This window comes from Balaenoptera ricei, chromosome 19 (assembly GCF_028023285.1).
Source record: "Balaenoptera ricei isolate mBalRic1 chromosome 19, mBalRic1.hap2, whole genome shotgun sequence".
NCBI classification, from domain to species: domain Eukaryota; kingdom Metazoa; phylum Chordata; class Mammalia; order Artiodactyla; family Balaenopteridae; genus Balaenoptera; species Balaenoptera ricei.
Window position 1 is genome coordinate 12,750,808 of NC_082657.1, and position 493,537 is coordinate 13,244,344.

The following is a 493,537-nucleotide window of genomic DNA, read 5'->3' on the forward strand; positions in this document are numbered from 1 at the left end:
ATCTTCGTTTCTGTGCGAGGGCTTTCTCTAGTTGTGGCAAGCGGGGGCCACTCTTCATCGCGGTGCGCGGGCCTCTCACTATCGCGGCCTCTCTTGTTGCGGAGCACAGGCTCCAGACGCGCAGGCTCAGTAGTTGTGGCTCACGGGCCCAGTTGCTCCGCGGCATGTGGGATCCTCCCAGACCAGGGCTCTAACCCGTGTCCCCTGCATTGGCAGGCGGATTCTCAACCACTGCGCCACCACGGAAGCCCAGTGCGTTTGGTTTTTATGTTTCTGTATTTTTTCTTTTTTTCTAATGGGAGGAGAAAAGCAGTAATCGGAGGTGGTGGAAGCCCTGAAGTTATCTAAGATTTCAAAGCACAGGGTTAGGTAGGAGACCTGGGCTCCAGTCCTGCTCTCTGGCTTGGGGGTCTTCCTCTCTTGGAGAGGCAGTTTCCTCATCTGTAAGGTGGGTGCTGTGGGGACCCAGTGAGTAAGGAAGGGTGCCCAGGAAGCTCTCAGTGATAGCAGTGCTTAGTCTGACCTGCCCTTCCTTCTTTATTCTCAGCCCCCCAGGCTGAGCCATCTCCTTATATCCTCTCCTCCCTCGCCCTCACAGCCAACGTGACTGCATCCTGTGGTTTCTACTTTCCTGGGACTGGAATTCACCCCCTCCTCCAGCCCAGAGTCCACAGGGCCTGTCCCATCTGGGTGCTTGCCTGGCCTCCAGCCTTCCCTTGGGTCACCTGGGCCCACTCAGCACCCTCCCCCCACACCCCCCAGCTTCCTAAATGTCACCACACCCTCTGGTGTGTCCCTGGATATCACAGAGACCTGCCAAGTGCCTCCATTCCCTATACAAGATTATTTCCCATAATAGGAAATGAAATAAACAATATTAATGGCCAGAAAAGAGATGCAAAGGCTGAACTGTTCTCGAACCTCATATATATATAATCATGCCAATAAAAAAGAATTTAAAAATAAATATTACAGTACAAAAAAGAAAAAAAAAGTAGCACTGCTATTTATTCAAAGTTTATTGAAAGATTCAAAGTTGGAACTTGGATCCTTTGGTTACAGTCTGATGTAATAACACTTCATGTAAATAATTGTGTTTTTTTCTTCTTGAGGAGAGAGAGATTGGGAGGGAGGAAGAGAGACAGGGAGGGAGAGAGAAAGAGACACAGAGGGAAACCAAGAGAGAGCGTGCATGCAAGCAGGTTGCATTTCCAGTGGCTACTTTACAGGGAGTCTCAGTGCTGAGTCCCGCCCTCCAAACATTGGGCCCTGAGCACTTGGGGGGCACGCTGCAAAGCGACCCCCCCCATCAGTACTAAGGGCAAGGGTATCGCAGGAGCATTACTTCCCGCTGCCTGGATGGGATTCAGAAATCCCATCCCTCCCTTTCCCTTTACAAGACCCCCTCCGCATACATCCCCTCCCCGGCCTTGTGCCCTGGCCCCGGCCCGCTCGCTGCCTGAGTTCTGAGTGGGAAGATGTGCTTAGTAAGCTGAAGAAAGGAACTGAGGCGGCGGGGCAGGGTGTGCGGGTATAAAAGCACATTGTGTTGGGAGAGAGGGGCCTGAGGGCTGGAAATGTCTTGTTTCTTAAGTTGGGTGGTGGGAACACGGAGGTTCATTCCATTTTGTTTTCGTTTGTTTTGTTTCTTTAAGCTGTTTATTGAAGTCGACGCGCATGCAAAACAGTACAGACCGTAAGTGTTCAGCAGGGTGAATTTCCGCCAGTTGAACGCACCTCGGTCACCAGCTCCCAGACCAAGAAACAGTTTGGCTCCTTTCAGCGCATCTGCCCTCCCATCAGGGTCACCCTCATTCTGACTTCTGACGGCATAGACTGTTTTTTCCTGTCCTGAATTTGATGTAAATAGAATCAGAATATATATTATCTCGAGTATCTGGCTTTTTCCACTCAACGCGGTGTGAGACTCATTCTTGTAATCGCGTGTAGTCATAGGTTGTTCTCACTGCGGATCCCGCTGTGTGGCTGTACCCGGTTTATTTATCCGTTCTCCATTGGTGGCGAGGGAGTGAGCCAAGTGGAAAGAGTCTCCCAGGCAGAGGGAACACCCAGTGCAAAGGTCCTGAGGTGAGAACATGTCTGGTGTTTTAGAGAAACAATGAGGAGATCCATGTGCCTGGAGAGGACTAAGCGGGGAGGAGAAGGGGGGGACGAAACCAGAGGCAGATGGTGCAGAGTCGTATGGGCTACAGAGGGGGCGCCGGCTTTTACTCTGAGTGAGATGGAGCAGGGGAGGGACTGGACCTGACCTGGGTGTTCAGAGTCCCTCTAGCTGCTTGAGAAAGGGACTCGGGGGGGGCAGGGGTGGGAGCAGGAAGCCTGGGGGTCGTCGGAAGTGTTTAGGCTCAGAATACACTTTTTCTCTGTGTGATTAGTGATATATTTTATTCACTCCAACCATCTTACTGTGTGATTTTATTGTCCCCATTTTTTTCTATGCTTCCCCCCCACCCTCATTAAGGCTTCTTTGAAGTGACTGCGTTTTTCGTTTGTTTGTTTCGTCTTGTGTTTTCTCACTCTTCCTTTTCCCTCCACTAATTTGGAATCTAGGCACCATTTCTATTCTTTCAGTAGTAATCCTTGAAATTTTATCATGCACACTGTAAAAAATCAGATCTGAAATTTAATTAAAAGTTTAATCTTCAGGGCTTCCCTGGTGGCGCAGTGGTTGAGAATCTGCCTGCCAATGCGGGGGATGCGGGTTCGAGCCCTGGTCTGGGAAGATCCCACGTGCCAAGGAGCAGCTGGGCCCGTGAGCCACAACTACTGAGCCTGCGTGTCTGGAGCCTGTGCTCCGCAACAAGAGAGGCCGCGATAGTGAGAGGCCCGTGCACCGCGATGAAGAGTGGCCCCCGCCTGCCACAACTAGAGAAAGCCCTCACACAGGAACGAAGACCCAACACAGCCATACATACATACATACATACATACATACATAAAAAGAATGTAAGCAGACAAGAATATCATTAAAAAAAAAAAAAAGTTTAATCTTCAGACCAAACGCTACCTGGATCATAGAGCACTTTATCTCCCCAGTTCTACTTATATTGATATTGTTGTCCAGAATTTTAGATCTCAAAAAAAAATTTTTTAAGCTTTCTTTTTTTGGAGATAAATTCAAATTTACACAAATTTGCAAGACTAAGAATAGCATAAAGAACATTCATATACTTTTTACTTGCGTTCATTTCTTGTTAACATTTTTACCCTCTTTAACATTTGCTCTGGGGACTTCCTGGTGGTCCAGTGTTTAAGACTCCACGCTCCCAGTGCAGGGGGCATGGGTTCAATCTCTGGTCAGGGAACTAGATGCCGCAACTAAGACCCGGCGCAGCCAAATAAATAAATAAACAAGTATTTAAAAAAGAATTTGCTCTGTTATGTTTGTGGGGAGAAGGGGAGTTGTATAATTTGAAGCTAAGATACATACACATGGCCTTCTACTCCTAAATAGTTCAGTGTGCATTTTCTAAGAATATAGATATTCTTTTACATAACCACAGTACAATGACTAACGTTCATAAATTTAACATTAATATGCAAAAGTTTCCTACTCTACTATTTGTATTCCAGTTTTGTCATTGACCCAATAATGTTCTAATTTATAGCATAACTTTTCCTCCAATACAGGACAAGAGGATATATTGTACAACACAGGGAATACAGCCTATATTTTATAATAACTATAAATGGAGTAGAGCCTTTTAAAATTGTGAATCACTATATTGTACCTCTGTAACATATAATATTGTACGCAAGTATACTTCGCTTAAAAAATACAGGACAGGACATCTTTTATAGGTAGAGTTGACAGAATTTGCTGATAGATTTGATGTAGGATGTAAAGGAAAATATCAACTTCCTGAAACATTTTGGGGATCCACTGGACCCAGAGGCACAGATGATATACGTCAGAACAGTCTCTCTGTTCATCTCCCAGCCCTGTTTTCCCTTGTGTTGGCTTCACTTTCAGACTAGCTCTTCCCTCAGGGGAGCCCCCAGTGCTCCAGGCCTAAGCCCTTCCAGTACGGCGAGCCTACGAGTGCCCTCCCCAAAAATCCCTCAATGGTTCCAGGACTGACTCCCATTGGTCCGACTTCAGGGACACGCCCAATCCTGAACCAACTGCAAAGGCCAAGGGGAGGGATTCACTCATTGGCCAGGCCTGAGTCTTCTGGTGGGATCAGCCGTGTGGACTCCGAGGGAAGAAGGCAGTATTCCCAAAGAGAGAGAATGAATGCTGGGCATATAAAGAAGCACCCAGTAAGGACCTGCATTCTTCATTCCTGGGGGCAGTGGTTCTCAAATCCTGGCCCCCAGATCAGCAGCAGCTCTTGGGAATTTATTTGAAATACAAAGTCTAGGTCCCTACTCCAGACTTACTGGGAGTGGAGCCCAGCAATCTGCCTTTTAACAAGCCCTCCAGGTGATTCTGGTGCCCTTGTCTTAGGATAAAAGCTGAGTCGCTACCACAAAGACACTTCAAAATACGATGACTTAAGTAAAAAAGTTTATTCTCACATAATACTCTCTCACATAATACCCACAGGTGAAATGATCCAGGCTGGCAACGTGGTGATCCAGGGACCCAGGTTCTTTCCACTCTAACACACAGCTGTTTGAAGCAATCCCAAACCATCATATTACTTCGCTTCATGATTATTTTTGAACTGTTCAGAAAATGAACTCCGGAGACAAATTGCCTAGGTTCAATCCAGGCTCTGACACTTAGTAGTTGTGTGATCTTGGGTGAGTAGTTTCCTTACCTCTCCGTGCTTCAAATGAGGAAAATGCAAATGTAACAGAACCCATTTCATAGGGCTGATGTGAGGATTAAATGAGGTGATATGTATAAAGCAGCACAGTGCCTGGCACATAGGATGCACTATTTATGTATTAGCTACGATGATGATGATGATGATGATGATGGTGGTGGTGGTGGTGGTGAAGAAGAAGAAGAAAATGACGTTGACGGCGACGATGATGACTGCAGTCAGCAGACAAAAGGCTGGAACCGGAGGTCGGTGCTCGCTGATGACTGTATAAGCATCAGCCACTAGGGGGCGCGGGCGGCTTGGGACGCGCTTGCTCCGTGACCGTCAGGGGGCGCTGCGGCGCTTGTCTGGCGAGAGTGGTGACAGTCTGGACTATTTCCCTCCGGACATTCCAGAGGAGAACGCGCTGGTCCCGGCACGTGCCAAGGACCACCACAGCGCCGGGGCTAGAGGTTAGTGAGGAGGATGTAGGCAGGAAAAAGCTAGCTCTTTGGCTCACCCTCCAGTCCCGGCGCGGGGTGAGAGGGAAGTTTTGGGCTCTCAAAACCCCACCCCACACCCAGGATACTGAAATTCCAACTCAAAGTTTTCCAGCACTGTTGGCTATCCCAGTCCCCATTCCTGGGACATTTATACAGCAAGATGGTTGTGGAGGGTAATGGGATAACTACTGGCTGCCCAGGCACAGGCCCTTGAGGGAATGGGAGTATTTGGGAATTGCCTACAACGTTCGTGTGCTTTTCTTCTGTGAATGTCCAGCGCTTTCAACAGATTCTCAAAGGAATCTTTTTTTTTTTTTTTTTTTTTACTTATTTACTTACGGCTGTGTTAGGTCTTCGTTTCTGTGCGAGGGCTCTCTCTAGTTGTGGCAGGCGGGGGCCACTCTTCTTCGCGGTGCGCGGGCCTCTCACTATCGCGGCCTCTCTTGTTGCGGAGCACAGGCTCCAGACGCGCAGGCTCAGTAATTGTGGCTCACGGGCCCCGTTGCTCCGCGGCATGTGGGATCTTCCCAGACCAGGGCTCGAACCCGTGACCCCTGCATTGGCAGGCAGACTCTCAACCACTGCGCCACCAGGGAAGCCCTCAAAGGGATCTTTGAACAGAGACTGTTCAGAACTCTATCTCTTCCTCCAGGAAGCCTTCCCTGATGTTCTCTCAGACTGGCTCAGGTGCCTCCTCTGGAAACCCAAAGCCTCTGATCTTCCCTATCCCAGCCCCGACCCCTCTCCTGTGCCTCTCCCATCCCAGCACAAATGGTCATGTCTGGCAATGCATCTTTGTCCCTCACTGGAGCTCCATGAAGGCAGGGACCAGGGATTTCTTGGGCACTAAAAATGTCACCAGCATTGTCCAACACAAGGGCTGACATACAAAAGAAAGGGGAGGGGGCATTTAAAGGATATTTGCCTTCCTTACCTGTAGGCCTTTGCTGATGCTGTTCCCTCCACCTGGAACACCCTCTTCCACTGCTTCATCTGGCTCATTTCCCCATATTGTTCAGGTCTCAGCTCAGACATCTTCTCCAAGAGCCCTCCCTAGCTCCTACTTCTTAAGGCTGGGCTAAAGTTTGTGTTCTCAACACTCGCTTATTACAAAGCAGATATTATATAGAAAATATTTGTTGAATGAATGAATGACAGGTCAGTGTTTGGGCCAGGGTCCCTGTATCAGCTGAAGGGTCACTTCTTGACTCCCTTTGTAGAGTTTTTCTTTTTAACCGCTTCATTGAGCTACAATTCACATACCATACAACTCACCCATTTATTACTATTTTTTTAATTGGGGTATAGTTGTTTTACAATGTTGTGTTAGTTTCTACTGTACAGCAAAGTGGAGTTCCCTGTGCTATACAGCAGGTTCTTATTAGTTATCCATTTTATACATATTAGTGTATATATGTCAATCCCGATCTCCCAATTCATCCCACCACCACCCCCCACTTTCCCCCCTTGGTGTCCATACATTTGTTCTCTACAACTCACCCATTTAAAGTGTACGATTCAGTGGGTTTTAGTACAAAGTTGTGCAACAATTTTCCCTTTGTGGAGCTTTGAGCCTCTCACAGGCTGACACCCCTCCCTGCCAAGGTCCCTGTGCTAAGTGTTTCTCACTGTCCCATTGAAGGGGAAAGAGTCTGGCCCCCAGGTGAGGAAGATCAGGTGATGAACAAGATCTAGCCATCTGCCCTCACCATCTGACCAACCACAGAGCTCGGCATTTCCAGGAAGTCCTCGGGTTATGATAACAATCACTGAGCACTTGCCAGATGCCAGGTGAAGTTCGAAGCACTTGACATACAGAATGATTCATGTAATCGCCACCAGCACTCCTGTACAGTAGACACTATTGGTATGATCCTCCATGTGGCACCAGTGGGAAATCAACCCTTCCTGAAGCTCATGAGGGGTCAGGTCAAGAAGGAGCCCCTGTTCCCCATTTATACAACTTGAGCTGAACCTGGAAGATTAAAATTGATATCTCATGGACCAGACCCACAGGGTGGTTATAAAAAATATTATTATTTAAAATGGGGACATTTCCCTCTCTTTTCCATCCAGTCCTTAAGCAGAATGTCCCTGGTTGCGTATCCTCACCTTTGTACTTTGATTTTCTTATCCTGCACCTGCTTCCCTCTAGCATCACTCACCTGAGCCCTGAAGCATTTGAGTGTGAGAACCTAACACTAACAGGTGGGTGAAGAATGACTCAGGTACAGTCTTTTGTATTGGTCTTTTTTTTTCCAGTGCCAATGGGCTCCCCCACTCCTGACTGTCCCCTGTCCTCTGAGCCTATGCCCATCCAGGCTTTTTGTTCTTTTTGGGAGGAGGAGACCTTTGGACTCCCCGCATGGTCAGGAAGAAGGCAGCGGCCACTGGGGAGGAGGTCCGTGCTGGGCTCTTTACCAGCACACACACAGTTCATCCCCGCCTCCACATGTCCTTGCACAGGCCACCCACCAGGACTGCCACTCCCTGCTCTGCCACAGCCAAATCCCAGCTGGAGGCCCAGGTCTGGATGCACCCCTCCAGTGACTCCTGCTCCCACCTCCTCCCCATGGCCCACTTGTACCAGAAAAGCTCTAAACTTCTTGGGGGGGGGGGGAAATTCCCTGGTGGCGCAGTGGTTAAGACTCTGCGCTCCCAATGCAGGGGGCCCAGGTTCGATCCCTGGTCAGGGAACTAGATCCCACATGCATGCTGCAACTAGGAGTTTGCATGCCACAACTAAGGAGCCAGCGAGCTGCAATTAAGGAGCCTGCCTGCCTCAACTAAGACCCGGTGCAACCAAATAAATAAATTAACACTAATAAATAAATAAACTTCTTTGGGAAACAGAGGAAATCTGGAGTTCCCTGAGCAAAGAGGGAGAGCCCTGAGCAGGGGCTGAGGCTACCCCATGCCACCCATTCCTGGGGCCTCACACAGGGGGAAGTGGGGGCTACAGACAGGATCTACTGAAAGGGTCAGGAGTATTAAAAATCCAGAGGTAAGACCTCTCTCGAGATCAGAGAGAGAATGTAACAGGGAGATAGGGAAAGAGAAAGACACAGCAACGGAGACCAAAAGCCAAAGACACGGAGAATTAGGCAGAGAAAACAAGCAGAAAGACAAGAGACAGAAGACAGAGACAAAGAAACAGACATAGGAGAAAAGCAAAGACCAAGGGAGGCAGAGATAGACCAAGGGACAGAGGCACGGGAATGAAGAAGTAGGGACGGCGAAAGGATGTAATTTAGTAGCTCAAAGAACAAACTCTAGAGCCAAAGTTTGAGAAACATTAGGCAGACAGAGACAGAAGATACAAAATAGGTGTTTTTTAATTGAACATTTTTATAAAAAGGAGCGGTAATATGAAGGGGACCATGGGCTAAGCCCGGGCCCGCGGCGTCTGTAGGAAGGGTACTCCTCCTCCCCGTCTGTCCCATCGACCATCCTCTCCTCCGGGTCCGGCATCCCTGTGCGCATGCGCGCAAGCAGGAGGGAGGGCGTGTGCAGCAGGGACTCCGCGTGCGCAGGCGCGGAGTGGGCGCTCCAGGGCTGCTGGGGCTCAGGCCCGGGGCCTGGCCGGCGTGCAGTGGTGCGGCTCGTGCGAGGGTGCGAATCCTGGGCGGCAGATGCAGCGGAACGAGCCATCCGTGTTGACGCAGCGCGCGTTGACGCAGAGCTGGGCGGCCGCCTCGGCCTCGTCACACTCGTTGATGTCTGGGGAGGGGGGCGATACCAGGAGCGCTGTTCAGAGCTGGGGACCCAGGAGCCCACCTCCCTGGCCCCTGAGGCTCCTGGTGCAGAGGGGTGTGGATGCTGAGCCTCCCGCTGGAGTGGAATCCAGCCACTACCACCTGTTGGCTGTGTGAGCCTGGGCAGGTAACTTAACCTCTCTGTGCCTCAGCTCTGTTTTCTGTGAGATGAGTGTGGTAGCCCCTAGGACACTATGTTTTTGTTAGAAAAACAATACTAATGATGATATCAACAACAATAAGTGCTTACTCTGTGCCAGACATTGTTTTAAGCATATTACATGTATTAACTTTATCCTCCCAATAACCCTGTGAGGTAGGTACTGTGCAAACTGAGGCCTAGCGTGGGGAAGCCCCTTACCCCATGTCACACAAAAAGCCCACACTCTGCCCAGGGGGTTCGCAGACCAGCTCACAGAGACCCTGAGTGCCCAGCCCCCTACTATTTCTTGGCTGTGAGACTTTGAGGAACTCAGTTCTCTTCTCTGAGCTTTACACATAGGCCTCACTGTCATTGTAAATTGATGTTCACGACTCTATGAAATGGGTTCTACGACTATACTCATTTTTCAGATAAGAAAAACTGACCAAGGGACAGTGACCTGTCCGGGGTCACACAGCAAGCTGCTGGACTGAGCCCGAGGTCTGTCCAACTCCCCCAGAGTCCCTGATTGTAACCGCTCTGCTTTACTACTGCCTAAACTAGGCAGATATAATTCCTATTCGATGGGAAGACTGAAAGCTCTTCAAAGAGGTCAAGCAAACTGCCCAAGGAAGCCCTGGGAGTTCTTAGAAATCACGCCTGCAGGATCCTATCCTTCCATCCTGCTTCAAGCTCAGCCACGGTGCTGTGGTCAAGCTCTGCTTTCCTCCCAGCCTGACCTGTCCTTCAGGCAAGCCCCATCCCTGAGCAAAAATTACTTCCTGCTCCCCACTGGAGCTGGCCGGTCTCTTTGACGTCCCTGATTACCCACCCCTAGTAAAGGCTTCCACCCTCTCTTGTACCCAACCTCCATGCTGGCCCCGGCCCAACCCTCACCGACGCAGGCCATGCGGGTCATGTCCAGGCGGTAGCCGTCGAAGCAGTCGCAGGTGAAGCCCTCGGGGACACGCACACATCGGCCGTGGGCGCAGCCGTCCAGGATCCCGCACTCCTCCGCCTCCAGCCCTTCGTAGGGCCCAGCCTGGGCGCCTGCGGAGAGTGCGGGGACTCCGGGGTTCGGGTGGGGCCGCGCCCCAGGTTCGGTGGGTCCCCTTCTAAAACTGCCCATCCCGCTCCAGGGCTCTGGGGGGCGCTGTGAGGCCAGGATGTTTACGTCGCTCTGCTCTCTCTAGCTTTCCTTCTGTCCTCATCGCTTTCTAGGTAGGTCTACAGGGATATCTCTGTTCCTCTTCATCCCTGCTCTCTGTCGCTCTCTCCGACAGTATCTCCGTTTTCCCATCTCTCTGAGCCTGTCTCTCCCCCGGCTTCTCTTCGTTTCTGTCTCTGTCTCTCCTCCTCCCCCCGCCTTTCCTCCCTTCCCCATCTCCATCTCTCTGCACACCTGGCTTCTCATCTTAGTCCCCATCACTCGGGGCACAGTACTCACCAGCATAGCTTCCACCTTCAGGCGACTCCTCAGGCTCTGAGACGGAGCCACGGGTGTCGCGGGACCGATAGCGCCAGCGGGAGCCGGGCCCCGGTGGAGCAGGAGCCTCGGATTCACCGTAGGGGCCACCATCGTCCTCGAAGTCGGGCATGTCGAAGGGTGGCGTCCCGTAGGGGGCCTCCCGGCGCGCGAAGGGCCCAGGTGGCGGTGGGTAGGGGTCATAGGGTAGGACGGGTGGCAGGTACAACTCAGGCCCATACGGAAGGCCCTGGTAAGGTGAACCTAGGTCTGGGCCATACTCGTAGGGGAGTCCAAAGCCACCTGGCCGCGGGGGTCCATAGGCGGGGGGGCGCAGCACATTGCACAGGGCCTCAAAGTCATCTGCGAACAGGAGCCAAGCCTAACAATCAGCCCTTGCTTCCTCGGCACGCGTCATTCATGTCCCCCCTCGGGGAAGAGAAGCCCGAAGGAGAAGGTGGGGAGGGCCGTGGGCTGAGGCATTAGAGGGGCTTCAAAGGAGGAGACTGGGATTGCAGGCTTGGGATCAGGAGTACTGAGGACTGCAGCTAGAAATCAGGGTCCAAGTGCTGGAATTTGGGGGCCCATGAGATCTGGGGCTAGGGGCCTACAAAAATGGGATGGAGGTGTTTTAGGGACCAGGACTGGGAAGTACCAGGGGCCTGACGGGTCAGGATGCATGGGAGGGGATCTGAACCATGGGACCTGGAAGTCAGAGGAGCAAGGGCCTAGGACTGGCACTGGTTTCCCAAGGGCTGAGAATTGGGAGACTCAGGGCTTTTTAGAGCCAAGGCATGGAGATCTCTGGAGCTGTGTGTTGGCTTCTGAGGCACCTGGATGTGGGTATCCAAGCCACTGGGACTTGGAGGTTTGCGAGCTATGACCAGAGTCTGTGAGCCAGGATGGCAGGATCTGAGCAGCTGGTATTGGAGGTCTAAAGGTCCAGGATTTGGGGGAGGGGTCTCATGGGCTGTCTTGGGCTTCTAGAGACCAGGAGTTGAAGGTCTGAGAGATCAGACCTTAGGACCTTTTGGGACTGGAGCTATGAGACCTGCTGAGTCAGGCTTTGGGGTTTCTGTGGTTGAGGCTTGGAGGTCTTTGGGTTATGACTTGGGGTCTAAGATTTAGGAATGCACTGGGACATAGGGGTCTGAGGGACCAAGTTTTGGGAGACCTTGGGGTCTAAGACTAGGAGTCTGAGGACCTGGATTTGGAGCCTGAGGGGCAGAGTCTCGGAGTGTGGCCCAGGCAGGTGGCAGTACCTGAGTCCTGCGCTGGGCAGAGGGCACAGTCCATGCCCCAGGCCTCGCCATAGAGGCAGCAGCACTCTGTGTAGGTGGCCTGGCGATCCAGCCGAGGGCGACTGCACACGAGGTCAGCCCCCACTTCCTGCCAGCACACTCCCAGATTGTCGTCTGAGGGCAGAGACAGCATGCATCAAGGCGGGAAGACACTCAAGTCCTCCCAAATGCTCAATCTCCTCCCTACTGGAGCAGCCCAGCCATCCTCTGCCTGTCACCAAATCCTCCTCAGCAGCTGTGATCTGACTCCTAGAAGTCCTCTGAGGTAACTCCAGATGAGTATGGGGCTTGGTCTGGCACAAGGCTATCATATAGGAGGGTGATAGGGTCTGAGAGGAGGATTCTATCCAAGACTGGCTGCTGCAGGGCTCTGTGACCCCAGGGCAGTTGCTTTTCCTCTCTGAGCATTGTTGAATAAAGTCTCAGGATGTGGGAGGACGTTGTAGGAAAAGGAATTGGGAGGAGAAGAGACTTTGGGTCAGTGGGCAAAAAGAGAGAGAGGACCCAAAGAAATAAACACAAACACATCGAAAGAGTCAGAGACTCAAAGAAACACAGGAAAGCAAAGATGCAGAGAGAAACAGACCTAAAAGCAAAGACAGAGGCAGAGAGTGTCAGAAATTCAGAGAAAGGCCTAAAGACAAACCCACAGAGAGGTGCAAAGAGACAGAGACCCACAGGGAAATAATAGCACACTTTTAGCACTTAGTAAGACCAGGTCCCATTCTGTTCTTAAAAATAAAATTCCTCAGAGCCACCCTATAAAGTAGGGGCTATTGCCAATCCACACAATGTGCAGAAAGGAAGTTGGGATCCAAGAGGCGATAAGGAACGTGCACGTGTACGCAGGGCCAGTAAGTGGCAGGGAGGCTCCTCTACAACCTTCGCCTTTAACCAGGCCCGCTGGCCTCTTGTTCCGAGAGTCAAACACCGAGACCGGAAGCTAAATGGGGCGTGAAGGGGCGCGGCCCGGGTGCGGGGCGTGAGGCTGAGTGGGGGTAATGAGGGGCTGGACTGCGTGGGAGAGACTGGGGCGGGGCTAACCGGCGGGGCGGGGCGGGGGAGGGGTTACCGAGGCTCTGGCTCTCGTTGGAGACGCAGCGGCGCCCCGAGCCGTCCAGCACAAGTGGGGGCTCGCACGTGCAGTGATAAGAGCCTATGGTATTGACGCAGCTGCCGCCCTCACAGGCCGGCTCCTCGTCCGCGCACTCGTCGTTATCTAGGGAGGCACGGAGGAAGTGATCAAGAAGCAGCCCTCTCCCCTTTCCCATTTCCCCGGTGCATTGACGGTGGGATAGATGGAGTCTAGACTCCAGGAAGGACTTCCTGCTGGTGCTGGTCACATTCCAGAGAGGCGCTGGAGTGGCCAAGGCTTGGGGAGAGTCCCAGGCGGGGGTGTGAGTGCCGGTGGAGGTGTGGTTCCTACCGATGCACTCCAGGCGCTGGGCATGATAGTAGTAGCCATTGCTGCAATAACATGAGTAGCCTGGGGCCGTGTTCACGCACACGCCGCTCTTGCACACCTGGTCTCGGAAGAGCTGGCACTCGTCCACGTCTGCGGGAAGGATGGTCAGAGGCACACCCCCCCACCAAGAGAGACGGGGGGATGGGGGGAGGCAGGCCAGGTTGTGGGGTGGGCTGGATGGGGGGTGGTGTAGCTGCGGGGTGTGATCAGGGAAGAGAAAGAGATGGCAAGAGAGACCCAGAGGGAGAGATACAGAAGATAAGGGTGGGAGGGGGAGAGACAGAGATAAAGAAAACAGAGATGGTGTGAGACAGAGCTGGACCTGGGGGCTGAGGGTGGGCGGGCCTTACCTCTCCGGAGGCTCGGGTCTCCGCTGGGCGCCAGGTAGCCCCGGCCGTGGGGGCACAATGACTGGTACTCAGCTGCACACAGAGACAAGGCTGAGCCCAGACACCCGTGCCCCAGCCCCTGCCTTGGGCCTGCCTGTGCCCACTTGCCTCAGTGCCCACCCTTCACTGCCCAAGTCTTCAGCCCCTGTGCCTGTTTGTATCCACCTCTCAGACTCGCGCCCACCTGGCTGGCAGCTCACTCTTGCCCATGCAATACCAGCACCTCGCTCCCTTGTCCAAATGTGGCCCTTTGTCCCAGTCCCACGTCCACCTATTGCTACCCAAACCCTCGGCCCTGTGTCCACCCAGCGGCCCATGCCCACCTGTCTCGGTGCTTGGGCACTGCTGGATGCGGCAGCCGCTGCCCCAGCCCTCACCCACAGTGCAGCAGCACTCCTGCCACGTCACGTTCCGAGCCAGGATGTTGTCACATGCATCCGGAGCTGCCGTGTCAAAGTAGCACTCCCGGCGCCCGCTGCCCACAGGGCCCTGCCTAGGTGGGCTGGGCCGGCGGGACGGGGGTGGTGGGAGCCTGGCTGGCAGACTGGGGCTGGCGGGTACGTGGGGCTGCGGGCCCGGGAACGTGCCTGAGGAGAGAGTGTGGGCTGAGCCTCCAGCCCCTGTGTTATGGATGGGGAAACTGAGGCCCCCATGTGGCAGAACCGACTCCACACCTCTCAGCATCTGTCATCATCTCTCTCCCATTCTCACCTCCTCTAATTTCTGTACCTCTTGCCTCCCCATCTCACTCTCCCAAGCGTCCGGCCCATCATCCAAGCTGCAATTCAGGTAGGAGAAGAGGGGATTTCCCTGGCCTCTTGGAGGCCTCCCTGGGGCTTCACATCCAACGTGTCCCAATCTGGTCTCAGAATCTTCATACCCAAATCTAGACCTAGGCCTGGACACCTCTCCCTGACCCAGACAGCCCCACAGCCTGTCCACTTTGGCCTCTTGAGCCCCTCTCCCACCTGCCCTCTCCTCCCCTCCCATGGCCCTTGCCTTGGTCCAGCCCTGCCCTCTCTGCTCAGGTCCCAGCCCCACTCCAATCCACCTTCACATGGCAGCCAGAGGAAGTTCCAAAATCTGATCATACCCCTCTCCCGCTCAAAACCTTTCCATGGTGCCAGAGTGCCCTCAAGAAAAGTCCAACCTCCTGACCATGGTAATAAGTCAGGGTGGTCTGGTGCCTGACTCCTTCTGTAGCCTCACTTCTCCCCACCCCTTCCCTTGCTCTGTAGAGCATGTCACCCTGAACTTATTTCAGTCCCTCAAACATGTCAGGTCCTCTCTTGCCTTGCCAGGCCTTTGCCCTTGCTGTATCCTCTGCCCAGAATGCCCTCCCTCATCCACTTGGCTTGGCTTATTTCTACTCATCCTACTACTCTCAGTTCAGACATCCCCTCCTACAGGAAGCCCTCCCTAACTCTCCTTCAAGGCTGGGGAGGCACCTCTTCTGGATTCCCACCATGCCCTAGCCTTTCCCATCATAGGCTTGTTTGCTCTGGCCTGTGCCTCGTCCATCCCAGTCCTGATTCCTCTGGGTTGTTACCGTCAGGTTATATTGCTATCTGCCCCCACTGGATTGTGAGCCCCTTGAAGACAGGGTGGTCTCTCCTGGTCACTGCTGTGTCCTCAGGGCCCAGAAAAGGGCCTAAACTCAGTGAACATCTGCTGAATGAAGGAATCTGGTAAAGTCAGAACCAGGATCTACTTCTCCTGACACTGAGTCCCACACCCAGGTTAACTCATGTGTTCTGAAGGTTTCTGTTGTTTAAAACAACAGCATCTAACTGATGGCAGCTGTCCACATCAGGAATGGTTAGATCCCATTATATTTTTGCGGGGCCGGCAGCCGTCAGTTAAGTAGACATTGATCTCAGTCTCACCAGCAGACGTCCGAGGGGGAACACAGCGCCCAGTCATGGGGTCAAACTCCTCAGGGCTGTTGGGGCAGACACAGAGGAAGGAGCCTTCCACATTCTCACACAGGGCAGCTCCACACACACCCTGTAGCGTTTCACATTCATTCACATCTGTGAACAGGAGACAACAGGGAAGAGGGAGTCAATGGTTGTAAACTTCTGGAATTCCATAAGTCTAAAAGTCTGGGCTTTGAGTATGAGTATTTTAATGGCCCAGATCCCATCATCTGCTTATCTTCTGGTGACAAACCCTGAATTTCCCTTGGGAGCGCTCTGCTCCTCCAACCTATGTTTTGAGCAGGCCAAGCAGATTGCTGCATTTCTCTGATTCAGAGACAGGCAGTGACCAAGCTGGGCCGATCAAAGCCAGTCCTGGGACTCTTTCTAGAAATACGGAGGAAGAGCCTCCCTCTGTAGCCAGGGATGTCAAGCTAAGGATGTCAACCAGAGGTGCTAGGGCCACTTTTGTCATTGTGAAAAGAGAATCGGCCTGAAAATAAATGCATTAGAGGATAGCAGAGCTGGGAGACAGCTAGCCTTGTTACAATTCCTGGATCCACGTATGCCTGAAGTTCAAATATTTCCCAGAACTTCAGTTTAATGCCCTTTAAACAAATGAAGCCTGTTGTGTTTGCATTTGTCAAAACTAAGTGAATGTATAATTAAGACTCATGCATTGCACCGTATGTAAATTGAACCTCAAATAAAAATATCCGTAAACACAAATTGAACTCTGGTTAATGACATGCATTATGCACAGAAGAATTTGGGGGGAAGTATATTGAAGCCTGCAATTTAATTTTAAAATTCTATCCAAAATATTTTGTGGATTAATGGAAAGATATGTGAGGAAACAAGCATAACCAAATGATAATAATAGAATATAGATCATGGGTATGCTGATGTTCATTCTACAGGCCTTTTAACTTTCTGTATGTTTAGAAATTTTCCTTGGGATTTCCCTGGCGGTCCGTGGGATTTCCATGGCGCTTTCACTGCCGTGGCCCGGGTTCAATCCCTGGTCAGGAACTAAGATCCCACAAGCCGCGGGGCACGGCAAAAAAAAAAAAAAAAAACCAAAAAATTCCTAGTAAAATGTTGGGAAAAAAGTAAAGGATGCTTATGTACAATTAAGATTAGTGCAGTTTTGGAACTTCCCTGGCAGTCCAGCAGCGGTTAAGACTCTGCGCTTCCACCGCAGGGGGTGCGGGTTTGATCCCTGGTCGGGAACTAAGATCCCGCATGCCGAGCAGTGCGGCCAAAAAAAAAAAAAATTAGTGCACTTTTACTACTTTATGCATGCATTTTTAAAGCATGCCCCAGATAAAATCTGGATAAATAGGGGTTCCTGAGTGACATGAAGATGATCTTATATTCCAAGGTCTAAATTCCATACCCCTAAAGTTTACATGCATTCAGATCTATGGAGAGAAGCAGGGCCTGACAACCTCTTCCCCACCCTCTGGCCCCGCCCACCCCCTGGAGCCCCGTACCCACGCAGTGACGCCCGTCCCGCGCCCCCTCGTAGCCCTGGTCACAGAGGCACTGGAAGGAACCAGGCAGGTTCTGGCACATGGCATGGGCCCCGCAGAAGGACCGGTTCCGGCATTCGTCCACATCTGCAACCACCAGACAGTCAGGCCATTGCTAGACCTTCTATCCCCTCCACATCTCACCCATTGCCCCAGGGACACCCACCCTGGCATCCGCCCCCTGGCGTGGGCTGGTAGCCAGGGTCACAGGCCGGTGTGCAGCGGTAGGAGCCAGGGGTATTCTCACAGCGCTGGGCTCCACAAATCCCTGGGCCATATTCCTGGCACTCATCCATGTCTGCAAAAGAGTGGGGAGGGGATGGGGGAAGGAGAGGGGAGTCACAGGCCTGGATTCACAGGTTCCTGGTGCTGCTTCCCGTTCCCATGACTGAGAAGTCTCTGACTCTGGTACTCTAGGAGTCTGAGCTTCGAAAAATCAACAAGCAAGCATTGATACCTCTTAAGGCCTCGTTACCATTTCTCAAATAGCCTAAACATGGTCCCGCCTCAGGGCCTTTGCACTTGCTGTTCCCTCTGTCAGGAACACTCTTCCCTCAGCCATCTGCGTGGCTCCCTCCCTTGCTTCACTCCAGGGTCTAGGTCAAGCCCTCCTAGCGCCCCTACCCCTACTGCCCTGTCACCTCTGTCCATGTATCCTGCTTTACTTTCCTTCTTAAACTTCTTATATCCATGTAGTTATTGGTATGCCAACTGTCACCTCCCTAGAATGCAAACTCCACGTCGGCAAGGATTTGTGCCTGCCTTGTTCCTCATTGTATCCCCAGGGTGTAGAACGGTGCCTGATACACAGTAGGTGCCCCCAAATTGTTTGCTGAATGAATCGAGTTCATATTTACATATTTATTGTCTGTCTCTCCCCCTAGAACGTCAGCTCCGTGAGGACAGGGATTCTGTTTGACTCATTGCCTGTTCTACTGCCAGTGTTGCACACAGTAGGTGCTTAATGACTTCTTGTGGAATTAATGAATGCGGTCCCATGAAACTAGGTTTCCACGAATCGGGGGTCTGGCAACCCAAGAGCCCAAGGCAGTCCGCAGTCATTTCATCTGTTCCACAAAATGCTGACCCACACACCATCCCGCCCCCCCCCCCCGCCCCCAACTCTGGGCTGCTTCTGGAAGCGAGGCTTGGCCTGTTTCCTGACAGGAGTGTCTTCCCCTATCCTCCTGCCTCCTCTCTACAAAAAAATATAAAGACACGCTGGTGGCTTGTTTCCACCACGATTAGGAGAGAGTTAAGTACATTGGTTGGGAGCCCTTTCCCTCCCCTCCCCCCAAGTCCGTGAGGCCTGGAGCCGGCTTCTGCGACACTTCGTGGGGTGGGGCAGTGGTCTCACCGTCACAGGTGCCCTCAGGGCCTGCGTGGTAGCCAGGGTCGCAGTCGCGGACACAGCGGTAGGAGCCGGGGGAATTCTCACAGCGCTGGGACCCGCACAAGGCCGGGCCCCGCTCCCGACATTCGTCCACGTCTGAGGGGGGGGAGGCAGGGCAGTCAGATGGGGGAGGAAGGGAGGGAAAGGAAAAAAGGTGGGGGAGTCAAGGAGGGGAGAGGAGAGTCAGAAGAGGGAGGCGGGAGTCGCAGGAAAGGGAAAGAGAGAAAGCAGCAGAGGAGAGGCAGAGGGGGGAGACAAATGGGGGAGACCAGGAGGCAGAGGGGAGAGGGACCAGGCAGAGGCGAGGCCTCTCACCGAGGCAGGAGGCGAGGTCTGGGCCAGCGCGGTGTCCTGGAGGACAGACGCACTCGAAAGAGCCGTCGGTGTTGGTACAGATGCCGCTCTGGCAGAGGTCCTCCTCGCTGCATTCGTCCACGTCTGCGGGACAGTGTCGGAAACCGCAGGCGGATCTCCTTCTTTGCTTAACATTCCAAGCCACGCCCCTCCACCGCCCTTTCCCCGCCCCTCCAGCTCCAAGACCTTAACGCCTTCCCCACCTGCCTTAGGCTCCTCCCTTCCCTGCAAGCCCCACCTCTCCGCCGGGTTTGGCTCCATCCTTTCCATTCACTGCCCAATTTATCCAGACTCCGCCCTTTCCCCTTTCGTCTCCCAACTTCGCCCCTCCCTTTCCCCACCCTTTCCCGATCCAGGCCCAGCCTGGGTACGGACCGAGGCAAGAAGCTCCGCGAGGTCCGGGCCGGTAACCGGGAGCACAAGTACAGGCAAAGGAGCCGTCGGTGTTGAGGCACTCGCCGTTGGGGAAGCAAAAGTCGCCCTCCAGGCACTCGTTCACGTCTAGGGTACCCAGAGATAGGGCTGCGGGGTTACCAGACCCGCCCCCGAGACCCAAGCCCCGCCTACAAAGGAGCAACCCTGTCCCCCAAGCCACACCCCGATGGCCGGTTTCTAAATTCCACCTGCAGTCCCTTAGTCCAGCTCCCACCTCCCCACCAGGCTTTACCCAGGAAGCCAAGTCCCACTCCCAGGCTGTCCAGCCTTTTCCCCGCCCAGCCCACCTGCGCAGGGCCCGGGCCGACCAGGTGGTGCCCGGTAGCCTGGCGCGCAGGTGCAGCGGAAGGAGCCTTCAGTGTTAGTGCAGTGGCCGTGGGGGCCGCAGGAGGCGCCCGAACGGCATTCGTCCACATCTGTGGGAATGGGGATTTCAGAAGGGGTTCTGTCTAGGAACACACTGATGGATCCCCTTGGGGGAGAGGGGTCTGAAGAAGGTGATGGGAAGTGTCTTGGGTTGGATATGAGGTGAAGGCTTCATGGCAGAAGTGGGTAGGGGAGACTGGGGTTGGGGGTCCTTGAGTCTGGGTTTCTGGGAACTCCCTATGCCAGGATCCTGGGGTCAGGTGAAGGGACTCTGGACTGAGACAGGGGTCAGACATTAATTAGGGTAAGGGGTCAGGTATTATAAACCAGGATAATTAGGTGGCATTCTGGTCAGGGGCCAGAGTCTCTAGTCAGGGGTCAGGGTCCAGGATCATGGACACAATCAAGCCCCAGGGAAGGTGCTCTGAGAAGGGGCAGGGGCGGTGAAAGAGGCAGGATCAAGCATCACACAGAGTCACGGGTTGTAGTCAGGGTTGTGGTCAGTAGTTATGTTTCGGTCAAATGTCACAGTCAAGTTTAGGGGTCACAGGTCACATATAGGGTCAGAGGACAGGCAGCATCAGGGGGGTCACAACTGCTATCAGGGCTGAGGTCAGGGGTTATCAGCAGGGTTCATGGTTAAGGTCAAATGTCACAGTCAAGGTGAGGGTTCATTGGTCACAGAGTCAGAAGTCACACTCAGGGCCAAGGGTCGTGGTCCAAATCAGGAACTGCAGTCTGATCAGGGGTTCATAGTCTAGGTCAAGAATTGCAGTCAGGCTCTGGGGGTTGTGGTCCAGGTAAGGGGACTGAGATCCAGGTTAGAAGGTTGTAGGCCAGGTCAGGGGTCATGATCTGGGTCAGGAGGCATGAGGCAGGTCCAAGGTCACACCCAGGGCCTGATCTCACCAGTACATCGGCCATGGTGCAGGTGGTGACCAGCAGGACAGGCCCTGCACTGGAAGGAGCCAGGTGAGTTCACACACTCCTGCCCAGGACATGCCAGGTGGTTCTCACACTCATCCACATCTGGGGAGCAGAGGAGAGGGTGGCTTTGGAGGAGTGGCCCAACGCCCCCCTCACCCATCCACACTCCTCCCTCCCTCCCCGGCCTCACCCTCGCACTCAGAGCCGGCAGCACTGGGTTGGAAGCCCGTGGGGCAGACGCACTGGAAGCTGCCTTCTGTGTTCTCACACCGGCCATAGGTGCAGGGCGGGGGGCTACGGGCACACTCATCCACATCTGGGGCAGAGGAGACCAGTGGGGCTGAGGAAGGGGCCTGGACCCATTGCCATCACCACCCACCCCAACATTCTACTCTGGAGGAAGCGTCCTGGACTTTGTTCAGGCTGCTTCCTCCTCCCAGAAGGACAGACCCTTTCGTTGTTTCCCCATTAATGGTCTCTCCAGCTGCCAGGATGCGGCTAAGGCACCACCTCCTGCATGTTGCCTTCCCTGACTCAGAGTTGTCCCTTCCTCAGGGTTCCAAGAAGCACAAGAGTATCATCCAAAAAATGAGGAGGAATGGAGAGCACCCTCATATTTGGAGAAAGGGGAGAAGACGCTGGAGCCAGACCCTCGCCACCCCCTCAATACCTCCAGGCCTCTGTCCCTGTCCTCCTTCACTGAGCCTCATTGCTCTGCCTCTCTGTCTCCCAAACCTGTCTCCAGTCCCTACAGCAGATGGGGGTGAAGTGGCTTTGGACTCAGCACCCTCACCTTGGCAGGGGGCCCCCGGCCCACGGGAGCGGAAGCCAGCAGGGCAGGCACAGTGAAAGGAGCCTGCTGTGTTGTCACAACGGCCTGGCCCACAGGGTGGTGGCTCCTGGGCACACTCATCCACATCCTCTTCACACGCTGAGCCCCGGAAGCCAGCCGGGCACACACAGTGGAAAGAACCAGGCAGGTTCTCACAGACCCCTCGGCCACACAGGCCGGGGCTCTGGATGCATTCATCCACATCTGCTCAGAGCAAGGGACCCAGGTCATACCTCCTTTATGCCCCTTCCGCCCCCCCCCCCATGCTCTATTCTACCTCCCTGACTTCCGTCGCTCTGACCTTCCACCCTCCATCATCCTGCCACCCTGTCCTCATGGTTCTGCTCTCCACCTTCCATCACTCTGCCACCTTATCCGTCATCATTCTAACTCCATCCTCCAGCCCTCTACTTCCTCAGTCCATATTAAGCTGCTTGTCTGCTTCCTAGAACTCTGTCTTTCTAGTCCATATCAGTGGGCCTCCTTAAACTCTGTCCTCCATAACTCTACCCCTTCCCCCATTAATGACGTCTCCATCCCCCATCCCTCTGCTTCTCCATCCTCCATGACTCAGCCTTTCTGTTTTCCAACACTTGGCCTCTCCATCCCCAACAGGCTGCATGTCTGGTTCTCAGAGCCTGGCCTCTTTCTCCCATCAATCAGCCTCCCTCTGCCTCATTGGCTGGGTATCTCCATCCCTCACCACTGCCGCTCTACCCTTCCCCCTACATGCCCAATCCCTCACCCTGGCAGCTGGCTCCGTGGGGCGCAGCCTGGTACCCAGCGGGGCACACGCACAGGAAGCTGCCTGGCGTGTTCTCGCAGCGCCCACGGTCACAGGGTGGCGGCACGCGGTGGCACTCGTCCACGTCTGCGGGCACAAACCGCGTGGCTGGGACTGGGGCAGACACTCCGCCTCCTCGCCTCCCCCAGAAGGCCTGGGGAGGCGGGGAGGCGGGGAAGCGGGGACGGCAGGGGCGGAGTCAAGCTTCGGCCAGGGCCAGGCCGAGGCAGGAGCCAGGGGCGGTAGAGGGGCTCGGAGGGGCTAGGTTTAAGGCTAAGGCGGAGCTTCAGTGGGGAGGACAGAACAAGAGTTGGGGACCCAGCTTGGGCAGAGGCAGAGAGGGGAACCGTGAGGGGGGCAATTTGGGGAGGGCAGGGCCTGGGGAGGGCAAGGGCGGGAAGAACGGCTTTGGGGACCGAACAAAGGGAAGGCAGGAGCGAGGGAAGGGGTGGTTTGGGGACGGGGCACTGGTGTGGCAGGGTGGAAATCAGGAGTCATGGTGAGGAGATAGGTTGCAGCAGTTGTGGGACAGGGGAGGGGCCTTGGAGAGGGCAGGAGCTAGTCTGGAATATTGAAGGGGCGGGGCCAAGGGAGGGGCGGAGCCGGGACCCAGTCAAGGAGAGAGGCCGGACAGTATAGTACGGCAGGGACCGGCCCCGACGGGAAGGGCCGGCTGCGCCGGAAAGAGGCAGTGGTGGGGCCGAAGTGAGAGCGGGAGCTGGTCTGGAGACGGGGTCAGGGGCCAGGCCAAGGCAGTAGTTGGCCTGAAGGGACGTGGGGAAGGGTGCGAGGGCGGGAACTGCTCCAGAGGGAGAGCTGGAGCGAGACCCCAGCTGGGGTGGGGCCTGGATTTCTCACCCAGACACTCCGCACCCCGCGGGCCAGCTCGGAAGCCCGGCCCGCACACGCAACGGAAGCTGCCTGGCGTGTTCTCGCAGCGCCCGGGAGCACAAGGCGTGGGAATGCGGCGACATTCGTCCACGTCTGAGGGTACGGAGGGGTCTGGTCAGGAGGTGACAGGGTAGAGCCGCCCGCCCCGCCTCCCTCCTCCCCCTCGGCCTGGCTCACCAATGCAGCGCATGCCCTGCGGGCTGAGCCGGAAACCGGAGTCGCACGCGCAGGTGTAGCCACTGGGCCGGGGAATGCAGCGTCCCGGGCCACAGACCTGGGGATTGCGTTGACACTCGCCTGCAGAGGGACCTGCGGGGGTCCAGTGAGCCAGGGTTCCCCCATCTATGAATCTTCTGTCCCTTTCATCCCAGTACAATTCCCTCAGATCCTCTGCTTAAAACATCCTCCTGGATGTTCCCCCTCAAGCCCAGTCTTCCCCCTCTGATGTCCCTCTCCTTTATCATGGGACATTCCCATCAGATCCTCTGCCTGAATCCTCCCATAATGCCACTCCAAAGTCTTCATTTTTTAATATTTTGCTCCCCAGTCTTCTGCCTGAGATATGTTCTTAGTGTCCTCCGTGAAAAATAATTATTTGTCTCACGTTAACTGAGCATTTACTATGTGCCAGATACTTCAGAGGCAGCTTGCTGAATCCTCACAATGATCCGCATTTTATAGATGAAGAAACTGAGCCTCAGGGAGGTTAAACTGACCTTCCCAATTGACACAGAACTTGCACCCAGGCTCGCCTGACTCCAGCTCCTGATGTAACCACCACCCCACCCTTCAAACCTTTATCTTTTCCCACCCATTCCTTAACTCCTCTGGCTGTAACATCCTTATTTGTTCTATTGTAGAATCTTCACTTTGGAGCCCCCCACCCCCCACCCGGAACTCCTGCCTGTAATACCCACATCAATGCCGCTGACTCCCTCTACCGCACCTGATTCAGGGATCTCCGGACCAGTCCAGGCAGGGGTGCTGGGCAGGGGAAGCTCAGGGCCCGGACGGGGCTCTGGCCGGGGTTCTAGCCGTGTCTCAGGCCGGGGTTCTGGGCGATGAGTGGGCAGAAAGCCTGGTAAAGAAGGGCTATCAACAGTGGAGACCTGGGTTTGGGTGTCCCTACTCATCTCCCCTTGGAGACAACACTCCCTCCTCCAGAAACCGGCTCACCCTCCTCCAGAAACCAGCTCACCTGTGCGTGGCCGAGAGGTGGAGGATGGGGCACGGGGCTGGCTGAGGGACACTCGGGGTGGTTCCTGGCCCAGGGGTCTGGTGTTGTAGCGGAGGTCGGAGGCCGAGTAATGGTAGCCAGGGCCAGCTGGGCAGATCTCCCGAAAACCCTCTGGACACAGGAAAGGGAAGAAGATGGGCAGAGAGAGGGCAAGAGAGTAGGGGGGAATGAGAGGGAAAGGGGGTGAAGTAGAGAGAAAAGGGGGGGCTAGGGTCTGGCCTTGACCGTGAGTAGGGCTTAGCCTGGGAGTGTGTTAGGGGTTTGGGTTGGATGCTGAAATGGGGTCTAAGAGTGACTGGGGGGACCTGGGGTCTGGGAGCATCTGGGGGGAGTGTAGTCTAAGGGAATTAGACCTAGGGATGTTCTGGCATGAGGGTAGGGTGGACATGGGACCAGCTTCAGGCCCCAGTGGCCAAAGAATGGGACATCTCAGAGGCTAAAGGTGGGACCAAGGATGTTTTTCCCTCTTTGGGAGGATGGCAGGGACCGGAGTTGAGGGCAGGGTCTGGTTTGGTGTCTACAGGGACGGGGTTGAAGGCCAGGAAACAGTCAGGTCCATTGTGGGGTCTGGTTTCATGAAGAAGCAAGATTGCCTGGGAGGTGTCTCCGGGAGGGGCGTGTCTGGGGCGGGGCCCAAGGCGGAACCTAGGTTGAAGGCAGTGTCTCAGAAGCTGGGGAGGTGGCCAGAGCCTGGGGACAAGGTTGGGCAGGCAGCCTATCTCAAGGGCTAGGGGAGGTCGAGGCTGGGGGTGACACTCGGCAGACACAGCCTAACTTCAAGGTCATGTGCAAGCCAGGGTGGAGTCCATTCTGAAGATAGGCTGTCTCAGATGCTGGGTGCGTGGCCAAGGCTAGGGCCCAACCTGGTTGGAGGGGCTGGGGGCAGAGCCTAGAATGGGGGCTGTTTGTGTCAAGTCTAGAGAAAGGCGGGCAGGAGGCGCTCACCTGAGCCAAAGGGTGGGCAGAGCTGGCAACCCCGGCCCCAGGCTTTGCCTACGCGGCTGCAGCAGCAGATCTGTTTGGTGATGTTGCGTAGAATGGGCAGCGAGCAGCCGCCGTCGCGGAGCACGCGGAAGCAGGGTCCCTTGGCCTCTGAGATCACGTGTTGGGCTGGGGGTGGGGGAGGAAATTCTTCAGGGCGGGGTTGGGAGTGTAGTGGGACTAGGGGATCTGGGAGGTAGGGGAATGGTCCCAGGGAGGGTTTGGTGGGTGTGAGGGGCATTTGGGAAAGCTCTGAGAGAGTCTGAGGAAGAGTTGAGGGGTCTGGGAGGTCTGAAAATGGTTTGGGGCTTGAGGAGAGAGTGAGAGAATCTGGGAAGGATCTCAGGATCTGAAGAAGGTCTGGTGGTCGAGAGACAGGAGGAAATTTGGGGGCTTGAGAGGAGCTGATGAAAGTCTGGGGATCCTAATCCAAAAGGTTTGAGGGGTTCTTAGAGGAGCAGAAGAAGGTTCAGGGAGTCTGAGGGTGAATGAGAGTCTGAGACGTTCTGAGGGGGATCTAAGAATGACTGGGGGGACCTGGGGTCTGGGAGCATCTGGAGGGAGTGTGGTCTAAGGGAATTAGACCCAGGGATGTTCTGGCATGAGGGTAGGGTGGACATGGGACCAACTTCAGGCCCCAGCGACTCACAGATGCAGCTGCTGCGGGACGAGTCAAGCAGAAAGCCGTCGGGGCACACGCAGGTGTATCCGCCATGCGTGTTCGCACACTCCCCGTGCTGGCAACGCCCCCCAGTCTCGCATTCATCCACATCTGCGAGGGAGGGGGTTGTTCCAGTGGCGTCAGGGGCAAGCTCCCTGCCAGCCCCGTCCCAAGCTCCTCCCACGCCTGCCCCAGCTCACCTTCGCAGGACCCATTAACCCTTTCAAAGCCAGCTGGACACGGTCCATCTGGGACGCCCACTTGGTCGGAGTTTCCTGTAGAGAGAGGAGAGGGTTGGTCCGGGGCGCGCGGAGCGAGATGGAGTGGGCGGGGACGAAAATGGGGTGGGAAGAACTAAAAGGTGTTGAGTGTGGTTTGAGTGCAAGGTCAGCCTTAGGTTGGCGATCTGCATGAGTAGGCCTATGGCACAAAGGCCGAGTGAGAACAGGGTAGCCAAAGTCAGAAAGTGGGGTGGGTGGTCCCAGACGGTATGGATAGGTCTAGACTGGAAATGATCCCCACAACGGGTAGGCATGGCTAGAATTTGTGTAAGGGTATATCTATGGGCAGAGTACGAGAAGCAGCGGGGTTCTCACTCCTCCCCAGCTCCGAGCACCTCGGGGACATCCTGGGGCTTACCCAGGAGCTCCGAGCACGACTGACAGTCGTGAACGCCCCAGGCCAAGCCGGCCCCTCTGCAGCAGACCTCCTGCGTCCGGAGCCCGGGCAGCGGGGACGCACACTGTGGGGAAGTGTAGGGTGAGCGCGCCCCCGCGCGGTGGCACGCTCCGGGCCCCTCCCAACCGGCCTCCTCTCACTTCGCCTCCGCGCAGCTCCCGAAAGCAGTAACCGAAGCCCGAGGCGTCCGAGTAGCCGTCCTCGCGCGGCGCGCTCTGTGCCAGCACCGTGTAGGGCGCTGCCGCCTCCGCGCGAGCCGCCGCCGCCGCCCGCGCCACTGCCTCGGCGTCCGCCTCCTCCCAAGGGCCGGACACACGCTCCACCTGGTGCACCACCACCGACGCCTCCTGCGGGTGCTCTACGTGGACGCTCACCATAGACGCCACGCCTGGAGAGAGGCACGGCGGGGCAAAGTGGGAGTAGGAATGGGGGAAAGGGCGCGCTGGAGAAGGGTACTTAAGAGAAGGTAGGAAAGATGGGAGTCAGAGGAACGGCGAGGTGGTGGACAGAGGGGGCGGAGGGGACTCCGGCCGCACTTTCCTCACCATGCTCATCGTCACGGTGGTTGGCCAGTGGCATGGTGTACACAGAGCGGGTGAAGCCTGGCATGGCCGGGGCCGGGGGTCGGGCGCCCGATGAGTGCAACTGGCAGAACTTGCCAGCGAAGTCCGGGGGACAGAGGCAGCGGTCAGGCTTCACGCACACACCTCCGTTGTGACAGATCAAGGGACACAGGACTAGGGGGAGAGCGAGGACACTCAGGGCCGGCAACCCTCCTTGTAGCCCCCCTGGGACGAGCGCACTCAAACGAGCTCAGTCCCTAACGTTGTAACTACACCCTCAAAGGTATCACTCAATTCAAAGTTGTTCCGCCATGAGCTGTCTTGAGTCATCTCCCCCCTAACCCTGGCCACTTGCATTGGCTGGGTCCAGTTGTACAGCCCTTGATGGTATAGCTCCGCCCACTGGGTCCACTCACCACGCCCTCCAGCTCCTTCTTCACTTTCATTTCACCCCGCCCTCCCTCTCGAGTCCCACTTTCTGGCCGAGTGCATGGCGTACCAGCCCCGCCCAGACAGCGTTGTACCCGCCCGTAGGCTCAGCCCCGCCCACTCTAGCTCTTGCCTTCGCATTTAGCGCCGCCCTTCTCTTACTGTTCAGCCCCTCAGGCCCAGCGCTGGTCACTTCCATTGACGAAACCCACATTTTGCCACTCCCTGGCACTACCCCTTGCTCGCAACTCCGTCTCCTTACCATTCTAGGCACGCTCACACCCCGTCCGGCAGGGTCCACTACGTTCAAGCTCCGCCCACAGGCTGTGCGGTTTCCCCCCCTCCCCTTCTACGCACCCTGCCCACATCACCTTCTTCTACCCGAGGGATTGTAAACCCCGCCTATCAAGGCGTCTAACCTGCTGCCTTTAGCCCCACCCACCTTCCTTTCCTCAAGTTAATTTGCCCTGGCTCAGTCGCTCACGCTCCTCTCACCCCACCTCCCGGCTATCTGGACGTCCTAGCCACCCCCCGCCCCCCGCGCTTTGTCTCCTCCCACCTCCCCTTGGCTCCGGCTCTCCAGTTCTAGGTCTGACTTCCCGCCTCCAGTAGCCCCGGGGCGGGGCCAGCGGGAACGCGCCTGCTCTCCCCTAGGCGCGCCCTCGCTGGGCCTCAGGCCATCTCTGGGCGGGGCACTACCAGCTGTGCGGCGGGGTAAACAAAGAGGGGTGCGGCGGGGGCAGGGCGGCGGCTCCTCATTCCGGACCCTTGGGGAGCCCCGGGCCCGCTGAGCCAAAGGAGGCCGGACGTATCCTGCGAGGGCACCCCCTCCCTTTCTCCCCAGGGGCTGCCGAGAACAGCTGGAGACAGCTGTGCGGAGGGCAGGAAGGGGGCAGGAGGCCGGGGCCGTCCAGGAAGGCGTGTCTGGGATCCTGAGCCACACACTGGAGAGAGGAAAGCATAGAGGGAGCCCCCTCAGTTTATAAGGGTAAAGAGACTGCACTCCTGGGAGGAGATTAGTTAGAAGGCAGCACTCTGGGGTTCAAAGACCACTGGAGGTTTCTGGAACAGAAAGGGAGCCTATCCCAGAGGAAACGGAGGCACCCTTCAACAGAAGGAATCCCTTAAGTCCTTTTGGGGAGAGTTACCTAAAAACAGGACTCTAGTGTCTTCTAGGGAATGGCCAATTGGAGGGTGCTGAGAACAAGGTTTAGATGGAGAAGTGGGATTCTTGGGAGTCCCCAGCCCAAGAGAGCCTCAATTGTCTGGGAGGACTGTAAGATACTGTGGAATCCCCCCTCCCCTCTCAGCTAAGGGATTAGGTACCCAAGTCGTTTTGATTGATGGCTGCTTGGGGGGAACACAGTATCTGTAGTCCTCTTGGGAGGATCACTGATCAAGACCAACTCTGGGTTTCTCTGAAGACAGATGGATCAGCAGTTCCCGGGGAGGGAGTCAGCTGGAAGGGAAGGACTTGGATAGACAGGAATCGGGGATCACTTGGAAACAGAAGAAAATAGGAGCCTTTTGTGGGAAGAAAATTCGGCTAGGGAGCAGAGTTATCACTGTATAGAATCTGTAATCCAGGGTTTCCCTGGATGTGGGGAGGAATAGCTGAGGGACAAAACTAGAGTTCTCTGGTGAGGGGCACAGTCTGGGGAGATTACATCAGAAGAATGTGAGGGAATTTCACTGGAGGGGCTGGTCTCCGGAGTCTGTTGATAGCGGTGCAGAGGGGCTTAGGGCGTGAGGGCAGAGACTCTGGGCTCCCCTAGTTAGAGGAGTCAGGCCAGGACTCCAGGGTGCTCTAATAGGAGCCCTTAATTAAGTGGCAGGCCTAGGAGAGGCTTAACTAGGAATCAAGATTCCAAAATAGGAAGGGTCTCTGTTGGGGGTTGCGGGTGGTAATCCAGCTAAGTCTGGGGGCATTTCCTAACCTCCAAAGACACTTGTCTGTCTTCTATCATCCAGAATGTAGGCCCCCCGCCCAGCACCCTGAGGGCCTCCACACCAAGGGCGGGCCGCTAGATGGGCACAGGCAACTCCATGTCCCACACCCTTGGAGGGATGAGGGGCTGAGGACATCGAGGTCCTCCTGAGGTCAGCCCCCTTCACAGACCCCTCCTTGTGCCTCCAGGGGCTTGGCACCCGCCTGGGCAAGGCTCCTGGCACAGGCCCGTTGAGGCTGGGCCGGGAGGGAGTGAGGGAAGGAGGGAGGAAGGGGAGGAGAGAGGGAGTGGCAGCGGGCGGGGGCTCAGGCGGGAGATGAGCTCACGCCGGCCAGGGCTGGGTTGGCTGGGGGCCAGGCTGGGCGAGTTCTCCGGCGCCAGGGGCCCCCACTCCCCACTCCAGAGGGCCTCCGGGGCTGGGGGCAGGTAGGCCCAGACCCTGAGAGCCCACCCACCACCATACCCTGGGGCCAACAGGTGGCCCACCCCCCCACCAAGGGCTCTCCATATCTAGGGGAGCCTGGTGTGCACACGCCTCCTGTCCCCTCTGCCCCCAGGGGGCGCCTTTTCCCCTAGGCCTCCAGCCTGGATTGCTCTTCCACGTGCGACCCTTGCAACTCAGGGTCCTGCAGAGACCCTCCTTCTACGAACTCTTTCCCTCTCAGCTCTCAGGATCAACTTTCCACACCCCAATCCCCCTCCTCACAGGCACTCCCATCCTAGACTTTCCTAATCCCTCCCACCCAAAGAAGCAGAAAGTGGAAAACCCCCCATGGCCCTGGATTTCTCCCTTGGACTCTGGGGACCCCTTACTCACAGTCACAGAATTCGGACCCCTTTCCCCCAAGACCCCAAGCCCCTCAATTCTGGTATTCCCCACGTTGACTCAAAGGCACAGAAGTCAGCCCCCAATCCCCTCATATGCGACATCACAGGTCCCTGAGAACCCTCATTGCTTGCGAAATCAAGACCCTCAGGACCCAACCCCAAAAGCCAGGAATTTGAGGCTCTCTTCCTTAAATAAGCCAGGGATTCCCCAGCACTACTGCGCAAGGAATCTGGGCTCCCGCGCCCTGGGGACTGTCTCCCCCATCCCCGGGGATCCTCCTCCACCCGGGGAAGCCCTCCCTCGGGACCACCACCCCGCACTCACAGGCGCGGAAGCCGGGGCCCCCCGGGGCCGCCCCGCCGGGCGCGCCGCTGTCCACGCTGGTGGCGTTGCGGGGCGCGCAGGTCGGGGTGCAGCGGGGGCCGGTGGGCCCATGGACGCAGCTCAGGCCGCACACGGCCGGGGTGAAGCGCACGCGGAGGCGCTCTCGGGGCCGACCCAGCCCGGGCTGCGGCCGGAGCAGCGCCAGCAGCACCAATAGCGACACCCAGAGCAGCCGCGCGCCGCCCGCCATGGCTGCAGCGCCGCGCTCCGCCGCGCCGCCGCCCCAGCCCGCCCGAGGGGCCCGGCCGCGCCCGCCCGCCCGCGGGGGAGGGCGGCCGCGCCCCCGCTCAGGCCCCCCCCTCCCCACCACTCCCTCCCCGGCGGCCGCGCGGGGGCGCGTGGGGCCGGGCGCGCAGCCAGAGGCGCGCAGGCTGGGCGCTAGACTCGCAGGGGGGAGGGGGGCGCCCCCTCTGCCCCCGACTCGCACCAACAAGTGAATGGGGCCCGCAGGGGAGCGGCGGGGAAGGGAACAGGTGGGGGCGGGCCCGTTTCCCCCCCAGACAGGGCTGAATCCATAAAGAGGAAAGAGTAGTGGGGGCCGCACTTGGGGAGGAGGCTAAAGGCTGTCTCTGCCTTAGTCACAGAAAAAGGAGCTTCATCTGGGTAGGCGGCTGCCATGGCACATCTGGGCAGCCAGGTGGCACATCTGGGGGAGAGGAGAAGGGTCGGTGCACCTGGGCACATGAAGGAATTGGGGGTTTGGATGGTGGGCAGAACGCTGGAGGGGCACATTTGAGGACGCAGTCACATCTAACCAGGACCCTCACACCTGGTAGAAGTCAGAATGGATTAGGGGAAACGGTGGATTGAGACTGTGGGCGGGGGTCTTCACATCTGGCCGGAGGCCCACATCTGGAAGACTTTAGGGAGGAGGGGACACATCTGGGCTGAAGGCCACAGCAGGAGGGGGACTTTTGAGGGTGGTTGAGACTAGGGGGTGTGCTAGCCCCGGGGGCGAGAGCCGGAGCGGGAGGAAGGCAGGAGGACGGTCGGGAAAGTAGTGGGAGGCCTTTGGCCCCTAGCCGCCCCGCAGTTTTGGGCATTCGGTAACCAGGCAGGCGCCAACCGGCACAATCGCTTTTGTTGTCTGGGCTAGTTCGGCCGCTTTCTCTGCCGGGACAGCGCCCCCCTCTTCGGCCGGCAGTGGGGAGCCCGGACGCTTGGCTTCCCGGCCCCACCCCCGCGGGTCAGCGCCTCTGGCCAGCGTCTGCTCCTGTCCCGGACTCACCTCTCGCTGCCGGACGCCGGGGTCCCTAGAGGGGGCTGCGTCCTGGGGAGGGGTGCTGAGCTACAATGGGGGGCGGCTAGGCGGCAGCTGGACCGTGGGAACCAGACGGCTTTATCTGGCCCGGAACCCCCCGCCCCCCGGCGGAGGAAGGGCGGATGTTCTTACCCCGGGACTGGCCGGCAGGGGCGCGCTGTGGGGGCCTCCTTCTCAGCAATGCCCGGGCCCCCGGCCCGCGGAGCCGCCGTCGCCTCAGCAGAGCTCGGGCTTCCTGCAGCCTGGGTGGGAGGGGGCAGAGAAGGAGCTGTCACCGCGGTTCGGCTGACCCCCCCCTCCCCTCCCCGCAACTGGAAGAGACTTCCCACACCAGGAGGTCTCCCAGTGGAGGCTCTGCGACCCCCACCCATCTCTTTATGGGGACCAGGCCTTGAACATTCGTTGGAGGCTTGGAAGAAACAAAGTCAGTGGGAGAAACAGAGATGAGGAAGGGAGAGAGGGAAGAGAGACACAGAGGCAAAGAGACAGGTAACTATGAGAGAAAGAGACAGACAGAAAGAACAAATAGAGAGAGAGGAACATGGAGACAGAGATAGAGAGATAGAAACGGAAAGACCCAGAGACAGCGATTGGCGAGAAAAGGAGAAACAGAAACAGAGACACAAGTTGATAGAAACAGAGAGCAAGGGAGAGGAGACCCAGGGAGCAGAGAGAAAGATGTGCCAGAAATGGTGGCAGAGTTGGGAGCATCTAGTAGGGGAGGGTTGCACACTCACGTCAGTGGCTGCCAGTTAAGGGACACCTGTTTCCTCCTCACGCTGGGGCTGGGGCTTGACAGCCCTGGGGGCACTGGAGTCAGGCACCACTGAGGGCCTGCACACTTTTCAGGCCGACAGCTCTGGACCCTGCAGGAGGCTTCAGAGACAGCCAGGGACTAAGTGGAAAAGGAGGCGACTGAGTTCCTCTCTCATCCAGCTCTCCAGCTGGGATGAGGGGTGAGGAAGGGAGCCCCCAGCTCCTCTGCTCCTACCACCTTTCCCCTCCTACCTATACCTTGCCTACAAGAACCCACCTCTGAAGCAGCGGCTCCTCCTGGGCGATCGGCCTGGGCAGCAGCGACAAGCAGCAACACTATAAATAGAGGGATGGAAGTCACTCAGGGCCCTAGCACTGTAGAACTCCCCAAAGGAAGGCAATGAGGGATAGGGGAGGGAAAGCCAAGATAAGGTTTGAAGGTGCTCGAGATTGATGTGTGACCAATCTGAGGCACTGTGCTCGATGCCTCAGTTTCCCCATCTGTACAATAGGAGGCAAACGGGTTTAAGCTCTCCAGGGATGAAGGTCACAGCAACCTCACGTTTATTTTTCTTCTGAAGTGTTTGAGGTAAGGTATTATTGGAAAAGACATTTAAAAGTCTTTTAAAAATGATTTTTTTTAAAAAATGATTTAAAAAAAAACAAAAGACTTAAAGAGGATTTCTAAGCGCACTTCCAAGCCCGATCTGGGAATCTAGAACCCCGCCCTCCCCGCACTTCCCTGTCCTGGACTCAGCCGTCATCCCGCGGTTGGCCGGCAGATGGCGCCACTCCACAGGCCTCAACGGCTGGGGAGGGAGGTCCGCCTTTGACTATGGGTCCAGCAGGGTGCAGAGGTGGAGGGGGATACAGGAGCCACAGCCCAGTACTGGGAATCCCGAGGCCTGAGTTCTAGCCCCTTCCTGCCCTTCCACGTTGTGTGTCCTGGAGCCAGAGTCTCCTGGTCTATGGGTCTCAGTTTCCCGCCTGACCAGGAGGAAGGAGTCGTTCTTGGAGGAATCTCCGCGCCGGGAGGGTCTCAGATTCTGGCTGGCGGAGCCCTCAGCTTGGGCGCAAGTGCGTCGCAACCAAGGGGCCCCCCAGACAAATCCATTATCCCCAGGCTAAGGGGGACGAGGGACGAGGCCGCGCGGGCCGGCCGGGAGAGAGGGGCAGCGGGGGGATGCTGTGAAGGGGACGTCGGGCGTATGGACTCTTTTTAGATGGGTGGGGCCCAGTAGGGGAGGAGGCCGCCCGGGTGGGAGCCTTCCGACCCCCGATCCTGCAGTCATCCCTCCCGCCTTTTCTCCGGGTTAACCCCTTCCCAGCCCCGCCCCCGGCGCGGCTCGGGTTACTAAACGCATTCGCAGAGACCGAGGCGGGAGCTGAGCCCGGGGCCTTTGTAACGGAGCGCTGGGCCGCAGGGCGGGGGTGGGGGTGGGGGGTGGGGGGGTACTGGGCAGACTGTTTCCTTCGATCTCGTCACCCGTAGACAGGAAGAGTGGCTATAACCCCCTAAATCTATAGGAAATTCTGGATTTCTTGCCGCGAAATCACTGGTACCTCATTCAAGCTTGGAATCCGCTTATTCTAGGAAACTAAAGCACCCCCCCAACCCTCATGAAATCTGAGGGCCCCCCATCTCCGCACACATTTCCACAAGCCCCTCCACCATCAACCCAAAACTCCACGTCTTCCTCACTCATTAGGAAAACGTCTCTTAATTAGTTCAGGCCTCCCCGCTCCCCAGATAACCAGGACATGTCAACTCCCCCTTAAAGTGCCCTGATAACCTCCCATACTCTTCCTCCTTAAGCACCCAGTTAGTTTGGGGGACCCCATCCCAGCTCGGCCCCACCCATCTATCATCTTAGGAGAACTCAAAGCCCCATCCCCATATAAACTGGGACCCTTCTCCAAACAAACTCTAGAATTCCCTGGAGCCACATCCGTCTCTACCACACGGGAGGGGAATCCCTCCCCTCAAAATCTCAGTACACCTCGGATTCTAACCCCTACAAAATAGAGGGCCCTAATAAATTCAAGAGCTCTGGTTCTTCATCCTTATCACGAAGCAGTGGGTTCATATTTCCCTAAATCCGAAAGTCCTGGTCTTCCTAGACCTCCAGACTTATTGGGTAGAGGCGGCACAAGGACGAGGGGGCCGCAGCGGGGCTTACCCGGCCGGGCGGCCCGGGATCACCGCAACCTCGACGGCCTGGATGGGGCTGGGGCCGGCGGCGGAGGCGGCGGCGGCGGCGGCTGCAAGGAGAGCCAGCAGCAGCACCAGCAGGAGGGGGCGGCGGCCGCTGGGGCCAGGCAGCCGCATCGTGTCCGGCGTGGAGTCGCGCTCCAGGCGGCCAGTCTGTCCAGCGGGTCAGTCTTGGCGCGGCCCCGCCTCCCGCCCCCGCCCGAGGCCGACTCATTTTCTCCACAGTCGCAGTCTCAGGCTGCGAACTTCCCTCCAATCAGAGCCCGGTTCCGCCAGGGGGCGCTGCCCGCGCGACCAATCAGGAGGCGAGAGGGGAGGGGTTAAATAGACAGGTGCCGGGCATGGGGCTCGGGGACCAGGAATTTTCAGTGCTGTCGGGGGTACTGGCTCAGTGAACCCTGTTATAAAGGAGAGGCCTCAAGTGTGGAGTTGCTGGGACTCCTCCCAGTCGATGCGCAGGCGGTGGGCAGACTCCCCTAAGCTAGATTCCCACTGGAAGACCTCATCCCTCCGCCCACAGTCCTGGGAGAAGTCCATCAGAATTTGCTCCTCGACTGGCGTAAATTCTGGAAGACCCCACAGGTGCCCACTTCTCACGTGAGAGACTTGGGATTCTGGGGGCAGAACGCCAATCCTAATCCTGCACTGAGCTCCAGGTCCGGCCCCTCTGAGAATCCCAGGCCCACTCTGGACCTTCCCAAAGGATTTGCCCCTTCTCAAAGCCCTGTGTTTCAGGGGTTCCAGGCTCAGCAAACAATAGCTTGTTCCTCAGAAGGCTGTAGCCTCTGCCCCTCGGAGGACCTGGGCTCCGCCCCTGACCCACAGACTCCACTCCCACAGGGCTCCCGGCTCTGCTCTCCTATTTGCACCCCTCTTCACCGCCACCCCTAGTGGGTACAACAGTCCCCTCCCTGCCTGAATATTTAAAGGCTCCCAAGAGCACCCCTCCCACTCCCAGAATTGCAGACTTTCTCCTTAAAGAATTCCAGTCCCCTCTCTTCCTAGGGACCTCTACCATTAGGAGCCCCAAGCCACAAGTGGCCTTAGTCCCCACCCGCACCCGCTTTAGTGGGTTCTAGGCTCCAAGCCCTGCTCACAACCTTCCAACTCAGAGGGTCTCAAGCCCAGCCCCGCCCTTTCATTATAAATTCAAGGCCCCACCCTCTTTCCTCAGAGTTACAAACCTCGCCTCTCTGCTCCCAAAGGCATCAGAGCTTCAGAGCCTGCTCCCTAGCTGCCCCCTTCTCCTCTGAGTTTCAGGCCACACCCTTTCCCACAAGAACTGGGCCAAGGCCCCACACTTAGGATCCCAAACCCTACCCCTTTCACGTTTGTGCCCCATCCGGGGACCCCGTCTCTCAAAGCAGTTTGATTCTTAAGGTTCCCAGTTCTGTAGCCTTAGCCCCGCCCCGAGTAGATCCCAGCCTCCGCCCACACAGGGAACTAGGCCTGACCATACGGCTGACCCCAGACTAAGAACAGCAATCAATTCAGCTTCGACTTCATCCCCAACTCCTGCTCCTTCTTCCAAGGGATGTGCAAGGAGGACAGGGGACCCCCTTCACCCTCCCGCCTTACCTTGAGGCACACGGGCTGATTCACACAGTCACACTCACACCCGCTACCGTCACCTACAGCAATCCATGCCTACACCCAAAACTGACACCCAGAAGTCTGGGCCCACCCACCGTCCAGGGACACACAGCCCCTTGGAGCAATAACGACGGCACTCAGGCCCCACTCAGGGGCATTTGTGAGTTGTCCCAGCTCAGTGATGGAGTGCCTGGCTCTGCCCACTGAATATGCCCTGTGTCCCCGTCTTCATGTAGCTCCCGCGATCCCTGCTAACGTGACCCTGCAGGACAGTGTGTCCCTGCCCCCGTTGCCCCCCTCCCCGTCTCCTACCCTGTGGCTGGAGCATTTGCTGGGGGCGCTGCCGAAATTTCTCCCTTCTGCTTGGGATCCAGGGCATCTTCAATGCTCGTTGCTAGGCAACAGCCTCTGGCTCACCACTGCAACTTCCGGGGATGGCGTTGGCTTCCCCTCCCCCCCAGAATTTGGAGTTCCCAGCTCCCAATCCCCCCCTATCAGTGCCACTATCTTCCAGGGTTGTTTCTATGTCTCTCCTGGATCCTGACCTGATCTTGACCCTTCAGAATCCCTCAGAGTTCTAGAGCCTTGGCCTTCCAGAAGCTTCCTCCATTGTATGTGTTCACACACGGGGTTTTATCCTGGTATTAAAAAAACAAACAAATCTTTTTAGTGTTCTTGATTTTCTGACATTCTCTTCCTCAGTTCTAGAATCACTAGCATCCCAGAAACACAAGTGTTCTGGATTCCCTGGCATGGAAAAAAAATGATCTCAATAATCTAGCTCTGTGAGCATTACAAAATACCCCCATATTCTAGATCACAGACATTCCAGAACACTCATGTTTTAGAATCACTCACATTTTAGGCCTCCCACTCATGTTCTAGATTCTCTGGCAATCCAGAACCCCTTGACATTATGGATTTCTTAGAATGCAAACAAATCCTCTAGTGATCTAGAAGGGAAGGGCTGGCATTCCAGAATATGCCTATGCTCTAGATTTCCTAGTAATCCAGATTCCTTTCTGTTTCCTATAATTATCAGCATTCCAGAGTGCCTGGCTTGCAAAACATTCCTACTGGTGTAGATTCATAGGCATTCTAGAAAACTCCTCTGTTCTAGAATCATTGACTTTCCAGGTCCCTTTTCAGAAACTTCTACAGTCTGGATTCTTTGATATGCAGGGAGGAAGCCTAATACTGCTCATCCACTAGCACTCTAGAATATTCCTGTGTTCTACATTTCCTAACATTCTAGACCCCACTCCCCCATGTTACAGAAGTTCTGGCATTCCAGAAACTCTGGAATTCCAGGATTAGCATATTCTAAAATCCCTTGTTCTTAGTTGGCCCACTTTCTCTTCTATTCATTGACCCAAGGAAAAGATGCAGAAAACTTCCCTGAGGAGTTGACATAGGTAGGTATTAACTGGGGAAAAACCTCAAGGATGTCAGGCTGGGGTGAGCTGATCCTGTCCTACATACCCTCCCTGGTGTGGGCAAGAGAGGGGTGAAAGACTGGGCAGCCAGGGATATGGGCAAAGTGTTTGCAGTGGTGAGGTTTGGGGTACAAATGTCACCTAGCCGACATCTGTGTTTCTGCCAATCTGTACCTATTCATCCCTGTTTGTGGTAATAGTACCCTGAGTCACCTTTCAGGAACTCTTCCTCCACTCTGTCAACATGGGGCTGACCTCACTGCCTGCCTCGTGAGGGCACATGATCCCTGGAAGAACACAGTGGTTGGTTCAGGAATGGCCATCTGATTCAGTTTAAGTCAATGAGAATCAGTCCTGTGATTCTGCTGCTGCTAGAGAGAAAAATGTTGCTAAGGAGCTACCTGGAGTCATCTTGGCACAGAGGGGGGAAAACCTGACTGAGAATGATCCCAGAGGAGAGCAAAGCCAAAAGATGGAAAGATATTCTGGATGAGTGTTTGAGCCCTGGATCCAGCCATGCCTGAAATCAGAGTGTAAACCAATTCCCCTTCTTTACTTAAACCAGGAGAGACAGATGTTCCTGAATCTACAGCCAGGGACCTGGTTGGGCACCACGCCTCTCTTACCCTTTCCCTAGGGGTGCCCAAACCCTCTCAGAACGTGACCAAGGTGTTGGCAGTGAGAACTTTATTAGGGAAGGGTGACTTTGGCTCCAGAAAAGGGAGATGATGGGGGCCTAGTAACACTAACCATTCCAAGGAGGCCCTGGCCCTGAACCCAGGGCTGTGACAGGAAGCGGGGCAGGCACCTGAGTCCCCCAGGGCCTGGGTATCTCAAGGCACCATGGCAGCCGTGGTCAGAAGGAAGTTTCAGTGAGCTTCATCTTGGGGGGTGCAAGGGGAGCCCCGAGACCCGCGGAGGGCCGGGGGGCTGGTGTCGGTGGCCGCCGGGGCTCCGGCCCGCTCCGCACCAGTTCCTGGCAGCGTTCCACGAAGCTGCCTCCCCAGCGGCGCCGGGCCTCAGCCTGGGGGGGGCTCGGGCTCCCACGGCGGCTGGACAGAGAGGCGCTGCTGAAGGCTGAGTGGAGACTGAGGGGTGATGAGGGTCAGTGCAGGTCATCAGGGTGCAGCTGGGTCCCCCCTGCCCCCTGGCCACCGTGTTCTGCCCTCCGCCCCATTGCTCAGAAGGGGAAGTGGAGTCACGCCTACCTGGTGAGAGAGGTCCGGGGCGAGGGGCTGGGGGGAGCGCCCCTCAAGGAAGCCAGCGGGGCTAGTTCGCACTGCTCCAGCTGTTCCAGCAGCTCTTCCTCTGTCAGGCCCCCTGCTGGGGGGGGGCAGGGAAGCAGGGTCAGGGGCAAGACAAGGGCACAGGCCAAGAGACAAAGGTCATGTGCAAGGACTGAGGTCGGGATAGGAGGAAAGATGCAGAGGTCAACGGACAGGGGTCAGAAGCTAAGAAAGAGAGGTTAAAAAGCAAGGGCGAGGAGGGGATGGGGGGCAGGGAAAGGGGCCAGAGGGCAAGGGCTTCGCCTCCTCGTGGCGAAGGAGGTTGTGGAGAGGGCTCAGGGTGAGTCTGTGGGGCTTGGGACGGGACTGCAGCGGGGAGTACCAGGCGCCTGGCCGAGGCCGTCCATGGCGGTGGTCAGGTCCCACAGGGCCAAGCTGCCGTTGGCCTGGCCAGTGAGGAGGTAGCGCCGCGGCCGGGAGCCCAGCCTCCGGGAGCCCTCGCACTCGAGCACCGTGAAGGCGGTGGTGGGCGAGCCGTCCACGGAGCGCACGGAGCACACCCTGAGAGGGGAGGGGCAGGGGTCACCTTGGCCACACCAGGGCCTGGCCTGGTCCCTCGTCTCATCTTTATGCCCCTCCCAGGCCTCAGTCCCCACCGTCCTTGTGGTTTCAGTTCCTGCTTCTCGGATGAGCACCCAAGCCTCTCCATCCCTCCCAAATCTACTGTCTTGGGTTCCAGCCCTGTGGGGACCAGGAGCCTCCTGGACGTCCCCAGCCCCACACACCCACCATGGGGCTCAAATGGGATTCTCCCCCAAACATGTTGCCCTCCCTGTTCCTGTCTCCGGGAGGGCCCAAGACTCATCCTGGGTGCCTCCCTCACTTCCCAGCATTCCCCATGGCCGGCCCCCTCCTCCCCTCCCCATCTGGCCCTGATCAAGCCCTGCCCTCTCCGGCCAGGCATCTGTCCCAGCCTCCTCCCTGGGCTCGTGGCCTCCTCTCCAACCTCCAGACCATCCCCCTGAGAGCGGCCATGGCGCCCCAGGACACTCAGGACAGTCTCAGCGCTTCCATACGATTGGCAAGGCTCCACCCCTCTGCAGCCCCATTTCCCACCTCTTGGCGCTCCAGCCCCCAGAGACCGCGTGCACGTCCCTGGTTAGCCTCTCTGGCTGTTCCAGCCTTTGCACATGCTGCCCCTTCAGCCAGGCACAGACTTTCCCCTCCCTCCTTTCTTCTGCTCGTTCCTATTTATCCTCAAGGTCTCTGCTCTGAGTCCCCTCTTCAACAGGCCCCCTTCCCAGGCTGGAGCAAGCACCGCCTCTGGGCTCCCACAGCTTCCCGTCCCTCCCCCATCCTGGCCCTGGCCCCCCAGCCTGTGCACACACCCCCAGCCCCCAGCCCGGCCCTGACTACACTGGGCGATCTCTGCTTGCGGTCCGGCAGGGGCACCTGGGATTGTTCCAGCTTCACTCCCATCCACACATGTCACACCTTTGATACCCCAAACTCCAAACCTAGGACCAGGCTTGTGTTCCTTCCCCGCCTCTGCTCCTGCGGTGCCCCTTGGCTGGGATGCCCTTCTAACCTCCCTGGCATCTTCCCTTCTCCTCTGACCACCCTCCCCGTTTGACGGGATGGTCCTCACCGCTGACCAGTGGAGGAAAGACGCACGAAGAGCTGGCTGGCATTCGGTGCCACCTTCTGAATGAACACTTGCTGGTCATCCCGCTCGCCGTAGGGGCCTGGGCCAGGTAGAGGGGGGCAGTCAGGGCCAGCTGGGGTCCCTGTGACCTCCAGATCCCAAGACTCTGCCCCCTTCCCCACTGATGAACCTCCCCACCAGGACCAGGTCCCCATCCCCAGGTGGCTAGAGTTGGGCGAGGTCAGAGAGGGTTGGGGGTCAGCAACAGTCAGTGGAGTTCAGGCACATCAGGGGCAGGGGGCGGATCCTGGGTCAGCAGGAATCAATGGGGGTAACAGAATTCAACTGGGATGGCTGGGAGTAATTGGCGGTCAATAGGGGTCAGGTGGTGATGGGTGGAGGTCAAGCCCATCAGCTGGGTGGGTCGAGAGAGGTCTACAGGGGTCAGGAAAGGGATCAGTGGAGGCCAGTGGAGGTCAGGCAGGGTCCGTGCGGTGGGGGACCCGGGGCTAGGAGGCACCAATGTCATTGCCAGCACTGCAGCCGCCATGCCCGTCGGCCGATTCCAGCGCCAGGATCTTGAATGAAGCGAGCGGGGTGGAGCCAGGCTGGGTGGAAATCATGCCACGGAAGCGAGTCACAGACCACGTCCGCACGTGGTTGCTGTCGGCACAGACTGAGGAGCCAGGGGGCAGCAGCAGGTCAGGCCCGGCCGTGGCATCACCACTGCCCGACCTTCCTGAGCCCCGGGATGACCTCCTCTCAAAGGTGTCAGGATTCAGGCCCCTCTGAATTCTTCCCTTTCGGAGAATTCTTCTCTTCCCCAGAACTCCAAATAGTTAACAACCCTGTTGGCTCCGCCTCCAAATCATTCCAGGGCCTGATCTCACTTTTCCCAGTCCACTGCTCCCACCCCACCCCTACCCTGGTCCCGTCCATCTCATCTCCTGCCTGGACCATTGCAGCAGCCTCCTCCTTGGCCTTCCTGCTCCCATCCTGTCCCCACACGCAGTCAGAGGGACCCTGTGAACACCTGTGTCAGGTCACAGCCCTCCTCTGCCGTGAGACCTCCCGCGGCGCCATCTCATTCAGGGTTAAGGACAAAGTCTTCTCCATGGGTTACAAGGTCCCACTGACCTACCCCATCACCCCCCACCCCCTTCCTCACCCACTCCACTCTGGGCCCAGTGGGGCCCTGCTCTCCCTTAGACACACCAAACATCCTCCCACCTCAGAGCCTTCGCAATGCCTGTTCCCTCTGCCTGGAATGCTTGACCCCGCTGATCTGCACTGCTCATTTCTGTTCAGCGCTCCTTCCTCAGGAAGACCTTCCTGAACCATGCACTCTCCAGTGATCCTGGCACTCTCTTGGCCTCTCACACAGCTTTGTTTTTATTCATGGCCCCCATCCCCATTGCCAGATAGTGATTTATATTTTTATTGATTTATTGTCTGCTGCCCCTGCTAGAGCATCAGCTCCACGAGGGTAGGGACTTGGCCTGTCTTATCACTGTATCCCCCGTGCCTGGCAATTGCTAAATTGATTAATTTTCCCCTCTCCCTGGCAAATCCACTCTCCCCCAGACTGGTCCCCTTCACGGAATTCTCCAGAGGCCACTCCCCACACAGTCTCTCCCCAGTGGAAACCCTCATCCACCTGGCTTCGTGCTCACAGCTAAGCCATCCCTCCTGCAGGGAGATGGGCACGCGGGGCAGCCGGGTGAGGCTCACCTGAGATGAGGTGCTTCTCTGACAGCATGATCTTGGTGACGGGGCTGCGGTGCACGGTGAAGGTCTGAAAGAGCTGAGGCCCCGAGCCCACGGTCTCGGGATGCTGCACGATGACACGCACGCCCCCTGAGCTGGTGCCGTAGGCAATCTCGATCCAGTTCCCACTGTCACCTGGTGAGGGCCCGAGGAGGAAGAGGGTCACAGAGAGACAGAAACCAAGGCAGAGAGAAGAGGCAACAGACAAAGAACAGTTGCAGAGTCAGAAAGTAAAGGGAGAGGGAGAGATGGAGAGAACAAGGTGGCGAGATGTGGGAAACGGAAGAATGGGAGACAGAGGGACATGGCAGAGAAACCAGAGACAGAAATTAAGACAGAGAGAGAGACAGATTGACATATGTACACTAGTATGTATAAAATAGATAACTAATAAGAACGTGCTATACAAAAAAATAAATTAAAATTTTAAAAAAGAGAGAGACAGAGCTGAGAAGAGGGGGAAGAGAGATAGAAAAATAGAGAAACAGGGAACCAAGAAACAAATCACAGGGAGGGATACAGAGACAGAGACTGACAGAGAGAGAGAGATGGAATTCGAGAGAAAGACAGAGAAACATAGAAAGGGACATATAAACAAACAGGCCCGGGTTCAGTCTCTCCAGGGAACTAAGATCCCCCAAGCCACATGGTGGGGTCAAACAAACAAACAAAACCAGACAGACAGCAAGACAAGAAAATGAAACTCGACCCAGCGTGCCTGAGGGACTCCCCAACCTTGCCAAATTTCCACAGGGGAAAGGTATGTTGTAACGTCACAAACTTAATGGACCATCTTAAGGAATGTGGGTAAAATGTGGTTTTAATATCTTATGCAGGAGTTAGAAGCAATGGATTCAGGTTATGAATAGCAACATGAATGGATATTTAACCTAGGGCAGGATGGACAAAAGTAAGATATATAAACTGAGTTATATACCTCATACCATTTATGCAAATTCAAAAACATGTCCATAATATCCATTTTGTAAGGACACATACAAATGAAAATATAAATGCTGAACATGACAGAATAGTGGCACGTGGTGAGGAGGGGGATGGGGAGGAAAGGAGTAAATCAATGAAATAAGAAAGGGGCCTTAGGAATTCCCTGGCAGTCCAGTGGTTGGGGCTCCGCGCTCTCACTGCCAAGGGCCTGGGCTCGATCCCTGGTCAGGGAACTAAGATCCCACAAGCCACATGGTGTGGCCAAATAAATAAATAAATACAGTTTTAAAAAAGAAAGGGGCCTTATGTGATGACATGCTGTGAAGTTAAGTTTATTATTAGTTTACTCCTACTAGAAAAAAATGCACTGTGACCCCTACCTCACACCATACACAAAAGTTAATTTGAAATGGAACAGAAACCTACGTGTAAAAGCTAAAACTGCAAAGCTTCTAGAAGAAAACATAGGGAAAAATCTTCACAACCTGGGGGTAGGGTAAGAGATCTTAAGCTCCAAAAAAGCACTAACCATTAAAAAAAATTAATCGTTACCCAAAGTGAAAAAAGTCAGACACAAAAAGCCACATACTGCATGATTCCGTTTACATTAAATGTCTAGAACAGGCAAATCCATAGAGACAGAAAGTGGATTAGAGGTGTCCAGGGGCTGTCAGGAGGGAGGACTGGGGTGTGATTGTTAATAAGCATGGGGTTTCTTTTCGGGGTGATAAAAACGTCCCGGAATTAGATAGTGGTGATGGTGGCACAACTTTGTGAATCTACTAAAATTACTCAGTTGTGAATTTTATGGTATGGGAATTATATCTCAGTAAAAACAAACAAAAAAACTATTTTTCTGCATTTGCAATCAAGAAAGGAAAACACAAAGATTGTCTCAAGTGAGAGAACTCGGCTTCATCCACTGTAAGACATGCATCCTCTTTTTGTTTGACTGTTTATGTTTTTTTGATTTTGTTTGTTTTGGGTTTTTGTTTGTTTGTTTGTTTGTCTTTTGGGGGGGGTTTGGCCACGATACACAGCTTATGGGATTTTAGTTTCCGACTAGGAATAGAACCTGGGCCCTCGGCAGTGAGAACTCAGAGTCCTAACCACTGGACCACCAAGGAATTCCCAAGACATGCATCCTCTTTGTTTTAGGAGTGTGCAAGCATCACGCCCTAATCACAGATATGGGAAAGAAACACCAAGATCAACTACTAGAGGTCAATTCTGCCCCTGGTGAAGAGGCCCGCCGTGGCTGAGCACCTAGAACAGTGCTTATATGTAAGTGGTGCTCAGTAACTGTTTGTTGAATGACTGTATGAGTTGAATCTGTCTCCCTCTCCATAAATCTCACTGGGTCATGCTACACAAGTGATGGGGAGACAGCTGCGGGCTGGGGCCGGGGCTGGCTGCTGACGGCAGGGCGGAGAGCTGAGCTATAGCTTACTGGTCTTTGGGGTGAGGTAGACGCTCAGGGCTGTGACTCCATCCTCCGCCGGGTCCCGGTAGAGCTCGCTGACAAGGAGGTCATTGTCCTTCATGCGCAGGGGGAATTTCTGCACATCTGGGGTGGACAGGGAGGATAGAGTGCGTTTGTTCAAGGTACCCCAGCCTTTCCCCTCCTCTCCCACCCTCAGGGGAGGCTCTCAGGCAGCTGGGGTGCCGGCTGCTGCTCACCCACGTAGTAGATGGAGCCGTTGTTGCAGCCCAGGAGGAGGAAGGAGCCTGCAGCATCGTAACTGGTGATGGGCTGCACCTCCTGGACCTGGGGGTGGAGCGGGGTGGACTGTGGCCATGGTGCCATCCCTTCCTCTGCCTCTGCAGTGCCCCTCTGCCTCTGCAGTGCCCCTCCTGGCATGCCCATGCCTCCCTGCTCCAGCACCCCCCCTCCAGTTTCTAGGCCCACTCCTCCCCAGCCTTGCCTGCTCCAGGCCTGCATCACCGGCGTCTGTCTCTGAATGGCTCTTGGTTGGCGCTTCTGTCTCGTGGCCTCTCCTTGACTCTGTATTTCTGACACTTCTTTATTCATCTCCATCTTTCTCTCTGTGTCCCTTCATCTACTACGGTCATTTAGCCCTGGTTTCTCTCCATCCACCCTCTTTCTGTCTCTCTGGCACCTCTGACCTCCTGTTTCTATTTGTCTGTTTCTCTCCATCTCTGTTTCTTTCTCTCTCCTTTCTCTGTTTGTCTGTCTCTCTCACCCAAACACTCACACTTTAGAAAACAACGCTGTGGGTGTATTTTTTGTTTTACATGTTGGACAGAGCTTGGGGCGAGTGCAGAGAGAATGACGGACGTTTGCACGTCTGTCTCTGGGTTTCCGCCTCCTCAACCATCTCCCCTCACCCGGTCTCCCACCCAGTGTCTGGAGAATCCTCTCTTCCTTTCCAAACCCACCGTCCTTCATGTCAGCCACGAAGGCCTCCTGGATCCTCCTTTGGCCTCTATCATACCCCATCCTACCCCACCACTGGATCTGGCCCACTGCTGGGTTCCCTGGTTCTCTCCAGGTCGGGTGGGGCAGAAAGGAACCCCTCCCTGGGTCTGACTGGTCTGGACACCCGAGAAAGAAGCAGCAGGCTGGCCAGTGCCCTGACCTGCCAGTGCTTGGTGACGGCGTTCCACACCCCAATGCGCCCTGTGTGGCTTGTGGCAATGAGCTGGTTCCCGACGAAGAATAAGGCCTCCACGGGCACGCCCAGATGGAAGACTCCTGCACAGGGTGAGGAAGGCTGAACCAGGGCCCCCTTTCACGGGGGAGGAGAGGGGTGGCAGGAAGAACTCCAAGTGCCAGAGGATTCAACTTGGTCATAGAATCTTTACAGGCTAGAGGATTCTAGCAGGAATTACAGAGGATTACAACGGGCCAGATTCCTGCCGGGGTGTGGGACTCTAATAGGGTGTGGAATTCTAACACAGCTAAGATTTTCAACAAAGGCAAAAAACTCTATGGGCAGCAGAGGATTCTCACGAGGATTACGATTTGTTAGGGAACAGATTAGTCTAAGGAGTCAGATTTCTAATGGGAACAGATTCTAACAGGTCTGGGATTTTACTGGCATGGAGAATTCTACCAAAGCAAAGAGATCTAACAGGGCAGTGAATTCTGACGGAGGAGAGAACTGTATGTGGGTGGAGTTTTCTACCAGACCAAGGAATGCTAACAGGATACGGAATTCTAAAGGGCTGGAGCATCCTAATAACGCAAAGAGAATTGTGGCACGTGGGCTGTTTTAACAGGCCACAAGCTGGAGTAGAATTCTAAAGCGCAAAAGGGTTCTGGAAAAAGCCGGGTGCCATACCTATCTCAGAGCCGCCACCTTCTGCCTGCAGAGCCCACAGCAGGATCTCGCTGCCCGTGGCTGCTGCCACCATCTTGTCATGCTCACCCAGGGCCCCACTGAGCACCCGGGTTGTGAGTGCCAGTCGCTCAATGGGCCAGTCCAGGCGGGGACTGGAGAACACCAGCTGCCAGCCAGAGGCTTCCTTCAGCCTGTAAGATTGAGGGACATCATGAACCCTCACCCTGAGCCCTCCCCATCAACAGGGCTTAAGGTGTCCTCCCACCGCCCTCCCTGAGCACCTATAGCAGACAAGAAACTGGGTATAGGCCACGGCGATCCAGTTGTGGTGTCCACACACCAGGCGCACCATTCCCGGCTCCTCTGGTAGCCCTTGGGGGGAAAGGCAGGGATCAGGGCAGGGTCACAGGGGCCCACTGGCTGCCCCAATCTCCCAAGAGACAGAAATGTACCTGATGGGGAGGGAGGTACTTTCTCATCTAGCATTCGGCCCAGCAGCCCTGCATTGCCCAGGTTGGGGGGCATCGTGTTGCTCCGTCGAACAGGGGCTGGGCGTCCCCCTGCTTGCTGGGGCCCCACCAGGCTGTGCCTGTTCCGCCGCTTCACCGGGAACACTGTGGCAGGGAGAAGGGGCAGAGTGACAATCATTGTAATAATTGTAATAATTGTCACCTAGCAGGCACTTAAAGTGTGCCAGATACTGATTTTGCCATGTGAGTAGCATCGTCTCCTAGAGAAAAGATTTTTGGTGGTGCAGGGACATGGCGTTAAATGAGACTGAATCACACAGCGAGCTGCTCCCTTTTCAGTTCCTTTGAGCCCATCAGAAAGAAAGAATCAGTTTGGGGCTGCCACGATATTGATACCTCTTCAATATTTGGCAATCTTTCCTTTTAAGAAATGGAAGCCTGTCCCATTGGCAGACAACAGCATCTACCCAGAGTTTAATTACACTGTTATGTTTGGGGTTTATTTCACGTCTACTTATTTATGGCATGAAGGTAGTGACAAAAAGCTTCTATTTAAAACAATTAAAAAAAAAAAACCAGGGTCAAACTAAGTTAAGAGAACAATACGTCTTCATATTTGGCAAACTTCATGAAGGTAGTAGGTCTTGACTGAGGTTAGGGAAATAAAGCCATAAACTGAATTTCCCCACTCTGTTCCTTCTACCTATCAGCAAAGCCTAGTAGAGTACAGTTCCCAATAACCACTGGTGCATATTTTCCATGGCCAGTGGGCTGGCTGCTCCATGGACATTACAGTCAATAACTCTCCTTTAATATTTCTCCCCTCCATGCAAAGGACACCAGTTCTCCCTAAGCCTCCCTACAAGGAAATCAAACCTGGACTACAACTCCCATTGGGCTCTAGGGTAAGCTTCTGAGCCTCAGGGGGACTAGCCTGGCCCATTGCCTCGTTGGAAATGCTGTTTCTTACTTCCTTTCCAAGCATCAGTCCAAGCAGCCGATATAGAACTACAACTCCCATAGTGTCTCAGGGCCCACAGCTCAGGCACCCAAGAGCTGCAGCCTTATGGGAAATGTAGTCTTTAGTCCCCCCTCCATTCCTTAGTAGTTCCCACCTGGTGGAGGCAGGTAACCATTGAAGAGGACGTTTCCGCAAGAAGATCGATCCAACTCTTCCCGAAGCTGCAGACGACGAACTAAGACGGAAGGACTCAAAGGCTGGGACTTGGAGAACACTGAGGCAGATCCCTTTCCCCCTCCCCCATCTCTTTCTCCACAGAATATCACCACCCTCCTGAGACCCAGGACCAAACCCAGTGCTCTCAGCTCTAACCCAACCTTCTTTCAGGAGAGAGGGGAAAGGGGGAGCATCATTAGAGAGCTGGTTTTCTATGGGATGAGGATGCTAAAGGGGGCCCCACTTACCCAGAGGAGTGAGCCCATAGAACTGGGCTTCGTGGAGGAGGCTGGAACCGTGGACACCCCTGGGTAGTAGAATTGACTAAGGGTCAGGGTCTGGGGAGTGGGAGTGGACAGAGAATTCTGAGGACGAAGTTTTCAAAACTGCACAGAGAATCTCAAGAGGTAGAAAATTTTGATGGGATCAAGATTCTAAAGGAGCAATGATCTGGGCGGTGAAAATGTGTGTGTGTGTGTGTGTGTGCTTTGTGGTGGAGAATTCTAAGGACGCATAATTTAAATATGATCAAGGAGCTTAAGTGAACATTCTGAAGGGAAGAAGAGACTTCGGGGGGGGGGTGAAGACGGTGGGGGACTCCCCTTTATCTTCCATGCCAACCTGGGGTCCAACTCTTTGGTGCGCAGGAAGTTGAGGATAGGGGCGAAGACGGTGGGGTCCCTGTCGATGAAGATCTGCGGGGAAGGGAGGCAGAGGATAGGTAGGGCAAAGAGCGGGGCTGAGTGGGGATCCTGTCCCTCCTCCTACCGGCCGCCCCATATCAGCTCTTGCTCTACTCACGGCTCCGGTCTCATCTTTCAGTGTTGAGATGCGTCCGCTCAGAAGACTGCAGGGAGGGGACGCAGAGCAGGTGTCACGGGCCGGGGTGTGTGTGTGAGGGGGAGATTAGGTCTCCCCATACCCTCTCCTCCCGCCCCCCCCACCCCAAACTCGCTCTCCCAATCACCTGGAGAAGAAGGAGTCTGGGATCCAGGTGAGAGTCTGGCGAGAGGTACTAAATCTGTGCGGGGACCGTGAGCGGACGCGAGATGATGGAGGGAGGATGAGGAATGCGGCCCCCAATCTCAACCCGGTGAGTTCCCTTTCCTCCCCCAGCACCCATCCAGGCTCCCGCGCCTCCAGCAGGGGGCGGAGCAATCCTTGATGGACAGGAATTCCCCCGGGAGAGGCGGGTACTCCCACCCCGTTCCCCGCTCCCGAGAGTAGCGCCTCAGGAAACTCCTATGCTCACCTCTTGCCTCCCACGTTCAGATGAATCACCTCCCCGGGAGGTCCCCGACCTGGGACCCCGTCTGCTGCAGGGGCCGCGGCTGCCATGGCCCCCGGGTTAGCCGGCTGGCCTGCACCCGCTTCCGGGTGTGCATCCCGCCCCGCCCCCACCGGGTGCTCATTGGGCAGGAGACTCCCGGAGCCACCGGCGATTGGGTAAAGCGCTCACCCGTCGCAGTTAATTTCTCCGCCTCCTTAAAGGGTCCCGCCTTTCCTGTCCTGGACGGGGCGGACCGAACGGCTCCCTTGGGGAAGTTTAGTTACCACGGATAGCAAAACGTTCCTCCATCCCTCTGGGGTTCCCGATTTAGGAATTGCATATAGGTGATTCGTCGGGGACACGTGTTTAGACCTCGAAATTAGTCCACACCAAGAGGGACATCTAAATGTTCTCCGCAAGACAGTTTCTTCCCCTCGCCCCACCCAGTCCTCCTGGGCGCAGCCCATGAAACGCGAACAAACCAGCACAGACCGTCAAAGCCAAAGGATTTATTATAGGTATACAGAGTGCGCGCCTGCCACACGCCCCCACACCCCTGGGTCCCAGCGGCTTCTCCAGGTGGCCATGGGCGCTGCCCACAACCCGGTTCCCCCACTCCCCAGGAAAGTGCTCCAGCCAGAAGCATGCAGGGGGAGGGCTTCCCCTCGCCCCTCCCCTCCCGAAGTGGCATTTACAGCTGGAGGGGGGAGGAGAGAGGAAGACAGTTTTGAGCTTTGACGCCCCTCCCATTAAAAGCCTTCGCGGATGCGGGGCGGGGGGAGGAGGAGGTCGACGTTTTGCAAAAATAAACTAAGTCAGGAATTAACCGCATGGCTCTGAGACGGCGGAGTGCGGGGGCTAGGGCCCCTTCACTCCCCCTTCCCAGACAGAGATCAAGGCAGCATTGGAAGTGAGGTAAAGGCCGGGAGGGGGGCGTCCCCTCCCCACCCCCTAGCACCCTGGATGGTCCAGGGGACCTCACCAGCGCCCCCATGCCCATCCCTAGGGCGGGAATTATCGCCCCTACCACCCCAGCTTCTTGGGGCTGGATCTGGGCATCCGGGCAGGGAGCTTGGCTCAACTGGCCCCTTACCCGCCCCCCCCTGCAACAAGCTCAGTTATTGCATAAAAATAATGGAGCCCCAGCACCTGGGGTGGAGGTGGCGAGCGGGAAGGGGCCGAGATATGGCTATAGGGGCAGCAATCCCCCCACCACTTCTTGGGGTGCAGGAGAAGTCCCCTCCTTTCCAGTGCCGGTCAGGGCGCGTCCGCAGTGTTGGTGGGACTAGAGCCCCCCGCCCCTGCGGAAGAGAAAGTGTCTTTGTGCCCACAGTGCGGGGAGGAGGGGCGGGGAGGTGAGTCAGGCCCTGCGGGTGGGAAGTCACTTCCGGCGCCCGCTGGCCCTGCGCTCCCCCGCCTCCCGCTTGGGATTGCCCTCGTCTGTGGACGACGTGGTGGGTTGTGTCTGGCCCCAGCGGGCGATCTCGGCGTGTTCCCCCACCGAGGCGGCCACAGCCTCCAGCCAGCCGTTCATCTCCTCCTGGAGAGAGAAACAGGACACAGTCTATATTTGGAAGAGAGGAGACTGATGAATCTAGAATCAGACTGCCCACTCTGAACCTGTTTCCTCATCTATTAAATGGATAATAATAACAGTAACAGTAATGATGATGATGATGATGATGTAAATAGTTACATAGCACTTATTTTGTGCCTAGCTCTGTTCTAAGCACTTTTGTGGATTAATTCACTTAATCCTATGCATTTGGATTATATCTAACTCCCACTATAAACAACAAGAAGCAATAATATCAGCAGACACAAAGCACTGTAATTTTACGGGCCCTGTAAGTGCTCTACCTGTATCAACTTATTTAATTCTCACAATAATCCTATGATGGAAAACTATTTTTATCTCCATTTTAAAGATAAGTAAAAGAGGCATGGAGGGAATGAAGGCCTACTTCATAGCCTCTTGTGATGATGAATGAGGTAACAAGTGTTACTATTTTCAGCATCTCTTCAAACCACCTCCATGCCTGCTCCTCCTCCCCTGACCTCTCTCCTTAGCCCCAGTCCCAAGGTCCACTCACATTCTTGTCTCTCACCCACCTCCTCCTCCCCTCCCCACAGGCCTGCCCTAGTCCAGCCTTGTGCTCTCCCACTTGGGTTCCTGCCCTGGCCACCTCCTGTACTCCACACCTCCGCTCTGGCCCTCTCCAATCTACCCTGCACATGGTAGCCAAACGGATCTTTCTTATGCATCACTGTAACCCTCCCTTGCTCAAAACTCTGCCATGGCCCCCTAGGGCCCTTAGAATAAACTCCAGCCTCCTCCAAATGACCCATGGTGTCCTTAAAGATCCAGCCTCTGGGAACCCTTCTGAGAACTTTCCTCCTTGAACTCTCCTCCAGCACAGTTAACCCTTTGCGATTCTGTACTTCTGGTTCTTTGCACTTGTAGTTCATCTTTTTTTTTTTTTTTTTTTTTTAAGCTAACTCCCTCCCAACTTTCCAGTTTCATCTCAGAGGCCAAGGCAAGGAGGTTGGATGTTGTCCTGGGGCCTCCAGGCCAGCCCCTGATCTTCCACCTCCCCCCAGCTAGATTAGGAACTTCTTCTGGTTTCTCATTGCCCATGGGCTTTCCCATTTCAGCCCTGGTAACTCTGGCTTGTGCTTCTCCTCTTCACAGCCCCATCACTCTGGGCCAGGAGTCAGCCAGCTAGGTGGTTCATGAGGTCGAATAGGGGAGAGAAAGGAACAGATCTCACCTCATCTTTAGCCTGGAGCAAAAACTCACTGCCGTCCTGGGTTCTGTGGGAGAGGACACAGGATCTGGGGGCTCTGAGGCAGAGCCCCAGCCCACCCAACCACCAACCGTCCTCCAGGGAAGCAGGGCATTGCTGGGAGGGGGAAGGTGGGTCCTGGACCCTCCCTCTTGCCCATTGAGGGGGTCTCACTGGAGCTTGAAGACGTGCTTCTTTTTCTTGTAGTCACTAGCCACCTCGCTGGTGGCCTTGTGCAGGCTGAGCAGTGGCTCCCCGCCATGTGTGCCCCCCGATGCTGGGCCCTTGGCGTCCTTGTAGAAGCCCAGCTCCCCCTTGCTGAGCACGCAGTACAGGCTCACCCACGACCTGGGGTGACGACATGGGGCTCAAGGCAGAGTCGCAGCACTCTGCCTGAGTACTCTTCATTAATACCCTTCATGGGCTGAATGTGCTTGAGCCTTCCTCCCTCTGGACCTTTGCCCTAGTTGGGCCATACACCTGGAGTGCTCTTCCTTATGGCAGTTGCTGAGCTGAGAGGAGGGTCTAGGTCTCTGGGTACCAAGCCTTTGTCCAGGCTGGCCCCTGCTGGGGTTGGCCTTCCTTATCCCCTCCCACACTGAGTTTCCTGAAGGCAACACTTAAGCTGTCTCCTCCACAGGCCTCTGCTTGGGCATGTTCCTCGCCACTCCTCCAACACCCCCACCCCGAACCCCGAATCCCCTGAAGGGAGATCTATTGGTCTACTGTCTGGAGTGAGGAATTCTTGTCTCCCCATTCAGCGGAAGCCCCAACCGAGGAGGAAGTCTCCCACGATCAAAATACATCCAGGTGCCCCTGTTTATTCCCACCTTGGTCTCAGCACAAGGAGGAAAGACTACCTCCACAGGCAAAACCTCAATCTGTTCTGCCCAACTCCTTCTGCTTGTTCAACGCTTCCCTTATGGGCTCCACCTCTCCCCAGATTCTGCCTCTCAGTTGGACAAAAAAGAGTTGGACAATCCGGAGCTGGACTCCAAGAGTAGACACATCACTGTTAGGCCCCCAACTGGAAACCTATATGAGGTGCCCCCCACCCCTCAGCCCTCAGTTTGGGATCCGCCCCTTATCAGGCCCTTCCTCAATTTGAAATTGAAATAAATGAACCCACCCCACTCACTGGTTGAAGGACCTCTCCAGGCTCCACCTCACGAGCCTTGAGAATCCTCTAGACTAGACCCCACATCGTTTGCTATTAGCTCTAGTTAACTCTTGGGTTGGTTGCTATGAGATTGGGTAGTAATAACTTTTTCTTCAGGTCCCGCCCCCATCTAAGCTCCACCCACTCACCCATTGGACGCACTAACCTTAAGCCCCGCTCCTCCGGTTCACTGATTGATTCTTTGAAGTTAAGGCCCCCTTTTCAGGCCTCGCCTACCCCGCCACGGGTTGGGCGCCCTAAAGTTTAGCCCCACCCCGCCTCTTCAGACCCACTTATTCATTCATTTGGCCCAGAGCTTGGGACCCGCCTTCCAAAGCCCCGCCCACACGCTCACCGGTTGGACGACTTGCGGTTAGCGTCGAGCTCGCGCTTGCGCAGCAGGAAGCCCTCGTGCTGCACTGTATGAGTGGGCGGTGGCGGAGGTGCGGGGGCGGAGCTGCCCTGGGCCGGGGCGGACCGCGAGCGCCGGCTTCCCCCGCCCTCACCACCCTCTCGGGGCCGCGGCCGCCGTCGCGGCTTGGGCCGGTCACGCGCCCGCGGCCGGTCCGGCCGAGGTGTCCGCTCTGGCGGCTCAAGCCCGTTGGGCAGGCGGCCGGGGGGAAGCTCGCGAGGCTGAGGCAGCGACGGCTGTGTGAAGGGAGGGGGAAGAGGGGTGCTGTCCATAGTGGGGTGTGGGAGCTATCTGTCTGGGGGAACTCACAGGTCTGGGGGTCCCATCTGTCTGCAGGGCAATCTGTCTTGAAGGCGAGTATGGGAGGATCTCAGGGTTGGAGGCCCAACTCTTAAGGGCTCCCCCGGTCTTGGGAGTGGGTCTGTCAGGACTCCTACATTTGGAATCCCTCTCGAACTTTGGGGGAAGGGAGTTAGACCTATGGACGTAGGGGGTGCAGGCAGGTAGATGTCCTAGCATATTTGTAGGAGGAATCTGGGGCCTCCTGTGTGTGTACGGCTGTCAGTAAGGAAATTTGAGACCCCCACTGGGCTAGAGAAAAAGTCCAGGACAGATGTGGAAAGAGTCTGGAGTCTACTTCTGTGTGTGTGTGTGTGTGTGTGTGGAGGGCGGTAGGAGTCTCTTAGGTCGGTGGCCTCATCTTTCTAAGGGAGAAAATTTGTTTGTGGGAGGCATCTGGGGGCCCTCTCCATCCCCTGAGAGCCTCTGCAGGGTTCAGATAGGGGGGCAGGGCCAGGCACTGGTGTTTCTGGGATTCTGACTCCGGTTCTGAGGAGAGGGGCCCCCATACCCCCACCCATACCGAGGCTCAGCTTACCCCAACAGGGAGCCCTGGGCCTGCCTCTTTCTCCTGCAGCTGCTCCACAATGTCAGCCAGGGTGGCCTTCCTGGGGGTGGGGGGGTGGGCACAGAAAGACCCAATGGAACTGGGATGCCTTCTCCCAGAGACCAGCCTGGCTGGCTAGAGGAGCCTCAACCTCTTAGCCTGAGATGCCAGGTCCCTGTCCGCTTCTGCAGCTGCCTGTCTCAGATGTCTGCCTTACACACCACAGGTGCTCAGCACATGTCTGCCAAATGGAAGATGGAACCTCTCTCCCCTCTTGAGTTTTAAGCAACACAAAGACCAAAATGCAAACTGGTGCCTTCAAGCCTTTGAACGTACTGTTGCCTTTTTCCACCCACCCCCTAAGCTTTCAAGCTCCCTGGACTTCGCCCATCCCAGCACTGATCATTCTGGGTCACACTCTCTGGTGACAAGTCTGTTTCCCCCACTGGACTGTGAGCCCCATGAAAGCAGGGCTGGAGCTGATTGGGTCATTGCTCTCCCCAGCACATACCACACACAGAGTGGGCACTCAGCCAATGTTCACGAAATACAAAATTAAAAGGGGTCAGGAAGTCATTGTCACTGAAACGTATTTGACCAAAGGCCTCTTTCTGGGGACACAGCTGGTTGAAGTGATGTGCACAACACACTCAGGATTCTGAAAGGCCTGGGTTCCAGTCATGCTTCACCCAAGCTGAGTGACTTGCCCTCTGTGAGCCTCAGTTGCTCCATCCATAAAATGGATATGATTACGGCACCCAGTTTATAAGGCTGAGAGAGACTGTGATAAAGGGTTTTAACTCCAATCAGGGAGGTGATGGTTCCACCATTAGCCCAGTGGAGAAACTGAGATTCAGAGAGGATAAAATCCCTGCCCAGGGTCATCCAGGGGATTTGATGCAGGGGTCAGAAACTCAGTAGCAGAGAACCTGCACCTGGAGGAAGCCACTGTCACTGTGGGGTAGTGGGAACGACTCCCAACCTCTTCCAGCCTCAGTTTACATCTCTGCAGAACGGGTGCCACAAATGTATCTCCCTCCCTAGGCAGTTCTGAGCCCGGAAGCCCTCTCCGCTGGGCCTGTGCGGCTCCAGGAGCCCTCCGTGTCCCCCTTCCTCCACTCCCTGGGCACATGGGGCCTCACCCCTTGGCCAGGTCTCCTCTGGTGGGCATCTCCTGTTCGCTGGACTCCTGCCGCTCCAACCGCCGCTCCCGCCGCTCGCGCCGCCTCTCCATCTGCTCGTAGCGGCCCAGGGTAAGGCTGTGTGCCACCTCATGCTCCGTTGACTCCGGCCGCTCTGGCCGCCGCCTCCGCGCAGCCTCCTCAGGTTGCTCGGCCGATTCCTGCCGCTCCTGCCGCCGCCTCCTGGGCAGCTCCTCCGCGTGATCAGCGGACTCCTGACGCTCTGGCCGCGGCCGGACCTGCTCCGCTGCCGCGGGGGCCCCAGGGGTCTCCGCGGCGTCCTCTGGTGCAGCCGGCAGGGCCGTGGGCTCCACCCTCCCCGGGACCTCCGGCAGCCGGTCGATGCGCGGCTGGAGGCGCTCCGGCTTGAGCTCCTGGCGCACGTACCCCACCCGGGTCCGCACCTCGGCCGAGAGCGTGTCCGAGGCCCGGCGGGCCAGGGGCTCCAAGCCCCTCTCATAGCCCCCTGGTCGCAGCAGGGGCGCAGCCTTGGCCGCCAGTTCCGTAGGGTCTCCAAAGAACTTGCGCCCCAGTAGTGGGGTGGGTGGCTGCTTGCTCTGTTCTGCCTTGAGTTTCTCGACCTGGGGACAGAGGGGCCAGGCTCAGGTGGAAAGGCGGGGTGGGGGCGGGGCCTGGGAAGGTGGCTCTGGGACATCTGCCTCACCACCTAGTTTATTAGTTATTAGTGAAAAAGCAAGGTTGTCCAGGCCTGTCTCTGCCAGGAGCTTAATTCCTATCTTCTCCGGCAAACACCTAGTGTTCTTTTAAGAATTGGCTAAATCATCACTTTCTCTAGGTGCCTTTCTGCCCCCCCCCACTGCCTCCTTCCTTCAAGACCTTAATACTTTTAATTACAATGGTCTCTTCTCATCATTCTTCAAGTCTCAGATCAGACACCCCCAGGCCAAGACAAGTGTTTCTGGGCTCTCATGTCCCCCTGTGCTTCCCCCATCCTAGCCCTGGACTGTCGCTGGTGACAGGTGACAGGTCTGTCCCCTCCCCCCTTCAATCCTCTCCCCCCACCCCCGTACCCCCCAGGACTGGGAGCCCAATGAGGGTGTGTCTCGGCTCTCACTCAACACAGCGCTGAGCCCGTGTGTTTGTCTCATACAGAGAGATGGGTGTGGAGCCATGGGAGGGGCGCTGGGGCAGGAAATGGGGTGCTGACCGTGGTCAGGCGCCGTAGAGAGCTGAACCTTTCTTCCCAGGCTGCAGCCGCTTTGCGGAAGGCCTCGTGTCGCCGGATAAGCTGCTCTACCTCGTCCACGCTGCTCCCCAGCTCCCGGCTCTGCAGGAGCGGCTCCTGGGCCGTCAGCCAGGCATCAGCCACCACCGCCTCCTGGGCGAACTGGTGCACTTCCAGCACTGAGGAGAGACATTTGGGGTAAGGGTGCTGGGGGCACCTGTGGGCCCTTCACGGGGGCAGTGGCTATTTTTTCTGGCCTTCCACACCCCCTCTGGCTTCCCAGCCCTGACCACTCTGGGCTCTGCAGGAAGGAGAGAGGCGGGGGCTATTTCTGAGGGCACCAGCTTCTCCCCTAGGTTTCTGCCATCAGGGAGTCAATGATAGGGCAGCGCCCTTGTCCACCCTCCCAGGCCTTCATGTTTGCTGCTGAGGACCCATGGGGTGTGCAAAGCATGACTGTCACCCTCTGGGCTTTTCCTGACACGCTGGGGCACATCCCTGTGCCCTTGAGCCACGTGTGTCTGGGGCCCCACTCACTCTGCTGCAGCCACTCCCAATGGCGGTCCCACTTGTCCGACACCTCCTCCTTCCTGGTTCCCAGCTTGTCCAGCTGTGCCTGGATCTGGGAGTGGCGGGTGGGTAGGGAGAGGCATCAGGGGTGGCTCCCACCCCGATGGGCACAGATGGCAGAGGGAGACCCCTGCTCCCCTCCCACCTCGTCAGCCACGGCACTCTTGTTGAGCAGCAGAGAGCGCCCCAGCTCCTGGCAGGCTGTCAGCTCGGGCATCCGTGCCTCCAGCTCAGTCTTCAGGCCCTGGTGGTAGTTCATGAGCACTTCCACCGATGACACGTCCCTACAGTGGGCGGTGGGTAGGAATCCGAGCCATGGGCCGCCTCCCTCGACCTCCCCCACCCCTCCGCATACTCAGCTCCTGATGAGCCCAAATCCCTGAGGCTGGGATTCCACACCACCTCGGGACACCCCCCTCCCATGATCAAGTTCTGAAGGGCCAATCTTCTTCACTGATTCAATGATTCCAACTTTCCCAAAGGGCTAAAATGTCCCTCTTTGGTGATTCTAACCTAGAATTTCAAGATCCAATTTTTCTAATTTTCTAAAGCTATACTTCTGAAGCTTCCACTAGCCAATGATTCTAACCTAAGTCTGTGCTGTCCCGTATGGTAACCACTAGACATGTGTGGCAGTTGAGCACTTGAAATGTGGCTGGTCTGACTTGAGATGTGTTAAAGTGTAAAGTAGACACCATATTTTGAAGATTTAGTATAAAGAAGAAGGTAAAATTATCTCAATAATTTTAATATTGACTACATGTTGAAGTAACAATATTTGGGGTATAATGGGTTAAATAAAATGAATTACTAAAATTAATTTTCACTTGCTTCTCTTTACTTTTTTTAATGTGGTTACAAGAAAATTTTAAGTTATATATGTGGCTCACATTTGTGGCCTGCATTGTGTAACTATTGGACAGTGCCGTTCTAAGCTGTTATATGGCCAAAGCAAAATTCCAAATTTCAGAAGGTTCTGTCAGTCAACAAGCATAGCTTGATAAGACTTAATATGGGGCTTCCCTGGTGGCGCAGTGGTTGAGAATCTGCCTGCCAATGCAGGGGACACGGGTTCGAGCCCTGGTCTGGGAAGATCCCACATGCCACGGAGCAACTAAGCCCGTGCGCCACAACTACTGAGCCTGCGCTCCAGAACCCACGCTCCGCAACAAGAGAAGCCACCACAATGAGAAGCCTGCACACTGCAACGAAGAGTAGCCCCCGCTCACTGCAACTAGAGAAAGCCCGCATACAGTAACGAAGACCCAATGCAGCCAAAAATAAAATAAATAAAATAAATTAAAAAAAAAAAAAAAAAAGACTTAATATGTCCAGGGACTTCTCTGGTCATCCAGTGGTTAGGACTCCACGCTTTCACTGCAGAGGGCCTGGGTTCGATCCCTGGATAGGGAACTAGGATCCCACAAGCCACACCGTGCAGCAAAAAAAAAAAAAAAAAAAAAGACTTAATATGTCCAAATTTATTTCTGATGGTCCCACACTGTAATGATTCCTACCTAAGACTTAGTATGCCTAGAACAATCTCCCTGATTCTCCCCTATCTCCCAAATGTACCCTCCCCGAAATTGTCTACCTCAGTAAATTCACCCATCATTCATCCGTGACTCCTCTTTTTCCCTCAGCCCCTTAAGCTAATCCATCAGTCAAGACTGGACATTTATAACTTGAAAACATACTCTGTGAAATGATATGAAATCTGAGATTTGTTTTAAAATAACTCCGTCAAGGGTGGAGGGGACGTGGGGGAGTGGAGTGTATAGATGAAGATGGGCCAGGTGTTCACTGTACACACGTGGGTTCCCTATGTGTTACCGCTACATCTGTGTAGAGGTGAAATTTTCCATAATAAAAAGATTTTTTCGATTCCTAAACTCAATCACGCCGCCTCATTTCTTCAACGGCCACACTGGGCCAAGCCAACATCACCTCTCACCTGGATGATGGCAGCAGCCTCCTGACTGGCCTACCTGCTTCCACCCTGGCTCTCCACAATCTATTTGCCACAGGTACCTGGAGTGATCTTTCTCAAATGTGTATCATATCACACCACTCCCCTGCCCTAAGCTCTCCCATGGCTCCCATCTCACTCCAAGCAAAGGGAAACTCCTCACCATGCCCTATTGCCCCTCTAACGTCATTTCCTACCATTCCCCACTCTCCCCCCTCACTCCATCCAGCCACAAGGACCACCTAGCCTTTGCTGAAACATGTCTAACGACAGCCTACTTCAGGGCCTTTGCACTTGCTGATCCCTCCACCTGGAAAACCCTTCCCCCCAAAACTTTACCCAACTCACGATCACTTCACTCAGGTCCCCTTACCTTGCTCTATTTTTCTTTTATGACTCGCTGAAATAACATTACGTGTTTGTTTATTTACTTATCTGTTGCCTGCTTCCTCCCTCAGAATGTAAGCTGCATCAGGGCAGGGGCTGGACCTTGCTCACCATCTGGCATACAGTAGGCATCAATAAATATTTGCTGAGTAAACGAATGCAGGCTCAAGGCCCTACAGTTCACGAAAACAATGTTATGTATCCACCACTCTCCAGGCCCTTGTTTTCCTGGACACACTGCTGGGCTAACATTTCCCAGCCTCCCTGGCAGATAGGTTGGGACCACTGAGCCAACAGAACGTGAGTGCAGGTTTAATCCCTGAAAGCTCCCGTGGTATCCGCCCGCTCTCTTTTTCTCATCTGTAGCTGGATGCAGAAGGTCCAGCAAATCACCCCAGGGCTCCCAATCACCGTGGGACAGGCTTCTGCTGGATACTTACATCGAACCGTTATGTGAGCAATAAATCAGTGCCTACTAGCTTAAGCCCCCAGTACACCTCCCTGTCCCTATCTTGCGTCAGCCCATCCCATGCTGCGACACCTCCACAAAGGCAGGAGGACGCACTGTGCTCTGGGCCCCAGTGCCAGGCCTGACAAGGGGTCTTAAAACACAAGAAGCATGTAGAAGAGTGCATGGTAGGTAGAGGTGCCGCACAGGTATTGGCTATTGTGATTTTTTTACGGGAAGGGGACAGCTGATGGGCTGGGGGTGGCTGCCCGAAGGCAGGTAAGAAGCCCGAGGTGGGATGAGGGGCACCTGGGCTTGTCAGCTGCCCCAATCTGGCCGGCGATGCCATCCATCCAGGAGAGCAGGTCACGGGCCTGGCTGTGGAATCGCAGGGCGTCGGCCGTGGAGCTCACGTGCAGGCGGGCGTCCTCGCAGGCTGCCAGCAGCTCCTTCCAGCCCAGCAGCACCTCCTGCTCCCGGCTGGCGATGGCCTCCGCGTACTCGCCCGCGTACACCGTCCGCAGCTGGGCTGCCCCCTCCTGGAGCTGCCGTACCTGAGGGGCATGCCAGGTCGAGCACCAGCCCTCCACGGGGTCCAGGCTCCACCCTCCCTTTCCCACATCTGCTGGCTGGGTGCAGAGCCTAAAGAAGTAAGGAGCCTGCACCCTTGAGATTCCAACTGGGTTTCATTCCTATCCGCTGCCTGATTTCTTTTTGACTTTCCCACTTTCTGACTTCTTTTAGACCCACTACCATATTTCTCTCATGTCTGCTGCCTGATGTTTCTTTGACTTACCTGCATTCTGACTTCTTTTACGCCTACCATCAGGTTTCTTTCAGTCTACTGTCTGATTTCTTTTAGTCTGAGAGCTCTATTTCTATTGGGTCTGCCACCTCATTTTTTCAGGCCCACCTCTATCTTGTTTCTTTCAGGAAACCCTTCCTCCACCCTGACATCTATTAGACATGCTGTCCAATATTTTCCACTCAATTTTTCCAGACCCACTCCCTCCTACCCAATTTCCTTCAGAATCGCTATTCAATTACTATCAGGTCTCCTGCCCAATTTCCACTGGTTCTGCTGTGTGAGTTAGACCCACTGCCCACTCTCCATGAGCTCAACCACCTGATTTCTTTTGGAGGGACCACCATACTTGTATCAGATCCACCATGTAATCACTATCAGTCTCTCTGCCGGATTTCTAACAGTCTTCTGTACGATGCATATAAAATAATTGTCCAATTTCTACCTTCCATTAGACCTGCAACCCAATTTCCTTCAGTTCTACTGCTTGAGTCCTATTAGGCCCACAGCTTCATTTCCATCTGATTTCTCAGATCCACCTCCTAATTCCTATCAGACCCACTGCCTGATTCCTATTAGCTTGGATTTCCATTCATTAAATCCAAACCCACCAAATTTCTTCGAGGAAAATGTGATTTCTATCAGAGACCTGCTGCCTAATTTCTATCTGCCCCACAGCCAAATTTCTCTCAACGCCCTCCCAATTCCTTTTAGACTCTCCATCTGGATTTGAGTAACAGTTTCTAGGAGAACCCCTGCCCAGTCTCCACTGGAAACGCTGTCTAATTTCTATCAGGCATGCTATACCACTTTTCTTCTGTCACTGTCTGAGTCTATGCGGCATGCCATCAGTCCATTTTCTACCTGCCGCATCATGTGATTTCTCCCTGTTCCATGGTCTGTTTTCTATCTATCCCACCATCTAATTTCAGTATGGTCCACAGCCTGATTTTTGCCTGCTCTGCTGCCCCCATCCCTTGGTCACACCGTCCAGGCCCTCCCACCTGCCCCTCCTGGCCGCCAGCTCCCCACCTGGGACACGAGGAGCTGCAGGTCATGTTCAAAGGCGCGCAGGGTCCGCTGCATGGAGCTGGCGCTGGGCCTCGGCTCAGGCGGGGAGGTCAGGCGAGGCAGTCGCCTCCGCTTCTCCTCGATCTGTCCTTGAAGCTCTCGGGCATCGCTGAAGAACTTATGCAGCTCCCGAGAGGCGGCCAGCAGCTGGGCCCGGGTGCCCATCAGCTCCAGAAGCTCGGCCCAGGCCTCGTTCAGCCCGTCCTTCCACTCAGCCATGGTGGCCGCCGCTGTGTGGCCGCCCTCGATCAGCTCGTCCACCATCTGGTTCACTGCCGCCAGCCGCTCCCGCCCTGCCGTGCCGGTCTCACTGGCGAACTCCGAGAATTTCTCCTGCAGCACCTGCCACCAGGAAATGGGGGGGCCCAGTGTGGGCAAAGGTGCTGTCCACGCCAGCCCCCTCCAACCCCCCATCTTGTGGCGGGTGAGAATAATAACAACACTAATGATGACAATCAGAACAAAAAATATCCGACACTTAGCACTCATTCTGTAGCGATAATAGTAACAACAATAATAAAAATAAGATGATAAGAATAATAACACTGTGTTAGGCCCTGTATGTGCTCAGTACTGTCCTAAGGGCTTTACGTTATATTAATCCATCTGTGTCTCAACAGAGCCATGAGGTGGTGCTATTACAATTCTCCTATTATGGATGGGGAAACTGAGGCCCAGAGAACCTTAGTAGCAGACACAGTGGCCACTGGCTCACTGTTCATTCCTGATGCTGCTCACCGTGACGTGCTCAAAGTCCTGGCCGAGCTCAGGCGAGCCAGCTACCACCTCCTTCTCTGCGATCCAGTGCTCGAGCTCGTCCACCTGGCGGCTGAGCTGGTACAGCCAGTACTGCTGCTCCAGGCCCACCCGGCGTTCCTCGCCCAGCTCCTTGAGTGCCACGTACAGGCGGTCCACCTGAGACTGCCGCCGGCTGATCTGCTCGCTGCTGGGGGACAGGGAGGGGCAGGGATGGAGCCCCCTGAGACTTCCAGGACAGAGCTCTGACCCCGTGCCACCCCCCGCTCAGGGCAGAGCTGTGCAACCCTTCAGGCAGGCCACCCTTCAGGCAGGGTTGAGTCCCGTCAGACTCCTTCAGGCGGGACTCTCTTCTGCAAGCCTTGGATGCAGCCAACCCAGCACTTGCATCTCAGCGCTCAGGGAAAACTCTGCCTTCCTAAGCTTGATAAGCTCATCAGCCCCTCTCACCCCCTCCCAGCCTTCCAGTCTGTGGTCCCACACCTGGCCCCTCCAGCGACCTGAGTGGGACTCCAGATCCCCTACTTGGGTCCCCAGCCAACCCACCTCACCTCCAGTCCCAGTCTCCAGGCTCAGGCGGACAGAGGTCTAGCTCTGTGCCTCTGTCTCAGATCTCAGCCCTCGGCCCAGCCTCCTAGATGTGGGCCCTGCACTTAAACTCAGGGAGGCCATGTGACCCGCTGTCCAAGAGGTCTCAGGCCACGCCCAATCACAGTGCTCCAGGCTTTTCTGTCCTAGGGAGAGGACCCTTCTCTGTCCTGAGCTCTTACTTCTCCCCTCAGACCTAGACATCACCCCCCTCCCCTACACTTAAATCTCAGTGCTCCCGGCCCCACCCCCTCCAACATCCCTGCACAGCACTCCTCTCTTCCCGGCCCCCAGCCACTCGCCAAAATCCGAAAGCACCAGCCCGGGCAATGAGGGACCCCTCCCACCCCAATGTCCAATCCTGGCCTTGCCCCAGTTTCCAACAGCGAAGCTCCAGATCCTGCTGGACCGTTCCCTAAGAACCGGCCCGGCCCCCGCGTGGCCCCGATCCCCCGCCCGCCCACCTGTCCGGGTGCCCCATCTCCAGCAGCGCCCGGCACTGGCGCGACAGCTGCGCGATGCTTTCCTCGTAGTTCTCCACGCCCTGCTCCAGCTGCAGGTGCTTCTTGAGCAGCTGCAGGGTGCTCTGTTCGTCCTGGGGGCACACGGCGCCCGCGATGAGGCGGCAGGGGCCGGCCCCGGGCTCCAGCGCCCCCAGGCCCCCCCGCACCCCCAGCCCGGGCGCACCTTGCCCTTGTCCTCACTCATCATGAGCAGCTCCTGCTCGCCCAGCCACGCCTCCACCTCGGCCACGTCGAAGTAATACTGCTCCACTTGGAAGGCGGCGTCCAGCACCTGCTGCCGCCGCTCGGCCGCCTCCCGGAGTCCGGCCCAGGCGCTCTGCAGCTGCTCTTGGCCGCGGCGCACGGCCTCAGCCTCGGGGCTGCGCAGCGATGCCAGGGCGCCCGCGCGCTCCAGCACCTCCTCCAGGCGCGTCCCGTGCGCCTGGATCTCCCGCCGCAGGCCCTGGGGGTGGGAGTGGAGAGGAGCGTTCAGAGGGCGCCTCCACGACTGGCGCCGCCCAGGAGAGGATAACAAACAGCCGCAGATGGCCCACCACGTGCCGGGCACCACTTAAGCATTTTGCGGTTCCTCGCTCACTCATCCCCCCCCACGTTGCATGTGGGAAAACAGGCACGGAGAGGTGAAGTACGTTGCCAGAGAACAAGCAGCTAGTAAGGGGGTGACAGGATTTGAACACAGGAGGCTCGATCCAGAGACTCTGCTCTCAAACAAGATGCCCGATGATAACAAGATTACCCCCCTAATGCTTTCAACACAGGCCTAAACACAGGTATCATTTACATGCGTATCATTTACATACAGTGAAGTGCACAAATCTTAGGGGTACAGCTCAACACATTTTTACACATTATACACCTGTGTACCCAGATCAGGATACAGAATTCTTCCATCACCCCCAGAAGGTTCTCTCCACCAGCTCTGTAATTGCTGAGTACTTTAGTTAACCTCTCCTATGCCTCGGTTACCCCAACTGGTAAATGGAGTTAATAATAATAGCCAACACCAAGTGCCTGCCAGACACTTTGCTAAGTAAGGGCTTTGCATAATGTAGCCACTCTTTTTTTTTTTTTTTTTTTCCCCTGCCACACCGCACGGCATGCAGGGTCTTAGTTCCCCACTAGGGGGCGAACCTGTGCCTCCCGCGGTGGAAGCGCAGAGCCCTGGTCACTGCATTGCCAGGGAATTCCCTGCAGCCACTCATTTACTCCTCACTCCAACGCCAGGAGCCAGACATCATTATCATTCTCATTTTACAGATGAGGAAACTGAGGCACAGGGAGGTTGAGGAACTTGCTGAAGGCACACGGCTAGCGGTGGCCCCCTAATATCTCCCTTGTGGGGCTGCTGTACTGTGGAGCCCTTAGAACTGTGTCCGGCATGCAGTAGGTGCTCAGTCAACATCAGTGGCTATTATTTGTTTAACGGCCCCCGTGTAGCCAGCACTCTCTCACACACGCAGCTGAGCTCCCCCAGTTTTAAGCATTAAGTGCACTTGATCAGTTTCCTCAACTGTGAAAACGAGGGGCCCATTTTGTTTGTTCCCAACACCGTTGACAGCCAGGAGTATTTTCATCAAGATAGAAAAACAAAAATCAAAGAAAAACTCCAGCCTCTTAAAGAATTCCACCAAGTGCAGCATAATCACGAATCTTTCCAAAATAATTTCTGTACTCACCTTCCCACCATCCTTCAATGCCCTATTCTCCCAACTTAGATTTTTTTAAAAATAAAAGGTGGTAATGACAATACCTACCTCACAGGGTTATCGTGGAGATTAAATTAAATAACTGATATAACCCCCTAGGACAGTACTTGGCACATAGTAAGTCTTTAATCAATGTATTATTATTATTGTTATCATTATTATTATTATTTTTTGGCCGTGCCGCGTGGCATTCGGGATATTAGTTCCCCCGACCAGGGATCGAACCTGTGCGTGCCCCTACAGTGGAAGCGTAGAGTCTTTTTTTGGGGGGGATGGGAGTTGTTTTTTTTTTTAACATCTTTATTGGAGTATAATTGCTTTACAATGGTGTGTTAGTTTCTGCTGTATAACAAAATGAATCAGCTATATGTATACATATATTCCCATATCCCTTCCCTCTTGAAGCGTAGAGTCTTAACCACTGGACCACCAGGGAGGTCCCATCACTGTATTATTATTATCCCTCTTATATATGTCTTACTTCGGGCATTGGTGAAAGAGCAGCTTTGATCAAAGGGTTCCTCTGCAATTGGGTTCCTCTGCAAAAAGGTTCCCTAAGCAATTGGAGAACCACGGCTCTAGACCAAGTCTCTACTTATTTAGATGTGGAAATTGAGTCTCAGAGAGGTAAATAAAGGTCCAGAGATATTTAGCGGCTCAGAAGCCCCCCACTGTGCTCGGTGTAGGTGTCAGCCCTCCGATTATCTCTGTCCTCTCTCCCTATAGGTGTCTGCGGTTCTTGTTGGTTTGTTTTCTTTTTCGTGGCCCAATAGCCAGTGTCCTTACTTCTAGTCACAGGACCCTAATTTTCTTTTTTTTTTTTTTTGACCCTAATTTTCATTTGGAGAATCCCCTTGTCTCCATCTCAGCCCAGATAAAGTTAAGGCTGACCCCACCTACAGGTTCCAAGGGTGAGTCCTTAGTCCAGACCAGGCCATTCAGAGCTGTCTAAATCCCTGGCCACCATGATTAGTTCAGCGTGGACATGTGATTCAAGTTGAGCCCAAAAGAGTTATTCCTGGGACTACTGCTGAAATTATTGAGAGAGAAAAATTCTCTTCAGTTTTACTGGTGGGATATAAACTTGAATCTGCTGGAGTTCTTTTACCAGCAGGAGAGGAGAGCTGGCCTGAGAACAAAGCTAACAGGAAAAAAATATATATGGAAATGAGAGATTCATGACATCTTGGAAGCACCTGCTGCATCTATCTGCGGTCCACAGTCTCCTCAATTACAAGAGCCTATAAATTCCCCTCTTTGGCTTTAACCACCTTGAGCTGTTTTCTATCATTCGTATCCAAATGTGTCCTAACCCACTCCCTTGCCGTGGCTCTGCTCACCTGGTTCTTTTTGATGTACTGCTGGACCTCCTGCAAACCACTGCCTCGCTCTGTCTGCATGGCCAGTGGCAGCCGCTCCTGGACCCATGCCTGGAGAGGAATCAGGGAGCAGGTCAAGGGAAGGACACAGGGAGCAGGGCAAGGACCCCTCCCTCCCAACTAAACTGTAAGCATCCAAGCCCTCCCAGCATCCAAGGCCCTTCCTCACCTAAAAGTCTGCTCATGTCTTCAGCGTCCTCTGGACATGTTCTGTCTTGCTCTCTGCACTCGAGCCAGGCTCATGCTTACCTCTGGCCTTTGCACAGGCAGGTCTTGCTTTCTGGAATTCCCTTCCCACTCCCTCAGCAGGCTCCCTCATATGCACTCTTCCTTCACGTCTCAGCTCAGACATCCCCTCCTCCAGGAAGCTCTCCCTGACTTTGGAACTTGGCTAGATGCCTCCTCCCGGCTTTCACAGCCCCCTGCTTCCCCCATCACATTCCTAACCACACTGGGTTGTCACTGACTTAGGACAAGTCTGTTTTCCCCTTTGGACTCTGAGTCATCTGTGGGCAGGAACAGGGTCTGCCTCGGTCACTCCTGTGACCTAGCATCATGTAAGCACAGGGTTGGGCCCAGAATGATCAAGTGAATGAGCAAATTAGTGAATGACTGAATGAGGAAATGAATGGATGAGTGACAAGTGAGTAAGTGAATAATAAGTAAATGAGTGAAAGAAGGAATAAAGGATGAGTGGATGAATAAATCAATAACTTCATGAATAAATCAATGAGTGATTGAAAGTGTTAATGAAATTTGAAAGAGTGAAGGAATGAGTGAATAAGTGAAAACGTTAAGGACTGAATGACTGAGTGAGTCTATCTGCTTATTAGTGGATAGGTCCCTCAGCCATCTCCACCCTTGAACCCTCCTAAGTCCCATGGCCCCGCCCCCATCCCAGTCTCCACCCCCTCTGCCCACTGGCCCGCCTCTGGCCTCATGCCCCGCCCCACCCTCGCACACCCCTCCTCTTATCCTGGCCCCGCCCCAGATCCCCGAGCGGATCCTCACCAGCTCATCCTCGATGTCGTGCGCCACCTGGTGCAGCTCCTTGGAGGCGAGCAGCAGGCGGCGGCGCTCCTGCAGCGGCTCGAGCAGACGCACCAGGCGCTCGCCCACCGCGTTCTGCCGCTCGCCCACCAGCTCCTTGCTCGCCGGCTCCAGCGGCAGCGCCGCCGTCTGCGCCTGCAACTCTCCCACCTCGCGGTACCACTCCTCCACTTGAGACTCCATCGACTGTAGGGACAAGGGTAGGGTCAGCAGGCCCCACCCTCCCTCCTGATCCCGCTGTGGCTCTCCAGGACCTTTATGGTGACAGCCAAACCTCTGGTCGAGGCCCACTATTCCACTCTCCCCTGGCCCAATTCCTTCCAGAAGCGCTGCCCTCCTCTCTGATCCTGCAAGCCACTAAGCTAGTTCCTGTCTCAAGGCCTCTGCCGTAACTATTCCCCTCTGTCAGGCATGCTCTTCCCAGTCAATCAGATTTCAGCTCAGCTGTTACCTTTTCAAAGAGTCTTTCCTGACCCCCTGGACTAAAGTGGCCCATTTAGTTCTCAGAAAAACCCTTCGAGGTTGGTGGTATCCCTATGATACAGAGGAGGAAACTGAGGCCCAGAAAAGTTAGGTAATTTGTCCAAAGAGTCAACCTTTCCAAATATCAAAAATAAATACAAAGCTATAATGGTTGATGTGCCACAGGGATAGACAGAAAGGGCAAAAGCAGACCCAAATACACAGGAGAATTCATACAGTTTATAGATGCCATTTCCAACCTCCGAGGAAAGGATGGGTTATTCAATGAATGGTCAGGGGCCAAGTCGCTGACCAATTTAGCTGGATCCCTTTCTCACTCTTTATGCTGAAAATAATTCCAGATGGATTAAAGACTTAAGTGGAATAAGTAAATCCATAAGGCATACTAAGAAAACCGGGGCAAATGCTTTTATAATCTTGGGATGGAGAAAATCTTTCCAAGCACATAAACCGTAAAGGGGAAGATTTATAAATTTGGCCACAAAAAATACTTTCGTTTAAAAAAAATACTTTTGCTACAACCAAAATTTCTAGATTTAGTTAAAGGCAAGTGACAAGGTGGAAAAATAGTGTGTGTTAGAGCAAGGCACTAGTTTCTTTAACAGTAAAAGAATTCCCTTTTATCCTGCTTCCTTTGTCTCTGCAGCACTTAACCACCATCGGATAACTGTCTTTACTTGTGAGGCCTTTTTTTATTGGTCTCCTGCTTCTGGAATGTGAGCTTCATGAGGGCAGAGGCTGTGTCAATTCACCTCTGTATTCCCAAGTGCCTAGAACAGTGTCCAGCATGTAATAGGCCTTCAATTGCGGTTTGTTCAATGCACAAATGAATGACATCAGCAAAGAGAGATTGCCCAAAAGAGAAATGGGCATTAGATGTGAACAGGCAACACAAAGAAGAAAAAATAAGCGCACGAAAAGATTCCCAGTCTCACTAATCAGCAGGATAATACAGATTAAAACAAGGTATCCTTTTCTATTCATCAGATTGGCAAAAATTTAAAAGATCAATAATATCTAGTGTTGGCAAAGATACAGGGAGATGGGCACACTCAGCCATTGTCAGTGGTGGTGTAAATTAGTAGAGCCTTTCTGGAAGGCAGTTTGGCAGGTCCTATTAAAATGCAATATGTGTCAAAATGCTTTGATCCAGCACTGGCACTTGCACTTCTAGGAATGTATTTAAAGAAACACGGGCACAGGGACTTCCCTGGTGGCGCAGTGGTTAAGAATCCGCCTGCCAATGCAGGGGACACGGGTTCGAGCCCTTGTCCAGGAAGATCCCACATGCTGTGGAGCAACTAAGCCTGTGCGCCACAACTACTGAGCCTGCGCTCTGGAGCCCGCGAGCCACAACGACTGAGCCCGCATGCCACAACTACTGAAGCCCGCGCGCCTAGAGCCCATGCTCCGCAACAAGAGAAGCCACCGCAATGAGAAGCCCGCACACCTCAATGAAGAGTGGTCCCCACTCGCTGCAACTAGAGAAAGCCCGTGCACAGCAACGAAGACCCTACGCAGCCAAAAATAAAATAAATAAAATAAATAATAAAACTTAATTAATAAAAAAAAGAAACACTGGCACATATGCACAAAGATATTTGTCCGAGGATGTTCATCATAGCAGAGATGTTTGTCCAAAGATCTCATCATAGCAGAGCTTATAACGGGGAAAAAAAAAATGGAAACAACCTCGATGCTCATCAAGAGTGAAACGGTTAAACAAATCCACATCAGTGTTGAATAATACCCAAGGTTTACTGTTAAGAGGAAAAAAATTTTAGAACATACTTATGAATAGATATTTGTAGTGGATTACACATGCATAAAAATTCCCTGGAATAAACAAGAAATTAATAACAGATGGTACCTATTGAGGAGATGAGAATTTAGTGAATGGGGACAGGGATGAAGGAGAGACTTTTCACATAGGATTTTTTATATAGTTTTTGGTGTCTGAACCATGATATTTATTTATTCAAGAATTTAAATTAAGCATGAAATACAAAGAAAATAAAACCATCAGTAATCCATATAGGTACATCTATTAACACATAGAAAGAGATCTAGAAGGATGCACACCAAATAATAGTTGAAGTTCCCTTTGGAGTGTGGGATCCGGAGGCATGTTGAAGTGCTACTTTATGTTTTACCGAAGATTTCTAGGTTAGTAGGATCTTTTACCAAAAAAAAATTGTATGTATTGTGTGATTCTAAACAGATGGGGGAAATCTAGAAAAGAAAACAAAATAATGAAATTAAGTGGTAACAGATTACAGCAAAAGACTGCAACCCAAAGCTGGAAACTTAAGAACCAAATCAAGACTTTTGTTGGAAGGTTCTGTACTGCAGAGGGGTTGGTTTTGCCTGCCTAACATCCGTCCCTTCCTTTGCAGCAACTGAAAACCCGCTCTCAGGTCCTGAACTTCTTGAGGAACTAATAAAACCTAGAGGGCCAAGGTGGCCACATGATCTAAACCTGGCCAATCAGAACACAGGGTCAGGGATGGTCATATTACCTAAGCTGGGCCAATGAAAACTATTCCGGCTTCCTAAGGGGCTGATGAAACCAAGCGGCCCAATAATGGCCATGTGATTCAGGCCTGGTCAATGAGAACGCTGAATCACCCTGGCCACAAGGATTGGGTAAGAGAAGGTATGTAACCTAAGTCAGCCAATGAAAACTCTTCCCACTTTTGCTGGAAAGGTGTGTGAGCTCAAAAGGGGTGGGATGGGGAGGGTGGGAGGGAGGGAGATGCAAGAGGGAAGAGATATGGGAACATATTGTATATGTATAATTGATTAACTTTGTTATAAAGCAGAAGCTAACACACCATTGTAAGGCAATTATACTTCAATAAAGATGTTTAAAAAAAAAAAAAAAAAAAAAGGGGTGGTCTCCTTCTCATTGTATTCCTAAAGGTAGAAGAACACAGACCGGGGATACTGGAGACAATTTTGCCGCCGAGAGGCAACAGGCTCCCCAGTGACGAGGCCAACACAGAGAAAAGCAGGTGCAGAAACAAAGACAGAGAGATTCCTGAGAACGGAATTTGAGGAACTGATGCAGCCATGCCCCAATCTCATACCCCCTGGATCTTCCAGCTATGTGAGCCGACACTGTCCCCTTTTAGCCTAAGTCCTATGAACTGCACCCCAAAGAATCCCAGCTGATACAGTTCACAATCTGTAGGAATCATAAAAATGGGTAAAAATCAAACCTTATAACAAGTCAAAACCATGTACAATGGAAAAAATTTTAAAGGCACAATTATAAGTGGCAGAAATCAAAGAAAAATGAAATAGGCATCCCCAAAAGTTTTTCGCTAAGAAAAACATTGTAGTGATGTGTAGAAAAATAAAAATGCATTAGAATTCAGGAAACTTTCAAATATAGTCTGAAATATGAAGGTTGTAAGTTCCACTTCCCCATGAAATGAAAACTCCTCTACCACCTCTCCAGCAAGTGGTCGTGTGACCTGAGATGGAATAATTCCAGGGGCTGCCACTTTTCTACTTCTACAAAAATGCCACATATTTTGAACACCCATTTAATGTGTATTCTTTCCTGCAAACATGGGCTAAGGATACAGAAGTACAATGGTCCTTAAACACATGAAAAGATGTTCAGCCTCCTTCAATGTTTAGGAAAATGCAAATTCAAATAACTACAAAACAGAATCTTTCACTTCTCAGATTAGCAGAGATGAAAAAGCTTGCTAATACCTAATGATGGTAACCATGTGGGGAGGTGGATGGGTATCACATTGCAGGTGTGTCCACTGCCTTTTCAGGAGAACACTTGGCAATATTTATCAAAAAGTTTAATGCATACACCTTTTGGTCCCAAAATTTTACTTTGAGGATTATTTTCTACAGAAATATTTGCACACAGGCTCAAATACATATGGACAGGGATGTCTGTTGTGGCATTATTTATACTAGCAGAAGATTGGGAACAGCCCGAAGGTTTCTCAAAGGCTGGTTAATGACATTGTCAAACTACCCCTGGAATACCATGCAACAGTTTAAAAGGACAGACTATATCCTAGATTTTTGTGACAAGGAAGGATGCCTAGGGTGTTTTGTCAAGTGAAAAGGCAAGCTTCACTATAGTCTGTATGTCACGTGTATGTGTGTGGGTATGCATAGTATATTTCTAGAAGGATAGAGGAGAAACAGTTGAGAGCAGTTACATCCCTGCGGAGTGGGGCTTGCATGTGGAGGCGGAAGGAAGGCTTTTCACTTTTCACATCATACCCTTCTGTTTGAACTTCTTGCCATAACAGCAATAATGGGTAACACATTGCTCTAAGCTCTAAGCACTTGACAAGAATGAATTAGTTTAATCCTCACAACAGCATATGAGGTCAGGGAAGATGGGGATGTTTGTATTGTTCACAACTGGAGCCCAGCTCCTGGCTCCATGCCTGGCACAGAGTAAGTCTCCATAAATGTTTGTTGATTTTGTTTGTTGGATTGGTCACCATGCTCTTCTGCTTCTCTTGGTATTAAAGGTTAGCATTTTAAAAAAAAGTAAACTAGCTTTAAACGTTAAAACCAAAGGAACAACATGGATGATTCTTGAAAACATTAAGTGAAAGAAGCCAGACACAAAGGACAATATATTGTACGATTCCATTTATACGAAATGTCCAAAATAGGCAAATCTGTAGAGACAGAAAGTAGACTAGTAGAGGGAACTAATGGGTGCGGGGTTTCTCTTTGGGGTGATGCAAGTGTTCTGGAATTAGATAGTGGTGAGAGTCACTCGACTTTGTAAATACACTAAAAATCACTGAATTGTACTCTTTAAGAGTGTGTATTTTGGGAATTCCCTGGTGGTCCAGTGTTAGAACTCCGTGCTCTCACTGCTGAGGCCCTGGGTTCAATCCCCGGTCGGGGAACTAACATCCCCCAAGCCGCGCAGCACAGCCAAAAAAAATAAAAAATAAAAAAAATTTAAAAAGACATTAAAGGTAAAAACCAAAACAAACAAACAAAAACCAGAAGAGCCTACTTCCAAAAGAGCTGCAGGCGCTCTGCTGCATGGTGACACACAAGCCCTGACCCCCACATCAACCTGATTCCTACTCGGATCCACCTGCTGTTCTTCCCATATTCCAGCTGGGGAGACTGAGGCTCAGAGACGATCAATGCCTGGTCCAGAGTAAAAACTGCCAGAACCAGAATTTGAACCCAGGACCACGTGACCACGAAACCCTAGTGGCCCTCAGTCACTCTGCTTCTCTGTAATTGGGGATGACGCGGCTCAGAAAGGTGGGGTCACTTGTCCTCAGTCACACAGTAGGAGAACGAGTGTTCAAACCCTGGACTGTGTAGCTCCTGACTCTGGGCCATGATGAGCTAGATGAAGAAATGTGGGGCAAAGAATGAAAAGGGGCGAAGAGGGTGTTTTCTCGGCCAGAGAAAAGAGCCTGGCTTAGGGTGGGAGGTAGTCTTTACGGACTCAGCTCAGCGGCTGCAAAGACTCCAAGTGCATCTTCCCCTGACTGGTCCCCCTTAGATGGCAGGAGACCAGCTCCCCGCTTCCCTCCCCAAGCAAGAGCCCATGGCTGAGCCAGGCCAGCTGGTCAGACGCCTGGGGACTGGGAAAGCAGGGGTTTGGGACTCTACCATCTGGCCCCTCAGCCGGGAAAGACAGTTGGAGGAGGCCCTGAAGGAGGACTCTGGGTCACATGGCCTAGACCTGGGAGGCGGGGTTCCAGGAAGGCTGCTGCAGCAGCTGGGGTGGGGGACAAGGGGAAGGACACGACGAGGACACAGGGATGAGGAGAGATCAAGGGAGGGGGGCAGAGATGGAGAACTGAAATGAAAAGAGACAGAGAGAAGAGAGTGAGAGAGTAAGACAGAGAGAGATTAAGAGACAGAGACAGAGAGACAGAGAAACAGGTGAGAAAGAGAGAGAAAAAAACTAAGAGAAACAGAGACACAGAGGAACTGAGGGAGCACGACTGGGAGGCAGGCCCAGAGTGAGGCAGAGGGGGGAGGGAGCACTCTCACAGCTACACCCCCTCAGACCCCGAGCCAGCACCTCCCGCAGCCCAGCCTGGCCCTGGTGCCCTGAGGGGTAGGGCAGCCAGGAGATGTGCCCGGCTGGACCGACCCCGTCCCTCCTGCATATGCCCAGTGCCTGGGATCTCAGGCAGGCCCCAGGGAACAGCAGGGCCTTGGGAGGCCGCTCCCCTCCCCAGTGGCAGCTCCTGAGGCCCAGCTGGACTCCATATGGGGGCCTTGGCCCACTGAGTCACTCCCCACCTCGGGCTCCCTCTGCTGGGGAAAGGGGCCAGGAGTCCTATGCTGGGCCTACCCATCGCTGCATGACCCCCCCAACCCAGGCTCTCATCCGCCCTGGGCCTCAGTCTCTCCCTTAAACAATGGGGACCTCACCTCCTGGTCCCCAGGGCTTGGTGGGCCTAACCCCCTCCATGTGGAGGGAAGAGCCGGCTCTGCACTTGGCTAGGGCAGGAGGCCCCAAACCTTCCCTCTGAAACCTAAGTGGCCAAAAAGGGAGACAAGGATGCTCAAGGTCACCAGTTCCCCCCAAAATGCAAATGCAAAGACCACAGTGAGATACGCTGCCTATTCACCAGACTGGGAAAAAAATCTAAAAAGTCTGCCAACACCAAGTGTTGGCAAGTATGTGTAGAAACAGGAGCTCTCATTTGCTGCTGGGGCGAGAGCATTAAATGGCATCAGGACTCAGGCGAGCAATCTGTCACAACCAGGTGAGCTATAAACTGACAGTTCTAACTTTCGGCACTATATTACTGTCTCATATAGCACCTCCCCCCGCCCCGCCAAATACATTTTTTAAAAGCTACATGGATGGGGGGAAGTGCCAAACTGGAATATAATCAGAAACAAATGAAACAGCTATTTCACATAAATAACATAATCTATGGAAGGCAGAGAAATAACCCAACTTTTGAACACAGTATAGTGACGATGTGCCCTCTGGCGGAAGACAATTAAAAATTTAAAACCTGTAAGCAAGAACTGTCTCTTGGTTAGATTTGCTGGGTCAGCAATTCTGAAACTACATCATGCAGTATGTCTTGTAATCTTTACAATGTTCGTATGAAATCACTACGGTTATTATGTCCACTTGACTGAAGAAGAAACTGACACACAAAAAGAGACATATTTCCAAGTTAGCCAGTTGGTAAGTCACAGAGCTGGGCTTGACCCCAGGCAGCCAGGCTCCAGCATCCATGGCCTTGACCTTGGCATGTACTGCCACCCAGAGTCCCGCTGTCACCAAATGGCTTAGCATTAGGGTCCTTCCCTTTGCACAGAGGAGGTGCCTGAGGCTCAGACCAGAGGCAAAGCCACGTGCCTAACATCACACACCTAGTAAGTGGCAGAGCTCTGATTCAAACCCACACCTGCTGAGTCCTGAGTCTGTGCTTTTATTCACTGCAATAAACTGCTGAGGAAGAGTTAGTAATCATCGTTAAGACAATGAATAATCCTAGTAATAGCTGCTGCTGTGCTGGAGGTCTCCATTTGCCCCTCTTGACCCACAGTCTAAGCTTCTCCATCCTGCTCTGTGCCCCGGGGTCGGCGGGGGCGGAGTGGGGTGGGCTGACCTGTATGGACCGCAGCAACTGGCTCCCCTGCCTTCTGGCTTCCAGGTGGGCTGGGCTCAGGATTGGCTATATAATTTGCAGGGCCCAGTGCAAAATGAAAATGCAGGTCCCTTGATTCAAATGTTAAGAATTTCAAAACAGGACAGGGACTTCCCTGGCGGTCCAGTGGTTAAGAATCCACGCTTCCACTGCAGGGAGCACGGGTTCTATCCCTGGTCGGGGAACTAAGATCCTGCATGCTCCGCGGCACGGCCAAAAGAATTTCAAAACAGGAGAGCAGAGCACAAAACCGAGTGTGGGGTCCCGTGGGACTGCACCCATGAAGTACGTCCTGTGAACTAAGGGGAGCGGACCTATCATTTCCCGGCTCCTCCCCGCAGCAGCGGCCATTCTTGCCTAAGGGTCCCCGCTCCTTCCAGGCGACTCTGCACCCCCCTGTCCTCCCCCACCCCCCTCACCCCTGCCCGGAAGTGAAGCTCCCTGCAATTGGCCCCAAGGCTTCCCCATTCCCTGCTCACACCTTTGTCAAGACTCTCGACAGGCCCTCTTCAAATCGTCCTCAGTGGAGCATGCCTTCTGTTTCCTTGTTGGGACCCTGACAGTCACAGATCCCCATTTGCTGGGAACTCACCACATCCCAGCGCACACCTTCACCTGGCCCTGGGATGCCCGCGCTGAGGCAGTCCTACTTAAGAAGGGACGACAGAGGTTCAGAGAGGGACTACACTTGCGCCCTGGCTGGGATTTGAACCCAGGTCTGTCTGCCACCCCTTAGGGCTTTCATCACTTGGCCCCTGGCTGCTACTACTCCTTGCCCCCTCCTCTGTCTGACCATCCAGGCCACCACTTTTTTCTGCCGATATTCCAGGTGATCCCTCAGAGCAGACCTGGGACCGAGTCATCCCTGTGTGACCACTGTCTGCCCAGCTAACGCAGTGTGGACCTCAGGCAGTGATGGATTTTTCAGAGGCCAGTGAGAGGGTCATGTTCCCCACTATGGTCTGGGAGTATCGAGGGAGGAGGGTGGATGGGAACTAAATGTAGTCCTGAATGGCCACTTGGTGGCTGTGTGGCTTTGGGAGAGCCAGGACTCTTTCTGTGCCGTGGTGTCCTCACATGTCCAGTGAGGATAAACCACAGCACTTCCCTCGTAGGGCTGCTGGGGAGGAGGGACAGGTTATCAGTGGCTGGCACAGAACACAGATCAGCGGTTCTCAAAGTGTGGTCCGGGCACTCCTGGGGATTCCCAAGATCTTTTCAAGGGGTCTGCACGGTTACAACATGGTTTAAAAAAAACACTAAGCTGTTATTTGCCTTCATCCCTCTCATTCTCTTCCAGGTGCACAGCAGGGTTTTACAAGGACCGTATGACCAGTGCTATTGCAAGAGACACTGAATGCAGAAGCAGAGGTGAGAAGCCAGTGCTCTTTTTTTTTTTTGGCCACACCGGGTGGCATGCAGGATCTTAGTTCCCCGACCAGGGATCGAACCTGTGCCAACCACTGGACCGTAGGGGAATTCCCTCCAGTGCTCTTTCAAGCCAGGCATGAAAGGGAGCTGCAACGTTGAAAACGATGCCAATCTTCTGCCTACATTTTTTTGTTGTTTTGGAAAATATAGTTATTCTTCATAAAAGAATGCTTTGGGGTTCATATGTGATTGATTTATTGTTGTTGTTTTAAAACAAATCAATCGTTTAAATATGTCTCAGTTTTCATTTTTAATATAGTAAATATTAAACATGCAAACAAGCTCTTTGGGATCTCAGTGATTTGTAAGAGGTAAAGGGATCCTGGAGACAGGGCAGTTGAGAACCGCTGGGGTACAGAAAGCAATGATGTTCGTGACATCCTATTCAGATCTGTTGCTCTCTGCGTCTTTGCCCGTCTCCCGCACCAGAATGTGAGCCCCACGGGGGCCATAAGTTTTTGTCAGTTTTGCTTACTGCTGTATTCCAGAAAAGTGCCTAGCGTGTTGACATAGGTGCTCAATAAAGATTTGCTGCATAGATAACTGAATAAATACTAATTAGTGTCATGTGCTTTTATTATCAGTCGACTTTTTTTTTTTTTTTGCCAGGCACTATGTCAAGCACTTTAGAAGCATAACTATGCAGGAGTGGTGAAGAGTTGAGGGACCTGGATTTGAATCCAAGCTCTGCCACTGGCTACCCTGGGCCATTAGTTCACATCCCAGAGCCTCAGGCATTATTCCTGGGATGTAAAGGCAGGAGTTGTCACACCTTGGGAGGTGAGACGCAACTCCTACATTCGCACCTCCAGTCAGCGCATCAAACAGTTAAGATACCAAGCACCACAGGCTGCCAGGCTAGGAGCAGAGATAAAGCAGACACTGTGTCTGTTCTCTAAGAGCCGCTGTTTTGTAATGGAGACACTGGCTAGCTGTGTGTCCTTGGGCCAAGCGCTCTACCTTCCATGCCTCAGTTTCCCCGTTGGTCAAATGGGGGATAATAACAGTACCAGTCTCTTAGGGTTGCTGGGAGGAGTCAGTGAGAGCTCGGCACAGAGGCTGGTGGGGGAAGCACTCCATGAATGCCGTTATTTTATTCATTTATTTATTTTGGCCGCCCGAGTGGCATGGGGATCTTAGTTCCCCCACCAGGGATCGAACCCGTGCCCCCTGCACTGGGAGTGCCGAGTCTTAACCATGGAACCGCCAGGGAAGTCCCATGAATGCTGTTATTATTCTTTGCAAAGCCAGCCCCCTACCTCTGGGCCTTGGTTTCTCCATCCAGGAAACAGGTGTCAGGGTCCTGGAAAACCCTCAGTGTGCTTGTTATCTACCTACTGCTTTTTGGCTCTAAATCTTTCCTCCCCCTTTGTACCCCCTGCCCTAGGGGTGCTGGGTGCTTCCAACAGTGGCTACTAGCTGGACTGCCTCAGTATTCCCTTTCTGTTTCCAGCTCTTCTAACACATTTGAAATAAACCCCTATCTTAAAATCCCCTCTGTTTGAAATACCTCAAGTGGGATCTGACCCTGACTCTGGCCCCACTGTGTTTAGAAAGCCCCCGTCTGTGTCAGCCAGGCCGTACCTGCAGCTTCTTGAGCTGGCTGTTGACAGTGGCCAGGTCCCCACCAGGGTCCACATCTTGCAGCTGGCTTTCCATGTGAAGGAGCTTCCTGTCCAGCTCAGCGAAGCTCTGCACCAGCTGGTCGGCCTTGCTGGCCTCAAAGAGCTGCCTCGCCTTGGCCTGGGTGGTGCTCTCCAGCTCCGCCCAGCACTGCCGGATCTCACCCAGCTTCTTCCGCACCGAGGCTGCCAGCTCTGGTTTCTCCTGCATCAGTTGCTGGCCCTCCTGCCCCAGACGATGGGAGGCAGGAAATGAGGGGGAGGGAGTGGATGGTGGGGAGGGACAGAGAAATATGGGGGCAGCAGAACATAGGGAGAGATGAGGAGAGAGAGACAGAATCAAGGAGTTGGAGACACACAGAGAGACAGAGACATGAGGGGTGGTTGCAGAGAAAGCACCAAGCATGGGAAGAGAGACGAGGAGAGACAGACAGATAGACAGAGGTGTGGGGAGGGAGACAGACAACACAGAGGCATGAGAAGGAGACAGAGAGAGACAGATAGCCATAGAGTGATGGATACAGAGACGTGCACAAAGTTAGAACATGGGAAGAGGACCATAAGACAGAGAAGGGGAGCGAGAGACAGAGATGGAAGAAAGAGACAGAGAGAGAGAGAGGCAGAGAGAACAAACCTCCATTAAACTCAAAGTCAAGGAGAGTGGCTTTGCCACGTGCCACCATTATGGGGCATCGGTGGCCATTTAATGGTTTAAGACCCACCTGGGTGCCTCTGTTTGAGTGAAAAGAGTGGGGGGATCCAGGGCAGCAGGTCTAGGGGCAGTTTAGGATGTTGATGCTTAGAGCAAAAGTCTGCCTGGGTCCCTCCAAGCTGAAGTCAAGCTCCAATATATGTTGGCCTAGAGCCACATATATCATATTACATATTAAAAATAACAATACCATAGCAACTACAGCTCCTAGGTGCCTGGCCTTGTGTTAAGCACTTTATGTACTCAAGAGTCTATATTTATTATTTCCTAATTTTAAAGCAGAGCATAAACAACAAGGTCCAATTGTATAGCACATCGAACTATATTCAAAATCTTGTAATAAACCATATGAAAAATAATATATATATATATGTATATGTATGTATATATGTATATACATATATATAACTGAATCACTTTGCTGTATACCAGAAGCTAACACAACGTTGTAAATCAACTATACTTCAATAAAAAATTTTAAATTAAAAATTAAAAATAAAGCAGAGCAAACTGAGGCTCAAAGAAGTTAACACAATTCCCCCAAGGCCCCAGAGCTGGTAACAGGCATAGACAGAATGAGAACCCAAGGTTGTAGGAACCCAATGTTCACTTTAACCCCAGCTTCCCAGGGCTGCCCCAACCTGACTACCTGACTTTCTATTTTAAATGCTCCAAATGGTGTGGAAGGAAGCCTGGTGGGGGAGATTATAAGAAGGGGTGAAATATTTAACAACCATTCAGAAGAGATGTTGGCCGTTTTATAGACAGGCAAACTGAGGCTCAAAGAGGTTACATGAATTACTCAAGGCCACAAAACTAGGAGCAGATGTGGAAATTATCTGAACCAGTTCAGGGGTATGAGAAGAGCAGGCTGGCAGTGGAGGGTGAAGGAGGTGAGACATGGGTTCCCTGGAGGCCCCTGGCCCCTGGCATGGGCAGCGGGTCCTTCTGCATACTCACCCTCTCAATCTTCTCCAGCCACTCCTTATTCTGAGCCAGCTCTGCCATGAACGCCTGATGCCGGAGCCATCTCTTATGCAGCTTGTGGCCGTCTTCCCGCGTGCTGTCTCGCGCCATCAGCATCTTCTCATGGATCCAGCCATCCAGCTGTGCAGGACGGGGGAGGGGCTCAGCCAATTCCCCACAACCTGCCATAGCCCCCCCCATCCCCTCCACAACGTCCCAGGTTCAGGGCCTAGGCTTCTAGGACTGGGGAGGGAGAGAAGGGTGGGATGGAAAAAGCTGTGCAAGTGAGGCCTTTATGGCAGGGGTGTGCAGCTTAAGCCCTTTCCTAGGGAGTAGGGGATGGATGAAAGGGTCCCCAGAATGCATCATCTCTTAGCCCTCTGTCCTCAGGGCAGCCCTTCTCAACTCCTCATAAGCCCTAAGCCCCAAGGTAGGGTTCCTGGGCCAGTCTTCCCACTCATAGCCAAATCAGCCCTCCAAAACAAGCCCTCCAACCTAGTTTAGCTCACTTCCAATTCAGTATTGCACCCCTCACCCCCAGCAATCCTTAGACCCTTCAATTCAGTCTTAGCCACCTCCAATAATGACCAATTCAAGATCTCCAACCCATTCCCAAAGGTATCAGGTGAAGCCCCCATATCTAGTCCCAGACCCCCAATATGGCCAGATGAACCCCTAAAAAACCTCCCAACTAGTGCCAAGTCTAGTTCCCTCCAAACCATCCCTCCAATGTGGGGTAGACCCATCCCCTGCAACCCAGATCCAGCCTCCTTAATGAGCCCACAGGACTCCCCAAATCCAGCCTTGAGGATCCAGCCCAAGACCACAGTTCGCCAAAACCATGATGCATTCTGGCCCCCAACCAAAGCCAACCCCCCAAATGCAAGCATCAGGGCCACCTTCTGGCTCCCCAAATGAGTCTATCCCAAATGAGTTGCTACAAATCTAGCATCAGACTCTCCAGCATGGACGAGATAGAACCTCCGTAGCCAACCCCCCCTCCCAAACTAAAGCCAGTTCTAGTGCCCCCACTCACCAACAAAACCAGTCATCCCAAATGCAAGCAACAGGAGTGGGCCCCTTTCACTACCCTCAGCAGGACCAGTCACAGGGCTGCTTTCTGAGACACCCCTCCCTCCCAATGAGGGACAACCTCAAGCAGGAACCTCCCCACTCATGACCAAACCTGGCACCTGGGCAGTTTGCTCCTCCCCTTTCTCCTCCCCCTTCAGTCACAAGATCCTCCTCCTCCCTCTTGGAAAAAAAAACAACAAAAAACCACGGACTCTGGCTTACAGTCATAGCCAAGGACAAATTCACAGTCGACCAAACCCCACTCCATGTCCCCTGAGCATGTGCTCCCCAGAGGTCCAGGACAGCGTCATACTCCCTCATACACACACAGACACACACATGAGCCAAGTCAAATGCTGAATCCCCCAGTGCTATCAGATTCCCGACAAGCAGGGAAGAGTTTGCCAATGGCAGCCACAGCTCATAGGGAAAGCAAAGCCCCTGAAGGAGAGGTACTCTGTCATCAAGGTAAAAGCCCCCCAAAAGTGACTGACCCCCATCACTGAGGGCAAAGCCAGAGTCCCCAACAACCCAGGGGAAAAGCTCCCAAATGTCAGAGCCCTCCAAACCCAGAGCAAGTCCAAGACCCTCATCGCCCAAGGCAGACCCCCGCAAAAATGATTCGCCCCCATCATCTAAGGCTAACACAGATTCTGCAAGAACCAGGGAAGAATCTCTCCAAAGGTTAAGAGTCCCCCAACCCCAGGGAAAATCTCAGATGCCCCATTACCCAGAGCAGAGGCCCCTAGAGAGGCTGGGACCCCCTTAACCCCCAGGGCAAATCCACACTACCCCAGGAGTAGCCTTAGAAGTCCTTCCTTTCCGCTACTCTCCCTTGGGACCCGGCCCCTCAGTCCGGCCCGCAGCAGCACCGCGGACAGCTCCCGGCATCCGGGCCCCTCCCCAGGGCTGGGGTCCCTGCGCCTTACCGACCCGCCCCCGCGCCGCCGGCGCCCCTCCCTCCCGCGGCGGGTGGGCGAGCACGCGCCCAAGCCCCCTCCCCCGCCCGCCTCGGCGGGGGTGCGCGTCAGCCCCCTCCCCTGGGCGCCCCCGAGACCTGAAGTGGCGGAGGCGTTGGCGGGCGGTCCCTGCAGCGGGCGGGCGGGCTCTCGCCCCTCTACCGCGACGGCGGCGGCAGCGGTGGTGACGGCTGAGTCTCCGGCGGACACGCGCCCCATCCCCCGCCACCGCGCAGCGGCAGCGCGCCCGCCCGCGCGCGCCCCCTGCCTGCCTACGTGCCCGCCTCTCTGCCGGGTCCCAGATGCGCGTAGAGGAGAAATCATCACCCTCTCTAAAGCATGGGGAGGGGGGGGTGTTCCTGCGCCATCTCAGATGATTGCTGCTTGGTCCAGAACAATCTAAAGAGAGGGGGAAGGGGCTCCTGGGCCAAATCAAACGGGGGGGGGGGAGAGGGGGTAGGCTGGGGCCTGGGCTACCTCAGCTATGTGAGGGGGTGAGGTGGGGTGGGAAGAGGCTCAGATTCCTGGCTACCTCAGCTCTGCAGGGGTGAAAAATATGGGAGGGAGCCGGAAATATCTCTTATAAGACTTCAGTCCAGAATAATCTCCAGTGGGAAGAAGGGGGACAGGGGGTTCTTGAACTCATCTCTAGTGGGCTCGAGTCCCAGACCCATCTCTAATGGACTTGAGTTGGGAGGGGGAATATGGAAGCCCTTATCCATTTAATGTGTGGGGAGAACATGGGGGTTCACCATGGGGGGAATCAAATCATCTTTAATTGGGGAGATTCGGACCTGGTTCCTGAACCATCTTTGGTTGGGGGAAACTTAAGTACTGTATCATCGCGGAGGGGGTACTAATTATCCTGAGTCAGGTAGATAGATGAGACCAGGACCATCTCTGTTTGGGATTAGGAAAATGTTTACTGGGCCATCTCTCATGGGGCCATCTCTTATGTGGTCAGGGTCCAGAATAGTTTCTATGGAATGCAGGGTAAGGAGAGAAAGGCAGCGTATCTCCTGAGCTGTCTCTAATGGAGAACGGGACCTGGACCACCTCTGATTTGGGGCGATCCTAACGGTTGTGTAGCTCATCTCTAAAGGGGCAGAGCTTGATTCCTGGACACTGTTAAAGGGGCGAAGGCTTGGTCGGGGACTGTCTCTGACCGAAGCTGCGCTCTGGGCTTCTGGTCCACCCACGGCTCCCCCCATCCCTCTCCTGTCTCCCGTCCCTCTCTCCCCAGCAGAGAGCTTCTCACGAATCTCCGGCGGGGAAAGGTGAGATCAGCGCGCGTCTCCGCGGGACCTGTGGGCGCGGACGCGCGCCGTTGCCAGGGGCGCCCAAGGCCCCTCCCTCCTTCCCCAGCGCGTGGGTGGAGGAGACTTGAGGAGCATGCGCACTGAAGCCAGGATCCGCACGCCTCCTGGCGGCGCGAGGTGAACATCGCTCCGCGACCCATTTAGACGGGGCGTCTCCTCCCCCACTGCGCCTCAGTCCTGGAGCACTTCCCTGCCTAAGAAAGAAGTTCCTGTGCCCCAGCACAGCTGGAGTTCCTACCTCGTGGCAGTCTCGGAGGAAGTGCTGCAGCCCAAGTTGGTCGTGTAGCTTCTGCATCCATTGCTGGGCCCGTAGTTGGTTTTCTTGGCTCCTGGGGGTGGGGAGATAGGAATTGGGGGAAGCCTGTGTCTGGGGGCGCTGGCAGTAAGGCTGTGAGGGCGTCAGGCTTGGCAGGGCTAGGAACCTGGGGCATATGTACGAGCGAGGAAGAGGAGAGAGCAAGGTAGGGATGGGAGTAAAGGCAAAGAAACATCAGTGGGGGCAGAGCCAGGGACAGAGCTGGGGGAGGAAGAGAGAGGAGGGAGGGAGAGGAAGGCGGGGGAGAGAAAGAATGGGAGAGAGAGGGACAGAGACAGACAGATATCTGAAAAGAAAGAAATACCCTTAGAGAGACACAATCCCATAGAGAGAGATAACAGACCTACAGTGTAGGAGATACCGAGAGAGATAAAAACTTAGAGAATGAGAGACACCTAGGGAGAAAGAGAGATCAGGAGGGAGAGATAGATTGATGGGGGGGGGTATGCAAAGGCTTAGAGAGATAAACAGGAACACATACAGGTACAGGACCAGAGACAAAGAGAAACAAAGACTTCAAGAGGGAATGATTGACAGAGACTTGGACGAGAGACAGACAAAGAAAGAGACCCAGAGACAGAGAAAATAGGAAAACACAAGGAAAGAAATGAAGCAAGGGTAGTGCCAGAGACAGAGAGAGAGATAGACAGAGAGGAGAGCAGTAGACAGGAAGCAGAGGGAAGGAAAGTGACAGAGAGGGTCCAGGGAGGGACAGCCCAAAAAGGGACAGGAAGAGAAGTGGCCAGATGCCCCCAGTAAAAGACACAGCCAGACAGACAGAAGGCTGCAACAGAGCTGGAGAGAGGGATGAGAGCAGGGCATGGATAGATGCAGCTGGAGCCACACGGAGGCAAGGAGGGGCAGGCCCTTGGCCTAAGTGAACTGGCCGGGCTGGACCCCAGCCCCGCCACCCCGGAGCCAGCAAGCACCGCAGCCCCAGGCAGTCTGGCCTCCTGCCCACAGTGCAGGGCAAAGTGCCCAAGAGGCCTGGTGGAGAGGGCTGAGGGGGTCCCTCTTTGCTGTGCCTTGAACAAGCAACTCCCAGCTCAGGGCCTTGGCATTGGCTGTTTCCTCTGCCTGGAATGGTCTTCCCCCCAAAGTGTACTCAAATGTCACGTTCTTAGCGAGACCCCTCCTGATCATTCCCCAACACTTTCTCGCTTTCTTTCCTTCTTTAACTTTCTCCTTTGCACTTAACACTATCTAACACACTGTATATGTTACATATTTCTCTTGTCTGTCTCCCCCCCAGGATGTCATTCCATGAGGGCAGGAATTTTTTGTCTGTTTTGCTCACACCTGTATCCCCAATGCCTAGAAAAAGGAGCTGGCACACAGTAGGTGCTCAACACATATTTTATGAATGAAAGAAAGCAAGAGAGACAGAGAGGCAGAAAGAAAGAGGGAGGGCAGAAATAAAAGTAAAATATCCGAGAGAGAGAGAGAGAGAGAGAGAGAGGCAGAAGAAAAGACAGAGAGATGCAGATATAGGTAGACAAAACAAGGAGAGAGAGACAAGGAAATAGAGATACATAGTTGTACAGGGAGATGGAGGCAAAGAGATGGAGTGTGTGGGAGAAAGTTACAGAGAGAACCAAGGGCAGAGCTGGATGGAAGGGCCAGAGACAAGCAAAATATGTACTCCCTCCTGCCAAGACTCAGCTCAGGAACCAGGAAATAGGAAATGCCTCTGAAATTGAACCAGTCTCAATCCCTCCAGGCCTTCACCAGCCAACTTGTCAAGCATCAGTCCTAGGGATGAGGAAAATCCCTTGTTTCCGGGAGGGTGAGAAAAGAGCTGTGACCTCTGGCAAGTCTGTTCCCCTCTCTGAGCCTCATGTGCCGAATGCAGACAAGATGCAAGAGCGCCCTGCACGCAGGGCTGGGCCAGGTTCCAGGCGAGGTGAGGCTCGTGGAGAGAGAAGTGACTTGCTCTGAATCTACAGGCTGAGAGGCAGAGCTGGGACTAGGACCTGGCCCTGTTTGACCCCAGGGCTCCCACGGCCCTCTGCATCTCTCCCATCCTGGCCCTGACCATTCTGGGCCATGCCTGTCAGACAGCACGCGAGCTCTATGAGGGCAGGAATCGTGTTCTGTCCTGGTCACCGCTGCGCGCCCAGCATTGCCCCACACAGGGCCTGGAACACAGCATGGACTCAGTACTTGCTTAATTGGCTGAAGAATAAATGAATAGGGACTTCCCTGGTGGTCCAGTGGCTAAGACTCTGTGCTCCCAATGCAGGGGGCCCGGGTTCGACCCCTGGTCAGGGAACTAGACCCCGCATGCTGCAACTAAAGATCCCACATGCCGCAACTAAAGATCCCGCATGCCGCAACTAAAGATCCCGCATGCCGCAACTAAAGATCCCGCACGCGGCAACGAAGCTCTCACGTGCTGCAACTACGACCCGGCGCAGCCAAATAAATAAATATTTTTAAAAAGAATAAATGAATAAACAATAGAATGAAAGGAGCCATTAATGACTGCAAAGGAATGAAGGCATGACTCAGAAGGAACAGCCCTCCAGGCCCCTCCTCCTCCTCATTCTGCAGAGCCCGGCAGAGAGCAGACACTCAAGAAATGCTGGGTAAAAGAAGGAAGGGGCCAGGCCTGGAGCGGAGGACCCTAGATCATGAATTTGCATCCTCAGGATGAGAATCTCCATAAAAGTTATCCTTTAGGAAACTCCAACCTTGTCCCAAATGAATTTAGGGAAAAAAAGACGCCGGAGACCGAAAAGACAAGGGGCTGGGGCCTCGGGGCTGTGGATGGTGGTGGAGGGACTGGGTATGATTTCCATCAGGAGACAGAGGCTAGAGCAGCACTGGGCTCTCTTCCTGCCTCGCTCAGGCCAGAGAGGAGAAAGCTGGGGTCACCAGGACGGGCAGAAACAGCAACAATGACGGACAGAAAGAAGTGGGCCTGGGCTTCCTTGGTGGTGCAGTGGTTGAGAATCTGCCTGCCAATGCAGGGGACACGGGTTCGAGCCCTGGTCTGGGAAGATCCCACATGCCACGGAGCAACTGGGCCTGTGAGCCACAACTACTGAGCCTGCGCGTCTGGAGCCTGTGCTCCGCAACAAGAGAGGCCGCGACAGTGAGAGGCCCGCGCACTGCGATGAAGAGTGGCCCCCACTCGCTGCAACTAGAGAAAGCCCTCGCACAGAAACGAAGACCCAACACAGCCAAAAATAAATAAATTTTTTAAAAAAAGAAGTGGGCCTGAAGGAAATCCTATAAAGGACTCTGCTTGAGGGCTGGGTTGTTTGTTTTTTTTTTGCGACAGGGAGGGGCTGCTGTTTTGTTCAGGGCTTAGAATAGTGCCTGGCACACAGCAGATGTTAACATTTTAACAACCAGTCCGGCTATCCCAGGCTGAGGGCAGGCTTGGGAGAGAAACTTTTCATTGTATATCCTTTTGCAGCTTTTGGGTTATCAACCATAAGTTACCTTTTCACAGATCATCAGTTTAAATAGAATCTAAAGCAATATGGAATTAAATAGAAATCAAAGACACAGAGAGGGAATTCCCTGGAAGTCCAGTGGTTAGGGCTCCACGCTTCCATTGCAGGGGGCATGGGTTCGATCTCTGGTCGGGAAACTAAGATCCCGCAAGCAGCGTGGCATGGCCAAGAAAAAAAAAAAGAGAGAGACAGAAGAGCAGAAATGTGATGGAAAGAAAGGGAATTCTGGCCTCCTCGCCCCTCCCCTGTGCCGAGATCCCACCCCCTGTGCCCCTGGGGTCTGAGGGACCTACTTCTCCAGCAGCAGAGTCACGGCCTCCTGGGCCTGCTCCCCGTAGGCGTTGCCCTGTCTCAGCAGGCTCTCAGCAGCCTGCACGGCCACCTGCATCTTCTGCTGGTTCAGCTCCATCGTGGTGAGAAAATCCCGGTGCCGTTTCAGTGCCTCCTCCACCGACTCCACGGTGCCCGGCAGGTCCAGACCCGACAGTGCCATCTCCTGGGAATGGGGGAGGGGTGATGCTCCGTTTAGCCCTGCTTCATTCCAGGACCAGGGAGAGGCTGCCAGCCTGCCTTGCCACCACTTTCCTCTCCCTTGCTCACTGTGTTCTAGCATTGAACACGCCAGGCATGGTCCCACTTCAGATCCTTTTCCCATGCTGGTCCCTCCAGATAGCCCCACGGCTGGCTCTTTCACTTTCTTCAGGTCTCTGACCATCTGTCAAAAATAACATCCTCCTCCCCCAGCCATATCCCTTTATCCTGCTTTATTATTTTTCATAGCATATACCTGACATGATATTATATATGCTATTACTTGTTTATCATCTCCTCCCCCACATATACACACATACACACTAGAATGCCAGCCACACGAGGGTGGGATTTTGTGTTTTGTTTCCTCTGTGCTCAGCCGCAGAATATTGCCTGGCACAGAGGAGGCACTCAGTAAATATTTGGTTAATTGATGAAGACTGACCTGGGTCCTGTGTGACTTCAAGGAAGTTCTTTCCCTCTCTGGGGTTAGTTTTCTAACTGGTAAAATGGGTGGATCAGAAAGGATCTCTCAAGGCCACCTCAGCTCCATTGTTTAGTAACCTCATGATTCCAGGGGCCCTGTTTGTTTCTCCAGATAATCCTCTAACTGGGTCAGCTTTCTCTAGATAACCAGCACAGGTAGTCATGCTTTCTAAAATGATCCCTAGGGACTTCCCTGGTGGTCCAGTGGTAAAGAATCCACCTTGCAATGCAGGGGACGCAGGTTCGATCCCTGCTCAAGGAACTGGGATCCCACATGCCATGGGGCAACTAAGCCCGCATGCCACAACTTCTGAGCTCGCGCGCCTCAACTAGAGAGACCGTGTGCTGCAAACTACAGAGCCCACGCGCTCTGGAACCCGCGCACCACAACTAGAGAGAAGCCCATGCCACAATGAAAAATCCTGCATCCCGCGGGCCGCAACTAAGACCTGATGCAGCCAAATAAATAAATAAAATGATCCCTAAAAGCTGGTACCTACTCTTGGACAATCTGAAAACTGGGTGTTCCATCTTGTCCAAATCCTCAAATTTGGTTCCCATCCCAGAAAGATCCCCCAAATGGATCAGCTGTTCCCAGATAACCATGGCACTTGATTCCTCAAGCCATAAAGGCAGTTACCCTCTCCAGAGAATCTGCAAATTGCCATTCCCAATAAGAAGATAATCTGCTAATTTAAGTCCCCAGAACCACTTAATCCACCATCATTTACTGACCCTAATAATCTCTCAGCCTGAATTCCCTCTACCATAGTCTTCATCCTCTGTTTTCCACCCCAAGATCTTCTTTAAACCCCATTAACCATCACCAATCAACCTCATACTCTTATTTCCTTCCAGACAATCCACAGACCCAAGAAGCCGCTCCAATGAACACCCAAATGCATTACTTAGAATAGTCCACAAACTGTTAGTCACCTAAACTAAGACGCCACCCCACACATCGTAATCCTCAAATTCTGTTACACACCCACCCACACATGTTCACACCGGATGCTCCACAAACCCAGCCATCCGTATCAGATACCTGCCACACACACACACACACACACACACACACACACTCCGCCGCTGACAGCAGATAAGCCACGAAGCCAGTGGTCCCCGCAGACACACTCCTCCACACATTTCCCTGTCCCCGAAATCCCCCGCGGCCTCAGACCCCCACCCGCGTCAACCCCGAAGCGGGCACCTGGTTGCGCAGCACCGCCCGCGCCTGGCGTAGGTCGCGTAGAAAGAGCTGGTAGATGTGCGCCTGGACCAGCGCCTCCCTGCGCGCCTCCCACAAGCCGAGCAGCTTGTGCCAGCCAAGTTCGAGGTGCGGCAGCCACTCGTCGAGTGCCAGGCCCGGGCCCAGCTCGGTGCCGTCGCCCGCCAGCAGTGCCTCGCTGGCCGCCACGATGCGCGCGAAGTCCTCCTCGCGCTGGTCCACTTCCTCCTTGAGGGCGGCGTGGCGCGCCAGCAGCGCGTCCGCCTCTTCCAGGCTGCCGGGCAGGGGCCCCTCGCCGCCGCCCGCCGTCTCCTGGGCGCGCACCAGCCAGTCCAGGAAAGCGTCCAGGTCGTGCAGGAAGCGCTGTAGGCGCCCGGCCGCCGCCACCGCCTCGCCACAGGCCTGAGCCGCGCTAGCCAACGCGCCCCACTCGGCGCCCAGTTCCTCGGCACCCTGATGCAGCCGGGCAGCCTGAGCCGGGAAGCGCACAGCCAGCAGGGCCGCCTCCTCCTGGAGGGCCGCCTGGCGCGGCTCTAGCGCTTGCAGAGCAGCCTCCAGGCCGCTGATGCGCCACTGCAAGGCGCCGCCCGCGCGGGGCGCGCTCTCCACAGCCCTCCGCTTCTCGCGCACCTGGGCGCGCACCTCCGCTACCTCCAGCAGGTGGTTCTCCACCAGCAGCACCGCGTTCACCTCCTCCTTGCGTTGTTCCGCCAGCTCCACGATGCGGTTCCACCTGCCCAGGGGAAGCAGGGCGGCTTAAGGAGGACGGAGACCCCTCTTGGGTGTGGAGGGCCCATCGACCCTAGGTAGAACCCAGCCACTGTGTGACCTTGGAATGTCACCTTATCTCACCGAGCCCCAGTTTCTGTCTGTGTAAAATGGACTCTACCGGGTACATTTGCTTAGAACAGCGGTTCTCAAAATGTAATCTGAGCAAGGGCAAAATTATCTTCATCAAAATGCTAAGATGCTATTTGCCTTTTCACTTTCATTCTGTCCCGAGTGTACAGTGGAGTTTTCCAGAGGCTGCAGGACAAAGACTGACTGCAGAAGCAGACCTGAGAACTCAGCTGCCTTCTCTTAAGCCAGACATTAAACAGATGTGCAAAAACGCAGAACAACGCCATCCTTCTCGCTACATTTTTTTTGTTTTGAAAGGTTTTTTTTCATTAAAACATGTTAGCTATGTTTATTATTGTTATTTTTAACGACGTAATATTTTTAAATTACTCAGTGTTAATTTCTAATATAGTCAATACTGATAGATATAACCCACTAAAACAAGCTCTTTGGGGTCCTTAATAGTTTTTAAGAGTGCAAAGTGTTCTGAAACCAAAGAGTGTGGGAACTGCTGGCTTATGACATCAGATAATACGTTGGATGCAATGAATAGTTACTGAGCGTGTACTATAAGCCAGGTGCTAAGGCAAACCTGTTTTATTCCAAAATAAATAAATGGGGAAAATTACGCATTGCCCTGTGCCTTCAGGCAAGTGATGATATTTCTCTGGGCCTCAGTCCCCTTTCATAGGCAGTGTATGGTCCAGTTTATAAGTACAGAATCCGAGCCAGACTGCCTGGCTGTGTCAGGCTCAAAGTCAAATCTGAGCTATGTACCCTTTGGTTAGTAACTTTCTCTGTGCCTCAGTTTCCCCACCAGTAAAATGGACATAGCACAGTACCTACCTCATAGGGGTGTTGTGAGAGTCAAATGAGTTATGGTTTGTGAAGTGCTTAAAACAGAACCTGTTAGCTACTATTATTGAATGGGGATAATAGTCCCCACTATTGATCTGGGGACTTGATATGGTCCCGAAGACCATATCAGGGCCTTTGCCTTGGCTGTGCTCCCTGCCTGGAATGCTCTGTACCCTCCCTCCCCTCCCCCATATGTACTCTTCCTGTGGCTGGATCCTTCTCGTTCCCCCCACCCCTTTTTTTTAAGCTCTGCCCTCACCATCCTGAAATCCTTTTCTCAGTCAGCCCCCAGGGAAGTGGCCCCAAAGCAGGCTGCCCTCCCTTCTCAGGGAAGCTGAAGGAAAAGGGCTTCCCCCAGGTCCACCCGAGCCCCCCGGGTCCCTCACCTGGAGGACCCACCTGATGGGGGGACCTTCCTTGGCTGCCTTCTCATCCCCTTTGAGGGCCCAGCTCAAAATGTTATGGCTGACCACAAGATCTAAAATCACCCCCAAGCTCCAGTTATGCCCTACCAGGTCACTCTATTTCCTGCATAAATCCTTAAAACTCTCTAAATATCTTGTTCACATATTAGTCTATTTGTGAACTCTCTGTCACCTCTAGAATGGACACACCACAAGGGCAGAAATTAAGACTCTGAAATCAGAAGGACTCAAGTTCAAGTTCTGCTCTGGCCAGATTTGCCACGTGAACTTGGGCAAATCATTTCCATCTCTGATCCTGTTTCCTTATTTGGAGAATGGGGATAATTATGTCCACTTCATTGGGTGTTTAATGAGTTCATGTGGCTAAAGCACGTAGCACATCATCTCACTAAATGCCGTAAATCACTATTGCTGTCATTATCTTTTTAGGTCCTGGTGCCCTGGGATTGTTGAGTCTACAGAGACTTGGAAATCACTGGATATTGGGATCTTCCAGCACAGCAGTTAAGGGCACAATCTTTGGAGTCAGACAATTCCAGGCTTGATCCCCATAACTTGCCATGTGACCTCAGGCCACCTTCACCTCTCTGAGCCCCCATTTCCTCCTCTCTCACATGGGTAATTTACACCCCACAGAATTGCTGGGAAGACTGAATATATATATATGATCAAGAGCCCCAGTTCTGGATTCAGGCAGAACTGGGTTTGACTCCTACTTACTAGACTGAGTAAGCTTGAATAAGGATTTCACCTCTCTGGATCTGTGTCTTTATCCATGAACCCTACCTTGCAAGAACTACTGGCAGTGTTCGAGCGGGAAAGATTTAATTTGTTGCTATTCTTAAAGAGTTCTGAATTCTGGAAACTTTACTATGGAAATTGGGATATTGGGAGATAAAACAAAAGTGCTTGGAAAATTTCCTGGCAGATAGTGGATACTCAATAAATCATTTCTGAACAAGTAAATTAATACCCCATTGAAATGTATTGTGTCCTCATTTTACCACATCACCACTAGCACTGGGTATTTTAATTTTTTTCAAGATTTTGCTAATTTACTAGATGGCCCTTATCTCAGGGATTTGAAAGTGCACGTTCTTGACTTCTACAGTTGGTGAATGAGGAAAAGAATGATGGGAAGAACTGGTGTGGGATACCTAGAAGAACTTCCAGCCCCAGGCCTCACCTACCTGCTGTTGAGGTGGTCCTGGCAGGAGCGCACCTCCTCTGAGCTGGGGTGGCCTCCTTCCACCAGTTCCTGAACTGTGTGGTTCACATCCAGGACACGGTCCATCAGACTGTTCATCTCCTGGTCCAGACTCTCAAATCTGCGGAAGAAGGATGGACGTGCTCAGAGAGGCCTGGACCCTGGGGACCTGTTCACTGGCTTTTGGGAAGCTGCCTTCCCCTGGTTCTTCTCCTAACTCTCCAACCTCACCTCCTCAGGCTCCTTTGCTGGCTCCTCTTCTTCTACCTGCCACTTAAATGTTAGATTCCTCAGGGCTCTGTCCTGGGCCCTCTGAGCTTTCCCTCACATCCTGCCTGGCCCATCTCACACACTCCCACAGTCCTTGCCCCTGAACCCATCACTCACACATCTGTCTCCAGCTTCAACCTCATTCCTTTTGAACCTGTCTCCAACATTAAAGCCTGCTGTGCATCTCCTCCAGGGTCCTCACTAGCTTCAACATCTCCCCCAATTTGTTCTTCCTCTGGGTCTCCATCTCACGGACAGCCCCCACCCCCATTCCCTGGGCTCTGTTTTGGACAAACACTCCCCCCAAGCCTGTCTGCCCCCATGGCCTGTCTACTTGGGCTCCAGCCCTGGTCCAGTCCTGTCCTCTCCTACCTGAATCCTCACCCCAGCTGCCTCTCTGGGCTCCCAGCCACCATTCTCACCCCCTCCAACCTACGCTCCACATGGCAACCAGGGAAATCTGTTTTAAGCTGGCCATGGTCCTCCCTTGTTTAAAACAACGCCCAAGGCTGTGGCTTGGGTAACTGTGGGCACAGTAACAGCGGGGACCAGGCCTGTGTTTCCAGCAATGCTCAGCCCAAGACCTGGAGCAGGGCAGGAGCTCAGTAAGTACCCACTGAATGAGTAGATGGATGAACATGCTGGGAGAGAGAGGTGCAGAGGGTTCATCCACTATGTTAACAACCCATTTCTAAATCTGCCAACAGACAAATCAGTATCTAATGTGTCACATGGTGGTAACTGCTATGAAGAAATGTGAAGTGGGGTGAGGGAAGAGAAAGTGACAAGGGTCAGAACAATTTTATAGCTAGGGAGGTAACATCTATGCAAGGGCAGTGGGAGTCCCAGGGAGAGGGGTCAGGCTGGGACACCCCTTGGGGAGCTCAGGTTAATTTCGTGCCAGGTGACTATAAGCCTCCTAGTAATAATAGCAGCCGCTCATGGAACGCTCCCCGGACCCAGGCATTTGCTAAGTAGTTTGCACATACTAAGTCATTTATTGTTCTCCAGTAGCCTGTGAGCTTGGGACTAATATTCCCATTTTACTGGAACCCCCGGTTCCAGGTGAGTGGACATGGGAACTGTTGAACCAAGGAAGGCGAGACTGTGTGCGGGAGGAAGCGGACCGGGGAATCCCACCAGGGCGCGCTCACCTGTGCTGCACCACCTCGACGTCGTCGAGTGAATCGGGCACACGCATGGCGAGCAGCCACTGCTCCTTCTCACCGATCCACAGCTCGCACGCGTGCACCTCGCCGAACATGCGGTAGACAGCGAGGGCATCCCGCAGCCACTGGCGCCGCAGAGCAGCCACCTCGGTCACCTCGGAGAACAGCTGCTCGGCCTCCACCACGCGCACCTGCAATGCCACCACCAGTGGCCCGGCGCCGCTGGCGCCCCCCAGTGTCGCCAGCTGACGCCGCAGGCCGCCCACGGGCCCGCGATGCGCCTCCACCTCCCCGGTGAGCGCGCGGTGCTGGCGGGCCAGGCGGCGGCTGGATGCTTCGTCGTGGCCGAAGTCGCCCGCGGCTGCTAGGCGGTAGGCGTCGCGGAGCCAGTCCAGGAGCCCGTCGAGGTCAGCACCGAACTGGTGCAGCGCCCGCGCCTCCTGCAGCCGCCGCTCGCGCCGCGCCACCGCCTCTTCCAGCCGCTGCCAGCGCCGCCGCGCGCTCGCCGCGCGCTCCGCCAGGCCCGCCAGGTGCACCGTCTCGGCGCCCGGGCCCACGGCGCCACCGGCCGCGGCCAGCTCCTCGCCGCGCCGCAGGGCCTGCTGCAGCAGCGCCCGCCGCCCGCCCACCTCGCCCTGCAGGATCTTGTGCTGAGCCAGGAGGCGCGCGGTGCTGTACAGGTCGTGGGCGCCGCCCGCCGCGCCCGCCGCGCCGCCGCCGCCGCCGCCCGCCGCCTCTAGGAGGCGCTCCTTGTCGCGGGCCCAGCTCTCGGCCTCCTCCAGCTCCTGCAGCAGCGCCCACAGGCTGCGCGAGGCCTCCAGTTCCGCGCGCCGCCCAGCCGCCCGCTCCTGCAGCTCCGCCAGACAGCCGTGCACGTGGTTCACGCGGTTGCAGATGACCTGCGGATCGCAGGGCTGGTAACCTGGACCAGAAAAAGGGACAGATCCCGGGTTGGGCACGGGCCAGGGGGCGTCCAAGAGAGGGTGGTACAAGGCTACCTGCCTAGTCCTTGGCCCGACTTCATCAGATGCCAGGTTACACCTCCCCTCCTCCAGGCAGCTTTCTCTGACACCCCAAATCTGGAGCAGGCACCTTCTCTGGCTCTCCCAGGCTTCTCTGCTTCCCATCCCAGCCCGGACCACTCTGCCTGTGACTCCTTCACCCAGCTCTGAACTCTCTGGGCCGTCACTGACAGTCTGTCTCCCCTACTAGACTGGGAGCCCTGTAAGGACAGGGCCAGGGACTGTCTCCAGCACACCATGTCCCCACCACTGCCCAGCACAGGGTGGAGCCCAGAGCAGTCACCTACTGAAAACGGTGACTTACTGATTGAATGATGAATGGAAACAGAGATTCAGAGAATCCTACAATGTGTATATTTTAGTGTAAATATACAGTGTTTTCCCTTCAAAAATGGACCAGATGAAACTTCTCTACTCTTAAGCTATGCTTCTGGGTTCCCTCTCTCATCCTCTGTCACCTTATCTATTAACCCAGTGATGACCTAAACTCCTTTTTTGTCTTCAAATATTTCACCTTCCTCCTGGACCTCTGGTTTGTGACTGAGAACTGTGAGATTAACTTAATGGGTTGCAGCCAGCATTTCTTTAATGAAATGGAATAGAATGAACAGAAAATATCAGAGGTAAGGGGAAGCATTGTTTTATAAAGACTTTGTGTCTCTGTGTGTCTGTGTGTGTGTGTGTGTCTGCACGTGTGCCTGTGAACTCTGGGTCATGAGGTAAATGTATTTCTTACTGGGTCAAAACAGTATGAGAGACACTGCCCTAGATGGCCTGTGGGATTTCTGCATTTCTGGACATTCACTGAAATTGACCCAAATACGGAGGCATCCAACTGAATAATAAACATCAACAGCATCCATGTATCTGGCCCTTACTCTGACACACTGTCATTTAATTCTCACAACCATTCTACGAGGCCAGTATCCTCCTTAGCCCCATCTTGCAGATGAAGAAACTCACACCCAGGGAGGGAAGCTACTTGCCCAGGATCAGCTAAGAAGTAGTCGAGCAGGACGCCACACTCTGGACCACTTATCAGACAGCGCTGCCTCCCGTCACCATGACAACACACACCCCACACTAGCGTCTTTGCTGTTTCCACGGTGCTGCTGGCGCATTGTCACCAGGCACCGAGACCTCACAAGGAAAAGACCAAGGGAGCTTCCTTGACAAACATCTGTAAGAATGAGGATGAAGAGTGAAGATGAAGGAGAGGGTCCCGACAGTGTCTCGTGGGGTCATGAGGTTGGTGATGGGCTGAGCTAGGATGGGAATGTCTGCACTGGGGCTTGGAAGGAGACCTCAACATCTGCTCTTAGGACATGACCCAGTCCATGAGGGTGAGAAACCCCTGACCATCCTGCAAGCTGGACAGCCTCTTCCTTTCCTAACAATGCTCCAGGATTCCCAAGGGCCATGGCTCCAGATAAAGGAGTGAGACAGACCAGCCTCCAAACCCTCTCTCTGATCAGCTCTGCGGCTCTGGGCCTCAGTGTCCTCATCGGTGAGAAAGAAAAAAGCAGCCCTGATGCTGTCAGCACTCATACACGGTTGCACAGGATACAACATCAGACAGGACCACTCTGCAACAGGGATGGAGCGGGACGAAGACAAGACCGTTCCACAGTCACGTCTGAGAGCACCCAAAACAAAGTCACTGTGCAAACCACAAAAACGGCCACCCCCCTGCCCGCCCCCTCACCTGGCCAAGGTGAACCACTCCTGCCAATCCTGTTCCTCCCACTACCTGGATAAAAATGATTAAGATGCGCAATCATCTAATTACCCCCACTTCCTGACAGCATCCAATCTGCAGCAAAACCCACTATGTTAAATCATCCCAAATCACCTAACACAAACCCACATCCTATAACAAGCCCCTCTTAACATCCTCTTACTAAGATGCCCCATGGTTCCCCTCGTGTGTGCAAAGAACCAAAAAACCCAGCTTGGTTTGACTACAGCAGGGTTCCCGGTGGTCTTTGGCTGGAGGGCGTTGACATCAGTAAAATGAGAACGTTTTTAGAGCCAGTCTGGGTTTTGCCTATCAGCATCCATGTCCCTGCTTCTGCTAATGGCACCCCAACCCCCTCCTTCTCAGTTCATGTCTTTGGAGGGAGCTGACCCCACTCTTGGCTCTGGGAGGGCATGTCACATAGATGTGGCCAATTAGATCACTGGATAGCCTGGGGCCATAATGCTTGGCTGAGTGATGGGAACGGGACCCACAGTGGGCTAATGAAAACTTTCCTTGGACCTTTTGCCAGAATATTGAGAGAAAGGAGCCTGTCTCTTGCTGGGTCTGCGAAGCTGCTGGATGATCCCAGATTTACACCACAAGGGGAGGGACAGCCCAATAGTGACACAAACATAAGGACTGGAGTCAGAGACAGATGGAGTCTTAAAAGCATCACTGAACTATCCCTGGATCCAGCCATACCTGAAGCAAAACTCATCCTTTCCTGCACATTTAGTTACATCAGCCAGTACATTCCCCTTTCCTCCTTAAGTGAATTGAATTGAGTTTCTATCACTTGATGCTAAACAGGCCTTGACAATAATTACCTTACCCAGTCTTTTTATGGTATTCACTGAGATCAGCTGTGAAAGGCTTAGCACATAACAAGTGCTCAAGAAACGTGAACTATTACTGCAGAATCTCAAAGCAGGAAGAAGTCATGTGGTCCAACCTCTCACTCAAGGCACTAATTTCCCATGTGATATCCCTGATGGAGTGTGATCCTAGTTGGTGCTTGGATGCCTCCAAAGATGGGGAGCTCACTCCCTCATTCTGTCTCTCAGGAGACATTCTGCTTCTATTAGCACCAGCCCTGAAAGTCTCCACCCCAATCCCCAAGCTCAGACTCACCCTGAAGCTGGGAGAAACGCAGGGCAGCAGCATTGAGCGCCTCCACGCGCTCACTCTGGGCCGAGATGTCCCCCTCCAGCAGTCCATGCTTCTGCAACAGGTCCTCTGCCTCCACCAGGTGCTGCCCACACTCCCGGGACAGCAGCTGAGCCTACAAGTAGGGGCAGCCCTGAGTATATTTTTGGCATTGGCCCTTAGGCCACTCCCCCCCCCCATCGCCCATGCCAGCCCTCTGCTTCTCTACTCCATCACTGGAACTCTGATCTGTCTCAGTCTCCGTGTGTCTGTCATCATCTCTCTCCATCTCTGTCTCTCTGGATGTTCCATCTCTCATCGTCTCCACAATTCTGGGCTCTGTCTATGTCATCGTGTCTCCCTCTCTATGCCTTCATCTCCCCCTTCTTCTGTCTCTCTTTGCCTTCCCCCCTTTCTCATTTACACTTCTGTCTCCATCTCGACCTCTATCTCTTTCTTTCCATGTCTCTCTCTCTTCTTAAAAAAAATATTGGGACTTCCCTGGTGGTCCAGTGATAAAGAATCCACCTTCCAATGCAGGGGACGCAGGTTTGATCCCTGGTCAGGGAACTAAGATCCTACATGCCGCGGGGCAACTAAGCCCGCACCACAACTACTGAGCTCACACATCTCAACTAGAGAGCCTGCGTGCCACAAAACTACAGAGCCCACACACCACAACTACAGAGCCCATGCGCCCTGAAGCCTGTGCGCCACAACTAGAGAAGAGAAAACCCTCATGCCACAACTAGAGAGAAGCCCGAGCGCCGCAACGAAAGATCCGGCATGCCTCAACTAAGACCCGACGCAGCCAAAAATAATTAATTAATCTTTAAAAAAATATTTATTTATTTATTTGGCTGTGCTGGGTCTTAGGTGTGGCATGCGGGATCTTCCGTTGCAGCATGTGGGATCTAGTTCCCTGACCAGGGATCGAACCTGGGCCCCCTGCATTGGGAGCATGGAGTCTTACCTACTGGACGCCAGGGAAGTCCCTCCATGTCTCTCTTCGTGTCTGTATCTCTCTCTCTCTCTCTTTGCTTCCATCCTTCTTATCTCCATCTTGCTCTGTATCTGTCTATCTATCTCCAGTAGGTCTCTCTCTTTCTCACATGGATTCCATCTTCCTATGTTGTCTTTCTCTGTAGCCATTTAGATTTCTGCTGCTACCTTTGGGTCTGCTTCTCCAGCCCTCTCTCTTTCTTTCTCTGATTTCTCTTTCAAACTGTCGTGATCTTCCTCTGACTTCATCTCTCTGTCTCTGTCTGTCCCTGACTCACTCTGTCTCCATATTACTGTGTATTTTTATCTATTTCTCCAGATATTTTTCTCTCTTTCTCACACTTTCTTTTTCTGCCTCTCTGTCTCTCTCTGTATCTTTCACTCTTTCTTTCTGCCCCCCTTTCTCTTTACCTCTTTCTGTCTCTCTCCCCTTCCCTCTCCATCTCTGACAGCTCTTTCCATGTGTATACCCTCTCCTCCCCTCCTGGCAGGCCACGCCCATCACTGGCCCCCGATCTGGCCCCTACCTGCATCTCCTCCATCCAGTCCACCATGTACACCATCTCCTGGAAGACTTTCTGCAGGGCCAGGTTCTGCTCAAGCCGTGTCCGCCGGGCACCTACCAGCCCAGTCAGCAGGGCCCACTGCCGCAGGACACTGTCACGCTGGGCTGCCACTCGGCGGGCATCATAGTAGCCTTCAATCGCCAATGCCTGGGCCAGCTCTGCCACGCCCTGCACCCGCTCCTCATAGGCTGCAATGTCTGCCTCAATCGCTTCATGCTTCTTCATGGCTGCCTCCACTGCTGGCAGCTCATACCCAAAGTTGTCCTGGGGCAGGGCAGGCCACAGACACTCATCCACGTTGCCTCAGCAGTCAACCTGTTACCTTGAGCCTGTGTGACCCTGGAAACTCCCCCACCGGCTCCTGTTACTCTGGAGACCAGTCCCATCCTTCTCTGTTACCCTGGAGACCAGCCCCACCACCTCAAGTTACCCTGGAGACCAGCTCCACCCTTCCCTGTTACCCTGGAGACAAGCCCCACCATCCCCAGTTACCCTGGAGACCAGCTCCACCATCCACAGTTACCCTGGAGACCAGCTCCACCCTTCCCTGTTACATCTCTAACCCTAAACTTGTTACCCAGGAAATAGGCCCCATCCTTCCATTTCCTTAGAGACTAGGGACCAGGCCTACCATATCCTGTTACTTAGGAGACCAATTCTATCCTCCTGAGTTACCCTGGACACCAGATAACAACCTCCTTTGTCACTTAAGAGATAATTAAATACTCTCCCTATTCTGTCCTCTCTAGTTACCCTGGAGACCAGTCTCACCCTCCTATTACCCTGGAGAGCAGGCCCACACCCCTCCCCCGCCAAACACTTAGGAAACCAATTCTCCCCTCCCACCTTCATTTGTCACCTAGGAGACTAATCCAACACTTCTCTGTTGCTTAGGAGATCAAGTCTCTCTGGTCCCAGGGCCATCAGCGCCACCCTCCCTCCCTTTCCCCCGGAGCCAAGCCCTACGCCCTGTACCTGGGAGACCAGGCGCTGGTTCTCATTCAGCCAGCTCTCCCGCATAGCCACCTTGTGGTCAAACCTCTGGGCTAGTAGTTCCAGCTTCTCCTGCCGGATCAGCTCAGCCCGTAGGGCGGCCTCCCGCTCATGTTCTGCCTTCTCCAGCTGTCCCCATGCCTAAGGAGGCAGGAGGAGGCAGTCAGATTCCAACAACTGCCCACAGTTTAATGGTCCTGGCTTCTCTATTTGAGGTCACTCCTAGCACTTATGGCACCTTTGTGCAGATTGGAAGAAAATGTTGCTTCCTCGGGACCCTTTACTGATGGAAAACCCATCAGAATGAATATCCAGTCCATGATGTCTGCAATGTGAATGGCTCCCTTGAGCAGTGCACAACCTACACAACTTCACAGAGCAACCCTTCCTCTCCCCTACATCCTCAGCCTCACCTTGTCAATATCCCAGATGCCACAGCCCTCCCGGGGCACGTAGAGGCGACGGTTGCTGGCACGCAATTTGCTCTGGATGCTGAAGAGCAGCACCTCCAGGTTCCCCTTCTCCTGAAACCTGAAGGGGCCTGAGCTCAGGAGCCCTGCCTCCACACCTCCACCTGCTACCCTCCCTCCTGAGCTGGGCCTCACTTGACGGGCTTCTCCAGTGTGCAATAGGCTGTGAAAGCCTGAAGCTGCTGCTGCACCCCACTCAATGAGTTGGCAAACTTCTGGTTGCTGATGAGGCCCACGGTGCGGTGGATCCAGGCCAGCAGCTCGGCTGCCAGCTCCTCGTAGCGCTCAATGATCTTCCCCACCTCCAACACCTGGTCCAGGACCTGACCCGGCAAAGGAAGGTGGGGTCAGCCTCATCCCAGATATGCCCCCATATGGTTCCCAGGCTCCCACCCTCCCCATTCCTTGGCTCCTCTTACCTTCCCAATTCGCTTCCCCTCCACAGCCAGAGCCTTCATCTTAGAGAAGTAATGGTAGAAAGAGACCACATAGGTGATGATGGACTTCTCATCCGGAGCCTCCATGTTGACATCTGATGATTAAAGGAGAGTGAGGGAGCATGATGATGAGCGCTCTGACAGAGAGACTGAAGGTATTAAGTGGTGGGAGGGAGAACTCACTCTTACTTGCTGTGTGACCTTGGGCAAGATAACTAACCTCTCTGTTCCTCAGTTTTTGAATCTGCCCAGTGGGCATCTACTTCATGGGATTAAATAGTGCCTGACACGTATAAACCACCATAGAGAAATTATCTATAATGATTTCTTTTTTTTTTTTTTTTTTTTTTTGGCTGCTTTGGGTCTTCATTGCTGTGCACAGGCTTTTCTCTATTTGCAGTCAGCAGGTTTTTTTCTCATTAAGGTGGCTTCTCTTGTTGCGGAGCATGGGCTCTAGGTGCGTGGGCTTCAGTAGTTGCAGCTCATGGGCTCAGTAGTTGTGGTGCACGGGCTTAGTTGCTCCACAGCATGTGGGATCTTCCCAGACCAGGGCTCAAACCCATGTCCCCTGCACTGGCAAGCGGATTCTTTTTTTTTTTTTTTAATTAATTAACTAATTTATTTATTTGTGGCTGTGTTGGGTCTTCGTTTCTGTGCGAGGGCTTTCTCTAGTTGGGGCAAGTGGGGGCCACTCTTCATCGCGGTGCGCGGGCCTCTCACTACCGCAGCCTCTGTTGTTGCGGAGAACAGGCTCCAGACGCTCAGGCTCAGTAATTGTGGTTCACGGGCCTAGTTGCTCCGCCGCATGTGGGATCTTCCCAGACCAGGGCTCGAACCCATGTCCCCTGCATTGGCAGGCAGATTCTCAACCACTGCGCCACCAGGGAAGCCCTGGCAAGTGGATTCTTTTTTTTTTTTTTTTTTTTTAATGCATTTTTTTTGGTTAAGAATTAATTAATTAATTTATTTACTTTTTTGGCTGTGTTGGGTCTTCGTTTCTGTGCTAGGGCTTCCTCTAGTTGTGGCAAGCGGGGGCCACTCTTCATCGCGGTGCGCGGGCCTCTCACTATCGCGGCCTCTCTTGTTGCGGAGCACAGGCTCCAGACGCGCAGGCTCAGTAGTTGTGGCTCACGGGCCTAATTGCTCCGCGGCATGTGGGATCCTCCCAGACCAGGGCTCGAACCCGTGTCCCCTGCATTGGCAGGCAGATTCTCAACCACTGCACCACCAGGGAAGCCCGGCAAGTGGATTCTTAACCACCGTGCCACCAGGGACGTCCCTCTATAATGATTTCTGGAACACACTATTCTACCTTCTACCTCAGGGCCTTTGCACATGCTGTTCTGTCTGAAACACTGTTCCTTTTCTTCATGCCAAACTCCCACTCATCCTTCAGGGCTCCACTCGACTTAAGTTTACTCAAATAAGCCTTCTGTTCATCCTGTCTAGAGATGGTCTCCTCCTATTATTCTTCCCCATAACATGTTATCATTTCCTCCTAGAACGAATCACAATTTATAATTACATATTCCCTTATGTGATTATGTTCTTACCTAGAGTTTGAGCTCCATGAGGACAAGGACTATGCTTGTCTTTTGCCACTGTTCCTTCCATGCCCAACACACAGTAGGAGCTCAATAAATACATACACTAAGTGTATGAATGGTATGTGAAGTTTGAGGTCAAGGACACAGGCTTTGGAGGCAGCCTGAGCTTGAATCCCAGCTCAACCACTTACTCATTGAATAGCCTTATAAAATAGACCTAACTTCTTTGAGCTCAGTTTCCCCATTGTTACAGTAAGGATAGTCACAATGCCAGCCACCTAGAAACACTATCAGTATTAGAGAGAATAACCTGGCACAGAGGAGAAACTCAGTAAATCCTGATTATCATTTTAATTTACTCATTGAATGCACAGCATTATACTTTGCCCTTATTCTTCCTCATCTCATGAAACTGACATCCAATAAACACCTACTATGTGTCAGGCACTGTAAGAGGCAAGGTAGAGGAATGATTCAGACCATGAATTCTGGAATCAGGAAGTCCTGTTTACTGGGTTTTCAGTGTGACGCTGGGCTACTGACTTCACATCTCTGAGCCTTTGTTTCCATCACTTTATAACAGGATTGATGACCTCTATCCAACCAGGTCAGTGTGAGGATGAAAGGGAACAGTGCTGATACAATTCCCAGCCATGTGCTTGGCACATGGTAGATGCTCAGAAAAAGGGAGCAACCCTTATTCCAGATATGGGGGATTGGTGGGGTATGATTATGGCCATTATTCCAGAGATGGGGGGTTGGTATTGGGTGAGATCATGGACTGGAAATGAGGTTGAAGTCAGGAGTGGGGTTGGGAATAAACTGAAAATGGGAAAGGGGTTGGGGATGAGGACAGAGTTGTGGATGGGGACAGACAAAGGGATGGGCTGGGGACGGGGAGGGGGGTGGGCATAGGAATAGGACAGTGCTGCAGGTTGGGCTGGGGATGGTGTTGGCTTCAGGGATGGGGCCGGGGTTAGGAAGAGAGGGGAGTTGGGTTTGGTGGGGAGGTGATTAAGGATGGGGTTGGGGAAGGGGGGTTAAGCTGAACATAGGAATGGAGATGGGGTTGGGTTTGAGGTAGAGATAGAGAAAGTGGAAGATGTGGGGATGGGAAGGAGGTGGGATTGGAGATGAGGAAGGGGAGGGAGATGGGAGGGAGCTGGAATTTGAAATGGCCTTGGGGTTTAGGATGATATTGCAGCCAGATGGGGTTGAGTTTGGGGGGTTGGGAGTCCCCCAAGAGGAAATGTGGGCTGGGGCCATGCAGGGCTCACCCTCAGGGTCCAGCAGACGTGCCAGCCCCAGGTGCTGCTCAGCCGTGCGGAAAGCTCTCTGCAGGTTGTAGTTGGCGTTGGACTTGGTGAGTTTGCTGAAGTCCACGAGATCGGGCCTGGGCAGGGGCACAGAGAGGGCAGGCAGCAGGCAGGCTCCAAAGCCAGTGGGCAAATGGATGAAAAGACATCCTTGTCTGAGTCCCACCCAGGGCGAGGGCAGGAGGAGCACGACCCGGCCAGTGGGAAAGCTGTGTGTGCTGGTGCATGTCTGTACAGCACTTAGCTGTGGGTGTGAGCGCTGCATGAGGGCACATGTACATCTGACTTCATGACGCACACGTGTCTACGTGGGTGCGTCTCTGTATAGTATTATGTAGTGCTTGGAAGTAGAGGTCTGGAGCCAGCGCTGCTGACCCAAGCCCTAGCTTGGCCATTTCCTGGCTGTCTCTCTGGCTGAGTTACTGCATCGCTTTGTGCCTCAGTTTCCTCGTTTGTAAAATGGGTAGAATAATAGCATCTGCCTCATAGGGTCACTGAATATTAATGACTTATTGGAAAGCACTTAGACCAATGCTGGTACACCCAGTAAATGGTCCCCTTGTTAGCAGGACCCTGGTTACAGCTTGCAGGTTTCTGGGTATGTAGGTGGGGCTGGGTCTCCCCATATGTGCATGAGTGTGTACATATGGGTTCTGGCTTCCCTCACACTAGAGCAAGTCCCTCCCAGTGTCTAGGCCTCAGTTTCCCCAATCTGTCACATGGTCAATCATGATGTGGGTGTAATTTGTCTGGGTACCCTTCCTCAGCCAGCTCAGCGCCGGGCCCTGAAGTATGAATAGGTGGGTTCACAGGGAGCCAGATGGAGGCCTGGGAGCTCACCATGAGGAAGGACTTTCTGATGGGAGGAGATGCTGTGCACACGCCAGAGTGGACCATCCCGGGGGAGTGAGCTGCCCACCCTGTGGGCATGCAAGCAGCAGGCAGAGGTAGAAGCCATATATGTGCATGAGTCTGTTCCTGTGTGCACACATCTGTGCAAGGGCACACGTGTTTCCATGTGTGCAGAGGGTATGTGGCCCGGACAGGGGTCTGTGTGTGCATCTGTAAGTGTGTGTGTTAGAGCATGTGTGTGAACGGAAATGTGTATGTGTGCAGAGAGGTGAAGGGGGTGGGTCCTGTGTCTGTGTGTGTCATCTATATACATCCGGGTACAGGTGTGTACTTGAGGGATGGGGGCGGGGGTAGGGTGCAGGGCAGGGCTGCCCCAGGCCAAGTGGTACCTGTGCCGGTGAATGAGGGCATTGAAGGCCAAGCCGTCCCGCCAGCTGGTGGTAAAATTCTGGATGTTTACCTCAGGGTAACTGGCAGCGTGGAAGGGAGAGACAGAGGCAGAGATGGAGAGAGTCAGGAGGAAAGAGGCAGGAAGGGAGAGACAGACAAACAGAGATGGATTGATGGATGGTTGGATAGATAGATAGATAGACAGATAGATAGGAGATAGATAGATGATAAAAGATAGATGATAGGTAGGTAGATAGAAGGGTAGATAGATATAGATGATATATAAGTAGATAAGGAAGAAAGAAAGAAAGGAAAAAAAGAAAGAAAGAAAGAGAGAGAAAGAGAAAGAAAGGAAGGAAGGAAGGAAGGAAGGAAGGAAGGAAGGAAGGAAGGAAAGGAAGGAAGGAAGGAGGAAGGAAGGAAGGAAGGGAGGGGAAAGAAAGAAAGACAGAAAGAAGGAAGGAAGGAAAGAAAGAAACAAAGAGCCAGGAAGATGGAAAAAGAAAGAGAGAGGGAGGGAGAGGGAAGGGGACAGGAGAGGAGCAAGAAAGAGAGAGAGGCCGAGGGAATAAGGGAGAGAAGGAAAGAAGGAGAAAAGAGGAACGGACAGAGAGAGAGAGCAAGATACAGACAGAGATGGGGAAAGAAAGGAGTGGGGAGAGAGATATAGGAGGGGAGAGAGGAGGGAGGGAGAGATTGGAACAAGGAAAAGCAGACATAGAGGTAAACACAGACACACGGAAGAACAGATAGCATTGCAAGACAGATAGAGAGCCCCAGGAGGATAAGAGTCAGAGAAAGCCCAGTCTGCATCCATACCTGCCCCTCCCACCTTCCTCCCAGGGCTGCTCTCCAGAGGGCACTTCAGTTTCAGGTCAGGCCTCTCCCAGCAGGGGGACCAGGGACATGCCCGGTGGTGTCTGTGAGCCCCTCTTCCCAACCCCACTGAAGGTACCAGGACCCTGAGCTGCCTGAGCCCTGGTGTGTGCCCCCCTAGGCTAAGGGGTGGCTGCTTTCAGGGGTGGGGGGGCGGGGGAAAGCTTGGGAATAGGGTCGGGGGTCCACCCAGGTGCACATGAGGCCTTTTGAGGTGCAGGACGAGATGGGGGGAGAGAAGGGAGCAGGATGGGGACAGCCCACCACCTTCCGGCATTGTTCCCTGAGGAGTCCGAGTTCTAAATTTGAACCTGGCCTTCCGGATTGTTATACAGTTTTATTCATCAAGGTCGGAAGAGTTTGCTACCAGTTTGTTAATTTCAGATGTAACTTTTGATGCTGAGGATTTGGGCTGCCCCTTGCGCTCCTGTCCCAGAGGGAAGCCCAGAGGTTAGGCTTACCTGGCCTCCTGGGGGTTGGGGAGCTTACCCAGCTGTCTTCATCTGACACCACAAGAGCAGCGCGTCCTTGGCCGAACGAGTCTCTCTGTTGTCCTCAGTCTCAATTCTGATGACTTGAATCTGTGAGGATACAAAACATGGCTGTTGGGGTCTGGAGGGCTTGAGCCTGGGAGTGGCAGAGGAGATGGGAGAGGCAGCTTCAGGCTGAGGGTGGGAGCACCTTCTCTCCCCTTCCCCTACCCTTATGGCATGTCCACTCCTCCCTCCTCCCAGAGTCTTTCCTACCTGGCCCCCTCTTCACCTCCCTATGGTCACACGGTGGTCCAGCTCCAGTCTCTTCCTTGGGCTCCCAGCTCCCAATTTTGGCCATGACCCCCAACCCAGAGGGATCCTTCTAAATCTGATTATGCCCCTCCTCTTGATAAAACTCTCTAATTTCTCCCCATCTCAGACAGAGTAAGATCAAGTTGCTAATCACAGATCACCAAGGCCCTGCCGACCCTTCTGAGCTCAACTCCTCCCTGTCTCCCCCCTGCCTCCTAGTCTCTAGCCATACTGGTCTTTCTGTACCTGCAACATGCCAAGCTCATTCCCACCCCAGGGCCTTTGCATCTGCTGTGCCCCCTGCCTGGAATGCTTTCTCCTTTCATCTTCATTCAGCCATCAGCTTCTCAGAGATCCCTTCTCTGGTCACCAAGGCTAAAATCGCAACACCATCAACTGGATATTTTAGATCGTTTTTACTGCTTTATCATAATCTATTCTTTTCTCATAGCTCTTTTTACTTCTCTGCCTAGAATTGATCCTTTTCCCATACATGTCTTGTTTGCACATTGACGTGTTTATTTATTATCTGTCTAAACCCCCCGCCCATGTCTTGCTCCATAAAACAGAAAATTTGTCTATTTTGTTTCTGAACTGGAGCAAGGTTGCCTGGATTCCAGTTCCAACTCCACTACCTAGCTGTGTGATCTTGAGCATATTACTTCACGTCCCTCGGCTTCAGTTACCTCACTGGTAAAATGGAATAATGAATAGTACCTAATTTATGGAGTTGCTGTGCATATTAAATGCCAAGTGCTTAGAAGAGAGTAAAAACTATGTAAACGAGGATCATAATGATGGTGGTGATAACGATTTTTAAAAACAGGGTTCCTGGAACATATTAGGAATATTTTTGGAATGATTGATTGAGTGGGTGAGGGACACCCTCCTAAGGCCCCACCCCGGGGGGTGGGCTAGGCTGGGGTCACTTGGAGATCACCTGGAAGCGGAGGATGATGGTCCAGACCAGCCCGAGGGTCAGTCGGTGGTTCCCGTCCACGATGTCATGTGAGCCCACGTTCTCCAGGTGCACACGCTGCTCCTTCAGGAACTGCAGTGCCTTGTCTACATTTTCCAGTGAGTGGATCCTCATGCGACCACGCGTGGGCCTTGGCTAGGGCGGCAGGGGCATTAGGAAATCCGGCACCTGGTCAAGAGCACTGTGCCCTCGACCCCACTCCTTCCAAAGAAGGCCACCCCCATAACTACGCTCCCCAACCCCATGTCCAAGTCCAGGCCACGCCCCTTCGGTCTTATCAAAGACCCAGGACCTAATCCTTCTAAAGAAGGCCTGCCCTGTTCATAGCCAGAACCTTTCAAGTCACGTCCTTTCAGGGCTTTTTCAAGTTCCTGGCCTAGCCCCTTGAACTTAAGCTCCACCTCCAAACTGATAGCCACACCTTTTATTATGAAGCTCCGCCCTCTGCCTGTAGCCATACTCCCTCCCCTTCCGTTGGATCTCTGCCCCAGGCCACCAATGTTTCGCCACTAGTTCCACCCCTCTCTTCCTCCTTTTCAGGTCCCTGTCTAGAGCCACGCCCATTCCTATCAAGCCCCGCCCCACCCCAGGACTCTTCGCTTTTTTTATAGCTCTATTCCTTCCAAGGATGTTTGTTCCTATTCTATAGCCATGCCCCTCACGACTTCCTGAGCTTCAGGCTCTGGTTCTTTAATCAATCTCTAGCTCCATCAGAACCCCACCCTTTGCGATGAAGTCCTGTCCAAGCCCAGAAATACAACTGCAACGCATACAACAAGCCACACCCATACAAGAGTTCCGTCTCGTCCCCCAGACTCCCGCGACCTAGGCCTCACCCTTCCCATGACAACCACACCCTCAACCAAAGACCCTCTACAACAGAGTTCTACCCCTGTTTTATAGCCATGCCTCCTACTGCCGCATACCCAGGCCAGTCCCTTCTAATAAAGCTCCTCCCTTTTCCAATAGCCCCTCCCCTTCCAGCGGAGCCCCACTCAAGCCCAGAGTCCCGAAGGGCGGCCCTCTCTGACGGAATCCCGTCTCTGTTCCAAGCCACACCCCCAGGCTGCTCACAACCAAGCTCCATCCCTGGGCCATAGCCCCGCCCACCCAAGTGAGGTGCCTTTTACCCACCCAGCCTTTCTAGGTCGCTCCATCCACGCGTTAGCCAGGCCTGCAGTCGTCCAGCCCGAGACGCTAGGGCCGCCCCCTTTACCCAGCCCTTCAGGCCCCCTCACCAGCTGCTCCCCGGACAGCACTTCCAGGAGCCGCGTGAGCACGAAGCCATCCCTGAGGTCCGCATAGAGGTCCCCGATGTGGCAGCCAACGCGAGCGAGGTGCGAGTTCACCCACTTGGTGAAGGTTTTCTTCTGCACGGTCTCCCGCTCATCTGAAGGACAGGCCCTGATGAGCCCTCGTCTCCTCCAGGAACTCCCCCTTCCAGCTTCACCCCAGCCCTCCACCGCCCAGCCAAATCCTGCTCAGGCCCAGCTCCCTGCAACTATCAGGTCTTTGGGCAGGCGGCTCCTCATACCTGGGACGCCCTCCCCCCCCCCACCCAATGCCCACCTGGAGACCGCTTCTCTGTTCTTTAAAATTTTCCTGAGATGTCACTTCCACAGGAAAGCTACCCTGTTTCTTACCCTAGTCAGCGCTGTTCATTCGTTCAGGAAATATCTGAGCACCCACTATGTGCCCCACACTGTCTAGGCTCTGAATACGAGGCAGAGCTCAGTTTAGTGGGGACACATAATACGCTAGGGAGCCACAGAGGGTTAAGGAGGGAGAAGGACAGGATGAGAGTTGGGTCTCAGGAATATCTCTGGCTTCTGTGGGAAGGGTGCATCAGAGAGAGCAAGAAAAGCAGCCCAGAGCCCAGGAAGGAAGAGGCTGGACCAGGGCAGAAGCTGAGGGGATGGGAGAAGGGGGCATACTGGAGAGTTACTTAGAGATGAAAAAGTAAGAGTCAGCCACTGACAGGCTGCGGGGAATGAAGAGGAAGGAATATGCTAGACTGAATGTTCCTTGAGAGCAGGAACCACATCTCCCCCTCTGTAGTAGCTGGACTACCAGTTTCCCACATCCCTGGGGCAAGAAGTAGGCAGAGATTACTTAAGCGGGGTGGGGAGGGGGAATGTGTACAACTTCCGCCTTGCTTGCTTACAAAGAAATTGTTTGGGACCTCTCTTCCTCTTCCCGTTTGTTTTTGTTTTTTTGGTGGCGTTCAGGATCTTAGTTCCCCAACCAGGGATGGAACCCATGCCCCTGCAGTGGAAGCGCAGAGTCCTAACCACTGGACTGCCAGGCAGGGAATTCTCGCCCCATTTTCTTTTTTCTTTAATAACAGTTTTAGGGACTTCCCTGGTGGTGCAGTGGTTAAGAATCCGCCTGCCAATGCAGGAGACACGGGTTCGCTCCCTGGTCCGGGAAGATCCCACATGCCGCGGAGCTACTAAGCCCGTGCGCCACAACTACTGAGCCCGCGTGCCTAGAGCCCGTGCTCTGCAACAAGAGAAGCCACCACAATGAGAAGCCTGTGCACCACAACGAAGAGTAGCCCCCGCTCATTGTAACTAAAAAAAGCCCATGTGCAGCAACGAAGCTCCAAAGCAGCCAAAAATAATTAATTAATTAAAAATAACAGTTTTATTATGAGCTACATTCCCATACTATAAAATTCACCCTTTTAAGGTGTAAATTCAGTGGTTTTTAGTATATTCACAGAGTTGTGCAGCCATCACCTCTATCTAGTAACATTTTTATCACCCCAAAAAGAAACCCTGTACCCATTAGAAGTCACTCCCCATTCTCCCGTCTCCTAACCCTAGGCAACCATTCATCTATTTTCTGTATCTAAGGATTTACCTATTCTGGATACTTCACATAAATGGAATCATGCAGGCCTTTTGTGTCTGGTTTCTTTCACTCAGCATAATGTTTTCAAGGTCCGTCCACGTTGTGGCATGTATCAGTACTTTATTCCTTTTACAGTCAAGTAATATTCCATTGTATGGATATACTACATTTTACTTATCTATCCATCAGCTGATGGACATTTGGGTTGTTTCCACTTTTTGGTGATTATGAACAATACTGCTATGAACAATCAGGTACAAGTTTTTGTGTAGACACGTGTTTTCAGTTATCTTGAGTATCAACCTGGGAGCGGAATGGCTGGGTCATCTGGTAACTCTATGCTTAACCTTTTGAGGAGATGCCAGACTGTTTTCCAAAGCAGCTGAACCATTTTACGTTCCCACCAGCAATGTACAAGGGTTCCAATTTCCCCACATCCTCGCCACCACTTGTTATTTTCCTTTTTTATTTTATTTTTTAAAATTACGGTCAACCCAGTGGGTGTGAAGTAGTTTCTCAATGTGATTTTTTTCCCCCAGGTTCATAATTTATTGTACAAATTGAGTATCACATGATAAGCTGACATTAGTTTCTCCAGGCGTGAGAACTTATGAGATGAGGTACAGTTTAGAATCCATTTATGTGGCTTTCACAGCTGGAGTTTTTTTGGACCTTAACTTGAAGTATAAGACTATCCAAGCAATGCCTCTATACGTGGCCAGTACACAATTCATTCTCCCTGTGAGAGTATAAGAGTTGAAATATTTTTTGATACCAGTGAAATGGAATTGGGTGTCAGTTTCTGGACCTGCCACGATTTCAGCCTTCTAAAAGGCACAAACCGCCAGCCTGTCTCAAGGTGGTTTCGATTTGCACTTCCTTAACGATGAATGATTTTGAGTATCTTTCACATGCTTATTGGCCATTTGTATTGCTTCCTTGGTGAAATGATCTATGCAAATCATTTGCCCACTTTTTATTTTATTTTATTTATTTATTTAATTTATTTATTTTTGGCTGTGTTGGGTCTTCGTTGCTGCGCACGGGCTTTCTCTAGTTGCGGCGAGCGGGGGCTACTCTTCGTTGGGGTGCGGGGGCTTCTCACTGCAGTGGCTTCTCTTGTTGCGGAGCACGGGCTCTAGGCACGTGGGCTCAGTAGTTGTGGCTTGTGGGCTCTAGAGCACAGGCTCAGTAGTTGTGGCGCACAGGCTTAGTTGCTCCACGGCACGTGGGATCTTCCCGGACCAGGGCTCGAACCCGTGCCCCCTGCATTGGCAGGCGGATTCTTAACCACTGCGCCACCAGGGAAGCCCTGCCTGGCCTTCCTCACTCTTTCCCTGACTCCCACAGCTTGAACACCAAGGTCCACAGACCATGGGATGGAAGAAGGAACTGGGAACCCATACTAACTGCTTGGAGCAGAGCCTCCTCGCCAATGAGGCTGCTCATGTAGGGACTATCCAGGGGAGAGAAGTAAGCTTCTATCTCCTTTAACCCACTGTATTGTTGGGTCTCTTGTTACAGCAGCTTAGCCTGTACAGACACTGTTTGCATTTCATCACTAAATAATTTAGCAGTCGCACTTTTAAGTTTCCCTTGAGTGCAGAAATCATGATTTATATTGCCAGTTTATTTCCATTTTTACCCACTTGAAATCTCCCAATAACTTTTATTTCCTACCATTAACCATTTGTAACATTATCAACTACTGCATTTGACTCTGGCAGTAGAAAATACACATTGCTAAAAAACACACACTGACTGACCTGTATTTTTTTGTGCTTCAAGTTGGATCTTGAGTGTTTGCCTCTAATTTGAAAGTGAATATGCAGAAACGAACAGTAAATCCAAATGGCAATCTTGTTTGCCTAAGTGTGGGTTTTGTGCTGTTTGGATAGGATGGGGGACCTGTGTGAACACATCGATCACACACGAGGAAGTGATGACAGAAAAGATGCTGAACTGGGTATTTGGTGATTCTGCCTTCCAAAGGCGATGCCCATAGCAGATTGTGGTCCATGCTGAGGGCCAAGGGGAACTTGAGTGCATCCCCAGCGTGGTGCAGAATGAGGGCAACTGGATTCAGCCCTGCTTTTACTGATGACCAGCTATGTGACTTCAAAAGCACATCCCTCCTCTTTGGGCCTCCATTTTCCCATTTCCAAAATGAGGGTTTAGGACTAGATCAGGATTTCTTCAGTGGGTCTGGGGGACCCTGGGTGTTTGGGAACTCATGCTTGGAAGACAAGGACCCAGGAGAATATTTTTAATTTTGTAACTTCATTTCAATGATCCTCAGAGAAAATTAATAGAAACATGTCCTGGACTCTCTGGAAGGTGACTTTACAGAGGACTATGCTGTGAGACTTGGGGGTCTGTGATTACAATCTCATTAGCATGAAGCTGGGGTCCAGAACTGAAATGCCCACCAGGGCCAGGCAGGCTCCACATGACAGAACGAGGCCCTCCTAAAAGGGGGCAGCGGCCACGTGGCCCTGGTGTCTGGAGTCTCACAGGAATGAAGGCCCAGTGTTGCCATATCACATGATAGCCCATGAGGTGCCAAAAATCTGGAGATAAAAATCTCCCTGTTTTTAAATGTTGGCAACTGATTTACGTTTTTATAAAACACAGTGGGGCTGAAAACCAAATGTGTCCCAGAGTGCCACTTCTGACCTAAGTCGACATTGAATGTTTACTGTGTTGGTGAGTGTGTGTGGCTACCTCACTGGGTGTCTTCCGCCTGCCCCTCAGGTGCCTTCTCCCCTCTTCTGCACCTACTCTGAGCCCAGGGAGGCTGGCTGGCGTGAACTATATGAATGGGCTCCCTGGCCCTTAAAGGCCTCAGACTTTTGGTTGGGTTTCGCTAGCAGGAGATGAGAGGAGAGAGAAAGGGCTGAGGGACTTGTTCCCTCCCTGCCTGACCAGCTTCCCCAGGACCTGGTGCCTCTCCCTACATCCCCCACTCCTCCTGGGGATGCCTCTCTCCCTTCTCACCACTCCCTGCCCTGCCTCAGTCCCTGGGGGTGGGGAGGAATCTCCACACCTCTCTAAATAGTCCCTTCATTAAACTCTCCTCAATTTTACCCCTTTGAGGGGGCCATCTGCTTCCTCCTGGCCCTCTAGCTGGCACACATACCTCTGGGTTGTCAAGACTCCAAGGCAAATAACAATCGTCCTACCTCTGCCATTGTGCTCATATTATTTTGCCATTTACATATTCTTCCCCACTGTGGTAGTCACCAATCACAACTGAAATGCATTTTCTTAGAATTACACTTTAATTTTTCATATCTTTAATACATTGAGGTTTTCATAGAGCAGGAACTAACTACTCCCTTATCTACTACTGGTTGCAGAGAAAGGATAGAGAGAGACAATATGTAAATGATATGTTGGCTATTAGTCTGGGAGAAGTTAGGAAACCGGAGACACTAAGTATCGGTGGAAATGTGAGGACATCATAACCCTCATGCCTGCTGGTGGGGCAGCCATTCGGAAGGCAATCTGAGTCAAATTAGATTAGTGCAGAGCGGCCATGAGCCAGCAATTCTTTCCCTATGTATATGTCCTGTAAGCTTTTCCACGCTGGTTTATAAAGAGCGTGTATGACGATGTTCAGTGTACTGCTATTGGGGGGGAGGAGGCAGGGACAGGCTGGGGGTTGGGGAGAGCCTGGTTGTCCATTATTGGGACAGTGGAATATGGCGAGTGCACACCTTCAGCTCCATGCAGCGGTTAGAAGCCAGAGCAGAGGTGCACAGAGCCACATGGATGAGTCTTGAGGCTATAAGGCATAGCGCTGAATGAGAACATAATGCAAAAAATGCAATCGAGACTATGATAAAACATGCATCGATTAGCAATACCTGCATGTACAAACCCACACGTAGAGGGCTCCCAGATTTATGACAAAGTGAAATTGCAGTTCAGTAGGAAAAGGAAAGTCTTTTCCATAAATGGAGCTGAGTCAACTGGACATCCATGTGGGGGAAAAAGAGAACCTTGACCCACACTGTACACAATAATAAATATACTACATACCATTTGGCTTATAAATCTAAATGTGAAAGGAATACAATAAGGCTTTCAGAAGAAAACATCAAAGAATATCTCCATGACCTTGGAGTAGGCAAAGATTTCTTACACAAGACACAGAATTTTAGCCGTACAGGAAATAATGATTAAATAATTATCAAATTAGACTACCTTTAAATTAAGAAATACTGTTCATCAAAAGGCAACGTTAAGAGAATGAAAAGGCAAGCCACACAGTGGGAGAAAATATTCACAACACATATATCAGACAAAGGACTTGTAGCCAGAATATATAAGAACACCTGCAAAACAATTAGAAAAAGGCAGGAAAATTAATAGGAAAATGGGCAAAAGACTTGAATGGGCACTTCACAGGAGGATATCCAAATAGTCAGTAAATATATGAAGAGGAGGGGCTTCCCTGGTGGCGCAGTGGTTGAGAGTCTGCCTGCCAATGCAGGGGACACGGGTTCGAGCCCTGGTCTGGGAAGATCCCACATGCCGCGGAGCAACTGGGCCCGTGAGCCACAACTGCTGAGCCTGCGCGTCTGGAGCCTGTGCTCCGCAACAGGAGAGGCCGCGATGGTGAGAGGCCCGCGCACCGCGATGAAGAGTGGCCCCCGCTCTCTGCAACTAGAGAAAGCCCTCGCACACAGAAACGAAGACCCAACACAGCTAAAAATAAATAAATAAATTTATAAAAAAAAAAAAAAAAAAAAAAAAATATATATATATATATGAAGAGGAGCTCCACTTCATTAGTTGTTTTTAGTCATCAGGAAAATGCAAATTAAAACCACAATAGAATGCACACCCATTAGAATGGCTAAAATTACAAAGACTGACCACACCAAGGGTTGGATGTACAGCAACTGAATCATTCATACACTGCTGGTGGGAATGTACAATGATACAAACTGGAAGTTTCTACTAAAGTTAGATATACACATACCTTATGACCCAACAATTTCACTCCTGGGTGGGTATAAGCCTCAAAAATGAGTGCTTATGTCTCTCAAAACATATATATTTAGAGCAGCCATAATCTGTAATAGTTTGTGATACTACAAATCACTAGTTTGTAATAGTCTAGTTTGTGACATCCCCAAATTAGAAGCAAACCAAATGCTCATCAACAGGTGAACGGATAAACCATGGCATTTTCACACTGGAATACTATACAGCAATGAAAAGGAACAACCTACACGTACAGGTAGACGTGGGTGAATCTCATGAGCAGCGTGTTGAGTGAATGAACCCAAACACAGAAGGGTACCCACTGCATGGTTCCATTTATACAAAGTTCAAATGCTAGCAAAATGAATGTACACTGTTAGAAGCTAGGACAGTGTTTACTCCCGGGATGATACAAAGGCAGCCTGAGAGGGGCTTCTCTGGGGCTGTCAGATTCTGTTTCCTGATCTGGTTACAAGGGGGTGCTCATTGTAGAAATGCTGGACACACAATATATCTGCCTTTCTGTGTCATGTAATACTTTTTAGAGTTAAAAAAACATGGATACATGCACACTAATTAGCAACCCATGTGTTGCGAAGAAAAAGATTTGCGTTAAAACAATCAGAATGATTGCCTATAGGAGAGAAGGCATTGGTGTGAGATATGGGACTAAAAGAGAATAAAGGAGTAGATCAAGAGGAAAGGGGCTTCCAACATTGTGAAGCAACTATAGTCCAATTAAAAAAAAAAAAAAGAGGAAAGGGGCCTCCACACAAACTGTGGAGCATGGGACTTCCCTGGTGGTCCAGCCGTTAAGACTCCGTGCTCCCAATGCAAGGGGCTGGGTTCAATTCCTGGTCAGGAACTAGATCCCGCGTGACACAACTAAAAAGATCCTGCAGGCTACAACTAAGACGCAGTGCAGCCAAATACATAAATAAATATTTAACAGAAAAAAAAAAACTGTGGAGCATGATTATGGGAACTCTCTGTAATGAATGGGACCCAGACAATTTTTAAAAATATCTTCATGCAGGGACTTCCTGGCGGTCCAGTGGTTAAGACTCCACGATTCCACTGCAGGGGGCATGGGTTCGATCCCTAGTGGGGGAATTAAGATCCCGCATGCCGCACAGTGCGGCCAAAAAAAAAAAAAAACCACCTTCATGCAAAAACATATTACGGAGGACTCTGCTCAAGGGTTCGGCCTTAGTGTGAATAGAGAAAAACCATGAGAGAAGTGGGCAAAGGGATGCAAAAGAAAATGCACCCTAGCTGTCTACGTCATGTTAGCATCTTGACCAGCAGGATAGCAGCACCTCGAAGTCACTGTTAAGCTGAAGTTACTGGTTTTGTGGTTTGGGTCTGGAATCCAACATAATGTGTTTTAGTTGTAGAGAACCATAGGCATAAGAGATGTAAACAGAGTTGTGTGTTTTTGTGCATTTAAGAAAACCATATTTCAATGATAACACTTATATGTGGAATCTAAAATACAACACAAATGAATTTATCTATGAAACAGAAACCGACTCGCAGATATAGAGAACAGACTTGTGGTTGCCAAGGAGGAGGGGGGTGGGGGAGGGAAGGACTGGGAGTTTGGGATTAGCAGATGCAAACTATTTTATCTAGAATGGATAAACAACAAGGTCCTACTGCCTAGCACATGGAACTACAATATATTCAATATCCCGTAACAAACCATAAGGGAACAGAAAACCATAGTTCTAATAATTTAAGTAGACACAGGGAGTATATGAGAATTTTTTTTTTTTCTTAGAGGGGTCCCTACATTTCTCTGGACTCGATGCTGTCTGAGGTGTCCAGGGCTGGTGCTCTCTGAATCAGTGGTTCTAAGAGTTGAGGAGTCCTTGATCCTTACGTTACCACATCCCACCTCTGCTTAAAATCTCACCATAGCTCCAGGTGCCCTCACACTCTTTGGAATGGCCTACAAGGCCCCTCAAGATCTGGCGGCCACTGGCTCCTTGCCTGCCATCATTTACTCACCACTTCACTCCAGCCACTCTCAACTTCTAGAGGTCTTGACTATGCTGTTCCCTCTCTCTGGAATATTCTTCCACTCTCTTCCCCAGGCTTCACTCCTGTTTGTCCATTAGGGCTCAGCTCAGCCATCTCTTCCTCCAGAAAGCCCTCTGATTCTCTAGACTGGATCAGGCCCCTCATCTGGTCTCCTACAGCCCTGAACTTGCACGTCTGGCCTCTGCCTGTGCCTCCCCCATCTCGGCCCTGATCCCAGTGGGTCATCATTTTGGGCTGGATCTAACTTTCCCACAGGACTGGGAGCCCTGGAGGAGCAGGACCAGGGTTGCCTCAGTCACCACTATGTCTCTCCTATTGTCCAGGACAGGCCAGGCGCAGAGCAGTCACTGACTAAATATTTTGTGGATGAAATAATAAATTCTAGAATTCTAAGTGGATATGTTCCCAAGTTTTTTAATCTATGAGTCTAAAAATACAATTTTGGGACTTCCCTGGTGGTCCAGTGGTTAAGACTCCACACTTCCAAGGCGGGGGTGGCGCAGGTTTGATCCCTGGTTGGGGAACTAAGATCCCACATGCCGTGCATCACGGCCAAGAAAAGAATAAACAATAAAAATTTTTTTAAAAATACAATTTTGGGCTTCCCTGGTGGTGCAGTGGTTAAGAATCCGCCTGCCAGTGCAGGGGACACAGGTTTGAGCCCTGGTCCGGGAAGATCCCACATGTCGCAGAGCAACTAAGCCCATGAGCCACAACAACTGAGCCTGCGCTCTAGAGCCTGTGTGCTGCAACTACTGAGCCTGAGTGCTGCAACTACTGAAGCCCACGTGCCTAGAGCACGTGCTCCGCAACAAGAGAAGACCCCACAATGAGAAGCCCGCGCACCGCAACGAAGAGTAGCCCCTGCTTGCCGCAACTAGAGAAAGCCCATGCGCAGCAACAAAGACCCAGTGCAGCCAAAAATAAATAAATAAATAAATTTATAGAAAAAAAAATTTAAAGTTTCCACGAGTATATGTTTATATTCTTCTAGGTGTCTAAACCAGAGGAAGCTAGCCATCCATGGGTTGAATCTGGTTCAGACTTTGTGCACTTACAGTTTCTTGTTTTTTGGTTTTTGGTTTTTTTGATTGGGAAATTGCAGATAAACATCAGAGCTAGCAGCTCTGGGCCTGCATTTCCCCATTGTTAGAGCAGGTGACTAGGGCGACCACAGCCCCCAGGCCACTCACTCGTGTATGTCACCTGCTTTCCCAGAGGCCCTTGAGTTTAACAACCTGCTCGACATCTTATAAGTTTCCAAGAATCTTAATATTGAAGATCCCATGATTGTCAAATGCTGAGTTACTAAAATTCTGAGATTCTAAGGGAACTCATTCTGACTTTCGGATTTTAAGATTTCATGACTCTTGACAATATATATTTTATGTGTATAACACCCCATGTTTCTGAGATATTAACATTCCAAGGGTCATCGTGCTAAGGGTCTAATGTTTTAAAGGCTTATGATTATGGAGTTACATGTCTCTGAAGGGTCTTCGTTCATAAAACTTTAATGTTGATGATTAAACACTTCTGAGGTTCTAAAGCCCCATGAATACAAAGTCCTAAAGTTCAAGGGCCTACAGTTCCAAAGGTCTAAGGTCCTAAGATTCTATAACTAGACAGTTCTCTGGTCTTTGCTTATATTGTCCTAAAACAACCAAGTATGGTGACCAACCATTGAAATTGTCCCAAGACTGAGGGTTTCAGTGCGAAAAACATGAACGTGTGGTTATTCTCTCTTAAAGTGCTCAGGGTCCACGTTTCTAATCTGAGATCCTATAGGTTTAGGATTATAAAGCCCTAAGGATCTATGTGCATTAGAGTTTAAGTTTCTGATGTTCTAAGACCCTAGGAGCCAACGATTAAAATGTCTTAAGATCTGTGATTATAAAGTTCTGTTTACACGAGTCTCCACTTCTAAAGGTCTTGGGTTCAAAGAATCTCTGGGTATGACATTCCAAGGTCCTGAGATGCGAGGTTTCAGCATTTCGGGATTCTAAGGAAGTCCGCTTAGAAAGTCCCACGTTTCTGGGATTGTACTGATACGTTTCTAAGTTTCTATGGCTGCACTGCTCTATACAGCAGCCACAGCCACGTGTGGCTATTGAAATTTAAATTAATTAAAACTAAATCAAATTAAAAATTCAATCCCTCAAATAGCACTGGCCACATTTCAAGTGCTCACAGCCACAAGTATCAGTGGTTAGTATATTGGACATCACAGATACAGAACATTTTCCCATCATCATGGAAAGTTCTATTGGACAGTGCTGGTCTAAAGATTCAAGGTCCAAATGTCTGTAACTCTCTTCCCAACCTCCAGGCCATCAGGGTACAAAGACACCACCCCAGCAGCTTCCTCCCTTCCTTCCCTCCCACCCTCGCACCCCAGCCCTCCTCCAGGTACCTGCCAAGGCCTTGATCCGAGAGCACTCAAAGAGTGAGGCAGCCGCGGTGGAGGCGGCTGGTTGCTCTCGCTCCCAGCCCCGATCTGGGCTCTCCCAGCGAGCTGCAGGGTTGTTATTGTTAGGGGCTGGCGGCCCCTCCATGTTATCCACTTCCCCTGGTACCTGCGCCATCGGGGAAGCTGAGGCCTGGGGATGAGGAGAGGAAGGTTAGGGCTAGAAACAGGGCCTGAGTTCAGAGGTCCCATTTCTAACAGCACCTGGCTGTGAGTCCTGTTCCCTTTCACCTTCAATTTCTCTGTCTTTAGAAGGGACATGATAATAATGACAATAATATTCACCCTGACCACATCATAGGGCTGTGGTCAAGCACCAAGTTTAGTGCAGGGTAGGGGCTCGGCAAACTGTCACTGTTGGGACTTCCCTGGCCATCCAGTGGTTAAGACTCAGCGCTTCCACTGCAAGGGTCACAGGTTCGATCCCTGGTTGAGGACCTAAGATCCCACATGACACAGAGATCCCGCATGCCGTGCGGCAAAAAAAAAAAATCGTCACTGTTATTATTGTTAGAAAGATAGCATTGTTATCAATAGAACTCTATAAGGCAGTAATAACAATAATTCACATTTATTGAGCAGTTGCACTGTGCTCAGTACTTTATATGCATTATCTTATTTAATTCCCACAAATTTAAATCTGTAAAGAAAGGTACTATTAAGCCTATTTTACAGAGGAGGAAGCTGAGGCACAGAGGGGTTAATTCACTTGCCCAAGGTCACTCAGCTAGTGAGTAACCAGGATTCAAATGTAGTCACTGTGATCAAATAACTGCATTTATGGCCTCAGTTCTTCATCCTTATAGCCACACCCTTTGCCATATAACTCTTCAGTGTTCTCCCACTCTGGGGATGGGAGGAATGGAAGAGGAGGGTGGGGGGACATGCCTTACCCCTTGACTCTGGGTTTGGCCACATGACTTGCTTTAACCAACAGTATTAGGTAGAAGTGCTGGTGAGTTCTGAGCCCAGGACTCAGGAGACATTGCATGTTTTTGCTTGTGTTTGACTGTGGCCATGAGAAAAACACTACTAGGCTAGTCCAGGTCCGAGGCCCTCATCACAGCGAAGGTCAGCTAGAGCAACCAACAGTCAACATCCCCCTACCCATCCTAACTGGTGAATAAGCTCATATAAGCCCAGCCTAAGTCGCTGACCTCAGACTGACTTGAGGCTAAAAAAATGCTTAGTGTTTTAAGACACTGAGTTTGGGGTGGTTTCTTATGCAGCATTATTGTGGCAACAGCTAACTGACATACTGTCTGACTCCAGAGCTATGTTCTAGAACACTGCCAGATTGTAAATATGAAATTTAAGGGTGTGGGAGACATTAGATACATCTCCTCCACCCTCTGGAACCCCAGGCCTGATTCTAAGACTAAGAAAGGAGGGAGTTGGGAGGAGATCAGTGTCCCCATTCTTAAAATATTCCGACAGTTGCCAACTCACCAGATTTTAGGAAGGCAGGGTCTAGGTCTTGGTCAGTGTAGTGGAGACTGTCCCTTTCAACAGACACTCAAAAATCCATTATTATTTTTCCCTTCTTCCACGGAAAGCTGTAAGTGGGCACCTGTGTGACCTTGGCTGAGTCACTTACCCTCTCTGGGGCTCAGTTTGTTCATCTGTAAAGTGGTAATGATAATGGTACCCATTTCCTAGGGGTGTTTGAAGATGACAGGATTAATAATGCAGGGAACATGGTATCTAGTACACAGCAAGCCCTCAATACATGGGCCTTGCTATTATTATTCATCCTCCAGTCACATATCTTAGCAAATAAAAGTGCCTGTGCTGGAGTCTGACAGAAATGAGTTCAAGTCCTGCTTTATTCTTGCTGTATCTTTAAACCCGATTACCTTTGACTTGGCTTCTCTGTGCCTCAGTTTCCCTCCCTGTGAAACGGTGAGCACAAGTGTTTCCTCAATGGAGGATACTTGGAGATGGAGAGCCACTTAGCACTTCGTGAATCTCTCAGGCAGTCTGGCGGTGGAACAGCCCTGGCCATTACGTGATTCAACGGGAGAAGGAAGGGAGAAGGTGGTGGCGGAGGTGGAAGGGGGTGTCCTGCAGACTCCAGGAAAGGTTGGCCGGGCGAGGCTGGGGATGGCACCTGAGATAGGATGCTTTAACCCTTCCAAGGCCGCGCCTCTGTCTCCCTGCAGTCTAGTCACCGTTCCCAAGGAGAGGGGCCTGGGAAGGACAAGGCTTGGATGAAAGACCCACGCATGGCGCGGAGGCTGGACTGGGTTGAGGGATGGGAGCTGATTCTGCCCTCGACGCTCCGCCTCCCCCAGCCGGGGGGACCCTCGGGGCTCAGGCCATGCCCAAGGCGCGCGGGGGAGGGATGCTAGGGCAGGTGGGAAGATGCTGGAGGGAGGGGCTATCCATCCCCAAGCCGCTCACCTGGGCCCGCGGCCGCCGGTGCCGCTGTCCCCGCTGCTGACCGTGCCCGACCGCCCTCCCTGTCGGCGTCCACGGCCCGGTCTGGCAGTCTCTGCTCGGCCCCACCGGCCCAGCCGCTCGGCCAGATCCGCATGCGCCGCGGCCGCCGGCGCGCCTCCTCCCGCTCGCGCGGCCGCCGCGCTCGGCGCGCCCCCGGGACCCCCTCCCGCCCGCGGTCCCCCGCCAAGCCCGGCCGCCTGCAGCGCCGGCCCACGCGCGGTCACACACCCGGCCACGGTGTGTGATACACAGCTGCAGGGGCCCGAGATAGCGTCACACACAGTCCACACTCTCACGGGGTCACACAGTCCCACACTGCCACACACACACACGGGGTCACCTACAGCGTCACAGACATTATCCACATCCACACACTCGCACTGCCACTCCCTCACATGGGGTCACACAGGGTCAAATATTCAAACCGTCTCACGCAGTCATAAGCTCACACGACGTCCCGCCCTGGAACAGGGCCCGACAGCGTCACACACTGTAAAACACTCAAATACTGTCACCACCATTCACGCGGTGTCATACACAAGCACACATATGCCACACACTGTTGCACACCTCCATGAGGTCACAAAGAGTGTCATATACTCACACATCACACACAGCTTCACTATCACACAGCATCACACACTTTTACACACTCAAACTTGTTACACCCCTTACACACTCACATGGGGGTCATACATCCTGCACTGTCACCCACTTACACATCACACAGTCACAGGTCACAAATAGCACCACAACAACAGTCAACACCCACAGTCACACTCAAATGATGGCACGTTGTCACACAACTTACATGACACACGCAGTGTCACACACTGTCTAACAGAGTCACACACTCCCATATAACACAACTCACACATGTCCCACACTCACACCATATCCCCCAGCGGCATGGATGCATACAGCATCACAGACTGACACACTGTCACCCAGTGTCACCACAAGGTCTCAGTCTCATCAATGTCCTCCACACGTGGTGTCTCATACTGTAATACGGTGTTTTACGCAGAGAATGGCACATGGTATCACCCACAATCATGCTCTCCCTTGGCGTTATTCACAGTCACACAGGGCCACACGGGCACATAGACACGCAGTTACACAGTGTCACACCCACACACCCACACTGTCCTCCCTCACTTTTTCCCCTTGTAGCCTAGAGGAGGCCTTGGGGCGTAGTGTGAGTCCCAGATCAGCCTAAGGAGACAGTTGTGGGTGTGGCCCGCGCTCGCCCCGCCCCGCCCTGGGAGTTTAGAGCTCGGAGGCGGGGCACTGGGTTCACCGCCGTAGACCGCCAGATACGGCCACGCCTCCCAGTCTAAGTGGCGGACTGGAAGGCAGTGCTGGGCCGCAGGCGTAGGCGAGCCGACTCCCGCCCCGCCCACCCCGTTCTTAACTAGAGGCGTGGCCTTATGGCCCCGCCCCTCGGCCGGAGTCTGGGGCAGGAGGCTGGCTGAGGCGTGGCCCTCTGAGCGGCCCCGCCCCGTCTCTCCCGCTAGGAAAGGACGGAGAGGGAGGCCTAGCAGCCTGTCGGTTCCCGCGTGTCCTGCGACTCCGCGGCCTCGCACCCTCACGACCCCGCAGCATGACCGTCAAGAAGATTGCCATCTTCGGCGCCACCGGCAGGACCGGGCTCACCACCCTGGCGCAGGCGGTGCAAGCAGGCATGAGCTGGGGCGGGCAGGTGGTGTCACGGGGTGCACAGACGGAACTTTGGGAAGTGGCATCATGGGGTCGGACCGAGGCTGGTTGGGGCCATCAGTGCCTTAGTGTGTGAGGACCTAGGGGGGCAAAACAGGTGGCCACGGGGGGCAGAAACGGGGGACGCTGTGAGGTCCAATTTTATGTGAGCCCAAGGAACAGGTATTGGCCCTAGGAGGCTGGGGGACTGTAGTGACAGGTTTAAATCCAGTGCTCTGACGAAATGTAGTTGTTATTGTGGTGCTGGTGGTTGCACACCCAGCAAGGGCTTAACTAAGCCAGGCATTGGGCTGGCCTCCCAGCACTGTCCTCTCTTAGCACGTGTTAAATCCGCACAGCACTCATGTCGGCGGGAACTAGTATCACCTCATTTGGCAGGAGAGAAAACTGAGGCCCACTGAATGATCTGCCCAATGTCACATAGCTGGAAAGTGGCAGTGCTGGAATTTGTACCCAGTGCTTGTTCTTTGTTTGTTTTTATTGAGACCACCAATGGGTCTTTTTTTCCCCCCCCACATTTTATTTATTTATTTACTTTTGGTTGGCTGCGTTGGGTCTTCGTTGCTGCGCGCGGGCTTTCTCTAGTTTCAGAGAGCGGGGCTACTCTTCGTCATGGTGCGCGAGCTTCTCATTGAGGTGGCTTCTCTTGTTGCGTAGCATGGGCTCTAGGCGTGCGAGCTTCAGTAGTTGCAGCACGTGGGCTCAATAGTTGTGGCTTGTGGGCTGTAGAGTGCAGGCTCAGTAGTTGTGGCGCACGGGCTTAGTTGCTCCGCCGCATGTGGGATCCTCCCAGACCAGGGCTCGAACCCGTGTCCCCTGCATTGGCAGGCAGATTCTTAACCACTGCGCCACCAGGGAAGTCCCACCGGTGCTTGCTCTTAACTGCTAAAAGTCCACCGGCTCTTGGTTTGGGCACCAAGGCTTAAAGTTGAAAAGGCTGAGGGATGGGTTGCTGTGAACACCTAGTGGAAAGAAGATCACGGAGACAGGGGTGAAGACTTGAGCACACGGGTCCCGGGAAAGTCAATGAGCGCTGAAAATTTGCAGTTGCCCCAGGAAAGGGGGCAAGAAAGGGGATCAGTATCATGCAGCAGTACCCTGCCCCCACCGTCCAGACTTCACCAGCCCCCATGGGAGCCTGACACTTCCAGATATAGCGCCCCACCCTTGCTGCCCTTGGTGACTCTGAAGATATTGACTATCTGGTTGCCCCAAAAGGGTGGAGGCCGCCAGGATCCCACTCTCAGCCGTCTCCTAGCCCAGCTCTGCCTTCAAGGGACTCTGCCTGAAAGTTCCCCATTCGGCCCACTGCTCTCCCCCTCCCTGGGAAGACCTAGTGAGGATCTTGGCTTGTAGGGACAGGAGAAACGAATTTACTGGTAAACATTTCCTGGGTAGGAAGTAAGAGGGAGAAGTTGAGAGTTGCTGAGTCACCCTGAGGAGCTGGATTCCCATGTGACTACCTTTCTCTCAGTCCTGGTCCCAGCTGGTCACAGCTGGGACTGCACCTGTGGGTGTGGAGCGTTGAGGCCTAGGGGAGTCCCCGGCTTCTCACTGTGGCTCTGACAGCTCTCTTCAGAGCCACAGTGAACCTGAGCCTCGCTGTTGCCATCAGAAAAAGGAAGGGCTTGAATGAGCTCGGCTTTTCTTTACCTCAGTGATTCTGTAGGACTGAGTCCTGACAGGCACAGACTCTGGTGCCTGTGTGTCTGCATTCCAAACCCCAGCTCTGCCACTTAACAACTGTGTGGTCAAGTGCCTTGTCATCTGTGTACCTAGATATCTGTAAAGTGAGGATGAAACTAGTAGAACTCGACCTGGGGTTCTTGTGATGATTAAATGAGATATTACAATATATGGAAAATGCTTAGAACTGTGTCCAGCATACAGCTGGTGCTCAATAGCACTCCTTGGCTGAGAGAACTCAGATTATAGCTGTGTGATCCTGGCCCAATTACCTAAAATTGCCTTAGTTTCCCCATCCTCAAAATGGGCATATAATACAACCTACTTTGTGGGGTTGTTGCAATCTGGGGCTTTTCAAACTGTGGGTCATAATGAGTTCTGAAATATATTTAATTGGTCACAACAGTGTCAGAATGTATCACATGTTAAATATTGGTTTTATGAAACTTTCATTTCAATTATATATGTATGGGTTTGTGTATACTGGGTTTGGAAGTGAAATCTATATTGTATGGAGGGTTGAGATCAAAAAAGCTTAAAAGGGGCATGATCTCTACAACTGACTCTCACATCGTTAGGAAAAAACTTTATACACATATATAATTATACATGTTATGTGTATATTTTATATATACACAGAGAGAAAGATAAAGCAAATATGAGAATCTAGGTCTTGCAACCTTCCTATAGGTCTGAATTTATTTCAAAATTAAAAATTAACAGAAAAAGATAAATAAAGTAAGGGATTTGTTAAACAAAAAAAAGAAAGAAAAGAAAGAAAGAAAAAGAAATGTTTATAAATAACCTACAAATGCTCTCGTTCTTTGTAAAGGGCAAAATTTGTGAATTCTAACACTATAGTTTGGTGAGGTAGCCACTAGCCACATGTTGCTATTAAAATTTAAATGTGGGTTGTGTTAAAATTTTTGGAAAAAAACGTCATTCATCTGCAGAAAGAGCTTAGCACAGCACTTGGCACATAGGAGGCTCTCTCTTTTTTTTTTTTTGGCTGTGCCGCACAGCCTGTGAGATCTTAGTTCCCCGACCAGGGATTGAACCCCATGGGCCCTCAGCAGTGAGACTGTGGAATCCTAACCACTGGACTGCCAGGGAATTCCCTAGGAGGCCCTCAATAAATGTCACTAATCACCAATAATGTACCATTAACAGGCACTCTTGTGCTGGGCCTGTGTCAGAGCTCTCACTGTCCGTGAGAACGTTTCTCCTCCAAAATACCCACGATTTACTAGGGTCCGTTTTAACTAATACAGTGGTAATTAACCAGTGCCTGCGGTGGCATCATGAAAGCTCCCATTGCTCCCCGATGTGTGTGAGGGCAGCACAGGTGTTATTCCCTTATGAAAGGTGGTCACACAGGATGGGGATGCTGGGATTGTGATTTTCACTTTAGAGAGGAGACTGAGGGCCAGTCAGGGAAGGTGTTTCCTGCGGTTCCTCAGCCGGTAAGAGGTGGAGCTCGGACTTCCCTTGCGGTCCAGTGGTTAAGACTCCGCACTTCCACTGCATGGGGCACAGGTTCGATCCCTGGTCAGGGAACTAAGATCCCACATGCCCGGCTCGGCCAAAAATAAAAGAGGTGGAGCCAGAGTTCGAACCCAGGTCCGTGAGACAGTATATCATGTGCTTTTGTGTTGATATAAAAGTCAGGGAGATGGTGGCGAATATGTCACAGTCCCTGGACCCACAGGGCCCTTGCTTGATTCCAGGTCAGCATAAGTAGGGCCATGACAGAGGAAGCACAATTGGCTGGGGGTTTTGGGGAAAGAGGGTAAGGGTGCTCCAGGCAGAGGGGCACGTGCAAAGGCCAGGAGACAGGAAACAGCATGATGCATTTGAGGAACTGAAAGAAGTTCAGTGTGTGAAAAGGGCCATGGCTCCAGCACAGGTGAGAGAGGAGAGGCCATATCCTGGGGGGCCTTGAAGTCTGTCATAAGGAACATGGCTATCTCAGGGCACTGGGGGGGTCGGGGGAGGGATCTGAGCCAAGGGCACTTTGATATAACAGTGGAAAGCTCTACCTGGCTACCATGTGAAATATGGGTTGGAGGGGTTGAGAGAGGCCAGGAGCCCAGGGAATACTAGACCAGGATGGGAAAAAAAATTGTGAGTTGGTGAAAAGGTATAGTAACAACCAACACCCACATAGTGCTTTTTCCTGTGCCAGACGCTCTTCTAATCTTTTCATTTGTTTTCGTTTTGCATTTTTTAAATAGCAGCTTTTTTAAGATATCATTCACATACCATACAATTCACCCATTTAAAGTATACAGTTCAGTGGTTTTTAGCATATTCACAGACTCGTGCAAACCTCACCACAATCAGTTTAGAACATTTTCATCACCACCAAAAGAAACCCTTAGAAGTCACTCCCCATTTTCCTGCTCAGCCCCTTCCCCAGCCCTAGGCAACCACTCACCTGCTTTTTGTTTATATGGATTTGCCTGTTCTGAACCTTTCCTATAAATGGAATCATACACTATGTGGCTCTTTATGACTGGCTTCCTTCACTTAGCAAAAAAATTGTTTTTTCAAAGTTCATCCATATCGTAGCATGTGTATCATTTCTTTTTATTGTTGAATACCATTACATTGTTTAGATATACCACATTTTATTTACCCATTCAGTTGATGGAAATTTGGGTTGTTTCCACTTTTTGGCTATGATGAGTAATGGCTCTATGAACATCCACGTATGAGTTTTGTGTGAACAGATGTTTTCATTTCTCTTTGGCATATACTTAGGAGTGGAATTGCTGGGTCATGTGGTAACAATATGTTTAACCTTCTGAGGAACTGCCAGATTATCTTCCAAAGCAGGTGTATCATTCAACATTCCCATCAGCAGTGTATGAGGGTTCCTGTCTCCCCACATGCACATCAACATTTATTATGTCTTTTTGATTATGGCCATCCTAGTGGGTATGAAATGGGATCTTGCTGTGGTTTTGATTTGCGTTTCCCTGATGGCTAATGATATTGAGTATCTTTTCATGTTTTTATTGGCCATTTGTATAACCTAATGTCTATTCAGATCTTTTGCCCAGCTTTTATTTGTTTTTTTTTAATTAAATTAATTAATTAATTAATTTAGGCTGTGCTGGGTCTTAGTTGCAGCATGCAGGATCTTCGTTGAGGCATGCAGGATCTTTATTTATTTATTTTTTTGGTTGCGGCACGTGGGATCTTTTAGTTGCAGCATGCGGACTTCTTAGTTGCAACATGCGAACTCTTAGTTGCAGCTTGCGGGATCTAGTTCCCAGATCAAGGATTGAACCCGGGCCCCCTGCATTGGGAGTGTGGAGTCTTACCCACTGGACCACCAGGGAAGTCCTTGCCCAGCTTTTAATATTCATCTTTTATTATCAAGTTGTAGGTGTTCTTTATATATTCTAAATACAAGTCTCTTATCAGATATATGATTTGCAAAATTTTTCTCCCATTTTGTGAGTTGTCTTTTCACTTTCTTTTTTTTTTTTTTCCACAGAAAGTGGTTTATTGCTTTTAGAACAAAATAAGATGCTCTCAGAACTTTTTTTAGTGAAGAAAATACTTTTAAAACTTTAAACCTTTTTAGAACTTTTCTAAAACACTTTTTGTCAGCTGATAAAGTAGGCACTTCAATATAGAAAACCCTCCAGAAGCAAGTGCCTGGGCTGGATGGCACAGCTCACAACTGTGTGGTCCCGAGCTGTCCCACTGGACGCGGCCGCCTGCTCAGAAGCGGGGCTTGCGCTTGCGGCCGGTGTACTGGGTGTCAGGTTGGACCTCCTTGCCCTGCCGCCGGCGGCGCTCCTTCTTCTCCAGCACCCACTCTCGGCTCTTCCTCACCACCCCCCGCCTCGCCATCCTGTATGGGACCCTGCCTGTGGGGCAGGCAGGGGCCGAGCTACTTTTGGGGCTCACAAGAGCCGATCCAAGGAAAGCAGGCCCTAGTCTGGCTGAGGCCAGCACGCTTGGTATAGACCAAGTTGGGGCTCCCAGCAACTACTGGTATCTGAGGCAGGAAAACAAGGCTGCCCCGCTTGTGGCAGCCCTGACAATGATCCTCAAGGGGTGATCTTGGCCTCCAATCCTGGCTGAGGAGAAAAGGGACCTCCCACAGCTCTATGGGAGAGAGGCCGTTCACTTTCTTGATAGTGTCCTTGGAAGCACAAAAATTTTTAATTTTGATGATGTCCAGTGTATCTATTTTTTCTTCTGTTGCGTGTGCTTTTGGTGTCATAGCTAGGAAACCATTGCCTAATCCAAAGACGCAAAGATTTATGCCTATGTTTTCTTTTAAGATTTTTTTTAATTAATTTATTTTATTCTATTTATTTTGGGCTGTGTTGGGTCTTCGTTGCTGCACGTGGGCTTTCTCTAGTTGCAGCGAGCAGGGGCTACTCTTCGTTGAGGTGCACAGGCTTCTCATTGCGGTGGCTTCTCTTGTTACAGAGCACGAGCTTTAGGCGCGCAGGCTTCAGTGGTTGTGTCTCACAGGCTCTAGAGCACAAGCTCAGTAGTTGTGGCACATGGGCTTAGTTGCTCCTCGGCATGTGGGATCTTCCCGGACCAGGGCTCGAACCCGTGTCCCCTGCATTGGCAGGCGGATTCTTAACCACTGTACCACCAGGGAAGCCCTCTTCTAAGATTTTTATAGTTTTAGCACTTACATTTAGGTCTTTGATCACTTTGAGTTAATTTTTTTATATGGTGTGAGGTAATAGGGATCCAACTTCATTCTTTTACATATGGATATCAAGTTGTCCCCGCATCATTTGTTGAAAAGACTGTACTTGCCCCATTGAATCGTCTTGGCACCCTTGTCAAAAATCAACCAACTGGGCTTCCCTGGTGGCGCAGTGGTTGAGAGTCTGCCTGCCAATGCAGGGAACACAGGTTCGAGCCCTGGTCTGGGAGGATCCCACATGCCGCGGAGCAACTAGGTCCGTGAGCCACAATTACTGAGCCTGCGCGTCTGGAGCCTGTGCTCCGCAACAAGAGAGGCCGCGACAGTGAGAGGCCCACGCACCGTGATGAAGAGTGGCCCCCGCTTGCCGCAACTAGAGAAAGCCCTCGCACAGAAACGAAGACCCAACACAGCCAAAACTAAATAAATAAATAAAAATTTTTTTAAAAAATCAACCAACTACATTAAACTTTTAGAAATATTATTTAGGGAGTTCGCTGGTGGTCTCTAGTGGTTAGGACTCGGCGTTTTCACTGTTGTGGCCCTGGGTTCAATACCTGGTCAGGGAACTAAGTTCCTGCAAGCTGTGTGGCGCGGCCAAAATAAAAAAGAAATGTTATTTAAACCCACAATAACCCTATAAGGTAGAGACTATTATTAGTGTCATTTTACAAATGAAGGCCCTAAGGCCCAGACAGGTTAAGTGATTTGCCCAGTGTCACAGCTAGCTAGTGGTAGGGCCAGACAGAATTCAAACCCAGGGTTGCTTTGAGGATTAAATAAGCTAATAAATGTAAGGAATTTGGCACCTGGCATATAGTGAGTGCTCTCTAAATATTATGTATCATTATTATCATTATCACTGCCCCAGAGTGTACAAATTTCTAATCATTTGTTTTTTACATATATGATGACAGCTATCAAGAGAAATGTAACAGGGGCGTTCCCTGGCAGTCCAGTGGTTAGGACTCCGTGCTTTCATTGCCAAGGGCCTGGGTTCAATCCCTGGTCAGGGAACTAAGATCCCGCAAGCTGTGTGACGCAGCCGAAAAAAAAAGGGAGAGAGAGAGAGAGAGAAATGGAACAATTTTGTTGTTTTCCCTTTTCCTTTATCACTTTCAGAATAATGGATTCATCCTTTGATAGGTACCAATGATGACCAATGAAGTTTCTTAGTATCATTATGAACTCACAGATTTTTGTATATTTGATGTACTTCAATTCTTTGCCATCAGTATTCTTCTGGACAAATCATATTGCCCCCTATTTGCCTTGTGGGAACCCCTTCAAGTGGCTTCTGTGTCCTCTTGACATCACCCCATCATTTTTTAAACACCACCTTACCAGCTGGAGGTACAAGATAAGATGTTCCAGGCTCATCTTGTCCTCTCCCTGGCGTGGCCCAGCAAGCAGCCATTTCTTCAACGAGCTCTGGCTCATTTTTCATGAGAATGCTATTTAGAGGCTGTCTTCATCAGCTCAGGCCACTATAACAAAATGCCATAGACCGGGTTGCTTACACAACAGACATTTCTCACAGTTCTAGAGAGCGGAGAGTTCAAGATCAAGGTACTAACAGGTTTGGTTTCTGATGAGGGCCCTCTTCCTGGCTTGCAGATGGCCGCCTTCTTGCTGTGTTCTCACATGGTAGAGAGAGAGAGAGCAAGCCTTGGTCTTCCTCTTCTTATAAGGACACTAATTCCATTATGGGGACCCTACCCTCATGACCTCATCTAATCTAATTACCTCCCAAAGGGTCCATCTCCAAATACCATCACATTGGGGGTTAGGGCTTCAGCATGTGAATTCAGCATATGACACAAGCATTCAGTACATAACAGAGACTACAACTACTAATTTTATTTTTTTTGCAATACACATAAACATTGATATATTTTGCCATTATTTAAAACAAAGGAAGAAATATGTTGGTTGTAAACTTTAAAAGGGAGGGTATGTGTCAGAAAGGGGACACAGAGTTACAGAGTTATCCAAAATTCTTTTGGGAGGTGACATGCCAAAGTGATGTTCAAACTGTTTAGTAACCACTAAGACAGGACCCAGCCCTTCAGAAGTAAGACCTGGGGAACCAAATCCAATGATGGACAACCTTTGGGCAGCTCATGTCCTTCTCTGTACCTCAGCTTGCTCCAGGACCATGGATGGGGGGCATAGACCAGTGTGATGCCAGGCATTAACCCTTTAGTTGCCGGAGGGTGGAGAAGTCGCAGGAGTGGGGAGTGAAGGGAAGAAGAGACCCTTGGAGGCATCAGAGCAGGTTATTTATGAACCGACATCAAGGTATCACCTTATTTTAACAACCAGCTGGATATCAACTGTGGGTATGCCAGCAAAAATGTTTGAAGACCATTGTCTCAGAACAGGGGACCTGCAGGATGGATTTGGGAGTTCATGGCACCCTCCAGAACCCAGCCCCTGGAGGCGGGGAGTGCCAGCCCACAAGCCGACTGACCTGCCTCTCTGCCCCTCTTTGCAGGCTATGAGGTGACAGTGCTGGTGCGGGACACCTCCAGGCTGCCCTCAGAGGGGCCCCAGCCGGCCCACGTGATAGTGGGTGACGTTCGGCAGGCGGCCGATGTGGACAAGACTGTGGCAGGGCAGGACGCCGTCATCGTGCTGCTGGGCACCGGCAATGACCTCAGTACTGGGCCCCCCTTCTGCCCTCGGCCCACCCCTGCACCTCGGCCCCCAGCGCCACCCCCGCCCCCAGCCCCACCCCTGCCACCGCCGCCGCCGCCACCCACCAGTGACAGCCACTCTCTGTCTCCTCTAAGGTCCTACCACAGTGATGTCCGAGGGTGCCCAGAACATTGTGGTGGCCATGAAGGCCCACGGCGTGGACAAGGTCGTGGCCTGTACCTCGGGTGGGTGGCGGGGTCATAGGGGTGGGGCTGAAGAGTGGGGGGTACATACTGGACAGGCAGCCCAGGGGCTCCTACAAGGTGGCATTAGAGCCACTCCAAGTTACTGTGTATTTATTGAGCACCACCTGAGTGCCTGAACCTTGCTGGATGAGGCCAGAGACACAATACAGCCCTGGGCCCTGTGCTCATGGTTCTCACAAGTAGGAGGGACGTGGCAACAGAGCCATCATCAAACAGTGACCAGTCAGGGCCGGGGTTGGGGGAAGCACAGGCAGAGAGGTCAAGGCCAGGATTCGGGGGGAGCATGGGCAGGGGGATCAGGGCCGGGATAGGGGAAGCCTGGAGGACTCTGGGGGCCCAGAGGGGTGCCTGACTCATCCTGAAAAGGGGTCAGGGAGAAGGCCGCATAGAGGAAATAACAGAGCCGTGTATACACAGGCCAGGTCTTTACCCTCACAGAGCTCCCAATTTATGAGGAGATGGTATTAAACGAATGGTTGCCCGGAATAATCTGAAAGGAAGGCTGCGGAGTGTGTAACAGGAGCAGTTAATGCCAACAGCATTTATTGAGCTCTTATCGTGTGCTCGGCACCATCTGAGTGCCTTACCGATGAATGCCACTTAATCCTCTCAAAACTCCTTTGAGTAGTACTTATATTCACAGTGGAACATAGTAGGTGCTCAGTGAATAGTAGCTGTTCTTATTGCTTCCTAGCTAAGGCAGTGGAGGCACAGAGAGGCCCATCACCTTACCCGAGATCACACAGCCTGTGGCTGGCAGAGCTGGGGTGTGGAACCGGACTGTCTCCATGGTCCACACTCCTCACCTTTGTTCCATCACACATTGTCTCCCGGGGAAGGGAAGGGACATGAGGGAGCAGTGGGAGGATAAGGGGACTCCAGGCAGAGAGGTCAGCATTTGCAAAGGCTGCGAGGTGGGAGGGAGTGTGGCTGCAGCAGAGCGAGTGAAGGGGAGAGTGTTGGGTGGTGAGGTCAGGTGGGGCCTCGTGGACCTGATGGGGCCTTTGCTTTTACCCTGAGTAAGATAGGGTCACAGATGAGTCTGACCCCTCTGGCTGTGCCGGGGGAACAGAATGTGGGGGGCAGGGGCAGGGAGACCAGGGAGGAGGCTGCTGCCGTGGTCTAGGCAGGAGGTAACAGTGGATAGGAGCAGGCGGGGTGAGAAGCCTGGAGAAACTGGAGGGCAGTAGTGAGCCCCCTGTAGGGGTTGGTCCTGGCAGGAGACCTGCAGGCTATGGGCCTGGCCAGGCTGTCCTCAAGCCTTGGCTGATCCTGCCCTGTGTCCCCCCAGCCTTCCTCCTGTGGGACCCGTCCAAGGTGCCCCCAAGACTGCAGGATGTGACTGATGACCATATCCGGATGCACAAGATACTGCAGGAGTCGGGCCTGAAGTACGTGGCTGTGATGCCACCACACATAGGTGAGTGGGTGGGGACCCAGCTGCAGGGTTACCACCAGCCTGCCCCCTCCTGTCCTCTGTCGACATTCACTGGGCCTTCCCTGGCCAGTTGAAAATTGCAAACCTTCCTCCCACAATTTCCATCCTCTTTCCTGCTTGATTTGTATCTCCTTTCTAACATACTTTCCAATTATCTCTGTTGTACAAACTAACCAAAATTTTAAAACGTAAAACAAAAGCCCTCATTTGTGATGACTCTCTCAGTACTGGGAGCTGTCTAGGCTCTGGGGGCACTTCTTGCTGAGGTCTCGCATGCCGTTGCTCAGTAGCTGGCAATAGAATCGTGTGGAAGGAAGCCTCACGACAAGGCTCGTGGTAGGTGCAGACTGTCTGTCCCTGGAACACCTGCACGCCGCCTTTCCTAGCGTCCGATCTCTCAGGGCTGCTTCCGCTGTCTTCTCTTTATTAGAAGCAAGTTATGGGACTTCCCTGGTGGTCCACTGGTTAAGACTCCATGCTCCCAATGCAGGGGGCCCGGGTTCGATCCCTGGTCAGGGAACTAGATCCCACATGCATGCCGCAACTAAAAAGATCCCGCATCCCGCAGCTAAGTCCCGGTGCAGCCAAATAAAATAAATACATAAATACATAAATAAATAAATATTAAAAAAAAAAAAGAAGTAAGTTATACTGGGGCTGCCCTACGTTCAAGGGACAGGGACTTATGCTTCACATCGTCTCTTTCTTTCTTTTTTTAAAATTATTATTTATTTATTTATTTGGCTGTGTTGGGTCTTCGTTTCTGTGCGAGGGCTTCCCCTAGCTGCGGCAAGCGGGGCCACTCTTCATCACAGTGCGCGGGCCTCTCACTATCATGGCCTCTCTTGTTGCGGAGCGCAGGCTCAGTAGTTGTGGCTCACGGGCCCAGTTGCTCTGCGGCATGTGGGATCTTCCCAGACCAGGGCTCGAACCCGTGTCCCCTGCATTAGCAGGCAGATTCTCAACCACTGCGCCACCAGGAAAGCCCTCTTTCTTTCTTTCTTTTTTTAAACCCATTTATATATTCATTTATTTGGCCACACCATGCAACATGCAGGATCTTAGTTCCCTGATCAGGGATTGAACCCATGCCCCCTGCTGTGGAAACGTGGAGTCCTAACCACTGGACCACCAGGGAAGTCCCTCGTCTCTTTCTTTATCTTACTTAGCGCGTGTCTCCCACACTAGAATTTTGAAGTCTGAAGTTTTGTTTGAAGCACAGATTTTGTCTTGTTTTGATTACAGCTGTGTTCCTAGTGCCTAGAACAGGGCTTGGCATGTAGTAGGTGCTCAGTAAATATATGTCCCATGAGCTAATACCGGGGAAGATGCCTCACCTCCAGGTGGTGCTGTGGAGGGAACCACACCCTCTTTTCCCCTCCCAGGTCTGGAATCCACATTGAGAGAGAGTCAGATCGAGGGAGAGATGCATTTACAAATGTCTCTTGCATAGGAAGTGTGTGCCTGACCATGATTACAACTACCAATGATGTAGTCTCTGCTCTCATGAGGCTTACGTTTCTAGCGGGGGAGACAAACAAAATAGATGATCTGTATTACTGTTGGGTCGTGCTACGCTGAATGAAGAAACCATAAAGTTCAGTGAAGGAACTTCCCTGGTGGCGCAGTGGTTAAGAATCCGCCTGCCAATGCAGGGGACATGGGTTCGATCCCTGGTCTGGGAAGATCCCACATGCCGCGGACCAGCCACGGAACAACTAAGCCCCTGTGCCACAACTGCTGAGCCCGTGCGCCACAACTACTGAAGCCCGCACGCCTAGAGCCTGTGCTCTGCAACAAGAGAAGACACCACAATGAGAAGCCCACTCGCCACAACTAGAGAAAGCCCGTGTGCAGCAACAAAGACCCAACGCAGCCAAAAAACAAAACAAAACAAAAACTCGGTGAAGAGAGTAAGCCTCAGCTATAAGCAGAGGCTCTCTAAGGAGATGGCTCTTCCCCCAGATACTCACCTGATTCCCCACCTCAGGGGACTACATTCAATGTCCTGGACTAAACCGTAATGGAAAAGAATATTAGAAAAGAATGTGTATATATATATATATATATATATATATATATATATATTTAAAAAAAAAAAAACAGACACCAGGCCTGTTATGTTTCGTGCTATGAAAAAACATTAAAAAAAAAAAATGATTGTTCCAGGTTAAAGGTGACATGGCGACTGAACTGGATCCTGATTTTGAGGGGAGGGGGAGGTCGGAAGATATTTTTTGGCAGTTGGGGAAATCTGAATATGGGGTGGATTCTAAATGATGTCTCTTGCATAGGAAGTGTGTGCCTGGCCACGATTCCCCTCAGGGGGAATCAGGTGAGTGTCTGGGGGAAGGGAGGACATTCTGGGATGAGGGAACCGCAGTGCAGATGCCCGAGCCAGGCACTTGTATCCCCTTCACATTTGCCTGCCTGCTGGACGAGCACTTCTGCTGTGCCCTCTGCCTTCTGCTTGGAGAAAGACGAGCCCTGCACACCTTATAGAGGTTCAAGTAAGCTCAATGTTGAGGTTCAATTCAGGATTCTCGTTGAGACGAGAATCCTGAGCTCTGAATCAGTGGTGAAGCGGCATGGCGGAGAAGCCGGGCAAAGTCTCAGCCCCAGCACTTTGTGGACTTAAGGCCCGTGGCCTCTGAGCCTCAGTTTCCTCATCTGTAAACAGGGTTCATGATATTACTTCTTGACCTCCCAGGTTTGAAGTGAATATCCAGAGAGAGCATGCCTAAAAATTATTTAACACAAAGTTGGGTTTTTTTAGTTCTTCTTTTTTTTAATATTTATTTATTTTCTTTATTTATCTTCCTTATTTTTTTTTTGGCTTTGTCGGGTCTTAGTTGCGGCACACGGGATCTTTGTTGAGGCATGTGGGATCTTTTTCGTTCTGGCGCGCGGTCTGCTTGGGCTGCTCTCTAGTTGTGGCCTGCGGGTTTTTTCTCTTCTCTAGTTGTGGCGCGCAGGCTCCGGGGTGCGTGGGCTCTGTAGTTTGCAGCACGCCGGCTCTCTCGTTGAGGCGCGAGAGCTCAGTAGTTGTGGCGCACGGGCTTAGTTGCGCTGCGGCATGTGGGATCTTAGTTCCCTGACCAGGGATGGAACTCATGTCCCCTGCATTGGAAGGCGGATTCTTTACCACTGGACCACGAGGGAAGTCCCAGTCCTTTTTTTGTACGTGTGTGAAAACTTTGAAACCTCCAGAAAAGTTAAAGAAATTAAAGGTTTGTGAGTACCCGTAAACCCTTCATCTAGGTTCACTTGTTAACATTTCGGCCTTTTTGCTTTCCCTATCTATCTATCTGTCTGTCTATCTATCTATCTATCTATCTATCTATCTATCTATCTATGCATGCATCTAATGTGTATGTGTATATATGTGAATACATATGTAGTGTATATATATTTTTTAAATAAGTGTGTATTTATATATATTTCTTTTTTTCTTTCTTTCTTTTTTTTGGCTGAACCATTTGAAAGTAGGTTGCAGACATCGGCACACTCTACTCCTAGAACCTCTTGATAGGCATCTTCCAAGAAGAAATATTTGAATATGAACCACAGTACTGTTATCGCACCAAGGGAATTGACATTAACTCTACCACATCATTTAGTATCCAGCCCATATTCAAATTTCCCCAACTGCCAAAAAATATCTTCCAACCTCCCCCTCCCCTCAAAATCAGGATCCAGTCCAGGATCGTGTGTTGTGTTTAGTCGCTGTGTCATATTTAACCTGGAACAATCCTCCATATCCTTTTTTTTTTTTTTTAATGTTTTTCATAACATGAAACATAACAGGCCTGGTGTTTTTTTGGGTTTGTTTTAACATATATATACAGTCTTTCTAATATTCTTTTCCATTATGGTTTATCCCAGGACATTGACTTTAGTCCCTGTGCTATACAGTAGGACTTTGTTATCCCAGGTGTCTTTTAAAATATCCCACGTTCTGGATTTCTGTAGTTATTTTCTTACAGACTCAGATTAAAAATTTTTGGCAGGATTGCCATATGGTTGAGGGTGTGTGTTTCTTATTGCACATGATTCCAGGTTGTCTCTGCGCTGGTATGCTGCATTTGATCCCTAAGTTAAGTTGGTCACTGTCAGAATGCAGGCGCTAGATGCCCTGGTAACAGCCAGGTCATGGTGGGGGAGGGCAAGGGGGGCACAGAGCAAATGTAGCCTTTGCCACTGCGAAGTCACCCTTTGCAACCATGGGACATAACTTCCTCTCTCCAAGACTCAATTTGCCCACTTGTAAAATAGAATTAATAATAGTCCCTAGCCCATTCTCTGCTTTATTTCTCACTATCTAACATATTGTCTGTTTTACTTTCTTATCTTATTAGTTGCCTTTTCCTAGTGACTGTCTGCATGCTGAGGGCAGGGATTCATATCTGTTTTGTCCCTTTCAGGGTGCCCAGCACCTGACATATAATAAGTCATCAATGAGAATTTGGCGAATGGGACTTCCCTGGTAGTACAGTGGTTAAGACTCCGCGCTTCCACTGCAGGGGGCGAGGGTTTGATCCCTGGTCAGGGAAGTTCTGCATGCTGCGCCAAAAGAAAAAAAACTCACTTAGTGAGTGAATGAAGTAGAGGGTACAGATTAGTGCCCTGCATGTGGGAAGGGTTTCATACATTGTTGGCTCTTATACCATCTTATACCATCTGGGCTGGGCACACTGTAGACACCCTGGGATGATCATTGAAGTGATCATATGTTGGTTGCAGGAGGGGAAAGGACATCTGATTTACCCAGTGCCTTTGTCTTTACCTTGCAGGAGACCAACCGCTGACTGGGGCCTACTCAGTGACCCTGGATGGACGAGGGCCCTCGAGGGTCATCTCCAAACACGACCTGGGCCACTTCATGCTGCGCTGCCTCACCACCGATGAGTACAATGGGCACAACACCTACCCCTCCCACCAGTACGACTAGGGCTCTGGCCCCGTCCAGGAGGACAGCATCCCAGGAAATAGAGAACAAAGGAAGGGAGCAATAAATCTTGAGCCAAGAGCTTCGAGTTTTTTTAGAGTACCCATCTCTGTGACTCTTTCCCTCTCTGGCTCTATCTGGATGTCTCAGTGTCTCTGTCTGCCTCTGTGTGAGATTTTCTGGGTATTCATTCATTCATTTCCTCGCTTGGTCCTGTGCTGGGGACCCAGTGGTGACTGTGAGGACCCAGTGGTGACCCTGCCTTCACAGATCTCACAGTCCAGTGGGGAAGACAGCCCTGCCCCTGTCAGTGACAACACAGAGTGGCCAGGACTCTGACAGAGGAAGTACAGAAGGCTGAGGGACCCAGCTTGAGGAGTGAACAGGGTTCTGTGGAAGAGGGGCTGTCCCACCTGAAACCTGGTTTAGTGAGAACGAGCCAGGAGAAGGTTCTAAGGAGTGATAGCATTCTGGGCAGAAGATACCACATGAGCAAAGGCCAGGAGGCTGGAGAGCACAGGGCCCCTTTGAAGAACTAAAATCTATCCCCTACAGATAATAACACTTTGCTCAGAGGAGAGAAGCAATCAGCCCCAAGAGGCTGTTCGAAGGACACTAAACTGTCCAGGGTCATTGTAGAAAGTTTAAGCTTTAGTCTAAGGTGTTATGCAAGGAGTGGAGCAGGGGAGAGGTGGGGAGAGGACACAGTCAGGTTTGTGTTTTGTAAAGCTTCCCTTGGCTACTGTGTGAAGGTGGGTCAGAGGATCAAAGGGTGGAGGCTGGGAACCCAGGGGGTGCCCAGAGGCAGAGAAGGGAGAGTGGGCGGGAGGGAGCCTGAGTGGACAGTTCGTTGGGGAGGGGAGGGAGGCATCCAGAAGGAAGCCTAGGGCTATATCCTGGAGATGGGGTTTTACGGGGGGCACCCTGAGAAGGAAACCCTGGAGGAGCAAGTCTGAGGGGGGGAAGGGGAAGAATTGCCCCTTCCTCATCATGTCCCACTTTGGAATTTACCTTTGTTCCCTAGAGACACCTTTCCCAGGCCTGAGCAAGCCAGTGCTCAGTGCCCTCCATACCCCCCCGCCCCCCCCCAAATCCATTCCAATCATGTACTGCTTCTGCAAACAGCTGGATGACTTGGTTAACACATTCCAACCGATGAGAACTGGTCTGAGGAGCCTTAAACCTTCCTTCCCAGGGGTGGCCTGGAGAAAACTGCCTCCTCCGCCCCTTGGTGACAACTTGTCGTGGAGGTGAGGCAATGCTGGTTCAGGCTTTCAGGGCACTAGCACTGTTTTATTTCTGCCCTCTTTATTTCTTTCTGTCACATTGTCTGGGCATTTAACACACTTACACTGGGTGCCTGCTTTGTGTCCAGCCCTGTGCTAGGTGATGCTGTGGACCAAGCAGTGGGTGACTGAGATAACCTTGGTACATGTCCTCAGGGGGCCCACAGTCCAGACAGAGACAGCCCGGGGCCAAGATGGGGGAGGCAGGGGCAGAGGAGTCAAGGCCAAGATAGGGGAAGCACAGGACACCATGGGAGTCCAGAATGGGTCCTAACCCATCCTGGAGCCTCAGGGAGGGCTTCTGAGAGGAGGAATCCTTTGAGATGGGTTCTGATGAGAATTCTGGGAATTGAGGGTGTATTTTCAGGATGGGGAAGCAAATTTAAAGATCCAGAGGCCCTTTATTTTTCTCATTTTTGACAACTTGCTTTGTACCTGGGATTGTTGTAAACACTGGGGATAAGGCAGGAAGGAAAACAGAATCTCTGTGTTCATGGTGGTGGAGAGCACTTGAAGCCATTTTAGAAAACCTGAAAGTCAATCGGTATGGCAGGATTGCAGGGAGCAAGGAGGAGTGTGCATCAGGCCAGACCTGAAGGGCTTTGAGGCAAAAATATGAGTTTGGACTTTGTCCTCAGGACAGTGGGGAGCCATGAACCAGTTTCCAGCAGCAGGGGTTGCCACTCTGAGAGGAAGGATGGGGCGTCGAGAGGATGTATGAGGCACCACCAGAGGACACGCTGCGGAAAAGTCCTTATAAGAAGAAGGCCGCGGGGTAAAGTGGGGGGGGCAGAAGAACAGGGGCGGTGAAGGGGCGGGGTTGCGATCGCCCAGGCAACATAGGCCGCACCAAACTATTGGCTGGTCTTCAATGCGTCATCCTCCTCCGCCCCGCAGCGTCCGCCTTCGGAACCCAGGGGGCGCGGCCCCAGCGAGAGGCTCAGTCCCGCCCGTCCGGAAAACGGGTTGGAGTGACGAGTGCCAGCCACTCTTGCTCCGCGACGCGGTCCAAGCTAGTAGAAAGAGATCGTAGCAATAATGACGATCTCGGAGCGAGGATAGTAACTGAGTTGAAAGAAACAGCGTTGATATCCCCTCCACTCTAGAGACGTGGCCCCGCCTCCCAGCTAGTTGCAATCCTTTAAATGGTCCGCGGAGCAAGGGAGGGGAGGACCAGTGGGGCGTCTCCTGGCGACGGCCTGGTGGCCCCGCCCAACTAATCCGCGCCCCGCGGCGGGCAGCACTCCAGCCAATCGTGGCTCGCGGCTTGGCTCCCGGGCTGAGCTGGGTGGGCCTGAGGCCAGACTGAGAGGCCCCGGGGAGGTGAGCGAGGGCCTTACCCAGCACTGGAGGGTCGCAAAGCCGCGGGCGTTCCCGGAGGTGGTCATTGCGAACCTGGTAGCTGAGGTGAGGTGTGGCTGCCTGGCTTGGGATCTGCCTTGGGTTGGGAGAGGTGGAGGCGCGCCTCCGAGAGTTGCGGAGGCGGGGTACTGGCGGGAGTAGGGGGCGCAGCTTAAGGAGAAGGTTAGGGACCGGAGTTTCGAGATCCTGGACGGAAGGCGAAGTTTTGGTGGCAGGATCTTCAAGTGAAGGGAGTTTGAAGCTGGGACATGGGGTGTTTGGAGAAGCAAGAAAAGTAGAGAAGGAACTTTTGGGGTAGGAAATCTGAAGATTAGGACAATTCGGGCCTCCGGGACGGGTTGAATTCGGGGTTCTAGTGTTCAGGAAAAGGTGTGAGGGGTTGGGCTGGGATCCCAGGCATTTGGAGAAGCGCGAGAACTAGGGGCAAGGACTCTTGGTCTCCAAGACGCCGTGTCGGAGAGGGGGTGCTGGGGAGAGTTCCCTGTCAGGTATTGGAGCCAGAGGGGGAGAATGGAGGTGAAGTCGAGAAGCGTTTGAAAGACGGGAGAACAGGGGAAGTGGACGGGAGAAGGTCTCAAAATTGAGATACCTAGTGTCCCCAGCGGAGTGCGTCGTAGAGCATTTGTAAATCTTTGAGCATTATGTTGGGGTCTGGGTCTCTGAACCCGAGAGCAGTTTGAGGGGAAAATCCAGGACCTTCTGCGGTCCGAAGAAAAGCAGTTTCAGAGCCAGAGTCTGGAGTGGGGGAGGGGTGTTCCGGGCTTGGAGCTCAGACCCTCCACCCTGGAGGCGGTGGAGGGCGGGGCTCGGCCGGCGCCCGGCCGCTGGACGTCCGGGTTCCCTTCCCCCACGTACTGCGGGCCCCTCTGCGCATGCCCTGGGGGAGGGCGGGGAAGGTTAGTCCCTGCGGCGTGCGTAGCCCTCCGGGAATTGTAGTGCGTGCTCAACGTCAGTGCGTGTACCTGGCGGCTGTTGGCCCACATTTCCCAGAAGCCTCTGGGCCAAATTGGGGCGTGTCCGAATGCTGAAAGGAGACTCCGTAAAGGGGCGGGGCCTGTAAGGGCCGACGTCTGGTTGGATGGGCCGGTAGGGGCGGGGCTTGGCTTGAGTCGAGTTTTAGCAAGTTTTCCTGCGGGGCGACCCCTGGGAGAATCTGAAGGCACCCTCGAGGGCATGAGGAGGCTCCTTCACTGTCATTGGGCGCGCTCCCAAGTCAGTTAGCGAGAGGGCATGGACAGAAACATCTTACCTGTGAAAGAAGAGAGTCCATAGATAAGTGCCCTTATAGGGCTCCAGGTGGCTGGAATATAGTAGGCACTCAAATAAAATATCGAATGAATAAATGGCAACTAACTCTTGTTCATTAAGTGTGTAATTTCACATTACTTCCCAAGATCACACAGCTGAGCAGTGTGAAAGGCAGAATTCAAACCCAGGATTCTCTGCTTTGAGGCCAGGTCTCTGTACTCAACCCCTGTCTTGTGTATGTCACATTTGAAGAAGGTTATTGTGGAAAGAACAGCTTTAAGATTTAGGGGGACTTGAGTTAGTATCCTCATCTTGCAGATGAGGAAGTTGAGTCTCAAGGAGGTAGATTCACTATTTGAGCCCACATGGGCAAGTAAGTGGGATTCAAACCCAGCTGTTTAAGTCCAGATTTTCTTTTTTTTTTTTGATGTGGATCATTTTTAAAGTCCTTACTGAATTTGTTACAATATTGCTTCTGTTTTATGGTTTTCTTTTTTTTTTTCTATTTTTTGGTCGCAAGGCATGTGGGGTCTTAGCTCCCCAACCAGGGACCGAACCTGCACCCCCTGCATTGGAAGGCGAAGTCTTACCTACTGGACCGCCAGGGAAGCCCCCCAGATCTTGTTTTCTTTTCTTTTCTTTTTTTAAATTAATTTATTTATTTTTGGCTGCGTTGAGTCTTCGTTGCTGTGCACAGGCTTTCTCTAGTTGTGACAAGCAGGGGCTACTCTTTGTTGTGGTACACGTTTCTCACTGCGGTGGCTTCTCTTGTTGCGGAGCACAGGCTCTGGGCCCATGGGCTTCATTAGTTGTGGCACGCAGGCTCAGTAGTTGTGGCTCACGGGCTCTAGAGCGCAGGCTCAGTAGTTGTGGCGCACGGGCTTAGTTGCTCCGTGGCATGTCGGATCTTCCTGGACCAGGGCTCGAACCCGTGTCCCCTGCATTGGCAGGTGGATTCTTAACCACTGTGCCACGAGGGAAGTTCCAGATCTTGTTTTCTTAATCATATACATTTACTCTCCTCCTTAGCCTTGTGGGATTCATGCTATCTCCATTTTATAGATGCAGAAACTGAAGTTTGGATCATTACAAATCAACAACAACCATACAGGAGATTCAGGGTTTGAACTAGCCCTGGTGTGTCTAACTTGCCCCTCTTCTCTCCACAGGGCATCATGGTAGGAGGCTTGAAGAGGAAACACTCAGATCTGGAGGAGGAAGAGGAGGATGAGAAGTGGGACTGGGGTCCAGCAGGCCTGCGGAGCTACCAGCAAGCCCTGCTCCGTATCTCCCTAGACAAAGTCCAGCGAAGCCTGGGCCCCCGAGCACCCAGCCTTCGCAGGCATGTCCTCATCCACAATACCCTCCAGCAGCTCCAAGCTGCGCTTTGCCTGACTCCTGCACCTGCCCTGCCCCCAGAGCCCCTCTTCCTGGGCGAGGAGGACTTCTCCCTGTCGGCCACCATCGGCTCTATTCTCAGGGAGCTGGAGACCTCCATGGATGAGACTGAGCCCCCTCAGAATCCAGTGGCTCCCCCGGGCCCCCAGAATGAAGTGCTGCCCCAGCCCGATCCAGTCTTCTTAGAAGCTCTGAGCTCCCGGTACCTGGGGGACTCTGGCCTGGATGACTTCTTCCTGGACATTGACACATCTGCAGTGGAGAAGGAGCCTTCACTGGCCCCACCAGAGCCTCCTCACAACCTTTTCTGTGCCCCAGGGTCCTGGGAGTGGAATGAACTAGATCACATCATGGAAATCATTCTGGGATCCTAAAACTTTGATGGGGGGTGCCTCTTCCTCGTCGCAGCCTTGGTGGGCTGAATCCCTGGATGCAACTGTGTGTGTGTGTGTGTGTGTGTGTGTGTGTGTGTGTGTGTGTGTGTGTGTGTGTGTTTTGATGGGGGCTCTAAGCAGTGGCTGTGGCCTCCTTCCTCCCATTTCAGGGTTCCAGATTGTCTCGCATGTATGTGTGTGTCTAGTTATCGCAACCTTCTGTGAAGGTGGGTCTTCCTGAATTAATTTATCTGTTCCAAATGCCTTAATGAGACTCTGTTTCTGGGAGTCTGATTTCCCACTTCCACATTTCTTCTGCCTTTCCCTCCAGTTCCTACTCCCCTTGTGTCCACTGGGGCCTCAGGGAAGATAGTTTGGGCCTGTCAAAGGATGACAGGGATGTGCGCCTGATTGCTATGGAAACCCAGCCTCTGCCTCTTGCACCTCCAGGTAGTGGGAGGGGCTGGCCTCCTCCCCACAGGCTGAACCCCACCTCCTTCACAGGACCGCAATCCAAGCAGCCTCCTGATTCATGACCAGGCCGGACCACGTGCAATAGGGTGGAAACCAAACTGCTCCATGCCACATTATTTAAAAGAAAGGCGGGTTTTGTGGTGGTTTTTTGTTTCTGTTTTTGTTTTTTGATTGTTTGTAATGATTTTTTTTTTTTTAATAAAAGTACTTTGGAAGGAGTGGTGTTGCCTAAAGTTTCTAAACTTCAGTGGGTTAGTGGGAGGGACCTGCTAATTTCCCTAGACTCCTGTACCCCTTCCCTGTCAAAGGTGGGGCAGGTATATTATTAAACATAACATTTATTGAATGCTTTTTAAGAGCACTGTTCTACCTACTTTATTTGAATTAAGTCATCTAATCCTCATGATTATACAGAAATAGATACTGTTACCACGTTTTACATAGGAGGAGCTTACGGTTCAGAGAGGCCAAGTCACTTGCTCAGGGTCACACAGCCAGGAAGAATGAGGACCAAGGAGCTAGAACTCAAATTCAGTCTACCTCCAGAGCCTTCTTAACAATTGTATTTGTTGCTTCTTGGTAGATTTAGATTCCCCAGACACATGGGTGGACACAGGAGAGAGAAACTGGGTCACATGAATTACATGTCAAATGATAGAGCCCTCTGGCATGTAAAAGTCAGCCCTTTCATTGCATGAAATGTGCTGGTGAGGCCCAGAGGAGAAAGAAAATGCCCAAAGACCCCCAGTACTAACAGCAGATCTTTCTAGAAAACTGTTGGCTAGGAAGCAGAGTAAAGTTAATGGTTCTAATGATTTATTTAAGAGGTGCAAGCCCAGGCTGGTGAGAGTGAGGGGGAAAAAAGGGAGGCCAGGGAAGATGTGTTGAGATACATTGCTGCAGGGACTTCCCTGGCAGTCCAGGGGTTAAGACTCCATGCTTCCAATGCAAGGGGTGCAGCCAAAAAAAAAAAAAGATATATTGCTGCACTGGCTAGGCCTCCACAAAGACCTTTGAAGACATGGCAGCAGGTAAGGTTACACAGCACTTAGGGACTTTTCTAGAAGGGTTGCAAGGAGGAACTGCACCTGGGTGTAATACACAGGGAAAGGAGGGGGATTTTGCCTTTGTTTTCTGGCTCAAAGCCAGATTCTCACCCTGAGAGGGGCATTGCATCTAAGTCTGTAAACAGCTGGGTAAGTAACAGGTGGGTGCCAATCCGGAGAAAGAGGAGGTGGTCAAGGGATCTCAAGAAGGTACATGGGGTCCACACTGATATGTGGATGCCCAGTGGATCGTGTCTAACTCCTAGTTAAAACTTTTAGTGACTTCTCACACTCAGAATAAAACCCCAACCCCTGCAAGGCCTGACAATCTTGCTTCTAACTTCCCCAGTTTAATCTCCCATTCTCCCCTCCCTCACAACTCCAGGTGGCCCCAGGGCTTTTGCACTTGCTGTTAACAGCACAGAGGACACTTCCTCCATAGTTTCACCAATCTAAATGTCCCCTTGTCAGAGAGGTCTTCCCTGCCCTTCCTAGTTCAACATGACCAGGTGCACCCCCAACCCAGCCCACTTCCCATTGTTTGATTTTCTTAGTAGCACCTATCCAATCTCAAGTTATTTATGACCCATTTATGCTTAGGCTCCTGGTCTGTTGGAGAAATCTCTCAGAGAGAGGGGTCATGTTGTAGTGCATAGAACTATGCTTGGCACAGATAAGCACTCAAATTTTTGTTGCTGTTGTTGTTGAGAAGGCGAACTCCCAACTTTGCAATGGCCAAGCCTCCCCACCTCTCTCAACTCATCTCCCCCACACCATTCTCTGCTGTTCTTCAAACACACCATGTCCCACCCTCAAGACCTGGAGTAACACCTGCCTCACTGAGCGATCATGCCAAGTGTGTAAGAGGGCGTCTGATGCACACCAAGTATTCCAATATTGCTCAAATTTACTGAGTGCCTACTGTGGACCTGGCATTCTTCCAGGCACATGAACAAAACAGAGTTCCCGCTCTCATAAAGCATCATGGTGGGAGAAGGCTGAAAAATACACGAGTGTGTACTGTTTACTGAAATAAACAGTAAAATGTAGTCTGTCCAGGGGTGATAACTGCTGTGGAGAGAAAGCAGGAGAGTGATGGGGGTGCTGCTGTTTAGATGGGATGGCCAGAGAAGGCCTCACTGACAAGATGACATTTGAGAAAGACCCGAAGGAGGTGAGAAGTGAGCCATGTAAATCCGTGGGGAAACAATCCTGGTGGCAGGAACACCGTGCAAAGGCCCTGTGGTCAGAGCATGAGTGGAGTGTTTGAAGGACCATTTGGAGGTCTGTGTGGCTGGAGTAGAGGGAGCAAGGGGGAGAGTACTAGGAGATGAGATGAGAAAGAGTTGAGGGGGGCAAATCATGTAGAATCTTGTGGGAGTCCCGTAGGGAATATTTGAGCTTTACCCTGAACCCTGAGTGAGATGGAAGGCATGGGATGGCATTGAGCAGTGGAGGAAGGAGATCTGACTCACTTTTACATGGACTCTCTTTGCCCTAAAGATACAGGAGTGAAGAGGAATCATGGAGCTTGTTAGGACCACAGTGAGTCCAGAATGAGGAGCACCCCAACTTTCCAGATCATCACACTGAGGCTCAGAGAGGCCCAGCTCCAGCCGTCAAGAAACTGGCAAGATAAGTGGAAAGGCTGGCCCTGCAGAGGGAACCGGGTCCCTGAGGGCAGAGTCCGCGTTCCCCAAGCTGCCCTCCGCCCTCCGGCCCCGCGGTGGGGGATGGGCCTCGGCCACCTCGGTCCCTCCCACCTGCCCACTCTCCGCCCCGAGCTGGGTGCCCGGGAGCCCCGCCGGCGCCTCCTCTCTCCCCAGGGGCCAGGTGGGGCGGCCGGCTGGGGGCGGGGCGCTCCCCCGAACCCCCCTCCCTCCCCAGCTGGCGGAGGCTCCGCCCCAGGGCTGCCTGGCCAGTGGCTTCGCTTCTGGTTTCATTTCCCAAGGCCCGGGCTCTCTCCTTTTCCCTCCCCCGAGCCCTTTGAATTCCTGGCTCCTTTTCCACTTTCTGGTCTCAGCTCCAATGTCACCTCCTCAGGGAGACTCTCCCGGACCACCCTGGCTGCAGGCACCTCTCTCCCGGCCTCTCTATTACCCCGTCCTATTTGTATTCTCCAAGTCAACTGAACAGAAGCAGAAAGTATCTTCCTCATTTATTCATCTTTCAGGGTCTTCTCATCCCACTCAGAATGAAAAACAAAGGTCCAAAGAGTGCTCTCAGCAGCGGTCCCCAACCTTTTTGGCACCAGGGACCGGTTTCGTGGAAGACAATTTTTCCACAGACGTGCATGTGTGTGTGTAGGAATGGTTCAGGCGGTAATGCAAGCGATGGGGAGCGATGGGGAGCGATGGCGAGCGGCAGATGAAGCTTCTGTTGCTCGCTCTCCCGCCGCTCACCTCCTGCTGTGCGGCCCGGTCCCTAACAGGCGGGGGACCAGTACCGGTCCGCGGCCTGTAAGTTGGGGACCCCTGCTCTAAAGGGCCTGAAAACTTCTCTGACCTCTTCCCTGGCAGCAGAGACAGCACCTCTCAGCCCAGGGCCTTTGCACTGGCCCTTTCTTCTGGCTGCAACACTCTTCTTCCAGAGCTTTACTACCTCTCCCACTTCATCAAGTCTCTACTCGATGTCACCTCTTCGGAGACCCCTCCGCCACCACTGGCTGCCTGTCCAAACTGCACACCCTTTCATTACTCTCGTCCTGCTCTGCTTTTCCTTTTCACTTGTCACCTTCTAAGATACTAAGTAATTGCTTTATTAAGTTTATTATTGTCCACCTCCTCACATCAGGGATTTTTGTTTATAATTTTACTGCCATATCTTCAGTGCCTAGAACAGTGCCTGGCACACAATTTATTTGTTTTCGTATTTCTTTTTCCACCCCATCCATCCCCTCATCCATGAGAAGAGAGGCTCTGTGAGGCGATTCCAGAGCTGTAGCCCCATTGTCTACAAAAGTGCCCACAACATAGTAGGTGCTCAATAAACACATGTTAATCAAACTCCTCAGACTCCTGTGAGCTCTTCTTCCCTTTATGACCTGGAAAGAGCCACTTGGAGACTCTGAGTCTCCTTTTTCCCAGGCCAAAAAGATAGGTTGCGAGGGAAATTATGTGAATTTGCCTAGCAGATTAGCATTTTACCCTCTCTTTATTATGAAAAATTTCAAGCACAGAGAAATGATAGAAAAAGAAAAAAAGTATGTCTTCTGAGCACTTGAATACCCTCCCACCTAGATTTAATTTTCAACATTTTAAGTTTCCTTTACCTGTAGATGTGTATGTACATTTTTTGCTGAACCATTGGAGAGTAAATTGCTGACATCTTGACATTCTACCCCTAATTAATAGCTCAGCAGACATCTCTTGAGAGTAAGGACACTTGTCTACAAACCACAATCCTTTTTCACATCTAAGAGAATTAAGAATTCCCTAATATCATCTAATATTCAGTCTATATTCAAATTTTCCCAGTTTTCTCAAGAATGTCTTTTATAGAAGTTTTTACGCCCAAATCAAAACCAGAATCTAATGCAGGTTCACATGCCTATTTGGTTGTAATAAAGAAATTATATAGTATCTTTTATTCTGAAACTTCCTCCCCCTCAACCCCACCAATCCCTTCTTGTGATTTCTTGAAATTGAATTTTTGGTAGAACAACCCAGTTGTGCTGTAGATGTCCCATATTCTGTTTTTGTCTGATTGTGTTTGTGTTTAATTTTGTACATGCGAATTCGACTCTTGCAGAAACCCTATGTGGCAGGTACTCTAGCTGAGTTTTTTTTTTTTTTAATCTCCTTGTATAATTATATTTATTTATTTATTTATTTATTTATTTATTTATTTATGGCTGCGTTGGGTCTTCGTTTCTGTGCGAGGGCTTTCTCCAGTTGCGGCAAGCTGGGGCCACTCTTCATCGCAGTGCGCTGGCCTCTCACTATCGAGGCCTCTCTTGTTGGCGGAGCACAGGCTCCAGACGCGCAGGCTCAGTAGTTGTGGCTCACGGGCCTAGTTGCTCCGCGGCATGTGGGATCTTCCCAGACCAGGGCTCGAACCTGTGTCCCCTGCATTGGCAGGCAGATTCTCAACCACTGCGCCACCAGGGAAGCCCTATATTTAAACTTTTTTTTTTTTTTTTTTGTCTGTGCCCCACAGCATGCGGGATCTTAATTCCCTGACCAGGGATTGAACCCGTGCCCCCTGCAATGGAAGCGTGGAGTCTTAACCACTGGACCACCAGGGAAGTCCCTGTTTGTGTTTGTCACTCTCTGTTCCCTATATAAGCTGGAGGTTGGGTCTAGACACCTGATGAGACTCAGTTTATGAAATTTAACAGGGAGACTCCACAAGGAATGTTGTGTACTTCCTAACGCATCACATCAGGTGACACTGCTGTGGATACAAAGTTTCATTACATGGTTAAGGTGTTGAGCATCACACCTCCACAACATAAAAGGATATTTCCCCCTTTGCAGTTAGCAAGGAATCTGTGGGATGATTCCTTGGAAGCTGTCAAGATCCTGTTCCCCACTAAACTTTTACCCTAAGGGGTGAGCATCCATTGATAACGGTTGCCTGAATCAACCAGTCTAGTTAGCATTTTTTAAACTTAATTAATTTATTTTTATTTTTGGCTGCCTTGGGTCTTTGTTGATGCGCGCGGGCTTTTCTCTAGTTGCAGCGAGCGGGGGCTACTCTTTGTTGCGGTGTGCGGGCTTCTCATTGGGTGGCTTCTCTTGTTGCGGAGCACATGCTCTAGGCACGCGGGCTTCAGTAGTTGTGGCACTCGGGCTCAGTAGTTGTGGCTCGTGGGCTCAGTAGTTGTGGCTCGCGGGCTTAGTTGCTCCACGGCACGTGGGATCTTCCCGGACCAGGGCTCGAACCCGAGTCCCCTGAATTGGCAGGCGGATTCTTAACCACTGTGCCACCAGGGAAGCCCTAGTTAGCATTTTTGATATCTTACTTTGGTCAGGAGTTTTATTCACGAACAGTTCTTCCCATAGGAGGAGTTAGCAAATGAGCTACTTGAAGAAGGTTAAGTCCCATTGTCGGTTTATCCGACAAGTATTAAACTCCTGCCTACTTGCGCCCCACCCTGAATGTCTCACTTGAACTAAGCACCTGTGCTATTACCACAACAGCTATTAATACTGAAAAAAAGGACACGTTACACACCACTCTGAGCATTTTGCAGGAATTGTTTATTTAATCCTCAAAACAATCCTCTGAGCCAGACGCTATTTCTCTCATTTTAAAAGTGAGGAAACTGAGACCCTCCTAAGGGACTAAAGCACTTGCCCAAAGTCAAACAGCTACTTAGGGAATGGAGCCCAGGGTGGGATTCCAGTGGCATCCCACCCTCACCCTCCCACTCCAGCCTGTAACCACGATTGAATACAACTACCCAGCATTTCCTGATATAGTGCTCTTATAGGTACTACCTTATTTTAATTTTCCTAACTCTCAAGAGGTAGGCAAGAAGACCCCCATTTAACAGACTTTGTAGGCTCAGAGACCAAGGTCACACACCGAGTGAGTGTGAGTCCGAATTTGAACCCAGGCCTAGCTAGCCTAGAGTGTAGATCCCTGTTGGGGCTGGGTGCGAAAGAAGCTCAGTTACTGGGTTTGGCAGGTGCGTGGGCAGGTGTGAGGGGCCCGCACCTTAGGAGACAAAAGTCCCAACCCACCACTGTCCCACAGGGCAAAGAGCCACCCTACCTTCCCCCCTCCCCTCACGCAGCTACCCGAACATGCGCCCTGAAGCCAACTTCCTCCCTCTTCGAACCTGCCCCCTACGGGCTCCGCCCATCACCGTCTAGGACCAATCCCTGGATGAAGGGCGGGGTTGCCACGGGAGTGGGCGGTAGCTAAGGGGAGTCAGTAGCCTGGAGTCGTGAGCCGGAGTCAGAACTGCGTCTCTCAACTCAGGCGCCGGTTGCTGAAGGGGAGCAGGCGAGCAATGCTGCCGCCAGCGCTTCCTGATTGGCTGCGGGTGGCTCCCTCTTCGTTCTGATTGGCAGCTGTTGAGCTGGGTATGTAAATGAAGGGAAGAGGCCTGGGAAAGAAGGGGTACTGGCCGCGGGGTCCCTTGGCAGGTTCGATCCCCGGGTCCGGCAGGTGCGCGCCAGGGCTGCCCGGGATCGAGACTCACGGGCCTCTCTGTGCCGCCCGCCCCGGCCAGGCCGGGTGAATCACGCCGCAGCCCGGGAAGGGGGCGGAGGCGCCGGCTCCCTGGCTCCGGCTGCGTGACTCACCCGCCCCCGCCGCCGCCGCTTCGGGAGGAGTAGCCTCCACTGCCTTCCGGAAACGAGCGGAGGCCGAGAGGGCAGAACAGCTCTCCGGGGATCCCGGCACGCAAGGTCCCGGGTGGCAAGCAGGAAAGACCGCGTCCCGCGGGGCAGCGTAAAGGGTCCCGGGGTATGGGGAACCGGAATACCCGGGGGAAAGCCGGCCTAGTGCCGCTAGGGGGCGCCGGGACCGGGGGGGGGCGGAGTCGGGGGTGGGGGCTGAATTCCTGCGGTTCCGGATGCTCGGGTCTGCTGGGAAGGAGGCGAGGACCCAGTTTTGAGTAGTGTGAGGGGTCACTCTTAAAGTTCTGCTGGGCAAGGATCTGGGTACTGTACCTGCAGGGTGCCTGGCTTAAAAAAGCAGGTTGGCTCAGGGGCACCCACCCCGGGGAAAGTGTGTCCTCAAACTTCTCTCCGTGAACCCCGTGCCCATCAGGATTTTCCGGCAAGCTCTGTCCACTCTGTCTCCCAAATAAATCCTGAATCGACCAACTTCCTTCCATGTCCACTACCGCCTTATACTCCCAAGTCACCATCTTTGCCGACCCCAAAGAGTGCAGTAGCCTTCGAATGGATCTCAGGGCCACCCTCCCCGCCGCCCCCCCGCCCCTCTCCGTCCCCCCACCCCTTCCTCTTAGCAGCCAAGGGGATCTTCTGGAAACTTAATCAGTCCACAACACCACTCTCCCTGCTCAAAACCCTTCAATGACTTCCCACCACACTCACAATAAAAATCCAAGCTCCTTGCCTCTGCCTACTCTCGGACCCCCTCTTCCCCAGCCCTCAGCCCCTGTCTCTCTGTGCACTGACCACAGAGTCTTTTTTCAGTTCAAACTCATCCAGCCTCTAGGTCTTTCTTTGCCTTTGTTGTTCTTTATTCCCAGAATGCCTTCCCCCTGGTTCTTCCATGGCTGATTCCTTCTCATACTTGAGGGCTCATTTCAGTTGTCACCTCCTCAGGGGAGCCTTCCTTGACCACTCTCCAGAAACTTTTAGTCTCTTCCTAGCACCATCTGTACATTTCCTGTATTTGTCTATTTATCTATTGTCTGATAGTATTAGTAGACAATAAATATTTGATTAAACCATGTAAAACAATTGCTTTTGTGGGTAAAAAAAAAAAAGGTTGAATATTGGACATTTCACATGGTTCATTGAAGAAATAAATAATAATAGTTATTATTAATAGTACTTATTCACAGGAGTAATTGCTATGTACCAGGCACTGTTCTAAGTGCTTTTTGTATCTCATTTATTCCTTAAAACAACTCTAGGAAATAGATACAATTATCATTCGTGTCTTAAAGTTTCCCTAAGAAAGCCTAGGCTCAGAGAGGTTAAGTGATTTGCCCAAGATCACACGGACAGCAGTGGTACGAACTTCACATTGGCTGTCCATAAGTGAATGACTCTTCCCTCCCCACAGATGATGCTGAGCAAGGGCCTGAAGCGAAAGCGGGAGGAGGAGGAGGAGGAGAAAGAAGCCCTGGCAGTCGACACCTGGTGGCTGGATCCTGGCCACCCAGCAGTGGCACAGGCACCCCCAGCCGTGGCCTCCAGTTCCCTCTTTGACCTTTCAGTGCTCAAGCTGCACCACAGCCTGCGGCAGAGTGAACCGGACCTGCGGCACCTGGTGCTCGTAGTGAACACACTGCGGCGAATTCAGGCGTCCATGGCACCCACAGCTGCCCTGCCACCTGTGCCCAGCCCGCCTACAGCCCCAGGCATAGCTGACAACCTGCTGGCCAGCTCTGATGCCGCCCTCTCAGCCTCCATGGCCAGCCTTCTGGAGGACCTCAGCCATATTGAGGGCCTGAGCCAGGCTCCCCAGCCCCTGGTAGATGAGGGGCCACCAGGCCGCCCCACTGGGGGAGCCCCACCCAGCTTGGGTGCCTTGGACCTGCTCAGCCCAGCCACTGGATGTCTGCTGGACGATGGGCTTGAGGGCCTGTTTGAGGACATTGACACATCCATGTATGACAGTGAACTTTGGGCACCAGCCTCTGAGGGCCACAAATCTAGCCCTGAGGATGGGCCAGGCAAGGAGGAAGCTCCAGAGCTGGACGAGGCCGAACTGGACTACCTCATGGATGTGCTGGTGGGCACACAGGCACTGGAGCGGCCACCAGGGCCAGGGCGCTGACTCCCTCCAGAGCTGGGATGTTGATCTGGTGTCCAAACTGAGCCTGGTGGCTGGACCAACTCTCCTTTGAAAGACACAGCTGGCTTCCCTAGAGAGGGGCTTTGGAGAGAAAGAATCCAGTCCTGGGCAACTTAACCTCCGTCCTCTGGTCTCTGGCTGATGGGGGGAGTCTGGAATTGGCCCTTGTGATGAAATGACAGGGCCTAGTGGCTGGAATGTGATTGGGCCAGGCCCAGTGCTGAATCCCTGGAGGCACAGCTTGGTATACTCTTTCCCTGATGTGGGAAAAGACCCCAACCAGTTTTTTTGAAATTAAAGCCAGTCGTGGGAAGTCTCAAGTCTGTGTATTGCTTTATTTCTGGGCTAAGGCGAGGGTGATAAAATAACCTCTAACATTTATTGAGCCATGGACACCCAGCACAGTTCTAAGTACTTGACATGTGTTAACTGATTTAATCCTCATAACAAGATGGGCATATTATTAGCCCCATTTTACAGTTGAGAAAACTGAGGCTCCAAGAAGTCATCACTTGAGGAGATAGGTTTCAAACTTTACTGCTTTTTGGTCTGAGAAGCAGACCAGTTAGGTCTGGTAACTGGCCCTCTGGAAAACTCCTGGAACATATTCAGCCAGGTCTCCCTGATATGGCCGTGTGTGTACATGGTGGTGGAGGAGGAGCCCCGGGCCACTGTTTGAAAATGAAATCTAGTCCTTGCCTGGAGTCTACCTGTGTGTCTTGCGGGCTGGGGTGGGGGCAGATGGGAGCTTTCAGAATGAGCCAGAAATAAAAGCACAAAGCTAAAGGCTGGATGGAGCCTGTCCTTGGAGCGCTGAGAGCCAGCTCTCCAGGAAAACACTGAAAGAAAGGGAGACTCCAGCAAGTTTTAAATAAAATCCACTCTGGGTCTCAAATCTCTCTTTGGGCAAGGGATAAGGCAGCTTGGAAGCTGATTCCGAAATAAAGTCACCAAGTGTGGTGGCTTGACAGAACGGCAGGCGATCCTGCTTTCCTTCTAGAAGAAACTCGGGCCCCAGCGAGCTGGGGCCACCTGCCCGACAGCCTGTGTGGTAGGGTTGGCCTGAGCGCCGGGTGTCTGCACCGCCCCCGCCGTCCAGCCGCATTCCTGGCCCCGCTGGGAGGGGCCGCACACTCAGAGGCCTGGCACGGGACCCAGGCAGCGTCCTTCCTGGCGGCCGTGGGGGCAGGGCAGCGCCCGGGGTACGGGACGGGGGGAGGGGCACGATGAAAGCTGCATCGGGGGAGGGTGGAGGTGGGTTGGGGGGAGGGGCAGAGGGTCGGACGGTGACCTGAGGGGCTGGCTGCACTTCGAATGCGGGAAGCCCCGGCTAAGGGACACTAAAATCGTGGGGCCCGGGTGCCTCCACTCTGGCCGGAAGCTTCAGGGAGGCTGAAGCTGGGGTGGAAACGGGGGGGTGGGGTAGGGAGGGGGGACAGGGGAGGGGAGAGAGGCAGGCAGCTTCGGCCGGCCGCTCTGGCCTGGAAGGGGCGGGCAGAGTGGAGCTTCCTGGAGGAGCGGAGGAAGTCGTGCCCATTTCTGGAAGTGGATGGGATGGCCCCGGGTGGGGAGTGGAAATGGCCCGAAGGGAGTTGGTGCCCAGGCTGAGGGTCTTCCGGGTGCCTGACTCCAACACCTGGTGACTCCAGCCCCTGGGCAATGGGACTCAAACACGGTTTTAACCCAGACCCAGACCTTGGGAGTTTAGGCTGAGCTCAGCAATGCCCCCTGGTGCCCAGTCTGGGGGTCTGTCCTGCCACTGCCTTAGATTCCCTGGAGACCTGACCAGTGGTCAAGGAGTCCCCAGTGCAGGGTCAGCAATGCGTTCTGTTTACAACACCCTGAGGACCTATTTCTGATGTCTCTGGGTGCCAAACTGGGGGATAATCTGTGATACCTACTTCTTTTTTTTTTTTTTTTGTCTGCGTGTTGGGTCTTCCTTGCGGCCCACAGGCTTTCTTTAGTTGCGGCGAGCGGGGGCTACTCGTCATCGGGGTGCGCAGGCTTCTCATTGCGGTGGCTTCTCTTGTTGCAGAGCACAGGCTCTAGGCGCGTGGGCTTCAGTAGTTGTGGCTTGAGGGCTCTAGAGCGCAGGCTCAGTAGTGGTGGCACATGGGCTTAGTTGCTCTGTGGCATGTGGGATCTTCCCAGACCAGGGCTCTATCCTGTGTCCCCTGCATTGGCAGGAGGATTCTTAACCACTTGCGGCACCAGGGAAGTCCCTGTGATACCTATTGATGCAGACAGCCTACCCATCTGTCAACGATGGTCCCATCTGCCCCTGTGCCTGTTTGGCAAGCGTTGCTCCCCTCTCGGCAGAGTCTCTGTGTACAGTTTCTCCGGTTGTGCATTGCACATAGGCTCCATATTTAAGGGACTACCACACGTCTCACACACCATGCATTTACATATTTATTAAGGCAGTTTCTCAGCAGATGGAGGTCAAGTGCCTTGGGGAAGGGGTGTGCCTTTTGCACAAAAGCAGCATATGGGCTAGATTAGCCCTGGTCCCATCTCCCTGGTGCCCTCGGTTTATGACAGCTTGTGCCTGAAGACCTGCCCTACTCTCCCCATGTCTGATCCCTGGACAATTGTGCAGCTCCCTGGCTCTGGTGTGCCCCTCCGCCCTCAGGCTCAACCCCAGGAGGCCACGCTACCTCGGCCAGCAGATTCCAGGGCCCACACCATTCCTAATGGAGCCGCCAGCCCTGGAGCTGGGGCTGCTTTCCACAGAGCCTCTGTGTGCTCCCACCACAACACTCCCCAGGCCAGCTCCCCTACATGGGCATTCATAGGGACCCCCATCACACACATACTCTTCTTTCATCCAGCACCTGGGAGAGCTGTCCTTGGCCTCCTTCTCCCTCCCTCATTCAGCAAAGATTTATGGGTACCTACCCTACTGTGTGCCTGGCCCTATGTAAAAGGCAAATCTGACCACATCTCTCCCCGGCTCTGGGCTCCTCAGAATGTATCCCAGTCCTCGGGGGGATCTGAACCCTGTACCGTCCAAGGCTCACCTTCTGCCCCTGTCCCATTCACTCATTCAATGAGTATTTACTGGACACCTACGGTTTGCGGTCCCAGTGTAGAGATCTAACGATGCTTAGTCAATGATGATGATGATGATGATTATTTTGGCTGCATTGGGTCTTCGTTGCTGCACGTGGGCTTTCTCTAGTTGCGGCGAGCAGGGGCTACTCTTCGTTGAGGTGCACGGGCTCCTCATTGCGGTGGCTTCTCTTGTTGCGGAGCACAGGCTCTAGGCACACAGGCTTCAGTAGTTGCAGCACATGGTCTCAGTAGTTGCGGCACGTGGGCCCGAGAGCACGCGGGCTTCAGTATTTGCAGCATGCAGGCTCAGTAGTTGTGGCTCACGGGCTCTAGAGCGCAGGCTCAGTAGTTGTGGTGCATGGGCTCAGTTGCCCTACGGCATGTGGGATCTTCCCAAACCAGGGATCAAACCCGTGTCCCCTGCCTTGGCAGGCAGACTCTTAACCACTGTGCCACCAGGGAAGTCCAGTCAATGATTATTGACTCAGTAAGCCATACTGTGTTGAAAGCCAGGCCACCTGTGTTTGAACTTCTGCTTTGCCGTTCTGTGGCTGTGTGACCCTAGGCAAGGTTCTCAACTTCTCTGGGCCTCAGGGTCCTCATCTGTAAGCTGGGACAGTAAGAGTACCTACCTCAAAGGGCTGTTGTTCTGAGGGGAGAGTGTTCTAGGCAGAGGGATGTGCAAGGGTTAGGGAGTGAGGGACCCTACAATCTTTTCAGGAATCTGTAAGCTGCTGGGTTTGATTGGAAACAGGGGGAAAGTGGTAAGGTAAGTGATGGAGCTGGAGGGGTTGGCAGGAACCAGGGCACACAAGGCCCTGGATGGGGGAACTTTACTCTGAAGGTACTAGGGTAAAGGAATCTGGAAGTAAATGGATCTCTCTGGCTGCCATTGGTGGGAGGTGAGACTGGGGGCCAGGAGTCCAGAGGGGAGGGAGGCCACGGAGGGACAGAGAAGCCTTGGAGAGGAGAGGGGAGGGGAGGGGAGAGATGCTGGAGAAGACAGGCTGTGGGGGTGATGAGCTGCAATAGAGGAGGGGCCTAGGATGAGACCCAGGGCTCTAGCCAGGGGACTTGGGGATGGTGGCGCCACCCTGGGATGGTGACCCGGAGGGGGAGCAGGTCTGGGGTTGACACTGAGGCCAGAGAGGGACACAGTGGGTGCAGGGGTCTGTGAGGACATCCAGGGGCAGGCATCCAGGCGGCTGGGCCCCTGGGACTGGAGCTCGGTAGAGAGGGCAGGGGGCGGGAGCAGGCATAAAGGACGGGGGTGAGGAAGACAGCAGTTTCCCTGGGCTGCACTGGGTAGGACCTGGCTCCTGCTTGGCTCAGACTGGGTGGGGAGAGGGTGGTCCCTGAGGAGAGCCTTCCACCTCCTTCCTCAGCTCTGCAGGATGTCCTGTGTTTATGGAGGTGGCCTTGCCCGGAACTGGGACACTGGTGCCACCCCTTAAATTCAACTTCCCTTGGCCACACCCCCTTGGGTGAGGAAAAGCAAGAGACAGAGAGAGACAGAGAAAGAGAGACACAGAGAGACACGGAGAGAGATAAGGAATGAGGACAGAGACATAGAGGGACACATTGAGAGACAGAGACACAGAGAGAGAGACATATCTTTCACCACAAAAAACTCAGAGCAAACTGGGAAAGGAGGCTCCCTTCACCTGCTAAAGGGCAGCTACAAAAAACATACAGCTAATATCATACTTCATGGCAAAAGACTGTGCTTGTCCCCTAAGATTGGCAACAAACAAGGATATCTGCCCTCTGAGACCCAGAGAGGGACAGGATAGCCTGTACCAGCTTCCTTGTCTATCTGACCCTGAGCAGCAAGGGGTGAATTTTCTTCCCAGCTCTAGCCTGGTCTGTCATCAGATTGTTTCCACCCTCCACGCTTTGACCCTCCTGTTGGTACCCAGGGCCCTCAGAACAAAGTCGCAGCCCCTCCTCGTGGCCCTGCTGGCCCTCCCCTCATCTTCCCCTCACTCTCACGTTCACCAGTTTCTCAAAGGGACCCTTTGCACGGGCTGTTTCCTCTACCTGAAACCCACTCTCATTTATCCACCACCCACAGCTTGGCATGAACTCCTATGTATCCTTCAGGTGCCAGCTCAAATGTTACCTCCTCCAAGAAGCCCTCCATGCCATTTCTGATAGTATCAGAGTGCCAGACCCCTCTTACAGACCTGGATCCTTTTCTCAGAGCACTTAGCTCAGAGTGTGTAATTATATACTCATTTCGTTAGTCACTTCTTTAGTGTCTGCCCCCCTTGGACTGTGAGTCCTGTGAGGGCACAGTCACAGTCACTGCTGTGTCCCCAGCACCGCCCAGCCCAGGGATGGATGGATACAGAGGAGCTGTCTGCAAATAGCTGGTGAATAAGTGTATAAATGAGAAGGAGATGCAAAGGAAGGGGCATGTGTGGCTCTAGAGACACAGCCATGAACAAGGACACAGTTCTCAGCTCCTGGAAATTTCCTATGCGCTGAGCTCCATCTGGATTCAGATCCTTTGCACAGGCTGTTCCGTCTGCCCATGAAACTGTTCCACTCCCTCTTCTCTCTCTCCCTCTTTTTTGTTTGTTTGTTTGTTTTGTTTTGTTTTGTTTTGTTTGCCAAGCTGTGTGGCTTGCAGGATCCGAGTTCCCTGACCAGGGATCAAACCCATGCCTCCTGCAATGGAAGCACAGAGTCCTAACCACTGGACCGCCAGGGAATTTCCACACTCCCTCTTCTCTTGCCTAGATCCTTTGGGTCATTCAAGTCTCAGCTCACATGTCCCCTCCTACAGGAAGCCTTCCCTGATCTCCCTTCCTAGGGTGAAGTAGGTACCTTTCCTGGGCTACCCCAGCAAGGCTCTGACCTCTCTGCCTGCAATTCCCCCATCCCAACCCTGGCCACTCTGGGTCTGTCTCCCTGTTGGACTGTGAACTCTGTGAAAGCAGGCCCAGGCTATCTTGGTCACACTGTGTCCCCAGCACCATCCAGCATGGGGCTGGGCACAAGACCAGGTGCTCATTGACTGTTTGCTGACTTTGGATAAAGGACTGCTCCCTCTCTCCCCACTGGTGCTTTGCCTGTGGTCCTCCTCCCTCCTTCTGGAAAACTCTTCCCTAGCCTTTTACCTGGCTCCCTCCTCCTCAACCCTCCAGTTTGACTCCAGGAATCCTATCCTGAGCCTGCCCCCCGTGGTGAATTTAGGTCTGTCAGTGTCCCCAGTGCCCAGCAAAGGGCCTGTCACCAAGGGCTTGTGAATGTTTGTTGAATGAATAAATGAACAGAAGAATGTTTGAATGAATCAATGAATGAGAGAGGGAGAGAGAGAGAGAGAGCGCGCACCTGCAATGGAGGAAGGGTCTCCTCGGGCCCATCAGCAGCCCTGACCACACTGTTCCTTCCGCGCTTCCCGGGAGGAGTGTTCTGGCTGGGCTCCGCCACACCCCAACCCTTGGTGGCTGCCAGGCCTGGAAGGCATTTCCCGGAGGTCAGCACATTCCTGCCTTCCCCGGTGGCTGAGAGTGGGCAGGGGGCATTTCGGAGAGAGGGGAGGAGGGCCCTAGCATTCTGGGTTCCTGCCAACCAGTTCCTAGTCCCCCGTGCCCTCGTGCCCTCGGGAGTGGGCCCCAACTGCTCAGTGTGGGGAGGGGGATGAATTCGCAGAGGGGCCCGCTGAGCCGATGTGAAGGGTGAGGGTGCCGACGGGGCTGAGGGCCTGGTGGCCGTGCCTGGCTGGACAATGGGGCCGAAGCTGCTGACGTGCATTTTGGGGGTAATCCCCAGCCTCTTCCCAGCCCCAGCCCCAGGCCCGGGCTCAGAAAGCCGGGAGCATCCGAGGCAGCGGCCGGGTGGGTGTGAGGGGCATGTGGGGGTACTTGTGCTCCCTGTGCCGCCCCCCGGGGCCTGGTGAGTCAGGGCAGGCTGGGGGCCGGGGGTCAGGGGATCAGGGTGAGGCCTAGTGGCCTTGGTTTGGGAGTTGGGCAGGTCTGGGTTCAAATCCTGGTGCTACCTATTACCTGCTGTGGGTGACCTTGGTGTCATTCCCCTCTCTGAGCCTCCTTGTCTGTTTTATGAAGGGGACAGACGTGTGTTGCAGGGTCTTTGGGGTCCGGCAGAACTGGGGTTGGACCCCAGCTCCACCACCCCCTAGCTGTGTAGCTAAAAATTGGGCATAATCTATCTTGCGTCCTTGATTCCAGGAGCCGAGCTTTGGGTGCCCAGCACAGTATTTAGTACATGATAGGTGCCCCCTGAAATGGCAACTCCATTAAACAGAGAAGTGGGGCCCCCCTGGCCCCAGTCTCACTCAGGCCAAAAGTCCCCTGACAAGTCTAGCTGGTCCCCTGATTTGTGTGAAGAATATAAAATATGTATAAGTAGCATTCACTCCGGGCCCGGCACTTATTAAAGTTTTTAGTCTCTCTTAACTCATTTTATCTTCACAAGAAACCCATAAGGTGGGCACTTTTACTATCCCTGTTTTAGAGATGGAGAAACTGAGGCCCAGAAAGATGCTGCGACTTGCCGAAGTTCACACAGCCAGGACATGGCTGAGCTGGGATTTGAACCCAAATTGACCAGGAGAGGGAGTAGAAGGAGTTTAATCTAGGGGCCCCAGGGACCAGCGGGGCCATGCCTGGGTGTGGAAGCCAGGGAATAGTGCTGGTGAGGGGCTGAGTCTCCAAGTGGCACTAGCAACGTGCAAATCCCAGGAGCGGGGCTCATGGTGGAGGTCTCAGCCCAGGCAAGGGAACAGCACTGGGCTGTCTCGGCTTCTCTTCTGTGGTTCCCACCCCCTTGCGGGTGGACGTAGCTGGGAGATGGGGATGTTTGTTTGCCTACCACCCACCCCCTGGTGATGTCATACCTCGGCAGCCAATGGCTGGGGTCTCCCCCTCCTCCCCCTCCCCATTCCTTTTCCCCCCCAGCTTGGGGCTGGGGCTGAGCAGACGGACCAGGAGCTCTCGAGGTGTCTGGAGGCCCAGTGGTAAGAGACCGGCCCGCCAGTTCCCTTCCTGGCCAGGCTGGGAAGCCGTGGGAATGAGACCCAGGATCTTGGGAGGTGCTGGGAGGGTGTCTGGGGCCCAGGAGGCTGCGTGGTATAGGAGTTAAAGGTACAGACCTTGGAACCAGACCCTGGGTTTAAATCCCCGTGTTCTCTTCTTTCTAGCTGTGTCGTCTTGGGCGAGATATTTCATTCTCTGTGCCTCTGCTTTCCCATCTCTAAAATGGGCTGAGGGAGGCTACCTCCCAGGGCTGACATGAGAGTAAATGAGTTGCTGCTTATAAAGAGCTGGGGCAGGATGCTGAGGGTGGGACAGGATTTTTTGTCCCTGGAATAGAGTGCTGGGGAGGCAAGGCTGATCTTGTTGGTTGGAGGCTGGTGCCCGAGCTGCATTTTGTCCCTCACCCAAAGCTCCTCTTTGGTAGGGGAGAAAGTGGGGCCACTGTGAGCAAAGGCTGGATATGAGACACTTTGAGATGCACAGACACACTTGCTGTCAGAGACTAGTTTATGTTCCTTGAGCACTTACTATATTCTCTGAATATTCTAAGCACCTACTGTTGTCTCACAATTCCTCAAAGCCACTCTTATCGGCTCCATTTTACAGATGAAGAAACTGAGGCCCTGAGAGGTGAAATACCTTGCCCAAGTATTCAAACCTGAGGAGTGCTGGAGCAGGCCCTAACGGAGGCAGCTGGAAGCCACTGCCAGAATGCCTCTCCCCCCCACATCACTAGATGGCCTCAGACAACACCTAGGGGTCCGGATGAGTCAGGTCTACCCCCCACTCCCATTGCAAGGGCACCAGATCCCTCTGGTGGTTGGGGTGGCTGAGGCTCTGAGAGGGGAGAATTCCTAGACGAGGTTGGCGCCAGCCATGGTTGGGGGAGGAGGGTACACTGAGGCAAATCTGGGGGATTCCTCAGCAGGCCCAGCTCGGCTGAGGGGCCCAGGGTACAAATGACAACCCCTCACCCCAGCCACCCTGAAGGGCATGAATGACATCTTAAATGGGCATCTAAGTTGTGATTTCCCCAGGGAGGTGTTTTCAGGAGTTAATGAGCCCAGGCAGGGAAGGATCTTTGCACATAGTAAGTGCTCAAGAAATGGGGACTCTCAGAATTCTGGAAGCTCAGGAATGTACTAGGGCAGCGTCACAGGAATCGCTCAAGAAGTGGGCTGTTGGCCTCTGGAGGGTCCTGCCTGGCCTTGATTCTCCAGGGAATCCCCATTAGATCTTCCCCTAACACAAGTCAGCCCCCCCAACCCCACCTCCCTAGCCCTCCTTCCCCTGCCTAGTGGGACAGGCAGATCTGGGAACAGAGAGTGCCCGGGGTTGGGCACTTCCAAAGCTGCTTCCTTCCGAAGCTGCTCCCACCCCATCCCACCCCAGGAGCTGGGTACGTGGCTCAGGAAGGGCACAGCTGGGCTAAATATAACCTGGGCTGGGCAGCTGTCCCGGGCAGGGATGAAGAAGCAGGGCACTCTCTCTTGCCCTCACCCTGGCTGAGCTTCCTGTGCCAGCCTCTGGGTGTGACCTTCTCTGGCCTGTCCTGGAGCAGGGAGCTTGCAGCCTAGGGGATCCTCCCCTCCTCTCCACCACCTCCTACAAGTAGCAGGCTTCTCTCACCCCCAGCTCAGGACAGACACTACGTTATATCGGGGAGTCAGAGTTAGCATTTCAGACCTGGGTTCAAGTCCCAACTCCCTCACAGTGATATCCTGGCTCTCTTTTTTTTTTTTTGGCCAGGCCACGCGGCATGTGGGATCTTAGTTCCCTGACGAGGGATCGAATCCGGGCCCCCTGCAGTGGAAGCACGGAGTCCTAACCACTGGACCGCCAGGGAATTCCCTGTGATATCCTGTTTCTTAACCCTCATTTACTCATCAGTAAAATGGGGTACCATGAGGCCATGTCTATAAAGTGTCTGCCTGGCTCAGGGTTGGCACCAACGAGGTCCCTCTAAAAATGCCTGTTCCTGGCACCCTTGATGCCCTCTGCCCAGCCCAACTCCTGCCTCAGCTGTTTTGCTGCTTGGGCCTCCTCCAGTGCTCAGAGCCACCAACGCAAGTGAAGGTGCAGCGTTGGGGTCAAGGGCACAGGTCCTAGCTGTGTGACCCCAGACAGGTCACTTGCCCTCTCTGAGCCTCAGTTTTCAACCCTAAAATAGCCATCATGTCCAGAGTGATTTCGAGGCCTAAGGGTGCCAGCATAAGGCCCAGTTCAGAGGAAATAATCCAGATGTGGGAGCCAACCACTACTTGGAGGGGCTGGGGGCTCACAGGGGAGACCAGGACCCCTAGGAGAGCCAGAGAGGAGCCTGCTGACACCGTGGGGGGGGGTAACCAGTGAAGTGGGTACAGCTGGAGCATTGAGGGGGTCCCTGTGTCCTCTATCCTGGCCAGTGGTGGGCTATGAAGGGCCATTGTGCAGCTGGGGGTGGGTGGGCAGGGGCGGAATGTGACCGGGCACAGCAGATGGGCCATTGTTTGAGGGAATGTGCCGCGTGAGGCCTGACCTTTCCCTGTGGAGTGGGGGTTGGTGGGTTGGCATGTCAGCTGGGGGCTGGGAGGACAAGGCCAGAGTCGGGGGCTCAGAGGAGGGAGACAGGATCCATCCCCTTTTCCCCAGAAGGGCCTGTTGGGGAGGCTGCACGCAAACCCCGGATCTACCTCCTTCTCGCTGTGCTGTGTGACCTTGAGCGAGGTCCTTGGCCTCTCTCAGGGCTTAGGGTTTTCTCTCTCTCTTTTTTTTTTTAAACTATTTTTTATTGGAGTATAGTTGATTTACAATGTTGTGGGGTTAGGGTTTTCTGCGGTGAGGTGGAAAGTGAAGGTCTCAGCACAGGACTGGCAAAGAGTAACCACGCAATGCCCATTACTTATTATCCGTATGAGCAGCTGGGGCTTTCAGACAAGTTCAAGTCCTGGCTGGGTCATTTGTGACCCAGGAAAGTGACTTTCCTTCTCCCAGCCTCAGGTGTCTTCTTTGTAACAAGCTCAGTAATTGTATTGACCTCACAGGGGTGTTCTGAAATCCACATGCAATGACCCCTGTGGGATATTCGACACAAGATCAAGACCACAGGAAGTTCTTAGTGATAATCATAGCAAGTGCTTATGAAGTGCACACCATGTGCCTGGCACTGTATATTTACAAACACATTTGACCCTCCTAACAGCCCTGGGAGGTAGGTGCCCTCATTCTCCCCATTTTATAGATGAGGAGACTGAGGCACAGAGAGGTGAGGTGATTTGCCTACAGGGAGTACATGGCAGTGGATATAATGATTTTACAGTGAATTTGGCCCCCTCAGTCAGCTGAGGTGGTTGGTGTAGGGGCTCTGCTGTCAGAAAGGCCTAGGAGTCAGTTCTAGCTATACTGCCTGCCATGTCACCTTGGATAAAGGTCTTCCGAGCCTTAGTGCCCCCACCTGCACTATGGGGATAGAGTACCCTTTTTTTTTTTTTTTTTTTTGCCACACCACTCAGGATGCAGGATCTTAGTTCCCTGACCAGTGATCAAACCTGTGCCCTGTGCAGTGGAAGCGCGGAGTCCTAACCACTAGACTGCCAGGGAATTCCTGGGGATAGAGTACTGACAGAGTGTGGGACGGGTCAGACACTCAGGAAGCAATCAGTGGGGTTAGCTGATAGTAATGCTCACGTTATTCTTCTTAGAGCCCCGGACCCAGGAGGCCCAAGGAGCTGGAGGTGACCCTGAGGTGAGCACTGGCTGGTGCCACATGCCCCTCCCTGCCCCTCCCTCGCCTGTCTGGAGCCTCATGACCTGGTCTCTCCCTGGCAGGCAGCGAGACCCCAGAGGAAGGGCGCGAGCCCCGCAGACGACTGTGCACCACCCCAGGCTGGGCTCCTGTCAGGAGGGGGTGCTTGTTCCCAGGCAGTGGTAAGAGGACAGCTGGGATGGGGGGGGGCCCTTCTCCCCTTCTCATACCCACCTTGACCTCTCCCTTTAAGCCCAGCCTTCTCCTCTCATCCTCTCCTGGCCTCAAGCCTCCATCCCTGCCCCTGGAGGCTCAGAGGCAGCTGCTCCATGCAGAACTGAAACTGGTCCTGCAGCAGAAGGGAGAGAGGAAGCAGGAGCCTGGGGCCCAGGTGACTCCCAGCAGCGCCATGGAGGCCAGGAGCCGGAGTGTTGAGGTGAGCACCCAACACATCCTGCAAGGGGGACTTGTGGGGCCTTGGTGGGAGGCACGGACTAGGGTAGCAAGGAGACACTTCCTGGCTTCTCTGTGCCTCAGTCTCCCCATCTGTGAAATGGAGATAGCTGCAGGGCCTATTTTATGGGTCACTGTGAAGGAAAAAAAAATTAACATTTGTAATGTGCTTAACACAGTACCTGGCACAGACTAAGATTCAAAGAAGCTAATTCATTGAGCATAATGGAATTATATTAACAATAATAAGCTTAAAAAAATAGAGTTGAAACCCTTCATCAGAAGAGGCAGGATGGTGTAGGGGTTAAAGACACGGGCTGTGGACCCATGGGCTTACATCCCAACCCTACCACTTCAGCTGTACAGCCCTGAACAGATGACCTGAACTTTCTAACCCTCAGTTTCCCCATCGGTGAAATGGGGCAATGGTCCCCACCTCAGAGGGTGCTGAGGACTCACACTTGTGTCATTTGCCCAGGGCCTGGTACCTAGGAAGCCTCCTCGAAAGTTAACGGCTTTCGCTGTCATGGAGACAGAGCACTAGCACTGACTGCATCCCATTGGATGCCAGGCACAGAGTGGGTCTCCTTTTACAGGAGCCAAGCTGAGGCCGAGGGGTGGCAGGCAGGGAGTAAAGTGCACGGAGGCCACTGCCTACAGGACAGCTTATGGGCTCTGAGGTCACAGACCTGAGGTTGAGGCCCCACTGCTTAACTTGCTGTGTGGCATTAGGCAGTCACTTCACTTCTCTGGACCTCTGCGTCCTACTCTGTGACTGCCCAAGCTGCGGGGAGGATGAAAGGAGATGCCACACATAAAATGCTTAGCCCAGGGCCTAAGGGTGGTGGTGATGGTCATGCTTTCCCCTGCTGCCTCTACCACAACTCTTCCTACCCCTTCTCACCATGCTCCGCCCAGCTCTCCAGTCCCCGGGCCACTGCTGTGGAGCATCTGGCCAGACCTGCTTTCCCCTCTCCAAGCCCTGGGCTCAACCGCAGTCTGTACCAGCCTCGATGCACTACCCACTACAGCAACCCCTCACATCTCTGTTGCTTCAGGTCTCAGCTCACAGTCAGAGACTCCTTCCAGTACACCCATGTTACCCAACTTTACAGTAGGGAAATGGGTCCAGAGAGGGCAAAGCCCCCCGCCCCGCCGAGACACACAGCAGATTGGGTTCCTGGATGGTTGTGGAACTGAGGCCTTTCACTGTTTCTTCTGGGAAGCCCGGGTGCGGATCCCACAGTGCACTGCTGGGCCAGGGCCAGGTCAGCACCATTTACAGTAAATACCAGGAATACCACGTCTGCCAGCCCACCACTCATTACCCACGCACCCTTCTTCACTGGATTCCCTCTCCAATGGGCGTTATGCAGGGCTTGGGGTCATAGGGCACAGTCACACACATCAAGCCTTCAAGGCGGCCAGTCCCACCTGCACCCCTCCATACCGCACCACTATGGGTCGGCCCTTTCTTCGGGACCCCATCCTCCATCCCATCCTTGTTCTGCTGTTATTAAAGCCCCTCCCCATAGTTCAAACCCGTCCACAGACTATGGGTCCCCTCCGCACCTCCACGGTTACACTCTAGCCGCACCCGTCTATCTTTCGCCGCTCCTCTCAGGCAACCGTCCTCTATCCGCAAATGCTCCAACCCTAGCCCCGCCCCGAACTGGCCACGCCCCTTGGGGCGGGGGGAGGCACAGCCCCGCCCTCATATCAAGCCCGCCTCTCAGTCACCACTCAGGTTCCTCTGGCTTCCCCACCCCGCCCCTCCTCTACAACACCGCCCCGTGCCCCGCCTCTCCCGACAGCGGAATTTGGGGCTCCACCAGGCCTGTGAGCCTCGAGAGCCGTTGAACCCTTTCGCGGGGTCTCACTGAGCGAGCGGCCCTCGTGCTCACTTAAAGGGGAGATGCTGGAGAGGGTGGGCCCGCACAACCTGCCTGAGCCCCGCCGAGGCGCCAGTGCCCTGAGGACCTGGTTAGGAGCCGCTTTTAAGCTCAATGGCGGGCTCTGGGCGAGGTCCCGCCCTAGCGCCCCATGGCGACCCCTCGCCGCCCTCCGCAGGAGCTGAGACGGGCGGAGTTGGTGGAGATCATCGTGGAGACGGAGGCGCAGACCGGGGTCAGCGGCATCAACGTAGCCGGCGGCGGCAAGGAGGGAATCTTCGTCCGCGAGCTGCGTGAGGACTCACCTGCGGCCAGGAGCCTCAGCCTGCAGGAAGGTGAGCGGGGCGGGGGCATGAGGCGGGGCTTTCCTGCGGGGGCGGGGTTGGGAAACTGCCCTGGGTACCGGGACCAGGAGGCGGGGTTAAGGGCTAGGGGCGGGGCTTTGTGTTACCTATCGGCTTTGCGGTTGATCCGAGCAGGAGCTCTGGAGGTTCATTGTCTCGGTTCGACTCCGAGATGTGCAGTTTACTATCTTGTGATCTTTCTGTGCCTCGGTTTTCTCACCTCTAAAATGGGACTAGTTCTAGTACTTATCTCATAGGGTTATTATGTGGATTAATTGAGTCAGTATTTGAAAACACAGCACGTAGCTAAGTGGCACATGGTAAGCACTAAGTAAGTGCTAGTTATTGTTTTGTTGTTGAGGCTGAAGAAAAGAGGCGGAGTTAACAACTTGGAGGGAGTGGGGAGGGGAGCTTAGTAAGGGATATTTTAGGTAACATGGCTGAGGCTGATGCGATTTATTCATGCAACAACTATTTACTAAGTACCTTCTATTTCCACATATTATTCTGGGTGCTTGGGCTACTGCAGTGAACAAAACAGATAACACTCTCTGCACTTATGGAGCTTACGTTCTAGTGAGGAGAGACATATTTAAGCAAAATATGTAAAATACACAGTAAATTAGAAGGCAATATATGCTTACGCATGCCAGGATGGAAGCTGCATCTTTAAAAATTAATTAATTAATTAATTAATGGCTGCGTTGGGTCTTCATTGCTGCTCCCGGGCTTTCTCTAGTTGCGGCGATTGGGGGCTGCTCTTCGTAGTGGTGGGCGGGCTTCTCATTGCAGTGGCTTCTCTTGTTGCGGAGCACAGGCTCTAGGCGCGTGGGCTTCAGTAGTTGTGGCACACGGGCTTCAGTAGTTGTGGCGCGTGGGCTCAGTAGTTGTGGCTCACGGACTCTAGAGCGCAGGCTCAGTAGTTGTGGCGCACGGGCTTAGTTGCTCCGCGGCATGTGGGATCTTCCCGGACCAGGGCTCGAACCCGTGTCCCCTGCATTGGCAGGTGGATTCTTAACCACTGTGCCACCGGGGAAGTCCCGGAAGCTGCATTTTTAAATAGGGTGAGCCAGGAAGAGCAGAAAGGCCTGAAGAAGGTAAGGGAATGAGCTATGTGGCCATCTGGAGGAGCATTCCAGGCAGAGAGAACAGCCAGTGCAAATGCCCCAAGATGGGAGCGTGCCTGGCTTGTTGGAGGAACAGCAAGGAAGCCAGGGTGGATGGAGTAGAGTTAATGAAGAGTAGAGTAAGAGATGAGGCCAGAGAGGTAAGAGAAAGGGTAGTTTTTAGAGGGCTTTATAGGCCATGGGGAAGACTTTGACTTTTAATCTGGAAGGTTTGTTAGTGAAGAAAGAACATGAATTGACTGTGTTGAAATGCTGTGTTAGCGGTAGACTGGTGGTGATGGGGGGCAGGATGGGGAGCAGGAAAAGAGGCTACTGTGATTATCCAGGTAAGAGATTGGTGATGCTTGGGGCCAAAAGAGTGTTATTGGAGATGAAGAGAAGGGTTTGGATTCTGGATATCATTTGGGTCTCAAGCAGGGGTTCAAGCAGATGAAGTCTGGGACTTGACCATTGGACTTAACTGCACAGAGATCACTGCATGGCATCTTGAGAGGAGCAGTTCAAGGCTCTGGGAAGCGGGTGTCAAAAGTGTAATCGGAGAGGTGGAAATAATGCAGCTAGACAACTCAATGAATTTTGCCGTCAAGGTGAAGAGCCCTCAGGACTGGATATGGGGTGGGTTGGAAAGAGAGGGATCAAGGATGTGTCCAGGGATTCTCGACCTGAGAATGGAGTTGGTAGTCCCACAAATGGGGAACACTGGGGCTGGAGCTTGTTTGCAGGAAAACCAGGAATATAGTTTGGATCTGTCAGATGAGAGGTGGACCCCAAGGTGGAGATGTGGAGGGATAGTTGGATATTTGAGTCTAGAATGGAGGGGGGAGTGCTGGGCTGGAGAGATACACTTGGGAGTCAGCATATTTATGATCTTTAAACTCCTGAATCTGGATGAGCTTCCCAAAGGGATGAGTGTAGCATGTAGATGGAGCAGAGGAGAGGTCCAAGGCCTGAGCTCTGGGACTGTGTGTCTTTAAGAGGTCTGGGAGATGGGGAGGAACCATCCCAGGAGGCTGAGAAGGAACCTCGAGGGAGGTTCCAGAGGGTGTGGCACCCTGGAAGCCAAGCCAAGCAAGTAGATGAAGGAGAGGAGAGTGAAGCTGGGTCTCAAGCAGGAGTTCAAGCAGATGAAGTCTGGGACTTGACCGTTGGACTTAACTACACAGAGGTCACTTCATGGGACCGTGAGAGGAGCAGTTCAAGGCTCTGGGAGGGGGGATGTAAAAAGTGTAACTGGAGAACTAGAAATAATGCAGCTAGACAACTCAATGAATTTTGCCATCAAGGTGAACAGATAAATGGGGCAGGAGCTCCAGAAGGAGTGAGGTCAAGACAACCTTTCTTATGGGAGAAAGAATGGTATGTTGTATGCTGATGGGAATAATGTAGACGAGAAGGACAAATTGATAATGTGGGGAGAGAGGGAAGAATTGCTGGAGTGTGTCCCTGAAAAGGTGGTGGAGGGATTGACCAGAGCTAGGAGTGGGGATGGTTTATCCCTACCTAGAACAGGTGGAGAGTAGAGAAAATCGCCACAGGATCAGGGGGGTGAATAATGGGGCGGGAGCTTCTGGAAGTTCTCTTCTGATTCTGTTCTCTCAGTAAAAGAAGCAAAGTTAGTGTCTGAAGTGTGCGGATGGGGGAGGGGAGTAGAAAGGGGAGTGGTGTGACCTGAATGGGCTTGGATTTGCTCAGTGAGGGAGACGGTGCTAAGGCCGAGGCCGTGGCTTTGTCCTTAAGTGTCAGAACCTCAAACCAGGAGGAACTTTGCGTCTCAATCTTGTGCTCGGGTATAGGCGGGACCAAAAATTTGGGAGGTGCCTCGCTGCACAGGCTCCAGAGGAGTGGGCGGAACCAGGCCTGGGCGGAGCCGAGAGATGCCCACGCCCCGCCCACCTCCACCTGGCCTGCAGGGGACCAGCTGCTGAGCGCCCGAGTGTTCTTCGAGAACTTCAAGTACGAGGACGCACTACGCCTGCTGCAATGCGCCGAGCCTTACAAGGTCTCCTTCTGCCTGAAGCGCACTGTGCCCACCGGGGACCTGGCGCTGCGGCCTGGGACCGTGGCCGGCTACGAGATCAAGGGCCCGCGGGCCAAGGTGGCCAAGCTGGTACGCGTGCTTAGCCCGGTTACGGCCCTGGACTGCCCCAGCGATCCTGTCTCTGCGCCGTGAGCCCCACTGCCCCACACTGGTGGGCCAGCCTTGCCCTCTGTCTCGTCACTAACCCAGCGCTAATCCCATCCACTGCCTCCTGTTCTCTGCCCCTAAACTCCTCCCTGGGGAGGGGGACCCACCCATCCCAAACCAGGACCCTCACCCACCTCGTCAGGGGTCCTGAACCAGGGCGCTCTGGACCAGAGAGGCCAGGTTCAAGCCTGAGGGCAGCTCATTTACTGCTGAGTGACCCTTGACAAGTTTCTTTCCCTCCTTGGGCCTCAGTTTCCCCATCACTAGAGTGAGGGTTTGGGGGAAAATCCTGGATGAGGAGCCAGAAGTCTTGGGTCACAGTTTGTACACTCCTGTTGATTCACTGTAAGATTCTAAATGAAAGTCTTTGCCTTCCGGGGCAGTAAGAGTGAAATGACAGGCAGGAAGTGGGGATGGTGTTTTGGGGACAAGATGCTCAATCCAGCACATCCCCAGCCTGGTAAAATAACCACATGGGGCTCCCCCTGTCCACCCCAGGCCTCCCACTGTCCCACCGCCTCCTGCCTCTCTCCTCTCTCCCCAGAACATCCAGAGTCTGTCCCCTGTGAAGAAGAAGAAGATGGTGGTGCCCGGGGCCCTGGGGGTCCCTGCAGACCTGGCCCCTGTTGACGTCGAATTCTCCTTTCCCAAGTTCTCCCGTCTGCGTCGAGGCCTCAAAGCCGAGGCTGTCAAAGGTCCTGTCCCAGCTGCCCCCACCCGCCGGCGCCTCCAGCTGCCTCGGCTACGTGTCCGAGAAGTGGCCGAAGAGGCCCAGGTAGCCCGACTGGCCGCTGCCGCTCCTCCCCCCAGGAAGGCCAAAGCAGAGGCCGAGGTGGCTGCAGGAGCCCGATTCACAGCTCCCCAGGTGGAGCTGGTTGGGCCTCGGCTGCCGGGTGCTGAGGTGGGTGTCCCCCAGGTCGCAGCCCCCAAGGGGCCGGGGGAGGCGGCCCCTGCGGCAGAGGTAGTCAGCGGCTTTGCCCTCCACTTGCCAGCCCTTGGGCTGGGAGCCCCAGCTGCACCTGCTGTGGAGCCTGCGGCTGGAGGGATCCAGGTCCCCCAAGTGGAGCTGCCCACCTTGCCCTCGCTACCCACTCTGCCCACACTTCCCTGCCTGGAGACCCGGGAAGGGGCTGCGGCAGTGATGGTGCCCACCCTGGACGTGGCAGCGCCTACAGTGGAGGTGGACCTGGCCTTGCCTGGTGCAGAGGTGGAGGCCCGAGCAGAGGCGCCTGAGGTGGCCCTGAAGATGCCCCGCCTCAGTTTCCCCCGCTTTGGGGCTCGAGCAAAGGAAGTTGCTGAGGCCAAGGTGGCCAAGGGCAGCCCTGAGGCCAGGGTGAAGGGGCCCAAACTTCGAATGCCCACCTTTGGGCTTTCTCTCCTGGAGCCCCGGCCCGCTGTCCCTGAAGCCGTTGAGAGCAAGCTGAAGCTGCCCACCATCAAGATGCCCTCCTTTGGCATCGGGGTCTCGCCGCCTGAGGTCAAGGTGCCCAAGGGGCCTGAGGTGAAGCTCCCCAAGGCCACAGAAGTCAAGGTCCCCAAAATGCCCGAGGCAGGCCTTCCAGATGTGCGACTCCCAGAGGTGGAGCTCCCCAAAGTGTCAGAGATGAAACTCCCAAAGGTGCCGGAGATGGCTGTGCCAGAGGTGAGGCTTCCAGAGGTGCAGCTGCCGAAGGTCCCTGAGGTGAAACTCCCGAAGGTGCCCGAGATGGCCGTGCCAGAAGTGCAGCTCCCAGAAGTGCAGCTCCCGAAAGTCCCAGAGCTGAAGCTGCCAAAGGTACCCGAGATGAAATGCCCCGAAATGAAACTCCCAAAGGTGCCTGAGATGGCTGTGCCAGAGGTGCGACTCCCAGAGGTACAGCTGCCAAAAGTCTCGGAGATGAAACTCCCCAAGTTGCCTGAGATGGTCGTGCCGGACGTGCACCTCCCGGAAGTGCAGCTGCCAAAAGTCTCAGAGATGAAAGTCCCCGACGTGAAACTCCCTGAGATGAAGCTCCCAAAGGTGCCCGAGATGGCTGTGCCAGAGGTGCGACTCCCAGAGGTAGAGCTGCCAAAAGTCTCGGAGATAAAACTCCCCAAGTTGCCTGAGATAGTCGTGCCGGACGTGCACCTCCCGGAAGTGCAGCTGCCAAAGGTGTCGGAGATGCGGCTGCCAGAAGTGGAGGCGCCAAAGGTCCCAGATGTGCATCTGCCGAAGGCACCTGAGGTGAAGCTGCCCAAGGCTCCAGAGGTGCAGCTAAAAGCTGCCAGGGCAGAGGAAGCAGAGGGGGTAGAATTTGGCTTCAAGATGTCCAAGATGACCATGCCCAAGCTAGGGAGGGCAGAGTCCCCATCTCGAGGCAAGCCAGGTGAGGCTGGTGCTGAGGTCTTGGGGAAGCTGGTGACGCTTCCCTGTCTGAAGCCAGAGATGGGCAGCGAGGCTCGTGTGGGTGTCCCCTCTCTCACACTGCCCTCAGTGGAACTAGACCTGCCCGGGGCCTTCGGCCTGGAGGGGCAGGTCCCAGCAGCCGACGTGGGCAAGGTGGAGCAGTCAGAAGCCCCTGGGGTGGTAGCAGGGGTCGGGGAAATGGCCTTCTGGTTGCCCTCTGTTGAGATCATCACGCCACAGCTGCCCACAGTGGAGGTTGAGGAAGGGCAAGCAGAGGTGACGGAGGTGAAAGTCAAGCCTTCCTCCAAGTTCTCCCTGCCCAAGTTTGGACTCTCGGGGCCAAAGGTGACCAAGGCAGAGGCTGAGGGGGCTGGACGAGCCGCCAAGCTAAAGGTGTCCAAGTTTGCCATCTCACTCCCCAAGGCTCGGGTGGGCACCGAGGCGGAGGCCAGAGGGACGGGGGAGGCAGGCCTGCTGCCCGCCCTCGATCTGTCCATCCCACAGCTCAGCCTGGATTCCCATCTGCCCACAGGCAAGGTGGAGGTGGCAGGGACTGATGCCAAGCTCAAGGGGCCCAGGTTCGGCCTGCCCAAGTTTGGGGTCAGAGGCCGGGACAGCGAGGCGGGAGAACTAGTGCCAGGGGCGGCTGAGTTGGAGGGCAAGAGCAGGGGTTGGGATGCGAGGGTGAAGATGCCCAAGCTGAAGATGCCCTCCTTTGGGCTGGCTCGAGGGAAGGAAGCAGAAATCCAAGGGGGGCGAGTCAGCCCCGGGGAAAAGCCAGAGTCCACGGCTGTGCAGCTTAAGATCCCTGAGGTGGAACTGGTTACTCTCGGGGCCCAGGAGGAAGGGCAAATGTCCGCAACCAGACAGGTGGGCACTGAGGGCCAGGACGGGGGGCCGAGGGGGCCGCTATGCATCTCCCTGCCCCAGGTGGAGCTGCCCAGCTTTGGGGAGGCTGGCCTGGGTGTCACCCCCGGGCAGCAGGCCAAGAGTGCATCTCCTCCAGCAGAGAGCACACCAGGCTATAGGATCCAGGTGCCTCAGGTGGCCTTGTCTCTACCTGGAGCCCAGGTGGTGGGTGAGGGTGTCTTCAAGACGCCCGCTGTGACAGTGCCCCAGCTTGAGCTGGACGTGGGGCTGAGCCGAGAGGTGCAGGTGCGTGAGGCAGCCACGGGTGAGGGCGGGCTGAGGCTGAAGATGCCCACGCTGGGGGCTAGAGATGCGGCGGGGGGTGAGGGGCCTAGGGACCAGCCCCCAGGGGCCGAGCGCACCTTCCACCTCTCGCTGCCTGACGTGGAGCTCTCCCCGCCCGCTGTGGGCAGCCATGCCGAATACCAGGTGTCCGAGGGCGAGGGGGATGCCGGCCACAAGCTCAAGGTGCGGCTGCCCCGGTTCGGCCTGGCACGGGCCAAGGAGGGGGCTGAGGAGGCCGAGAAGGCCAAGAACCCAAAACTCAGGCTGCCCCGCGTGGGCTTCAGCCAGAGCGAGGCGGCCGGTGGGGAAGGCTCCCCCAGCCCCGAGGAGGAGGAGGAGGAGGGCTGCGGGGAAGGGGCCTCCGGGCGCCGAGGCCGCGTCCGAGTCCGCTTGCCCCGTGTGGGCCTGACTACCCCTTCCAAGGCCTCTCGGGGGCAGGAGGGCGAGGCGGCCCCCAAGTCACCTGGAGGGGAGAAGTCACCCAAGTTCCGCTTCCCCCGGGTGTCCCTAAGCCCCAAGGCCCAGGAGGAAGGTGGATTCCGAGTCCGGCTGCCCAACGTGGGGTTTTCGGAGACGGGGCCTCCAGGCCCCGCGAGGATGGAGGGGGCTCAGGCTGCCGTCATCTGAAACCCCTCAGCAGAGGGAGACGCCCATCCCCCTCCTCGTTTTGTGTGTGAGATAACTAGCACTAACCCTCAGAGGGCTGGGAGGCGGGCGACTGACCGGGTCAGGGCCGGGGAGTCCGTGCCTGGCTCTTTGGCAGGAGTGCCCGTGTCTTGCCAAGCCATGTGAATAAAATAATCCAGAGGTAGCTTTGTGTCAGGTCTCCTCTGTGTGTGTTTGTAGAGGTTGGGGGTGGGGGGCGGGTGCAGAGAAAGGAGTCCCTTGAGGATGGCCTGAAGGGATCCTTTGTGCAGTGAGACAGGCCACCCCTGGTCTGAGGAGAGTCTGGGAGGCCTTGGGGTGGGCCTGGTGGGAGGGGGCTGTCCTAGCCCTTCAGAATTCCCAGGGGCCTCTGAGCTGGGGAAGTTCTCCAGCAGAACCCAGCTGCGGGACCCCTCTGCGGGAGACTCTGCCTGTGCTGCGGGACCCACTCCTGCCAGGACAACCCCAGGGCCTCCACCCCAGGCACCCGGCTGCCCTCTTAGGACTAAGTCCCAGGGTCCTCAGCCCCAACTGGGGCTGGGCCTCAGCCTCCAGGGACCCATCTCCACTCAGGATCCAGGTCCCTTAGCCCCCTCCAGGGTCCCCAGGCTCCCCCATTTCTCTCTGAGATGCCCTAGACAAGCTGTCCAGTCCCAAATCTCCCCCTGGTGCCACTATAGCCACCCCTCCACTCTCTTCACATCTCCGCCCTCCCATTCTAGAGGAAGAAGGGCTGTGCCCTTGAGTTGTCCCAAACTTCCCACTTACTCCAGTACCTTCTTCCTTCAAGCCGACCCCGCCTTGGGTCACTACCCATCACATGCTTCCTCTTCATCCACACCAAACATGGCAGGAGTTACCTACATTCCTGGTGCACACCCCTTGCCCAGGCCCCCAGCATTTGGGGTCTTCCTCCTGCCACAGCTGACCTGTCAGTGTCCTCAGTGGCCTGTCCGTGGTCACGCTCAGGGCCTCTTCTGTCTCCTGTGTCCTGACTTCTCAGGGCTCCTTCCTCCTTCCTGAGGGCTCTCTTCTCTCTCTCTCCCGCACTCCTCCTCTCTCTCCTCCTGTCCCTTGGGCCCTCAGGGCTCCTCCCAGGCCCTCATCCATCCCCACACCCTCCCTGGGCCATGTCGCCCTCCACTCCTCACCTCTGTGCTGATAATTCCCAAAATCTCTCCTGGGTCCACACGGGCCTCCAGTGCACGTCTGCATCTCTGCACACCCCCCTGACGTCTCCTGGACACTAGGAGGTTGTGTCCAGTGGTTCAGAGCTTGACTCAAGAGCCAGACTGCTCAGGGTCAAAGCCTGCCTCTGGCACCCACCTGGGTGACCTTAGGCATTTTAAAAATTTCTTTTGGCGTCTATTTTCTCTTCCATAAAATAGAGGTATTGAGATGTGTATTGTAAGGATCAGATAAGGCTTCTAAAGCACTCAGAACGGGGAATTCCCTGGTGGTGGTCCAGGGATTTAGGACTCTGTGCTCTCACTGCCGAGGGCCCGGATTCAATCCTGGTCCGGGAACTAAGATCCCACAAGCCGCGTGGCCAAAATAAATAAATAAAAATTAAAAAAAAACAAACCGAACAACACTCAATACCCTTTTAAATGTTTTAATGTTAAATTTCCTAACATCCTCTCCCCCAAACTGGTCCCGGTCCATGTTCCTGCCTCAGGGACCATCCCATCCCTATCAAGGCCAGAGCCCTGCACGGCTCCCTCCTTTCCCCCAACCTGGCCTCCTGTGTGTCTCATCCATCTGCCTCTTCCCCTGCCTCCCCAACCTCTCCCACCTGGGCCCTGCTGCAGGCTGGGGCCCTCCACGCTTGCCCCCTCCAATCCACTCTTCTTCACACAGTAGCTTTCTGACACTCAGATCTGACCCTGGGGAGTTCCCTGGTGGCCTAGTGGTTAGGATTCGGCACTGTCACTACTGTGGCCCGGGTTGGATCCCTGGTCAGGGAACTGAGAACCTGCAAGCCGCGCGGCGCAGCTAAAATTTAAATAAATAAATAAATAAATAAATAAATAAATAAATAAAATCTGAACCTGCCCTTCCTTGTTCAAAGTCCTTCTGTGGTTCCCCAGTGCCCTCAGGACAAAGTCCAGACTCCTTAGCCTGGCATTCAAGACCCTTTGCAACCTGGCCCCCCTTTAGCCACGCCTCCCCCAGGGCAGCCACAGGCAGGGGCAGGTGTTTTCTGAACACAGACACACACACAAATCCCCTAGCTCGGGAAGCCTGCCGTTCCTCACCTCTGTTTAGGAATGTCCCATTCCTCTATGCCCGAGGCCCACGATCAGACTGCCCTCTCCGTCGACCCTTCTCCTGTCCAGCCCCTCCAGGGTTCCGCCACTGGATGGGGGAGGGGGCATTACCTGCCACCCCACCCCCCATTCCAGCCAGGGGCTCAGGTCTCCAACAACAGAACCAGAGCCACTCGGCAACGCTGGAACCCATTCAGGGGGCCCTGGGGCCCCTCATCCCAAGCCAGGAGGGCTTCGGGGGAGGTGTGCACCCCCTGGCAGACTTGCCCTGCGGCCCAGGGGTCTGGGGGTTGTCAGGGAGGTGGGGGTGAACCTCGCAGGGTGAGGCACAAGTGCAGTTCTCTTTCCCCCACTGGGGGGGACCTCGGGGCCAGCGTCGGGGCGGGAGGCCTTGGAAGCAGAGCCCGTGGGGCAGAGGTGGTGGCAGGGCAGTGTCTGGTGGCAGAGGCACCATGGCCACCATCCAGTCGGAGACTGACTGCTATGACATCATCGAGGTGCTGGGCAAGGGCACCTTCGGGGAGGTGGCCAAGGGCTGGCGGCGAAGCACGGGCGAGATGGTGGCCATCAAGATCCTGAAGAACGATGCTTACCGCAACCGAATCATCAAGAACGAGCTGAAGCTGCTGCGTTGCATGAGGGGCCTGGACCCGGAGGAGGCGCACGTCATCCGCTTCCTCGAGTTCTTCCACGACGCCCTCAAGTTCTACCTGGTCTTTGAGCTGCTGGAGCAAAACCTTTTCGAATTCCAGAAGGAGAACAACTTTGCGCCCCTTCCCGCCCGCCACATCCGCACGGTCACCCTGCAGGTGCTCAGAGCCCTGGCCCGGCTCAAGGAGCTAGCCATCATCCACGCCGATCTCAAGCCTGAGAACATCATGCTGGTGGACCAGACTCGCTGCCCCTTCAGGGTCAAGGTGAGCGTGGCCATCCAGCCCTGGACGCTCTCCTGAGGCTGAGGTTCCCCTTGTCCTACCTCCCAACCCTGAGGTCTCTCCCTCCCTGGCCATGATGGCTGTCCCCCACCTCCTGGCTCTGAAATCCCCGTCTCAGTTAGCTCAGTTCCTCTGGCCCAGTCCTGTCCCTGTGGGACTGACATTCTAGTGGGGGAGATAAGAGTCGCCAAGGTAAATGAGTAAAATATGGTATATGAGTGAGAAGGAGACAAGATAAAGTAGGGAGGAGGAGGAGGTGGGGTGGTGATGAGTAAAACTTTAGACTCTGTGGTCAGGGAGGCCTCCCTGAGAAGGTCATATTTGAGGGAAGTCTTGAAGGAGGGAGGGAGCTGTGTTGACATCTGGGAGAAAGTATCAGTGCAAAGGCCCTGAGGTAGGAGTGGGCCAAGTATATGTATTTGAGGAGCATTGAGGAAGCCAGTGTGGCTGAAACGGAGTGACTGAGGGGAAGAGGGAGGAAATAAGATCAGGGAGGTGACGGGGCCAGGTCGTACAGGGACTTGTGGGCCACAGAGGGGACTTGGGTTTTATTCTGTGTAAGGTGGAGCCATAGGAGGCTCCTGGGCAGAGGAGGGCTGTGATTGGACGCAGGTGTTCACGGGCTCCCTCTGGCTGCAGGTGGGGGAAAGACTGAGGGGACAGGAGCAGGAAGACAGTGAGGGGTGACTGCCCCAGTCCAGGTGGGAGATGTGGGTGGGACTAGAATCAGGGTAGTGGGAGGAGGAGATGTGGGTGGGTTTGGGGTAGATTTTTTTTTTTTTTTCTTTTTTTTTGGCCACCACGCGAGGCTTGCAGGATCTTAGTTCCCTGACCAGGGATTGAACCTTGGCCTCGTCAGTGAAAGTGCTGAGTCCTAACCACTGGACCGCCAGGGAATTCCCTTCCGGGTAGATTTTAAAACAGGACTTGCTGGTAAATCTTATGCGAAGTGTGAGAGAGGAAGAGAGGGCTTGAGGGAGGAGGAAAGCCTGTTGGCCTGAGCGACTGGAAGGATGGCAGCAGCATTCTTCATCATGAGTTTGTTCATCAACAAACATTTTCTGAATGCCTGCTCTGGGCCTGACCCTGTGCTGGGCACACAGGCACCTCCTCTGCGCTGTCACAGGTCCCTGGATTCCCCCATCCCGGCTCTGACCCCTCTGTCTGCTTATGGGTTACTGTCTGGTGATGGTTCTGAACTAGGAGCATCGTGAGGGCGGAGCCAGGGGCATTTTGGTCACCACCGTGTCCTCGGCATCTCCCAGCACAGAGCCTTCGTGGAGTCAGTGCTAAATGAATGTCAGAGACACAGGGAGATACAGAGACAGGAAAAGGCAGATCATTCTGTCCCAACAGATGGAGGGATAGAGACCCAAGGAAGGAAAGTTTTCCACAAACATAGCAGGAGACAGACAGGACAGAGCCACAACACCTGGCCAGCGTTGGCACCCCTACCGCATTTGTGGAGTGAATGAATGAATCCCACGAACGTTGACTGAATGATCAGGGTCAGACAAGCTCTCTGGGATTCAGGCCTCAGCCATCTGTGTTCAGAGTCCAGATTAATAACCATTTCGTCATACTGCTTTCTGCAAATAGAAGGTGAGGGATAGCTGAATGAAAAGCAGAGAAACTCAGGGAGGGAAACTGAGGGAGGGACTAAGATAGAGTCACAGAGATTCAGAGTGAAAAATGGCAGATCGCTCCAGAGGCATCGGGAGAGACAAGGGCTTTCAGTCATTCACAGTGTTAGTTCAACAGGTGTTCATCAAGCACCTGTATGAACCAGGGGCCCGTGTGGGGTGTTAATGTTTGATGGTGAAGACAGAAGAGGACCTGGGTGTCAGGGAGGTGTCCTTCTAGTTGGACGACCCAGAGATGGGGACAGAGAGAGACACTGAGAGTTGAGGGACACAGACAAGTGACGAAGAGGCAAAGAAAGAAAAGAGAGATACCAACAAGAGACAGAAAGAAAGAGAATGACAGGAATAAAAAGCCCACTCATTCATTCATTCTTTACTGAGCCCCTACTGTGTGCCAGGCACTGTTCTAGGGATCTAGGGATGCAGCAGTGAACAGACAAAATCCCTGCCCTTGTGGGACTGATATCCTAGTTGGGTAGAGAGACAATGAACTCCACACAAAAGTAAAAATATGTAGTACGTGAAATGGTGTTAAGAGCTATGGAGAAAAGCAGAGGGCTAGGGAGGTGGAGAGGAAGGGAGGGGTGTGCTGTTTTTAATAGGATGGTCAGCAGAGGCCTCCCTGAGAAGGTGACATTTGAGTAAAGACTTGAGGTGAGAGAGGGGAGCCGTGTGGACATCCGGAGGAAGAGCATTCCAGGCAGAGGGAACAGCCAGTGCCAAGCCCCTGAACTGGGAATGTGTCCGGCTGGTTCAAGGAATAGCGAGAGTATGGTGTGGCTGCAGCTGGGTGAGTGAGGGGGAAGGTGGGAGGAGGTGTGGGCAGAGAGGGGACCGGGCAGATTGTTGGAGCCTTGTGGGCCAGGGTGAAGACTTTGGCTTTTATCACAGGATGTGGTAAAGCTACAGGAAGATTCTGAGCAGGAGAGGGACGTGATCTGACTTAGGTGGTCACAGGGTCCCTCGGGCTGCATGTGGGAAGCAGACTGGAGGGAGAAGGAGGAACAGGGAGACCAGCAAGGAGGCCCTTACATTAGTCTAGACAGGGGATGAGGAGGACAGGACCAGGGTGGGGCTGTGGCTGGGATGCAGAGTGGGCAGAACAGAAGGTGTTCTGCTGGGGCTGCCCTTCTGTGAGAAGGTGGACGTGTGGTCCCTGGGCTGCGTCATGGCTGAGCTGCACCTGGGCTGGCCCCTCTACCCAGCCAGCAAGATTTGCTGATGGACAAGGCATGGGGTGAGAGAGAAAGAGACAGGTCTTTACTCTCATGGACATAAGTTCTAGTGGAGAGAAACAGACAGAGAGATGAGTACGCAAACCAGAGACAAAGGCTGGAGGAGACAGATAGGGACATAAACAAGAGATCAAGATTCACAGATGTAAAAAAAAAAAAAAAAAAAAAAAAAAAAAAAGATTCACAGATGTAGCGACAGTCAGATGGCAGATGCAGAAAGACACTGGCAAGAGACGCCGGGGAGGCCCAGATCGATCGGCTGTCCCGGCCCACTTGCCTCCCTCCCTCCGCTCAGGTGATCGACTTCGGCTCGGCCAGCATATTCAGCGAGGTGCGCTATGTGAAGGAGCCGTATATCCAGTCTCGCTTCTACCGGGCCCCCGAGATTCTGCTGGGGCTGCCCTTCTGTGAGAAGGTGGATGTGTGGTCCCTGGGCTGCGTCATGGCTGAGCTGCACCTGGGCTGGCCCCTCTACCCAGGCAACAACGAGTACGACCAGGTGCGCTACATCTGTGAGACCCAGGGCCTGCCCAAGCCCCACGTGCTGCACGCCGCCTGTAAGGCCCACCACTTCTTCAAGCGCAACCTTCACCCCGACGCCACCAACCCCTGGCAGCTGAAGTCCTCGGCTGACTACCTGGCTGAGACCAAGGTAGGGGGGCAGGTGGGGCGAGGGCCGTCAGCGTGGCAGCTGCCACGTCAAGAAAAAAATCTAGGTTAGATCTCAGAGAGGACTGGCAGCTTGAGGGCCAGCTGCGGGGGTTGTCACAGCCAGAGGGATCCGAGGGACACCCCAGGTGGGACTGGAAGCCAGGGCAGCCTGTCTGCCGCCTCTGTGGCTGCGGTCATCAGACTCGTGTGGCAAGAGTCTGGCTGAGACAGCAGAAAGGCCTGGAAGTTTGGGCCAGTCGTGGGAGCTGTCACAGCGAGAGAGGGGTCTGAGCGAGACCAAAGGTGGGACCGAAAGTATATGGCAGACCCCTCTGATGACTCCTGAGCTGGTCGTGGTTTAAAGAATTTGGCAAGAATGGTCTGGGCTTGACTCCTGGGAGGCCTGAGGGCTGGGATCAGGTGTGGGGTTCAGCTGTGGCAGCAAGAGGGATCTGGATTTGACTCCAAGCAGGACTAGAGGTTTAGGGCAGCCCTTCTGCTAGCTGCTGGTAGGGGCTGGACCCATGGCTTGGGGAAGGCTGGAGGGCTGGGGCGAGGTGTGAAACTTGGGTCAGTGAGATCCCTGGGTTAGACAAGAGGAGGACCAGAGATCACAGTCAGCTGTCCTTCCTGCAGCAGTAGGAGGGGTCTGGATTAGACTAGAGGGGTTCTGGTGTTCGTGAGCAGGTGTGCTCCCCCCCCCCCCCGCCCCAGATGCAAGAGAGCTCCAAGTCAGATCGTGGGCAGAACTGGAAGTCAGGGTTCCTGTGGGTGGACTTCATAGCCACGAGAGAGCTCTGGGCCAGACCGGAGGGCCCACCGGAAGCTGGGGGGTCATGTGTGGGTTCCACAGCAGAAGTGCCTGGGGCCCAAGCCCTGGACTCGATGTCAACCCCTGCCCCGCCCTGTGTCCCACCAGGTGCACCCACTGGAGCGCCGCAAGTACACGCTCAAGTCACTGGACCAGATTGAGACGGTGAACGGCGGCGGGGCAGCCCGTCGGCTGACCTTCCCCGACCGCGAGGCGCTGGCGGAGCACGCCGACCTCAAGAGCATGGTGGAGCTGATCAAGCGCATGCTGACGTGGGAGTCGCACGAACGCATCAGCCCCAGCGCCGCCCTGCGCCACCCCTTCGTGTCCATGCAGCAGCTGCGCAGCGCCCATGAGACCACCCGCTACTACCAGCTCTCGCTGCACGGCTGCCGCCTCTCCCTGCAGGTGGAGGGCAAGACACCTGTGTCTGTTGTGGCTGCCGTGGAAGACGGGCCCCCCTACCACGGTCCGGCCGAGGAGGAGGAGACCGTGAGTCTGGGCAGCGGGCCTTTATTCCGGGAGGAGAAGGCACCGGCCATGCAAAAGGCCATCGATCAGCTGGACGACTTGAGTCTGCAGGAGGCGGGGCGTGGGCTGTGGGGCGAGACCCGCACTGGCGTCGTCCCCGACGTGCTGGCCCCACTCAAGGCCCCTGCCGCTGGCCGCTGGGTGCCCGACTCCGGCCCCGAGCCCATCCTGGCCTTCTACGGCAGCCGCCTGGCAGGCCGCCACAAGGCCCGCAAGCCCCCCGCAGGCTCCAAGTCCAACTCCAACTTCAGCAACCTCATCCGGCTGAGCCAGGCCTCGCCCGAGGAAGACGCCCCGTGCAGGGGCGGCGGCTGGGCGGAAGGAGAGTGGCGAGGGGCCTCTGTGGAGCTGCCTGCCATCCCGCAGCGGGACGGGGATGGGCCGGACATCAAGGACATGACCGTGGATGCTGAGGTGACCCAGGGGGCAGCTAGGATGCAGGCGGTTCTGGGATCAGGGCCTCCCCAGAGCTCTAGGATCGGGGCATAGTGACGCAACCTTGCCTTCCGTACATTTGCATGGCCCACGGCTGGCTCAGGGTCCAGCACACACTACTAGCCCACCCTCAGGATGTGACAAGGCTCAGCAAACACTAATACACCCGTACGATGTGATGAAGCTCAGCAAACACTAACCCATGTCGAGGCTGTGTAAAAACTCAGAACACAGTAATCCACATACGGGAAGTGACAGAGGCCCCGTACTCCGAACAAGGCCGTGGGACAGCTCAGCCACCCCCAGGAAGATGTGACAGAGCCTCAGCAAACACACCTTCAGGACACATTAAGGTCTCAGCACACAGCGTTTAAGCCTCCAAAATGGGATGAGGGTTCAGGATGTACAAAATCGTCCTCAGGAATTGACAAGGATGCAGTTGGGATCACAAGGGGTCCATGAGGGGCAGGATGGTTGTTCCGGGGTGGGGTGGGGGGGGCGCTTCTTGGCTGATGCCCATCTCTTCTCCCCAACAGAGGCCAGGCCCTGACTTCTTCGACCTCAGCAGCTGTCCTGGGGAATGGCTGGGTCAGCCAGACTGGACCCTGGAGGGCGTCGGGGGGCCACAGGCTCAGGGGCTCCCACCACGCCACACCCACCCGCATGGTCCACCCCGGGCCACCAGCTTTCTGCAGCATGTCGGCGGGCACCACTGATGGTGACCCCACCCTGCCCATCACTGGGTGAAGCGCTAGCGGGGCTGGCATCCCCTCCTCAGAGCTATCCCCTGAACCGACAAACTATTCTTACAGAAAGATAATTATCCAGAAATTCCCCATTCCCCCCCCACCCCCCGCTCACGGCACATGCCTGCACACACACCCTGAACACAGGAGGGTTTTGGGGTCTGGCCCGTGGCCCCCTCGGCCAGAGGGACACAGGAAGGGGCCTGCACCCCACTGGCCCTGAGCACACCCTCGGCCCTGCTGTCTCTGTTTATTTCAATAAAGCACTGTTCAGCAGTACTGCCTCATGCCTGTCCTCCCTGCCTGAGGCCTAGACTGGCACTGGGGTGGGGTTCGGGGGGGCACCCAGGCCCTGCTCTCTAATGCTGCACCCAGTCAGCCATTGGCTCAGGCTGGAGGCTGTGCTTGGCACACTGACCCATCCCTTAAATATGCTCAGTGCCTGGCACGCAAGAATCCACCCTCAGAACATTCTCGGTGCTCAGCAGATGCCAATCTGAGCTTGCCAGATGCCAGGTTCTCAGTGTCTGTTGACCTGTCTTTGCCACGCGTGACAGGCTTGGCATGCACTCATCCATGCTTGGGACATGCGAAGTGTGAGTTCACTCAGCAGGTGTATGCAAATTCACGCCGGGTACATGCGCTCGTGTCCAGACGTGCAAGTCCACCCGCGGGCCGTGGCAGTGGCTCAGCGCGCGCTCGTCTGGCTGGGGACACGCCGAGTGTGCAGCACGCGCTGCGCCACGCTGGCTACATGAGGCTCGGGTCATGCCAGCCCACAAGGTGACACGCGCATGCTCAGCACACACTAGCTCACGTGCATTGTGCGCCGAGGGCTCAGCGCACGCCAGCCCACGCTGGTCACCCACTGAGGGCTCAGCACGTACCAGCCGTGTGCCGAGCGTCCAGTACACACCAGACCACACTGGTCACATGCTGAGGGCTCAGCATGCGTGAAGGTGTCCCCACCAGAGGCCCATGCCAGCTGTCCCCTACCCGGCACCCCACCTCACACCACTCAGTCAGGCACAGGCTGTACACACAAGTTATTTACTTCTTATTATGACCTCAGGCCCTCTTTGCCCTGGAAAGTGGGGTGGGCCAGGGGGCCAGGCCCAGCATGCACCCCTACTTCTTCGGGGGCTGATCCCTCCCCCAGCTTGGCTGGGTCCTCTGCGGCCACAGCATCAGGCTGGCGGGGGCGGAGGTAGAAGCGGGAGAGCAGGGGGGGAGCCTGTGGGAGCCACAATGGGGCAGACAGAAGCAGGGGCGCGGGGACAGGGATCGAGACCCGGAACACCCGGGCCCGCGGGGGCCTCGCAGGCCTGGCCTGTCCGCTGGACCGGGCCTCAGAGCAGGCGACAGGCGTTGCCCACGCTGTCGGCTGAGGTGTCAAGGTCATGGCTGTAAGGGGAGTCCCAGTCCCTCAGGAAAACGGCCTCCAGCTGGCTCCGCAGGCCGCCCCGCCCGTTCTGCGTCACCAGCAGCGAGGTGCCCGCCGTCTCGGTGAAGTAGCTGCCGGACCAGTTGGAGGTTCCTACAGGGAGCGGGGGTCCAGAGAGTCAGGGCCCGTGGTGCTGCCTGAACCCACTTCCGTCCCCCCACCCCGGCGGCGCTCAGGACACTCACCGATGTAGGTGGCACGTTCAGTCACCATGTACTTGTTGTGGTTGACGCGGGTGTAAGGGACTCGGGCCTGGGTCTCGTCCGCAGGGACCACAAAGAGTTTCTGAGAGGGAGAGGAGATGCGGGGTTGGGTTAGAGAAGCCCCAGGGTCTGGGGTGGGGAGTGGAACCAGGTCCGCGGGACTGGGGACTCAGCTGCTTCCCTCGTGGGCCTGGGGGCCAGAATGGGTACTCGGTAAACGCCGGCTGAAAGGGAGGACCCCGTCGCCTCATATGCCACCTGTGCCCTCTAGAATGACTCCTATTCATCCCTTAGGTCTTACCTCAGATGTCCCCTTTTCCAGAAAGTCTTCCGCGACCCCTCAGGCTGCGGCAGGAGCTTCTGCTGGGCTCCCCCATCCCAGCCCTAATCCCTCTGCCCGTGCCCGTGATTCTGGCCCACTCTGGGTCGTCCCTGTCAGAAGACAGGTGAGCGCCACGATTGCTGTGTCCCCGGTACTGCCCTGCACAGGGGCTGACGGGTAGGTCTGGGGTAGGCGCTTACCACCTGGATGTCAAAGTGGGTGTGGTTGTCACGCAGGGCGGCCAGGGAGAGCAGGAAGGCCCGCATGGATGGCTCAGAGTGCCCCCAGCAGCTGACCAGCAGGCGCACCTTGACGCCCCGCTCATAGGCAGCCCGCCGCAGCCCGTCGTCAATGGCAGGCCAGAACCTTGGGGAGGGGGGTGCAGGATGCGGAGGGAGGCCTCACTTCAGCTTTAGGGAGCCAGGCCTGGGTCCCGCTGCAGCTTCTGAGAAGCCCCAAGCCCCCACCCCATCTCTAGCTCCAAGCCCTGCCCCCCCCCCACCAATCTTCTCATTGTCTTGTCTGCTGCCCCCAGACTACCTGCTCTGAGCCCCCAGAGTCCAGTCATCCCCCCTTCCTATCCCAGATCTCAAACCCCAACCCTGCCGCCCCAGACCTGAATACCCTTAGTCCCACCTCCCAAGCCCGTCATCCCATATCCAGCCCACACTCCCGGCCTCCTACCTGCAGAAATCCCACATCCCGCACCCTCTGCCTTAAGTCTCCAGTCCCCCGTCTCCACACCACCCCCCGAATATTCTCATCCTCTTCTCTGTCCCCTTCTCCTTGTCTTGAGCATCCAGACCCACTCTCCCTGTCACCTCTGTCTCTCCCCATGGCGTCCCCTCCCTCTGTCCCCTGGCCTTGGCCCCGTGCCTGCTTTCTGGGCCCCATCGCTCTCTCTCCTGTCTCCTCTTCCACTCGCGGTGGCTCCCTTCCCCAATCCCTGTCCACGCGCCCAGCGGTACCTGTGCGGGTGGGAGAACTCCATGGTGGGCAGGTAGTTCATGACCGCGATGTAGACGAAACTCCGGGCATTGTCCACCACGTTGAGCAGGGCTTTCAAGTCTGGGGTGCGGCCACTTGGACACAGTGGTGGGGGTGCACTCTGGGGGACGAGGGGGACAGTCAAGACGCATGTCCTTCACAGTGGACCCCTGCTACAGACAGCTTGTCACGAGCCAGGTCCTGAGGGTCTCACTAATGCTCAGCCTCCATGAAGGGGAGGGATAATTACCACGTCCTTTTTTGCAGGTGAGCAAACGGAGGCTCAGAGAGGGTGAGTGATTTGCCTAAGGTCACACAGCTGATAAATGGAGCCAGGGTTTGAACCGAGGCTGTCTGGTTCCAGAACTTATGCTCTAACCCAGTGGTTCTCGACATGAGGTCCCTGGTCAGGCAGCAACAGCATCACCTGGAAGCTTGTTAGAAATGCAAAGTCTTGGGCCTCACTGCCCAGGGCACACAGAATCAAGGTGCTGGGGTGGAGCCCAGGAATCTGGGTTTCAACAAGCCCTTCTGGTGATTCTAATGCATGCTCAAGTTTGAGGACCTCTGCTCTAATCAATTTTGTCCCTGACTTACAGTCCATCCTGATGGCACTCATGTGCCCAGCCACACCAGGCCCTTCACCCAGCTCTCTCCATCCTCACAACAGGTGAGCAAACTCGAGCTCTGAAAGGGGCAGTGGTAACGGGGGAACCATTAATGTCCCGTGGGAGGTCACTGGAGTAAAGGACCCCAATGAATCGTATCCCTCCATCCATGCCTTAGTGTGGCCCTCCAGGATGACACTGGGCTTGGCCAGGTGACTTGCTCGGGGGGACCCACGTTGGCCACCCCAACTAGTGAAAATATCAACAGCTAAAAACAGCGGTGCCTTGTCCAGAGTGCCAAGGGCAATAGTGGCTGCTGTCCCATAGAACTTCCCACATTGATGGAAATGCTCTCTATCTGCACTGTCCAGTATGGCAACCGCTTGCTGTGTGTGGCTGCTGAGCACTTGAAATGTGGCTAGTGTGACTGAGGAACTGAGTTTTTAACTGTAGTTCATTTTAATTGATTAAAAATGCGACATGCAGCTAGCTATACTGGACAGGTCACCCAGGGCTCGGCCTGCATGGACCCAGCCGTGCCTCCTCACTAGCCCGAAGAGGTGGTAAATATTGCAATACTTATTTTCTACGTGAAACCAAGGCCTAGGGAGGTTGGGACACAGCCCAGGCCCCTGAGTGAGCAGAAATGACAGCCAGTGGTCAGGAACCCCCATCCCTACCAAATCACTGGGCAGGGCTTGATGGGGGCCGAGAGAAGGCATGTGGCCGGGGTGTGACGGGCCCCTCTTCCCTCGGACTCACTGCCAGGTAGGCCAGAGCAGGGGTTCCATTGAGGCAGATTTCCATTGGTGTCTCTTGATTGTAGCGGGTGTCATAAAGCCGGGGCCAGGTTGACGGGATGGAACTGCCCGCCTGGCCCAGGTACCAGTAGGCCTCGAAGATCTTGGTCAGGTCTCGAGCTAGGCAGCTGCAGTTGTACATGACCACGCCCAGCTCCTTGACCTGTGGCAGGGCAATGCTGAGCCCGGGGGTGGTGGCCTGGTGCCCACAGATGACATGGACACCTGCAGCCCCTCCCCCTGCCCCCCCAAGTCCCCCTTCCTGTCCCTTGCCCTTCTATCTCCCCCTCTCTCTGCCCCTGTCTCCCTTCTTTCTGCCCCTTAACCGCGCCCCCCCACTTCCCCCAGCTAAAGTCCTGGGATGGATATGATCTTGACTCAAGACTAAAATCTTAAGTTTTGGTGAAAATCAGTTATTCCAAAGCTCCAGGTTTCCTGAACCTTTGCGTACACTGTTGCTTCTACCCTCTGCTGAGCTCCTACTCAGTCTTAGGTCTCAGCTGACAGTTTCCTCCTCCAGGAATCCTGCCTTGACTGCCCAGCCTGTGTCAGGCATTCCTTGAGGCTCCCAGGGTCCCTTGGGCCTCCTTCATCACCTTCTCTGGGGACAAACCTGCCTCCCCATTGGACTGGGAGGGCAGGCACAGGGGATGTCTCAGAGACAGCTGTGTCTTCAGCGTCTCCCTGCGGAGCTGGTGAGATTAGGGGTTTGGAAAATATTTGTTGAGCAAATGATCACTGCCTAAGCTGTACCCTTTTCCTGTCCTGTGCCAATTCCTACAGCTCCTCCAGTTATCAGATTAGTTTTCACCTCTTTTGGGAGACTTTCCTTGGTACCCCGGGTTGGGTTGCCCATCCTGGCCCTGACCCCTCCACTTGTGCTCCCCCCTCGCCACCATCTCAGACTTGACCCTTCTGGGCTGACACTGTCTGGGGACAGGCCCGTCTCCACCCTGGACCGGGAGTTCCAAGAGGTCCACCACATTCCCAGCATCAGAACAGGGCTGGGCTTAGAGCAGGCACGCAGAGAGTGAATCATGAAGGTCAAATGGGTGGACAGGGCCTGGAATGTCCTGTAGATGCCATCGGGGATCAGAGGGGCCTCCCTGAGCAGAGCGAGGGTGGTGGAGGGCTGGATATGGGGGTGTTAGGTAGGAGGTGGGACGGAAGCCATTGCAGAGACTGGAAGAGAGGACTCTGGGGTTGAGGTGGGGCACAGTTGGAGGCCAGGTGCCCTGTGGGGCAGGGAGCGGCCTAGAAGCGCGGTGGGCAGGGTGCAGGCAGACCTGGGTCAGGGAACGCCAGTCCATGTTGGCACTGCCGAGGTAGAAGTGGGTCTGGTCTACCACCCAGAACTTGGTGTGCAGGACGCCATGGGTCAGCTTCTGCATGTCCACCATGCGGACCTGGGCACCTGGACGGACACGGGTGGTGGTCAGGGGCTGGCTTGGGCAGCCCCAGGCCCAGCCCACCCCCAGCTGCCCCCTAGCTCACCGCTTTGCAGCAGGGCCTGCAGATCTGCCTGGGGCTGGGGCCCACTTGGCTTGCTCACGGCAATGCGGACCTTCACACCTCGGGGTGCCAGGGTCTGTAGCTGCCGGAGGACCTCCTCGCCCTGGGGGGAGGGGAGAGCCTCTGAGGGGCTGGATCAGCCAACTCTCCAACCCCACGCAGCACCCCCCATGGAGTTGTTTTGAGATTAGGCTTTTAGATCTGATCAGGCTTTACATTAGCCGGTACACTCAGGGAAGGCTTTACACAGGTTAAGATGTTAAAACCTTTATCTGTTTTATTTTATTGATTTTTTTGCCACACTGTGCGGCATGTGGGATCCTAGTTCCCCGACCAGGGATTAAACCCGTGCCCCCCGCAGTGGAAGTGCAGAGTCTTAACCACTGGACCACCTAGGAAGCCCCAGAGTCTTAACCACTGGACCACCTAGGAAGCCCCAGAGTCTTAACCACTGGACCACCTAGGAAGCCCCAGAGTCTTAACCACTGGACCACCTAGGAAGCCCCAGAGTCTTAACCACTGGACCACCTAGGAAGCCCCAGAGTCTTAACCACTGGACCACCTAGGAAGCCCCAGAGTCTTAACCACTGGACCACCTAGGAAGCCCCAGAGTCTTAACCACTGGACCACCTAGGAAGCCCCAGAGTCTTAACCACTGGACCACCTAGGAAGCCCCAGAGTCTTAACCACTGGACCACCTAGGAAGCCCCAGAGTCTTAACCACTGGACCACCTAGGAAGCCCCAGAGTCTTAACCACTGGACCACCTAGGAAGCCCCAGAGTCTTAACCACTGGACCACCTAGGAAGCCCCAGAGTCTTAACCACTGGACCACCTAGGAAGCCCCAGAGTCTTAACCACTGGACCACCTAGGAAGCCCCAGAGTCTTAACCACTGGACCACCTAGGAAGCCCCAGAGTCTTAACCACTGGACCACCTAGGAAGCCCCAGAGTCTTAACCACTGGACCACCTAGGAAGCCCCAGAGTCTTAACCACTGGACCACCTAGGAAGCCCCAGAGTCTTAACCACTGGACCACCTAGGAAGCCCCAGAGTCTTAACCACTGGACCACCTAGGAAGCCCCAGAGTCTTAACCACTGGACCACCTAGGAAGCCCCAGAGTCTTAACCACTGGACCACCTAGGAAGCCCCAGAGTCTTAACCACTGGACCACCTAGGAAGCCCCAGAGTCTTAACCACTGGACCACCTAGGAAGCCCCAGAGTCTTAACCACTGGACCACCTAGGAAGCCCCAGAGTCTTAACCACTGGACCACCTAGGAAGCCCCAGAGTCTTAACCACTGGACCACCTAGGAAGCCCCAGAGTCTTAACCACTGGACCACCTAGGAAGCCCCAGAGTCTTAACCACTGGACCACCTAGGAAGCCCCAGAGTCTTAACCACTGGACCACCTAGGAAGCCCCAGAGTCTTAACCACTGGACCACCTAGGAAGCCCCAGAGTCTTAACCACTGGACCACCTAGGAAGCCCCAGAGTCTTAACCACTGGACCACCTAGGAAGCCCCAGAGTCTTAACCACTGGACCACCTAGGAAGCCCCAGAGTCTTAACCACTGGACCACCTAGGAAGCCCCAGAGTCTTAACCACTGGACCACCTAGGAAGCCCCAGAGTCTTAACCACTGGACCACCTAGGAAGCCCCAGAGTCTTAACCACTGGACCACCTAGGAAGCCCCAGAGTCTTAACCACTGGACCACCTAGGAAGCCCCAGAGTCTTAACCACTGGACCACCTAGGAAGCCCCAGAGTCTTAACCACTGGACCACCTAGGAAGCCCCAGAGTCTTAACCACTGGACCACCTAGGAAGCCCCAGAGTCTTAACCACTGGACCACCTAGGAAGCCCCAGAGTCTTAACCACTGGACCACCTAGGAAGCCCCAGAGTCTTAACCACTGGACCACCTAGGAAGCCCCTTTATCTGTTTTAATAATTGGCGCTCTGAGCCCTGCTAGGGCCTCCCTGCCACTCCTGCCCTTCACAGGACCTTCCCAAGATCCTGACTTGGAAGTATCAATGCCCGTCACAGAAGGCACCTCTGGGCACCTTGCAGGATGTTGGGGGCACAGTGCAGGCTTGGGATCTGGGAAGGTTTGGGTGAGGCTTGATGATGCCAATAACATTAATAGCAACAGCCATTGATTCCCTGGTTTCTACTGTGAGCCAGGCCCTTTCTAAGCCCCTTTACATGTGAACTCACTGACTTCTCACCACTCTCACTGATGAGGCAAATCTGAGTATATCCCAAGGTGCAGATGGGGAAACTGAGCATTGGAGAAATCAATGGGGAAGCAGGATTTGAACTCAGATGGTCTGCCTCCTTTATGCTTTGAACCATTCCAGTAGGAACCAGCAGGGCGTGGGAGCTCATGACTTTTTTTTTTTTTTTGGCTTGGGGGATCTTAGTTCTCCAACCAGGGATTGAACCCGCGCCCTCGGCAGTGAAAGCGCAGAGTCCTAACCACTGGACCGCCAGGGAATTTCCAGCTCATATCATTTTTAACTGTCGTATATTTTTTCAGGCAGTGCTTAATAAACGTCACAATTTTAATACATTTTAAGCCTACCTCTGACAAAGAGTGGCAGCAGGGAAAGGGGAAAAAAGGGACAAACTCACCATGTCTTTCAATGAAGGGCTTATCCACCTAGGCTGTTCCTTGTCAAATCTTGAAGTTTTATGTTTTCTAAGTTTGTCTGCAGACCCTAACAAGGCTATCAGAGCAAATGCTTATAAAGGGCTGATTCTGTCGGGCATTGTGCTATAATTGGCAGGGATTAGCCCGTTTCATCCTCACAAGAGGGGAGTGCTAGATATTGCCCCATTCTACAGATCAGGAAACTGAAGACCGAGAGGTAAGGTGACCTGCCCAAGGTCACACAGCTGGGAAGTGGCAGCCTGGCTTGAGGCTGGGCTGGTACTCACTCCATGTTTCCATTTCTTTGTGTGACAGGGTCGGGGCAGCTTGTGGGTGAGTGATATCTGCCAGCCTAATCCCTCGTAACCAAACCCATACCCTGACATTCAGAGGCCTCCAGATGACTCTGACAAAATGCCCCCAGTCCAGAGGGCCATGTGAAGACAGTTGCTTCCAAACACCTGTGTCCAACCCTCTGTGTGAGACATGTCCACCTGCCTCCCGGGCTATAGGGAAACCCCTTCCATCCACCTCCCCAATGCCTCCCCCCGCCGCCCCCCGCTGCCAGCCAGGTCCCAGGTTGCCAGGTACCTGCTGAGCAGAGGGCTCCTGAGTGTGGGTGTCATTGTTGGTGAGGGTCCAGTAGAAGGAGGCAATGTCCAGGCTGCTGTGGGCACCGGCGAGCAGGCCCAGCCACGCCTGGCTGGTGGAGGGGTTGCTCGTGGAGGCATTGGGGAAGTCCAGGCCCTCGGGAATGCTCTCCACCAGCACTGCTCTGGGGGGTGGGGGGAGGCAGAATCAGCCATGGGGGGCTGGAATGTGAGTGCTCACTTGTCTGCCCACGGAGGATGGAAGACTATGTGTATTTGTGTCTGTACTCATGATTCTCTGTGTGTCTGCATTTGTCTGTCTAGAGGTGTGGAAGGAAGGTTGTGCATGTGGATGTCTGTGTGTGTGTGTGTGTGTCTGTCCACAGATGTGGATGGAAGACGCCATGTGTGTCTGTTCACAGACAGACAGAAGATGATGCTGTGGCTGCCATGGCAACAGTGTGGGGGAAGGTGGCGGGCATGGAGGGAAGAACCGTGACGGTCCACTTGGGAGTCGGCGATCACCTTATTCTGTCTCGACCACTGTCTCGACCAGGCCCTGCTTAGTGCGTGTTGAAGTGTCCCTGGCCTGGCAGGGCCCCTCCCCCCACCATCCGAGGCGCCCACGCCCCCCTCCACTTACTCGCAAGGGTCATAGCAGGGGGCTGGGCGCTGGTTGGGCCCAAAGAGATGCAAGTCGCCGTATTCCCATAGAAACAGCTGAGTCATCAGGGCACCGAAGCCCACAACCGCCAGGATGAGGACCAGCAGGACCCAACGGGCTTTCTGTGGGGAGGAGGAGGCGATCAGCCAGCCCAAGGAGGGCAGCCCAGGCCATGGCTGAGACAGAGTGAGGGTGGCGGTGGGCTCCTACCTTTTCTGCAGCTTTCCATGCCTCGATCTCGTTCATGGGTAGTTCGCTGGTGGGCTCCTCAGCAGGCACCTTCAGCTGGGGGACAGGGATGATGGTGGGTGGGGGGGTGACAGGGCAGCTCAGTGGGGCCCCCACCCTCTGCTGGGTCCAGCCCTCCCCACTGGGTCTCCCATCCACCTACCTCCTGGTACATCAGTTTAGGCTTCATCTTGCTGGCAGCCAGGGGTTATACAGATTCCAGCGGGAAAGTGGGTGTGTCAGGGTCTCCAAACTGCGGGGAACAAAAGCTGGCACTGTGTGGGGTGTTCTAGGCTTTTGGGGGACATCACAGAAAGCAGATCAGCCTCGGGCTCACGGGACTCACTGGGTCGCCTTGTCTGTGATCACGGGGGCCCCTGGCACTGCGCCTGTCACCCCTAAAGGAGGAAGCTGACTGCTGGTCAGTTGGGATTTCGAAATCCCTCAAGGTCCAGCTCCTCTGCTTTCCTCCTGTCCCTCTGCGGTGCCCTCCCTGCCCCCCTTTAGTGCCCACCATGCCCCCCCCAAGCGCCCACCCTGCCCCTCATCAGCACCCACACTGCTCCCCATTAGCGCTTTCCCTTCTCTGAGCTCTAACCTATACATTCCCAAAATGACAGCTCCGGATTGAGTCAGCGGAGCCCTAAATCTTTGTGCTTGGCTTCTCCCAGCCCTGGGATTACCCAGAAGTCATTTTCCAGGTGGCTCCTTTGCCCTCACCCTCAGGTAACCACTAGACAGCTCAGGCCGGGAGCCCAGGACCATCGCGGCCTCACCGCCAGACCCCAGCCCATCCCCGCAACCATCCACCCCTACCCTACCCCAGAGGGGCCTCGGCCTTACTCGGCAGGCGGCTGCTGCTACCTCCACGGGGCCCCAGCTTCTGCCCCCACAGGCTGAGCAGGGGCGGGAGGAAGGAGGGGGCGGGGCCCGAGGGGGCTCCGCCCACTGCAGCGGGGAGTCTGCGCAGTGAGCGCGCCGGTCCGGGCTCACCGCAGGGAGAAGGGGGGCCTGGCAGCCCAGTCCAGCCAACCTGACGGGGGTGGAGGGAGAGTACATGGCTGAGCGATCGGCTTTGCTACGGTCCACCCTAGAGCCCCCATGTGGGGTAGGGAGGCCACAGGTAAAGAGAAAAAAGTCCCCCACATCTTTTCTCGTCTGCAAACCATGTGAATTTTTGTACCATGGGCATATATTACCTGGTCAAAAATAAATACATAAATAAGGTTGACTTTAAAAATTATAAAGTGAAATGGAATGATCAAGGCTGAATAACATGATTTAGGGACGTAGCGATGAAATCAGCTTAGAAGACACAGCCCACGCTAAGGGAGGGGAAGAGCGGTAGGGGGGAAGGGGATGGTGGGTTTTCCCTTGGACTGTGGATTGCAGTCAGTGTTCGTTAAAAAAAAAAAAAAAAAAAAAAAGTCAACTGATATTTTGATAAGGATTTTAAAAATCTTGTCTCTTAAATCCAGGCTCTGGCTGGAGGGGTAAGCAGGGTTTCCCACATACCATCTCATATCTCCGAAGCAGGATTTAAGGCCACAGATGGAGAAATAAATTGGAGGTCCCCCTCCCCGCCCACCTTTCTCAATGAAAGAGGGGCAGGACCCCCTTCCCCACATCCAGGCAGGAAGTCAACAAATGCAGAGGATTATTACTGAGGGAAGCAACAGCGTTGGAAGTGGTTGCCTTGACAGCGGGATTTGGGGGTGGGTCAGGATTGCTTTTTATCGTCCGCCTATTTTCTTTTTTAAAATTGTGAAATATGAGCGACTTACAGAAAAGAAGAGAAAACATCTCTGTGCAGGTTAAAAAATAATTATAAAGCCTACACAGGTGTTGCCGCCTCCCAGGTTTTGTCACGTTTTTAAAAATTCATGCGCACGCATTAATGTGTTTTAAAAAAAGAAGAAAAAAGGAAGGACATTCCAAAAGGGAGGCAGGTTCTCTCCTCACCGCAATATCCTGCCTAGATCTGAAAGGATAATTTGGAAGCCCCTTTCCCCCCAACGTCTGATCCCAGACTGTCATTGTCAAGGGCGGAAGAGCACAGCTAGATCCCCTCCTATCATTGCAGCGAGCGAGCCAAACGGGGATGGGTCAAATGGATCCAGCAAGAAATGGTAACAGATCAAGGTTATTTGGAACTCCAGAGGTCACCAAGAGAAGCAGAAGATAACTGTCTTGGATGTGGCTGACCGCAGGGTTGGAGGGTGGGGGGAGGGGGAGGCATGGGGCGGGAAACAAGTTTGCCTTTTATTTATTTATTTGTGAAGGGCCTTGGTGAGAAATGTTTTATTTAAGAATATGGGGTTGGAACAGCAGGTGATGTGAAATTAGGGAAGCTAAGATAAACAAAAACAAAACTGGGCAGAGGTAGGACGTGGAGCTGTGAGGGACGTCACTCTGCAAGGTGAGCCAGGGGAAGTGGGATGGCCGGTAATAAATCAAAAATAGGAAGAAAATAGACGGCATTTCATTCAGTTTGTTAGCGACCTTTTGGCTTTCAAATTGTGCCGTGATGACAGGTCTGTAATGATGGGTTTAATTTTGACTTGTTATATTTTTATCAAAGCAATACACCTAAGGTATCAATATTTAAAAAGAAAACTAGTCCTGAAGAGGTGGTGTAGATTGGGTTAGATTGGCGAGGCAGTTAACACTGTGGCTTCCAGAGCCAGGTGCCTGATCTTAATATGAGCCTCAGTGTGTACGTGACTGACTTCAGAGGAGTGACAGTGCATCTGTGCCCTAGTTTCCCCATCTGCAAAATGGGCACAGCAAGAACAGCACCTACTTTTTACAAGGCTGTTCATTAATTTTGCACACATTTATTGAGTACCTGTGCACCAGGTATTGTTTTAGGCACTGGGGCTATCACTGTGGACAAAACAGAGGTGAGGAAAGACAGACAAAAAAACAGTATTAAATTAAATTATATGTTAGAAGGTAATAAGTGCTATGGAGACTCAGGGAAGAGGGACAGGGGTGGGGCCGGGGTCGGGATTGCTTGCAATTTGCAGAGAAGGGGATACCTGAGGGAAGAAAACTTCAAGGAGAGGAGGAATGGGGCTACTGGACATCTTGGGGAAGAGTGTTCTAAGCAGAGGGAACAGCCAGTGCAAAGGCCGTGAGGCAGGAGTGTGCCTGGTGTGGATAGGGAAGAGCAAGGAGGCCGGTGTGTCTCTAGTGGAATGGCCTGTGGGAAGAGGGAGAGGAGGTAAGTCTGAGGTCACAGGACCAGATCATGCTGGGCTACCTGGACTGTGGCAAGAAGGATGGGGCCACAGGTAGGTTCTGAGCAGAGGAGGGAACATGATCTCCTTTGGGGGTTGTGGTGGGTTGAATGGGGGCCTCAACATAGATATGTCAGATGTGGTCATCACTCCTGGAACTTGTGAATGTGACCTTATTTGGAAAAAGGGTCTTTGTAGATGTAATTAAGTCAATGATTTAAAGATGAGATTATTCTGGATTATCTGGGTGGGTCCTAAACCAAAGGGCAAGTATCTCTAAAAGAGACAGAAAAGAGACACGACCAGGGAGGCAGCGATTGGAGTGATGGGCTGCAAACCCAGGTACACCTGGAGCCACCGGAATCTGGGGGAGGCAGGGAACAGAATCTCTCCTAGAGGCTCTGGAGAGAGCACGGCCCTGCTGACACCTTGATTTTGGACTTCTGGTCTCCAGAACTGTGAGAGAATAAATTTCTGCTGTTTTAAGCCACGCAGTTTGTGGTCATGTGTTATAGCAGCCCCAGGAAACGAATACAGGTGTTTACAGGCTCCCTCTGGCTGTGTGGGGAACTGACTGGGGTGGGCGTGTGATTTGGGGGAACACTGAGGAGGAGCAAGTTTGGGAATAAATTTTTTTTTAAATATCAAAAATAAATAAATAATGTGTGTTTTTTGAACATGTAAAATTTGAGATGTCTAAAATCTGAGTGGCTCCTTCGAACTAAAGGAATTCATATATATCAAGTGCATAGAATGGGCATGCAAGAGGTTCTCAATAAATATGATTGTCTCAAGGGTCCTAACAGCCAAAAAGAAAAGAAAAAAGGCATGATTCCCTCCGCCTCCGTCCTCCCCACCCTCGGCCAGGCAAGATGCCTGCTTTTTACTGTGGGCCTTTACTATTTTAAAAAATGCACATAGGCCTTCCATGGAAATTAAATTATGAGGCTCAGGCTCCTAGCTGCGGGGGCCCTTCCCCAACATCCCAGTCTCCGAAAGAGGACTGTGGCCTCAGCTGGACAGGTATCCAGCATCCTCAATCCCCAGATCCCTAGGGGGAGCAGGGCAGGGTGAAACTGAAGCAGGATATGGACAGCCGGGCCGACACAGCCAGGCCGGCAAGTGCTGGCCTTCTCAGCTCATCTCAATTCCAGGGTTCCCAGGAACCTAGAACTCACCCTGGGGCTCCAGTGCAATGTCCAGGCTGGTCCTCATGCCCTGCTTCCTCGCTGGTGTAGGGGGCACCTCCACCAGCAGGTGTGCCCCCTCCCAGTGAAACAGGAGGGAAGGGGGCAGGGCACAATCTTTAAAAGAATGACACAGTCGTTGAGGATACAGCATAAACTGGTTAGAACCAACCAGGTCCAAGGTGGCGGAAGATTTGACTTCCAGGAGACTTTGAGCCTCATTTTATACATTAGCACAGGGGTCCCCAACACCCTCGCCAGGGACCGCTAGCAGGCCACGGCCTGTTAGGAACCAGGTCGCACAGCAGGAGGTGATTGGTGGGCGAGTGAGCGAAGCTTCATCCGCCGCTGCCCATCGCTCTGCCGGAACCACCCCACCCCCACCACGCTCGTGGAAAAATTGTCTTCCACGAAACCGGTCCCTGGTGCCAAAAAGGCTGGGGACCGCTGCATTAGCATCTGCTAAATGACACAACCATAGGTGCCATGACAGTTCCAAGGTGACCATAAAAGACCAAAAAGGGGGCGGTGGCCCAATTCCTGGAAATCTCCTCCCCTTCCCCAAGACAGTTGGAATAATCCTCCCACTCATTAGCCAGGGAAATTACCCAGCCCATAAAAACTAACTACCCCATATTTCCGGACCTCTCGCCTTCTGAGATGGCCCACACTCTATGGAGTGTGTTTTTCCCAGGGCCGTTCTTGCCTTTTGAGATGAACCACATTCCGTTTATGGAATGTGTATCTCTCTAAATAAATCCACTTTTTACCTATCACTTTGTCTCTCACTGAATTCTTTCTGCGCTGAGACATAAAGAACCTAAGCTTCATTAAGTCCTGAGACCAGGTGTGCGGTTTCAATGAAAAGAACGTGGGTTCAAATCCCACTCTGGGTTTTGGCTGGGTTCGAGTCCCAGCCTGTGGGACTGAGTTGTGCAGTTTCACCAGCCCACAGAATATCTCCCTGTTCCCTTGGCTTGTGCCCTGCCTGACTTGGGTTGTGAACCACAGGGCACAGAAAAGGAGGAAGCAAAAACCACCTGGCTTTTGAGACACGTGCTGGGTCATAGCTCCCTGAACACCCATGAGGGTCGGGGTGGGAGACTTGATCCCTCTTCCATAGCAGCGTTTTGGGTTGGAGGGGCCAGGGTTCAGATCCCACCCCTGTCACTTTCTTATTCAGTGACATCGGGCACGGGGCTTTAACCTCTCTGAGCCCTGCTGGCCTCATTCATAAAAAGGGGATCACTTTATACCCATCTGGGGAGTGGTGGCTGGGGGATCTCTGAATGGTTTAAGGGGGTGCGTCTTGCAGTCCCAAACCCCTGGGTTCAGATCTCAGCTCTGTGTGTTACTGGGAGAAGAGGCTCCCTTCTCTGAGCCTCACCTGCATTCTCAGAACAATGGGCAGACTAATACACCAGCCTCACGTTTGCTGGGCAGTCAGTGAAACCACCCATAGCAGGCAGGTAGCACAGATACAAGCTGGCTGCTTAGCTGTGTCCCCTAGTACCCTGGGCACACTTTTATCATAGATAAACTTATATGTGTCCCTTAAAAAGCTAAGTCTATGTCCGATTTATTTCTCTACCCACCGTGTGCCCAGCACGTTGTAACCACTCAATAAATGTTTATTGAAAACAGAAGAAAAGAAGCAGTAGAATGGAAACCCTGGAGAAAAGACTTTCTTAGATGTCTCTCTAGATCTAGTGACACTCAGTGTATACACAGTGTGTAAGTAGCTCGTGTTCTAAGCCCAGAGCAATAGGGTAGGTGCAGATAATGGCACCTCAGCCTGAGGGTAAAATTCAAGGTCACTTCAAGGTTGATTCAAGCCGTCTGAAAGTGCAAAGAAGGGTGTGGGGCCAGTTAGCTGCTGAAGCCCACGTGAAGCACTGGACAGGCCACACCTCAGGAAACATTCACTAACCTATGGACCTTCCATACGGTTCAAAACAGAACTGTTCTTGGGTTTAAAGGAGCCGATTTTCATTCTATTGTGCAGACCCCTTCGGACTGACTGCACAATTGTCTGTGGTCAAGTCTACAGAAAACAGAACAGAGCACTGGTTTTGTAAACTTTTTTTTTTGTTTTGTTTTCAGCAGTAGACCTTTTATTTCAAAGGACCCCCTAGAAGGTGCCCCTTCTAGGGAGAGAAGATGCTCAGTCTGAAAAACAATTAAATAAGTAAAAAAATACACACACAACCCCCTGTCCCCCAGCACCCCATCATGAATGGCGACTGGAACTCAAAAATCTAAGCTGTCCCATCCGTACTCAAACCCCCTCTGTGGCTCCCCATTGCCTCCAGGACCAAGTGCAACCATCTTACGATGTCCTCTTGGGCCCTACATGGACGGCCCCTGTGGACCTTCCCCACCATTACAGCTTCAGTCCCCCTTTCTGACTCCAAAGCTGTCTCCGATTCCCACCTCCTCCCTGAATTTCAGCTCTGGAAGTCCCATGGCCTCCTAGACACCTCCACCCAGGTGTCCCTAAGCCCCATACACCCACCATGTCTCCAACTGTCCTTAGGATCTCTCCCCAACCTGCTCCTCCCCCGGGTCCCCCTTCCAAGGACAGCTGTTCTACCCATCCTTCAGGTCTCAGCCTGTGTGCTACCTTCTCCAGAAAGCCCTGACTCCCCCAGAGTCCTGGGCCTTGTCCTGGACTGCCCACAACTTATCCACTTGGCCTCCCAAGCGTGTCTCCCACCCACCCCTTTTCTCTCCCCTCCATGGCGCCGAACTGGCCTCTCCCACTTGGGTCCCCACTCCAGCCACATCCCGTGGCTCCCGGCCTCCACTCAACCCTTCCAATTCCCCCTCCACCTGAGTCTGACTTGTCCCCCCTCTGCTCAAAACCTCTCTGTGGCCCCCCAGTATCCGCAGGATAGTCTCAGCTCCTCACTGTGGCTCCCAAAGCCCTGAATGATCTCCCCTTAATAACTTCTTGGGCTTATTCTCTTACCATCCCTGATGCCCTAGTCATATTTAATATTTTTCAGTTCCTCGAACTGAAACCACACTTTTACCACCAAACCTGCCCACAGCTTCTCCTCCTGCCTAGCATACCTTTTTCTCCACTTCATGTTGCTTATTCCTATCAGCTCGTGTACCACTTCCTCCAGGAAGCCCTCCCTGACCCCCTGTCTGGTCCAGGCATCCTCTTTGGGATTTGACTGTCCCCTGGGCTTCTCTATCCCAGCCCAGATCCCTCTGCCTGTGTTTCCCCCAACCTGGCCCTGACCACTCTGGGCTGTCACTACCTGATGATGGATCTGTTTCTCCCACTGGACTGCAAAACCCGTGAGGGCAGGGCCAGGCTGGCTCAGTCACTGCTGTGTCCCCAGTATCACCCAGCACAGGGACGGTACATGGCAGATGCTCAGTGGCCAGTTCATCCATCTATTCATTCAATGAGTATTTATTTAATGAGTACTGCTGACAAGCCCTATCTAGAAATTGGAGATACAGCACAGAAAAACAGAAAAAAAAAAAAAAAAAAAAGTCCCTAGGAAGGAAGAAATTCTTTTGAGGGAGTAAGACAGTAGATTAAATGAGCGAAACATACAGTTGGCGCCTTGGAGAAAAATAAAACAATGAAAATGGTTGATGTCTCAGTTCAAAAAGAACAACACAACACATCTGGGGCAAAGAAGCATTATTATCCCTGTTTTTCAGATGAGGAGGTAGGGCTCAGGGAAATCACTGCCCAGGTCACACGGCGTTGCTCTGTCGGCCAAGAATTTGAACCCAGAGCTCAGTTCTGTTCCAGGACACTACACTGTCAAACCAATTCCCAAACACAGAATAAGGCAGAATGTCTTTTCCTTGCCACCCTCAGGGAGGTCGGAGCCTGTGAAAGGATAGGATGTGGGAGAGCGGGGCTCCTTACATCCTTATTGAACCAGGCACTGCTCAAAACACTTTATATATTCAATTCTAACAGCAGTGGTTTTTTTAGCCCCGCTTAACAGATAAGGGAACAAAAGACCTAGAAAGGTTAAGTCACTGGCACAAAGGGACACAGCCAGGAAGCAGTGGAGCCAGAATTTGAGCCCAAGCTGCCTCAGGGTCCCGGGTGTAGACAGCTGCCTCTCCTGCTGTGTAACATCTGTAGATCTGTGACTCCCTCCGTCCCTCCCCAGTAGACTCTCAAAACCCCTACCAACATCCCTCCCCCACCCCACCCCACCCCAAATCTTTGAGAGGGACATTTGAAGCTTTCTCCAAATACAAAGGATATGTGAGTGCAGCTTTAAGAAGAGGAGTCTGGCTGTCCTTCCAACCAGGCTGCTCTTGCCAATCCATCCTTGGTAGAAGTTCTCCAGCTCCTGCTGCTTCTTCATGTCACGTCATGTCACATCAGATCACAACCCTCCTCTCCTCCACATCCTCCCATGGCTCCCACCTCACTCAGAGTAAAGCCAGAGTCTTCTCCATGGCCCGTGAGACCCCAGATGATCTGCCCCCATCACACCGCTGACTTCATCCCCCATCCCTCTCCTCCCTCACTGGTCTCCTTGCTATTCCTTAAATATCCCATGCATGCTCCTACCTCAGGGCCTTCGCATTTGCTGTTCTCTCTGCCTACAATGCCGCTCTTCCCCCAGAAAGCCATGTCACTCTCTCCCCTCTTCAAGTCTTTGTTCAAATGTCACCAGATCACCCTACTTAAAACTATAATCTTTGCATCCCCCAACTCCCTCCTAACACATCATATAATCTACTTACCTGTTTGTGTACTGTCTCTTACCCCTGCTAGAATGTAAACTCCATGAGGCCAAGGATCTCTGTTTTGTTCACTGATGTGTCCCCAGTGCCTAGCACAATGCTGAGCATGTAGAACATGCTTAATAAATATTTATTGAACGAATTAACTTGCATTTTCATTCCCATGTTGCAGATGTAGCAACTGAGGCACAGGGACCTTAAGCCAGCTGCCCAAGGTCATGCAGCTATTTAAGTACTAAATGCTAGAACCAAGATTGGAACCAGGGTGTTCCAGTCCCCAGGCACACATTGTAATGACTGCCCTACACGGCCATGCTAAGGCAAGCTGAGTGACGAAGACACTTACCTTTCCACCTGGGGATTCAGGGTTGCTGAGGTTTGACAAAGGTGTGGTGAGACCTGCCTCATCTCTCTGCACCCCCAATTCTATAAGTCAAGGGAAGGTTGGGTCTAAGCTATCTAGAGTCTTCCCCCCACCAAGCGCTCCTCGACTCTTGCCATTGGCTAAGTGCTCTCAATTTGGGGGTGGGAAATCAGTCACTCCAACAAGGTAAGGAGATAGGGATTAAGTATTTACATGAGCAAGGTTCGTGATGGCTGATGGGTCACCCCCTCAGGTGTGGTGATGTGGCAGAGGTGAGGACAGCATAGAGATCATGATGTGGGACAGCAGGGGTTGGCTGCTGTGGCAGAGAGTGTCAGGATACAGGGAGTGGTGACGACACCACGGTAGTGATGAGGGCAGCTGGGGGGAGGGGGAGAGCGACAATGAGGAGGGGATGAAGGTGACTGGATGAGGGTGAGGGTGAGATGATTAATCATATTAGCTCAAACTGCCACATCAAGCTGGGCATGTCACAAGAATAAACTAGCAGGATCCTCACAATCATCCCTGACGTAGGTGTCCTTGTGTGCGTTTCACAGATGAGGAAGCTGAGACTGCAAACGTGTGATTAGGTGGTCAAGGTTACCCAGATGTTTAGTGGTGGGGCCAGGATAATGGGCTCTAGTACCCGGTATGTGAGAGGGGACACGGGGAAATAACGGAGACATGAAGGGAAGAGAAACAACTGTAAGGCAGGGTAGGTCCTTATGGGGACAACTAGAAGCATTAGGCACAGGCAGTGACTGTCAGAGGAGCAAAGGTGACGGGGAGGGATGGAGACATAAAGGACGAGGAAGACATAAGGGAAGCGTGAGCGCAACTTAAGGAGATGGAGACAGGAGGCGTGCGAAGGTGACACGGGGGTATGATGACGATTTATGAGAAGGACTTCGTAAAGGAGTAATAGCAACAAAAGAGGGGTGCAGGCGATATGAGAAGGCGACACGACTTAAAGGGGGGTGACTGCGACATTTGGTGGCCATGGGGACTTAAAGGGAACGAAATCTTGTTAAGGGGGCTGACGGCGACATAAGGAGGGTGATGGCGACATAAGCGGAGTGGTAACGATTTAAGCGGGATGCAACATAAGGGGAGGAATGGGGACACAAAGGGACAGAGGACGGCATAAGAGGAGAGATGTATTACAGACGAAGGACGACACGAGGAGGGCAGCCGAGACGCCGCGCCCCCAGATCGCATATTACCTGCACTCCACGTCTCCCACTCCGGGACTCAGCCCCGCACGCACCTTCTAGGCTGGAGCCCCGCCCGACCGCCCCCGCCGCGCGCAGGCGCACTCCTGCTAGACTGCGGGCCGGCGGGGGCCAGGCAATTGCCTTTCTCATTGGCCGCGCTCCTCGCTAGCGTGGGGAGGGGGAAGCGCCTGGGAGACTGCGGGTGGTCACGTGACGGTTGCCGCTGTGCTCTCGCTGGTGGCTACCCGGAGGGCTAGAGCGGCCGCGGGCCGGTAAGTCCGGCTTCCGGCGGCGAGGACGGTGCTTCCGGGGCGGGCAGCCGGGCCGAAGGAGGAGGGTCTGACAATTGGCGCCGCCGGGTGGGAGGGCGGGCGGCGCGAGTGGGTGCGGGCCCAGAGGGCCAGGTGAGGCGCGGGCCGTGGGTGGTGGGACTGGGTTGGATGAGGTGGGGATGAATGGCGCCCGGGGTTCCGGACTCAGTCCTGGCGCCGCTGTGCGGCTCGGCTCTTGACAAGCTACTTCTTTCTCTGAACCTCAGTTTCCTCCTCTGTAGAATGGGGATCAGAATCTGGCTATGGCATCCTCTTTATAGGTTGGAGTGAGAAGTCAGCTCGTGCATGTCGGAGCCCCTAGCTCAGCGCCTGGCACACTGCTCACTTGGTTGCTATACTGTTATTGTTTGTATTGTTGATGATGTTTGTACTTGGTGTGGAAGATCTGGGTGTGGGAGCGTGGAATTGGGAGCCAACAGATTTCAGTTCAAGTCCTAGCTACACTTTGTGGTAGTGGACCTGTGCCTTCACCTGTCTGAACCTCGTTTTCCTCGTCTATACAACGAAGGCTAATAGCGCCAATATCATAGAGTCATTGTGAGGATGCTGATGAAATGTGCGTGTAAACTCCTTAGCATAGGACCTGACAGTATAGAGCAGGAGCTCAATAGATTGGGACTATAATTAAAATGATTCTGAGAGTCATTGGTGTAGATGGGACTTGCAAGGAAGTAGAGAGGAGAAAGGAAACCCAGAGACGGCGATAGGAAAAACTTGGAATCTGGAGCTGGGCAAATCGACATCCTGCCACTTACTATTTGATAAATTTTGCCAAATCCCTTAGTATTACGTTTTCCTTTTTCTTTAAAACTGATGCATTTTCCTCCAGTCAGTTCATTTGAGAAAGAAAATTTGTATTGCTTTCTTAATGGAAAACTAGCATTGCTGGCCGTGAGAAGAAGGAAAACTTAACCAGAACTCCAATGGAAGCAGAACGGTCTATTAAATTGTAGACAGAAACGGAAAGAATTGAAAAGGGAATAACTTGTACTATTGTGGTTCTATGTTGTCAGATCCCATGGACCCTGTTAAGTTATACTCTGTTCTCAGCTCACACTTTGCATATGACTGACATCAGCTCAGTGACTGTCCTACCCTTTTCCTGACTCACTTAAGATTTATTTAATGCACATGTACAAAACCTGCTGAAATTGTTCTAAGGGCTTGGCGTTTATAAACTCTTTTAACCCTGCTAAGCACTTTAAGAATAGATATGCTTATCCTTCTTTCTTTCTTTTTTTTTTTTTTTAAGGATGACAGGTTTTTTTTTTTTTAACTTTGGGTTTATTTATTTAATTTATTTATTTATTTATGGCTGTGTTGGGTCTTCGTTTCTGTGCGAGGGCTTTCTCTAGTTGCGGCGAGCGGTGGCCACTCTTCATCGCGGTGCGCGGGCCTCTCACTATCGCGGCCTCTCTTGTTGCGGAGCACAGGCTCCAGACGCGCAGGCTCAGTAATTGTGGCTCACGGGCCTAGTTGCTCCGCGGCATGTGGGATCTTCCCAGACCAGGGCTCGAACCCGTGTCCCCTGCATTGGCAGGCAGATTCTCAACCACTGCGCCACCAGGGAAGCCCTCTTTCTTTTTTTAATTGAAATATAGTTGATGTACAATAACTCCTATCATTCTTATTTTATAGTTGAAGGGAGTGAGATCCAGAAAGGTTAAGCCACTTGCCCCAGAGTCAGGGTTAGGAAGTGGTAAAATCGAGATTTGGAGCCAAGCCTTCTAAGGGCTTAGGATGGAGAGTCTGGTGCATGGTGATTACTTGAATTTTGGGAGCTGTCATTTTTCTATTATTGTTAATGTTATATAATCTTCACTGTTCAGAAAGTCAGTGCTGGAGATGGGCTTTTAATGGTGGAGAGAGGACATTGAGTCTAGCAGGGGATTCTGCAGTTATAGTGGGAGGATACCAGTACTTAGAGCTTCCTAGTAAGTGTTAACTGAAACTTTGCACAGACAGACCACAGTGCCTGGCTCATAGTAATCCCTTGACCAGTGTTAATCATAGCCACTGACTGACTTGGGTTCAAACCCTGGCCCTGTAGTTACTTGCTGTGTGACCTCGGACCTGCCACTCTAATCTGTAACTTGGAGATCATTTTTACTTTTTACCGCGGGTGGTTGTGAGGAGTCACTGACATGTGAACATATTCAGTGCCTGGCACGTAAACATTCAGCAGGAGCTACTCCATGGACATTGGAGTCAGGGAGAACTTGTTTTTGAATCCTAGTAAAGTGCGTGCTAGATGTGGCATTTGGCAAATGACTGCCCCACAATGAGTCGGTTTTTTCATTGATTAAAATGGGGCTAATTATAGTCCTCACTCATGAGGAGGTTGTGAGGCATCAGCGTGATGCCTGGCATTGGTCCTGGTGCATAGTTAGTGCTTGGTATGTGAAATGCTGTTGTTCTGTCTGACTTAACTGAAGCCTCTCCATGCCTTGCTCTTTGAGAGATGTTGGTTGTATTGTCTTTGTCCAGTGGTAAAATCCCGAAGGGAAAAGGGATCTTAGGAGCCAAGTACAGGGTGAAGTGATGTCCGTGGTCATGTTCATCATCCTACTTGGGAGTAGAGGAGAGACCCTCACATCTGGGGACTTTGGGAAGGCTTCACAAAGCAGGTGACAGCCAAGCAGAGTGATGGAGAGCTTGCCAGGAGGACAGGAGGAGCAAACATTCCAGGCACAGGTGACATTCTGTGTGGAAAGTGGGTGGCAGGCAAAGCACTTGGGTGTTAGAGGGAAAGCTGGGGTGGGAGGCTGGGGGAATAAGAAGAACCAGCACTTCTAGTGTAGGTACTTAGTATACACCAGGCACTCTTGAGCTCTTTGTACATAGAAACTCATCTAGCCCCACAGCAGTCCTCTAAGGCAAGTAATGTTTGTACCATCCCGGTTTACAGATGGGGACACTGAAGCCCGACTGGTGAAGTCACTTGCCAAGGTCACACAGCTAGTAAGTGGTAGAGCCAGATTTGAATCCTGCAAGTCTGGTTCCAGAGTCCTTACTCTTGTACCATCTCTGTGATACCATCAAAATGGGGTGGGGGGGCGGGAACGGGCAGATTGTATGTGATGGTAAACAGAAAGGTGCTGGACAGTGGGCCTTCTGCACCCTGTAGAGGAGGTGGAGGAGGGGTGGGTGAAAAGGATCAGAACTGGGGGCTGGCATGGGTAGAGGGGAGCAGCGTGAGGGGAGAGGGCAGGGACTGAGAAGAGGAGGCGGGCCAGGTGGGAAGTTTGGGCCAGGGCAGCATGGGACAGGTGGTCCTGGAGTCAGGTAGTAGCGAAGCATCAGGTGAGGAAATGATTTCTGTTAGTTCTCTTTCAACACCGCTGTTCATGTGGAGGAGGAAGTCTCCGTTGGGGCTAATATGTCTTTAACACCTTTCTGGCACCTGCTGATGTTACTCAAGCGAAAACTGGTTTTCCATTTCTGCTCTGGGACCCCCTCCTGACTGGTGCCCCACCTCTCTGCCCTGGCCGCTCTCACTTGCCTCCTTGCTCCCTCCCCTGTTCCTGCTGCCCCACGGACATGCCAGATGGGCTCCTGGCTCAGGGCACTGGACTTGCTGTACCTTCTCCTGGAACACTCTTCCTCTGTAAAACTGCATGGCTCACTCCTCCACCTCCTTCAGGTCTCTAAATGTCACTTTAGAGAGCTCTTCTCTGACCACCCATTTAGAATTGCAAGCCCTCCCTTCCCGGGCCCTCTGTGTTTTCTCCATAACGCTAAAGGCTTTCTGACACGTGATATTGTCAACTGGTTTGCTTGTTTACTCTCTGTCTCCCTGTTTCCCATGTCCCCACCTAGATGCCAAGCTCTGGAGTTTGTTTGTTTGTTTTTTGCTGCGCCTTGCGGTATGTGGGATCTTAGTTCCCCGACCAGGGATCGAACCTGTGCCCCCTGCAGTGGAAGCGTGGAGTCTTAACCACTGGACCGCCGGGGAAGTCCTCAAGCTCTGGTTTTTGTTAACGTCAGTATTCCTGGCTCCTAGAACAGTGCCTCACACACAGTAGGTTCTCAGGAAGGAGTTTTTGAATGGGTGAATGAATGGGTATTTATGGTTAAGGTCTTGGGCAGGGGGTGTCTTTTTTTCTGTCCCTCTCTTATTCCAGCCAGAAACTTGTGAGGTGTGTGGGAATGGAGATGTGGACATTTGCTGCCCCTGGGCCTTATCCGAGGCAGGAGTGATAGTTGTGGTGACAGCTCTGCCCCAGGCTGACTTCCTGCCAGCTGCTCCAGGCTATTCCTGGGCTGTGAGCCCCCAGCCCAGGAACTCTCCTCTGGCAGGCAGACAGGCAGCGAGAGAGGGACGGACACTTAGCCGGCGGCGACTCATGGGTGCTCTCCCCTTGTTCTCTCTTGCAGGCTCCAGGGAGCAGAGTGAAGGCGAGGGAGACAATGGTCTCTGTAACTATGGGTGAGTCTTCTCTCTGGGGCCCCCTCTCCCCTCTGCCCTTTCTGAGGTGTGACTTTGGTGGGGGGAGCAGGCTGGGGGAGGGAAGGCTGGTCACTGGCAGGAACAGCTGTGCTCCGGGGAACGTGGAGGGAGGGCCAGGGCCTGCTCAGGGCCTGTCCACCTCCGCTCTGTATCTTGGCCTGCTGACAACGTATTTTGGCCATAAAGAACTTGGGTCCTGAAGTCCAGCAGATTTCTCATATGACCTCTCAGAGCCTCGATTTTCTCACCTGTAAAATGGAGATAGTAACATCCTGGGATGTTGTAAGGATTAGGAGGTTATTGCATGTAAAATCTTGGGCATAGTTCTCAGCAAATGTTAGCTGTTATTATTCTCATGAGCTTTATCACCACATTCTCTTCGAACTCTGTACTTGGGGATTGCCAAAGCACAGAGATTATTAGCTGGTAGCTTTAAAATTTTTGGAGATTTGTATGTATAGAAAAGTACATAAAACATATTTGTGTGGTCATAAGAGCAATTAAAAAGCAAACATCTGAGTGCATCCTTTATGATTCTATTTATATAAAGCACAGAAGCAGGCAAAATCCATCTATGCTGCTAGAAAGTGTTGATTGCCCTTGCGAGGCAGAGAGAAGTGACTGCCTAGGGAATGTGAGGTGGGGGATGCTTCTGGAATGTTGGAAATGTTTTATTTCTTGATCTGGGTACTGGTTACATGGGTATGTTGGTTTATGAAAATGTATCGACTTGTGTGTACTTTTATGGGTGAAAATGATAGTTCAATAAAAAGGTTTTAAAAAAAGCACCCCCCCCCCAACCGTCCAGGTCAAGAACTGGAATATTGCCTGCCCCCCTGAGGGCTCCCAACCCAATCACACACCCCCTCCCTCCTCCAGATGGAATAAACCACTATCTTGTCTTTGTGATAATCTCTCCTTACCTTTCTTATAGTTGTACCACTAATGAAAACGTTCCTATAGACTTGGTTTTGAACTTACGTGAATGCAGTCATGCCATGAGTCCTTCTGCACCTGGCTTCTGTTGCTCCGCGCCGTGTCTGAGACTCGTCTCTGGCGCTGTGTGTAGTTGCAGTTCCTTGCTTTGCATTCTGCTCCGTAGTGTTTACTGTGTGAGCAGCCACCATTTGTTGGTCGATGCTATTGTCAGTGGATGTTGCGTTGTTTCTGGGTTGCAGACAAGCTGCTGTGAATCTTCTAGTGCACGTCTCCTGGTGCGTACAGCAAGCCACACCTCTGAGTCCAAGACACACATGGTGGCCCATATTAATATTTCTGAAATGGGGGTGCGTCTTACAGCTGGTGCTTGTGATCGTTTAATTGGCAGCGTATTTTCCTCCTTAGTAGGACGCGAAATGATGGTGAGGGCCAGACGGGAGGACTTCTGCAGTTCCTTGACGTTGCTTCAGGCAGCTAGCTACCCCCAACCTACGTGGTGTTCTTCCTCCCCTTAATAACAGCTTAATTGAGAGGCAGGTCACATTTCATACAATTCACTGAAGCGTACGATTCAATGGTCTTTATAGTCTGTGTTCGCAGACTTATGCAACCGTCGCCGCAATCAATTTCAAAATATTTTCATCACTCCCCCCAAAACCCGAATACCCATTAGCAATCACTCCCCCCTCCCCACTGCTCTCCCACCCCAGTCCCTGGCAACCACTAATCTACTTTCTGTCCCTACAGATCTCTACAGCTTTACCTCTTCTGGACATTTCACATAAATGGAACTATTGTGTGGTAGTTTTTGATACTCAGACAAAGGTGCCTGCTTTTGGCTAAGGGAACCCAGGGCCCCATGCCTGGACAGGTGGACAGTGCCTGTGAAAAGCAGAAAAAGGTCCCCCTTTCCTCTGGGCTGCTGGAGGATGTCCTGAGGGCATGAGCTCCTCACTTGCCTCAGGCCCTGGGAGACTGGCCTGTGGCTGGCTGGGCAGGGGCCTCTTCGGGAGGGGATGCGCCTGAGCCCCCTACGCCCCACCCATGCAGTGTCTCGTCCAGAGTGTGTCTCTTTCCCTGCTCTGAGCCTCAGTTGTCTATCTGCAAAATGGGCATAGTAACACCAAATTTCTTCTTATCTAAAATAGCATGGATTGTTGAATGTACTGTTATGTACCCTGAGAAAGATTTTTTTAAAATGTTGCCAATTAAATTGTGGCACACCATCAATTGTGAGGTAAATCCTATTTTCAGAGATATTAAAATGTGAAAAAAAAGTTCTCCTTGGAACCCGTGATCTTCTCTAACACCTGGCCTGAGAGGTCAGGGTCAGTTTGAAGGTCACACCCAAGAGGCCAAGAAAGAACTTTGGAAGCAGTAAAGCTACATGGATGGGGTCTGCCTGGTCTTGGCTCCATGTGTAGCGGTGGCATCATCGTCACCATTATCCCCTTCATCATCATCATCATCATCATGATGGCTGCAATGGGTTGAGGACATCCTCTGGGCCACATGCCATTTAGAGCCCTTTTTGTGGACTTTCTCTTTAGTCTGCACAATGACCAAGGACGTCAGTGCTGTAATCACTAGAATGTCAGCTCCATGAGGAAAGGGACTCTGTCTTGTGCCCTGCGGTATCCCCAGTGCCCAGAGGAGGACCTGGTGTATGCCACGTGCTCAGTACATACTTGTTGAATGTATTACCCCAGAGGGCACCGAAGCACCAAGCGTTACCTTGCCCAGAGTCCCTCAGCCGGGACATGGCAGAGCCAGGATTTGAACCCATGCTCCAAACAAAGCCTATGCTTTGGCCTCACTCTGAGGCCGGGCTGCTTCTTTGTGTGTGTGTAGAGGGGGGTTGCTTCTGACACCCAGGGGTCAGCTCTGCAACCCTTCTTTCCATCCACCTATGAATCCTGTCACCCTCTGGGCCCGCACCTGCTGATGGGGGACCTGGGTGGAGAACCCAGAGTCCTGGCTCCCCCAAACCAGTCATTGGCCAAGCATGGGGGGGGTGATTGCTGCGGCTCACGCTCCAGAGCAGGGTAGAGCTGCAAGGAGAAGGGCAGTATGGAAGCACAGGGGCTCGGGGAGTCTGCTTCTTGTTAGCAGGGTGGCCTGGGGCGAGTCCCCCGACCTCTCCCTGCCTCAGTTTCCTCACTGGCAAAATGGGGGCGTCAATGCTGCTTAACTCACAGGGCTGTCAGGCCGGCTTAGTTCCGTCATATATGCAGAGCTCTCAGGCCCAGGGCCTGGCATTTGATAAGCATTTAATGTGTGGGAGCTGCTGCTGTCGTGGTTTTGCTGCTGCTCTTCTCTAAGGAGAGTGACTTGAATAATGAGCCCTGTCCACGCCCCCTCCCCCCAGCCACTTCCGAGTGGATCCAATTCTTTAAGGAAGCCGGCATTCCTCCGGGACCTGCTGTCAATTACGCAGTGATGTTTGTGGATAATAGGTAAGGCTGCCCAGGGGACAGGGCTGAACTTGGGGAAAGGAGGGGAGTCAGGGGGCTGGCTGGCCCACCCACCCTGGCCCACTGGTGGCCTCCCTGCTGACCCTCCCCTGCAGGATCCAGAAGAGCATGCTGCTGGATCTCAACAAGGAAATCATGAATGAGCTGGGCGTGACTGTGGTGGGCGACATCATTGCCATCCTCAAGCATGCCAAGGTGGTGCACCGCCAGGTGGGTGCTCCGCTCGACCCCTCTGTCCCTGGATTTAGGGTGGGGTAGAGGGGCAGTGGCAGAGCCGACTGGAGGCTTGGAAGTAAAGGTAGGCAGACTGGATTCCAAGGCTGGTTCCACTGTTTGCTGTGTGACATCGGGCATGTTGCCTAACCTCTCTGAACCTTACTTTCTCCACCTGTAGGATGTACGTAGGCAAACCAGTTTTGCAGGAGGGTTGTGAGTACTAAGTTATATAAAGCCCTAGGACAGTGTAAACAGCAGGCCGCAGTAGGGGCTCGCTACAAGTATTGTTATTACTAGTTCTCATCTTCCTCATGATAGTTATCCTTACCAGGACTCTTCCTCTGTCCCCAGAACAGGAGCTTTCTATGTGGGACCCAGTTGGTGGCTCGGCCAACAACATGGTGGTTCCATTCTTGGCCCTTCTGCTTACAGTGACCTTGGACTAGTGATTTCACCTCCCCGAGTCTCTGCAACAGGCTTTTCACACAGCCCTGCTGCATGGGGTCGCTGTGGCCATCTACCAGAGAGTGTATGTGGCCCCAAGTGCCAGGCCTGGAGTGAAGAGCTTGTTTAGTTATGATAGTTAGCACTTACCAAGCACTCGCCGTGGCCTGCCAGGCCCTGTCTTCATCCTCTACGCATATGAGCTCACTTACTCCTCCCTCCACTTGACTGAGAAGGAAGCTTGCTTCAGAGCTGCGCTCTCCAGCACTGCACTTTACCGAGTGATGGCTGCTGGGGTTATTCTTGTCAATTTTACTAGCTTCCTCCATCCCAGGGACAGACCTTCGTCTGTCCACCATCCAGGACAAGACCCCGCAGCGAGGGCTTTCTCAAGCCAGGGATGTTAGCTGAGTTATCACGGAGGTCACTGAGCAAAATGATTTCTTTAAACTTTTAAATTTGAGACCAATTTTAGATTTATAGAAAAGTTCCGACAGTAGTACAGAAAGTTTCTGTACTTCCTTTACCCAGCTTCCCTTAATGTTAACATCTTCCATAGCCATGGTCCATTTGTCAAAACTAAGAAATGGACATTAGTAGTATGCTATTGTTAACTAAATTATAGACTATTTGGATTTCATTAGTTTTTCCACTAATGTCCTTTTTCTGTTCCAGGATACCACATGGCATTTACTTCTCACGTCTCCTTAGTCTCTTTTGATTTGGGACAGTTTCCTAGTCTTCCCAGGTTTTTGATGACCTTCACAGTTTTGGAGAGTACTGGTCAGGTGTTCTGTAGCATGTCCCTCAGTTTGGGTTTGTCTGATGCTTCATTATGATTAGGAGGGAAATGTTTTGAAACCTCTAACAGTTCAGGCTCTGATGCCCCGAGTTTTGCTCAGATATCTGGGTTCCCTCTTCCGCCAGCTCATGCCCCTGTCCCCATGGTAACCGGGCACCTGTTTTCTTTACAGGACATGTGCAAAGCTGCCACTGAGTCGGTGCCCTGCAGCCCCAGCCCCCTTCCAGGCGAGATTCGCCGAGGCGCCTCTAGCGGTGAGTCCCATGTGTTCAGGCCTCCTTTCCTTCATTCTTACACTCCGACAGTGAAGGGGACACACCTGGAGTTTGCAGCGGTGGAAGCAAAGCCATCCGAGGCTCTCGTCTCTTAGGTAGTGAGTGGCTGTATATACAATGGATTTTCGTTTGTGGTCGTTCCATTCTACACAGCCACTGTGAACACCGAGTCAGTGAATACTGAATCACTTCTCCCAGGGGAATACGGGGTCACCACATTTTCATCATCTGACCAATACACAACCTTATTTATGTGTGTTTCTGTTCCAAGACACCTTATTTAATATATGGTGTTGATTCATAAACATTGAACTCACAGCCCACAGCACTAAAACTCATGCCTGAACGAAGCTTATTGAACGCACGTATTTTTTCCGTAAGGCACATCCCAGCCTTCTTGAACTTGGGACACTAGACAGCACCTTATCACCATGCTTGGGGGACATTTTAAACAGCAAAATCACTAACAAAAAGCACAAAGATGTGAAAATAGCACTAAGGAGACCGTAAATAGACTGTGGCACTAAATAGACTTGTTTACTAAGTGAGAGCTGCAACAGGAAGGCAGAGCGTCGCCTTGTTTGACCTCAGTTGGGAACGTGTGTTGGGTGACTCAAGTTTTTTGCCTCTCTGTGCGTGTCTGTGAACGACCACAGAGCACCACGAGTATTGGTTTTGAGGTTACGAATAAATTTGTGAACAGGTGAATTTACAAAATGGAATCTGAATGGTAAGAATCAACTGTATTTATACTTCTGTTTTTTTCAGCAGTGTGACACTTAAAAAATTTAACATACGTATTAATTAGCTTTCGCTGCTTAACAAGCCACCACAAAACTGGCTTAAACACAGACTTTTTAAAAAAAATTTTTATTGAAATATAGTTGATTTACAATGTTGTGTTAGTTTCAGGTATACAGCAAAGTGATTCAGTTATACACACACACACACACACACACACACTCACACACACTCACACACATATATATCTTAGTTCCCTGACCAGGGCTCGAACCCATGCCCCCTGCAGTGGAATGAAAGCTCGGAGTCCTAACCACTGGACCGCCAGGGAATTCCCTATATATATATTTTTTTTCCAGATTCTTTTCCATTATAGGTTATTATAAAATAGTGAATATAGTTCCCTGTGTTACACAGTAGGTCCTTGTTGGTTATCTACTCCATATATAGTAGTGTGTATATTTGAATCCCAAACTCCTAAATTATCCACCCTCCCCCTTTCCCCTTTGGTAACTATAAGTTTGTTTTCTGTGTCTGTGAGTCTATTTCTGTTTTGTAAATAAGTTCATTTGTATCATTTTTTTAAGTCTGTCTGACTTGCTTCACTTAGTATGATAATCTCTAGGTCCATCCATGTTGCTGCAAACACAGACTTTTATTTCTCACGATTCTGTGACTTGGCTGGTCACTTCCGCTCTGGGCCAGCTCAGCTGATCTCAGTGGTCACTTGGCAGCTCCTAGATCTCTTGATCTAGGATGGCCTCCCTCACACATCTGATGGTTGGCTTGGTGTCATCTGGGCCAAAAGAGATGACTTGGCCCCATGTCTCTCATTATCCAGCAGGCTAGCCCAGGCTCATCTACACCATGGTGATTGTAGGGTTCCCAAAAGCAGCATAAGAAGGCAGGACCCAATGTGCAAAGCACCTCTTAAGTCTCTGCTTGTGTAACATTTGCTTCTGTCCCATTGGCCAAAGCCAGTCACATGGCTAAGCCCAGCATCAGTGTGGTCAGGGCCCACCCAAAGGCATGGACGAAGGGAGGTTGAACAAATTGGGTTCGTTTCTGCAATGGTCTCCCTCAACTGACATACAGAAAAGGGTTCCGATGACAAAGGGGCAGCTGAACGGCTTTCCACAAATGGAGCACGCGTGTAGCCTGCAGCCTCCACATCCAGAAACAGAAAAGATGACTGGCGTCACTCACCCCTCTCAAGGGTTTCCACTGCCCTGATTTCTAACAGCTTAGGTTAGTTTTGCCAGTCTTTCAAACCTATATAAATGTAATCAGGTAGTATGTACTTCTTATGCCATTCTGAGTATCTTAAATAGTTTAAAATAAGTTTAAAAAATTAAAACAAAAATACTGATGGAGAAAATAGGCAGTTAAAAGAGCAGGGGAAACAGGCACAGATGGAAGAGGGTGGAGAAGAGTACCCCAAAACATTCCAGTCACTTGTGTACACTTTGTAATGTTGAACACGTGTGTCCGCACTGGGAGGAACAAAGAACAGTTCTTTGTACTCTGGCATCTGACTGCAGCTCAGCTTCAGTCGCTCACAGACAGAGCTGTTTTCCCTCCACCCAGGTGATGCTTACCTGGCGTGATAGAACATCATATCCCTTATAAGCAAGACCTTGCCCTCTGTGGCCATTGCAAGAGGCAGGCCCTCTCAACTGCTGATGTTTTGTAGCAGAAAATCCCGATCGTGTTGCATTTGGCCTGTCAGAGTGCTGTGAGCGGAGGCTCTGGGCGCAGATGCCACACAGACACTCATCAGAAAGCCACCCCTGGGAATTCCCTGGCGGTCCAATGGTTAGGACTCGGTGATTTCACTGCTGGGGCCCGGGCGAGGCCAAAAAAAAAAGAAAGAAAGCCACCCCTATCGGGCTGAAGAAATGTCTTGGGAAGATCACGGGAGGGTGTATGCCAGATCATCAACAGCAGTGAGCAGGCCTGAGAACCGCCCATCTCTTCCTGGGTGGTGGGGAGGGAGAAGGTCTCGTTGGGAAGGGCCAATCCCAGGACTTCTGGGTGCCAGCAGTGCTCCAGTTCCTGACCTGGGTGGTGGGTATATGGGAATTGACGTTAAACGATCTGTGTAGGTTTGATGTATTTTTCTGTATGCTGTAGTTATAATTTAAAAAATAACCAAGCAATATGGAATTATAATCAGGTGTTGAGGGTCATTATGGGGGACTTCAGGAGGCTTTGAGAGACAGCACATGGCAGAAAGAGAGAAGGCTTTTTTGGGGGTAGGTAGGACAAAATACCAAAGTCTGAAAGCCATTGTGGGGCCTGCTGAGCAAGTGGTAGTAGCGTGAAGGTTCCCCCTCTCCCCTCCCTGCAGGCCTTCCCCAAGAGCTCAGCAAACCCGCACCCTGAAGCTAGCAGCAGCTGCACCTGGCGACACAATCCGTCTCCTCCCCCCGCTGGAGTTGGCCCTCCAGTCTGCTCGCTGTAGCCCACCTTGCACCCTGGGACATCCCTTCTCCTGCCCCACAGAATACAGGGGTGCCAGAGACTGCTTCCCACCCCTGAGGGAGGTCACCTCTTTTCTTGCCCCAGCCCAACTGGAGCCAGACCCACATTGCCCAGGGCCCTGGCTGAGTGACCCCACTCCCCGAGTCCCAGTTTCCTCATCTATAAAATTGGTTTACAGTGGAGCCTGTCTAGTACGGGTGTTGGGAGGTTCGGTGACCATGTTCATCTTTTCAGTAGATGTTTATTGAAGACCTGTGAAGTGCCAGAAACTGTGGTTGGCACTGGGGACACAGCGATAAACAGACAGTGTCTCCTCGTGGGCCTTGCAGTCTTGTGGGAGAGTCTACCAGTAAACAAATAAATGTAATTTTAATGTCAAGCAGTAGTAAGGGCAGGGAAGTATTCTCTGAGGAGATGCCGTCTGAGAGGAGACCTGAATGCAAAGACAGAGCAAGCCCATTGCTACTGGGGGAGCTGCACGCCAGACCTATGAACAGCAAGTGCCCTGAGTGGGCGTGTACTTGCTGAGCGAGGAAGATCCTGGAGGCCAGCGTGGTGGAGGGAGAGGGGAGGGAAGAGCTCAGTGCAGGGCTGGGTAACTGATAGGTGAAGTGTGCTAGGAACCCATCTGGTCTGGGGCCTCAGGAAAGGCCCCCAGGGCGGGGAGGGGCGGGCTGGTTCCTGGGAAGACAGGCCCACCCCAAGCATGCTCGTCTTGACAGTGCAGCCACAGGGTGCCTCTGGCTGCCCTTTCCCCGTGGGGTCCCAAGGTTGCCTTCCCCATCCTGACCCCCTTCCCAGGGCCCCGTCCCACTGGACTCTCCTCTTTCCTCCTGGCAGCCGCCTCCCGGATGATCACCAACAGCCTGAACCGAGACTCCCCACCCGGCACTCCCCCCAGGCGGCCGGACACCAGCACTTCCAAGATCTCTGTCACCGTGTCCAACAAGATGGCAGCAAAGAGTGCCAAGGCCGCTGGTGAGGGGACTCGGGCAGGTGGTGGGAGGAGCTGGAGGTGAATGTGGGTTGGCAGACGGTATTTTGGGGGACATGTTCCCAACGTTGCAGGGTGCTTTGGAGGCCACAAGGTGTCCAGAGTGTTCAGACTTGGTCAGACCACTGCACCTCTGTGGGCTTCACTGTAGAAGGGGGCTGGTGACACCCTCCCCAGAGGATGGTTGGAAGCACTTGAGATGGTGTCTTTAAGCGTCGTGGGTGCACCGCAGTTCTCACGCGGTGGCTGTTTCAGTCTTTTTGTACTTTTTATTTTATTGTGGTAAGAACACTTAACGTGAGCTCTACCCTCTTCACGAAATTTTAAGTGTACAGTACAGTGTTGTTGACTATGGGTGGTTCAGTCTTTTTTAACAGATGGTCACTGAGCCCCGCAGTGGTGCCCGGCCCTGTGCTTGATGCCTGGGGTCAAAGGTAAAGAAGCTACCTTTCCTCTTAGCGGCCAGAGGGATCCTTTAAAACCTTCAATCTGATCCTTTCACACCCTTGTCTAGAACTCTCCAGGGCTTCCCATTGTTCCACTAATAAAGTCGTCTTCCCCCATGGCCTTACTGGGCCCTGCGACACGTGGATTCACATCTCGCTTGCTGCCTCGGTTCCCCTCCAGGCTCCTTCCCGTCGTGGGGCCTTTGCCCTGATGTTCCCTTCTCCTGGACCTTCTTCCTCCACAGACTTTTCCATGCTTGGCCGCTGTTCCTCTTCCAGGTCTCAGCTGGTAAGCTGGGAATGGGACTCTGGCCTTTGGGCTTCCAGGCCCTCCTTCTGTCCATCACGCTCTCCTGCCTTTGTTGGACCCGTCCCCACAGCAGTGATCTTGGCCCAAGAGGAAGCTGAGGCCCAGGGTGGGGGCTTGGCTGTCCTGGCCCCCAGCCTCGTCAGCCCCGTCCGCCTCCATCGCACGTGCTCCCTTTTGGCCACGTGTCTGCGAGTGCCTCGTCCTCCTTCTCATCTTTCAATTTGTGTGCCATGAGCAAGAAAGTTAAAGTTCACTTCTAAAGTATTGAAAAGATGGGGAGCCTGGGAGGGACTGGCTCTCTTCCCCTCAACACATTTGAGGAGAGTCTTTCTTTTAAATTGAGGTGTAATTTACTTATGCACGATGCACAAATTGTAAGTATATACCTTGATTAATTTTTAAAAAGTGATTACACCTGTGAAAGCACCACCTAGATGGCTTTTCCACCACCCAGCAGTTTCCCCATCTGAGGGGATTCTGGCTGGGCTGGGAGGTGAGCCTGCTGGGGGACAGAGGGACAGAGCCACAGAGAGCCTGGGAGGCCCGCCACAGCCTTCTGCAACCCCCCTGTGCCCAGACCCCTGAGTTTCCCGGTGGTTCAGCCAGTGGCCTTGGGGGTGGCTGGGAGGATAAGGGATTCCAGTCACGCGAACACATGGCGATAAAGGGCACGTGTGTGCCCCTACCCCAGGAGAACATTCCATCCCAGAAGATGCTCACCACCCCCTCCTCCCCCAGCAGCCCTGGCCCGCCGGGAGGAGGAGAGTTTGACTGGTGCCACCAAGCGGCGCCGGGTCACGGCCGAGATGGAGGGGAAGTACATTATCAACATGCCCAAAGGTACCACCCCCCGGACCCGGAAGATCCTGGAGCAGCAGCAGGCAGCGAAAGGTACTGGCCCCAGTGGGGAGTGGGGGGCACAGGCCGTGTTTCCCTTTTGCTGCGTCTTGCAGTGTTGGTCACGTCCTACAGGCATTGGCCCAGAAGCAGGCTCTGATGGGGTCCAGGGGGCCTTGGACCAAGGGGATAGTGATGGTGACCATAGTAGAGGGGGACGCATCACTGCCTCTGTCCTCTTGTCCTGCAGTTAGCGTAGCAGGGCTCCTCGGTGCCTCAGCTGGCTCCTCTTCCCTGAGGGACCATGGCACGGATTCAGTGCTAGCCTGCCTGTCAAGTTAGTGACCGTGCCTGGCTGAGGGCAGGTGCCCAAAACAGTAGGAACCGTCGTGATGAGCCAGAGGTGTCTGGTTGAGATTCAGTCCATAGCTGGGGTTTGTATCTGGTGATACAGAGATGGTCTTCCTTACAGTGTTCCATTTAGAATATTGTAAACGTTCTCATGGAAAAACATCCAGCGGATGCAGAAGCATGTACAGTAAAAACAAACTCTCCCCTCACTCCCATATCCCACACGTATTGTTAACCTTTCCAGACCAACATCTATGAACGTAAATGCATCTGTTTGTACATTTACACATATCTAGGCATTTTTTTCTTTTTAAGCACAAATAGCATTATCCTATATGTATTGTTCTATAACTTTTTTATTGAAGATCTTTTCATCTTCTTCATTCTTTTTAATGGTCGTTTAATATTTTCATAGTACTTCTATATTGTAATCTAGTAAGCATTCGCCTGTTAATGGCTCTTTAGGCTGTTATTTAGGGAGAGCATTACCATTCATCAGATTCTCTGAGAGGCCCATGGCCCAAAAAAGAGGGAAAGGAAGCAGAAGGGATTAAGAACTCTTCCCGCACATACACTTCATGAATTGGTACTAAGGTGTGAGGACCGGACGTGTCCATTTTAGTTGATCCTTCCCACATTTGACACTAGCCAGAAGTGTGTGGGTTGAGGTCAGCGTTAGCCGACAACAAAGACGTAGAACCTAACTGGGCCCAGTCGGTGCCTGCTTGGACCAGAGCTGCCTGGGGTCTGGGCTGGCTGTGTTGACCCCTGCCTGTCTGCACGGCGCTCAGCCAGGCCTGGGCCCACGGCGGCCGCCCCGCAGGCGCTGGCTCACAGCCTCACTTCCCTCCCAGGTCTCCACAGGACGTCTGTGTTTGATCGCCTTGGCGACGAGACCAAGGCAGACACCACGACGGGGAATAAGGTGAGTTGGAAATGGGGGCGCCACTGGGGACTCTCAAATTCTTGTCTTCCCTGGGTGTTGTTCCTGGCATTTCCCACATACATCTCACCCTGTCTCACCCACCTCTCCAGGCCCAGTGCCCTTCTCTGCACTGGTGGCTTCCCTGTCCGTCTTCTATCCCGACCTCTCTCCCGATTTCCAGCCCCGGGGGTCTGGCAACTCATGGACGCCGCCCTCGGACCCCTCCCACCACCACGTCCCCAAATTGTCCTCAGCATCTTCCCGCAAAGCAAATCCTCCCCTGGGCCCTGTCTCGGGTGCCCCACCGTCCCCACTCCAGGCCGTCTTGAGTCTGATGGGGCCATCTGTCCCCACCTGTCAGCCACCTGTCCCTGCCTGCGTAGGGCAGTGGCCTCCTAGCTGGTCTCTGCACAGCTCCTGTGAACCCCTCCAGCCCTTCTCCCACAGCGGCAGCACGTGCTGCCCCCAGGACAGGCCCTCCCCGCTCGCCCTTGGGAAACCCTTCAGAGGCTTTTCACCACACGCTCAGGCGCAGCCCGCGCTTCTTCCTCCGCCTGCAGCCCCGCAGGCCTGACCACGGCATGTGCTTGGGAGACGCAGCCGGAGCCCATCGCCTGGCACAAATCCGTCTCTGCCACCGCCTGGCTGCGTGGCCTTGACCGTGTCACCTAAGCCCTTTGCACCTCAGTTTCCTCCTCCGTATAGTACCTCACAGTGTGGTCGTGAGGACTAAGTGAGGTATAGCTGTGTGGCGCGGGGGCTGTCTGGTGCAGTGGTGAGCATCTTTATTTTATTTATTTATTTTTAAATTTTTATTTTATTATTTTTGGCTGCGTTGGGTCTTCGTTGTTGCGCGTGGGCTTTCTCTAGTTGCGGCGAGCAGGGGCTACTCTTTGTGGCAGTGCGCGGGCTTCTCACTGCGGTGGCTTCTCGTTGCCGAGCGTGGGCTCTAGGCGCGCGGGCTTCAGTAGTTGTGGCACAGGGGCTCAGTAGTTGTGACTCGCGGGCTCTAGAGCGCAGGCTCAGTAGCTGTGGCGCACAGGCTTAGTTTGTCCGCGGCATGTGGGATGTTCCCGGACCAGGGCTCGAACCCGTGTCCCCTGTGTTGGCCCGCGGATTCCTAACCACTGCGCCACCAGGGAAGCCATGGTGAGCGTCTTTAAATGGCACGTTTGAGTAACTCTGGTGGAGCTCTCCAGCTGCCTTTTCTTCCTTGCTCACCAGGGCTCACCCACTCTGGCTTTTTCTCACTTCCTAAATCTTATCATGAGTGTGATAATAACACTCAGGATCATGTGGCTTGAAGATGCAGCCACGGAAAGAGCTTCGCACGTAGTGAGTGTGCTGTAAATATGATTCTTATTCCTGTCTTGGGGACTTAGACGGCACTCTTTACTCTCTTAGACGTTGATGCCTTAGAGAAGGCTGTCCTGAACTCCGAGAGGAGATGAGGCCTCCCTGTCCCCTGCTCTCCAGCGCTCCCCTCTCCTCCCAAGAGCACTAATTAAGGCTCATGGGATCTTAATTCCCAGGGATTGAACCTGGGCCCTCGGCAGTGAGAGCGCGGAGTCCTAACCACTGAACCTCCAGGGAATTCCCTGTCGTAATTAGAGAATTACTTGTGCTACAGCCGATGCTGGGTCTGTCTTCCCCACTGGAGTGTGAGCCCCCTGAGAGCAGGACCAGGCCTGTCCTGGTCACCACTGGGTCCCCAGCACTGCCCAACACAGGGCCAGGTATCGACCTGGGACTCAGAGAATGTCTGTGGAGCGAATAACCAAATTTGCCTTTTCTTCACTTTCACCTGTAGACCTTTGCAAATGGTCTTCCCTTTCGCCTCCCCTCCCTCTCCCTCTTTATCCGACTCACTTCCACTCGGCTTTCAGATCTCATCTCTGATGTCCCTCTCCAGGGAGCCTTCCCCGAACTTCGGGCAGGGAGGGGGCCTCTCCTGGGCTCCTCCAGCCCCCTGGGCTTGCCCTCTCATGACTCTGATCACTGTCTAGTGTGTCACTGATGGGTGTTTGTCCTGACCGTGAGCCCCATGAGGCAGCTCTCTGTGAATGCATGTTGAGTGACTGAGTGACTCACTTGTCCTGTCTGTCCTCTGACCTCCACAGCCCACAGGAGTCTTCAGCCGCCTGGGGGCCACCCCAGAGATGGATGAGGATCTGGCTTGGGACAGTGACCACGACAGCAGCAGCTCTGTCCTGCAGTATGCCGGCGTCCTGAAGAAGCTAGGCCGGGCCCCAGCCAAAGCCAGTCCCCAGCCCGCACCAACTGTCAAAGCCAAGGCCACCAGCTCGGCGGCAACGGCTACCGCCCCAACGCTGCGGCGCCTGGCTTTTTCCTCACGACCTGGGCTCGAGAGGAAGCCAGAGTCCCTATCCAAAGTCAGCATCATCCAGAGACTGGGCAAGGCTGCCCTTGTGCCGGAGGCCCAGGACAGCCAGGTCACGAGCACCAAGAGTAAGTCCTCGGCTGAGGTCAAGGTCACCATTAAGAGGACTCTGGTGGGGCCCCGGGGGAGCAGCTCGAGCGAGGGCCTTGGTGCCCAGATGGACCACGCGGGCACTGTGAGCGTGTTCAAAAGACTGGGCCGCAGGACCTTCTAGCCCAAGGGCGGGGCGCAGGCCCCTCTCCAGACTCCAGGCTCCATCAGAGTCTTCAGCGAGGGCGCGCTCACCCCTCCCTGCCGGCTGCTGGATGACACTGCTTGTCTCCCTCGGGCGTTCTGCCAGCCTGAGCTCTCTGGGGATTCACCCGGTCTTTCTGAGTCTGAGATGGTCATTGTGGCCCGGCCTTGCCGCTCTGGGACTTTCCCTTCTCTCCCGTCCTCTGTTCTCTCCTCTCTGACCGTGGCCTTGGCAGGACCCACTTTTCTACCTCTCCAAGTGCCAAGTGCCCTTTTTCTGTCCTCCATCCCCCATCCTCCCTCTCAGCAACATCTGCTGCCTCAAACCCCGGCTCCGGGCCTCCCTGTCCCCCAGGGTGGGTGTCGTCTGAAGGGGCTCCCGTATCATACCCCCACCCCCCCTGACTGCCTCGCTTCCCTCCCTCCTCTGCCCCCTCCCCCCCGATGCTTTGACTTCTCTCTCTCCGTCTCTTCACTCTGTTCATTTCTTTTCTGTTTTCTGTCCCTGTGGCAAGGCCCGACTGTCCGCTGCGTCCTGCCTGACCCTCCTGCACCTCCGGCCTCCCAGCGGCCCCCTCGTCGGCGGCGGTGGCGTCGAGCCTGTAGAGACTGTTAGCCGCTGTCACTCCTAGGCTGGAGGGACCTCCCCAGACCCCAGGCTGCAGCTGGGGCACCTGCCTGGGCATCTTTTTCCCTGAAAGTCGGTGGCGGGTGGCGGGTAAGGGGCACTAAGAAGGGAAGCCAGCACCGAGAGAAGAAAACAGCTATTTTAATATATTTTTGTGACTTTCAGACTGTTTCCCTCCCCTCCTTCAGGGTGAGTCGCAGGACTGTTTTTCACATGAAGCACAGTGTGGGCGGGGCACCCATGAAGTGTTGGGCCTCGTCTCTGAGGGTCAAGCTCCCCACATACATAGGTAGGCCATGTTTTTGCTGCAGGCCCTGAGGTGAAGGGAGTCACGGTCATGGTCATCATCTAGTTGGGCCTCCTCCTCCCCTCGGCAACCCGCAGGGCTTCTGTCCCTCTGCCCTCCCCTTCCACAGATTTCCCCTGTTTCTGCCGCTCTGCCTGTGGCTGGCTTTCCAGACTGCAGGCTTCATTTGTGTGGGTGCCTTGACCGTTCCCCTCCTCACCACTGCATAGCACCTACTCTGTGCCAGGCCTGTTCTAGGAGCTGGGGATCCATCCATGAGCAAGGCAGACAAGTCTCTTCCCGCGTGGCTGACTTCTCTAGCCGGGGAGACAGGCGGTAGAGTAATCAGTAAATCACAATTTGCCATTTGAACCATTTTTAAGTGTACTGTTCAGGGGGTGCCCAAAGACTTGGAAGGGTGACTGCAAGTGACCAGGGCCTCTTTAGATGTTTGGGGCAAGAAGGCCTTCCGGAGGAGGTGAGCTGTGGGGTGGTCTATGTGCAGTTCAGGAGGAGAGCGTTGAGGCAGACGAAGCAGCCAGGGCCACAGCTCCGAGGGGGGACAGAGAACACGGACAGCACCAGCGTGGCTGGCAGGCGAGTGAGGGGCCGGAGGAATTCGGACATCCTCCCAAGAGCGCTGAGGAGTTTGGGAGGGTCTAAAGCAGGCAAGTGATGATCGGAGTTGCCTTTTACGAAGATCGCTTGGGCCACTGTGAGGAGGACAAGTCGCTGGGAGGGCAGGGCGGAGGCGGGGAGGCAGCGTGGGGAGAGATGGTGGGTGGGGAGGAGGAAGTGGGTGGACCTTGGGTGCGCTTCGGAAGGGGCATCGGGATTCTCCACACGGGTGGATTGGAAACTGGGGCAAGGAGAGGGGCTGGATCACACCTAGATGGAGGACTTGAGCATCTAGAGGAAGGTGCTGTTGGTGGAGCCGGCTGGGGCGGGAGGGCGCTCAGCTGTCAGGGGTTGACTGAGAGGTGAGCAGGCTGCTGGGGCAGCAGCTCGGGGGGTGCTCAGAGTACAGCCGTGTTCAAAGCCGAGGGCCTGGCGATACCAGCTGGAAAAGGGTAGAGAGAGAGGAGGGGACCCAGAAGGGAGTTGGGGCCCTTTTCCCATGTAGAGAACAGGATCTGATAAGGAGATTACCAAGGAGTGGGCAAGGGGTTTGGAGGAGAACTAACTGCAGGTAAAGCTGAGATTAGACCTCATCCATTTTTTTTTTTCATTGTTATAAAATATACATAACACAGAATTTACCGTTTGAACCGTTTTTAAGCGTACTGTTCAGTGGCATTAAGTACATTCATATTGTTGTATAACCATCACCATCATCCATCTCCAGACCTGTTTTTGTCTTCGTAAGTGATCATCCACTTATTTTTAGGTTTTTAGTAACGTCATTTGGGAAGGCTACTGTGTGTCAGGCGGCGTCCCAAGCACTGGGCCTGCGGTGTGAGGGGCCGGACTTCAGTATGAGGGGCAGTGGTAGAGTGGTAGAGGGAGGACCCATAGACCCCTCTCCTGGGGAGGGCCCAGGCCAGACCCTCGTGGACCTTCTGGACCTCAGAAGGACGGCAGAGGATGGCAATGTCAAGATTCCAGAGACCGTCCTTTTGTGTCAGGGCCACAAGGAGGCGCTCACACATATACACAGGTTTCTTGCTGATCTTCAACTCCTTTTTTTACCCCCCCCTCCCCCCAGTAATTTCCCTGAGTTCCACTTCATGGATAATTTTAGCAACTGCCAGGGTTAACTGGAAGAGTTCCAGTTACTAAATTTAAGAGCACGGGGTAATTTCTTGATGTGTAATAGGAACTGAAATGATATAAAAGCATGTATAGCTCACTTCTCATGAAAAGCTGATGAGGTTAGTCGAGTCACTCTTGCCTCCTTCGAGAGGCGCAGAAGGGAACGAACTGCTGAAGGCCTCACCAGCTGGGAAGCGGCAGCACTGGGCTTGCCACCAGGGAGGTGACCAGGAGCCTCGCCCTTTAGCCCCTGCCCTGTGCTGCCTCAACCGCAGATTTGAGACAAGGCCCTTTTGGAGAGGGGAGGGTGGGGTCATAGGAGAGTGGTTTTGGATTTGCTATAGTTGTCTGTGCGTACATGTTACCCCGTCCCCACCAACTTACCCTAGGGAGCATTTGCAGCTCTGGGAGGCCTCGGGCCTTGAGGGTCATGCCCATCCTGCCACCGGCTGCCAGACAGGGTGGAGCCGGACACCTCCTCGGCCTCCTAGTCGCTCCAGAGTGCCAGTGTCCCACTCATTTGATTTGGCGATTCCCCCAAACCAGCCCCAACAGCTGTGGCCCACAAGGGTGCGTTATTTTTTCTCTGGTTCTGTGAAACGTATTTGAGCATAATACATACACAGGGTGCAAAATGCCAAGATACGAAGGGCTTCACGGTGAAAAGTCTCTTCCCAAGTCTCCTAGCTCCCCAGTCCGCTCCTCAGAGGCCACTAGTGTTACCAATGTCTTGGATAAGCCTTCCAGAGATGTGTGTGCGTGCGTGTGCACACATACACACATACATTCACGCATACATACAAGAGGAACACACAGTGCACACAGACAAGCACACACGCACGTTAACGGCCTAGCTTACTTACCCAGTCCTTTTTGGAAGGGAATTCAGGTTGTTTCCAGTTCCTTGTTATTACAAGTAGTGCTGCAATGGAGAAAGGTGGGGTCAATTCAGGGGTGAATTTGAAGAACTCCAATCATATCACTTTAGTGCAAACACTGTTATTGGGTCACTCACAGATCTGAATGAGGTTCTCCCCCAAGATTATTGGCACTCTTCAGATGATTTACTTATATCACCCCATTCCAAAAAGGAATTAAGAGCAGTTGGAGTCTTCTAATTGGAGACCGCTGGAGGAAGTGGATCAGGGGATGCTAAGAGCTAATATGGACCACCACCTAGGAAGTACAAAATACGTGCTTTGCTAAGTTGATAGGGCTTAAGAGATGCTTTGTGCACTGGGGCCTGCCCTCTTATGCTGCTTTTGGGAACCATGCAACCACCACTGTGTAGAAGAGCCTGGGCTAGCCTGCTGGATAATGAGAGACATGTGGTGTGGCCAAAAAAAAAAAAAAAAAAAAGTAATCTTAATATGGAACCCCAATATATAAAACATGCTTAAAACAGAAAAGCAGTAATTTATTAGCATACATTTAAATGTTCATTTTGCATTAATTCATGCAAACAACACAAAATTCAAAGGTACAAAAGGATATATACAATAAGACTGTTTTGTGCCCTACTGGGCAAAAGACTAGCAAAAAAAAAAGTCTCAAGTGTTGGGGAAGGTTTGGAGTAATAGGAGTGTATATAATGCTGTTGGAATGTAAGTTGGTATCAACCATTTTGGAAAATAGTTTGATAGGTTGTAGTGTAATTGAAGATGACATATTCTCCAACCCAGTAACTACCCTTCTGGAGAAGCTTACACGTGCACACAGGACATGTATCAGAATGTTCATAAGATCACTGTTGTAATGCCATAAAAAACTTGGAAACAACCCAAATATCCATCTGCTGGAGAATGGGCAGATTGTGACATAGAGGTTCTAATTATCTAATGCGTAATGAATCACCTCAATGCTTAGTGGCTCAGGTCAATAATCAGTATCTCTTATGGCTCTGGGTGCTGACTTGCTCAATTAGACTGTTATAACTTGGGCGCTCTCACGCGCTTGCTGTAAGATCTTGGCTGGGGCTGGCGTCCTCTTGAAAGCTTCCCCAGTCGTCTGGTGGTTAACCAATACTGGCGCTTAGATAAAACCTGAGTGTGGGCTATCAGCCAGAATGCCTACATGTGGCCTCTCCACGTGGCCTGGGCTTCCTTACAACATGGCAGCTGGGTTCAAAGAGCAAGCTTCTCAAGGGAGTCAGGGAAAACTGTACTGCCTTTTCTAACCTAGCATTGGAAGTCACTCACATTGCTTCACTTCTGCCATAGTCACACTAGCCCACCTAGATTCAAGAGGACCATGGGCCCTACCTCTCAGTGACAGGAATGTCAGTGTCTCATTGTAAGAAGAGCATATGGGATGAGAGATCACGTTGTGGCCATCTTGGAAAACTATATAGGGTTGGCCCAAAAGTTCGTTCGGGTTTCTGTAAGAGGGCAAGGACAACCCCGAACGAACTTTTTGGCCAGCCCAGTACATCAATACTGGATGTATTACATTATGTATTGGATGTGGAATATTACACTTCAATGAAAATGAACTAAAGTTGTACATATCAATATGAATAAAGCAAAACATTGGGTGATAAAAGCAGATGACAGAAGAATATGTGTAGTTTTAAAATATGCAAAATAGGGAGTTCCCTGGTGGCCTACTGGTTAGGATTTTGGGCTTTCACTGCCATGGCCCAGGTTCAGTCCCTGGTCGGGGAACTGAGATCCTGCAAGCCACGCGGCCAGTGACAACAACAAAAAAAGCAAAATAATGCATATTGGTTACAGATACTTAAGAGTGTAATGAAATTATAAAATGCATGGGAATGATAAACTCCAAATGTAGGACAGTGGATCACTTCAGGGGTGGGATGGGATGTGATTGGAGAGGTGCACATGGGGTTCAACTGTATGGTAGTGGTTTTTAAAGTTGGGTGATGGGCACACAGATGTTCATTGTGTTCAAAGTTTTAATACTTTCTTGGTTTAATACTTTCTATTACCAATTAAAAAAAAACAATTCTCTCTCCTACTCTAGATGCCTCAGTTGTCCAGTTCCCCTCTCCAGGAGCAATCAGTGTTACTGGGGTTTTATGTGTCCTTCCAGAAACATTTCATTTAAAAACATAACTATATTTTCTTACTCAGATGGTAGAATATATGATAGTTTTACACTTTGCTTTTTTTACTTAATATATATCCTGGAGATCATTTCATATCAATTCACCCATTTAAAATGCACACTTCAAAAAAAAAGAAAAATGCACACTTCAGTGGCTTTTGGTTATTCACAGAGTCGTGTCCATCACCACAAGTTTAGAATATTTTCATTATCCTCAAAAGAAACACCCACACTCCTTAAGCATCAATCCCCAAGTCCTCCCATACTCTACCCCACCCCCCGCTCCAAGCCCTTGGCAACCACTAGTTTACTTTCTGTCTGTATAGATTTGCCTCTTCTGGACATTTCATATAAATGGAATCATACAATATGTGGCCTTTTGTGTCTGGTTTCTTCCACTTCCACAGGGTTCATCCATGTTGTAGCATGTGGCAGTACTTCATTTCCTTTTGTTGATGAGTAATATTGCATTGTGTGGACATTGGGTTGTTTCCACTTTTTGGGTACTATGAATACTGCTATGAACATTCATGTACAAATTTTGTGTAGACGTATGTTTTCAATTCTCTTGGGTATATACCTAGGAGTAGAATTGTTGGATCATAAGTTAATTCTATTTTTAATCATTTCAGGAACTGCTGGACTGTTTTTCAAAGTGGCTATACCATTTTACTTTCCCACCAGTAGTGTATGAGGGTTCCAATTTCTCCATATCCTTGCCAACACTTAATTATCTGTCTTGTGATTATTGCCATCCTAGTGGGTTTGGAATGATATCTTATTATTGTGGTTTTGATTTGCACTTCCCTGATGGCTAATAATTGTAAACATCTTTTTAAAAAATTAATTAATTAATTAATTTTTGGCTGCACTGAGTCTTTGTTGCTGTGTGTGGGCTTTCTCTAGTTGCAGTGAGCGGGGGCTACTCTTTGTTGTGGTGCGCAGCCTTCTCATTGCAGTGGCTTCTCTTGTTGCGGAGCATGGACTCTAGGCACGCCGGCTTCAGTAGTTGTGGCACAGAGACTCAGTAGTTGTGGCTCGCGGGCTCTAGAGCGCAGGCTCAGTAATTGTGGCGCACGGGCTTAGTTGCTCCGCGGCATGTGGGATCTTCCCGGACCAGGGCTCGCACCCGTGTCCCCTGCACTGGCAGGCGGATTCTTATCCACTGCACCACCAGGGAAGTCCTTAAACATCTTTCAATGTCCTTATTGGAAAGAGCTTCCTTTTAAACTAACTGCATAGTATTCCCTTGTGTGGATGTACCTTTGAACCAGTCCCTTATTGTGGGCATTTAGGTGGTTTCTAAGTCTTTTTCTATCACAAACAGCGCCTCTTGTGTATACCATCGTTTGCTTATGTGTGAACATATCCATAGGGTAAATATCTAGGAGCTAAACTGCAGAGGCAAAGGGAATGCTCCTGTTTTATAAGTTTGAACGTATGCCATTTGTGTATTTAAAAGTAAATATTGAGAATAATCAGATTTGTTTAAGGAACATTCTAATTTTTCCTCCAGTGTTGACGGCTAGCAGGTTCACATCAGAATAAGCAGCCATTTTATTTCCCTATTTTATTTTGGCTAAACCTTGCATAATTCAAGACTGACTTTTACATAGACTTGAATGTCAGGTTGAGGCAGGGGTTCAGAGCACATAAACCTACATTCATTGTTCCAAAGTTTTCCCCTAGAGCTGCCTTTTCTGCTCCCTCATATTTAATGCAGTGCTTGTTCCTAAATAACCAACATAGCATATCCTGGTGATCATTTGGCCTTCTTGATGGTCTATTATGGTTAAGAGCTTGAGCTGTTATGATTAAGAGCAGCTGTGTGATCTTGGGCAAGTTACTCAACCTCTCTGTGCCTTAGTTACCTCCTCACTAAGATGGGAGTAATAGTAGCATCCACCTCACAGGATGATTATGAGGATTAAATGAGTCAATTCATGTGAAGGGCTTAAACAGTGCCTGGCACAGTGTGGTCATCTAATCTGTCTGAAATTGATGATTTTCAGGGAAGATTTTCCATACCAGCATTAGCATCACCACTTAAAGAACCCTTTAGTGACATTCTCACTGGCTACAAAAAAGAGCTTTTGGGGTAACTCTTTATTTTAATATAATTATAAACTTACAGCAAAGTAGCAAGGATAGTACAAGAGATTCCTGTGTACTCTTCAGCCGGATTTGCCAACTGTTTGCTCCATTTGTCTTATCATTCTCTCTTCTCCCCTCCCTGTCTCCATAAGCGCGTCTCACACACACACATACACACACACACACACACACACACGTTGTGTTTTTGAACCATTTGAGAGTTCAGTTGAACATGATGTCCCTTTACCTCGCAATACTTCAGTGTTTATTTCCTAAGAACAAGAACAATTTTTTTCATAAGCACAGTACAACCATCAAAACCAAGAAATTTAATGAGTATACAATACTCTTATCTAAACCCCAGTTCATATTCCAATTTCATCAATTGTCCCAATAAAATTCATTATTGCTATTTTTATCCCCGGCTCAGAATCCAATTCCAATCATGTGTTGCGTTTAGGTGTTATGTCAGAGTTTCCTTTTAAACAGTGAATGTTTCCATAACAACACAAAGGTCCAACTTTCTCCAGGAAGGCCTGATGCCTGCAAGTCAGCTGGGTTCCAGCCGGGATGGTCAGCTCACGTGGCGCCATCTTGTGGTAACAGCACAAATAGAGTTTATAAATCGTCTTCTGGGGCAGCTGTGAAGTGATTTGAGCTAAAAAGAAATTAGGTGATATTCATATCATCTCATTTTTTCTCAATAATGTGGGAAACTATGTTTTAAATATTTTTCGGTCTTTCCTGGTGGCGCAGTGGATAAGAATCCGCCTGCCAATGCAGGGGACACGGGTTCAAGCCCTGGTCTGGGAAGATCCCACATGCTCCGGAGCGCCTAAGCCCGTGCGCCACAACTACTGAGCCTGCGCTCTAGAGCCCGTGAGCCACAACCACTGAGCCCACGTGCCACAACTACTGAAGCCCGCGCGCCTAGAGCCCGTGCTCCGCACAAGAGAAGCCACCGCAGTGAGAAGCCTGCGCACCACAACGAAGAGTAGCCCCCGCTCGCCGCAACTAGAGAAAGCCTGTGCGCAGCAATGAAGACCCAACACAGCCAAAAATAAATAAAATTAAATCTTAAAAAAAAAATTCTCAATTCAAATAATCCACATACCTTAACAGCATAAAATGAGATTTTGCTGTATCTCAAATCTGGACTCAAGCAGGTGAATTCCAGTGCTGTGGGTAAAAACATGGGCTTGGCCTGAGACATCTTTGGGAATGGATCTGGGTGCCACATTCTGGCTATGTGATATTTTGCAGGAGACTTCCCCTCTCTGGGCCTATATTTACTTCTGCAAAATAGGCCTTACAGAGACTTCTACCTGCAGGAACATATTCAGGTCATGGATATAGTGACCAGCACTGTGCCTGATATGTGGGAATTCTTCAATAAAGGTTAAGAGATTATTATTTGTTCAACTTTTTGTGAGTAGACAAGTTCAGACCTGAAGTAAAATTCACCCCGGTACAGAGCTTTAACTTTCCTAATCAAAACCACATTCAGTCAACAAATATTTATTGATCCCCAAGTCCCAACTGTGTGTTAGGCATTGTTCTAGACGCTGGGAATACAGCCCAAGACAAGTCTTTGCCCTCATGGGCAAATTTATGTTCTGGTTTTGGGGGAAGACAGCTACAAAATTAAAAAAATTCTTTAGTGTTAAGCGCTAGGTAGAGAATTCAAATATGCTGAAAAGAAGTGACAGTATGGCTCTTTTGGATTTGGGGTGACCAGGGAAAGCCTCTCTATAGAGATGAGATTTGAACTGAGTTCTGAAAGACAAGGAGTCAGTCATGCAAAGATCAGGATCAGGGAGATGACCAGTCCAGGCAAAAGGAACAGCAAGTGCAAAGGCACTGAGGTAGGAACAAGCTTGTCTTTTTGGTGGGGCAGAGAAGAGTTTAGTGTGTCTAGGATATGGTGGTCAAGGGTGAGAGTAGCTTGAGATGAAGTTAGTAAGATAGGGGCAGCTCACATAGGTCCCTGAAGACCATGGTGAGGCCTTTAGCTTTTTTTTAAAATAAATTTATTTATTTTATTTTATTTATTTTTGGCTGTGTTGGTTGCTGTGCGCGGGCTTTCTCTAGTTGTGGCGAGTGGGGGCTACCCTTCGTTGCGGTGCGTGGGCTTCTCATTGCAGTGGCTTCTCTTGTTGCAGAACACGGGCTCTAGGTGCGCGGGCTTCAGTAGCTGCGGCACATGGGCTCAGTAGTTGTGGCTTGCGGGCTCTAGAGCACAGGCTCAGTAGTTGTGGCACATGGGCTTAGTTGCTCCACGGCATGTGGGATCTTCCCGGACCAGGGATTGAACCCATGCCCCCTGCATTGGCAGGCAGATTCTTAACCACTGCACCATCAGGGAAGTCCCAGGCCTTTAGCTTTTATTTCATGCAGGATGAGAAGCCATCTACATGTTCAGAGCAGATCGATAAGGTGTCCAGTCTTAAGAGTAGAAAAAGTTTTATCCCAAGGTTTGCACTAAAGCACATTTAGCCTCACCTTACACGTTTTGGAAATCTGCGATGTGTTAAAAAGTTGAATGTGCATGGTGCATGGTATCTTCTATTAGAATTTTTGAACGATAAAACATATTATAAAAAGGAAATTGGAACCAACGTTTACAGAATCCCTTATCTGTACTACTGCCAAACACTTAAAATGACTCTAAAAGGATCTTTCCAACACAGTAGCATCTAGGGTGGGGCTTAGTAACTTCTGGCTGCGGCATCAAAGATATTATTTCAACATTTCTGTATAGTGTGGGAAACTCTTTTAAATAAAAACTTTTTTTTTTTTTAACAGTTCCAGTCTTCTTCGGGAATCTGATCAATGCTATGGACTTTCTCCCTTGAAAATGCTCTGCTTAGGATGAAGAAAGGGGGAAATCTGAGTATTCCTGCTTGTATCTCCTGATCACCCATGTAGCAGGGAGGGTCCCCCCCCAGAGCCACTGCCAGGGATAGACCCCCCCAGACTTTGTCGGGTGGAGTGGAAGTCTCCCCATCTGGGGCTACCAGGAGGTTCTTTATGGCTGGCCCAGGCAGCTTGCCCCATCACCATTGGAGCCCAATCTTTGAGAAGGGTTGAAATGAACTCTAGGGGCTTATTCCCACTCCCTGGGGACAGAAGGGGACTTTGAGGAGATGCCCTCTCCATCCCTCAGGGCAGGATTCTTCATCATCTTTTTTGAATCAAGTGGCCTTTGAGCAGACTAAAGATGAGAAGCTTTGGGCCCTTCTCCCCAGAAAAGTGCCTGTGCAGTCCATATTTATAGTCATAGGCGGGAAGTTCACAGAATAGATTAGAGGGTAGAGAACAATTTGGGGTTTTAGGAAATTTTCTCCTCAATCACCCTTGATGTGGAAATTGAGAGACTGAGACCCCCAAACAATAATTAAGTGGTTTGCCAAAGCAACACAAGGGACAGAAGTAGGGCTATTACTTTCCATTTTCCGGCATGGTATGAGTTCAAAGCACAGGCTCTTCTATCAGATTACCTGGGTTCAAATCCCGCCTCCACCCCTAACTTGTCCTGGGACCCTGAGCAAGCCCGTTAACATACTGTCCCACTTAACCTCCAAGATTGTGTTGACAGCAACAGGATAACATTGGTGAGATTGTGTCAGGAACAGAACCTGGCCTGTAATAATTGCTAAATGAATTCTATTGCTACTGTTTTGCAATGAGGAAAGGCAGGCTCAGAGAAATGGTGTTATTTTGACGAGGACACAAGAGAGGCATGATTAGAACTAGGGCCCATCTATTTCCAAAGCCAGTAAGTGTTGTTCGCTCCCAGACTAGTGTTTTTCAAACTGCAAGGCACGACCCATTAATGGGTCAGAAAATCAGATCAGCGGAGTCTCAAACAGCACTGAAAAAAAAAAGTTAAATATCAGAGTGCATCATACATAGGGTAAATAGCATTTGGTTGCACTTTTGTTTTTTCTTGGCTGCACCTCACAGCTTGTGGGATCTTAGTTCCCCAACCAGGGACTGAACCCAGGCCCTCAGCAGTGAGAGCATAGAGTCCTAACCACTGGACTGCCAGGGAGTTCCCTTTGGTGACACTTTTGTTTCACAGGATTGTAAGTATACATCTGTGTGTTCTTGGTCTTTTTTTTTTTTTTTTTTGATTGCGCCATGGCTTGTGGGATCTTAGTTCCCCAACCAGGGATTGAACCCGGTCCCTCGGCAGTGAAAGTGCCCAGTCCTAATTGCTGGGCCACCAGGGAATTCCTACTAGGTCTTAAAATAGTTTGAAAGCCATTACCCTTTACTACTACTGCCCCTACAAGTTCAGACACAAGCACACGGAAGCTTTCAGTGAGATCTCTGTGTCTTGTAATCCATCCTGTTTCCCAGGAGGGGCAGGGATTCGAGCTAGCCCAGGAAGACTTAGAGGTAGGGGAATGGGCTATGAGCTGTACATCCTGGAGTGGAGTAAATCGAGTAGGCCAGAGTAACCTTGAGTCTAGATTAGAGCAGAAGGGCTACTTTTTGAAACAAATATTCCTCGAGAGCCCACTCTGTGCCAGGACCTTTGCTGGTTAGTGTTAGGTACACAGCGATGACTAAGATAGTCCTGGACTCTTCCCTCTTGGGGCTCACTGTGCAGTGGAGGAGACAGATCTGTTACCAGGCAGTGAGAGGCTAAAATGGTCAGGGTTGTAGCGGGGGAGGCTCTGGTCAGAGTGTTAAGGGGGAAGACCAGGAATTAGGAACACAGAGCAAAGAGTTCCCAGCTGGAGACCCACCAGCAGAGGGCTAGTTCCAGCAGTAGGTTTACCTCTGGGGAAACTACCACCCCTGAGTAGGACTTTGCCTGAGACACTCTCGCAGACTTAGGTGGACCCAGGGTTCTTCAACTCCCAGCCAGGCCTTCTGTGTGGCATTACTGGAACCCAAATTCATAAAGTAGGAAGCCCCACCCAGCCCATGAGAGAACAAGGACTGGGATCCGGATGTCTCACAGCTGTCTACTACACTAGCTAATACACGGGCCAGGATCTGTGCAAAGCTCTTTTTTTTCCCCCCCCCAGGGCTATTTTAAGGCCTTTGTAGGCCCAAGTTACCCCGTAAAAAAGTTATATCCCATATTTAATTGCATATATATATCATGAGCAGATAGGATTAATATTTTGGAGTTATAGCATGTCTAATTGACTTACACCGTTCTGGTTACATAAAATAGCCCAACAGCCCAGGGGCGCAGCTATGATTGTTTCCATTTTGCAGATGTAGCTACTGAGGCACAGAAAATGGTAAAGCCTTCTGCCCACAGTCACCAGTAAGGAAATGCAAAGCTGGGTTTGTGTGGCTTCATAGCCTGTGCTCAACCATGAGAGGAAATACTGAAAAGGAAACCCTTCCTAACGCCTGCTCCAAGGCTCTTTTAGAGCCTCCAAACCTGAACTAAAGGCGAGAGCGGAGTAAAACCAGATCAAAGCGCATGTAAATAAGGACCAGGGGCTGCCGGGAAATATCATCGCGGCTAGCCTCCGGGGAAAGCGGGAGTCAGAGTCTTACTGAGCCTGCGCAATCTTCTTCTTTTTTTTTTTTTTCCCGTCCGGCGCCTGCGCGAGGCACATCCCTTGCCCACACCGGCTCAAGCTTGCCTAATGTACGCAGGCGCCCTTCTCTGAGTCGGCCACCGCCCCTTCCTTGCGCTTGCGCTCTAGCGCTCTTCGAGTCCCTCTCTCCTTCTCTCGCGTCAGTTCCTGTTTGTGGCGGGAGAAGGCGGTATTTCCGTCCAGAGGGTGGGAGGGGGCGGTAAGCGGGGGCTGGGGGGAGGGGGCGGGGGGGCCGCGCCGCGCGAGCCGTTGGGCCTGGCTACGCTAAGGCGTTGCTGCTGGTGCTGCCGCCGCCGCCGCCAGGAAACACAAGGAGCGGAATCAAGCGTAGCGTGGCGATGGGCAGGAGTAGAACCCCGCCAGAGAGGCTGGGCGGCCGCCGGTGACAGGTGAGTGCGCCAGCGCGTGTCCCCAAGCGTCCCCCCCCGCGATGGTCGCGTCCGGACCCCCGCAAAGCCGCGCTGGGCCGTACCACCGGTGCCCACTGGGCGGGGACCGTAGTCCTTGAGCCCCCCCTTCCGGGATTGAGTTGGGGAGGCTGCGCGGGGGCGGTTGGACTAGCCCCGAGGGGGCGGGGGCGGCGGGCTGAACCACTGAAGCTGCAGGGGGCGCATATCAAAGTGTGGGGACCGAACCACTGAAGGGCTGGAGGCGCAGACCCCTGCGTGCTGGGCTGGGGTTGAGCCAGTGGGCTGGGAGGGGGGAGCCCGCCTGGTGTGCGAGGGCTAAGCCTTTGAGGGGGCGCGTCTTAGCAAGTGTAGGGGGCTGTGGAAATAGTTCCTAGAGTGTGCTTAGAGAGGTAGGGGCTTCTGGGGAGGGAGCTGTACCTAGTGTGGCCCGGGTAGCGCCCTTTGGGTTGTACCACTGAGGTCCTGGGGGGAGCCATCCTTAGAACGTAGAGCCGCGATGTGATGTTTATAATTTTGAGGGACCGCGCTGGGCGGGGGCACGGGCCCGAGTGGGTGTTCAGGGGAGTACTTTGGGAGCGCTGTAATGCCGAGCGATGAGGAGGGGGTTCTGCCTCCTGTGTTTGGTGGGTGGAGCTTGGGGGTTTACGCTGACCTGGAGGGGGAATCACCCTTTATTGAACTTCTTATTGACTTTGGGGGGAACTGGATGGTCAGTGGGACTGCTGTCTACCCTAGAACCTTTTCATGTTATTAAACCTTATTTTAAGGTGTGTTGGGACACCTCTGTGGCAAATTCTTCCCATGGTTTTGGCTGGGGCGTGGGGGGGAGACGTCTTAGAAGCCGCTTGTTTTCTGAGCTTTCGGCTCCATATTAGGGAGGGGAGGGGGTATGGAGCTTGGATTTGAGGATCTGTGTCCCTGGACCTGCTTAAGACTTGGGAGGAAGGAGTGCTTTGAGGGACACTTCTCCCCGAGGGGAGGGTGGCTGGGACATTTTTATCCTTGGAATTCTGAGCACCCCTTTCCTCTCATTTGGAAGGCACTGGGGCTCAGCAAGAGGCCTGGGTGTAATTAGGTCTTCCATGGTCTGCCCTTGAACCTTGTTTACTCTTCCTCTGTCAGAGAAGCATCAGAAGCTCTGGCCTGAGAGTGGTTGGTGGTGGGTGCCAAGGGGCCAGGCACCACCCCAGGCCCCTCCATCCTGGCCATGAGGCCAGACACATGTTTGTGTCTCCTTGGTCCAGACGCCCATCATGTTTACGCTCCCCACCAGGCGATAACAGTTGGCTTCACCGTTAGGCGGCAATGAGGCTGAGTGCTGTTTTCCCAGCTGTTCCTCTCTGCGTAGGCCAAGGGGACTTGGTGGCGGTGCCCCTGCCCCACACTGACCCAGGAAGGAAGGCTGCTCCGAAGGACTTGGGGCGGCCAAATCCCCCACGAATCTGGTTTCTCACTGTGGTTGCTGGGTGGGAGCTTGGCTCCTCAGGCCAGCCTGTGACCTTGGCTTGCTCCGTAACCTTTGTCCTGGGTCTGGAGTTCCCAGAGGGCTGGCCATAATCCCTGATTGACCCAGCTAATGTGGGCTGGTGATGTGGTCAAAGGGGGCAGACAGTCGCTCTGGTCCACATCATCAGCTTCCAAGCTAACTGGCTTCCATGGGTTGTGGTTGCTGGAGAGAACAGTCCTTGAGTCTCTGTGAGGCCACGGTGGCTCTGTAGAATTTCTCTGCACCAGGGGTTCTTTCTCTGATCTGCCAGCTTTTAGAGGGTTTGCCTGATGGGATTAACAGCAGTAGTAAAAACAATAATCTTGAGACCAATGGCTGATATTTATTGAGTGCATTCTGTGCGCCATACACTGTTCAGAATGCTTCATGTGGATTAACTTGCAGAATTCCCTCAGCCTAGAGCTTTGTGTACTGTTGTCATGATCTCCATTTTAGAAGGGGAAACTGAGGCACAGAGTGGCAGATCATTTCCAGAGCTAGTGAATTTTATTGAACATTCACCCTATGTCAGGCATGTGACAGGCCTTTTACACACATGACCTCATTTTTATTTATTTTATTTATTTATTTATTTATTTATTTTTGGTTTCATTGGGTCTTCGTTGCTACGCACTGGCTTTCTCTAGTTGCGGCAAGCGGGGGCTACTCTTTGTTGTGGCACGTGGGCTTCTCATTGCGGTGGTTTCTCTTGTTGAGGAGCATGGGCTCTAGGTGTGCGGGCTTCGGTAGTTGTGGCACGCAGTCTCAATGGTTGTGGCTCGCGGGCTCTAGAATGCAGGCTCAGTAGTTGTGGCGCACGGGATTAGTTGCTCCGAGGCATGTGGGATCTTCCCAGACCAGGGCTTGAACCCATGTCCCCTGCATTGGCAGGCGGATTCTTAACCACTGCGCCACCAGGGAAGTACCCCATGACCTCATTTAAATCTCAAAACACACCCATGGGGTAGGTATGGTTACGCCTGTTTTATAGACTCCTATGAGTTAGGTAGCTGTGTGATACCCATTTTACAGATGAGGAAACCAAGACACTTGCTATGAAGTGAAATGATTCGCCCGACATCTCAAAGTTGGAAGTGGTAGAGCTGGGATGTGAACCCCTGGCCTGGTTTGGCCTCAGGTAAACTGCTTGTCAACAGGTAACTGGAACAGTGGTTTAGTTGAATCCAGGGGTGGATATGGTGTTTCTGTCCATTTTTCAGAGTCAGAAATTGGGGCTCAGAGGAGGAATTGCTTCGTTCTAGGTCTGTCAGACGCTTGGGGGCCAGACTGGGGTTTGAATGAATTCTTTGTTCATGGTCCCAAAGCTGGAGAGGGTCTCTGTCACCTCAGAGCTCCTGCCCTAGACCCTGCCAGCTGCACCCTTGGGCATTTCCTTCCCCTCACCCTTGGAACCTAGGGCTGCCATGAGCACCTCTGCCGGCAGCCAGTCTAGCAGTTTCTGGGCTTGCTGATAAAACTTGTTCCCTCCTCAGAGTTGAGCCAGGGCATCTTTTAACCTGGGGCAGAATGTCTGTTGGGAGCCGGGAGGAAACAGCAGGAGAGACATGTAGGGGGTGACACAGCTACCAGGGGACCCATGTTTGAGGTCCCTGCACAAGGATGGTGTAGTGGGCATGTGTGCAAGTTCTGGTGCTTTCACGTTCTAGTTGTGTGACCTGGGGCCACAGTGTTCACCTCCGTGCAATGGGCTCAGAATGACATCCCCCTCAGGCTTTCATGAGGATTAAATGAAGGAATCCAAGAGAAGCTCCTAGAACGGTGCCTGGCACTGAATAAATGCTCCGGTGGCAGTCTGAGGGCATCGATCCTAACCCACCACTCCCACCCTCAGTCCTCTCAGGCATCATCCTGGAATCCAGCCCCCCAGCCTGGCCCAGCCAGAATCCAGGAGTCTGCTGTCCTGGTTTCTAAACTCTGTAAAGAGCTGTACTGAAGTGCTTCAGTGCTTCAAATCCAGCCCTACCATTTGCTGCCTGTGTGACTCTGAGCAGGTTCTCAATTCTTCTGAGCTCATTTCATCATTTGTGTCATGGGATGATGATAATTCCCTCCTGATAGGTTGTTCTGAAGGTTAAACGGGTTAATTTCTGGAGAGCACTTATAACTGTGCAGGTGTAACAGTAAGCCTGCAGTAAACGTTTCCTGTTATCACTATTTAAGAAGCTTGGCACAGGGTGAGCCCTCAGGATATCTTAACAATTGTAATTCTTATTACTTCCGCTAGGATTTTGAAGGCCCTTCCCAGGTTACAGAGCCTTGTCAGGTAACACCAGGAGGAAGGCAGGACTGAAATTAGCATCTCCATTTTCCAGGTGAGGAAACAAGAGGTTCTGGAGGCTTGAGGGGTGGGGCAAATGCAGCCCCCAGGTCCCCGCCCTCTCCTACACAGTTGCTGCCCGGAGCCCCTCCTCCGAGGTCGAAATTCTAGCTCCTTTCCAGATGTCATACTCTGCTAAACCCTTTTCCTACTTGTGCTTTTATTGACTCTCCACCATAGCTCCCAGGAGTGGTGGTAGCGGCCTTGACCTGGGTGAGAACAGTCCTTTTGAAGGCCGAGAGGCAGAAGGGTGGTCTCCACCAGGGAGGGTAGCAGCAGTGCTTGTGGGAGTCGGGGCCAGACCTCTCACAGCCTCGTGGGCCTGGCAGGAAGTGTGGCTTTGATCCCGAAGGCATTGCAGAGCTGAGGAAAGGTTTTCATTCATCCGTCACCATTTATTGAACACCTGTTCTGTGCCTGGCATTGCTTCAGGTGCTGGGGATACAGCGGGGCACTTAACAAAGGCCCTACCCCCATGGAGCTGAGGGAGACAAACCCTAAACCTGCTGAATAAACAAGGGGCAGGTTAAAGGGGGGTGCTTGGCAATTAAAATCAGGTGCGATGGGCTGTCAGCAAGGCCTCTGAGCTGATCTCAGATTGACAAGGTGACCTGAGAAGGAACAGCCTTGGGGTGTGGGGGGAACCACAGTGAAAAAAGTGCAGGGAGGACTGAGCTCAGTGGGGTGCAGGGACAGGCTGTACAGAGGCCCGTGTGGCCCTGCAGGGTGAGGCGAGGCGCGGCTGGGCGGCAGGCCAGGGGCTGAGGGCAGGCAGGGTCGCTCAGAGCCTTGTAGACCATCCTGAGGAGCAGCTTGGTCAGATTCAGGGTTTTAGAATATGCCTTTTGCCATATGAGAGGTTCTCAGGCTTCTGCCTGGGGTGGGGGTAGATTTTAGAGCCGGGCAGGGAGTTTCACTTGCCTCCCACTTCCCTCTTGAGTAGAATCTCTGCCGTAGAAAGAGCGAAGGCCTTTTTGGTTGCCTCCCTCCTCTGTGGTTTTCACACCGTGTTTCCCAGGGTCCATGGCTTTTCCCTTTAGGGACAGATGGGGGAGGCTCAGTGGGCTAATTTTCTGCCCACCCCTCCTCAACCAAACAGCTAATATCAGATAACAGCACAGAACAACAGTAATAACCTGCTAAAAACTGTACTTGCTGATTCTGCCTTCCACTCAGCTTATGGCCTGAGGGCCTGCAACATTCCTGGCACTGCTCTAGAACTTGGAAGACTGGGCCTTATGGGCCTACCTTCTACTGGAGGCAAGTACCCAGCAAACAAACTAATAATAGGACATCAGGTTGTGATGAACATTTCAAAGGCCAAATGAATGGGGGACAGGGGAAAGAGAGAGTGGGGACGTTATGTTTTAGCTGGAATGATCAGGGAGGGCCTCCCTGGGGAGGTGACCTGTAGGTAGGACTGGTGTGCAGTGAAGAGCCATGGGAGACTTGAGTGAAAACCCCTCAGACCGAGGAGGAATCAGCTGTGGTTCCCACCTCCCAGGGGTGAGAAATGAGGCCTGGAGAGCCTTGGTAATCTGTGCAGGGTCCCCCAACACTGACAGGCTTTGTATTTGGGCAGAGTGGCTCCAGAGTCCCCCCAGCCCAGGAAGGTGCTCAGTAACCATGGACTTCTAATCCCACACCTGAGCCTGGAACTTAAGGCTTAGCGCAGTAAGCAGGAGCCTGGGGCTGTCCCAGGCTCAATCTGGAGTATCTTCCCGGAAGGAGCAGAGCCCCTCAGAGCAAACATCCTTGGGCCTCCAGAAATCCCTTGGGATGGGGGGGATGGAAAGGAGTATTTTTCTCAGTTGATCTCCAGGCCTCTGGGGGACCCAGGGACACCCCTCCCTGGGCCTCTCTGCAACTTCCCAAGAGCTCTCAGTGGAAGGCTCTCAACCACCAGGCCTCTGGGCTGCACGGTGGGGTGGTTCCGTGGCAGGCTCTTCTGGACAACCAGCCAAGCAGCAAGAGGCCCAGCTTGGGGAGACAGCCCTGGGAGCGGGACCAGGAGGGAGGGAGGGAGGGAGGGAGGGAACAGGGGTGGGAGGGGTGGTGGAGTGGGAGCTCAGCCTGGCCCCTTGAGGGCAGGACCTGCTGCCAACTCGGCACCCACGTCAGGTCCCGGCTGTCCTGGGTGCGGGAACAAGGGACAGCAAGCCAGGGCTGGCCGAGGAGAGACTACATGTCAGAGGTTCCTGCAGGAAGTTCCTCAGGCCCAGCTGTCCTGCCCAGGAAGCTCTTCCACAGATGTTGTTTCTAAGGGTGAGGCCAGAAATCCAAGGCTGCCTTGGTTTGCCACCTTGTGGGCCCTTTCCAAACGGGCTGGGGTGGCTGCCGCTCCTTTGCCCCCCTCCCCAGGCCTCTGCAGCCTGGTTTCAAGGTGTTCATCCTCTGTGTAGTGGTCCGGGCTGGGGGCAGCCAACCTGGGTGTGAACCCTGCTCCTGGCTCCTGTCTTGGTTGCCATGCAACGGTGGGGGCCTGATTTCATCCCTCGGAGATGCATTTTGCTCAGCTGACGGCACATCCCTGCCGAGAGGGGCTGTAGGGAGGATTCAGGGAGCTAACGTGTCAGAAAGTACGTGGCATGGGGCCTCCAGAGAAGGTGCTCAGTGGATCTGAGCTGCTGTTGCTGGAGGTTGTCGGGCTGAGCACCTGAGAGCAGAGAAGGGGCTCTGGATGTGGCCAGCCTGGGCTTATTGGTTGGCAGGGAAGGAGTGGCAGGCCAATTAGCTGAGGTTCCCACTGGGGAGGGCACCGGACAGGAATATTCATCACGCCCATCGCCGAGCAGGGGCTCGGCCAGACGCTGTGAGCACTCCGGGCGTGCTCTTTCAGACACACGGCAAGTCTGCCCTGAGGTAGGCAGCAGTCACCCCATTTTGTGGAGAGGAAATTGAGGTGCAGAGCGCTGCATAGAATGCCCGTGTTTTGCTGAGAGCTGGCAGAGTGGGCTCTCTGTGCCAGGCACTGCTCCAGGGCTTTACATGCCTGCTTCCCACCACGACCTGGGAGCTCGGTGCAGCTCTTCTCCCCAGATGAAGACCCGGGAGGTCATTGGATTTACCCAAAGTTAAAGTTTTAATAGGTGACAGACATGAAATTTGAACCCAGCTCTGTCTGGGGTCAAGTCTGCCTTTTTAAGACTGGCTCTTCTGTCTCTGACCAATGCCATGGCCACTCTTTCTGGGATTGTTACTGCTGTTCTTTTTTGCTTTCTCTTCTTCTAGACAGAGCTGGCACAAGGTAAGCCTCAGTTGTCCTGGAAATGAGTGAGTTAGATCCACTTGGTGCCTGCTTGGGAGAGGGGTTGCGGCTGCCTCTCATGCCCGTGGAGCCCTGACCTTGGCCAGCTCCATCCTTCCCCAGAGGCCAGGGGGAAGGGATGAGGGTGGAAGGCACTGATTCCTGAATGGCTTCTGGAGCCAGCTTTGGCTGTTTCTGGTCATTTGTATATTCCATTCTCTCACCAGATAATTTACTGAGTACCTACTTTGTGCCACGTATAGTTCTGGACATCAGGGAGCAGCACCTAGTCTAGAGGAGGACGCCACGAGGTAATGTTTGCCTTACTGGTGCTCCAAGGAAGGGAACAGAGATCTAAGCTGGCCATGGTGGGGGGGGGGCGGGGTGCGTTGGGGAAGTCTCCTGAGGTGAGGCATTCAGGAACTGGGCCAGGCAGGGTAGAGTCTGGGTAAAGGCCCTGAGGTGGGAGGTACCTTGATGTGGTGGTGCTACTGAGAGTAGGCCACTTGCTGGAGCTGGGGGAGAGGGAGGGAGCGGAGGGTGGCAGGACCCAGGTTGTTCGGGCAGGTCTGGGGTCCCCTAGGGCCGTGCTTCTCAAACTGGTGTCCAGAGACCTAGGTGGGGGGTGGCCGGTTAGGGTGTTGAGCATGTGTTTTGGGGTGGTGTCTGCGAGTTGTCTGCTTTCTTTCTAGCTGTGTGTTTCCATTTATATGATATTTTTTTAAAAGTTAATGTGGGCATGTCATGAATCATCTGGATAATTCCTTTTAACCAGCTAGTGACAGTATTAACATAGCTGCCACTTCCATAGCTCTGGCTAACTGAGGCTCAGGCTGGCCCTTGACTTTGGAATTCACCTTTATGTAATTGCTGCTCGTCTTCCAAAGCGCCGGCCTCACCCCCAACTGTGCTGGAAGCACGTTTCATTGGGTCCCCACGATGACCCTGGGTTGTCAAAAAAGGCATCTTTTGAAATAACATAATAAACGCTTGGTCTGGTTGGTATTAAGACCAAATGTTACAGAGCGAGGATGCTGACCTTCAGAGAAGCGTCCCTTGCAGCCTGGAAGTGGAAGTCAGGATTTGAGTCCAGCAGGACTGCAGGTGTGGGTTTGGGCCTCGGAGCCCTGTTCCAGCTCTCTGGGGTGAGCAGGTCAGGGTCGTGGCTCGGGAGTGATGGTGTAGTGTGGGAGCATCTCCTCGGCAGGCCGGGATGATCCAGCCCTCGGGCCTGCGAGCATCCGTGGTACTTGGCTCACCCTCACCCCCGCCCCTGCCTTCAGGCTCCTGCTGCCTCATTAAGAGAGCTTCTATAGAGCTACACCTCCAGTGTGCTAGCCACTAGCCATGTGTGGCTATTTAAATTTTAAGTAATTAAAATTAAAGTGAAAATTTAGTTCTTTAGTTGGACTAGCCCCAGTAGCCACATTTCCATCATTACAGGAAATTCTGTTGTCTAGATCAGCCATGTCCTGCACTCACCCGCTGTTATGGTCTTGAGCACACAATTTATTCTCTCTGGGTCTCTGTTTCCTCTTCCAAAGAATGGGGATAGTAATAATATCTACCTCACAGGGTGGCTGTGAGGATTATTAATATGAATCCAGGCCTGGCACGTTGTGAGCACTCAGTAAATATTAGCCCTGGTTAGGACCCTGCCTGTTTGCTCCAAGGTGCCCTAGGGATGACGTGGGGTCTCACACCACCAGGCCCTGCCTCAGGGCGCGGCTGGGGAGGCAGGCGGAGGATGGCGGTGCGGAGCCGCTCCCGTGAGGGAGGAACCCCTCAGCCAGACGGAAGGGGCCATGTGTGTGTGTGTCTGTGTGTGTGTGTGTGTGTGTGTGTGTGTGTGTGTGTGTCGGGCGGCCCTGTTCTTCTGCAGGGCATTGAGGATGGTAAGGGAGGGCGGGCTGGGGTGTGGGAGGGGCTCGGTTTCTTGGGAGTGAGGGTGGAGGGAGGTGGAAGAGGCTCAGGCTGGGATGCCGTGATCCAGTCTCCTCCGCTGTGTCCTAGCTGTCCAGCCTTCCTGTCCTCAGTTTTCCCCATCTGTGAAGTATGGGTCCTTGTGGTCCCCAAGTGAGCCAGGTGGTGGGAGTGTCAGGCCAGTGCACAGGGCTTCTTCTGGGCACAATTCCTGGAGGAGAAGGCTGGGATACAGCTCCCGCCTCACTGGGGCCAGGGGATTCCATACACTGCATCCTCTTCAAGCTGACACTTGCCATCTCTCTCCAAGAAATAGCCACAGCCCTTTGTTGGTTTTTTGTTTTTTGTTTTGGTTTTTGTTTTTGTTTTGGCTGCACCGCGAGGCTTGCAGGATCTTAGTTCCCCGACCAGGGACCCGGGCCCTGGCAGTGAGAGTGCCGAGTTCTAACCACTGGACCTCCAGGGAATCCTAGCCACGGCCCTTATAGTGGCCTCCCAGGCCCTGCCCAGCCAGGTCCCCGGCTTCCTCTGTAGCCACACGTGCCTTGCTCCCCTCCACCACCTCTTGTGTCTCACGCAGGCCACACCTTGGTGCTGCTCTTCCTTGGCCTGGACCATTCTCCCCCAGGTCTCCACATGGCTGCCTCATCTCTTTCAGGTTTGTGCTCAGATTTCACTGTCTCAGTGAGCCCTGCTCTGACCACCGTTTATAAAATTGGAAACCCTTGCCCACTTCCCACACAGCTAGTTCTCTATATGCTGCTTTTCTCCATAACGTTTGTCAGTTCTGGTGTACTGTATAACTTATCTGTTTATTTAAATTATTTGTTTTAATGCCTGTCCAACCCCCCCCCCCCCCCGCCCCAATAAAGTCCCCCAGGAGAGGGAGTTCTGTTTTGGTCACTGCTGACTCTCTGGTGACCAGAGCAGTGCTGACACAGCAAGGGTGCCATATTTGTGGAATGAGTGAATGCAGGTTTTTTTGTTTCCCCTCCACTTGGCAGAACTCTGAGCTCAAAAGCTGTGGTTCTGTTTGCCACCCCCACTCTGAATTGATGAAAGCTCTGGGCCTGGCCCTGGCTGGGTGGGGCTGGGGACACAGTGCAGACCAGGACAGGCCCTGTCTCTGCCTCATGGAGCTCTGAGTCTGGTGTGGGAGGCGCCATTACCCAGATAATTAATTATACGAGTGACTGAGCACGGTAGAGGTGGTAAGTGCTGTGAGGGGACAGGAAAACCGAGCTCTGAAGGTCTGTGACTCGTGAGGCAGGGGGCAGTCAGGGCAGGCTTCCCTGAGGAAACAAGGATTTGGCAGGTGAAGATGGGTGGGGGACTAGCATGTGCAAAGGCCCTGGGGTGAGGGAGAGAGAGAGAGAGAGCAAGGAGTAAAGGGGAAAGTGGAGGGGCAGGGAGAGCATGCTGACCAATGAGGCTGGAGAACAGGCAGGGGCCACCTCAAGTGGTCCTTTGTGGCCTCCATAAGGGCCTGTGACGTGATCCCGGAGCAGAGCTGTTTTTGGAGGGTCCCTCTAGCTGCTACGTGGTGCTCTCGAGTGTTACGGTCTGTGGCCAGGCAGACTCAAACATTTGACATGATTTCTGTGGGTGCTGAAAGGCGGGCAGAGCGGGGCAGTGTGGGGCTGGTGGCAGGGAGGAGAAGGAAGTCTGCTCTGGTGCTTATTCTTGTCCCAGTATTGTTTGCAGCCCACCCACGTCTTCAGCCTGCCTCCAGTCTTACCTGCTCCAAGTAGACAGATGGGGCAGTTGTGGGGAGCATGTAGTGCTCAGGAGAAGAAAAAGTGTCTTCAATACTGCCTTCTTACCAAAGAGGCAGTGTAGGTAAAAATTCACATTACAGAAGCGTGTCATGTAGGAAGTGATGGTCCCCATGTCTCCACCTGCTGGGGAAATGCTAACACCTGATAGGTGTTGAGCAGTCGTCGTATTGGGCTCTGTTTGAAGGCCTTTATGTGGATAAACTGATTTAATCCTCACAGCAGCCTTGGACCTTTGCTCCACAGCAAGTGGCGGAGCTGAGGTTGAAATGCATTTGGTTCCCGAGACCACCTTCACTCCTGCTCCCATTATTCTGCCTCTGTTGGCTCTTTGGCACAGTTCCTTCTCTGCACATGACATTTAACATATACCTCGTGCCCTCCCGTGGAAGACACTGTTCCCCGTAAGATCCACTGTTGATCACATAACCGCTTTTCTGAAAAGGATGCTGCAGATGAAGTTTATATGTGGTTTGTGAGATGCACGTCAATCTCAGTATTGTCAGCCTGTGAAAAAATAAGCATATCGGAATTGAGGCGATGTGGTGCATACACATTTGTGCTTCAGAAAGGGATCAGGCCGATGTTCTGTTGTGCCGTGAGCACACTGAACGCTGACAGGCAGTGTCAGCATGTCATGTTGAGGTTGGTTCTTGCGCATGGCACGCCTGCATCGTGTTCTGTCTGGTGGGTGGACCTTCACCGAGGGTTGGGTGCTTTGCTGGGCTCTTCCCACACATGAGCCTGCGATGGAGGCACTGCTGTCATCCCCATTGCATTGAGGAGAAAACTGAGACTTGGGGAGGCTATAAAGTTGACGGGCAGGGACGTGAATCCAGGTGTGCCTTAACTCCACAGGCCACTTGGGCCCGTGTGGTCCCAGCCCAGCTCCATACTTCCTGATCAGGTGATGGGGCAAGTTATTTCACCCCTGTGACTTAGTTTCTTCATAAAAATGGAGATGATAATAAGAGTGCCCTGGGAATTCCCTGGCAGTCCAGTGGTTAGGACTCTGCGCTTTCACTGCCTGGGGCCTTGGTTCAATCCCTGGTTGGGGAACCAAGATCCTGCAATCCGTGTGGCGCAGCCAAGAAAAAAGAAAAAGAAAAAGTTTAAATATAATTATACGAAGAGATTAAAAAAGAACCAGAACTGTCAGCTAAAGAGTGCCTGCCGCATAGGGTTTCTGCGAGAGTTGAATTCTCATGTACAAAGCACTTAGGTGTGCCTGGCGTGTGCCAGGTGCTGCGTAGGCATTGCCTCTTTCGTACTGGCATCATATTAACCGTTGTGACGATACCAGACCCTTGTTGTGGGCATTTAGGTTGCTTCCTGGGTTTCACTCTTCCAGCAACAGTATTCTCAGAACAGCGGTTCTCACCAAGGGGATGGCCTTGCCCCCAAGGGACATCTGGTCATGGCTGAAGACATTTTTGATGGTCAGAACTCCGAGGGAGGTTGAGCTGTTGGTTTTAGCAAGTAGAGACCAGGAATGCTGCTAAAACCTCTTACAGTTTGCAGAACAGCCCCATGACCAGAATTACCTAAATGTCACTAGTACCGAGGTTGAGCAACCCCGCCTGAGAACCTGTGTGCACCTGCATAAGCGTTTTCTGCAAGAGTAATTGCTCCAAGGACTTGTGCGTTTTCCACTTTTTCAGTTTTGCTAAAGTGCCCTCACAAAACGCGGGTCCAGTTCACAGAGCTGCAGGTGGCGAATGAGGGAATCGTTTCGCTTGCCCTGTGCGCCTTTCCTCCCACATTCCCACGGGCAGACGCTGCCTGTCGAACCACAGGTTCCTATTGTCTTTGAATTTCTCTCCTGAGCAAGTCCTCCTGGGACTTGTAGGTGCAGCGCAGATTACAGAGCAGGTGACAGAGGCTCCTGGGGGGTCAGGGTGTCAGGGCGGAGCCCCACCCCATTGTCTGCAGCCCCAGGAGATGCAGAGCCTCTGCCTCCCCCTCCTGCCTCCTTATCCCATCTGTGCTGTCTGGCATGGAAAGCAGGTCAGGGAGAGGGGGCGAGAGAAAAAGGACTTGACGAGGGGCAAGGAAAGGAATTTAACTTATTTTGAACGTGTTCTGGGCACAGAGCTTCACTCTTACCCATGTTCATTCCACAGATAGTTATTAAGTGCCCACTGTGGACCTAGCACCACGCAAGGTTCTGAGGATCTGAACGTGAGGATCGGGTCCTGCAGTGCCCGAGCAGGCCAGGCCCTGCCCTTACCCTGCCCTGACATCACAGTGGAGAGAGGTCGACAGTAAGCTTGTAAACAAGTAAACATGTACAGTCGAGCCGGTGATGATGAGCGCTTTACTTTCATCAAGGATAACGGGAGGTCCTCTTGACCACGGAGGGTATGGAGGCTTCGCGAAGAAAGAGACATGTGAGCTGAGGCTGAAGAAAGTGGGGCAGGGCCCCACGGAGACTTGGAGAAGACAGTTCTGACTGAGGGGGCAGCATGTGCAAGGGCCCCGAGGTAGGGGGCCCAGGTGTGTTGGAGGCACCGGTGCCATGGAGGGTTCAGAGTGGTGAAGGGGGGAGATGATGCAGAATAGGGTCCTGGGCTCCTGAAAGGACTTTGGCTTCTTTTACTCTGGGTGAGATGGGGACTTGGGAGGGTTTGAGCAGAGGAGGGGGTTTCCTCTGACTCGGGTGGTCACAGGGTCCCAGATTGTAGGAGGGGCGACGACAGGAGCCCTGGAGCTCACTCATCTGGGCCACACAACCCCTCTAGTAGCGGGAACCACAGTGACCTTAATTTTACAGATGAGAAAAGAGGTTTGGAAGGACCTTTTCCAGGACCCAGTCCCTTCCCAAGGCTGCCAGCTAGGACAAGGCAGTCAGTCATCTGAGGGCCTCTCTCCCCCTGGCCCTGTGTCATCCTGTAAATCACCTCTAATGGACGTGACTCCAGCAAGGTGAGATGAAGCTTCTGAGGGAGCTACAGTTTGGAAACCATTGAGAAATAAGACCTCCGAGGCAGATAGAAATAAAAAGTTCTAAAATTAGGGACTTCCCTGTCGGTCTAGTGGTGAAGACTCTGTGCTTCCAGTGCAGGGGGGAGAGGTTCGATCCACGGTCGGGGAACTAAGATTCCGCATGCTGCATGGCACAGCCAAAATAAAAGTCCTAAAATTAAAAAAAAAAATTTACTAGAGTGTTTAAGACATACACTAGAATAAGTCAGTGATATCCATGTACTTAGCAGATATTTAAAACATCAAACCTTGCCCTTGCCCCTTAGGGACCCGTCTCCAGTTACCTCTCCTTTCCCTGCTCAGAGCTGACCACTGTGGGTGGTGATTTTCATTCCCTTTCAGCTTTCTTCTGTGTTAAACATACCAACACTCCAGCCCTGCCCCTCTGGGGTGCACGTCCCTCCTCCGGCCGGATCATTGTACAGATTGGAGCACTAAGGCCAATGAGGGTGTCGCTTGCAGCCGCACAGCCAAGAAGCAGCAAAGCCTGGGGCTGAAATCCAGAGCCTGCGGACCCCAGATTCCTCTTCCTTATTCATTGGTGACTGGCCTTGAGGTGAAAATCCAGGCAAGCCAGCCTTGGGGTTGGGGGGAGCCCCAGAAGCCAGGAGGCCCGATTTTCGTTCCCCTATATCTTCTGGGCTCCCAAACCCAGGTTCTTTTTTATTGTGACTTCGTCATAAAATACAGAAAAATATGTTCAACGTATTTTATACAGTACAGTATAACGAATAACTGTAAAGCTGTGATTCTCTGTAATCACAATAGAACATTGTCAGCTCCCAGAAACCTCCCTCCTCGGTTACTCCCAAATGTAACAACTCTCCTGACTTTTGGATATTTGCTTCCTTGATCTTCTGCACAGTTTTACAAGTGAGAAACAAATGGTGTCATGTTGCCTGTTCTGAACTTGCTGTCCGTGGACTCATACTTGATGTGTCATTTTGCATCTGGCTTCTTTCACTCCGTGTAAAGTTGTTACGCTTCATCCCTGTTGTAGGTATCAGTAGTTCCGTCCCTGTGTGGTGGTGTGCTCTATGAATTTACCTTAGTTTGTTTATCCATTCTCCTGTGCATGGATACCTGGTCTGTTTCCAGTTTTGAGGTTACCGTGAATGTTGCTGCTGTGAACATTCTAGTACATGTCATTTGGTAAACAAATGCGCTCATTTCTCTTAGAGGGCTGTGGAATTGCTGGGTCACCGGGTAGGCATATGTTGAGTTTTAATTGTTATTGCCAAACAGTTTTCCATAGTGGTTGAACCATTTTATACTCCCACCAGTACCGATTCCTTTACATTTTTGACAACGCTTGGAGTTGTCAGTTTTTAAAATTTTAGCCATCCTGGTGGGTGGTTTCAATTTGCATTTCCCCATAACTAATGAAATTGTGTGCGTTCCTTCACTGTGTGAGTGTCCTCTCCTTTGAGGTGCCCTTGCTCTTTTCACCTTGCCTCCCAGGTGGCTCACCTCTAACTGACAGCTGTAGCTCCTGCCCAGACCCTCAGCGATTGAAGCCCAGACACCCTACGGAGCAGTGGGTGGGGTGGGGCCATGCAGGCACTCCCCTGCTGTGCTGATGCCCGGCTTCCAGAGGCAGGTCTGGGTGTCCTCCATCGGGAGCTCCCCAGGGAGCAGGCCATCTTCTTGGCTGCGGTGGTGATGGTGTTTCGTCACTGCAGGACTGCGTCACAGATACCTCAGCGGAGGCGCCACCCTCAGTGGGAGGATGGGCAGGATCCAGGCAGGATGCAGGGGATCTTTCAGTTCCTCCCCCGCCCTCGCCCTAGCTGCTGCTTGCTGGCTTTTTAGTCGCTGAAGTGAGAATGTAAAAAGTGGCTCTGGTGGGCCGAGCTGCAGCCAGGGCCTCCACCACTCCTCAGCTGGGAGACCCAAGGTAAACACTTCCCCTCTCTCAGCCTCTGCCCTGCCCTGGGCATGGTCATGGCCCTCTGGTGGGGTGGTTGGGAGTGATCAGGAGAGGCTCTGGAGGAGCGCCCTCACGCTCAAGGCCACCCAGCTGGCATTGGCTCCTGGACTCTGCAACCCTGACCACTCTCGGCCACACCCGGCTGCCTTCACCTCTCTCTGATCTTGGCAGCCACGTGTTTGGGTGTTCACTGGGGGCCAGGCAGTGGGCTGAGCCTCTGCACACAGTGGGTGCTTTCGTGCTACTGACAGCCCTGGTGCTGCTGAATCACAGAGGCTCCGAGAGGTGAAGTTGCTGGGCTGGGGAGGGTGGGGAGGGGAGGGGAGGGGAGAGCTGAGATTGGACACGAGGCCCCTGTCCTTTACTTCCACATCCACCCTTCCTTTGGACTCTGGGTTCTCCATCCCAGCCCTATTTGGGAACCCAGCCCTATTTGGGAACCCAGCCCTATTTGGGAACCCAGCCGTATTCTGAACTGAGCTTGTACCAGGGGAAGGTGCAGTGTTGGCCCCAGTGTTGGAGAGGAATTCCCTAACTCCCCACCACGCCTGCCTCCAGGCCCTAAGTGTGCTCTCTGCCCTGGCTCCTTACCCTGTGCCAGCCACATTCCCCAAGCTCCTTCCCAAGCTTCCTCAGGGGCTTTGCACTTGCTCTTCCCCTGCCTGAAATTTGCTCCCTACACGTTGGGTCACCTGTCCCTCATACAGCGTGGCTAACACAGCACCCATTCCCTGCCCTCCTTTCCCCTGTTCACTTTTCTTTGCTGCCACCTGACGTTGTGGCCTGTGTACTGTCTGCCTCCCCCACTGGAATGTGAGCTTCCTGAAGGCAGGGGCTGTGTCTTAGTGACTCTCTGTCTGGAACCCAGGACAGAGTCTGGAGCTTAGGACATGTTCAGAAAAAGATTGGTGGCGTGAATAGATTCTGGAATTGTTTCTGAGGCTGTCTCTTGTCCTGGGCTGGGGATCTTTTGGGGAGACTTGGGTTCATTCACTGTGCATTCAACAGAGAGCCAGACACCGGGCTGGTGCGCTGAATTAGTGTTTAGAGGTGTGGGGAGAGTTGACCAGGAGGTGCATGGAGAGGACCCAGTCCAGCCTCTGAGGTCAGGAAGGCTTCCTGGAGGAGGCACTGGTTCAGCTGAGACCTTAAGGAAGAGGGGGAACTCACAGAAGGCGTTGGGGATAGAGGCCAGAGGGAAGGGCCTGAGTGCCAGAAGCCTGGCAGAGAGTGAGGGCGGGGGAGGAGGGGCTGGGGAGGTGGGTATTGCCTGGTGTGGTAATCATTGTCACGGTCATTAGCCTTTCTTGAGGGCTTTCTAGGTGCCTTTCTGCTTATGCCGGGCCTTCTTGTGGTGGAAAGGACCTTGTTCTGTGTTCTGAGCACACTGGAGAGCCACGGAAGGGTTTTGAACAGAGAGGGACAGGGTCAGATTTAGGATGGAGTACAGGGGTTGAGAGCACAGGCTGGGAACCCAGGGAGAAAGCCAGGGCGGGAGGGGAGGTGGGGAGGGGAGGTGGGGTGGGAGAGGATCAGGAAGCCGTGGATGGCAGAGAGGACTGCGGGCGGAGCAGGGGTGGGGGGCAGCAGAGGCCAGGGCCTGAGGGGCCTGGAATCCCAAGCTGAGGAGCCTGGCTCTTTCCTGAGGCCTGTGGGAAGCCACGGGTCAGATTTGAGGGTCCCTGTAGGTGCTGAGGGAGACAGATGGGAGGATGGGAGGCCAGGGAAGAGGTGGGGTGAGTCCTCGTGGGAGAGGACAGCGCTGGACCTGAGCCGCGTTGTAGGGAGGCTGGGGTAGAAACCCTGGTCACATTAAGACTGAAGCACAGACTGGTGGATGTTTTGGAGCGAAGATCTGGCGGTCCTGGGTGTGTTCGGTCTGTGGGTGTGAGCCCCGGAGGTGCCAGCCGTACCTGCTGGGGGAGGGAGCCCCTGCTGGACCCTGTCTTTGCAGCTCAGAGTCCAGAACGTGATTTCTCCCCCGCTGTTTACTTCCCTGACACTGTCCATCTTGTCTTCCTCCCACTTACCTCCCTTCCCTCTGCCTGGGGCCTGGGCAGCCTGCCACCGTCACATGCCAGGCAGTAGTGTGTCCAACCCACCAGCTCCCCTGGGGCACGAGAGAAAGCTGATGCCCGCGGTGTCCCCAGAGCCAGCTGCCACTTCTCTGGGGGCCACCGTAGCTCCTGACCTGCTGTCCGCAAATAACCCCAGGCCAGGAAAGACGAAAGGCGCCTTGAGCTCCATGGCCCCTGTCCAGGCCTGTGGCTCCAGGTAGGGGCCCAGCTGGTGGCTGCCTTCCCCCCTTTCTCCCCTCTGCCCTGGGAACCTGAGACGAAGCAGCGGCCTCGGCGTCCGTCAGTCTGTTGGCTGCTGCTCCCTGAGGACGGAAGCAGAGGTCTCTGGGAGGGGACCAGGGCCTCGGTCAAGCCCCCAGGACTGGCTTCTGGGCCCCAGATAAGTGTACACGCAGTAGGTTCCTTTCTTGTTGAAGATGCGGAGCACTGAGACCTTTCTTTCCTCTGTCATCTGCTGGGGACAAGGAGGGAACTGAGGCTGGGAGAGTGATATGAGGTGGCCTGGTGCCGGGGTGGGGGTGGTACTTGGTTCGCTAAAGGTGGCAGGTTGGTGGTTCCTTGGTTTGGAAAGGAGAGAATGAGAGAGCGAGAGCGAGAGCGAGAGAGAGAGCGAGAGAGAGCGAGAGAGAGAGAGAGAGAGAGAGAGAGAGAGTGTGTGTGTGTGTGTGTGTGTGTGTGTGTGTGTGTGTGTGTGTGTGTGTGTTTGGGGCTGGCAGGCAGATACTGGTGGCTTTGAGCACTCCCTCAGGTGCCCAGGGCCGTCTGATTCAGCCCAGGTGACCTCAGCGCTGGGGCATGGGAGTGACGCAGGGGGCGGGGCTGCAGCTCCTCGCCTGCCTCCCGCCCCGCCCCGCCTCGCCAGGAGTGCCGGTGGGTGGAGGGGCTGCCTCTGGTCAGCACGGGTGTCCTGAGTGTCCGGGCACAGGCCAGGGAGCTCTGCTCCTTCCAGAGTGGGCTCTGAGGGCAAGCTCGTGTCCTTTCCCCCAAAGACTGGGCTCCCTGGGGACATGGCCACCTCCTCCCCCTCAGCCTGGGCCCCAGGGCAGGTCTCGGCCCACCCGCCCTGGCTCCACCCTGTCCGAGCAGCCCGAGGGGCCTCAGAGGCGGGCTGTCCCGAGGGAAGGCGCTGAGGCCCAATCCCCCTCCCACTCTGACAGGCTCCTCTCTTGTCTTGCAGACTGTGCTCTGTCCACCGCACCTCCTGCATGTCCTGCTGCCGTGAGCTGTCCCGAGCTAGGTGACAGCCTGTCACGCTGCCACCATGAACGAGGTGTCTGTCATCAAAGAAGGCTGGCTCCACAAGCGCGGTAAGGGGCTGCTTTTGCCCACGGGATTGCGTGTCTCCCCCTTCCGCCCTGGCTCTCCTGGCAGCTGTGCCCTGAGAGGCAGAGGTACAGGGTCTTTACCACCTGAGGAGCCAGCATTCCAAGCCCTGTCTGCCTCCCTCCCTGCCCCTGGCCACTAGCTCATTGCCAGCCCATTTCATGGGATCTTTGAAAGTAGTCTGGACAGAGGGACTGTGGCTGTGCCTGGGCCTGAGCCTCCAGGCCTAGCTGGACCTCCTGCATGAGCCTCCAGGCCAGGCCTCAAGTTCTGCCTCTGCATTAGTGATCCTGTTTGTAGCCTCATTTTATAGATGAAGAAACTGAGGCTCAGAGAGGGTCAGTCACTTAACTGAAGTAACACGGTGAGATGATATTCAGCATTTATTCATTCAGCAAATACTCGTGGAGTGTGTGGTATGCCGGGCTGGCCACCCCAGGCTCTGGGGACACTGTGGTGCCCTCATGGAGTTTGTGATCCACTGGGGGACGGGGACAAACAATAAACAGACGTGATGTCAGGTGGTGATAAGTGCCGTTGTGAAAAATAGGAGCTGTGAGGGGGAACGGGCTGGAGGAAGATGGGCTTCAGTGCAAGCAGCTCGAGGAGGGGACAGTGAACAGAGGCCTGGAGGCGGTGAGGGAGCGAGCCACACGGATAGACAGGCAGGGGTGTTGCAGGGCATGAGACTGTGCCTGGACCGGAGAGTTGACCAGTGTGGCTGGCGCAGAGCGAGCGAGGGCGAGCTGGAGGAGGTGGGCAGAGTGGTGGTGCAGCATCAGACCGTCGGCCCTCGATGACATGGAAAGGGCTTTAACTCTCCAGGCGTTCAGAAGCCCAGGATGTTGTGAGCCAGCACGTGACCCGATCTGGTTGTGCTGGTGGGCAGCTGAGAAATGAAGTCATTTACAAAGAGACTAAGAGACTAGACCCTTAGGCCCCAGGCCCCTGCCCCAGAACCAGCGCACTTAACGCCCGCGCTGCCGTGTGCAGGGGCAGCTAGGAAGAGGCACGTGCTGAGAGTCAGCTTGTCCAGGCGCCCAGGAGCGAAGGAGGCAGACTGTCCTGGCTTCCGCGGACCTTCCCCTGCGGAGGGGGACGCCAGACCTGGGGGTAGCCACTCTGTGCGCTTTCATTCACTTAGCAGACATCTGTTGAGCAGCTCCTGTGTTCCAGGCACTGTTCTAGGTGCTGGAGACACAGCAGTGAACCAGATGAGCCAAAAGTCCCCATCCTTTTGTTGATGTCTTACACTGGGGGGGAGAACCCATGGCACCTGAGTAGACAGGTGTGTCCAGTGGGTGGTGAGTGCCACGGAGGAAAGCCGAACAATGTGAGGAGGAGGAGGGGTGTGAGGGGGAGTTATCCCAAACGGGGTGGTCAGCGAGGGCCTCACTGAGAAGGGGGGGGTTTGAATAAAGATCTGAAAGGAGGCAAGGGAGTGAGCCCCACAGTTAACTGGGGCAAGGGCGAAGGGGACAGCCCATGAGTCCACAAAGGGGAGTGGGCCAGGCATGTTTAAAGGGGGCGAGGAGGCTGGTGGGGCTGGCCCTGCAGAAACTGGGAGAGGTGCCCGCCCATCCTGCCCTGTCACAGCCCGCAGACATGGAGCAGTGATGAGGGACGGAGGTGGCTCCCCAGGCCAGGCCTCCCCCATCAGACTGAGCAGGGGAGAGTCCTTTCCTGCTGCCCTTTCCAGGCAGGGTGGTACTCAAGACACCTTGGCCTACCCACCCAGATTGGGCCCTGAGTTTGGGGCTGTTGATGCGGCTTTCTGAACCTTGGCAGGTGTCAACCCTGGCTCTGCCACTTCCTCTCAGTGTGACTGGGTAAGCTATGTCATCTCTCTGAGCCTTGGTTTCACATCTGTAAAATGGGTCAACAACCCAGGCCTCTGAGATTGTCAGCTTCATGAGGGCAGGGATTTTATCTGGCTTGTTCACTGAGATGTCCCCAGTGCCCTAGAAAAGTGCTTGGCGTGCAGTAGGCACTCAATAACTGTTGAATGAACGTTTGGGATTGTGTGTGTGGATAGTGCGAGTGTGTTAGGGTGTGCCAGGGTCTCAGGCTCCTGAGTTTCCGTGGCCCTTGGCTCACTAGGCTGGGGTGGCAGAGCCCTGAAGGTGGCCCGAGAACTGTGGCCGGGGCAGGGCTTTGTCTCTGGCATTAATGCTGATGGCATTAAGTGGATCTCAGCCCCTCCTAGGCCTTCAGTGTCTCCACTTACCTGCATGGACCCAGACAAGCTGCTGAGATGACCACCTGCCTTGGGTTTGTACCATACCTACACACACGCGTGCGTGTCACTCCTGGGTCTCTCCAGTGCCTGTCATTCTGAGCAGCAGCTGGCAGAGGTGGGTAAGGCGAAGTGGGCCCTGCAGCTGTTTGGACATCCCCGCTACCCCACCCCACCCCACCCCTGGTGGTTGAAATAACAGCAGCTCCGGCTTACTGTGTGCCCACTCTGCCGGGCCTGGGGCTCTGCTCTAGGCAGACCCAGTTTTGTCGCATTTCCATTACTGCCCCGTCAGGTGGGCACCGTCTCACAGACCAGGAAGCTGAAGCTCGGCAGGAAGACTGACTTGCCCAAGGTTTCAGCAAGGAGGTGGTAGTGCTGAGGTTCAGGCTCCAACTCCTGAGCCAGCTCCTGGCTCACATGCCGCCTCTTGCTCAGCAAGGTCCACTCAAGGAATGGGTCCCTTATGCCATGTGCGGGTGTCCTTTCTGACACAGCCTCAGCATACTCTCTGCCAGGCCCCAGCAGGCCAGGCCTCGTCTGCCAATTTAGAGGCAGACAGCGTAGTGGTCAAGAACATGGACTCTGGACAGAGCAAACCTGGGTTCCAATCCCAGCTCTCCCGGTCAACAACTGTGAGCCTCAGGCAAGTAATGAAACCTCTTTGTGCCTCAGTTTCCTCATTTGTAAAATGGGATTGTTGTGAGGATATTTTTCCTTCTAGGTTTCTTTTTTTTCTTAGCTTGTTATCGATATATAAAGCACCACAGGTAAGTGCCTGGATTATAAGCCTACCCCCAAACCTGTGTCCAGGTCAAGAAATAGAGTCAGTCAGTCCCCAGAAGCCCCTGTGCCTCTCCCAACCTCCAATAGAGTAGATGAATTTTTCTAGTTTTGTTTTTCTTTCTAAAACTGAGGTAAAATTTACATAACACTGAATTAACTGTTTTAAAGTGCACAATTCAGTGGCCTTTAGTACATTCACAGTGTTGTGTAACTACTACCACTGTCTAGTTCCCAAACATTTTCATCTGCCTGAAAGAAAGCCCTGTACTCGTTAAGTAGTCAGTTCTCATTCCCCCTCCTCCCAGCCCCTGGAAGCCACCAATTTGTTTTCCGTTTTTATGGATTTACTTATTTTGGACATTTCATATAAATGAATCATACAATATGTGGCCACAAAAGTCTGGTTTCTTTCACTTAGCATAACTTTTTAAAAAAAAAATAAATTTATTTATTTTTTAATTTTTGGCCGTATTGGGTCTTCACTGCTGCACACAGGCTTTCTCTAGTTGCGGCAAGCGGGGGCTACTCTTTGTTGCGGTGCGCGGGCTTCTCATAGCGGTGGCTTCTCTTGTTGTGGAGCACGGGCTCTAGGTGCGCGGACTTCAGTAGTTGCGGCACGCGGGCTCAGTAGTTGTGGCTCACAAGCTCTAGAGCACAGGCTCAGTAGTCGTGGCACACGGGCTTAGTTGCTCCACAGCATGTGGGATCTTCCTGGACCAGGGCTCGAACGCGTGTCCCCTGCATTGGCAGGCAGATTCTCAACCACTGCGCCACCAGGGAAGCCCCTAGCATAATGTTTTTGAGGTTCATCCATGCTGTAGCACATATCAGTACTTCATTCCTTTTTTTTTTTTTAATTTATTTATTTATTTTGGGCTGCGTTGGGTCTTTGTTGCTGCTCGCGGGCTTTCTCTAGTTGCGGTGAGCGGGGGCTACTCTTCGTTGCAGTGCGCGGGCTTCTCATTGCGGTGGCTTCTCTTGTTGGGGAGCATGGGCTCTAGGTGCACGGGCTTCAGTAGTTGTGGCACGCGGGCTCAGTAGTTGTGGCTCGCAGGCTCTAGAGCGCAGGCTCAGTAGTTGTGGTGCACGGGCTTAGTTGCTCCATGGCATGTGGGATCTTCCCGGACCAGGGCTCGAACCCGTGTCCACTGCATTGGCAGGCGGATTCTTAACCACTGCGCCACCAGGGAAGTCCCTTCATTCCTTTTTATAGCCAAACAATATTCCATTGTATGAATATACCACATTTTGTTTATCTGTAGGTCTGTTGATGGACATCTGAGGTATTTCTGCCTTTTGGCTATTGTGAATAGTGCTGCTATGAACATTTGTATACAAGGATTTGAGTACTTGTTTTCAATTTTGGGGGTGGGTATACACCTAGGAGTGGAATTGCTGGGACGTATATATCCATTAGGTTATATTATTTATAATCTATTATATATAGTTAGATAATGTAGGTAAGAAATGTATAAAATCTGGGTCATACATTCTGTATGTGTAATCTACAGCGTATTCTGTATTTAACTTTTTGAGGAAGCGCCAAGCTTCCACAGGGTTGCACCATTTTACATTCCCACCAGCAGTGCACAGGGTTTCAATTTCTCCACGTCCTCACCCACACCTGTTCTTTTTCTTTTAGTTTTTTTGTTTCTGTTTTTGTTTTTTTAATAAAAGCCATCCTGGTGGGTATTAAGTGGTATTTCGTTTTGATTTGCATTTCCCTAATGACTGATGATGTTGAGCATCTTTTTATATGCTTGTTGGCCGTTTGTATATCTTTGGTGAGATGTCTGTTTAAGTTCTTCACCCTTTTTTTTCTTTTAAGATTTGGGTAAATTATTTTTATTTTTATGCCTATTCATATCTTGTTGTATCGATTATGTTATATATGTATTTTAAGATTTAAATCTTCAAAAGTGTCAATACTGATTTTTGGCATATAGTTCATAGTTTTATACAATCAAGTCTATCAAGTTTTTTTGCTCTTTAATTTTTTTTTTTTACATCTTTATTGGAGTATAACCGTTTTACAATGTTGTGTTAGTTTCTGCTGTATAACAAAGTGAATCAGCTATATGTATACATATATCCTCGTATCCCCTCCCTCTTGAGCCTCCCTCCCACCCTCCCTATCCCACCCCTCTAGGTGGACACAAAGCACGGAGCTGATCTCCCTGTGCTATGCGGCTGCTTCCCACTAGCTATCTATTTTACGTTTGGTAGTGCATATATGTCATTGCTACTCTCTCACTTCATCCCAGCTTACCCTTCCCCCCACCTTCACCCATTTTTTTAATCAGACTGTGTTTTTGTTGCTTAGTTGTAAGAGTTCTTTATATATTCTGGATACTAGACTCTTATCAGGTATATGATTTGCAAATATTTTCACCCATTCTGTTTGGTTGTCTTTTTATTTTCTTGGTAACATCCTTTGCACAAAAGTTTTTTATTTCAATGAGTCCACTTGATCTGTTTTTTTCCTTTGTTGTCATATCTAAGAATCTGTTGCCAAGTCCAGTGTCACGAAGATTTACCCCAGTGTATTTTTCTAAGAGTTTTATAGTTTTAGCTCTTATATTTAGGTAGATCCACTTTGAGTTAATTTTTTTATATGCTATATGGTATAGGGTTCCAACTCTTTTCTTTTGTATGTGGGTATACAGTTGTCCCAGCATCATTTGTTGAAGAGACTGGTCTTCCCCCGTGGAATGGTCTTGGTATTGTTGTTGAAAATCAGTTGCCCATAAGTATGTAGGTTTATTTTTTGACTCTCAGTTCTACTCCATTGGTCTATATGTTTATCTTTATACCACACTGATTTGATTATTGTAGCTTTGTAGTAAGTTTTGAAATCAGGAAGTATGAGTCCTTTTACTTTGTTCTTCTTTTTCAACATTGCTTTGCCTGTTTGGAACCCCTTGCCACATGAATTTGAATTCCATGTAAGTTTGAGGGTTGACTGTTCCTCAACAGCAAAAAAGGCTATTGGAATTTTGACAGGGAATGTGTTGAATCTGTAGATGGCTTTGGATAGTATTGTAATCTTAACATCAAGTCTTCCAATCCATGAACACAGGATCTTTGCATTTATTTAGGTCTTTAATTTCTTTCAGCAGTGTTTGTAGTTTTTAGTGTATAAATCTTTGCCTCCTTGTGCTGTTGTAAGTGGAATTGTTTTCTTAATTTCCTTTTTGGATTATTCATTGCTGGTGTATAGAAACAATTTGTTTTTGTGTGTTGCTCTTGCTGAATTTGTTAGCTCTAGTAATTGTTTTGTGGATTATTTGTGATTTTCTGTATATAAGATCATGTTGTCTGCAAATGAGATACTTTTACTTATTCCTTTTCAAGCTGGATACTTTTTATCTTTTTCTTTTTCTCTGGCTAGAACTTCCATTACAGTGTTTGATAGCAGTGGTGAAAGTGGACATCTTTGTCTTGTTCCTGATCTTAGGGGAAAGTTTTCATCCTTTCATCATTGAGTATGTTGTTAACTTGTGGGTTTTTCATAGATGTCCTTTATCCTGTGGAAGAAATTCCCTTCTCTTCCTAGCTTACTGAGTATTTTTATCATGAAAGAGCATTGGATTTTGTCGAACGCTTTTTCTGTGTCAATCTGGATGACCTTGTGTTTTTTACTCTTCATGATATATACTGCATTGATTGATTTTCATGTATTTGAACCACCCTGGCTGTCCTGGGATAAAACTCACTTGGTCATGGTATATAGTCCTTTTTATTGTGCTGTTGAATTTGGGGTTTTGCTAGTTTCTGAACCTTACATACATGGAATCATTTAGTATCTAATTTGAAAGAATTTAACAAGTTAAAACCTATAAGATAGTCAGGACAGTGCTTGGCAGGCACAAAGTACCACTATATAGTACTATCTGATCATCGTCATCAATTAACGGATATCCTCATAAGAGGAAACAAAGACATAGAGAAGTGAGGTAACTTATTGGAGCCCACCCTGCCATCCTGCCTCTCCATGTGCTATGTGAGTGAAGGGCCTGGCACACTCTTTGCTTGCCCAGTGGACTGATGATAAAGAGCATTTATTGATTTATTGGTGTGCTGGGCCCTAGCTAGGCTGGGTGCTTTATGTGTGCTTTATATTTGCTATCTCATTTTATTTTTTTTAGCAACTTGAGATATAATTCACATACCATACAATTCAGCCATATAAAGTGTACAGTTCAGTGGCTTTTAGGGTATTTAGAGTTGTGCATCCATCACCACAGTCGATTTCAGAACATTCTCACTACCCTAAAAAGGACTCCCCCTTGGCCATCACCCTCCAATCTACCCCCAGACTCGCCCCCTCCTCAGCCGTAGGCAACCAGTAATCAACTTTTCATCTCTGTAAGTTTCCCTATCCTGGACATTTTATGTAAATGAAATCATATAATTTGTGATCCTTCGTGACAGGCTTCTTTCACTTAGCATAAGGTATGATTCATCAACCTTGTAGCATGTATTAATACTTCATTTCCTTTTTTTTTGTTCTTTTGGCCGCATTGCACGACATGAGGGATCTTAGTTCCCCAATCAGGGATCAAACCCGTGCTCCCTGCACTGGAAGTATGGAGTCCTAACCACTGGACCACCAGGGAATTCCCAATATTTCATTTCTTTTTATGACTAATATTAATATTCCATCATACGGATATGTCACGTTTTGTTTATCCATTCATTAGTTGATGAACTTTTGAGTTTCCACTCTTTTTGTTCTTTTAAGATTTATTATTTATTTATTTATTTATTTTATTTATTATTTTTGGCTGCGTCGGGTCTTAGCTGCAACTGCAGCACACAGGATCTTCGTTGAGGCATGTGGGATCTTTCGTTGAGGCATGTGGGATCTTTTGTTGCAGCACACGGGCTCTTGCGATGCGGTGCTGGGCTTCTCTCTAGTTGTGGCATGCGGGTTTTCTCTTCTCTAGTTGTGGTGCACGGGCTCCAGGGCGCATGGGCTCTGTAGTTTGTGACACGCAGGCTCTCTAGTTGAGACGCCCGAGCTCAGTAGTTGTGGCATGTGGGCTTAGTTGCCCCGCGGCATGTGGGATCTTAGTTCCCCAACCAGGGATCGAACCCGCGTCCCCTGCACTATAAGGTGTATTCTTTACCACTGGACCACCAGGGAAGTCCCTCCACCCTTTACTATAATGAATAATGTTGCTGTGGACATTTATGTTTTTTGTGTGGATATATGTTTCACCATCTTATTTTAGTCCATAGCAGCCCTCTGAGGAGTGGGGTCCTTATAGTGTGCACCTGTATGTATGTGTGTACAGGGTGCCTGGATATTCACGGTTAGAAAAAATGGAAGGGGTCAAGGAGCATTCGGAGGGCACAGCAACAGTTATACCCCGCCTGGCACAGTGTTTTGACATTTGATCCACCTGCACAGCTGTACTGGTGAACACCCGCCCATGGGATTTGGCCTTACAGGGCCACAGGGCATGTGTGTTTGGAAGCCTGGGCCTCCCCTGGGACTGGGCCACGCGCTGGCAAGGATGGCTCGCTGCTGGACACACGCTGAGGCAGCTGGTGCCCTGAGGCCCTGCGGCAGGCGCCTTCCTGCCAGGCATGACCTCTGGATCACTGGGCCCAGCCCAGTGCCCAGCCTGCATTAGCAGGGGCCGCCTCGAGGGTTTCTCCGGGAGAAGCACCTTCCTGCCCACCCTCCTGTCCATCCTCCTCCCACTGTGGTGCCCGCTGTGAGGCGCTGCCACGCTGGGCTGGCTGCCCTGACCTGTCTCCCCCCCCACCCTGCCTTCGTACAGGTGAGTACATCAAGACCTGGCGGCCCCGGTACTTCCTGCTGAAGAGCGACGGCTCCTTCATTGGATATAAGGAGCGGCCCGAGGCCCCTGACCAGACCCTGCCCCCCTTAAACAACTTCTCTGTCGCAGGTGCGTCTCAGGGACTCAGAGAACGGCTGGCAGGTCTTGGGGACACGTGGGGCTTGATCGTTCTTGGGCTGTGGGCCTGTCTGGGGCCTGTTTGCCCTCAGATCTATTTCCCACCCTTTCCCTGCTCCACCTCTGTGTTACTGGGCCTGGGGCGTGTACTGGTCAGCAGTGGAGAACGGGAAGAAGAGAGAAGCTGGGGCATTTTCTGGCCTTCTGTCCCCTCTGTGGTACCCGAAGTGGTGCCTTCTTGCCAGACACTGACCAGTGAAAGCTTGGCCGGTGCAAAGCCCTTGCCTGGGCCTCACAGAACCTGCCCTCAACCCACTGCCACCTTCCTTCCCCGCTGACCTGATTGGTCACCACATCCTTGTCCCACCTCCTTAGAACATTTCAAAGACACTCACCTCCACTGCCACCTCGTAGCCCAGACCACTGTCCTCTCCCCACTAGCTCCCTGCTCTAGCCTCTTCCCCAGCCTCGCCTCTCGAGACCACCCCACCTGCTTGCTCTGGAATCCAGCCCCACGCCCCTCTCTGTCCTGCTTAAAGCCTTGTCCTGGTGGCTTTCCTGTGTGCTGGTGACCCCCACGTGGCTGTTCCCAGCCCTGGCTTCCCTCCTGAACTCTCCCCACCTGTGCCAAGGAGCTTCCTGCACGTTTCTCCCTGGGATACCCACCGTGGGATACCTACCATGTCCCAAACTGGCCTTTGAGTCTCCTCTCCTTCCCCAACCTTCTCGTACTCCCCATCTCCTTCTCTGGGAGGGCCCTGTTGCCCCCTCATCCTCAGGCCAGAGGCCAGGGCATCGTCCCAGATGCCTCTCCGTACCTCCTCTGTGGCCCATCTACCTGCCTTTCCCTCCCCTCCCCTGCCCCACTCTGGTGTAGCCCCAGCCTCCTGGGCTCCCGGCCTCCATTCTCTCTCACCCTCTACACGGCAGCCAGAGGGATCTGTCTAAATCTGTTCATGTCCCTTCCCTATTTAAAGCCTTCCATGGCTGCCTGCTGCCCTCAAGACAAAGTCCAGATTCCTCGCCATGCCCCCTGAGCCCCGCAGGCTGGCCTCTGCTCACCTCTCCAGCCTGTCTCTCACTTCTCCCCGCCTCACACGGCATTGGCTCTTCCCTAAGTAAGCTGGGCCCTCTCTCACCTCTAGGCTTCTGTACACGACACACCCTTCTGCCTTCAGGGCCCAGTGCAGAGATGCCTCTTCCTCAGGGAAAGCCTCCTGAGCCCCTGGACTGGGTTGGCTGCCTCTTGGGCTCCCCACCCCAGTCAGCCCTGACCACTGAGCCATCACTGGAAGGTCTGTCTCCCTCCACCTGCGCACACTGGGCCTTGAGCCCTGCGGGGCAAGGCCAGGGCTGTCTCGGTCACTAAAGTGTCGTAGGACTGGCACACGTGAGGTGGCTTGGGGAATGTGGGGTGCAGACTGGCAGGGCTGTCCCTTTACCCTCCCTGCTCACATCCCTCTTCTGCAGAATGCCAGCTGATGAAGACCGAGAGACCGCGGCCCAACACCTTTGTCATACGCTGCCTGCAGTGGACCACAGTCATCGAGAGGACCTTCCATGTAGACTCTCCGGATGAGAGGCAAGTCTGGGCCTCTGTGTGGCGGCCCTTTGAGAGGGGCCAGGCTCTGTGTGAGGAGAAGGGGCGCAGATGGACAGATTGCCCTGAGCCCCTCCTTAGGAGTTTCCCATCTCAGCCCTTTTGCCAGCTAGGACGTGCAGGGCTTCTCAGCCCTCAGACTCCCACCCACACCGCCCCGTGTCCTCAGACTGGGGGCTGCATTGGAATCGCGGGGGGGCTTGTTAACAGTGAGGAGCTCTGGGCCACTTCGGGACCTCTGATTGGAGATCTGCAGAGGGTCAGGGAGCCGCATTCTTAATGAGCATCTCCATTGATTTTGAGGCAGGTGGTCCAGAGACAGTTTTTTAAAAGATCAATTTAATAATCAGAAGAGATACAGATTCACCTAGTTGAGAACTCAAACAGCAGAAGGAGGTGTCTAGTGAAAGCTTCACTCTCACTGCAGCCCCCCGTCCCCGACCCGCAAGTTAACTGCTGTTCTTATGTGTCCTGTAAGAGCTTGCTCACTGTGAACGCGGACGAGCTCACTCAGATAGGACTTCGGTGCCCTGCTCCCCTTGTTTTTTCTTTTTACACAAAAGGTGGCATTGTACCCAAACTGTTCTGAACTTGCTTTTTATTTAATGTATGTTGGGGACTCTCTCTGCTTCAGTATATATAGAGTTGCTGCTGCTGCATTTTTTTTTTTAACAGCTGCACGTCTGTGTCCCCGAGTTTGTTTAGCAGTTCTTTATTCATGGTGACAGGGGTTGTTTCAGCCTTTTGGGCTCATTAGAATAATGAGATAATTATAATTAGATAAGCAATAATTAGATAAGCAGTACCTTGTGCTTATCTTGTTCGACATACTTGTAGTTAAATCTGTAAGATGAATTCTTAGATGTGGGATTGCTGGGTCACAGGGGAATATGCATTTGTAATTTTGAGAAATGCTTCTTTTAGGCCATGTCTAAGAGTGTCCTCACAGCCTTGTGTTTTCAAACGCTTGGATTTTTACCAAACGTTTGGTGAGTTTGAGTGTCCTTTCGTGTGTTCAGGGGCCATGTGAGTTTCCCTTTCTGAACTGTCTGTTGATATCCTTTGTCTGTTTTTCTTTTGGGTACTTGGTCTTTTGCTTATTCATTTCTGAAAGCTCTTTATAAGAGAGCTTAGATCTTTGTAATGAGTGGCAAATATTTTTCCCTCACTTTGTCCCTTTGGCCTTCACTTTGAGAAATATTCCTTTAGCTTGTCTGTGGGGTGAGGATTCAGCTGATCCTCTGGAAAACCCTAAAACAGTGCCGTCCAAGAGAAGTTTCTGCCATGATAGAAATGTTCAATAGCTGTGGTGTCCAAGAGGGTAGCCACTACTCACATATGCCTGTTGAGCATTTGAAATGTGAAATGCGGCTAATGAGACTGAAAATGGAATTTTGTATTTTATTTAATTATCTTAAATTTTTAAATAGCCCCATATGGCTAGTGGCTACCTTTATGGACAGTGCATTTCTAGAGCATACACAAAACAGTATCATAAGACATATTACTGTAATCTATACTGTAATTGTCATTGCAAAGCTTCCCAAGATTAAAAATATAGCTGCCCCACCATGGGGAACAGGATGACCATCTCAGGCCCGCTGAGGTGTTACTCAGGTGAAAACTGGGTACAGAAGCATGGACTGCCAGTAAAAGCAAATTGAGACCGGTAGGTGCATAGGGTCTAGGTGTTGGGCTGAGTTTTGAGGAGTGGGTAGGAGTTGGCCATGGAGACAGGAAGAAGAAGGTGGCTTCAGGAAAAGGGACCAGCATGTGAAAGGCCTGGAGGCGAGGCAGCTTGTTTGTCATTCCAGAGACAAGAGGGTTAAGCATCACTAAAGAATCAAGGGCCAGGGGTCTTGGAAGAGGGGAAGCGGAGGCCTTGAAGCTGGCAAGCTCAGCTGGCGCCTGGACTCCAGATGGAGGTCCCCACAGGGCTTGGCAAGCAGTGAGTCAGTTGGGGTTCGTCACAGCGTTGCTAAAAGATTCAGGGGGACGATAAACAGGAAGCCCTTGACTCAGCAGTACCTGGCACACACTTCGCAAGCCTGGAGAAGGAGCAGTGGGGAGCTGGCAAAACGTTTTAGTAGGCAAGAGACCTGCTGTAGTTTCCATTATAGGAAGATGCCGTGCTCTCTGGCGTGGGGAAGAATCCCTTTACTAAGACTGTGCGGGCTAGAGAGCCCCCAGCTTCCTTCTTCTCTTTGTACCTGCCACTGCCACTGGAAAGAAATCTGATAGGATTGCTCTGAGACCAAACCCCAGATTGCTGACCTTAACCCCAGGGAAGGTGTGAGCCAGAAACCCGGAAGAGGGAGGCTGCTCTGCTCATGGCTCTCCTCACTGCCCTGCCCGGGCCTGAGCCTGGGGAGGGGCGGGGGCGGGGTGAGGACCGACAGGGGCCACGCTGCTGACTGGTGGTTGCCTGGGTGCTGCAGCGGCCTGCGCGCTTCCTCCCCCAGGCGGCTCTCCCCAGGGCACCTAGAGCGATTCCCCTACTCCCTGCCCCGCCTTGTTGTTTCAGGTGGACAGAACAGTTGAAAGAACAGTATCGTAAATGAGCCGCTAGATACCCTGCACCTAGGTTCAGCAATTCAACATCTGCCATGTTTGCCTCATCTGGCTGTGTTTTATGCTGCATCTTGAATTTCTGTTCGTCCTTTGTGACGCGTTTCTCCTTAATACATCAGCAGGTATCTCCTAAGAATAAGGACTTTCTTCTACAGAATCCTGGTGCCCTTATCATACCTGAGACGATCATTGATAATATGTATTTACTAACATCCTCTCTAGATCTGTGCCGTAGTTGAATTTCCCCAGTTGTCCTCAAAATGTTGTTTTTCAGACCAGGATTTGAAAAACCAAGGTACATGTTGTCTCTGGCCTAGTTTAATCTAGTTCAGCCTTTGTCTTTCTTCCCCGACCATGACATTAATTTTTTTTGACAAGCCAGACTAGTTGTCTTGTAGGATGTCCCATACTCTGGATGTGTCTTATTTTTGCTTTTTGGCACTGTTTTCTTTGTTCCTCCGTGCCTGTATTTCCTGTAAACCAGAAATAAGGTCTGAAGCAAGGTTGGCAAACTATGGCCTGGCCTCGTTTTCTTTTTTTTTTTTAACTAATTAATTAATTTATTTTTGGCTGCATTGGGTCTTTGTTGCTGCGCACGGGCTTTCTCTAGTTGTGGCGAGCGGGGGCTACTCTTCATTGCGGTGTGTGGGCTTCTCATTGCGGTGGCTTCTCTTGTTGTGGAGCATGGGCTCTAGGTGCGCGGGCTTCAGTAGTTGTGGCACGTGGGCTCAGGAGTTGTGGCTTGTGGGCTTTAGAGCGCAGGCTCAGTAGTTGTGGCACACGGGCTTAGTTGCTCCACGGCATGTGGGATCTTCCCGGACCAGGGCTCGAACCCATGTCCCCTGCATTGGCAGGCAGATTCTTAACCACTGTGCCACCAGGGAAGTCCCTGGCCTCCTATTTTTATAAGTAAAGTTTTATTGGAACATACCACACCTATTTATTTACCAATTATCTATGACTGTTTTTGCTGTCCTGTGGCAGAATTGAGTAGTGACCAAGCTGTGACAGGGACTGTGTGATCTGCAAGGCCTAAAATATTTATTATTTGGCCCTTTCCAGGAGAAGTTTGCAGACCCTTGGTCTTGGCAGGTATACTTAATAGTGCATCACATTAGTGTGATCTTTTTAATGTAAATCTTATCTTGTAATTTCTCTGTTTAGAACTCTTAGTGGCTTTTAGTTCCACTTGGAGTAAACTCCAAAGTCGATGCTCTATTCTACAGAGTCCTACATGATCTGGCCTCCTCTCCAGAATCATTTCCTACCACCAATTCCGTCAACTTCAGCCACCCTGGTCTCCATGCTGTTCCTTAAACATGCCAAGCACACTTCCTACCTCAGGACCTTTGCACTTGCTGTTTCCTTTGCTTAGAATCCTCTTCCCCCAGATATCATTACAGTTCTCTTTCTAACTTTGTGAGGTCTCTGCTCAAATGCCACCTTCTCAGAGTGTCCTGCTCTGCCTTCCATGACTGTTACCTTTACCCTGCTTTATTTTTCTTCATAGCATCTATCCTACCTGGTGTGACATTTTCTTTTTTCTTCTTTTTTTTTCGGCCACGCAGTACAGCTTGCGGGATCCTAGTTCCCCAACCAGGGATTGAGCCCGTGCCCTGCAGGGGCCTGCAGTAGAAGCGCGGAGTCCTAACCACTGGACCACCAGGGAATTCCTGACATTTCCTATTTATTTATTTGTGCCGGGAATATAACTAGGTGTTCAGTAAATGTTTGTTGAATGAATAAAAGAATAATTAGAACTAATGCTCTGTTGAGCCAGACCTTACTCTAACGTCTTTACATGTATTAACTCATTTATTCTCACAACATTTCTAGGAGGGAGTTCCTCACCTGCTAAAGAGGCATAATGATGGTGAAGCCGAGGCACAGAGAGTTACAGAATAAAAGAAGAAGATCTGAAGGGCCTGGGTTTTCCCTACCAGGCAGGGCTGGACCTGGGTCAGCCAAGTCAGCCCATCTGAGAGTGTCTGAACAGAGGGAGACCCCAGATGCCCTCCAGCTGTGAACACCCCTCTGGTTCAGAGGAGGGCCCTTGTTAGGGAGAGAGGTCCCCCTCTGCCATTAGACCAGCAGTCAGCTGTTATTTCTGAGGCTGTGACGAGGACAGGCCTGTGCACTAAGGACAGCTCGGCCACCCCCAGTTCACCGAGCTTCCCTCCAGGGTGCAGTTCGTTCTGCTCAGCAGGGTAGCCCAGGGCTGGGGCCCAGGGTCTGGAGTCAGACCAGCCACTGTGCCGCTTCCTCAGTGGGGCTCAGTTCCCTGGCTGTCGTGAGGAACGCAGAGGATGTGGATGTGGATGCGCCTGGCCTGGGCGCCCCGTGGAATCGCGCTTGTTGGTGCCTTTTTCTCCTCCGTCTCCTGTGCCCACAGCTCCTTCCGCCTCGGTCCTGCCGTAGCCTCCTCGTGCTTCCTGTCTCGGCTCCCAGTCCGTACCCCACGCAGCTGCCACCTGCTTACAGCCGACATCAGATCCTGTCACCCCCCTGATAAACCCTTCCAGGACTTCCTGTGATGTTAAGGATCAAGACGTAAATCCCTCACACAGTGGCTCGTGGAGCCGGGTGTGGCCGGTCCTCCCTCCTACCCTCATCCCTTCCATTCCTCTCTCTCTGTTGGCTCCAGACATGCTGGCACCTGCTGTGCCTTCCACAGACACCCCAGGCTCCCTCCTCGGGCCCTTGGCCACGCTGGTCACTCTGCCTGTATTCTTTTCCCTCTTGGCACTTCGCAGGCCTACCTCCTTCCCTCCATTTCATTTATTTCACAGCTAAGTCCCTGTTCTTGGCACTGGGGATGTCCCACATTCCAGGGGCGTCTTCCAGATCCCGGCTTACATGCCACCTCCTCAGAGCGGCCTTCCCTGACCGCCCTCTGAGAAGGGGCTTCCTCTCCAGCCCCTGCCTTGGAGCCTTGACATACTTGTCTTCTCCCTTAGGCCTGGAGCTCCAGTGGGGCTTGTTCCCTGCTGCACCCTCAGCACCCAGAACAAGGCCTGGCACGTAGAAGACACTCGGGAGGGATTTGCAGGCTGGCTGGGTGAATTCTCATAACCCCTTGAGGTGTTTACTCTGTGCCTGGCACTGTCTTGAGTGCTTTGTATCGTGTGCTCCCTCACACGACCCTCTGGTCCCCGCTCCACGTGTCAGCCCACTGAGGCACCGGAAGGTCAAGTGGCCTGCCCGGTGTTGCCTCCGGGAAGGGGCAGGACTCCCGACAGGCGGCTTTCCTTCGCCCGCTTCTGGGCTTCTCGGCACGGTGGCCCTTATTCCCTGAGCCTTCCCGCGAGTTTGCCCTGCTTGATCCTCCGGGGCCTGGTGGGCCTGGTCTGGGAGGAAGCTGCAGCTCATCAGGGCGGGCAGTGTGGTGCCGGGGCCGGGGGGAGCCCAGGCAGGGGGCTCAACTCCGCTGCCTCGTAGCCTCGTGACCTCTGCAGGTGACTCCACCTCCATGCGCCTCAGTTTCCTCATCAGAAGCACGGCCCCTCCCCCTCCAGCCCCCTTGAGGAGCATGGAATGCGGTGGTCTGCCTTATTTTTCTCCGCGTGTCCCTCGGGGCAGGAGGCTCTTTCCCCTGGGGGCTCTCCTTTGAGGGGTGGAAGGCATGTTAGCCCCGGCCCTGGGTAGGAGCTCCCCTCTGCCCCAGACACCATGTTGCAAACCCTTGAGGAGTATCCTGGACGGAGGCCCTTGCTTTTTCTCTGAAATTCTGAGTGCTGCAACCTTGACACCTCGGTCCAGTTGGAACAGGATCGGGAGCTTGTCGGGCAGCAGGAGAGTTACCCCCGACCAGCCTCCTGCATCTCCGTGGGTTCTGGCTCCAGATGGGATGGGTCCAGGTCTCACCAGTGTCTTTAGCCCCATTCTTGAGTCAAGCACTTTCTCTGGGTGCAGGCTTTGCACACAGCAGCTCGCTAGCGTCTCAGTGCCCCCAGTGTACCAAGGAGGGGGCGAGCTGGGAGGCCTGGGCTTGCCCAGGTGGCAGAGTTGCTGTTTGAGCCCCAGCTCTGCTGCCCAGAGAGGCCCCACACAGCTGCTTCCGGTGCTCCCTCCCGCGGTGTGGAAGCTCCAGTCTCTCGTTCATTCAGGTCCTGTTGATGGACTGCGTTCTCCCTGACAAACAAAGATGATAGCACACTACATATCTTGGTCTGCAAGTTGCTTTTTTTATGTGACAGTCCCTCGAGATCTCTATATGTGAAGTATATACGTATTTTTTTCTTTTTAGTATATTCAGTGTGTCTTAGGAGATCGGTGATTTTTTTTTTTTCCGTCCACGGTCATATACCCAAAGTCAACATTTTAAAATTTCTAAGAGGACAGTTATGATCGGATAAAGCCACGGGATATGCTCCTCCTACCCCTATTTTTTTAAAAAACAGGAATATTAACATAGGGATAGGGATTTGTACTGTTACTTGTTCCAAAGAGGGCATGGGTAAAACGCGTTGAGAAATGCCAACCTGAGGCAGTGGGTCAAGGAGGGAAGAGGCTCGCGCTGCTGTGCCTGGGTGTGCGCTGGGCTTGGGGCCGCTCGGGGTTTGGGTTGCCAGTCATTCCCCAGATACTTACTGAGTACCCGCCGGGGTGCTGGCTCACACCATGTATGAACAGACCAAATCCCTGGCCTCGTGCGGGGGTGTGGACATATGTGGCTTGTGGGGCCCGCAGATTCTGCTCAGGCTTGGGGAGGGCTGGTGTGCCAGCACCTGATACTTGTGCTCGTGGTACACATGCATCTGTCTTAGGAAGCGTGATCTCACGTGAGTGACGCCACTTGGACAGGCGGAGCTTCTAGGTGTGAACTGGGACCCATCAGCTTGGTTGCTGCTTTGCTCAGCGAGGCACGGAGCTCAGCCAGAACTGTGCACGTGGCTTTTATAGACATAAGCAAAATCCATAGGGGGTTCAACAAATAAATGGGCTCAGCCACCTACAATTGTGTGGTGGGTCCAAAATAATGGGGAGGCGTGGACAATTTAGTATCGTTCAGCAGCTTCATATTGTTTTCTTTTTGGTGTGTGGTCTTTTTTACTTATTTCTCCTAGATGCATTTTCCCTCTCTACAGAAAGAACTTTTGCAAGTATCAAAATTCTTTCCCAGCAAGTTCTAGATCATGAGTGACAGAAGTAGCGTATTGTTCTTAAACCCGTCTGCCTTCTGCTGGGACCTGCTTCCGTGTCCACCGCCTTCCCCCCCGTCCCTGCCCCACCAGGAGGTCCCTGACCTGTCCTCCCAGCAGACGGCCACCTCCAGGGGGTCATGTCGGTCAGCTCTTGCCTGAAGATCTCCAGCTCTTTTGGCTAATGAATGCCTCCTCCTGCCCTTGATTCTCTTTTGCAAAACACTGGTCACTTGTGCACATGAGCTTGTCATTCGTTCTCAGGGACTCAGAGGAGCACTGTCTCTCTCTCGTTCAAGGTTCAGGGTGGCGGCTTATTTTCAAGGGGCTGTGAAGAAAGGCCGTCTCCCCTCTAGTCACGTAATTGCTGCCGGACTTCAGGTGGCCCTCAGGTCCGGCCCCTTCTGGGACACAGATGGTCTCTGTCCTTGTTCTGCTGTTGCCCTGTCCCGCCCACCACAGCCAGAGGGTCTGTCAGATTTCAGTCTGGTCCCCCCCAGCTCCACTAGGCCAGACACATCTCAACAAAATGCCCGAAGGTGCTTGGGCATTTGCTCGTCGGTCGTGGGGCGTGGGGCTCGGCCTTCCCTGCCCCGAGGCACAGGCGCCCCAGGACTCTCAGCTCCCGGGATGTGTCCCCACACAGGGAGGAGTGGATGCAGGCCATCCAGATGGTCGCCAACAGCCTCAAGCAGCGGGGCCCGGGGGAGGATCCCATGGACTACAAGTGTGGCTCCCCCAGCGACCCCTCTGCAGCCGAGGAGATGGAAGTGGCAGTTAGCAAGGCGCGGGCCAAGGTGGTAAGTGCTGGGAAGGCAGGTGGCCAGCGATTGGGGCCTGCCCGTCAGTGAGCACCCCTCTCCCTCTCAAGCCTGGCCCTGCCGCCCTTGATTTCCATACCGAGCGCACGGGCCCAGCCAGGACACTTCCTGACTGCCCTGTAGACTGGGTGATTTCAGGTTGTAGATGCCCCGGTGCTGCTCTGGGCCCACAGGGTGAGGGGCAGCCTTATCCCGGGGGGTCGTGAAGACCCGTCTGCCCCCACATCAGAACCCTAGGCTCAGCCGAATGGTGGGAGAGCCTTGGTCTGAAGGCCACTTCAGAACAAACAGTTGCTGCCCGGAGCCTCCCTTCCTGCTCCTGCCTGAGCATTTTGGCAACAGTGTCCTTTGATTTTTTCCCTTTTCTTTGTTAAAATTTCTTCCCATGGGCCACGTGCCAAGCACTGACTGTCCGACTCTCTCCCCATCCCGGGCAGACCATGAATGACTTCGACTATCTCAAGCTCCTGGGCAAGGGCACCTTTGGCAAAGTCATCCTGGTGCGGGAGAAGGCCAGCGGCCGCTACTACGCCATGAAGATCCTGCGGAAGGAGGTTATCATCGCTAAGGTGGGCCCTCCCAGGGCTGCTGCGGGCTGGCCGCTGTGGGGGACACAGTTCGGAGCCCGACGGTGGTCAGGAGCACGCGCTGGGCGGGACGCTTCCCGGGTCTGCTGCTGTGTCCCCCAACCCAGACCCATTGCTCAGTCCTGTGAGTCCCCCGAGAAGGGGAGCCTGAGGCCCAGAGAGTGGGGCCCTGCCTGCTGAGTCCCCCACCCTCTGGGCACCGGGAAGTGTGGCTGGGTCCTCACCCAGCAGGTGCTGTCAGGCCTGAAGGAAGCCCCTGTGGCGGCAGAGGGCCTGTGGGGAGGCCACAAGGGTGGGGCTTGGCTCAGGGTGTCTCAGGAGGAGGCTGGGCCAGGAATGGAGTTCTATTCCTTTTTTTCCTTATTTAAAGTTTTTAAAATAGGAAATTCCTAACATACATAAAATTTTTTAAAGAAAAATAAATATAATGGACTCCCATTTAGCAGTCATCAGCTTCAACATTAACATTTGGCCAGTCTTGTTTTATTACCTTTGCACTGCTCGTTGTTTGTTCTGGAGTACTTTAAGGCATGTCCTAGACATCACAGGTTTTCAGCCATACCTACTTAGATGTGTATTTTTAACAGATGATGATTTTAAAGACTATAATCATGGTACTGTGATCATATCCAACAGAATTAACAATCCCTGGTGTCATCGGTCCACGGCAGGCTTTCTCAGCCTCAGCACTGACATTTGGACCAGACCATTCTCTGCTGTGGGGCAGTCTTGTGCACTGTGGGACATGTAGCAGCACCCCTGGCCTCTACCAGGGCACCCCTCCACCCCGAGTTGTGACAGTCAAAAATGTTCCTTGACATTACTGCCGATGTTATTACATTATCCCCTGGAGACAGACTCGCCCCGTGGAGAGCCAGTGTCTGGGCACTGCAGCTCCCTGGGCTACTGCCGTGCACTCAGATACCAAACTCAAGCCCATGTTAGAGTCCTGGGAGCGGGGGGCCTGTGATGCTGTGCTGGGCCCGCCCCCTGAGTTTCTGATTCATGGGTCCGAGGAGGGGGCCCGATAATTTGCATTTTTCCAAGTTCCCAGGCGACGCTGATGCTGCCAGCGTGGGGACCACACATGGAGAACCGCTGCTTACAGCCTAGAGTCCTGATTAGATCCAGGTCCTTCAGGAACGTTTATAGGTGGTGATTGCCGTGGCCTGTGGCATCACCTTAGGGGTCTCAAAATGTCTGCTCGCCCCCCCACCAAGGATGTCAGAATTGACCGTGGGTTCAGGTGGTGATAGCCGGATCCTCCCTTGTGAAGTAACCGTCAGCTTCTCGCCTTATGGTTCTGAGAGCGAGCCACGGAGTGTGCTTGCCTGGGCCTGGTGTTTCATCAGGGCTTGTGAATGGAAGCATTCTGCTCCTGCCGTTCTGTCTGTGTATTGACTAGGAATGGAACTGGATATCACCAAGATGTTGCTCCCCCATCTCTCAAGTGGGGCGGGGGGGGTGTGGCCGACGTGGTGGTGCCCTCCAGCCCCTCACCCAGCCTCTTGTCTGCAGGATGAAGTCGCCCACACGGTCACCGAGAGCCGGGTCCTCCAGAACACCAGGCACCCGTTCCTCACTGTGAGTAGCACTCTTGTCCCAGGCAGGGCCTCGCCTGCCTGTGGGGCCTCCGGGCTGGCCCCCTAGGACAGAGCCCAGGGAAAGAGCCTGACCCCTGCCACTGTGAAGAACAGACTTGGTGTTGGCCAGATGGCTGGGGCACGGTGTTGTGGGCTCTCTGGGTAGCCTGAACCAAGACACCAGGGGTGGCAGCTTCTTCACAGATGGTGCCTTCATGTCAACACCTCAGCCGATTGATGATACCAGGTTATAAGATGGCCCCAGGAGAGCATGGCTGCTGTCTTTATGGGTTAGAGGCGCTTTGTCCAGCTGGTCGGAGTGGGAACGTTATTTTTTTATGTTTTAAGAGGTAATCCTAGGAGCAGATGTATTATTATTGTGCTGCCTATCAACTTAGGCTGAGCAGACACCTCTTTGGCTACAGTCTCCATCAAGGCCAGCAGCCATCAGTTGAATGGACCAGGTTGAAGATGGCTTACAGGTTGTTTCTCTAGCTCACTTGCTGGCCAGGTGTCCTACTGAGCCAAAGCACTTGTTCAAATGAAATCTTACGAGGTTCTTCAGTGTAGAAGACAGGGAGCAGTAGAGTTGTTGTGAGCAGGGGGTCACCTAAGGGTCCTCTTAGGAACTCTCTGTAGCGCTCCTTAGAACGCAGTTTGAGAACTACTTGTTTGTCGGCAGATCGCTTTTCCAGCCTGTTTTGGGGGTTGGCTCCCAAGCCATTGCCAACTCCCAGCCAGCAAACCTCGTGTGTATGTGTGTGTGTGTGTGTGTGTGTGTGTGTAGGTTTAACCCATTTGACTGTAACATGGGAGGAGGAGAGATGTGAAACAGCTCTGGTTGCTCAGAACATAGTTTCTCCCCTGGCTGTGCCTCTTGGAGGCCTAGTTGAAGGCAGAAGACAGGATCGTTGAGCACAGTAACCCTTTCCCTACTGTCAGGGCATGAGCTCACTCATACGCCACAAAAGGTGAAGCTGAGATCTGAACCCTGGCCGCCTGATTCCCACGGCCTGAGCCAGGGTGGGGGGTGTATGTGCAGAATCAGCAGCGCCCCTGCCTCCCAGGGCCGAGCGGAGAGCCCTCCTTCTTCCCACTTCCTATCCCGCCTTCCTTCCCCACAGGCGCTGAAGTACGCCTTCCAGACCCACGACCGCCTGTGCTTCGTGATGGAGTATGCCAATGGTGGCGAGGTGAGCTGCGGCTGCCCCCAGGCTGCCTTTCTGGGTGTGGGGGGCAGAGGGAGACTTAGTGGGTGTCATCTTGTTCCATCCGCCCCCCTCCCCTTGAGGCAGGCATCACCATTTCTGTCGTGCAGGAGGGGAAACAGGCTCAGAGCAGTTAAGTGACTTGTCCAAGTTCCCACAGCTAGTGAGTTGGTAGGCAGGATGCAAACTGAGGTCCAGAAAGCTGTGCAGAGGGCTGTGTGGGTGGTTGGCCAACAGCGCTACAAGGACGTTCTTAAAGGCCACAGAGATAGCGTCTGTGGGTCAGGACCCCCACTCTTCTGCTGTCAGCGTGGTCTCCTGATGAGAGCCCTCAGCCACTTGCCGTCGCTCACCCGTCACCCGCTGCTCGTCCCTCACACCCTTCTCTCTCCACGCAGGGGTCGCTCACTGGCTTCACCTCTCCCACTTGGTCTCACAGCTTGTCACTTGCTCCTGAGTCGTGGTCCTCTGCTTCCTGGCTGTCGCTCCTCGTTCGCCTCCCCCCTCCTGCCTCCCGCCTCACTCCACTCAGCGCCTGGTGTCTATCCTTCGCTCTTTATCCCTTGCTCTTTTTTTCTTTCTCTTTTCTTTTCTTTTTTTTTTTTTTTTTTTTGGCTCACGTGAGTTCTTCTCTACTCACCACCCCTCACTTGGGCTTTCTTGCCATCACTCGCCGGTTCGTGGGGCAGGCGTCACCTCGTCACTGGGCTGGGTGCCGGGGCCGCACACGGTCCCCTCCTCCCCGCCCCTGGGCCGGGGTCTCACCTCCCCTGCCTCCTCTGCTGGCAGCTGTTCTTCCACCTGTCCCGGGAACGCGTCTTCACGGAGGAGCGGGCCCGCTTCTATGGCGCGGAGATCGTGTCAGCCCTGGAGTACCTGCACTCGCGGGATGTGGTGTACCGGGACATCAAGGTGAGCGCGCAGGCCGCGCACCGGCCTTCTGCCCGTCTGCTGAGCGTCCCCCTCCATGGAGGGTCTGTCTGTCTTGTTCTTCTCGGAGCTGAGCCTCCCACCCAGGCCCAAGGTGGTGGTTCCACAGCAGGTGGCCCTGCGTGGGGCCCTTCCAGGCTTCCTGCTGTGCGGCCAGAGGGTGTCGGTTGGTCCAAGCGCTTTAGAAGGTGGCCCAGCCGAGCCCACCAACGCCAGACACACGTGTCCCCTGTGAGACAGTCATCCTGCCCTAGGAGCATGCGCGGGAACAGGTGCCTGTGTCCATCTCAACGTGGACGCACACGCTCCTAGCAGCACTGTGTACACTGACCCCCAACTGGAAGCAACCCGAGTGTCCGTTGTCGGAAAGTGGGTAAAACACATGGAGGTGTATCCATGGAACTCTGCACGGCAGTTCAAGGGGACAAACTACAGCCACACATGATAGCCTGGGCGGGTCTCACGGGCTGAGGCTGAGGGCAAAGCCAGACAGATGAGGTGAATCTGTATCGTTTACAGTGTGTATATAGGTGGAAAAAATGTTTAAAAAGCAGAGAAGTAAAGCTCTTTCTGTGTTGGAGGAGGTGGTGGGTAATAACAGGGAAGGGGCACGTGGGGGCTTCTGAGGGGGTGGTCTTTATTGACCTGGTGGAGGTTACGCAGAGGCCCTCTAAAGTGCCCATTTGTGTTAAGTTTAGGAAAAAAGAGGAGAAAGAAAGATAATGTTCCTTACGTCCAAAGTGTGACAGCCGCAGCCCGCAGCAGGGGAAGCGGTTTGGGCAGGACCTGGCTCCTGTCTCGCCCTGCCCTGCTGTTTACCAGCTCCCTGGGGGCAGGGGGCGCTGGGGAGGTGCCGGGTCTGGCCTCCCCCTGAGCCTCGGAGGGCCTAACCTTGTGCTGGGGTGTGACCTCTGGTCCCCCCTGGAGCCCCTGGCACAGCTGCCACTACCCCAGGCCACAGCCTCCTCCAGGGAAGGGCAGGGGTGTGTGGAGTTTCAGGGGTGGCAGGAAACTCTGAGATACGTTGTGTCCCTGACACATTGGCTTTTCCTACAGCTGGAAAACCTCATGCTGGACAAAGACGGCCACATCAAGATCACTGACTTCGGCCTGTGCAAAGAGGGCATCAGTGACGGGGCCACCATGAAAACCTTCTGTGGGACCCCTGAATACCTGGCGCCCGAGGTGTCTGGGGCCGGAGGGCCCAGGGGCGTGTGAGGCCGAGGGAGGAGGGGGCCCTCAGCCCTGTGTGCTTCCCCCGCCCAGGCCCTCTGAGGGCAGGGCGCCATTTCCTTCGGTGGCCCTCCCAGCCCCGGGCAGGGCCGTGTCCCCCTCGGGCCCCTCCCAGCGCCTCGGCCCCGGGGGCGTGGGCCGGGCCCCTCACTGCGCCTCCCCGCGCAGGTGCTGGAGGACAACGACTACGGCCGGGCGGTGGACTGGTGGGGGCTGGGCGTGGTCACGTACGAGATGATGTGCGGCCGCCTGCCCTTCTACAACCAGGACCACGAGCGCCTCTTCGAGCTCATCCTCATGGAGGAGATCCGCTTCCCGCGCACGCTCAGCCCGGAGGCCAAGTCCCTGCTTGCTGGGCTGCTTAAGAAGGACCCCAAGCAGAGGTGAGGGCTGGCGTCTGCCCCGCCCAGCCCAGTGTCACCTGCTGCCACGTCCCTCGGCCTGGAGGGGGCAGCGTCCACAGGTGCCTCGCCCGTGGGGTGCTTGGTGTGTGTGGATCGTCCCCACAGCTGGCACTTAGGGAGCGCTCCCTTGGCTAGGCCTGTCCTTAGCCCTCTGGCCTCCCTGCCTTGTTTCATGGGGACACTGAGGAACAGGGTGGCCCTGTACCCAGCCTAGGGTGGCAGAGCCAGGATGTGAAGCGGCCGTCTGCCAAGCCCACCCTCTCAGCTCGCAGGATGTGACCCTGGGCACAGGAGCTCCCTCCTGAGCCTCGGATTCCTCCTCTGTGAGGTGGCGGTCTGTGGCGGGACAGAATCATTAAAGGTCGTTCAGGGCCTGCAGGTCCAGGCCTGCACCGACAGCCCGTCTCCCCGGCCCCGGCTGCCCCGGGAGGCGGGTGCTGATGGCCGTCTCTGCCCAGGCTCGGCGGGGGGCCCAGTGATGCCAAGGAGGTCATGGAGCACAGGTTCTTCCTCAGTATCAACTGGCAGGACGTGGTGCAGAAGAAGGTGAGCACCACTGCCTGCCTGCTGCCCGCAGAAGCCCGGCCGCTCCCGGGCGACCTTGGCTGAGGCCTCCGCTTCTCAGGCACCTGAGCCTGGACTCATCTCCTCCACAGCTCCTGCCACCCTTCAAACCTCAGGTCACATCTGAGGTTGACACAAGGTACTTTGACGACGAGTTCACCGCCCAGTCCATCACAATCACACCCCCGGACCGCTGTGAGTGTCTGAGGCCCCCTCTCCCCGCGGGCCTGGCTGGGCGGTGGAGGGGTGGGGTCTGCTCTTGGCCCAGTTCTCCAGGAGGAAGCTCACAGGTCCCCCTCCGTGCCTGGGCATTTTACCCTGCAGTATGTTCGCCAGGGCTTTCGCCGTTGGCCCACCGGTGGACCTGGTGAGGGTCACCAGGAGCCATTGGCCGCAGCACTTGGGGGAGAGGTCTGGGCAGGAGACGCTTGAGGAGTCATCAGTGCCCACAGTTGTCTCCCAAGTTGCTCAGGTCTTTGGGGCTGGATGGGTTCGGTGATCCTGTAGCTGTTTGAGTTCTTACTGTCACCTGCCCAGTGCTGGAGACACAGCAGTGACGAGACAGCCCTGGGCCCTGCCCTCAGGGAGCTCAGAGTCCAGGTGGGCTGACAGCCCACAGTGATCAGGCCTGTGGTATTAGAAGTACGGGGTCTGGAGAAGCTCAGAGGAAATGGCTGACTTGGCCTGTGAGTCAGGGCTTCCTGGAGAAAGAGACATGGCAGCTGAGACTCGCTCTTGGCAGAAGGAGTGGCATGTGGGACTCCCAGAAATGGGAGCACTGCAGAGGTCAGAATAGATGGGGGAAGGGCGAGGGCATCAGGGCCAGAGCAGGAGGATCTTGGGGGTCACTGGAGGAGTACGGACGTGTTGCACGGGGAGCCATGGAAGGGTCTTGGGCAGAGGAGGGAAGGGTTGCATCAGGGCTTTAGCAAGTACCCCCTCCTCGGCTGCATGTGGAGGGGAGGATTGTTGGGGGTAGGAGTGGCGCCCAGGGCAGGGGCTGGGCCACAGAGGTCTGGGCTGGACCCCAGTGTGGCCTGGGGCAGAGGAGCTGGGGGGAGCTTGGGAGGCTGAGTGAGCAGGCTGTGGGGCCCGTGGGCCAGGGCTCTGGCCTGGGGTGGAGCTGTGGCCGAGAGGCTGGGTCTGCGAGGAAGCCCCTGAGCCTCGGTCCGGTGGTCCCCGTTCTCGTTCTCGGGGACAGCGCGCCAGCTGGGGCTTGCACTGTGGTCTGGCTGCAGCCCTTCCTGGGGCTGGGTGGGGTGCCCGGGCCCTCTGCAGGCCGGTTCTCCCCAATCCACCTCCACCGACCCCGCAGATGACAGCCTGGGCTCACTCGAACTGGACCAGCGGACCCACTTCCCCCAGTTCTCCTATTCGGCCAGCATCCGAGAGTGAGCGGAGCGAGCAGCGCTGCCCGCCGCCGCCGCCGCTGCCACCACGGGACGCACGCGCGGCTGCCATCGCCACCGGGGGGCTTTTTTTAAAACTTTTTATTTTGCCTTTTTTGTTTGTGTCCCCATCCCTCACCTCCTGACCCCCATTTCCAGTTTTTTCTTCAGCCCTCTGCCAAACTCACCTCAGCGGTCCTAGTGGCCCTGCCTACAGGATCCTGTCCTGCCCTCACCTTTGTGCCCAGGCCAGGATTTGGGAGACTCTCCACTGCCTGCCCCAGGACCAGGCCTTTGGGCAGTTGGAGAGATGCCGGTTTTTAATCAACATAAAGCCCCAGTGAGGGGCGAAGCATGGAGCCGTGGGGCCTACCTGAATTTCTGGCTGGGGCGCCCACAGGCAGCCCTGCCTCTGGGTTGCTGCTTCTGTCAGAGGCTGCCTTCTGGTGGGCCGCCCGGTGGACAGCGCCCTGGTGCTGCCTTCCTTGCCCTGTCGTTAGGCTCGGAGTGGCCTGGCGTGGGGCAATCCAGCCCCCTTCTCCCATGGGGGCGGAAAAGCAATAATGTCCAGGGGTCGGGGGTGCGGGAGTAGGCGAGGGCCTTTGGAAGCCGCATGCAGGACTGGGGGTTCAGGGCTCCCTCGTGGGGAGGGGGCCTGCTCTACCCTGTGGGGAACCGGGAGGGGGCCCAGGGGATGGGCGCTGCCTCCTGGCCCTGTCTTCCCCCATCCCCTAAGCTGCTCTCCTGACCCTGGGGATGAGGCAGGAGGAGCATTTGGGGGCTGGCTTCCCCACCCAACAGCCCCGTGCCTTACCAGGGCTTCCTTCAGCCGGCCTTACCTCCTGCTGGAGCCCGGGCCTGGCCCCAGCCCCTTCTGAGGATGGGGGCCGGGATGTCCCCCTTCTCTCTGCCTGGGGCGGAGGGGCGCCAGCCTCGGCTGTTACACATCTCGCACCGAGACAGTATTGGGCCCGGTGGACTTGGGTCGAAGAGGGGGTGGGGCTGGGTGTCTGGTACGAACGGAGGTAGGGGCCTCTGCGAAGGGAGGCTCCAGGCCACCTCACTCCTTCCCGCTCTCCGGGCCCCACGTTCTGCAGCCTTAAGGTGAACGTGTCAGTGCTCTGGGCACTCAACGTGCGTGCCTCAGGCTGTGTGTGTCTGCGGGCGTGCCTGTGCATCTGGGATGCAGATGCACGTGGGGTGTGTGTGTGTGCACGTGTGTTGGGTATGTGTGTGCGAGGGCAAGCGAGTCCGGCCTCGAGTGTGCGTGGTGTGTGTGGGCTCGGGCCCCGCCCCTGGCTCAGGCACTTCAACCCGAGGGGGAGGGGGTGCTAGCCTAGCAGGGGATCCACACCTGAGGTCCACTTGTTGCCCTGTCCCCCCTGCCCTGTTCCCCCCAGCATCTCTGGGGTTTGGGATTTAGTTTCTGTGGTTTTGATCACCCCAGCCCACCTTCTGTAGGTAGGTCACAGACATTCTGGGGCGGGGTGGGGGGGTTGGTTTGGGTGGGTGGGTTCTGACTTTTCCTGTCTGTGTGTGTTTGTCGTTCACCTGACAGTTCTCCCTCCTCCCCACCGGCCTGTCCCCATCCCTCGTGTTTGTACGGTACAAGCAATAAAGACACTCATTTCAGCCTGGGGTCCACCACCCTGGGCCTTTCCTTGCTTCCAGAGTCTGGCCCCGGGCATCAGCTGCCTCCTGCTCCCGTCCTTCTGGTCACGGGGCCTGTTGAGCCACGAGGAGGGGGTGAGGTGTGCTCAAGCTCAGGGTGGAGGGTGGGGACCGCTGGGGGGGAAGCTGCCGAAGAGTTGGGGGAAGGCGCCAGGGCGGGGGGTACAGTGGACAGAGACCATTGCAGTCCCTCGGAAGCTGCTTAGGCAGAAAGAGGTGGGGTGGAGAGATGGGGGTGGAAGGGGTGCGAGGTGTCACTGGGCCCTAGAGTGGGCGTGGGAGGGAGAGGACTCATTTCCTGTGGCCCTTGAGCCCTGGAAGGGGGCACTGCCTGCTCGCCCCATCTTACCTATGGCCCCCAATTCTGACACACAACCCTTGGCGGATCAGTGGGATGTGTGGTGGCAGTCGGCTGGGAGCACCTCGGGTTGGGTTACAGCCTTCACAGCTCTGGGACCCCTCTGGCACCTGTCCCTTTAATCCTGGAGTTACCATGCTTGAGTCACTCCTCTCAGACCCCAGGGCCAGGGCTGCCCTTGCGGAGCCCTGGCACAGGTGAATTTAATGTCAGATTTTGCCCGAAGGTGTAGGCCTTTACACACACGGAGCCTTTGAGATTGTAAATGGGGGTAGAGGAAAAGTCAGATGCTACAACCAAGACTCAAGGAATATTTTTTGTTTTCTAACTTCATATGGACTTTATTATGAATTGAGTTACAAAAGTATGTCCTGGTGGTCATATGATAAACGTCAGAGAGGCTTATAAAGAAAAGCCTTTTAAAAGCAACTATACTCCAATAAAAATTAATGAAAAAAGAAAAGCCTTTTACTCTTCCCTCTTGTCCAGCCCCTGGAGGTGCCTGGTGCTAGAGTTCCTCGTCCCACCACACTGTCACTCAGACCTTCGTGTGGGTCCAGCCCCGCATCTACCTCAGCCAGTTAGTGGTGTCTTAACAGCCTGCGGAGGCCTCCCCCGGGTTCCTCAGTTGCTGCCCTCAGTTGAATGTGTATCCGTAGATGTAGTGGTGCTTCTTATTTCGGTAGGAGAACTTTTCCCAAATAGGGAGTTTTAGAGGGGAGTGTTTTAATAAATTTTACCAATTGGGGAAATTAAATTTTGAATAGATCTGTCTTTTGTCACGTGCATTTAGACAGTTTCACGAGTTTTGTGAAAGGAGGAGGAGGAAACTCAAAACCACCCCCAGGCCTTGAGCGGTCATTCTGGTCCTCATGTTACCCCTGTGCCATGTTACACAGTGCCATGAAAGGCTGTCCCTCTGTCTGCATAACTCTTTCCTCCCAGCTGAGGTCGTCAAGCTGCTGGGCTCTGTACTGCTGCATCTTACCCCTCCCCCCTCCTGCCGGCATATGTACATCAGTAGGCTTGCTGGGTCGTTGGTAGAAACGAGATCCTCCTCTCTGAGCCACTTTTCTGCATTTGGGGGACTCCTCGTGGACACTTGTCATGCCTCCAGCTGCTTCACGAGCTTTCTCTGCTTTCTTGGGTTGGATGTGCCTCAACTGATTCAGCTGCCCCCCGTCGACAAGAATTTAGTTGGTTTCCAGTTTGTTTGCTGCTACCAGCAGTACTGTAATAAACCTTTGACAGTGTAACAATCCATCTTATCGCGCTTGTGCTTTCTAAATTTTTGTGGCCTACATTCTAGAGTTGCTGTATCTTAATACATGCCAGATAGCTTTCCCCAAAAGTGTAGCGATTCACATATTTTTAATTTTGAAATAATTGCAGACTCGTTGAAAACTTTGAAACTTTAAAAAAGAGTACCACAGTGATTCTAGGACTGGAGCAGAAAATGTACAAGATGAACCCGAGCATCTTGTGCCCGAAAATAAGGACCTACTAGAACCAAACCAAACCGTCACTGACGGGGCATTGAAGGGACACAGGAGCCAATGGGAAAGAGCCACCAGTGGCCACAGCTGAAAGCAATTTGAGCAACAATAATTAGCATAGTATTGGGTTTTACCCAAGGGGTAAAATAAATGAGTCTGTGCTGATATAAATGACAAATGGTGAGAACAGACATATCTCTACAGAATTCCAGATAATATCTGTAAATAGTCTGCCTTCAAAGAGGGGAAACATGGCCCCCACTCCTTTGGTATGGACTGCAAAGTGACTTGCTTCCAAAGAGTACAGTATGGAAAGGGGGGAAGGCAACTGTTAGTGGAGAAAGTGGAGCTGCATCAGGCAGGTGGTCAAGGTCAACGTCAAGTGGTGAAGCGTGTCGGCAATGTGTACCTCCTATAGGAGGCGATTAGATGATACTTTACCTCTGGGGTCTTTCTGAAACACTCTCAGTCTAATAAAGAGAAAACACGCATCAGGAAGAGTCCAGCTGAGGGATGTTCTGCACAAGACCCGACCACTGGTTCTCAGAACTGTCAAGGTTGTTCAAAACAAGGAGAGCCTGAGAAGCTGTCACAGCCAAGAGAAGCCTTAGGAAACATGAAGACTAAATGTAATGTGTCCTGAATGGGGTCCTGGGACAGAGAAGACATTAGGTAAAAAGTCAGGAAATCTGAATAGTGCGTGGACTTGAATAATAGTATGTCCCTATTGGTTCATTAAATTGTGACAAGACCACACTAAAGTGTTAATAGGGGAAACTGGGTCTGGGTATGTGGGAACTCTGTCCTCTCTGCAACTTTCCATAAATCTCCAAAATTTATTTTTAAAAAGTACGAAAAATTTTCATCTACCCTTCACGCAGGTTCTCCGTGATATCCTACACTGACTTTATCCACCACCACCCCCCCCCCCGATATTTATGTATCTGTCCCAAAACAAGAACATTCTCTTACATAATCAAGGTCCAATTATCAAGGTCAGGAAGTTAATATTGATACAATGCTTTTCTCTTGGACCTTGATCAGATTTTACTAATAGTCACATTAATGTCCCCGAATACGAAAGAAAAGTCCTGGCTAATGATTCAGTCCAGGCTCACACGTTGTATTCAGTTGTCTGGTTTGAAGCTTACAGGGCCGTTATTTTGCAGAATGCTCCTCAATCAGAGTTTGTTGCCTGATGTTTCCTTGTGGTTATATGTAAGCTATTTTTGAAAGGAATTCCCCGAAATGAGATGCCCCTATCAGTGCATCCTATCAGGAGGCACATGAGGTGATCTGTCCTTTTCCTGGTGATGACTTGGATTCCTTGGTTAAGGTGGCGTCTGTCAGATTTCTCCTCTGTAAAGTTACTACTTTCCCTTTGTAGTTATTTCGTACAGGCATATCTCATTTTATTGTGCTTTGCTTTATTGCACTTGGCAGATAACTGCATGTTTTACAAATTGAAGGTTTGTGGCAACCCTGTATTGTCAGATGATGGTTAGCGTGTTTTTTGTTTTTCTTTTGTTGTTTTGTGTGTGTGTGTGATTTTTTTTCAATAAAGCATTTTAAAATTAAGGTATGCACATTGTTTCTTTAGACATAATACTATTGCACACTTAATAGACTACAGTATAGTGTACACAACTTTTATACGCACTGGGAAACCAAAAAAAATTGTGTGACTCACTTTATTGTGATATTTGCTTTATGGGGGTGGTCTAGAACCAAACCTGCACTGTCTCTGAGGTCTGCCTGTACTGTGTAGAGATACTCTGAGCATATGAATATCCAGGTTCTCATCAGGGGTTCAGGCAAAGGGAACAGCAAGTGCAAAGGTCCTGAGGCAGGCAGGTGTCTGATGTGTTTGGGAAACATAAAGAAGACAGAGTATTTCAAAAGGACTGAGGAATGGTGAGAGTAGAAGGAAATGAGTTTAGAGAGGTAACAATGTGCCAAAAGGACCTTGTGCTGAAGGTAAGGAGTTTGTTTTATTTTAAGTATGACAGAAAGCCAGTGGTCCGGGATCTCACACTCTTCTCTGCTCACTTTTCCAGCTTCACTGACCTCTCAATGCCTGAAAATAGCAAGCTCTCCTACCTCAGGGCCTTTGCTCATGCTGTTCACTCCACCTGGAATATTCTCACCTCTCTTTGCGTTTCTGGCTCCTCCTCTAACAGGTTTCAGTTTCAACATCACCTCCTCAAAGAGGCCCTTCCAGATGATTTAAAAATTACATACAGCCTGTTCACTCATTCATTCAACAAATGTTTGAGTACCGACTATGTGCCAAGCCCTGTTCTAGGCACTGAGAATACAGCAATGAAAAACAAACAAAAAATTAGATAAGCCCTACCCTCATGGGGTTCACATTCTAGTCAGGAGGGAGACAATAAATAAAGCAGTAAGTGCTAAGAAGAGAATAAGTGCATAGAAAGAATGGGAACAGGAAATGCTTAGGATGGCACTTTTTATGGAGAAGGTAACATCTGAGTAAACACTTTACAGGAAATGAAGGATCTCTGACGGAAGAGGTTCCACGCAGAGGGAATAGCCAGTGTAAAGGCCCTGAGGTAGGACTGTGCCTGGTGTGGGTGAGGATGAGCCAGGAGGCCAGTGTGATGGGAGAGGAATGAGTGAGGGGGATAGGAGATGAGCTCAAAGGTGTGTTTGGGATGGGAAGATAATATAGTGCCACTTGGACTTTCAACTTGAGGGATATGGGAGCCACAATGTTCTGAAGAGAGGCAGAGTGTGATCTGACTTATTAGGTGTCACAGGATCATTTCCAGCTGCATGTGGGTAGCAGACTGTAGAGGATGGGTTCAGGGAGAGCAGTGAAGAGGCCGCTGCACTAGTCCAGACCGATCGCTGGTGACTTGTGCGGGTCATCTCCACAGTAGGCTGTGGGCTTGGTAAAGGCAGCGACCACAGCTGGTTTGCTCATCCCTGAATACCCCCTACAGGGGACAGAGGCCCTCTATTAATATTTGTTATGTGATTTTATAGCTCTCATGCCTTGAGCTTTTACTGTATTAATCCCTGTGCTGGACACTTAACAAACCATCTTACAAATTCCTCAGGACAACTCTGTCGGCTAAGTTTTGAAACCCTTACTTTATAGCTGAGGAGAGTGCGACTCAGAGGGCCTGCGTCTGGTCATATAGTAAGTAGCAGGAAGAGGATTTGATCCAGCTGTCTGACCTAGAAGGTTTGGAGGGTGCAGAGCGAGCCCACGTAGCATTCGCCATTGCCTGTGCGCCTGCCCAGGTGAAGCGTGCTCAGTGCGCATGCGCCCAGGCGCATTTAAAGCGCCCACCGCGGGTCCTCAGCGCCAGCGGGAAGAGGCGGGAGCTCGGCTTGGCCCTTGACTCCAGCCTGAAGGATGCTGGTGAGATACAGGAGCCAGGTTCCCACCTCCTGGCTTGGGCCTTTCTCCAGACCCTGACCCCACCCCCTCTCCCTTGCAGAGTCCAACTGACCCCCTCGATGCCAAGCCTCGGAGCACCCCAGTCCCCGACGGTGTCCCCGCGGGAAGGAGGGTCTCCCCAGGATGCCCGGAGAGGCCCCCTGGGCCGTGCGCGCCGCCGGGGCTGGAGGAGGCTCTGAGCTCGCTGGGGCTGGAGGGAGAACGTGAGTACGCCGGGGATATCTTCGCCGAAGTCATGGTGAGTGGGACCGGGGCGGGACACTCGTGGACCAGCGGGCTTTGGGCAACTCTGGCGCCGCCCACATCCCTGGAGGGCAGCAGAGGCTGTCGGGTTAGAGGAAGCCAAAGCTGACTCGCTTGCCCAACGCCCACTCAGCAAGCATTCCCTAACTCCCACCTCGCCAGCCTCTCACCTCACTTCCCACCCGACTTTGCAGCTTTTACACCACTGCCACCCACAACTTGGCTTTTTTCTCGCACTGTTACCTGTGTGGTTTCCACTGCCGGGAATGCCCTTTCCCATCTTCCCCAGGCTGTCTGCAGCCCCTCCTTTGGTATTGCATAACCTCTCGTACTTGTCCCTCACATTTACTCACTTACCAACTATTTAGCGAGTTATTAACAAATGTTTCTGAGCACGTTCTAGGCACTGGGGACGCTGTGATGGACAACATGAGATAGTCTGTCCTCACTGTGGGGAGACAAACAAATGCGGGCGATAATTTCAGAAGGGCCACAAAAACCAAACACAGGCCACGGTGGTCCACAGTTACCTGTCTGAGACAGGCACTGCCAGAAGAAATACCGAAGGGATGTGTTTATGTAACAAACATCTTGTGAGCATCTCTCCTGGGTCAGGGTCTCTGTTAGGAACCAAGACACAGCTGTGATCTGAACAGAAATCCCTGCCCTCGTGGTGCCAGCAGTCTAGTGGGGCAAAAAGACAAAACATTCAAGGAAACACAGGGTATCTCCAGACTGAAATACTATGAAGAAAATAAAGCAATGAGATAGAGATGATGGGGTGCAAGGAAAAGTATAGAAAAAGTCAGGGAAATTTTAGCTGAGACTGGAATGACCGAGAAGTCAGCAATACAAGGAGTGGGGAATGACCATTTCAGCTGGAGGGAATGGCCGGTACGTAAGTGCAAAGGTCCTGAGGTAGGAATGAGCTTGGCATAGTCTAGGGCCAAAAGAACGCTGGAGTAGTGGAGTGTGGGTTGTGAGGGGAGAGAGGGAAGAGGTGATGTTGGAGCAGGGCCTGAGAGAGTCTGAGAGCAATTGGGATTTTTCTCCTAAGGGTACTGAAAGCCAAGGAAGGGTTTTAAGCAGGGGAGTTCCTTGGTCAGATTTATAGTTTAGAAAGACCCTCTGGGTGCTCTGAGGAGGATGGGTTGAGGCTTGGTGACTAAGATTGGAGTCTGGGAACCCAGGAGGAGATGCTCAGGAAGTCCTGTGGCCATGGGGGCTAGACTGGAGAGATGGAAAGTGAGGCATCCAGGGTTCTAGATGGGGACACGGAAGAGCATATTCGGAGGGGACGTCGGAGGCCAGTTTGTGTGTGGCACTCATGACATCCAACTGGTGCGAGGAGATTGCTGCACCCAGGGCTGGAGCCCGGGAGAGAAGCCGAGGCGCAGGTGAGGAGAGTGAGGCCGTTCCTGCCCGACCCCAGGTGTGCCGCGCGCTGCCCCGGAGGGCCCTGCCCCGCGCCGTGACCCCGGAGATGCGCGCGCTAGTGGTGGACTGGCTAGTGCAGGTTCACGTACGTAATGGGGAGGGAGAAAGGGCTGGGCCTGCGTAGCATCCTAGAACCGTGGTGATCACCTGCGCCTCTCCCCAGGAGTACCTGGGCCTGGCGGGGGACACGCTCTACCTGGCCGTGCACCTGCTCGATTCCTACCTAGGCGCGGGCCGAGTGCGCCTACACCGCCTGCAGCTGCTGGGCGTGGCCTGCCTGTTCGTGGCGTGCAAAATGGAAGAGTGCGTGCTTCCAGAGGTACTCCCGGGGCGGGGCTTGGGAGGGTGGAGCCCTTCCTCGCCGCATCACAGATTAAACGCCTACTGTGTGCCAAGCGAGCACTTTACCTACTCTTGGAATCCCAGCATGTCTGTCTGTGGTAGAGGCTACCAGTGTGTCCCTTTAACAGAGGAAGAGACTGAGGCCCAGAGAGAGGAAGACATTTGCCCAAAGGCAAGCATTTGGGACTTGAACTCAGTCTTGAGTAGTTATAGTAGTTTGAGTAGTTAACATGCATAAACTCAGTGCCTTATCAGAACTGCCTGGTGAGGTAGGGAGTAACATCTCCGTTTTATGGATGAAGAAACTGAATCTCAGAGAGCTTCAGTGGATGTCCATGTCACACAGAGAGTAAATGGTAGGGTTTGAGCTCGGGAACGCAAGTCTATCTGACTCTGAAGCCTCTGCTTCCCACGATTTCCAGACAACAAATCAATGGCCCCATTTTACAGACCAGGAAACTGAGGTCCAGAACAGGGACTGAACCGATCCCAGGAGCTCAAGGGCAGGGAGTAACGAGCCGGGGTTCAAGATTCCTCCACCTCTTTCCCCCCAATTCCCAGCCCGCCTCCCTCTGCCTCCTGGGCGATGGCTCCTTCTCGCGGGCCGAGCTTCTGTGCGCGGAGCGCCGCATCCTGAGCCGCTTGGATTTCCGGCTGCACCACCCGGGCCCGCTACTTTGCCTCGGGCTGCTTGCTGCGCTGGCCCGGAGCGGCCCACAGGTGCGCGGGGCAGGGGCGTGACCTGCGCGGCTAGGGGCGTGGCCTGCGCGGGAAGGGGCGTGGCTTGATTGCTCCCCGCCACAATGGCAGGTGTTGCTACTTGCCACTTACTTCCTGGAGCTGTCTCTGCTGGAGGCCGAGGCAGCAGGATGGGAGCCGGGTCGCCGTGCCGCTGCAGCGCTGAGCCTGGCACACCGGGTGCTCCACGGGGCGGGTTCCGGGCCCGAGCCGGCGCTTTACAGGTATGGCCGCGGCGGAGGGTCTCTGTGGCTTCAGGGCCTACCTTCTTGGTCGCCGTCTTTACTGTCTCAGAGAATGTGAGACAATTAGGTGTGTGTGCGTGGGGGCTGGGGGCTGGGGGCTGGGGTGGGGCTAGACTTGTTTGCTGGGTGCGAGAGAGAATGGGGTGTCTGCCTCGTCTGGGGGGTCCCATTTGCTTTTCTCTGGGGGTGTCTGAGAGACTGGGGTGTTTGTTCAGATGTGGGGGCCCTTAACCTTGCCCCAAGGTGAAAAATAGGATCTCCTCAGGCCCAGAAGATGCTCAAACTGCGTTCCAGGGTTGAGAAGGAGAGGTCTGCCAGCCTCGAGTCCCTTAGCTCCCTTCCTGGCCACGAATTGGTGTCCCTTTAGCTGCTGGAGTCCCTCATCTCCTTGTTAACCGTGCCACCGCGGGGCAGGGTGAATCATCTTTTCCTTCAGCCCGTGCCCTAGGGTAGAGCTGGATGTCTGTCTGCCCATCCTCAGCCCCAGTCCTTCCCTCTTCGCGTGTCCTGGCTCTCCCATAGCCGCGCTCTGAGGGAAGAATAGGGGGTCTGCCCCTCCTCGGCGCCCTCCAGTCACTCTAGATGATGGACCGCGTGTCCGACCTCGAGAGAACTCCTGAGAAGTCCTCGGGGACCCAAGTCAGCTCGTCTTCTCAGCCTCGAGCCCCAAGCTCCGAGGACAGGTCGTCTCCTACTCCCCGCTACCCCTGCCCCATCTCTGTTTCTCCGTCTCTCCGCCGCAGCCGGGCGGAGCTGGGCCCGGTCGAGCCGTGCATGGTCCGCGCCGCGCTCCGAGGCCCTGCGCCCGGCCTCGCCGCCATCTTCCTCAAGTACGCACGGCCCCAACGCCAGGGCACCAGCCTCGCCGCCGCCCGCCTGCTCCGCCACCCCCCGGCCGGGCCTCCCTGAGCCCCGAGACCCCAGCAAAAAAAGACTCTCTTTGTGCGTCTGTCTCCCACTTCAATAAAAGAGTTTTTTATTCCGAGCGCTCTCTATCCTCAGTGGTCGAATTCTGGCCCCTCTCTCGCTTTTGATTGGTCACTTCCCGGGCCTCTCACCCACCTGATTGGATGTTCTCACCAAGTCCCTTAATGGCTGCTGGGAGACGCGATGAGACTTCTGGACTTCGCCGCCAGGGGGCACTGGCGGGCTTCCGCAAGCGCCGCTGAGCGGGACAAAACGGGGATCCCTAACGCAAACGCTTGCGGGAGTTAGATAGGGATGCTGAGAGAAAAATCGCAATGCAAGCGAAGGAAACTCGGTCTTCGGGTTGGGGAGAAGCTAGGAGCAATGGCGACTGTGAGAAACTGAGAATGCCTGTCCTAGTCATGAGGAATGCTAGCTACCTTGATGTTGCCAGATTTTCAGATTTTGTTCACGAAGGAAGCTGAAAATCTGTGATTCCATAAATATCTCTGCTCTTCTAATGCTGGCAACTAATTCAATATTTTTAACGGTTGCACAAATCTAACACATCACATATACTGACCTGTGAGGGTCATCAGTTTGTGATAGTATGGGCCTTTGATAGCAAGAGTTTGTTAAATGCGATCTGATTTACTTAACCTCTGAAGTGCCACAGTGTCAGGAGGTATAATACAGTACCGACCTCTTGGTGGTGTGATGAGGACGTGAGTTAACATAAACCTAAAGCTTTAGGACCGTGTCTGGCACTTAGTAGGTGTTGCGAATGTGCTAGCATTGCATCCTAGCAGGATTGTGAGGTACAGTTGTCCCGTTTCTACCGAGCCCCTAGCACCTAGCCATTTGGTAGGTGCTCAGAAAATAATTGTTATGAATCAGTGGATTTCCAAGCTTTTAATTAAAACAAAAACATGCCCGAGGTGCAGAAAGGTGACCAATGCTGTTCTGGAATCCAATCTCGGGAATGTTAGACCCTTAACCAAGCCTGGGTTTGGAGGTGCAGAGAGGAGGAAGTTTTCACCACTGAGGTGTTCAAGTTTGGAGGATCGGGGATCAGGGAGAGACTCAGCAAACTACAATAAAATATAGAAGAAGATGCTGCAGTTGGGATGAAAGGTGTCATGTTCAGGTTTGGGCCTGTTGGGTGGGAACTGCCATGGGACCTCTGGGGGAAGGATGTGCAGTGGGAAGGGGAGGGGACAGTGGAAATGCAGGCTTGGTGCTTGGGAATGAGACTCCAGCTAGGGTCTCGGGTGTGTGTGTGGGGGGGTAATGGTGCTAATACATAGTTACTCATTTATTCAACGACTATACGTGGATGCCGACTCAGAGTCAGGCACTTACCATCACATATCTCACAGTCTCATGGACGATAAGAAACACTGGCTGTTATTTGCCCGTTACTGTACCAGGCCCTGCACTTTACCTGCATAATATAATTCAGTTCCTACAGCTACTCTGAAGTAAGCTCACTTGTTACCTCCCTGTTACACAGAAGGAAGGTGGAGGAAGACCAAGGAGCTTGGCCAAGGTCCCACCACTGAGTAAGCGGCTAAGGAGTGTTGAAGGACAATCATTCACCCTCAGTTTTTCTCTCGAAAGCCTTTCATGTATTTCCTTCTCTACACTCTTATTTTTTATTTTATTTTATTTTATTTATTTATTTATTTATTTTTGGCTGTGTTGGGTCTTCGGTTCGTGCGAGGGCTTTCTCCAGTTACGGCAAGTGGGGGCCACTCTTCATCGCGGTGCGGGGACCGCTCTTCATCGCGTTGCGCGGGCCTTTCACCATCGCGGCCCCTCCCGTTGCGGGGCACAGGCTCCAGACGCGCAGGCTCAGCAGTTGTGGCTCACGGGCCCAGCCGCTCCGCGGCATGTGGGATCTTCCCAGACCAGGGCTCGAACCCGTGTCCCCTGCATTAGCAGGCAGATTCTCAACCACTGCGCCACCAGGGAAGCCCTCTACACTCTTATTATTGTGATCCTCACTCTGGGCTGTCACTTGACTGTTTTCCCACTGGTTTTCCTACCCAGACAGTGAGCTCGATAAGGGCAAGAAGCAGATCTCTCTTGTTCATCGAGTTCTCCCCTCCTCCAGGAAGTCTTCACTCACCACCTCAGCCTATGCTGGGTACCTCCTCTGGGCCGTCAGAGCCTGTTGTGCTTCCCGCGTCCCAGCCCCGACCCCCCTGCCTGTACTTCCCAGGCTAGCCCACTCTGGGCTGCCACTGTCTGGTCATTGGTCTGTCTCCCCACTTCCCTAGGGACCCAGTGAGGGTAGAATCTGAGGCTCTCTCAGTCCCTGCTATGTCCCTGCATCACCCAGCCCCAAAGTTGGGCACAGAAAGATATCAGTGAATATTTGTTTGTTGCACAGATAAATGAATGGGTTCCAAAGTTGCTGTCATAGTCCCATGTTACTGATGAGGATACAGAGTTCCAGGTAATTCAGGTGATTTATCTAAGTCATACAACTAGTGAGAAAATAAGCAGGTATTTGAATCTGGGCAGCTTGAGTCCATAGCCTGTGTTCTTATCCAATATGCCAAATGCCTAGCGGTCTGAAAACCAGCCTTCCACGAGGTTGTTATCTTCCTGCTCTTTCTCCCAGACTTGTTCTTTCCTTCTAGAAAGGTTTAGGAGCTTTGGGCATGGGAGAGGAGAGCAAGCAGGAGGGTTGGGAGGGTAAGGGGAGTGGGAAGAAGGGATTTGAAGGAGAGAGTGGGGAAGTCTTGAGGGGTTTCTCTAGACCCATAGGGGGCAGCCGGAGTCGGGTACCGGAGGTGCGGGGGCGGAGAAAGAATGGGGACCAGCCCCGCGGGGGGGCGATGCGGTAGCTGCAGCGGCGGCCGCAGGAGTTTCCCACAATGCAGCGCGGCGCGCTGTCCCCGGTGCTGATGCTCAGCGCTGCCCCAGAGCCTCCGCCGCGCCCGCCTCCCGCCCTTTCCCCGCCGGGCCCCAGCCCCCGCCATGGGTCGGCTCGGTCCAGTCCTGCCCCAGAGCCGTCGGGGGGCCTGGGTGCGGCTCTCGACAGCAGCCTGCGGGCCGCCGTGGCGTTTAAGGCGGAGGGTCAGCGCTGCTACCGAGAGAAGAAGTTCCGGGAAGCCATCGGCAAGTATCATAGGGCACTGCTGCAACTGAAGGCGGCGCAGGGGGCCCGCCCTGGAGGCCTGCCCGCCCCCGCCCCCGCCCCCGCCCCCGCCCCCGCCCCCGGGCCCGCCACCAGCCAAGGGCCAGCCCACCTCAGCGAGGAGCAGCGGCGCCTGGTGGAGAGCACGGAGGTGGAATGTTACGACTCTCTCACTGGTACGGGGCCGTCGGGGAGCGCAGAGGGTGCATATGTGAGAGGGGTGGGACGTGAGAGGCAGTAGTCAAGCCTTGGGGGGGCTGGAGGCTTCAAGGGGCTAGGGCTGGGGTCTGTGGTGGGAGACCTCAGAACTTGATCAGGAAGAGGGGTTGGGAGTCTAGGGGACCACAGGGAATGGGAGGAGCTGGGATGCAGGAAATGGGCTTTGGGCTGCGACCTGCGAACCTCAGGTGAGAAAAACCTACCTTGCATGAGCCATTCAAGGACCCATCCCTCACCTCTGAGATCACCCTTTGTACTCTCCCCTACAGACACCTCCCAGCTAAGCACCTGTGAGCCCCTGTCTGTGTTTTTCGCGCCCTCTAGCGGCGGTGCAGATTGATTCTGTCTTGATTGGTCAGAAGCTTGGCGGCCCCCGGTGGCCTGAGCAATCCCTTAGGCCGGGTTCAGCCGTGGGAAAGGGAAGGGGTCCTCCGCAGCCTGAAGGCCAGGCTCCTCGCGGTCTGGTGAGGCCTGGGGTGTCGACAGGCTCTGCGAGTGTCGGTCGTGGTGCCCCCGCAGCCTGCCTGCTGCAGTCGGAGCTGGTGAACTACGAGCGGGTGCGCGAGTACTGTCTCAAGGTGCTGGAGAAGCAGCAGGGCAACTTCAAGGCGACCTACCGCGCCGGTATTGCCTTCTACCACCTGGGCGACTATGCACGCGCTTTGTGCTACCTGCAGGAGGCCCGCAGCCGGGAACCCACAGGTGAGGGGGCGGGGAGGGAGCAGGGAAAGGGGCTAGAGAGGAGCAAACAAGGGCAGGAGGATCAGGGCAGAGCTGCTTCAATGAATGCTGTACCCCTTACCTCACGTCCGGCCTCCACCCATCTACTCCTTGCACACCCCCTCATCCACTCACCTGCCGTTCGTTCGTGTCCACTCACCCATCGTTCCTCTGGCATTCACCCAACCACCTCTCATCTGTTCCATCACGAGCCCATCCTGCTGCTTCCTATTCACCTACTCAGCCACTTCCCTGGCCACTCACAACCCCCTCCCCCATCTCCATTTCCCCCTCCCCCTGAATTAATTCATCTACTCACTCACTAACCTGTTCACACACTCACCTATTGATTCACCTGTTTCCTGGCAGTGCCAGGAGATTGGCAAGGGGCAGGGTTGGCAGAGCTGGAGGCTTGTTCCTTGCCCTGTGGGATGTCATAGGGTGTGTGTGCGGTGGGGTGGCGGCAGACAAAATACTCAGTTCTGTGTGAAGAGCCACTGAAGAGGGAGCACAGCAGGTGCCTGACACAGGGTGTGGGAGCAGGGGCACGATGCGTTTTCCTGCTGAGCACTTTGGAGAGAACAGGATTCTTACAGATGTCACTGGAGGGTAAGAAGTATGACAGGAGTCTCTGAGAAGAGGCATGCCTGGCAGAGGGCACAGCAGATGCAGAAGTGTGGACGTGTGACACGCCCTGCTCTGCTTGCTCGGTTGCGGCTTTTGGAGAAGGGCTCTGGCTCTACCAGCCGTGGTGGTGGTGGTGGGGGGCCGCCGAAGGCCGGGGACCATGAAGTGTGAGCCGACGTGGTGCAGATGTCACCTGCTGCCCCAGGACACGCAGATAATGCCCTACCCACCTCCCCTGCAGACACCAACGTCCTGCGCTACATCCAGCTGACTCAGCTGAAGATGAACCGTTGCAGCCTCCAGCGGGAAGACAGTGGGGCTGGGGCTGCGTCCCGGGGTGTTACTGGCTGAGGCCAACCCGGGGGGACTGTCCCTACCCCCACTGCCCCCCACCTCACCATGTAACTTCCCCTGACTCATGTGTTTGCTGGTAAAGCACTTGTCGCTGGTGACCATAACCTCTCCGTGTGGTATTCTTGCGGGGGCCTGGGCGGGGACATGGGCCTGGCCTTCAACCCCTGGACCTCGGAGATCCAGAGAGGCCTGGGAGCACTGGGGAGGGGGGGTTCCACTGGGGATGATCTAGGATCAGGGCCCGGCACAGGGAAAGACACACAGCCAAGCGTGGTAGGGGGCAGGGGTTACCTTTAATGCTGCATTTTGTGCCGAATCCCCCTTGATGCCCTGTCCCTGAGTATCCCTGCCCACCCTCCCCCCCACCGCAGGGCAGGCACAGGGCCCCCCCCCCGGGATACAAAGGAATAAATTAATTGCCCTCCCTCCCCCCCTTCCCCAATAAATAGAGTGAGTATCCTGCCCAGGGCCTCCCCTGCCTTGTGGCACGGTGGGCTGGGGCGGGGCCTGGGGCGCTACATTCATGGCTGCCCAGGCGGGCGGTGGTGGGCAGGCCTCAGCAGGAGCCGTGGGCCCCGCACAGGGGCACTGTGCTGTCCTGGCTCTGCCCCTCCATATCCATGTCAAGCAGCGTGGGCTGCATGCTGGGGGGCCCGGGGCTCTCCGGAGTGTCCGGCCTGCTGGGAGGAGAGATGCTGAGTGTCTGGCCAAAGGAGACCAGTTTCCAGGGGTCCAGGCGGGGACGGCTGGCGGCTGGCCGGGGTCGTGGGGCGAAGGTCAGGGTGGTGGGGCGGCCAGGGAACTCGGGGGGCCGACGGCGGGTGGGAAACAGGCCCTGGGGGTCGGGCAGGCGGGGAAAGTCCAGAGGATCTCGAGGGCCTGGTAAGAGAGGATCAGATGAGGTGAGTGGCGTGGGCCAGAGGGTGGTGTTTAAAAGCCAGGAGCATTTACATGAAAATTGGAATTTGACTTCTCTTGAAAAATCTGCTGATTTTTTTGGGCCCACTTTCCAGCAGGGTTTGGACCTTTACCTAGCCACCGCCCCCCCCCACCAATTGCTCACTCATCTGGGTGCAACTCTGGGCACAGTCCTTTATCTTTCAGAGCCCATTTCCTTGCTGCTACTCTAGACAAAGCCCTCATCCCTCGCACCTCTCTGACACTGGGCCAGGTTCACAGAGACCCACAGAGACTCCTCAGGCATGTTGCTGTCTGTGAATGGGGATGACAGCACCTTGCTACATAGGTGAGGATTAAATAAAATGATAACAGTAATTGTAGAACAAGTAGCACAGTGCCTGGTAGGAAGCCCTTAGCTCCTATCTGTTCTAATCATCTTTGTGAGTTAGTAAACTTTATAGAACAGGGCACGGCACATGGGTGTTAGCTCTAGTAATTGTTGCCATTAATGTCACCTGCCTGGCCCCTTGTAGGCATTAGAGTTTGCCACCCCTACTTCATCCTGCATCTCAATTACCCAGGGACTCACAATGCCTCACAAAGCAGTGGGGGTCAGGGGGACACAGGCCCTTCCTCCCCATGCTAAGCAGGAGGAGGATGCCTTAGCACCCAGGGGGTCGTCGCTGGGCTGGGACATAGGTCTTTGGCGGGGGCACGGGAGATGGGCCTTTTTCTGCGCCCTGGGCGCGTGGAGCCTCACTCACCAGGGCCAGGGCCGGTGGGCTCGGGCGCCCCCCGCTGCCCCAGCGCCCCGTCTGACGGCGTCCTCCGGTGCCCGCGGCTCACAGCGTGCGCGGCCGTGACGTGGGTGGGCGTGAGTGACTGGCGGGGGTCCTTCTTGAAGCTCTCCAGCTCCAGGTCCACCAGGGGGTTGGTGCTGGGCGCGGGCGCGGGTGGGGAGGGCGGCGGGGAGGGCGCGGCCGGCGCGGCCTCGTCGCTGTCGGAGCGCAGCAGCGAACGCGTGGAGTTGCAGTCGGACACGGACGACAGCGACACGAGGGTGGCCGAGGGCGCCAGGCCCGGGCCGGGGGCCGCGTCATCGCGGCGGCTCGGGGAGCGCCCGGGTGGGCTGAGGCCCCGCGGGAAGCGGCCGCCGCGGGGGAAGAAGAGGCCATCGAGCCAGCTCCGCTGCTCCTCGCCGTTGGCCGAGCGCACCTCGGCCACGTCGGCGCCCAGGCCCACGGCGCCCAGCAGCGTGGCGCAGCCCAGCAGCGCGAGCTCGCAGCGCCGCCGGGAGCCGTGCCCGGGCCGGGCGGGCGGCGTTGGCTCCCACGGCGCCCGCGCCCCGGGGGAGGGCTGGCTGGGCAGCGGCACCGTGAGGTAGGACGGGGTGGTGTAGGGCGAGGGGGGCACGCTGCTGCCTCCGTCCGCCTCCGCGAACTCCTCTGCAACCGGGAGAGGGCCGTCACTGGACTCGACTCACTTAACTCTAGGCGCCTGGCCCCTCGGCCCGCCCCCCTCGGATCTGGAGGCAAGGGGTTGCCCCGATGAAATGACCCCTCCAACAAGAGCACCAAGGCCCACTAAGCGTGGTTCCCAACTATTTCTCCCCTCAAACCCCCTCCTCCTGGGAACGATCCCCACACCCCAGGGACCGGCTGCTCCCATTCCAGGTATGTGTCCTACCCTCCGGCCCAGTGAAATTCGGCTCCCTCCTTGCAGCCCTGGGGCATGGTCACCCCTTGGTCTTGGGTTACGGTCCCCTTTGCCAGGGAATATTCCTTCCCCCTCCCTTTTAAAGGCGCCCTCACCCTCTTACCCATCTCATTGAGGCTAGCAAAGCCTGGGGTGATGGGAGTGTGTTTGGGGGATTTGCCCAGGTTGGGGGCACTTGACGACCACTGTTTGCTTCCTTCTCCCAGGGCCTTCAGCCTGCAGGGGTCACCAAAGATGGGGGGTTATAGGCCTCCTGGCTGCCAAGGGCCTGGGGAGGAGGCCCAGGGTGTGGGATGGGCTCCACGTAGCCAATACCTCTCCTCTCCTCCAGCCCGCTCCTTCTGCAGCGTGGAGCTGGGCCCCCAGGTCCGGCCCTTCTTCTTGCCCCCAACCAATTCTTCCTTCTTTGGGGGTCCACTGTTGCGGCCCCACGTCCCACTGCCACCACTGCTGCTGCCACTGCTGCTACCTCCACCACCATCCACAGGAGTCACTGGGCCGAGAGAAGCCACTTGGTTAGTGGGTCTCAGTCTGTCCCTGCTGAGCTCCCAGCCTTACTCTCCCCCCCTTGTTCCCACCCTCCACCTGGAAGCCCAAGGGAGCTTGGGCTCTAACCCCAGTCATGACCCTTCCCTGCTCTGCATCCTTCCACAGCTCCCCACTGCTGTCAGGACGACGTCCCGGCTCCCTCAGTTTCATCACCCGTCACTTCTCACAGCCTAACCCTTCAGCCATCCATTCATTCCCAAAGGTTTACTAGCACCTGCTATGCGCCAAGCCCTGTGGCAGGTGCTGAGAGGACAGCAGTGGTCAAAGCAGACAAAAGTCCCTGCCCTGGGGACTTCCCTGGTGGTCCAGTGGCTAAGACTCCGCACTCCCACTGCAGAGGGCCCGGGTTCAATCCCTTGTCAGGGAACTAGAGCCCACAAGCTGCAACTAAAGATCCCACACGGGGCAACAAGGATCCTGCATACCACAACTAAGACCTGGTGCAGCCAGATAAATAAATAAATCTTAAAAAAAAAAAAAATGTCCCTGCCCTGAGGAGTTTACATTTTAGTGGGTGAGGACAGACAGTCAACAAGAGTCACACTAGGTACATCATCTGGGTAGGGGGCTAGAAGGTGATAAGCGCTGTGGGAAATATAAAGCAGGTAAGGGGTTTGGGGAGTTAGGGAAGGTCTCATGTGTGAGAAAGAGAAATCTGAGCAAAGACTTGAAGGAGGTGAGGGAGTGAGTCAAGTTGATACAAGGGAGAGGAGCCTTTCAGGCAGAGGGAACAGCAGATGCTGAGGCCCTGTGGAGTGTTCTGGAACAGACTTGTTCCCTGCAGAGTCAGTTGCTCTCTCTCCTCTGTTCCCATCACACGTTGAACGTACCCCGATACTAGTACTGACTACCACTGTTTGGTCATTATTTGTCTTTGCGTCCCCCCAGGAGAATGACCTCTGGGGCCTGGTACAAAGCAGGTGCCTAAACAGAAGTGTGTGTAGGGGGTGGTGTGTGGGGCGAGGCCAGGGGTGAATGATGGGGCAGAACAGACTGGGGAGCCGGCCGGGTATACTTCAACTCATCAGCAAACCCTGACAGCTGTACCTCTGCCATGTAGCTGACTCACCATCTCCCCTCTTCAAGGACCCCGCCCTGGCCCAGCCCCCTCGTCTCACTTGTCTCCCACCTTTACTCCTGCTCTCCTCCAATCCCTACTCCTCACGGTGGCCAGAGGGAAAAGGTTAATTTTACCACATCACTGCCTTGCTCACAGCCCTCCAGAGACATCCCCGTCTCATTTAAAATAAAATCCAGATTCCTTATCCCGGCTCTTAAGGCCCAGTGTGATCCTCCCCTGTTGAACCCTTGACCATAAGCCTAGTGCTCTCTCTCCCGTTCATCCTACTCCAGCCAAGGTGACCTTCCCAGCTGATAAACACACCATGCTTGTTCCTGCCTCTGGGCCTTCGTCTTTGCTGTTCCCTCTGCCAGGGACACTGTTCCTTCAGATCTCTGCATGTGTCACTCCTCCTTACCATGCAGGTCCCTGCTCAAACCTCGGCTTCTCTGACAGGCCTTCCTTGTGACTTAAAAACAGCAACTCTCCTGTTTTACTCCCTTCCCTGATTTCCTTTATAGCGCTTATCACTACAGGAAATTATCCTGCTCACCAGCTTGTTTACTTGTTGTCTGTTTCCCCTCATGAGAATGAGGGAGGGGACCCTGCCCACCTGGTCCCCTGATGTTGCTCTGGCTTGGTACAAGGTATGTGCTCAGAGAAGTCTGTTCGCTGACTGACTGCTCAGGGCCTTGGGAGATACTCACGGCGAATGGCCCTCAGCCGGGGGATGATGCTGGGGCTCGCGGGCGGGCTGACCCCATCTGAGCCTTTCCGTTTGTCCAGGGTTGGAGAGGCCTGGACCGTGATCTTATGTTCAAAGCCTGCGAAAAGAAAGACTTCCCTAAGCACACGGTTGCATGGGTAGCCAAAGAGAAGGTCCCTTTGTAGAAGGAGAGAAGGAATGCCACCGTTTTGTATTCCTTCATGCAGTGGTTCTCAAAGTGTGTTCCCAGACCAGCAGCGTCAGCGTCAAGTGGAAACCTCTTGGAAACGCAGATTCTTGGGCCCTCCCTTAATCAGGAACTGTGGGGGTGAGGGGCAGCAATCTAACTGCGGTGTACAAGTCCCCCAGTTTCCTCTGATGCACACTCGGGTCTGAGAGCCACTGCCCTGAGGATCTAGGCCTGAGTGTCCAATATGGTGGTCATTAGCCACGCACGGCAAGTGGGCGCTTGAAATGTGGCTTGTGCAACTGAGGAACTGGAGAGTTCTACCTTTATTTAATTGTAAGTAATTTGAGTTTACCTTTCAAAACAGACACTCAGTTCAGTCATCGGAAACATTTAAGCATGTTTGGAACAACTTTGGTATGTGAATCTGCTTTTTCAACTGTACATTTTATGAAATCTAAATAGAGGTCAAGATTTTTTGATGAAAATTTAGAGCCAATTTAGACTTAGCCAATTTAGAGCCAATTTTTTGATGAAAATTTAGAGCCATCTCAATTTAGAGATTGAGATGCACTGTAAATATAAAATACACACTGGATTTCAAAGATTTAGTGTGAAAAAAAGAAGGTAAAATATCTCATTAACAATTTTTCTTGTACTGACTACATGTGAAACTACAACATTTTGGGTATATTTGGCTAAACAAAATATATTAATGTTAATTTCACCTGTTTTTTTCCCCCTTTTTCATATGGCTACTAGAAAATGTAAAATTACACATGTGGCTTGCATTATATTTCTGTTGGCTGGTGCTATTCTAGGCACTGCTTTAGGGCTTGTAACATCTCTTGTAACAAAGAGAGAGAAATCAGTATGATGTGCCTTCTGATGTTACCTAGGAAGCAACATTAAAAAAAAAAAAAAAAATCAAACCTGAACTTGAAACTGAGTAAGCCCTGAGATCCAACTATTAGGTTGAGCCATGTGAAACTTCTGTTTCTGTAGGTCAAAAATGGCTGAACATCAGCAATTTCACATGGTTTAACCTAATACCAATTTATAGGAAATTCAGGGGACAGAGGGACGTGTTAAAAGATACCAGGGAGATGCAAGCAGCAAAATCAGACTGTGGGAAATGCTACAGGATAAACGATGCAGTTCCTCGACAAATTATTGGCAAAGAGGAAAAAGAGGCAGATTAAAAGACATTAAACAAATAGCTGGGAGATAAAACTATAAGGAAAAGTAAGGAAGTGATTGCCCTAAAAGTCAAGACAGGGGTTACTCTTAGGGAGCGGCAGGGGGATGTGTTTGGACAGGGCGTGTGGAAAAGGAAGAGATAACCCCCGGGTTGGGGATGCTCTCAGCGGCCTCTCGGGGACGCTCGGGGGACGTGGGCGGGTACCGGAGGGCAGGCTGATGTGGCTGCTGCCTTCTCGCAGCTTGAGCAGGCGGCTGCGCTTGAAGTTGCCCTTGCGTTTGCGGACCCTGGGCTTCTCCTGGCTCAGCTGGCACATGAGCAGGTGCAGCTCCCGCTCCACGATGTCCATCTCGCGCTCGGCCAGCTCCTGCTCGCGCCGCCGCAGCTGCTCTTCCTGGAACCGCTGCTCCTGCGCCGCCCGCAGCAGCTCCTCCTCGCGGCTACGGAGCTCCTGGAGAGGGGATGAGGGGCTTGGGGCTAGGAGCTTAGCTACTCTGCCCCTGGGGATGGCTCCAGGGCTGCGGGGTCTGGTTGGTGTCCTGCTCAGGGCTGTCCTGCTGTGGGGCAAATTGGGGGCACAATCCAACTTACACTTCACTAGCCAGGCTGGGTGCCAGGGCAGGGGACTGTGTTAGCTCAAAGAAAGGGGTGGCTTTTCTTTTTTCCTTCCTCTTTGATTTTTAATTTTTTAAGTCTTCAATTTGGAAAACATCCACAAAAGGAGAGAAAGTGCACCCCGTGTACCCATCATCCAACTTCAACAATTTTCTATACTTTGCAAATCTTTTTTCATGTATCACCTTCCTTCTCTCCTCTCTCCCCATTTTTGCTGTAGGATTTTAAAGCCAATCCCAGACCTCATGCAGTGTCACTTGTAAGTACTTCAGTGCAGGGTGCCTTTTTTTAAATCAACCTTCCAACAGGAGGCTGTCTTTTCCTAATATGCAAAAAAGGCTCCCTTGGCCCTGCATGGACTCAAAGACCCCTGGGCTCAGGGGAAGGGACTCTGCCCCATCCAAGGCATCAGAACTCAGGGATCTTGCTCCATCCCTCCCACCTTGCCTCCTGCCTTCACCTTCTCCTTGGTCCGGAGGTCATCGAACATGTGTTGAATCTCCAGCTTCCAGTCTTCCTGCAGTGAGTGGAAAGACTCCAGAGGCATCTGGAACAGGGCTGACTGTTCGATGACTTCAAGTTGCTTCAAGATGCTGCCAAAATCTGGCCGCCCGTGGGGGTCTGGGTCCCAGCATTCTGGGGTGGGGGTGGAGAGGACAGCAGTGGGAGTGGAAATGTCAGTGGCCATGCTCTGGGGCATCAGCCTGCTCAGTGGAGGCAGGACTTTAAGGGACTGTGGACAAACAGCTCCCATGGAGCCGAGGGGAAGGAATTCAAAGCCAAATTCCTGGCAATGTTTCACTTGGTGAAACGCTGGGGAGAGAAACTCAGGGACCTGTTCCCTGACTGGTGGTAGAATCAAGGATCAGGGAGGAATCCCAGGGCCAGTGAGTCCTAACAGGTTGCCCTCAGGAGCTGCGGGCCTAGCCAGAACACAGGTCTGGGGGCCATGGAGCCAACTGTGGGGGAGACTGTTCATGGTCCCATGGTTCCAGCCCCTTGTCCCTCACTCCTGGGCCCAAAGGTATGGGTGGGTGTGAAAGAGTGAGGTCTGGGCCTGAGGGCCCCTGCCACCCCTAGCTGAGCCTACCCTCTCCACGGGGCCCTGGCTCACCCTCCAGTAGGCGGGCAAAGGGCTCGGGGCATGTGGAGGGAATGGGCAGAGTCAGCTTGTTCATAGCCACACCATATGCCACGGCCAAGGCGTCGATTTCACGGTAGGGGACCTCACCCGTCAGCAGCTCCCAGAGCAGAACTCCGAAGCTGCAGGTGGGGGAGAGGGAGGGGTGATGCCACAGCCCACCCTAATCCTCACCTACACCCCAGCCCTGCCTCCAGTCCCATGGTGGGCCTTCCTCCCCCCAGCAGCCAGCCCTGGCCAATGAGGCTGCAACAACCTGATTTGACCTCCATCGGCCTGATCTGGTGGGGTTGGTTCTCTGATGTCTCTCCTTTGCTCTGCCTCTCTTCCCTCTCTTCTGCCTGAAAACCTTCAGTGGGTTCCCCATGCCCACTGAGCAAATCCACCCTTCTTAGCCCTGATCTTGATGACCCCTGCAGCCTCGCCTCTAAACACTCTCAGCCCCGTACCACCCCCAGCTTCATCTTGCAGCCACGCTGAACAGTTGAACAAACGCTGTTCTTCCTAACCTCTGGCCTTTGCACATGCTGTTCCCTTGGTTGAGAACACCCTTTCCTTTGCCTAACGGTCCTTTAAGTCACAACTCAGGTGCCCCCTCTACCAGGAAGCCTTCCTTGATTCCACAGCCTCCAAAGCTGGGTTGGAGGCCCCTTCACTATGTTTCCATAGAACCCTCTGCACTTACCTCTAAAAACAAGTTAACACTATTTAATATTTATAAAGCACTTACTCCAGGCCAGCACTGCTCGAGGCCTCACAACAGTCCTGTAAGGCAGAAGGCACTGGTATGACCCTCATTTTATCCAATGAGCAGGTGCAGGCAGAGAGAGGTTTAGTTGTTTGCTTCAAGTCACACTGCTCGTAAGTGATGGAGCCACACTGAGACTTAGGTCTGTCTGATGCCCACGACAGCGTCCTTAATGGCTACATAATTCCAGAGCATGCATCACTGTGCTACAATCACCTGCGTGTCCATCTTCCCCAGTAAACTGTTCTCCTTCTGGATCCTGATCACTGTTTCATGCAGTGCCCAACACGTAGTAGATCCCCGTGCTCCCCCGTTGCATGCATTCATTCAACATACACTTATTAAATGTCTGCTGTGTGCCAGGCATCGTTCCAGGTACGGGAATAAGATAGACACCACCCCTGCCCTCACGCAGCTGACAGCTTCCCCTCCTCTCTCAGTGACAGCACTGGTAAATTTGAGCTGGGCAAATGCTGCCTGAAATAATCTTCCATCCTCCTTTGCATCTAAGTGTGCCCATATGGCAACGGTTCTGGCCAGTGGGATATAGAAGAGTGTGTAGGGTGCAACTAACTTCCAGGAAGTGTCCTTAAAGGGAAGGGGTTCCCTTTCCTCTTTTCTCCTTCCTCCTGGTTGGAATATAGACATAAAATCTGGAGCTCAAGCAGCAATGTTGGACCATGAAGTGGACTTGGGAATGGAGGCTATACAAGGTGGAGAAAAGTAACAGTGGCTTGTAACTGGAGGGGGCCAGACCCTCCCCTCACAACCTCTGCCATGTCTCTGGAAACCTGTGGGGATGTTTTGATTGTCACAATGACTGGGGAGTGCTACTGACATTTGGTGGCTGGGAATCATGGATACTTAACATCCTGAAAGGTACAGGACAGTACGACACAAGGAACAATTATCCTGCCCAGTGTCAGTGACACCACAGTAAAAAACCCTAACATAGGACTCAATCCCTAATGCTGGGGTTTCTATATCATGTAAAAGTCATGGGCTTTTACATGAGAGCAAAAACATTAGTCTTGTTTTTATTTTGGGTTTTCTGTTCCTTGCCACTGAAATATGCCTTCTATAAATGTTTGGGACCATAAATGAATGCCTTACGTGAAGCAAGACTAAACTTCCCCCCAAAGGGCTGCACTGCTCTAGTTGAGAATTCCTGTCTTATTTGTCTGCCCCAATACCATGACTTCGCGGCTTGGTCCATCTGGAGCCTAGCCAGGGACTGATCTGTGTTTGGCTTCCCACCGCAAGTAGAAGGTTGAGTTTCTGCTGTCACCGGGTCTCGCAGGCAATGAACAGCCTTCTCATTGGCCTCCTGCCCCAACTCCTGTCCCCTACACTCCATCAGGCGAGGGAGCTTTTCTGATGTTAAATCAGATCATGTCATTCACAAATGCCTCTAATGGCTTTCCAGTGCACTTAGAATAAACCTGGATCTGCTCCCTCACCTGCAAGGCCCTCCGGCTCTCCCCTCTCCATCATTTCCTACTACTTTCCTCCTTGCCTGCTCTGCTCCAGCCACATGTTCCTTTCTGGAACATACCATGCTCGTTCTCACCTCAGTTTCTCCTTCGTGGAAGCTGTGCCCTCTTCCTGGGAAGCCTCTTCTCCTAAACTTTGCATGACTGGCTCCTGCTTGTCATCCAGAACTCAGCTCAAGTACCACTTCTCAGAAGAGCCTTTCCCAAAGTCATCTCCAGCCCTCAGAGTGCTTTTCAATCAACCTCCTAGCTCGTAACACTGTCTAGTACTTTTCTGGTGGATTAATTTACAACCTTTTAAAAATTATTTTTACAATTTCAACTTAAAAACAGCCTTTTTAGCTTCTGAGGTATGTATTATTCCCGTGGGCAGGAAATGGGTCTGTTTTTATATACTGCTGTATCCCTAGCTCCCAGTGCAGTTGGATGGATGAATGAATGAATGAATGGTTACCTTCAAAGGTCTCAATTTCCTGTTTGATGAGTGGGGGCGGTGTAATGGATGGTGTCTGAGGGGTCTTTGGTGCTGACCACCTATCTTTACACTTTTGGAATTTTCAAACGTAATCCAAGTCCTCCTCAGCTGCCACTTCTGCTAGCAGAGCAGCCACCTGCTTTTGTGCTTGTCTGATGGTCTGACCTTGCTGGCGGGCCCCTTTGCCAGACTCGGATCCCCGCTGCAGTGGCAGACCGTCCCTCCCACTCTGCCGTTTCCCCCTTCCTCCCTCCTCCCTTCCCAGGAGGCCTCCCCTGTCCCACCGTCAGCACCTCCAGACGTCACTGCTTTTGGAGAAGAGGGAGAGACGGATAACCTCCGGAGCCATCCAGGCGTAAGTCCCCGCAGCGCTCATTTTGGTGGTCTTGTGCCACTCACGGGCGAGGCCGAAGTCCGTGATTTTGAGCACCGTATCTGCGAGGTTGTGGTTCTCGATGGCCTCCAGAATTAGAACTGTGGGTAGGAAGAAAGGTGGGTCACCCCAGACCTGCTGGGCTGCAGACCTGTGTGTCCTGCCCCTGCCTCAGCTGGAATCTCCTACTTGTTCTCTCCCTGCCGCCTGGGGTCGCCCCCCTCTGCAGCAGCTCCTTTCCTGGCTTCGAAGACCATGAACGTTTTCCTGATGGCCTAATCCCTGCCTCAGGCTCCCATGAGGGGTTGGGGAGCTTCTCCTGAGTTCACTGGCCTCCTGACTCCAACTTGGGCTCAGGGAAGCTCTGAAATGTCGATGGCCACGGCCTTGGTTCTCTTTGGTCCAGGCCTTGAATTCCCAACCACCGCAGAAGTGGCAACTACAAACCATGAGCAGAAGGGGATGGTTTTCCTTTCCTTTTTGTCACCTGCTGTGGGTAGCTGCATTCATGGCCCCAATTCTGCTCCTTTCTGTGTCACACTCTTTGTATCTCCGCATCCTTTACTCTGGGTTGGCTGTATGACTTGCTTTGTCTGATAAAATGAGGCAGAAGTGACAGAATGCTAGTTCCAAGCCCAGGCCTCTCATGTCTGTTTGCCCTCTTGCCCTTCTGCCATCACTATGAGAACATGCCTCGGCTAGCCTGCTGGTCCAAGGAACATGAGAGATACTTGGGGCAAAGCCTCTCCAGCTGAGCCCCGCCTAAATCAGTTTACCCTCCATCAGGCCTGCAAATGTATGAGCAGTAATAAAGGACACTGAGTTTTAAGACACTAAGTTTGGGGAGGGGGGGAGGGTGGGAGGGTTGTTACACAGCATTATTATGACAAAAATCTGACTGATATATCCCCCAAGCATATTGAATGGTTCCGACTTACTTGCTGCCTAGGGTTATTACTAACAACAATAACAACCATGGCTAGTGTTTATTAGGAGGCTATTATATGACAGGCACTGTGCTAAGTCCTTTATACAAATTAACTAGCAAGCAACCCACTTTATTGACTAGCAAACTGAGGCTCAGAGAGATGAAGTCACTTGGCCGAGATCACACAGCTAGAAAATGGGGGGGAGCTCCCGGGTGGCCTAGTGGTTAGGATTCCGGGCTTTCACTGTTGTGGGCCGGGTTCAATCCCGGGTTGGGGAACTGAGATCGCGCAAGGTGCACGGTGCGGCCAGAAAAAAGAGAAAATGGTGGGGCAAAGACCCAAACTAGATCTGTCATCAGAGTCCAATCTCTTAACTGCCGTGATATTCTACTACCTTCTGTCAAACAGAAGGTATTGTACAGTATCCTGCCTGGGTTTGAATCCCAGCTCTGCCACTTATTCGTTGCATAACCTTATTTACCTTATTTTTAACACTACGATTTCTCCTCTGTTAAATGGAGATGATAATGGCATTGACCTTCTAGGGTTGTAGTAAAGATTTATTTCCTGAAGCAATAGTAGGCCCTCTAAAAGCATCAGCTCTCTTTATTAGTGTGTGATGTTGCCATAATTGTTCCTTATTTCTCTACCTTTATCTTTGGCCATTCCTGGCTACTTCTTCAATCATCATAACAATGAGGCAATTCTACTGTCATACCCATTTGGCAGATGAAGAGACCAAGTTTTAGAGAGCTCAGACCACTGCCCAAGGTAACACTGTTGGTAATCTTGTCCCTTCTTTAAAACCCAACTCAAATGTCACCTCCTCCTGGAAGCCTCTTGAGACTCTCTAGCATGTGACTCTACCTCTCAGAAGTCCTCTCTTCTCGAGTCACCGACTTTCCTGTTTGTGGAGTGACCCTGTGACAGAGGGAACACCCCATGGTCTTACACTTTATTTCTGCATCTCCCAGGCTGGGCCTAAATCAATTCACTTAAAGAAGTATTTATCTGATTATGTTACCCCTGCTTAAGACCCTCTAATGGCTTCTACTACATTGAATGAAATATCCAAAGCCCTCACAGTGGCCCCCAAGGTTAATGTGATCTGGCCCGTCTACTTTTATGACCTCACCTCCTTCCACCTCTGCCTCACTCCTGCTCTTCCGACCTCTTCGGTCTCCCTGCTGTTTCTCCAACAAGGCAGCTTCATATCCCCACCTCAGGGCCTTTGCCATGCCCGGATCTTTGTAAAGTTGGGTCCTCTGGGCTCAGTTCTCGGCTCAAATGTTGCCTTCCTGGAGCTCTGATCTAAAGAGCTCCCTCTGCCCCATCCTTAATCTGCTTTATTTCCTTCAGAGTCCTTGATACTCTCTGAAATTTTGTTATCTATTTAAATATCAACCATCTATTTTTGTTCACTAGACTATAACTTCTATGGGGGCGGGGGGGGGGTCTTGCCTCGTTCACATCTGTCTTGCCTCGTTCACATCTGTCTTGCCTTGTCCACATCTGTAATCCCAGAGCCCAGGACAGTGCCTAGTACACTTAATTCTGCTTCAGAATTATTAGTTGAATAAAACAGTGAATGAATGACGTCAGATGAGGAGCTCCTCAGGGGAGGCTGAACGGGGGAAGCTGTACTGTGGAGGCCCTGTTTCCTCTGTCTCAGGCATGGAGCAGTTCCATTGCCCAAGCAGGAAGCCCTGGCCTAAGAGCCCCACCAACGCTTTGTCCAAGTGGCATTGGCTACAGAAAAACTTGGGGGAGTGGGAGAATGTCCTGATACCCCACCTGCAGGCTGTGAATCAGCAGGGGCGAGGCAGGGCTGAGAAGGGACCCCAGGCTTCAAGAGGAGCGTGTTGGCAGTCCTGCCTCCATCTACCCAGCATTTCAGGAGTCAGAGCATCAGCATCAATGGAGATGGGGACCATCGGTCTGTCTCGCTCAATTCTCTGGGGCTGGCGCAGGGCTTGGCGCACCCTGGGCACTTGGTAGCTATCTATCTGTTGAGTGTATGAATGCCAGGCCTGTCAGGAAAGGAAGACTCCGTCCCTCTATCCTACGGACTTGCAGTTGGTGGTGGTGAAGCCTAGCAACGAACATGAAACAGTGGGATGGGGTCAAACAAACTTCAAGACGTAGAACTGACAGGAGTCAGAAATAGATGAGATGTGAGGGCTGAGGACAAAGAGAAGACCCTCACATATCACGTGAGGGCAGGGAACATGCTGGCCCCACTCACTATTGATCTCTCTTGCTTAGTATATGATCTGGCCCAGTAAATACCAAACGAAAAAAATTGAACAAATAAATGCAGAAATGAAAGGGAGTGACATGAGGCAGAGGAGGGACGGGAGAGCCAGGAAGGTAGGATTTTTTCCCCTGCTGTATTCTAAGGGTCAGGACAGGGCCTAGTACACAACAGGTGCTCGGGAAATATCTGGGAAATGAATGAATATCCGGGGAATGATTGTGAGTGCTGTAAGGGCAGAAACCATGGCTGTTTTGGTCCCTGTTGGGCTTCTACTTGATAGGTGCTCAATTAATATTTGACATCATGAGAAGCTCCTTGATCTAGATGTAGGTTCTGGGGAACCTTGCCTTCCATCTGTCCCCAGACCTCATTCAATCAACCAATCAACTTTTGAAAGTCTATGACAGGCCAGACAGCTTGGATGCTTTTACATAAGCCACATCCCTTTTCCTCCTCCCTCATCTTTCCCAGTGTGTCTTGGCTAGCTGGGGCAGAGGCCTAGGAGGACACCAGGAAGTGGTTCTCAACTGAGGGCTAGTCTGCCCTCCAGAGGACATTCGGCAATGTCTGGAGACATTTTTGGTTGTCATAACTGGGGGATGGGGGGTGGAGAATGCTAATGGCATCTAGTGGGTAGAAGCCAAGGATGCTACTAAGTGACCTCCATCACACAGGACAGCCCCCTGCAATCATCCGGCCCCAAATGTCAATAGCGCTGAGACTGAGAAACCCCGACTCCAGGCCAGGTTCTATCTGTCTCTGCCTGGTGGACTCTGGCAGCGTGGCTGGACAGTAAGTGCCATGAGGGCAGGCACTGTACCTGTCCTATTTACAGCAGGGAGCACAGGGCCTGTCACAGTGTTCACTGATACATATTTATTGGGCTACTGTGACTGTAGCCTAGGAGGCAGGTATTCCTTCAACCTTTCTGGGCCTCCTTTTCCTCTCTTAATGGGGCAAGGACTGCCTCACCTGGCCCTGAAGGTATACTGCTGCCCCTTCTTGCCCCAGGCAGTGTCTTCTGGTGTCCCCATCCCGCCACCTAGGCTTGTCCTCACAAGGTTCTACAGAAGCAAGTTTTTTGGGGAGGACACCACTTACTGTTGATGGACTTGAGGTCCCGGTGGATGATGGGCACAGGGGCATCATTGTGTAGGTAGTTCATGCCCCGGGCCACCTGTACAGCCCAGTTGACCAGCACGTGAGGGGGCACCCGGCGCCCTGCCAGCACCCTGCTCAGTGCGCCCCCCCTGGCATACTCCATCACCAGGCAGAGGTGTGGGGGGCTGAGGCAGGCGCCCCTGAGGGCAATGATGTTGGGGTGCTGCAGGGCTCCAAAGAGCCGGGCCTCCTGGCGCACCTGCTCTGCTGTCACTGCCGGGTCCCGTTCAGGGTCCAGCCGGGCGGCCTTGACTGCCACCTCCTCGCCATGCCACAGGGCCCGATAGACCTTGCCAAAGCCCCCTACACCGATGATCTCCTCCAGCTGCAGCTGGTGGAAGGGGATCTCCTGGGGCAGCTGGAGGTCCGCGGGCGCGGCGGGGGTGCCGGGGGCCACGTAGTTGCTGGGGAAGACGCCCACACGGCCGCTGGGTAGCTGCCCGGTCCACCAGCCCTCGTCGCCCGATACGGCACAGTCCTGGGAAAGCACCTGGACGCGGTCGCCCCTCCGCAGGGTCAGCTCCTCGTCGCCCGCCGCCTCGTAGTCGAACACTGCGGTCCAGACGGGCCCCGCGGGGGTCGTGCCCCACTCCTTGGCCGCCCCCCACTCCTCCTCCTCCATGGGGGTGGGGCCAGGGGCTGCGGGAGGCCGCTTCACACAGGCTGCCCGCGGGATGCAGAGGGCGGGCCCCGGCGGCCAGGATGGGGGGCAGTCCCTGCGGGTTCTAGGGGGCTCCTGGTGGCCATGGCTGGGGGGCCCTCCGCAGGAGCAAGAAAAAGCCTCTTTAAAACGGCAGGGTTGTCCCCTCTGATTCAGCTGTCCAGGCAGGGTGGGGTGGGGGAAGGGCGGCGGGTTCACCTCTCCCCACTAAACGTCAGGGCGCTAAGAAGGCCTGGCCGCGCGGCTGCCGAATTCCTGCCGGGGTCCGCCGGTGGGGGACGAGGGTGAGGGAAGCAGGCAGCCCCCTTCCCCGCGCCTCTCACCCCGCGCAGCTCCACCGGCGGCCCCCGGCTCCGCATCCCGGGCCACGATCGCCGGGCGGGGCGGGGCTGGCGGAGCCCCCCCAGGACGGGGTGGCGCGCCCCTCGGCCTCCTCACGCGCGGGGCGGCCGGGCGGCCCCCATCCTCAGCATCGGGCTCCCGGTCGGCCCCAGCCCCTGCCCCCGCCCGCGCCGCTTCCCGGGGCCGCCGGCAGTGCCTGAGTGACGTGCTCGCTGCCGCCGCGCCGCGGTGCCGCCTGGGAGTTGTAGTCTCCGGCAGCGCGACTTCCTGGTCGGTCCCCAGTCCCCCAGCCTCCAGAGCCCGGCTGCGGGCCTCGGGCCGAAGTGAGGACTGCGCGTGGGCGAAGGAATTCTCCCGGGAAGATGAGCCTGGCCTCAGACCCTCCCTGGGACGCCGTGGGCCGGACGCCTGGAGGAGGAGAGGAGGAGAGGGCCGAGCACTCCTCACAGACCCTGCGGGGGCCGCGGCCCAAGGTGGGGTTGACGGTGACTGACGCGCTTCGCAAAGCGAAAAGTAGCAGCTGCGTGAACGGTGGTTACTGCCCGAAGCCTCTAACGCAGGCCAGGACTAGGTCCCCGCAGCTGGACTGCCCCTCGGGGCCCCGACCCGAGGTGCACGCCGGGAAGTGTAGTCCGTTCGCGAACTGGCGCTGTGGGGCAGGGCAGCCCCCCAACCGCGGGCAAGGGAGAGCTGCTTGGTGGCTCCAGCAAGCTGGGGGGTCAGGCTGATGGTGAGGCCTATGGGGGAAGACGGGGCTGGGAGGCTGTTTATAGTGTCCCTGGGGAAATCACAGCCACATCTGCTTTCCCCACCAGCCCTGGGTTCCTCTGCCTCTTCAGTCAGAACTCGAGAACCCCCGCCTTCCGTAATGGGAATTTCAATTTTCTGGGGCTTAACGGGCATCTTATGCTGAGTGCTTTGCATACATGGTAGCATTAAATCCTCGCAAAGCCCCTAGTTTACAGATGACGCATAGAGAAATAAAGTCACTTGTCCAAGGTCACAACTATAAATGGCAAAGCAACAATCAAAGGCATATATTTCTCTCTCTCTCTCTCTCTCTTTGGCCGCATCGTGCGGCAGATCTTAGTTCCCCAACCAGGAATGGAACCGGTGTCCCCTGCAGTAGAAGCTCAGAGTCTTAACCACTCGACCGCCAGGAAAGCCCCTCAAAAGCATATTTTAAAATTAAAAACAACCACCACCACGCCAGTCATGATTTTTAAAAACACTGCCTTCCCATTTAAAGAGTGAGGAAACTGAGTCCTGCAGAGGTTCGATGACTTGCTCAAGATCTGTAAGCTTGTAAGCAGCAAAATTCTGGGTCTTTTCACTTAGCCTCTCCTTTGTGGTCTGGGGGTCTGGCGGGAGGAGAGAAGAGGGGAACTTTGATGGGCTCTGGTGCCCAAACTCCAGAGAACTGCCCCACAGTATCCTGGGGAGTTGTTCCGCGCTCAGAGGGAAGTGGGTACCTGCTCTCCTGTGAGAGAAACTCTGGACCTCATGCTTGTTGGAAGAGAGGCCCCGCTGCATTCTGAGTACAGGCGTTTCTGCTATAACCTGACACATGCTTTCCTGAAAAACCTGTAGTTCTGCAAAACAGTGCACTAAAAATGACAAGGCTTTATGGGAAAAATAGAATTAGGGACAGATTGCTCAAAACGTATGCAACTTAATAATCAGAGTGCTACAAAACCAATAACGTTTACTTATTTTATTTTTTAATATTTGTTTAGTTGCACCCGGTCTTAGTTGCCACACGTGGGCTCCTTAGTTAAGGCATGCATGTGGGATCTAGTTCCCTGGTCAGGGATGGAACCCAGGCCCCCGGCATTGGGAGCACAGAGTCTTATCCACGGCGCCACCAGGGAAGTCCCAATAACAATTCTAATAGAAATACTAGCACAGTTAAATATACACGGGGTATTTGCGCTTAGCAATCAATACTTTAAGTGCCTTCTTTGCAGTCTTAAAGGCTGGGGCTTGTACTTCCTTCACGGAGATGCGGGCTGGAGATATTAACTTCTAATGGAAACCATTTTCTTCAAAATTAAAAATCTGATCCAAGGTGTAGTCTTCTTCATTAATCTGTTATTTTAATGTGGGAAAATATCGTTGCAGTTTCTTCATCTGCTTTCACAGCTTTGCCACATACCATACCATTGTAGCAAGCATTATGGTCTTTGAAATCACTAAACGATCCACGGTGGATCTAAAGGAAGACATTTCTATAGAGTTGCAGCTTTTCCCCTTAAGATCTTCTTTTATCACTAAGGCTTGCTCTTTGCCTGTGAGAAACCTTGCCCTTGATTGCTTCAAAATGTTAACTTCCTAGAGAAAATTGCATATTAACCAACATGACTGTGATATGCTGACATCGTTACTCTGTTTACCAATTGTTTATGGGGTGATTCAAGTCAAAGAAGGTGGGGAGCAGAACAGGTGATCTCCAAGCAGATGCCTAGACTTGGGTGAGGAGAGGGACCTGGCTTGGTTCTAAACCTGGTAGGCTCTGTAATGGAAATGGAGAGTGGAGTGGCATTTGTCAAATCCATAAAAAAGTCCTTTGGATTTTGATTGGGATTATAATGAATAAATTATTAATTTGGGGAGAATATGACTTTGTAATATTGAGTCTTCTATTCTTGGACAGGTATATTTTTTTCCTGGGATATCTTATATGGCTTTCTTTGGTTCACTCACTGGATTTTACTGTTTTTACTTATTTACTTGTGGCCGGGATTTTGTTTTTTTTTCCTAATCAGTTACTGCTGTTTTTAATGCTGAGCTTGGATCTGGCTACCTTGTTGAACTCACTCTTACTTGTTCTAGAATAGCTTGACAGATAATTCTCTATACTGTTCTAGTTAGATGACCCTGGTGTCCAGGGAAAAAAAAGACAGTTTAATTTTTCCAATCTTTATAACTCATTTCTCACCCCTCCCCCTTTGGCTGAGGGTTCCAATACAATGTTGAATGACAGTGGTGATAATGGACAATCCTTGTCTTGGTCTAGACTTTTTAAAGGAATGCCCCTAAGGTTTCATCATTAAGTATGATGTTTTCAGTAGATTTCTAAATTTTATTCCTAATTTGCTGAGAAGTTTATTTTTTTTTTAAAGCAGGCATTGACTTTTATCAAATGCTTTCTATGCATTTGTTGATATGATCAGATGACTTTTCTGCCTTAATCTGTTAATGATGAACCATCCTCCTCTGTTTCACTATTGCTGGATTTGATTTAATAACATTTTCTTTAAGGATGTTGTGCATTTGTTTTCATGAATGGAATTGACTGACTCATGGTTATCTTTCTTGTGCTGTCCTTGCCCAGTTATGACATAAGGGAAATGCTAGCTCTGTTCTACGATCTGGGGGAACCACCTACCTTTTCCTGCAGTCTGGAATGGTTTGTGATATATTGGAGTTATCTGTTCTTTGAACATTTGGTAGAATTTGACTGTAAGATCATCCATGCTTGGTGCCTTTTTGACAGGTCTTTGGTTATAATTTCAACCTCTTCTGTGGATATTGGTTTATTCAGATTTATTACTTTCTCCTGAGATAAATTTTTGTAATTTATATTTGCCTAGAACAATATCTATTTTATCTAGGATTTCAGATTCATTGGTATAACTTTATACATATTCTTATGAATCCTATGGATCTGAAGTTATATTTCTTTTGGCTTTCCTGATATTTATTTGTTCCTTCTCTTATTTTTCTGGATGAAATTTGCCAAAAATTTAAAGTTTTATTGGTCTTTAAAAAACTCCCAGCTTTTTGTTCTATTGATGATCTCTTTTACTTATTTGTTTTGAGGGGGGGTATTTTATTTCATTAATTTCTGCCTTAATTGTTGACTCATTTTTTTCCATTTTAGTATTTATTTTGTTATTATGTATACCCCAGGTTTTGATTTGTAGTGCTTTCATTGTCATTCAGTTCAAAAAAAAAAGTGTAATTTCAATTCCCCTTAACCCCCAAATTATTTAGAAATGTGGTTTTTAATATCTAGGTATATGGATTTTTCCTTGATTATCTTTTGTAGTTGATTTCTAATTTTATTTAATGAATGTATTTCAAATGACGTAAATTCTTAGGAATTTGTTGAGATTTCCTTTATGACCTAGTATGCGGCATTTTTTGGTTTTGTTTTGGAAGTGTGCTGTTTTTAAAGGACGTACATTCTAGTTGTTGGGATAAGAGGTCTGACTATACAAGTTTATTAATGATCTAATTCTTAACTATTATATCCTTACCTTTTTTTTTTCCTGTTTGATCTATTGGCTGCTGGAAGGTGTAATAAAGTCTCCCATTATGAGTGAGGATATGTTCATTTCTCCTTTTAGCTGTATCAGTTTTTGCTTTATATATTTTGAAGTTATGTTGTTAGATGCATAAGGGCTTATGATATTAATATGACATCAGTGAAGTATTCCTTTTATCAATATGAAATATCCTTTGTTGTCCTTCCTAATGATTTTTGCTTTTAATGTGTCTTTTTTCTTAACATTTCCTTGGTACTTCTGTTCTCTTTCATTCATTCTTCTTTTTTTTTCTTTTTCTGTGGGTTGATTTTACCATACTGCTTCATTTCTGACACACTATAGCAATAGTTTGTGTAAAGCTATCCTCTTATATTATTTTTTCTCCATATCCCCATTCCCACTTTCATTTCTTCCTCCACCTCAAAGACACACTTTCTGATTTACGTTTAATTTATGGTTCTTGGATATGTCTGTATTTCTAAAACATGTATAGTGCTTTCTATATGTATATGTTTTTAATTTACAAAAATTATACTAAGTAAATTTCTATTTTTACATTTTTTGCTCAATATTGTTTTAAGAGCAGTCCACGTTGTTTGTATATCTAGTTAATTGTGTCTGTTTGCTGCATAGCACTCCAATTTATTAGTTCACCATCCTTAATTATTCACCTACTAATGAAGAAGACCTACATTGCCTTGAATTCTTTGCTACTACAAACAATACTTCAATCAACAATCTTGTACTTATATCCTTTGGGACTTGTGTGAGAGTTTCTCTGGATTATATACCAAAATTGGGATTGCTGGATCATAGGATATACATACTGAATTATGCTAACCAAAGGTGCATGATAGTTCCAAATTCTGTATGTCTTTACTAATACTAGTTCCTCTCTGACCTTTTAATTTTGACCACTCTGATGAATTTAAAATATGTTGTAATTTTCTAACTGATTTTGAGGGAGGTTGAGCGTCTCTTCAGACTTGTTAGCTAGTTAGATTCCTTTTATGTTAATTTTGCCCCCTTTTTCTTTTTTTTTTGGCCACGCCACATGGTATGTGGGATCTTCCCCAACCAGGGATCGAACCCGTGCCCCCTGCATTGGGAGCATGGAGTCTTAACCACTGGACTGCCAGGGAAGTCCCTCCATTTTTATATTAGGATTCCTACTCTTAAATATTTGCAGGATTTTATTGTATATTCTGGATATTAATCATATTTTTTTTGAAGCTGAAAATGTCTTCTCCCGGTTTGTCACTTATTAACTTTTTCAATCATGTCTTTGGAAGAAATCTTTAATCTTAATATAGTCAAATTCATCTCGTTATATAGTTTATATTTTCTTGGTTTAAACATCTTTATTCACTCCAAAGTCATAAAAATATTCTACATTTTTCTACTAGCTGTTCTGGGTTGAACTGTTTCTCTTAAAAACAGATATGTTGAAATCCTAACGCCCCCCCATACTCCAGAATGTGCTCTTATTTGGAAGCAGAGTAGTTGCAGATGTAATTAGTTAAATTAAGATGAGGTCATACTGGCATAGGCTGGGCCCCTAATCCAATATGACTGATGTCCTTACAAGAAGACAGTCACTTGAAGACAAACACAGAGAAGGAGAATGCCATGTGATGAGGAAGGCTGAGATTGGAGTTATGCAGTGCAGCTGCAAGCTGAGGAACTCCAAAGATTACCAGCAAACCACCGAAAGCTAAGAAGAGGCAAGGAAGGATTCATGGCCCCACTGACGCCTTGATTTTGGACTGGTAGCCTCCAGAACTGTGAGACAATACGTTTCTGTTGTGTTAAGCCACGCAGTTTGTGGTACCTTGTTCTGGCAGCCCTATGAAATGAATATTCTAGCTTTATAGATTCATCTTTCGTATTTAGGTCTCTAATCCATTTATTTGACCTTCGTATTATGGTGAGAGGTAGGGAACCAACTTTTCTTTTCTCCTTATAAGGCACCAGTTTTCCCAATACCATCCTTTAACAATCCATCTATTCCCTTCTGATTAGGATGCTTATTCTGAAATATCTCAAGGTTTTTTATGTACACGTCTCTTTCTTTCCTCTCTGTTCTGTTGCTTTGATCAGTTTGTCTGCTTATGTGCCATTCCACTTTCGTCTTCTTTATTTTTTACTCTGGCTTTTGGGTATATCTTATCTGATACAGAAAATTTCTCTTTTTTGGAGCCACTCTTATCTATTTGTGAGTCTTGATTCTTCCACATGCAATTTTGAATCCATTTATTGTGTTTCTAAAAAAAATCTTTCTGGAATTTGGGCTTGCATTGAATTTATAGCTTGATTTAGGTAGAAGAAACATCTTAATAACATTAAATTGTTACATTCATGAACATGGTTCATCTCCCCATTTGCTAGATTTCTTTTGTTTCCTTTAATAACATTAAATTCCTTTTTTTTTTGGCCATGCCACGTGGTTATGGGATCTTAGTTCCCCAACCAGGGATCGAACCCTGGCCCTTGGCAGTGAAAGTGCGGAGTCTTAACCACTGGACCGCCAGGGAATTCCCTAAACTTTTTTCTTCATAAACATCTTGTGGATTGACAGGTGAATTCCTAGATTACTTTTAAACTTTTGTTACTATTCTGAATGGAATCTTATTTTTTGTTAGAGTTTCTAGTTATTTACTATTATGTAGAGGAATGTTATTCAATTTTCCAGTTTGATATTGTATTTGGCCAGTTTGCTGACTTACAGTTTTAATGGTTTCGAGTTTCTGTATGGAATACCAAATCACATCCAAATAATGACAATTTTGTCATCCTCCCTCCCATTCCTTATATACATATTTATAATGTCTTATTGCAATGGCCAGGACCCCTAGGAGTGAACAGTAGTAGTGATTGTGTTCTTCCTGATCTTAAAGGGAATGAGCTTAAGTTTCGATCTTTTTTTTTTTTTTAATTTAATTAATTAATTTATTTTAGGCTGCGTTGGGTCTTTGTTGCTGCGCACGGGCTTTTCTCTAGTTGCGGTGAGCGGGGGCTACTCTTCCTTGCGGTGCACGGGCTTCTCATTGTGGTGGCTTCTCTTGTTGCAGAGCACGGGCTCTAGGCGCACGGGCTTCAATAGTTGTGGCATGCGGGCTTAATAGTTGTGGCGCATGGGCTCAGTAGTCGTGGCTCGCAGGCTCTAGAACGCAGGCTCAGTAGTTGTGGCGCACGGGCTTAGTTGCTCCACGGCATGTGGGATCTTCCTGTACCAGGGCTCAAACCTGTGTCCCCTGCATTGGCAGGCAGATTCTTAACCACTGTACCACCAGGGAAGCCCAAGATTTTGTCTTAATTGTGTGGTGTGTGGTAGATTTTTAGTAGATAGTCCTTAACAAATTATGGAAGTTCCTTTCTATCCCTAGTTTTCTGAGAGCTTTTATCATAAATAGATGTTGAACTTTATTAAATGTTTTTTTCAATCGATGGAGGTGACCATATGACTTTCCTCTATTCTATAATGTAGTGCATTACATTGTTAACTTTCTGATGTTTATTAAAACCTACTCAATTATGTTTTATTTTTATTTTTCATACATTATTGTATTTGCTTATCTAATATTTTATTTAGGAATGCATTTACACTTAGAAAGTAAAATGGGCCTCTAATATTCTTTTCCTAAATTGTCCCTATTCAGTTTAGGAATCAAGGATATACCAGCTTCATAAAATGAATTTCTCTTCTTTTTCTCCCTGTAATAATTTGTATATAGCAGGTGTTACTTGTTCCTTGAAAGCTTGGTAGAATTCCCCTGTTAAACCTTGGTAGAATTCCCCTGTTAAACCTTCTGGGGCTTCTTTTAACTAAAATTTCAGGTTCTTTAATTGTTGTTGGTCTTTTCAAAGTTTACTGTTTCTTGTTTCAGTATTGGCATTTTCTGTTCTTGTGGAAATTTGTCCATTTTGTCAGTTTTCAAGTGTATTGGTTTATGTAGTTCAAAAATTTATTTTATCATTTAAGAATATCTGTAGTTTCCCCCCTTTTTAGTTATGCATTTTGTTTTTTATTTGCATGTTTCTTTTTTTCTATCAGTCTTACCTGAAGCATTTCTATCTTATTAGAATTTCAAGTTGCCAAGTTTCGGTTTTTGTTGATCTTCTCTATTTTTCTACTTTGTCAATTTCTGCCTTTAAATTTTTTTCTTCTTGGTTTTTTTTTTTGGATTTTTCTCTGTTGTTTCATATTTAAGTTCCTAAAATGAGGCTTCCTTCATTTGTTTTCAATCTTTTGATAAGAAATATTCAAAGCAATAGATTACCCTTGAATCATTGCTTTGGTAGTGCTTTTGTTGCCATTCAGTTATAAGGATTTATTTCTTTTATGTTTTATTTTTTAACTCAATAGTTATTCATATTATGTTATTTAAGTTTCCAGGCTTCTGTATTTTTGTTTTTTAGAGCCATCTACACTAGGATGGATAACTATGGTATAATAAAGAGAGTCCAGAATGCAATGCCTCAGAAGACATTTATTTATTTCACAGAACATCCCAGAGTAGGTAGGTGGCCCCGCCCCAAGAGGTCATCAGGTCCCACCTTTCTTATTGCCCTGCTTTGAGCATCATCCTGACTCACATGGCTGAAGCCGTCTTAGGGTCACCAAATCTGTGTTCCCCTCTGCGAGAAGACAGAATGAAGAAGTATGGAACAATTAGCTTCATTTTAAGGACATGACACAGAAGTTGCCCACTTTACTTCTGCTTATATCCCACTGGCCAAAAATTAGTCATATGGCTACAGGAGACAGAGTACTAAAAACAGAAAGTGAACCAGTTACGTTAACAGAGAGAATTTAATAAAAGGAATTGGTTGAGTTAGTGAAATAGATGTTGAGATGACAAAATGGGGATATTGTATTAACCAGAGATAATAGATGCAGAAATCAGCTTTCACCCCCCCCCCCCCCAGGACTGGGGCAACAAAGGGAATAGGTTTCTAGTTGTTTACTATTATGTAAACATAATAGAGTTATTAAAATCATGATAGGGTTATTAGAATCTAGAAGGTTGAAGGAATACTCCGGTAGAGCTGGAACCCAGGCCTCTGACAAGGGGACGGCTGGTCTTTGTATGTCAGAAAGAGAAAAATGAGACTGAGAGTATGGAAAAGACAGGAGTCAGCTGCTGCCATCAGGGGGAAGAACCACTGCTGGGGTGATGCTAACAGGAAAGGGAAGCAAAACAGGAAGAAGCACGAACTTTCTCCTTCCAGCCTTTTGTCTTTCTTTCTTGTGCTTCCTCTCAGCAGAACCAAGTAGGGAGCTAGTGGCCTCAGAGCCACAAAGCAGAGTGCCAAAGGGTGGGTTTGGGTTAAGAAACAATGGACTAGTCACCAACACAGTTCACCCACCCTTTTGACCACTCAGCATCCATACATATCTTTCTACACATATTTGAACTTCCATTTAAGAACCATAAAACATCATGTTTCACCTAATCTTGAACAAAGATGCTCTCATCTGCTCTCCAAACAGGGGAGATACAGAATTCCTCCAGTCATAGTATCCATTCCTGTTTTGCTTTTTTCTATTATTCTCCTTACGGCATTCATTTGGATTGAGTCTCCTCCCAACATTTCCATTTTCCCCTCTATGCTATGTTGGAAGTTTTACACTTACTTTCTGTTCTTTTAGTGTTTACTCTAAAAATATCATCATGTGTATTCAACAAAATCCTCTCCATTTATGTTTTTCAAGATTTTAGTTCTTTTTTAAACACCTAAATTTGACATTGTTACTGTACTTTTGATAGAGTTTTGATATTTTTGATATGTTTACTTTTTTTGTTTATTTTTTGTTTTCTTATCATTCCTTCTTGTATTTCAGACCTTCATTCTAGGATTAGTTTTATTCTTCCTGAAGTATATCTCTTAGAAGTTCTTTTGAAGAGGGTGTCTTGGGAATCAATTCCTAGTTTTTGGTTTGTCTAAACAATAATTTTATTTTTGTTCTTGAAAGACATTCTGCTGGACAAACAATTCTAGTGTGACAGTTATTTTTTTTTTTTTTAATTTTTATTTATTTATTTATTTATTTATTTTTTAAATTTATGGCTGTGTTGGGTCTTCGTTTCTGTGCGAGGGCTTTCTCTAGTTGTGGCAAGTGGGGGCCACTTTTCATCGCTGTGTGCGGGCCTCTCACTATCGCGGCCTCTCTCGCTGCGGAGCACAGGCTCCAGACGCACAGGCCCAGTAGTTGTGGCTCACGGGCCCAGCTGCTCCGCGGCATGTGGGATCTTCCCAGACCAGGGCTCGAACCCGTGTCCCCTGCATTAGCAGGCAGACTCTCAACCGCTGCGCCACCAGGGAAGCCTGACAGTTATTTTATTTTAGCACTTTGAGGATCTCATTCCACTATCTTCTGGCTTCCATTATTGCTGTTGAAAAATAAAAAGTAATGCTTTGGCTTTTCTAATTATTTTCTCTTTAGTGTGCTAAAGTTTACTATATATCTAGCGTGGATGTTTTATAAAATATGTTCTGCCTGGGATTCATTGGGTTTCCTGAATTTGAGGAAGAATCTTTCATCAATTCTGAAAAATTCCCAGATATGATCTCCTCATATATGCTTCTCTCCCTTCTAGTATCTTTTTTTTTTTTTTTAAACCATGAATTAGGGGCTTCGCTGGTTGGCACCGTTGTTAAGACTCTGCGCTCCCAATGCAGGGGGCCTGGATTCGATCCCTGGTCAGGGAACTAGATCCCACATGCATGCCGCAACTAAGAGTTCACATGCCACAACTAAGGAGCCAGTGAGCTGCAACTTAGGAGCCGGCGAGCCGCAACTAAGACCCAGTGCAACCAAATAAATAAATAAATAAATATTTAAAACCATGAATTAGATGTACGTTGGACCTTCCCACTCTGTTCCATATTTCTTAACCCATTGTTTATAATGTCCATCCTTTTTTCTCCCTGTGCTATGCTCTGTGTAATTTCTTTCTTTTCTTTTTTTTTTTTTTTTGGCTGTAATGGGTCTTCATTGCTGCGTGAGGGCTTTCTCTAGTTGCAGCGAGCAGGGGCTACTCTTCGTTGCGGTGCGTGGGCTTCTCATTGCGGTGGCTTTTCTTGTTGCGGAGCACGGGCTCTAGGTCTGTGGGCTTCAGTAGCTGTGGCACGCGGGCTCAGTAGTTGTGGCGCATGGGCTTAGTTGCTCCGTGGCATGTGGGATCTTCCCGGACCAGGGCTCGAACCCATGTCCCCTGCATTGGCAGGCAGATTCTTAACCACTGCACCACCAGGGAAGTCCCTGTGTAATTTCTTCAAGTACATATGTGTTCTAGTTTCTTCTCCTTTCAGCTGTGATATAATCTGTTTAATATGTCCACTGGGTTTAAAATTTTTCATATATGTAATTTCTAGTTTTTCTTGTTCAAATCTTCCTTGCCAATCTTGCTTCATACTCTGTTTTTCCTTCAGTATTTTTTAAATGCCGTCTTCAATCTCTTTAAACATTTATTTATTTTATATTCAGTACCTTATAATTTCAATATTTATACCAACTCTGAATATGGTTCTGAGGTTTATTGCTTCTGCTTGTGTGGTTTGTGGAACTCATGTTCCTTGGGATTTTATCTGTGGAAATTCTTTAAAGCCTGGGTTTAAAATGCATTTCCCTGGGTAGAGTTAGTGTTTGCTTATGCCGTATACCTGTGGGAATAGCCAATTTGGGACCACTCTAAAATTTTATCTGGAGGTCTTTCAGGTTACACAGATAGTACAAATTTAGGCTTTAAACCCACAGGAATATGGACTTACTGTTAGGAATTCTCAGGGGAAATCTTTTTCTCTTGATTTACTCATCATAAAGGCAGAGACAAACATATATTCCCACCATCTTTTTCAGATGGAGAGCTTTTGAAAAAAGTACCAACTGAAGGTTTGCCCTCAGGTTCTAGAATTTTTTATATAGGTCTCTGATCTTTCCTCTCACTCTGCTTAAGTCCCAGGATTTTTCTCCTGTGAAAATGGTTCATTAACACCCAGGCTTTATGCAGTTAACCCCAGGAAAAGTGCTGAGTCTAGAGCTCTCTTTACTTCTCTGGATTCATGTTTCTTGGTTTTGGTCTGCAAGGATATACTTAAGGCACACTGTCTCTCCTTCAAGAATGGCCCAACCAAGAGGAAGTGTATGGACCCCGAGGCCTCCCCTGCTCTCCTTGAATCAGAGAGCTAGTTTACATACAATTAACTGTACCTATTCATTTTTAAATTAATTATATCCTGTCCCTAGCTTTCATGGACAGCAAACTCAATTACTCATTAATTTGATAGTTCTCTTATTCAGAGAACACTGAAGGACTGTTAATATCCTAAAACTAAGGAATGTCTCTTATGGGCTGAATTGTGTCTTCCCCCACCCCTCCCCCCAAACTCATATGTTGAAGCCCTAATCCTCAGTACCTCAAAATGACTGTATTTGGAGATAGGGCCTCTAAAGAGGTTAAGTGGACAACAAAAAAATGGTAATTATGTGAGGTGATAGAGATGCTAACGAACCTAATTGTGGTAATCATTTCATACTATATGCATGTATCGAATCATTACATCATACACCTTAAACTTATACAATTGTTATATGTCAATAAAGCTAGGAAAAATAAAAATAGATGCAATGTGGCATCCTGCTTGGGATCCTGGAAAAGAAAAAGAACATTGGTGGAAAAACTAGGGAAATCCAGATAAAGTCTGAAGTTTCACTTAAAAAACATAAAAATAAAGTAGGATAAGTGCTACTAAAAATTTCTAAAATACAATGAGAGGACACACCAGGAGAAACTAATCAGGACACAAAGATTTCAAAGCAGAATAAAAATCTGGATGTAATTTTTTCAGTGAAAAACCCAAGGTACCTGCCTCTAGAAACAGGCAATTATTCTAAAGGTTAACTGACTTGTTTTATTGTTGCTGTTGTTATCATTATTATCATTTATCATTTTTGTCTCTCCCTTGCTATACACACCCACACACACCCACACACATGTGCACACACACACACACACACACACACACAAACACTAAGCTTCATGATAAAGGGGTCAAGTCTGTATTATTCACTTCCTTAACCCCAGTATCTAGAACAATGCCTGGCATATGGTAAAACAATGCCTGCCTTGAAAAATATATATGGTGAGTGAATGAATGAGCCATAGAATTGGAAATACCATAATTTAGTCAATCACTTCCCTGCTAACAGACGTTCAGATAGTCTCCAATTCAGATTGGTTTTGTTGTGATTGCCTTCTAGTGCTGTTATATACAACATATCTTTAGCTACTGAAGCATATCCTTAGCTACTAATCCCTTCGTTCCTGTAGTATGGATTCCTCAAGGTAAAACTTCTGTCACAGCTTTATGCCCCCTTTTTAAAAAATTTTAACAGGAAATACCTTTCCTAAAAGGTTGTGATGATTTACTGTCACGCCAGCAGTGTATAAAACTTTCTTATTTCTTTCCCCACTCTAGATGATGTCAGTTGTTTTAATATTTTCCAATTTGTTGAATGAATAATTGTATTTCATTTCAAATTAAATTTAAAAATCTTAAAACACTGAAAAAAAAAAAAGAGGTTAAGTGGAAATGAGGCCATTAGGGTGGGTCCTAATCTAATCGTGGCTGGTGTCCTTATAAGAAGAGGAAAATTGAACACACAAAGAGACACCAGAGGGAGTTCCCTGGTGGTCCAGTGGCTAAGACTCTGTGCTCCCAATGCAGGGGGCCTGGGTTCGATCCCTGGTCAGGGAACTAGATCCCACATGTTGCAACTAAGAGTTTGCATGCCACAACTAAAGACCCCACATGCCGCAACTAAAGATTCTGCATGCAGCAACTAAAAGATCCCACGTGCCACCACTAAGATCAGGCTCAGCCAAATAAATAAATAAAATATTTAACAAAACAAAACAAAAAAACCAAAGAGACACCAGGGATGTGTGTGCACAGGGGAAAGAAGGCAGTCATCTGCAAGCCAAGGAGAGAGGCCTCAGAAGAAGCCAAAACTGCCCACACCTTGATCTTGGGCATCTAGTCTCCAGAACTGTGAGAAATAATTTCTGTTGTTGTTTAAGCCACCCAGTCTGTGGTACTTTGTTATGGCAGCCCCAGCAGACTAATACTGTCTCCGATGCTATAATTTCAGACACCATCTTAGTAGCGTAGAAGGAGGAACTATGATTTGACACCGGGGCCTTTCCAAAGCTGTTCCCCATCACACCCATTGCACAACCTGGTTTGGCAGACAGACTTAACAAGCCCAGGCCTAGGATGTGTCTCACTCATGTATCATGTTTCTTTTTTCAGGGTCCTGCTGCTCAGGAATGAATCTGAGGACAGGCAACATCTTGGTGGCGCTCCAGACTTTCCAGCTGACTTGGTGTAGAGGACCTGTGGGAGGTGCTGAGGAGGACTGAGGGAGAGGTGAGAACAGCAGGAGGTAGGGAGGGGGAAGAGGGACAGAAGCACTCTCTCAGGCCCGAAACCAGATTCTCTGAATAGGTGTGGGTGAGGAAGGCATTTTATGAGGTCTAGAAACACAGGGGGAAACGCAGGAAGGGAATGATGTCCGGTGAGTTTAGGACTAAGTGATTCAGAGGTGGCGCAAGCATCCCAGCCCTCTTTTGCCTCTCTTGATTAACTCGGGAGGCTCATTCAATCATAAATAATTGCATCTATTCACCTTTATTAATTCCCTCCCCTAGACTTCATGTATGACAAATTCATTCTCTCACTGGAAAAATATTTCCTGAGCACAATCAATGTATTGGGCATATAGCAGCCAAGGAGACAGTCTCTGCCTTCACACAGCTCCAAATCTGGGAGAGCAAGCTCTCACAAGAGTGAGTGTTTCACAAAATGGCTTAAAGACTTAAACATGAGACATGACACCATAAAACTCCCAGAAGAGAGCATAGGCAAAACATTCTCTGACATAAAGATAATGTCCATCAACAGATGAATGGATAAAGAAGATGTGGTACATATATACAATGGAATATTACTCAGCCATAAAAAAGAACGGAATAATGGCATCTGTAGCAGCCTGGATGCAATGCAACTAGAGATCATCATACTAAGTGAAGTAAGTCAGAAAGAGAAAGACAAATACCATATGACATCACTTCTATGTGGAATCTAAAATATGGCACAAATGAACCCATCTATTGATCCAGAACAGAAGCAGACTCATAGACATAGAGAACAGACTTGTGGTTGCCAAGGGGGATGGGGGGAGGGAGAGGGATGGACTGGGAGTTTGGGGTTGGTAGGTGCAAACTATTACCTTTAAAATGGTTAAACAACAAGGTCCTACTGTATAGCACAGGGAACTCGATTCACTATCCTGTGATAAACCATAATGGAAAAGAATATAAAAAAGAATGTAAGGGCTTCCCTGGTGGCACAGTGGTTGAGAATCTGCCTGCCAATGCAGGGAACACGGGTTCGAGCCCTGGTCTGGGAAGATCCCACATGCCGCGGAGCAACTAGGCCCGTGAGCCACAGCTACCGAGCCTGCGCATCTGAAGCCCGTGCTCTGCAACAAGAGAGGCCGCGATAGTGAGAGGCCCGTGCACCGTGATGAAGAGTGGCCCCCGCTTGCCGCAACTGGAGAAAGCCCTCGCACAGAAACGAAGACCCAACACAGCCAAAAATAATTAATTAATTAATTAATTAAAAATACTACTGTAAAAAAAAAAAAGAATGTATATAAGTGTAAAGCTGAGTCACATTGCTGTACAGCAGAGATTGGCCCAACATTGTAAATCAACTATACTTCAATAAAAAGAAAATTGAAGAAAAAAACATTAAATACATCCACAGTATCATTAAAAAAAAAAAGAGTGAGTGTTTCAGAAGGGGCAGTAGGGGTGCTGCGGGAGCCCAGGCACAGAAAGAACCAACTAGACCTGAAGGCCTCAGTGAGGAAGCTGAGACCTGGAAGATGAGGGGGGGTGGGAAGGGTGAGAGTTGCAGGTTCAAGAGAACTGGGTTGTGAAAGCCCTAAAGTAATTAAAGTATCAATTCATGACACTGAGGAAGCCCCATGTGGCTGGACTGTGGAGTGACGGGGATGGTGGCCCAGGCTGAGGCAGCAAGCAGAAGCCTGCTGGGAAGAGCGATCTGGGAAAGGGAAAGGGTAAGGATTTTAGACTCTCCCTGAAGGCCAATGGGAAACCACAGAAGGATTAAGCAGGGAAGTGACTACTAGATCATGAATGGATTGTAGAGCAAGATTTGGAAGCTTGCTGTTGTAGTAGTACAGGAGAGAGATGATGGTGGCTTGGAGGAGGGTAGCTTCTGTGGGGACCGAGAGAAGTGACAAAGTTTGAACCTCTGGCACGTGGTAACAGACCTGATATGGAGTGAGGGAGCAGGAGGAGGTTAGTGTGACTCTCGGATTTCTAGGGAGACAGAAGAGCTAGGAGAGAAGAGAGAGGAGAGAAGAGGTCTAGCTGTTACTCTAGGAGGTCTGTTAAGGGGAAGAAGGATCTTTTTTTTTAAGAGTATGGAGAAGGAATAATACTATCTGGACACAGCCTTGGGATGCCAAGGGATGGCAGGTTGTATTACTGTCCACAGTGTTTGCTGTCTCTCCTGAAATATACCCACTTGATATCAAGCTTGGCCATATGACTCGCTTTAGCCAGTGAAATGTGAACACAGTGATGTACATCTCTTCCAAGCTGAAGCTTCAAGAGCCAGCTCACGGCTGTCCATGTCTCTTTTCCCTCTGCCAGGAGGGTGGCAGTGTTTCAGAGGCTGCCCCATCAGCCCAGGTTAACGAAGGAAGAAGTGGAGCAGAGCCCAGCCCACCCATGTTGGACGTGGCACAAGAGTGAGTCTCTACATTTATGTGAGTCACTGGGATTTGAGTTCATTTGTTTCCGCAGCATATCCTGATGACTTCTCTCCTCCTCCAGACCTTGAGGTGTTTGGCAAGTGGGGGGGATGAAGAGCCTTCAGTTAGGATTGTGGGATTATCTTTGGAGAATGGTCCTGTTTTAGTTAAGGTAAGAGTTGGAGGGAACATTGAGGGAAAGGTTTACAGGGGTTGCAGTGGAAGAGTTTGGGAAGGATGGAGTGAGGCAGGAGTGGGTAGAGCAGAAGACAACACAGAGAATGATGGAGATGAGAGAACCTGAGATGACGAGACAAGCTTGTGTTTGGGGGGATTACCAAGGGAATCAAAAGAGAGGAAACATGATGAATTTGGCCATGACACCCCTTGGAGGGCAGTGGGCTCTCAAGTTCAGAACCACATATTGCTTCAAAAGGTAGCCTCCTAGTCCCATCCACTCCCTCTCACCTCACTCTCTTAATGTTTCTTGTCATTCTCATCACAATCAGCTCACTTCTGAGTTGTTGGTATCCTTCTGATAGAATGTGACTTCCATGCTGTAAGAGTCTGGCCTGAGTTGTTTATCACTGTACCCTGAATTCCAAGCACAGGGGCCCAGCTACCTGTGAGATGAATGAATGAATGAATAAAACTTATGGATCCATCCTGTTTGTCATGGTCTCTCCCATCAGTAAGAAGGGTGGTTCTCAGCAGTCTGTAAACCTAGGTTTGACTCTTGGCTCATATTTTTCTGTCTTAGTCATTGTGGGCAGATTACCTAACCTCTCTGACCTTGGTTTCCTTAGCTTTAAAATGGGATACTCATAGTTATCTAAGTCATAGGGCTCTTCTCAGAATTAAATGAGATGATTTATCTCATTTAAAGGACTCAGCGTGTTGAACAACTATCCAATTCTTTGGTACTTGTTCTGTCCTAATTTTAGAAAGGCATCTATGCTGATGCCCAGTGCAGACAAATATCCCAGTCCTCTGTACTAGAACTCCACACAGTTTTCCCAATCTCTTTGCTCCTCAACAGAGGAAAAGAGATTTGTCCAGAGACCCACAGGGTATACTGAAGACCCAGCCAGGGCTTTCCCCACTACGCCTTAGAAGGAAGTGGCTCTCTCAACTAGTGAGGAATGTGACTCAAATAAATATCCAGGAAAGAAAAAAAGAGGGAGAGAGGGAAAGAAAGAAAGAAAGGAAAGAGAGAGAGAGAGAGAGAGAGAGAGAGAGGGAAGGAGGGAGGGAGGGAGGGAGAGAGAGAGAGAGAAAGAAAGGAAGAAAGAAAAAGGAAGGAAGGAAGGAAGAAAGGAAGAAAGAAAGAAGGAAGGAAACAAAGAGAGAAAGAGAAAGAAAGAGGAGAGAAAGAAAGGAAAGAGAAAGAAAGAAAAGAAAGGAAGAAAGAAAGAAAGAAAGAGGAAAGAGAAAGAAAGAAAAGAAAGGAAGAAAGGAAGGAAGGAAGAAAGAAAGAAAGAAAGAAAGAAAGAAAGAAAAAAAAGGAAGATCCAGCAGGCAAGGGAGTGGATTCGTTTCCTATAGCTCCTGTAACAAATTACCACAAACTTAGTGGCTTACAAGAACACAAAGTTACTATCTTACAATTCTGGAGGTTAGAAGTCTAAAATCACTCTCACTGGGCTAAAATCAAAGTGTCATAGGGCTGCATTCCTTATGGAGGCTTGAGGGGAGAACCCATTTCCTTGCCTTTTCCAGCTTCTAGAGACCACCAGCATTCCTTGGCTCGTGGCCCCTTCCTTCATCTTCAGAGCCAGCGTGACATCACTCCGAACTCTGCTTCCATCCTCACATCTTCTCTGACTCTCCTGCCTCCCTCTTTCACTTATAAGGACCCTTGTGATTACATTGGGTCTACCTGGATAATCTGGAATCCTCTCCCCATCTCAAAATCCTTAGCTTAATCATATTTGCAGCGTCTCCCTTTTGCCATGTAAGATAACATATGGACCGGTTCCAGGCATTAGGACATGGACATCTTTGGAGGGTCATTTTTCTGCCTACTACAGAGGGCAAGTTGGAAATGTGCTCTCAGGCCTCAGAGCACTCTTTGTCCCTCTCTGGCCTCTCCAGCTGTTGCTGATCTCGTTTCTTTCCCCCCTTTTCCCATTTTTCCCCCCCTGTCCTCACAGCTTACTTTAAAACAGATATCATCAGCTAGAGGCATGTGCTCCAAATTGCCTAATCCTTAAGAATGGTGGTCCAAGTTAAGGTCCCCTCTGATTATGTCCACTAGAAAGAGCTTGATCAGAGTCTCCAGGTGGAGCCTCTAGAATAGCACAGTCCAAGAGAAATAGAATGTGAGCCACAAATGCGAGTCACATATATCATGTCAAATTTCCAGGAATCCTGTTTAAAAAAAAAAGGTTAAAAAGAAATAGATGGAATTAATTTTAATAACACATATATATTTTTTTTAATTAATTAATTAATTTATTTTTGGCTGTGTTGGGTCTTCGTTGCTGTGTGTGGGCTTTCTCTAGTTGCAATGAGCGGGGGCTACTCTTCGTTGCGGTGCGTGGGCTTCTCATTGTCGTGGCTTCTCTTGTTGCGGAGCACGGGCTCTAGGCACGCAGGTTTCAGTAGTTGTGGCACGTGGGCTCAGTAGTTGTGGCTTGCAGGCTCTAGAGCTCAGGCTCAGTAGTTGTGGCGCCCGGGCTTAGTTGCTCCACGGCATGTGGGATCTTCCCAGGCCAGGGCTCGAACCCGTGTCCCTTGCATTGGCAGGCAGATTCTTAACCACTGCGCCACCAGGGAAGCCCACACATATTGTATTTAATACAATGTATTGGACATATGATTTTAGCATGCATTTAATAGAAAAATTATTAATGAGATATTTTATATTGTCTTTGAAGTCTGGTGTGTATTTTATACTTCAGGACATCTCAATTCAGACTAGCCACATTCCAAGTGCTTAATATTGATAATATTATACTGGACGGTGCAGGCCTAGAACCTAAACTCTGCAAGAGCCCCAGGGCCTAGAACAGTCCCTGGAGCAGTGGGCACTCAGATTTGTGGAATGCAGGAATTAATGGACTGCTCTGTTCAGGTTTAGGCTGTTTTTCAAAAGCCCTGGGCCACTGACTCAAAGAAGGAAGCCTGGTACTTCCCTGGTGGCACAGTGGTTCGGAATCCGCCTGCCAGTGCAGGGGACATGGGTTCGAGCCCTGGTCCAGGAAGATCCCACATGCCGTGGAGCAACTAAGCCCGTGTGCCACAACTACTGAGCCTGCCCTCTAGAGCCTGCGAGCCACAATTACTGAGCCTCCGAGCCACAACTACCGAAGCCCGCTTGCCCTAGAGCCCACACACTGCAACCACTGAAGCCCGCATGCCTAGAGCCGGTGCTCTGCAGCAAGAGAAGCCACCGCAGTGAGAAGCCCGCACACCGCAACAAAGAGTAACCCCCTCTCCATGCAACTAGAGAAAGCCCACGTGCAGCAACGAAGACCCAACTGCAGCCAAAAAAAAAAAAAAGGAAGCCTAACTGGGGGGGGAGTCGGGGGAGGGGGGAATCCTGTGCATCTAATTTGCATAATCCCTCCCAGGTGTGCCTGCTCTCCAGGCAACTTCCCTCTAGTGATTTCCACTGGGTCAGCTCTTACCCAGGCAACCCTTTTTTTATTTATTTTTTGGCTGTGCCATGCAGTTTACAGGATCTCAATGCACCATTGAGCTGTGCTTAGTCCTGCCTGGAAGGTAAAGGACAGAAAGGGACTCTCTATGGAGCCAATTCCCAGGAGACCTCCAGGGGTGGGTGGGTGAAGAAGAAAGCCCCCAAGCCAGCCCTTTGTGATCTGGTTCTGGTCCCTACTCATCTCCTGCCTTATCACATTGTTCTGGACTGAATCATGCCCTCCCGCCTCAAATCTGTACATTGAAGCCCTGACCCCCAAGGGTGACTGAGTTTGGAGATAGGGTTTTTAGGGAGGTAATTAAGGTTAAATGAGGTTATAAGACTGGGGCCCTAATCCAATAGGACTGGTGTCCTTATTGGAAGAGGAAGAGACATCAAAGGCATGTGCACAAAGAGAAAAGGCCACGTGAGGACACAGTGACAAGGTGGCTGTCTGCAAGCCAAGGAGAGAGGCCTCAAGAGAAACCAACCCTTCTGGCACCTTGATACTGGACTCCCAACCTCCAGAACTGTGAGAAAATAAATTTCTGTTGTTAAGCCACCCAGTCTGTGCTATTCTGTTACAGCAGCCCCAGCAAACTGACACCTACCTCATCTCTCACCAGTCTTTCAATGCTGCCCTTCAACTCCACTCCATTAGTTCTGGCGTAAGCCAGTGGTCCTTCTTTTGGAGACAAACTTTTTCTCCCCCTGGGTGATACATAAGAAGTAGCAGAGCTAGCCACTCAGCTGGGTGCATTTTGGGGAGACAGAACTGCCCCAGAACAAGTAAAGGAGACAAGTAGGAGTGCCTGCTATATGTCAGATCACTGTGAGTCACTGAACACGTCACTCCGTTTAGTCCTTAAAACAAAACACTATGAAGTGGGTACCACTGACCGCGTTTCAAAGAAAATAACTCCAACAGTGAATATTTACACTCTGTCTAAAGTGTCAAGCACTGTGCTCTGGGCCTAACATGCATCACCTCATTTAATCCTCACTGTGACGGAGGAGGGGGGAACCATCATTACCACCACTATTCTATAGGAAAGGCAGGCAGGCCCTGGGCAGTTCAGTCACTTGCCCAAGTGCACGGAACGGGCAACTGCCAAGCAGAGCAGTCTGACTTCAGAGTGCTCACTCCTGCCCCCTGCACTCCGCCTTCTGTCTGCGAGTTACGGGAGAGTCAGGCAACCATTGCCCAAGTCAACCATTGCCCAAGTCAAGCTTGCCCAAGGTTAAATAACGATCATCTGCATTGGGCTGCATGGGAACTCGGTTTTATCAAAAGTGCTGTTATATTCACTCACAGGTGCTACCAATGTGGATTCTGAAGACCAAAACCCACAGTTACTGGCTAAAAGGAGGATCAGTGTAGGGGAAAGATGGTCATGCAAATAGTTATAATCCAGCTCACTGGAGGAAGATATTGAATCCAGTGGGATCCTATAAACAGCTCAGTGTTTGCCTTGGAAGTCCTTTTTCACGGGGGAATTTATGCTGGAGAAAAACCAAACAAGACTGGTCATAAATCATTTAATTTAAAAAAGAAGAGTATTGCAGTAGAAACAGAAAAAAAGCAAAATCTCTCTCTTAACCACATAACCACATAAGGATCTTAATAGCCTTTGAATTTAAGAACAAGCTTTGTAAATTATTACTGAATTTTTTTTTTATCATCTTTATACGACTTTATAACCGACTCTTTTATGACTTTATAAACCGTCTCTAATTTTTAAAGCAACCATTGCTTTTCATTTATGGATTTCATCTAAAAATATTTCAAGCCTTAAAAAAAATTCAAGTATAAATATCTTTAACAGGACAAAAAAACTAACAAGTTTCATTAGCAGTGGGAGTGTTCTTATGTTTTTTCTCCTTGGGTGTTAAAAACTTGAGAACAGTAACTACTGTGGAATTCAAAAAACTCATTTGCTTTGAGATTGCCTTTGGCCTTCAAATCCAGCTAACACTTTATGAATTGAAAACTAACTTCCATTCTTAAAGCGGAAGCACATATTCTGATCTTCTGTTTTCCTCTGAAAAAGGAATTTATGTGCTTTTCAACAGATGAGGCAATAGTATATTCAAAGCATAGCGACTTGAGAACACGATTTGCTTTAGGAAACTCAAAAATTTCTGTATTTCTGGAACATAAAGTTCAGGAAAGGAGATGAGACTGGGTTGAAGATAACCTTGAAGAGCCTTTTATGCTGCATTAAAAAGTTGGGGGACTTCCCTGGTGGCGCAGTGGTTAAGAATCCACCTGCCAATGCAGGGGACACGGGTTCGAGCCCTGGTCCGGGAAGATCCCACATGCTGCAGAGCAACTAAGCCCGTGCACCACAACTACTGAGCCTGCACTCTAGATCCCTCATGCCACAACTACTGAAGCCCGCGTGCCATAACTACTGAAGCCCGCGCCTAGAGCCCGTGCTGTGCAACAAGAGAAGCCTGTGCACGGCAACGAAGAGTAGCCCCCGCTCTCCACAACTAGAGAAAGCCCGCGCACAGCAACGGAGACCCAGTGCAGCCAAAAATAATAAATAAGTAAATAATTAAATTTAAAAATAAAGTTGAAATTTCACCCTGATTGGCTGGCAGGCAGTGAAAAGGAAAAACGCTGTTTCCTCCTCTAGTCACCACTCAGCTCTCAGTACCAGTCACCAAACGTGTGGAGGTTTTTCCCACACCAAGAAATTCTCCAATTCTCTGGGGACACCAACTGCATGTCTTAGAATTCACTTCAATTCTGACACCACCTACCTGGAGTTAGCTTGAGATCCCACCCAGGTTAAGGGCTCAGTCCCACAAGCCTAACCCCCAACTCAGATACCTATTGCAAGCAGTGGGTCTTCAAGTTACCTGCAACCTCTGTCCCACTTGGCTACACATCGGGGGTTCCCATCACCCCCTCCTCGGGTTCGATAATTTGCTAGAACAGCTCACAGAACTCGGGAAAACAGTTTACTTACTCGTACTGTAAAAAGGATGCAACTCTGGAATGGCTGAATGGAAGAGATGCACAGGGCAAAGTATGGGACCCGGAGGCAGAGCAGCGCCCATACCCTCTGCAGGCGCGGTGCCACCCTCCCAGCACCTCCACGTGTTCACCCAACCCGAAAGCTCTCGGAGCCGCTTAGAGTTTCTTATGGAGGCTTCGTTACGTAGGCATAATTGGTTAAATCCTTGGCCTTTGGTGATCAACGTCCAACCTCTCTCCCCTCCCTGGAGGTGAGGAGGGTGGGAGGCTGAGTTCCAACCCTCTAATCACAGCATTGGTTCCCTGGCAACCAGCCCTCATCCTTGGCTTTCCAACAGCCACCTCATTACCATAAACTCGGGTGTGGTTGAAAGGGGCTTGTGAAGAATAAGACACTCTCTTCACTTTGATCGCCCTGATCACTTAGGAAATCCAAGGGTTTTAGGGACTGTGTGTCAGGAAAGGGGACAGAGACCAAATATATCTTTCTTAATATAAATCACAATATCACAGGCAGCTATTGAAAAAATTTTGGCAAGAGTCTGAAGTGATCGGTTATACCTATTTATAAAGTTTCTCTTGACGGCACCCCTGAGGGTGGGTTGCAGAGGACCAGGAAGATCACGTGTAGTCAGCGTCGATTGTGAAGTTATTGTCTCTGAGCTCCCAGCCCGCCCTCCTGTGTTCTGCTTTGTGATGCTGAGCTGGGAAACCACATTTCTGCTTTACCAGGTGGTTCTGTTTTAGACCCTGGCAATGGGGTTTACTAGGAGATTGCAGAAGTAGGGTGATTAACTCATCCTGGTTTTCCCAGGACTTCTCCAGTTTTAGCACTGAAAGTTCTGCTTCCTGGGAAACTTTTCCCAGGGTGCTTGGTCACCTTATGCAGAAGGGACTGACTTGCCTGCTGTTCTTGTGAGTGTTACCCAGCAACACTTCTTCACTCTGACGGTGGTGGCAGTGGCGGCGGCAGCAACAGCACTGTCTTCCTGTAGCAGCTGCTGAATCCACTTTGTAGTTTTCTAACTCTTGCAAAAGCAGTTTCATCAGAAACATCAGCGCCAGCTGGCTAGTGCCCCTTCTTTTGCATCCGTGTTCCCCCGGCTCTAGGTGTGATCCCTGCTTCCTGCAGTTGCTACTTCTCTGCTGTCTTAGAGCTGTAGTTCTCAGAGTGTGGCCCCCAGACCAGCAGCATCAGTATCAGCTGGGAACTTGTGAGAATTGCAAAACTCCAGGCCCCATCCCAGACCCATCAGAGACTCTGGTAGTTGTCCTCAACAGTCTGCCTTTTAACAAGTCCCCCAGGTGATTTGGCTCAGGTTTAAGAACAGCTAGCTGCCTTAGAGTTCATTTTTTTTTACCCTTTCAGTTATCTAGATAACAACTTTATACCAAATTGGCAGTTCCTTATATTATAGTCCATATGTTAAATTCTCTCTCTTAAAGTAACTGGTGTGGAGTCTCTCTCCTTACTGGACCCTGACTGACTGATCGGAGCCTGCTGCAGTAATACAAGTTAAAGATGAAGACTGTCCAAACTAGAGTAGTGGGAGTGGGCTGGAGAAGAGGGACACACAAAAGATATTTAAAAGGTCTTGATTACTATTTGAGCAGAGGGAGGAGTCTGGGACAGCTCCCACTTTCCTGGCCTGGGTCGCAGATGGACTGTGGTGCCCGTTCACACAATACAGGCAGTGCGGGAAGAGGGATGGGGTGATGGTGGTGGAGATGATTGATTTGCTTTTGGATTTGATCAGGTTCCAATAGAGATACTCAGGTGCAGACATCCCATCGGCAGATGGCTATAGGGTCTTGGTGTGTGTCTTTTTTTTTTTTTTAAAATTATAATTTATTTATTTATTTATTTTTGGCTGTGTTGGGTCTTCGTTTCTGTGTGAGGGCTTTCTCTAGTTGCGGCAAGTGGGGGCCACTCTTCATCGCGGTGTGCGGGCCTCTCACTATCGTGGCCTCTCTTGTCGCGGAGCACAGGCTCCAGACGCGCAGGCTCAGTAGTTGTGGCTCACGGCCCTAGTTGCTCCGCGGCACGTGGGATCTTCCCAGACCAGGGCTCGAACCCATGTCCCCTGCATTAGCAGGCAGATTCTCAACCACTGCGCCACCAGGGAAGCCCTTGGTGTGTGTCTTTGCGTTAGAATCCATGGGGTTGTGGGGACAAAGGGTAAATTTGCTAGATATTGCCAAATTCTCCTCCATGGAGGCTTAACTTTTTTGCGTTCCACTAGCAAGGTGTGAGAACGCCTGTGTTCCCATGGCATTGCCAACAGAGTATTGTCAAACGCTTGGAGTTTTGCTAATCTGATAAGTGAGAAAAAGAATCTGTGTGGTTTTTAAAAATTATGAGTGGGGTTGAGCATATTTTTGTATATGTAGAGGACATTGGCATTTCTTTTTATGTGAACTTCTTCTTCATGTATCTTGCCCACTTTCAACAGGTTTCTTGGTCTTTTTTGCCTCAATTTTTAGTTGCTCTTTATATTTTAGGGATACTAACCCTTTGTCTGTGATATAAGTTGTAAATTTTTTTTCCTTCATTTTGTCATCTGTAGTTTTTAGTTTGCGCCTGGTGGATTTATGTTTTGAACCTGCAAAAGGTTTTCATTTTTGCTTGGTCATTTGACAAAATTCTCTTTCATTGCTTCTGGATTTTGATGAACAGTTTGGCAAATTTACCCCATTCCCACACTCTCAGGTCATTAGGAGACTCACCAGTGTTTTATTATTTATGAGGTTGTATTTTTCCACTTAGTTCTTTGATATACTTCGAATTTAATCTGGTATCCAGTGTGAGGAACAGACTCAAGCTTTTCTTTTTGCTTATCTAGTTGCTCTAACACCACTAAATTAAAAACTTCCCTAAAGTTCCTTCCTAAATTAAAAAGTATTATATGATCATATTAATTTCCGTAAGCAATTGCTTCTATTTCTGGATTGATCTGTTTACTTATTGATGCACCAATAACACATTGTTTTATATGGTTTTTAATATCTGTTTTCTCCTCCTCCTTCTTATTTTTCAGTCCCCCCCCCCATATTTGCCTGTTTTACTTTCCAATGAACCTCATAATCAAGTTGTCTAGCTCTAGGAAAGAACCCCAATGACATTTTTATTAGGCTTGTGATACATTTACAAATGAACTCAGGGGCAATGACCTCTTTATAATGTTGGCAGTCATTTTTGTTTCCATCCTTGGAATCCGGGCGCCATCTGGTGACCACTGTTCACAACAGCAATTATTTTCTCTAAAAAAGCTGCTCAAAGCAATAAACACTTGTCACCTCACACACACTTTCTGTGAGTCAGGTTTTGGAGGGTGGCTTATCTGGATGTTCCTGGCTCGAAGCCCTGGCTCATCCTCACTGCCAGGGCCTCACTCATCAGAAGGCTTGAATGGAGCTGGGGGAATTCCCTCCCAAGGCGGCTCAGTTCCACATCTGGAAGACCAGGCTGGCTTGGTCATGTCCCTCTGCATTTCCTTGTCTTTCATGACCTTGACACTTTTAAGGAGTATTTATCGGCTCTTTTATTAAATGTCCCTAAATTTGGGTTTGTCTGATGTTTTTCATGGTTGAAATGAAGTTATACATTTTTGCCAGGAATACCACACAGATGATGCTGTGTCTTTCTCAGTGCATCATGTCAGACATGTCAGCATGTCTTGTTATGGGCGATGTTGACCTTGGTCACTAGGTTAAGGCACAGTCTGCTGCACTTCTCCACTGTAAAGTTACTGTCTTTCCCTTTGCAATTAATAAGTATCTTGGGGGAGATACTTCATGACTATACAAGTCTTGATTCTCCTCAAACTTGCACCTGCTAATTTTAGCATGTGTTGGTGGATCTGGTCTGCGACAGTTGTTACTGGGGCATTTGTCTAATAGTGATTTTTCATGTCCCTTTCTCCTTCTACGTCTATTAGTTGGAATTCTATTGAAAGAAAGAGCTGTTCCTTCTCCCCGTTGCTTATTTGATTATTTACTTAGATCAACATGGACTCATGGATATCTGTTTTATTCTATGGGTTAAAACCTCATATTGAGAGTCTTTTAAATTTTTGACAACTGGCTGGATATGAAATGGTATGCTATTATGGTTTTAATTAGAATCTTTCTGAATACTGAATTCTAATGAGGTTGGGCATCTTTGGCTGTTTCCATTTGTGGCCTCTAGGAAATGCTTATAGCAGCTATTTTTTTTTACACTTCTTATTATTAAAAAAATTTTTGGGGGGGCCATGCTGTGTGGCTTGTGGGATCTTAGTTCCGCGACCAAGGATTGAACCCAGGCCCTCGGCAGTGAGAGCATGGAGTCCTAACCACTGGACTGCCAGGGAATTCTGTACACTTTTATAAAGTTAAAAAATTTTTTTATTGAAGTGTAGTTGATTTACAATGTTTCAGGTATAAAGCAAAGTACAGAATATATATATATACATATATATGTATATATATATATTCTTTTTCAGATTCTTTTCCATTATAGGTTATTACAAGGTATTAAATATAGTTCCCTGAGCTATACAGGTCCTTATTGTTTATCTGTTTTATATATAGTAATGTGTATCTTTTAATCCCAAATTCCTAATTTATCCACCCCGCCTTTCTCCTTTGGTAACCATAAGTTTGTTTTCTATGTCAGTGAGTCTATTTCTGTTTTGTAAATAAGTTCATTTGTATCATTTTTTAGATTCTACATATAAGTGATATCATATGATATTTGTCTTTCTCTGTCTGACTTACTTCACTTAGTATGACAATCTCTAGGTCCATTCATGTTGCTGCAAATGCAATTAGTTCATTCTTTTTTATGGCTGAATAATATTCCATTGTATATATGTACCACATCTTTATCCAGTCATCTGTTGATGGACATTTGGGTTTCTTCCGTGTCTTGGCTATTGTAAATAGTGCTTCTAGCAGCTATTTTTTATTCTTCTCTTGTCTTTCAGGTCAGGATGTCAGGCTCACAGTACAGATATTAGTCTATGTCTTGGGAAGTAGGCCTGAAATACGCTAGGGTTGTCTATATGTTAAATGCAACTTCTAGGATTTATAGTCCATCCATATGCGGATGAATCCTGTTGCAGTTTGACACTGAAATGCAGTTTGAAGTGCAAGACACATGTGGAAGGGAGAGGGAGGCATGAGGGTTGTGTGAATGGAGAATTTGAACTGTGATGCAGGTACAACATTGACCTTGGTTGACCCCACAAGGGGCTCTGGAGTATAGATAGCCCATTAGAGTTGTTCCCTATTTGGCACTAATTCCTGGACCTTATATTTTTTCCCCTTTCACTTTCACTCTCCCATGAGGACTTACACTCTCCCATGAGGACTTAGTGGAGTGTTCCAGAGGTTACATGTATGGTGGTGTCATTACTCTGCCAGCTAATGGAATGTGTGCATAGTTTTTTTTTTGGTGTGTGTATTATCTTCAGTAACAGCTTTATTGAGATATAATTCACATACCATACAATTTGCCTATTTAAAGTACACTATCCAAAAAAAAAAGTATACCATCCAGTGGTTATTAGTATGTCCTCAAAGGTATGCAACTATCAGCACAATCAATTTTTAGAAACTTTTCACTTCCCCCCAAAGAAATCCCACACTCATTAGCAGTTACTCCCTGTTCCCCCGACCCCTAGTCCCTGGCAGTTACTAACCTGCTTTCTTCTCTATAGATTTGCTTATTCTGAACATTTCACATAAAATGGAAACATTCAATATGTGGTCTTTTGTGACTGACTTCTTTCACTTAGCATAATATTTTCAAGGTTCATCCACATTGTAGTCTGTATCAATACTTCATTCTTTTTTGTTTTTTAATTTATTATTTATTTTATTTTATTTATTTTTGGCTGCGTTGGGTCTTTGTTGCTGCGCGGGCCTTCTATAGTTGTGGTGAGTGGGGGCTACTCTTCGTTGCGGGGCGCAGGCTTCTTATTGCAGTGGTTTCTCTTGTTGTGGAGCACCGGCTCTAGGTGTGCAGGCTTCAGTAGTTGTGGCATGCAGGCTCAGTAGTTGTGGCTTGTGGGCTCTAGAGCGCAGGTCAGTAGTTGTGGCGCACAGGCTTAGTTGCTCCGCGGCATGTAAGATCTTCCCAGACCAGGGCTTGAACCCGTGTCCCCTGCATTGGCAGGTGGATTCTTAACCACTGCGCCACCAGGGAAGCCCCTTCATTCTTTTTTATTGCCAGATAATATTCCATTGTATGGACAGACCACATTATATTTATCTATTCATCAGTTGAGGGGAATTTGGATTGCTTCTACCCCTGAGCTATTATGAATAATGCTGCTATGATCATTTGTGTACAAGTTTTTATGTGGACATATGTTTTCATTTCTCTTGAAAAATATATATATATACTTCTGAGAGGAATTGTTGGGTAATATTAACTCTATGTTTAACCTTTTGAAGAACTTCTCAACTATTTTCCAAAGTGGCTGTACCATTTTACATTCCCACTAGTGGTGTATGACGGTTCTGATTTCTCCACATCTTTGCCAATAATTATTATCTGTCTTTTTGATTATAGCCATCCTAGTAGGTGTGAAGTGTTATCTCACTGTGGGTTTTGTTTGTTTGGTTTTGGTTTTGGGTTTTTTTTTTTGGCTGCGCTGCGCAGCATATGGGATCTTAGTTCCCCAACCAGGGATGGAACCTGTGCCCCCTGCAGTGGAAGTTCAGAGTCTTAACCACTGGACCGCCAGGGAATTCCCCTCACTGTGGTTTTGATTTGTATTTCTTTCATGGCTAATGTTGAGTACTGTTCTTATATTTTAAATATTTATCAGTTTTAATTTCTAATATAGTAAATATTGACAGATAGAACTCACATAAATAAAAGTGCGTTGGGGTCCTCAATAATTTTTAAGAGTGTAAAGATAGTTTAAAGATTAGGCTATCTAATGGCACAAAGTTTAAGAACGAGGGATTGGGGTTTGGATTTACCAAACCCACTTGGTTCCTGACGGTGGTCTCAGATATTGACTCAATAATCCTGTTTAATAATCTTCCCACAAACTTCAGTGGCTTCAGCAAACACTTAGCCTCCTAATCACTGGACTGAGGTCGACTGCAGTGTGTCTGATCTACAGCGGGCTTCAGTGGGTGACTCTGCACCAGCCCCCATGTTAGCTGGGCTGGGCCCTGAGCTGTTGGTTGGATTCAGGTTTATTCTGTATGTGTTTACTCTGCAGCCCAGGCTGAAGGGGACATAATTTCCTCAAGGGCTGGAGTGTTTAACATCACTAGAGTGTTTAAACCTTTGTGCGCTTTGGTGTCTGCTAACATTCTTCCCTTGGCCAAAGCTAGTCATGCGGCCGTGCCCACCATCAACTGGGAGGGAAACTAAATTCTGCCCACTGCAGAAGTGGGAGGAGCCAGTGTTTGCTGATGCCTAATCCCAACCTCAGAGACAGGGGCTCTGCACTCCAGTGTATGCACGGCTGGTTTCCTTTTCCAGTCAGAGAGCTGACTTGCATCCCTCGCAGAGTGTGTCACCGTGTAGGACACCTCCCTGTGCCTGGGCCCTGTCCCTGTATACCACATTCCTAGAGCTGGCTGAACCCAAACGGTCACCCGCTGCCAAAGTTGTAAACTGGGGACCTGCAGGCCCACATTCTGTTTTTAAAAGCGTCACTTACTTGCCACATACCCAGATTGGTTGTTTTCACATGAAATCCCTATTTCTGTCTTAACTTGAAAAATTCTGAAATCTGACCCACATTCTCCCATGGTGACAATTGACTGAGCTGAGTAGTGATCACCAGCCTGACCTTTTCAGTTTGCCCCAGTCCCCTTCCCTCCTTATTGCCCTACACTTGTCTGTCTTCACCCATTTACCTTTTCTCTGTGTCCTTTGTGAGCATATTAAAAAAAAAAAGTGGTAAAATACACATTACATACAATTTTACCAATTGCCAGCTTAACCACTGGAAAGTGTACAACTCTGTGGCATTAAGTACATTTACAGTGTGGTGCAAGCATCACCACTATCTAGTTCTAGAACTTATTCATCACTCCAAATGGAAACCTGGTACCCATTAAGCATCCCTTCCCAATCCTCCTTCCTCCCAGCCCCTGGCAACCACCACTCTGCTTTCTGTCTCTATGGATTATGAACTACTATGAATTTTTAATCACTGCTCCAGATAAACCCTAACTAGTTTGAAAATCAACATATATAGCATGATTTTATTTTGGTTGAAATGTATTTGTATCTGTATCTGTAACACTCGTAGATGTCTGTTGATGGGTAGGAAAAAAATGTCTGAAAAAATATGCCACAAATTCTAAGCAGTAATTACCTATAAGGATTGGGATCAGAAAATATTCACTTCTTGCTTTGCACAGTTAACAAAGAGATGAGAATGTGGGTAACTTTTGCTTTATTTTTGTGTATTCCTTCCCCCCACTCTGTATAAGAAGGAAGAAATACAGAAATACATCTGGGAGGTGTTTCAACTATAAATAGTGGAGCCTGCCCTATATATGGCCTGCTTGTAAGTGAGATAACCAAATAAATCCCTAATTGTTTTAAAACATTTGATTTGGGTTATTCCTGTTGTTTGCACCCTAATTGATACCTTTATAATAACTGTAACAGGCAGATGCTTTTGTCATTTTCTGCAAAAGACTGGTGTTGAGAGATGTTTAGAGACACCAGCTAGCAGATGCCCAGGATTTTTTCTTGCCCTAAATCGTCTGCAGCTGGGAAAGGGTGAGAAACAAACGAATGGCGGAGCTTCCTAGATAAACACCTTCCTTCACTTAGGCTCTGGGTCTAAGAGAGGGTAAAGCCCAAGCGCCAGATCACTAGCGAGGAGAGCTCACACTCAGGGCTGCTGATTTACAACCTGTGGCTCTGGGCCAGGTGGTCTGGGGGAGAATCGCCCTCCTTTTACCAGGTTGGAGTCTATGCAATTGGTGTTCTTCTGGCGCCGTATTGGGGCCGGCTCGTGGCGCCTAACTCACCCCCAGGCTCTTTACGGGAGTTGGGGTGGCAGTGAAGGGATGCCTGGTCTGGGTCCCGACCCCTCCCAATGATGTGTGTGAAGGCATTTTTTAAAAAGATTTTTAACCACATGTTCTGACTAGTTTACTTACAGAACTGAGATTCTTTTTTTTTTTTTAATTTTTATTTATTTATGGCTGTGTTGGGTCTTCGTTTCTGTGCGAGGGCTTTCTCTAGTTGCGGCAAGTGGGAACCACTCTTCATCGCGGTGTGCGGGCCTCTCATTATCGCGGCCTCTCTTGTTGCGGAGCACAGGCTCCAGACGCTCAGGCTCAGTAGTTGTGGCGCACCGGCTTAGTTGCTCTGCGGCGTGTGGGATCCTCCCAGACCAGGGCTCGAACCCGGGTCCCCTGCATTAGCAGGCAGATTCTCAACCACTGCGCCACCAGGGAAGCCCGAAAAGAAGGCATTTTATTCCCCACTTTAAGATGAGCAGACTGAGGATCAAAGGCATAAAGTAATTTGCTCAGAGAATCATTTAATTAGGGAAGGTGCTTCTTTTCTGTTCTAGGTGGACTCTGGATGCATGTAAGATTTCAAATCAAAGAAAGGTAGACATCAGAGTAGTAAACTTCAGCTGACTGATAACATCAAGTGCTGCCAAGTGTGTGTGGAAGATGAAAAGCTCATAAATAATGCTGGTGGGAGTGTAAATTGGTACACTTTTTGGAGAGGAAATCTGATGGTCGTAAAATGCAATTTAAAAACACATATACGGGGGCTTCCCTGGTGGCGCAGTGGTTGAGAATCTGCCTGCTAATGCAGGGGACACGGGTTCGAGCCCTGGTCTGGGAAGATCCCACATGCCGCGGAGCAACTGGGCCCGTGAGCCACAGCTACTGAGCCTGCGCGTCTGGAGCCTGTGCTCCGCAACAAGAGAGGCCACGATAGAGAGGCCCGCGCACCGCAATGAAGAGTGGCCCCCGCTTGCCACAACTAGAGAAAGCCCTCGCACAGAAACGAAGACCCAACACAGCCAAAAATAAAAAAATTAAAAAAAAAAAATAAAAAAATAAAAAAAATAAAAACACATATACGGGCTTCCCTGGTGACGCAGTGGTTAAGAATCCACCTGCTAATGCAGGGGACACGGGTTCGATCCCTGGTCCGGGAAGATCCCACATGCCATGAAGCAGCTAACCCCGTGCGCCACAAGTACTGAGCCTGTACTCTAGAGCCCGCGAGCCACAACTACTGAGCCCGCACGCCTAGAACCTGTGCTCCGCAACAAGAGAGGCCACTGCAATGAGAAGCCCGTGCACGGCAATGAAGAGTAGCCCCCGCTCACGGCAACTAGAGAAAGCCTGTGCGCAGCAACAAAGACCCAACGCAGCCAAAAAAACAAAAACAAAAACAAACAAACAAACAAAAAACAAACCACATTTACACTGAGTCTTCCCTGGTGGTCCAGTGGTTAAGACTTCACCTTCCAATGCAGGGGGTATGGATTCGATCCTTGGGCGGGGAGCTAAGATCCCACATGACTCGTGGCCAAAAACCCAAAACATAAAACTGAAGCAATATTGTAACAAATTCAATAAAGACTGTAGAAAAAAACACATATACCCTACTGAATCACTTTGCTGTACAGCAGAAATTAACACAACATCATACATCAACTATACTTCAATAAAATAAAAAATAAAAACACATATACCCTATGACTTAGCCATTCTGTGTACATAAATCAATCCCACAAAATAATTTGGGCATATAAAGACATAGGCCCAAGGATGTTCACCACAGTTCATTTTCTAATAGCAAAAACTTTGGAAACAGCTTAAGTGCCTCTCAATATAGGACTGGCTAGGTAATTATACTTCAAAAAAATATAGAACAGATCTCAAACAAACTAGCATTATACCTCAAGGAACTAGAAAAGAACAAAATAAGCCCAAAGTTAGCAGTAGGAAGGAAATAATAAAGATTAGAGCAGAAATAAACTTAGAGAATAGGAAAGCAACAGAAAAGATTAACAAAATAAGAGTTGGATATTTGAAAAGATAAACAATATTGACAAACCTTAGCTAAACTCAACAAGAAAAAAAGAGAGGACTCAAATAAAATAGAAATGAATGAGGAGACATTACAGTAGATGCCATGGAAATATAAAGGATCATAAGAGACTGCTATGAGCAACTATATGCCTAGGTTGTTCTAGACAACCTAAAAGAAATAGATATGTTCCTAGAAACATATAACCTACCAAGACTGAATCATGAAGAAATAAAAAATCTAAGCAGACCAATAACAAGTAAGGAAGGAAATTGAATCAGTAATCAAAAATCTCCCAACAAAGAAAAGTCTAGGACCAGATGGTTTCAATGGCAAATTCCACCAAACACTTAAAGAAGAATTAATACCAATCCTTTCAAACTCTTACCAAAAACTGAAGAAGAGGGAACACAAGGGGGGAAAGTGGTGGGGGAGTGGGTGGTGGGATAAACTGGGAGATTGGGATTGACATATATACACTAATATGTATGAAATAGATAACTAATGAGAACCTGCTGTATAAAAAAATAAATAAAATAAAATTCAAAAATTCAAAAAAAATATAGAATACTATGCAGCTGTTAAAAAGAACAAGGTAGAGTTGAACATGCAGATCTGGAAAGAAACCCACAACATATTGTGAAGCCCAAAATCAATATTTAGATAAATTTTCTTAGCATGACCCCATATATAATAAAAAGTAATGCATGCATATGGTTTTCTCTCTATATATACATCTATAAAGATTGTTCATAGAAACAAAGTCTGGAGAAATAAGCACCAAATACCTAACAGGTGTTATTTCTTGGAGTTGGAATGGGCAAACTTTCATTTCTTATTTATATAAATCCCAAACAAGTGATGGAATTGTGGGTGATTTATGCTTTCTTGTTTGCATTTCTGTTTTTGATATTAAACAATACAGAAACTCTTTGAGATACATATCCCACAGATGACAAACTGGGAGCCAGTGATAGAATCCAGCCTGCAGATATATTTCACTTGGCCCACATTGTCATTTTTTTCTAATTGAATAGTCGATAATAGTTGTCAATGTTTTACACTGTGCGATATTTCACATAAAATTTCAGATTCCTGGGTACTTTTGAAAAACAAACAGGAGATCTGGCAACTCTGGGCCTGCATTCATGGCATAGCGACTTGGAGCTGAGTGATGGACAGGTGCCCTCCAGGTAATCAGAAATTGCAGGCTTCCTTATTGTTTTCTCTATCCCAAGACTCAGCATCAGTTGCTATTTATCTTTATACCTGCATCATAATTATTTTTCTTTAAAAATTAACTTGCCATAAAATTAACCATTTTAAAACTGTGCAATTCAGTGGTTTTTAGAATATTTGCAGAACTGTGCAACAATTACCACTACGATTGTCCCTTGGTAGCCATGGGGGATTGATTCCAGGATCGCCACAGGTACCAATATCCGAAGATGCTCAAGTCCCATAGTCAAGTCCCTGTCTGTGGTTCTGCATCCATAGCTTTAACCAACCTCGGATCATGTAATACTGTATGTATTTATTGAAAAAAAAATCCGTGTATAAGTGGACCAATGCAGTTCAAACTCATGTTGTTCAAGGGTCAACTGTATATAATTCCAGAACATTTATACTACTGCTAAAAGAAACCCCAGATCCTGGGAATTCCCTGGTGGTCCAGTGGTTGGGACTCCGTGCTCTCACTACCAAGGGCGCTAAGGGCCCGGGTTCAATCCCTGGTCAGGGAACTAAAATCCCACAAGTCGCGAGGGGCAGCCAAAAAAGAAAAAAGAAAGAAACCCCAAATCCATTAGGTCACTTCTCATTGCCTTCTCCCAGCCACTGGCACCGCTCATCTACTTTCTGTCTCTATTGATTTGCCTATTCTGGACATTTCTTTCTTTCTTTTTCTTTTTTTCTTTTTCTTATTTTTTGGCTGCGTTGGGTCTTCGTTGCTGTGTGTGGGCCTCCTCTAGTTGCGGTGAGCGGGGGCTACTCCTTTGTGGTGGGCCGGCTTCTCATTGCGGTGGCTTCTCTTGTTGCGGAGCACAGGCTCTAGGCACGTGGGCTTCAGTAGTTGTGGCATGCGGGCTCAGTAGTTGTGGCGCATGGGCTTAGTTGCTCTTGCTCCATGGCATGTGGGATCTTCCTGGACCAGGGATTTGAACCTGTGTCCCCTGAATTGGCAGGTGGATTCTTTTTTTTTTTTTTTTTGGCAGGTGAATTCTTAACCACTGCGCCACCAGGGAAATCCCTGTTCTGGACATTTCATATAAATGGAATCATTTGTGTCTGTTTTCTTTCACTTAGTGTAATTTGTTCAAGGTTCATCCATGTGGTAGCATGTATCAATATCAGTACTTAATTCCTTTTAATGGCTGAATAATATTCCATTGCATGGATATAGTACATTTTTTTCCTCCATTATCAGTTGATGGACATTTGATTTGCTTCCACCTGTTGGCTATTGCGAATGATATAAATGCTGATATGAACACTTGTGTAGAAATTTTTGTATGAACACGTGCATCTAGGAGTTGAATTGCTGGGTCATATGGTAACTCTATGTTGAACTTTTTGAGTAACTGCCAAAGTGTAAAATAGTGCCTGCACCATATTACATTCCAAGCAGCAACGTATAATGGTTCCAATTTCTCTACATTCTTGGCAACACTTGTTATTATTATTTTTTATTAGAGTCGTCCTAGTGGGTGTGAAGTGGTAGCTCACTGTGCTTTTATTTGCATTTCCCTGATGGCTAATGATGTTGGGCACCTTCATATATGCTTATTGTCCATTTCTGTGTTGGAAAAATGTCTAATCAAATCCTTTGTTGGTTTTTAAATTGGGTTATCTTTTTGTTGTTGATCTGTGAGAGTTCTTTATATATTTTGAATACTAGACAATAATCATATATGTAATTTGCAAATATTTTCTCCCATTCTCTGAGTTGTGTTTTTACTTTCTTGGTTGTGTCCTTTGAAGCACAAAAGTTTTTACGTCCAATTAATCTTTTTCTTTTTGTCACATCAGAGAAACTTTTGCCTAATCCAGGCTCGTGAGGATTGTGCCTATGTTTTCTTTTTCTTTTTTTTTTTTTAAGCACAAATCTGTCACCCCTGACAGTTTATTTATTTATTTATTTTATGTTTTCTTTTAAGTTTAATAGTTTGGCTCTTACATTTAGGTCTGTGATCCATTTTGAATTAATATTTGTATGATGTGAGGTAGGGGTCCATCTCATTTTTTTGCATATCCAGTTGTCTATCCAGTTGTCCCAGCACCATTTGTTGGAAAGATTATTTTTTCCCAATTGAATTGTCTTGGCACCCTTGTCAAAAATAAATTGGCCACATTTGTTTTTCTCTGTCTGATTTATTTCACTTAGCATGATACCCTTCAGGTCTGTCCATGTTGCCGCAAATGACAAGATTTCATTCTTTCTTATAGTAAGTCAGACAGAGAAAAACAAATGCTGCATGATTTCACTTATACATGGAATCTAAAAACCAAAACAAATGAACAAACAAAACAAAACAGAAATGGATTCAAAGATACAGAGAACAAACTGGACATTGTCACAGGGGAGGGTGGTAGGGGGATGGATGAAATAGGTGAAGGGGATTAAGAGTTATAAACTTCCAGCTATAAAATAAATAAGTCATAGGGATATAATGTACACATAGGGAATAAAGTCAATAATATTGTAACAACTTTGTATGGTGATGGATGGTAACTGGTCTTATTGTGATCATCGTTGCCTAATGTATAAAAATATTGAATCATTATGTCTTATACCTGAAACTGATATAATGTATGATAATTATAACTCAATAAAAAATAAAAAGAAATAAATTGACCATAGATATATGGGTTTATTTCTGGACTCTTAATTCTATTCTACTTTTCTATGTCTATTTTTATGCCAGCATCATACAGTCTTAATTAAGACTAAGCTTTGTAGTAAAAATGGAATTAGAAAGTGTGAGTCCCCCAATGTTCTTTTTTTTTTTTTCAAGTTTGTTTTAGCTATTCTGGATCCCATGCAATTCCATATGAATTTTTGGATCAACTTGTCAGTTTCTGCAAAAAAGGCAGCTGGGATTTTGATAAAGATTGCATTGATAAATTTGGGTAGAACTGCCATATTAACAACTAAGAGTTCTGATTCATGAACATGGGATGTCTGTCCATTTATTTAATTCCCTTCAACAGTGTTTGTAGTTTTCAGTGTAGAAGTCTTGCACTTCTTTTGTTAAATGTATTCCTATGTATCTCTATATTTTTGATACTATTGCAAGTGGAATTGTTTTTCGAATTTCCTTTTTGAATTGTTCATTGCAAGTGTATAGAAATAAACTGATTTTTGTATATTGATCTTGTATCCTACAACTTTGCTGAACTAGTTTATTAGTACTAATAGATTTTTGTGGATGTCTTAAGATTTTATATATGTATACAAGATCATGTTATCTGCAAATAGAAATAGTTTTACTTCTTTCTTTTTCATCTGGATACCTTTTATTTCTCTTTATTGCCTAATTTCCTTGGCTAGAACCTCTGATAAAATGTTGAATAAAAGTTGTAAGACAGAATATCTTTATTTTGGTCCTGGTCCTGATCTTAGTGAGAGAGCTTTTAGTCTTTTACTGTTAAGTATGATATTATTGTGGATTTTTTGGTGGGATTTTGTCAAATGCTTTTTTTTTTGCAACTATTGAGATGAGCATGTGGTTTTGGTCCTTTATTCTATTAATATGGTATATTTCGTTGATTGATTTTCTTTTTTTTTTAAACTTTTTTACATTGCAGTATAGTTGATTAACAATGTTGTGTTAGTTTCAGGTGTACAGCAAAGTGATTCAGTTATACATATACATGTATCTATTCTTTTTCAAATTCTTTTCCCATTTAGGTTGTTACATAATATTGAGCAGAGTTCCCTATGCTATACAGTAGGTCCTTGTTGGTTATCCATTTTAAATATAGCAGTGTGTACATGTCAATCCCAAACTCCCAATCTATCCCCCCTCCACCCTTCCCCCCTGGTAACCATAGGTTCGTTCTCTAAGTCTGCAAGTCTGTTTCTGTTTTGTAAATAAGTTCATTTGTATACATTGACTGATTTTCATATGTTGAGCCAAATTTGTGTTCCTGGGATAAATCCCACTTTGTCATGATGTATAATCCATTTTTTTAAAATGATAGTGGATTTGGTTTGCTAGTACTTTGTTGAGGATTTTTGTGTCTATATTCATAAGAGATATTGGGCTATAGTTTTCTTTTTTTATGATTGTATTGTTCAGGTTTTGGGGTCAGGATAATACTGGCTTCATTGAGTGAGTTGGAAAGTGTTCCCTTCTCTTCAGTTTTTGGGAAGAGTTTGTGAAGGATTGGTGTTAATTCTTTAAATGTTTGGTAAAATTCACCAGTGAAGCCATCTGGATCTGAGCTTTTTTTTGTAGGAAGTTGTTTGATTACTAATTCCTCTTGAGTCAATTTTGTTTTGTTTCTTTTTGCCACACCGCATGTGGGATCCTAGTTCCCCAACCAGGGGTCAAACCCACACCCCCTGCATTTGAAACATGAACTCTTAACCACTGGACCACCAGGGAAGTCCCCTTTCTTGGATCAGTTTTGGTAGTTTATGTCTATCTAGGAATTTTTGCATTTTTTTTTTTAAATATGAGCAATGTAATTTTTTAAAAAATTTATTTATTTTATTTGTTTTATTTTTGGCTGCATTGGGTCTTCGTTGCTGTGCACGGGCTTTCTCTAGTTGCAGCGAGCAGGGGCTACTCTTTGTTGCAGGGCAGGGGCTTCTCACTGCGGTGACTACTCTTGTTGCAGAGCACAAGCTCTACGTGCACGGGCTTCAGTAGTTGTGGCACGTGGGCTCAGTAGTTGTGGCTCACGGGCTCTAGAGCACAGGCTCAGCAGTTGTGGCACACTGGGCTTAGTTGCTCCGCAGCATGTGGGGTCTTCCCGGACCAGGGCTGGAACCCGTGTTCCCTGCATTAGCAGACGGATTCTTAACTACTACGCCACCAGGGAAGCCCCGGAATTTTTGCATTTTATCTAGGTTATCTAATTTATTGGCATAAAATTTTTCATATTCTCTTAGAGTCCTTTTTATTTCTGTAAGATCAGTAGTAATGTCCCCCTTTTCATCCCTGATTTCAGTAATTTGAGCCTTCTCTCTTTTTTCCTTGGTCAGTCTAGCTAAAGTTTTGCCAATTTTGTTGCTCTTTCAAAGAACCATCTTTGGTTTTGTTGATTTTTCTCTATTGTTTTTCTATTATCTATTTTGTTTATTTCTGCTTTAATCATTATTGCTTCCTTCCTTTTATTCTAGGTTTAGTTTGCTCCTATTTTTTTCCAGCGTCTTAGATGAAGTTTAGGTTATTGATTTGTGATTTTAAAAATATAGTCATTTACAGGTATACATTTTCCTCTGGGCAGTGCTTTCACAGTATCCCATAAGATTCGTATGTTGTATTTTCATTTTCATTCATCTCAAAGTATTTCCTAAATTCCTTGTGATTTCTTCTTTAATTCACTGGTTATTTAAGAGTGTGTTGCTTAATTTCCACATATTCATGAATTTTCCAGATTTTGTTCTGTCATTGATTCTTAATTTCGTTTAATTTTATTGTTGTTGGAGAACATACTTTGTATGATTTAAATCCTTATAAATCTATTGAAGTTTGTTCTATGGCCTAAGCTGGTGGTTCTGTCTTGGAGATTGTTTCATGCATGTTTGAGAAGAGTATGTACTTCTGCTGTTGTTGGATGACATGTTCTATAGGTGTCTGTTATGTCTAGTTGTTTATAGTGTTGTTCACATCTTCTATTTTCTTGTTGATCTTCTGTCTAGCTGTTCTGTTCACTACTGAAAGCAGGATGCTGAAGTCTCCAACTTTTTTTTTTTTTTTTTTGGCTGTACCACGCGGCTTGTAGGATCTTAGTTCCCTGACCAGGGATTGAACCCGGGACCTGGCAGTGAAAGCCGAGTCCTAACCACTGGACTGCCAGGGAATTCCCACCAACTATTATTGAATTGTTTATTTCTTCCTTTAATTCTATTAGTTTTTGCTTTATGTATTTTGGGCTCTTTTGTTAGGTCATATGTATTTATAATTATGTCTTCTTTTTTTATTGAAGTATAGTTGATTTACAATATTGTATAAGTTTCAGGTATATAGCAAAGTGCTTCAGTAATTTTTTTTCAGATTATATTCCATTATAGGTTATCATAAAATACTGAATATAATTCCCTGTGCTACACAGTAAATCCTCATTGCTTATCTATTTTATGTATAGTAGTTTGTATCTGTTAATCTCATATTCCTAATTTGTGCCTCCTTCCTTTCCCCTTTGGTAACCATAAATTTGTTTTCTATGTCTGTGAGTCTGTTTCTGTTTTGTATATAGATTCATTTTATTATTTTAGCTTCCACATGTAAGTGATATCACGTAGTATTTGCCTTTCTCTGTCTGACTGACTTCATTAAGTATAATATTCTCTAGGTCCATGCACATTGCTGCAAATGGCAATATTTCATTTCTTTTTATGGCTGAGTAATGTTCCATTATATATATGTATATATGTGTGTATATATATGTATATGTACACATATACATTACATCTTCTTAAGCCAATCATCTGTTGATGGGCACTTGGGTTGTTTCCATGTCTTGGCTATTATAAATAGTGCTGCTATGAACACTTGGGGTGCATGTATCTTTTTGAATTAGAGTTTTCATTTTTTCCAGATATATACCCAGGAGTAGGATTGCTGGATCATATGGTAGCTCTATTTTTAGTTTTTAAAGAACCTCCATACTGTTTTCCATTGTGTCTGCACCAATTCACATTCCCACCAACAGTCTACAAGGGTTTCCTTTTCTTCACACCCTCTCCAGCATTTATTATTTGTAGACTTTTTGATGGTAGCCATTCTGACCAGTGTGAAGTGATACCTCATTGTGGTTTTGATTTGCATTTCTCTAATAATTAGTGATGTTGAGCATCTTTTCATGTTATGTCTTCGTGATGGATTGATTCTTTTATTATTATAAAATGTCCTTCTTTGTGTCTAGTAAAAATGTTTGTCCTAAAGCCTATTTTGTCTGATGTTATTATAGCCACTCCAGCTGTATTTTAACTACTGTTTGCATTGTATATCTTTCCATCATTTTACTTTCAACCTAAAATTTTGAACCTAAAGTATGTCTCTTTGTGACAGCTTATAGTTGGATCATGTCTTTAAAAATCCATTCTGTGGGAACTCCCCGGTGGTCCAGTGGTTAGGACTGGTGCACTCACTGCCGAGGGCCCGGGTTTGATCCCTGGTCAGGGAACTAAGATCCCACAAGCTGCGCAGCACAGGCAAAAAAAAAAAAAAAATCCATTCTGCAAATCTCTGCCTTTTAAATAGAGTGTTTAATCCATTTGCACTTATTATAATTACTAGAGGTAGGCTTTATGTCTGCTATTTTGCTATTTGTTGTCTATATGTCTTTTGTCTATTTTTGTTCCTCTATTCTTCCATTACTGCCCTCTTTTGTGTTAGATATATATTTTTTCTAGTGTGCTATTTTAATTTCCTTGTTTATTTTAATATGTATTTTTGCATATTTTCTTAACATTTGCCTCAGGCCAGAATTTCTTGGTTCTTTGCATGTCTCAAAATAGTTTTTGTTGGAAACTGAACACTTTGACTGTTATAATGGGTAACTTTGGAAATCCTATGCTCCCCTCTTCTCCAAGTTTGTTTTTGTTGCCATTTGTTATAGTAGTTATTTGTTTAGTGATTTTTTCCAACTTTTCTAAACTCATCCTATAAAGTGTGTGTTCTTTGTTGTGTGTGGATCTTGAAATCTCCACTCAGTTAGCTTATGGATTAGCTAATGATTGCAGAGATTTCCTGAAATGCCTGGAACCAGCATGTCTTCCAATTTTGCCGAGGGACTCTGTGTGTTGGGGCATGCTTTAACACTTAGGCAGTTTAAAACTCTGCCTTAGCCTTCACTTTCTGCTGGGGCAGAGCCTCAAGGTCAGCACAAGGTGAGAGCTTAGGACTTTCTCAGGTCTTTCTTGAGCAGGCACACAACCTCGGGCATACTCATAGCTCTATGGATGGGCATGGCTTTCTAGATTCTCAGAATATGTCAGAGATTTTCAAAGCTCCCATGGACATCTCATTCTCCAGGTCTTCCTTTTAAGCTTTTTGGTTAGTATACTGTTTGCTTGTACTATTATCCACAACTTCAGGCAGCCATGCAGACATGGAATTAAACAATTGCCTGTAATTTTTTTTTTTTAACAAATGCCACCCCCACCCCACCCCCACTGAGAAGGCTTTTTCCAGTGGGAAAACTCTAATGTAAAATACAAGACCATTGCAAGTAGGGTCTTCCAGGGACCCACCAGACAGGGCAAATAATGACAACTCTTTGTGAATGTGGCTTTATAAGTGCTCCAGCCCTGTTGTACTCCCTCTGGTGATTGAAGGCTGCTGGTTTTCACCTTAATGAGAGCTGTTGTTTTTCAAGCCTACCGCGGAGCTAGAGTGGAGGAGATGGGACAAAGGCAAGTTAAAATGCCACAAATCTCACTGTTCTTACTGAGATTCAGCCATTTTTCTTGAATAAATGTTCCCCACATTGCTGCAAGCCTTTGATTAATTTCCAGAATTCCAGACTTTTTTTTTTTTTTTTGCACGTTTTCTCACTAATTTTATGGAGGAGAAAAATTTTTGGTAGACCTTACTCCACCCCTCATGCTGATGCCACCCCTATTATTTTTCTTATAATATAGAATTATTAATATGCACCCTTGTCCCTATCTAATGTGATGAGAGTAGAGATGAGAATGTGGCATACTTCCAGAAAAATATTATGGTGGTCATCTGGACTGTTTGTAACTACTCAGTTTCTCCTCCTTCACACCCCATTAGGCATAGCCATATGACATGCTTTGGTCAATGAAATATAAGCAGAACTGATAATGTGTAATTTGTTTCTTCCCTTCCCCATTGCTGTAGAGATGATGGAAACACAGTCTGAGATGAATCTCCATCAGACTGGTTCCTTTAGTGACTAAAATGAGTATAGCCTCCTGTTGAGCCATAGCGGACATGTAGCATGAGCAAATAAATATACTCGTACTATGTTAAAGCATCAAGATTTTGGGGGCTGTTTGTTACTGTAGCATAACTGAGCCTATCCTGGGTGGCATAAGTGCATAAAGCCATACTTGTTTGTGGCAGTTAAGAGCATTTCTACATGTTCTATGTGCCTGGTGGGCCTGTGTTGAAAGAATGCAAAATAAGATATGATTATGAAATAAACCACAGTAAGAAATGATGACACACAGAATACTTAAAACTCAGTACATTAAATAAGAGAGATATAGGACCTATATGAAATGAACTCTATAAAATCATTTCTGAGAACATTAAACAAGAGCTGCACAAGTGAAAAGCCATGCTTTTGAATAAGGACCTTAAAAATTTAATCATATAATTTCTCCTAGAACATAAATTCAACATGGTGCCGATTAAAATCCTCAAAGGACTTTTTAATTGAGTAAAATAATCTTACAGCTTATATGGAAGAAGGATGTCTCATAAAAAGCAAGAAGATTATGCAAATAAAGAAAACTGAGGACTTCCCTGGTGGCACAGTGGTTAAGAATCCACCTGCCGATGCAGGGGACACGGGTTCCATCCCTGGTCCGGGAAGATCCCACATGCCACGGAGCAACTAATCCCGTGCACCACAACTACTGAGCCTGTGCTCTAGAGCCCACGAGCCACAACTACTGAACCCATGTGCCACAACTACTGAAGCTCACGTGCCTAGAGCCTGTGTTCTGCAACAAAGAGAAGCCACCACAATAAGCGCACACACCACAGGGAAGAGTAGCCCCCCGCTTGCCGCAACTAGAGAAAGCCCATGCGCAGCAACAAAGACCCAATGCAGCCAAAAATAAATAAATAAATAAACTGAGAGGAGGTTAATCTTATCAGATATTTAAACTCTCCATAAAGCCATTGAAATAAAAATAGTGTAGTACTGCCATGTGACTAGGCAGATATATCAGGGACATTAGAAATAGAGCCCAGGGGACTTCCCTGGTGGCACAGTGGTTAAGAATCTGCCTGCCAATGCAGGGGACACGGGTTCAATCCCTGGTCCAGGAAGATCCCACATGCCATGAGGCAACTAAGCCCGTGTGCCACAACTACTGAGCCTGTGCTCTAGGGCCTGCGTGCTGCAACTACTGATCCCGCATGCTGCAACTACTGAAGCCCACGTGCCTAGAGTCTGTGCTCCGCAACAAGAGAAGCCACCACAATGAGAAGTCCGCACACCGCAGCGAAGAGTAGTCTCCACTCACAACAACTAGAGAAAGCCCGCGTGCAGCAGTGAAGACCCAATGCAGCCAAAAAAAAAAAAAAGAAATTGAGCCCAGAAAAGATATGATTTTATCACATGTGAAGGTGGTATTTGAATTTGGTAGGAGAATGGCTTATTTTAAAAATGATGCTGATATAACTAGAAGAAAATAAAGTACGATCCCTATATCATGCCATACAGGAGACAAATTCCAAATGGACAAAATACTCAAGGATAAAAAATCAGTAAAAATCTTAGAAGAAAATTGAAAAAATTTTATGTACAATTTTATGAAGGGCAGGTCCCTTTAACTAAGATAAGAATCTTAAGTCCATATAATAAAATATTAATATGTTTGACAATATAAAAATCATATGGCTGATGATGACCATAAATAAGGCAGTGGGTGAAATTGTAACATGCAAGGCAGATGAAAGATAGTTGTACAAATAAAAGAATAATAAGTAGAAGATTGGGCAAAGGATATAGATAGACAAATTATAGAATAAAAAATCCAAGAAGCCAATAAACATATTAAAAGATGCTCTGCCTTTAGTATCCAGGGAAGTGGAAGTTAAAGCAAAAGTGAGATATCATTACATATCCATTCATTGGCAAAACAGAAAATGACTTGTAAGGCCAATGCTGGTTGGAATGCTGGGAAAAGATCCTCTCACATATTGCTGGTGGCAGTGTAATTTGTTACAAAAATTCGGGAAATCAATCTGGCATTATATATTGAAATAAAAAAATACACATACCCTTCAACCCAGAAATATTCTATAGGTCTATTCTATGGAAACAAAAGCATCAGTACATAATACGTGCATAATCTCATATACGTGTGAGATTTTCATTATATCAGAATTTGTAGAAGCAGAAAACTAAAACAATCATAATAACCATTAGTGAGAATTTGAATAAATTGTGGTGCATCAAGTTTATGAAATACTATGTAGACAGATAAAAGAATGAGTTAAACACAAGCCAAACTTGAGATTTTAGATAGTGTTGTGAGAATTTCAACATCAAGAGATGGATATATAATGTGACACTATATTTGTAAAACAAAGACAAAATTCATGTGTGTGTGTGTGTGTGTGTGTGTGTGTGTGTGTGTTGTGGGTGTGTATAAAGACATCCTATCACACATCGGTAGAAAAATCCCAGTATAACACATAAAAAAGAAGACTTAGAATTATGCTGGAACTTCCTCTTATTTACACTTGTGAAGGTTCTCACAGGTCTCTGAGGTGGAGGAGTTAGATTTGATATTAGAAACTATAGTATAGTTTTCATATTTAGTTACTTACAAATAGGTACAGTAAATTCTTTAGTTTCTCATAAAAATAAAAACTTATGACCAACATATTAAAAAATGTTGCATGATGAAAAATATGGTGAAATAAAAAGAATTGAAATTTTAAGTTTTTTTTGTTTTTTAAGAAACTTTTTAATAGAAGCATGACATACAGAAGAATGCATGATGGATAAATGCACAGCTTGATGAATTTTCTAAAGTGAATATACCCATGTTACCACCACCCAATCAAGGAACAGAACGTTAACAGGGTCCCAGATAGTTCCTCTCATGCCTCTTCCAATACTACCGCTTTCTTCCTTCTGAGAGGTAAACACTATCTTGTCTTCTAATAGGTGAGTTTTTCTGGGATTTGACCTTTATGTAAGTGAAATCATTCTGTACTCTTTTGTGGCTGGCTTCTTTTGCTCAACATTATATGTGGAATATTCATCCAAGTTGCTGTATATAACATCAGCTCATCCATTTTATTATTGTACAGTATATCATACAACTCATTGCTGGAGGAATTATGCACATTCTGTGTGACTCCATTGGGAGAAGACTATTACAAGCTTGTACGTAGTTTCTTTCAGACTTTGCTCATGTACCTTTTCCCTTTGCTGATTTTGCTTTGTCTCCTTTGTATCCCTTAATAAGGATAATAAATTATAGCCACGAGTATGACTAGATGCTTAATCCTATGAGTCCTCTTAGTGAATTGTTGAACCTGGGGGTGGTGGTCTTGGAGACCTCTGATACAGATGGTGTCAGAAGTGGGATTTGCTAGACCCACCCCTGACTCACTGAAATGAAGATGAAGGGGTGGGCTAAGATGAAACTTTGGTTCCTGGGTGACTGTGGAGTCATCCATGGTATGAAACAGCACTGAGCTGCAGTCTGTTGTGAGAGGTAAAAGTTACTTATGGAGTATGAAACTAATAGATCATCTCCAGGACAGTTGGCTCGCTGGATGCCCTGGCTGCTTTTGGCCATGCTGGCTAAAGTGAGGGGGAACAATGCAGCCTTAGTGATGCTTCTAGTTTCTGTTTTCTCCTCCAGGCAGAGGAGAAAAGTCTTTTAAATCCTCTCTTCCCTTCTCCACTTGCATTCCAGCCATTATTTTTCCTGAAAGCTGTATTATTAACTTTGTAAATGCTAACTTTACTACTAGAGGTTTGAGTAAACTTTCAATGAGGAAAAAAAAAAAGAGGGAGGTATTTTAATTGCTTTGTATCTTGTTACTCTTGCATATGGATGTATGATAAAATTGACATAAAATGTTAAATGCTTTTAATTTCATAAATGCTAGAGAGATCATCCGTATAGGAAAAGTGGCAAAGAAAAAGTGTTAGGGGAACACAAATTCCTTGCTTTTTGCCACTGATGGGTGGATTAGAATTAACGTTTTTTTTGGTGTTTTTTGGGGTTTTTTTTTTTTGGCCGCACCATGCGGCATGCGGGATCTTAGTTCCCTGACCAGGGATTGAACCCATGCCCCCTGCACTGGGAGCACAAAATCTTAACCACTGGACCACCAGGGAAGTCCTGTGAATTAAATTTTTTGAGTATTGGAAACAGAACAAGTTTCCATAGGTGATGATCTTTTACCATGATTTTTGCCTATTGGAGTCAAAGGAAGAAATGAGACAACATAAAAAGAGGCAATCTCCAGATGGAGATACACTTTTGGAGTTTTAAGAAGCAATTTTCAGTGAGTGCACTTCTACTTGCTAGATGGGATGCTGCTGGATTCATGAATCGCTTAATAAAGCCAATTAGATCTTCAAAAAAAAAAGCAATTTTCAGTTTGCTAATAAGCTCTTGTGAAATCGTGTATCTGACAACTCTTATTTTTTTATTAAAAAATTTTATTTTATATTGGAGTATAGTTGATTAACAATGTTGTGTTAGTTTCAGGTGTACAGCAGAGTGGTTCAGTTATACATATACATGTATCTATTCTTTTCCAAGTTCTTTTCCCATTTAGGTTATTACAGAATATTGAGCAGAGTTCCCTGTGCTATATAGTAGGTCCTTGTTGTATATCTGACAGCTCTTAGAGGCTGATGATTTTCTGGCCTGAGGTTTACATTTTGAGTGGATCAATTTGGACTCTAAGTTTGACAAGATAACAAGGGCTTAGGAAAATCTTGCTTGTCACTGGGGCTTGGAACATGGCTGTCTGGCGCTGTAGTGTCTTTGCTGAGGCTGAAGAAAATCTGCTGGCTTTTTAAAAATTCTGAATCAACAGATCCTAATTCCCTGGTGCTGTCTCTAAGTGAAAACCTGCTATGAGCTGTGCTGAAATGAAAGCAGGTATAGCTCAATAAATAGAACTCACACTCTAGGACTGTTACAGATTTAGGGCATCCCTCTGTGGGGGCCAAAACTGTGACAACATTGTGCATGCTGGCTGGACCATCTGGGTCACTCACAGGTGCCCACAGGAAAGGGTTTATTCTCTGATAGGACCATCTAAAATTGAGCTTCCAATAAGCTCTGTGTTTCTAATGCCAGGTAATTGCTTTTCTAACTCGTGATTCCTGCCCCAAAGCTGCAAGTTGAAGGAGGACATCACAAGGACTGTGACCCCTCCACCCACTCCTGACAGATCTGGCTCTTGACCCCTCTCTTGGGGGATGTCTCATTCCTGCTGACTTGTGTTCAACTTTCTGGATTAGATGCAGTTTGCAACAATGGACTGATAGCCTGCCTCTACTTTTTTCACCTTCCTCCTGGTACACACATCTTAGGAAGGCAGTTTGATTATTAAATACAGCTACCCCAGAAAGGGATTGATCTTTTCTAGACTACTTACCCAATAAATGATCAGGATTAAGGGGGTGGAAGGTTATGTAAACCCATTTTGAAATTTTTGAAAATTCAGGATTCCATCCTGACCAATTTCTGAACAGAACGTGTCATTCTGTTTGTTATATAAATTTTTTTTCTATGAAAATACTTTCGTTTCTCTTTCACACAACTTTTCCAGACGACAGGTCTGAGTGAGAGTAGGGAATGATTGAAAAAAAATGTGAAGTTATGACTGCCGAGTGAGACACACTACTTTTGTAACAATGAAGAAAAAAAAAAAACCCTCTCAAATCCCAGCATCTGAGGGAAGCAAGGAAGAGAGGGAGTGCATTAATGATCTTTTGCTTTTCAAAACTACTCCTGGAAGCTTTCCCTTCCTAAAGAAAAATGCCTCTGCTGTTTTTCGAAACTGCTGCATGTACTTTGAATTCTAATTGACTGTTGACCCTACAATCACACCTGACAGAACTGATGAGGAGACAACAGGAGGTGACCCTGGCTCCTGCACATTGCAGGCAAAACATCTTTAGATGTTGTCCACACCTGTGAGGCAGATGACGGGTGTAATGGAAAAGCAAGCTGTTTGGAACTGACTGCCTCGGGCATTCCTTCTGAAAGCAAGGACTGAACTGAACCATTTGGACTGGTCTGGCAACCTTGGGGCAGGAAGGCCCAGGGCAGGCGGCCACGCTGGGGGCTCTGTGAACCCGTTCTGCCTGACCAATGCGTGTCCTGCTTGGGGTGCCCTAACAATTGTAAACTCTTTGCTTCCAGGGGAACCGCCTGTGCCCTCTGGGGTTGTTCTTCTCATGTGTGAGGTGCCCTGACACGGCCTCAGCCCTGGAAGGCTTTGGGGTCAGCTTCAGCTTCCTGGCCAGAGTGTGCTGTGCCTGAGTTGATGCTTCAGGCCAGGCAAAAAAGTTCAAACAGAAACTTGAGGAGGAAGCCACTTGGATTTCTTTTTGAACTCTGGCAGCGGATTTTTGCCCGGGGTAAAAATCTGAGTTCTCAGCCTCTTTCTGAGTCTAGATTGGTAAATACTCCAAGGGAGAAAGTCACTGTGGGTCATCAGTGGTAATTTCCCATACCCTATAAAATTTTCAGGTCTCACCTGTTGTTCTCAAGGCCCCTCTCACTAATGGGACTTTATCTCCTTCGTACCTGGATACCTTGGGAAATTCAACTCTGGTTTTCTGAGGTTTTGGTTTAGTTACTTAGCCTCCTGCCCGGCCACATTTTGCTATTCAGCAAATGTCTTAAGTAGGAAATCAGTTTCTTGAAGCCCCTGAAATCTCCATTTGATCCCTGCCACCCTCATACAACTTCCAAAAGTTCTGCTGGTTTCTCTATGTCTCAGCAGTGGCCCTGTTCCTGCGCCAAGTCCAGATTCACAGTCTTTGTGGTTTTTTTTTTTTTTTTCGGCTGCACCCCACGGCATGTGGGATTTTAATTCCTTGACCAGGGATCGAACCCATGCCCCCTGCAGTGGAAGTGAGGATTCTTAACCACTGGACCGCCAAGGAAGTCCCCAGATTCACAATCTTTGGACCATACCCAGAATTTGCAAAGCACCTAGAGAGACATGAGGATCCTCAGCATTTGTCTGAAGATTCTTCCCTCTCTGGAATTTTATTTCCCCAATCCTTGTTGCTTTCACAGCTCTCTGATACCTTTAAAATATGCTCGTAGTAATTGATCTGGCTTTTCTAGTTGTTCTGAGCAGAAACATTGGCTTGCTTCAAACTACGCCATCCTACCCAAACATGAATGTCTTCTATTTTTTTCTGTTTAAATAAACTTTATTGTGTTATAATTTACATACAATAAAATGTATCACTGTAAGTGTACAGGTCAATGAGTTTTGACCAATATATATTTGACCCATGCAACCATCACTACAATCAAGATATAAAACATTTCCACCACCCCAATATGTTCTGTCAAGTTCCTTTGGAGTAAATTCCACCTCCTTCCCCAGTTACAGGCAACTAGGCAACCACTGATCTGCTTTCTGTCACTACAGATTTGACTTTGCTAGAATTTCACAAGAATGGAATCAATATAGTATGTACCCTCTTGTGCCTGGCTTATTTGCTCAGCAAAATGTTTTTAAGCTTTATCCTTGGTATTGTATCAGTTATCCATTCTTGAGCAGAATTCCGTGCAATTATATCATTGTTCATTGCTGAACAGTGTTCCTGTCTGTGAATATACTATAATTGGCTTATCTGTTCACTGGGTGGTTTCCAATTTTGGGCTATTATGAATAAAGCTGCTATCAACATCATGTATAAGTCTTTGTGTGACATACATTTTCATTTCTTTTGGGTAAATACTTAGAAGTGAAACTGTTGAGTTGTATGGTAAGTATGTTTAACGCGACAAAAATTATTTGGAATTGTCCTCCAAAGTGGCTTTAACATTTCACTTTCCTGCCAGCAATATATGAGAGGTCCAGTTGCTCTTCATCATTTGTCTTTTACATTTTGAGTGGTTGTGTAGTGGTATCTCACTGTAGTTATTTATTTATTTATTTATTTATTTATGGCTGCATTGGGTCTTCATTGCTGTGCACAGGCTTTCTCTAGTTGCGGCAAGCAGGGGCTACTCTTCACTGCGGTGCGCAGGCTTCTCATTGCGGTGGCTTCTTTTGTTGCGGAGCACGGGCTCTAGGCGCGTGGGCTTCAGTGGTTGTGGCTTGTGGGCTCAGTAGTTGTGGCTCACGGGCTCTAGAGCGCAGGCTCAGTAACTGTGGCACACGGGCTTAGTTGCTCTGCGGCATGTGGGATCTTCCCCGACCAGGGCTCGAACCCATGTCCTCTGCATTGGCAGGTGGATTCTTAACCACTGAGCCACCAGGGAAGCTCTCACTGTAGTTTTGTGTCTCCCTGATGACTAACGATGCAGAGCATTTTTTCGAGTGCTCATTGACCATTTATATAGCTTCTCTGAGAAGTAACTGATGTTTTGCTCGTTTTTCAATTGAGTTGCTTGGACTCTTCTTATAGATGTGCAAGAGTTGTTTATATATTCTGGTTACCAGTTGGTTATAGCATTGTGAATATTTCCTTCTAGCCTGTGGTTTGCCTTTTTATTTTCTTAACTGTGAATTTTGAAGAACAGAAGCCTTTAATTTTGAGGAAGTCCAAAATTTTCTTTTGTGGTTTGTACTTTTGTTCTGTTTAAGAACTCTGCACCTACCTCAGGGAAGCAAGTATTTTCTCCTTGTGCATTTATAGCTTTAACTTTTAGATTTAGTCCTATGATCAAATTTGAGGTAATATTTGTCTAAGCTGTAAGATATGGATATAAGTTCTTTTTCTTTTTGCATATGGGTGTTGAATTGTTCTCTATGTCTTTATGTGAATTTAAAAAATGAATTTCTTATGTATAGCTAATTGTTGGGTCCTTTTTAATCTAGCCTCACAATCTTTGCTTTTTTTTTTCTTAAGACACACGTATGGGGTTTAGGGCCCACCCTCATGTGACTTCATTTCTTTTTTTTTTTTTTTTAAATATTTGTTTACTTATTTGGTTGTGTTGGGTCTTAGTTGTGGCAGGCGGGCTCCTTAGTTGTGGCTCGTGAGCTCCTTAGTTCGGTTCACCGGCTCCTTAGTTGTGGCATGTGAACTCTTAGTTGTGACATGCATGTGGGATCTAGTTCCCTGATCAGGGATTGAACCCGGGCCCCCTGCATTGGGAGCAGGGAGTCTTAACCACTGTGCCACGAGGGAAGTCCCAATCTTTGCTTTTTAATTGGAGTGTGTGGGCCATTTATAATGTGATTGTTCATATTGTTGAGTTTAAATCTACCTTTAAAAATATTTTCTCTCTATTTTCCCTCTCTGTTATTTTTCCTCCTTTCTGTCTTTTGTATTAATTGAGTATTTTTAAAGGATTTCTTGTTATCCCCACTATTGGTTTATTAGTTGTACATCTTATTTTTTTCTTGCTGTTGCTCTAGGATTTACAATAGAAAACTTCTCATAGTCTACCATCAAGTAATACTGGACAACTTCACATATAATGTGATAGCCCTACAACAACATATTTCCATTCCCCCACTCATTCTTTATGCAGTTGTCATATATTTTACTTCTACCTATGTTATAAACCTCACAACATACTGTTACAATTTCTATTTTAAAAATAATATTTCAAAGAAATCAAAGATAGAAAAACTTTTACATTTACCTACATAGTTCCCATTTCCAGTGCTCATTATTTATTTGTGTATATCTAGGTTTCCATCTGGTATCATTTTTCTTCTATTTGAAGAACTTCCTTTAACTCCAAAGTTAAAGGAAGTTAACTCTTTAACTCAGTAAAAGTCTGTTAGTGATAAGTTCTCTGTTTTTGTGCATTAGAGAAGTTGTTTTAAATTCACTTGAGAAAGATATTTTATTTGGGTATAAAATTTTAGGTTGACAGTTTTTTCCTTTTCAGCTCTGTAAGATATAATTCCATGGTCTTATGGTATGCATAGTTTCTGATAAGAAATCATCTTTGTTCCTCTTTTCCTAACATGTGTTTTTCTTTGGCTGCTTTTAAGATTTTATGTTTAACTATAGTTTTCAAGAATTCAATTTTTATGAGTTTCAGTGTGGTTCTTGGACCTGTACTTTATAGTTTTATCACACTGAGAAAATTATCAGCCCTTATTCCTTTCAAAATAAATATTTTTTCCCTTTTCCTCTTTCAATTATGTGTATATTAGCCCATTGAATATTATCTCACAGGTAAATGAAGCTCTGTTACCTTTTATTTTATTCTATTTTTTAAATGTTTCAGTATCTTGTTTTATTTGGAAATGATCTAGCTGTTCAATAAACTTCCATCACTTTATTTAGCACAGCTCTAGAATTTCAAGTTGCCAAAATCTGGAAAGACTATTTTAGATAGATGTTCTAAACATAATTATTCTTTTTTTTTTTAACATCTTTATTGGAGTATAATTGCTTTACAATGTTGTGTTAGTTTCTGCTGTATAACAAAGTGAATCAGCTATATGTATACATATATCCCCATATCCCCTCCCTCTTGCGTCTCCCTCCCATGCTCCCTATCCCACCCCTCTAGGTGGTCACAAAGCACCGAGCTGATCTCCCTGTGCTATATGGCTGCTTCCCACTAGCTATCTATTTTACATTTGGTAGTGTATATATGTCGATGCTACTCTCTCACTTCGTTCCAGCTTACCCTTCCCCCTCCCTGTGTCCTTAAGTCCATTCTCTACATCTGCATCTTTATTCCTGTCCTGCCCCTAGGTTCATTAGAACCTTGTTTTTTTTTTTAGATTCCATATATATGTGTTAGCATATGGTATTTGTTTTTCTCTTTCTGACTTACTTCACTCTGTATGACAGACTCTGGGTCCATCCACCTCACTACAAATAACTCAATTTCATTTCTTTTTATGGCTGAGTAATATTCCATTGTATATATGTGCCACATCTTCTTTATCCATTCATCTGTTGATGGACACTTAGGTTGCTTCCATGTCCTGGCTATTGTAAATAGTGCTGCAATGAACATTGTGGTGCATGTCTCTTTTTGAATTATGCTTTTCTCAGGGTATATGCCCAGTAGTGGGATTGCTGGGTCATATGGTAGTTTGATTTTTAGTTTTTTAAGGAACCTCCGTACTGTTCTCCATAGTGGCTGTATCAATTTACATTCCCTCCAACAGTGCAAGAGGGTTCCCTTTTCTCCACACCCCCTCAAGCATTTATTGTTTGTAGATTTTTTGATGATGGCCATTCTGACTGGTGTGAGGTGATACCTCATTGTAGTTTTGATTTGCATTTCTCTAATGATTAGTGATGTTGAGCATCTAAACATAATTATTCTTAATAGAGTTTACCTAAAAGCTCTGATCTCATTTACATTTTTTCCCCTTAAAATTTTCTTCACATCGAGGTACTCTCCTTGCTGACAAATTTGCAGCAGATATAACAAGATTTTATTTAAATTTTATCAAAACTAGGTGCAATAAAAGTGTTATACTTAATATTGATGACTCTAAAGACATGTCTATATTAATCAAACCAACAAGCTTAAGCCACCTTCAATAGCAGATATCAGTTCAGTACTGAATATTTCCCAGATCATGTGGTCCTAGAATTTATCTTGGCCAATTTTCTAGATATTTAGATTCAATTTGTAAGTGCTTACTCTTAAGTCAGTTAAATAGAGCTCATTTACAAGTTAACTTCTACATAAAGACAGAACCAGAAATCTCAGTTTTTCTGCATGAGTTTAAAAAGGCTTTCTTCCCCAACTCCTGCCTTTTTTTTTTTTTTTTTTTTGTCTCTAGAGATGGTTTAGATAAGTATTCCTGAGGGCCTGGGCACAGGGGAGAGAAATACCAATTCCTTTTCATGAGAGCATAGCTGAAGATCCCCCAGTTTTATAACAATACCCTACGGGGGTGGGGGTGGGGGGCTACAAGATGTAACAGAGCTCTGCTCGCCCGTAACAAGGCTAGTGCAAAAGGGAGAATCCCAACCAGTGTTCCCACAGGCAAAGCCCGACGCATTAGGGTCCCCAGGTGTTGTCACATGTGAGCCCTGTTATTCGTCTCAACCGGTCAATGCAAGTACTGAGACACATCCACACAAACAACAAACATGGTCCCACAAACAAAAGATCAGACAAGTAGCCCAAAGATTCCATTTCTACTCCCAGACAAAGGCTTCCAAACAGATCGGCTCAGTTCTTGAAAGAAAACAAACGCAGAGTTGGCTCTCAGGGGGCTCAGAGTGGCTCAGTTCCTACAAGGGAGTGAGCCCAGAGTGGCTAGCCCAGATGGAGTGGAGAGAATTCCCAGCCTGTCCATTCCTGTGACAGAACAATTCTAGCTGAAGAATAGTATAGTAATTCAGGGCACCATACAAAGGCCACCTGTGCTCACTTTTAAGAATATACATTGGCCAAACAGAATTACAATAGAATTTCGTTCTTTTTTTTTTTTTTATTTTTATTTTTTTTTATTTTTTTTTTTAATTAATTTATTTATTTTTGGCTGTGTTGGGTCTTAGTTTCTGTGCGAGGGCTTTCTCCAGTTGTGGCAAGCGGGGGCCACTCTTCATCGCGGTGCGCGGGCCTCTCACTGTCGCGGCCTCTCTTGTTGTGGAGCACAGGCTCCAGACGCGCAGGCTCAGTAGTTGTGGCTCACGGGCCTAGCCGCTCTGCGGCATGTGGGATCTTCCCGGACCGGGGCACGAACCCGTGTCCCCTGCATTGGCAGGCGGATTCCTAGCCACTGCGCCACCGGGGAAGCCCCTAGAATTTCGTTCTTTTTGTCATAGATTCATAGTTATAGGTCGACCAATCTGCCAAAATTTTCCCTAGGGGGCTATCAGGTGGAACCGAAGAAGAAGGGCTTTCCATGTTTGATCGATAGACCACTCATGCATGGACGAAGAGCAAACCAAAATCCTCACCAGCAACGGAAGCCTCAAACCAAAAACCAAAAACCAAACAGCACAAGGCTCAAATCGGCTTCCAAGTCCCACTTAGCCCATGACCCCTGTCCAAGCGGCGCACCTTCCAAATGGATTCCCCCAAACGGAAAATCCCCCAAATGGGGGCTAGGTCTCCCCCAAATGGACAGGGCCAAAGGGGCCTCAGCGTGCACGATGGGGGACTTACCCAAATGCTGGCCGAGGTGTCGCAACGTCCCAAATGCTACTTTTCTGCTTCCTCAAAATAATTCCTCAGAGTAGGAAGTCCAGGGCAGTCCAAGCAGGAGGAAGAGAGGAACATCCTCAAGGCAAAGACGGCCTTGGCAGCTGCTAGGGTGGTCTCTCTCCCACCGTCTACTCCCGCCTCAGAGTTCCAGCTACCAAGATGACGGATGGGGTATGACTGGGGCTCGGCCTTTCCAGGCAAGGGTCCCAGGCGATCTGGCCTCTAAAGGAATTCTCCAACCCTCCGCTCCCCCAAAAGAGGCTGGCATGGAAAAAACCTTGGAGCATCTGATCAAGCCAAGGGACCCCCCAACCTGGGACCATCCCTGAGTGGTCCCCACATTGGGCACCAAAATTGATGCCGAAAGCTCAGCTTCTCTGTACACCGGTGTTGAAGTGAATCCCTGAGACAGAGTTTTGGGTGAAGTAGAAAAGGAGAGCTTTATTACTTTGCCAGGCAAAGGGGGATACAGTGGGCTCTGGCCTCGAAAAACTGTGTCCCCTCCATTACCTTTTAAAAGTTCAATTTTTTTTCTCTTTTGTTTCACTTTGGGTAGTTTCTATTAATATTTTTTCTAGTTCACTGATTTTCATTTCTCCAGTGTGTAATTTATTGTTAATGTCATGTAGTGATTAAACAAACAAACAAAAGATATATGGGTCTGTTTTATTGACTATTTTTCCTTCTGTTTAAGGGCCATATTTTTCTGGTTTCTTGGTTTATCTAATAATTTTTAATTGGATGATGGACATTGTCAGTTTTACTCTCTTGAGTGCCTGGATTTTACTTTCTTTTTAAAAAGAAGTATTAGGCATTTTTCTGATGTGTATTTAATTTACTTGTGGTTCAGTTTGATTCTTTCAAAGCTTACATTTAAGCTTTGTTAAGTAAGTGTAGAATAACTTCTTTATAGAGATATTTAGTCCAACTACTAAGGTGTGGCCCTCCTAGTGCCTCTACTGAATGCCCTAAGTGATCATTGAGGACTCTCTTTTCTGGCTGGTCATATCTTGAGCACCTTCCAGCTTTGAATGAGCTCTGGGAACTGTTTAGTTCACAGTTAGCTGGTTTTTATATGTGCAGTTTTATGGAGTTTCACCCTATGCATGCACAACTTAGTGTTCAGCAAAGATTCAAGGGGGCCCCATGCAGATTTCTGGAATTCTTTTTCTACATAGCTCCCCTTCTCTCTCATTGCCTTTTGAGCCCATTATATACATTCTTAGTTTTCTGTCATGTCAATTCAACCCAATATTTCTTTCTTCATTTCTCTCTCTTGTGTAATTTTCTGGTTAATCCTTTCAGTCTCCTTCAATAACTTTATTTCCTTTCTTATTTCATCCCATCACCCTGACCTGGAAAAACCTCAGCATTAGTTGAATCTAGTGTCCATTTTTTTCCCTGTGGCTACACTATGGTAGTTTTGTGCAGCTGAATACACAACTAGGTAGATTGGTGTCAGCATAAATATTTAATCGCCAATAACCTGAACTCCTCTTATGATTCTGCCCAACAGATCTCTTCCGTTTCATGTTTCAACTCTGCATGCCATTATCTACTGCTGTGCTTTCAGATATTCTTAATTATCCTCAAATCTCCATGCTTCAGATATGCTTTTCAGATATGCTTGTCTCCTGAATCATAAAGAAGCTGAAGTCATCTGTTGAGAAATCCCTCCATTTCCTTTCACAATTCAGAATAATCCTCACTTTACATCCATTCTTTTTTCCTAATTTATGTTAAGTTGGTAATATACCCCTTTTAAAAACTGTGATTAATTTCTTTACTTATGAATGGATCCCACTCTTTTTTTTGCTAATAATGGACTTTGATCTAATGAGTATTAAATTTCTATTTACCGTAATTCAACAAGTCCTGATCTACCAGCTCTTACCCATCAGAATTTAAATTCTCCCTTCACCCCATGAAGTTCTGGTTACTCTTGCTGAGAGTATGATCTGTACTCCCCTCCATTTCCTCACTCCCATGCCCTCTGACTCCATAGTAAGTTGATTTTCCATCACACAGCCCCATCTAATTTATTTTACCTTTTATAATGGGTTCTCTGTCAATACCTGTTACCTTATTTAGATGTCCCCCACTCTCTCTCCTTGAGAAAGGCCTCTCTTTTTCTTACCAAATCTTTAATAGGTAGAATTCATCAAGGTCTTAGGAATCTAAGAATTCTCTTCTAGGAAATATACCCCTCAGAGATTTTCAGAATATAGGCAGGGTCATATGTTTATTCTCTAAGTTTTCACTTTTTAGGACTCACAATTATTTGTCCTCATCTCTGTAGGGAGTGCAGAAAAAAATGTTTTCTTCCAATTACTTCTGACAGCATCTTGGGATAGTCTCTTTAAACACTCATAATTAATTTGGATTATTAGTGTGCTTAGAAAAAATGTTTAGAGATTTTTCTTGGAGGCACTGTCATTGATGCTACAAATAACATAATAATCACAGCTCTAGAGAGGTGAGGTCAGGAAAACCAAACTTATAACCGAGGGTTCAGCTTTTCCCTCCCACGATAAATCTGGTAAACATTGGGTCCAGCATCCTGGAACAAAGGTTACTCAGGTGAGGGGAGTTTTATTTTGGACTTAGAAACTATCTGGGGGTAAAAAAGAAGTGAATATTTGGAGATGGGAATCTACACAAGGTATGGATAATAATACCTTCTCATGAGAATATGCAAGAGTCCCTGAGAGAATCAGTGTGAAGGGCTGTTCTCTGATCATTGCAGAGATTCTATTCCTCTCACTCACTTGCCTACAAAGTCATCTCAATTCTTTCCCTGCATTAGTTCTGTCCAAATTTTCACCTCTGTCCTTTGATTAAACTGTCTTAGTTTGAGATTCCCTAAGCATGGGGTCAAGATGAGTTAAATGTATAATAGAGAAAATTAGAGGGCACTGATTATCTTAAATAAATGTTTGTGTCTTCTGTTTCCACTGGACCTTATCTGGGTGAGACTGAATTTGGGAAATTCATTTATACTGAAAAGTTCTGTGTGTGCACTTCATGAAGATTTTAAGACATTGTCTGAATCTTTACTAGAATTGGTGCACTAGGAAATTACATTATTGTAGATTTTGATCTTCAAATCAAAATGGAATTAATTAACCTTGGAATTAATGCCAAATTCAATTACAGAAGAAGGCATGTTTACCAGTGAATATCCTCACAGCTGGGTCTTCATTTCTAATGGCATGCTTGGGTCCAAGACTTGATTCTGAAATGTGATATTGGTCCTACAATAAGAAATCTGATGTACAGGATTTATCATCAGCTACAATACTCTCTTGGTCAGCTGCACCTCTGCTGCATGTGGGTGTCTGGTTCCTGCTCTTTCTGAGTTTTTTGCCCTGAAATTTATTTGCCTGTAAGATTTGATTTGGTAGTTCATTCACCAGTTTGTCTAGTCCCTCATACTGAACAGTTATTTTCTCACTTGTTGATTTTCCTATCTATATTTTTTTTCTGAAACTTCATTCTGAACCATTGATATGTTTAACTATTCTTCATTTGTACCACACACTTTAATTGTTGTATTAAGTTTTAAGAAATCAGGTAGGTCAATCCACTTCATCATTATTATTTTTAAAGAATGACTTGGTTTCTGTATGTTTGAAAATTTCAATAATAAAGTGTTGGGGGAAATGACTTGGATTTTCTTGTGCAATTATAGTTAAATTTTGAGGCAAATTGCCTAGTTCCCTCCAAATTACCTTGCTCTTTTGATTGATATTGAATTGAATCTACACCTTCGAAGAAGTTTCAAATCTTAATGACATGTTATATCTTCCCATCCAAGAACATGGAATGTAGTTCTGCTCATTTAAGATTCCTCTTATGCTATTTAATTTTTCACTTTTATATTTCCAGCACATCACTGACCTAGTTTACTCCTAAGATTTTAAAGTGTTTATTCACAGTATATTTTAAAATTTTGCACATTTGTGTAATGTTTGGGCAAATTACTAGCTTATTACTTCTAAAATATTTCAGTTATGTAGCAGAGCAGCTCCTTCACTGCTATCTGTTGAAAGTCAGCCCTCGACACAGGGGTTTGTAAAGAAAAAAAAAAAGAAGAAAGAAGATAAAATTTTAAAAAAGAAAAAGAAAAAAGAAATTTAAAAAATTTCAGTTGGTTCTTTGAATGTAACACATAAAATAATCTAATTTTCAAAAAGGAATAATTTTTTATGTCATTTTATTGAAGTTAGAAAAATATTGAATACTTGTGTGCCTGTGGTCATGTTAGTCTTTTTTCCTAATGGAATGAGGTTGCTTCCAGTGTTCATTCTCAGTGTACTCTTGGAATTTATCTCTGTTATGTTGTATCATTATTAAGATATACGGCTCAGGAATTCCCTGGTGGTCCAGTGGTTAGGACTCTGCACTTCCACTGCAGGGGGCATGGGTTCGATCCCTGGTGGGGGAACTAAGATCCCCCATGCTGCGTGGAGCAGCCAAAAAAAAAAGAAAAAAGATATATTGCTCAATTCAGCTTAGGTCCTTGATTCAAAATTTGTATTCAAAAATTGAATTGGTTTATAGAAAGATAATGTTAGAGAGTATTTGATAGGATCCAGTGCAACATAAGACACTTGAATGCCTGTTTCTCAGAAAGGCCAAGCTTTTGCGTAAACAAAAACAAACAAAACCCCCCAATCAAGCAAGGATATGCAGTTTTGAATAACACAATGAGAGAGCTTAATGTGCTCTTCTAAACTATTAAGTAGAGAATCTGCATTCCATGTTAAGAAACCTATTAACATAAAGGACATATTAAAATAACTTTTGAGGTGAAAATAATGACTCCATTCGTTTATTCATTTATTCATGTAATAGATATTTGTTGACTGCCTACTAGTGACAGATTGTTCTAGACCGTAGATATGGACTGAAAACAAGGTAGATAAGATCCCTACTTTCATGGCTCTTGTGTTTCTATTGGAGGGAACTGTATTCCTTCGATAGAAATAAGATAATACAATGAGATAATTTCAGTTGTTATAAGTATTATGAGGGCTATATTGGGTGATTAAGAGAAACAAACCTTAGGGATGGATTTTTTTTTTTTTTTTTTTTTTTCTTTTTTGGCTGCACCAAGCGACTTGCAGGATCTTAGTTCCCCAACCAGGGATTGAACCCGCGCCCCCGGCAGTGAAAGCTCAGAGTCCTAACTACTGGATTGCCAGGGAATTTCCTAGGGGTGGATTTTTATGCATGACATTAGAATAGGGTTCCCAGAAAGGAGATTTTAAAGAAATTATGGTGAGAACCGTATTTCTCTTGACTTGAAGAAATTCATGCATTTGTTCTGTTTCTCCCCAGGTTCTGTGGATCTGAGCATAATTATCATACCCCAGCCACTGAAGGAATGATTTCTGTTTATGTGGCAATAGGTATGGTCATCCTCGCTCAGACTGGAATAGGAACTGTGGGGAATGTTTCACTCCTTTGTCATTATATCTGCTCCCTTTTCAAGATACATGGATTAAGACCATTAGAGCAAATAATCAACCATCTTGCTTTAGCCAATACTTTGACCCTAATTTGTGGAGGAATCCCTCCGACACTGGCAGCCTTTGAGTTGAAATATTTCCTAAATGACATCGGATGTAAACTTATCTTTTATTTTCACAGAGCGGCCTGGGAAAATTCCCTCAGCATCACCTGACTTTTGGGTGGCTTCTAGGCCTTAAGTATTAACCCCACAAACTCTAAGTGGGTAGAACTCAAATTCAAATCCCCAAAGTATATTACTTCTCTGTGTATCCTGAGCTGGATGTTTCATTTGCTGGTCAATGACATAATTCCCATGAGAATGACTGGACAAAAGAACAGCAGAAATAACAGTGTGAAGTCAAATCTTGGATATTGCTCTTATCTGTTTATTAACACAATTACAGAATCAATATGTTCAGTTATTTTCTCCTCTATTGATGTTATTTGTTTGGGACTCATGATATGGGCGAGTGGATCCATGATATGTTTCCTTCACGGGCACAAACAGCAAGTCCAGTACATTCACAGCACTAGGCAACCACCCCACCCCAAATATCCACAGGAACCAGAGCCACAAAATCTATCATATTACTTGTGAGCACTTTTGTCATATTTTATTCTTTCTCTTCTGCCTTTGAAATGTATGCTTATCTTTTTGACAGTCCACAGTTGTGGCTTGTGAACACCAGTGTGTTCCTAGTATCTTGTTTTCTAACCCTCAGTCCCTTTTTGCTCTTAAAATGTAACACCCATATCTATCTCCAGCCTCTGCTCTTCCTGCTGAGGAAGTTGTAGAACTTACCCAGTTGCTGACAGCACTGTACAATATTCATTCATCTATTCGTCTCATACTGTGAAGTACCTTCTCTGTATCATTCATGTTTTAGACACAGTGGTGGACAGCAAGTTTATCTGCTCCAATAAAGTCTGTGGGGGAATCTAGATATCCAACAAACAATTACACAAATAATTATGTAATTGCAGATGTACAGAATGCTGCCATGAGGAGCTTGGGATAGTATGTTTCAGGATCTTGGAAAGCTTCCCTCTGTATCTGCAGTTTAGGCTACTTCCTGAATATTTTGGAGGATGTCGTCAGACTTAGTGGATGTTCCAGGCAAATGGAAAGGCATGTTGGAACACCATTTACAGGAAGAAACATAGAACATACAAAGAACGGAAAGAAATCCCACTTGCCTCGTGTGCCAAGAACAAGAGAATTCGGCATGAGCTGAGGTTATTGAGTTCAGGTCGGATAACAGTTTGCCAGGTTTACAGATTAGGTTAAGAACGTGTACCATGGATCCCAATAGTAATTTCAGGCTTTCATCAAGAAGATAAAAGGATTTAAAGTTTGTTCGTTTGTTGTTTTTTTAATCAAGGAGAAAGAGGGCATTTAAGAAATTATCCAATTTGCCTAATAATTATGAGCGTAGCTTATTGCATTGAGCAAGAGTAAACTTGGGAGAAAGAATTAGGAGACTTTTGAAATAAACCAGATGAGAGAGGATGATGATTCTGATAAAGATGATGAAAATCAATGTGAAGGAGGAACACATGGACTTGAGAAACACTGCCTTAGAAGTATGCACTGAATTTAGTGACTGTTTCATAAGGGGTAGTTTAAGGCTGATGTGGACAATGTCTCGCAATTCTCTTAAGACTTGAGCAACTGGATTGGTTGTAGTGGTGTTTCTTGATATCAAGAAACCGGCGAAGTTGTATTTTGGGTGTAAAGATATTGCACATTCTTTTTAGTATGTGGAGTGTGTTATGTCTCTAAGGCATCTGTGTTATGCACATGTCTAGTCGTAGATCACCCACATGTATATATGAGTGGAGCACAGATAGAAGGTTTGCTGTGGAAATACACACTTGGCTGTCAACAACATATATTGGTAATAGGAGCTTGGGTAGGGTTGAAATAAGAGAAAGGGAAAATTAAGAGCGGAGAGAACAGGCCTGAGACATAGTAACAAGTAAGCTTCTTTTAAAGATCAGATAGAGGAGGTGGATCTACACTTTTAGTTCCTTCATTCATTTATTCATTCATCTTATCCAGTATATTCAATGATTGCTTACTGTATGCCAGTCCCTGTTATAGGTGATATTGGATATAGTAATAAATAAGATAGGAAAAAAATAACGGTCCTTCTGGAGTTTACATTCTACTGGGAGTGGCAGAAGATGTTAAACAAACAGATAACACTGTAGTATTTCAGTTTGTGGTTAAGTGCTCTGTTGAAAAGTGTCAGATAGGAGGGGGAGAAGGAATGCCCTGGGTGATTCCGTTTTAAATAATCCCTCCCTGAAACTGTGATGTTTGAAGAGTCCAGAATGACTTGAGGGAGGAAGTAATGCATATAGCCCATGGCAAGGATGTAGAGCGTGGAGGGAATAGGGAGAGGAAAGACTGAGGAAGGGCCATTATTGGTGTGTTGAAGGAGTAGCAAGGTGACCAGTGCGGCTGCAGGGAGACACGGGAATGAGCAAGTAGTGGGAATTAAAGGTGCCAGCTTATGTGAAGTGTTGTAGGTAGTGTAACTATTTTGACTTTTATCCTAAAAGAGAACGGGAACCATTAGAGGGTTTTGAGCAGAGGAATGCCATGATCTGATTTTTTTTTTTTTTTTTTGGAAAGAATGATGGTGGTGGTTTGGTTTTGTTTTTTTCTCCTAGTCTTACAATTGCAGTTTTATTATAATGAATGCAGCTCTGGAACTGCCAAATGGAAGAAATGTGTAGTGTAAGGTATGTGTCTGGGAGGGGTACACAAGAGTTTCCACGCCTGCTCCTGGCACTCCGATGGTGGTGGTTTTATACTGTATCAATTTAGCTAAGCTGGCACCATGTTTCCAAGAACTCCCTTCCTGAATGGTTTCAGGTTAGGGTTGGCCGAGGTGACATTTGTGCCATATTTAGAAGTTGGAAGAGAAGAAGTGCCATGTATGCTCTGAAGGGCTGCGTGGGCCCCGCGCTGCTCATCTGCTGGCGCCCCCTGCTGGCTGCTGCCGGGTGTCCTCCTTCAGCTCCTCCTAGTGCTGGGCTGGATGCGGGTGCTGGCCAGGGCAGGGTGCCAACTTCCGCAGGTCACCCACATTGTAGAAGTTGGACCCAGTTTCCACTTTGTCTTCACTCCCTCCTATTTCACTTCCAACTTTTATACCCTGACCGCCCGGCCTGCCAACCTATAGTGACCTCAGGCCCACCGCTAGAGGCAGCAGTGTCCTACTGTAGACGTCTTCAGCAGCTCCCGAAATTGCATCAGGTCTAATTCTTTTCAAAATAATCATTATTTATTTTTATTATTTTATTTTATTTTATTTTTAATATTATTTATTTATTTCTTTTTGGCTGCGTTGGGTCTTTGTTGCTGCGCGTGGGCTTTCTCTAGTTGCCGCGACAGGGGGCTGCTCTTTGGTGCGTGGGCTTCTCACGGCAGTGGCTTCTCTTGTTTCAGGGCACAGGCTCTAGGCACGTGGGCTCAGTAGTTGTGGCACGTGGGCTCAGTAGTTGTGGCTCGCGGGCTCTAGAGCGCAGGCTGAGTAGTTGTGGCGCACGGGCTTAGTTGCTCCGCGGCATGTGGGATCTTACCAGACCAGGGATCGAACCCACGTCCCCTTCATTGGCAGGTGGATTCTTAACCACTGAGCCACCAGGGAAACCCTATTTTTATTTTTTTATTTTTTGGCCGTGCCATATGGCATGCAGGATTTTAGTTCCCCCAACAGGGATGGAACCCGTGTCCCCTGCAGTGGAAGCGCAGAGTCCTAACCACTGGACTGCCAGGGAATTCCCCTTTAAAAATTGTTTTAAAAATTGAAGTATAGTTGACTTACAATGTTGTGTTAGTTTCCAGTGTACCGCAATGTGGTTCAGTTATACATGTATATGTATTCTTTTTCAGATTCTTTTCCATTATAGATTATTACAAGATATTGAATATAGTTCCCTGTGCTATACAGTAGGTCCTTGTTGTTTATTTTATATATAGTAGTGTGTATCTGTACATCCCAAAGTCCTAATTTATCCCCCTCCCCTTCCCCTTTGGTAACCCTACTTTTTTTTTTTCTATGTCTGTGAGTCTATTTCTGTTTTGTAAATAAGTTCATTTGTATCATTTTTTTAAGATTCCACATATAAGTGATATCATATGATATTTGTCTCTCTCTGTTTGACTTACTTTACTTAATATTACTTTACTTAATAATTTCTAGGTCCATCCATGTTGCTGCAAATGGCATTATTTCATTCTTTTTTATGGATGAGTAGTATTCCATTGTATATATATACCACATCTTTATCCATTCATCTGTCAATGGACATTTAGGTTGCTTCCATATCTTGGCTATTTTAAATAGTGCTGCAATGAGCATTGGGGTGCATGTATCTTTTTAAATTAGAGTTTTTGTCTTTTCCAGGACTGTGATTGCTGGATCATATGGTAACTCAATTTTTAGTTTTTTTTAAAGGAACTGTTCTCCATAGTGGCTGCACCAATTTACATTCCCACCAACAGTGTAGGAGGGCTCCCTCGAAAGGTCTAATTCTTATAAGAAATCTCCTATTCCATATCCCTCCCAGTGGTTCTGCTTCTCTGATTGAATCCTAACAGATACAATGATGTTCCTCCTTCTTCTCGCTCTGGAGATCAAAGCAGGAGACTAGAGGTCATTTAGAAGGCAAACTGTAATAATCCAGGGGAGGTACGATGGACTAGTGTCATCCTAGTGGACGTGGTGAGCATTGTTCAAATTTGCATAGATTTTTATGCATTTGCCTTTTTTCTTTTCTGGCAAACACAAGTCTTTATTGTCCTGTTATTTCTGTGCTGGCTTCTAGCACCGATGAGATTTATAAAAGTTCCAGGCTCTTATTTATTTGACTTGATGTCTTTTTTTCCCCCACCAATTTTATGGCAGTATAACATTCATAAGGAAAAAGGTCCAAATCATAAGTCTGCAGACCACTACATTTTCACCATTTGAACACTCTCCTGAAACCAAAACCCAGATTAAGAAACAGAATAATACCAACATCCCAGTACAGTCCTGACTTACAATTTTTCAGTGTTAAGATGGTGTGAAAGCAAATTGCATTCGCTAGAAAGTGTTCTTTGAATTTTGAATTTTGATCTTTTTCCTGGATAGTGATATGCGGGATAATACTCTCACATGATGCAGGGAGCCTCCGCTTCCAGCCAGCCCCACCATCACAAGGATAAACAACTGGAACACTTACAACCATGCTGTACCCATACAGCCATCCTGCTTTTCAATTTCAGTACAGTATTCTATAAATTACATGAGATATTCAACACTTTATTATAAAATAGACTTTGTGTTAGATGATTTTGCCCAACTGTAGGCTAATGTAAGTGTTCTGACCACTTTTAAGGTAGGCTAGGCTAAGCTATGATGTTTGGTAGGTTAGGTGTATTAAATGTATTTTCAACTTATATTTTCAACTTATGATCGGCTTATTGGGATGTAAACCTCCATAAGTTGAGGAAGATCTGTATCTATTTTTATGCCATAATAGAGTCGCTAATCCCAAAGCTAACCACTATCTAGATTTCTAACACCATAGTTTAGTTTGACTGTATTTGACCTTTGTGTAAATGGAAAGACAGCTTGTATACTCCGTTGTATCTGACTTCCATGGCTCAACATTATTATTCTGAAACTCACATGTGTTATTGCATGTCGTTGAAGATATTTTATTCTCATATCTGCATATTATTCCATTGTATAGATTGAAGACAACTTAATCTTTCTAATGTACATGTTCATTTGGCTTTTTTCTGGATTTGGCTATTAGAATAGTGCTGTTAGGAATATGTTTGTACATATCTTTGGGGACTTGTATACATGAATTTCTTCTGAGAATATAGCTCGAGGAAAATTGCTGGATCATTTGGTAGGTATATCTTAGCTTTAGTAAACAATGCCAAAGAGTTTTCCAAAGTGGTTGTACCAGTAAATTGATATTTTCATCAGCAGCATTTGAGAATTCTGTTGCTCCAAATATTCCCCCAATATTTGGTATTGCCTATTTTTTCATTCTAGCCAAACTGATGGGTGATATCACACTATGATTTAATTTTAATTTCCCTATGACTACTTAAGTTAAAAATCTTTGTATATATTTTTTGTCATTTGGCTGTCTTCTTCTGTGAGGTTCTTTCTAAAAATATTATTTTTTTCTATTGATTACCTCCCTTTTTCTTTTTCATCATTAAGAAATCTTTATACATTCTCAGTACGAGTCCATTGTAGGATATATTCAGTGTAAGTATCTTCTTCCACTCTTTGCCTTATCAGTTTCTTATTCAGTTATATTCTAAACAGAATTTCTTAATTTTAAAGTAGTCCATTGTATTATTTTACCCCTTAAGTTGGTGCTTTTGGTTTCCTGTTAAGGAAATCTTTGCATACTCCAAGGTTATTATCATATTTTTATCTGCTTTCATCTAAAGCTTTTATTGTTTATACTTTCACATTTACATATATAATATATATAATTTCATTGTTGTGGATGACGTGAGGCAGCTGTCAAAGACTTTCTTTTCTTATGGCTAGCCAACCATCCAGGCACCATTTAGGTACTTCCAGTGTACTTCAGGTCTCTTTAATCATTAATCAGGTGGCAATATATTTGTGGGTCAGTTTCTAGACTCTCTACTCTCTTCCATTGATCTGTTTATCCTTGTTTCTCTATCACATTATCTTAATTGTAATAGCTTTGTAATAAGCCCTGCAGCTTTGTTCTTTTTCTTCAGTCTTGCCTTAGTCATTCTTTGCTCTTTACATTCCATATATACTTTTAGAATCAGCTTATGAATTTTCACAAACAGTCCTGCTGGAGTTTTGCCTGGGATTGCACTGAATACATAGGTCAGTTTGGCAGAATTGATATTCTAAAAAATTGAGCATTTCAATCTATAAACACAGTATATCCTCCACTCATTTAGTTCTTATTTGATTTTTCTCAGGAGTGATTTGTGGTTTTTCAGTGTAGAGGTCTTATACATTGTTTGTTAGATGTTTTCTTAGATATTTGATGTTTTCGATGCTATTCTAAATGGCATCACTTTAAAATTTTCATTTTATATTTCTTTGGAAAGTGCATAGAAATAAAATCAGCTTTGTGTTTTGAATTTGAATTCAGCTAAATTAACATTGCTAAATTATAACATATTGCTATAGATTCTTATTTTCTATGTGTATTATCATGTCATCTGTGAATAATAACAAGTTTATTTATTTTCATTTAATCTATATGCCTTGTATTCATTTGTTTTGCCTTAAATGCATTAGATGGGGCCTCCAACAAAGTGGTGAGAATGGGCATACTTGCTTAATTCTAATCTTAGGGGGGAAAGCTTTCAATTTTCACCATTAATTATAATAATTCACCATTAATTATGATTTGCTATAGAAATTTTAGATGATATTTGTAAGAATAAGGAAGGTTTCTTCTGTTCTTATTTTTTTTTTTCTGAAATATTTCACAATAAAATTAATCTAAAAAGAGATTTGAATATGCCATTTTCAAGCCAATTTTTTATTTTAACAAATATAAAGAATATAGCTGCAGTCTTTGTACTATTCTGGATGATAAAGGAAGAAGGCATTTGACGTTTGGAATTTTGAATTAGGCAATAAGGTTTTCGTGGCACTAATTATAAAGTAGATTGTTATATGATTTTAATTCCAAAGCATGTGTCACCTGTTGCCCTTTTATTTTTTTATTTTTTTTTATTTTTTATTTTTTATTTTTTTACTGTATTCTTTCCATCTTTATGGTAGTGACTTTCTCCAAGGGCAGTATGCTTTTTATGTATGTGAACCTGATAAAAACTCTGAGAGTGAGGCTAATAACCCTTTCACTCTCCTGAGAACAATGGTTACCTTTTTTTTTTTTTTTTCACACACACACACTGTATTTTATTTTTACAAGAGATAAATAGACTGACACCAAGCATTGTACATGGATGACCACAACAAAAGCAACAATGATTGCAATTACCAAACATGAAACACACTCATACTATGTCATAATATTGACATTCAGTCCAGTAATCCTCCACTGTAACAGCTCCTTTACTTTGCAGTGAAAATTGATTTGTATATTCTTTGCCTCTGAGTCCTTGTTGGATTTTTTTTTTTTTAATTCAGACAGAAAGTCACAAAAATTATACTCATCCTCATCAGTTCACTCAGTCCCATGTAATTAAATTTTTTTTTTTTCATCTTGATCTTTTGTTAGCACTTTTATGAGTTCATCAGTTTTTCATTAGAGTTCTGAAAATGCTTATTCATTCAGTTCAGCAGTACAGTCAGTTACCAGAAACCTGTACTTGTCAGAGTCTTTTCCATGAATTTCTTAAAGATGAAACCCTTTTATAGGAACATATTTGCAAAAGCATCAGAGTACACACAGAACTGTCTGTAAATGACAAAAGACTTAAAAATGACCACAGTTAAAAATTTGATGAAAGTTCATAATAATGCAGTTGACAAGAAAATTAGTTATTTCTGAGATATACATTTTAAGGTAATAACTAGGATTATGACTTATAACATTATACCAGAACATATAAGATTTTTAGAAATTTCATGTAATGTCTGAAACATTTATATTAACATATTTCCATACAAATAACCCAATGAAAGTTTAGTATTAGTTGTTTTGTTTGTTTGTTTGTTTATACTGCAGGTTCTTATTAGGCATCAATTTTATACACATCAGTGTATACATGTCAATCCCAATCGCCCAATTCAGCACAACACCATACCCACCCCACCGCAGTTTTCCCCCCTTGGTGTCCATATGTCCGTTCTCTACATCTGTGTCTCAACCTCTGCCCTGCAAACTGGCTCATCTGTACCATTTTTCTAGGTTCCACATACATGCGTTAATATACGATATTTGTTTTTCTCTTTCTGACTTACTTCACTCTGTATGACAGTCTCTAGATCCATCCATGTCTCAACAAATGACTCAATTTCGTTCCTTTTTATGGCTGAGTAATATTCCATTGTATATATGTACCACAACTTCTTTATCCATTCGTCTGTTGATGGGCATTTAGGTTGCTTCCATGACCTGGCTATTGTAAATAGTGCTGCAATGAACATTCGGGTGCATGTGTCTTTTTGAATTACGGTTTTCTCTGGGTATATGCCCAGTAGTGGGATTGCTGGGTCATATGGTAATTCTATTTTTAGTTTTTTAAGGAACCTCCATATTGTTCTCCATAGTGGCTGTATCAATTTACATTCCCACCAACAGTGCAAGAGGGTTCCCTTTTCTCCACACCCTCTCCAGCATTTGTTGTTTGTAGATTTTCTGATGATGCCCATTCTAACTGGTGTGAGGTGATACCTCATTGTAGTTTTGATTTGCATTTCTCTAATAATTAGTGATGTTGAGCATCTTTTCATGTGCTTCGTGGCCGTCTGTATGTCTTCTTTGGAGAAATGTCTGTTTAGGTCTTCTGCCCATTTTTGGATTGGGGTGTTTGTTTCTTTAATATTGAGCTGAATGAGCTGTTTATATATTTTGGAGATTAATCCTTTGTCCGTTGATTCGTTTGCAAATATTTTCTCCCATTCTGAGGGTTGTCTTTTCGTCTTGTTTATGGTTTCCTTTGCTGTGCAAAAGCTTTGAAGTTTCATTAGGTCCCATTTGTTTATTTTTGTTTTTATTTCCATTTCTCTAGGAGGTGGGTCAAAAAAGATCTTGCTGTGATTTATGTCAAAGAGTGTTCTTCCTATGTTTTCCTCTAAGAGTTTTATAGTGTCCAGTCTTACATTTAGGTCTCGAATCCATTTTGAGTTTATTTTTGTGTATGGTGTTAGGGAGTATTCTAATTTCATTCTTTTACATGTAGCTGTCCAGTTTTCCCAGCACCACTTATTGAAGAGACTGTCTTTTCTCCATTGTATATCTTTGCCTCCTTTGTCATAGATTAGTTGACCATAGGTGCGTGGGTTAATCTCTGGGCTTTCTATCTTGTTCCATTGATCTATATTTCTGTTTTTGTGCCAGTACCATATTGTCTTGATTACTGTAGCTTTGTAGTATAGTCTGAAGTCAGGGAGTCTGATTCCTCCAGCTCCGTTTTTTTCCCTCAGGACTGCTTTGGCTATTCGGGGTCTTTTGTGTCTCCACACAAATTTTAAGATGATTTGTTCTAGTTCCGTAAAAAATGCCATTGGTAATTTGATAGGGATTGCATTGAATCTGTAGATTGCTTTGGGTAGTATAGTCATTTTCACAATGTTGATTCTTCCAATCCAAGAACATGGTATGTCTCTCCATCTGTTGGTATCATCTTTAATTTCTTTCATCAGTGTCTTATAGTTTTCTGCATACAGGTCTTTTGTCTCCCTAGGTAGGTTTATTCCTAGGTATTTTATTCTTTTTGTTGCAGTGGTAAATGGGAGTGTTTCCATAATTTCTCTTTCAGATTTTTCATCATTAGTGTATAGGAATGCAAGAGATTTCTGTGCATTCATTTTGTATCCTGCAACTTTACCATATTCATTAATTAGATCTAGCAGTTTTCTGGTGGCAGTTTTAGGATTCTCTATGTATAATATCATGTCATCCGCAAACAGTGACAGTTTTACTTCTTCTTTTCCAATTTGTATTCCTTTTATTTCTTTTTCTTCTCTGATTGCCGTGGCTAGGACTTCCAGAACTATGTTGAATAATAGTGGTGAGAGTGGACATCCTTGTCTCGTTCCTGATCTTAGAGGAAATGCTTTCAGTTTTTCACCATTGAGAATGATGTTTGCTGTGGGTTTGTCATATATGGCCTTTATTATGTTGAGGTAGGTTCCCTCTATGCCCACTTTCTGGAGAGTTTTTATCAGAAATGGGTGTTGAATTTTGTCAAAAGCTTTTTCTGCATCTATTGAGATGATCATATGGTTTTTCTTCTTCAGTTTGTTAATATGGTGTATCACATTGATTGATTTGCGTATATTGAAGAATCCTTGCATCCCTGGGATAAATCCCACTTGATCGTGGTGTATGATCCTTTTAATGTGTTGTTGGATTCTGTTTGCTAGTATTTTGTTGAGGATTTTTGCATCTATATTCATCAGTGATATCGGTCTGTAATTTTCTTTCTTTGTAGTGTCTTTGTCCGGTTTTGGTATCAGGGTGATGGTGGCCTCATAGAATGAGTTTGGGAGTGTTCCTTCCTCTGCAATTTTTTGGAAGAGTTTGAGAAGGATAGGTGTTAGCTCTTCTCTAAATGTTTGATAGAATTCACCTGTGAAGCCATCTGGTCCTGGACTTTTGTTTGTTGGAAGATTTTTAATCACAGTTTCAATTTCATTGCTTGTGATTGGTCTGTTCATATTTTCTGTTTCTTCCTGGTTCAGTCTTGGAAGGTTATACCTTTCTAAGAATTTGTCCATTTCTTCCAGGTTGTCCATTTTATTGGCATAAAGTTGCTTGTAGTAGTCTCTTAGGATGCTTTGTATTTCTGCAGTGTCTGTTGTAACTTCTCCTTTTTCATTTCTGATTTTATTGATTTGAGTCCTCTCCCTCTTTTTCTTGATGAGTCTGGCTAATGGCTTATCGATTTTGTTTATCTTCTCAAAGAACCAGCTTTTAGTTTTATTGATCTTTGCTATTGTTTTCTTTGTTTCTATTTCATTTATTTCTGCTCTGATCTTTATGATTTCTTTCCTTCTGCTAACTTTGGGTTTTGTTTGTTCTTCTTTCTCTAGTTTCTTTAGGTGTAAGGTTAGATTGTTTACTTGAGATTTTTCTTGTTTCTTTAGGTAGGCTTGTATAGCTATAAACTTCCCTCTTAGAACTGCTTTTGCTGCATCCCATAGGTTTTGGGTTGTCGTGTTTTCATTGTCATTTGTCTCTAGGTATTTTTTGATTTCTTCTTTGATTTCTTCAGTGATCTCTTGGTTATTTAGTAACGTATTGTTTAGCCTCCATGTGTTTGTCTTTTTAACTTTTTTTTCCCTGTAATTCATTTCTAATCTCATAGCATTGTGGTCAGAAAAGATGCTTGATATGATTTCAATTTTCTTAAATTTACTGAGGCTTGATTTGTGACCCAAGATGTGATCTATCCTGGAGAATGTTCCATATGCACTTGAGAAGAACGTGTAATCTGCTGTTTTTGGATGGAATGTCCTATAAATATCAATGAAATCTATCTAGTCTATTGTGTCATTTAAAGCTTCTGTTTCCTTATTTATTTTCATTTTGGATGATCTGTCCATTGGTATAAGTGAGGTGTTAAAGTCCCCCACTATTATTGTGTTACTGTCAATTTCCTCTTTTATGGCTGTTAGCAGTTGCCTTATGTATTGAGGTGCTCCTATGTTGGGTGCATATATATTTATAATTGTTATATCTTCTTCTTGGATTGATCCCTTGATCATTATGTAGTGTCCTTCTTTGTCTCTTGTAACATTCTTTACTTTAAAGTCTATTTTATCTGATATGAGTATAACTACTCCAGCTTTCTTTTGATTTCCATTTGCATGGAATATCTTTTTCCATCCCCTCACTTTCAGTCTGTATGTGTCCCTAGGTCTAAAGTGGGTCTCTTGTAGACAGCATATATATGGGTCTTGTTTTTGTATCCATTCAGCAAGCCTGTGTCTTTTGGTTGGAGCATTTAATCCATTCACGTTTAAGGTAATTATCGATATGTATGTTCCTATGACCATTTTCTTAATTGTTTTGGGTTTGTTTTTGTAGGTCCTTTTCTTCTCTTGTGTTTCCCACTTAGAGAAGTTCCTTTAGCATTTGTTGTAGAGCTGGTTTGGTGGTGCTGAATTCTCTTAGCTTTTGCTTGTCTGTAAAGCTTTTGATTTCTCCATCAAATCTAAATGAGATCCTTGCCGGGTAGAGTAATCTTGGTTGTAGGTTCTTCCCTTTCATCACTTTAAGTATATCATGCCACGCCCTTCTGGCTTGTAGAGTTTCTGCTGAGAAATCAGCTGTTAACCTTATGGGAGTTCCCTTGTATGTTATTTGTCGTTTTTCCCTTGCTGCTTTCAATAATTTTTCTTTGTCTTTAATTTTTGCCATTTTGATTACTATGTGTCTCGGTGTGTTTCTCCTTGGGTTTATCCTGTATGGGACTCTCTGCACTTCCTGGACTTGGGTGGCTATTTCCTTTCCCATGTTAGGGAAGTTTTTGACTATAATCTCTTCAAATATTTTCTCTTGCCCTTTCTCTCTCTCTTCTCCTTCTGGGACCCCTATAATGCGAATGTTGTTGCGTTTAATGTTGTCCCAGAGGTCTCTTAGGCTGTCTTCATTTCTTTTCATTCTTTTTTCTTTAGTCTGTTCCGCAGCAGTGAATTCCACCATTCTGTCTTCCAGGTCACTTATCCGTTCTTCTGCCTCAGTTATTCTGCTATTGATTCCTTCTAGTGTAGTTTTCATTTCAGTTATTGTATTGGTCATCTCTGTTTGTTTGTTCTCTAATTCTTCTAGGTCTTTGTTAATCATTTCTTGCATCTTCTCAATCTTTGCCTCCATTCTTATTCCGAGGTCCTGGATCATCTTCACTATCATTATTCTGAATTCTTTTTCTGGAAGGTTGCCTATCTCCACTTCATTTAGTTGTTTTTCTGGGGTTTTTTCTTGTTCCTTCATCTGATAGATAGCCCTCTGCCTTTTCATCTTGTCTATCTTTCTGTAACTGTGGGTTTTGGTCCACAGGCTGCAGGATTGTAGTTTTTCTTGCTTCTGCTGTCTGCCCTCTGGTGGTTGAGGCTATCTAAGAGGCTTGATGGCAGGCTCTGTTGGTGGGTAGAGCTCTTCTGTTCTTATTTGTAAGGGTTTTGCTCTTTTTTTTTTTTTGGTTGCACCCTATGGCTTGCAGAACTTCCCCGACCAGGGATCAAACCCGTGCCCCCCCTTGAACTGGAAGCACGGGGTCTTAACCACTGGACTGCCAGGGAAGTCCAAGGATTTGCATTCTTGAACATACCCTTCTTGGTCATGATATGTTATGCTTTTTATATATTTTTTGATTTGTTAATATTTTAACAAGGATCTTTACATCTATGTTTATGAGGTGAATCTTGAAATGTCCTTGTCAGGTTTTATTATCAGAATTACTGTACTTTTAGAATGAGTTGGGAAGTGTTTCCTCCTTTCTCTTCTCTCAGTGAGTTTGTATAAGTCTGATGTTATTTCTTTCCTAAATGTTGAGAAGAAATCACTGGTGAAGCAGTCCAGGCATGGAGTTTTCTTGTGGGAAAGTTGAAAAATAGTGGTCCAATTTCCTTAATAGAGTTAGGAGAATTCAGAGTTTCTATTTCTTTTTGTGTCAATTTTCATAGGTTTTATTTTTCAAGAAAATTGGGCATTTAAGTTGTCAAATATTGAAAAGTTGTTTACTGAATTCTCATTATCTTTAAAAATGTCTATAGGGTCTGTATTCAGGTCCCCATTATCATTCCTGATATTGATAAATTTTCCGCCCTCCCTTCCTTCCTTTCTTCCTTTCATATACATTGCTAGAGATTTTTCAGTTGTGTTAATTTTTAAAATTCTCTAGTGTATATTTGTTTTTTTTTTTTAATTGAAGTATTGTTGATTTACACTGTTGTGTTAATTTCTGGTGTGCAGCAAAGTGATTCATTTATACACTGAGTCACTTATATTCAGAATGTGTATATATATATTCAGAAATATATATATTCTGAATATATATATATACATATATGTATTCTTTTTCAGATTCTTTCCCATTAAAGGTTATTACAATATTATATATTTGTTTTATACTTCACTGACTTCTGCTCTTATCTGTGTCATTGTCATTCCCTTTTTATGTGTTCTTTGACTTGATTTGCTATTCCCTTTTTTTTTTTAGCTTCTGGTGATGAGAGCATACAATTTTCTGCTTTTCTTCTTTTAAAAAATGTTTCTTTAAGGTTATAAATTGAGCTCTACATGCTCTAGCTGTCTCCCACAAGTTGGTATGCCATATATTTATCATTCAATTGAAAATATTTTCAATTTCCCTTTTGTCTTCTCCTTTGACTTATGTTTTATTTACCAAGGTATTGCTTAATTTCCAAAGAGTTGTGGATTTTCTAGTTACCTTTTTGTTATTTCTCACTCAATTCCACCATGGCTAGAGAACATACTTTGTATTTTTTTCAGTCCTTTGACCTTTGTCAAGGTTTGCTTAATGACCCAGGTTATGATTAATTTTGGTAAATATTTTTGTGCAGTTGAAAACCAGATGTAGTCTTTCGTTGATTTGTTCAGTGTTCTTTGAACAGCAATTAAGTCATGTTTGCTAATTGCATTGTTCAGATATTATATATCCCGGATGATTATTTGTCTGATTGTTTTATTATCTATTAAGATATGTGTTAAAATCCCCCACTATGTGGATTTTTCTGTTTCTTCTTTTAGTTCTGGTGGGATTTGCCTTAGTCAAGAACATGAATAGTTCATCGTCAGTAACAGGCAGTAAGAAAGAATATATGGACACATATCCACTTAGATAGCTAGTTGACATAGTAAGAAGTTGTAGAATTTTTTTTTTTTTGGTTGCAAGGTCATAAGCTGAGAGTAAAAACATGGGGGGAGGTTGGAGTTTGGAAGAAAGAGGAGAGGTTAAGTAGTAGTCATTTAGGAGAGAAGATGGGTGAATGAGATGTGAGAATATTGTATGACTGCTGTTGGGAGATAAAGTCCTCCATGGGAGTCTCACACTCCTTCATGTCTTGCTGAGTGTGTCAAGAATGCAAGGATCTCTTTTTTTGTAAATTAATTAATTAATTTGTTTTTATTTTTGGCTGTATTGGGTCTTTGTTGCTGCGCAGGCATTCTCTAGTTGTGGCGAGTGGGGGGCTACTCTTCGTTGTGGTCGCCGACTTCTCATTGTGGTGGCTTCTCTTGTTGCGGAGCATGGGCTCTAGGCATGTGGGCTTCAGTAGTTGTGGCACACAGGCTCAGTAGTTGTGGCTCGCAGGCTCTAGAACGCAGGCTCAGTAGTTGTGACACATGGGCTTAGTTGCTCCGCGGCATGTGGGATCTTCCCAGAGCAGGGCTCGAACCCATATCCCCTGCATTGGCAGGACGATTCTTAACCACTGCACCACCAGGGAAGCCCAGGATCTCTTTTAATTTGGGCTATTTCTCAGGGTTGTGTTTGCAGTGAGCACTGTGAGGGATGAGGTCTCCCTTTGGGACAAAGAGCAGGCTTGCTTACACTTTGCTATAAAACAGCAGGTTCTTAAAGCTCAGTGTTCTTATCCTGTAACACAGCTGGCTGCATGAGCAGGTGTTCATCTAGACATATCCATATTCTCCTCCGGGGACTTGGGGGCAAGGGGAACCAATGCAAAATATGCTGATATTAAAGCTGCTTTCCAAGGCATGAGTAATAAATCCCTTTGTTTCTTACTCAGGAGTCTAATGTCTTCTGACAGCATCCATGAAACATAACTGGCTACCTTTATTAGCTTCCAAGTAGGGAAAAGTCAAATCCCAGACTTGATAACTGTCACTCAACTCTAAGTATCTTCATGAGGTGAATGATCATGAACTTGAAGTAAGATCATTGAGCTTTTTTTCTTTGCTTAGTCTTGCTCAGTTGTGTGGATACAGGTATGGGATAGACTGAGCCTTAAATTTAAAATGTTGGGACTTCACTTATTATTTGTTGTCTTTTTTGATATTAGCCATTCTGGCAGGTGTTAGGTGATATCTCATTGTGGTTTTGATTTGCATTCCCCTAAAGGTTAGTGATGTTGAGCATCTTTTCATGTGCCTGTTGGCCATTTGTATGTCTTCTTTGGAAAAATGTCTATTCAGGTTCCCTGCCTATGTTTTAAGTGGGTTGCTTGTTTTTTTGATGTTGAGTTGTATGACTTCTTTGTATATTTTTGGATATTAACCGTTTATCGGATATATCGTATGCAAATTTCTTCTCCCATTCAGTAGGGATCCTTTTTGTTTTGTGGATAGTTTCCTTTGCTGTGCAAAAGCTTTATAGTTTGATGTGGTTCCATTTGTTTATTTTTGTTTTTGTTTCCCTTGCCTGAGGAGACATTATCTACCCCTCCCCCCGTATTGCTAAGACCGATGTCAAAGAGCTTACTGCCTATGTTTTCTTCTAGGAGTTTTATGGTTTCTGGTCTTAAATTTAAGTCTTTAATCCATTTTGAGTTTATTTTTGTATATGGTGTGAGAAAGTAGTCCAGTTTCCTTAGCATGTAGCTGTTCAGTTTTCTCAACACCGTTTATTGAAGGGGCTGTCTTTTCCCCAATGTATGTCTCTGCCTCTTTTGTCTAGATTAATTCCCCATATAAGCGTGTGTTCGTTTCTGGGCTCTCTATTCTGTTCTACTAGTCTATATGTTTTTGTGCCAGTATTATACTGTTTGATTACTGTAGTTTTATAATACAATATAATTTTAAGTCAGAAATGTGATGCCTCCAGATTTGTTCTTACCGAAGATTGCTTTGGCTATTCAGAATCTTTTTATTTCTGTATGAATTTTAGGATTGTGTTTTCTATTTCTGTGAAAAGAGCCATTGGAATTTTGATAGGGATTGCATCAAATTTGTAAATCACTTTGTGTAATATGGACATTTTAACAATATTAATTATTCCAATTTATGAACATGGAATAACTTTCCATTTATTTGTGTCCCTTCGGGCTTCCCTGGTGGCGCAGTGGTTGAGAATCTGCCTGCCAACGCAGGGGACACGGGTTCGAGCCCTGGCCTGGGAAGATCCCACATGCCGCGGAGCAACTAGGCCCATGAGCCACAACTACTGAGCCTGCGCGTCTGGAGCCTGTGCTCCACAACAAGAAAAAGGCCGCGATAGTGAGAGGCCCACACACCGCGATGAAGAGTGACCCCCACTTGCCGCAAAGTTAGTATAAAAATCATTTGGATTTCTATATGTCAGAATGAAGATAGTTTTTAAATGCAATATAAACAATGAAACCATTTAAATAGCATAAAATATGTTGAACAAAGGATTTAATATATGTTAACAAATGTGTAAAACCTCTAAGAGGAAGTAATGTTATAAATTAGCGTAAATGTGATTAAAGCATTTTTACCTGAAAATGATGTACAATAACTTGAGGAAAGGGGTATTATATATAAAAACGATGCAGGGAAACAAAAGCAAGGATAAGATGATTAGAAAAGAGGTCAGGTATTGAAATTGAGAGGCAAAGGTATCAAATGTAAATAAATATCAATTAAGGTGTAGAGAATAAAGAAGAGACATAAAAGAAAACATAAGTAAGGGGAGATATCAGCCAATTCATGGAATATATGGAATTTTCAAATAGTTACTAATAAACTGAAAAGTCAACATACAATGAAGAAAGTTTGATACAGTTTTTAAAGGAAACAAAATTGATCAAGACAATGAAACAGTACTGGAGCTGTAAGAGAGACTAAAGAATAAAAAATGAAAAAAATGAAGATAGTAAAACAACATATATGAAAGAAGGGAGAAATAGGGACAATAATGTAAGAAACAAGATAAAGTATACTTATGTCAAACAGAAAATTAACAGAAGGTTAAATTTGAAAAAACTGGAAGTCTCTGTAAAAAAGCTTAGGATGAGCAATGGGAATATTGAAAACGTCTTCATACCTCCATCTCATTCTCAAGGCTGAGTGACACAGATCCTTACTAAAAGCAGTTGGCTTCCTCAAGAATGTGGAACATCTTGAAAAACTGGGTTTGACTGGCAGACTGTATATCAGGGATGAGATGGCAAAACTTCTCCCAGTGCATCATCTTGTCACCTGCTGTCTTCATGACCTTGTTTATTGGGGATCATCTTGATGCACCCAGAGGAGCAACAAATTGCTCTCCCAGATGCAGAATGATTCTCCTGGTAAACTTATCACCATCTGAGTGCAAAGTCACCATTTGGGGATGTACATTTTCCCCAGTTGAACTGCATCATAAAGTTAACTTCAGAATCCAGAAAAGTGATCAAAGTTAGTTTTCACTCATCTGATTGAAATTCCCACAGGACTTGATAAAATCTGACTTCGGATCAGCTCCCCAGAGAACACCTACACTTCCCCACCTCAGGCTGTTTTGCCTCCTGCTTTTACAGTTTGCTCTTTTCTACAGCTTTATTGAGATATAATTGACATGAAACAGTGTGTAAGCTTAAGGTGTACAATGTGATGATGAAAAAAATTTTTTTAATTTTTTTAAACAATTGTTAAAGGTCACACTCCATTTACAGGTTTTACAAAATATTGGCTATATTCCTCGTGTTGTACAATACATCCTTGTAGCCTATCTTACACCCAATGGTTTGTACATCCCACTCTCCCACCCCTATATTTTCCCTCTCCCCATCTCCCCACTGGTAACTAACCACTAGTTTGTTCTTTTTATCTGTGAGTCTGCTTCTTTTTTGTTGTACTCACTAGTTTGTTGTACTTTTTAGATTCAACATACAAATGATATCATATAGTATTTGTCTTTCTCTGTCTGACTTGTTTCACTTAGCGAAATCTTTTCAAAGAACTACCTGTTAGTTTCATTGATCTTTTATATTGTCTTTTGTCTCTATTTCAATTATTTTTACTCTGATCTTTATTATTTCTTTCCTTCTACTAATTTTGGATTTTGATTGTTCTTCTTTTTCTAGTTTCTTTATGTGTAAGACTAGATTGACATTTTTCTTGTTTCCTGAGGTAGGCTTGCATCACTATAAATTTCTCTCTTAGAACTGCATTTGCTGTGTTTCACAGATTTTGGATTGTGTTTCCATTTTCATTTCTATCAAGGTATTTTTTGATTTCCTCTTTGATTTCTTCAGTGACCCATTGGTTGTTTAGGAGAATATTGTTTAGCCTCCATGTGTTTGTGTTTATTTGCAGGGTTTTTTTTTCATGTATTCGACTTCTAGTTCTGTATCATTGTGGTTGGAAAAGATGCTTGGTATGATTTCAATATTCTTAACTTTATTGTGACGTTTTGTGGCCTAGCATGTGATCTGCCCTGGAGAATGTTCCACGTGCACTTGAAAATAATATGTATTCTGCTGCTTTTGGATGGAATGTTCTGTATATATCTATTAAGTTCGTATGCTTTAATGTGTCATTTAAGGCAATGTATCCTTATTGATTTACTGTCTGGATGATCTCTTCAGTGGGGTGTTAAAGTCCCCTACTATTAATGTGCAAGCTTCAATTTCTCCCTTTATGTCTGTTAATATTTGCTTTATGTATTTAGGTGCTCCTCTGTTGGTTACATATATATTAACAATTGTTACATCTCATGTTGAATTGATCCCTTTATCAACATGTAATGTGCTTTGTCTCGTTACAATCTTTTTTTTTTAATTTATTATTTTTTTTGGCTGCTTTGGGTCTTCTTTGCTGCATGCAGTCTTTCTCTTGTTGCGGCGAGTGGGGGCTACTCTTCGTTGAGGTGTGTGGGCTTCTCATTGCAGTGGCTTCTCTTGTTGCAGAGCACAGGCTCTAGGGCGCATGGGCTCAGTAGTTGTGGTGCATGGGCTTGGTTGCTCCATGGCATGTGGGTTCTTCCCAGACCAGGGATCAAACCTGTGTTCCCTGCATTGGCAGGTGGATTCTTAACCACTGCACCACCAGGGAAGTCCCTACAATCTTGTTTTAAAGTCTACTTTGTCTGATATAAGTATTGCTATCCCAGCCTTCTTTTCATTTCCATTTGCATGGAATAGCTTTTACTATCCCCTCACCTTCAGTCTGTGTGTCCTTAGATCTGAAGTCTCATGTAGCAGCATTTATGGGTCTCGTTTTTGTATCCAGTTAGCCACTTTATGTCTTTTGATTGGAGCCTTTATTCCATTTACATTTAAAGTAATTGTTGATAGGTACGTACTTACTGCCATTTTGTTAATTGTTTCAGGGTTGTTTTTGTAGTTCTTTTTTTGTTCCTGTCTCCTTCGTTTGTTCTCTTCCCCTTGTAATTTAATGACTATCTTTAGTGTTGTGTTTGGATTCCTTTCTCTTTTTCCTCTGTGTGTATCTATTATATATTCTTGGTTTGTGGTTATGATGGGAATCTATCATCTATCTACCTATCTATCTATCATCTATCTATCTGAATATATTAAGTCAATGATCTCTTATGTTCAAACACATTCTAACAACTCTGCCTTTTTAACACACTCAATGTTTAATTTTTTAACATCATATTTTACATCTTTTTGTTTTGTGTATCCCTTCACTAATTATTGTGGATATAGATGATTTTACTAGTTTTGTCTTCTAACCTTCCAACTAGCTTTATAAGTGATTGATCTACCAAGTTTACTGTATGTTTGCCTTTACCCATAAAGTCTTTCCTTTATACTTTTCATATTTCTGGTTCTGGTCTTTTCTTTTTTGCTTAGGTCAGAATTTATAGTTGTTTATATCTATGATCCACTTCAATTTAAATTTTTGTATGCTGTTAGGTATAGGTTGAGGTTAACTTCCCTACCAAGTTTAGCCAGTTGTTCCAGCACCATTTGTTGAAAGAACTGTCCTTTCCCCCACTGAATTACCTTGAAATTTTTGAGGAAAATCAAATGACTGTATAAGTGTAAATCTATTTCTTGATTCTCTATTTTGTTCCACTTATCTGTTTATCATTATACCAATACCACATTGTCTTGATTATTCTAGCTGCATTTAAACCTTGAGTTCAGGTAGTATAAATCCCCCAGCATTGTTCCTCTTTTAAAATATTATCTAAGCATTCTAAGTCCTTTGCATTTCCATATATGTTTTACAATCAACTTAGCACCTTCTACAAAAATGCCTCTTGGGATTTTGATTACCTTCCATTGAACGTACAGGTAAATTTGAGGAGAATTGCCTTTCATACATTTTTGGGTCTTCTCACCCATGATTATGGTGTATCTTTCCATTTATTTAGGTATTCTCTAGCTTCTCTCAGCAAAACTGTATAATTTTTAAGCAGTAGTCCTGCATGCATTTTGTTAAACTTATTGCTATGTATTTTATGTTCTCTAAAAATGGAACTTTTCTCTTTTACAATTCATTTTCACTAGCTTGGTGTAATATAAAAATTCAATTTGGGGGCATATATTGTCGTTGAAACTATAAATCTTTTCCACAAAGAAAACTCCAGGCTCAGATGGTTTCAATGGCAATTTGACCCAGAATTTAAGAAAGAAATAATATGAATCTTACAATATTGCTTTCAGAATATAAAGAACACTTTCCACCTCACTCTATGACATCAACTTAACTGATAATAAAACCTGAGAAAGAGATCATAAGAAAAAAATTACAGATCAATATCAATAATAATCATATCCACAGAAATCTCCAAAAAACAATTAGCAAATGGAATTCAGCAATATATATATAAAGGATAATACATCATGACCAAGTGGGGCATAAGCTAGGAACGCAAGGCTGGTATGACATTCTAAAATTAATCAAAGCGATTCACCACATTAAAGATGGAGGGAAACCAAAAGATCATGTCGATAGTTGCTTTTTATGTATTTGACAAAATTCAACACTGTTCATGATAAAGCTCTCAGTAAGTTAGTAATGAAAAAAACTTTCACAATCTGATAAGGATATCTATGGAAATGAACAGCTAACATAACACTTTATGATAAAATATTGAATGCTTTTTCCCTAAGGTCAGAAACAAGGTCCATTCTGAGTGCTTCTTCAACACTGTCCTTGCCTGTGCAATAAGGCAATTGAAGGACATAAAAGGAAATGAAAATGAAAAAGGAATTATCTTTGTATGGATATGTGTCTTGTGTTTATAGAAAACTCTAATTTATAAAAAAATAAAATAAAACCTTCTAGAACTAAGTGAATTTATAGCAAGGATATCAAATACATAGTCAATATATAAAAATTCAACAGGGACTTCCCTGGCGGTCCAGTGATTAAGATGCTGCACTTCCACTGCAGGGAGTGCAGGTTCGATCCCTGGTCAGGGAACTAAGATCCCACATGCCAATCAGCATGGCCAAAAAATAGAAAACAAAATTCAGCATATTTTAGAGACAAGTTGTTTCTAATTTTTAAAGAACAGTTAATTTGAATTCTAAAATCTTATCAAAGAAAAAGGAAACGATAATACTGCCTCACATATGATTATAGATGGAAAAATTCCAAGTAAGATATTACCAAATGTACTTCAGCAGTATGACAAAAATCAAGGTATATGACCAGAATTGTTTAAAATTCAATTTTAAATAAAAACAAATCAATACATCAATAAATTTAAGGTGAGAAGACATAAGATTATACCAATAAATAACAAAATGGCCTTGGACAAAATTCAGCAATCACTACCAAACAAAGTAGGTCTCTTCTGGTCCCCGACAAATATTGAAGGAAATTATTTAGAGGCAACAAAGAGAATTTATCTCCAAATAGAGTGAACATTATGGTAAATGATTAAATGTTGGGAAATTTCCATTAAATTCAGAGAAATTGATGACTGCTATCACCGTAATATTCAATTTTGTTCTGAAGAGTCTATCTCAAAAAGAAAAGTAAAGTAATAAACATAAATATTGGAAAATAAATACAACTTATTATACAGATTATACAATTTATAACCTAGAAATCTGTCTCATAAAAATAGAATGAATGTTCAGTAGATACGTAACTAATGCTATAATTAAGGTAGGAGAAAATAATTGCAAATGAACTATCCAGAATGCCATTCCAGTCAATTAGAAAACAAACAAACAACAGAACAATAATAATGGAGAAAGTCAAGAATTGGAAATTCAAAGTAAAGGAATAATGATTGGCCAAGAAACACGTTTGAAAAAATGTGCAACTGAAATTGAAATTTATGAAAATATTTATTAAAACTTATACCTAACATAAGGCTGTAGGAATACTCAATTTGATAGGAGTCTAAGAGAACAATTTGGCAATATCTAATAGAATTGGAAGTGTATGTGACCTATGATCAATGTAGCAATATCTAACATAACTGAAAGAATATATAATGTATGAGCAGTTCTACTTCCACATGTGTACAATTAAAGAAATTCCAGCTCACAGAAACCAATGGTCACAGACAAGGATATTCACTGAAGTATATCTGAAATAGTGAAAAATTGTTAAACACTAAAAAAGAAGAGAAGGTTTAAATATGTCATGGTATGTTCATATAAAAAACTAAACCAAATGGGTTTTTAATTTTGTAAAGTATCAGCCCTACATTCAGAGGGCAAGCAACTGACTGCAGAGGAAGAGATGTGAGCAGCAGAGAAATACATCATGCATTTCCTTTCTCAACATAGCTAAGCATCTGCCATGGTTATCTGGAGTGTCCATCTTTAGGGTCACTGCTTTTCAGTTATGGCAGCCTTCTCAGTGTGGGTTCACATCCCGAAGAAATTAGGTATTGTGAATGGGACTTCCTTAGTAAAGTTTAAGATACAGTAAGATAAACTAAGTTAAGCAAATTTTCTTTTTGTAGGCCTCTTAAGTCCTTTGCTAGCGTGATAATTAGCATTTTTTTCTTAGAATGGATTTAGTATTTAGAAGTCATAAGTATCTGTGACCACAGAACATTTTTCAAGTGCCATTAAATACTACTGTTCCCAGAGACATTCTTTTAGATATGTTGGGTTAAGGCACTGCTTATCTATCTGTAATATTACGGATATGGTACTGCTGTTACTCTCCTTCGGTGTGAAGTTATATAGTGATTAAGTAGGAGGCAGCCTTTATTCTTAGGAGTTACATGATATATACAGAGAGGTGAAATGTTATAATGTCTATATTTATACTTAAATACCACAGCAAAAAATATGTCAAAAATTATACAGAAGCAAACCAAATATGACAACGTTTTAACAATCACTGAATCTAGAGAGGGCATACCAGTGTTCCCTGTACTATTCCTTTATTTTTTTCCAAATGAACAGTGGCCTTTTCATTGTTAGTTTCTAATTTATCCTGAATTTGGGGCAGAAAAAGAAGACTGTAACATGTCTGCTTTATGGATTATAAAAGAAAAAGCATTACAGCTCTCCCTGATTCTTCAAAAGCTTTCTCTCATAATCTCCATATCCATCAACTCTAGAGATTTCTTTCTTACATTAGTTTTCAGAAATGACTTCTGAATTTTAGAAGTGAAAGTTTATTTTAATAAACTTTATCCATAATTATTAATTTAAGTAAACAAAATGAAAGGTAGTGGACAGTTTTTACAAATTCTTTATATTCACAGGGTCTTCCTTTCACATGAACTTACTAATATCACTAATAATAAAATAATATTTATTGAACAATGCTCTTCTAAAGGTTTTGTTTTTTATTAACATTTCATCCTTACAAAAGTACTATTAGGTAGGTACTATAATCACCACTTTAAAACTGAGGCACAAAAAAAATTAAATGAAGTAAAATAGAATAAAATAAAATAAAGCACAGAGGAGAGTAGTGTCTTGCCAATACTACACAGGCAGGGGTGGAATTATGAGAACTGTAGTGAAGATTTGCTATGGCTGAAGTCTTTTCCCACATCTGTTACATTAACAGAATTACTTTCTGTTACAGTGCTATATAAAGTGTGGTCCATGTACTGATGCTGGTCCACAGGTTGTTTGCTTCTGTTCTGCAATGAGTTAAGGTACAGACACCGAGAGCAAATATTTAGAGACATTTACAGAAAAATGACAGAGCTAATTTGTCTGTTAAGTCCAATAATAAAAACTTGGGGGCTTTCACTTTGTATGTTTTTCTTTCAATTTCATGTATCTGGTAATCTAATTTCATTGTATCTTGTAAAAGTATTGGTCAACAACAATTTTGAGGGGGTACACTTTACCTTGGTTTGAGATGTACTGCAGCAGTATCATTCTCTAAAGTTAACCAAGGCTGGGTGATGCTGTAATTTTTAAACTCTTTAAATCAATATATATAGTATAAATCTACTGCTGTTAAGTTTTGAGCATGAAGCAAAAGGGATTCCCATATGTTCCCTAACAAGTAAAAACTTTCTTAAATCAATTATGAATTCTGTTGTTATAAAAGGCATTTTCTAAAGGCCACTGTATCCTCTTTACATTATGAATGGGGGTTCCTCACTAATATGATTTCTCTGATGTAAAGTGAGTTGATCACTACGAATAAAGGCTTTCCCACATTCTTTACATTTATAGGGTTTCTCACCAGTATGAATTCTGTGATGTCGTGTAAGTTCTGACTTAACACTAAAGGCCTTCCCACATTCTTTACACTTATAGGGTTTCTCACCAGTATGAATTGTGTGATGTCGAGTAAGTTCTGCCTGAAGACGAAAGGCATCCCCACATTCTTTACACCCATAAGGTTTCTCACCAGTATGAAGTCTAAAATGTTGAGTAAGATGATATCGGCGACTAAAGGTCTTTCCACATTCCTTACATTCATATGGAATCTCACCAGTGTGAATTCTTTGATGTAAGGTAAGTTGATAACTACAAATAAAAGCATCCCCACATTCATTACATATGTAGGGTTTCTCACCAGTGTGGATTCTGTGATGTTGAGTAAGATGATAGTGCCGACTAAAGGTCTTTCCACATTCTTTACACTCATAGGGTTTCTCACCAGTATGAATTCTGTGATGTTGAGTAAGATGATTGCTACGAATAAAGGCTTTCCCACATTCCTTACATTTATAGGGTTTTTCACCAGTATGAATTCTGTGATGCTGAGTAAGTTCTGTCTGAAAGCGAAAGGCCTTTCCACATTCTTTACATACATAGGGTTTTTCACCAGTATGAATTTTATAATGTTGAGTAAGATTGTAGCGACGACTAAAAATCTTCCCACATTCCTTGCACTCATAGGTGTTCTCATTGGTGTGAATTCGCTGGTGTGAAATAAGTTGATTGCTACGAATAAAGGCCTTCCCACATTCCTTACATTCATAGGGTTTTTCACAAGTATGAATTCTGTGATGTCTGGTAAGTTCTGCTTGAAGACGAAAGGCCTTTCCACATTCTTTACATCCATAGGGTTTCTCACCAGTATGAATTCTGTAATGTTGAGTAAGATGATAGCGACTACTGAAGGTTTTCCCACATTCCTTACATTCATAGGGAATCTCACCAGTATGAACCCTCAGATGTAAAGTAAGTTGATAGCCGCAAATAAAGGCCTTCCCACATTCCTTACATTCATAGGGTTTCTCTCCAGTATGAATTCTACAATGTCTAGTAAGTTCTGTTTGGAGACGAAAGGCTTTTCCACATTCTTTACATTCATAGGGTTTCTCACCAGTATGAATTCTATGATGTCGAGTAAGTTCTGCATGAAAACTAAAGGACTTACCACATTCTTTACATACATAGGGTTTGTCACCAGTATGAATTTTCTGATGTTGAACTAGGTATGAGCCATGACTGAAGGCCTTCCCACAGTCATTACATTTATAGGGTTTTACACCAGTATGAATTTTCTGATGTTGACTAATATGTCGTTGTACCCTAAAGGTCTTTCCACAAATCTTACATTCATAAGGCCTCTCACCAGTATGAATTCTTTGATGTTCAGTGAGCTGATAGTGAAGTCTAAAGGCCTTCCCACATTCTTTACATTCATAAGGTCTCTCCCCAGCATGAATTGTCTGATGTACTCTAAGGTCTCGAACACGACTAAAGGCCTTCCCACATTCATTACACTCATAGGGTTTCACACCAGAATGTATTCTCTGATGTTCAGTAAGATGATAATGAAGCCTAAAGGTCTTTCCACAATTATTACATTCATAGGGTCTCTCCCCGCCATGAATTGTCTGATGTACTCTAAGGTCCCCTACACGACAAAAGGCTTTCCCACATTCCTTACATTTATAGGGTCTCTCACCAGTATGAATTCTCAGATGTTGAATAAGGTATGACTGTTGTCTAAAAGCCTTCTTACATTCCTTACATTCATATGATTTCTCTCTAGCGTGAATTTTCTGATGCAGAAGAAGAGGTATATGTTTTTGGATTATCATTTGACTAGCGCATCTCATTTGATGTCCTTCTTGTCTCTCAAACTCATGTTTACACTGCAAATCATTTCTGAAAATAGTATCCTCATGGATGTAAGTTTTACTTTTGTCCACTCTCTGCAGATGAAACAGATATATTTCACAAATATCCTTTTCTGGAAATAACTTCTTGGTGACATACTTAGACTCCAAATCTGAAAAAAGAAAAAAAAAAAAACCAAGAAGGAAACAAATGCTGTGATGTGATTTTTCTATGTTGGGGTAGAATAAGGGATTGCATCTCATAGTCGAAATAAAAGACAAACTAAAAACAATACACATTAGATGAAAAGGTTTAGAGCAGGGGTCTGCAAACTTTTTCTGTGAAGAGCCAGAGAGTAAAAATTTTAGGCTTTGTAGGGCATGTGGTCTTTGTCGCAATTATTCAGCTGTGCTCTTATAGCTCAAAGGCAGCCATAGACAGTATGTAATTGAATAAGTGTAGGTATACTATAGTACCACTTTATTTACGGATACTGAAATTTGAATTTCAAAAATTTTTATGTTTCACAAAATATCCTTCTTCTGATTTTTTTCAACCACTAAAAATGTAAAAACCTGTGAGCCATACAAAAGCAGATGGTGAACTGTTTGGCCCCTGGGCCTAAGTTTGCTGGATCCTGATTTAAAGAACTCTAAATTGTAATGCAATTTGAAAGAAGGCAAAAGACTTAATGATGTGACTCTAAAAGAGGGTAAAATAAGTGATTAGAGGAACAAGTTAAGTCAGTGGTCCTCCTACTTAGGATGGATGTAGGGGAGTTCCTTACATATACTGCTCTTCAGGCACCGACCCAGACAAGCGGAATCAAAATCTATAGAAACAAGTCCTATATATGGGAGCTCATGTTGAGAGGATTTGAATGTTTTCCCAGATTTCAGGCCTTTTCCCCACAGGCCTTGGGCCTTTGAAAGGAGCTTTCCAAACAACATCTTAGGGCCATGCCTCTCCCTGACCCAAAGGGCTACAACTTGTGACGGCATCCCCCTTGCCTGATTTGCCATCACTGACCTGTGTACCAGCTTCTTGTTCCTTCTCTCATTACCATCCAGGGCTCTCTCTCTTGCTCCAATAAAGTAATCACGTCTGGCTTAGGCGAGGAACATCCTGCTCACAGGAAAGAAATGCCACATGATTTAGAACAAACAAACAAAAAACCGTAAGTTCAAAATGACTTAATTTAGACTTGGTTACATTTATATTAAATTGTAGGTCAAAATAGTATTTGATAAAATGAAAAAAGGCCATTGAAGAATACTGACATTTACATGGACTCATGGTCAGAGGACTAAAGAGGCCAGATAGGGGAGGGAAAAGATCTGCTCTGTTTTTAAAGGCAGTATAGAGAGGGGTTGAGGATACAGACTCTGGAGCCCTACGGTCTGGGTTCAGATCCTCTGTCACCCACCAGCTGTTATTGCTTCCGTGTATTATGCTTTTATCAATGTAAATGGGCCTAATATTACCTACTTCATAGGGCTCTTGTGAGAATTAAGTGAATTAATATATGTAAGGGCTTGCAAGGATGCCTAACATGTAGTATTATTTTTGTTGTTGTTCTTATTATTTTTTTACGTAAAAGAAAAATACTGTTTCCTAAAATACTTCCAAGTTCTTCCTCAGAATTCTTTCAGTAGAAAATGCAAAATTCACAGACTAGAATTTTCAAGCACAAAGTAGGTTGAAGAGAATACGTCTTTTCTCAGATGGGATATGTTTGCTTGAATTTTAAATGGATATTGTTAAACCAGTTCACCACTATATAAAATGTAGAGGTTCATCTGATCACAAAAACACAAAACCCTGAGACTAGCTAATCTCTTTTCAAGTGAGTCAGACATGAACACAGAGCAGCTACAGGAATTCTGAGCATACCCATTATATGACACCTGGCTTCTCTGAAAATGTCTTGGGACTCAAATCTAGGACTAATGTAAAAAAACAGGCAATTATAGGAAGGGCCAGAGGGAAGAGAGAAGGTCACTGCAGGATGGAGAAGATGATGCTTAACCAAGTGCCTATTTCCAACCCAATAATGCTCAAACCATTTCTTTCAAAATAGGGGGCAGACATTCAGCTGGTGTCTTAAAACAGAGCTCTGAAATTCAACAATGGAGAAAACTGATATTCCAGAAAACAGATTGTCAGTTATTTGCACAGATATCCTTACCCAATGAGACCAAGTTGTTGTAGTTCTCCAACATCACATCCCTGTACAAGGCCCTCTGAACAGGGTCCAGGCACTCCCATTCCTCCTGGGAGAGGTCTATGGCCACGTCCCTGAATGACAAGGACATCTGAAATGACAGACCGATGTATCATAAACAACGTTTTAAATGTATTTTCAAGATGGAAAACTGCTATGCAAGAAAGAGGCAATGATATAGCAGGCAGTAAACTGAGGTTCAAGCCCGTGATATGTAGGGAAGAATAAGAAAATCAGTGATTTCTAAAGTGGAGTGCCTATATGCTTTTAAAGAATACAGTTGGTACAAACAGAATGTTCTGTATACCATGGGATGAATGAATGAATAAAATAATCAAAGGTTCCCAATGAAATGAAATCCTAAAAATAAGCACACTGCCTATCACGTGCCTGCCGTTTAAGTTCTGAAGAAATGTGAGTTCCATTCTCTTTTCCCTTCAAGGAATTTTTTTTTTAAGGAATTAAAAAAAAAAAATGAAGTAATGAATTGTTTTTCCCCAAAAGTACTCTAAAATCTCTATCTTAGAAAATAGGACGCGATTGACATTTGATTTCCTTATAACTCAGGTTCATCATTATGCAAGAAAATGTCATAAGCATTTTTCCTTGTTATAACAAATGACAAACTCTTTAGTTAATTTATTTACCGGCTGGCTAATCATCCATCTTGTGGATATATCAGACTAATCCTTCTGTCATATTTAGGCATTTATTTTGGACAAGATGTGTAAGGTCTTCCCCAGTCCCATTAGCCTTTCTTCATTCCCCATTAGGGATCTGGAGGGTCTTCCTACCTGCTGCCACCATCCCTCAGGAACACTTGTCTTGATCCTGAGCTGGAGGATGCTGATGTAGGATGATCCACAATGACACTGATGTCACTAGAGACCAGCACAGCCTCCTCAACCACAAAATTGACTTTTGTCCTGTTATTCATCCCTCTGGGGACCCCCTGGATAGATCCCTGATATCCCCACGTGCAGGCCTCAGTCACACTCCAATCTAGCCCTATAAGCTTCTCAGGGTATGGGATCTCATCACATGCAGAACACTCAACAGTAAATTCCATCTTATCAACCTGTAAAACTCAGGTCTGTGGAGTCTAATGGACCATCATCTCTGTGTCATAGAATCATGAGTCTAACAAGGGAAGTTCAAATATCTCCCTCAAGCAACTTCATCCATCACTGCTCCATCAATGCTCCTGAGAGAGACTGGGCACTTGGAGAGGTGATGAATAGGTGAACACAAGTGAGAGAGAAGAGGGGCAAAGAGAGAAGAGGGGCAAAGGAGGAGGCCACTAGGCTGTATGACACCATCCTTCACTGTGATCAGAGCAACTGGGTGCAGCTTCAGCAATCAGGTTGTCTTAGGAAGGAAGTCTCAGGATAATAAAAATGATCACATGAATTCAAAACCACACCATCTCAAGGAGGATAAACGTGAACTTACATGGGCCATGGTTGTAGAACCGCAAGAACTGGTTCTCCTCTTTGGGCTTCCTCCACTCGAAAAGCACAGAGTCCAGAGAAGCCAGGACTGGGGGAGGAAGAGGAAGCTTTGAGACCAGGCGTGTCTCAAAGAAATCCCAAAATGACTTAAGTTAATACGATCCTGTTTTGCCTTCTTTCCACTTCCACCCCACAGTGCCCCACATACAAATCAGGGGAGATAAGAGGGAGCTTGGACGAAGCCGAACCCTACCTATACCACAGGGAACCAGCTGCACAAGTGTAGACACAGAGCAGCGGCCTCCTGCATGAAGCCAGACCAGGCACTCTAGCAGAAGGGTCTCTAGCTCACCCCAATTGCTGATGATGTTGATCTGTAGCTGTTCCACTAGTGTCACTTTGAATCTAACATCATTAGAAAAAAAAACTGTAAGTTTTGAAGTTGTGCGATCCAACATGATAGCCACACATGGCTATTTAAATCAAATCAAAATTTTAAATTAAGTAAAATTAAATAAAGTTCAGTGTCTCAGTTGCACCAGCCACCTTTCATGTGCTCGATAGCTTCATGTGGCTAGTAGCTACCATTTGGAGAATGTAAGTACAGAACATATCCATCACCACAGAAAGTTCCACTGGACAGAGCTGGTATGAATCCTACAGCCTAAATTCCATTTTTTACCGTAGAGTTCCTCTGAACTCAGAATAATTTGGTCAAAACCTGACAGAGGTTGCTAGAGGTATAATATCTCCTTCCTATGAATTCCCAAGGCATGTGACCTGAATTTCTCTAGTGGCTTTATTACCTCCTATCTCATGCTTATTCTGTCTACTCTGATTTTATATTATTTGCTGTATAACAAGAAACTTAAGGGATAGTAACTATGTTTCAGTGCGTGTATTCCTCTAACTACTATCATGAGATTCAGCATACTGTGAGCCCTTATGTCTGTTATTTGACCAAAATTCCATTTTTGGCAGTTTTTCTTAGCACACTAAGATACATGCACAAGATGTTTATCATATAACAACTCAGAGTAACCAACTGTTAGAAAAATAAATAGCTCCAGGAGGCAACAGGTTACATAACTTATGGTCAGTTATGATGGCACACTAGGCCTTATTAATGTTGGAGAAAGACATTCATGATGAATTACTGACTGATACAGGCAAATTAAAGAATTATAGGGAATTCCCTGGCGGTCCAGTGGTTGGGACTCTGCGCTTTCACTGCCGAGGGCCCAGGTTCAATCTCTGGTCAGGGAACTAAGATTCCGCAAACAGCACAGTGCGGCCAAAAAACAAAACAAAACAAAAAGTATGTAAAATGAGGGGAGGGATTATAATGTCATTCATAAATACAGACTCTGTTGTCAGACTTCCAGAATCTGAGTCCTAGTCTGACAACTACCAACTTTTCAGTTAGTTTATTGATAAACCAGGGATAAGAATAGCACCTACCTCCTACAGTTGTCATGAAGGTTGGGATATTACATAGACACCACTTAATGACATATAATTACTAAATAAAAGTTAGATAGTATTGTTATTAGATAAAATTATTTTCTACTTTCTTTTTTTATAGTAAAATTTGAGTCTCAGGCCCACTCTTTTTTATAATGACATTTTAAATATTTTAGAGGCAAGGCTTGGAAGTGCTAACCAAATCTCTCCTCGTCCCTGCAGCTACCAAAGAAGAGTCACCATTCTTCAACATAGAGCTAAAGTAAAGATCCTAATAAGGTATTAAATGGAGAACATTAATAAGAGGTTCAATCTTACTCTCCTGTCCTATGTAAAGATTTACATGAATATTTATAGTTACTACCATCTTATTCTGTTTTCTACTATTATAAATCTGTCTTCTAAAATGTTATTTGCATTAAAAGATACTTGGACTGGAGAGGGTATTGCTATGTCCTGTGAAAGCAACTTTAAAAATCTAAAACAAGTGTAATCTGAAGGTTATCTTATTTGATAAATTGTGCCATAATAGTTACTCTGAATTGATTTATATAGCCCTAAAAGGCATAAGTCTGGAGGTGTAAATACTTGGAAGGTTTGTCAAACTAGAGGGGTTCATTGGCACTTTCCTCTTCTTTCTATAATCATGGAGGTATAAGAAACCTATGGTAGAATTACTTTTTCTAAATAGGAGTTGGGGAGTCTGTGTCCTTTGAATGTTCAATTAGAATAATTTCTATTCTGTGCACACACACACACACACACACACACACACACACATACAGCTGGAGAGAAAAAAATTTTGCTAAAATGAACCTCCCCAAAAAGAATTTGAAAAAGAATAGATACATGTATATGTATAACTGAATCACTTTGCTGTACACCTGAAACTAACACATTGTTAATCAACTATACTCCAGTATAAAACAAAAAGTTTAAAAAAAGAAATTGTGAGTTTGGGTTCAAAACTTCAATTCTACTAGCTGGGATCTAAATATTTTAGAACTCACTACAATTGGCTATGGGAGAACTAAGAATGTCATTACCTAAGAAAAGACTTCTAGTAGAATTCTAAATAAATCTGGCTCAACAAATCACTCCTCATGGAATTTTTGTTGTTTATTACTACAAGTTTTGTTGTCACTTTGATCTGAATGAGATGTTCCAAAATAAAATTCAAAAAGCATAGTATAAAAAAAAAAACCTCCCCAAAGTATTAATAGTGGTGCTGGGGCTATTTAACTTTCTTTTTTATAAGTCCCTCCTATAATATAATTGAATAACTGATTCTTTTTGCAAAAAATGAGCATTAATTCCATAATCTTAAGTATACAATAAATCTATATCCAATTTTAAAATATTTGAAAATTCTTGGAAGCAAATCTGTTTGACATGTGTGGGAATAGTAAGGGAATCAGTGTGACCATTATAATAAAGCCTACCAATTCTTGAACATTCTTCTTCAATACAATAAGAACTTTTTACTGACAAAAATTCTCCTCTGAATGGACATGTCAGGTGAGGGGCATCTGCAGACTAAATAAGAAAATTTGGGCAAAGCAGACAGAACAGTGTTTGGTTCTTTTTCTCTTTCTCCACTGAATAATCAACTGAAATATCGCTTTGGATATAACCCTTGTAAAATGTCTCTGAATTCCAATAATAGTAAATGACATTCATATAAAATTTAAAATTTGAGTATTATCGTTCATCACAATGAATATTACTTTACTCATATGTACATTTTTTTTCTTTTGACAAACTCTTTATAAACATAAATCTCAACCCATTGATTCCTTGGAAGAAACCCTTGAGCATGATGATACAGATTTCCACGCTCAGACTTCCATTCACATTCCTGCTCCTAAACACCTTAAAAAACAGATGCCCGTGTCATTTACTTACTGACACCAGTCAGACTACCTCTGATCTTGCCTTACTTTTAAACTTAGGTTCTGCAGAAGATCAATGATGTGATTCCACTTAAATATTAATCTCAATAAAACAAAGATTTAACTTTAGACTCCAGGATATATATTTCTTACTATTATAAAAAGTGAGTGAGAGAGGGCCACCTGCACGGCCCCTCATTCATTGGGAAGGAAGGCCTAGAATAGGCCACTGGACATTTCATGAAAAGAAAAGCAAATGCTTCCATGTACTAAAAACAAAGATGCATTTATGAACAAAGAGGAAGTAGAAACTCACCTGATCTGTACTTTTAGATGTGCAACAACAATTGTCCCCTCCTGCTCAGGATACTTCTTGGGGGAGAATGGCAGGACTGGGGAAGAAGAAAATCATGAGACCTTCTTCAGGCCTTTCTTAGAGCACAGAGAGACGGAGAAGTCCCCTCCAGGGCCACATCAGCTCCGACCTCACACATATGACCAGGTGAGACAGGGAGGCTGGAAACTGTCTTTGAAATCACAGCCGATTCCTAGAATCAGAGATATGGGAAAGCTGTGGTTCTGAAAAATGTAGCAGCGCCCACAGCGCCTCCAAGTAGGAACCCCTCCCACCATTTCGAGCCAGGAGTTTGTCTTGGAGACACTTTTAGCTCTAAAAGTCCCATCCCAAGCCCAGGACTGTGTCTTCTTGCTTTCTGGGAATCTTCATTCTAGGGTTCAATATTTGACTTCCCTCTTGGGAAAGTCTGTACAGACACCCGGGCTGTGTGGGAAGGAAGGGGAAAGCAGCAGGAGCGTGGGTCAGTCATACACACCACCGAGCCAAGCACCAGTATCAGAATGACAACCGCGCCCACCGACAGGAGGCCCAACTTGGTTCTGGAAAGCTCGTGGGCGCGCGCGCGCACACACACACACACACAGCCTGTCACAATTAGTCACACAATCCCCCCCTCTCTTCTCCTCATTCCAATACAGGCCCGAGGCTGCGGGTACGATGCGCCCTGGGCTCCTCACTCTGGGCTACAGCTCCATCCCTTTCCCTACCCCAGACGAGTCCTGCTCCGCCTCACCTAGCACCAACTTCTCCCCAGGTTTCGACTAACTCACCCGCGGTGACTGAAAAACCCAGTACGCACGGCTACGGGCCCTCCGGGTGGAAGTTTACACCACCCCCTGGGGCTTCTGGGAAATGTAGTCCACAGCCGGAAGCCGGTGGGCTGGGCTCTGAGTGCGCAGGCGCAGGCACGCTCAGGACCGGGCGACTTCAGTCCCGGAGCCGGGGACCCGCGCCCTCGCTAGGTAAGCTGAGAGAGCTCACAGCGGGGACCTGTCCAGGCTGTGCGAGCCTCGACGGACCTCCAGAGTCTTGACCGCCGAGTGCGTCCGTGGGTGCCGTTCTGAGGCCGAGCACGTGCGAGGCGGATTCTGTCCGATTCTTCCCTCGCGGTAGTCCCCTCGCGTGGTTCACAGGCGTGTGGCCCTTTGTACCCGGCCTCATGAGCGTGTGTCTGTGTGTGTGCACCTGTCTTCACGCGCGCGACGCCGTGAGGGTTGCGGGGCCGACCCCGCCTCTGGCTGAGGGTGAGCTGTGTTTCTGCGTGTGTGTAATTCTTTGGGTGCGAGACGGTGTGTGCCTGCAGCGGCACCTGACAGGAGGGAGGCCACAGAAAGTAGCCTGGAGTGTGATTTGTGACTGAGCAGTGAGGTGAGAGGCGCGGTGGGAGACCGGCTGTGCTGGACTGTGGGTGATGTGCGTGTGATGGGGTGGGTGTGCGGGTCGCTGTGTGCCCGGGGTGGTTGAGTGGCGAGTGCAGCGAGGCTGTGTGAATCTGAGGATCTGCGTGTAGAACGTCACGGGTGCCAGTGGCCTCGCGACTGGGTGTGTGTGATCGTGTGCAGCCACAGGCCTATTATAAAAAGAATATGGTGCCTCCTCTTGCAGCATCAGCTGTATTTCAAGATTTGGACCGAAGATTTGTAATGTATCTGTCAAACAATTTTGTATAGAATCAAATGAATTTTCTCCTAGAGAAAAATGTAAATCATAGTAATTTTTTTTAAATATGAAGGAACTCTTTCCAGTCTTCTGTGCTGTTAGGGGTCTCATGGCAGATACATTTGAGAATCTTGGGCTGAGGGAATAGCTTTATGCTTGGAAAGGCAGCGTGCCATAGTGTAGTGAGCCCGCAATTAGTCAGATGCTAACACATTTTGCTCTTCCTCTTCCCTTCCCTTCCTGAGCAATTCAGCCCTAAAGCCATCAGATGGGCTTAGAGCAGGGTCTTTGCGCCTGAGCAGGATGAGGAGGGTGTGCCTGCAGCTGGTGGCTTGGTGGAGGGTGACAGGGCTTACTAGGGAGCGTTCCAGGTGGCGGAATGGTCCAGCATGGGAGTGTCAACCTGAGCAGGATAAGGAGGGCGTCCACACAGGACGAATGCCCTGTACGGGATTTCAGAGCCTGAGCAGGGTGAAAAGGGCATGTGGGTATGGGTACTGCCCAGCATTGGGTGTCGGAGCCCACATTGGGGTGTTGGAGACATTCATGTCGGTTGGATAGGAGGTGGTGAGGCTCAGAACCCAAGTAGGGTGAGGAGAGCATCTGTATGGGGAAGGGCGCAACAGGGTGATGGGAGTTTGTTACATACAGTGGCAGGCGGGGGTGGAAGTGGGGTTCTGATCAAGTTAAATAAATATATTATTGGACTGGCCAAAAATTCCGTTCGGGCTCCTCTGGAAGCTATTACGAACGAACTTTTTGGCCAACCCAATATGTGCATTGGGATCAGCCAAGCTTCTCCCTGTCAGCGGGGAACCTCAGATACGGAAAAGCAGAGAACTAGAATGAACCTTGTGATGGCACGTGGAAACTAGATGCAATGGTATGAACTCACAATTATATATATGGATCGGTATAAAAATAAAAATAGGCAGGTGCTGAGCCACTGAGGTCACCAGGCTGACTTTTGGGGAGAACCTTGCTCCCCCTTGCAGGACTCTGGGTTCAGCGTCTGCCTGGCCTGATGTGTCCCTGCTTCAGCAGGAGGAGTCACCATGCTGAGCGTTCCACTGGAGCCTCCTATCCTATGACGTAAGACAGTAAATACACCTTAAGATCCTGAAGAAGAAGCAAAATGTCCAAGTAATATTTTGGGATAATTTGTGAGGACAAGTAAAAAAAAATTATGCAGTCATTAGGACGTTGAGCACTGTCTTCTTCTGGCTCCTTCTGATGCTCCTTCGTCCTCCTCCTCTCCCTCTGAGACTGACATGGAAGACCACGTTTGAGTCATCTAGGTTGGCTGTGGTGTGATCTGTGCCATCATGACATGGCTTCTGGTCTGTGCAGACAGTGGTGACGTTTGTCACGTTGCTGCATTGGTACAGAGTCATTTTTGATCAACAGAGTCCTTTTTAACTACTTAGCAGTACATGCACGGTGGTCTCATCTGAGGTATGCTTACTGATGCTGGGTGTACTCAAAGGAAATGTTACTAAAGAATACATGAAACCTGGGGAAATGATTGACGTTTGTCCAAACTGGCTGTATCAATCCGGGGTGCACTCCCCATTGCAGTAACTACAGACGTAGTCACAAAATGGGTCATCGCTGCCTATGGGCAGCTGTGTAGGGATTTCCTTTTCAGTGGAAGCCTACAGCCTGGTCCTTGGATGATGGTTACGCAAGTGTTTTATTTATAATAAGTTGTTACATTATACATTTATATTTTGGGCTCCTTTATGTGTATTATTTTTACAATTAAGACAATTAAAAACAAATACACAAAAAGGTTTACATATATTTAAGGGTTTTTTTCCCTCTTGTCTTTGCAGAGCAGAACAGAGAAAAGCGGTATGTGTTTCGCTTGGCAGGAAAACACTTGCTTTCAAGACTCCACTTCCAAAATGCACGAGTGTCTGGGCTGTTCAGCAAGCCGGCCTTAGTTTTTCCCTCTTAACGCAGTAGCACGTAATTGAGAACAAAAAAAAAGCAGCCCCTGACATCCAGGAACTGGCCTGACACTTACAGGTAGGCCTCAGTGGTATTGAAAGCTGGCCTGGTGCTCACAGCTGGGCCTGTTATCCTGTTGCACATGAACAGTCTCACAGAACATCAACATTATGGTCACTCTGAGACCATAATAATGGTAGGCCATTTCATAATTTTGCCTAAGCACAGACAACAAGATTGCTGGGCAACCCACAAAATATACCAAATATCCCTTCTCCCAGCTAATGTGAGTGGCTACCACCTCTTACCAGTTATAGCTTTAGCCTCACACTAGTCTGCTGTCATTTCTTGGGTACATGGCTTTGTTCTTTTCCCAATCTCTTTGCCCTTTATCACTGATGTTTAGGATGTGTTTTGTCACTTCAGCAATTTCCTTCCTTTACCGTCCCTCCTCCAAGAGGACTTGTAAAATCCTTTTTTTCGCGTGGTTTTGTCACTGTCGTTTCGTAAGTACCTATTTTAAAAGGTCAAATATATATAAAGTATATTAGAAACAAAAAGCATTCCCATGGCACCCTCACCCTGTATTTCCTTGTCTACTTCCAAGAGGCAAGGACTTCCCATCCTCATTTGTTTGAAATTTACTTCCATATATCTAAGTTACACACTTTTGTAAACTCATCAGTTTTAGATATTAGCCGCTGCTGAACGTGAACGATGAGGACTTTAGGTGTCTTAACTACCCACTTCCCTGTTTCTCTCATGCTGCTTGGTTTCCTCAGAAGGAATCCTTCAATTGCCTGCCCAGGGATCTCACTTAATCTCAATCTCGTCTTCTGCACGGCCCGCTCTCATCCTTGCTCCAGGCACACCAGCCCAGAGACTGCCGATCCAGCCTTTCCAGAGGAAATCTGAGGTCTTCAGCCAGGCTGGGGAAGGGTCACAGGGCCTGGAGTAACAACAGCTCATTTGTTTCCTGCATCATCAGTGTATCAGTTCTGGTTTTTATACAGCCTTTCAGGTAGTCCTCCTGTTTCCAGGCCTCACCTTCAGAACCTGGCACCTCTGGCTTCTGAAAGGGGAAAATGACTGTTTCTGGGCTTCCCTTGAGTTCAGGTTCAAGTTTCCTCAGGTCTGCTACATCAATGAGCAGGTATCTGCCTCTTTCCAAAATTGTGTTGCTGCCATCTCCTCTCTTCCTGTGTCCGTGTGAATTTATACCTTTTGTCTTAGTGAGGTGCCAGAAGAGAGGAAGAATTAACTTCTCTGCTCAACATGCCATGCTTATCTAGCAGAATCACCCCCGTCTCTTCAAGGACCTGTGATTCCTCAACTATTTTTCCTTATACCTTCTTCCCATCTCACTCCCAAATATACAGTGACATTCATACTTTTGTTCAAGGAACATGAACTGAATGTCTACCATGTGTGGGTGCTGGGACTTGAATTGTGATCAAGCTACAATCCCTGACTACTCTACAAGAGGTGCCAGTCTGGAGGAGGCAAGCACTTGGAGATGTAAGGAGTGCAAAGCACAGCATGTGCACGCCGCCAGGGCAGTGTAGGGGAAGGGTGACTTCCCTTCTTGGGGCATCAGGGAAGACTCCCCAGAGGGAGAGGTGTTTAAACAGATTTCAAGAGAAAGTGAGAATTGGTCCTACCAAACGCATCTGTGCCCCAACAAGATGGCATGAAGAGCCAGAGACATTCACAGAACCCAGGCATCCAACCTCCCCCCTGGCCCCTCATCCCTGCTCTGGGGGACTCTAATGGGTGGTCTCTGTGTCCTTGATACTCCCCCTGAGTGTGAAGAAGGCAGGAATTGCCCGAGACTCGAATGGTCTACCACCTGTAGGAAACGTGGGTGGGAAGATGGATAGAGACTTTATTTTCTGGTCAGGGGCTGCAGTCTGCTCATTTTCCATCCTTTTCCCCAAACTTCTGGTCATTTAGTTTGAATTCTTTACTTCTCTCTCAAGCTGTAACCCAGACCATGTACCTCAACTGCTCATATGTCAGGAGAGCAGGAGGGGCACAGAGGATCCTATTCAAGGCCCAGCTTCTCCAAAGGAGTTACACTTGTAAGAAGAAATTAAACAGATTTGATCTTGTTAGTTTATTGAATAAATCAATCCTGGGTAAAGAAAAAACAGAACTAGCTTTGGGGACAGAGGTTGGGGAAGTGAGAGAATCCCCCGGCCCCTGTGGTGTGGGTAGAGGGGTCACTTGTAAAACTCATGCTCCTGTTCGTCCTTCTTGATGACTGTCTTGTACGCTTTCTCAAAGTCCTTGGCCAGAACAATGTAGCGGTTCTCTCGGACAGCCAACATGCCGCTCTGTTGAGGGATGAGAGTTAAAATCTACTCCCTGCACTCCCCGCCCCTAGTGATGGTGCAGGAAGAGACAGACGCAGCCTAAGACCCAGGGAGGCAATGATGGACAGGACTGCGGCAGAGTGGAGGGTCTTCACACACCCCCTGCCCAATCTAGAGAGAAACCATCACTCACCTCCTGACAGATGGAGTTGATATCAGCTCCTGAAATCTTATCTGGTCGGGCCACATCTATGGCAGGTGAGTTAAGGAAACCATTCCATGCATGACTCGGTAAATGCCTGGAGCTAGAAGTCGTTCTTGGGCTGTCTTTGTCACCATCCCCCTCCCCAGACCTTGGTCTCCCACCTGCACAATCTGGGTGGTGGTGATGGCAGGGGTGGAGATCGAATCCCCATTCTCAACGGTGACCCTCCCCTCGCTTCTAGAGCAGGATACAATCTTCCAAGTCAACCTCCTCAGAGAGGTTCATCTTGCTGGTGATAGTGGAGAAAATCAATCTCTTCTGGCGGCGGTCAGGAAGTGGAAATTCAATTTTACGGTCAAGGCGTCCCGGCCGCAGCAGAGCAGGATCCAGGGTGTCTGCTCTGTTTGTGGCCATGATCACCTAGCATTGGGGACAGGCCAGCTCAGACCTCTGTCCCCACTATACTCTCCATCCTGTCGCAATACCTATCTCCTCACACACCAGCCTCCATCCTTCCCTGATTCCCACAACCACACCTCCCCTTGCCCATCCTGAACCCCAAACCTTGACATTGACGTTCTGGTCGAATCCATCCATTTGATTCAGTAGCTCCAGCAGGATTCTCTGAACCTCCCTGTCAGCTGGATAGTATATAACACGGTCAGTCCAGGGCATGCCGCATGACAAGCCTGCCCAAGACCCCAGGCCCTGGGACTTCCCTGGTGGCGCAGTGGTTAATAATCCGCCTGCCAGTGCAGAGGACACAGGTTCAAGCCCCAGTCCAGGAAGATCCCACGTGCCGCGGAGCAACTAAGCCCGTGCGCCACAACTGAGCCTGCGCTCTAAGGCCTGTGAGTCACAACTACTGAGCCCACACGCTGCAACTACTGAAGCCTGTGCGCCTAGAACCAGTGCTCTGCAACAAGAGAAGCCTCTGCAATGAGAAGCCTGGGCACCGCAACGAGGAGTAGCCCCTGCTCGCCGCAGCTAGAGAAAGCCCACACGCAGCAACGAAGACCCAACGCAGCCAAAAAAATTAATTCATTTAAAAAAAAAAAAAGACCCCAGGCCCTGTTTGGGCATCACTCACCCCCTGTCTGGGCATCGAATCTCTTGGTTGCAATGGCATCAATCTCATCTATGAAGATGATGGCAGGTGCGTTCTCCTTGGCCAGGCGGAACACATCCCGGACCATGCGAGGGCCCTCACCCAGGTACTTCTGTACAAACTCTGAGCCCACAACTCGGATGAATGCAGCTGATGGCAGGATGACAGGGGTTAGATGAGAATGGGACACCTGTAGGGCCCCATAATACTTTAACTGAAACTGAGAATTCCTTGAGGACATCTCTTTCTTTGGATACCCACTCCAAGTAGCCAGGTCATTCTCTCATGACCTGGGCTGGGTCCCAGATCCAGCCAGGAGGACCAGCTTGTACCCCCCAGAGACCCAGCAGCCCAAATCATGAATCCTGCCTCCAGATGTGCCAATTTTTGGCCCAACATTTAAAAATCAGGGTATTAAAAAAAAATGTGTCTGTGCTTCAACATACCGACAAAGTAGAGCTAGAGACATTCATGGAATCCAACATACCAAAAAATGTGAATTTCCGGAGTGCTTGAAAAATCAGTAAGAAAACAGGTTTTCCATACACAGGCATCATGCTGCCTCACCAAGAGCTCAAAGGACCCACTTTTGAATATCATGCAAGAGTCAGGAACCAGGAATACGTATTCTGACATAATCAACAAGTGGCAATGGGGTTAAAGACAGGTTTGCTCTGGGCTTGCCACTCCTTTCCATCTTTTCTTAGAGTTTAACTTGTTAGTGACTGGATGTGGCTTTGTGTTGCACGGAGCAACCTCCAGGACACTCCTTCCAGCCACCACAGAGAAAGGAGACACAAAGTCCATTATGTAGATCTGGTCATAAACTAGGAGTTGTGCAAGTTGCAGCCCTGTCCCTCTCTAATGTGGTGGCCACTGGCCGCAAGTGGCTACTGAGCAACCGAAATGTGGCTGGTCCAAAATGAGATGTGCTGTAAATGTGAAATACACACCAGACTTCAAAAGACAGTACAAAAAAAGTAAAATATCTCAATAAATGTCCATCAACAAGTGAATAGATAAAGTGTGCTATATACATACAATAGAATATTATTTGGAATATTATTTGGCCTTCAAAAGGAAATAAATTCTGGCACATGTTTCAACATGGGTAAGCCCCAAAGACATTATGCTAAGGGAAATAAGCCAGTCACAAAAAGACAAATACTGTATGATTCATCCATGTATATGAGGTGCCCAGAATAGGCAAATTCATAGAGACTGAAAGTAGAATAGAGGTTATCAGGGGCTGCGGGGAGGGAGAAATAGGGAATGATTGTTTAATGGGTATGGAGTTACAGTTTGGATGATGAACAAGTCTCAGAAGTGGATAGTGGTGATGGCTGTACAACACTGTGAATCCACTTAATGCCACTTAGAAACTGTGTATTTATATAGTGGTTAAAATGGTAAATTTTATGCTATATATATTTTACTACAATAAAAAATTATAGAAAAAACTCAAGTTTTGTATCTGCTGCATGTTAAAATAATAATATTTTTGAGTATACTGGTTAAATAAAAAAACAAATTTTAGACGAAGTTCACCTACTTCTTTTAACTTGTTTAAAAAATGAGTACTTAAAAATTTAAATTATATATGTAGTTTCATTATACAGTAGACCCTTGAACAACACAGGGTTTAGGGGTGCTGACCCTCTGTGCATAAAATCTGTGTATAACTTTATAGCTGGCCCTCCAGAGCTGCAGTTCTGCCTCTGCGGATTCATCCAACCATGCATCATGTGAAAAAAATCTGGGTATAAGTGGACCCTCGAAGTTCAAGCCTCTGTTGTTCGAGGGGCAACTGTATTTCTATTGAACCCTGCCTGTCTAAAACCACCCTGATCTCAGGACAACAGTCGAAATCTCTTAGGTTAGCACTAAGACTATTTATATTCACGCCCATTCTGATACCTGGACCTGCACAGCCCCTCCTTCAGCCAGCCATTCAACAGTTATTTTCTGAGCACCTACCACAATTCAGCTACTGGGCGGGCACTGGAAACACAAAAAAGGACAAATGCACAAGTTCCCTGCCCTCGTGGAGTTTAGTCATGGTCTACTCACCACTACTCACGACTCCCTAAATGAGTTCTTTCCCACCCCCTGGCCTTCGCAAATGCTATTCCTTCTCCCAGCTGTGTGCCTGACAGGCTCCTCACACCTCTCTTCTGGGGACCCCTACCTAAGAGCCTACGCAGAATGGATTGACAACCCTCCTTTAGGGCTATCCCACCACCTTCCTTGCTTCCTTGGAGCATTTGCTACTCTGCAGACCGTTCCCACCGAAGCTCACCTCCAACCATAACCCCCTTGCTCACTTGGCTGCAACTACTGGGGCCTCCTCACTGTTCCTAGAACACTAAGCACACACCTGTCTCAAGGCCTTTGCACCCGAGTCCCTCAGCCTGACACACTCCCTCCCCCAGACGTCGACATGACTCACTCCCTCAAGGCTTCTTCTAGGTCTTTATGTAAATGTCACCTCGGAAAAGTCTTCCCTGACCACCGCCAGTCCCGGCACATAAAGCTGCAGCCCGTTATTCCCCATCCCCTGCCCCTTAGTTGTTTTCTTCAGGCATTAGCACCACATGACATATAATCTCCTCATTCATCTGTTAGTGCTTCCTCAACTAAGACATCACCTTTACGAGGAAGGGAGACTTTGTTCTGTTCACTGCCGTGTCTTCCGCACCTAGAACACAGCTTGGTACATATTAGGTGCTCAATAAATATTAACTGACTGAGTTTTAAGTGTTTATTTTCCTTTTTTTCAGCCACACTGGGAGACTCTCCAATGCAGGGGACAGGTCTGACTCATCCCTATATCCCAGCACCTGGGAGGGAGAAGTTCAATGAATGATGATGACAATGGCTAACATTTACTGTCCACTTACTACGTGCCAGGTATGGTTTTAGAAGCTTTATATTGATTTAATCCTCTGAATAATCCAGAAAATTAAGAAATAGAGGCACAGAAAGGCTAACTTGCCAAGTAGTTACATAAACTAACTTACGTAAGTAGTACTAACTTATATAAGTAGTTGTAGGGGGGCCAGATTTCAAACACAGGCAGTCTGGCCCAGAAAACACGCTGCTTACCCACTGCCCTCTACTGCTCCCTGGCTTAGATATATTAAGATTTTAAGATGAGCTGAGTCCTGTCCTTAGGCTTTACAAACAGTAATACAGTGACTTCCAGACATTTTTGTTTAGAACCTACAAGAAGAAATACATCTGTAAACAACCACAGCACACCTGTGTACAATGTCTGTGTGTGTTCACAAACAATACGAGTTCTTACTATGTGGGGTGGACTCCAACGTTTTCTGTTCTGTTTCATTTTTTAAAATGCTGGTTGCAACCCATGAATTTGAATTCATAATTACTAATGGGTCATTAGTAATGACCCATTAGTAGGAAAAACATGGCATTATTTCATTAATTCCCCACAATCATGCTGTGAAATGAGTGTTCTATTAGATGAGGAAGTTGAGGCACGAGAGTAAAGTCACCTCCCCAGGACGGCACAGCCACTCAGTAAGACGCACACTGGGTCTTTGACCCTAGTGCCCATGTTCTTAATCGCTGTGTCACGCTACTTCCTGGGGAGGATGAGAGAGCTGAGGGCAAGGTTGGAAGAGCCCAGAAGGTCAGAGCTCGGGGGAGGGGCCAAGCGGCTCACCTGTCGTGTGATGAGCCACAGCCTTTGCCAACATGGTTTTCCCGCAGCCGGGCGGGCCATACATGAGGACGCCTCGGGGAGGGTCGATGCCGATCTGAAGCACAGAGGTGGAGAAGAGCGTGAGCCGGGGAGTCCCTCACCAGCCGGAGACATGGTGGGGGTGGCCTCTCCCTTCCCTGCCAGCTCCAGCTCCTCACCTGCTTGTAGAGCTCAAAGTGCGTTAGGGGGAGCTCCACGGCCTCCCGCACCTCCTGCTTCTGGATGTCCATGCCCCCGATGTCCGCGTACATCACGTCTGGCTTCTGATCTGGTGGGAGAGCAGAGCTGGGGCTCCCAGCCGGGCCCGCAGGGTCCCCTCAGGCCTCCCTGGCCCTGGGCGCCCCCTCACCTGAGGTGAGCATCATGATGCTGCTGTCGGCCTCAGGAGGCAGCACATCCACCAGGGCGTTGCTGTGCTTGTGGAGGGCCACCGAGGCGTTGGGCTTGAGCAGCTCCCGGTCGATGGTGCTCAGGATGCGCACATAGTAGTTGGAGCCTTTGGAAAGAGGACAAGAAGGAAGAGGGGAAAGTGAGAAGTGCCAGAAGCTCAAAACTGCCGACCTCACAGCTGGACCTCCAGGCCGACAGCATCTCACTCAGACCCCAGATGGCCCTCCTGGCTTCTAGTCTTGCCTCCTGCAGTCCACCCCCCGCATCCACACTCACAACTTCCCTGTCTGTCCCTGACTCCTGAGCTCCAGCCCCAGGTGACCAGCAGCCTCCTGGAATGCCTGCCCGTGGGCATCCCCACGGCACGTCTCACTCACCATGTCTCAGCGTGTTCTCAGTATCTTCCCCCATTTGTGCTGCTCCTCCTGGGTCTCTGTCTCAGGGAGGCCCATGGTGCCGAGTCACCAGCGAGAGCCCTAAGCCTCATTCTGGACTTTCCTCCGCTTCCCTCCACAGCCCGTCAGTCACCATGGCGGTCCACCAGCCTCCTAAAATGTCTCTCTGACTAATCCCTTCCCTCCTGCCCAGGGACCCTGCCCTGATTCAGCACCATCCTCTCCCATCTAGGTCTCTGCAGCAGACTCCTCCTTGCTCGCCCAGCCTCCAGTCTCACGTCCCCAGTCCACCTTCTACATTTATGGTAGCGACACGCACATCTCTTTCTGGCCTCAGTCTCTCTCCTGACCTTCAGACCTGGCTGTCCAGTGACCTCCCAGACACTTCCCTGTGATGTCCCAGACTGCCCTCACTGTCTCCCTGCAAACCTGCTTTTCTGCCCATGTCGCCATCTCAGGGATAGCCACTGTCCCCCCAAGTCCTAAAGATCAAAGACACAGGCCTCATTTTGGATACCTCCCTCCCTTCACTACCTCACTGCCAGCCCGTCAGTCCAATTCCAGGCCCAGTCACACACCTTTCCCCGCAAGCTTTATAAGAATATGGCTTACAATTGCTGAGCCTGCGCGTCTGGAGCCTGTGCTCCGCAACGGGAGAGGCCGCGATAGTGAGAGGCCTGCGCACCGCGATGAAGAGCGGCCCCCACTTGCCGCAACTGGAGAAAGCCCTCGCACAGAAACGAAGACCCAACACAGCCATAAATAAAATAAATAAATAAATAAATAAATAAAAATAAAAAAAATAAAAAGAATATGGCTTGGTCCAGAGGAGCAGAGGCCAGAAGCAGGAAAAGACAGATAAGATGCAGAGACAACGCCCATCATGAAGGCAGAGCCTAGACCCACGTTAATAACGGCAGCTCCCGTATACTGGGTCCTTACCAGAGCCCAATCTCTTAACACTTCACCTGTCCTTTCAAATTGCAGGTCCCAGCCCAGTAGTAGTTGTGAAATCATTTGAGAGTCATGACCAGAACGTTGTTTAAAACAAAACAGACTAGAACAAAATGGGAAACTAGTTAGAGTATGTCACACATAGTGTGGCTAACTATCGTTTGGTCAGACTTTTACTATATGAGTTATACACACACACGTAGAGAAAGAAAGAGAGAGAGAGCACGTAAAATATATTTCCACTTTTGCATCAGACTCAAAATGCTCTGAAAAACACCATTACACTGTCTTGCCTCGTTTGCCGTTGTAAGTTCCTGGCACGTGGCAGGAAACAGTTAACAGCTGTTGAAGGAACAGATGAGTAAACAACCCCCACGCACCTGTGGTGGAGCCCACGATGGCTGTATTCTGATCCACAGCCTCCAGAAACTGCCCAATAACCAGTGGGATGCTCTGGATTCGCTTCACCTCCTCCTGGGCGTGGAGGAATTCCTTCTTCAGGTTCTTTTGCTCATCCTTGATGTACTCCTCCTGCACCTCCAGGAACTCCAGCTCTTGCTGCAGCTTCTGTGAGCAGAGAGGGAAGAGGCAGGGGATGGCTCCAGGCCTTGCTGAGCCAAGGAGCAGTGGAAGGTGGGGGAAGTATGGGATGCTGGGCCCTGTGCAGGGTCCGGACTGGGTTTGAATGTACCTTGTAGCGGCTGTACAGGTCCTCCAGGTCCTCAGGCTCAGGCCCCAGGAAGGACAGGCCAGTCTGGGGCCGTGACACAGACAGGGCTGGGAGCTCATCCTAGACCATGGAGGGAAACTCAGGTTGGAAGAAGAAGGTCCCCTTATGAAAGAATCTAGAGCCCCCCTCCCACTTCACCATGAAGCCACTTGGCCCCTAATAGGCTCCTGACATCATTCAGCTCCCTAAATAGATCCTGGAAACCTCTCAGTCCCCTAAACAGGTTCCTGAAGTCACCCAACTCCTCACAGGCCCCTCGGTGAAACAGCCTTCCAAACAGATCTTCTGGTATCATATGCCACTTGTAACATGTCTGCAATGTCACCCAACTCCCATCTAGGGCCTATGTGTCTGATCAACTCCTTACCAGACCCCAATGCCCTCCAGCCCCCCACAACAGGTTCCTAATATCACATGGCTCTCTCAGTTGACTGTTAAAAGTCACCATGCCTTCATACAGTCCGGGCATTAGTCAGTTACCTCCCGAAGACCCCTCATGTCACAGAACTCCAACTCACACTAGGCCCTTATGTCATCCAGCTCCCAGGTAGTCCCCAAACATCACTCGGCCAGACCACATACATTACTCGGCCCTCCAACACCAGCTAAGCCCCGAATGTCAGTCAGCTCCCCAGCCCAGCCTCAGATATCATTCGGCCCCACGGCCGAATCCCATACATCACTCACTACTGACCCATCCCCAGTGCCGCCGGGTCACCGATGTCACAGCATTCCCAGCTAAACCTCGAAATCATTCAGTCCCAAAGAACCTCTAACGTCACTCGTTTCCCCAGCCCAGCTTTCCGAGCCCTACTGCCCTCCCAACATCACTCAGCCACAGCCCAGGCCTCGGGACGGCACGAAGCTCTCCACTGAGACCTCCGAAAACACTCAGACCCAGGCCTGGATCCCCGAAGTCGCTCAACATCCCACTGAGGTCGGCTTCGCCCTCTCCCCGCGAGCCAGGCCCCACCGGACCTGAGCTTTCTCCACCAGGATACCTATCTCCTCCATAGCGACCAAGCCGGCCTCTGTGCGGCCCGGCCTAAGCCAGTCACCGCTTCCGCTGACGCCACCGGAAAGCCAGGGCCTGGATGGATTCTGGGAAATGTAGTTTAAGACACCAAGGAGAGACGGCCGGATAGGCCGGATAGGTGAAGGGCAGGGCGACCTCGTCCTGAGCTCCTCCCCCAAGGTATGCTCATGCGCACTCCGTACCGCGCGAGCGCGCGGGCGGGCCCGGGGCGGTGCGCGTGTGCAATAGCGCGCCTTGGCGCGGTCTCGCATGGCGTTCTCGCGCGCGGGTTTTCTCGCCGGCAGGCGGCGCTGCCCTCGTTGCTCTTTGACCTGAGGAGTTTCCCAGAGATCTGTCAGAATCTGACGGCAAAGTGCTGTTTTTTCTTTAGTGGCGGGGCTGGAGCTGCCTTTGGCCGGGTTTCGCAGAGGGGCTCTTTTAGGGGGTTTCCAAGTAGGCTGCAGCCGAGGATTGCCCCCCGCGCGGGGGCGGGAAGACGGGGGCTGCCCCTGAGAATGACACTTCTTACCGGGCTGCATCCCGGGGCTGAGGAGCCCCAAGCCCGCCATTACCAGTTACTTCATTACCGTGAATCAAGTAGAACCCACGCATTAGGGCTGCAGCGGTGCCAGGAGTTGGGTCACGCAGGAGAACTGCAGGCCTATATAGACCAGGCCCTGTGCTTGAGTCTTACGTGCTCACCTCATCGAATCTTGACAGACATTATGTTCCCTCTTTTACAGGGAAAGAAACCAGAGCGCGGGGCCCCAGAGCTCTCTGTCCTCAAAGCCTGTTCTTCTGGCCGCTGTTCATCACACCAGCTACAGTTTTGTCAAGTAAACTTTTTATTCAAGTACAGAGAAGTATACATATCATTAGTGTACAGTTCAACGAATTTACACAAAGTGAACACACCCATATAACCAATACTCAGATCAAGAAACCAAACAGAGAAGCCCCCAGAAGCTCCGCACATGCTCTTTCTGCCACCCTCATCCCCTCTGAAAGTTATCATTTACCTGATTTCTAACAGCATGGATTACTGTGTCTGTTTCAAACTCTCTAGGGACCCATACAGTGTGTACTGTGTTTTTACCTTCTTTTACTTAACATTATGTTTGTGAGATTCATATTGTGTGTAGGGATAGTTCTTTCATTTTCATTTCTGTATGGTTTCCATTGTGTGAATATGCCTAAAACTGGATATTTTCCTGTTTGGGGCTATATTGATGCTATGAATATTCTAATACATTTCTTTGGTAAACTTTGGTATATGGGAATATACTCCAGGGCAGGTATGTGTTTAGCTTTAGCAGACACTGTCAAACTATAGTACTAACTTACACTCCCACCAGTGGAGCATACATTTGATATAGTCTGTCATAAAAAATTTTTTTTGTGCAATGTCACTAATTATTGGAGAAATGCAAATCAAAACTACAATGAGGTACCACCTCACACCGGTCAGAATGGCCATCATTAAAAAGTCTACAAATAATAAATGCTGGAGAGGGTGTGAAGAAAAGGGAACCCTCCTACACTGTTGGTGGGAATGTAAGATGGTGCAGCCACTATGGAAAACAGTATGGAGGTTCCTCAGAAAACTAAAAATAGAATTACCATATGATCCAGTGATCCCACTCCTGGGCATATAACCAGACAAAACTATAATTCTAAAAGATACATGCACCCCTATGTCCATAGCAGCACTATTCACCATAGCCTAAAGAAAGAAATATCCAGGTCCAGATGGTTCCACTAGAGAATTCTATCAAACATTTGAAGAAGAATTAGCATCACTTTTATGCAATCTCTTCCAGAAAATAGAAGAGGGAACACTCTCCAACTCATTCGATGAGGCCAGAATTACCTTGACACCAAAACCAGGCAAAGACATTACAAAAAGAAGAAAGAGGAGGAGAAAGAGAGAGAAAGAAAATTAGTATCTCTTGTGAACTTAGATTTAAAACCCCTTAAAAATATTAGCATATCAAAGCCTGCAAAGTGTAAAAAGAATTCTATACCATAACCAAGTGGGATTTATTCCAGGTATGCAAGGCTGCTTCAATATTAAAAAATAAATCAATGTAATCCACCATGTCAACAAGGTAAAGAAGAAAAATTATATGATCATATCAATTGACATGGGAAAATAATTTGGCAATAACCAACACCATTTATGATAAAAACCCAACAAACTAGGAATAAAGGGGAACTGCTTCAACCTGATAAAACAGCATTTACCAATAAACTACAACTAACAGGGACTTCCCTGGTGGTCCAGTGATTAAGACTCTGTGCTTCCACTGCAGGGGGAGTGGGTTTGATCCCTGGTTGGGGAGCTAAGATCTGCGTGGCACGGCCAAAAAAAAAAGAAAAATGAAAAAAAAAAAACACCTACAGCTAACATATTTAATGCTGAAAGACTGAACGTTTTTCCCCTTATTAGGAACAAAGTAAGGATGATCACCTCTTATTTGACATAGTACTAGAAGTTCTAGCCAGCTAAACAAGGCAAAACAAAGATTAAAAAAATACTGATTGGAAAGGAATAAAATTGTCCTTATTTTCAGATGACATGATTGCATAGAAAATCCCAAGGATTCTAAAAAAAAAAAAAAACAACTAATAAACACACAAAAATCAGATGCATTTCTATACCCTAACAATGAAAATGTAGAATCCAAATTTTAAAACACAATGCTATTTACAATAGATCCAAAGAAAAATAAAGTATTTAAGCATAAATCTAACAAAACATGTTCAGGATCTGTGTGTTGAGAAAACACACTTTTTGGACTTAGAATAGAAATGCATTGTCTCACAGTTCTAGAGGCCAGAAAGTCAAGACCAAGATGTCAGAAGGGTTTGGAGAAAGGTTAGTTCCTTTGTGAGGAAGAATATGTTCCATGCCTTTCTACCAGCTTCTTATGGTTTTACTGGTAATTTTTAGCATTTCTTGGCTTGTAGATGATGCATCACCTCAATCTCTCCCTTCATCTTCACGTGGTGTTTTCCCTGTGTGCATGTTTAACTCTGTGTCCAAATTGCCCCTTTTTATCAGGACACCAGTCATATCGGATTAGGGGCCCACCCTACTCCAGTATGAGCTCATCTTAACTAATTATATCTGCAGCAAGCTTATTTCCAAATAAGCTCACATTCTATGGTATTGGGGATTAGGGGTTCAACATATGAATTTTGCAGGGACGCAGTTGAACCTATAACTGATCTCATTTTTCCTTATTAGAAGAGCTATATATGTGTACATATGCATATGTGTATATAAGTATATATGACTATATAAAGGACTGAATGGTACACATCAAACTGCTAACTGGAGTTATCCTCTGGGAAATGATGGGGAATGAGGAGGGTAGGTGGGCAATACTTATACTTTTTATCTCCACACTTTGAATTGGTTGAAAAATGTTCAACAAGTATGTATAACTATTGCAAATTTAAGCAAACAACTTAAGAGCCTTTAAGGCACCTTATAGATGTCCTTCAAGGTAGATACTGGGCTTCCATGGAAAGAAGTGGGAACTACAACAATTAAGTGATCCAAAATTGTTCGACTACTTTTCCATGTGCAAAACAGTAATATTTTATATGTCCCCACCAAAAGGACTTGTGAGTCAGTGGCGGAGTGGAAATAGCACTACACCTGGAGCCCAGAGAGCCAGATGGAATTCCATTTCTGGCACTAGCTGGCCAAGTGACCTTAGGTTCTTAACCACCAGGGCATTTGCATTTTTCTCGTTAAATATTTCTGTAAATTTCAGATATGTAGTCCCATGGTCTATATTTATACAGATCTGGCTAATACATGTATGTTGTGTGTCACAGCAATATTTGACTAAGCCTAAAAATAGCCAGCATCACTTTTCCTAGAAAAAGATCTGAACATAGAGACCACTGATCTGAGCTGTGTACTTCAAGTACAGCGTATCCATGTTATATGACCAGGCAGCCTGATTCTCCCACTCTGCCTCTGCAAAGTGTCTATACTACCCTCCATTATCGCTATGGGAAGGACAACTTCCACCGAAGGGCCATACAACAGACAGAGCTGAACCCCACAAACCTGTATCACCCCTCCAGAGCTTCTCTTCATTTCTCCATTCAATCAGGAAATAATTATTAACTACCCACTATGAGCCAGGACTATACCAGGCCCTGGGGATCCACTGATCAGCGAAATAAACACATCCTTATTCAGATTAAGGAAGTCAAGAAAACAATTACAAAACAATGTGAAATGTGTTTTGGTAAAGGAATTACAGGGTGCTGGGGGTGGAGAACCCAGCTCTCTGAGTTAGGGTCCCCTAACTCAGTCTTAAAGGTTTTCCAAAAGCTTCTCTTCATAGAATTGCATCAACTCAGCTCTGAAATCTTGAGTTAGATAATTTTGCCCACTACCTGCTGCTTTTCCTTTTTCCTTTCAGTTCCATCTGTGGTTGCTGGAGAAAGGCATGGCTCGGGCAGGAAGTTGTCAAACCCCTGTAGTTCACCTATTCAAAGAAGAGAAAAATGGCATCTCTGACTGGGAGGCACTCTTTCAACTTCCTGGATGGTGTCATGTTTTCACTCTAGGTAGGAGGATCCACTCTGCAGAGTCCAGGTGTAAAACGGTTTGATCACAAGTCCTGAGAATGATGAGAAATACCTATTCATTCCTCATCAGAGTCAATATCTACCAGAGCGCACTCACTCTCACTAACCATTACATCAAGCACAAAGTGTCCCTTTGAAAGTCTTCAGAGTGCATGTTTATTAGTTTCTTCAGACACAGCACATGCCAAGGTGACAGGGCTCACATCACTTTTCTATTTTCTCTAAGTCCCCTCAGAATTCTTACTTCCTGTCCCCATAATATTTCTGAAAAAAATTTAAATACTGGTGAAATAAATCCAAGAAAATCTACATAAATGGGAAAAAATAGAATGTTTCTGGATTAGAAGAATTCAACACAGAAAAAAAAAGGCAAGCCATGAAATGTTACAGATTGATTAAATGAACTACATTAAAATTAAGAATTTTTTCATCATTAAAAAAGTGAAAAGGGGGACTTCCCTCATGGTCCAGCGGTTAAGACTCTGCACTCCCAATGCAGGTGGCTGGGGTTCAATCCCTGGTCAGGGAACTAAGAGCCCGCATGCTGCAACTAAAGATCCCACACACAGCAACAAAGATCCCACATGCTGCAACTAATACCTGGTGCAGCCAAATCAATCAATCAATATATTTTTAAGTGAAAAAAGGGAATTTCCTGATGGTCCAGTGGTTAGGACTTGGTGCACTTTCATTGCTGTGGGCCCAGGTTCGATCCCTAGTTAGGGAACTAAAATCCCACAAGCTACACAATGTGGGCCAAAAAAAAAAGTGAAGAGATAAGTCACAGAGTGGGAGAAAAAAAATTGCAAAACATTTAACAAAAAATGACTTGTATCCAGAATATATAAAGAATTTGTACAGATCAGTAAGAAAAAAAACAGACAACCCAATTTAAAAAATGGGCAAGAGACTTGAACAAATAGATTACTAAAATGAACAGGTACATTCTTGATTTTTTCACTAAAAAATCAAGGAAATGCACATGAAAACCACAACCCAATACCACTACCCCTCTAGAATGGCTAAAATTACGAAGTCTAACAAGGCCAAATATTGGTGAGGCTGTGGAGCAACCAGATTAGTCATATGCTGATCGTGGGAGTTGACACTGAAACATGTTTGGTAGCATCTACTAAAGCTGAGCCAAATGACCCAGCAATGACCATTAGGAACTCCACAGCACATCCCAACAGAAACTGTGCACGTGTGCATCAGAAGATAGTATTCATTAGCCCAAAGTGGAAACAGTAGAATGGGTAAATATGTAGTGATTTTTTTTTTTTTTTTTTTGGCCACGGCATGAGGGATCTTAGTTCCCTGACCAGGGATCAAACCTGGGACCCCTGCAGTGGAAGTACGGCGTCTTAACCACTGGACCACCAGGGAAGTCCCTGTAGTGATTTTTAAACAAGCAAGTACCATATGGCAATGAAAATGAACTATAGTTATGTACACAGGATAACACTGAGTGAAAGAAGCCAGTCACAAAACAACATAAACATATGATTCCATTTGTGTCAAGTTCAAAAACAAGCTAAATAATCTGTGGTGTAAGAAGCCAAAATAGTGGCTCCTTATGGGAGGTAGGGAGTGGAGAGTGATTAAGAAGGAGAATGAAGAGGGCCTCTGGAATGCTGGAAACATTCTCTTTCTTAACCTGGGTGTAGGTTATAAGGATGTATTCATTTTGAGATCATTCAATGAGCTAGCTACATACATTTATGATTTGTACACTTACTAATATGTGTATTTTATTTCAAGAAGACATTAAAAATATTCTCATGAATCACATTAGAATGGTTGCCTACAAGGGGGCCAGGAACGTAAAAATGGGTATAAAAGAGAATAAATAGGTTGGTAGGTGGGTGACAGACATATAAGCAGCTGACTAGGTAGATGAAATGGAGCCTGGGCTAGCAACAGTTCTAGAGTTTTGTCTTGTCTAATATGGACACAAGTTACAGCTGGTTACTTTAATTTTAAATGGGTTAATGAAATTAAATTAAAAATTCAGTTCCTCCATTACATTAGTCACATTTCAAGAGCTCAGTAGACACATGGAGCCATTGCCTTTCACACTGCACAGCGCAAAACACGGAAAATTTTCATCATCACAGAAAGTTCTGTTAGACAGCATAAGTGGACATGGATAAGATCTCCTGGAGAAAAGAGGTAGTTAGAGAAAGAAGCAGAGAAAGAGAATCTGAGGACCACCAGTTTTTTAAATTGAAGTATAGTTGATTTACAATGTTAGGCCAATTTCTGCTGTACAGCAAAGTGACTCAGTTATGCATATATATACATTCTTTTTTTATATTCTTTTCCATTATGGTTTATCACAGGATATTGAGTATAGCTCCCTGTGTTATACAGTAGGACCTTGTTGTTTATCCATTCTAAATGTAATAGTTTGCATCTACCAACCCCAAACTCCCAGTGCATCCCTCTCCCTCCCCCACTCCCTCCCCCACTCCCTCCTGGCAACCACAAGTCTGTCCTCTATGTCTATGAGTGTTCTGTTTTGTAAATAGGTTCATCTGTGCCATATTTTAGATTCCACATATAAGTGATATCGTATGAGATTTGTCTTTCTCTTTCTGACTTACTTCACTTAGTATGATAATCTCTAGTTGTATCCATGTTGCTGCAAATGGCATTGTTTCTGAGGACCACCAATGTTAAAGAGGTTATTGTAGGAAACAGACCAAAGTAACACAAGATCCAGAAGAAAGTGATATCATGGAAACCAAGACATTAGAAATGTTTGAGGAGGAAGCATTCATGTCAAATGTTAAAGAGGAGCTAGAATCAAGTGGCGAGTAAGAGGTGACTGGAGGATTTAGCAGGACAGTTTCAATGCACATGGAAGTCAGATTGCGGTGGGTCAAAGAGAGATGGGGCGGGGGGCTTCCCTGGTGGCACAGTGGTTGAGAATCTGCCTGCCAATGCAGGGGACACGGGTTCGAGCCCTGGTCTGGGAAGATCCCACATGCCGCGGAGCAACTAGGCCCGTAAGCCACAACTACTGAGCCTGCGCGTCTGGAGCCTGTGCTCCGCAACAAGAGAGGCCGCGATAGTGAGAGGCCCGTGCACCGCGATGAAGAGTGGCCCCCGCTTGCCGCAACTAGAGAAAGCCCTCGCACAGAAACGAAGACCCAACACAGCCAAAAATAAATAAATAAATAAATAAATAAATAAATAAAAGAGAGATGGGTGGGGAGGTGAAGAACAGGAACATAGCTGTAGCAGGTCTGAAGTTTCAAGAAGGTAAAACAAATAAAGGGAATTTCCATAAAGCAAGGGAGCAGATGGCCAGTGCCGTATAGGAGGAATAAAAGAGATTAGCCTCAGCTTGGGTTCTCAGGAGATCACACATGCAGAAAATGATGTCTGGATTCCAGGCATGGAGTTAGCAGGTAGAATATGAAGAAGAGTGTTCCAAGTGGAAGGAACTGCGCAGGCAATGGCAAGGTGGAAGGTGCAGGAAATGGAGCATTAGGGCTTGAGAGAGTCCTGCCAAGAGTGTGGACTTACATTCACAGGGACAGGGAAGCATGAAATTTCCTTGAGCAGGGGAGGAACAAGATCAAGTCTGAACCTCAGGGAGGTTAGTGGCAACTTGTGCAAGATGAAGGATTTCCCCAAGGGGGTACAGAGACCCCTTGTGGGATCCAGAGCATGAAAGAATGAAGTTCAAAATTGCCAGAAAATCTGAATTGAGCTGCAGAGTAAATTGTCTCCACCTGTACCCTGGATCTCTAAAACCCAGACAAGCCAGAGGGTCCCAGGGGTCTCAAGTCATATGACAAGTACAGATCTGTCCCCTACAGATCTTGTCAGCAGGGAGAGGATAGAGGGCTTGGACACACAGACACCCCTTGTTCTGGCTCAGAGCAGGGCTACCAGTGGCAGGATGGGTGTGATTTTGCTGACCACAAGGAAGTGTCCCCACAGGTTATCTCAGGGGTTCCCCGTGGGGTTTCTGAGAATCGATATGATATGGAGTACAGTACAGGGTGCGTCATACCATACCCACCCACCTACACACACCCACCACACTCACACCCCTTAGGCTCTGAAAGGAGGGAGAAGGTCCCAGGGGTGTCAAATATTAAATTGTGAGGTTTCCCACCACCACCGCCCCACTTCTGGGAACTCTGGCCGCAGAATGCAACAATGGGTTTTGAGGAGGGGGAAAGCATCTCTCTGGGGTCAACCAGGGGAGACCTCAAGGCTTAGAGATTGGGGGGCAGAATCACCTCTGAGTCTTACTCTAATTTTCTGCTCCCTCATCCCTTATTTCTCTGAGTGTGTCAGGCTAAACAAGGTGTATTCGACAGAAGATTTTGACATCTTGGTTTGCAATAGCTGTTTCCTCCTTAGGAGTCCCAGCAGCCCCTCCTCCTGGTCCTTTTCCTCAGGGACCCAGGCACCACTCCCCACAGAGCTCTCACTCTCCGTTGGTCCCCCCTCACCCCTGTTTCTTGATATGTCTGGCTCTTATCCAGTCTCTTGTTTACTCACCTCATTTTCCTGGTTGACCTTGGGCCCCAGTCAGCTCTGAGCCTTTCTCTCTCCCTCTGGGAAACTGCCCTGGGTGGGGCTCTAACAGCCCCCATCCACCCCGACCACCAAGAGGCCCAAGCCTTGTGATAAGAGAGGAGAAGTCCTGGGGGCAGCAGCTGCTGGGGTGTTGTCCAAGAGGGCACCCAGGCTTTGCAGCTGCTGTTTCCAGGGGAGACTCCCCAGGCAATGAGTCCTGGGGCTGGGCGGAGGAGAGCAGGGCATGGGTCAGGCCAGCCCCTCGGGAGGAAGGGACTCCGCCTCAGAACACCCACACCACCTCTCAGCTGTCTCTGCTACTGCTCCCTGTGTGCGACCTACACCCCCAACTCCCATCCCAGGCAGATTTTGGGGTGATGGGGGCACAGAATCACCCAAAACTTGTTCAGCGAGTCCCTTCTCAGGAAGAAAAAAAACACCTCCCAGAAAACAAATTCTCCAGAAAGTGGAGCCCAGTGTCTGCATGGAACCAGGAAACAGGGGCCTGCATCGTTCTTTACACACAGCTCCAGCCCCCAAGTGCCACCTGCTCCCCACCTGGGACCACACCAGAAGAGCCTGCCTCCCACCTATACTCCTTGAGAGTTTACAGAGTGCCCTCTGGGAGACAAGTAAGCCCAGTGAAGCTAGTTTTGATGTTCCTATTTTGCAGATTAGGTACCCAGGAGGCCCTGTTGGTCTGGGGGTGGAGGTATTGTGTCCCACAACAAAGTCCTGAGTCAGGTGCTCAGGTTCCTGCCCACCTCAGATACCTGCCCCCCACCGTGAGCGGTTGGAAAGAGGATATGTGTGGCTGGGGACCAGGGAACAGCTTGTGGCGGGTGGGGACCCGGATGTGGGTCCTTCACTGTTGTTCCTGGCAGGAGCCAAAGGAAAAAAATTTAGCCATTGAACCAGCAAACAAGACCAAATGCCACCTTCGACTCCTGCTCCCCACCCACTGGGGACCCAGGTCCAGGCCCTCAGCACCCTGCTTCCCAGCTGTTTCCCTCAGGGACACCACCCTTCCAGGACTGAAGTTTCCAGCAGGCTCCCCAGGCAGAGCCACCAGCTGTTCTCACACCCCTCTCAGGACTCAGGCATTCAGGCTTGCCCTCCACCCTTCTCAGGCCTTCGGGGGCCCCATTCCAGCTGGCCCTGGGATCAGCAGCCTCCTCTAAGAAGTTGGCACCATCTGCCTGGCAGGTGGCCCAGGGCGTGGCCTGAGTCAAGAAACTCCACTATATAGCCCAGCCCAGGGAACCTGGAGCTAGCCCTGCAGCTCCGGGAACCTGCAGGTGAGAGAGGCTGCATCCCCTTTGGAAGTGGGACATCAGGTCCCCTACCCTTGCCCCTGGCTCTAGGCCTCCCCATCCCACTGCCCCCAGACCCACTGGACATCCAACTCCTTATCCTACCTCTGTCCTGCCCTCCCTGCCCAACCCCCAGACCCACCAGATGTCCAATTCCCCTTACACACACACACACTGGCCCTTGGATTCAGCCCACCTCAGCCTTCCTGGTGCCCAGGAAGCCCTTGTCCTGAGACTGGGCCCTTTTGTCCTCTGGCAGGAGGGGCAGACCAGCCTCCTATGACCCCCTCTCTTTCTCCACTGCAGACATGGGTTCTCTGCGGAGCTGGTGGATGCTCTGGGCCGGGGCAACCCTCCTGTGGGGTAAGTCAGACCAAAATCCCATCTATGTCCTGGTTCCAGTCTGAAGAACTCTACCTGCCTGGGTCAGCACCCTCCATTTGAGCCCCCTCCACAAATACATCTCCCAGTGTCACCCCAGGCTAGCTGAGATGAGAGAGAGGCCCTTTAAGTACTGCAGAGAAATGTGGTGGAATTCACCCATTCTCTCTCTGTTCCAGAGGGAAACAGGTAAAAACTTTTGTCCCCAAATTCAAGTAGGTAAGAACTACTACTTTCTTGATTTTCTGCAACTCAACTAAAGTTTTGACTTAGAGCCTCATTCTGCTGAGGTGATGGAAAATTTCACTAAAGTCTTTCTTGGCAGGGGGTGGGGGGGACTTGGTGGCCAATTATCTAGGGTTATGTCCAGAACTGTAGTCTTAGGTAAAGCCAAAGTTTGGGGGGAGGGATGGGACATCCTGGCCCTCTTTACCAGTCAACATCTATTTAGGTTACTTTAGAAACATTCATTGACCCTGAGGCCCTGGCCCCATGGGACACTGGGATGTCCTTCAAGGCTCCCCTTATTCGGCAGACAGTCCTTCTATAACCACCGCAACTCTCTCCAAGATCCTGTAGAGTGATCTCTCTCCCTCCCCCTCTCTCTTCTCAGCCCTGGAGAATCTTTTCCTAGATTGAGGTGTTGAAAAGTCCCCACTCCTCTCTATTTCTAGGAGACATTTTGTCCATACTCCCATAATCCCCTTTTCCCCTTCACATACACCCCTACTCCTATGAAGACAGAAGTCACAAACTGGCACCTGAATCCAGCCAGTTTAGGCCCCATAGTTCTTACTTAAAACAGTTTTGGATTGGAGATTTCACATGGAAATTCAGATATCCAATTTCCCTTGAAAAAATGGTAAGATCTGACATTTTTAAGAAAGAGCCCATAAGCCATCATCATAACAACAGATTAAAGCTAATAGCAACACCCCACTTTCCATGGCATGTGAATGCTCTAGCTGCACAGTCTGCCCATTCTGTTTCACACATACGTCACTTGCCTGGCCCCGTCAGTGTTTCAGTTTGAGATCCCTGTCTGAAGTGTTCAGGCTTTTGGAAGGCAAAAGCCAGAAAGGCTGGTAGGTGAACACTGCATGAATAAAGGGAAAGGAGAGAGAAGAAAGAAAATAGAAACCCACGTTAGTATTTCAACGTGCGACCCAGGCACAAGGTATGAGGTTACTTCTCTGATGGGGAGGATTGGATAAAGCAGACCCACAGCTGCATTTTCTCACCCCAGGGTTGACCCAGGAGGCCTCAGTGGACCCCAAGAACAGCGAGGGGGAGGAATTCCTCACGGCCTTCCTGCAGAACTATAATCTCGGGTACAGCAAAGCCTACCTCTACCTCCTCCTCTCCAGTCTGTCGGACAGCCTCACCTCAGTCTCCATCCTCAGCCGGGTAGACGGCACCTCACAGAAGGTCACTGTGGGGCCCGGGCAGTCAGTCATGGTCAACATCACTGCCAAGGCTGAGATGGTCGGCAGCAATACCTTCAAGCGTGCGGTGGTGGTCCACTCTGACCGCACCATCTCTGTGCAGGCAATAAACGCTAAGCCCAGCACAGCAGATGTGACAAAGCTGTGGCCTGTCCGCGCCCTAGGCACTGAGTACTTTGTGCTCACACCCGCCAGCGCTTCGTCCCAGAATCTCAAGGAGTTTGCTGTGGTGGCGGGTGCAGCCGGTGCCTCTGTCAGTATACAGCTGAAGGGGTCAGTGACATTCCAGGGCAAGTCCTACTCAGCGGGCAATGTCCTGAGTGTGACTCTGGACCCCTACCAGGTGGCCCAGGTGCAGAGCACAGCTAACCTCTCAGGGTCAAAGGTCACCGCCAGCAGCCCCGTGGCTGTCCTCTCCGGCCACAGCTGTGCCCAGAAAAACACGAACTGCAACCATGTGGTGGAGCAGCTGCTACCCACGTCTGCCTGGGGCACCCGCTATGTGGTGCCCCCTCTGTCCCTCCAGACCCACCAGGACCTGGTCTATGTCGTGGCCAGCCAGGCCACGAAGCTGACCTACAACCTCGGGGGCACCGCTGGCTCCCGTGGGCTCCAGGCAGGTGACGTGACAGAGCTTGAGATCCAGCAGTCCTGGCCACTCTACCTGTCTGCAGATGTGGGCATCCAAGTCCTGCTGTTTGGCACGGGTACCACCAAAGATGGAGAGACCTATGACCCCCACCTGGTCCTGATCCCAGACGTGGCAGCCTACTGCCCTGCCTATGTAGTGAAGAGCGTGCCAAACTGTAAGTGCACGGCCCTGGTAGTGGCACCAACAAAGGCTGCTGGTGAGCTGACCATAGACGGGCAGAGGCTGGGGGCCAAGCTCACCTGGGCCGCTGTGCCAGGCAGTGAGTTCTCATATGCTGAAGTGGACCTCGGCACTACGGACAGTATCCATGTGGCTGAGGCTGCTACCAACTTTGGGCTGCTCACCTTTGGGCTGGACCAGGACGTGAGCTTTGGGACAGCAGCTGCCTGCGGCCGGAGTGAGTGATCAGAAATGACCTCTGGCCCTGTCCACCTGGGGACCCCTTTGCCAGCTCGCTTGCCTTTTCCCCTTTCCCACCCTCTCTGTGCTCATCTGTGGCTTCCTGGCTCAGCTGGGCTGTCCCCCACTCACCTGCATCCTCCCCGCCATCCTTCTTTTCCTTAAGGCTTCCCAAGCCCTCCCTGTCCCCCCACCCCCTGCAGGAACAATACTCTAAGTGTTTAGCAACTGATATGATCCAGGGTCCCAACCAGTCTGAAGAGATGCCAGTCAGAGCACTGCAGCAGGGTCCTAGAAGCCCCCAGGGTGTCTGGCATCAGCCCTTTGTCTGTTGCTTTTGTGGGGGGTGGCATTGGGGAAAGGTTCCTGGGGAGAGCCAAGGTGCCAAGAGGGAGGGATCTTTGTGGGGGGTCGGGTCAGGTCAGCAGCTTCTCACCAACCAGCTTGGGAATATTTTGTTATTTTAGCTACTGACACACAACCATACCAGTTGCTAACTGCCACTCCCCCAATACCTCATATAGGAATGCCAAACTCAGGAGGTCTAAAAGTATAATAATGATGGCTACCATGTGGGGGGAGTATTTCTCAACATACCAGGGTCCACTCTAGGTGCCTTGTATGTGTTAACATAGTTAATTTCTAGGACCTGGCCCTGTGTGTACTTTTGGGCCCAGCCTGTCGAGGAGTTGCCTCCAAGCAGTGCAGCGTTTGAGGGCACAGATGCTAAAGCCAGGCTTCCCAGGTTCAAATCCCACCTCTGCTTGTGTGACCTGTTTCCACATCTGTAAACTGGGTATCATAACTGCACCCCTCACAGGGCTGTTAGGTGACAGTGCAATGAGTTAACATTTGTAGCTCATTTAGACGGTATCGGGCAAGTGAGTAGGGCTACATTAGGGTGAGCTATCATTATGAGCAGACAGAAGGCAAGAGCTTCTGAAGACTAGGAGGCAGGGGAGGCACAGCCGTTTCTTCCTATGTGGATCCCCTTCCCGAAGCAAGGATCCTAGACAGTAGGGTTCCCAGCACTGGCAAGAGTGCCCCTCCCATCCATCCTCCAGGGCATGGAAGCCACCCAACTTCAAAGGGCCACTTCAGGCTTGAATAGTAATGTGGAAGAGGTGGGTGATTGATTATAACAGGTAATAATTAACCTAATTAACACCTGGGATCAGTTCCAAACCCTGCTTATATTTTAGCTTATTTAAAGCAGGCCACTCCCCCCTCCCCAACTATCCCTGTGAAGAAGGTATTATTATCACCCCCATGTCACAAGTGAGGAAGCTGAGACACACAGAATTATAAATTACTTTCCAGTGTCACACAGCTAATTGACTGTGCCAGGATTCTAACCTAGGCAGCCTGACGCCATCGTTTCCATTCTATTGAACAGTCTCTGTCTTCCATTTTCTATCTTTAAAAAAGATCCCTTAGGGAATTCCCTGGCGGTCCAGTGGTTAGGACTCCGCGCTTCCACTGCAGGGGGCACGGATTCCATCCCTGGTCAGGGAACTAAGATCCTGCATGCTGTGTGGTGCAGCCAAAAATTAAAAATAAATAAAAAATAAAAACGGTCCCTTAGCCTTTTAGCCTGATTGGGAAGGTAGGGGCAAGGGGGAAACAGGGAGAGAAAAGCCACGCATTAACCTTTCCATGACTGTTCCTGCCTGGTGGTTCTTCACCACCTTCCAGCTCTTCTGGGCTGAGCTGTGTTTTCTGGGGAACCAGAAAACCTAAGAGAAGTCAGGCCTGAGCAGCTCTCTCCCTCTGAGATTCCAGACCTCAGTCCCCCCACTTCTAGAATGGGTAGTTGTGAGCCAACTGCCCAAACTCCCCAGGGTGGGAGAGCTCCAGGATTCCTGGTGGGGTGGACACTCCTGACTCTTTCTTTGTGGCCACCCCCCTTCCCTCCCCAGCCGTGCAGACCCAGGAGGAGGCCTCCTGCAAAGGCAAGCAGTGCGGTCCCAAGCAGCTCTGCAAGGTGCTGGATGGGCAGGCCAGGTGCGTGGCGGCCTCCGTGGCCACCTGCCGCGCCCAGGGTGACCCCCATTACACCACCTTCGATGGCCGCCGCTATGACATGATGGGCACGTGCTTGTACTCGATGGCGGAGCTGTGCAGCGACGACCAGACCCTGCCTGCCTTCAGCGTCGAGACCAAGAACGAGCACCGGGGCAGCCGCAGAGTCTCTTACGTGGGCTTGGTTACCGTGCGCGCCTACAGCCACGCGGTGTCGCTGGCCCGCGGGGAAGTTGGCTTCGCTCGGGTAAGGACCCAGAGGACGCTTCCGGGTTAAAAAGAAACCCATGAGTCACCCAACAAGCAGAAGGAGGAGGCAGTGCCTGAGTGTCAGGCCCCAAACCCGAGCCCTTTGCCAAGGGGTGGAGGGTGCAGAGAAGTGGGCCGAGGGCGTGGGGGCTCGGGAGGGGGGATTTGAAAATCAGTGGCAGAACCTTAAACCCCTTTTGTACAGCAGTTCGATTTCTAAAAATTTTTAGAATGCTCAGAGATATGGTTAGGGGGAAAAAAGTTTAAGCCGATGGGTTTATAATAGCAAGAAGAGGGGGCGGGCGGAGAGAGAAAGAAAGAAGACAAAATGTCCAACAGTGGGTAATTTTTTAAGTCACTAAACACTAAAAATGTAGTGAGCGCCTCCTATGTGCTGGGTTTGTCACTTAGCACTTTCGATGTGTTAACGCATTTAATGCTCACAGCAATCTATGGGGGTAGGCGTTATTATTATTAACACTTTTTTTAAAAAAATTATTTATTTATGTCTGTGTTGGGTCTTCTGTGCGAGGGCTTTCTCCAGTTGCGGCAAGAGGGGGCCACTCTTCATCGCGGTGCGCGGGCCTCTCACTATCGCGGCCTCTCTTGCTGCAGAGCACAGACTCCAGACGCGCAGGCTCAGTAGTTGTGGCTCACGGGCCCAGTTGCTCCGCGGCATGTGGGATCTTCCCAGACCAGGGCTCGAACCTGTGTCCCCTGCATTGGCAGGCAGACTCTCAACCACTGCGCCATCAGGGAAGCCCCATTAACACTTTTTGATGAGGAAACTGAGGTCCAGAGAGATGAATGACTTCCCAAGGGCTTAGGGCTAGTAAGAGATGGAGCTGGGAACGCCCCCAGGCTGGCTCCTGAGTCTCTATCTTAACCTCTAGGCTATTCTGCCTCTGGTAAATGGATTACTACTCAGCCAATATAAATTACAGAAATATAATAACAGCAAAATAAATAGAAACAATAATTTCCCTTTTTCCTACCGTATTATTATGAACATGTTCAAACACCCAGAAAAGTTGAAATCATTGTACAGTGAACACTCATTTGCCAATCACCTAGATTCTAAACATTTTACTCTTCTTAGTTCATCACACATCTATCATCTGTCCATCCCTCTGTCCACTCAACAAACCCTCTTACTTTTTATGCACTTTAAAGTAAGTCCTAGACATCAATACACTTCACCCCTAAAGATTTTAGCAGGCATACCGTTAACTAGAATACAATATTTTCACACTTCTTTTTGCTTACTTTTGAAACAAAATTTAAACATAATAAAATCCACAAATCATAAATAAATCCACAAATCAAAATTTAAACATAATAAAATCCACGAATCACTGTTCACTGAGTTTTGACAAATGTGCAAACCAAACCTCTGTTAAGATATAGAAGGTTTTCATCCCTCTAGAAAATTCCCTCATGCCCCTTCCCAAACAATGGCCCACACAACCCTAGAGGCAATCACAGTTCTAATTTTTTTCCACCATAGATTAGTTTTGCTGGTTCAAGAACTTCATGGTAACGGAATCATCCAGTGCAAGAAGCCTTTTGTGTAAGGCTTCTTTTGCTCAGCATGATACTTTCGAGGTTCTTCCGTGTTGCTGCGATTAATTTTTTTAAATAGGAAAAGAATTTACAGCTCAAAACAAAAAGGCATGTTGTGAAAGATCCTGCTTTTACGCCTATCTTTACCTGCTTTCCCTGCTCGCCACAGGTAATGACTTTTACTAGTTTCCTGAGTATTCATATAGGGTTTCTTTATGCCGACACAAGCAATACATTCTTACGTCTCCCCTTTCTTAGCAAACAGTACTGTACTTGTGCTCTGTTCTGAACTTGACTTTTTGCACTGAACAGTGCATTCTGAAGCTGTCTCCTTGTCAGTAGGAAGGGGGCCTCCTCTTTCCTTTCTACAGCTGCACAGTTTGTCATCGGCTGGATGCATCACAGTTTATTTAGCTCAGGCCCCTGTGGTTGGACGCTTTGTTCATGCTGGCAAGCAGTACTGCCGTGAATATTCTTGTATCTCCCTCGCTTTGTGAGTGTGCAGGTGGATCTGTGAGATCAATAACCAAGTGGATTAAAGTAGTGTTCTTGAAGGCTAGAGAGTTTGAACACAAGCTCAGGGGGACCTCAAATCCCTTAAACTTATGTGCAGAATCTTGCATATGCGGTGTAGTTTTTCAGGGAGAGGGTCCATTACTTTGTCAGATCCTTACAGAGGTCAGCGACCTGACAAAGGTTTAGAGTTCCTGGTAGGATCATGGTAGGATGTCCACAAGAGCTTGTTAGGAGAAAAGAGGAGTTCATGAAATGGTGACTTCAGCATGGTCTCATTATTTTTTTTAAGTATACATGTATTTAAAGGTAGAAAAAAACCTGGCATGATTCATAAATGTGAGTATTTTTTTTAACATCTTTATTGGAGCATAATTGCTTTACAATGTTGTGCTAGTCTGCTGCACAACAAAGCGAATCAGCTATACGTATACATATATCCCCATATCCCCTCCCTCTTGCGTCTCTCTCCCACCCTCCCTATCCCACCCCTCTAGGTGGCCACAAAGCACTGAGCTGATCTCCCTGTGCTATGCGGCTGCTTCCCACTAGCTATCTGTTTTACGTTTGGTAGTGTATATATGTCAATGCCACTCTCTCACTTCGTCCCAGCTTACCCTTCCCTCTCCCCGTGTGTATGTGTACAGCACTATGGGTGATTTTCTCTTTTTTCATTTTTGCTCGTGCATACTTTGTAAGTTTTCTGTACTGAACAGGCACTACTTGTGTCATTTAAAAATGAAGATCACTGGTCTCAGGGGAAAGACAGATTTGAACGGGGGTCCCTGGACTGAGAGCCTGTGAATGTGGGCTGTCTCGGTCACTGCCTGGCATAGGCTTGGACACACAGGAAGGCTCATGGAGGCATTGCTGACTGAATGAACAATCTATCTTACCTTTGACCTTGCTCATGCTGTCCCCTCTGCCTGTTACTCCTTTTTTCATACCCCATCCTCTTGGCTAAGACAAGACTTTGTGAAGAAAGGATAAGAAAGACATGCTCAGGAAGAGGAAAATGGGCCCAGGGGACAGAGAGAGCACACTCCTTATCTCCTGGCTGGACTCTCTCTCCACTCAGGACATTTGCAAAGGAACACCACTCCCCCTCCTGGTTTTTGTGGCTATCTCTCACTGGTCCTTTATGGCTCAGCTCTGCTGTCCCTTCTTCCAGGAAGCCTTCCCTGACCTGAAAGTTTGGGTCTGGTTCTTTTTCTAGGCTCCTGCAGCCTCCTGTGCCTCCACTATCCCAGCCCTGATCGCTCTGATCTGTCATTGTCTAGTGACAGGTCTGTCTCCCCTATTGGACTGGGAGCCCCATGACAGTAGGGTCTGGGGTTATCTTTGTCATCAGTGTATCTCCAGGATCTCCCAGGCCAGGGCCAGGCACAGGGTCAGTGCCCAGTGAATGTTTATTTAATACAGCAGGGGCTTCATTCACTTACTGAGCACCTGCTATTCTACCAGGTACAGTTCTAGGCACTGGAGATGAAGCAGCTGCCCTGTCTTCGTGGAGCTGACAGCATAGTCAAGTTAGAGAGATGATAAACATCAGATATTTGCAGATGACATTTTAGAAGGTTAGACACTATAGGGAAAAAAATAGAGCAGGGAAGGGGAATAGGGAGTAGGGGGGAGTTGCCATATAAAATAGGGTGGTCTGGGATGGCCTCCCTGAGACGGTGACATTTGAGCAAAGTTTTTGTAAGAGGTGAGGGAGTGAGCCAAGTGTATATCTAGGGAAAGAACATTTCAGGTCACGGGGAAGGCAGGAGCAAAGATCCTGAGGCTTGGTCGGTGGCACTAACATGAGGAAGGAATCCTCACGCAGCTAGAGCAGGGGAAGCAAGTGGGAGGAGATGAGGGGCTGAAGGCCAGACCACACGGGGATCTGACCCTCCTCTCCTGACTCCTGCAGATCGACAGCCAGCGCTCACGCCTGCCTGCCTCCCTGGCTGAGGGCCGCCTGCGCGTGTACCAGAGTGGGACACGGGCCGTGGTAGAGCTGGACTTCGGGCTGGTAGTCACCTATGACTGGGACGCCCAGCTGGCACTGAGCCTGCCCGCGCACTTCCAAGGCCAGGTGTGCGGTCTGTGTGGCAACTATAATGGTGACCCCGCTGATGACTTCCTTACACCTGACTGGGAGCAGGCTCCTGATGCCGTGGAGTTTGCCAGTAGCTGGAAGCTGGACGACGAGGACTACCTATGTGAGGACGGCTGCCAGAACAACTGTCCCTCCTGCACCCCGGACCAGGCCCAGCACTATGAGGGCAGCCGTCTCTGCGGCATGCTGACCCAGCCCGATGGCCCCTTTGCTGTCTGCCGTGATGCCCTGGACCCCCAGCCCTTCCTGAAGGAATGTGTATATGACCTGTGTGTGGCCCATGGGGACCGGGCCAGCCTGTGCCGTGCCCTTAGCGCCTACGCCCAGGCCTGTCTGGAGTTTGGCATCTCTGTTGGGAACTGGAGGTTGCCAGCCAGCTGCCGTGAGTGATACCCTGGTGGGGGCTGGGAGCACATGTGGGAGGCAGGGGACCCCTTGCATCTGCTCAATATCTGAGCATTTACTGTGGTCCAGCCTGGAGCTGGACCATGCCAGGGACGGAGCGATGGCCAAGATGGCCAGGCTCTGCCCACAGTGAGCCTAAGGTTGGGGCAGACGTATCACACTAGACAGTGACGGTCCAGAGTGGTCAGGGCTGGGATGGGGGAAGTTCAGAGGGGCTATGGGAGACCAGAGAAGCTTCCTGACTCAGTCTGGGGAATCAAGTAGGATCTCCTAGAGAAAGGGATGCCCAATCTGAAGCCTGTAGGAGGGATTGGAGCTAGATAGAAAAAAGGGGGGGCAGGAAGTGGGTTCCAAGCTGAGAGAAGGGCATCTGCAAAGACTTGGCATGAGATGTCCCAAAGCAGACATGCGAACATCTCTTCATTTATAACTCTTCCATGATTCCCCGATGTCTTCTGGATAAAGTCCCAGCTCCATAGCCAGGTATCCATCCACTGAATCATTCATTCACTCATGTATTCATTCATTCAACATGCATTCCCTGAGTCCCTATCTGGCCCCACCCCTGTGCTGACGATGGGCACAGTGGGGACCAAAACACCTGTCTCTGCCCTTGTGAGGCTCCCAGAGAAATGTTCAGGAGGCAGAAAGGCTAGCACAGGAAGGAGGAGGAGGCTTCCAGGCCCAGGCCCATGGCTTGGGACAGGGACTCCAGAGAGGGGTAAGTCTGGGAGAGACACTGAGGCCATTTGGGGTTTGTCTTGGTCACTGCAGTGTCCTCACTGCCCAGTAAACACCATTCCCCATCACCGCAGAGTTCCCCAATGCCTGGTGCAAAAGAAGAACCAGTGCATTCACTTATCTACCCATTCATTTTCGAAGTATTTACTGGGCATCTCTTGTGGGCCGGGCCCCGTCCTTGGTGCTGGAGATTCAGCCATGTTTGAGACAGATCAGGTTCCCAGTCTCACAGAACTTATAATCCTAGCGGGGGAGACAGAGAGTAAGCAGTGAACTGTGGAATAGCTTCAGAGAGCGAAAGAAACAGAGTTCATGGGATAAGAGCAAATGGGAGGCTCATGAAGAGAGTGCTCAGGGAAGGCCCTTGGGAGAAGCTGCCATTGGAACAGTGTGAGCTCATAATGATGCTCTACATGGGGTGTCTCTACATAGATGAGCCTCCTGTGATATTGGGACTATTATTATCCCATTCTACTGATGGGGAAACTGAGGCACAGAGAAATTGGAGTTGTTTGCTCACAATCACACAGCTAAGAAGGGGAGAGTTGGGATTTGAACCCAGGCCATCTACATTCCAGTAACCTTCTCTTAACCACATGCCATGTGAGGAAAGGCTAATACAGGCACAGGGAAAAGCCAGTGCAAAGGCCCAGAGGCGGGAGTGTGAGCACCAGAGAGGATGCCACTGTGGCTGGGGCGGAGTGAGCCAGAGGGAAAGTGAGAGGAGGTGAGGACAGGGAGGTGATGGGGGCAGAGCATGGATTATGGGAAGCCTCATGGACCAATAGGAGGACTCTGGCTTTTACCCTGAGCAAGACAGAGCCACAAGAGGGCTCTGAGCAGGAGAGGGATGTCATCTAACTCAAGTGTTCACAGGATCCCTCTGGCTGCATGTGAGGAATAGAATGGGATGCAGGATGGGAGCAGGGGGGAGACCAGGCAGGAGGCTGCTGGGGTGAACAGGACAAGGGTGGGGACTGTGGTGAAAGGAAAAAGGGGCAGATTCTGGATAGATCTTGAATATGGAGCTCACAGGATTTACCGACATGTTGGTTGTCCAGTGAATAAAGGGGAAGGAGTCAACTATATCTCTGAGGTTTGGGGCCTGCGCACCCAGAAGGGTGGAAGTGTCATTAACTGAGATGGGGAGCTCTGAGGAAGGAGCTGGGTTGGGGAGGGAAGTCCTGGCATGTTCTGACTGTGCTGGCCTGACCCCCCCCCTCCCGTGTCCCCGCAGCCCTGTCCTGCCCCGCCAACAGCCGCTACGAGCTCTGCGGCCCCGCCTGCCCGGCCTCCTGCAACCCCCCCGCGGCGCCGTCCAACTGCTCCGCGCGCCCGTGCGTCGAGGGCTGCGTGTGCCTCCCGGGCTTCGTGGCCAGCGGCGGCGCCTGCGTGGCCGCCTCGTCCTGCGGCTGCAACTTCGAGGGCCGCCCGCTCGCTCCCGGCCAGGAGGTGTGGGCCGATGAGTATTGCCGGCGGCGCTGCACCTGTGACGCCGCCACCAAGCAGATGCGCTGCAGCGACACGCAGGGCTGCCCAGCGGGCGAGCGCTGCCGCGTCCAGAACGGTCTCCTGGGTTGTTACCCCGACCGCTTCGGGAGCTGCCAGGCGTCTGGGGACCCGCACTACGTGACCTTCGACGGCCGGCGCTTCGACTTCATGGGCACCTGCACGTACCTGCTGGCCGGCTCGTGCGGCCAGGCCGCGGGGCTGCCTGCCTTCCGGGTGCTGGTGGAAAACGAGCATCGGGGCAGCCAGAGGGTGAGCTACACGCGCGCCGTGCGCGTGGAAGCTCGCGGCGTGAAGGTGGCCGTGCGCCGGGAGTACCCTGGGCGAGTGCTGGTGAGTGATGGGCGCCCACGGCCGGGTGGAGGGGCAGGGAATCCCCCTTAAAGAGTAGGGGTTTGGCCACTGGGGGAGGGTGGGGGTCTGCTAGAAGACCTTGTGGCCAGTGATTAGGCTTGGGGCGCCCCAGCCAGGCGGTGCTGCCTCTCCCTGGCTGTGTGACTTTGCCTCTCGGTGCCTCAGTTTTGTCCTCTGACAAATGGGATAATAAGATGGTGCCTCGCCAATGCGAGCCGCTTCACAAGGTGTTTGTGGAGGTTTGACGAGTTAATATTTGTAGGATGTTTAAAAGAGACCTTGGTGCCCAACAAGTGTTCAGTAAATGTTGACTCAATGTTTTATTGTTATGATCCCTCCAAAGTTAAAGATTGGTGCATTTTCTGGAGGAAAATTGATATTCAGAGAGTAAGGTGACATGTGAAAAGTCGGGAACAAAAGGTGTTGGGGGAGTGTTACAGGGGTGTGGGGGTACTTACAGATGGGCCCACAGGGTTCTGGATAGAGGGTTCTTACAGGGTCCACCACCCAGTAAATTTTATATATATATAATTTACTTCTATGTGTTAAATGCTTGACATACAGTAACTCATATGTTAATCTCTGTAACAACCCTGTGAAATAGGTAATCTTGTTAGAGGAGAATACTGGGCACAGAGAAGTTAAGTCAACTATTCAAGGTCACACAGCTAATGAGTGGCAGAGCCAAGATTTGAAGCCAAGCTGTCTGGCTCCAGAGTCCATACTCTTAACCTCTGCATTCTATTGCCTTTCCTGAAGAAAGAGATGGAACAGGCAGGGATGGAAGTGGATGGAAGACTGTTCCAGGCAGAAGGAACAGCAACTGAAAGGCTCTGAGGCAGGAACAAACATGAGGGGTAGAGGAACAGCATGGAGACCAGTGGGCCTGGAATGGAGAGAGGGAAGGGAGAGCGAGGTAGGAGATGATGTAGGGGATGGCTATGATAGAGGCTTTTGATTTAATCTGAAATCTGAAGGATGAGGAAGAGACCACCAGGTGAAGAGTAGTGGTTGCTAGGCAGAGGGAACAACAGGTGCAAAAGCTGAGGCTGGACTGAGCTTGAAGAGTTCAGGAGAACAGCATGGGGCCAAGGAGGCTGCACCTGAGAGAGTGAGCCTGGGGAGATGGGATAGAGAGGTTGGTAGGGGATGAAGTCAGAAAGGAGGGGACAGGAAGGGCCTAGTGGGTAGAGGATTTGATTTTAAGCTGAGATGTGAAGGGTGATGGGGAGGCAGCCAGACAAAGAATAAAGATGTGGAAGAGGGTAGGTATGTTGCAAGCATAGGGTACATAGGGTATAGCAAGTGCAAAGGCCCTGAGGCTGGGCTGAGCTTGGTGAGTTCAGGAGAGTATCAAAATGCCTGCATGGCTGGAGTTCCAAGGGTGGGGAATGAGGCAGTCCTGAAGAATTAAACTGGAGAGCAGTGAGGCTCGGATCATGTATGGTCTTTTAGACCATTGTAAGGGGTTTGGATCAAAGCTGATGCCTAGAATATGAAGTAGAGGTGGCCAAGCAAAGAGTGATGAGAGGTATCCCAGGAAGAGGTCACAACAAGTGCAAAGGCCCAGAGGTGGGAGTGCACTTAACATGTCCTGGGAGACAGCAAGGAGACAGGAGGGAGCCCGAGTGATGTGGGAGGTGGTGCAGGCACAAAGGTGGACAAGACCCAAGGTTAAGCAGGATGTTCTAGGGAAGGGGCTTAGATTTAAGCCAAGTCCTAAAGAATGAAGGGGAAGCAGCCAGGAGCAAAGTGGTAGGTGGTGTTCTTGGCAAGGTGAAAAGGCCCTAAAGTTAGACTAAACTGGGAGAGTTGGGGGAATCTCAAGAAAGCCAGTGTGGCTACAGCAGAATGAGTGAGGGGGAGAGTGGGAGGAGGTTAGGTCAGGGAGGTAATAGGGAGACAGATCCTGTAGGCTTTGAATGCCATGAGTTAGGGATTTGGATTTAAGCAAATAGTTGAAGGATGAAGAGAGGTGGATGATTTGCCAGGCAGTGGGAACAGCAAGTGCAAAGGCCCTGAGGTGGATCAAGCATAATGTGCTCAAGAGGATAGCAAGGAGCCCAGAGTAGCCAGAGCTGAGTGAGTGAAGGGTGAGCCACAGAGCCTTGAATACCCTGACCTATTGGTCCTCCTGCATCTCTACCCAGGTGGACGGCATCCTTCAGTACCTGCCCTTCCAGGCGGCAGATGGGCAGGTGCAGGTGTTCCGCAAGGGCCAAGATGCTGTCGTGCGCACAGACTTTGGCCTGACTGTCACCTATAACTGGGATGCCCATGTGACTGCCAAGGTGCCCAGCAGCTATGCGGGGGCCCTGTGCGGGCTCTGTGGGAACTTCAATGGGGACCCAGCTGACGACCTGGCTCTGAGGGGTGGAGGCCAAGCTGCCAACGCACTGGCCTTCGGGAAGAGCTGGCAGGCGGAAACAAGGCCAGGCTGTGGAGCAGCTGAGCCAGGCGACTGTCCCAAGCTGGACACCCTGGTGGCCCAGCAGCTGCAGAGCAAGAAGGAGTGTGGGATCCTTGCCGACCCCAGTGGGCCCTTCCGGGAGTGCCACCACACACTGGACCCACAGGGTGCTGTGCGAGACTGCGTCTACGACCGCTGCCTGCTGCCAGGCCAGTCTGGACCACTGTGTGACGCACTGGCCTCCTATGCTGCTGCATGCCAGGCCGCCGGGGCCGCTGTGCACCCCTGGAGGAGTGAGAAACTCTGCCGTGAGTACCGAGAGTGACGACTGGGGGACTCAGCCTTATGTATATTCATTAATGTATAAATATCATTAAGTCATTGAATTCTTATAACAGCCCCATGAGGTAGGGGCTGTGGTTATACCCATTTAACAGATGAGGAAACAGAGGCTCAGAAAGGTTGTTACATGCCTGGGATCATGACAGCTAGGAAGTCACAGATGCAGTAAATATTTGTAAGTTGGCTGAATACATCTGGTGGCCCCAGGTCTGATTCCCATTTGGCAGCTGTCATTCAGAGATGAGCTCCTAAGGATCCCTGCCTGCACATCTGGCAGTTGTCAGGCTGGTTGGTTTGGAGGACCTCAGTCAGGACTGCTTGTCTCTGCTCTGCTTGGTCTCATCTTCCAGCTGGCTAGCACAGGCTTCTTCACACAGTGGTCTCAAGGTTCGAAAGAGCAGCAAGGGCGGACAGCCCCCAGTGGGCAAGCACACTCCAGGCCTCTGCTTGACATCACATTTGCTAATGTCCCATTGGCCAAAGTCAGTACCATGGCCAAACCCAGAGTAAGGGGTGGCCAGCGTCAGTCTGTCACAATCCCCATCATACATCTCTGCCACAAACATATGCATGAGTGAGCAACATTTAATAAGTTTTAGAAATGCCTGAGACCATAGACTCTAAGTGTTAAAAAAAAAAAAGGATAGAGTGAGTTATCATTGCAAGTCTCGTTAGTACACAACTGATAAAAAATATTAAACACGTATTGGAAAGACATCTCTTAATGAGATGGATGGGGTTTTTCCCCAATAGTTCACGTCTGTTGTTGGAAGGAGACAGGGTGTAGCATCAATTCTATTTTTCATTTTGTAGATATGGTACTACTAAGTGGGTGGAAGTGGCAGGAGTTCTGCTAGAGCAACGTCAGTCCGTTCTTTGAACCCCTTTTGAGTTGCAGGGAAGTTAGTCACACTGAGAGATGCCATAAAACTTACTTTTTATGACTTCTGAGCAGCTGATTCTATGAGGCCCTCCTTCTGTTTTGTCGGGAGCAGAGCTGGAACTGATTTGTTACCAGTAATGATTTGTCATCCATTGTCTCCATGCTTATGGTAATATTTGAAATTGTCCCTTCGTGTCCCTGAAAGTTTTCACATCCCCACGGCAGCATACTGTGTTAAGATTCGGGACTGTTCTCTTCTGTAAAGTGGGAGAAGCACACTTGCAAAAGGGACGGTGGGAAAGCAGATGCAACTCCATCAGAGGCACATTCTCAGGCTGATCGTTTTAGGAAGGACTTGCATAATTAGAGCCAGGACTTGTGTGGCACACTTCCCATTGGGCAGGTTCTGTTCTAAGGGCTTAACAGCTCTCATTTCATCCTCACCACCACCCTGTGAGGTGGGATCATCAAGGAAATGGAACCGCAGAGATATTAAGTAACTTGCCTGGGGTCACACCGCAGGGCAGCGTGATTTGAGCCCAGGCCGGTTGGCTCCTGAATTTGTACAGTTAATTGTTGCATTCTATGGCCTCTGTAATAATTGAGAATCTCTTATTTCCTTAAAACTACTCTTGCCCTTGGACCCCTTGGAAGTTCTAGAAGACTGGGTTGTGAGGACTCAGACACCAGGCAGAGGGAGGCCTGGGTGGTGCCTGAACCCATGTGCCCAGCACCAGCTTCAGCTCTTGTGGATATTTTGCTATTCTCATTCCTCTATCTCCTCCACCACCACTCCTTTCTTTTTTTATTTTGTGGAAATATTTTAAAGCAAATTCTAGACATGAATTTTGCCACAAATACTTTAGTAAACATCTCCAGCAGGTAGGACTTTTAAGCAACACGACCACAGTGCTGTTATTACCAACAACAAAAATAACACTAATTCTTTAACATCCTCTAAAACCCAACCTGGGTTCGAATTTCCCCAACTGTCTAAAAAATGTGTTTTTTTCACTTTAATTGAATGAGGATCCAGACCAAATCCACACTGCACTGGGTTGATTTTTCTGTATTCATTTTTATCCTGTAATAGCCCCCTCCTTTTTTTCCCCATCATATTATTATGAAAATTTTCAAATATACAAAAAAGTTGAAAGAATTTTACAGTGAACACACATATACTTACCATCTAGATTCTACAATCTGTGTTTTACTATACTTGCTTTATCACATGTCTATCCCTCTATCCACCCCTTCCTTTGTTCATGGAAAAAACGGGTCATTTATTCTACAGAATTTCCTACTTTCTGGATTTGGCTAGTTGCTTCTTCACAGTGTATTTAATTTGTCCCTCTGTCCCCTGATTCTCTTGTAAACTGGATATTAGATCTATAATGGTGCTGTCCAGTAGAACTCTGGTGATGGTGGAAAGGTTCTATACCTAAGCTGTCCCTTCTGGTCACCACTAGTCACGTGTGGCTATTGGGCACTTGAAATCGGGCTAGTGTGACCAAGGAACTAAATCTTCAATTTTACTTAATTTTAATTAACTTACATTTAAATGGCCTCGTGTGGCTATCATATTGGCTTGATTGGGTTCAGTTTTAAGGGTTTTTTTTTTTTGGTTTTTTTTTGTGAGGAAACCACCTGTTTTATAATCTGGGATGACTGGAGTTTGGAGAGAGAAACAGGGATTCTTTTTTATTTTTTTCTTTACCACCCTGGCCAAATATTTTAATTTACTATAGAATTACTACTACTACCACTACTACTACATTACTGCTATAGAGTGAAGAAGCTAAAAATACTGCATTCACAAATACACTGCATAGATTACACACACACACACACACACACACGCATTTGCATGGTTAAAATATGTACCACAGATCCACAACTTGTTACCAACTTGAATAAGGTCATTAAAGACATTACAGATAAACCCAGACCACCGTTAAATTGGAATAGTATCTTAATTATCAGGAGTAGATTAACTGTGATATAATGTTTGCCAGATCCCACTGAACAGAGGAGGGTCTCCTTGCCGCTAGACCGCTTATACGTGTGAGTGTGTGTGAGCATGTGTGTGTGCATGCGTGTGTGTGTGGGGTGAGGTCCACGGTGTCCCCGGGGAGCAGGGATTCTTGATGCTGATGGCCGCTCTCCCTGCAGCCCTGAGCTGCCCGCCCCACAGTCACTACGAGGCGTGTTCCTACGGCTGCCCGCTGTCCTGCGGAGACCTCCCGGTGCCTGGGGGCTGTGGCTTCGACTGCAAAGAGGGCTGCGTGTGTGATGAGGGCTTCGTGCTCAACGGTGAGTCCTGCGTGCCGCTGCCCTCCTGTGGCTGCGTGTACCAGGGCACCTACCACCCGCCCGGCCAGACCTTCCACCCGGGGTCGGGGTGCAATTCCCTTTGCCGCTGTGAGGAGGGTGGCCTGGTGTCCTGTGAGCCCTCCAGCTGTGGCCCACACGAGGCCTGCAAGCCGTCCGGTGGCGTCCTGGGCTGTGTGGCCGTGGGTTCTGCCACCTGCCAGGCATCGGGAGATCCGCATTACACCACCTTCGACGGCCGCCGCTTCAACTTCATGGGCACCTGTGTGTACACGCTGGCTCAGACCTGCGGGACCCGGCCCGGCCTGGCCCAGTTTGCCGTCCTGCAGGAGAACGTGGCCTGGGGCAATGGGAAAGTCAGCGTGACCAGGGCGGTCACGGTCCAGGTGGCCAACTTCACCCTGCGGCTGGAGCAGAGGCAGCGGAAGGTCACGGTGAGAGCAGGGGTGGGACGTGAAGGGAAGGGGCCTGGGCTAGAGGGTGATCTGTGGGTGGAGCACGTGCAGCACTCAGGCCAGGGGCAGGGGGCACAGAGCTCCGAGCTGATGTGGGAGGCATGGGGTCCGCAAGGAGAGGAGGTGCCCGTCAGAGCCTACAGTGCGGAACCAAGGAGGGAGGAGGCCTTGGGGACCGAGACCTTCTCCCATGTGGCTCAGTCTCCACCTCCCTGCCCCTTGATTATCCCCTCCGGACATCTCTCCCACCCCTTCCACTCCGTCTTCCCCTCCCTCCTGGTCCCTGCTTTCATAAGGGTGTTATTACATTGAGACCTGTATTCGTTTCCTGAGGCTGCTGTCACAAGTTACCACCAACTTGGTGGCTTAAAACAACAGAAATTTATTTTCTCACAGTTGTGGAGGCCAGAAGTCCAAAATCAAAGTGTTGGCAAGAGATGCACCGCCTCCAAAGGCTCTGGGGGAGAATCCTCCCTTTCCTCTTGCAGCGTCTGGTGGTTCCAGGTGTTCTTGGCTTGTGGCCGCATCACTCCAGTCCCTGTCTTCGTTTTCACATGGCCTTTTCCCCTGTGTGTCCCTGTTTCTTCTCCTCTTCTGGCTCTTTTAAGGACACTTGTCATTAGATATAGGGCCCACCCTAATCCAGGACGATCCCATCTCAAGATCTTTACCCTGATTACATCTGCAAAGACCCTTATTCCAAATAAGGTCATATTCTGAGGTTCTAGATGGACCTATCTTTGGGGAACCACCATTCAACCATCTACAAGACCCTATTATTAGGCCCATTTTACAAATATGGAAACTAAGACCCAGAGAGGTGAGTCACACAGATCTTCAGTGTCAGGCAGGGGCTTGATCTAGGGTCTGACCTCTCGAAGTGTACCCTCTGAAGCACGGCATCTGCCACCTCCCAGGTGAATGGTGTGGACAAGAGGCTGCCCGTGGTGCTGGCCGAGGGCCGGGTCCGCGCCTCCCAGCATGGCTCAGACGTTGTGATCGAGACTGACTTTGGCCTGCGCGTGACCTACGACCTCGTGTACAATGTGCGGGTCACCATCCCAGGCAACTACTACCAGCAGCTGTGTGGCCTGTGTGGGAACTACAATGGCAACCCCAAGGACGACTTCCAGAAGCCCGACGGCTCACAGGCAGGCAGCTCCAATGAGTTCGGCAGCTCCTGGGAGGAGGCGGTGCCGGGCTCTCCCTGCGCGCCCACCTGCAAGCCTGGCGGAAGCTGTGACACAGAGCTGGAGTGTAAACCTGAGCTGCAGGAGAAATACGAGCAGCAGCAGTTCTGTGGGCTCCTCACCAGCCCCACGGGGCCGCTGGCTGCCTGCCACAAGCTGGTGGATCCCCAGGGTCCCTTGAAAGATTGTGTCTTTGATCTCTGTGTGGGTGGCGGGAACGAGAGCATTCTCTGCAGCAACGTTCATGCCTATGTGAGTGCTTGCCAGGCAGCTGGAGGCCACGTCGAACCCTGGAGGACCGAATCTTTCTGTCGTGAGTGAGGGGCAGAGAGAGGGGGAGGTAGAGGCACAGAAGGGGCAGACCCTGGGCCCCGCAGCCTCTCACTCCCAGGGGCTCTGACGCGCACGCCCTCTTTGCAGCGATGCAGTGCCCCCCTAACAGCCACTACGAGCTCTGCGCAGACACCTGCTCCCTGGGCTGCTGGGCCCTCAGTGTCCCCCCGCAGTGCCCGGATAGCTGTGCCGAGGGCTGCCAGTGTGACGCCGGCTTCCTCAACGACGGCCAAGCCTGCGTGCCCATCCAGGAATGCGGCTGCTACCACGACGGTGTCTACTACGAGGTAGGGACCTGGTCATCCTGGGCAGAGCGGGGGACTGCAAGCTGGACCCCCCTCCCACTGCCCATTAGCCCCACAGCCTGTCCGCCGCTTGGCCTCCTGAACGTCTCTCCCACCCACTCCTCTCCCCCTCGCCATGGCCCCACCGTGGTCCAAGTTTGTCCTCTCCCAGCTGGCTCCCTCCCACCCCTCACTTTTGCTCCCTCTGGTCTACCATCCCCAAGGTAGCAGGTAAGACCCTTCCAAATATGACCATAGGTCCTGCAACCTGAAACCATCCCCTGGCTCCCCAGGTCAAGTTTCGGCTTCGTATCCAGGTCTAGATTTCGTCTCTGTGATACCAGAGGCCAACTCCCTCTGCTTCCCTCTCCCACTCTCTGAGACTTACTCCTTTTCCTTTGATTTGAGTGTGTGTTTATCTAAAGTTTGTCTCCCTCAAAGGTCTGAGAGCTCTGTGAGGGCAGGAACCCTCTCTGTTTACCTCCTCATACGAATAATAATAGCACTACAGCAAACAGGTATATGGTGCTTACTATGTGCCGGTTACTGCTTTAAGTGCTGTATGTACAATATATATGAATTTATTTATTTATATGTAATATATATACTTTTTATATAATGTTATGTATAAACTTTTTATTATAAAAATTTTCACACAGGCAAAAGTCAAGAGAACAGTATAATAAATCTCCATGTACCCATCACTCAGCCTCAAAAATAATCAACATTTTCCCAATCTTATTTCATCGCTACCCCCGTTTCCTCTCCATTCTGGATATTTAAAGGAAATCCTTTTTCATTTCATCTGTACTTTATATGTATTATTAACTCAGTTATACTTTCATAAGTTGGTGCCATTATTACCTGAAACTTACAGATGAGGAAACTGAGGCATAACGAGGCTAAGTAATTTAAGCAGAGTGGTGTAACTTGGAAACAGCAGAAACAGGCTTCAGACCCAGGCAATCTGCTCTAGAGCCTTTGCCCTTAATTCCTATGTTTCTCCCATACAGCAGACATTTAGTAGCTATTTTGGAATAAACAAATGAGTGAGTAAATGAATGAAACTGAATGAATGAATAAATTGGGCCCCAAGGCCATGCTGTGCCTTAGACAAGGGGCCACCCTGCTGGAAGATGTCCCTTTTATGTCCTCCAGACCCCTTTATGCCCGGAACACCAAAGTTGCCAGAGTCAGCTCCCGCCCTGATAGCTGTGTCCTCTGTCCCACAGCTGGGGCAGACTGTACTCATTGACAACTGCCAGCAGCAGTGTGTGTGCCATGCCGGAAAAGGCCTGCTGTGCCAGGACCACAGCTGCAATCCAGGGCAGCTGTGCCAGCCCTCGGGAGGCGTCCTGAGCTGCGTCAACAAAGGTGCTGGGTTGGGGCCAGGGCCGGTGTGGCTGGGGTAACAGAGGACAGGGACTCTGGAGCTGAGGGTGATGTGACCTGGCTCTTCATGGTGGGAGGCACAGAGGACTAACGATTCAAGTCTCAGACCTGGGGACCCCTAGGCTGGGATTCCCAGGGCCAGGAGCAGTAGCTCTCCAGCGTGGAAGGCAGGGACTCTTATGGTGGAAACCAGGCTGTGGGAACCCTCAGGGATAGGTTTCCCAGGGCAGATGGCAGAGACCCTCGGTATAAGGCAGGGACCGGCAAACTTTTTCTCTAAAGGGCCAGATGGTAAATATTTAAACTTGCAGGCCATACGGTCTCGGTCACAACTACTCAGCTCTGCCTTTGCAGCATGAAATCAGCTGTGGACTTTGTAAGTGAAGGGGTGTGGCTCCAATGAAATTTTATTTACAGAAACCAGAAGCTGGAAGTGTATAGTTTGCTGGCGACTGGTATGCGGGTTTAGGCTTAGGGTTTCAGACACCATCCCCAAGGGGTAGAGGAGACTGGGACCCACAGGGACAGAAAGCAGAGTCCTGAGGTCTAAGGCAGAGACCCCACCAAAGCCAGGGTCTAGAATACAGGACCCACCTCAAGTGGAAGATCAGGATTTATAGAGACACACTCTCAGACAGGGGACACCCCTCAGGATTAAGTCTAAGCCACAAAGCCACCCCACAGGACTGACTTCTCGGGGTGGAGGGCACAGAATAATTCCCTTATTCCTGAGGATAAAGGGATATACCTCCAGAATTGACTGAGATCTCAGGGCTGATGGGCAGGATATCAGGGACTCCCAGGGACCAGAGTATCTTGGTCAGAGTCCAACAGGAGACAGAAGCCACACAGTAGCTTAAATAGGGAAAGTTTAACAGAATTCTTTGCTTGTAATAGGGATTGACTACTAAGGGATAAAAAGAACGCCAACGAACACAGGAAGAGCAGATGTAGGGAGCAGCCCCTGCCCCCAAAGGTTACCGCAGAGCACCTAAGGAAGGGAGGAATTGGGAAGACGGCCCCCACTCCACGGCTGAGAGGCAGGTCTCATTGCAGGGTGGCAGAGAGGCTGTGCAGCCTGAGCTGGAAGGTGGGAAAACCCCCACTGGGGTGCTGGCAAAACTCATTGGGAAGCCACCTGCCGGGGTGCCTGAGTGACTCCCTGGGAAACCAGCTGGGGCCAGTGAACCTCACCGAGTGGGTGTCCCCCAGGCTGCTGGCCCTGCTTGCCACCTGGAGCCTGGAGAGCAAAGCCCACTGGAAGCAGAGCAGCCCCTTCCTCCTGCCGTGACCCTCCAGCGCCCTCTGCTGACAAAGCCTAACTTTATTGGTGGATTTGGAGCTAAGGGGCAGTCAACTGAAAACTGGCACAGGGGGGAGAGAGAAGGAAGTTTTAAGGCTGGGGTCTTGGGCACAGGGGTTCCAAAAGCTGGGTTCACAGATTCAGTGGCCCTAGGAACAGTCTTGGACAAAGAGACCCTCGGAGGTAGGGCCTGAGAAATGAGATCCCCCAAGGCCAGGGTCTTAGGCACAGCAACCCCAGGGAGATAGAATCTTGCACAGAGGGATTGCCAGGCTATGAGACTTAGATACCGGGACCCCGGGGTCAGGGTCTCAAATGGTGGGACCTCTGGGGTTAGTTTATCACCAGAAAGTTCCTGCAGTACCTTGGTCTTGAGCACAGAGACCTCCAGGACCTGGGTCTCAGGTGTGGTGGCCCCCAGGAGGCTGGGAGCTCAGGTATGGGGGAACCCGGGCCCGAGGTCTTGGACACAGAGAACCCTGGGCTGTAGATGTTCTCATGGATGCTCACAGGGCTGGCATCACAAACACAGGGACTCCTGTGTCTCTGGTCTCAGACCTCGGTCCTCTGGGGCTAAGATCTCAAGCAAGGGGACCCCAGAGCCTGGGTGTCAGATGTAGGGACCCTAGGACCTGTGTCTTGGCTGCAAGGACCTTGGGGCCTGGGTCTCAGACAACAAACAGCAGGGCCTGGGTCTCAGATGTGGGGACCTTTGACAGGGTCTTGGACACAGAGTTTCAGACGTGGAGGGGTGCCCAGGGCCTGGTCTCAGAAATGGCAGACTGTAGGGCCTGCATCTCAGATGGGAGGAACCTGGAATCTGGTCTCACCCCCAGTTGCTCTTAGAGCCAGTATCCCTCGCACAGACTGGGGCAGATGATGGGAAGTAGCTGGTCGTATGCTTGGCAGCCCCTCAAGGTCCTCTCTCCTCTGCCCCCAGACCCGTGCCATGGTGTGACGTGTCGGCCACAGGAGACATGCCAGGAGAAGAATGGCCAGGGTGTGTGCGTGCCCAACTACGAGGCCACGTGTTGGCTGTGGGGTGACCCACACTACCACTCTTTCGATGGCTGGAACTTTGACTTCCAGGGCACTTGTAACTATGTGCTGGCATCAACCAGCTGCCCAGGGAGCAGTGCCCAGGGCCTGACATCCTTCACTGTCACCACCAAGAATGAGAACCAGGGCAACCCTTCTGTGTCCTACGTGAGGCTGGTTACCGTGACCACCCTCAACACCAACATCTCCATCCACAAAGGCGAGATTGGCAAAGTCCGGGTAAGGATGGCCCCTGAGCCCCCAGGTAGGGTGGGAAGGGTCCTGCCGGCCACAGTTAGGAGCTCAGTGCTCTCTCTCTTCACTTAGGCCTGAAACAAAATGGCAGCGAGAGCAATAATAATTACAACAAAAACATCACCCCTCTATTGGGAATTAAATGAGCCTAGCCCTTTGTTAAGGGCTTTAATGTAGGACTTAAATTTTGCCGTTTTAGAATTTGCCTTTTTAGAGATCCGGGTTTGAATCCAGGCTCTCCTTATGAGCTGTGTGATGTTGGGCAAATGACTTGACTTGGTGGGCCTCAGTTTCCTCATCTGTGAAATGGGGATCATAGCAGGCCCTGCCCCACAGTGAGGTGATGCATGTAAAGTGCTCAGCTGAGGATCTGACCCAGGTAAGCACCCTTGATTGTTTGTGAGGGAATAAATGAGAGGCCCAGAGCCTCCGACATGAAGAGAAATTGAGAGAGATGGAGAGAGAGAGAGAGATGGACTGCCCCTTTCTGCCCAGAATAATGGAGATGCAGATTAATGGCAGCTCACAGGGAGAGAATGAGGTATGGAACAGAGCAGGCCCTCAATAAACGATGGTGAGTGAGTAGAAGAAATGCCCAGACACACAGAGATGCACAGGAGATGATGAGAGAGGGAGGGACTAGGTGAATGAGACCCAGAGAAAGACCCAGAGAGATGGACCCAGAGAGAGAATGTCACACACACACACACACACACACACACACACACACACACAGATGCAGAGAGAGACAGTGCACAAGTGAGAGAGACACAGAGAAGGGAGGGGGCCCAGAGAGAGAGACAAAGTGAGAGAAACTCATAGAGAATCCAGAGAGAGAGAGATAGGTCTAGATGTAGAAAGAGGGAGAGAAACAGAGAGAGAGAGAGAGAGAGAGATAAGGGAGGGAGACAAAGATCAAAAGAGAAACCCAGAAAAAGCAGCAGAGTGTGCTTTCATTCTCCAGGGCCTGGACTAGAGCAGATGTCCATAATGTTTGTCAAATGACTATATGACCAGCCGTCACGGGGAAGGCCTTGGCAGCTCCCAGCCACGGCAGGACAAGCGAGGGAGGCAGGGGGCCAGAGCCGGGCCTCGGCATCTCCAGTGACCCGTGTTTGCCTCCCCTCCCCCTCTTCCCCCAGGTGAACGGCGTGCTGACGGCATTGCCTGTCTCTGTGGCCAGTGGGCGGCTTTCAGTCACCCAGGGCGCATCGAGAGCGGTGCTGGCCACCAACTTCGGGCTGCGGGTCAGCTATGACTGGGATTGGCGAGTGGAGGTGACGCTGCCCAGCAGCTATCACGGTGCGGTGTGTGGGCTCTGTGGGAACATGGACCGTAACCCCAGCAACGACCGAGCCTTCCCTAACGGCACGCTGGCTCCCTCCATACCCGTCTGGGGCGGCAGCTGGCGGGTTCCGGGCTGGGACCCACTGTGCTGGGATGAATGTCAGGGGTCCTGCCCAACATGCACCGAGGACCGACTGGAGGAGTACAGGGGCCCCGGCTTCTGTGGGCCCCTGGCCCCTGGCTCCGGGGGCCCTTTCGCTGCCTGCCATGCCCACGTGGCCCCTGATAGCTTCTTCAAGGGCTGCGTTCTGGATGTCTGCCTGGGCGGTGGGGCCCAGGACATACTTTGCCAGGCTCTGGCTGCCTATGCCGCTGCCTGCCAGGCTGCTGGGATTGTCATTAAGGACTGGAGGACGCAGGCCGGCTGCGGTGAGTGTTGGGGGACAGAGCAGAAGCTGGGGGCAGGGGTCCTGTCTCTTTGGGACTGGTTTGGTTTCACTCCAGTCCTTCTGGGTCTGTTTGTTTGTTTTTTTCTCTCTGTCTTTCTGTTTTTGTTTTTGTCTCTCAGTCTCTTGGCGCTTGTCTCTGTGTCTCCCTTTGATTGTCTCTCATCCTCTCTCTCCCTGTCTCTGGGTCTTTCGTTGTCTCCTGCTCTGTCTCTCGTGGTCTCTGTCTGTCTCCTCCTACCCTATCCTCAGACCCCACCTCCTGACACCATTCTCTCCCTTTCTTTCCCTCCCGCTTCTTCATCCACCCACAGAGCTCTCCTGCCCAGAAAACAGCCACTACGAGCTCTGCGGCCCACCCTGCCCAGCCAGCTGCCCGTCTCCTGCACCCCCCACCGCCCCTGCCCCATGTGAGGGCCCCTGCACCGAGGGCTGCCAGTGCGACTCAGGCTTCGTGTTGAGCGCCGACCGCTGCGTTCCCCTGGATGGTGGCTGCGGCTGCTGGGCCAACGGCACCTACCACGAGGCAGGCAGCGAGTTTTGGGCTGATGCCACCTGCTCCCAGCGGTGCCACTGCGGGCCTGGCGGTGGCTCACTGGTCTGCAAGCCTGCCAGCTGTGGGCTAGGTGAAGAGTGTGCCCTACTGCCCTCAGGCCAGCATGGCTGCCACCCTATCAGCACAGCTGAGTGTAAGGCCTGGGGTGACCCCCATTACATCACCCTGGATGGACACCATTTCAACTTCCAAGGCGCCTGCGAGTACCTGCTGAGTATGCCCTGCCACGGACTACCCCCGGGGGTAGAGAACTTCACGGTCATTGTAGCCAACGAGCACCGGGGCAGCCAGGCCGTCAGTCACACCCGCACTGTCACCCTGCACATCTACGGCCACAGCTTCACCCTCAGTGCCCGCCGGCCTCGACAGCTGCAGGTGAGGGGTCAGTGGGCCAGGCAAGAGCATGTGCCAGCCCTGGAGTTGCCTGGGACAGTTAGGGGTCTGCCACTACTCTGATTGCCTTTCACAGGTTAACAGGGCAGATGGAGGGATCGAGAGTATAGGCCTTGGAGCTGGATGGCTTGGAGTAGTGGCTTCCCCATCTCTGAGCCTTAGTTTATTCCTCTGTAAAATGGGTCTAAGAACAGTACCTGCTTCGGAGGGTAGTGTGAGGAGCCAGTGACATCGTGCCTATAGTCGCTCATTATTAGTACTACTACTAATTACAAGGGGGGAGGTCACGTGCACAGGGACCCTACCCGCCACCCCCCGCCACTAGATAGTGGAGTCAGGATTCGAATCTGTGCCTGCGACGTTCACTACCCCCACTCCCACCCCGACCCTGTAGGTGGACGGCAAGCTGGTGGCGCTGCCCTTCCAGCTGGACTCGCGCCTGCGCGCGCACCTGAGCGGCGCCGACGTGGTGGTAACCACGGCCACGATGATCTCGCTGGCTTTCGACGGAGACAACAACGTGCGCCTGCGCGTGCCGGCGGCGTACGCGGGCGCCCTTTGTGGCCTGTGCGGGAACTACAACCAGAACCCGAAAGACGACCTGAATGCGGTGGGCGGGAACCCGGGCGGCTGGCAAGTGGGCGGCGCCAAGGGATGCGAAGAGTGCGTGCCCGGGCCGTGCCCGCAGCCCTGCACGCAGGAGCAGCAGGAGCCCTTCGGCGGCCCGGACGCCTGCGGCGTGATCTCTGCCCCCGACGGCCCGCTGGTTCCTTGCCACAGCCGCGTGCCGCCCGCGCAGTACTTCCAGGCCTGTTTGCTGGACACCTGCCAGGCTCAGGGCCATCCGGGAGGCCTCTGCCCTGCCGTGGCCGCCTATGTGGCAGCCTGCCAGGCCGCTGGGGCCCAGCTCGGCGAGTGGAGGCGGCCGGACTTCTGTCGTGAGTACTGATCCATGCATGGGCCGCATAGCAGGGGTCTCCCCTCCTCCCCCGTTCCCAGGGCTCTAAGACAAGAGCCTTGTTCTCGGTGGGGCTTAGGCACCACCCTGCCTCCCCTGAGCCCAGATATCTCCTGCGAAAGAAACATCTTGGCGTTCACACACTGAAATATACCAGGTCACATACTGAAGTGGTGGAGACTCAGATACACGTGGTTGGAAACCCTGCGTCCAGTACCCTCTCAGGATTCATGCGCTCAGATAGACTGGGGTGGCTGACCCTGTCCAAGCTACACAGCTAGATAACACCTGGTCAGGTAGATTCTCTCAGCTCCCCCTGGTCAGAGAGACCTAGAGAGTTACACCTGGTCAGATGCCCCTAGACGGTTTTAAACAGGGAAATACACAGGGTCGGATAGAACTGGTCCCATAACCTCAGACAGAGACTCCTCTGGTTAGAGACACTTGATCACATTTACACTGAGACACACTTAGGCAGATACACCCACGTAGAATCAGGACCCTGACATAGCCCCAGGCAGATACATACAGATTCATGGCCAGATAGTCCTGGGCAGTTCCCCTCAGACAGATCTCCTGGTCAGATTTATCCTGTCAGCTTCACCCAATCCACATACATGTGGTCAGAGTCACACACTGACAGACCCTGTCGTCGAGACCGTGAGAGGCTCCAGGTCAGACACTGACAGTCAGGCATACTCGTGTGGATTCATACCCCAAGGTATATCTGGGCCCACACCCCGGCCAGATTCACACCCTGAGATACTCACAGTTGGTTCCTGCATATCTTGGTCAGATGTATGAGGTTGGATTCACCCAGTCAGATCGACTCGATCTTTAGAAACACTTGATCCGGTTGACACACTACCTGGGCAGAGAGACCCCAGATCCCCACACTGAATCCCCCCATTAGATGTAGTGGATCAGGCACCCCGCTCAGATCCCCAGACAGATTCACTCACGAAATGTGCTCAGACAAAACATACAGATTCACCTGGGCAGGTTCTCCCGCTCCGTGCCTCCCCTGTGTCCCCCTCCCTCGTGCCTGCCTCGCTCATTCCCCTCTCGTCCCCACAGCCCTCCAGTGCCCGGCCCACAGTCACTACAAGCTCTGTGGTGACTCCTGCCCTGTGAGCTGCCCGAGCCTCTCAGCGCCCGAGGGCTGCGAATCCACCTGCCGGGAGGGCTGTGTCTGCGACGCTGGCTTTGTGCTTAGTGGAGACACCTGCGTGCCTGTGGGCCAGTGCGGCTGCCTCCACGAGGGCCGCTACTACCCGCTGGGCGAGGACTTCTACCCGGGTTCTGAGTGTGGGCGGCGCTGCAAGTGTGGGCCGGGCGGCCAGGTCAGCTGCCAGGAGGGCGCGGCCTGTGGGCCCTATGAGGAGTGCCGGTTACAGGACGGGGTCCAGGCCTGTCGCCCTACAGGCTGTGGCCGCTGCCTGGCCAGCGGGGGCGTCCACTACATTACCCTCGACGGCCGTGCCTACGACCTGCATGGTTCCTGCTCCTATATCTTGGCCCAGGTCTGCCACCCGCAGCCTGGGGACGAGGACTTTACCATTGTGCTTGAGAAGAATGCGGCTGGAGATCCCCAGCGTCTGGTGGTTACTGTGGCTGGCCAGGTTGTGGGCCTGGCTCGAGGGCCGCAGGTGAGTGGACATGGCCTTGCCCTGGGGGTCTGAGGGCAACCTGGCCCCACCTTGGGGGCTCTGAGGGGGACAGGGCCCACCCTGGGGGTTTTGAGCGAGATATGACCCCACCCCAGTGGGGGAATGAACGAGACACAGCCCTGCCCTGGGGTCTCTGAGGGGGACACGACCCTGCCCTGGGAAGTCTGGGGAGGACATGGCCCCAACGCAATGTGACTGAGAGAGAGACAGCTGCATCCTGGGAGTCTGAGGGAACTGCCTTACCTGCCTTACCTGTGCTTCTATGAGTCCCTGACGCATCTGACCCTCCATCCAGGTCACTGTGGACGGCGAGGCCGTAGCCCTGCCTGTGGCTGTGGGCCACGTGCGGGTGACCGCCGAGGGCCGGAACATGATTCTGCAGACCACCAAGGAGCTGCGTCTTCTCTTTGACGGCGATGCCCACGTCCTCATATCCATCCCTAGCCCCTTCCGTGACCGGCTTTGTGGCCTCTGTGGGAACTTCAACGGCAACTGGAATGATGACTTTGTCCTGCCCGATGGCGCTGTGGCCCCCAGCGTGGATGCCTTTGGAGCCGCATGGCGGGCGCCCAGCTCCTCCCAGGGCTGTAGCGAGGGCTGCGGGCCCCAGGGCTGCCCCCTGTGCTCAGCAGAGGAGACGGCGCCGCATGAGAGCCTTGAGGCCTGCGGGCGGCTCCGGGATGTCAAGGGCCCCTTCTCCGCCTGCCATGCGTCTCTGAGCCCCTCTGAGTACTTCCGCCAGTGCGTGTATGACCTCTGTGCCCAGAAGGGCAACAGTGCCGCCCTCTGCCGCAGCCTGTCAGCCTACACAGCGGCCTGCCAGGCAGCTGGCGTGGCCGTGAAGCCCTGGAGGACAGACAGCTTCTGCCGTGAGTGTCCATGGGCCCCTGGGAGGACTTCAGCCCAGGCTCGGGGGCCCCCTCTGGCCTGCTCCCTGTCCTGTCTGCGTCTCAGGAGCAGTCCCCAGCTCCTCCCACAGCACACCCTGCTGGCTTCCCTCCTGCCTGGCTGACTGGCCCTTCTCAGACTCCTTTCAGGGACCCGCTCTCCTGAGACCTCAGATACAGTTCTTCTCAAGGCCCATCCTGAACATTTTTGTGGCGACCTTGGAGGGTGGGTCGGGCAGGTCAGAAGCTCACACAATAAAGCCTGAGTCTGTGGCTCACCCAGTTCCTCCAGGATGGGACCATAGCCCCTCAGATCCTTTAGGACAAGGCTGTAGCTCCCTCAGACGCCCAGCCTAAGACTGTACCTCTTAGATACCCCCAGTTAGGGCTTATCTGTTTCCTTCAAACCCCCAGGACAGGGCCATGTCTCCTTGGACTCTCCTGGACAAGGCAGTGGCCACTCATGCCCCCAGGGCAGGGCTGTGTCTCCTTCATTCTCCTCAGGGTAGGACCTACATCCAGGCCCATACCTACCCTTATAGCCTTAGATTTGTCCTCGGTGCTGGCAGTAGACACTGTCTGTCTCCATGTCTGACCTCTCTCCTGACTGCCAGCCTCATGGGTCCAGTGACCTCCTGGACACTTTCCACTTGGTGCCCTCAGGGTCCCTCACACACCTCCTATTCCTTGATCCTGGTCCTCATCTCGGGGCAGCCACACCATCCACCAGTTGCTGAGCCAGAGCCCAGACCCTCACTCTGGTTGCTCCCCCTGCATCCTCACAGCTCCCATCCTGGCCCTGACCCCTCTGCCTCTGCTTCCCGCACCCTGGCCCGGACCTTCTGTCTGTATTTCCCCAGTGCAGCCCTGGGCCATCACTATCTGTCCCACTGACATGAGCTCCATAGGGCAGGGCCTGGAGCTGTCTTCCTTGCTGTGTCCCCAGCACTGGCAGCCCAGAGCTGGGTGTGCAGTAGGCCCCATTCGTTATTCAGTGGCCGTGTGTAGGTGTGACGCCACCCTGCCTTCTCTCTCCGCAGCGCTCCAGTGCCCTGCCCACAGCCACTACTCCGTCTGCACGCGCTCCTGCCAGGGCTCCTGTGCGGCTCTCTCTGGCCTCACGGGCTGCACCACCCGCTGCTTTGAGGGCTGTGAGTGTGACGACCGCTTCCTGCTGTCCCAGGGTGTCTGCATCCCTGTCCAAGACTGCGGCTGCACCCATGACGGCCGATACTTGCCGGTAAGCAGGAGCTTGAGATGGGCAGGGAGGGTGGAGGTGCTTGAGGGGGACTCAGAGTTTCTGTGCTGACCGCCTCGAGGATGGGGACAGAGAGGCTGCCACCACTTCCCTGCTGTGTGACTCAATGTTAGTAACGTTCCTGTGTTAGTTTCCTGTGGCTGCTGTGACGAATGACCGCAACTCGGTGCTTTAAAACAAGAGAAATTTATTCTCTCACAGTTCTGGAGACCAGAAGACAGAAATCAGGATAACTGGGGCAAGATGTCGGCAGGGCGGCACTCCCTCCAGAGGCTCTAGGGGAAAACCTGTTCCTTGCCTCTCCCAGCTTTTGGTGGCTGCAGGCATTCCTTGGCTTATGGCCACATCACTCCAATTTCTGCTTCCATGTCACATTTCCCCTCCTCTTCTGTGTCATAAAATTTCCCTCTGGCTCCTTCTTATAAGGATACACTTGATTGTATTTAAGGCCCACCCAGGGTAATCTCAACATCTCAAGATTCTTAATCACAACTGCAAACACCCTTTTTCCATATAAGGTAACATTTACTGGGTCTAGGACCTGATGTCTTTGGGGAGGCCATTATCGGGCCTACTACAGTCTCCTTCCTGAGCCTCATTTTCTCCATCTGTAAAATGGGGTTAATCATCATCCTTGCACCATAGGTGTCTGAGGAATCGGGGGTGATTGTGCTTGAAAGGCACTCACTGAGCACTGGGCCTCACCCTCAATGTTCATCACACTCAGTAAAAATAATAGTAATTTACAGCAGCACAGCTACAGTCATTTAATAATGGGAATCGAAAGTTAATAATTGATTTACTTTTGTGACTGATATTTTTTGAGCTCTTACTATGCACCAAGTTTGTCATAGACGTCATTTGATAGTCACAGCAATTCTACAAGACACGTACTATTGTTATTTTCCCCATTTTATGGATGACAAAGAGAAGTCAGCCCAAGGCTACCCGTTAGCAAGTGGGGAGTCTGGGATGCACACCCCAGCAGCCTGGGCTCACCTTCTGAACTACTAGGCTGTCCTGCTTCTTCAAAAGCATATTTATCAAATAAAGGAAAGATGGATTACCACATCCCTTCCCCGTTCCTCCCAGTTTTATTAACGGCAGAAAGGTAGGCTAGAGTGTCTAGAAGTGTAGGACTTCTGCGGAAGAAGATGCCAAACTCCTCCTACTCCTTCCTTCAGGCCTCACCGCCTACAGGAAGCCCTCTCTGATCCCCTAGGCTGGGTTAGGCTCCTCCTCTGGACTCCCACAGACCCCTCTGCTTCCCCATGCCAGCCTTGACCGCTCTGCCCATGCTAGAAGGTTTCTTGGATTTGTGGGTCTGATATTCAGGGGAGAGGTCTGGGCTGGAGACATAAATGTGAGAGTCATCAGTATAGAGATGGTAATTTTTTTTAATTAAATGTATTCATTTTGTTTAAAGTTCTCAAACTTTTATTTTTAAATAATTCAAATTTAAGAAAAATTGCAAGAATAGTACAAAGAACTCCTGCCTACCCTTTACTCAGGTACTTCGAATGTTGACCTTTTTTGCCACTATCATGCCCTCTCTCTCTCTCTCTCTCTCTCTCTCCATATATATATATATATATATATATATATATATATATATATATATATGTTTGTATGCATACACACATACTGCTTTTCCTGCACCATTTGAGAGTATGATGCAGACATAGTACCCCTTTACCGCTAAATACTTTTGCAAGGATTTCTTAAGAATAAAAAAACTCATTTGATCTGACCACAGTACAATTCAAAGTCAGAAAATTAATACTGACTCGATACTGTTATCTAACGTAAAGGTTTTATTTGAATTTCACCTGTTGTCCCAATAATGGTCTCTATAACAATTACCCCCACCCGACCCACACCCTGGGCCAGAGTGCAACTGAGGATCAGACACTGCTTTTAGTCTTCATGAGATTTGGTGAGATCACCAGGTGGTAAATGGTAGATAGAGAAAGAATAGTTCTGAGGACTAAGCCCTGGGCAGGATAGTGTTCAGGATTCGGGAGATGAGGAGGAACTTGAAAATGCAGTGAAGAAAGAACAGCCACTCAGACAGGAGAAAACCAGGAGAAAGTCCATTTCCTGGAACTGGGTTTCCAGGGCCCTCTGTTCTAGGCTGGGGGTGCCAGGACTCTGGAATATCTCCAGTGCCCACTCCTACCTGTATCAGTTAGCTTTTGCTGGGTTGCAAACCACCCCCAAAACATAGTGGCTTAAAACAACGGTTTGTTTAGTTCACAATTATGCAGCTCTGCAGTTTGGGCTGGGATCAGCAGGGCAGTTCTTCTGCCATCCCCTGGGCTCACTCACACATCTGTGGCCCCCCAGTGGGTCAGCTGAGGGCTGGCTGTCTCTCTTCCACGGGGTCTCTCATACTCAGGCAGGCTGGCCCGTGGTGTCTGGGCAGGTTCCGAGAAAGAGAGAGGAAAGCTGAAAGGTCTCTTGAGGTCCAGGCTTGAACCTGGCACAGCGTTGCTTCTGCTGCATTGTAATAACCAAGGCATGGTCGTAAGGCCAGCCCAGATTCGTGAGGAAGGGGAAATAAACTCCATTTCTTAATGGGAGCTACTGCAAAGTCACTCTGCATGGATCCAGAGGGTTGAAGGGTTGTGTCTGATTTTGCAGTCCACCACACCACTGTAACCTGGCCCCTTTCTGTGCACAGGTGAACTCCTCCCTGCTGACCTCAGACTGCAGCGAGCGCTGTTCCTGCTCCTCAAGCTCCGGCCTGACGTGCCAGGCGGCCAGCTGTCCGTCAGGCCGCGTATGCGAGGTCCAGGCTGGGGCCCGGGACTGCTGGGTCCCCCATGGCCTCTGTTCCCTCTCTGTGGATGCCAACCTCACCACCTTCGATGGGGCCCGCAGTGCCGTCAGCTCCCCCGGCATCTACGAGCTCTCTTTCCGCTGCCCAGGACTACAGGAGACCGTCCCGTGGTACCGTGTGGTCGCTGATGTCTGGCCCTGCAACGGCAAAGCTGAAGTTCTGGGCCGGGTTCACATCTTCTTCCAGGATGGACTGGTGACCGTGACCCGAAACAAGGGCGTGTGGGTAAGCCTGGACACAGGGGGCATGTCTCCCCCGGGCTTTGTTCTTCCTGTTGCAGTGTCCCTACATTCCTGGCAGGCCATCTGTCTTGCTGTCTGTTTTCTTTACAGATCTCTGCAGTTTGTTTCTCTGGATTTGTATTTGTGTCAATACTTCAAACTTAGTCCCTCTATTCTGGCTGAGCTCTTGAAGAGCAAAAACACATTCAAGTAACTTACTAGTTTTGATTTTAGTGTTAATCAAGACTCTGTTGGTTGCAAGTGACAGAAAACCAAATTCAGAGTGCCTTGAGTAAAAATGAATTGATTGGCCCACATAACTAGAAAATCCAGGGGCAGAGCTTCAGGAGTGGCTGGATCCAGGTGCCTGGCAGTGTCATCGAGATTTGTACCTCTGTGTTTTAGACTTGCTGTCCACCAAATCAGCTTCATTCTCTGTGACTCCCCACAACATACTCATGAGACAGGGACTATTATTATCCCCATTTTACACAGAGGGGAAACTAGGGCCCCAAAAGGTGACATCATTTACTCAAGTCACTCAGAGAGTACCTGGGAGATCCAGGCTTTGAACCCACCAGCACCCAGGCTCTGAACCACTTTGATGGGAATGGAGTGTGGTGGTGACTGTGTGGATATAAGGGACCAAGATGGACTCCAGGTGCCCTGCTCAGTGGGAACATCCTTTGGACTCTCTCAATTCCAGGCCACTTGACCCTTCCCTCAGCCGTCTTTCAGCTTGCTCTTAGGGCCCCCTCAGGCCTGTCATTGTTTGCCTCATGAGTCCATTCCAGCCCCAGTGGGTCCTCCCTTCTGCCCCTTGACTTCTGTTGACTTACCACTGCCTTGCATTTGCCAAACCCCACAGTTCTCACCACCCCAATTCCAAATTTCTAGAGAGAGAATCTGGCTGAACTGAGGGCTGATGCTGACTCAGAGTCTAATCAGCCGTGGCCCAAGTAATAGAGCCTAAGACCCAAACACAGATGTCAGGCTGCCCTAAAGTTCCCATGTCTCTGTTTCCATGACCTGTTCATTGATGGCAGAGACACCCACTGGTGTCTTCTGGGTCTAGTGGGGCGATAAAGCCAATGCTCCACACACTTCTCCCCCAGTGAATGGTCTGTCTACATCCCTCCACCAATGCATCGAGGTGGTCCGAGACTCAGCCCTGCTGAAAGCAGGGAAGCTTGAGTTCTCTTGTTAGTGTAATCTGGACCAGTCACTCTTTTTCTCTGGCCCTCTGCTTGATCCATAATTCGGGTGAACAGACCCCTACTCTTGACCTTCCCTCGCTCCTCTATCAAGAAACGATTCTCTACACAGCAGATGTTCTAGGAATGTGAATCAGATCAGGGCATTCTGCTGCTTAAAACTCTACAGTGACTTCCCAGAACAACATTCCAAACTCAAGCCACCTCCCTTCCATGGCCTTGTGTGATCGGACTGCTGCCAACCTCACCAACCTCATTTCCTACAACTCCTTCCCTCATTGGCTGTGCTGATAATAAGCCAAGCTGACCTTTATTCTATTCATACAACAGAGCAAGCTTGTTCCCACCTCAGGGCCTTTGCATTCGCTGTTCCCACTGCTGCAATGCAGATGTTCTAAGAGTTGGCTCCTTCTCATCCTTCAGACCTCAGTTCTGGCATCGCTTCTACAGAGAGGCCTTTCCCAACTACCAATGGAAGCTCTGACTCCATCCCAGACTCAGTGCTGTTACTCTGTTTTATTTCCTTCAAGTGCTTATCACTATCTGAGGTTATCCATTATTTCTTTGTGTTTGTTGCCTTTCTGCTTTACTAGAATATAATCCTCAGGTGGGCAGGGATCCTGTTCATCTTGATCATCACTTTGTCACCGGTACCCAGATCAGGGCCTGGCACCAAGAGGGTACCCAGGAAACGTTTGGTTCTGTGAATACATTCATCCCTGTTGCCTCCGCGCCAGGCCACATGCTGGGTAACACAGATAACTCAGACCCAGTTCTTATATCGTCGAAGCTTGCAGCCAGGTGAAACTTTCCATCCATCTCTCCAACTATCCTTCTTCTTTCCTCCTTCCACCTCTCTTTCCTTTTTCCCTCTCTTCCTCCCCCCTCCCCTCCCTCCATTCCTTCCTTCCATCCATCCATTTATTCACCCACCCATCCATCCATCTTTTCAGACCTATCGACTTATCTTTCCAGTCTATCTACCCAACTCTCCAATCATCTGGCAGAGGAAGAGTCACATAAAAAAGCATTTAGAAAAAAAGTACTTTTCTTTGAAACAAGGCTTGCTAGGGAATATAACTTTAGAAGGGTTAACTCATCGAAGAAAACAGACAACGGGACTTCCCTGGTGGCACAGTGGTTAAGAATCCGCCTGCCAATGCAGGGGACACACGGGTTCAAGCCCTGGTCCGGGAAGATGCCACATACCACAGAGCAACTAAGCCCGTGTGCCACAACTACTGAGCCTGCGCTCTAGAGCCCGCAAGCCACAACTACTGAGCTCGTGCACCACAACTACTGAAGCCCATGCACCTAGAGCCTGTGCTCCGCAACAAGAGAAGCCACCGCGATGAAAAGCCCGCGCACCTCAACAAAGAGTAGCCCCCACTTGCCCCAACTAGAGAAAGCCTGTGTGCAGCAATGAAGACCCAACGCAACCATAAGTAAATAAATAGATAGATAGATAGATAGATAAATTTATTTTTAAAAAAAAACCAACAGACAACAGTTATTTAAAGGGAAAAGCTCACAAGGTTACTGAGTCCACAGCCAGTAATGGAGAAATAGTCATTTTCTCACATGATTATTATACTTGCTAGGTCATTACTTGTCTTCAGACATCAGCATTGAAAAATTAAGGGATGAAGTTGCCTTGTTAGGGAACCAGTAACTTACAGGACATGCTCAAGTGTTCTTTTCTTTTGAAAACTAGAATCAGACAGGATGATGCTGGGGTTTGACTGACTGTTTGTTTATCCGGTACAAGTGCTTCCCCCCAACCCCGGCCGCCCTTGGAATGTTGTGTGCACGCCTGCTTATGCACTGATCCATCTGTTCATCCATCCACTCTCTGTCCTTCCATCCATCCATCCACATCTCCAACTACCTTAGGTTTCCATCTCTCCATTTGGTGCATTCATCCAGGTCTTCATCTCTCTCAGAATCCGCCTCTCTGCTTTTACTCCTTGAACTTGTTGTCTTCCCTGGGGTCTCCATCCTAGTAACACCCCAGCTCTCCTGTGGTTCCAGCCTCACCTCTGTGTTTCACCCACCCTCCCCCAACCACCAGGTGAATGGTCTCCAAGTGGGTCTCCCAGCTGAGGTGTTAACATCTGTGTCCGTGAGTCGGAATCCGGATGGCTCCGTGCTAGTCCAGCAGAAGGCGGGGGTTCGGGTGCAGCTTGGCACCCATGGGCAGCTGGCTGTGGTGGTCAGCGATGACCATGCCGGGATGCTGTGTGGGGCCTGCGGAAACTTTGACGCAGACCAGACCAACGATGGGCATGACTCCCAGGAGACAGCATTGGAGAAGTGGAGAGCACAGGACTTCTCCCCATGGTGAGGAATGTAGCTTGGAAGCCAGGCTACTTGGAGCAGGGGCACCTGGGTCCTCATGGGAAAGGGGCAGTCGGGGTGGGTGCTCAGTCTACAAAAAGTGCTAAGTGTCTGTCTCTTGCAGTCAGGACTGAGCAGTCATCCACCGGGAATGAGGACTTCAGGACCCGAACCTCCTGGAGGTTGCAATAATTGAAGGATGCACTCTGTCACTGTATGTCCCTCATCCACTCTACCCCTTTGCTGAGCCACTGAGGCCAACTGTGAAAGCATTGAATAAATAGCTTAAGCTAAGCTGCATACCAATGTGTCTGTCTAATGTCTTCTCATCCCTGACTTTCCTTCCTGCACAGCAGGTGTCAGATGCCTGGGGAATCTGGCACATGATGAATATTTGTTGGCAGGTGAGGGGATGGATGGATGGAGATAGATGGGTAGATTGGGCATAAGATGGGTGGGGAAATGGGAAAATGGAGAAATGGAGGATTAGAAAAATGGATGGATGAGAAGATGAATAATTGGACGGAAGAAGTAGAAAATGAAAAGAAAGATCAATAGATTCTGACTTTATCATTTATAACCCTGGCACATTAATGTTTCCTCATACGTTTTAGTCCACTCAGGTTGCTGTAACAAAATACCATAAAATGGGTAGCTTATAAACAACAAAAGTTTAAATTTCTCACAGTTCTGGAGGCTGGGAAGTCCGAGATCAAGGCACCAGCAGATTCGGTGTCTGGTAAGAGCCTGCTTTCTGGTTCATAGGTGGCTATGTCACGCGCCCTTGTTGGAAGGACAAGGGTATTCTCTGGGCCTCTTTTATAAAGGCATTAATCTCATTCATGAAGGCTCCACCCTTACAACCTATCACTTCCCAAAGTCCCCACCTCCAAATATTATCACATTGGAGACAGGTTCCGACACATGAATTTTGAGGGGACACAAACATTCAGCCAAAAGCATCATATTTAAAGTAGAGCTAAGGATGGGACTTCCCTGGTGGTCCAGTGGTTAAGACTCTGCACTCCCAAAGCAGCGGGCCCAGGTTCAATCCCTGGTCAGGGAACTAGATCCCGCATGCCACAACTAAGAGCCTGCATGCTGCAACTAAAGATCCTGCATGCCGCAACTAAAGATCCTGCATGCCGCAACGAAGATCCTGCGTGCCACAACTAAGACCCGGTGCAGCCAAATAAATAAATATTTAAAAAATAAAGTAGAACTAAGGATAGTACCTACCTCTCAGAGTTGGAGCAAGGATTTAATGTGTTCATCCAAACTACAAGTCAAAAATTGAAGTCTCTCTTCCCTTTGAAACCTGTCTCGTGCCCTGCCTGTTGTGGTCTTCCCCACCTCAGTGAATAGCACTACCAATCCTCAGTCTAGCAGCCAGAAAATGGGGAAATGTTCTTGCTTCTTCCCTCCCCTTTGCCATCTATTCAGTTCATCAACAAATCTTTTTGGATGGTATCAAAACACACCTGAAATCTGTCTGTCTTTCTTCTTGTGCCCACTGTCACCACCATCCTCACTCATGTCAACAACAATAGCCTACCATCTGCTCTTCCCTGCCTGTAATTCATCCTCACAGCCACTAGAGGACTCTTCTTTACATGTAAATAGGACCACTGGCTATAAATTTATCTTGTCATAAAATCAAATTCCTTCACCTTGTCCTACAAGGCCCCTGTTAACCTCTTCTGACTCATCTCCTATCACTGTACTTCCTGCTAACTACGATTTGGGAACCTGATCTTTCAGGGTATTGAACATGGCAAAATTTTTCACTTCATTCCTTTGTGAAAAGCTGTCATCACATGACTAGGTGCTTCTCATCCTTCAAATGTCCACTTACATGTTGCTACCTTAGAGAGGGCTTCCACAACCACCTCACTTAAAGTGATTTCCTCTGTTCCTTTCCGTCCTTAACCTGTGGGGTCTGATGCAACTCCGGGTAGTTAGTGTCCGAACTGAATTAAATTATAGGTCAGCAGGTGGAGTCTGCAGAGAACTGGAGAGTTGCTTGGTGTGGAGATACATTTGGTGTCAGAAGTGAAGTGTATGAGCACAAAAACAGTTTTCTTTTACGGCACAGGAGGTAACGGTGCCGTTGCCTGGTAGATACGGGGATAGGAGGATACTGCAGTTCTCTTATGATTGCTTGTATGTTCTCATGCAAGTGGGAAGCAAGGTCATCAGCTAAGAGTAAGAAAGAAAGAGAAAGTTTTGAGGTCTGATGAGAAGAGAGAGCGCAAAACAATCCTTCAAGAAAATGAGTCCAACTGCTTTGGGAAAGTGTGTCAGTTTCTTAAAAAGGTAAACATACTCTGATCACGTGACTCAGCCATTTGACTCCTGGGACTCCTCTCAAGAAAAATGAAAGCATTTGTCCACACCGGTACTTGTAAGTGAATGGTTATAGCAGCATTAATAACCTGCACACTGGAAACATCTCGAATGCTCGACTGGTGGACAGACAAACGAAATGCGGTATAGCCACACGATGAATCCTCAGCAATGAAAAGGAACCAACTACTGACACATGCAACCATTTGGAACATGATGCTAAGTGACAAAAGCCAGACGCAGAAGGCTACATGTTGTATGGTTTTGTTTGTATGAAATGGGATGATGGATCTGTTCTGAAACTGGATTGCGGTGATGGGCGCACAATTGTACACATTCACTAAAATGTGTGGACCTATACACTTAAAATAGGTGGATTTGATGGTATGTAAATTATGCCTTAATCAGGCATTTTAAAATGAGCACATTACCCATACTATTAAGAAAAAAAAGGAAATGAGAGAATGAATTAATTAGGGACATGCGATAGGATGGCTGGGCCGCATTAGGGCCCACTTGGGTTTGTGGTCGTGAATGCGAAGTGAGACCAGCCAGGGTGGGTGTGGGTTTTTCTCCATCCATATTCAGCTTCCAGTGAGCAGGTGCGGAGGAGGTGGAGAGTGGACTCAACTGGGTGCAAAAGATAAAGTTAGAAGTTTGAGGGTGTGAGCGAAGGAGAGAACACTGGATGAGGAATCGGGCTGGGTGGGGAGAGTACTGTGGTCACAAGGGGGTGAGGGGCAGGGAAAAGGAGGTCAGCTTATGGGGGTGAAGGCTCCTCGGAGCAATAGGTTTAGAGGGAGTGAGCTGGAAAGACAGGAGGTGATGGGCAGACAGTGAGACGCATGGAACTGAGACTCTGCAGGGGCTGTGGTTTTGGGGTTGCCACTCTATGGGGGTGGGCCTTTCTCCCCCACTGGCCTGGGATCTCGGGGCTGCCACAGTCACCATTGTGTCCCCAGCACAAAGTCTAAGTGTGGGAAGGAAGTGTTGGGTGGAGGACGAGATCGCTAGAGAAGAGGAAGTCAAGGCATCGAGAGGCCAGAATGCTCAAAGGTTCATCTACCTGAATTTGGAAATCACCAAGAATTATGAGAGGAGCAGCTTGTGTGGCAGTGAGCCTGGAGCTAAAAAGACGCGATGAGGTGCAGTGACTTGGGAGTTGATAAAGCTGGTTACAAGAATGGGAGCAGGTGCTGTGTATAAACTTCAAAGTTAGGGGCTTAGAGAAGAGGCAGAGAATGGTTTAGAAGCGGCCACGAGGAGCACGGGGGAGCTTATGCTATCTACAGGCCCAGGGGGCATGAAGGCTGAGGAAGGGAAAACAGCCCCTGCTTAGAAGTGCTGCGTGGAAAAGCATGTCTTCATGGGAGAGCCAGGTTGTGGTCAGAGCAGCAAGGCAAAAGGAAGGTTCCGAGGACATGGGGGACATCCGATAAAGCCCTCAGTGCTTTATCCCAGCCCTGACCATTCTGCCTGTACTTCCCCCATTCTGGCCCTGACCCCTCTGGGCTGCCAACTGTCTGAGGCAGCTCCAGGAAGCCTGGACTCTTTCAGTCACCATTGTGCCCCCAGCACAAAACCAGAAGGCACCCCCTAATTACTCACTGGTAGTGGCCATTTCAGGTTGCAAGTTGGCAGGTGAAATACCTCAGACCCAGGAGATGGTGCCGGGATTCCAGAATACAGTCTGCACTGTACACTGAGGATTTTCATCCTTTAGAAAAAAACCGTTTTTAATTGGAAGGCAAACAGTAAAATCCATCAGTAGTAGGTAACATCACCCTGAATTGGAGCCATTTGAATTATTACATAGCTCCTGGAAATCCAGCATAGACTCAGCAGATTTTTCCATCTTAATATGTAAACAAATGTTCAGGAATGTTTCTGAGACCCTTCACAGAGAACTCAAGATAGCATAGGTTCATTCGTTCCTTCAACAAACATTTACTGAGCACCCACTCTGTGCCAGGCCCTGTTCTGGGTACAAAGTGATACAACAATGAACAGAACAGACCAGTGGATTCTCCTGGAGGTTGTTAGTAACTTCTCACAGTAGCACTTGTTTTGCTTTGTGGAATGAATATGAGGATGAATATTCAAATTATAAAATTACCAAAAAATTCTCAGTATTTACACAGAATCTTCTCCCTCCTCCCTCCGTCCTCTGCCTGAATCCTGATCTGGTCCATCCTGTCTCCTACCTGATCCACTGCAGCAGGCCCCTCCTTGGTCTTCTTGCTCCCACCCCACTCCCTCATTCTGTTTCCCACATGCAGCCAGAGTGACCCAAGTCAGATCATATCCATTCTCTGTTCAGGACCCTCCATCTCATTCAGAGTAAAAGTCAAAGTTCTCACCCCAAGGCCCCACATAATTTGCCTTGTTAACCTCCCTGCCCTCATCTCCTCCCACTCTCCCCTCCTCACTCTGTCTCGACCACATTCCTCAGTGTTTCTGCAACCCTCCTTACTTTTCCTGCCTCAGGGCCTTTGCACCTAAAATCCTAGCTGCCTGGAACTTTCTTCCTCCAGATAGGAGCATGCCTCACTCCTTACTGGATGGGGCTTCCCTGGTGGCGCAGTGGTTGAGAATCCGCCTGCCATTGCAGGGGACACGGGTTCGAGCCCTGGTCCGGGAAGATCCCACATGCCGTGGAGCAACTAAGCCCGTGCGCCACAACTACTGAGCCTGTGCTCTAGAGCCCACGAGCCACAACTACTGAGCCCACGTGACACAACTCCTGAAGCCCGCGCCCCTAGAGCCTGTGCTTCGAAGCCACCGCAATGAGTAGCCCCCGCTCACCGCAACTAGAGAAAGCCTGCACACAGCAACCAAGACCCAACACAGCAAAAAAATAATTAATTAATTAATTAATTAATTTTTAAGAAGTCACTGGATGCGTTCCTTGACCACCTCGTAAGCAGTTTCACACACACACACACCCCACACACCCCCGTCCCAGCACCAGTCCCTATCCCCCTTCCCTGCTTGTCATTTTCTCCAAAGCATTTATTGCCGTCTATCATTCAGCGTGCTTTTAATAACTTGTCTGGTGTCTGTTTCCCCCACTGGAAGATGAGCTCCAGGATTTGTGTGTCTTGGTCCCTACCGTATTCCCAGTGCCTAGAACAGTGCCTGGTACATTCAGGCGCACAACAAATGCTTTTCCAATGTATGAACGGGAGTCCAGAGTCGGCCCTTGTTCTTGGGGATGGAAATGGATCAGGGAAGGCTTTTGAGTGTAGAGGGAATCTTAGGGAGCTAACTAGGAATAGAGAAGAGAAGCAGAGGGCACAGCCCGTGCGAAAGTTTGGGGATAAGCCCTGATTACTGGGGTGATCGCACCAGTAAAAGGGAAGCGGGAAGCGTATCTAGGGTAGCGAACGCTGCACAGGTCAAGGCAGCTCCAAGGACGGTCGAGGGGGAGGTGCCCCGAGAGGCTCAGAAATCTCCGCCCACAGCGCGCGCACCAGGCTCCGGGCGGGGCTGAGGCTCCGAGGGGCGGGGCTGCGTGGTTGCATCACGCAGTGTACGTCGCCGCGCGCGTGCGCTCCTTTCCACGTGCGAAAGCCCCAGACGTTTGGACCCCGGGAAGCCGCCGATTACCGAGCCGTGCAGCTCCACGCTCGCTATGAAGCCAGGTGGAGGCCGGGGTTGGGGTCGGAGCTCAGGACTGGGGTCCGGCGGGGATCGGGGTGCCAGGCCGGAACGGAGGGGCGGGGTCCTGGCCTGGGGGCAAGGATTCTGAGCCCCGGATCCGGTCTCTTGTGGGGAAGGGGTCTTGTTCCGGTCTCTTGTGGGGATGGGAGGGCTTGGTTCCGCCCTGTGATCGAACCTGAGCCTGGGGTTCGGGTTCCTGGTCTAGAGGTTTGTGATTGACTTCTCAGAGGTTACGGTCGTTAGTAGAGAGTCTTGAGCGTAGAATTGGGGGTTTCCTGAACTGGGATTCGTTTCATAGAGGCAGTCATTAGGGGTCTTGGATATTGGGCCGCGGGCGGCAGTCGAGGGTACTGAACCAGAATCTAGATCCAGGCATCTGGGGTCTTGGATCTCTGGGCGTGGGGTTTGGGGATTTGTCCTGATTGGGAGGCGGAGAGCCCCCGGTCTTGGGTGCCGGGGCTGGGTCTTCTAGGACCCCATATGCTCCCCTGTCGCCGCCGCAACTACAGTACCCTTGGCTCCAAACCTAGCTTCTCAGAGAGGGCCGGCATAGATGAGTATTCCCGGCTTGCCCTCCTTGGCCCACTTTCCCGCTCTCTACTCTCCGGAGGGGGGCGGGTCCCTGAGAATGGAGTGGCGCTCCTGGGCCTAATGATTCTCAACTCGCCGTGAGAGGTGAGGTGAAACTTCACACGCCCAGTATAGGATTATCGTGGGGTGGGCAAGGGACGTAATCACAGGGCGTGAGTGGTTTTATTCATTCCGATTTTACTCGAGATTTTGATGAACCCTCCACAGCTCCCTCCTAGTGGAATGATGAGAGTCCTGGCTTTGACAGCAGAAGGGCCTCAGTTCAAAGTTTCAGTCCTAACTATGCTTAACTTACTGTGTGACCTTGGGCAAGTGGCTTTACCTCTCTGAGCCTCAGTTATCTCATCAATAAAATGGCACCCAGTTCTAATTTAGTGAGAGCACGCTAAGAAAAAATAGCACATGGTGGTAATCATTTTGCAATATATGTGTATCAGATCAACAGGTTGTACACTTTAAACTTACACAATGTTACATTTTGCAGTTATGTCTCATATAGCCCAGTGCTTGATGTATAATAGTATTTTCTCTAATTGTTATCTTTATCTTTCTTCTCAAGGGGAGCAAAATTAGGGTCCTTCTCCCTGGTGTCTCAGCTCTTCCTGAATCAGGCCGAGCCCCTCTCCCCTCCCCTCAACTTGCTCCCCTGGAGTTGGGGAAATCTGCCATGACTGAAAGGGTCTGTTTCCTAGTACAGGTTTTCTTTTTTCCTTCCTTCCCCCCCCCCTGCTTCAGCCTGTGGAGAGATGGGGTCATCTGGTGGGGGGGCAGAATTTGTGGGTCCATGCCCCCTCCCAAGTTCCCTTTCTCTTCAGTGTTTACGGATCTCCTGGTGGAATAGGAAGTGCCAGGCAGTGTGTCTCCCACTGAGACCCTGGCAAGCCTGCAGGCATCCTGATTGCCTGGATTGGATTGTCCCAGGAATGGAGGGTACGCCTTCCCAAACCTTCCCTCACTGTGTTAGGATAAGAAGTTGTCAGGAGTCAGCTCTTTAGCGAGGATTTTAGTCTGGTTGAGAGAGGAAGCCTTTGGGAGATTTTGAGCGGGGACCTGATGTCAGTCAGACTTGACTGAGACCTTTAAAAGGATCCTTCTTGCTTCTGTGTGCAAAAGACTTTAGGGGAACAAGAGTGAAAGTAGACATATCAGTGGGAAGTTTGTTGCTGTCATCTACTAGGAGATGATGTGGCTTGGACCAGGGTGGTAGCAGTGGACCTGGCTGACAAATTGTCAGGGAATATATTTTGAAGATAGAGCCAACAGCTTGTATGTGGGTGTGAGAGAGAGGGGTCAAGGAAAATGAAGGGTTTTGGCGTGTGTAACTGGAGGGGTAGAGTTGCCAGTTTTGAGATGGGGAAGGCTGTGGCAGGAGAGCAGTTTTACACTGGGGTGGGGGAGGGGGTCTGTGGACCCTCCAGCCAAAACTTATAGAAAAAGGTATGTGAATGTGTGTTTTTCTGAGGAGTGGGTACTTTCAGTACATTTTTCTAAGAGCCCCAGGACCTGAGATATGTTTTGAGTATTGTGCCTACTGTGCCCCATGCCGTGCCCACACTTTCTGGGTCTCTGTTCTATCAGGCCTGTGTTGAGGGTCTCTTAGGCCTAGTGGTTTCTCCCCTAAGTAGGAAGGAGGAGGGATTCATTCTCCTGAGTTTGAATAATATATTCAAACTGTGTGCGAGGTAGCATATTAAGTGCTCTGTGTGTATTGTCATTTAATCTTTACAACTCTGCGAGGTGGACACTGTGTTATTTCCATATCTCCTTCTTACAGGTGAACTTTTCAAGATACCCACAAACCTTCCCTACTCTCTAGGGTCGTGAATGGCATGGCCGTCTCCCTGTAATCAATACATGAGCTGCTTGAGGGAGGGACTGGGGCTCTGGTCACCATCTGATCCCCTGCTTCCTGAATGAACAGAGAGGGTGTTTTCTTCATGAGACAGAACCCAGGGGTTTAAGAGTTACCAGCTCATTTACTATCTGTTGAGCCCATACTTTGTGCCAGGTGTTGTGCAGGATGAAGTGATGACCAAAACAAACATCCCTGCCCACTTGGAGCTTGATTCTAGTGGGGGAGGCAGGCAGTAATAATCTTTAAAATGCCATGTATGATAACTGATAGGAAGAAAAAGAAAGCAGAGTAAAGGTCAGGTAGCCAGAGAAGGCCCTTCTGAGGAAGGAACATTCGGTCAGAGACCTGAGTGCAGTGGAGTGGGTGAGTCAAGCAATGCCCTCTGGACCCAGGCAGTGGGAACAGGAGATGCTCAAGGTTTAGAAGCTGCAAAGCGAGTTTGTTCTTGGGGAGGAAGAGCATGGGACCCAACATAGAGAGAGTAAGGTCAGAAAAGTCAGCAAAAGCCAAGCCCAATGGTGGTGATTCTGTTTGGGCTGCACGTTAGAGTTACCTGGAGAACTTTAAAAAGCCCCATGCCCGGGCCTCCACCCCAGACAATTTACATGAGAATGTAAGCAACAGCGCTGGGCAAGGATGAGACCCACCGATTTCTAGCTTTGGAACCCAGAGAAAGGAATTTTTATTTCATTTAGAATGTGATGGAAAACCTTTGAAGGGATTTGGGCAGGGGAATGATGAGAGCTGATTTGCTGTTTTGAAAAGGTCAGTCACCAGCTGCTGTGTGGGCA

At 50.0% G+C, this 493,537-nt stretch overlaps 18 protein-coding genes, 1 long non-coding RNA gene and 1 other non-coding gene across 49 annotated transcripts; 11 read left to right on the forward strand and 9 right to left on the reverse strand.

Annotated features, from left to right (window-relative positions):
- Positions 1 to 8,595: 8,595 nt before the first annotated feature.
- On the reverse strand, positions 8,596 to 35,303 carry LTBP4 (latent transforming growth factor beta binding protein 4). 5 transcript variants are annotated; one of them, XM_059905608.1, is made up of 33 exons: positions 35,140 to 35,303; positions 33,237 to 33,295; positions 32,941 to 33,079; positions 32,336 to 32,445; positions 27,334 to 27,525; positions 26,929 to 27,176; positions 26,750 to 26,852; positions 26,311 to 26,385; positions 26,099 to 26,221; positions 25,414 to 25,578; positions 24,430 to 24,579; positions 24,178 to 24,309; positions 23,409 to 23,540; positions 23,199 to 23,324; positions 22,302 to 22,427; positions 21,518 to 21,760; positions 20,915 to 21,040; positions 20,707 to 20,826; positions 19,719 to 19,847; positions 19,372 to 19,497; positions 18,958 to 19,080; positions 18,607 to 18,738; positions 17,416 to 17,547; positions 17,211 to 17,336; positions 15,682 to 15,828; positions 14,119 to 14,382; positions 13,757 to 13,828; positions 13,368 to 13,496; positions 13,014 to 13,160; positions 11,903 to 12,055; positions 10,623 to 11,003; positions 10,073 to 10,225; positions 8,596 to 8,998 (listed from the first exon to the last, which is right to left on the reverse strand). In XM_059905608.1, the coding sequence occupies exons 1-33, from the start codon at positions 35,286 to 35,288 to the stop codon at positions 8,844 to 8,846; spliced, it is 4,887 nt and encodes a 1,628-aa protein (XP_059761591.1). In that variant the 5' UTR covers positions 35,289 to 35,303; the 3' UTR covers positions 8,596 to 8,843. The 5 variants fall into 5 exon arrangements, with proteins under 5 accessions (XP_059761591.1, XP_059761592.1, XP_059761593.1 ...); XM_059905609.1 differs by lacking the exon at positions 17,211 to 17,336; XM_059905610.1 differs by lacking the exons at positions 32,336 to 32,445; positions 32,941 to 33,079; positions 33,237 to 33,295; positions 35,140 to 35,303 and adding an exon at positions 30,883 to 31,160.
- Positions 35,304 to 38,872: 3,569 nt separating this feature from the next.
- SHKBP1 (SH3KBP1 binding protein 1) lies at positions 38,873 to 50,114 on the reverse strand. Its single transcript, XM_059904795.1, has 18 exons — positions 49,988 to 50,114; positions 49,703 to 49,756; positions 49,537 to 49,582; positions 49,357 to 49,430; positions 48,984 to 49,042; positions 48,674 to 48,754; positions 47,541 to 47,702; positions 47,370 to 47,460; positions 47,089 to 47,279; positions 46,384 to 46,499; positions 45,464 to 45,551; positions 45,234 to 45,350; positions 42,803 to 42,973; positions 41,592 to 41,747; positions 41,075 to 41,171; positions 39,809 to 39,987; positions 39,409 to 39,523; positions 38,873 to 39,288 (listed from the first exon to the last, which is right to left on the reverse strand). The coding sequence occupies exons 1-18, from the start codon at positions 50,071 to 50,073 to the stop codon at positions 39,057 to 39,059; spliced, it is 2,115 nt and encodes a 704-aa protein (XP_059760778.1). The 5' UTR covers positions 50,074 to 50,114; the 3' UTR covers positions 38,873 to 39,056.
- Positions 50,115 to 51,205: 1,091 nt separating this feature from the next.
- SPTBN4 (spectrin beta, non-erythrocytic 4) lies at positions 51,206 to 124,891 on the reverse strand. The gene is made up of 36 exons (XM_059906121.1): positions 124,770 to 124,891; positions 122,313 to 122,499; positions 111,241 to 111,392; positions 109,964 to 110,137; positions 108,728 to 108,819; positions 107,362 to 107,442; positions 106,082 to 106,197; positions 103,240 to 103,352; positions 102,956 to 103,143; positions 102,764 to 102,881; positions 102,333 to 102,491; positions 101,319 to 101,621; positions 99,775 to 99,925; positions 95,866 to 96,802; positions 94,425 to 94,562; positions 91,094 to 91,844; positions 89,160 to 89,362; positions 85,325 to 85,415; positions 81,729 to 81,875; positions 80,019 to 80,282; positions 68,830 to 69,054; positions 67,780 to 67,869; positions 64,897 to 65,175; positions 64,674 to 64,804; positions 63,604 to 63,808; positions 62,827 to 63,207; positions 61,299 to 61,543; positions 58,331 to 58,469; positions 58,153 to 58,237; positions 57,598 to 57,794; positions 56,391 to 57,010; positions 55,240 to 55,309; positions 54,306 to 54,598; positions 52,966 to 53,139; positions 52,777 to 52,819; positions 51,206 to 51,545 (listed from the first exon to the last, which is right to left on the reverse strand). Exons 2-36 carry the CDS (start codon positions 122,482 to 122,484, stop codon positions 51,387 to 51,389), a joined length of 7,686 nt encoding a protein of 2,561 aa, XP_059762104.1. The 5' UTR covers positions 122,485 to 122,499; positions 124,770 to 124,891; the 3' UTR covers positions 51,206 to 51,386.
- On the reverse strand, positions 113,497 to 114,307 carry LOC132353849 (ATP synthase membrane subunit K, mitochondrial-like). Its single transcript, XM_059905350.1, has 2 exons — positions 114,269 to 114,307; positions 113,497 to 113,685 (listed from the first exon to the last, which is right to left on the reverse strand). Exons 1-2 carry the CDS (start codon positions 114,305 to 114,307, stop codon positions 113,497 to 113,499), a joined length of 228 nt encoding a protein of 75 aa, XP_059761333.1.
- Positions 124,892 to 126,273: 1,382 nt separating the features above from the next.
- Positions 126,274 to 142,276, forward strand: BLVRB (biliverdin reductase B). Its single transcript, XM_059904798.1, has 5 exons — positions 126,274 to 126,490; positions 135,401 to 135,565; positions 135,699 to 135,788; positions 137,101 to 137,229; positions 142,041 to 142,276. The coding sequence occupies exons 1-5, from the start codon at positions 126,412 to 126,414 to the stop codon at positions 142,196 to 142,198; spliced, it is 621 nt and encodes a 206-aa protein (XP_059760781.1). The 5' UTR covers positions 126,274 to 126,411; the 3' UTR covers positions 142,199 to 142,276.
- On the reverse strand, positions 132,223 to 132,354 carry LOC132354394 (small Cajal body-specific RNA 20). Its single transcript, XR_009499263.1, has one exon. It is a non-coding gene; the product is annotated as a small Cajal body-specific RNA 20 (non-coding RNA).
- A 2,475-nt stretch (positions 142,277 to 144,751) lies between the features above and the next one.
- On the forward strand, positions 144,752 to 148,555 carry SERTAD3 (SERTA domain containing 3). Its single transcript, XM_059904539.1, has 2 exons — positions 144,752 to 144,888; positions 147,261 to 148,555. The coding sequence occupies exon 2, from the start codon at positions 147,267 to 147,269 to the stop codon at positions 147,861 to 147,863; it is 597 nt and encodes a 198-aa protein (XP_059760522.1). The 5' UTR covers positions 144,752 to 144,888; positions 147,261 to 147,266; the 3' UTR covers positions 147,864 to 148,555.
- Positions 148,556 to 155,273: 6,718 nt separating this feature from the next.
- Positions 155,274 to 158,154, forward strand: SERTAD1 (SERTA domain containing 1). The gene is made up of 2 exons (XM_059904354.1): positions 155,274 to 155,418; positions 157,100 to 158,154. The coding sequence occupies exon 2, from the start codon at positions 157,100 to 157,102 to the stop codon at positions 157,814 to 157,816; it is 717 nt and encodes a 238-aa protein (XP_059760337.1). The 5' UTR covers positions 155,274 to 155,418; the 3' UTR covers positions 157,817 to 158,154.
- Positions 158,155 to 164,716: 6,562 nt separating this feature from the next.
- On the forward strand, positions 164,717 to 179,986 carry PRX (periaxin). Of its 3 annotated transcripts, XM_059904948.1 has the most exons (7): positions 164,717 to 164,733; positions 169,572 to 169,615; positions 169,699 to 169,797; positions 169,905 to 170,051; positions 172,139 to 172,295; positions 175,342 to 175,538; positions 176,161 to 179,986. In XM_059904948.1, exons 4-7 carry the CDS (start codon positions 170,025 to 170,027, stop codon positions 179,800 to 179,802), a joined length of 4,023 nt encoding a protein of 1,340 aa, XP_059760931.1. In that variant the 5' UTR covers positions 164,717 to 164,733; positions 169,572 to 169,615; positions 169,699 to 169,797; positions 169,905 to 170,024; the 3' UTR covers positions 179,803 to 179,986. The 3 variants fall into 3 exon arrangements, with proteins under 3 accessions (XP_059760931.1, XP_059760930.1, XP_059760929.1); XM_059904947.1 differs by lacking the exons at positions 164,717 to 164,733; positions 169,572 to 169,615 and having other exon boundaries at positions 169,722 to 169,797; positions 169,951 to 170,051; XM_059904946.1 differs by lacking the exons at positions 164,717 to 164,733; positions 169,572 to 169,615; positions 169,699 to 169,797; positions 169,905 to 170,051; positions 172,139 to 172,295 and having other exon boundaries at positions 175,104 to 175,538.
- A 2,556-nt stretch (positions 179,987 to 182,542) lies between these two features.
- On the forward strand, positions 182,543 to 189,335 carry HIPK4 (homeodomain interacting protein kinase 4). Its single transcript, XM_059905496.1, has 4 exons — positions 182,543 to 183,007; positions 186,199 to 186,555; positions 187,474 to 188,310; positions 188,868 to 189,335. The coding sequence occupies exons 1-4, from the start codon at positions 182,543 to 182,545 to the stop codon at positions 189,045 to 189,047; spliced, it is 1,839 nt and encodes a 612-aa protein (XP_059761479.1). The 3' UTR covers positions 189,048 to 189,335.
- Positions 189,336 to 190,113: 778 nt separating this feature from the next.
- Positions 190,114 to 209,952, reverse strand: PLD3 (phospholipase D family member 3). Of its 4 annotated transcripts, XM_059905498.1 has the most exons (14): positions 209,846 to 209,930; positions 203,510 to 203,635; positions 199,933 to 200,122; positions 199,253 to 199,342; positions 199,072 to 199,146; positions 198,841 to 198,983; positions 198,199 to 198,382; positions 194,936 to 195,056; positions 194,728 to 194,855; positions 193,404 to 193,604; positions 192,015 to 192,154; positions 191,247 to 191,412; positions 190,707 to 190,806; positions 190,114 to 190,614 (listed from the first exon to the last, which is right to left on the reverse strand). In XM_059905498.1, the coding sequence occupies exons 4-14, from the start codon at positions 199,277 to 199,279 to the stop codon at positions 190,427 to 190,429; spliced, it is 1,473 nt and encodes a 490-aa protein (XP_059761481.1). In that variant the 5' UTR covers positions 199,280 to 199,342; positions 199,933 to 200,122; positions 203,510 to 203,635; positions 209,846 to 209,930; the 3' UTR covers positions 190,114 to 190,426. The 4 variants fall into 4 exon arrangements, with proteins under 4 accessions (XP_059761481.1, XP_059761480.1, XP_059761483.1 ...); XM_059905497.1 differs by lacking the exon at positions 203,510 to 203,635 and having other exon boundaries at positions 209,846 to 209,952; XM_059905500.1 differs by lacking the exon at positions 203,510 to 203,635 and having other exon boundaries at positions 199,911 to 200,122; positions 209,846 to 209,952.
- Positions 209,953 to 210,147: 195 nt separating this feature from the next.
- On the forward strand, positions 210,148 to 230,283 carry C19H19orf47 (chromosome 19 C19orf47 homolog). 12 transcript variants are annotated; one of them, XM_059905507.1, is made up of 13 exons: positions 212,845 to 212,862; positions 213,077 to 213,129; positions 213,988 to 214,189; positions 214,546 to 214,597; positions 217,926 to 218,013; positions 218,127 to 218,241; positions 219,666 to 219,747; positions 223,834 to 223,971; positions 224,615 to 224,722; positions 225,482 to 225,634; positions 226,786 to 226,856; positions 228,977 to 229,325; positions 230,007 to 230,283. In XM_059905507.1, the coding sequence occupies exons 4-13, from the start codon at positions 214,579 to 214,581 to the stop codon at positions 230,105 to 230,107; spliced, it is 1,224 nt and encodes a 407-aa protein (XP_059761490.1). In that variant the 5' UTR covers positions 212,845 to 212,862; positions 213,077 to 213,129; positions 213,988 to 214,189; positions 214,546 to 214,578; the 3' UTR covers positions 230,108 to 230,283. The 12 variants fall into 12 exon arrangements, with proteins under 12 accessions (XP_059761495.1, XP_059761487.1, XP_059761485.1 ...); XM_059905502.1 differs by lacking the exons at positions 212,845 to 212,862; positions 230,007 to 230,283 and adding an exon at positions 210,152 to 210,240 and having other exon boundaries at positions 228,977 to 229,997; XM_059905501.1 differs by lacking the exon at positions 230,007 to 230,283 and having other exon boundaries at positions 212,844 to 212,862; positions 228,977 to 229,997.
- Positions 230,284 to 243,190: 12,907 nt separating this feature from the next.
- Positions 243,191 to 291,032, forward strand: AKT2 (AKT serine/threonine kinase 2). 2 transcript variants are annotated; one of them, XM_059905340.1, is made up of 14 exons: positions 243,191 to 243,279; positions 262,240 to 262,369; positions 271,200 to 271,328; positions 272,808 to 272,923; positions 281,300 to 281,449; positions 281,908 to 282,039; positions 283,576 to 283,641; positions 284,765 to 284,833; positions 285,638 to 285,760; positions 286,835 to 286,963; positions 287,180 to 287,394; positions 287,874 to 287,961; positions 288,072 to 288,174; positions 289,295 to 289,619. In XM_059905340.1, exons 2-14 carry the CDS (start codon positions 262,324 to 262,326, stop codon positions 289,372 to 289,374), a joined length of 1,446 nt encoding a protein of 481 aa, XP_059761323.1. In that variant the 5' UTR covers positions 243,191 to 243,279; positions 262,240 to 262,323; the 3' UTR covers positions 289,375 to 289,619. The 2 variants fall into 2 exon arrangements, with proteins under 2 accessions (XP_059761323.1, XP_059761322.1); XM_059905339.1 differs by lacking the exons at positions 243,191 to 243,279; positions 262,240 to 262,369; positions 271,200 to 271,328; positions 272,808 to 272,923 and having other exon boundaries at positions 280,900 to 281,449; positions 289,527 to 291,032.
- Positions 291,033 to 296,206: 5,174 nt separating this feature from the next.
- On the forward strand, positions 296,207 to 300,312 carry CCNP (cyclin P). 5 transcript variants are annotated; one of them, XM_059904219.1, is made up of 7 exons: positions 296,207 to 296,283; positions 296,363 to 296,560; positions 297,917 to 298,087; positions 298,166 to 298,321; positions 298,906 to 299,064; positions 299,155 to 299,306; positions 300,071 to 300,312. In XM_059904219.1, the coding sequence occupies exons 1-7, from the start codon at positions 296,278 to 296,280 to the stop codon at positions 300,234 to 300,236; spliced, it is 1,008 nt and encodes a 335-aa protein (XP_059760202.1). In that variant the 5' UTR covers positions 296,207 to 296,277; the 3' UTR covers positions 300,237 to 300,312. The 5 variants fall into 5 exon arrangements, with proteins under 5 accessions (XP_059760202.1, XP_059760205.1, XP_059760204.1 ...); XM_059904222.1 differs by having other exon boundaries at positions 299,850 to 300,164; XM_059904221.1 differs by lacking the exon at positions 300,071 to 300,312 and adding an exon at positions 299,593 to 299,840.
- Positions 300,313 to 303,118: 2,806 nt separating this feature from the next.
- Positions 303,119 to 305,298, forward strand: TTC9B (tetratricopeptide repeat domain 9B). Its single transcript, XM_059905051.1, has 3 exons — positions 303,119 to 303,557; positions 304,120 to 304,302; positions 305,189 to 305,298. Exons 1-3 carry the CDS (start codon positions 303,119 to 303,121, stop codon positions 305,296 to 305,298), a joined length of 732 nt encoding a protein of 243 aa, XP_059761034.1.
- A 444-nt stretch (positions 305,299 to 305,742) lies between these two features.
- Positions 305,743 to 322,020, reverse strand: MAP3K10 (mitogen-activated protein kinase kinase kinase 10). Its single transcript, XM_059903636.1, has 10 exons — positions 320,753 to 322,020; positions 316,386 to 316,566; positions 313,350 to 313,498; positions 312,696 to 312,871; positions 311,825 to 312,071; positions 310,234 to 310,350; positions 308,233 to 308,410; positions 308,021 to 308,133; positions 306,966 to 307,646; positions 305,743 to 306,180 (listed from the first exon to the last, which is right to left on the reverse strand). Exons 1-10 carry the CDS (start codon positions 321,432 to 321,434, stop codon positions 305,858 to 305,860), a joined length of 2,847 nt encoding a protein of 948 aa, XP_059759619.1. The 5' UTR covers positions 321,435 to 322,020; the 3' UTR covers positions 305,743 to 305,857.
- Positions 322,021 to 322,037: 17 nt separating this feature from the next.
- On the forward strand, positions 322,038 to 436,333 carry LOC132352895 (uncharacterized). The gene is made up of 6 exons (XR_009498901.1): positions 322,038 to 322,288; positions 336,404 to 336,520; positions 338,839 to 338,936; positions 424,241 to 424,436; positions 430,767 to 430,896; positions 435,941 to 436,333. It is a non-coding gene; the product is annotated as an uncharacterized LOC132352895 (long non-coding RNA).
- LOC132352892 (zinc finger protein 546) lies at positions 409,235 to 421,581 on the reverse strand. Of its 4 annotated transcripts, none has more exons than XM_059903637.1 (6): positions 421,517 to 421,581; positions 420,705 to 420,936; positions 417,034 to 417,120; positions 415,546 to 415,672; positions 414,387 to 414,482; positions 409,235 to 413,529 (listed from the first exon to the last, which is right to left on the reverse strand). In XM_059903637.1, the coding sequence occupies exons 3-6, from the start codon at positions 417,040 to 417,042 to the stop codon at positions 411,413 to 411,415; spliced, it is 2,349 nt and encodes a 782-aa protein (XP_059759620.1). In that variant the 5' UTR covers positions 417,043 to 417,120; positions 420,705 to 420,936; positions 421,517 to 421,581; the 3' UTR covers positions 409,235 to 411,412. The 4 variants fall into 4 exon arrangements, with proteins under 4 accessions (XP_059759620.1, XP_059759622.1, XP_059759621.1 ...); XM_059903639.1 differs by having other exon boundaries at positions 420,705 to 420,780; positions 421,517 to 421,577; XM_059903638.1 differs by having other exon boundaries at positions 421,480 to 421,523.
- PSMC4 (proteasome 26S subunit, ATPase 4) lies at positions 424,837 to 435,249 on the reverse strand. 2 transcript variants are annotated; one of them, XM_059903642.1, is made up of 11 exons: positions 435,161 to 435,249; positions 434,144 to 434,242; positions 433,833 to 434,019; positions 432,063 to 432,209; positions 431,872 to 431,981; positions 431,675 to 431,768; positions 427,969 to 428,136; positions 427,443 to 427,519; positions 427,130 to 427,298; positions 426,867 to 426,922; positions 424,837 to 424,872 (listed from the first exon to the last, which is right to left on the reverse strand). In XM_059903642.1, the coding sequence occupies exons 1-11, from the start codon at positions 435,194 to 435,196 to the stop codon at positions 424,852 to 424,854; spliced, it is 1,164 nt and encodes a 387-aa protein (XP_059759625.1). In that variant the 5' UTR covers positions 435,197 to 435,249; the 3' UTR covers positions 424,837 to 424,851. The 2 variants fall into 2 exon arrangements, with proteins under 2 accessions (XP_059759625.1, XP_059759624.1); XM_059903641.1 differs by lacking the exon at positions 424,837 to 424,872 and adding an exon at positions 426,460 to 426,694.
- A 9,644-nt stretch (positions 436,334 to 445,977) lies between the features above and the next one.
- FCGBP (Fc gamma binding protein) lies at positions 445,978 to 484,581 on the forward strand. The gene is made up of 19 exons (XM_059904086.1): positions 445,978 to 446,032; positions 450,466 to 450,815; positions 454,809 to 455,379; positions 457,381 to 457,985; positions 460,157 to 460,724; positions 463,814 to 464,406; positions 465,345 to 465,930; positions 466,038 to 466,237; positions 467,467 to 467,608; positions 469,870 to 470,207; positions 471,365 to 471,938; positions 472,270 to 472,886; positions 473,299 to 473,842; positions 474,940 to 475,511; positions 475,828 to 476,401; positions 477,460 to 477,659; positions 480,361 to 480,744; positions 484,026 to 484,294; positions 484,416 to 484,581. Exons 1-19 carry the CDS (start codon positions 445,978 to 445,980, stop codon positions 484,423 to 484,425), a joined length of 7,752 nt encoding a protein of 2,583 aa, XP_059760069.1. The 3' UTR covers positions 484,426 to 484,581.
- The last annotated feature ends 8,956 nt before the right edge of the window (positions 484,582 to 493,537 follow it).

Excerpts from the sequence above, each read along its gene's own strand:
- LOC132353849 (XM_059905350.1), bottom strand. The coding sequence starts at position 114,307 with ATGAGCAGCCTCATTGGCGAGGAGGCTCTGCTCCAAGCA. Across the intron at positions 113,686-114,268 it reads AGGAGGCTCTGCTCCAAGCA|AAGGCTGAAATCGTGGCAGG; the intron begins GTTAGTATGGGT and ends TGTGCCTTTTAG.
- SPTBN4 (XM_059906121.1), bottom strand. The coding sequence starts at position 122,484 with ATGGCGCAGGTACCAGGGGAAGTGGATAACATGGAGGGGCCGCCAGCC. Across the intron at positions 111,393-122,312 it reads TCGGATCAAGGCCTTGGCAG|ATGAGCGGGAGACCGTGCAG; the intron begins GTACCTGGAGGA and ends CCTGTCCTTCAG. Across the intron at positions 91,845-94,424 it reads CAGGACCACCTCAACAGCAG|GTGGAACCGCATCGTGGAGC; the intron begins GTAGGTGAGGCC and ends TCCCCTGGGCAG.
- MAP3K10 (XM_059903636.1), bottom strand. The coding sequence starts at position 321,434 with ATGGAGGAGGAGGAGTGGGGGGCGGCCAAGGAGTGGGGCACGACCCCC. Across the intron at positions 310,351-311,824 it reads CCACATCAGCCTGCCCTCCG|GCTTTGAACATAAGATCACG; the intron begins GTACCCGCCCAC and ends TTCTTTTCGCAG. Across the intron at positions 307,647-308,020 it reads TGCTAGCCTCAATGAGATGG|AGGAGTTCGCGGAGGCGGAC; the intron begins GTAAGAGGGTGA and ends TCCCGGTTGCAG.
- PRX (XM_059904946.1), top strand. The coding sequence starts at position 175,104 with ATGGGCTTGGATTTGCTCAGTGAGGGAGACGGTGCTAAGGCCGAGGCC. Across the intron at positions 175,539-176,160 it reads GGGCCAAGGTGGCCAAGCTG|AACATCCAGAGTCTGTCCCC; the intron begins GTACGCGTGCTT and ends CTCTCTCCCCAG.
- AKT2 (XM_059905340.1), top strand. The coding sequence starts at position 262,324 with ATGAACGAGGTGTCTGTCATCAAAGAAGGCTGGCTCCACAAGCGCG. Across the intron at positions 285,761-286,834 it reads TGGTGTACCGGGACATCAAG|CTGGAAAACCTCATGCTGGA; the intron begins GTGAGCGCGCAG and ends CTTTTCCTACAG. Across the intron at positions 288,175-289,294 it reads AATCACACCCCCGGACCGCT|ATGACAGCCTGGGCTCACTC; the intron begins GTGAGTGTCTGA and ends CCGACCCCGCAG.
- TTC9B (XM_059905051.1), top strand. The coding sequence starts at position 303,119 with ATGCAGCGCGGCGCGCTGTCCCCGGTGCTGATGCTCAGCGCTGCCCCA. Across the intron at positions 303,558-304,119 it reads ATGTTACGACTCTCTCACTG|CCTGCCTGCTGCAGTCGGAG; the intron begins GTACGGGGCCGT and ends GTGCCCCCGCAG. Across the intron at positions 304,303-305,188 it reads CCGCAGCCGGGAACCCACAG|ACACCAACGTCCTGCGCTAC; the intron begins GTGAGGGGGCGG and ends CCTCCCCTGCAG.
- FCGBP (XM_059904086.1), top strand. The coding sequence starts at position 445,978 with ATGGGTTCTCTGCGGAGCTGGTGGATGCTCTGGGCCGGGGCAACCCTC. Across the intron at positions 466,238-467,466 it reads ACGACGGTGTCTACTACGAG|CTGGGGCAGACTGTACTCAT; the intron begins GTAGGGACCTGG and ends TCTGTCCCACAG. Across the intron at positions 480,745-484,025 it reads CCCGAAACAAGGGCGTGTGG|GTGAATGGTCTCCAAGTGGG; the intron begins GTAAGCCTGGAC and ends CCCAACCACCAG.
- C19H19orf47 (XM_059905512.1), top strand. Across the intron at positions 219,748-223,833 it reads TCGCCGAGGCGCCTCTAGCG|CCGCCTCCCGGATGATCACC; the intron begins GTGAGTCCCATG and ends TCCTCCTGGCAG. Across the intron at positions 226,857-228,976 it reads ACACCACGACGGGGAATAAG|CCCACAGGAGTCTTCAGCCG; the intron begins GTGAGTTGGAAA and ends TGACCTCCACAG.
- PSMC4 (XM_059903641.1), bottom strand. The coding sequence starts at position 435,196 with ATGGAGGAGATAGGTATCCTGGTGGAGAAAGCTCAG. Across the intron at positions 434,020-434,143 it reads ACCTGTACAGCCGCTACAAG|AAGCTGCAGCAAGAGCTGGA; the intron begins GTACATTCAAAC and ends CTCTGCTCACAG. Across the intron at positions 426,695-426,866 it reads TCAACTCCATCTGTCAGGAG|AGCGGCATGTTGGCTGTCCG; the intron begins GTGAGTGATGGT and ends ATCCCTCAACAG.
- CCNP (XM_059904219.1), top strand. Across the intron at positions 296,561-297,916 it reads ATATCTTCGCCGAAGTCATG|ATTGCTGCACCCAGGGCTGG; the intron begins GTGAGTGGGACC and ends TGGTGCGAGGAG. Across the intron at positions 299,065-299,154 it reads TGGCCCGGAGCGGCCCACAG|GTGTTGCTACTTGCCACTTA; the intron begins GTGCGCGGGGCA and ends CCACAATGGCAG.
- LOC132352892 (XM_059903637.1), bottom strand. Across the intron at positions 414,483-415,545 it reads CAACAACTTGGTCTCATTGG|GATGTTCCTCGCCTAAGCCA; the intron begins GTAAGGATATCT and ends TCCTGTGAGCAG. Across the intron at positions 413,530-414,386 it reads AACAAGAAGCTGGTACACAG|ATTTGGAGTCTAAGTATGTC; the intron begins GTCAGTGATGGC and ends TTCTTTTTTCAG.
- BLVRB (XM_059904798.1), top strand. The coding sequence starts at position 126,412 with ATGACCGTCAAGAAGATTGCCATCTTCGGCGCCACCGGCAGGACCGGG. Across the intron at positions 135,566-135,698 it reads GGGCACCGGCAATGACCTCA|GTCCTACCACAGTGATGTCC; the intron begins GTACTGGGCCCC and ends GTCTCCTCTAAG. Across the intron at positions 135,789-137,100 it reads GGTCGTGGCCTGTACCTCGG|CCTTCCTCCTGTGGGACCCG; the intron begins GTGGGTGGCGGG and ends GTGTCCCCCCAG.
- SERTAD3 (XM_059904539.1), top strand. The coding sequence starts at position 147,267 with ATGGTAGGAGGCTTGAAGAGGAAACACTCAGATCTGGAGGAGGAAGAG.
- SERTAD1 (XM_059904354.1), top strand. The coding sequence starts at position 157,100 with ATGATGCTGAGCAAGGGCCTGAAGCGAAAGCGGGAGGAGGAGGAGGAG.
- SHKBP1 (XM_059904795.1), bottom strand. The coding sequence starts at position 50,073 with ATGGCAGCCGCGGCCCCTGCAGCAGACGGGGTCCCAGGTCGGGGACCT. Across the intron at positions 46,500-47,088 it reads AGGTGGCGGCTCTGAGATAG|GAGTCTTCCATCTGGGCGTG; the intron begins GTATGGCACCCG and ends CACCCTGTGCAG. Across the intron at positions 39,289-39,408 it reads CCCCGGACCTCTCTCACCAG|TCTCCACTCAGCCTTCAGCA; the intron begins GTAGGCGTGACT and ends ATCACCCCTCAG.
- LTBP4 (XM_059905608.1), bottom strand. The coding sequence starts at position 35,288 with ATGCGGCTGCCTGGCCCCAGCGGCCGCCGCCCCCTCCTGCTGGTGCTG. Across the intron at positions 26,853-26,928 it reads GGGAGCTGCGCGGAGGCGAA|TGTGCGTCCCCGCTGCCCGG; the intron begins GTGAGAGGAGGC and ends ACTTCCCCACAG. Across the intron at positions 12,056-13,013 it reads CAACGAGAGCCAGAGCCTCG|ACGACAATCTGGGAGTGTGC; the intron begins GTAACCCCTCCC and ends CTCTGCCCTCAG.
- HIPK4 (XM_059905496.1), top strand. The coding sequence starts at position 182,543 with ATGGCCACCATCCAGTCGGAGACTGACTGCTATGACATCATCGAGGTG. Across the intron at positions 186,556-187,473 it reads ACTACCTGGCTGAGACCAAG|GTGCACCCACTGGAGCGCCG; the intron begins GTAGGGGGGCAG and ends GTGTCCCACCAG. Across the intron at positions 188,311-188,867 it reads ACATGACCGTGGATGCTGAG|AGGCCAGGCCCTGACTTCTT; the intron begins GTGACCCAGGGG and ends TCTCCCCAACAG.
- PLD3 (XM_059905497.1), bottom strand. The coding sequence starts at position 199,279 with ATGAAGCCTAAACTGATGTACCAGGAG. Across the intron at positions 193,605-194,727 it reads ACTGGCGTTCCCTGACCCAG|GTCAAGGAGCTGGGCGTGGT; the intron begins GTCTGCCTGCAC and ends GCCCTGCCACAG. Across the intron at positions 191,413-192,014 it reads GAGTTCTCCCACCCGCACAG|GTTCTGGCCTGCCATTGACG; the intron begins GTACCGCTGGGC and ends CCCCTCCCCAAG.